Below are 549,702 nucleotides of genomic sequence, written 5' to 3'. Positions count from 1 at the left end.
AGAAGGGTAACGCTTCCACCTGATTAGTTGCCACGTCACATTTTTGTATTTATGACTAGTTGCCTCTGCCATGCAAACCGCCAATAACATACACACCACAATTTTTAGGAGATTTTTCTTGTTTTATTTTTTCTTTTGAAAATGTTCTTGGATGAATTGAAGTTGATGTACTTTGCAATGGTAAGTTCGTATGATTCCCCAGTGAGTTTTATGGAAAATTATTGAATTGACAAATTGATTGGTGTCCGAATAACATCAATCTTTTTAAGGGGATAATGATATGAGGGGGGGTTCCAATATGAACGCTCCTGACATAACATACAGAATTCCAAGCATGAAGAGTGGGGTTGGCACTTCGAATTTTTTTGGTTTAAAATAACATATAAAATTTCATGTTTATCCTCTTTCACTTTGACCAAAACACGAAATTAAATTTCCTCCCATACGATAGGGATAAACGAATAAAGTCCTAAGTACAAATAATGCACTAATTGACTGAAGCTCAGAAAATAAATAAATAAATAAATGATTGAGCAAAGAAAATACAATTATTATAAGAGGTAGATCATAGTGATCACTGTTAAGTTGGGGCTTGCCATATTCAAACTTTTCGGTTCTTGACAGTCACATAGATTATTGCAACTGCTGTGTCTTTGTCCAATTATATACGACTGAACAAAATTTACATATACAAAATTATTGTGTCTTTAAATATTTACTTCTTCCTTTAAATATAATTTAAGGCTTGTGGATGTTATCCGTAAGTTGAATCATCTAATTTCTAAACTTTGGAGTATATCAGTATCATTAAAATAATTATCCTGTCCCTATTAAAACATAAGTATTGATATTTCATCCCTCAGTTGCCTAAACTAAATTATGATTCGTTCTTGGATGGGCACCGTATTGTTTCTTTTATAATTTTCCAATTGGAATGCACCCTTTGGAAGGGTTTTGCAATCTTGAGATCTGTTATTTACCATTAATATATATATATATATATATATATATATATATATATATATAATACTCTTTTTTTTTTAAGAAACAAATGGGATTTAAAATTTCAGTTTATTTTAAATTATTTTCCATTTCGAAAATAAAAGAAAGCGTTACTTTTTGTCAACTTTAGTCTTATATTTCAGTGTATCTATTGAGTAAAATTAGAGAATATTCATGAGATGTGTGTGTATGTATGCATATATGTCACTAAAATTGAGAATGTTAATGAAATGAGGCAGTAATAATACCTTTTGGTTAACAAATTATTGCGCCAACCATGCCATCACCATACATACATGCTTCAAGTGGTCATGTTCCAAAGATGACCATTGCCCATTGAGGTTTGTCTACCACTATATTACGTATTTTTGTGTTCAAGATTATGTATATAAAGCATTGTTTCATTTTTAAACTACTTTTTTTATATATTAAATGTGGATTCTTTAAAATAAGAATATTTTTTAAAATTATTTTTGTTATATCATACAGTTTTTTTTTTTGTATTTAACATTGAATATTTTTATTTGAATTTAAAATTTCAATTTTTTTTTAATTTTAAAAATGTTATCTCTTTAATTTAATATTATTTTTATTCGCATGAGAAATTCACTAATTACCACATATGCTTGTTTAATCATATTCTATATAGAAACACCTACAGCATCAATAAACAATAGGGATGATAGTGAATAAAGTTTAGATAAAGTATTATAGTATCTATTCCTATATATTGACATTTTAAAAAATTACTCATCCTTGTACTTGTTAGATATGATATGTTCATAGAACTTAGAATATTAAGTTTTATTTATACTAATCATAATTTTGAGTAATTAAGAAAAGAAATTGTTAAGTTCATTATGGAAGGTTGTAGATATTCCGGAAATTTCAACACCAAAAGAAACTGAAAAGTATGGGCCGACATGGCAAAGCGCCTGGAAAGTTGAAGGCATCAAAAGTTGGAAAAATCAATTTTCAGTGCCTTCACGCATCGTGTATTAGTGGAGATATGATCCCACTCTGCATTTGATAAGGTCAAGTTGTGTACATGCTCTAAAGCCTGGTTAGTGGTATTTGCTGTATACTTCTCTTATTGTTCAAGTATTCAACCATGCTTTTGAGTAGTGGAGAATTTGCATTCTGAATGTTATTTTGGAACTTAGGTGCTTCACCTGAAAAGGAATTGTCTTTGGTTCTTAGAATCGAACCATGCCACTTAACTCTGATTGATGAGGGAGTCAATAACTCGAGTCAATAACTCAAGACAATTGACTAAGGTAGCCTAGGCCTTTTGGGAAAGTGAAAATAAAAAGTTATCAACTAAAAATTGGATTGAAACTTTTTATAGAACCTATTGCGGAGGGAGAGGATGTTAATGAATGTCTGGTTGAAAACAATATAAATGAGAAAGTTTTTAATAGAAAATTATTTTATTACAAATATGATTATTTTATGATTTTTCAATAAATGAAAATATTTTATAAAATACATTTGAGTATTCCTTAACATATATGCTAAAGCACTTGCGTCTTGATAAAAGGCTTAAAATATAAATGCATCTTACAATCAACCCTTACCGGTGTTATCCATGTGACAACTGACAAGCAATTTGATTTTTTCTAAAGTAATTTTTTTTTCTAATCGAGGAATACGAAAACTAAGGTACCAAAATCTGTGTTTCTTTGGTAGGAATTCAAATGCTGTTCATCATTAGACTCCATGTTAATTTGATTTAAAATTGTATAGAATTAATTTTATTAATTTAATTTAAACCAATGTGAGAATAAGCTTCTCAATGATAAAATAAGCAAATATCATATCTTATTTTTTTATGATTCACGTGGCAAGAACCCGCATCATTTGACTATTCTTGAGGAAAGTTGGTTGTAATTTTCATTCTCAACCAGACAAGAAACAACGATAAAAAGAATCAAACCATTTCAATCTTACTTTACTTCTACCCTTCTCCTTATTTTAAACTTTAATTTTTCTTTTACAATTTTCATCTACTTACGCAACCATAACCAAACATCGTTCTCTAGAAGCTCATATCGCTTCTTCAGACTATGTAGAACAACCGCAGCAGTGATTAACCATTTAACCAAATAAGGGTAGTATGGTCTCTCAAAGAAACATAGCCACAAATAATAGAGATTCAGAAGTAACTGGGCTTTAAATTTCATTGTCACAGTCAGATTAAGAGAATTCAACTCAGAAAAAGAATATATCAGATGAGTTTGTGGCTTGCCTAAAACGGGCGGTGGCAAAATACTAAATTGTTCCATCACAAGTTGCACATTATTTATCTCGAAAATAATATTTCATACACCACACGTTGAATAATAGTACCACGCAGCCAAACAAATCAGAAAGATACAGCTCTGATACTTTGAAAAGCAATATAATACTATAATTCAATTCAATTTACCTGCCAATTCAATTAATCACACCCTTACACGCAGCATCTCAAATTTGTTGGTTTGCAAATTTAAACAAAATGATATTTAACCACTCTTCGAAAATATTAAGTCAAACAAGAAAATAAAAAACAATTTATTTCTAGTTTAATTATTATTTTTCTTACATTATTCCCAAAATGTTTCTAAATTCTCCCATAGTCAAACTATTTACACGGACAAACGAGCTCTACAAAAAAGAAGTACTCTTTTGGGCCCACAAGTGGCCACCACATTCACATAAATAAGTTTAAAATATGGTAAATAAAAAATAATATAGCACGGCTCCACATACCTAAAAGCTAAAACCTTTTTTTAATTAATTTATTTCCCATAAAGAGCCACAAACAAGAAAAGCACCTCATAAAATCCCGTAACGTTACACTTTTTTTCTCTCTCTAATTTGTAATTAATCGTAATAATCCTAAGAGGGAAAATAAACAGTAAAAAGATGGAGTATTTCCCAATTCCGTAGCCAAAAAGAAGAAAGAAAAGAGAAAACAGAGGATTCATCTGTGAGCAGTCACGAGCGTTTCAATGAAGCGCAAACCATCGAATCTGGGAGCGAATTTCTCGGAAGAAGAGGAACTCGTTGACGAAGAGTTTTCGCGGCCTCTCCTCTCGGCCATGCCATCCTGCAAATTCCTCACATCAAAATCGAATTTCTCAAAAAAAAAATTGTACGGTGATGGTGTAGTTAGAGGGAAAGAGGGGTACCTGGTGGGAAGAGGAGGAGAGGGAGACGGCGGTGGCGGAGGCGGCGGCGACGGAGGCGGCGAGGAGGCCGGATTTCTTCATGGAGGTTGGGAGGAAGAATCTAGATGCGATTGAAGTTATTTGAAAATGTGGCGCAGAAAAAGAGAGAGAAACTTTGCGTTGCTTCGTAGCGACTTTGTTTTGACGGCACAACACATTATATAAAAGGAATGGATATGTGTTGTGGTAATCACTAATCACACACAATAATTTATGCGGCAAAAAAACCTTGTTTTTCTTCTTTTTCCAAATTACCAATTTCTCCTTTTTATTACAATCACGTGGTTTCAACTTTGAAGTGAAGATAATATCAGAAAACAATAATAAACATATGTATCATTTGTACTTCATAAATAAAAAACCACACATTTCGTATATTGTGTATGGTTTTACAATTTTAACATGTAAGCTCACGTTGACATATTTAACTTTCGTCAACACTTTTACCTTTTTCTTTCTCCCGTTTCATGTAATATCTTTTTAATATTTAAACTTTAAACCTTTGACATATTTGATAAATAGCATAACACTTGTACTCTTTTGATAATTATTTATTCAAAATTAATTTTAATTAATGAATATTATCCAAACGATGTTCATCTATATATACAATATTTTAAATTCATTTTAATTTGAAATTAAGTTTATGATGTATTCACCTAAACAATACTTTGAGTGCCTCCAACGCTATTATTTTGACGATATTAAAATAGTCAAAGTAAACTTACACATTGAATGCATTAAGACGGAGTACAAACCTTTGGAATCGGAGTATTAATTCACAGGACAGTGAAGGACATTCGCATTATTTTATAAAAATGAATTTCATAAATTTATGAAAATAAAAAGCTGTAAAAACATTTACTAGTGATGTTTTTCATTATTCAACGAGGAAACTTGGAGACTCAAAATAACCACGATAGCCACTTGCTGTCTTGACATCAAAGGTTGAACTTGAATGTATTGCTGTGAATCTACCATGTGTAGGCAATACAAAATTTAAGATGGGGTGGCAGCGACGCCAGAGCCATACACATGATTTTTTTTTTTATTCTAATTCTTTAATTAGTATATGTAGAGCATTGATTAATATTTATCAATAAATAAAGTTTATAAAATTTTATGAAAAAAAATAGACATAACTTATACGTGTGTATAAAAAAATATTTTCCGACAAGAATCACACATATGGGTTTAAGTTTTTTTAGGGGTTAAATTTAATATCCTCCGAGACAATTTATTGTTTATTAATGTCTGGGAGTTGTGTACTACATAACTAGATTTGCAAACTGAATACAAAAGTGGAGTAAATTTTTCGTATATGTAACTTGTAGTTTTTTTAAAAACCTATATCTAAATATGTTTTTGAGTTTATTTAATTTCAAAGAAACATCAATGCTAAATGGAATTTAAAACTTCAATCCTAATATAAAACTTTAGTTTTGAAAACTAGATAGGATAATTTAATCCATCAGATCAACCATTAAATACGTACATACAATGATAGAGTTTTGAACTCAATATTCTAATCAATTCTAAGACTGTTTTAATTTAAAAAGAAGACATTAAATAATAGAATTCTTCAAAAGAGATTCGATGTCATGCAAATAATTCATTAACATAATTGTTGACAGTGTTGAGAATATATTGGTAGATAGAAAATGTATCTAACTTGATGGACATTATTTAAGTAATACAAAGTTTGAATAATGTTTGTTTTTAATGTTGAAATTTTTTTTTTTGTTAGTTAGTTATGATCTTCTCCTATTATGATGGCAAGTGTTTCTGATATGAATTAATGATACTTTAATACTTGTTTGATATCCGGAAAGGAGATGGGATCGTGAAAGGAACAAAATTTTTTAAAATTTTAATCAAAAGATGTTGAGAAAAAATATTTTAAAAACCATTTTTATTTAATTAAATATATAAAAATATATTTTTATTTATATTTTTCCTTTTAACCAAATAAAGCATAGAAAAGAAAAACAAAGAGAAAAAACTATAAATATAAACTGATAAAATAAATCGGTCCAATCACTTTGATCTGAACTTGCTTGGTGTAAAAGTTTAAACTTTAAATTTTGAACTCAAATAATGAGTTTTTTTTAATTTAATTTGATTAAGCTTGATGCATATAAAATTCATGAAAATTCTCAAAAAAATTGCTTATCTTAGACACTATTTTTATGTTTCTAAATTAAATCTGAGTCTTTTGAACTTAACTCCCTAAAGTTTTTTATATGGAACTAGGAGATTTGAGTGAGCAAAGTAATCCTTTTTATCGACTCCAAATACAATATAAAGCTCTTTTCATATTTAAAAAAAGTCATTCAATATTTTGATACAAAAACTAAAAAATACATTTAATTTTTTTATTAAAAATATTATGAAAATTTTTATTATTTATTTTTAAAAATTTATTCATGCAAAGAGAAAATAAAAAAAATGTTTTGAGATAATAATTATTTTAAGGATAAAATCGGAATAAAAAAATAGTTTTATTAAAATTATAAAATAATTATTGAGAGGTTTTGCTCGGCTGATCGACGTTGATATTTTGTAGACAGTGTTTGCTTTGCTGGCAGATTTTTTTAGAGCTAATGAATGAGTAACTGCCACGTGGATGGCACTGCTCAAACCAACAAGGCATTGCCTTTGTCACAAGTTTCATTTTTAAGGTTCCCTTCTCCTACCAAATATTTCCTATCCTTTGCTTCACCCATTCTTTGGCACAGTCCATGCTGATATTTTCTACTTTTTTAAAAATATTTTTAAGAAATTCATTATTAATTTTACAGAATAAATGTTTATGTAAAAAATGTTAATTAATTTATATTTATAAATGTACCTTAAAAATGGTATATGAAAAATTTTGAGTTTTAAAAATTAAAACTTCAGAAATGCCAAGTTATGCTTTCAGTCACTGTAACCTAACTTACTGTCTTATTTTTTTAAACAAGTATATATTAACAATATAATTTCCTAACTTAATCAATAATATGTGGAATAGTAAGATGTTTATATTTACATTGATTTGCTTTGAATATATGTTTTAAATTACATCTTATTTTTTGTTGTCAGATTTTTTAAATTATGTAATAATAATAATAATAATAATAAAGTGATACGTGAATTGGATTTAGAACATTGTGAGATAGTTCAATCTATATCCAATACGAACGTTATATGGTATTGTGAGATTTAGGTTCAAGCAATTAATTCTATTAAATTTGTTAGTTGAATATAAATCAAGCGAAACCTAACTCGTCCCACAAACAACCTTATCCTTTCATGCATGAGACATGTTAACCTTGTATTTTATTTGTGGTGTGCAACACACTTCTAGTTAAAGTTGATTGAAGATTGATGTTATGGGCTAGAGTATTCTCTTGCATGTTTAGTGAACATCGCAGTGACACGTTTTATTTATTAAAGGAGCATATTCTAGAATGAGGCCAAGAATAAGCCATTTAGGCCAATCGGGTGCAAGTTTTGGATTGAGCTCGATCAATTTAGTAGAGGCAATTTGGATCGATTATAGTTTGTGTTGAAGTTTAAAAAACATTGTTTAATATTATTTAACTCTAAATTAAATGACTACTTAATTGTTTTTGTTTAGTATATCACAAGTCTTACGCTTTGGACCTACCCTATAGTAAAGGCATAACTTACAATATACGGTTAAAATCAATTAAAATATAATTTTTCTATTAATTATTACATAACTTCACAATTAGTACTGATATGGCAATTCATGAGGTGATAATGTAAAAAATATTTACATTGTTAGTATATTTAAGTTAAAATAATTTTTAATTGTTCTAAGTAAGTTTTGTATCCCCTTTTCCCGAATTAAAATTTTTAAATCCTTATTTGTTATCAAAAAATAATTAGAGAACAAATGGGATTAATAATTTCATTTAACAATTCATCTTCAATTCAATTAATACTAAAATGTATCTATTTAAATATTTTGAGACAATATTGTTCTCAAAACTTTATTAATCTTAATTTTGATTTTTTTTTAAAGAATCAAGTTATTCTATATTATTGATTAAGTCAATTGGTGTATCAGTTTTTATTTATTTATTTTCTTTTAAATTTTTATGTAAAAAATAAGTTTAAGTTTTCCACAGTTGAGAAAGTCCACTGTTACTAAGTTTCTCACTTATTCTCGTACACAACGTTGTTGTACTATTAAAAATGATAAATAAAATGTTGAGAGACCAAAATAAAAAAAAAATCCACTCAATATTATCTCAATTAAAATTCGGGATTTTTTACAATGTCAATAGAAAGTTTTTGGCATAAAAAAAGTGTAATAGATTTTTGGAGTTTACCGTTTAAAATATTTAATACTAAAAATGTATATTTTAATTAAGATTAATCATATTAAAAAGTTAATCAAAGATATGCGCAAAGTATTTTTATGATTAAGGGAAAGTGATAAAATATAAAAAAAGAATATTTTTAAGAGAAGATATCTTTATTTTGAAATATTACTAATTGATTAATTAATAAGTGTTATTTATTATTTTATGAAAAGAAAATATCAACAATATATAATTTCCGGGCCTTATTTACTTGAAGCCTAAGCAAGTGGTTTATTTACTTTAGGCTGGGCTGACCTTGGATATACTCTAAATTAAATAAAAAATGACAACCATTTTTTAGTTAAACTTAAAAACTATTTCATTTTAGAAAACCTTTAGTTCATGCGATGCAAGCTTGTTTAAAAGCTTTTTTCTTCAATTTTATTTTCATAATTTACCTTCGGTTATTTGACAATGTGAAATCATGCTTGCAGAGACAAGTCAAGCACCGCAACTACGCGGGAGGTATTTCAATTTTCAATCATTGAATGTAAAGAAAAAGAAAAAAGAGAGAGATAAATGTCGATAACTATGATTTGATTGAATAAATTTTAGAAGGAAGTCTTTTAATTGTTATTATTCTTTTAAAATTTTCAAAAAAACGATATTATTATTATGAATCTTGGACACTAGTTAAAGGACTGAAAATGGTAAAATTTTATTAAAATTTATGTTAGACTGCACTGAAAATTATGAGGCAAATGTATTTATTATATTTAAAAAAAAAAGAAAAATTTTGAGTTCCTTAACTAGTGTCATAAGGAAACCGTTAGCATTTGACTATTATTATTGTTGATATATATAATTTGCTGCAAAATTTTTCATACAATTTTATACTAATTAAAAACTTACCAATTATGTTGTTTGGATGAACTCAGTTTGTGATAAAAAAAAACGTTTTCATTTTGCTATTTTATTAGACAAGAAGCTCTTACTACGGTGTAGGTCGGAAATTGGTATCCACACGTTTAACACACATTATCGTGGTGAAGAAAAGATTTTGGATAAAATTCTACTTCCCCCAGAACATGGATAACTCTATTTTATATTTTTTGGAGGAGGGGGAATGGATCATTGTTTTTTCTTTTGAGATTACCTTTGAGAATTATCCTTACTTACATATATGGCAAGGCATAAACTATTTGGCTTTCACGACAAATAGGTAGCAACTAGCAACATTATTATTACAACTTGACATTCTATTGCTCTATTATAAGGCCCCTAACAAAATCTGCAATGACCATATAGACCAATGTTTAATAGCTACCTATTTGCGCGCATCATTGTAATATATCCTAACCAACCCTGCCAAATATGAAAGATGGACCAATCAGTCAATCAAATATAATTGAACATACATTTTCCTAGATCAACAAAGCAAAGAAAAATTTCTAAATTTATTTGAATAGATGCCGATGCCACTTTATGATTTGAATTTCCTTACTTGAAGCAATTTATGCTATCAGAAATGGGAAAGCTGAGGGTGGTGTTGCACATGAGAGGAAGATCTTGTATTCGGGTAGGGTCCAATGTTGGTGTCATTCCCTTAACCATGATCTGAATGCACCAACAAATGGTCCTGGGTCCTCTCCTGTGATGTGCTAATATGTTAAGCTTGGTTATATGTTGGCAGCATCTTTTTGAGGGCCTATCATAATTTGGATCCCCCACAAGGAATTCCAAGCAATAGGGGAAGTACTCAAATATACGCTCACAAACAGAGAAAGCAGCAGGAACCACTTCAGTTGTCTCAGCAATGTGTGATACAAAAACAAGAGACAGTGCTAGTAGTAGGATACCCGCTATGCGAGTCATAGCCATTTTGAAAGACAAGGTTAATACTGGGTTTTTATTAATTTATAATAACCGGACCATGTATTGAACCGTTTCATATGACTATATTATTTATACACACATACCACATTTATGTTCCTTAAATCTCTCAAAACCGTTGAAATATGCACTTTCCCCCAACAAAAGCAAAAAAACTCCTGTTGTCTGTGCCATAATGGAACCAAAATAAGAAACTACAATTGCTTGTACCAAATGCAAATAGAATTGCAGATTTTGCAGATCCAGTTAGCCACTAGCTTTCCATAATTTCCTGAAATGGGAGGGGCATAAAAAAAGGGACCACGGAATCATGAACTTGTATCATACGGCAGAGGAATATGCCAAGCATGGAGGTGAGCATAAATAAGGAAGGGGACCATGAAGTAAGCAACTTGTATCACACGGTAGAGGTATGTGCAAATCATGGAGTTATATATCTATCTCAGAACAATATCCCCTAGATTTTGGATCCCAAGCACTACCAAAAATTTAACATTCATACCCAAGTTGGGCTTTTTGTTTGAGATTCTTTACTAATAATTCAACTTGGTAAATAAATGATTGATGGCAAGTTAGGCTGATAGGATTAATAAAGCAAAGGTTATTTTGATCTTCACATGCGAATATTTATATTTTTCTTCTCTTCCCTCTTTAATGATTGCGTGGTGGTTATTGCGCATAAAAGAACGTGACAGGAACCCCTTAACGACTGCATTATGGCTTATATTGTAGGGTGGTCGGTACATGCAATAATTTGAGACTTTTCAGTACAAAAACAATAGTCATATTTATGCATTAAAAATAGTATTAGTTCATTAGGATTTACTGTATAAAATAATAAATGGTCAAGTTCGAAAGGAATATTCTGTTGTGTTCGATGAGATGGTGCATTTGTTCACGTCAAAGAAACTAATCCAATACCTTCGATACTTACTTTGGTACAATATTAATTCATACTTGAACAGATGTCACTTTCTTATGCTGTGTGTATAACTGTTAGTAACGCACGTAAAAATGTCAGGTAGTAAAACTAGTAAAAAATTAACTATGCAATTTGACCACGGATGTTGCCTAATGGGCAAGTCTGCAATAGGTGTACCTTATGAATGCAGACAACACAACCCATTCATCAAATAATCGGGGTAGGTACTATGTCTATAGTCAATTGCAAATAATATAGCGTTTAGTTGTTGGTAAATGGAATTAACATGAGATTTTATTATTGATGAGACACAGAGATAAGGCCCAATATGACCAGTTACAGATGGAGCTAGACATTGTGTACAATACCATCATTCACTCTGACTAGGCCAAAATAATGGTAAATTATTGAAATAATTGACTTAAATTCGCCCCAAATGAAGTGTCGGCAAAACCCATGCCCAGATACATAGATGCACTGTGTGTTGTTTCTCTATCATTCCTCCAAGCTCCATTTATTAGTTCATAAATTGATATATCCAAAGTTTTGTTGGAATGGATATGAGCTGACAAGCAGAGTAACAAGTAATATGCAAGTTTGACGTATGGAGGTGAGGAAGCAAGAAAGGTAGGAAAAGTTCCCACAGGGATTGCAAGGCTCACTACAAACAGAAAATACATAGAACATGATCTTCTTATTCTCCAATGAATGGTGAATGCTTAAATGACTCGTTATTCTAAAATGAAATGCATCTGTGTCCACATCATTATGGTACATGTCTTGATCTAAGTGTAAATCCGAAGTGAAAACATAATTTTGACATTGCAGCAAGTTCAGGAATCATGAAAGTAACTTCAAGCTGCTATGACTTGAGTGTGTCTATTGTCTACCACAACACAAAAACATGATGTGAGAAATATTATGCCTGAAAACATACTGGTAAAAAAATGCTTCAATGGAAACAAACAACTTGTGGATTGCAAAATTAACAATAGGAAAAAGAAGAGTATGTTAGAATAAAACATAAGATGATTCGCAGGGCAGTGTGCAAAATATAAATGTCACTGCAATTGGTTGTTAAAAAGTTGCTGCCCTAGTGCAGAATTGCACATTTTGTTTCTTACATTTTATAAATTACAATATAAGGAGTTGAGCAGAAATAACCAATCAATATCTAATCAGGATGAAAGTTATCTCACTGAAAACAAATAATATTCCAAAGACGTTGTACCTGTGGCATTGCCATTAGTGCAATTAAGTTATTCAGATAATGTAAGATACAAAAGTTAAGGGAGGGAACAATATTATTCACAATCACGTATCAACTTCAGATATTTGCTAATAGCTGTTATACAACAATTAAACATGCAATTTGCTAATGCTAATAGCTGTTCTCTCTCCTAAGTGACTGAATATCAAAACTTACAAAATAATGTTGGTAATTCACTGTCTAACACACTTTTTTTAACACACTCATAGCTATCAACTAAAATTTATATATAAATTACAAAAATATGAGAGATAAACATTAAATTAAGAATGAAAAAGAGTTAGACTGACATCATTTTTATAATTTTCAATAAATTTTAATCTATAATTTAGAATGTGTTAAAAAAAAGTATGACAGTGTAAAGCTAAGATTCTTCAACTTATAATATTCACTTCATCATTGTAAAAATTTGTCATACATAAGGGATATAAGCATCGAAAAACGGTAAAAATGCTAGAGATCTAGTCCCATGATTACCTCAAAGTTTACACAGCTCTGCATCTAATCTTATTCTGATTGATGTTTCACATGTGGCGCCTGTAATAATGGTGTTTATCAACAGCAAGACATTTTAAGGATCAGGATTTTTTTTGCAGAAATTACAGCCTATAGTTAGTGCATTTTTACTTAAGCAAAAACGTAAAAATAATACTAAGTACAAGCTGTAGTTCGTGCCAAACTTGAAGCGAATCATGGTACACATTTTAATGGAAAAGTGGCGTAGCGCCGAAAACATAGTTACTATGGAAAATATTGTGCTTCATTTTGCCCATGTTTGCATGAACATGGAACAATGTTAATGCTGATTTCGCTTTAGTTATTATGGGCTGTCAAAGGGCCGATTTTAAGCCCAACATTGGGAGGCCGTGCATATAGTGGATTGGGTCAACATGGCCTGTATTTAAATGGGTTAAAAATTGACCCAAATTTATTTTTTGTATAAGCTGATTAGAATATATATATATATATATAGACGCACACACAGATATGAGATGAATTAAATTCATATTAAATATAATTTTCATCAATTCAACCGATTAGCTTATATAATATTTTGAGTTTTTTAGTGAAATTTTGTCTAAATTAAATAATTATTTTTATATAACCAAAAGGTCTTTATTTTTATATATTTTCAAAATATATATTACATATATTTAAGATATATGAATAAAGTGTTAAATAATTTTAAATTAATCCAAGATTTTCTAAATATTATGTAATTAAAACTCTTAATTTAACTGTTGGTTTTAAAATTAGATTATTTAATAAAACATTATTAAAAAGTATTTATAATTTACATTTCTGTAATTTAATCTTTTTCGTATTTATGATAAAATTACAAGAGAAATTTCCCATATGACAAGTTATTTGTAAGTTTTATATTTATTTTTATTAGTTATTTTTATATAAAATCTCACTCATTAATATTTGTCAAGAAAAAAAACACAATTTATGTATGCAGTAACATCATTAAAAAGGAATCCCTGTGAAAGAATCCTAAAGAAACTGTTGGCCGCATTTTCATTGTGAAATAAAACGGTCAAGGGTAGAATGATCTGCCACGTTACATGAAGGTTCCAGGCTGCAACATTTGTCGTTTAAAAAAGTATGGTGCAGACCGTGTTGTACTTTTTGTTTTTCATTCATAAAAAGAAAACTGGAGTTGGCTTTTAGCATTCAAATTCAATGTGTTCATATCATGAAAAAAGAAATCTACAAAATAAAAAACTGAAAATATTTTTAAGTAATTTCCCTAAATTTTCATGAATATATAATATTCACTCTTTAATTTGAAACATTTGATCTAAAATTATAATTAAAAAATCTAATAATTTTTAAAGAGGGAATTGAAAATACTTTACTTTTTGTAAAAAAAAAAAAGGTTATAGCCGTTGCGGTGAGGGTTATATATATGGAAAATTATTTTAGACAATTTTTAAGGGAAAAGTAAACAGACAGGCAGAGGCTGGTGTATGAATATGACACTGCAAGACATCCTCAAACAATTACTCTCACAATTATTATATTTATATTTGCCTTACTTTCTTCCAAGCCAGAACCAACACACGTGTACCACATGTCCAACACTTTTTTTTTAATATTTATTTAAATAATTCATATCAAATATTGTCAGAAGCATTCAAAACGAACCATATAATCTCGTGCTATAAAAATAATAACGTATAGTTACCAACACCGTAGCGATCTTTTTATGCCCCTCGCATTTCGTTTTATAATTAATACTCATAAAAAAAAGGAAAAATATATTTAGGGCATACAGATATTGTACCATGTTCTAGTCGTAAAATTTTAAATAATATTTCATTAAACTTAGTTATTATGTTATGAGTTGCATAGACTAGTTATGGCTTTATAACATACAGGTCTGAAAATATAATTATTTAATAATTTATTCTATAACTGGTTTTTTTAACAATAGTTAAAGATTGCCTGATTTTTTAAGTCAGGTTACTAATCTGAACAAATTTAAAATAGTTGACTTAATGTAGTTAGACCAGTTCCCTCGAATCAAATTTGCAGTTGAAAATCTCGTAAAAACATTTAAATGAAAAATTGATTGAACTATCGATTAATATCAACCACACAACAATTAAGTATCGTAATTGAAGTGATATTTGGAGTGAATTTATTGGTTGATAAGTTTATTATTGTTAAATCTCGTAAATAAGATACATAATTATCAAAGAAACGAGATTGTAGTTAAACAATTAATAATAAAATTATATATACGGTCCATTTGTTTCTTTATTAACTTGATTACGTATTGAATATAATTTTTTTAATACATATCTAATGACACATATTAAACAGATAAAAATTAAAATTAATTATAAATTTTTTAAAAATATTATACTAATTTAAAATGTTTAATAAATTTATATATATTATTAATTAAAAATTCATTAATATAATTATATATATTATTTATTTTCATCTAATTTAATATGAATCCGATTTAGGTCACACATTTAGATATAATGAATGAATTTATAGTAAATTTTTTTTTATATATAAAAATTTAAACTTAAGACCTTAAGTCGTTTCTCACTCAAATTTATTTTTATTTTATTATATTTACTTTATTTATATTAATTAAATAAAGCATAAGTTGGTAAAAGTATTTATTCTGATGGAAAATTATACGATTTTTGTGTTATGTTGGCATTAATCGTTAAGTTATTAATAAAGATGCACTTAATAAATAATGTTGTGCGTCAATCTGATGTGATATAATAGTTGGTAATTAACATTATAAAAAAGAGTTTACGTTATCTAAAGCTTATAAAAACATGGTCGGTTGATCTCATCTTTATTTTGACTTCAAATCCAACACGATCCCTGCAACACAGGGGAAAAGTACATAAAATATTTAATATTTTTTTTAATGATTGACTGGACGTAAAGCTTAAAATAAAGTAAAAAAAAAAAAAACAATTCTAAGAGTAGAAACTCCCAAATCATGGCAACAAAACTTGCAGCTCTATTAGAAGTTGATCAAGAAACAGAATCTCTATTTCTTAATCGCAACTAATATTAACAAGTTTGTCAGTACACTAAATTGTTTCTCTAAAATTACGCACAACATGTATTTGCTGAGAGCTAGACAACAATCTTTCCCTTGCTTGATTAATTGCTAGAAGAATCCCTTCAAATTCCATTGACCACCATTAGAGCCTACTTGCATTTAAATTCTATGAAAGTAACTAAGCTAGCTTTAAACCTTGAAACCCTTGAAACTCTAAGCTATATAGATTGTGGAACTCCCAAACCCTTGACAAAACCTCTAATCCATCAATATTCAAATTAACACTAAAGTTAATTTGAAACCAGTCGTGCTCATTAATAGTATAGTAAGGAAGATTATACTTTTTATCAATCAAATGATTCCATATGAGGGTGGCCATCAGGCAGTTTCTCATAGCTGAAGAAGATATATTCTTTCATATTATTACAATTAGCAGAAAGGATTTCCAAGACCCATATTTATGCTTCATAGCATTAGTTAACAATCTCTTTTGCATGAGTAACAAGACAAGTACCTTAACGTTTTCGGTCGAATTCCGAATGGATTTTTTATATACTATGATGGTGTAATTGTTTTTTTATTGATATTTTTTATTAGTATTTTGTTATATATAAATACTTAATTAAAAAAGTTAAATATTGTTAAAATAACACAATTCGTTTAATTATTTAATAAATTCTGAACTTATTTAAAACTTTTTAACCTATTTGTATTTAACAATTTTTTGATGAAAATATGGGCACTAATCAAGAATTTAATTAAAAATACCTGTAATTTTTAAAATAAAAAAGTTATTAAAAAATACTAACTGCAAAACTTACAGGTTAATAAAAAAGGTATTTTCTCTAGTAGTGCTAGGATATTTTCGGGTGCATCCAATACTCCTCTTAAGTGGACCAATAGAATGTATTTAAATAGTTTAATATGTTTAATATTTATTTTTATTATAATTCCTTTAAATGCAAAAAGGTCCTTTAATTTTTTCTAATACAAAAAAGTCTCTTTTAATTTTTTGTTGTTATTTTGTTATATTAGTCACAATTATGGTGTATCATATTTTCTGCTCAATCATCACCAAAGAAAAACACCGGATTCTCGCATCATTCCCTAAAATCTTATAGTATAACACTTCATTCCTTAAAATAATTTGCGATGGTGATTGAGCAAACCAATTTTTAGCATTGATTCTACAAGCTTTTATATAGCACCAATCATCACTAGCATGGATCATCACTACAAATAGGATTGATTGTAGTTGTTGCTACAAATTTTTCTAGTTCTACAATAATTAGAAAGCTACAAAACAATGTTCTATAATTAACAAAAGCCATCACACTACAATAATTCATAAAATTAAAGTCTTACTTAAAAAATTGTGCTTATCTTAAAAATAAATTGTGTTAACGATGTTGATATAAAATTAAAACAGTATTAATTTAATATCTTTGTTCTACCTGTTTTATAGCATGCAAAACCTCTACAATGATGGATAAAGATGGAAAAAATAATTATTAAATAACATTAAATTTTAAAACTATTTAATAATAATAAATATAGATATTTTTTAAAATTGATAACTAAATAAAATTTTTATAAGCTTTTAAATATAAATATTTTTTAGTATATTTAAAAAAGGCATTCCATGCGGCTTCAATCTTTAGGGCTGTGTAGATTTTACCAATTAAGAAATACTCTAAGGACTTATCCGTGTGGTCGCGAATCACGTTCCCTCAGTTTTATTTAAAACGTTTTCAGTTATTCTTTTTCTCACCTAATTTATGGAAAAACATAGGAAAGGTATTTTCGCAGACAAGTAACGTTAACACTTTCTCCACTCCACAAATTCCTATATCTTTACCACAACGCTTCTCTCTCTGCATCAACTTTCACCCTTAAGCTTAAGCTCCGGCCATGGCGTCTGGACCATCGGGTCACGGTAACGGTGGTTCCAAGGGCTTCGATTTTGGCTCCGATGACATCCTTTGTTCATACGAAGATGATTATATCAACCACGATTCTTCTAATGGAACTCACACCGATCCCAGCACCAAGGTAATATATATACCCATGGCGTATTTCCTAGTTGACTTCATGTTTTTTAGCCTTAAAGGGCAATTTCCCAGTTTGGGTCTGAAGAAATTGGCTAGGGTTTTCGGAAAGTTTTCATTTTTAGCAATATATTTGCATATGTTTTGATCATGGCTTGTTTCTGGGTGCTTATATTTATTTAATTATTATTGGGTTTCCAGAAGCTACTTTCACTCATTGCTGCTAAGGAAAATTGGTTTATGTTTTGTTTGTAGTAGGTTTGTGACATCATGAGGGTCTTATTTTCTTTTCGAGTAGAATGGGCTGGGTTTTGCATGAATGCATGAGCTGGTTAGTTAACACCACGAAGACAAAAAATTTGTTAAGTGGCTGGCTGAGAATAGAATGAGGAATGCATTCGAGTCTAGGAATGTCGGATTTTCCATATTAATGATGTATACGTCTGCTGAAATTTTATTGAGTAAAGAGATTTTGGGATTGGTTCAAGATTGATGAGGCTGGGACTAACTGGTTGCCAACAAGAAGAATGAAAGAGGAATTGATTATATTTTGTTTTGATGCGGCTGAGGCTAAATGTCTAACGAGGGTGACTTTGTATGTTTTGATACATACAGGGTTGGTGATTATTTTTCTAATATTCAACATCGATTGATCTATCATTGCTAACAAAACTAATAAATGTAATCTGTTCATGGCTTATTTGAATGTTAGTAGTAGGTCAGTAAGACTTCATTATATCAAACAACATTATTGACAAGATCATGGTAGAAGTAAATATAAAATGGTAAAATTTAGGAGGGAGACTTATGTCAGCATACTCATTTTGGGGTGTTTAAAGTAGATGCACTTCTTCAGTAAGGATTGACAGGCATTACTTGTTTGCCTTGAGAAACACAAAGTGATTTAGGCTTGTTGTTTTTTTGACGTGGTTATTGTTTGTAATTTGAATTCCTATTAACTTAGAACTGTTATACTTGCTTTATTCTGAAAATTATCTTGACCATATCAAGCTTAATGTACTTGTGGTCATCATGGATCGCATGTAGCTTTGTCTTCCTTTCAAGTGGTTATGAATCCCAAATTCACAAAATCTATTTTTTCTCAGGATTTTCACATTTCAAGGATGGGAAGAACATCAATGTTGCCTGCTACTGCCTATAGTTCGCCTGAAGATTCTTTAGGCCAGGATGTGATTGCAACTGTTGAGAAGAGTATGAAAACATATGCTGACAATGTGATGCGGTTTCTTGAAGGAATTAGTCTAAGGCTGTCTCAGTTGGAATTATATTGTTATAATCTTGACAAGTCAATTGGAGAAATGCGATCTGATTTAAATAGTGACCATGAGGAGGCAGATACAAAACTCAAATCTCTCGATAAACACCTTCAGGAAGTGCGTTTTATCTTTAATTGATAGATTATGCAATGCTCTTTACTCACAATTTCTCCTTATTTTGATGTGCTTCATTAATAGCTTTAGGTTAAAATAAGAAATTCTCTCTGTGATGGATGAATAGTTGGAACATCTTGCGCTCATCTTGTTTGGTAATATATAAAATGCAGTCCAACAGACAAATATAACATGATGGGATTTTTTTTTTCAGCAGTAGTACCTTTTTTCCACTCAATTGGAAAATAAGCTCACTGAATCTGTAAACCAACTCATCATCTTATGTTGGTCCGGAAACATTTTAAATATTAATATACTTTGTACTTAAAGGTTGTCAATTAAAAAACTGATTTTAATTCAGTGTTGTTGTTGCCAAATTATAATCCTTTATTGCTAGAATAATATGTTATTCCTTGTTCTTCCTATGAACATGAAAACCGTGTTGTAACTGTTGTTCAAATTCGTGTATAAACATTAAGCTCAGATTGTCCTGTATTAAGGTGCTACATGGAACTGTTCATATTTTTTTAACTGGCCGCGTATACTTTGAGAATAGACATCACTTTAATATGTATTTATTTTTCTTGTGTTGCTTATACAGGTATATAGGTCTGTGCAAATTTTAAGAGACAAGCAAGAGCTAGCTGAGACTCAGAAAGAGTTAGCCAAGCTTCAACTTGTTCAGAAAGAATCATCTTCCTCAAGCCATCCGCAGTCCAATGAGGAGAGATCTTCACCTTCTGCCTCAGATCCAAAAAGAACTGATAATGCATCTGACCCTCGTAATCAGCAGTTAGCTCTTGCCCTACCTCATCAAGTTGCTCCCCGGCAGCAGCCTGTGGCACCCCCCTCTCAAGCTCAGTCCCCAAATGTGACCCAAGCCGCTCAACAACCCCATTATTACACGATGCCCAACCCTTTGCCCAATCCCCAAGCTGTGGCCCCACTTCCTCAGAATCAGTATTTGCCATCTGATCCACTGTATCGGATTCCACAGTCAACATCATCTCAGGTAACCCATTCCCCACCCATGCAACAATTTTCTCAGTATCAGCAGCAGCAGCAACAACAGCCACAATGGCCTCAACAGTTACCACAGCAGGTGCAACCTCTGCAACCGCCCTCAATGCAGTCTCAAATGAGACCCCCCTCAACAAATGTTTATACTCCATATCCTACAAGTCAAGCTACAAATCCACTTCCCACTGAAACACTGCCGAACAGCATGCCAATGCAACTGCCATACTCAGGGATTCCACCCCCAAGATCTAGTGCAATACCATATGGATATGGCGAAACTGGCAGAACAGTTCCACAGCAACCTCTGCCCCAGCAAGTCAAGAGCTCTTTTCCAGCACAACCAGGTGACGTATATGGAACTAGCGGGACCCACTCCTCCCTTCCTCCTGCAAGTGCATACATGGCATATGATGGAGAGGGTGGAAGAACACATTATCCACCCCAACCTTCTCATTATGCTCAAGGTGGATATCCTCCAACAAGTGCTTCCCTTCATAATCCTGCTCCACACAATATCATGGTTCGGAATCCTAGCCAGTCACATTATATTCGCAACCATCCCTACAATGAATTGGTTGAAAAAATGGTGAACATGGGATTCAGAGGCGATCATGTGGCAAGCGTTATCCAAAGGATGGAAGAAACTGGGCAGCCTTTAGATTTTAACTCCGTACTTGACCGGTTGAATGCTCCTACTTCAGTGGGTCCCCAGAGGGGATGGTCAGGGTAAACAACTTGTACTTCATATGCCCTTTGTACAATGTTGTTCAGCATGTCCTGCATGAACACTGTTGTCCAGGACCCGGATGTTACTTTCCAGCCCTCCAATCATTGCGTGTTTTATAATGCATGGAATAAACTTTTATGTAATGTAATGTTCCCGGTATTATCGTATATAGCATGTTTGAGAATTGAGGAATATTGTATAATATTTAATGTTGATTCAGTGAATGGAATTATATGACGTCATTTATTCTAAAGAAGTTAAATTAAGTACCACTCGACTCCAGCGATTTTAAATCAAAATTGTATTCTGTAATAAATGCTTGCCATCCATTACCAATTTATTTTGTATCTTAATTCTCTTACGTAATCTTTGATTGAACCCATATATTGGGGTTAAATATCATCCCCTAAATTAACTACAATAAAGTACATGCAAACGCAATGCATATTTATAAAATTAATAACCTTAAGTACATAAAAGGCGAAAAAAAAACGAACAACCTAACTAACGCGCCTCTTCTTCTTTCTCTCTCATTCCGCGCCGTGACCGTTACAAGATCAATGAGGCAAAACCAACACTGTATTTGTAAGTGAATACCCGAAACCAGCGGAACGCAGTCTTCCCTGCTGTCACTCTCCGGTTTAGATCCCAATGCTATGCCTATCACTCGTGTCCACAACGACGACGACGTCGTCGAACCCTACAACATCATTCCTATCCACAACCACACCGCCACCACCCACCTAATCGCCGACCACCCTTCCTTCCGCGTCCCAGAGGTACGCGCCGCCGTATCCGCCCTCCGCTCTGTAGGTGACCTCCGGCGTCCCCCTTCCCCACGATGGCACCCCGGCATGGACCTCTTGGACTGGCTAGCCCTCTTCTTCGGCTTCCAAAACGACAACGTTCGCAACCAGCGCGAGCACCTCGTCCTCCACCTCGCCAACGCTCAGATGCGCCTCTCTACTCCTCCCGACAACATCGCCGCCCTAGACGCCACCGTCCTCCGCTCCTTCCGCGTCAACCTCCTCAGCAATTACACCAGGTGGTGCTCCTATTTGTCCACCGAACTCAACCTCTTCCTCTCCGACGCCTCCTCCGAATCCAATCACCGCCGCGAGCTCCTCTACGTGTCTCTCTACCTTCTCATTTGGGGAGAAGCCGCAAACCTTCGATTCCTCCCCGAATGCATCTGCTACATCTTCCACTACATGGCCATGGACCTCAACAGAATCTTGCATGACCATTACCACCACGAGCCTTCTATTCCTAACGAAAACGGGTTTCTCGAGAGCGTTGTGAAACCGATTTACCAAACCATACTCTCTGAGGTTGAGAGTAGCAGGAACGGAACTGTACCTCATTGTGAATGGAGAAATTACGATGACATAAACGAGTATTTTTGGAGTAAGAGGTGTTTTGAGAAGCTCAAGTGGCCTATTGATTTGGGAAGCAACTTCTTTGTTTTTAGGGGAAGAGAGGGAAAGCGTGGGGGAAAAACTGGGTTTGTGGAACGGAGGTCGTTTTGGAACTTGTTTAGGAGTTTTGATAGGCTTTGGGTGATGCTGATTTTGTTCTTTCAAGTTGGTGTGATTATTGCTTGGGATGATAGGGCTTATTATCCTTGGCATGGGTTGGAGGATCGTGACTTGCAGGTTCGGCTTTTCACTATTTTCTTCACGTGGAGTGCTTTGAGGTTTCTGCAATCTTTGCTTGATGCTGGAATGCAATGCAGGTTGCTTTCAGTGGAGACAATGTGGCTAGGAGTCAGGATGGTGCTGAAAACCGTTGTTGCCGCGGCATGGTTCTTTGTCTTTGTTGTCTTTTATGGAAAGATATGGGAGCAGAGAAATCATGACAGAGAGTGGTCTGGGGAAGCAAATAGGAGGTTGCTGAATTTTCTTGAGGTTGCTCTTGTTTTCGTAGTTCCGGAGCTTCTAGCTTTAGTCCTTTATATACTTCCTTGGGTTGGAAATTTTATTGAGAATAAGGATTGGGGGATTTTTAACTTCTTGTCGTGGTGGTTTCACAACAGAACTTATGTTGGTCGTGGATTGAGGGAAGGTCTTTTAGACAACATTAAGTACACCTCGTTTTGGGTTGTGGTGCTTGCTTCAAAATTTTGTTTTAGCTATTTTTTACAGATTAGACCAATGATTGCTCCATCAAAGGCAGTATTGGACCTTAAGGATGTTCGTTATCGATGGCATGAATTTTTTCAAGATGGTAAGTGGCTTGTTCTTGGGTTGCTGTGGCTTCCTGTTGTTTTGATTTATCTAATGGATATACAGATATGGTATTCGATATATTCATCGTTGGTTGGGGCGACTGTGGGTTTGTTGGCCCACTTGGGTGAGATTAGGAGTATGCGACAGCTGAAGTTGAGGTTTCAGTTTCTTGCTAGTGCAGTTCTGTTTAATCTAATGCCGGAGGAGCAGTTGTTGAGTGCAAGGGGAACATTGAGTAGCAAAGCTAAGGATGAAGTTCACAGGATGAAGCTCAGATACGGGCTTGGTGAGCCCTATAAGAAGCTTGAGTCTAACCAGGGTGAGGCCAACAAATTTGCTCTGATATGGAATGAGATAATCATGTCTTTCAGGGAGGAAGATATCATCTCTGACCGAGAGGTTGAGCTGCTGGAGCTGCCAAAGAACTCTTGGAATGTTAGGGTTATTCGTTGGCCATGTTTTCTTCTCTGCAATGAGTTGCTGCTGGCGCTCAGTCAGGCCAAAGAACTTGTTGATGCTCTTGATAAGAGGCTTTGGAAGAAAATCTGCAAGAATGAGTTCAGGCGATGTGCTGTCATTGAAGCATATGACTGCATCAAGCACTTGCTTCTTGAGATTATCAAGCCTAATAGTGAAGAGCATTCTATTGTGATGGTTCTGTTTCAGGAGATTGATCAGTCTCTCGAGCTTGGGAAATTCACTACAATATTCAAAACGACTGCACTTCCCCAGCTCCACAACAAGCTGATAAAACTTGTTGAGTTATTAAATGGGAATAAAATAGATCCTAACCAATTGGTTAACACCCTTCAGGCCATTTATGAGATTGTTGTAAAAGATTTTTTCAAGGAGAAAAGGGGCATTGAACAGCTTGGGGAGGACGGTTTGGCTCCACAGAATCCAGCTTCTTCAGAGGGTTTGCTTTTTGAAAATGCCATTCAGTTGCCTGACACCATTAGTGAGAACTTCTATCGCCAGATTCGGCGCTTGCATACCGTTCTTACCTCTAGGGATTCAATGCAAAACATCCCAGTTAATCTAGAAGCCAGACGAAGGATTGCTTTCTTCAGCAACTCACTTTTTATGAACATGCCCCATGCTCCCCAAGTTGAGAAAATGATGGCTTTCAGTGTTCTAACCCCTTACTATAGTGAAGAAGTAGTTTTCAGTAAAGAACAGCTCAGAGTTGGGAACGAAGACGGTGTGTCAACCCTGTACTATTTGCAGACTATATATGATGACGAGTGGAAGAATTTTATGGAGAGGATGCGGCGGGAGGGGATGAAGAATGATAGTGAGTTATGGAATGATAAACTTACAGATTTGAGGTCCTGGGCATCCTACAGAGGCCAGACACTATCGAGGACTGTTAGAGGAATGATGTACTATTATAAGGCCCTCAAGCTTTTAGCTTTTCTGGATTCTGCATCAGAAATAGAGATTCAAGAAGGCACACGTGAAGTTATTCCACTGAAGCAAGACAATTCAGATGGTTGCAACTCGGAAAGGTCACCTTCCCCTTTGAGTTTAAGTAGAACAAGTAGTTCAGCTGGTTTGTTATTCAAAGGCCATGACTATGGAACTGCTTTGATGAAATTCACATATGTGATTGCTTGCCAGATATATGGAGCTCAGAAGGCAAGAAAGGACTCCCATGCTGATGAAATTCTGTATCTAATGAAAAACAATGAAGCACTTCGAGTTGCCTATGTTGATGAGGTTCCCATTGGGAGCAATGAGAAGGAGTATTACTCTGTTCTTGTTAAGTATGACCAACAATTGCAGAGGGAGGTGGAAATTTACCGTGTAAAGTTGCCAGGTCCCTTAAAGTTAGGAGAAGGAAAGCCAGAAAATCAAAATCATGCCATCATTTTCACTCGTGGGGATGCAATTCAGACTATTGATACGAACCAGGACAACTACTTTGAGGAGGCACTTAAAATGAGGAATCTCTTGGAAGAATACAGGCATTACTATGGTATTCGGAAGCCTACCATTTTGGGAGTGAGGGAACACCTTTTTACAGGTTCTGTTTCCTCTCTTGCGTGGTTCATGTCAGCTCAGGAAACGAGTTTTGTCACCTTAGGACAGAGGGTTTTGGCAAACCCTCTGAAAGTTAGAATGCATTATGGTCATCCTGATGTGTTTGACAGGTTTTGGTTCATAACTAGAGGTGGTCTCAGTAAAGCCTCTAGAGTGATCAACATAAGCGAGGATATTTTTGCTGGGTTTAACTGTACTCTTCGAGGAGGCAATGTCACACATCATGAATACATTCAGGTTGGAAAGGGAAGGGATGTTGGGTTGAATCAAATATCTATGTTTGAAGCAAAGGTTGCCAGTGGAAATGGGGAGCAAGTCCTAAGTAGAGACGTGTATAGATTGGGTCATAGGTTGGATTTTTTTCGGATGTTGTCATTCTTCTACACTACAGTGGGATTCTTTTTCAACACGATGATGGTGGTTCTTACCATATATTCATTTTTATGGGGACGATTGTTGCTTGCTCTTAGTGGTGTTGAAGCTGCTATGGAAAGTAACAGCAAAAATAATAAAGCACTCGGTGTCATCTTGAATCAGCAGTTCTTCCTCCAAATTGGGCTTTTTACTGCCCTTCCAATGATTGTGGAGAATTCTCTTGAGTATGGTTTCCTTCACGCTGTTTGGGATTTCTTGACGATGCAACTCCAACTTTCATCAGTTTTCTACACATTCTCTATGGGTACGCGTAGCCACTTCTTTGGAAGAACTATCCTGCATGGTGGGGCAAAATATCGAGCAACGGGTCGTGGCTTTGTTGTAGAGCACAAGAGTTTTGCAGAAAACTATAGACTCTATGCTCGGAGCCATTTTGTGAAAGCAATTGAACTGGGGCTAATACTGATAGTTTATGCATCAAACAGCACTTTAGCAACCGACACATTTGTTTATATAACCATGACCATCTCTAGTTGGTTCTTAGTTGCATCATGGATCATGGCACCATTTGTGTTCAATCCTTCTGGTTTTGACTGGCTAAAGACTGTGTATGATTTTGATGACTTCATGGAATGGATTTGGTACCGTGGAAGAGTGTTTGTCAAAGCAGAACAGAGCTGGGAAAAATGGTGGTACGAAGAGCAGGATCATCTTAAGGTAACAGGGATTTGGGGAAAGCTTTGGGAGATAATCTTGGACCTTCGGTTCTTCATATTTCAATATGGTATTGTATATCGGCTAAGCATAGCTGCTGGGAGTACCAGTATTGCTGTTTACTTGCTATCTTGGATTTATGTATTTATTGTATTTGGGATTTATGCTGTGGTAATTTATGCCCAGAACGAATTCGCAGCAAAACACCATATCTATTATCGTTTGGTCCAGTCCATTTTGGTAGTTCTTGCCATACTTGTGATAGTTGCTTTGCTGGAATTCACTGAATTCAAATTCATGGACATTTTAACTAGCTTGTTGGCATTCATTCCCACAGGCTGGGGAGTGGTATTGATTGCTCAAGTATTGAGGCCTTTTTTGCAGCACACCGTAATTTGGAATGGCGTTGTTTCTTTGGCACGTCTATACGATGTATTATTTGGAATCATTGTTTTGGCCCATGTGGCTCTGCTATCATGGTTGCCTGGTTTTCAGGCTATGCAAACTAGAAGTCTCTTCAACGAAGCATTCAGTAGGGGCCTCCGGATATTTCAGATTGTTACGGGAAAAAAGTCCTCAGGTTGATTGTCAGGTATATTTTGTTCATACGTTGTATAGCCGTAATTGATTTTTTAAGTCAATCTTCTTTTAGGTATATATTGTGTGTTACTAAAATAGGATTTTTTTTTTGTTTTTATTTTATGTGCGTGTATAAAATAAATAAATAATATGATATGATATGATATGATATCACTTCACTGACAATATTAATTTTTAAGTATTTATATAATAAAACTATTTTTTTCTTATAAACTAGTTCAACAAGACAACCATAAAGCTTGGAAGAGAGGCAGGCATTGATTTCAATAATTATTACGAATTTTGTCAAAATTATTTCATAAAATAAATGTCTTAATCTCAGATGAATTAATGAACTAAACTTTTATTAAAAAGTCTATTAATTTTCTTAAAATGAGAGTATCAGTAACATAAACAAACCCGTTGTTATGATATGAACCTTGTATTTAGTTATAACTTAATTTGTCTGTCTTGTTTTTCTGGATGTTCGGCTGAATGATGGTTGTTGATAATGGTTTTATTAAAACGGTAGATACTAGAGTTATTTGCAGTGACGGAGGAGAGTAGAGATCTGAGGCAGAGACGCAATGCTATTGATTGAGTTGAAAAACGATGGTTCTACGGATCCCAGCGAGTGAAGATGGGGGATTGGAGCTGTTCATGGAGAGGTTGCGTTTTGGTAGTGAGACTGCATATGAATGTTACAGGTTTGACCACCAAATAATTTCTCGTGGTGGTGAGGTTGCAGAAGAAGGAGACACCATGACAATAGTTACTAGTGATTTGAAAAGCATAGGCACGTATCTTATTTTTTTTACATTTCATTTTTTCTATTTTTTATTTTATGTGCTGTGTAAAACTCTAATTATATTTTTCACAGTCATAATTTTTTAATATGAAGGATTTAGTTGAAATATCTTCGAGTATAAATTTTTTATTGAAAAAAATTTATCATATTAAAAATATAAAAGTGTAGTAAATTATTTTAAATAAATTTTAGTGTGTATTTGAATTAGTTAATTTTTAATAAATAATTATATCTATATTGATTATTATTATGATAATTGACTATATAAAATATTTTTTTTGATATAATAGATGAAAGTAATTTAAAAATAATATAGTGTGTTTAGATTGTATAAAATAATTAATTTTTATGTTAATATTAAAAAATACAAAGTTATGTATGATAATTTGTTGTGTTTTTAAGAAAATATTGTCAATGATAAAATACAAAAAAAATAATTTTAAATTAAAATGATAAATTTTAATCATAAACCTTAAAATTTAATTTATTTATATAAGTTGTTTTTTATAAAAATTTAATAAAAAATTATAAGTTAATTTTCAATAACTATTCGAATAGAAATAACTCATTTTTTCAATTTTTTGCATAATTAATAAAATAGAATAATTATTTATATTTTATTTATATTAATCCTTAATATGGTCAAAACTAAACTCCTTTAAATTTTAAATAATATATTGCATATGTATATTAAAAAAAAAGCACAATTCTTAAAATATCCTGAGTAAACGCACATGCACTGTACTTATATATATTTGAATGCGAGTTGGAACGTGCCGACATAAGAAGTACTCCTTTATGCATTGCCTCAATTTCCGTTGCCGTCAGGCTCTGAGTTTACATGTCATAATAACTGATTGTTTGAGTCATTTTCCTTCTTCCTTGTTAAATGCGAACACGCAGACTACATTGTCTGGCCACGTTGCTCTGACATGAACTTCTTCTACTTTGGCTTTATTAGTTGATATTTGATGCTTGTTAATTTTTTATTGGAACTGAAGTATGTGGTTATTTTGTGTATTTGGTAAGGCTATCAAATCACGATTTTTGAATTATGAAGCATAAATCACATTCAACTAGATAATAATCCGCGTATTATCCTAGTATAGAATTTTTTTATCATTTCATTATTTGAAATTTTAAAAATGATTTTTTATTGACATATCTGATCAAAGAATAATAAAATAAAAACCACATATATATATATATATATTATTAATTATGATTAAATTTAATTTTAGTTCTTCACATTATTTATGATGGTTTTAATCTTCATTCTTTAATTTCAAATTGAAACGGTTAAACTCTATTTTAATGAAAATTCAAACAAATAATTCTTTTATCCTTATTTGTTATCAATTGGTCATTTGAATATTGAAACATTTATAGGAAGCGATAGTACATATTCGATGGATGTCTACAGGAGTATGCGGTGGTCACATTTGCTCCAACGTGACTTTCCTTTTGGTCTTTATCATTTGATATTTTTTTAATTATTAATTATCACTTTATATTTTTATGGTTGTTAATTGGTGATTTGAATATTGAAGCATTTATAGGAAGTAAGAGTACGTATTCAATAGAAGGTTATCAAATCGTAAATCAATTGATAAATTAGCCTTCTTGACAATTTTTTTTCATTTAATTATAATTTAAATTTAATTTGAATTATGCATTATATATCTAAATTTAGTAAATAAGTCTATTATTAAAGATTTTTTTTATACGGAAAGATTTGAATTTAAAATTTTATTTAAACAGTATCAAATTATTTGACACTCGGATCAATTTTTATTAATTAACATATTTTTTTAATTAAATTTTTTAAAAATATATTACAAACATTTTTCTAGATTCTTTGTCTACTGATTGTCTTGTAAATGGGCACCGCCAATTGGAATGGGGATGTAAAATCTTAAAAAAATTAGGATAAATTTTGTTCAACCATAAAATTTTAACGTGACAACTATTGCAGTACACATTGCAATTTGCAGTAGTGACGTTTTTAGCGAAATTGGAGACAGTAATTATCTTTAAAACTTAATACCTTGAGCGACAACAACCGGAATTTGGGACCAAGCTTGCACGTGATGAACCTTGTGAGGCAAATCACCTTATGCGTTATGGCTTGTTCACTTGCAGCCCCCGTCTTCTTGTAGTGGAATATTGCTTTGACTTCTTTAGGTATACAAATGAAGAGACATCAGAATTAACTGTCTCTAATTGTTTGGTTAAGTTGTCATTGTTGGCAAGGTTTTTATCTTGCTTCTCCTTCTGTTTCGTTTCTTCCAGAGATATTCACAACTCTTCATACAGCCTGTACTTGGGAGCCGAGTGTACCAAAGGATACCCCTTTTGACTGAGTCATGCCAGGTCGAGACAAGTCAACTATGCATATACTATGACAAATAATATTAAAACTTAGAATAATACCTCGTCTTTAAATCGTGGCCACAATTATAATATATTATGATACTTATCTGATCCTGATCCACACCTTCAATAAAATATTTAAAAGAATTCAATGTTTACATCACCGTTTTTAAATTTATTTTCACATTATCTTTAGTTTGTAAAATAAATTTATAATAAAACTTAATATACAAATTTTATTTTAGTTAAAACAAGTTAAAATTCACATGTTATTTTCATATACATAATATATTACATTTTTTTTGTCTTTATTATAATAATATGGTTTGGAAAATACAAATTAGAGAAAGTACTTTTTATTAACAATATTATAACAGTAAAATTAAAGTGTAAAAATATTAAATATAAAGTCGAATTTAACCTTAAAAAAAATTAACGCTCACTAATGTATGCTTTCAAATGGGTGTAAATAATGCATTCAATATCCCTCGTTTTAGTTTCTAACATCTGTCTCCTGCATTCAAGAATCAACACCCAACCACCCTTGCAATGACCGTCACTGTCGATTCTATAATCAAAGACACAGACAATTTTAAAAACAAAAGACGAACATATAATTAGTAGCACTCAATCAAAATGAAATTTAACAAAGAAGGAATTAAATAAAAGGCCAAAACGCAAGGAAAACGAGTGTGTGAATTGAGTGGTACCGTTAAACGAAGGTGGTAGTCCCCGGTTTTTTACTTTGTAAAGTTGTACCATGCCCAAATTGGTGCAAGCAAGCACGCGACACGTGGATCCCTTGAATCAGAATCACGGTATGGTGTGGTAACGTCACTATCACATCACCATTTCTCGATATACTCAGAAAATTAGTCTCTTCCTTTCACTTCCACACTGTCGTTAATTCGTTGGGGCATTGTTTGAGACCGTGTGCAAAGAGCGTGATCGCATTTCGGAAAGCATTCTTCAACAAGATATTAAGTAGGATAATGATACAGTTATAGTAGCGCTTTTAGCACTCTTCTCTCTTTCAACTTTCTCTCTCTTCGTCGTTTCCTTCTCTCGCCAAAATGGAACGGCCTCTGCTGACAGGCGAGACCAGTGGTGTCGAGAGCTTCAGGCCGCGGGGGATTCACGGTCGCACTGACGCTATCGCCTACGGCACCAACTTCGAGAAAGCCGCTGCGCTCATCGATCTGGTTCGTTCGACTTCTTTCATTTCGCTCTTTCTCTTTCAGAAGCTGTTTAAGTTAATTCAGTGCGTTTTCGGCTCTGTTCTCTGTCTTTTGCAAATCGGTGATTATTGTGCTTTAATTGAGCTTTTAGGTAGCTTTGTAATTGCGTTCGAGTTTCGCATTTGGCATTGTGTTGGAATTAATTATTGTATATAGATAGGTAGATCGGGCGTGCTTGGAGACACGTCGGAAACTTTGTAAACATAGATTTCACACAGAAGTTACAGTTACTAGCATTGAAGTAGATGTGGATCCAAGTACCCTTTAATGGCTTGTTATTGTGCTTTAGAAATGAAATTTGTGTCCAAACTTCTATCACGGACTCATTATCAAAGGCATCTTTAGAATCATCAATTGAATCTGTTCTGGCGATAATGTCAATCTTATTTTTGAACTTGAATCGCATTTTCTATTGAATTGTAGGGGAAGTGATTCTGCATGCTGAAGTCAACATCGTTATTAATATTGTTGTTTTGTAAAGAGAGTGTTAGAAAATTACAAAGGACTTTTATTTCGGCAGAGATAAATAGAAGTAGGAGATGTCAAAATGGAGAGAACGATGGAAAAGTGGGAGGAATATGGGTAGACGTTAATTGTTGTAGAAGATTTTAAATTCTGTTGTTGACAACTGCAATTAAGAGGTGGAAAGCTATATCACTCAAATTTTAATCATAAATTGATATTTTGAAACTGTAAATTTTTATAACAAATTGTATCAGAAATACCATTTTTAGTCAGATTTTAACATTTTCTTTATATTAATCATCACAAAAAAGGAGCTCTTGAATAAAACATGCACAATGAAGGACAAAATGTGGGCAGAGGTCTTGGTAAAACATTGTTCCTGCATTGCGGCTATTTTTCCTTCGTGTTAAATATTTTACCAAGAGTTTATTTTTCTTACCTTCTCATTATAAATTTGTTTGTTAAAGGATAACAGTGGTTCTAATTCCTCGTCTTCAATTTCTGTTAGTATCAAGCAAGAATAATTTTGTTGTTATATATATTTTCATTTATTTGAGTACTTTTACAATAATTTTTTCCTTCTTATTTTTGTCGGCTAAGACCGTGTGCTGACTTTCAAAAAGAAACTTTTATCACATCCTACATGGACATGTATTTTATTCATGTACTTTCTTTTGGGTCAGTTAACTACTTGCTATTCTGGTTGGAAATGCTTTATGCAGGCTGAAGATGGTGTCGGTATCCCTGAGCAAATTCTTGATTCATCAAGCTTTCAAAGCTATGCAAGATTTTATTTTATATTCACTAAATGCAATGTCATCTGGTCTCTTAGTTATTTTGCTTTGATAGTCCTGAATTTCCTTGAGGTTAGTATTAGCAAGCTTCTCATGTTTTTTAGTTTTGGTTGATTGTTTTTGAGGCTTTCCGGCTAAAGAAGATGAAAGTAGATAAGAAAGAAGATACTTCATAATGTACTTTACTTGGTACAGAAACCTCTTTGGTGTAAAAAGATTAGCGCACATTCTTGCAAAGATAGAGAGTATTTCTTTTTGGGACAGTTACCATATCTAACTGATGCAGAATGTCTTATTTATGAGGTAAGAGTTCAGTACTTCAGAGACCATTTTATGGGGTAAATTACTGATGAACCTTTTAGCTGTTGTCACCTTGAAAATGGTCTCATGTAGACAGTCAGTTAGGTATTTACCTACATTTTGAAATAGCAGTGAAACAGCTAATACTACCTGTCTATGTGATTGTCTTATTTACTGAATCAAGCAGTATTGATTTCTCAACTATTTGTGTAGTATTTTGTCTTACATGACCCTTTTTTGTGTAATACAGGGAATAACTCTTGTTTTGCTAATCATGCATACTTTCTTCCCATTAGCATACGAAGGGTCCCGTATATTTTGGAAAAATACTCTTAATCAATTGAAGGTATGTTGCTTCAAGATCCTACTAAAAAATATAATCTGGTAGGAGACAACAAAGCTTTATCATTTCTGCAAGTCTACTTGTCAATAATGTTGCTTTTAGAACCAAATTTTAAACAAAGTGCTCTACCTCTTGAAGGTAGGGTTGCTCAAGACCTAACCTGTCTCCGTCCAAAGCTAGCTGGGCCAGGTTTGGGTTCTGAAAATTAGACCTAACATAATGTTTGTTGTCGTGATCAGGTCACTGGTTGACTTGGCTTGACTAAATGTTACATATTATTTGCATAGATTATTTATTTGTAAATTAAGGATAAATTTCTAATTAGTACATTATGCATAACTTGACACTGATAGTGTTTTATATTTGATACTATATATATATATATACGCACGTGGTAAAACATCTCTAGCTTTAGTTCCCTACTTCTAAATTTTTATGGCTTAACTATGCATACTTTCTGAATTTGTACATTCCAACTCTTGGGTTAGCCCTGTCCTGACCTGATCGCTAACTGGTCATGATGAAGGCCAAATAATTGTCCCAATCAAAATATTGGGTGAATATTAATTTAGCCCAACCCAGTCTGTTGACACCCCTACTGGCTACTAGAAGGATTTTTTATGCAGAAATTATTATCTAGAAGAAAATTTTCTCAATTTAAATAGTGGGTTAGAAATTTGAGTTGAATTTGCCATATACATACTGGAGGAGTCAAGATTCCCAATTCTATTATATTAAATTTTGAAGATAAAATGATAAATAAGTAGAAATCAAACATAAACAAAAGAGATTCTAGTTTAGAAGTTTTTCTATCATTAAGGTTCCTACGTGGAAATTTCAGGAAGTTTTAAAACCTTGAGTACAGTTGAAATTTTGGATAGGGGGTTGGTGAAGGAAAGATAGGTAATAAGGGCATAAGAAGGCCTAAACCCTCATTTGTCTTGGGCCCAAAACAAGATGAGAGATAATATTATGAAGGTTAAATTTATTGTTTAGAGGGAAAATAATTTCTATATAACTGAAGATTTTGGCAAAATGAGTTATAGCTCTATGGAGTTCCTTTGCAACAATATTTTAATTGGTTATGACATCAATGGTATTGTGTCATAATGAGTAGCAACTAACAAGATGAAGCCACTGGTATGCTGAAATGCATGCTTCATCCTCTGTTTGTGTTATGAAACAGTTTGTTTTTCCATTGAATCTTGATTTTGTGTGAGCATTTGTTTTGTAATTAAGCTGGAGAAGATGGGGACTACCATTAGGAAGGGAAAAACCACATCATTTTTATTTATACTGAATTTAAAATCCATTATTTACATGTATACTTTAGTTTACTAATAAATTAATTTGTTGGTATTTCCAGGTCTTCTGTCTACTAGTTCTTGTTGTTGATGTGCTGCTCTATGTTTTTTATTTGTCTCCACTGGCTTTTGATTTTCTTCCCTTCAGAATTGCACCTTATGTCAGGGTTGTTCTTTTTGTTCTGAATATTAGGTATTGTGTGACCTATCTCAACTGTTCTTTTTACTTTGTGAACATACTGTTGTGGATTATACTGTTTGAACCTTTGCTTGAATATTTAATAATAATTGTTGTGCTGTTTCAAATTTAGACATTCTAGTTACTATTATTTGCACAATACAGGACTGGGGGATAATTGAGAGGGATAGAGATAGCATTAGGTAGGATGCAACATATCTTTCATGTATTATATCTTTTATGTTGATAATTAACGTGCACTTCCACCTTTTGGGTGTTGGCTGGCAACAATGTTATGTTGTTGATGATATTGAATGTCCCTTGGCCTATCAAACTTTCTGCACATTGAAGAATGTCTTGGTCAATTTACAGGAGTATGAAGGGTACATGTATTACAAAATAAAATTTTTCAACAACGTCTAATTTTATAGTTTGTTCTTGTGGGCGAGTCAGTTCAATGTTATTCCAAATGTGGAGATTTGACTTTTGTGTGAAATGATACAAAAATTAAACATTTTTGAGATTCCACTTTATTCTGATATCAATGTTTAAAGGAATTGTGTTACTGAAAATTTATTTTCCAAAGTGGAGGACTTTTTGACTTGACCAACACAAAAACTTGAAGCCATTTTTTGGAGGCTTAGTAGTTAGTAGGGATGTTATATCTCTGTTACCAAGTGGTCAAGAGTTTGATCCTTGCCACCTATATATTATTTAAATTATAATTTTAGGAGAGCTTGTCTTGTGCTTTGTGCATACTTCAATCCTTAAGGGCTTTCTAGGTTGATTTGGTTCTTGACACTAATGTTTAATAGTTTATGATTTGATGTCAGTTACCATGGTTTGCATGTCTTCCACTGAAATTCTTGTACGTTCACTATTCAGCCAAAAGCAAAAATCCTCTGTAACCTATTTTGATAGTCAAATTCTGCATTTGAATTTGATCTCAGGGAGCTAAGAGAAACCATCATCATCTTGGCTGGGATGCTTGACACATACTTGAATGTCTTGGTTAGTTCACTTTCACGCTGTTTCTCTCTTGCCTTGCTCTTTGTTGTTCCTGTCCGCAACTTTTACAACAATGTGCACATCTTTTTTCATTCAAAATCTATTGTATTTCCCTTGAATGTTACATTTGGATTATTTCAATGTTATAATCAACACTCTTACTGCACACTGTGTTCTGTCCAATTCTCACGCATATTGCAGGCTTTGGGGCTTCTGTTTCTTATTTTTGCAAGTTGGGTGGCTTATGTGTTTTTTGAGGACACAATACAGGGGAAAACAGTATTTACTTCCTATGGTACTACATTATATCAGATGTTTCTTTTATTTACCACATCCAATAGTCCAGATGTTTGGGTTCCTGCATACAAGTAAGAGCTTGAATTTTATAATTTGAATCTTCCTGGCTATATGACTTTGTCCTTACAATTTGAGATATCATCAATTCTCATCATTTTTTGGCTTTCAAGGTCTTCGCGTTGGTATTGCCTTTTTTTCATATTCTTTGTGCTGGTGGGGGTTTACTTTGTTACAAACTTGATCCTTGCTGTTGTTTATGACAGTTTCAAGAGTGAGGTAATCTTTTTGTACCGTTATCTCTCCCTTTATGTGTTATATATATATATATATATATATATATCTGATGATACAATTGAAACTTGAAAGTATTGGATCAGTGTTGATCTTTATCCTATTTAGCTGTCCACACTCCACACTAGAATGTATTAATAGAATTTCAATGTATATCATGTACTCTAGGATGGATATTTAATAAATGATAACAGTACTTATTTTTTTTGTTTTAGCTTGTAAAACAAGTTTTTGAGAAGGATCGTATGAGAAGAACTATGTTGGAGAAGGCCTTCAGTCTCTTAGATGCACATGTAAGTGTGATTTTCCATGTTTTAGTGTACCATTCTGCTGTCAGACGTAGCTACCCTGCTGATGTCAAACAACTAAGTTTTAATTTTTTTCAATGATTTTGATATGTGATTAGTGATTGCTATATGAATGTGAAAATTCTTGTCTTTCTCATCTTTCTTGTGGTTTTTTTTTTTGTTAATCTTTGATATCCAGTATAAAAATTATTTTTTAATCCTTTTATGTTATAAAAGAAGACAACGTAATGCATATACACATAAGAAATTCATGGGAGCATATATTAGATTTGTGAAATTAAGATTGACCTTTATCTTTAATTAGAACAATATAATGTTCTAAACTTCTTATCTTCCCAGTGAGGAGGATCAAATTGTGTATTAGTAACAGTATAGGCAATTACCCGAAAAATGTCTCAAGGATGTTAAAAAATTAGCTGAGAAAAGATTGAGAATTACTATTCTATTGAGGGCAATAGCAATTGAAGATGTAATGAGAGCACACTAGAACTTTAGAAAGATTGGAAGTGAGCTCATTGAGTTCAAAGATGTTATTTCTTATTTGTAATAGCTAATAAAAGAGAAGGCTTCAGAATTTTTATTTTTTTTTCCTGAAGGAATCTACAGCATCTCTTTATATTAGGATATATGTGCACTATTAATGATATTTTTCTCATAAGTGATGAAAATATTTTAAACAGTGCTTTAAAGTTAAAATGTTGCTTCCATGTTGTTAAAATGTCTCATATTGGCTAGGAATAGAGTCAAAATACTCTTTATAAGGACTTGAATAGTTATTCTCTTAAGAGCTAGCTTTTGGGAGTGAGTTAAGTTCAAGTTTCTTAATATAGTACTAAAGTCTATTCAATTTGAATATTGAGTTCTCATATTGGCTAGGAATAGCGCCAAAATACTCTATATAAGGACTTGAGTAGTCCTCGTCTTAAGAACTAGTTTTTAGGAGTGTGTTAGGCTAAGTTTCTTAATACATGTTAGTGTTTATAATCATAAGAATGATAATTTTAGGCATGTTAATTGTGTTGGCAGTTCTTATTACTGATTAGCCATTGGGGTAAGTAAGGTGTAAGCTAGTTGCTTGAAAGAGTTGGGGGATAGTTGGTTTCTAGGTGGACAGATTCCATATTCCAAATAGAAACTGAAGATGGAAGATGACATGTAAACTGATAACTGTTTATACGAAATTTCATCTTAAATGACATGAAATTGGAGGCCTTTTTTTATTACTGCCCATTTCAATTCTGAATACATATCATGTGAGATATTTTAGAATGATTTGAAAACTGGGACCTTCTACATTTGTTATTGTTTAGAGGAATGAATTTTGGTTTAGATTATAAAATATACAGAATAAAAGGATCAATTAGTTGATGGAGAAACTAAACATTTCGAAGAATTCTCTCTCTCTCTCTCTCTCTTTAAACTCAGGAATCTGGATATTTTGTCTGATGAGTGATGAGTATTAAATTGGCATCTACTTTTTTCTCTTTCAAAGAACCACTGAACCTTTAAATTGTTGAGAAAAGGCTGAGGAACTTTTTTTTGTGAGAACACAGTTTATTAAAATGAATGTCTCTACTATTAAATTGATTATGTGTGGGTTTATGCTTATAGTACTCAATATATAGTATTAAATGACGTTATGCTGTTAGTGTTTGTGTCAAGAATAAACCTTTAATTCTGTTATAAGGATGTAATGTAATTGTTCTTAGTCTGGTCTTCTTTTGTTACTGAAATTATGACTATCTCTTCTTGATTCTTATTCTTTAATTTAGGTTTCTTTTCTAACCGAACAACTTGTTTCTATTTATTCTAAAGCTGTTTGAGATTGTTTTGTGGTCACAGAATCTTGGATATCTCAACAAAGATCAATGCATTAGGCTCTTTGAGGAGCTGAACAAATACAGGTATTACTTCATTATGCTTTCAGATTTATCATACAATTAGTTTTCTGCTTGCTCATATTGATGTTGGAAAAATCAAAATGATTTTGGTATTTGTGAAATGTTATATGTCATCAGAATTTAATAAACATGTTGTTTATTTACGTTTGACAAGATGGGTAAACGGGTGTCAAGGCTTTAAGGGAAATTAGGACCATTGAATATTTCTGTTATGTTCCCATCCAAATTACTGGGATGACAACTAGCAGGTTTTCTTTCCTTTACAACAAGCAAAAGGCTCCTGGACTGTCATGGAACCCTTCTTTAAAGAAAATCTTACTCTGTCTGAGGCTTGAGAAATTCCATGGTTGATTGGCTTTTACGTTGTGATATTTCTTTTTCTTTTTCTTTTTCTTTTCTCATTCTTTCCTTTCTTGAATCAAACACTTGCACACAACACTTGCTATCAGTCACAGAATAATGTGGGAAGACAGCAAACTTTTTTCATGATTAAGAGACGAGGTTGCTCTGCCTAAATGATATATATTGCTTCCACTCTTCACAGTGTTGCTCATGAAATTAGAAGAGTTACACAGTAAGCCACACGTTTGGCTTTTTGTATATTTGTTAGTAGTGTTTCTCTCAGCACATCACTGTGGCTTCTGTTTTGGTTAAAACTTAAAAACTTAAAATGTATTGAATTTTTCTTTTTATTTTGGTAAACTTGGTATCTTTCCATGAAACCTAAATTTTGCATTTTGTTTAGGACTTTGCCAAAAATATCCAAGGAAGAATTTGAGTTGATATTTGATGAGCTAGATGATAGTCATGATGTAAAGGTAATAATTGTTCTTGTGTGTTTTTGGTTATCTTTTATGCACATACTGACGTTTATGTGTGTAAATGCATGTTTTAAATGTATTTTTACTTTCAGATCAACAGGGATGAATTTGCCGATATTTGCAATGCCATTGCTTTAAAATTTCAGAAGGAAGATACTGTAAGTTCAAAGACCCCAAATTTAAACATTTGCAAGTTCATCTAAATGTACTGTAAGTCTGTAACTAGGAAGGTGAAGATTTGTAGCATCTGTAATACTTTCTGATTTTGTTGCAGCCATCTTACTTTGAGTATTTAGCATTCTACCATTCACCCTATTCAAAGAGATTAAAAGCCTTTGTGAAGAGCCCCATGTTTGGATACCTAGTGTCCTTCGTTCTTATACTAAATCTGATTGCTGTTATTGTTGAGACAACGGTATGGAATGTTTTACAATCAAAGTATGTATTTACTATTTTTCCTGCTAAGCAATTTATCAATTCATGTTAATCGAAGACTAGCTTCATTTGATGTGCCTATATGCTAGATATACATGCATTTGTCAATGATGTGGTAGTATGTAGGTGCTATTTGTTATAAAGTTCTTTTAAGAATGTTATTAATGCATGGCTTCAGTAAATAAGGCACAATTCAAATCACTGATTGTTCTACTGACAACTTGATATCAATCCTACCTCTTCAGTTTTAATGGACATAAGAATTGTGAATTTCTTTGCTATTCTCTACTTAGATAACATATTTTGCTCTGAAAAGAACATTATATAGAATATTTATTCTGTTGAGCACTTGTATCAACAAGTTCACATAAAAAGTTTATTTATATGTGATATAGTCATAACTGCCAATAATATGCTTTTTCAAAGCAAATAAACTCAATCATAAGATGATTTGTATGCATGATCATTAAGATAATATCATGTAAGTCAATAATTAGATTTGTTGAAGTTATATTCTATAAAATGCTGTTAAGTAAGGTAAGTGTCGAAGACTTACTCTTGACTCCAATGCGTGTCTATAGGAGTTTGTTAGCTACCCCCCACATCAAATATTGAATAAGAAGCTTAATCCATTTTGTCTAGTCAAGGAGTTTATTTGAGAATAGGGAATAATTTGTTAAAGAGGGAAAGAATAGTATGAGAAAACACTTTCATGTGTAATATTACTACACTTGTAAATTTACCATAGCATTTTGGCAACTTTTTATCTCTCGTTTCTTTTTTGATTACATCATCATTTATATGTGATATTTGGGCAAACTATATTTGATAATTTAGAGGTAGTACTTGAGAAGTCTAAAAGCTCTTACACTCAATCTGAGTTTTTCATTTGACTTAAATTTAACAGATTATAATTTATTATTTCACTGACCATTAGATGTAAGTTAAATGAAATACTCAGATCGAGTATAAGAGTTTTTAAACTTATAGTGGTGTGAGAAGATTCTTCCTCATATATATATATGTGAGTCTAATCCTAATATTTACATGAGAGAATATCCTATATATTCTAGACTATCTCCTAATAATACCAAAGATAATGATAATAAATATTTATAGTAAATAGTAGTAAGTATCATATATTCTCAACACTTCTCAATCTAGTGAATGAATATCTATTATTCCTAGATTACGAGAAAGATTTTGGAATTGCTTGGCTACTAATTCTTTAATGAACATATTTGTTAGTTGATCTTAGGAAGGGACATGGGTGTAGCTTTGAGCCCACTATCTAGTTTTTCCTTAATGAAATGTTGATAAATTTCTATGTTTTGTCTTATCATGTTCGATAGGATTATGTGCTATATTTATGACAAACTTATTATCACACAACATTTTCATACAACTAATGATTTTCTTTTTTTTGGAAATCATATAATGACTTTCATTCACAAAATTTCACACACTTCTTGAGCCATAGAACAAAATTCAACTTCAACACTTCATTTCTTGCTTCTCTACATTACTAGATTTTCATCCAAAAACATGTAGTATTTTGAAGTGGATCTTCTATCTGCAATGGACTTTACCCAGTCAACATGAGTACATATTTCCAAGAAGATAGATTTTCACCTTTTAAAGTGTATGCCTCATTTTCATATACTAGATCATGCATGAATTGACTAACAATGCAGTATGAGAGATATATTAGTTTTTCTACTAGTCTTTGGTATTGAGATTTGTCTATAGTAGAACTCTCTCCCTCTCCTATTTGGTACTTCTATTCTATAGGTACTTTAGTAGGTGTTTTTCAGTCTTTTTGAGAAGATTTAGAATATATTTGCTTTGAGAGAATTTTTTTTTGTTTTGAGTCAGGCATCTCAATTTTCAGGAAGTATTTCAGTTTTTTTAGATCCTTCATCTCAAATTGAACAACTAATTTCTCCTTCAGGCTTTGTTTTTCAATCTTATCAACACTTGCAATGATCATATCATCCACAATATTTATTTACCATCTTGTGAGTTTTATTAAAATAGTATGATCACCTCTTGTCTGGATACTAAGAATACTATAGCCTGAGGAAATCTCTCAAACTAAGCACGAGGAGATTGCTCTTAAGCTCATATTGAGTGTTATTCAATTTGCACATTCTTGTTTCCACCATCAATGGTACCATATCCAGAATATCCCTATACACTTCTTCATCTAAGTCTTTATGCAAGAAAGGATAATTCTTATGGTATTCATTTTTGTTGCTAGTGCAAATGTCTTCCCATAATCAATTCTATAAGTCTGAGTGTATCTATTTGCAATTAATTTGGCCTTTTACCGATCAAGGTAGGTGTGTTTGCTTTCATTGACACTAAGGGTATGCTTGATTTCTCTTTTAAAAAGAGTTTTCAATTTTTTTTTCTAAATATAGCATAAATTTATACTATATTTAGAAAAAAAAAATTGAAAACTCTTTTAAAAATGGAAAACAAACATACCCTAAGTCACTTTTTATTTTCTTGAGTCAAAGGAAAAAGAAGACAATTCCGGCAAATGACAAGGTTTAGAAAGAAGGAATGACAAAGACTCATGAGAATTAATAGACTCAGCTTCCTATAGATTCTCCTCCTGAAGCTGAGAATGAGAATAAAATGACTTTGTTTCATTAAAAGTGACATTCATAAAGGTGTAAACTTGACAAGTTGAAGGGTGATAACATTTATAACTCTTTTTAATTGAAGTATACCCTATAAAAATACATTTAACAACCCAAATATCCAACTTGTCACAACATTGATTGTGAATATAAATAAAGATAGTACAACCAAAGACATGAATCTGAAGGCTATCTATAATAAGAACAAAATAATGACAAGTAGACATTAACTAGATAGGAGTAGAACCATAAAAAGTGCAACTGAGCAATGTATTGATTAAATAAGTATTTGTTAAAATTGCTTCTGCTCAATATGATTTCAGTATTGTCATATGAGATAGTAAAGCTCTGGTAACTTTCAAAAGATGTCAATTTTTTTTTTCTGCAACTTCATTTTGTTAAGGGGTATTTATACACATCAACTCATAAACACTTTTTTTTGTAGAAGTTGAGACAATTTTGGGTTTATATATTCTCACCCATTATTTGTCTATAAACATTTAATTGCTTGTTCAAATTGTGTTTGAACTAGGTGATAAAATTTCCCAAACAACTAAATCCCTTCAATTTTATCTTTTATTAAATAAATCTAAGTAGTAATGTGTGTAGTTATCAATAAACGATACAAACCATAAAGTACAAAAAATATTAGCAATAGGATTCTGTCCCCACACATCAAAGTGGATAAGATTGAAAGGTGCATTAGTGTTATTAAAATTATTTGAAAAAGTAACACAATTATATTTAACAAACTAATGGACATCACATTGAAAAGAATCAACTAACTCTTTCAAAAACAAAGAAGGAAACATACTCCTAAAATAAACTAAAAGGTAGATTACCTAAATGCCTATATTGAAGCCAAATTTGAGAGGAGACATATTCAAAAAAAGATTGATTACAAGAATTGACATCCCTTCTTCAAACATTGTCTTGAACATCATTTATCATTGATTGAAGAAAGCATTATAACTCCCCCCATTCCTTAGCAACTCTATTGGTCTTCTGTGAGGCAAGATCATGAAAAATATAATGAGATAAAGTTATTGCACAATTTAAATCACAAGTGAGTTTATGAATGAAGATAAAATTATTGGAGAGCTTAAGAATATGAAAAACATCTTTTAATGGAAATGAGTTGGTGAGTTGGATATTATCACACTTAAGAATGGGAATTTGTAAACCATTTACAATTGTAATGTGATTTGTACCTGATAAAGTGGAATGAGAAGTGAAAAAAAATAAAAAATCAGGAGTCATATGATCAAAAGCACCAGAGTTGATTATCCAAATATCCTCTGGTATAGAACATGAAGTATTAAAAATGAAAAACTGGAATTCTTACTAGTCATGACAAGAGAGCAAGTGTCTAAGGACTTACTCAAGGAAGTGTCGATAAGGGCTCTTGCAGGCGTTCTAATTCTGTTTTAATGAGAGCAGCAAAGTTCTTCTGTTCACCCATGGTAGAAAAAAAAAGTATGTTTTATTAGAGAACAAGTAGCATTTGAAGGAATGATCTTCTAAATGTTTGCACCTTGGGCAGAAAAGGGTCCTAATCAATAGAGAAGGTTTTGATGAATAAAACGACATTTGCGGCGAGGCAAACAGTGATCATACCATCTGAAGGGTGACAGCTCTGTTGGGGATGAAACTCTGGGGTCTTGCTGGTCTTGGCTGTGTGCTTCAGATGGTATGGTCACTAGAGTTGATTGGTGGTCCAGCAGTGGCAATAGTGAGGACAGTAGCAGGGGCTTTCAGCAGCTGAGACAGAGAGAAAAAGAGGACCTAAGCACAATGAAAGTGCAGATGTACACTGTAATAAAGATGACTACTAAGTTTTGGGTGTCGTGATGAAAGCAGCTTAGGTTTTGGCGTGTGGAAACAAATACCCCGTAATTGAAGTCTCTGATACTAACTTGAAATTTTTTAATTCTTTTATATATGAAATACATTACAATTTATATATATTTGCATGAGAGAATATCATAGATATCCTATAGTATCTCCTAATAATCATAAAGATAATGAAAAATAATTACAGAGATAATGACAATAAATATTTACAATAAATACTAGTAATTGTGATATATTCTCAATAGTAGCAAATATGGATTTTGCAAACTAAAGAATTGATGGCTTGAGTAGATTTTCAAAATGTTGTCAAAGTATGTTTACCAAACATAATGGCACTCTTGATGGATGGATATACAAAAATACACTTTTGTCTTATGATTTGAAGCATGATATTTATTTTCTATAGCAAAGAATGATTATTATAATTTGTGGTTGGTGCTTGCATGTGTGTGTGCGCACGCATGTGTGAAACCATCATCTTGTTACTCCTAGCTTATGCATGTTGTTACTGGTTCAGAAAGACATGTATCCACATGTTGATAATTTTGCATTAACTCACAATTGCAGCTTGATATAGCAAACAATTCTGGTCAAAAGGTGTGGCAAGTGGTTGAGTTCATTTTTGGTAAGGACATCCAAAAAGTGTATATCCTTGCTTTCTCTTGATCTTGCAGGTTAAATTCTTTTTACTACTGTAAAAGATGTTGCTTGGTTTAATGGAGTTAATGATGATTCTTTGAGCTCAAAATCTTGACCATGGCTTGAATTGAGCATTGAAACTCTCCTGACCAAGTTTCTATACTTCACGATTTTCATATGCAGTTTTTTAAATATAAAAAAAATGTACCATTTCAAATATTTGGGATTTTTATATTAGGACCAAGAGATGATTTAGAGCTAGAATCTTCCATATATTTTGCACAACTTTTTTTCAAATCACATAAGAGTTAAGAAAGACCAGAAAATGAAGAATCCCAGATTTCGTTGATTGATAGTAAATAACTCATTTTAACAGGTTTGACATGCCCAATGATTGTGGGTTGGGTTTTTATATTATTATTTATTTAAACATTAAATATGTGAGACAAGCTGAGAAAAATTAGGATTAAATGTAAAGGGGGTAGATAAGAGATATGGTTTCTGAAGTGCTGACGGAAAGAGGACATGTGAAGAGTGGTGACTAATATAGATCCTAGTTAACAAGTTCTCTAGGTATTTAGAGGTGAAACATCCTTTTATAGCACAAATGAGCATCCCAATGTCAAATTACCCACAAAACTAGATATATCATCTCTCTAACTAATTTAAATAATATCTTATGTTAATCTTTTAAGTCACAGTAGTAATCAAATAATCTACAGAGATTAACAATGTGAAGAAGTAAACCTCATACATCATCTCTCTATCTCTCGTAAAATAAAAAAAAAGGCCGAGGAAGATCCCAGATCAATTTTCCATTACTTTGTAGCAATTTTTTACAACATAATTTTTTTTTAGAAAAATTTAATAAACCAATATAACTATAAGCTAGCAATTATGATATCATGTCATATATACAATTGTTTGTCCATCAATTTATTTTCTTCGTCTCCCTAAATTTCTTTGGTCAATTTTTGTATATCATAATTAACTAATTTAGGGAAGTGTTGAGTATTTGTTACTTCTTTGCTTGCTGATCTTTAAATTTGTAAAAAGAATTTGCTAAACTATGTGAATCTCATTTCTTTTGCTTACTCAAATATTTTCTTATGATAATGCATCTTTAGATGAATTAGCATTGGCCGATAATTTTTTTTTCCACTTCTACATGATATGTGCTATTGTGGTTGTATGAACAAAATAATCGTGGCTTGGGATTTTAGTTTACAGCTCGATTGTTTGACATTTCAGTGCTAGTTTACTGTGTGAAATAAAATCGTGAGAATCAGTTGTCTGCTCTATTCTTACTTGGTGCAATATGTTATTTTAATGCACAGAATTCTAGAGTTTTTAATTATAGTTTTACACTCGCAGTTGATTATTCCTTGCTGTTTTTCAGGGTGGATATACGTAATAGAAATGATTCTAAAGGTTTATGCATACGGATTTGCGAACTATTGGCGGGATGGTCAAAATCGCTTTGATTTTATTATCACAGTGACAATTGGTAACCATTTTCTTCTGCTTGTTATTTCTTGTTCTTAAACAACATTTGGGTGAGTACTTCGAGTACTGTGTGAGACAAAAAGGTATTCCTCAATGTCAAGGGAAATTTTAGCTCTCAGCTATAGGACCTGTGGCTGTGATGTTGTTGTATGATATTGAATGTTGAGTGGTAAAGCGTCAACAAGAGAAGAAACATGATATAGCAAAAATTAGAATGTTAAATTGGATGAATAGAGATACTAGACAAAAAGGATTAAGAGTGAACACATTAAAGAGTAAGTTGGGATAGCACCTAAGGTAGAAAAAAGTGGTAGAATCTCACCTTAGATATGGTTTAGGCATGAATGGAGAAGAACTGAAGAAGCCATAGTTGGAGAGTAGAAAATTTTAGGGCAAAACCACTAAGAAGAAATTTGAGGTCAATAGTTTGTCTATAGACATGATTTATGATAGAACATTATGGTGTTGAATGTTGATTAATCCATATAGCTAATTCCACTTAATGGAAAAAGGTTTGGTTGTCATTATAATGTTAGGTGTCTAGAATCTGCTGTTATGTGTTTATTTATATTGCAATCATTTTAGGCCCTGAATTTGTATGTGGAAAAGCCAGTTTTTAAGGCTATGTTATGATGATCTGACTTATAATTCTAAATTTTGCAGTCATTGGAGAAACTGTAACTTTTATTGTACCTGACAGTATGGCTTTTTTCTCAAATGGAGAATGGTACAGACATTTACTATAAATCGTTCATCTGTTTCATACTTCTTTTTTGGGTTTATTCCAGATTACTGCATGAAACATAATGCTTAATGTTACACATTTTGGTAGGGTACAGGGATGCTACTTACGCTCAATTTGTATCAGTTTATAGATGAATTCTTATAAAAGAAAAAATTAATATAAAAATAAAAAAATTAATATAAAAAATAATGACATTTCTCTCGTAAGGTAAAACAACTTATACTACTTAAATTTTAGATAAATTAAATGAATTTTTAAAAAAAATAAAAAATGTAAGTTGATTTTAACTTGTAGAGAGAGTTAGATTTATTTTACTACTTAATTGTTTTCTGTTATAAGTACCTATGATAAGTTTATCTAATCTGGAACTTAATTAAGTATTATTCAATAAGTTCTTTTTATATGGAACTTCATCCTGTAAAAAATTGACTATAAAATTTCTTAAAGTAAGTTAAAACGTGTTTATTCTAATAAATTATAAATAAAAAAAAAAACTTATTGAAATAAGTTGAAAGTAACTTATAACATTTATTCCTCATTTTCAGAAGTCTTCATAAGATATTCCAAATTCTCTCTTATTTTATCAAATACCTTCAAGTACATCAAAGATCTATTTTCATATCAGCTTAGATATTGAATTATTATTGATGTGAAAATGTTCAGAGAGATTTTAATATTATCCATAAGTATGCACCTTTCCATCAATTGAAGCTTTAAACTACTTCTCTATTATTATCATATAAAACATATAAAGTTGAATTTTAGACAGCATCTCTTTTTGGTTCTGCTGTGTCTACCCTAGTAGTTTCAGGTCTCTTAGCTATTGTCCTTGAGAAATGAGTTGGTTTTGTCCATTTCTCAAAAGTTGTTTTTATGGGATTCCTACCTATCAAAATTTTAACTTCTGGTTGTGATGAATGAATAATCATTGAGTCCTCCTCTTTCTATAAACACATATAAAGAAACTTACTATCATAAAACAGAAATAGTGAAATTTTGAAAGATGTTTATATTGTGTTTTGTTGTCATTTCCCATCTATCAATTCTATTTTTTCATTTAATCTATTTTCTTTAGTTATTCACTAGAACAATTATGATTTCAAAGTCAATCCATTTTGGATCTATGATGACATAGCAATAAGGTGCTCAACGGGCCTTTTTCAATCTTTTAAGCTTTAAGACCTTTTCTTGACTTAATTACTTAGTAATTGTAGAGATTAAGAGAGAAAGAGCATAGAGAGAGAGACAGATTAGTATGCTGGAATTGGATACTCTACAATATGTAGAGACCCTTATATTTATAAGGATACATATGTAACTCTACTGGACTAAACCCGTTATTATAATACTAAAATAAACACTAATTCTAATACGTCTATTCTAATTATTCATAATACTCCCTCTCAAGCTGGAGCATAGATATTAATCATGTCCAGCTTGTTACAAATATAATTGTTACGTGTTCCATTTAAAGCTTTTGTAAACACATCTGCTAGTTGGTCACTTGTCCTAACATGAAAGATGGATATAAGCTTCTGTTGAACTTTTTCTCAAATAAAGTGACAATCTATCTCAATATGTTTTGTCCGTTCTTAAAAAATTAGATTTGAGGCAATGTGTATCGCTGCTTGGTTGTCACCCCAAAGTTGCATAGGCTTAGCGCTATCAAATCCTATCTCTTCTAGTATATGTTTCAACCATATTAACTCACAAGCAGTCTGAGCCATCGCCCTGTATTCTGATTCCACACTTGATCTCGAAACAACATTCTGCTTCTTACTTTTCCACGAAATTGAATTATCTTCCAAGAATACACAGTATCTAGTAGTAGATTTTCTGTCCATAGATCCTGCCCAATCAGCATTAGAAAACGCCTCTATCTATGCATGTCCATGATCCTTGTACACAATTTCTTTTACTAGTACTTTCTTCAAATACTTCACAATGGGGATTAATGCTTCCTAGTGAGTATTCGTCGGAGATGACATAAACTGGCTAACAACACTCACTGGAAAAGCAATATCTGGCCTTGTGACAGTTAAGTAATTTAGCTTGCCTACTAATCTTCTGTATTTCTGTGGATCTGCAAAAGGAACTCTATCTGCTGTCAGTTTCACTCTTGGCTCCATAGGTGTCTCACATGGTTTTAGCTCTTATTAGTCTGGTCTCAGTCAATTAGTCTAAAACATATTTTTTTTGTGAAAGGAAGATTCCTTACTTGGAGTACATTACTTCAATACTCAAGAAGTATTTCAGAATTTCTAAGTCTTTTGCCTGTAACTTGGTTTGAAGAAATTTTTTTAAGTTGTTGATTTCTTCTTTGTCACTACTTATAATAACAATATCATCAACATAAACAAGTAAAATATAACTGTGGTTAGTCTGTTTGTAAAACACTGTATGATCACTCTTAATCTTCACAAATTTAAATTCCATAATCACGTCACAAAATCTCCCAAACTATGCTCTAGGTGATTGTTTCAAGCCATATAATGACTTCTTTAAACGACATACTCTTCCACACTACCTCTGAGCAACAAAGCCAGGTGATTGTTTGATGTACACCTCCTCCTGTAAGTCTCCATGTAAGAATACATTATTGACATCTAACTGGAATAATGGCCAATAATGCATAGCTGCAAGAGAGATGAAGATGCAAACAGATAAAAGTTTAGCAACTGGAGAGAACGTATCAGTGTAGTTAACACCGTAAGTTTGGGCATACTTTTTTGTAACAAGGCGTGCCTTCAAACAAGCCATAGAACCATCCGGATTAACTTTCACAGTGTAAATTCACTTACAACCAAGGTAGTTAAAATCGGGATTTTACTTCAAATCGTTAAGGGAAGTAAAAATCGTAAATCGTAAAATCGTAAATCGAATCGTAAGATTTTACAAAAATTATATATACATGAATATAAGTTTATATTCTGCATATAAAATAGCTGAAATTAAAAAATATATATTAAATCACTAAAAGTACTCAAATAATCTGTATTCCATAAGAAAGCTATCAAGCATAATCCATAATGTAACAAATTAACAACCCAAAATATCCAAATCACCATGTTTTTGGTAAATTACAAAGCACAAACACCAAAATAGCATAAAAACTACAAACTAGTAATATTCTAAGATGTCTAATTTAACAATTGTGCCACATTAAAATCATAAAGATCCACCATATTGTATTCATCTTCATCTCCATCAACTTCATTATCCAAATTTAGCATATCAACATCATTCTCAACAACATTGTTTCCATCTTGGTTTTGGGCTAAGGTCTCATCTCCATCCAAGTCCAAATTGTGTGCATCCAAATCCAACCCTTCAATATCTCCAACATCATTTTCTGCAATCCACTCATCATCAGATGAAACATCATCAAGATCTAACTCACGAGCTCTCCTAAGTTGCTTTTTTTTTACTAATTTTGAATTAGCCATAACAAAGACAACATCATTCATTGTCTTTTGCTTCAAACGATTTCTCCTTTTAGTATGGACCTAAACACATTAAAATATGTATAAGCAATATGTAAGCTTGTAGAATGTAGATAATTGAAAACAACTTTACTAAAAATCTTACCATCTCAAATGCACTCCAATTACGTTCACATCCAGAGGAACTACATGTTAAACTTAATACACGAATGGCAAACTTTTGAAGCTCTGGATGTTCATCTCCATATGACTCCCACCAATCAGTTGGATTCTTTTTCAGAAGTGTTGCTCTAGCTAAGGGACTACCGAAAAACATTTGCTGTTTCTTGAAATCATCAATTTGAACATCAATTTTGGCCTGTTCCTCAATATCGGGCACCATCCTTACCATACAATCATACAGTCCTCGTTTAACTTCAAGATCAATTTTAAATCCAGGACTATAATGTAACTGTGGGTTGAGAAAATAGCCAGCAGCATGTAAAGGCCTATGAAGTTGTTTGTCCCATCTATTATCAATGATATTCCATAGAGGCATGTAACTAAAAAATAAATAAAATAAGTTAATCTTTTAAAAATGAATAAAAGACTACTAAATTTTAGGGATTATCTAAATTTGATAGATAATCAATTACCTTTTCTTGACACCATTAAAAGCTATATTGATAGCCTCTTTAGCTTGGTCCATTGCCTCATAAACAAAGCCCATGGCTGGCTTCTCATCTGAATCAACCAAACGAAGGACTTTAATTAAAGGATATGCACCCTTTAAACAAATTAGAACATTCTTCCAAAACCCATTGTCCAAAACAACTTCCTCTACCAAATTTCCCTCTCTTGTCCTAGAAAACTTACTGGACTTCCATTCTTCACACGAGAACATTCTTAAAAGAGCTCCTTTGTTCTCATGAAGGCATCCCAAAGTTAAATATGAAGTGGCAAATCGAGTGATACCTGGTCTCACCAAGTCTTTTGCTTTTGTAAAGCGTTGTAATAATAAAATGAGAGAAGTCCTTGAATAAATATAAGTTGTAATTTTTCTGCCCTTTGGAATTGTTTCCTCATGGAGGGGTATTTTTTTCTCAAAATCTTCAAGCATTAAATCAATGCAATGTGCAGCACAAGGAGTCCAGTATAAATTCTTCCTTTTCTCCATTAACATCTCCCCAGCAGCTTTATAATTTGCTGCATTATCAGTTACAATTTGCACTACGTTTTCCTCACCAATCTCTTCCACAACTTCATCAAGCATCATAAATATTTTATCAGCTGTTTTGGTGATGTGGGAAGCATCAATTGACTTCAAAAACACTGTATCTTTCGGGCTGTTCACTAAGAAATTCAGAATGGTTCTTCTCCTTTTATCAGTCCACCCATCTGTCATTATTGTGCAGCCAACACTCTTCCAAACAGTTTTATGTTCTTCAATAACTTCCATTGTCATCTGCACTTCTTGCTTCAAATACTTCACTCTAATCTCATGATAAGAGGGTGGCTTAAATCCTGAACCATGTTGTGCAATTAACTCACACATGGCAGGAAATTCTTCACTTCTTGCCACATTGAAAGCTATGGCATTGTTGTAGAAAAATCTTGCAATTGCTTGACATGCATCCTCTCTTATACCCTTCTTGAATATGCTGTTTATTGTGGCCTGTGAACCTACACCCCTTTTCTTGCAAAGCTGTCCGATCCCAGCACTCTCAATTTCATCACATTCAATGGCTTTTCTCTTTTCACCAATTTCCAAAGAGCCATTTCTGTTAGCTGTTTTTTTCATCAAGGAAGTAATAATCTCCATCATCTCTTTATTCACATCATCAGGAACAAATTTGCAAGCTTCAACATTTTGATTTGTTTTAGCCAAGTGGTGTTTTAGGCGATAAACCCCTCCATTGAATACCTTTTGGCAGAATTTGCATTGAATCTTCACAGTTCCTTGAACTGAAATTCCATACTTCCATCCCACATCAGCCTTGTTTCCACGGGCATTTCGGGGAACCAATCGTTGAGGCACGCTTGAAGAGCCCATAGCAGTGGAGCTGTCGGTTGCAGTTGGGAGTGACCCAGAAAAGCCACCACTTGAGGTTTGACCACCAGCCATTTTTTATGCCGTTCTCAGACAAGATGAAAAAAAAAAATAGAGGAGGAAGAAGAAACTAGCAAGTCGTTGTCAGCTTGTCCCCTTGAGTTTAGGGTTCCATGATGAAAACAAAGAAATATGAGAAGAAAATAGCAACCAAGTAGAAGTGGCGCAGACCGACAGACAAAACCAGAGAGATCGCAGAGAAAAAATGAAGCACCACGAGGAAGAAGAAGAAGTTGTCGCTTTGGGTTCGCTGGGATTAGCTGGGGTTCGCTGAAGAAAAAAGAGGGATTTAGTATCGGGGGGTTTCTTTTGCGCCTAAATAAAACATTAGGTTGGGCTCGGGTTAAAAAATTGGGTTGGGCTCGGTTATAAAAATTTTGGGTCAAAATCTGCACCGACCCGCAATTTACTGAATCGAAATCAAATCGGGATTTAACCGATTTTACGGTTCAAATCGCGATTTCACTGCGATTCCACTCTCTCCCGATTTTCGCTCCGATTTGCATCGTTTGGCTGACCCAAATCGTAAAATCTTACGATTTTACGATTCAACTCCTGATTTTGACTACCATGCTTACAACCAATAGCTTGTTTGTCCTCGGAAAGAAGAACCAAATCCCAATTAACATTCGTCTCAAGAGCCAACATTTCTTCCTCCATAGCATGTCTCCAATCATCATAACTGAGGGCGTCTGCAAGGGTCTTAGGAACAGAGAGAGAGTCTACACCAGTCATAAAGGATTTAGATGTAGAGGATAAATAGGCTAACGCCATATAAGATGAAATAAGATATGTACAAGATCTTTTACCTTTTCGGATAGCAATAGGAAGGTTAAGGTCAGATATAGAATCTATTGACACTTGAGGAGATAATGGTCGAAGTTGAGTATCATCTTGAATATCATTAGTCACAGGGGACACATCATCTGAAAGCTGTTTTGGCCGGCGAGAATATGTCCACTCAAAGAACTTGAAACTTGTATCAATAAGAGTCAAAGGTGCAACAGGATGTGTAGATTGGACAAGAGTATAAGTCAAGAAGAGTTTATCTACCTCATACATAGACTCAAAAGATGAGGACTTAAAGAATGGAAGTCCTTTAAAGAAAGACAAATCAGAGAAAATAAGATAACAACCAAGATCAGGAGAAAAAAAATGGTAACCTTTTTGTGACCGAGAATAACCCCAAAACACACATTTGAGGGACTTTGGATCAAGTTTAGTTACCTGAGAACGAATATCAAATACAAAACAAGTGCAGCAAAAAACTTTAGGAGGTAAAGAAAAGAGAGATTGTGATGGAAAAAGTATAGAGTGGAGAATCTCACCATGTAACACAGATGATGGCATGCGATTAGTTAAATATGCAGCAGTAAGAACAGTATCAACCTAAAAAGGTTTAAGAACTTTCATTTCAAACAATAAAGCATAGGCTACCTCCATAAGATAACGATTTTTACGTTCAGCTACTCTATTTTGTTGTGGAGTAATAATACAAGAAGACTAATGAAGTATGTCATGTTTATTCATAAAATTAGTGATAGATGCAGACAAATATTCTTTAGCATTATCACTCAAGAATACGCACATAAGTATTAAATTGAGTATTAATTTCAACAGAGAAATTATAAAATATAGAAAAGACTTCAGATCTAGATTTCATAAAAAATAATCATGTTGCATGAGAATAATCATCTACAAAAGTAATACAATATTTAAAACTAGATTCAAAAGTAACTGGGTAAGGGCCCCAAACATCAGAATGAACAATTTCAAATGGGGCATGAGCCCTTTTATTTAAACGAGGTAAATAAACATTACGATGATGTTTAGCAAACTAATCTATATTAGGACATAATTTTTTAAGAACTCTTGAAGGCGGATGACTTAGACAGCAATGAAGTTGGAAAGGAGATATTGTTTCATTCCTAGAGACAATAGAAGCTTGCGGAAGTCCTTTTTCCAATAGATAGAGCCCATTAGATATCCTATCTCTACCAATAATCCTCAGTGTCACTAGATCTTAAAAAATACAAGAATCAAAAAAGAATGTTACTGAGCAATTTAATGATGAAGTGATTTGACTAATGGACAATAAATTTAAGGGGAATTGAGGCAAATATAAAACAGAGGATAAAGGTAAGATTAAAACTGGGGTGGTACATCTGTTGTCCTTAATATGAACAGTAAAACTATCAGCGAGTGTTACAGAAGAATAAGAACTGGGTAGACAAAAGAGGAAAGGATACCTGAATCTCCAGTCATATGATTATTAGCGCCAGAATCAATTAACCAACGCCTGGAAGAAGGGGGAAGACATGCAATAAAATTACCTTTTTGGACCAAAGTGGCTGTAGAAGATGTAGACGGCTGTTGAAAAATCTGAAACTAAGTATACTGAAAAAATTCCTCATCACTCATACGCACAGTACGTCCTTCTTTCTCCTGAGTAGCTGTATCAGGTTGAGAAACCGAGTTAGCGAAGCGAGAATTATCTTGTGAGTGAAAAAACGACTAATTATGCGGAAGATGAGTGCACTGATTCGGATAATGGTCAAATTCTCCACAGTTGTAGCACTATACCATACCACGACCTCCACTACGCCCACGGCCACGACTACCTCTATCACGTCTTCCACCATTATGACCACCACAGTGACCGTATTGGACTGCCACGACTACCTCTATCACGTCTTCCACCATTATGACCACCATAGTGACCGTATTGGACTGTCAAGACAGACTGGTTAGGAGACTCATTTTTTATAGTGCTCTTGAGCTCCTCAAAGGAAGACTGCATAACTGTGGAGAAGACATCAATAAGATTATCAACCTACTTATTTGATAGAATTTGAGACCGAACTAGCTCATATTCTGGATCAAGTCCAGAGAGCCAGCTTAAAGCCATAAGTTTCTTTTGTTGTGCTATCATCTCATCAATAGTTTTGTAGGCTAAAAGAGATTGTATTTTCTCAGTATGCTTCTTAAACTCCAAAAAATAATCCATTAGCTTTCGCTTATTTTGTTTGGGTCGATAAACTTCCTGCATGAGAACATATAACCGATTCAAATTATTAGATTTTTCAAAAATAAATTGCAAAAAATTCCACAACTCCTTCACGGTTTTGCAATGGGTAATCTCAACCAAATACTTTTTGGTCTATCAACAGAGTTTACTAGCAACGCAAGAATCTTTTTGTCGTGTATCTTCCATGTGTCAATATCCTTAGAATTGACAGATGCTGTTTCAGTCAAATGATTATCCTTTCCCATTCCACCTAAGTTAATCTCAACCAAATACTTCCACTCTATATAGTTCGTACCATCTCCATCCAGCTTAACGTCGGTAAGTTTGGATAGAGATACAATCTCTGTAACAGCCCCCTTGTGTTGTGCCTCTTGCACATCCTAGCTATCACGTTCAGACATTGTAACGCTGCACTCAAATTGGAAACGTTGAATTATTGCATATTCTAGTCATTGGAAAAATTTTCCATCCCCACAGCAGCTATGGTTGGGCTTTTCTGAAGCTGCTGTGATGGTGGCGGCAACGGTGGTGACGACCAAGGAAAGAACCTAGAAGGCTCTTGATACCATGTAGAGATTAAGAGAGAAAGAGCATAGAGAGAGAGACAAATTAATGTACTGAAATTGAATACTCTACAATGTGTAGAGACTCTTATATTTATAAGGATACATATGTAACTTTACTGGGTCAAGCCCGTTATTATAATACTAAAATAAACCCTAATCCTAATACGTCTATTCTAACTATTCATAACAGTAATCCTTAGTGCCCAACCTTTATTGTGATCCAATCCATCCTTCATTGCCAAACTTATTTCTTCCTTTGTCTCATTATTGATCCAACTTTACTATTAATTTCCTGTTTGTAGATTGTGATTATAATGATGATTTATGCTTTCCTAAAAGGACAAAAGGCTAGTAATGGTTTGTGTAAATGTAATAGATGCTAATATAAGTATTTTGATGTGCCAGATCAAGTTTCATTTTCAAAGCAAGATGTAGTAGTTCTGGTTAAATCTAGAATGAAAAATAATTGATACAGGACCCATTTACTTTCCTAACATGTCTGAAAGATAGTATATTGATTTGATGATGGGAAATTGTGCCAATAATGTTTTTCCTAACTCAGTAGTATTTATTTGAAGATGCTATTGCTTTTCCTGTCCCCTTACAGGATTCGTTACCTTCTTCTTGCAAGAATGTTGAGATTGATAAGGATCCTAATGTATGTCAAGAGATACCGAGCCTTTGTGGCAACATTCTTGACTCTCATACCAAGTTTGATGCCATACCTTGGAATCATATTTTGTGTCTTGTGTATTTATTGCTCACTTGGTGTACAGGTGAGTGAAATGCTTGTAGTGGTTGGTCATTTTCTACATGGATTTACTAGTTAAAATGATCCTATTATTCTTTCTAATTCTTTTTACGATCATCAAAATTACTTCTCTTTTATCTTTGTACTAGTAGATTTTTGGTGGAATCGTTAATGCTGGAAACCCTGAATTGGAAGGCACAGATCTTGCTGAAAATGAGTATCCTTTGATCATCTATATAACTGCTTATTTAGGAGTGTTGTGATTGGTTTGATCCAGTAATAATTATGTCTATTCAAACCCATACAATTTTCAAGATCATGTAACTTCATTAAGTTCATTGAAATGGCGTTTTTTCTTAGGGTAGGATTTGGTTGACCAACAGGTCTGAATTTAATACTGGCATATATGTAGCATCTGAAATGAAATTATTGCTCGGTAAATGTTCTTGGAGTATCATTCTTGACAGAAAATAGCTATTTGCTCTTCAATTTCAATGATTACCCAAATGGAATGGTGACACTTTTCAATTTTCTGGTCACAGCAACATGGGACGAAGTGATGACAGTATGTGTGCTGTAACCAATTCTTTTAACTTTCTCTGCAATCTTTTGGTTAATGATAATGTAATGAGTTGAATAGTTGTTGCAGGCTTGTCACCATTGTTATGTGTTATATATTTCTATATCCGATAACAATAATTTTTAGATCTATGCCAAATATTTGAATTTAATTTCTCTTTGGATAGATAAAAGTCACTTGAGCAATCCTATGGTCAGCATAGCATGTATAATGATAGAAACTGGAAATCAGACATAGAATTATTGAGTATACTGAGGCACTCTTCTCACCTTCATTGATACTGAAAGAGTTGTCAGTTCAGAGGAGATTTATACAAGGACTACTCTCAGAAGGAAACTTGAGAAAAAAAATAAAAAATTGAGGGGCTACTACCTCCTAGTCTTCCTACTCCATACCTCTCTCTCTCTCTCTCTCTCTTCTTTCAGTCACTCTTTAACCAAATTTCACTCCTTTCTCACTTCTTTCTGCTATGTGGAATTATCTTATTCTTGTAGTGAATATTCTCATCATCTCTGATACTTCTCCTGTGATGGTCTGGTGCAGTGTAGCCCCCATTTTCTCTTTTGGTATACTTTTTTACTAGGAGGTTTAATATATTAAATTGTTATATATCTGCAGACAAAAGTCTTTGATGGGCTATTTGTAAAAGAGCTCAATATATATAGGAAACTTGATGTGATAGCAAAAGTACTTGTGAAGCATGATGCAGTTGCATGCTTGACATGTTTAGAATAGTCTATCTGAATTCATCATTCCAGTTGTTTTTAAGCCATCATTTAACTTAGGTTGCATGACAAACAGACAATGAAGATTATGATTTTGTCACCAGAACACAATTGCAGTAAAATATATCTGACTTGTTGTAGTGAAAGTAGTTAACAATGAATGAACATTATAATTTGATGGTACTCAGATTATGTTTTTATTTTTGAATAATGACAAAAGTAAGAGGAGTATTCATATGAAGTATCCCAGAATGTTTGAGACTTTCAGAGGAAGTTTCAAGTGACCAACCTCTCCCTGTTGAAATAAGGGAGATAGTGTTTTGTTCTAAGGTTCTAAGGTTTCTTATAAACAAATTAAACTGATATAAGCTGAACTAGAAAAGTTTAATATATAAGTTTCTTCTATGCAACATACGCTGGACCTTTTTTATAGCTTGAAACGATGATATGGTCTCAGTGTATCTGCTGTTAGTTCCCTCTTATTGGCTGTGATTGGTCTCCCAATTTGGAGTGTTCAATTGATGGGCAGGTCCCATCTTTGTTACACTTGGAGCAAAGTCTTTTGCCGTGGTGTTAGTAAAATGAGTTAAATATATTTTTAGTCCTCACATTTTATCGAATTTTGGTTTTGAGTCCCTTGAAACAATTTTTTTTGTTTTAGTCCTACATTTTTTTAAAAAAAATTGTTTTTAGTCCCTAATGCTGATTTGGTCCATTGAAATACTGTCACGTATCAGTTTTAGTGTTGACCACGTTAGTGTTAAGGACTACAAACAATTTTTTTAAAAAAAGTATGGACTTAAAAAAAAATCATTTGAAGGGACTAAAACAAAAAATTCAGTAAAATGTAACGACCAAAATCATATTTAAGCATATTGAAATTAACAAAATTGCATCTACAATATGCATAAAGTACTAGCTGCATATGAGAAATGTCAAATTATAGGACTTTTTTTTTTCACATCCATTAGTGATCATGATAAATTGTTATACCTACTCTTCATCTATGCTTATGCTATTGTCAAAATATGACGTCAATATGCACTTACAGCATAGGTTTTGTGGTTTCTATTTCAGAGCTACAAGGAATTAACTGGGACTTCTTGGACCTATTTGTACTTCATTAGCTTCTACTTAATTACTGTTTTGCTGCTTTTGAATTTGGTATGGTATAATTTTTTCTGATAATTACTTTAATTCCATTGGCATTGTTGTTGGATATAAATTATATTTCAGGAATGAAAACAATGGAAAGTCACAATATTTCTCATACGGACATGCACACAAACTAAATCTTTACAACTAAATACAAGTTCCATATTTATTTAATAGAAAACAGAGTTATAAGAAATCATGTTAATACTTTTATGACCAATCAAAGAGAATGAAATTTATACCATTGCCTAAATTGTACTGTCTTAGTCTTAACACATTGTTTATGTTTGGTAAGTTAGAAATGACTGTCTTTCCTGTGTTTCAGGTTATTGCTTTTGTCCTGGAGGCATTCTTCGCAGAAATGGAGCTTGAGTCGTCTGAAACTTGTGCAGGAAATGACAAGGTTTGAATTTAATTTTGAACAAGAACCAAAAGCAATTCAAGTTGCTGTGTCTGTCATGCAGCTGTGTTCAATAATTGATTAATAAATGCTGTGTCAATCAGTTGGAAAATAAAATTTTTCAAATTGCACCAAATTTGTATAGTGATTCATATTCAATTAGTAGAGACAAATAATGTCACTAACATTGTTTTAAATCAGTGGAAAATACTCCTGTAAAATAGAAAATTTATTTATCATTGTTGGTTGTGACCATGAAAATTTCAATACTTGTGAGTAATGGTAGTACTTAAACATGCTCACAGACTCATTGTCAACTACATGATAACAAACTGAGCTCACTGCAACTTTTCTGAATAGCTGTAACTATCCACACGCTTCATTGTATGCAACAATTATTATCCTATTATCAATGGATCTGTGTGAGAGAAGTTTTATTAAATTTTACTGGTAATGGGTATCGTTGAAATTAATTTGAACCTGGAATAATTTTCCCCTTACTTGGAAGCTGCTTATTGCTTGATTCTAAAGTAAAATTCCACATTTCAAACTTTCAGTGCTCCAAAGATAATTTTGTACAGTCTCTTATTCAATGTGAAAGTTACTTTTTGATTTGTACATGATCTGTTTCTGATGGGAACTGAGATAAAGGCGCGTTAGGAAAGACTTATCAATGCATTGGAGGCAATTTTTATTCGGATTATATGTGATTGAAAATAACTAATCCTGGATTAATAACTCCGTATTAGGAGCTGCATGGTGGCTGATATTCATAGTAAACAACTGATGGCAGTAATGTATTAGAATTATATCTGATAGAAGGGTGAGGCAAGTGTGTTGTTATTTGCAGTTTGTGGGCAGAGAATACTCTGTAGGAGACTTTCATCTTTTGGACACCAAGTGCATTACTGTATTATGTGTGATTTCTGGGTTCAGTATTATATTTTATTAGTTAATTGGTGTTCCGTTAGTTTTTGATCGTTGTTAATGCCATTAGTACACAATACATTACAGATTGAAAAGTTTACATGTGTAGCTTTAACAAGATGTTTTAACCGTATTTTCCATCTATATGTAGGAAGTTGAAGGAGATAAATATCGAAGGAGATCTATTGGGTATGTATAGCTGGCAATAGTTCTGTTGATGCCAACATTTATGTGTTTCTTCAGGCACACAATAATTTGCTTATGTTATACTTATCAAAGACCAACTCATCCTAAAAAGCTTCTAGTTGTTAGGTGAAGGCGCATGAATAGTTTTATGTCCTTAACATACCGTCTCAAACAAAAGCCATTTGGCTATTATACCTTACGCTGAAATTTAATTTAATTTGAAACGGTAATGATTGAATTCCTGGCCAAATCACGCTCTAATACCCTGTGAAAGATCAATTCAATCTAGAAGCTTATATTAGTAAAAGGCATATTGATGGTGGTCTTATACTTCTAACAATATTGGTTTGCTGCAGCACAAAAACCCGAAGCCAGAGGGTGGATGCTCTTCTTCATCATATGTTGAGTGCTGAGTTGTGTCAAACACAGCCTTCCGACACGCAGACCTGAAAAAATCTTTTCCCAGGTAAAACGGTTAAATTTCACAAATGCTTATAGACTTAATATTTCCGTTACTAGAAACATAATCCATTTTTAGCCTCAAGTAGATTATCTTCCAACTGAATGTGATTAATTAGGCCTTCTGTTTTGATTCTTTTAGCAGGATTCCTCATCCTCAATTTCTGTTTTGGTTCTTCTAGTTAGTTTTATATTAGGTTTATTTTAATGTCTCTGTAAGATTATATTCTCCTTTCTTGGTTTCTCTTTTTGATAAAATTTCTTGTTTTAATAAGCTGAAATACAATTATTGCAATGGAAAATTATAAATAGTATGAGACAAATGAAAGCAGTTACAATTATTAGCACCCTTGATTCCTGCCAAGTTTTTAGCTTTTTCTTTAAAAAAATTAATTATTCCACTAATCAAATGAATTCATATGGTTTCGTACTCAATTCCTATGTAATTATTCCTACTGTATAGCAGGTCTCCACTGTAATATGCCTTCGTACTGTATAGCAGGTCTCTACTGTAATAAGCATGGAGTTTACAAAACCTATTCGCCATGGTGCAATTAGAATGGTTGGATTCCATGTGTGCTGCTTTGCGAGTGTGATTTAATTAAATGGAATCTAAAGTTGACCTTGACCGTGTCCTTCATGCTTGGGAAAAAAACAGTTACGAAGTAAAATAAATAAGGAAGAATAAGAAATACATGTTATTTTAAAATCGCAACAACCCTTTGTTACTGATGACTGTTTAGTAATTATTAATTTGTACTGCATGTGCAACTTCTACCGTGTTCATTGAAAAGGACAATGTGAATCTGTGATTTTGTTTAGCTTCCTAGTATTAATTCAGGTTTTAGACCAGTGCCTATGCAGTAGCTTATATAAACGTGAATCTGTACCTTTTGTTGTTACAGGATGCACAAAATGTCCCACTTCATTCTGTAAAGTTTATTCCTAACTTTTGTATGGTATATATTATGTGTTGCTAAGCTATTGGATGGACCGAAGCACGGAACGAGATCGAAAGAAATGCGAACGCAACAGTAATTTGCAGGTTAGGTCAAACGCGATTTTTCCGCATTTGTGGTTGTGGAAAACGCTCGTGACCAATTTGTGATGAGCTTGTGCTGCTGGCTTTTTTTTTTTTTTTTTTTGTGTGTGTTAAAGATGACCTTGTGCTTGAATGGGGTTATATCATGAAGAAGTCGCCTAGTAGGATGCTATATTCCACCGGGTTACTAGATATCTGCCTTATTAGTCTGTGTGTTTTGATGGCAACCTTTTATTTATTTATTGTAATCATGCCTGGGTTTAATTTTTGTATTTATACTATCAAAGCAGCTGTTTGTTACTATCTTTCGCTCTATTAATGTAGTTGTTTGGTTTAACCGTTCAAGGGAATATGTGCTCAACAAAAGGGCAGAATAGAATTAGAGCTTTAGTATGGTTCTGGACATCAGAAAAGAAAAATATCTTTAATTTAATATAGTGTATTACGATTTAAAATTCGATATTTGTATTTAAAAGGAATATCAATTATGAATAAAAATCAATAAATGTTCAATGTAAGAAAAACTGTGTTATTTAGTGAGGATGAATATAACTTTTAAAAAGGTTCTTACTTACGAGTAATTATTCAGATTCTAATATAAGAATTCATTAAATTTGCTGAGATTTAAAAATAGAGGCTTAATTGACTTGAAAAGAAATTTAGAAACCTGTTAGATTTGTATAAATGTTTTTTTTTTATATTTTGTCTCTATTTATAAATACAAAATTGTCACCTTAATTTTATTTTATAATTTTAGTATTTCCTATACAAATTTTTAAAAACAACAAAAAATGAAAACAGAAAACATTTCTAACCATTTCATAAAATAACAGACAACCTAAATTAAATATTATAATTAAATAAAAATCATTAGAACCAAATGCTGAGCGCATCATAGATAGAGATGCCTTGTGTTTAGAATTGGGAAGGATCGACCACTTTATTAAGCGGGGTATTTTTTATTTTAATTTTTTTTGCTACTAAGAAGGGTATTTTTTTTTTAATTTTCATAGATTCGTAAGTTTAATGACACTTATAAACATTGAGAGTATTACAATAATGTACAATATACTGTTAAAAGCCAACTACAAATTTTCAATATTAAACAGTAAACACAATTTAGCATTCCTTTAAACCATATATGCAATAAAATTTAAAGGGACTACCGTTTTTTTATGCAAAAATAAAAGAAAAAGAAAACAAACCACAACAAATCATAAGGTTGTATAACCACAATACCAGGTCAAGGACCATCCCTACTAAAGCCCAAGCCATTATGTAAGGCCTAACGGAAGTTTTTGTACAATAACATAAAGTCGTTTTTGGTTTTTTCCGTCGATAAAAAAGAAAAAACATTTTGACGCATAGATTTGAGCTGAGTGCAAAACAACAGGAAAGGTCAAGAAGGAGAGAGGATCAAAAGGAAGGTTAGCAACTAGCGCCTATTAATATATTATATTTGAAATTCTGATGACAAGCACTTAGAAGGAATATACAGCATGCATTAGTGAACCAAAAAAAATTAATTAGGGAATAACATGGTAAAATATCTTAATGAAAAATTAGCATGACACAAAGGCTTCACCATAATGGATCACTTGCCGAACACAGGAATTACTTATGCTACTACTTAACAATTTGAACTAGAAAATCAGTAGAAACTAGAAAGTTTAAGAAGTAATTCCCTTTGTTTCATAAATTTTATACTTAGGGTATTATCTAACTAATCGCCAACATAAACTTTTTTACAGTAATAGTATATTATTATTTTTTATTTAAGACAAATAGACCCGCAAGCTTAGCAGCAATAACGGCCCCCAAACGAAACAAGATAGTTTCAAAATTTAGACAGCTATATGTTTGTGATAAATTATTTAATGAGAGGGTATTTTATATTTTTTTATATGTATTATAATTATGATCGTTAATTTTATATTAATAAACAGGGAAATTAGTAATTTATTTTAAAAAATTTAAATACCCTTAATTTATAAGATAGTAAAAGAATAATACCAAAGATTTAAAATAACTTATCAAATTTAAGAGTACTGTAACAAGTTAAGAGCATGTTTGATTTTTATTTTAAAATAGTTTTTTGTTTTTGAAAATTAATTTCAGTATAAATTTGTATTAAAATTAATTTTTAAAAATAGAAAACTGTTTTAAAAATAAAAATTAAACATATCCTAAATATTTAAAAATTACCTTTTGAACTACTTGTGCCATTTTTCTCATTACTTCCAAGATTTGATAATGTACTAAAAATGTCTTCATAAATTAATTTTTTGAAGTGTGTTTAATATATTTTAAAATTAAATTTTCGAAAGTGATGTAATAAAAATGGCGCAATTAATAAAAAAAAATAGTAAAAACAATTTCCCCATAATATCTCGTGCCGGATTATTATTTGAGACAAATGGACCTGATGAGTTTACTTTTTCTTTTTTGTGTGGGTGAGACCTTTTGGTCTCAACCTGAATGCTTCTCAATGTAAGGGCTAGTCTAGATAAAAACAAAATGTAAAAGCTAGCAAACAAAAAGCCCAAGCCCACAACGAAAAGGCGCCAAAATTTCACAGCCCCAATTGGAGCGCCAACTAGTCCCGCCATGTTTTCTTAGCTTTGTGATTCCTATTTAACAAACACAATCAGCATTAATCCCAACTCGTCCCATCTCATATTCACTCTTTTACCATTTCACTCACAATGGTTGTCTCTCTTGGCCCCGGCAAGTTCTACGGCACCAGCCTCCCTCGCCCTCGGATCTACGCCGACGTCAAGTTCAACGACCACCGCGTCGATCCTCCAGTTTCCGTCACCGACCCACTAATGTCTTGGGCCCAAGAAGCCCACTGGTCCATGGGCGGCCTCAGCTTCAAGCGCCTCCGCCTCCAAGGCAAAATTGAAGGCAACGTTGACAGGCTCCGATCCCAGCGCGAAAAACTCTCCAAGACCCAGGCCCAAAGCCCACTCCCCCCGGCCCACTCGGATCTCCGCGGCTCTAAAAGAACAGCCTCACCTTCGCCACCACCTGCTCCGGTTGCGACGAAGCGGCGAAGGCGGTTGATGGCTCTGATCGAGCAAGACGAGGAGAAAGAGGAAGAACAGGTTAAGGTTGTGAGTGGCGGTGTTCGGAGGAGGCGCTTGGTGAAGAAGCTTGGCGATGATTTTGACAGAGTCGCTTCTTTGGAGAACGAGGTTTCTGACACGACGTCGTTGAGGGCTCGGAGCCCAAAATCGGTTCAAGACGGTGAAGCTGCAAAGGTTGTTGAAGAGGCGGTGAAATCAAACCCTAAAGGAAACAAGAGTGAAGCTGAGAAAAGCCCTGTTTCTGTCAATGGGGTTAGAACTTCACCCAGATTCGCTAAGCGTCGTTCCAATTAGCCATTCCAAAGTCTTTTTTTCTTTTTAATTTTTCATTTTAGGGTTTTGGACGCTACCTTTATTTGTGAACAAGAAAGAGGGAACTTGTTTTCTTCTGCTGCGCATGTACATATCATTTTGTTTCCCGTTGATATAATTATTATGGTATATGCTGTTGTTTTTATAAATTTTACAATTGCACTTCATTTTATTTTAGTCTCTGAAAAATTTTGAATTACTCTAGTTTTTGTGCTTGTTGGTCTAAATTGAGTATTCAATTATTATAATTGGGTTATGTGCACTTCCAAATGTGCATGCTTAGGTGCAGAAACATTCAGTGAGACACATGAATGAAATCAAATGACTAATGTATGTGCAATGATTAGATGATTCTCCACATACAACCAGCAGAGCAAATTGGACTTGATAATGTAATTTCAATTACACATCATAGAAAGTTGTTCCTTCATTTACATAGGTTTCATTGAAGATTTTGTTTATCAGTATGACAATTTAAATATACTTTGTTATATAAGAATCTCTAATCCATGCTACCACATTGTATACTCAACTAATCACTCCACTCCAATATTTGGTGATGAAAAGTTGAAACCAGAAGGTATTGTACAAGAACCAGCCATTAAATGCCCAACAAATAACCATATCTTATCCATATTTCTATTCCACCTTTTCTTTTGTTAACAATGTTCTTTGAAACTTAAATCTTGTTGAGTCCATCCCTTGGCATTGGCCAATCTGCATGATTGTTCAATAAATACAGAAGGGGTTGACGAACTTTCCCATGGGACCATCCCATATTCATCAGAAAACTCCTTCATTCCCCCAACTAAGAATTGCCAAACTAAAGCACCTGCTCCAGACCTGTTTTTTTTAGCAGATTTATAAATTATATCTAAAACAGTTCTATGCATTTTTTCTCGGTCAGACAATGAAAAATTCTGATTCTTTTCTGATAATCCATATTCAGAGAACAAGACAGGTTTCTTCAATACTTTGTCGCCATCTTCAATGTGGGAATGCATCCACTTGGACACAAATTTCAGTTGATCTTCAAATCCTTGGTCATGAAACCTATGAAAAAAAATTAAATAATTAAGGACAGTGCAAAAGAACAAGCTATATGAATTCATCACGAGCAAATTTTGTATGTGTAGTTCTAATTACAATTAGAAGACAGATTTTATAGGGCATATTGCAAATTTCTAAAGAACTTTAGTTGCAATTGTTGATCACTTAAACAGGAAAATCTCTTTAGATAACCTCGAAACCTTCCTTCTGCAGGTTGCACTCATGTAACACTTCCTTAGCTCCTCTTTCTTATGAGTTAATAAGCAAACCCAAACTAAAGGCATAGAAAAAGGAGACTTACCAATGGTCAGGATAGATATGAACAGAGGCAAAATCGATATTTGATAGTTTGGAGTTCCGAATAAAATCAGACCCAAGTCTGGATGCCCAAAGCTCAGGGTTGACAGTTGAACTTTTTGGATCATTAGGACCATAAAAACCTTCGAGCCCCACAGTCAACAGATGGTTCTTGTCAATCAATTTGACAAAAGTTGACATTTCTTGTATCCATCCCTGCAATTCTAATGCAATTAAGTAACACGTATACTTAGACATCTAAATCAAATGAAATGAACATGCGCTTATCCCTTTTTTCTATGTAACTAGGAGGACCAAGCCATGCAATCAGCCTCTTGCAATGCAAGATAAGGCTACCTCTAGTAGATCCATAATAGGCCAGACTCCACGATAGCAGGAGATTTAAGCACTAAGTTATCCATTTTTCTTTTCTATGAGTTTACATGAAACAGAAAAGCAAATGTTTTGTTACATTTTTAGTGAGGTAGACGGTTTCAAATTTTTCTTTTCTTTTTCTTTTATATGTTTCCCAATAGGGAATTAAAAATTAGAGCGTCACAATGAGTATAAAACAATGGTCAAATTTTGCGTATTTCCTTCGTATCAAATTCAACCGTTATTGTAAATTTTGAAATATTGATTTGATACTGGTAAAGGACTTACTTGGAGTGTGTCACCTGAAGGATCAGACATGCAACGAGGTTCATTAATCAATTCCCAAGCAAAAATGGTGGGGTCATTTCTATATTCAATTCCGTTGAAAGTATTTTTCCTTGTCAAGACAGTCTGCAGAAAAATTCAAAGAAAATTATTAATTTATCTAATAAAAGTTTCAAGGATTTTAAACATGCAGGTAAAATTGAAATGCTCAGTACAGAAAATAAATGCTAGTCATACAGTTTAGCAGGTAAAGGAAGAGGTAGTTTTGTTCCAGGGAAGCAGGAGATACAAGTTTCACATGAAGTCATGGATCTTGGGCTAGAGAAGTTTCGAATTTGGCATACATAAGGAAACAAAAAGCAATGAGACCAAAAACAAACGGAAAGCAGAGGGCATCCAATGAAGCCTGAGAAATATGGTTATTTCTTTATTTGTCATATTTAAAAAAGTAAAAAAAGTTGTGCCTTTATAGGGTGTAAAAATCAGACATTTAATTAGTACAATGGCGCAACATTACTTCAATAAAATAGGAATAGCATCAGCAGTGTTAGCTTCCAAATGCTTGTCAACATGATTCAATTTTCAGAAAAAGTGGATTAGGAATGCCACTCAAATGTCAAATACAATGTCTGGCCAGCAGATACAACTATGAAAACTGTCAAGAACCAACTATCCCAAAAGTTTAAGCTGTTAGGCACAAATGCTTTTATTACTTTCATATTATATTTTGGACATATTCCCTCCCGCAGGCTCTCTTTCTCTCCCTTTGTTTGATACCATGTCATGAACTAACAATTCCAAAAGCTTCAACTGTTCGGTGAAGAGACACAAATAGTTTTATTACATTATATTATATTTATATCAAGAATTACTTGTCTAGAGGAGTGTCTATTGACACTTCTTTCCTAATAATTTTGATCTAAAAGATTATTTTTCTTCTTTGTCAATCAAACTAACAATTAATAAAAATTTATTAATTTGTTTAATAACAGTGGCAATAGACACTCTCTTTGTCTACCTGTATATAATTCTTAAAGACACGAATCATAGAAAACTAAGAAAATTTAGGCCTAGTAAGTTTAGGAATCGTTTGAAAAGTATTATCAATAAGGTTGCCAGCCGACAATTAAAGGTCTTCGCTTATGCCAAAAGATGTCAAGGAAATGAGTATGTGTATGTTTTCATTTTTAAAAAGAATTTTTTCTTTTTAAAAATAAAAATAAACATGCTCTTAGTTGTTGCTGTGTGCATAAGTTGTTTGACATTTTTGTTTATAGAATAAGCTGTTATATATATATATATATATATATATATATATATATATATATATATAAGAGTGCCTCTCCAACATAGACAAAAGATGCAGTGGAAAAAGAAAAGAAAAGAAAAGATAGACATGTCATACCTTGATGTAATTCTTGAAATAACTACGGATAGATGGATCAAAGAAGAAAGAATCGTTGGACGAGCTTAACCCTACCCCTTCTTGCCATGCCCACTTGACATACTGACTCTTCCCACCATATGCTTGCAAGTTATTCACTAAGCTGAGGAGGAGCTTAATTCCATGTTGCCTGGCTTCTGCTATGACATAATCCAAGGCCTATCACCAGTCACCCACAAATCCTCAGCATCATTTTCATTCATAAACAATAAACAACTTACTTACCACATGAGCCAAAAAAATCACAAGTAATGAGATAAAGGGAAGATTCAGTAAAACATACATCTCCAAGGCAACCATCATATAATTTTAAAAGATTGTATTGATTTGCAAAATAAAAAGTTTCAATTTTGACATGTCTCTCATAAATTGATTTTTGTCAGAAGTCAGAAACACCTTGCGATTAGTTGATCAAGGACTGCAAAAGAGGAAGACAAGTCCAACATATTTCCAGTTGAATCATTTAGCTAATGAACAAATTTTTAGCAGCATAAGAAAAACGATGATCATCCAATTGATTCTACTTAGATCCTGACCACACACAGAAAGATAGCATGCCATTTTTTTTATGTATCCTATCACTTCCTTGGAAAACTGGTATCTCCATTAACTAAGCAATAATATTCAGCTCTAAGGACAGAAGTATATCCTATTTTACAACAATCACAACCCTAGATAAGTCCTTCCACAAACGCTACATAGTACGGTCAATGATACAATTACAACCACGCGCCAATGCCCAGTTTTGCTAACACCAACAAATACACTCACAAACAGTCAAACACAATTTCAGGAAAAAGAGAACAAAAACGGAGAAGGCAATAAAAAAATCAAGGAAAAGAAAAGCCCAAAAAACATAAAACAATAAACAATTCACCATATCACCACTCCACACGCGCACACCTAAAACATTAAACTAATTTATGTCGGTATCCGACATGTAACTCAAAAAAAAGGCACACAAAGACACAATCAGCAAATTTCTAGGAGTAACATGTTACAAAACCACAAAGATCATAAGCTGCATACAATACTACCTTGAAAGCTTGTTCATCAAAGCGACCAGGCGAAGTTTGAAGGGCATTGTAGTCACCATCATTGAAGGCCCAAGTTCTACAAACAGTGAGACCCATCTTAGCTCCGGTTTTCATCATTTCACGAACCTTGGATCTCGAATAAACATCCACGGATTGGACCATTAACCAGTAAGAGTTCCACCCATTTACGTAGAATGCTTTTCCTTCCAACATAAACTGCGTCCCGTTTCTCTCCACAAAACCCAATTCTGGTCCTTCATCAAAACTGAACCTTAAGCCTCCGAAAGACATGTAAATGAAAACCACAAACGAAGCAAAACCCAGAATGGGATAAAAGATTCCATTCCCTGCCACCATTATTTTGGGGGAGAAATTCAACAAATTGGGGAGGTTCCCTAGTACCCTTTTGGCCCTTTGATCAAAAAGGTCACTAATTTAGTGACACTTGATGAAGATTGCTGAACCTCACACCCAGAATTGAGTTTGATTGTTCTTCGCACCCCAAATGGTTAAACTGTCTAGATCTCTCTCTTAGAACTGACAACAGTGTGAATGGACTTGAAAGGTATAAACTTAAAGTCTCCAAAAAACCTTAGTGAACCCAAAAGGAATGCATAAGGAAATTTTGGTGGGTTTTTTAAGTTGCTGTAATTAGGGAATTTATAGGGTGAGCCTAAGCAGAAGATAACTACTGTGCATGAAATGATGAATTGTTATGGTTATGGTCGCAGTTCAACCCCATAGAAGGCAAGACAATGAAAGAGAATCACATGTTTATCTTCTTTGAAATAGTCCAAATTTACAGAGATGATTGAAGTGAGTGTGCGGTGAAATGTTTGAACTGAGTTAAGGAACATGTAATGTCTCACTGTTCTTCTCCCTTTATTCGGTATCAGTAACATCCTAAGGACAAACAGCATTCAATGTCATGTAACGCTGAAGCATTTACCATATCATTATTAGCAGTCAATAAAATAAACTCAGCAGATTAAAATATTAAAATAATATCAATTCTCATTGCTCCCTTGTGATTACTAATCTTTTTTGGTTCCGAGATTCCTCAGTGTATTAATTGCGCCTTAATTCTCCATTAATGTGATGGTTCTAAGCTTCTTTAACGTATTCCACTAATTATATTTGAATTTAATTTTTTGTAATATTTACACATTTAATCATTTTTTCATATAAAAATATATATTTAAAAAGTAGGAGTATGTATTGCTACTCTATTTAAATAATTTTGGTCTAAAATATTTCTACCATTAATATGATCATAAAAGGAAAAATAAAATTTAAATAAAATTTACATAAATAAAAGTGATAATAAATATTTAAAATTCACAATAGACACAATTTTTAAATGCTTGCTTTAGATCTATGAATAGTGTTAAGAATTTATTATTTTATGGGCTAAATTTTATTAAAGATTGTAAAAATATAAGCAAGAATTACTAGATAAATGTATATAATTTTTAATAAATTTTAATTTATAATAAAATATGTTTAAATAAAGTGTTACTAAATATTTTTTAGATTCACAAAGTTTAGGGTGTGAATACTAACTCAAAAAAAGTATGTTTATTCACACCTTCAGTTTTTAATTTTTATTTAGTGTTTAATCATGTTTCCTTTTACACAAATTTTAAAATCATTAAATTTGCTCATTTAATATCTTGGCAGGACTATTGCCTATTAACATGGGCAGAGAGTCTTAATATATGTAAATTAATATTTTTGAGACTCAGATTTTTCACACTTCTATAGTTATTTACAGTTCCTTTTAATTATTCATAACATCAAAGTAAAATAATAATTAGCATGATTTGCTCCAATGGTTCCTTTAGGAATGATTGTCGAGAGTTCAAACAGCGTTTAACTAATACGGAAAAGACACGTAAGAAAAAAGTGTGCACAAAAAGCTTTGACTGATTGGTAGAAAATTTTAGAGTATACGTCATAGCTGAAATGACTTTTTAACCTTATTTGAATATTTGTCTAAGGAATAGAAAAGGCAAAAGAATCATATGTTTATGTGTTTTGTTATTTTTTTTATCTAAATGAAATAAAAATGATGTGAAATTTATTATTTATTTTCCATATAAAATAATAAAACTTTTGCTGGAGAGAATCCATGATTTTTTTTTACAAAATTTAAATTTTACTAAGAGTAATTTTAAAATAATATAAAACTATTTTGAAAATTTAAAATATTCATAATTAAGAAAATATATTATATTAAATTTTCAATTTTTATTGTTAAGAATATTTTTTATATGAATCATGTTTTTTTTCATCTAAATCAGTAAGAAATTATTTTTTTTTATTTTATTAATTCAAGTATCACATTTTTTTCTACTTACTTCTTATCTATTTTTTTAGTGTCTTTTGATTATCGAAAATATTTTAAAGATGTGTATATAAAAAAATAATTGTAAGTAATGTTATATATATTATTAATGTTTTATTGTTCAAGTAAAAAATTAATAAAAAATACAATAAAAACTAATCCAAATTTGTTTCAAATAATATAGATAATTTTAAAAAGAAAATAATTTTGAATTATCCAATACAATTGATATATATATTAAAATCAAATTCAACTGTAATCTTTATTAGAATATATATTTAAAAAATAAAAATAATTTTTTGAAGTGTGAATTAAATGAATTGTAGACCTTCATTCTATTTCTTAAATTAAACTGCACAAAATTATGAGCATAAATTGCTTTAATTCATGCTTTTGTCACTTCAATTTTTTATTTTATGAATTTTGCATTCCATTATTAAATTTTATAAAATGTCAAGTTTTTTATAAAAGAAAAAATTAAAGTGATCATTCTTTAGTATTTGAAGAATTAAAATATGGCTTTATTTACTTTATATCATAACCTTCCAAGGTTGATGTTTTTATTTTCACATATTGTGTTTAGTATAATGTATTTATGTTTTTCTATTTTTTCAAAATAAATAATTTCAAACACGGGTTTTGTTCAAATACCTCTTATAATCTGAAGTGTTAACTAAACGTCAAGGGAAAACAAGAGAAATTTTAATTGATGTGATAGATGAGTTATGGCTTTTCTTATTCATCTAATTGCATTGCATATGGAATATTGTTGTAAAAATTGTTTCCTACAAGCATCGAAGCACTGCTCTGCATAAAATCTTAATTGATTTGTTTTCTTTGATGAAATAAGGAAAGTATGTTTTAACTAGAACAATTATACATATAAACAGTTCGACTTTTAATGACAATTAAAAAAGTTTGTGAACAACAAATTCAATCAATTGTACATAGAGAAACCTAATTGTTAGTAAACCACACTCCTTCACGTGTGACCAAACCAATCATCCATTGGTCCTAAACATGGTCCCGTATCACTTTCTTTATTCATTTGGAATATTGTTAAAGTTAGCAAGTACCAAACTAATAAAGGTGTTAATAGTTACCAGTATAAGTTAGCAAGTAACTTATTCAATAAACAAATCCCATTATATAAAATAACCTATATCAATCTTCACTTTCATCCTTTTAAAATCACGATTAGGTTGTAATAATTACAAAAGCATAACGTAAGTTCTTGCCTTTTAACATAAAATAAAATAAAAATAGACAACCAAGGATAAGGAACACAAGGTTTTTAATAGATAAGGAACATTATTGTAAAGAAACCTTATATGGGAAGCCATGGATCATTCTCAATCTCTGTCACTTGTTTAGGTGCAATTTATTATCAGTAGGATGATTGAGTTTGAGATTGAATGCGTGGTGCCACTTTTGCATCATAAGCACATCAGATTACTCCAAAGCAAGTATTAATGCTACATGGTATTGGTTAATGTCTTTTCGGTCAAAAAGACAATTAGAGCTCGAAATCATTTTGCAGTGACCAAAAGAAGAAGGATTCAATTATTTTTTCTTTCTAATAGACATTTGCTTAAGCTAGAAAATTAATCACATTCTTATAGAATCAACCTGCATGCATGTTCACTGTGATGACATGGTTCATGCACTTGTATTAATGAAATAGTTCAATAGGTATATAAAATATAATTACATTATAGTAATTCAAGTAAGCGACGCGGGACTTTTCATTTCGATATGGTCCTTCCCAGTGTTTACTCGACTACATATATGACGAAAATTGCAAAAATGTTGTAAATCTCTTTCACAAACTACAAAAATGAGTTATAAGATTTATTCTCTCACTCGCATTTGTTATAATTGTATAAAATATAATAATAATAATTATAGATAATCAATTTCAATAATAATAATAAAATTAAAATTACACGTTTTATTAAAACAATAATTTTTGTTTTTTTAATTTTTATGATTTTTTTTATTTTTTAATTTTTACATATTATTTGAATTAGAATATTCTTGATACAATTTATTTTAAAAAAATATGAATAAATGAAAGAAAAGAATAGGATTGAGTTTGTCTTCTTCGCCGCTTCTATTAAATCTGACCCTAAACACACTCAGTCCAACCAGCCTGTTGCGATGCCTTGTTGCTATGAATAAAACAAGTGTATAGAATGATTCTCTTTTCTTTTCCTTTCTGGCTAAGGTGACAACTTCAATAGGGATGTGGCTTGTCTCAACCACTATGTGTTATTTCTGTCTTTCTGATCAGTGAAGTGTACATAGCTGGAATGGTCTTCTCTTTTTTCTAACATTTTTTAAATATGTGTATAAAGGTATATAATAAGAATTTACTATAGGAATTTTTCATTAAAAATTATAAGACATAATAAAATTTAGTATATTGATAAAATATTATATATTTTAAAATATAATTTAGTATTATTTATTAAAAATTATTTTTCTATATATCAAACGTGATGCAATCAACCTCACACCACATGTTACCTGACAGGGTCATTGCCCTTTGGGTATCCACAATATTCAGCTTGTGCACCATCCCCTTGGTTTGGCCTATTGCGATGATGTTTGACCATTGCAGGTATTTTTAAGTCAATCTCTAAAGCAGCAAAGAAACTTAGTCGAAGGAACAAAATACTGTTCTAATTTTAGGAGTAGAATGCGGAGTGCCAGTGCCCTCTTTTAAGTGCTTACCTAATACCTACAAGACTCGTGTGTGTTCATATTCATATATACACCTACTAAAATTGAATAAATTACTGTAGCAATTTAATGTAACAACCCAACTAACTATACCAGGTAATTTTAATTCAAAACCAAAGGGTCATAATTTTTTTTAGGGTACAGAAAATGGTCAGAATTTATTAAAGAATGAAAAATGACTAATTGTATAGTTTATTAAATCAGGGTATTTTTAAGGCTTCCAATACACTTGTTTTCATAAACGCAAATCAATCCTATAGTTACCATCAATCAACACATGAAAGAAATTTCATAGAGAAGGGTTGGTGGAGCTGCAGCGTATGTTCAGGTTTACCTGCTTCACTAAGGTATAATGTTGGGAAATGGATTTAATGCAGTTAAAAAGGAATGCATTTGGTCCAGTCAAAAACTGAGAGCCATTGGATAAAGATCAGACGGTTTATACTTTGAGGTTACTTTTTATGTCTGATTTAATGAAGGAAAATCCGAGTCCTCGAATTTTAATCCAACGGTTCTGAATTATTACTACACCAAATGCACCATTTATTAACTGTACCAAATCCAGATCCACAATGTTGAGCTGTGTTTAACAAAAGAATAAAACTACTTGTGCAATGTGCAGTTTTTTAAAATGCTTGACTTTTTATTGAATAAACAATCTACACAAATATTTTTATTCCTTTTTGTTATGACTTTTGGTTATGTATATAGTTGCGGGTCTGTCTTGCTCGCAGAACAATCAAACCAGAAGAGAATATGTACAAAAAAGTGTCCAATTTCAAATTCAATGTTGTTTTATTATTTAATTTTCTCTCAAAATCTCCTACTTTTCCTTTTATGGATGTCCTGACTCTTCAAAGTTGAAACAAGTTTTTATGTCCAAGAAGAATAAATAAGTTCCTCTCTTTACAAATAAGATTAGAGGATTCCCCTCACCAGATGTTGTCACTCAAATGGGAGAAAATAATTCAGTGGTAGATATCTTTCAAAACTAACATTTACCCAATGTCCATTTAGCTAATTAACCCTGCAAGCAACTTCGGAACATGAAGTGTTCAGACATTTTAAACTGACAGAGTAGTTTGATCGCATGATTGGTGAGATCATGGGAATGAGTGGTCAGATAGATTGTGGTTAGCTATGATAGAGTGATTTGGAAGTAGTTCTATGATCAATTTTGCTTTCTTAATGAAAATTACAGCTATCACTTCGCTAGTTGACCTTTAATAGGAACTATTTCTGAATCATTTATTCTTTATCCTTTTCCTTCATTTGATACAAACTCTATTATATAACTTTTCAAGATTGATATATTAAACTTCGTGCAGCCCATTGATATATATATATATATATATATAGCTCAAAGCATCAAATTTACAGATTTATCAGTGACAATTTGCTGACAAAGAAGACCAACTTCCGGGGCATACAATTAAAGAATTAGTATTTAATCTTGAAGGCAAAAGACAAGGAAAAAAAAAAGGCTGGAAAAATTAATGAATCACGGAGTGCATGCACTAGGATTGAAGATTGTTAAGCAGCTATACAGATCCGCAGTTAACAATTTTCCCTATCTAATCAATCTAATTCCCACTCTTTCTAGAAAGATGCTAAAAAAGAGATCAAAACACTCAAATCACCACAACAGCCACCAAGATCTGCAAACCACCCATCTATCCAAATCCTACAAAATCAAGCACCCAGCTCAATCAACACCTTTACCGTTGGTTCTCCCCAAAGCAAAATACCCCAAAATAGCACAAATAGCAGCCACAACATTCCCTTCTTTCAGCAAAACCTTCATCATAAAACTGAAAATTTCCCTCGTAATCTGTCCCCCCTCCACAACCAAAGTCCTCTTAGGCTTCCCAAAAAAAGCCAACAACACCACGATGGTGATCCACGTGACCAGAACCGCAGGAACCACCACAGCTATAGCTGCAACCATCGAAAGCAACCCGAAAACAGTGCCAAGAAGCACCGAAACATAGACTGCCGGCCACCAAGAATTCGATGACTGAGCTTGAAAATTGTACCATGAAATCATGGACTTGAGGAAAGTCCATGAAGATGTGAAGAGCAAGCCATAAAAAAGCACAAAAATGCATACCCATGTTCTCCTTTTGCTCATGATTTGAAGAAGTAACACGTGAGAAGGTGTGTGATTCGTTGAAGTGTGTTCCTCTTCCACTTTTGCCATTGACATGACAAGTTGACAACCTCGGAACCCCAGTACCAACCACCAATCTAGTTTTGCTTCCTGTTTTCTCTTCCAAGTTTAAAACTATTTTGTACTATTCCATTGTTCTGCGCATTTTGGTCCTTTTCTGGAATCTGGGTACCTCTCTGCTACCACGCTATCTCTGCTCCCTTCATTTTTGGGACGATGAAAATGGAGATATTATGACAACATTGTCGGTGATTTATTTTCACGCGCGCGTGAAGTAAACATTCTTCCTTATTGCGTCACGTGGTATTTGATAACACGTGGTCGAGCGTGCTTCCACGCTCTTGAAAGAGCGGGTGAGTTTCATTCGCTTTTTCAGTTTTTTGGGCTCACGGAGTAAAGCACATGTCGTTTATATGGTAAGAACGACAGCTGAAATTGATTCTCTGTTGTTTACTGCTTCGGTTCATTGTCTCTCCAGGTTTAGGTGATAGTGTGGTTTTATTTTTTCATTTTCCAAATTTCAGCATATCTTTTTTGAAGATCCCAAATCTTCAACTTGTAGATTTCTTTGCAGTGAGGATAATGTGAAGCGTAGCCAAATAGTTCGTACTACTCTATTGGAGATGTTTTGCTGTTGCTAACTACGATGACAATGGACATTCAGCAGAGTAAAAGAGAAAATAAATTGGAAGTGAAGATAGTCGTGCATATAGTGGATATATGATAAACAGAAATTAAGATAAACTTCCACTTTGTAAAACCAAAATTTACTTAACTTATTTTCATACCTGGGATACACCCTTAGTAAAATGATGCCCAGACAACACAAGCGAGGATAGTTGTGTGTATTGTGGATATATGATTAAAGAAACCGAGGGAGAAAGTAGAGTTAAGAATCTAAACTAGGGAGTTGAATTCTGTTTTTTTGGCTGACTGAAAACTCAGCTGTAGATCTTTGATTAAATTCTTCAGGTTGAATTTGATACACATTGAAGGATAATATAAATAATTTTTGTGATCTATGGTGTTAGTTATCCATAAGTAGATAGAATAATACAGAATTTCCTACGATATGCTTATCCTATATATGAGGAAATGAGGTGGAAACTGATTGCTCCTCCTCTATCTCAGGTGCAGTGATCAACAATGATATGCCCAAAAGGTAATAGAGTTCAACCATAGCACTTTTGTGGCCCATAATATTTCTATAGCCCGATAAATGGAGGCCCATTATACATTTTGGGAATAGGGAGAAGGAAAATAAAACTTATAATTACCCGACACAAAAAATTATTAAAAAACTTATAAGTAGTGTTTAAAAGAGTTTATAGATAATTTATGAAAATAAATTAATTTTTTTAATTAATTTCAATAATTTTTATATAATTTATTAAATAATTCTTTGAAATTTATTTTAATAAATTTTATAATTAAGTTTACGACATGAGTTCTTATATAATTTTTAAATTAATATTTAATTAAGACATACATGCAAACACATTCATAATATTTATTTAAAATGTTTAGTTTTCATGAAAATTTTTAAAGTAAAAAATTATTTCACTAGAATTAACTCCCTAACCTCATGCCCTTACAAAGGAAAAAAATCAAACCAGGGGTAATGCCCCTAACTCAAGTGGGACGTTTCAGATACCATTGTCATTTCAACAATGTTTTCTTTTCGAAGTGATGCTTTTATAGACGAATTTACTTATCTCACAGTTAGGGTTTACTTTGATTCTCTTTTATTTTATATAAAAAAAAATCATATTATCTCGATAAGATTGTAAACTCTTTTCTTTTATGTGAGTTTTTTAGTTTATGTTTTCTTTTAAATATAACTTCGCAATCTTTATCAATAATTTTTAACCTTTTAATTAATCTTATAATTTTTGCCTAAAATTATCAAACTTAGAGAAAAAGTTACAAATTTTTTTAAAAAATAAAAATTTATACATAGACTTATAAAATTTATAAATTCGTGAAAAGATTACAAACATATTATGTAATTTTATATTCTCGCCTTTTGTTTTCCTGGAGAAAATACCAAAGCGAACTGTTCCAAAAGTATGTTTTTTATACCTTAACCGGTTGATGGCTGTTCCACAGAGTAACAATTTTGGGTTAAATTTTAATGCCGAACTGTAAAAATATAATTCCAAGATTTATCATCCTCAATTTAAGAGGACACAAAATAAATTCTAGAGTTAAACATATTTGGATTAAGTTCTGATACGAATCCGTGAATAGAAGAGGGACTGAAAAATGACTAATCGAAGAAGTTGCGTACCTTTGAGGGCAGCTCCACATCAAATCTAGAAAATTATATTACCCAAATTCCAAGCAAAGCTACTTTAGATTTTGTGAAATATATTTGGGTTTTATGTTCTCCTTCAGTTAAAATGATGACAGTTTTAAAAAAATGACGGCACTTAACATGAATGATTATTTGTTTTTTCTTATTTTAATTTTTTATGAGATGAAATGAAAAGAAAAAAAAAAATCAAATTGATAACTGTTACAGCAAGAATCCTCGTTTGTGACAACATAAAAATTTCAAAAAAACTCTCAGCACAGGAATCCTCCCTGGGACGTTTTCCAAGCACGAGTTTTGAAAATTTTATAGGACTTTTGACTTACTTTCTTTGGGTACTGTACAAGCTCAAATAAGCTAGCTAGACGTTGGTTCTTCATAGAATGCATGTTTCCTTTAACTTTACTAGTTATAATTTCTATGTTGAATTCATGAATGCAGATTTTTTTTAACGTATTTCCTTCAACAATTACATTACAACAGGATGAATGACCTAAAAAACTGCAATGAAAGAGGCTAAAACATTACCTGTTTTCTGATTGTGATCCTGATCCTGGAATGGTACTTGAGCCAGTTCCAGATGTCCTAGAATTAAGACTGAACATTTTAATGTCATCAAAAGTAGGGTGACCACTATATGGAGAAGTGCATTCAGTGCTAGACCACATTGCAGCTGATTTTATTCTTCCAAGCAGACTCATTTCCATATTTTCTTCATCAGATTCAACACTTTCCTTATCCCCCTCCAGCATTTTCACAACTTGCCTCATTGTTGGTCTAATACTAGGATCTGAATTTGAACACAACAAACCCAAATGAAGCAATCTCTCAGCTTCCAATATGGTGTATCCCCCTTTAGCCTTCAACCTTCCATCAATAGCACTGTGCAACTGGCCTTGCACTACTAGAGACACCAACCATTCTATTAGTCCTGGCTTGTGTTCTTCAATAGGTCTTCTCCCACAAATTACTTCCAATACCAATATTCCAAAACCAAACACATCAGACATAGTTGATGCTGTTCCTGTTCGAATCACTTCAGGAGCAATGTACCCTATTGTTCCAATTACTCTTGTTGTGCTGGCTACTTGTCCACGATGTTCATGCATACAAGCTAATCCAAAATCTCCTAGTCTAGCAGTCATGTTCTTGTCAAGAAGAACATTGCTTGCTTTGATGTCTCTATGCAAAACCTTAACTTCCCAACCCTCATGCAAGTATAGAATCCCTGCGGCTACATTTTTCAAAACTTGAATCCTCTCTTCCCAAGTTAGCATCATTTTCTCTTCACACTCAAAGACCCTTTTGTCTAAACTTCCATTGTGCATTAAGTCATAAACTAGAATTAAATATCCCTTTTCCTTTTTGCACCAACCTCTCAATCCTACCAAGTTTCTATGTTTCATTCTGCCCAGGCTTGAAACCTCAGCCAAAAACTCTCTCATCCCTTCTTCTCTTTCTTGTGGGATCCTCTTGACAGCAACTTCTACTCCATGCAAAACCCCTTTATATACCTTCCCATTCCCTCCAACAGCAACCACATTCTCTTCAGAGAACCCCCTTATTGCTGCATCAATCTCATGGAAACTAATCCTATGAGGCCAGTACTCAAGTTCCCAGTCTTCAATTTCTTCCTCTGCCTTGTCTCCCTTGTGGTGGATGAAAAACACTGCATAACCACAACCAATGATTAACACACAAAAAACACTGGTGACCACTACAGCTATCGCTCTTGCTCTAGAAAACCACCCTTTATGATGTACAAATGAAGGCAAATTTTCTGTCACTAAAGCATCAGCGATTGAAAAATTTGAATTACTAAAACTCCAAGCAAGAATCTTAGCACTGTCTACTATCCTCCCGGTTGCTGCACTGAATCCAACGTATGTTTCATCCATAAGAACCTCAGAAAGGTTAACATAACTACAGATAAGAGGCACTCTAGGCTTCTTTTTCCCTGCCTCAGCCATAGTAACATTAAGCTGGGAATGCATATATTCAATCCATACCTGATAGTTTTCTCCATTTTTTATCTCCAACACCTTAAATTCCTTGTTATCTTTTCCACCCCAATAACCAGCCTCATGTGAAGTTGAGGAATGAAGTGAGTTTATGTCAACACCAACATGATTGTCATTTATATCATTGAATTCTTCTTCATTTCTAACTGTATCAAACTCAACTCCAACAACATGGTTCTGAGGAGTACCTCCGTTGCTGAGGTTGAAAAGACCAAGATACTCAGCTGATGTTGTGCCATTTACACCTCTTGATGGTGTGAACACGAAGGCTAAGCCATGACCAGTAATAAAGTTTTTGATAGGACCAACAGAGAAAATGAAGGAAGTTGCAAAGGGGAGAAAGGTAGAAGAGTTGGGTAGTTTGGTAGATATTTTATGAGGGTAAAAAGCACGACCAATGGAGAAGAAACTTTGATCAGTGAGAGTCAGAATAGAGTTCTGAATAGTGGCATTTCCATATAGATTGATGTTTGTGGAGTTGAAGTTTGTGTTATAGACAAATTCAGTAGTGGAAACTGAACTCAAAATGGTTAAAATGTGAAGACAAATGACAAGAAACTTAACGGGAGACATGGCAAAGGATTGAGAATGGACGAGAAACTTTGCCAAATTTGAGATCGGTTGCAGCATATGATACCTCAGCTCTTGTCAATCTCATAAGAGTAAGGAAAAGGAGAAGTGAACGATTGATAATAGTATTTACTTTGAAAAGTACATATTGGCCGACACATAAATGTTATGTGACATTTGCTAATTAACGTCGTTAAAAATATTGGTTAAGAAATTAAAATTATAAAGCTTTTATTTAAAAAAATATTATTATTATTATTATTATGATTTTTAATATATCATCAATGGAATTTATAATGATTTTTTAAACTAATATTGGTCTTTAGAATAATATTTAGCATAACCCTTATTATTTAGCATGTCAGGTGTCACCCTATCAATTCAAACATGATCTGGCAATTTGCATTTACTTCGCTGGAGAAAGACCTGATGGTGAAATACGCATCATTAATCGCCAAGCAGCATTAGATATTTGTCTGATATACATGTGATGTTTAGGTGTGTTTGGTAAGAGTTAGAAAGGAAAACTAACGAAATGAAGAGTTGAAAGTGGTAAGATATTTACATACAAGGTCAAATATTTGTCATTTTTCAACTCTATTTTTTCTTCTCTATGTTTTGCTTTCCAAGCATGTCATAGAGCTCTGTTTTGGAGCAAAATAAAGAGGCAAAGAAAATGAAGATAAAATAAAAGTATGGAATAAAAAAAATTGGAAATCAATTTTTTTCAGAAATGGGTTCCCTAAGCTTCATTTTTCTTATTTATGACTAGCACAGCTTAGATCATAATTCTTTGTTACACACGTATATCTTCAAAATCTTACAAACCGATGGTCTTAGTCGTTGAAAACGGATATCCCTTTAAATGAAAGTTACAAATAGTCGTTGTACGCTGTCTTCATAGAAATGAATCAAAATATAGTGAAATAAATAATATTAGGAAAATGTTTCTTGAACACAAAATTGAGAAAATAAAATTTGTCCATTTTATTTGTACTGTGGTGTATTTTTAAGATGCGTATATGAGAAAAGGATAAACAAAAGAGAAAAAAATAATAATTACATATGATATTAGATATATGTCAAAAAAAAATTATTCATATAATGGATCTCTAAAATTGTTAAAGAACATTCTTTCAGAATAAGCAATGAAGGAAAATTAAGATACCGCGTATCATATTAATTTTTATGTTGCATAAATGATTTGTCCAAGAAAGAACTCTGAACATAAGCAGTATACAAAGAACTGGAGCACCAAAGAAAGAGATTTGAAATTATGGCAAAGATAAGGAAAAAAATAGCATCCCAATTTAATGCAAATTTTAGCAGCCGCAATGATAGAGACTTATGATCACTATTTTAGCGAAACTCAAGACTTTTGGAGCAAAAGGTGCATGCACTTTACAAGTGGAAATGTTTGCAACTTGACAACAGCATCCGTGGTTCTTTGCAATTTCAATATTAACATAATGTTTGAATCAATTTCAGCTCTCACCTTCCTTCTGAGATAAAATCTGACTCTGGTTGTGGGCTGGGGCAAGATATGCTTAAAGATGCTGTAGAATAAAACTTGGTCTGCAAAATTTCATCAAAAGTCGGATAACTTGCATTGGCAGAACTTGAAGAACTCTTAGACCATGATGCTGCTGAGTTTATTTTTCCAAGCAGACCCATATGGATGCACTCTTCATTACACTCAGTGCATTTTATTCCCTCCAATGCTTTCACCACTTGCCTCATTGTTGGCCTAATACTAGGCTCTAAACTTGCACATAACAAACCCAAATGAAGTAGCCTCTCAGCTTCATCGGCATTATATCCACTTTGAGCCTTTAAACGCTCATCAGTGGCAAAATTCAATTCCCCTTTCTCCATAAGGGAAAATACCCAATCAACCAATGGTGGCTGATCTGCTATAATTGGTCTTCTCCCACACACAACTTCTAAAATCAATACTCCAAAACTAAACACATCACTTGCAGTTGATGGCCTTCCAATTCGGACTAGTTCTGGTGCCATGTACCCCAAAGTCCCTATCACTCTTGTTGTGTCAGCCACGTGTTCCTGATGATGCAGCCTTGCAAGCCCAAAATCCCCCAATCTAGCATTCATGTCCTTGTCAAGTAGCACATTACAGGATTTGATATCCCTATGCAAGACCTCAACTTCCCAACCCTCATGTAGATATAAAATTCCACAGGCAACATTTTGCAAAACTCTAATTCTTTCTTCCCAGCTTAGCAACATGGTCTCTGCACACTCAAAGATCCTTTTGTCTAAGCTCTCATTCACCATGTAATCATAAACCAGTATCAATTTTCCTCCTTTCTTTTTACTCCAACCTCTGAACCCAACTAAATTTCTGTGTTTCATTCTTCCTAGGCTTGAAATCTCTGCCAGAAACTCTCTCATTCCATGCTGAGTCTCATGATTGATTCTCTTCACTGCAACCTCAACTCCTTTCAGAACTCCTTTGTATACTTTCCCACTTGTTCCAATCCCAATCACTTTCTCTTCAGAAAATCCACTTGTTGCATCACAAATCTCCTGATAGCTAATCCTGTGAGGCCAATACTCCAATTCCCAATCCTCAAATTTCTCCTGCTTCTCATCCCTTCTGGTTCTAAACAAACAGAAAAACACCAAAGTGCAGCAGCAACCACAGACAAAAAGTGCACCAAAAATGACACCAACAATGACACCTTTTGATCTAAAGACCGATTCCCTTGGATGCATATACATGGGCAAATGTTTGGTATTCAAAGCATCACCAATTGAAAAGTTAGAATTGCTAAAACTCCAAGCCAAGATTCTACAAATATCCACCATTCTCCCTGTTGCTCCAGAAAACCCCACATACATTTCATCCAACAAAACCCAAGAAAGGTTAATAGGTTTACTAATCAAAGGCCTATGAGGCTTCCTTTTCCCTGCTGGGGCCATAGTAACATTAATCTGTGAATCTTCAAACTCTATCCAAACCTGATAGTTTTGACCACTAGCCAGTTTCAAACTCTCCAATTCCTCACCATCTTTCCCACCCCAGAACGCAGCAGGCTCAGAGTACATTGAAATCATTGAATTCAAGTTCACACCCACATGATTATCATTATCTTCATTGAACTCTTCGTTCCTAAAATCATCAAACTCAACAGCAAAAACATGGTTTGAAGCATTACCTGAAGTGGAGCGGTTAAAAAGGCCCAAGTAATTCCCCGAGAGTTCTCCATTTATGGCCATCACAGGAGAGAAAATAAAGGCAAAACCATGAGCAACAGGGAAGTTCTTGCACGGAGCAATGGAGAAGATAAAAGAGGTTGCAAAGGGAAGTAGGGTAGAAGAGTTGGGTGGTTTCATAGGTATTCTATAAGGGTAAAAAGCACGACCTATGGAGAAAAATGTTTGATTTGTAAGAGTAAGTATAGAACTTTGAATGGTGGCATTCCCATGTAGTTTTACGTTAGTTGAGTTGAAGTTTCTGTTATAAACAAATTCAGTTGCTGACACTGAACTCAGAACGAGATTTGTGTTAAGAATGAAGAAAAAAGTACGAGGAAACATTATAGTTTGCAACACTAGAATGAATACGAAAGCGAATATGGTTCCTTAGTCTGACCCTAATTAATGATGCTGCATCGAACTATAGAACCTTGTGCTGAATTTTCGTGAGATTTAGACTCGTCCATTTACCAGAACTCTCTCTAGTTGGTAGCTGGCGGCGAGAGAAAAAGCTGAGTTTGACTTTATGGAAAATGGAAACTTAGCAGTGGCAACCTTCATTCACAAAATAAATAAATATATGAAAAAGAAAATTAGTCGCGTCCACATAGTCTTTGCTAGTAAAATAGTCAATTATTTTCTAAAAATAAACCAATGAGAACATGAGAAGAAGTAATGTGTACGATTCAATTAGTTTTTTTAAGGACTAGGATCCAACGATAACCGACCCTTGAAGTAAGATAGAAAAACATAGTAAGTGGATTAGTTAAAGGGGCTTTATTTTTTAAGAAGTGAAGAATGGTGATCTATTTTGGTTCAAAGTTTTCATTATAGTTTAGTTATATATTAACAAATCATGGAAAATTTTAATTATTTCAACCACTATTTGAGAAAATAATTGATTGAATTCAACGTTTATATAGCCCAAAGAAGGAAAAAGTTATTAATCAAACTTCAAATTTGTTGTTATTTTGTTTAAAATGATAAATGATGAAGTGTTTGAACATTTGCTTTTTAGAAGTTACGAAGCAACACACATAATTATTTGCCTTAAAGCAACTCAACCTGGGGTGGCAAGACCTGTCTTTGAATGACAACGGAATTTCATTAGAAAACGTAACTTGGAAATTATAGGATTCTCACGTTTTCAACGGCCATGGATTTTTTAATTTTATAATTTGACTAATATTTGATTAAATTTATTTATTTATTTATTCGGTCATGTCAACGTGATTTAGGCTTTGTTATCTGAATAAAATTGGTTTGTGACATCACTAAACGGTTACGTCAGCTAATTAGATTAATAATTGAATGACAAATTAACAAGATTAGGATAAATATTCGTGGACATTAATTGCGCATTTGCATGGATAAAATTTCTAAGGTGTCATTCAAATCAATTTTCATTAATTCTGTAGTAATATTACAATAATATTATAAAAAATATTTGAGTGAGAACTAATGAAAGTTAGTTTACTTAATAAAAAATAAATTTATATTTTATGCGTATCTATGTAAAGTTATTTGAACCTTAAAACACATCATGTTATTAATCAAATTTTAAGACTTAATACCAACAGATTTGTCGGGAGGAACTTCATACCTTTTATGAAAAGACTGAATGGTTCAATTAGTGTAAAATGAATTTATTTCCAAAGTAAAAATAAATATAGTATTAATTTATTTTAAAACAATTTAAAAAATCCATTATTAAAACAACGAAGAAATTATTTGTTTATTGGAGATATATATATATCAATAACTTTTCTTTTACCTGAGTATTGATATACACGGTGAATTTGTCCATCGGTTATATTAAGAATTTTCTTTTAAAAAAATTATTAGAAAATAAATAAACAATACAATAACCAGCACCAACAAAAAGTACCTTGACAAGTTCTTTTATTATAAAACTAATTATTTAAATATGAAATATGACTATTATAAAATATATAATGGAAAAAACCACGCTGTAATGATTGTCCACGAAATGGGCAGGGACTGAAATATAATTTAAAAATTATCCTTATCGTATGATGATATAAGCTTCCAAGGAACCCTCAAGCCCAATGCTCCATAGCTTCTCCCCAATATACTCCTGCACTCACCTTTCTACACACTGATTCATTTTTATCTTTTATCCTTTATTTTATTTTTAAAATTTAAGAAAATTTTATATATTGGACGATAAAATGAATGCAGAAAAAATTATTTGGATTTTGGCTCAGCTACTATCACTTTAACGTAGGCTGAATTGATGTCTGAATCTGAGTGGCACCGCTCATTGATTTGAGTTTTTGGATATAATAATGACCAAATATTTAATATAAAAATTTTGGATTTTATGAAAACTAACAATAGCACTACATGTGGTCATAACTTGATCACGATTCTTAATAATTTTCCTGACGTAGTTTTTGTTTTTAAAGAATTGTTAACAAACGTAAGCTTTTCCCCCTGGCCATACATATAATTTAAGCTCAAATAACTTTTCAGAAAATAGCTGTCACTTTACAGTTTTCTAAAAAGAAAGAAAAAAAGTAAAATAAAACTAGCTACAAGATAAGTGGAGAGTTGATGAAAATCATAAAATAAAATCAAAACATGGCTCCATGGAGGGTGTTCCAGACTTCAGAAAAACACACAAGCTAGAGCCCATCCTAGCTGAAGTTATCAGCAAATGAATTGCCCTCTTGCATGTAAAAAGAATTTTTATATATATATATATATATTCCCTGTTCATAAATTTGAAATCAACGGATTTAGGTTTTTGCAGTTTTAAACAAATTGCGTGAAATTTTAGCTATAAAAAATATTTATTTGGTATTAATATAAAAATGATTGGTAAAGAGATTTAATTATCATGTAATTTAAAAATAATAACTGTTTCATGTAATTTTTTTGGTACAAAAATAAAACGTTGGAGTTTTAGGGTATTATATATGTGATTGGGCTCATTTGAAGACTAATTCGGCCCATATATTTTACTTGGATTCTGAGTTTAAATAATTAAGGCCTTAGAAACCAAAAAATTGGCAAAAAAATAAAAAAACATTGTTCAATGAATTAGATTATACACCCTCATATTTAAAACATCAGCACCAGTGGTCTAGTGGTAGAATAGTACCCTGCCACGGTACAGACCCGGGTTCGATTCCCGGCTGGTGCATTCTTCTGCGGGGATAGCTCAGTTGGGAGAGCGTCAGACTGAAGATCTGAAGGTCGCGTGTTCGATCCACGCTCACCGCATTTTTTTTATCGTAGGGTGTATCCTGATATTGATTTCAATGATCTGTTACCCCAAGCTGGACCTTCATTATTATTATATCATTTTATGGTTTAGATACCAATAACCTCTTCCACTCATATATTGGCAATATTACTTAGTGGAAAATATGACGTAAACATTAATAAAATCGACCATGACATACTGTGGATGTATGCCTGCAAATTGAATTATTTTAATTTTGCTTTTTATAACACATTGTACTTGGTACCATTAAGAAACATTGGATCTATATTATAAGCTTCCATTTGTTTATTAATCAATCGATCAGCTTAATAGTCAATTTCTTTTCTGTCAATTTTGTATTCGTTTAACATGAATTTGTTTTTGGGGTCAAAGTTTAACATGAGTATTTCAATTATGCTGGCTCAATGTGAAGCACTCAATTGGCTCTCGAAAAATAACCAATTTCTTATTACACTAAAAATAACTAATTTTATAATGGTTGCGCTGATTCAGCGACATCTTTAGACTTTGGACGGATCAGTTTATTTACTTATTGATTATTTTCTAATTTAAATAATTGTAGTGAACAATGAAATCCATATTTATATTTTTTATTAAGATTATATCTTTTCAAGATGAATTAATTATGTTGGTCGATTAATTAAGCCTCTTTTAACCTAAGTACGTTTGGTAAAATGGTGCCTGCTACACATTCCTAACCTGTTCAATTTTGTTACATATCTGAACATGTAGTGCATGTTTGGATTGTAATTTTCATATTTTAAATTATGATTCAAAGAGTGTAGATTAAGTTTTATCCACGAAGACTATATTCGCACCATTATGGTTAAGTTGTGTTCAATTAAACATGATTTTGAGACTGAAATTATGGTTTAAGATAAAGTGAAATCGCTTTCCTATTAGGTCAAAGTATGGTTGATTTGCAAACTATACAAACCAAATACACCCACTTGTAGATTCTTTTAATTTTTTGCATGTATGATTGGTAGCGTTTTGTAGACAAATTAGAATGGTAAAGGGAAAATTAATATTAATTATATGTAAAATTTAAAATAAGTGATACATTTTGGTTTCATTAAAATATTAAATCAAAGAAAATAGAACACATTATTTTATTCTGTTATACATTATTTTGTTTTGTTTTTTTTTTATTCTTGAAGCTCCTTTAATGTAAATATATATCGCCTTGCTGATTTTCTTATGATTTTATATTGGATATCCTAGATTAGACTAAACTAGTAATTTTTTCTATTGTAATTATTGTTAATAAATATTTTATTATAAAATTTCAAAGTTTAAATTAATATTAAATTAAAAGTAAATATAGGGTATATAAAAACATCATTTGGTACGACGAAACAATTATTTCACAAAAAAATTTCATTTAAAAATTAGTATTCACAGTTCATTGACTGCTACTTTATTGTACATTAGTCGAATAACTTCAATTGTTTAAGGAGTCAACGATAAAAATAAGTAAATGTATCATAAAAAAATACATAGTTTTCTTCTATTTTAATTTTTTTCCTTTTAATTTGAATTTTGGGATGAGTCCTATTTTTAGGTGATCCTTCAATCAAACATCCTTCTACTTTCTACTAAGTTAAAATTTTATCAACAGAAATACACATCCTAAAGCCTCATAAATCTCCAGCGTTTTGTTTTATCTATAACTAAAATAATAGTGTTATAGACTGCTCTAAGTGATTTCTTCCTATCTATAGCTTTATATATTTGGAGTTTTAAATTATAAAGTTATAATGTATTTGCCAAGTTGGTGGAGCCTGTCAATTTGTGTTTGTCTCCTTAACAGGAAACTGGTAAAAGAATGTGATTTACTTTTGCTATCAAGCACTAGTTTATTTCCACCTACATTTGCACTTTTCCTGTTTTTTAATCTTTACTTTTATAATAAAGTAAACTTGATCTTATCTCAAAACCCGAGAGATTTTCACCAAACATGGAACATTTTGGATTTTGTGACTTCCATATTCTGGAAAAACGAACATGTTAAATAGAAGATAACTCGAATCTTTTAGTGCTTGATTTGATTAGATTTTAAAGGTGTGTATAGATAGGGTTATTTTTTTACTCTAAATTAAAATATTATAAAATGTTTATTGAAATAGAAATTACTGGCCACTTCTATTTCTCTCTAACTTTAAAGTACTTCTTTTTTTAAACATATATGTTTTTTATTGATAGAATGAAGGCAAAATAAAATATATCATTGTTTATATTGTTTTAAGTACGATGTGTTCAAAGTAAAACTTGAAAGGTTCCTGGATTCATTTCAGGTCGATGACAATTAAGGTTCCAACTTAAAAATAAGGGATGAAGATAGGGGTAACTATAAAAACACTTTAATATCTAAGTTAATTCGTTAATTGGCAGAGTATGTGTCATAAGGAATGTGTGTATACAAATATATATCTAACAATTTTATAAATAGTTATTTACAAGGTTTAGGTACAGGTAAGTCAAAACTAGGATACTTGAGATGAGATAATTCTCACAACCCTAGTTTGTGAGGTTTAAACCAGAGAAAGAAACTTGTTGCTTTGGGCATAGAAAACACTGACAAGAGCAGGAATATGAGGAAATCAAGAGTAAAGAAAATTGGTATCTCGGTACGTGATTGACTAGGATTTATTACTAATCTAAAAATTTTTATACTTAATCTGAACTTTTTATTTAACTTAAATTTAACAGTAATCGAAATAATAAATTATAACCTGTTAGATTTAAGTTATTTTAAATAAAAAGTTTAAATTAAAAATAAAATTTTTTAAACTTACACTAGTATGAGAAAATCTTAATTTATATATAAATTTAAGGTAAACTCGCTTCAAATCATTCAAACACATACGATAAGTAAAAAATTCAATCAACTGCAAGTAATTTTTTTAGTGTCCATATTAGGTTCGATATCAAATCCAATTATATATCATATTCAAACACATTTATATCCTATATACACCTACACCCCATACAAATGTTTGTAGATAATTATTCAAACACAAACATAAATTAATTTAATGAATACAAATCTGCCAATCACGTGTAATTTTTTTTATGTTATCTTTTGTTTTAAATCCAGTTTTCATCCCTTAGTCACATTTCATTCTATATGTGTGAATTTATATATTTAAAATATACTTAGTGAGCTTTTCTCCAAAAAAATTTGAGATCAACAAAGCCTTCTTTTATATATAATCATAATCATGCTAGAATATCAAAATTATAAGTTCACTTGATTATTTAAAAAGTATATGAATTTTATATTTTAATCTTGGTTGATATTTTATATATAATAATCAATATTTATCTCTCCAATTCTTTCACATAAAAGATTCTCTCATTTAAATATGTTCTTTATAAATTTATATGCATATATTTTTTATAATTTTTTAATAAATTATACTTTTAGATGCATTTAAGATAATAAATATAAATATTAATGTTACTGAACTTAAACCTACACACTAAAAAAAATATTAGAGAATAATTAAGCATCATTTTAAAGAATGAATTAATATTTTTCATTTTCAAAAAATTGCATACTTTATCTGAATCTTCTATCATAATAATACGGAATAATAGTATTATTAGAATACATACACTAATAACTTTAAATATAAGAAGTAGAGTAGATAAATTGGTTCAAATGGAGAAAAAATTTTAATTTAAAATATTTTCTAAAAATATCTACTTTTCTGGATAAGATATCTCGACACAATACCCCATCTAGAATGGTAAAAATAATTCTAAGGAAGAAAAAAAAAACAATGTCTAATGGATCATAATTACAAAACAAAACTTTTTAATTTAGTTGACTCGTATTTTATATGAAATAATGACCGATATCAATTTCATAAAACTTTTTCTCTACTATAAGTTACAAGAAAGAAATGATATAAAATTTAAAGTTATTAATTATATTCTTTCTAAAAATAAAAAATTAATTTTAAGAATTTTTACACCTTTTTTCATTAATTGAATTTCATTTGATGATTAGAGCTAAATTTCATTAAAATTTCTTTTTTTTTTTTAAATAACTTGAACTGTTCTCATAGGGTGAGTATTTTTTTTTAAGAAAATATAAGATGACAGAAATATTTAAATATATTTAATTTTTTATTGAATCATAAAAACTCATTTTTTTAAGATTTATTTCCTCTCTTCAACGTCAAACATCAATTACAATAATTCAATACACGACTTATTAGAATAGATATCGATGAACAATGTATCTCCATATAAAAAATTTTAATCTCGTATATCTTGAAAAAATTCATAATTTTATCTATATATAAAATTGCAATGTTAAATAATTCATAAAATTATTAAATCAATTAAACTATAATTTAAATTTTTTTTATATTTTCTATTCGAAGTGGATGTACTTAAAAAAATAATATTAATCAATTAACAGAAAGAAATATAAATCAAAATAATACAAAACTGTATTATTAATAAAGAAAAAATAGAGAAAAATATTCAAAATTAGTTGAAAGTTTTAGGGTTTATAACCAGAATATTAATCAATTAACAGAAAGAAAAAAATTAAAATAATAAAAGATTTTATTATTAATAGAGAAAAAAAAATAGAGAAAAATATTCAAAATTAGTTGAAAGTTTTAGGGGTTATGACCATTTGATTGAAAGACTGGTGCCATGCTCTAGAAAGTTTTATGAGAATCAATTTCTACAGTTCACCTTGAAGAGCGGGTCCCGCAGGCAAGAACCTGTTAATTTTTGTATATAAATTGAAGTACAAAGTTTCCCCCTCTCTCACACACACAAATACATGTGACAGAGGAATGGACGCAGCCATGGACGCAGAATTCCCCGTTATTGCCATTACTGCCCCGAACTTCAACAAGATGGACAAATACGGCGACGTTTTCTTGAGCTTTTCCGATACCGTTTTTGGGTTTTGGGAGGATTTTCACGCCCTACCGGAGAATTCATCATCCAACTCCCATGATGACGGCGACAACCTGGTGGAGGAGGATGAAAGTCTTTGCTCTCTGGAAAAAAATAAAGCTTTTTGGGACGAACAATACCAACTTCTCCAGGTTCAATTTCATACACAACAAAGGAAATTACTCCCCAAAATTTTCTCCTAAAATTGATGTATAAAGGTTAAATATGTATGTGATCTTTCAAACTAAATAAAATTTTGATTTTCGTTTTCATAAAATTATTTTTTTTAGTTTTAATATTTTAAAAAGTTTTTGATTTTGTTCTTAGGCACTAATAAATAATTACAGTTAAATTAAATACTGTAACATGTTAATTTCTGTACTATGTGTTACTTTTTTGCGAAATCAACTTGGTATATTTTAAAGGATTAAAAACATATTTAATTCCATTTACGATAAATTGATTAACCATTAAAATCAAGTAATAATAATTTTTAACCATTAAAATCAAATTATAAAAAAAATATTTGCTTTAATTCTAAAACATATTTTTGAAATATGTATAAATAATAATAAAGATAATATATTATATTATTAATATTTCAATAGTTTTGTGATTAACTAATGGAGAGATGATATAAGAAAACATACATGTTGTAAAGAAAACTCATTTTTTTCTTCATTTTCACAGGTAACTTTACGTAGGACTAGCTCGATTGAGACAAGAGTTCGGGAAGCTACAAAGGAGGCTCTAAGCGAATTGAATATATCAGACACGCAGTGCATATGCCACCCAACGGTGGTTGTTAAAAGCTGCCGGAATTGCATGAGAAGAGAAATATGTGATCGTTTGTTGAATCTTGGCTACAATTGTGCCATTTGCATATCTAAATGGAGGAGTTCATCGGAAATCCAGTTATCGGGTATAGTATTACAAAAATAATTAATTCCATGATTATTTCAAATTATTATTCGGACCAACATAAATCAAATCACCAGTCACTACTGTTATTTCAACCCTTCACTTTCACCACTCTTAGGTACGAAAACGTCTATGAGTCATTTATGATGTTACTTGCAATTACTTATACATGCAGTTGTGACTTTGTGTCGTACAAGCAGTATTATTTAAATTTTAAAGATAACAGGCATATCCTCATAGGTGGGGCATGTCTCTAGGAGATAGCAAATAAGATTTAAAATGAATTTATAAAATAATGATCAAGTTGGCTTTTAATAATTTCTTTTGTATCAAATTATTTCAGGGGAGCATACTTATCTGGAAGTGATGGATAACTCAAACAGTAAAAGAGAAGTAAAAGTGGTAATTGAATTGAATTTTCGAGGCGAATTTGAGATGGTACGTGCCAATGAAGAATACAACAAATTAATTAGCCGTTTACCCGAAGTATTTGTTGGAAAAGCAGAAGGGTTACGAGTCATAATTAAGATTATGTGTTCGGCTGCTAAAAAATGCATGAAGGAGAAGAAAATGCACATAGGACCTTGGAGGAAACACAAGTACATGCAAGCTAAGTGGCTTGGCATCACTGATAGTTCTAAAACTGCGCCCCTTCCTGCAATTTACTCTCCACGATCACAAAAACCTAAGGCTTCTATGCTCACCTATGATTTAGTAGAAAATATTCCAAGCCTTCACTGTGCTGTTCGTTGCTAGGTTGCGTTTGGAGATTATTAACAATTTTGCCACGCTTGTGTAGTTTTCATACCATAGAATCAAATATATGGCTATGTCAATGTTTGTTGTGAGAATTAATAAGAATTAATTTGGCTGTTTTGATTTTGCAATTTAACATATAATGGAAGCTAAGGAAGAACATTTTCGGTCAAATTATGGATGATGAAAACTCCCTATTAGTTCTGATATTCTAATCACAATCATTAATATTAAAATCAAATCTGAATTGTGAAAGGAGTTTGGTTGGACTATTTTTTATATAAAAATTGTTTTTAAAATATATTTTTTTGTTATAGAGATTCTATGCTAATTAGAAGATGCAGTTACAAAAATACCCTTTCTTCAAGATAAAGGGTGCTTTAAGTTGGCATTAAATGTAAGAATGTAATAATGTTTTTCTCTTTATATTACATTAAACGGCATAAAAAACACTGTTTAATCAAGCATGTTTAGATAAATCAAGTAAAAGCAATTTTTCTTATAAAGTCGGAAATTATCATACATTTCAATTTTATTAAAAAAAGTAATAAAAATGTTATTTGACAGAATATTACTTTAAAATTCAAAATATATATCCAATTCTCCTTGTAAAGTACAAATAAAAATTAATTTTAAATTCTTTAAATAAAAAAGCACCTTGTAGTCTTGATTTGAAAAAAGTAGCTCATGGAAGGTTGTGATATTTTTTTTTAATATGTGAAGATAATATTGAATCTATTATGTATATTTTGAAGAATTACTTTGTGGTTGTTAATATTTGAAATAAATTGACTTTTTAAAATAATTGGTGTAAATTTTTTAATTCTAAATTTTTTAATTGGATTTGCTATAATTTGTCTTCAAATATTTAAATGAAATTGATGGTTGAAATATTTAATTTGCTGTTATAATAAAAAAAAATCTTATAATAAAAAAGACATTTATTTTAAAATTTAGTACTATGTGAATTGTATTAAACTTGGAGCTTGATGCATAGATCTCCTAAGAATGGAGTTTTTATTGGCTAGAGTCCTCTTAAGATTCACAATTTCAAACTTAACATTGATAGTTCTATGCATTTTTTGAAAAAGATTGTCACTTATGGAGGTCTAAACTCAAGATAATCAAGGAAAGTTGTGTTGTATTTGCCAAAAAGTTAGAATTTTGCACAAATTTGATAACTGGCATTAGTTATTTTCATTATGGAGTTAATTACAGTGGTCATCTGATTGGCGTAACATGTTGACTATTTCGCGGTTACTCTCATATGCCTCATAGATTGCAAGGCAATGTTTGAGAAAGAGTTAGCAAGAATTAAATCACCGCTCAAAGCTCCTAATACAAATTGCATTCATTGTACTCTGTCAACCACACCCAATCTCGATATAATAGTGTGACTTCTGGGTGACACAGTTGTCACCACAAGATTGGAGTATGTTTGTACTCCAAAAATGGTGGAACAAACCTAAATAAACTATAAGATGAATCAATCAGTCTTTAACCTAAATTCACATTTGGGTTATTCAGTATATTAATCATTTGGCTTAATATTGAGGATGATAGTGTTGGTAATGTCATCGTTAGTACTAGTTCTATGGCAGCATTAATACTGCCGCTACTATTTCTGGGTTGGCATTGCTGTCATTAGCTAGGTTTCTTGAAGTATCATTCCTAGAATTATCATTTCTTCCTCTATTAACCATGATACGACGTTCGTTACGTAATAGCATGAACTAAAACAAGCAGTTATTCAATGAGACATAAAACACACTAAATAAAGTCCTACTAGGCGTTCCAATTTGTTTACAGTGAAAATTCATAACTGGTAAATAAATAAATTAAAGAACAACCTGGAACTGAATTTTAGGTTTTCTTGAATATTTTTTTAAGTGTGTTTTTACGTAACAATGAAAATTTGCGTCACAAAGCATATAGTGAAGCAAGAATAGTAGATAATAATAATAATAATAATAATAATAATCACGTAGAACATAATTAAATATAAAAGTTTTACAGAAACATACTAAACAATAGTAAAATTGCAAAAATAAAATGTAAAATGAATTGGAAATAAATGTACGACTCTAAGCAGAGAACAACAAGAGCCTGAACTCTCTAGTAACTGGTGTCTGGCTCGATGCAGAATTTTAGTGTGCAAAGAATCTGAATGCAAGTGTGTAGTGCAAAAAGTCATTTGTCGTAATGTAAAGCTTTATAATATTTATAGGCAATGCATCTAAATCGCTCTCCTCCTTTCATGGGTCTCTTGATAACCGCTTTTGCATGTACTTGCCTTCAACCGCTACCACTCATTATACATAACCGCTCCTGACAATGCATGTGATCGTGACTTCTCTGTAACTATTGTCACCCATGTTGTCCACAATTAGTTCTTCGTGTTTTTGACACTCAACTAACGGTAACCGCTAGTAACTGCCGCTTTGAAAATTGCTTTAAACCTTGTAATTCTTTCGATATCACTTTTTGAACCACATCATGCCTCTTGAACTTAGAATAATTTGTCTTATTGATTTCTGTCTCGACAAGTTTTAGAGAAAATCTGTGAGTTCTAATTTGTCTTATGGACTTATGATAATTTTCCTTCTCAACTCCTTTTTTGACAAGTTTTAGAGAAAATCTGTGACTCCATTTTGTCTTGTGAACTTAGAATAATTTCCCTTTTCAACTCCTTTTTCGACAAGTTTTAAGAAAAATCAGTGAGTTTCACCTTATCTGGTAGACTTGAAAATTTCCAGAACTCCTCAAAAGACAATTAAAAATTTAAGGCTCTTCTCAAAACTTTCAAAACATCTTGAAATGTAGCCTTCTTTTTAGTAAAGAATGAGACTCTTTTTACAACCCATCAAAACTCCTCAAAATATAGCCTTCTTTTCAACCAAAAAATGAGGCTCTTTTGTTAGTCTTCATAAAAACATGTCAAAAAATAGTTCCTTCAACAAGATTTTAGGACAAATATTTTCACAGATCCATGCTCATCAAGGTGTAGGAACTTAAGGTTCTCTTTCATTTTAATCAAAAGATATATCTATGCTGGTCTTCAAAGTATGTTTCTCCTCAAAAAGACATACTCTATTTTCTACCACAAAAGTCTAGTAAGGATTTTTGTAACTTAAAAATTTTTTCCTTTCTCCAAACATTAATCAAAGAATAATTGTATCTTTTTAACTTTTATATCTTTATATTCCCTTAATTATTAAATATTTTCAAAATAATAAGAATATTTTTATTAAAAAAGTATAAGAAAACTCTCAACTAAATATAAGTTTTCTTAAATATCTCATTTCTAGGAATTTCATTATTTGAGCAATAATTTAATTAGAAATAAAAAAAAGTTCTACGAAACGTAATGGAACCAAAAAACTATTATTTTCAAAATTTCATGCTCTCATAAAACAGAGTTTCGGACAAAGTTTGAATCTTTAATGTTGCCGGCAATGAAACGTGACTCACTGTACAAGTTCAAAACAAATCATAGTAGGCAAATTTTTAAAACAATTTTTTGAATCAGAGATAGGGATGGCAATGGGTAGGGTATGGGTAGGGTACTACAATACTCATCCTCATACCCGCGTTTTAAAAAAATACTCGTACCCGGCCCCATACCCGCGTGGGTATGAACATTAATCCTCGTACCCGTACCCTCTGGGTACCGCATACCCGTCTTGTACCCATTACCCGCGCTTGTTTGAGAAAAAAATATTTATAAAAAAAATATATTTATATAACTTCACATAAGTAGCATAATAATACAAAAATTTAATATGTAATTGCCGAACAAGGTACAAATATAGATAAAAAACAAATATTCAAAGATCATAAATGTTAAATGTATCTTAATATAATAATTTTCTAAACTAAAATTCTTAGAAACAATAAGCAAAACTAAACACACAAATTATTTGTCAGTGATAATTCTATCTTGTGTGATATTTGATTGTTGGTAATGTCAGAACGTCAACGAAATAGATCTGTACAATGGTTGTCCCTTCGTGTGGGATCACTTAGTAACCTTTTGTGACGACATTAACAACTAACTCTGATGAATAACATTTCATAGTTATTAAGTTTTAGTGAGACAGACATTGAGAATGAGAATAAAGTTAGAGTAGAGAAGTTCAATACTAACAAAAGAGAGTTGATACATAAAATATTTTTTTTAACTTTTGAATTTGAAATTGTAAGAAAAATAATAGATTTAATTAAAATAATATAATATATATATATATATATATATTAATAATAGTATTTTTTAACTCATATACTATACGAAAGTATTTTATCAAAAATATAAATTTTTAAAAATTATTTTAGTGAATTAAATATTTATAATGTATATAAATTTAAAAAAAAAGAATTTGAATAAAAGATAAATAGTTACAATAAAATTTTATAATAAAAAAATATACGTGTCTATTAAAAAAATTATACTTTTTTATCTTAAAAAAATTAACAAATAAAAATTAACAATAATTTTTTATATTTATATCTTTTCAAAAACTTCTTTAAATGTGAATAAATAGTAAGAATAATATTATTTAGATTCAATATATTATAGTTGTGCTTGTAATACATATGTTACATAGAAAATTATTATTTTAAATTCAAACATAAAAATAAAATTTAAATATTATTAATAAATAATAAGCTTACGGTAATAGTAGGTAATTGTAAAATTTATAAAATATTTTTAATATATTTATTATTTATCATTCACTTTATGATTTAAACATCAATATGATTTTATTAACAAAAATATTGTGTAAAAAATATTTTATGTGTATCATATATAAATAATATTTTAAAAAAAGTCAATCTTATATTAACTATGTAATAATTAAATTGTGTTAGCCTAATTAAATAATATAAAATAGTAAATAAATTTTTCTATTAAAAATATAAACTAAAATAAATTTTTTGGTTTACTTTATTATTAAATATATTTTTATATTAATCTTTTATAACTTCACATAAGTAATATAATAATACAAAAATTTAATGTATAATTGTAGAATAAAGTTCAAGTATATATATGCGGGTATGGGGCGGGGTGGGTACTTAGATATCCATACCTGCACCCATCCCTATTAAAATTTACGGATTTTTATCCACACCCATACTCGTATCCGTATAACGGGTAAATACCCTACCCATTGTGGATAAATTTTGCGGGTGCCCATCGGGTACTTTATCCATTACCATCCCTAATCAGAGAAATAATTTCTTAGAATGGATAAAATTTACAACAAAATTTACATAAAATATTAGACAAAAATGTACCACTCTTTAAATGTCATCTTCTTAGTCCTTTTGAATGACTTCTCTTTAATATGCCTCACTCGACATAGTTAGCAACCAATTTCAGTTTTAGTTTCTATCTTTAAGGAATATAAAAATAAGAATATAACATGATTCATATTTCCATTAACAACATTCGATTTTTATTTTTATATAGAGGTTACTTCTGCTAAGTTTTTCAATTGAGCTCTATGATGCATAGAGCCCTATAAATATTTTATACTCTCATTTATTTAAAGTCACTGAATCCACTCTTCTATTCAGTTTAAAACGCACCATTAAGTTTTGAGTGAGTGAGGATTTAAGAAACTAAAATACTGTGACTGCAAACTAATTTTGCAATGGCTAAAGGTTAATGCTTTAATCTGTTTTCACTTCTGCACATCTTAGTAATTCTTTTAGACATGTGTTAGGATCTAATGTTGTCGCTCTTTTTCATTATAGAAAAAAAAATCAAATTTTTATAACAATTAAAATGTGATAAAAGAAAATTATTTATTATATTTTTATAATTTTAATTTAATATTTGTTAATAAAAATTCATCAATTTTAATTACCTAAATCAATTTTTACAAGTAATATTAATATATAAAAAAATATATTTTTACAAACAATTTTTTTTCATTTTTACATACAAATAGTTTTACAAAAAAATGTTTTTTATCTCCAATTTTTTATAGTTTTACCAAAAAATACTTTTTACAAAAATTATTTTTAAATTTTTACAAACAAATATTTTCATGTCCAATTTTTTTCATTTTTACAAACAAAACATTTTTTCTATTTTTTAAAATATTAATATTACTTGTAAGAATTGATTTTAAGTAATTAAAATTAATAGTTTTTATTTTGAGAAATATTTAATATTTTTATATAATAAATAATTTTTATAAATTTATTTTTGCTAAAACAATATAAAATTGTTATAATATCGTTATTATATTGTTTTGTCCATAATAAAAAAGGATCACAAAATGTTAACACGTGTGGAAGTGAGTTCGGGTTTAGCAAGCTTTTGAAGAACCTATCGTAACCCATTCCCCATCTGGGGAACGTAAGCCAAGCCTCATGAATGCCGCGACCTCGAAGTTCGAAGTGACGTTTTCAGATTGGTCTCTCTTCAACGTTAATCACATTCCTTTTTCAAGTGGTAGCGCGAGTATATTTATTATTTCAACTTTTTCGTATATGTCTAAATTTTTTATTTAATTTAAAAATAATAATTAATAAAGTAATAAATTATAATTTATTAAATTTAAATTAAATAAAAGATTCAAATTGAATGTAAGAATTTTTAAACTTATACTAATATAAAAAGATCTTGTCCCTATATATATATATATATATTTAAAAGTTATCATATTAAAAATATATAATTTATTTTAATATTATTTTGATAATTTAAAATATTTAATAAAAAAGGAATCAACTTAAAATAGTCTAAATTAAATTTTTTGATAATTTTTTAATATACCAAATCTTTGTTTATTCAATTGGTGAATTAAAATTATACATTATTATTTTAATTGTTGGTGTTAAATTTTATCAAAATTAAACAACTATAAAAATATAATAAAAAGTTTTATATATTTAAAAAATATATACTACATTAATTTTAATATATATCACTATATAAGCTATTAAATACTTTTTTATTAACATGATATTTTATAGATAAGCCTAATAAATTTATTCAACAAACTTTTTTTATGCACAATTTGATCTTAAATGTCTAATGTAGACTTTTAAAATTTTAATCTAATTTAAAATTTTATCCAAAATTTCACATTTTAATAAATAATAATAATAATATACTATTATTTTATATATTTATTATATAAGTTTGCTATTTAAGTCTAAAAAATATTTTCAAAAGATTTAGTCTTTTTATGTCTAGCTTAACTGAATGCTACATCATAGTCATAAGTGACATATTATTATGATCCTTCGGCTCCCAAGTTCCTTGCGTGTTTCGAGTAGAAATTAACTCACCTCACTCTTTTGTGTATGTGATTGCTAAATAATATATATAATTTACCAAACCATCTTCCCAAAATCTTGAATACTAAATCAAGTTGGTCGAAACAAATCTTAGAATATCGATCAGAAGTACGTATCGATCAATGGATAATCAGCAGCGAGATCCTTCAGCCAAAGGAATCGAAAGAAAGATCATAGAAAAAAACAGGAGAAACCAAATGAAGAAGCTTTGTTCCGAACTCAACTCTCTTCTCCCAGCTAACAATAATCTCAAGGCCTCTTCTCGCTCTCGACCTCTATCTCTTTTTCTCTCCATCGATATCCTTGTACCATGCATGCATGACTTTGTTCAAGGAAATCAAAATTGAGCTTTTTTTAAAAAAGAATATTTTCGAATTTTAGACATGTAAATGTTGTCAATTCTCTCATTTGATGTCTTTCTTCTTTTTGTTTCTATCACATCATGAACTTATCATATCTGTTTTTCTTTTCTTCTATTTTTTTCTCTATCTGGTTAAGGTGCTTACCAAATTGTTGGTTTTTTAAAAATAAATAAATAGAGAATGATATTTAAGTATACATTGATCTAACGTGAATTCCATTTAACGCAGGGAGAGTCATCTCGCGCTGACCAAATAGACGAGGCTATCTGCTATATCAAGAGCCTAGAGACAAAGGTGAAGATAGCGCAGGAGAAGAAAGAAAGCTTAGTGAAAGGGAAGAGATCTCGTAGTCATGACAGTTCCAGTGGTTCTGAAGTACCAAAAATTGAGATTCATCAAATGGCTTCCTCGCTAATAATCATTCTAATGTGTGGTTTCAATGATCAGTTCATTTTCACTGAAATTATTCGCATACTGCATGAAGAGAACATTGAGGTCAAGAGTGCCCATTCTTCACGTGCAGGAAACTCAATGCAACACGTAGTGCACATAGAAGTACGTATATTATATCATTAATATTTTTTCCTTAGTAATTTTCTTCCTACACTGTTTAGTTTACAAATTAATTAATTAGCTGTTCAAAATATTAAGGAATCAATAATCATTTTGCTCTTTTTGTTTATGTTTTTTTCTTTTAGATTCAGCAATCATTTCAAGGAGGAAAAACTGCATTGAATGAGAGATTGAAAAGGTTTGTGCTGGACAATGAGAACTTTTTAGCTAGGCGCATAGCTTCCCCCTTTTTTTCCCCTCGTAGTGGTTAATTCTATTGAAATATCGTCAAATGCTTTTGATAATTAGTTTTTTGGTTTAGACTTCGAGTTCTTGAATTATTTTGAGTATTGGGTTGCTTGTATGGCGTATGAACTTAGCCACTCCGATGTTTATTGCTTATTGTATTTGAATGCCCTAGCTTTTGGAGAAATGCATGCTTTAGTGGCTAATTTATGCATCTTGAGTAAGGATAATTGCGCAGAAGTACTCCCATCAGGATTCTGATCACGAACTCTAATGCAATCTATCAACATAGCACCAATAAAATATCATCCAAACAAAGTTTAAGTTCCCTAAAATGGAATCTTATTCTCTCTTTTCGTTTGTATACCTCAAAAAATAATTATTTGTTATAACCAATAAATGTTTGGGTTAACAAGAAATTGTTTACATACATTATGAAGGGTTTTCATGTCTTTTTCCTATATCTTGGTATTAATAATGAGATTTTGCAGGAATTTTAAATATAAAATTAAAGATAACGTAATTATATATAATATACATCATAACATCTCAATACAGTTGCAACTATATGTAATTGAATAATTGTGTTAAACGCGTACTTGATGGGATCCCACGAGTCATAAGCAACTCTGATGAGAACCCATAAGTCACGAGTTATCCTTGTTTTCGAGTGAGCGTATATTACTCTCTTATTTGATTGCTATTATCCCACATTAGTAACTATCTAATGGAGCAACAGTTATATAAGATTAATGAGAGCAGAAACCTCTCACTGGACACATAGAATAGTCCAACCCATCACAGACTATTCACCCTAAAAGCCCAATTACAAAATCTATATAATAATAATAATTATTATTATACACATTTATTTTACGTCATATTAATAACAATATAACCATAATAATTTAATAATGTTAATTCACAAATTAATTAAATATTAATATTAATGTTAAAAAATCTAACATTCTCCCACTTGAATAGCATTATTAAATTGTTAAGTCCACAAACTATCGTCGTAATAAGTTATTAATTATCACCAAAGAAATAATAAACTCTCGATAGTATACAATTATATCTGATAGAGATATACATTACATATTACAAACAATTTATATTTCAGTCACAATATAGATAAAGAAACATAAATATCATTTCCACAAAGTCCAAGTATAAAAAATTGTCATAAAAGATATGTCAATAAAAGTGACGTCAACAGAACACATATCTCATAAAGAAATTAGATAACAATGTCAACAAACAAATACAAAATTTAACTCTCACTAATCCAAAATATCAAAAGACTTGACCAGACCCATATGAGTTACATGATTCTAAAAAACTTCAATGGTTAAGCTTTGATTAGTGGATATGCTAACATGTTCTTTGTAACAATGTATACAATTTGAGTCTAAAACTCAAGTACTTTCTCTCATGTTTTACATAAAAAATAATGAGATTGTTTTTAAATTTTAAGAAATGAAAAGTACGTCAGTTCAATAGTTCTTCCTTCTTGTTTCTTGGAAACTACATATGTTGGAAATGCTTTTTCGCAAAAAGGGGTTTCTTGATCCCTGTATGTAAAGCGTCGAACATGACGGAAGAACAATAGAACATAAACATTCTTCAAATTTTGAGAAAAGACGTGGATGGTTTTGGCACTGCTGCAGTGATGGCCTTTACACTCTCATGTTAAATTTTCAACCGACAAGATCTTGACCAGGCATTCGGTAAATAGATCATATATGATTCGTGATACATTTATAAAGAGCTTCGTGCTTCTCAGTATGGAAAGGGAAATTTTCTTATTTGCCATTAGAAAGGTGTTGTAATTGATTTACGTCACTCTATTGGTTGTTTAAAAATCTTTAATTGTTCTAGAAATATTTTATATTTTTATATTAATAACTCCTTTTTTTATGTAAATTACATGTATTCTCCACTCCACTTAATATATTTACGTTCGAATTAAGTATAATGTAGAATCACTGTCAACGACGAAGAGAATATAGTTATCGAGACCATCGTTAAACTGAAACAATTTTTACCAATGAATAATAACTCTTCTGATACCAAATAGATAAATAATTTTAATCATTTCGTATTTTAATATTTTAAAAAATTTATGTATCTTTATACGTTCTTTTAAAAGAATTTAGTTATTATAATGATTTTATATATTGTTACCTTATTTATTTAAAGATTTTTTACATCATTAATGTCTTAAAAGTTTAATTTATTATTAAATCAGTCTTTTAACAATTTAAAACTAAGAATTACGAAAATGTGATAAAATAAAATAAAGACTATCTTTATGACAAATTAGCTTTTAAAAACATAATAACAAAATTTTTAAAAAGCTAAATAGTGGCAAAAGAGATTGTAAATAAATTAATTTAATGACAAAAATTTTAAATTGCTTATGCAATCATGCATGTATTGTTAAAGGTTTATTTTTTAATTGATTTTTATTTGACAGTTTTATCTCAAAAAAAATGAAGATAAGAAAAAATATAATTATAAACAGCAAGTATCACAATTTTAATGAAAGACGTACATATTTTTACAATACTTAAAATTTATCGGCAGTTCTCACATTCTTTACTACATTCTTCGTTAGAGAAGCTTCCATCATTAAAAAAGCAAAACAATACTTTCCCAACTATCTTTATCATTCTTTTTTATCAAAAGAGTTTTGATTTTAAAAAAAGTTTCTAGTCCAACAATATTTACATACAAAAATTATTTTTAAATAGACAATATCAGAGGAAAAAATTAATGTAAAATAAAAATTTGAAAATAATTAAAACTTCATAATATTTAAAATGTATATATAAAAATAATAAATAATAGAATAAAATTGTGTCATAAGAAAAAATAATAACAATAATTTTATCATATTTTTGAAGGATATATGAAAAAATATATTTGTAAATTAGTATTTATGATGTTTGCGTGTTTTTTTGTCTTTTTCTTTTTTTTTCCTTGCTAGTTGCTATTATCATTATTGACTAAGTTCTCCTATTTTGTTCTTATTCATCTGTCTAAATCTATCATTCATATTCATCTATTAATGTAAAAATCTAAAATATATTAATTATTAGTTATACATTTTTGTCCATATAAAATATTTATACTATTTGAATAGTTTAAAATTAAAAAAATCAATAATACAATATAAATTAAAAGAATTAACAATTAATTTTAATAAAAATTTGGATTCTTTTATTTATATTTAATTTTTTAGGCAGATAAATGATACATATATAATATATTTGCTCTTCTTTATAAAAAATCAGTGTCATTAATCTTTTAGAATGTATTATTCTCACTAACTTGATTTAAAAAAAATAACTTATCACTGAATTTGTCTTTTAAATATTTTTATTAGTTTAATTTCTGAAAGATCTAAGAAACTACTTCATTCGTTCTTATAAAATACAGCAAATGGAAACAAATTTAATCATTATTTTGATATCATTTCAAGAGACTAATTAATTTAATGACTCTAACCTTCAAAGTGTTAATGTGATGATATTGTAGTGCCCAAAAGACCAAGCTTGTCCAAAATTATATGGATATATTATTTTGTTTTCTTATTTCTTCATATAGACATGTCAGTCATTAGAAAAACAATAAATGCTTAAAGTTTTTCGACAAAATCTTGTAAGAACGGAAGATGCAGATGATGGGATTGAGATTCTATTTTCCTACCATTTTAATTTATGGAAGCGTTATGATCCGTCAGATTTTACTTTATAAAAAAATTTGTAGTCTTAATTTAATGCTGAATAACAATCTTCATTAAAAAAAATCCCTGGAATCTTCATTTGATCTATTCAAAACTAAACTACGTGAAAGTTTTTTTTAATTAATTAAAAGTAAATAATATTTTTTTCAAAAACAATATTTTAAGTGCATTAACTAATGGTTAAACTTTATCTGATAAATTAGTGGAAAGTCATCAACTTATTGGTACGAAGTTAATTGAAAGTTTATAATTTATAATTAGCTTAATAATTATATAATTTCTAATTAAATTACATGTATTTTATAAAATTAACTGTACAACTAATTAAAATATGTTAAATGATTAAAAATAATATATAATAGTATTAATATTAAATATCATTTATTTATTTACAACTATTTAAGTTAATGGTCAAATACTATTTATTTTTATCAATTAATTACATGATTTTACAACTAAATAATTATCAACCATTTTTTGTAAAAAAATAGAGCAAAAAAATATATAATTTTTCATTAGGTTGCAATTACTATGCATGCATAAATTATCTAGAAATAAAAAATATATTATTGATAGTTAAATTTTAAATTTAAATTTTTTAATAATATTTGAAAAATTATATTCTCTTTTTATTTTAATTTGTAGAAACTAAATGTATCATTTATTAAAGACAATCTTGTTTGAGTTGAGTATCTTTATTTTAATTCACTTAACGTCTTTAATAATTTATTAAACAAATGAATAAAAGATAAATTGATATTATAAAACATATTCTGAAATTTTCATTTTTACCTGGTGGACATACGTCATGTAAAAGCTAGAGTAGTTATGGACTTTTGTTCTTTAGACACATACTAACGTGTTGTTTAATTTAAAGTGGAATGTGTTAAATAATTAAATATAATGGTAATATGTGTATAAATTAATTATACTAAAATTTATATTTTGAATTAAAAACATAATAATTGATTTTTAACTTTAAAAGAAATAAACCCTAAAACAAAAGTGAAATCAACATAGGTGGCTACCTAAACGTAACGAACTAACTGTATAACGATGACAAGTTAAGCCGAAAAGTGAAAAATGGCACACAAATCTCCCAAAACTTGCATGTGTTGACTCAGGGTGAATATGTTTCACAAAAACGCTTTACATCAAACAAAGTCAAAGTCAACGTTTCACACTAGCAGCAAACTGTCACAATGCAACACGTAAGTCTTACCCAGCACCCATTGTTGACCAGATAACCTATTAACACTCTTCTTAATAAATTTCAAATTATGTTATTTGAATGTCAACCAATAAAGATATAGTGTAAATTTCTTACTAAAGAACCCCTTGCAAACCTCTCCATTAGGACCTCTTTTCTAAATCTCCTAACTAAGAATTCTCTCACAAATTTCTGAACTAGGAACTCTTTCAAAAATTTCCAATTAAGAACTCAACCATAAATTCCAATATCTCTTCACCTAATTATATGACCACAATTAAAGTTGTGTGTGTGTCTATTTAAATAATTAATCATTTTTACATTTCATCAATTAAATTTCAATAATTCATCATTCAAAAAATTAGTTCTACTTTTATATTTAAATATTTTTATTAAATAAAATCAAATAAATTAAATAAATTTATAATATAATTTTAATAAATTTTCAATTTGAATCTAATTCGGATTTACTGTTAATGTAAATAATTTTACATTATCAATTAAGTAGAATATAAGAAATGTATGATTCTTAATTACTACAAAATTTAATGGTTTTCACTGATATACAATTTATGATTCGACGATGGTATAAAAAAATTTATAATATAAATATATTTCAATTAACTTATTATAATAGGAAGAAATTATATTTATTATTATTATTGTCAGAATTACATTTATTGTTTGGTCTCATTATTTCAGTCATGAAATCAGTCAGCCAACTAACATAAGAAATAGAACTTAGCCCCGTAACCCATAGTCCGCTTATTTGAAAAGCAAAAGGGTAAAAAATAAATTCTTCGACCAAAACCAAAACAAAAAAGGCCTGAAGCCCACTGCGAAGATCTGATCATCAATAAAATACATTAAACTTCAACTAAGCCATTTTAGTGTGGACAATTTTTATTTTTTTTAACTTAACACAATTACTTTTATTTTATTTTATTTTTTATTTTTATTTAATTTAATTCAGATTGACCCAAGTAATAAGTAAGTTTATTATTGAAGATATTTTTACATATATAATAACTTAAATCTAAAATCTTACTTAAATAATACCGACTCGTATGCTACTTGAATCAATTTCATTGGTTCATAATTATATTTATTAAAATTGAAATTCAAATTTGAGTCTATAATTTAAGATTAATGAACATGTTTAATGGTCAGATTTTTTGTAATTTATAAATTAATGATTGAATTTGGTAAAATAAAATAAATTATTAAAAGTAATACAAATAAAAAAAATCACTTAATTTATGAAAATATGATTATAAAATGCAAAAACTATATATAAAATAATGATTAAATATATGATTCATTATTGTGTAAAATTCTTTAGATATTCAAGAAAGTCTAAAATGTATCGGTTTTAAAAATATTGAAAATAAAATAATTAAGAAGATAAGCTTTAAATTTTGCAAATGAGATTTGAGTGGGTGCGTGAAACAATCTGACCATTTACGCTCTAAAGAGTGATCAATAATTATAGCTGTCTCTCCCAACGCTAACCTATCAACCTGCCTTTCCAATACACTTCACCAGAGTTTGAATTTACGGATTTCATCACGTGATGCAAATGTAATGTTTCATCTGCGGTGTTTGTTACAACCATTTTCATAACATACAGCTAATGCCATATAATAAATAAAATATCTATTGGAATACTATTGCTCCAATTGCTACATGTCATGAATGTATTATCTATATTACTTTTAATAAATAAAATTCAGATATAAATATTGTTAGTACTATTGTTTATATTAATAATATATCTCAAATTTTAATATTAATATACTAAATTTTTATGGCAATATATCAAAATAAAACTCTAATTATTATAATTAAAGAAGAGTACATCACCTAATTATTTTTCCCTAAATTAATCACTATCAGTTCACATCATTTGGTTCTCTCTTTGTCCAAAAGCATGCTAAGTCTAAGGAGATTCAAGAGGTTAATTATTACAGTCAAGCGTGGAAGCTCCCAACCCAATAACATGAAAGAGACATGGCTCCTCTTCATCTCAACCGAGAACAAAGCAATCATAGATCGTATAATTAAGGTTAAAAGACAAGGTATCCTCAATATATATGTGAACTTACAATACATGGTCATTAAATCATGTGGTTAATTAATGTTTCGCATTTGACTTGTTTATTTAGTCGAGTCGCGGAAAAAGCAAACTTCAATTTCATTATCCCCCACTTACATGAGTGTAAGAATAAGTAAAGATTTTAGATGTAATTAGCTTCTTCTTTTTTGTTTCCAAAAATAAAATACAAATTTTAATCAAATTACTTAAAAGAGTTTATTAAATTAATTAATACTTTAAAACTTATCCTAAAAAAGTAAATTTTTAAAATAAACCTATAAATATTTTTTATAAAAAATTTACTTATTTTATAAAATATAATTTTAATCTTTTGTAATTTATTTTTTAAATTATAATATATTTAAAAATAAGATTTAATATTTAAAAAAGGAAATTAGTATATTTTAATATCAAAGATATTATTTGTACAGAAATTTATTTTTATTATTATGTATATTTTTGAAAGGTTAAGAAGTTAAATTAAAATTTATTTTTAAAAAATTATATTAATTTTGATGAAAAATAATTTTATCATTTAATATAATTATTTTCTTCCATTATTTTTTATATAAAATATTAAATAAAATAACATGATATTATAATATAATCTATTTTATTATTCTAAAGTATAAAATAAGTTTATATCATTCTATATTTTCTTTTATCTTATCACTTTGATGGGGACTTAAAAGTTCTATATTATCGTGATGTTGTAACCGATGGCTTTGACGGCAAGTGGCACAAATATCACGTAGGGGATTGGTATTATTAACTTTTCCCTTTATGCCAACGTGATTTTTCCAATTAATTTTAATTTGAAGGCCATTTATTGATTATTTTTAGTGGTGGTGCGTACTACTATTATATAAAGATCACAAATAACTCAAGCTTTGAGATACAATTAAAAAAAGTTCTTCATCCTCTTTTTTTTTTTTTTTTTTTTTCAAATTGTTTTTTTAACATTATTTATGAAGTTTCATCATGTTTTTATCTTCGACTGTACAAGTTTATATATCTACTATGTTAGTTTTAGGAGATAAAATTGAATATCGAATCACACCGAAAGTTCACTGAAATTTTCTTTTAAGGATAATGATGATATTATGACACAACTTTCTTCTATTTAATTTTCTGACAGTAAAGACTAAACTAAAGATAAATAAAATAAAATAAAATTAGAAGATCAAATAAAACAAATAAAAAAGTAAAATCAAAACAATAAAGTAAAATTAAAGAAGTAAGATAATAATTTTCTCATTAGTATATGACCTAAGCGGAATATGACAGCATGGCATCTTACCTGGCCAATTTTCCAATCATGAGAGGGGTATTGCAATTTCTCAATCTCCCTCGAATCACAATTAACCCATTTTTGTTGGCTGACCACACCTTCCACCAATTCAAGCGATCGTGGCCCTTATTTATTATGCATGCACACACAAAAAGAAGGGTCACCATTTTTTTTCAATATTTTTATATTTTAATATAATAAAGTCATTTCACACTTTGACGACATCAGCCAAAACAGTCCTAGTCTACATTTTAGTTTACTTTTACTCTTCTCAATAGAATATATTGCACTAGTGTGTAATCATCCAATTGGTGGGGATATAATAATAATAATGAACATATGACTATCGGTTGACCTTTGATCGAACTAAGATAATGTAATTGATATCTTTTTCATATATACTTCATTTGGATTAAGTGGGGAAATGAAAGAAAAGGTAATAATTATATAAAGTAACTGTTATGCCTTTTCATTTACCTTCTTTTACATTCTTTTAAATAAAAGAAAATTCCATTTCTCGATATTTTCTCTTGCTATAATATTTTTTTTTTCAAAATCTACTCAATTTTAGAGGTGATTTTCTTAAAATATAAATCACTCCCTTTTCTCAATATCATTGTCATGATGTTTCCACTGTCCTATATATTATTATTAACAACTTTTGCAAGCGCGGCTATTGGTTTATTGATTCGTTAATGGCCATCTCATTACCAGTTGATAAGTATCAACTTAGTGACATCTGATGTTCAATAATTACTAAAAGATATTTTGATTTGTTTTTCGTCAATTGTAAATTTAGATTTGAAAATAAATATTAAAATTGATAATTCGATGTTCCGAATCTCATTCTTATCTTGTTTCTGATGTAGCCGGAGTAATGTAACTGATACAAACTTACGAGTTTTGATTGGAAGAGCAACATATAGTGTAAATTAATCTTGCAAATATATAACTTTTTTTTTGCAAGTGATAATTTTACACTTTTCAATCACACTCTTACAAATATTTAAAGTATAACTGAATATCACTTTAATTATTCAATGATATAATTAAATTATTCACATTCTTGCTTTTTTTATATTATTATTATGAACTCTTACTTTAAACGTATGTGTAAGAAAATTATTGATTATGTGAATAAATGGTATAGTACGCGTTCAAAATCAAAGCGACTCCGGTTGATTGTTCAAATATGAAAGTCTTCTAATTTTGAGACTTAGCCATTATTTTGATTTAAAAAGGAAGAAAGAGGAAAAAGATAATAATAATAAAAAAAAAAAGTGAGAATAGAGGAACAGTTTGTTTTTTATTCGCAAAGGAAGTATTCATTCAATTGCACGTACGAGGGTATCAATAGTATATTTATTGGAACCCACAGTTGATGCGAGAATTGGTTGGTAGTTAGGATTCCGCAAAAATTTAATTCTACGAAAATTTATAAAAAAACATGCATATTTCATTTATTATAGATCCAGGTCCTTGCAATTTTAGTAAGAATTGTAATCCTACAGTCTAAATTTGTTTAAGCAAATTTTACTTTGCTTAAATGAATTTGATAAAAAGTAATTTTTGTTTAAGTAAATTTAATAAAAAAATTAATTTTTGCTTAAATTAAAAAATTTGTTTAAACTAAAATTATAAAAAAATTTAAAACTTTATCATTTTCTTCTCTAAACTATAGAAATTTTAAAGAATCTTTCTTTTTATTGATGAATACCTAATTACCAAAAACTTTTATATATATTATCCCACCAAAAATTCTAAACGTATTATTTAGTATACTACTTGTGTTAAAAATTAGTGAGATATAATTATTTAGAATCAAGTTAAATTGTTGAGAATGATGATAAGTATTATAAGAATGATGATTTTGAGAAATTGATTAAGAAATAATTAACTATATGATCTTATATAAAGTTTCTTAAATTTTTTGTAGTTTAAAAAAATAATAAAATTTTAAATTTTTTTACAATTTTAATTTAAGTAATTTTTTTTAAGCAAAAATTATTTTTTCACCAATTCGCTTAAGCAAACATTTTTAACTTAAGTAAAAATTATTTTTTCTAAATTTACTTAAGCGAACGTAGAGTTTAAGCTGTAATTCCTGTTTAAACTATAGAAGATCCAAATTTCTTATCATTAAGTTGATTGATACTATACAGTAAAACCAGAAAATTTTTTAATACTAGATCGAAATATTTACGCATGATATTGTCAAAATTTTCTTATATCGGAACACGTTCATTTTTAAGGTATTTTATCCTTTCAATACTTTTTCTATTGTAGCTTCCATCGTTCTTTTATTGAACATAACAAATAGAAGTCAGTTTTAATGAATTCTACTTTGCAATATTAATGACTTTCATCTTTAAGGTATTCTATTTTTTTAATCTGAAAAATCCATTTTTAGAATTGCATTAAAAAGCAAGTAGCTTTAGATTCAAAGATTTCCACTGTAGTCAAATACGAGGAAAAGAAATAAAGTTATTATTACATCTTTAAAAAATAGTTAATTAAAGTCACTAAGATAAATATAAACTTAATTATACTTTTACTTCTTGTAGCTAAAATCGTAGTCAATATTAGTCACTAAACTTTCTGTCAACTCTCATTATGTAACTTAAAACTCTCAAATTACTTTCTATCAAATATGCTATGTTAACACCAACTGACATGCACTATTTATTATTGTGAATTAAGTTTACCCTCAAACTCACCCTACATTTTAAGTGTGTTAGTATTAGCAAGAACATGATGACTTTATAAAGACTAGTAGGATATTGACGTGGATTGAAACGTACACTTACTATATGGTTAATATATGTCACTAGTGTAATAATATTATTTATAACATAAACGAGACTTATTTAAAAAAAAAAAAACATTTTCTGACATAAGAGATACACGTGGTCAAAATTATTCTAGATAAAAACAATATTTTCGCATACATTTTTTTATAAACAACTTTAAATTTTGTTTTATTTTTGTGAAGATGCTTATAAATAAATGTCTTTGCATCGTGCACTCCACTCATAGGGATACTACGAAGAGCTTAGTAATTTTGGAGGGAGGACAATTTCGAGGAAAGGAATAGGACAATTGACGCGATGACTGTGTTAAATGTTGAATTCTTGTCATTCTGAAACAAAGTGTCACGTTAAGAGACAACAAGGACGAAAGACGAAGAATCAATTAGTACGGCAAACTAAGCCGTGGCAGAGACGGTTTAAAGAACAAAGACAATAATCAACTAAGAAGCCGCAATTTATACGTAGGAATGTTCATTATGTTCTCACGAGACGTCAAGAATCAAGACCCCCCATAAGTATCCAAATAATTATTGTGCAATTGAAACAAAACGTCAATGCCGTATGCAACGTAGCTACCACACTCTCAAGGAAGCCACCAAGACAAGAATTTCAACGTTTTCACAAAATATCACTCATGTCTCATGCTGCTACAAACTAAAACAATATATCTTACCTTTTATTTTATTTATAAAATTTAATAAATTAATTTTTAATACAAGTGCAACGACCTTAACCTTACGAGTATTTATGTTTTGGATTGGAGGGAATATATGGCTACACAATTAATCTTGGATACGGATCCAGTGCAGTTGACGCGAGAACTGCACGTGCAGTTCTTCACTCGCTTAAGCCATTTTGACATAGCTTAAGCGAATTTGACAATTTTCGCTTAAGCCCGTATAAGTTAGCTTAAGCTAATGAAGGCTTAAGCCAATGTCACAAGCATGGAGCGAGACATTAAACTAAAGCGAGTGGGTGATGCGCTTGAGCTAAAATATACTCGCTTAAGCGAAAAATAACAGAGAGGGATTACAAACTGGCTTAAGCGTGCTTGATTTAGCTTAAACTGATGAGTTGTGAGCTTAAGCGCATATTTATATGGCTTAAACGAGTATATAATGGGTTTAAGCGAAACCTTAATGGCTTAAGCCTAAAAAAACAGAGAGCACATCTCCCAGGATTACACATTCGCTTAAGCGTGGTTGATTTAGCTTAAGCTGATGAGTTGTGGGCTTAAGCGCATATGTATAAGGCTTAAGTGAAACCTTAATGGCTTAAGCCTAAAAAAACAGAGAGCACACTTCCCAGGATTACACATTCGCTTAAGCCTTCATGGATTGGCTTAAGCGGATGAACCAATAGCTTAAGCGGATATGCTTTAGCTTAAGCAAAAATTGCATAAAAAGAATATAGAGAGAATGCTCTTTTGGACTGATAAACTAGCTTAAGCTATAACATATTGGCTTAAGCGAACGAATACCAGCTTAAGCGAGTACTATGTAGCTTAAGCGAAATTTGTGAGCTTAAGCAATTATTGGAGGGCTTAAGCGAATATGCAGGAAAATTGAAAAACAACAGCTTAAATTGACAGACATGGATATACTATTTCTGAAAACAAAATACATTTGTCCTTTACATAATTATTTTTGGCAAAAGAAAATAAAATGATTAAGATACAACAACTTTTAATTATTAATCAATGATTGAACAAGTTGTGTCATCCAAAGGGTCCTGAAAAAAAAAACATAAATCCATCAAACAAAATTATACAACGATAAACTAAAGCACTAAATTTTCATTTTGAAATTTATTGAACTTACGATCAATAATGTAGTGAAATTGAATTGATTGTTCAAAGTTTGAGAAGGATGATAAGATGGAGGTGCTGAACAATGTATATCACAAGGTTCAGAAGGAGGACTAGGTTGATATTCCTAAAATATTTATCAAATAAACATCATATGGTTAATAAGGAATCAAAATTGAAAGTAATGCATTAGCAAATTGATTGATATATGTACCTTAGCATGTTGGTTTTGTAATTGACCTCTCGTTATCCTATTTCTTTTCCTTTTTCCTTATAGTTCAACCCAACTTTTGAATCGTTTATATGTTTCCTCTTTAAGCTTGGTCGGTGCTTGAAACCTTTTGGGATTGTACCATCATTGATCATCGACTTAGATGCATGATTGTCAGTGTCACTGTCAACATGTTGTGTTTGTAATCGAAGGTGTGAGATTTGACGACACACAGCATTTAAACATTCATCCACTAATGTCGAGTATTCCTCTGAACTAGATACCTCTGATGCAAGTCTAATCATTTTAGAAGCAAGTTGTCTGTATCGTTGTGTGGTAGCAACTTTTGGATCCCCCCTCAATCTCTCTTTGTATGAAATTGTTCATAATGCCAGAACGACCTTCCTTTATCCATCTCTTAAGGATATATTTTTCAGGAATAGCCTTGACATCATTTGCTTCAAATACCTTCAATGCATGGGAACAAAGCATACCAAATGTTTCAAATTTTTTACAGGTGCAAAAAATTGATTTTGAGACATTATCAAATGATACTCTGCATGATTTCTTTTGACTAACTGTAGTGATGACATATTCAAATATAGGAGGAGATTCAATCCTTTCTGAAATGCAACATGCTAAGAATAAAGTAAATTCTTGTTGGAAAAGGGTAAATATAGAATAAGTGTAAATTTTTTCCATTTGTATCAAGATGGGAGACATCTCATATCTCAATATTGGTAGCTTATGTCAGGACTCATACTCACAAATTAGTTCATTGTAACGCTTCGCTTCAACTATAAGTTCAAAACTTTGGAAGAATTGTTTAATGCTGACACCAGGTTTCATAGAAGTTTTGAAATCAGAATTTAAACTTTCAGAGAGTTGAGTACTGCGCATCCCTAGGGTGACAACTTCTTTCATATAACATGATGCCCATTTTTCCTTTATGGCATAAAGTGAGTTCATCCAATTGTTGTCATGGACATTGTACTCTTGAACAATCTTGGTCCAAGCTTTCTCAAAGTTAGTGAAGGTATCAAATTCATACATGCATTTTTTGAAGTCTCTTAAAAAATGACTTCCACCCTTCATCAAATTACCAAGGTGTTTGATCCCATTTTGCATTAAATGCCACGTGCACAAAGAATGATGTGTCTCTGGCATGACTTCTACAAGGGCCTTAGCCATAGCTTGATCTTGGTCAGTAAACATCATTATAGGTTTTTTGTGATTATGTGCTTCTAAAAATGTTTCAAACAATCATTTAAACGAATCAGCCGTTTCATCATATAACAAAGCTACACCATAAATGATGGTGGTTCTATAATGGTTAAAACCTGTGAACAAGGCAAGAGGTCTATTTGCACGATTAGTGCAATATGTAGTGTCCAAAGAAACTACATCACCAAAATATGCATAATCTAAAATCATCTTCACGTCAGCCCAAAATACATTTGTAATTTCATCACAATCTATCTGATATGCATGAAAAAATGAAGGATTATTTAACAACTGTTGCTGAAAATATTCCATCACACAACCAACATCTCCATAAACCATACTTCTTTGTCTTCTTTCCTTCAAGTAATTCTTTGCATCCAATCGAGTATATCCGACATTGCATCTATTGCCTGCAAGTGTGCTTTGGAGTTGAAATGAGGACTTTTGTTGCAAACCAGATTCTTGAGCCATTTCAATCTCATAAGCTTGAACTTCACTTATGAGAAGCAAGCATGTGAGTTGTCTCCTCAAGTTGTAAGGGCTGATTATGATCTTCAACAAACTCATGAATTATAAACTTCCCATTCTTCCCCAAAGATACTGCAATTCTGGCGGAATAATCTGTTCTTGTCTCAGCTCTATGTTTAGCAACTTGACAATCTTGTTTCTTTCCTTTTCGAAGACCTTCTTTACAACAAACGTATCTACAAAAAGTAATAGCACCATTTTCCTTTCTCTTATTAAAATACTACTTTCTAACTCCAAATCCGATCCTCCTACCATATTCAGTCCAAAAATTCCATGCTTGTTCTACATTATCAAACTCTAATCCAACTTTTGGCTTCCAGTCCACAATGTTTTTAGTTTTCTCTTCTACCAAAAACATAAACAAAAAATCCCATGTTAAACATCTCACATTATGGAAAATTTAGGATATAGCAAATGCAAAAGATGTAAATGTTAAAATGAAAAAAGATACCTGATAATGGAGATGGTTCCATGGTTATCAATGTCAATGAAGCTCCAAGTTAGTATATGTTGAATGTAACTTGTTTTGTTTAAGTCTCTGATTTGTACCAAGCATGTATATTTTTAAGAGAGAGCATTTTAGGAGTTAAATGAAGCTTTTCTTCAAGCTTACGCCACACAAATGAAAGATTCGCGCCAAAACGACGCTTGTTCGCTTAAGCGTACATAGACCGCTTAAGTGAAAGTTGTAATTTTTAAACGAGAATTTTCGCTTAAGGTCATTAAGGCTTAAGCGAGACTTTATTGGCTTAAGCTCTTAAGGGTTTAAGCGATCCTACAGTGGCTTAAGCGACGGACCAGAAAACAATTTACCTAAACTTATTAAAGTTGGGATATGGGCTTAAGCTAACATGTTTTGGCTTAAGCGAGTAAAAGGCTTAAGCGAGGGACCAGAAAACTATTTACCTCCTTACTTTTAAAATTGCGCTTAAGCGAGATACTCCCGCTTAAGCGAATTTGCCGACGCAGCTCAGCCTTAAACCCATTCTCTCATTTCATTCATTTCATCCTTATATCAAAAAATATTGAAAAACCCTAAACCCCACCCCAAATCCAGGATTCTCCCCATTGCAGCATTCCTCTCCCATTATCAAAGCAACCCAACGATTCCAGGTAATAACTCTTACAGCAATATGTTGTTCTCCTACCTTTTAGGTTAGGGATGGTTCCATGCTTCTGGATACTATTATGGAAACAATGCTTTCAAGGGTTTAAGGTTAATGTTTTTAGAGTTTAGGATTATCACTCTGTTTGTTGTTAGATTGACATCAATATTTATGTGAAGCAAGGTTCTTTCTGTAAAGAAACGCTTAAGCGCACCTGACTCGCTTAAACGCGCTTAAGCGCATGATACTCGCTTAAGCACTTATTACTCGCTTAAGCGCCTGATTTTGGCTTAAGTGAGTATTGAGATTTGTCAAAATTATGTGTATTTTCCAATTTTTTGAGTATTGAAATTTGTTACCTTGTAGATATGGCTCCTAAAAAATCAATTCCCCAAAGAAAGAAGCAACATTCAGACGTTGGAGAGGCTTCACAACATGTACACCATACAGGAACTCAGGATAATGAACCTCCAACACAACCGAGCCCCAGTCAGCAACTTACCTTTGACAGATACAGGTTCTTCAGTCGAGCCCATTTCAGAGATATTTGGAATTACACCCAAGAGAACTTCTACCTGAAAGAAAAATTATTTTGGAGGAAGGACAATTTGCTGAATTTACAGAAGAACTTCAGAGGAGAAAATGGAATATATTGGCTAACCCACCAAATAAAATTGATGAAGACATAGTGAAGGAGTTTTATGTCAATGCATGGCCCTTGCATCCACAAAAATCTGAGAAGAAGTTTTGTGTTAGAAGGACATCCATCTCCTATGATAGAGATGCTATCAATGCATTACTAGGGAACCCCCTCACTTTACAAGAAGGACAGTTGTGCGAATACCAGCAGCGGAGGCGCCTGACCACAGGATTTAATGATGATGATGTAGTAAGGTCCTTATGCATTCCCAACAAATCATATGAAACTAACTATCAAGGCAAGCCAATGAGGTTCAAGAGAGGGAATTTGAAGACACTGACTCAAATATGGATGTCATTTCTCTTTGCAAACATTGCTCCAACCACTCACACATCATATCTCCGCATGCCTCGGGCCTACCTTGTCTTCAGCATTATGGAAAACCTCACAATCGACATTGCAACTGTGATCTCTGAGGAGATTCACCAACTTGTTTTGTCCACCAACTCCCCTAATGCATCTGCAACAAAGCCCTTGGGCTTTCCAGCATTAATCACTGCTTTATGTGCTGCCCAAGGTGTTCAGATACCAAACAATCCAACACAAAGCATCAAGTTGAAAAAACCTATAAATGCTCAGTTAATAAACAACTATTGCATTAACTCATTGGACCAGCCACAGCCACAACCACATCTGATCCTTCTTCATCAGCACCACCATCAGCACAACCATCCATCCCCAAAATGACACCCATGGAATGGCGTATCACCCAACATCTGAATCAAATACAGCAACAAATGGAGGACAACAATCGGGCATATACACATATACACTACCAGATGGCGACTAACCATCGAGCCTACACCAGCCTTAATGACTCTTTCTATCGCTTTACCCTACATCAGCATGCAGGAGAGACTTCAACATTTCCATGGCCAACCCCAGAGGATTTTGTAGCTGTAGTGTCATGGCCTGGAGACACACCTTCCTTCTCAAATGAACCTAATGCAAATCATGAAGATGGTGGACCACAAGGAGAGGAACCAGAAGAAAGAGGAGAAGGAGAAGGGGAAGAAGAAGAAACGGAAGCACAACTTGATCATGAAGGTGGTGATGGGGAAGGAGACCATGTGGAGGACGACCAGCCTATTCATAATGATGTTGATCTATAAGATGCATGAACACTTTGTTTTTTCTTTATTTGGTTTTAAAGTTTAGATTTTAGTTTATGTTTGAAGTTAGTTCATATTGTAAAGTTTCAAGGACCTATTTAGTTTGTTGCAGCTAAATTGTGAAATTTTACTTTATTAACCACCTATCTAAATTCCTTTTATTTTGATTCTCTTTTATAATTTGTATGACTTGTTTACTAAATAAACCAAACAAATTATCTTATAAATTAAAACTTGTCACATACATATAGTAATCATTTTATTTTCTTTTGCCAAAAATAATTATGTAAAGGACAAATGTATTTTGTTTTCAGAAATAATATATCCATGTCTGTCAATTTAAGCTGTTGTTTTTCAATTTTCCTGCATATTTGCTTAAGCCCTCCAATAATCGCTTAAGCTCACAAATTTCGCTTAAGCTACATAGTACTCGCTTAAGTTGGTATTGGTTCGCTTAAGCCAATGTGTTATAGCTTAAACTAGTTTATCAGTCCAAAAGAACATTCTCTCTGCATTCTTTTTATGCAATTTTCGCTTAAGCTAAAGCATATCCGCTTAAGCTATTGTTTCATCCGCTTAAGCCAATCCATGAAGGCTTAAGCGAATGTGTAATCCTGGGAAGTGTGCTCTCTGTTTTTTTAGGCTTAAGTCATTAAGGTTTCGGTTAAGCCCATCATATACTCGCTTAAGCCTTATACATATGCGCTTAAGCCCACAACTCATCAGCTTAAGCTAAATCAACCACGCTTAAGCGAATGTGTAATCTTGGGAGATATGCTCTCTATTTTTTTAGGCTTAAGCCATTAAGGTTTCGCTTAAGCCATTAAGGTTTCGCTTAAGCCCATCATATACTCGTTTAAGCCTTATAAATATGTGCTTAAGCTCACAACTCATCAGCTTAAGCTAAATCAAGCATGCTTAAGCTAGTTTGTAATCCCTCTCTATTATTTTTTACTTAAACAAACATATTTTAGCTCAAGCGCATCACCCACTCACTTTAGTTCAATGTCTCACTCCATGCTTGTAGCATTGACTTAAGCCTTCGTTCACTTAAACTAGTTTATACGAACTTAAATAAAAATTATTAAATTCACTTAAACCATATCAAAATAGCTTAAGCGAGTAAAGAACTATACGTACAGTTACCGCGTTAACTACACTGCATCTGTATCCATTAATCTTTTGGCCGAAGTTAAACCGACAGCACGCACGATTCAATGAATGATCTTATGTTGTCTACAATAATTGATTGGAGGCTGATTTATTTGACTTTAGTAGATAGCTTTTTAATGTTAAATGAATGATGTCACATCCTTAAAAAAGTGAAAAAAAATAATCATTGCCGTCACGCGCTCCTGTCTAGGGAGGATGGAGCGATGTGACGAACAAAAAACAGAGCCATGAACACTTGAACAGCAGAACACGGCAAGCACGTGTGAATTTGATCTTTCTACTTCGCCGCCACACGAGTCTCACATCATCCGTATACAAAAATATGATGTGTACGAAGTGACGTTTAGGTTTGGTCTCGTTTTTGCACTAGCTTTTAACATCACACTGACTCACATCACTCGCACAAAAGTGATGCGTCATTATGTCATGTGATAATATAATATGTAGTATTATAAATACTTAATCCACAAAACCATCTTCTCAGAATCCTAAATCCTAATTATCAAATTGCTCGTAAGCAAATTAAGAAATTCTAAATATTGTTAGATGGATCGTCAACAGAGAAGCCAACCTTCTTCTTCCGAAGGAATCGAAAGAAGGATCGTAGAAAAAAACAGGAGAAACCATATGAAGAACCTCTATTCCTGTCTCAACTCTCTTCTCCCTAACTATAATCCCATGGTCTGCCCTCTCTCTCTCTCTCTCACTATGTATGTCGCATGCATGGATTTCATTTGAGGAAATCATGTGCAATTATATTTACTTATGGAAATGATATGATACATAAACGCATACATAATATTTCAAATTGCAAATCAGACCGTGACAATGAGAGTGTAATTGCTTGCGACGTGGTTACAAAAACCTTGAAAATTTTAATATTGTATGAAATTACAACTATGGACTACAATTTAAAATCATGAATATATATATATATATATATATATATATATATATATATATTGACATGATGTGATTTTGGTTTAATACAGGAAGTGATAGCGGTGCCCGATCAAATAGATGAAGCTATCAACTACATCAGAAGCCTAGAGACAAAGGTGAAGATGATTCAGGAGAAGAAAGAAAGCTTAATGGCAAGGAAGAGAACTCTAAGTGGTTGCTCGAGTTCACAAGGTAGCCAAAAATCGCCAAAAATCGAGGTTCATGAAATGGGTTACTCGCTTGAAGTGATTCTAACATGCGGGTTTGATAACCAGTTTATTTTCTATGAAATTATTCGAATATTGCATGACGAGAACGTCGAGGTCATATCTGCCAATTATTCAATGGCTGGAGATTCAGTGCTTCATATCTTGCACGGGGAGGTATATGTATTCTTAATTAACCGTGTTCTGAAAAAAAAAAAAAAAAGCTTAATTAGCTTCTCAATATTGAGAAATTAAATTATAATCGTTTTTCTCTCTTTGCTTACTTCTTGATGTAGATTCCGCAATCTTACTTTCAATTTGGAGCGACCAAAGTAAGTGAGAGGTTGAAAGGGTTTGCGAACGGATCCCTCGGTGATGTGGAAATAGATAGATGCAGAAATGTGGGATTTTGAAACTGGTTCTAATGAACGTGGGGGCTTCCAGACCCTACTGTAGACAAGGGTTTTCCAAATCCTTTGTAAAAGAAGCAGTGATTAACATCTGCAACAATTAAGGGTAATGTTTTAATATGTAAGAATAAAACACGAAATTATGAAACCGCATGAAAATGTTGGTTATAACCTTTGTCATCTTATTCAAACTATAATTAACGTCATTACCAGTTCTTATTTCTGCTTTGGTTTTTAACTTATATTAATACTAAGAGGAGTGCTAACAACAACTAATTCAGAGCCCAAAATAACCCACCTGAAATTAATATTAATATAGGACTCATCTAAGCTAGCCGATATAAAGAGCTGCCAAAATGAAGCTCAATAATGGCTACGGCATATAATGTAAAATTGCCTCATCTCTATAAAAAATAAGTGTACGTATTTTGGCCCAAACCTTAATCAATCAAACTATATGCTCGAGTTATTACAACCTATCATGACAGGTGATGCCAAATTACATGCTAGCGTTTAGTAAATTTTGGATTTTCATGGATTAATTTCAAATTGCTCTTAAAGTGAGGTTTTCGATGAAAGATAGATTAGGATGATTATTCCTTTTATGAATGGCATGGGCTTGTTGTTGGTTTATTAAATTTTTAAGAGTGGGTAGCTATACGGGTATAAGGTTTGGGATACTCTTTATATATCATTTTATGTTAAACTCCTTTTGCAGATAAAAAAAATGTGTTTACAAAACTGGATTAAAATTTCAGGTGTATTGGTGGTTGGGCATCTCAAATATTAGTATTCTATCATCCTGGATTCATAATAAGTGAAATTAAGACAAGTGTTCACGATATTTTAGGTTTGTATTCTCCTCAAGCGCTTATAAGAGTAATGTTTAGGGTTTAGGGTTGATAAAAATTTATTACATAGATTTCAAATTATTATTATTATAGATTAATATATATATATATATATATATATATATTTGTTTTTAATAGCACATGAATGATTGGCTATTAATTCACTATCCCATGTGGATAAAGAAAATATAAAGAGGAAAATTGTTTGTTCATGATATGCACATAAGGTAGGGAATGCTGTTTTTAATTTTTTGGTTAGTGTTTTGTCAATGTATCAAATTATCAAGTGTGTAAGTAGTAGTTTGTTAAGGTTTATTTTGCACATAAATTGGAATATCCCTTGTATTCACATACACCTGGAGGCTGGGGAGTTGGGCTTAAGAGCTTCAAATAAAAATTCAACAATATAATGTTTGAAGATTATAATGTGGGCAAAGTGTTAACTGTTGTGTATCCCATGGCCTACATGAGACACATTTGCATTGCCCATTAATCATTTCCAGGTCAAAGAAAAATTATGATTACATATATACTCTTTTTATTTCGTTTCACATGCTGTGCAAATGGGATATCGATCTGGCCTCTCAGGTAATTAAATTTTGGTGTTGAGTACTAATTTGTTTGGGTGTTAATGGCTACGGATATACTTTTCCACAGTGCTGCGGACCAATTGTTAGTGGGGTTCCCAATGGTGTCACCAGAGGATTGTATTGCAAAAGAAAAAAAAATAACAAGGATGACATGGTTTTGAGTTTGGTTTGCAGTGGTATAGTCATGGCTTCATAGGAATGAAAATTTGTTTAAATTTTTACGTTAGACAACGAATATGTCTTAGAAATGATTAATGTTAGGACTTGGGCTTGGAGCGAAATTCAAGGGGATTTTCCTTTTCAGAGTGGAATAAGAAGCCTTCTATTCGCTTGAATCCCTGGCATCAGACTTGTGTAATTGAAGGTCATGTATCTTGTATCTCCTTATTAAAATTTTCTTGGGTAATGAAAAAATTATATTTATACATTATTTCAACTTTTACAACTGGTTTGAATAATTGTTTTTCAAATTATACACAAACCTGCCTTCGTTTTGTGTTCTAATTGACGAGTTTTTCTACGTCAGAATACCTTTTCTTTTTCTAATTTTAAAAGCATATTTATGAAAGATTGAGAAAGGAAGATTAAAATAAACAAATTAGCATTGTATACATCATAACTCAATAAACACGTTGAATATTACCAAGTCACTCTTGGCACTGCAATTTTTATCTTTATCTTTTAAAGTTGTTATTTGCAGAATAAAATAATATAATAATTTATTAAAAATAATTTTAAAAAATAATAATATATAATTGTTCTATGAAAATGATCATTGAGAGCACTTACATATTAATTTTTCTCTAAAGTCGCTTTTTTTAAAAAAAAATTATATGTTAATGGCTTTCACAAATTAAAATTTTAAAAATTTGGTAATTTTTAACTTGTAAATACATGTAAAATTAAAATGAAATGTTATTCAACTCACATGGCATTATTAATTTCTTCTTCTTTGCTTCTTTGTCTTTTTTATGCTAACAAATTTAATTTTTTTAACAACTATAAGTGCATTTCTCACACTTCTCTCTTTATTCTTTCTTTGTTTTCTTTTTCTTTTTTTATTAACATTGAAACTTCCTATTATTTTAATCTATTTTTTTATTTGACAGTGTTTCATTTGTTTAGATATATATTATTTAATTAACATAATATATAAATTTGAATTTCATCAAGACAAATAATTGATTTTAGTTTGTAATAAAAAAAACTCACAAATAAAAAAAATTTAAATTTTAGATATATAAACTCAAGTTTAAATATAACAATAAATTAATTTTTTTTGGTAATAAATAACTTATAAAAAAAAAGATTTCAAATTTTGCGATTCATACTTTAAAGAAAAGTTATAAAAATTATTTTTTTAAGGAACGATTCTAACTACTTTCCAAGTACATACACTTTGACTAACCGTAGTTGTTAGAGTAGAATCTCTATCCAAAGTGATGCAAAACTACTTTTAAATATATATATTTTTATTGTAGTGTTAATTTATCTTTATATCTTTAAATGAATTAAATTCTTAACTATTATTATTATTATATCTTTGTTAAATATCAATCATATGATATTTTTAACATAGCAACCTATTATTTATAATATCTATTTTTATAATTTTTTTTAAATCCCAAATCCTATTGTTACTAGGTGACAATATTCAATGTTGAACTAAGACCTATCTTTTAAATCATAGGTATGTACAATATGCAAAAAATTCAAATATATTAAACTAGTAAGTAGCAGCAAATAAAAAGGTTTAAATGACTTCATAGATGAACTATTCAACTCTTGCTCCAAAATTTATCCAAAAATGATGTTGTAAGCCGCAAGAAATATCGCTTCGAAATGTTAATTGATACTCTGACTACTTCTAATTTCCTTTCATATAATAAACTATCTTTTGAATATAAATGTTTTTCTATTACCCTTTCTTCCATTTTTGGACCATCACACTGAAGATTCTATTCAAAATAATTGTTGGATTAATGCTATCAAAGCTGAATTACTTGCTTTGGAGAAAAACAAAACTTGGATTCTAACCATACTGCCACCATTAAAGTGAGTCATTGAATGTAAATAGATTGTTTAAGATAAAGTATTAATAATTTTGAAATCTTTTGCCTGGTGGTTAAAATAAATATTGTTAAGATGTTGTTGTCTATTACAACTATGAAAAGTTAGGATTTATATAAATATGATGTGAACACAACCTTTTTACATTGTTACTTGCATAAGAGAATATATATGAAAATTTGACGAAGGCTTTTTGTTCTTAATGCAAATTTAGTTGTGCAAATTACAAAAATCTTTATATGATTTGAAATAAGCCGACAAGTATATGAATGAAAAATTGATTTCATTCCTTTCTTAACATGACTATATACAATTAAAAGTAAATTCCTCACTTTTTACCAAATTCATGACCCTTCATTTTACCGTTGTTCTCATATATGTGGATGATCTACTAGTTGCAAAAGATGATTTGAATGAAATCAGTAATTTCAAATACAAATTGAACATTGCATTCAATATTAAGGATATAAACAAATTAAAATGTTTTTTTAGAATGAATATGGCTAGATCCCTCCGTGGAATTAGTCTCTACCTAAGAAAGTAAGCATTAAATCTTCTTTAAGATGCTGATCAACTTGTTATTAAACCATGCTCTACACCAATGGATTATATACAGCAAAGGTTCATAAAGAATCTAGTAAACCAACCTCAAATCCTTTTTCCTATAGAAGAAGAATTGTCGGCAGGCTCCTGTACCTTACACATACGAGGCTTGATATTTCTTTTGTTGTACATTATCTAAGTCAATATCTTGATTGTGCTATTGAATTTTATCAATTAAAGTTATTAGGATACTTAAATATATCAAACGATCATGCCTATGAATAGTTTTGTATTAGTCTTGTATCTATAAATAGTTGTAATAATTTTTCCTCTAGCAGGTTTGAAAATACAAAATTTAGATTTATACACTTTATGTTTTCAGCATAATTGAGCTACAATTTTTTAGTTCAATTCTTCTTGTGCAAACTTTATTTTCCCGTCTGTGGAGAATTATATTCTTGACACGGAAACTAAAGATATTTCAAATTAAAGATCAAGATCTAGAATAATCTTGTAATTCAGTAAATATTATATAATCTCAATAAATACACTGAATTAAATAGGTAATACAATATTATATAATTCCAACAAATACACTGAATTAAAAAGGTAATAGCGAAAGAATAAGAGTGTTGTGACCACAAATTTGTGAACTAAATACTAATAATATAAATTCATCACTATTTAAATTTAATTTATGTACGCAGTCAGGTAAAGTAGAAAGAATGAATCCTTGTGGCTGAATTTAATAAACATCTTCAAATAATGCCATCGGAAAAGGAATTATTGACATCCATCTAATTGGTAGACCAATCATAGGAGAGAGCAATGCCAATAAGCATTTTAGAGGATGCTAAACTCATGTTAATTTGAAGCATCTAACATAATGACAGCACATGCCTTTATAACGTTGAAAAAAAAGGATAAAAATATCACTTTAATTATACTTTTCACTCTTATATATCATATTAAGAATACAAAATATAGTTTCCACTCTTGTAGCAACATTTTTTTTAATTCCTCCAGCCCTCACAAAAGCATGATTTATCCAGTCTCCATCTCCACATTATACAAGTTTCCCAATTTTAAAATGGATTGATATGCTTTATCCATTTTCTGGTGCCTATCTAACAACTTTGTTTTCTGAGAATATATTACTTGGTCTATGGTCTCTAGTTCTTTCTGAGCACGTCTAATTTTGGTCCCATCTGCTATCATTTCTCTTCTGTTTTCCGAAGAGCCATCACACAAATGCTGAGGCAAATAGAAAATATATGTGAAAGGTAACGTGTCAAAGACATGAACAAGCAGCTTTCAAGTCAAAGCCAAGTGTTATTTACCTTAATTTCGTCTTTTATAGCTTTTTTCAAGGATTCACTGTTTGAAATATTTCCCTTCACAGATGCATTACCAGCAGCTCTTTCCTGTCGGATTTGGAAATCTTCTATCTCTCTAAGGAGCTTCTGCCAATTCTTCAAGTAATCACTCCATCTAACCTGTTTCAAGTGTTGAACATTAATTCCAAGAAAAACGATGAGTACTAAAATAAAAAGGCCCAACTTCAATGGTTATCTTTGCACCAGATATCTATTAAGGTTTTTTTTTTTTTTATATATGTATGGACTCCCTTAAGAAAAAAATATATAATTTTTTTTATTAAAAATACAGATTTTAATATTATTAATGCATTGAATTTTACAATGTATTTTTTTAATAAAAAAATTATTATATCTAAATTCTTATTATGTGTCCTTATATATGCGTTAGAAAAAATAATTTATTAAAAGAAAGAAAAGGAACTTATTAAATTACAGTTATTTTAAGCACTTCCAGTGACTTAAATGAAGCAGCATCTCTCTGTTGAATGTTTAAACCCCTCAGAATTTGCTTTTCCTCCGCCAAACTTTTGCTCCCGTGTAGCATCAAGGAGTTCATCACCAACACATTGTCATCAAGGATAGAAAATCAGAACAAAAAGATGTGAAGAGTAAGTGAATTCCATCTCAATAGACTATTAAATAGATTTGTGTATTGTTCTTACATGGTTATCAACCTCTCCTATAACACATGCCTTATTAGATCTTTTCTTCGGTGCATAGTTTATGAAACATAATTCATCAAGAGCTACATACAAGTCATTTAGTATCTTTCCTTTTGTGGCCATATGGTTTCTCCATGCTCTTTGCCAATAGCATAAGCTTTCCAACCTAGAAACCAAATGGTTCCTTTCAGACTGTTACAAATAAAACAACTTTATTGCACCATCATAGTTGTCTTTACAAACAGACACATAGAAGACAGTGATCATCACTGATCAGGAATAGCAATTCCTACATACCATTTTCTCTTTGATCCTTTCCTTGATTTCACGAATCTCATGATTCATTTTCTCAGTCATGCTCTCTTTCTTTTTGATTTGAGATGTTGAATCAGGGTCTTTTGGCCGACTTGGAAGTGGCATAGTTTCCTTTTCCTTCAAGACGTCACCTTTTCGGACTTTAATATAATGATAAGAAAATTTAATCAAGGAAAAGTGTGCTGATTAAGAGTTTCACAACAGATGTTATTAAAATTGTATTAGAACTGAATTGAAGCAATTAGTAATAACAAAATTTTATTAAAAAATAGTTATTAAATATAATTTAATATAAAAAATATATTTTTAATTTTTGAATGTTTAAGATTCAGTGTTAAGAATTGAAGTTAATAAAATTTAATTTTTAATTAAATGTTATTATTTTGCACTTTGTCTTTTAACAGAAATATGGTCTTTTCACTTAAATTCTAACCATCTAGCAAAAGCCCTTGTTATTTTCAAGATACAATTAATTAGTTTGATCGAATATTAAGTGGAGTGTAAAAGAAGATGTGGTAAAAAAATATGATTCTTAACGAAAAGCAACATTACTCATAAGAAAGAGACTCACCTTAGTTGACTGGGTTCAGTTGTAAGGACTTTCAATGGATACAAAAACTGATGGGTACAACAACACTCCCAGCCATTTAACATACTCATATATGGTCAAGGTCCTTGTACCCCACGCCAAGAAAGTCAACTTCTCAAATTTCTTTTATTTCTTATACCTTGTTGAATAATGTAACGGGTACGTAAAGGAATTGAAAATCTCAAACAACTAAATTTTTACTTTGTTAATCCTCTATTTTGTAAAGTCCATAGAGTTGATGATTGATATACAAAGCTCATATTCGTCGCACAGCTGCATTTGTAGTTATATAAGATATAGCAAGTGGGGTAAAGAGCAACAAAAGGACAAGAAAACTTCTTATTCACATCAATAGACAGAATTAGTGACTTTAAATACAAGGAGAATAACATGAATAAAAACAATTACGTTTGACAGGAATAAAGAATTTTTATAGTGCTAAGTAATTACAGAAAAAAATTAAAGAAATAAAATAAACCAAACTTTTTTTATTAAGATTAACTTATACACCTCAAATTGTGAAGAAGTTGAATAAGAAAACTTATGAAAAATTTTATGCGAATAAATTAAGAATCTTAATTTATGAGGGAAATTTTAAGTTATTTTATCTCTTATTTATTTACTTTATTTTCTTCTTTTATAAATATTTTTTTAAAAAATTATCCAAACTAAGTCATAATGCAATCCTCAAACAAATTTTTACACAAGAGATAGCAACTAGCAAGGTCAACTATTGAATATTTTATAAATTCTAATGTAAATTTTTTTTCAAATAATGCAAAAGGTTTAATTTTTATTTTTTTCAACACAGAAGGTTTAAATCGTTTTGAGGATGGCGTGGTTTTAGCACGCGGAGTGGGCCTTCTATATATCTCAGCCCAATTCATGGTGGGCTAGTTTTGGGCCTAGCCTTCGACGACAGCGTTTGACAGATTTGGAGTCATATTTAAAAAATATATCAAACAAAATAAAAAAATTACTTAATTATGAAATAAATTTACCATATTACCACTCAATTTGATATCGCTTAACTAAGATTTTAGTTTAAATTTATATATATATATAAAATTATTAATAATAAACATACTTATTAGTCTAAATGCGCAACATGAGGCAGATTTACATTAAACTAGATAAGAAATAAAAAATATTTAACAAAGAACTAAAAGTAATTAATTATATAATATGTATAATTGTATTAACAAATTATAAAAATGTAATTTTTTTACGAACAAATTAAATTTTACGTATATAATTTTGAAAACAAAATTTAAGAGGAAAGAATCTAATTTTAACCTATTAAGTTGTGCGATCTTTTTTTTTTAATTATAGATATTTTTTATTGAAAATAATTTTATTCAAACTGGTTATCTGACGTTGTTGATAAAAAAAATCATAAAGTTAAGAATTAAACTTTCTAATAATTAGAAAAAATATATGAAATAAAATTTAAAGAATATTTACTAAATCAAGAAATAGTTTTAAATTAGTTAAATTAATATTTAATTAGGTTCCCATAATTTAAATTTTTTTAAATTAAATTCTTATAATATAATTTTTTTAAAATTAAATCCATATTATTGTTTCTCGTTATTATCACTATTAACCTCGAAACAGACTTTATCTTGTGCTAGATAATGTGTACCTCTAAATCAATTTTTAGAGGTAATCAATTACATGATGCGGTTTCAAGTACAAAGTCTAAATGGCATTTGAAAATTATGTAGAAAATGATAAAGACATTGTCAAAACTGTAAAATCAAATGTGGAACTTAATTAAATTCACCTGATGATGTTATCTAGCAAATCTTCAAATATGTAATTTCTTTTATATATAGCTTATCTATTTGCATTTGATAACTCTAGGATGTCAATGAAGAGGTTTATAAGTATGGTTGATGTTTTCAGCTTCATCTGCTGCTAAAGTGATGTAAAATCTTAATCATTTATTGAGATATTCATTCTAACCTCTTTTGTTCGTATCTGTTCATATTGAAATGTGTCTTCATATTAAATATGTGCTCTGTGAATAGGATGGTCGCTGCTAGAAAGACTTGTAGTGATCGATTAATAAAAATAAATTCTACTGTTGATGATATGTCTTTGCATCAAGTACAAAGAGAAGAAGATAATGAATGATACTTTCGAATAACAATATCTTTTTGTGATTATTAATATAATATTGATATCATAATATATTAAATTTTCTAATTAAGAATAGCTTTTTAATTCCACGTGCATTTTCTTAATTTTCTAATTATTTTAGTAATGCAAGATGCCTTTCTTAATATCTGTTGGATTTATTTGAACAGAAAAATATTTTATTTTTAAATTTTAAAAATTATATAATATTAATAATAATGAATAAAGTATTAACACATTTAATTTATAAAATTATTTTTTATAAATTTTATTTTAAAAATTATAAAATTAGAGAATGTTGGTTAAAAAAAATTACTCTCCCTTCTCTTCTCCTTCAAAATTTAATTTCCAAGCAAACTTAAAAATTTTAAAAGAATAATTGTACTTAGTCAACAATGTCCCCACTAGTTCATATTAGTAAAGATGGAGAGAAAAAAAATCGACTAATTTACTTTGTTTTGCAGTTAAAAAGACTGATTTAACAACCTATTGTTTTAGAAGAAAATCTTATACAGTTCAAATTTTAGGAATTTATATTGAAGAATATATTCCAAATAACTCCTCACCAAACAATTATTTAAAAACAGAAAACCAAAATTGATTAATCAACTGCTTTTATTTGTCACATGGTCTCATATATTAAAAAAAGACATTATTGGTGTAAAAAAAAATTATATTATCAAATAATTAAAATATTTTGTGAATATAATTTTTATATTGATTATTATAAAAATGTTATTTTTTATATAATTTATTATTAATAATAGTGTAAAAAAATTTATACTATGACATGACAACAAAATCATCATTTAGTGACTATATTTAATAACTGAAAATTTTTTGTCACTATAGTGACTAATTTAGAGACTGAATATATTATTAATAAGGATAATTATGTTTTATTTTTAACTATCGAAATAGAGACTGATTTTCTTAAAAATTTAGTAACTGATTTATCTGTCTCTATTAATGACTAATTTAGAGACCAAATACATTATTAATAATAACAATTATGTTTTGTCTTTTAGCGACAGAAATAGAGACTGATTTTTTTAAAAATTTAGTGACCAATTTATCTGTCTCTATTTGTGACCAACTTAGAGACGAATACATTATTAAATAATAACAGTTATGTTTTATCCTTTAGTAACCAAAATAAAGACGGATTTTTTTTTAAAATTTAGCAACCGATTTATGTCTTTATTAGTGACCAATTTAGAGACTGATTTAAGATAAATTTAAAAAATATTATTAAATTTTATTTACTAACAAATATAATTTTTATTTTATATTTCATAATTTATTAATTGAAATTAGTTATATAATTTTTTTTGTTAATTAATAAAATCACACTGATTTTATTTATTTTCTTAAAAAGACTTATTTTTCTATTTTATTTTATCAACATATCAATCTTAATTTTTAATAAAAAAATTTTAATTTGTGAATTATTTCACTTAATAAAAAGTCATATATTAAATTTTTTATTGATACAAAAAATGTTAAAAAATTAAAATAAAAAATTTCTTTAAAAACTCATGTTATTTTTATAAATATATTAGTTTATTTATTATTGTATTGAATAAATTATTATAATAAAATGAATGATTTAATATATACAATTTTAACTAAAAGTAAGATAACTAATTCAACAAAAATAATAAAAAAACATGTAATTAATATAGTATAATGTATCAATCAAATATTTTAATACAATTAATCAATAAAAAATGAAGTAATTATTATTTTTTAAATTTTAAATTTCATAAATGAGTTTTTTTATTACTATTTTAATTTTATTTTTGTAATTGTATTATTTCAATATCCAATAAAATAGAACAAAATTATAATTAAAATTATATAAGTAATAATTTTCTATTAAATGAAATCAAAATAAATAAAATATCAAATTTAATCTTTTGATTTTATTTCTCTCTAAATACCTATTTAATAAGCTTAGATAATCAGTTTGTTTAGTATAAAAATTGTAAAATATTTCAAATTGCAAAAACACAGTAACACTTCTTAAATTATATTTTTATTTTAAATTTTAAATTAAGATAGTATATCCATATATCCAAATCAAAATTTTAAATTAAAATGTGTATTATAATATTGAAAGAAAAATGAGTTAAAGAATTTGTTTTATTATTATTTTTAGATAAAAATTATAAATTAATTTAGTTTTTACTCTTATTATTTTAATGTTATCTTAAAATTTTCATTTGTTCATAGATCTAATTATATAGAACAAAAATATACATTTATAAAATAGAACTTTCAAACTTAATTTTAGTATAATTACAAAATACAAAAATTATTCAAACAAAATTTAAAAAATTAGTAATTTATAATTAATAATATTAAATTAATTAAAAAATAGGGTAAGAAAAATATTAAAAAAGTAAAATTTATAATTTTAGATGATTTATTATTTAAATAATTATAATAAAATAAAATAGTATAATAATTATATAAAATAAAATATTTTGTTACTTATTAGCCGGAACACTATGTCCCAAAACTTGAATCCTTTATCCTGTTATCTACTTTTATCAACATTCAATCTTTATTAGTAATAGGAGTTTGCGGTTGTTGGGAAGTGAGTTTGCTTAGGTATCCTAACCAGAATTCAATATTTCCTCTCTTGAATCTGGCTTTAAATTCAATTGCAGCTATTCCACATAATCCCTTCACTTTTAATTTTTTCCTTCCTCATCAATCACCCAAGTTTTAATTTATTTCATTACCTTTCTATTTGTTTAAATGTTTTTATTAGTCGCTAAATCTGTCATTAAGCATTAGCTACCATACATTTAGCGACCCAACATTATTAGTCAGAAAATCAATTACTAATTAGTTTAGCGACTGCAAATTTTTTATTAATGACTGAAAAATCAAACACAAATAAATATTTTTCTTGTAGTATGACTAAATTAAAATCTCATGATATATGTACGAGTTTTTTTTTAACTAAACATGAAAAAATAAAATTGATAAATAAAGAAAAGTGCTAATTTACATGTTTGGTCTAAATTGTTTAAGAAGATATTTTTAAAAAAATTAAAATTCTTGAGAAGTTTTATAATTATACTTTTGAAAAAAAACGATTATCTAACATTCTAAGATAAAGTCAAACATATTTATAATATTTTTAAAAATCACAATTCTCAGAAAGTACAATTTTTAATAAATGGAATATAAAACAATTTACATACCACATGTCTACTTGAAGGTTGGTACACATACCAGTGATCAGCATTCGTCAAATATTAGTCTCCATGAATTTGTGTGGATATCATAGGTCCATTAACTGTTCCATGATCCAAGACAATTAGATTCGGATCATGTCAAATGTAATTTTAAATCTATTAATTGAAATATATTATTTAATAAAATTTAATAGCACATCAAGATTAATTAAGAAAATGACACAATATGCTATCACTCCATTAACTGTTCCATGATCCAAGACAATTAGATGAGGATCATGTCAAATGTAATTTTAAATCTATTAATTGAAATATATTATTTAATAAAATTTAATAGCACATTAAGATTAATTAAGAAAATGACACAATATGCTATCAACTGTGATTCCAATTTCATGATCCAATACGTGCATTGATAAGACTATAACTACTCCATTCTGTGGTTCGTATCAGGTCATTTCTTTATTAATATATTTTTGAAGATATAATATTTAATATAATTTTAATTATTAATGAAATTTTATTAAAAAATATATGTCTCACTCTTAATTTAATAACTCTCATTTATAATTTATTAATTTTCATTTATATTTTTATCATTTTCAATAACTATTAACTAATAAAAAAAACATGTTAATTATACTTAAACTTTTATGATTTTCAAAAAATATGTGTTATTAAAAAGAAAAGCAAATACAATCGATCATAACTTTAAGGATGGTCAAATAAAATAAAATATTGTATTTCAAAAATTATAAATTTAAATTTTTACTATTTTTGTTAAAATGGGACAGATATAGCTCATGTAAATACTTCGAGCTTTACTTTTCTTACCTTCAAATGAAACGTAATTTCCTCTTCTAAAAAATATATTTAAATATTAATTAATTATATATATATATATATTGCTTGATAATTCTTTAATAATTTAAAGACTTGATTATATTATTTTATTATTATGCGTACAATTTTAAAATCTAAATTTTTTTAATTGATTAAATGTCATTATTTTTAAAGTTTGATAAACTCATTTTTTATTTTTTTTTATCTAAAATACTTAAACTATTATTTATACTCAAACTTTTAATAAACTAAATCAATTTATTTGTTTTAATTTTTCTTTTCTTCCAAACACACTAATCCAAACTTCAATTAACATATAGAATTTTTTTAAAAAAAACTTCAAACTCTAATCTTACATTTATTTATTTTTTAAATTTTATCAATATTTCACTAAATTTTATACTGGTAAACTGATAATTTTATTCTATATACTGAAGTTTATCATTAAATATTCAAATATTCAAACCAAAAATAAAGTTAATAATAAACTAAATTTACATAATTCTAAAAATAAAAAAAATAATCTTAATTGACTAAACAACTTAAAAAAATTTAAATCACACGTACGTAAATCAAACTAAAAAATTATTAATAATGCAATTAAATAAAATTCAAAACAACAAATATATTAAACTGTTATTCCTTTCACCAATTTCTTCAACTATAGCTTAGTAAGAACATAGTTTCATGATTCATTAAATAATAACGTAACAAATGTATAATTGGCATGTGACTTGATGATGTTAAACTATCACTTAACAAAATCAACAGTACAAAATAAATAAAAAATGACGTGCCAATTTTAAAAAATAACTTTCTATCAGAAATTTTGTTTTGCACTTTATAATAATGAGAGATCGATTTACATATTTAAACCTTGGAGACTATTTTAAACATAAGTGAAACATTAAGAGGGTAATGCCCATTTTTTTCTTATAGTTATGTAAAAGTATGATATATTAAATGGCATTTTACGTACCCGTGTCGATATATATTTTTCTAATTTTCTCTATTTATAATTAGTGTGTGCGTAACATATATTTTTAAGCTTATTAAAAATGAAGTAATTTAATTGTTGCTATTTAAATAAGAAATTAGAATAACTATAAAAAATTTGAAAAGGTTTAAAGATAATAAAATTTATGAATAAGCAAAGCATCTAAATCTGAACTTCAATTTCTCTTAAAATTTCACACAACTGTAGCATTAACATATATTACAAATAAAAATAGCACCTTTATAAAAATAAATGTTCAACTTTATTATTCATATATAACAACAGTACATGAGTCGGAATACATTACTATCACGCACACATCAAATATCACAAATCACCATGTAAACACTTATCTCTTCCCACGGTGATTCATTATTTTTCTTCTTGTTAATTTATTTTCCATTGTAACATGTGACCCCACTCTTATCTTTTTGTCATATTCCTTAAAATCCAAAGAAAAGGTGGTCAAACTCATTCAATCTGCAATGCTACTTTTCTCCCAACGCAACCAATTATACTATGAAATATTTCAAATTAAAATTAAAACGAGACAACATTGAAGTTCAAGATTCTAGCTTTTGATCTGATCTATAATTTAGTTTTTAGTAGCAACATTTCTTGCTGCTTCCAGCATCATCTCCAGAGAAGTTTCGAAAGATGACTTGAGTTGGCGTTCATCTATGAACTCTTTCTCTACTCCAAACCCAACTCGTATACATCCCACGTAACTTGTTATAGTCACCGTAATACTCTGTAAATTCATTAACAAAAAAGAAAAAAAAATTGCCATATTAGTGAATAGGACGTATAATTTAGAAAACTTTATGCACACATGTAATAGTTTACAAGTGCTTAATCATGCATTAAATGCTAGTTGAATAATAGCACAAATTGAAAAGATTAAACACACTGGTATAAAACTTTGTTATCTAAAAGAACTTCTCTGCGAAGCATACACTCAAAGCTTGGAAAGGAAAATTGGCAGCTCAACCAGCTCTCTCCTGAAGGGAAAAAAATTCTTAACAGAAGTTATGTGAAAAAAATAAGGGTAAATTATATTTTATTCCCTTATAATATTACAAATTCCCATAGTACCTCGTTTTTTTATTAAATTTTCTTATAATTTTTTTTGTCACTTAAACCTTTTATAATATCATTTAGTCTCGTAAGAAAATTTATTGGCAGAAAAGAATAAAAGAAAAAGATAAATTTAGAAAGTATAAAATTATAAAAGAGTAAGATGTAATTTATCTTTAAAATAATATATTTTGTGCCATTGTAATATTTACTAAAAAAATATTATTTGATGAATATATAACTTACATGGACATGGTTTATACAATAATCAATCCCTTAGAGGATGATGAAGAGGCGTTACTCGATCTTTTAATTGAACCAGGCCTACACCGTGAAATTACATTTGAATATTTATAATTTTCACTAGACATTTTAGAATTTTTCATTTTTCAAAATGTTTCAGTCATTTTCTAAAAGTATGAAAATTTGAAAATAATGTTTATAATTTTTTTTGTAAAATATATATTTTTCACTTAAAAATACAAAAATCATATGGAGAGGAGGGAGGAGAGTTAAAAAGAAACATGAAGATTTATCTTCTAATACAATTACTGTTGTAAGGGAATTATTAAAAAATTAATGCTTAAAGAGGTGTCAGTAAATAAAGGAAATTACTATTGTTCTCACTGGCATGATTATGAACATGAATGAGATCCATGTACCATAAAAGAAAAGAGAACACACACCTGCGATAAACCAACGGTCATAAAGTATATGCCTTTGATAGGATGATTAACCAAAGCCACTTGATCCACTGGTCCAACCATGTGTGAGATGCTTAAACTTGTATTATTCAATGTCTTGAATACGTGTTTTGCTGCAGCCTGCAATACCAAAGTAAATAACACCAAACAAGGACAAATTTTTTGTTAGTGTAATTTTTATGTTCAACGTTGTATTTGCTTTATTAAGTTTTTGAAAACTAGAGTTAATTAGTTTAGTAAAATCTCTAGTAATTAAAAAAAGAAGACGATGATTCTACAAACCTCTGGGCCATTGATTTGGTTCACCAAGCGCAAAAGCAAGTCAGTTAGTGGTACTTCAGCCAAAGAATTTCTTTTCCTAGTGATACTTTTGTTGGCTTCTGACACAAACTCAAGTGGGTTTAAAGAACGAGCATCACTTAATTTGGGAATTGGAACATGCATGAAGTGGAATCGATTCCCCCATGGAGCCTCGTTGGTATGAAGCATCTCCTTCACTGGTTTGTAAGCTCTGATTTTTCTAGTATTCAGCAGCACCAATGCTGTAGCCTTTGCTTTGCTTGATTTATGGTTCATTGCTCCCATGTATAGTTGAATAGCCAAGAAAATTACACCAACCAAGACATCATTTACGCTCTACAATCAGACAAAAATAAGGTAAGATCTTTATATCAAATATTTTTATTATTATTAGCTTGACTTGTACATTTTTTAAAAATTCTTTAATTTCTTTTATGCTTGACTTTTTTTTTATTTAACGCTTTTGTATTTTTTTAATATATCCAATTAAAATATACATAGGTTATTTAATGTTAATGTATTTTACTTAAAAACAACGAGAAATGCTAACAATATATCTTTTAATGTAATTTTTTAAAATTTTAATTATTGATTAAAATTAAGTAAATTATATAAATTTCACCCTTTCATTCTTAATTTAATATTTTCTCTTATATTTTTATCTTTTAATAAATTTTAATTAACAATTAAAAATGTTTTATTAAGACTGTGTTAAGAAAATGTTTGTAAAAGCAAAACAAATCACCGTTCTAAATGAAATTTTCAAGCTAGTTCCATTCAAATGCAGCAAAAACTAATGAATGAACGTACCACATTCAACTTATGTTTGACTTCTTTGATGGCTTCCAAAGAGAGAGAAACATTTGAGATAGCCATAGGCCGAAACCCAACATCTTTACGCCCTGACCTTATTGGTGTTTGATCATCTGCAATCAAGCTATCTTTTAACACATTCCACCCAAAATCAAATACACTCTTACATACCATAGACACTGTTTGAGGTAACATTTTTAGCTTGGTTATTGTGGTACTTTTTGATTTCACTGAACTTGGCCTTGAAGGAAATTTTACGGGAATAGAAGGATTGTTAGCATTTTGTACACATGAAAGCAACGTTGTCATGAAAGAGTAGCCATCTCCAAGTGCATGATGGAGCTTAAATATAAATGTTCCAGCGGCATTACTCGTTGGATACTTAATTATATGCATTTCCCAAAGTGGTTTATAAAGTGATAACTGTTCCATAGCTATTTTTGACATGTATTGATCAAGGTACTCATCATATAATTTAAGTGGCGTGATGGTTGTAAATGTGGGAGTCTTGATGTGTTCTTTGAGATTAACATGAACTTCTTTCCATCCCTTCTTTCCTTTCTTGTCCACAACCTGTTCAAATTCAGTAAAGAAATGGTATGATTTAGAACATACCCACTTAACAAGAATTCACCATTATATTAAGAATTTACCAAGACAGAAGAGAAGCGCCTGCTGATGGGAAGGAACATGTCCTCAAGCAAAGGCATGACTCTTGAGTCATCAATTGGAATCTCAGATTCCATAACACCAAGAACGAATACATTTATCACAGAGCTGCTAAAGTAATCCGCCATAGGACTTAGAGGCATTGAAACATCCTCCTCAAATTGATTCATTTTCTTTTTTTTGCTAATTCGTCTGCAAAACAAGGAAGGCGCGAGTCTTTTCCTCAGGTAAGCGATCGTATTTATAAGCCTTATTTATGAAAAATAATTTTTTTAATTGCTTGTCACTGTACTAATAAATCCAAAAGGGCTTATATTTTTTTTAAAATATCTCAAATATTAACTAATATTTATGCTCCCTATGTATCATTTAAAGGATTTTATACAAATTAAAAAATTCAATTAATTTTTTTATTTTTAATTTTAATTTTTTATTATATCTCTATTATTTATTGACTGATTAATAACATATGATATTATAAATTTTAAATGTCACCTACCAGTTTATAATAATGTTAAAACTTAAAATTTATTCTATTATTCTAATTATCAAAGAGAGAAAAAAGCAAAACGTTTCATTAATGTCAAAATAAGTGAAAACAAAACGTTATTTTTTCCAATAAACAAAAACACATAAATATAGAATATTAAAAAAAATTCATTATATGACTATACATTAAAAATTTTAATTGCTATTATTAAGAATTATTATTATACAACGATTAATTAAATATAGACAATTGTTTAAAGAATATTTTGAATAAAAATAAGTTAATGCAATAATGCGTTGTTGAGAGACTAAAACGCTAAATATTATAGAACTTTTTTTTTTCTTTTCAAAACGTCACTTATTAAAAAACAGAAAAAGTATTTTTTAAGATCACTAACATTCACTTTTTCTCTTTATTATACGTATTTAATATAATATTAATAGTTATAATTATTCTGCATAAAAGTAGTAAAAAAGTATAGAACACACTTTTAATTTGTAAAACCATAAAAATTATATATTTTTTTTTAAATTTCACAAAACAACACTTCTCTAGCATTACTTTAAAATTATTATTTTGAATATATATATATATATATATATATAATTTGTATTAATAATATTACATGTTATACTTTTAATATTCTTTTAATTATTATCTTAAAACAATATTAATGAAACTGTTAAAAACGCATATTAAATAAGTGTACATGAATTAATTAATTAAATGTCTAGTCGAAACCTAATTTTGAAAAATTGTCTGGTCAACTGCCTCAACTTTGTCGCACATCCCAAACGTATCGCATCTTATCCAATCGAGAACACGTTTTAAGAAAGAAAAGAAAAACTTTGCATGTACCATTTGTGACTACCCGAGAGGGATGTTTCTAAGATCTTTCTGTTGCTATAAAAAATGTTAAAAATTAAATTTCCGGTATAAATAATTTACTTGAATATTTCATTTTTTAAAAAAGGGTTAAATTTACTAAATCTATAATAATATAATATTATAAATATATTTAAAATTTGATACAAGATCAGTTTAACTTGTTTAAGAGTTCTTAGGCTGTAAACTCCGTTAATTAAAAAAAAAGAGAGAGAAAGAAAGAGATACCGGTTTAAGAGAGAGGATGCTAACGCATATGTTTTAGCTCTCCTCCATTTTCAAGATTTCAATTTCCACGCACATCTGTGTATACATGGGAAAAAATAATATTACATTAATATAAATTATATTCACTATTAAATTATTTAATAATTTAATTCTAAATTTAAAAGTTTTAATATCATAAATCATATTTACAAGATTTTAGATTAATTTAAAATTATTTAATTCCTTATTCATATTTATTATATACTTTTAAAATATATAAAAATAAATATCATTTAAAAATATTTTTATATTTATTCAATTTTGATAAACTTTGGCACAAATAATTTAAGTAATTAATAATTATAATTTAACAATTAAATTAATAATTATTTTTTATATTTCGTTTATTGACGGTGTAAAAATATAAATCAATGTAATTTGAATATATAATACATACTTTATATTGTAAAGATAGAACTCTTATTTGTTTTTTTTTTTTTTAAAAAAAAACTCTTATTACTTAGCTTCTTAAAAAACTATCTTATTTAGACTTGCATTTAGGTTAAGTCGACTGAACGATATAATTTTAAATTTTTTTTATACATGTTATTTTTCATGATAATTTTTAAAGTTAAAAATGTTCTATTATTAGTATTTAGCTATAAATAGTTAAGTTTTAAAATAAAAAAGTTAAGCTTGTTTGTATATATTTTTATATTTGTTAATCATTTCTTTTATTTTACTGTATCTGTAGCAATTTTTCATTACTAATATTTATTAGAGAGATTAATATATACTATTTTGGTTTTTTCTTAGCATAAACATATAATGTAGACTAATTTTAAAAATCTGTTAATAATTTGTTTAGTATCTCAGAAACAATTTTTTATTTTAAATACTTCTTAGGATCTTGATATATTCTATTTTAATATTTTTTTAACATACACTGTGGAGTATTTTTATATAAAATTTTTATTTTAATATAAATTGTACAATATCTTTAAAATATTATATCTACAATTTTTTTATATTTAAAAATGATAAACGTGTGGAATTTATAATACCTATTATAAAATTTATTTTTGTATTTTAAAATATATATGCAATACAAATTAGTGCATTGCACAAGTTATCACGCTAGTTTAATACATTGTTAACTGAAAATTAATGTTGAGTGGCAATATTATTAAATAAATAATAAATATTTTTAGTGCAAATATATATATATATATATATATATATATATATATATATATATATATATATATCGACATGCAAGAGATGTAACTTTTATAGCCTGTATATATGATAAATTATTATTGAATGATTTGTGACCACTCCTTATCCATGATCTGAGTCAATCATCTTGTAATATGAAGTAGAATTTTAATAATTTGTTTCTTATTAATTAAAAATATAACCACATGCTATGTAATAAGTTGTTAAAATGTGATCCTTGTGTAATATGTATTGGCTTGTGACTATGTTATTCTGCTTTTAAGGGTCGGTTTGTTAATTAGGATGAGATAATTATTATATATGTTATTAATCAAGGATTTGTAATTAATTTATCACATTACTTATGAATTAAAAGAGAAATGAAATGATAACAATTTTTTTTCTTTCCTCTCTCTTCTCTTTTTTATTCTCTCCTTTTTCTCTTTCTTTCTTGTCTCTATTTTTATATATTTTTAATATATTATAAATTTAAAAAAAATATTAAATTATTTATATGTTTTCTATAAATTAAAAATAAAATAATTTATAAAAAGTAAAAAATTAAAATTTTATTTAAAATAAACAAAAGAGTAATTTTATTATTTTTTACATATTTATGTCATATCTTCTCTTAAATTTATATCAAACATTAAATATGATAAAAATTTATTATGCTTTTATCTCATCATCTTCTTGTCTAACTCTTATCATATTCATCCTAATTCTATTATGCCACCCTACTTATTAATTGTTCTACCTAGTTTGACTCAAAAGAGGCCTAAATATTTATGGAAGAATACAAGAAAAGCACTACAATGAAACCATATCATGGAGATTCATCAAGGCTAAGCTATTAACCCTTGTCAAGTTGGAATATCACAGTGACATTCATTTATAACCTGTACAAAGAAACTATGAAAAGAGAAGTTGGCGTCTTAATAATGGAAAATTTGAGCAATGAAAAATCCAATTTTCACCGCTGTTCGTGAATATACAAAGGAACAACATAAACTATTATCGATGGCGTTCCAACAAGAAATAACATTCATGATTTTCTTAAGCAACAATATTAACATTATTTGCAAAATTCTTGATATGTCCACCTCATTTCCAATTATTTTTGGCTTGTCTAATTAATCCCCAACCTTTTAATTGTAACAGCAAGGGTGAGTTTTCAATACACTTAATTCTGCAAAATTAACGTGGAAAACACATGCAGAAGTTTTCAATACACTTAATTTTACGCAAAAAGAAAAACTCAACCTTGAAACTAATTTCACCTCTATTTTCAAACCCATTCCAAACATACCACAAAAAAGTTATTACCCCAATATAAATACTTCTCATATTCTAAAGTAAAGTCTAAAACATGAAAGGAAGAAAGAAAGAACAAATGTTACTTAAATTGCTCAGTCTGTAGATCTAGCACAATGGGTAATGGCACTACAGCCACGGCGATATGGATTAGCCTTTCCACGATTTTGACAATCATAGTAAGAATTTCCACGACGATTACATGGGGCACTGTCCTTTTTCAGAGCATCATAGCTTATGTACCTTCCGTTTTGAGCTAAGTTTCTTCTACTAATAGAAGACCCCATTGCCATTTCCTCTTCATGAGAACACTCTCCCAACAACCCATTGCATATCGGCGGTAGAGGAATACTTGAAAATTGTTTACGTCCCATATGCAAAATGGTGTGTGATTCCGATGACTTAGACACCATGGCCAATGTCATGGCAAAGAAAATTATCAAAACGAAATTACCCATGTACTAGAAGAATAATGATCTTGAGTTTAGAGATAGGTAAATGAGGGTGATGACTAATGAGAGCAATAGGCAATTTACTCAATTTAGATCTAACTTGTTTTAAGGTTGGCGTAACTTGTGTTATGTTATGTCCGTTTATTGCTCCCTATGTCATGACTTGAATAAGAAATCAAGTTTGAAAATAGTTAATTAGGTTAGTTTTAGTCTCTCAGTCAAATTCTCATACTATATAAGATGAGATCCAAACTAACTCAGAAATATTAGGGATTCCGTTTTAAGTTCTGTTATATATATAATGTAATTTAAAAATAGATGCCTTTATCTTCAAGTTGCTTGTATCAAACCCCAGAATATAGAACGAGTAGTGAGTTTCTGCGATGACAAGAACACAATTCAGTAAGTTGAAATATACAATTATCATAATAAAAAAGTTTATTATTGCATATTTTTATTATTTTATTTGGTTCAATTTTTATTATAAGATAGATAATCGTATTTAAATTGGGAATATCCATAATAAAATAAAACTAACCTTTTTGGGAATGATTGTTTTATGCATAAACTTTTGAATATGATCGAAACATTAAATGAAATTATACATATATTTACATGAACGCACAACCATTAATAAACGTAGAAGTCATCAAAGTAAATGTTAGTGTGTACACAACCTTTTCAAGTAAAAGATGAAAAATATAGACTAAAAGAAAATTACAGAAAAGTATAAAGGATACAATAATAAAAATAATTGATTCCAAAAAATTAACTTAAACTTTAATTAAAACAAAAATTTTAAAAATAGTAAATGCTATTCTTTACAATATTGTAAATTAAGACATTATACCACTTTTAAGAAAAATAGACTATGCTATAATAATATGTAGAGATAGACAACGAATTAAGCAAATTCCTTATATGGTATTTGAAAGTTTTTTTTCCTCTTAAACTACCTCTTAATGGTTGCTAATATCCTTAGATACCTTCTAATTCCGGACACACAAATCCTTCTCAATAGTATTTTACTTTTCTTTTATTAATTAGTTTTTTGTGCAAAATTTTTTATAAAAAAAAACCCATTACAAAATTTATCGACGGGGCCATCACAATACACTAAAACCAAAAAATAACAATCTCAACAAGGAATAGATGCCCATGCAAAAATTCTCCAGAAACCAAATGGATCCACATCCACCATAAAAGGCCCATTAGCAACAAAACTAAACAAAGCAACTGAAGAACAAAACCACTACAAAAAAAGTGCAAAAGGCAACTCTTACTACAATCCTGGGCTTCAGTTTTTTGGGTTTTCTCATCGGATAAGTGACTAGCTACTTATTTTTTTCTCTTATATTTATGATCACATTTTAATAAGTCTATTTAAGGACAGAAAAAAGAAAAGCCCATCCTTACTTTATCTGGGAATTTTGGGGGGAAATTAAAACAAAAATATTAAAGTGGTGTAAAAAGAATATATATATATATATATATATATATATATATATATATATATTGCTAGGTAGATTGATTAACAGATAAAGTTGAAAAATAAAACTGTTCATTTATTCTAAGAAAGATTGACAATGAGAGATATATGAAAATGGATTCTTATTCTCTCTTCTTAACGCTATCAGACAACGACATATAAACAAACGAATTACGTGCCTTATTGTTTGTTTCATTTGGAATGATGAATATTTAGAGAATAACTACATTTCAATTGAAGCATATCGTAGACCGATGCTATTTTTCTACGTCTTTCCATTCTTTTTTATCCTAAACGTAATACTGCTTTTATTTATGAGAAATTATTATTATTATTATTTAAGTATAACAATATTTTTTAAAATGTATTATTTTTATATTATTATTTATTATAAAATTTGTGTTAAGAAATTACTTTTATTTAAAAAATTGGATTTATTTATTTATTTAATGTATATAACGAACCAATTTATTATTTAAGATTATAAATTTTTATAATATAATATAAATTTATATTATATAACTACTTTTTCTTAATTTTAATAAATAAAATATTTATTTTTTATAAATAGAAAAAATAGCGAACAAATAAAGTTTTTATTGTATCACAGAATTTTAGCTCTGGCCACATCATCGTAATTTGTTGGGATGCTTAAATGATTTTTTTAACCTTATAAGTTGTTGATCTTTTAATTAATAGAAGCACGTTATGTGATATTATTATAATAAGATTCTATTATGAACTGTGTCGTTATCTATTAAATAATTGCAATTCAATTATTTCAACAAGCCTAATTGTTAACATATCATGAAAAAATATAAAAATAAAATAAAAGAAAAGGTTAAATAATGCGATTAATTTAAAATTACGAATTTAAGTTTTAATTTATATTTTAAAATATCAATATTTTATTAAAAATAAAATCAAAATACATCAAGTTTTAATAAACTTATAAGTATTAAATTTATAATAAATTATAATAGAATAGATGAATTTAATTAAATACTCTTTTATTGTTAATTTATTTTGAAGCAAAATTATTTTTAAATAATAAGTATTTACTTTTTTAATATAATAACATATTTATTTATATTAACTTATATTTGTGATGATTATACTAGTCAAATTCATTAAAATTTATAGTGATTCAGCGATTCCTAACAAAAATTAACTTTCTTTTCTGTCTAAAATATCAAATTCAATTTTGATATTTCTAATAATAAGACTCCTTTTTTGTTATTCCCTTAACATTTAATAGCGTGTAAAGAAGGGGGTTCAACAGTTTTACAAACACTAATAATACTAAAAATTAAATTAAAAAATTAAGGTTTACAAAGAATCATAAAAGATTCAAAATATTATTATCAATCTTAATTTGTTTATTCTCAGTCCCTATGATTAAAAAAAAATTCAATTCCTAAGAAATAAGAAATAAATTCTTAATTTCTTCCTTAAAAGCATGTTATTTTTAGATTTCATGAAGATGCTTTTAGGAATCATACATTAAGTCTGTGCTTTTGCTCTAATCCTGTTAAGAGAGTTCTTGATGAATTACTAATAGCATGGAACCCTCAAAACTTTTATTTTTTTATTTTTTATGTTTAAATAGACTTGAGTTTTATTATTGTATGAAGCTTTAAAAACAAACTAGTACAAAACATGGTCTATGTTTTGAAACATTGCATGACAATGTTCTTTCTTGGAATGAGATCTTTCAAATCCTAACGACAGGTGCAAACATGACTGTGTTATTCTGGCGAACAATGTTCTTTTCTAACCCCACTTTTTTATGCTTTCTTTGGGACTTAAACTTATCAATGCTCTTCTTTTAAATCCTCATATTTTAGCTGTCAGAGTACTACCTACACACCAAATGCCTAGAAAATAATAAGTTAAACTAAAACAAATAAAAATGTATGATAAACTTAACCTAAAATGTATAATTATAAATAAATTTAATGCTAAATAGGACTATAAACCGGTATATATTATATATTCCTAAATATTTTTTCTCATTCAAGGGTTCATTCTTAACTATGAAAATAATAAAAATCTAATTCAATTATTATTTTGAGATAGAATCACCTTTCAATTTATTAATGTTAACTTTTATACATCTTAGATTAATTAGAACATATTATTGGCATGCCTTTTAAATTAGTTTAAAAATTACTAAAAGTAATTTAAGAATTGTGATTTTTAATGTATTTATTGTGTAATTTAATAAAAAAAAAACTTTATTTATTTATATTTTCTGATCAATAACTTTAAGACATGACCCGATTAATTATTTTAAAATTTTATATTTTTAGTATCAATTAAAAGACACAGTAAAAATTATATATGATAAATTTTATTAAAAATTATAGGATTTATTATATTAAAAATTTATTCAATTTTAATACATAATTTTATTTTTATTAAATTTATTCTAAATTATTCTATCTTTTATACTTATAAATTCTCTTAGTTATTAAATATTTTGAAGACTATATATATAAATATTATTTAATATAAATTTATAAAATGATAAAGTAAATACTATAAAAAATATAATTAATTTTTTATTATATATTTTTAATCATATATTAAAAAACAGATATAATATTTTATAATTAAATATCAACGTAAAACGGATCCATTCCAATTAAAATAATGCACCTAAGCCAAATAAACTATACTAATAAGACATATATTTTAAACGCGTGCAACGAATCTCGTTAATAGAGCGTGATCAAGTTGCTTCTCTTGGTGGAGCAGAAACAGTGTGACCTCCATTTTACCGAAACCCCGAAACCTCGAAAACTCGTCAACCACCTTTGCGACAGGACCTCTGAATAAAAAATCTGTTCCCACCCAAATCCGAAAACATAATCTTTCATTGTTATAATTATTGATTAGTACGAAATAAGTTACATTTGTGCAAAACTATGCTGTTGAAGGCATCTTTTTGCTTCTAAAATTGAATTTGGTGACCAATTATGTCGTTGGTCTTTCGCTTTCCATATCTGATCAAGCTCCTTCCTTGACCCTTTTGAGCTTTGACTTCTTCTGAAGCAACCCTTTTCTTTTCGCCTCCTTCTTAAGCTATTTGCTATGGTGGGTCTTGGGTTATTCCTCTGGATTTCTTCTAGTCAGCTTCAACTGAGAAGTGGTTTGTTGAATTGGAGTTGAATTTTTAGGGGTTTGATATGTTTGCCACTGAAAGATTGGAGCTTTGTTTGTTTAAGAGGAGGAGGGGGCTGGGAATTTTGTTTCAGATTGCATTTGAGTGGTGGGTTGTTCTACAGTTACTTAGTCCTGTGGCGGGTCTCAGACCCTTAAGAGAGAGAAGTCGATCATGGGGTGATGAGGTTTGCTTAAGAACTTGTAATTTATTTCTTGTTTTTTAAAATGACTATGGCAATTGAGGAATGGTGATGCACATAGTAAATATTATTATTATTAAGCAATGTTCATCCTTTCGTGTTTGCATTTTAATTATTACTCACTTAACCTGTGAGGGGTTGCTTTTGCTGCTATTGCTTTATGCAGTTGTGATTTGTGAAAGAATGAAACATGAAATCTGAAGTTTAATTCTGTTAAAACCGATTGGCGTTACGTGTGTTTAGAGTGTTTGAACCCGGGTAGAAGGTTGATTGGCGTTAATTTAATATGTTTAGAATGTTTATACATGGTTTTGAATTAACCCTTAGTGAGAGAATGAGAGGGGAGGCATATCTCTCAGCAGAATAAGGAAAGAAAAATCAAAACGGCACTTATGTAGTATTTATAGAATTGTATGTCAATGTGTATTTTAGTTCTATTTTGAAGCGATTTACATGGTACTTAACAAAAAAATAGTCATACATTTGAACTTTCACGTGTAGCTCTTACAGTGTCCGGGGATAGAAAATTTTCTCATATTCTATTAATCACAAGTTCAATCATTACTATCTCAATTTATATGTTATTGTAGATCCTTTAATTGGGCTATCAGACAATCATCAATCATAATTGGCAATGTCTGTAAATTTTTCTTCTTGTCCAAAGGATACCTTGCTGCCCAGTTTTGTTGCTATGCACTTTTTCAGAATCTGTATTGAAAGTAGCTGGGGCACATTGAATCTTGAAATGGAAAACAAATTGTATCATTTGCAAATAGGTTTAACATAAAGGAGAGACCGCATGATATTGTGTGACTTTTACTGATTAGTACTTCCAAGGACTTTTACTTAATTATAAGGCATCAGCCTTTATCTTTACTAGTATATAACTTTGCTAAACACTGGGTTACGATTAAAACTTGTTTGAATTGAGAAATTGTGACTGTTATGATTGAAGCAAAATCTGACTGAAGGAAAACTTACTTATTTGCATGTTATCGATATATTGCTTCTCTCAGTGGCTATATACAAGAAAGGATGACAGTAACTTAGGCCCATTTTCACAATGGAACATAACAGGAACTTACAAAGGTTTGTATTCTTGACTAACCTAAGTGTATGCATGGTTTACTGTTATATTAAGTTGTAGCTTTGGTCTGTTGTTCAAATTTTTAGTGTAAGCAGTTGCACAGTTGAAGTACTGCTGAGCATATGCTTCACTGATGTCTGTTAAGAGGATTTGTGGTTGGATAACAAACTAAATCAAACCTGTCAAATGTTGTAGCTTTAGTCTGTTGTTCAAATGTTTAGTGTGAACAGTTGCACAATTGATGTATCGCTGAGCATATGCTTTGCTAATATCTGTCAAGAGGATTTATGGTTGGATAACAAACTAAATCAGAGCAATTGAAAATTTACTGATTTTGACTATTATGAGTTGTATTCTGTGACTGCTGCTTCTTTTGTGAATGATTTCATGCTTTAATTGTCTTATTCTTTCTCCATTAGGTCAAACATGTTGGTAATTGCTATGCTTCTTACCTTTTTGCTTAAGTTTTCTGTGTTCTTAACCAGCTACCATTGGACACAGCATAATAAAACCAAAGGGGCAGCATTCAGCTAAAAACTAGGATGCCTGCTCCCTCAGATTAACTAAATGAACTTCAGGCATTTGGACAGATCATGTAATTTTAAATGTAACTCTACAATTTACTGAAATATGCTTCGTTTCTAAATGTTTTGTTATGTTTGAATAAACTTACTTGGTTAGTTTGTCAAAGTCTGAGGATCTTTGTATGTTGACCCTTTAAAATGCAGGAACTTGGAAGTTTCTAGATACAACAAATGGCTCTTCCAGATTTCCAGACATCAGAAAAACAAATGGAAATTCTGTAATTGAATTAGTTAGTACGCCCACAAAGATAAGTGGAGTACATTATGTTCAGGTGAGATATTGAACTATATAGCTCATTTCACGGGCATTTATCCTTTCTATGTCATATATTTTCTTATGTTTTTATTAAATGGAAAGGGAATTTTGTCATGCATGATAGAAGCATTTCCCTAGTAACCCAAACTTTACGAAGGTTGACCTTGATTAGATTAATATATCTATCTGCTTTTTTAGTGACACTACTTCTTATGATAATTAATGAGCTTTGTGCAATGTGTAAAATTGATGCCAAAAGTGCATCACATGCATGTGGTTACAGTCACGTTACATCTCTGATTTGTCTATAGCTTTTATGCTTTGTTTGTTTTAGTGGAAAAAATTATGTAGGGACGAAAAAGTGGAGAAAAAAAAGGTTTTCATCGGTTTGAATGTTTTGTTTTATATGGGTGGAAAATAGCATTTTTCGTGAGATCCACCAAAACCTTTTCTCCTACAAAATGGTGAGATTTTGTGTTAAAAAAGTGGTGATATATATATATAAAAGAGAAACTATTTTTAAAATAATATAAAAATATTAAAAATTACATTATGAAAAAATTATATTAAAATTTTTAATTTTTGTTAAAATATAATTTTTATTGCTATTATAAAAATATTTTTTCATATAAATGACATTTTTTTTTTATTCATCCAAATAAGTAAAGTTTTCTTTCTTATTTCTATCCATCTAAATCTAATCAACACATCTTTTCCATCTCATTTCTCATATTTCTCTCATCATATTCTCTTTTACTTGTTTTCTTTCTACTCATTTTCTATTACTTCCAAATATAGCATTAGGGTTTCATCTTTTGCTTTGTCCATGTCTCTGTGTGTATGAGAGAGAGAGCATTTATCTTTGGGTGTCTTTTAAATGTAATTGATAAACACTTATTTTCTTTTTTATTTTTAAATTGTTACTCAATGTAAATTGAAATGCCTCAGTTGTTACATTATTTTTTAATTTTTTTTATAAAATTAATATTTCAAACTCATCGAATGCCCCTGCCCATCAAATGAAATTATCTTGTGAAAGATAAGACTCTCTTCTGTTGTTATAATGAGATTTTATGCATATTTGGACAAGTATCTGCATTCATATTTCAAGGTTAGAGAGGCTGATAATCTGTAGAGGTCCTGAAGCTTTGAGGGATCATATTGTTTAACTGAGTCCATCTCAGTTGCTGAATCAAGTGCTTTTCATGCTTCTGATATATATACACATAGCATAATCTAGAACTGAACACCATATTTTGGATATTGTAAACCAAATAATTTACCCTTTCATCTCACCATAGAACAATAATATTGTCATGGAAAATATTTAGACTGTTTCAGTAAAATTATCCTGATTCTTTTATAACAATTAGTCCTCTTTTTTATGTTTTTTTCATCAGGGAGTAGTTATATTCCATGATGTGTTAGACAATGAATATGATGGTGGTTCTCAAATCAGAATAGAAGGTGTATATATATGGCCATTTAGACAGCTTCGAATGGTAGCCAACAGGTAAATTTCATGGATATCTTCAATGTGATGTGCAGATCAAGTTTATATTGAACTCAAATTAGCATATGTCGTCAGCAGTGTTTAAAAATTTAAATTTCTTTTTGTCCTAAATTGGCATTTCATCATGAATCAGTTTTTATCCTCTGTTATACTTGTTTAATTATGTTTATTTTATAGACAAATTCTTTTGTCAATGAAATTGATAGGCCAGGTTCTGTTGGGCCTTCTGAGGAATATGGCCTAAGCGCGTTTAAGGTTTAGGCTAGGAAAAAAAAAAGATAGAGTTAGTAATTCTGTATTATGCAGTTATATTTTATGGTGTGATAGTTATAGTGTTATATGTGTGGTATTACAGACCTGTAGGAGGTGGTTAATGTGTCAGTTTGCTGTTTTGAAGGAGGAAACTCCCTGGTAGAGGGGAAAATCTGTGTAGTTGGTATACTCTTCTCCAAATGTGGTCTATATTACTCTAGTAAAATATAACTATGTGTTCAATCCTTGATCCCAGCTAAAATGCTTATATTTCCTCAGTGTAAAACTTACAATATCTGAATGTGCTGAATAGTTCTTTTGTTTCCTTCTGTTGCAGTGGAAGAGAGGGAGAGTTGAATCAGAATGAAGATTACATTTTATCTAATCCATATCATCTAGTAACAATCTTTCTTCTTGTATCCTTGATCATTTACTAATCTAATTATATAACTTAAAATAATATCAACAGTGTAGTTGACCTCACATGATGGGATAAGGCTTAGCTGTTGTTGACAATAATCTTATCAGCACTTCTGATTTTGGTGATCGATTTTTGTTCCTGTTGCTTAATCATTTACTCTTTATAATTGATATTTACCTGAGTCCAAGATTTTAATGAGAATGAATTGGTACTAACCAGTTTTTTTAATGATTTTCATGGGCTCAACTTTTTTTGTCATAAACTTACCAGTTAATGCTGATATTTGCTTTGTTGGTTTAATTGTACTTTCTGCAAAACATTTGATGCTGGAAGTTAAAATATGTTGTAATACATGCCTCCCAAGGTTGTGTGGTATTCTCTAATAACATTTTCATTGTATCTATCAAGTGTAATCTTGCAGTTTTTTTTATTTTCAATTAGCAATATTTAAAATTTCCAAATGATAGATCTTTTATTATCCCCTCAAAAACTCGCATAACAGTTAAAGACAATGTTTGGGGTTCTTTAAACAGGAGAAGGGTGTAAATATGTAAATTTATACAGCTTTGCATCATATAAACAAATCCATTTGAAGATAGTAGCTGTTATTAGGTCCTTATTAGGGTTATGTGGTTGTAAAGAAATGCGATCTTTCAAAGAGGGGTTTTCTGACAAATATACAAAGGAATTGGACAGCTTTGCTCTGTTGATATTTGATCTTTTTCACTGTTATTTTAAATTTCCGTTTTTAACCATGGAGAATTCCCTTATCCTCCAAATTACTTGTACTTTCTTATTGTTGTTTTATAATAAACATTCAGAATATTTATTTGCGACAAACATGGCTTTTTGTGCACAGCTTGGAGTTTTCTCATCTCAGGTACTGCAAGATTCTTCGCGAGATAAGATGTGGAGAAGAAAGCATTGTAATTTATCTAACATACTAATATATAATCTGATTCTTTTATTTGTAGTTGTACCATTGACTCACTATTTTTCCCATACCGTTTACTGCAGCTCTAATACATGATGTGGAGAAACATTGTAATATTGAGATTGCTGCACAAATCTCACACTTGCCATCATCAAATAATGGTTTGTGTTCTCCCGGCATACCTTTCTGTTTTTCTCTGCCTCAATGAACCTGTTGAATGTTTGTATAGTTTTCTTCTTGGTCCTCTTTCCATTTTAGTGAGGAGTCTCAGTGAAGGATTGGAAAACTTTTCTACACCGATAGTTTTCACTTTTTTGTATTGTTTTATCTTATTGTTTACAAGGACTGCATATCCTCCTCTCTTGTACTCTTTCCCTTTTCTAATAAAATGACTTGTTTTATGATTATTTTTTTGTCCATGGTGTAATGCCATCATGAAACCTATGATCACATTTAATATTACCAAGTACTGATGTTAAAACTATATGAATTGTAGAAGAATTATATGTACATTACCTGAGTTTTATCCATTTTTGTACCCATTGAGTGTATACTTGTTGATTAAAAAAATTATATTTTTGTCCCTTTGATTAACCATATTATTTTATTTCTTGTAGAAGGCGAGAATGATCATTTTCATCTAGAAGGGTTAATGGAGAGTCCCTCAGCGGATGATGATGGGGACTGCTTTTCTCCATTGCTGTTAAATGCAACATCTGTCAAAATTGAGGTCTACTATAACAAAGCGGTGAACTATACCTTGATGGTTACTTTTGTATCCTTCATTCATGAATATTCTTACATCTTTATGACTGTGTTATCCATTATGGTGTGAGCTCCTTAATATACATAAATCCAGATCTCTTTCTTGCAAGTCCTTCTATTGATTCGTCAAATGGAGCATAGCAGCACTCAATCTGTAAGAATTCACTTTGGATTTTTATTTGAAATTTTCCTTGTCATAGATTTAATGAATGAAATCAATATAAATTTTTGTAGTAGTTGAGATGAATTTAGCGAACAATATTTGAAAGTTCACATGCCATATATTTCATAATTTCACAATTTTTTAATTATGATTATGAAAGATGAAAATGATTTAGATATACCTTTACAGGGATCCACTAAGGTTTCAATATTAATGATTGGCCAGCAAGCAATAATGGATGCCTATCTTTGCCTTTTGCATCTAACTGCAGGAATTCTAGTTGGTAAGTTAGAATTTCACAACTGAGGTTGCTCTGCGGACTGTTCTCTCTCTCCCTTCAAAACATTTTTTGTTATGTTTGTAGACTCAGATTATGGGTTGTAGGGTGATATAAATGTATTTGAAGGATCCTTTCTAATTGGAGAAAGGGTACTCAAATATTTTTTTGTGCACTTAATTATGTTGACTTAAACAGTGGGCTTTTAGAGGAATTTACCTTCTGAATACTCATTGGTGTAAGCATCCCACTCGCATATACATAAAACTAAGTGCATGGCCAATAAAATGACACCCTACCGTAGTATAAACCCAATCCAATGGCCAATAGAAATTTTTACTTGGATGGTCAGAACCTGGACCCCATGTCTACACTTTTAATACCACATGCACCTTTTAACCAAATCTTTTTACCTGTTCTTCAATCCCTATAATGATATTCTACTCTAGTATAAACACTACAATGTACAATATTTAATCCCTAGAACCAGAATTTTTTTGTATTCAGGATTTTAAATCTGCTTCGTGTCAAAAGATTTTATTTTGGAGGGTGTGTCATAATAGGGGAAGAAGATTATTGATATATGTGTTGAAAATGTAGTACTGTGCTTTCACATTGATTGTAATGTGGCTTTATTATTGTGTCAATAGATGGAACTTCAGTGATTAATTATCTTTAGAAGTAGTAAGACTGTTAGCTGAATAAATTGTTGCTGCTTCCTACCCTGCAGAATCCTTGTTTAATGCTTTTGCAACTGCTGCATTTTTCAAGTTTGTGGTATTCTCAATATTTGAGATGAGATACCTCCTTGCTATCTGGAAGGCAAGTAGGCCTTTGAGTAATGGGGAAGGTTGGGAGACAATGAGGCGAGAACTTTCAGTTTTATACAGTCGTTTCTGTAAGTACTCATTTAGAATTAAATTTGCTGTCTGCTGAATGGTTGTGTATTATCATCAACGTGGATTTTACTTTGAGTCATTAGCTCCCTAGAATCCATGATCAAGTTCTCTTATTTATTGAATTGTTGAGCTTTGATGGTCAATGTACTTCTTAGGGGCCACTCAGCTGAGTTAAACTACTTTTATGACTGTTTTACTGATCAAGATTCAATTCCCGCTTTTAAGTTTATTTTTGTTATCAGAAAAGAAAACTATGATGCTTGCTTGAAAATATTTGGTGGGTTACAAAAATTATGATAACTGCTAGTCAATTGTCATTTGAATTGCTTTTAAAATGCTGTTATATTAGCAATTAATTTAACATATATTTTACTGTTTTTTTTTTCTTTGGGCCAACATAAATCTTTGAACTTGAGAAGTGTAAAAATGAGTTACCATGATAAAAATGAGTTACAGGATGGCAAATATCTCAGTGTAATAAATACACGTTTTCATTTTCAAATACATTCCAATGTTGAAGCATGCCAAAGAACTCTAGCTATTTGTTTCATATTGTTTCTACCGATGGAAAGAATTTTGTATACGAAGGAGAGGGGCTCGAAATTAACTGTTTAACTTGTTTTGCAGATGGGATCTTGTTGGGAGGCATTCTACTCATGTATGAGTTCCATAATTTTTTGAGACCTATTCTTCTTCTTATGTACTCTTTTTGGATACCACAGATAATCACCAATGTTATCCGCGATTCACGCAAACCATTGCATCCTCATTATATCTTAGGGATAACTATTACTCGGCTAGCAATCCCATTATATATTTTTGGTTGCCCTAACAACTTCATGCGCATAGAACCAGACAAAAGCTGGTGTGTTTGCTTGGCTATATTTATCGGACTTCAAGCTGCAATTCTCCTACTTCAGCACTATCTTGGGTCACGTTGGTTCATTCCTCGCCAGGTTGGGCCTACTGTTCTTGATACTTTTATAACCACAGACACATTTAGAATGCTTAAATCTAATTGGCCTTTCCTAAAAGACTGGGTTTAAACAGCGCATAGTAGCATCATTTGGTTCATGTAACCAGCCTAATCTAGTGAGAAAAGGCTTTTTCTTCTTCTTGTATATTTAAGCTGTAACTGAGGTTTACTTGTATAATTTTGCTCCATTGTATTGGTTAATCATTGCTCTTTTTCTCTTCATTTAACAATGAGCATGATTATGTGTCAAAGATGGATAATAACACTCTTATACTCCTTGTTTAGGATTCTGTCCTAGGTTTTCCTTCCGTAATTTAAATCAAGATCTAGCATTTACTGTTTTTTGGAATTGGCATGAAGGCTTCTCTCTCTTAAGTCCATCTTTTAATTATTTGCAGATTCTACCTGAGAAATATAGTTATTATAGGAGGTTTGATCAAGACACAAGACATGCTACAGACTGTGTTATTTGCATGACAGCCATTGATCTTTCACAGCGATCTAATGATTGCATGGTATGTGAATTTAAGTATAACCTTTGTATACTCAAATTAAACTTTACAATAAAGTCTAATGTAGAGAGGCTTACACAGGTGACACCTTGTGATCATTTCTTCCACTCTGGCTGTTTGCAAAGATGGATGGATATAAAGATGGAGTGCCCAACTTGCCGTCGCCCACTACCCCCTGCCTAGAGAAGAGTACTTTTTTTCACTGTTTATGCCAATAGGATCAACTGACCCTGCTTAACTTGATAGTTTTAGTGGAATGCTTGTATGACAAAGTTTTACATTGTTTTGCATTTAATGTTACGAGAGAGAAGTGAAATCACACGGGCTTGGGTGGTCGACCTTTTCTTCTTCTCATAGAAATTTTGTAATTTGATTTTTTCCACCATATCCCAGATACTGATGAGGGTATGCTTTTTTGGTACATAATTTGGAAAGGCAACATTAATTGTATTTTTTTCCTTAATATGAATTTTTTTAATTTTTATCCTTCCATTGTGATTGCCAATGCCCAGTATGACATTCGTTTAACATTTTTTTTTTTTTTGTAATCATTTGCCTTATCTTTTGAGTGGTTAAAGTTAAAAAAAAGGCATTGGGGGTTACTTTCCACCCATCAAATTGAAAGAAAAAGTTTACGGTGAACTATCTTAAATGGTAATAAATGATAGGCTTTAAAAGAATAATACAAGAAAAAAGAAATGACAAAATAAAAATATTAAGATGAATGAGTAATTACATGAGAAATGATAGAAAAAGAAATGATTGAATGTGAAAATATTAGAGTAATACATATAACAAAAAATATAACTGAAAATTATCTTTTTTAATAACTTTATTTAAAGTTTTTTTAATTTTCTTTTATAATTCTTTTATTAATGTAAAACGTTGATGTCTGATAAAAAATTATAAAAAAAAATTAAAAAAACTTCAAATAAAGTTATTAAAAGAGATTTATTGGTTAAAATTTTGATTTTGACTGAAATTAATAACGTAGAAATAAGGCTTAATTGTTAGTTATATTTGGCTTTTATCTTTTTCCAACTGTAATCATAAAAAAAATTTCAATTCAAGAATCCTAGAGTATTTGGCAACACAAAAACTCCCGTGGCTACTCCAAATAAGAGAACCATGCAAGATTACCAATGCAAGATTATCAATGGCCCCAAAACATCTATGTATAGTATAATAAATTAAGTCTCGTTAACAAATGCTTCAAGAATATTATTACTTTTATCGTCTTGACTTGTGTTTCTTTAGACTCTAATTAGCATTTGCTCAAATATTCTATTCAATGGGTTGCCATCAATTTGTTGCTAACTAATTTCCCTCCCAAATGGTAAAGTATGTATGATTTTGAAGTTGCACCTTTTGTTCGCTGTCACGTAAAACCCATTTGTTTTAAAATTACAAAATTAATTTTCACACTTTCTAATAAAAAAATGCACTCAAATAAAAATATCTGTTCAAATTAATTTAAGCATAAATCTCAATTATATTTAATGGTTTAAAATTAATTCCATAAAAAATCATTCTACCAAACTTTAAACCAGACGACACTGCATCAATAAAGAAACAAAGTTACTGCATCAGATAATAACACAAATTAGAACAAGGAAAAGACATGCAACTTTCATTTGACAGTTAACACCTTCCAGACAAACATGAACAAATAAAAGTCTTACCTATTTACTTAAACTAGAGGATCTAAAAAACTACACGGATTTTGAACTCGAGACATGTAATGACCAACTAAAATTCAAGTTTGCAAAACTGATTTCTAAATATAAAGCCCCAGTATTTTGGGAAACTTCAAAACCAGTATTTTTCATCCAAATTATTCAATGCAAAGGGGAACCAACACATAACTGCCCCAGATAGTTGTTGTCATCATCATCTGTATCTTAACCTCCACCACCTGAACCATACTTCTTTCCAAACATAATGAGCTGTAGCTTATCATAACCCGCAAGCACCCCTGCACCTGCAACAGCACGTAATATGTTTGCACCAGCACCTTTAAAGAGTGACTTAGTACCCTCTTTTGCAATGATTGTCTTAAATGCATCCAGAGAGCTCTTGTATTTTACAGCTTCTCCAGATGTCATCATCATTCTTCTGCGCACGGTATCAATGGGGTAAGAGGCCAAACCAGCACCTATTGTGATCCCCCATCCCAAAAAGAAACTTGCAAAGAAACTATCCTGTTAACCAAAAGAGTAAATAAGGTCAGTAACATAAAACATGGAATAACTTCAATTTTAAACAAGTTTAAACTAAATTTAGTTAGGCCCATCAACAAATATCAAGCCAGAAAATCATAAGCATTATATAACAAGTACATTTAACTAATTTACTTATATTACAAAGGAGACCTAAAAACATAATTCAAAGGAAAATGAAATAAAGATGTGTAGTTTTATTTACATGATTAAATAAATGAGAGATTTCAAAATGAAATTTTATAATACCTGCAATCCACCAACCAAAACCACTGGCTTCAGAGAATCATACATTCCAAAGTAAAGACCACGGTAAACTATGATTCCAACACATGAGATGTTGAAACCACGATAAAGGCCAGCAATACCATCAGATTTAATGGTTTTCTTGTAAACATCAATCAAGCCATTGAACTGCCTCTCACCACCCTTCTTTGCAGCCTTTGCATCATTTGCTAAACGTGTTCGGGCATAGTCCAAAGAATAGACAAACAAGAGGGAGGAAGCTCCAGCAGCTCCACCAGATGCTAAATTCCCAGCAAACCATTTCCAGTAGCCATCTTTGTCTTTTTTAAAGTTGAAAAGCCTCTTGAAATAATCCTTAAAAGCAAAGTTCAGAGCCTAGGGAAAAAAAAAACACATTAAATATACATGCAGACCAAGCAGTCAAAACGCAAAAGCCAAATGTAAATTTACATTCACGCATCACAGTCAAATAAGAGGGGGTAACAGCAGGATGCAATTACAAGAGAACTGTGATATATTATGTAATATCCATCCTTAGCAACTCCGAATATAGAAGAATGCTTTATGAACAACACTCCGTAAAGACAAAAAGGACAACAAATATGCAGAGCCATTGGGTTGAATGTGGCTTTGTGCAAAATATAATAATACGCTGCACAGATCCAGGATACATATAATGGCACAGAAGTAAGTGTGAGTTTTGCACGTGAAGGAAAAGGAAAACAAAGGCATTGCAGAAGTACACAAAGCAAAGACAGCACAGTTAGAACAATAAATCAGATGTCACATGATAAAAGATAATCACATCAGACAAACTCAGCAATATTCCAACATGAGAGGAAAGAAAAATCACCTGAGTAGGGAAGTATCTGATAACATTAGCAGTGTTTCCTCTCCAAAGAGCAATCACCCCTTCATCCTTCATGGTGCGAGAAAAACAATCAACAATTCCCTTGTACGGTTCAGATAACCGGCCACTTTTGATCATTTCATCTTGATTTTGAATGAGCAACTTAACCCGCTCAATTGGAGCCGCTGCCGTCTTAGACACAGCAGCCGACACTCCTCCCATGAGGAAATCTATAAAAAATGCAGATGCCCCTTTCTCTGCTGGCGCTTGCGCCGTGATTGGAACCAACCCCGAAGACTGCAAGCCTCCATTAAAGTAGGTACAAGTTGTAGAATAGTTTCTGGAGTGACTAGGGGCAAGCCTGGACACAAGATAAGATTGCCCAGATAACTTCTGAACTACAGATGGATGCCGCGAATGCAACCCGTCCGCCATCGCAGCACTTTAGACAAATGCCTATCAACATTCAACCATAAATCAACAACTAAAATTTGAAATAAAAAAATAAAAGATAAAAAACATTTTCCCTTTCAAATAGCCTTGATATGCTTCATACACTTAACCTATGCATTTACGATATACACAAGCACATAAATTCCGCCCCAATTTAGCAGAATGCAAGAATTTGAGGAGGCTAAATGCTACGAAATTCGAAAATAGTAGATAACTATGACAAAATCCATTACAGTTTCCAGTTTAGCTTTACTCACTGTTAGACTCTGATGCTACAAATCAAGTCACAATTAGGATCAGAAATGATAAGTAATTGCTTAATAAACAAACTAATGAACTAACAGAACATGAACTACCTACCCAAATAACTAATTAGCAACGGAAAAACAGTGACATAGTAAGGTCAGGGGCAAAATATGCATTAGATCGAAATAAAAGAATGCAGATCTTAAAGAGCAAAAAGAAATAGAAGTAGCACAGTTTGTAAAAGTGGAAGAGGGTAATACCCAAAAAGGGTGAAGGGAGAAGCTTGGTGTCTTTCTCAGATCGTGTGGGAAGGGAATTGAACCAGACTCGCCCAATAAATGGGAGCACCGCAGCAATATTAGGGTTTTATTCATTGACCATTTTACCCTTCCCTCATTCTTTTTTTTCCTAATACCAAAATAAGTTTTTATATTTTTGGTAATACACTTCCTTCCAGCACGCCCCACTCAAGTCCATTGTCTTCTTCTCAAACACCATTTACATTGGTTTACTACTTCCAATTTATTAATTACTCTCAATCTTGCTATTTGTCTATTTTAAATTATTTTTCTAATTATATGATATTTTATGCATTCGTCAAATCTTTTAAACATATTTTTTATATAATTTATTTAATTCAAAAATTTAAATTCAATTATAAAAGTGTTTTTTCAAAAACTAGTTTAAAGTGCATATATTTTTTTAATAACTCAAACAACTTATTTATATATCGAACATATAGGTCAGCTGACATTTAATTATTTTAAATTAATTAATAGTCTTAAATTTAAATTATATTATACCGTTACATTAAATACTAAAAAAAATGTCACTTACAATAATTGTGCTCAATTTAAATTGTTACTGCATCCTAATTGTGAGCTTCAGACAATAAATTTGTGCGGCTGTTGGTTAATCGTAGTCAATGATGCAACATTGAATATATTGTTGCAATTACCACCGAAATGTATGATAAATTGGGAATAATGATGTGTGATTGTGATTATGAACACTGACAATTGTTACCGTGTAACTAACAAGATTTCAGTTTTATTATTTGAATACTTAAAAGTTAATACCATATATAATGTTATATATGATTATTTATACCTTATTTTTTATTAACTTCTTATATACATATATCTCAAAAATATATATATTTTTAACTCACAATAAAAAAAATAAAAGAGAAAACTAGAAAGTTATATTTTTAGAATCCAATATGAAATATTCTAAAATAAAATGTGACCAATGTAACCTTATATGAGCCTGAATTTGCATCAATTCGAAATGAATCTCTGGGCAGGAATTTTTAAAATCTATATTTTTTTTAAAAATGATTTATATATTACTTTTTCAAAATCTAAGTCTCGAATATATACTAAATTTCCTCCAACAACTAAATTTTAAAATTAATTAATAAATCACTGTCATCCTTTTTATATAGAAAAAAAATTATCAAAACATAGTAATTTTAAAGAAATTTGTGAAAAGATAAAAAAATAAAATAAAAATTACAAATAACATTTTTTGTACTTTAAATTTTTTTAAAATCATCATTTTTTATTTTTTATTTTTTAAAATTGTCTGCGGTGAATTTTGACTTTTTTAAAAATTACCAGTAATTTTTGGAACTTTATAATTTTTTTATATTTTATATTTAAATTCCTACGCTTGCATCATTGACAAATTTTGAATCCTATAATTTTATAATTTTTGAAATACATTATATTTTAGAATATATTATTTTTAAATATCATATATAAAAAGATAATTATCACTTTCTCAATTTAATTTTTAAAAGTGAAAAAATTAAAGTAAATTGATTAAAAGTGTGAAAAGATCAAATTCCTTCTTTGTAAGTTAAAATAAAAAAAAATCTCCGCCCAACCCAGCCAACCTCTACTTTATGCCCTTATGCTACATATCATGAGAGAGATAGAAAAATGTAAAATAGAATAAATGAATAGGCTCAAGCAAAAGATTTGTCTCATATATTTACTGAGGAGACGTGCTTAGGGGGCCTTAGGCTCACGGAACCACACAGGTACATCATATACTCTTCTTTGCCACATGGTCCCACTACTTTACCACAATTCTCCACTTCATCAACTTCCTTGTTCAATAATTCCACTTGATGATCACGGTACATACTACATAGTAGAAAGAGAAAGAGAGAGTTTTTGCTCCAGTTTCAATTTCACATCTCTCACTATCTTCTCTTCTAGTCCATGGCACCGCCACATCAATAAAAACAAAGCTTTTAAGCGAGGTGTTGAGAGAATGGAGCACTTTGTGGTCCTCATTCGCCACAAATACTCTCTCTCTCACACACACACACTTTTTCACCTTTATTTCCTCTGGTTCATCACCCTCAAACTTACCTTCCAACTTGCAACTCTTTCAGTTCTCACCCTTCATGGACAAGGTGAAGAGGGAGGGCATGGAAGATTGTGTTCACAGCCAAAATGGGTACTTGGAGTTGGAGGAGGACAAGAAGAAGAAAGGGGTGTTGGCGATGGGTAGGAAGAAAGGGTCTGCAAGTGCTGGTGGTGGTAGTAGTGGCAATAGCATGCGCTGTTGTCAAGCTGAGAAGTGCAACGTTGATCTTCATGATGCTAAGCAGTACCACAGAAGACACAAGGTGTGTGAATATCATGCCAAGGCTCAAGTGGTGATTGTGGCTGGCATCAGACAACGCTTTTGTCAGCAATGTAGCAGGTTTGGGGAGGTTCGATTTTTGTGTTTTCTACTAGCTTGTTCACCCTTTGTGTCCCTGTGTGTTCCCCGTTTCTGGGGTTTCTTATTCTTGCTATCTTTGGTCGTTTATGGTAAAAAGGGACCATCTTGAAACACCATGAGCATGGAATTTTGTTTTAACTTTGGTAGTTTGGAGATATTGGATGCAACTTTGACTTATGTTGAATTGGATGCAACTCCTAATTATTTTTAGTGCTATAGTGTGCGGTTGTGTGCTTGCTATAAAATTCCTCCTTGGGTTTCTTGTTTACTGTCCACATCATGCAGGAAACATACTATAAATTATTATTTCGTTCTATTTTATTCTGTTGAATTGAATCTAACCTCAAGATTATGGCTGTAGATTCTTATTACGTTGAAATTCAATTAAACTCATGTTACTTTGTGAATGGTCAAGTGATTGCTTAATGTCTACGTGAGATGCTGCTGCATGGACCCGTTATCAATACACAAATATATAATATTTTGGAATGTTGTTTCTGGTATAATTCACTGTATACTAAAGTTTAAATTTGCCTTGCGTGAAGCTGTAGTGTGTTTAGTGCAATCCTGCCATGCCCTCTTCTTCTTCTTTGATTGATCAAAATTGGCTAGTAAAGCCATGTATAGTACCTTTTGCTAATGTTATTTTGTTTATGACAATGTATGTACCTAAACTAACAATTGTCTTGCAGGTTCCACGAATTAGCTGAATTTGATGACAAAAAAAGAAGTTGCCGCAGGCGTTTGGCTGGACACAATGAGCGGCGGAGAAAGAACTCTGATCAGTCTCAAACAGAAGGCTCAAACCTTCAAGGGACAAGCCCTCATTTGAAGGACATTGCTTGTGGACATGCTAATGACAGGGGAAGAATTCACATCACAAATCAAGAAAATGATGCCTACAAACATTTTCAGATAAGATGAGTTCTGTTTTCATATCAACTTTGCTCTCTCTCTTCTGTCATCCTGGAGATGTTTTAGTTCAACTCTTCCTGTGTCACATTCATGTTGAAGAATGATATGCATTTAAATAAATAATTTTTTCATAATAACAAAAGAAAAACTAACCTAAGAAATATAGTGACATTCATTTCAAGGTGTCGCAGTTATCACCTTGACAGTGGAAATTGTGTACTTGGTGTCCATTTTGCTAAATCATTATGATTAAACATCTTACTTGGTGTTGTTTTCCCAATCCCTTTACTTATATATTTTATAATTATTCATGCTACTAACTTGGGTTATTTAAGCTTAATTTGGGTGAGTTTATAAACAAGATAGTGTGAAAAAAGAAAAAAAATATAAAAAAAATTTATTAATTAAAATAACTTATCTTTTAAATTTTAAAAAAAATAAATAAGAGTAATTTTTAAAAAATAAAAAAAATATAAAGTAATTTTAAGTTATAGGAGTAGTTTAATTTATATTATTAGTTGATTTTTTATTTTTATAAGTGCTTATTAAAAAATTTATGTAAATCAAATTCTTTTCTGATTTTGATGAGACGGTATCTTAAATGAATATGTTAGACCTATTTGAACTACTATAATGAGTTGAGAACAAGTAGCTATATTGTCTAATTAATAAATAATATTAAAATTCTTTGACATTTATCATAATGATTGGTGTGATCATATATACGTAATCTCAAACTATCCAATAATTTATGAAAATCAAGGGGTGAAATTGATGAGGGGAATCCTGTTTACCAATTTGCCATTTGGATAATATATGCATCCTTAAAAGGATGGCCTTACCATAATAGAATAATGTCTTTTTTTATTTATTTATTTCCCATTAATGGATTCCTTTTGACACAAAACTCCAACACGCTAAAATGGAATTGAACAATATTTTGTTTTAGTTGGTTAATATCAGACGATATTTTTATTCTAGGAGATAAGAGTTTCATCATGTTAGCCATTCTATTTTTTTATTAAATATGTAAATATTTATTATATTAAAAATATGATAAATAATTTGTCTAATAAAAAATATTATTTTTTAAAACTTAAAATAAGTCTCACAATATGATGTTAACTACACTAATTGTTCTAATACAAGTTTAAGTGAAGAGAGTTTTACGGGAGAATTATCAAAATAATATTTTTTAAATAAATTTTGAAACTAATATTATTTTTAAATATGTTATTGAAATTCTAACAGTTGTTTAGCTCCAATTTTTTAAAAAAAAGTGCCATGACTTTCTATGATGTAAAACTATTAGAAATTACTAAAACTATCTCTATTTTACTAATATGTTTTAAAATAACATTATTTTGATAATTTTTTTAACGAAGACAATTTGCATTCAAAAGTATATTGTTTTAGTAAATTGACTGAATTTTACGCATGTTAATTTTTAAAAATTTAAATAACACGTCAAATATATGAATGTCCCGAGAATCCAACCCAGGTCTATAAATGATGTGAGAAATCAAATTTATATTTTTTCTATTTTACTTATTCCATCATTAAGATGAACAACACACTATTTATTTATTACATTATGTGTGTCTCACTTTTTTCAGTCTTAAATTAATGTTATTTCTCATTTTTTTTAAATTTCTAATAAAATTTAGCAAATCCATTTGCTAAGGAATGGTCGAATAGGTATTTCAGTAATGTCGGGTCTTTATAAAATTCATTTATATGAATAACATACGATTTTTTTAAAAAAAATTGTCAGCATTGCGATGCTTGCTAGTCTTACTGTTATACCCTCTTCCTTTTACTTTTAAGATCAACAATTTTGTTTCTGTTTTCAATTTTAAAGCTTCAAATTTTCACTTGCGAAATTTGATTTGTATAAATTATGGCTTATTTGTACAATTTGAATTATTTGTAAAAATTTATAGCAGATTTGATTGATATAAATATTAGTTTGATGCACAAAATAAAACGTGAAATTGAAAATGAACCTTCAAATTTTAATTATGATGTTTACAAGTCATATACTAGAATTTAGATCTCAATTTCATGAAATAGTTATATAATTAATTTTTAATAATTACTCTCTGAATTATAATTTCTAACCTCATCCGCAATTCAGCAATTTTTTTTTTCATAAAGAGTGCATCTTAAAAAAACATAGCCATAAGAAGCAAGGTGCAAGGATTTTTCTTCTTGTCTTACTATAGTTGTCATTTGGTAGGTCCAAAATATGTTATGATTCTTAGCCATAAGAACTTAAAAGAACTAGTCACCATTTCCACTTCTTATGAATTTATAGCAGGTTACTATGTATGGATTGAGGTCGTCTTTTTGTGTTATTGTAGTCTATGGTTTCATCATTTGTCAATTTCTCTCTTATTGTCGGAACATGTGATGTGAATCAGATAATTTTAGAACCGACCACTTTGGCATACATATATACAACCAACTTTTGTTATGGCTATAAGAAGCAATTTTGCCTATGCTCTAATTAAATTGGAGAATAATTCAAAATGCTATATATCGCTCCAGTTTTGCTTCATTAAGGTTTTAACTTTGAATTAATAAATGGGACTTGCTAACCAAGCCAGAAATAAAAATATTTGTTATAATTATACTTTGAATTAATAATTTTATTTTCTTATAAATAGCACCCCAAAATTATCATTCGTTTAAATTTTTTTAGTTTGATATTTTAGTTCAATGAATGTAACAAAGTTTTAATTTTAAAATTTATTTAATATTAGTTACACAACTTAAAAGTCATATTAATGGCATTTTATAAAATTAAAAAACTAAACAGATGTAAAATAGTATTTAAAAAATAATTATATTATCAAGAGATTAATTTCATAATAAAAGAATTTAAAATGTCTATGCTTAAACTAACTTTTAAGGTTGAAATTAAAAAAAATTAAATTAAGTAATCCAAGTTTAAATGATATTTTATAATGACAAAATTAGAATATGTTTGATTTCCTTTCTAAAAGCATATTAAAAAAATATATTATATAAATTTGTACTATATTTTATTTTTAAATATAGAATTTTTTTAAAAAAAATTAAATATATTCTTAGTCTTTTCATTTTTTAAGTTTCTCGTAGATTTTATTTTTTTTCTTAACTTTTTTTTATTCATTTAAATCTTTGAAATTTTATTTTTTATCACATTAATCCTTTTTGTTAATTCTGTTATATAACCTAACAAAAATATCTTATGTGACACTGAGCACTTTAACATTATTAATTAGTTTTACTTAAACTTTTCAATTAAAAATTCATAATTATACATGAAAAGATTATCCCACCTTTGCATTCTTCTCTCTCGGTCCTTAATAACAATTTTTGTCAGAATATGACAATCTTAACTTAGTTAAAAAGTACAACAAAGTACTCTTTCTGGGTCGTGACAAGTTCACAATGATTATGCATTGACATGAAAATAGTGAAAGAGTTTAGAGAAACAAGTTCATATAAAAAAACTCCACAACACTTTACCATTTGCAATCACAAATCTAACATTTGAAGATTTAATACTTCAAAAATTATTTTATTAAAGAATGAGATGTCTAGAGTCTAATATTTTGAAATTATGTTTTTAAGATTTATACATATTTATAAGATAATTTTTCATAATTTTTAAAAATCTCGTGTTTGTTGCTTGACTCTTCAATAACAATAAAATAAAGCATTTGTTCAAACTTTGAACAAAAAATAATAGAAAGTAATTTAAGCCTTAAATCTCAATAAATAGATGACATTGTAAAGCTCATACATAGCATTTTGAGATTGATTGTTAAATGAGCAAGTATGAGAGATTTGTCAATCTTGCAAAATCCTTAACCAACATTTTACTTTTAGCATATCTTTTTTTTTTGTCTCAAATTATAGAGGAAGGAAAAAAAATTACTGCAAGAAAAATTCATATACAAAATCAAATAACTCATTATTTACAAAAATATAGAATTTAAAACTCAAAAGAAAATCAAAATTTGAGTCCTATTGATCATGTTTCTTCAATTTTAATGGTAGGTAAAAAAATTTTAAAGTAAACAAATCAAAATTAGGTAAAAAATTTTTTAGAGTAATAATTTTGAAATTTGAACAAAATTAGTACCAGACCACATAGCATGTTTATTTTAATATTTTGCAAGGATAATTAACAAATGAACAATTTGGGAAAGGGAAGTTGAATTGTTCTTTTTTTATTATTTAAAAAATTAATTTTCTTTTTGTGATCCTATTTTTAAAGAACTGAAAAAATCTTTTTTTCGAGTTCTAAAAATTTTAAATGAAAGAACAAAATTATTTTTAAATATCTCAAAGGATATTACAAAATAAATTTTCAAAAGTATTCTATTTCTAAAAATAAATAAATAAATAAAACAACTCTTCATTTTTTATTTGAAAATTTTTTATTCTTTATTTTCATTATTTGTAAAACTCAAAAAAATAAATGAATTGAATGAAAACAAAAAAAATTCAACAATTTTTAAGAATAATCCAATTATTTTTGAATCAATCATTCCAATTCAATCTATAAATTGGAGAAATTGTTCATTGATAAAAAAAATAAAATAAAAGATTTGAACAAAGAGAAATGTGAACATTTTTTTTAAAAAAATCAAGAAAAAATAAAAACATAAATGACGTGGAATTATAAAAAAAATGAAAAAAATTAAAGTTTTAAATAATTTGAAAGCATATAATTTTAATTTTTTTTCTATTCGATTTAATCTTGATCTAACCGGAGTTGGTGAGTGAATCTAACCAAATTTAAAATTTTACTTAAATAATATCAAATCATTTGATACTTGAACTAACTTTTGTTAATTGATTTATTAATATATATTTTTTTTATAAATTATAAAATTTTAACTCGTGATAAATGTATGTAATGAAAATTATATAATTCTGAATTATTTATAAAATTAAAAAAAGTAAAATAAAATTAAGTTGAATGACAAATTTTCTCCAATAAAAAATATATGTAATTATATATATATAAACCATGCAAGAAGCCCACGAGCAAGAACAAGTGACATATGAGGTGGATGACGAAAATAGGTTTGAACCCACTGAGCCTGGCCAGTAGCCACCGCCATGTGCTAATATTTCCTTGCCGCAACACACACAAGCCATTTTCTCTTGCTCCTCATTTTATCATTAATTAAAACAATAACATTATTATTTATTATATAATTACATCAAACTTAAATGAGCACTTTTATACTTTTTTTAATTAAAGTTAAATTTTATCTCAATAATACATTAATAATATTTATAATCTTAAGTATACTAGTTTTTAGTAATAAATTTTATTATACAAATTAGTGAGATAAAATTTAAACTTTGATAAAAAAAATAACATTATAATATTTATAGTTAATATTATTATATATTATTGATGCAAAATTTAAATTTTAAATAAGATATAATATTAAAAACACTTATACATTGAACCTAAGTTTTGTTATTAAATATTATTATATTATATACATATACATAAAAAAGAATAGTCGATAATAAAAAATAAAGACAATAAGAGGAGACCCAAAATCTCAATCTCATAGTTTGTTCTTGTGGAGGTGCAGCGAAAAGCACAGCATTGAGGAATCCCTCTGTTAGCAGCAATGCCTGCACAGAAGCGCTCTTTGCCCGAGTCTCTTGAGGATGGGGACACTTCGCAGCACCATCTCTTCCATCCTCGTCATGCCAAGCAGCAGCAGCAGCAACAACAACAGGACCAACCGCAGGAACACGAGGAGGATGAAGAGGAAGACAACGACGAGGAAGAGGAGGAGGAGGAGGAAGATGAAGAGGAGGAGCAAGGAGAAGAGGAGGAGGAAGAAGAACGAGAAGAAGAAGAAGAAGAAGAAGAAGAAGAAGAAGAAGAAGGGCCACACCATAACGACGACAAGGAACAACCACAGGGTTACATATCAGTTTTTATTTTCTCTCGTGATTTTCGGTGCCCCAATTGGTTTTCCTCAACTGGGTTGCGCTTTGTTTCGCCTTTCCAATTCTTCATGTGCTCAAGTTTTCTACTTTTCTCTTCTCAGATTCCGGCGAAACCCCATCTTCTGACTCTGATGAAAAACCCGAGTACTCTCTCTCTCTCTCCCTATCTTTTACTCTCACTCACATTGCTTCAGAACTTCTGCTTTGTGCTTTGTTTTATATATATTTTTCTAGATTAACGTTTTGATCCCATGTCTCTGTTTCGGGATCGTGGCTGGGTGTGAATTTTGCCATTTTTTGTGCTTCTTCCTTGGAATTTGAACGCTTATGTCATGGATTTTGGTTGGTTCCGTTTCACTGTGTAAGGGGATGCCATTTGTTCGTGCCGTTTGAGTTGGGATGTCTCTATTTTCTTAATACCCCCATTTGATTTGTATTAGTTCGTTTGCATGTTTGGAATTTTGTCTTGTTTATGGTTGAAACTCGTTCATTTGTTGCATGATCAAAGAAAGTATATGTTTTGGCGTAGAGTTTTGTTATTTACCCCAAAGTATATAAATCCTTAGTGTCTTTATAAGCATCATCCAGTGCCTTGGATCTCATTCCTCGGAAGGTGGATGAGTTATTTTCTTCAGTTTGTATAATGCTACAGTTATCACTTGGAACTATTTTAGACTTCACAAGGTGGGTAGGGTTCTGGTCTTGTGCATCAGAATGATCTAAGTAGGAATATATAAAAACTGCATGTTGTGTTGATTTGTGTGGCAAAAGTAGATGTTTGATTACAGTCTTTTATCTAAAAAATTTAAATTCGCTTTAGGTTGGTGCTTCATCATTATGTTGACCAACGGCATGTTCTTGATTCTACGGAGCATTTTAGGATGAGATTTTATTTGGATTAACTCTTTGTCAACATCATCTTGAATATGTTTATTTGATAGTTTTCATGAAGTTTTGGATGGGTGACACTAGTACATTCAGCATCTGAAAAAATGGGGATTGATGACACGAGTACATTCACCATATGAAAAAAAGGGGATTGATGACTTTTATTTATGGGGTGGCTTAATATTAGTTTCTATTGCTAAATATATTCTCTAACCATTGGCAGAAATTAGAATGGTTTAGGTCTCATCTATCAGTGTCTCATAGCTTTTATAAAACATTTGAATAGTGATTCTATTGCTGTTCCACTTGTAATTGGCTGAAGCAAGAAACAACCAAAAAGTATATCCATCCACAAACTATTAGATTCTTCAATTTATCTTCATTCCATTGTTCTCTGATTTAAGCTTAGTTCTGAATGAATAATTCAAGCTCCAATTTAAACATTTTTTTCTCTTCTTCTTATGAAAGGGGTAAGTGATCATATAAGCATGCTATGGAACAGTAGTTCTTGATAAATATTTGGTATCTTTAGAAGTATGTAAACTTACTGGCTAAAATCAAACGGGTTTGATTAATGCTGACAATGTACGATATATGTGTATATATATATATATATATATTATAAGTTGTGATGGGAAGTGATGCTTCAGAATATCATTTTACCTCGTGATAGGATCATTATCTGTGCATAAAGGAAGTTTCAATGTGTTAGATTCTTAGTTGCAATAACATTAGTTTTGTCCAAATACGAGTCTACTGAAAATGCAATGGTGCTACTGTAATTGTTTTTTTTTTTTTCTTGCAAAATAATTTCATTGGAATTCAAAATTTGCATCAATTAATATATGCGATTCCTTAGTTGTAATTGGTAACAATTTTGAAAGGATCATTTCATTTTTGGAGGAAAATGGTAAAAAATGTTATTTATCATTTACAATATAGGGAAGTATATTAAATTTCCAAAAATGAAAAGTTGACACTGGATATATAGTATCTACAAGACTGCAGCTACGTTTGAAAACTGGATTTCTACCAGTTCTGACATTATTTCTGTTTTATGAAAAGTGCTGCTTTGTGTGAATTTTCTTTATTGCAGTAGCTTAGAGGATTTAGGTGATCAAGATAGGTAGCGGTTATTGTCTTGCACTAACTATGTTCAAGTCCCAGCCAGTAAAAAACTTCTACATATACTTAATTCATTGGCTATCCAGGGACATAATTCTTTTTTGACTGCCCAACTTGTAGGTGTATGTCATTGTTCTTTCTATCAAGTTTTGTAAATATGTGCTTATTCTCTTGTTTTGTTTGCAGATTTGTGTTTGTAGAACTTCTGGAAATTCGTAAAGATGTCCAATGTCCAATTTGCCTTGGTATGTTTTTGCTTGACCTTTTTTTTTATTGCATTATTCAGGAGTTAATTGAATGTGATTTTGAACTTTTGTTACAGTCAAAATGTGCACCGAGCTATATGTTGTGATATACTTCCTGCCATTGTCAATTCTATGCACGGAATGATGTGTAGTGGCAAGTAGTTATGTTTATTTAAGACCATGATGTGTGATGGACCGTCTTCTATGCTAATGCTGCTTTTATGTTTTCTTATGAGAGAGGGATGGAGTAGTACATAAGTTTACTAGTAGAATTATCACTATTCTTTATTGGATGACTAGGTGATTATGAAACTGTTACCTGTCCTTAATATTTTCATATCCTCTTTTGTTGGTGCTACTATTGCCTGCTTTAATTTGGAAATTTGATCATTTTGGATAAATTAATATCAATTTATGCTTCTTAACTTATGAGCATCAAACTGTCAATTATAGTTATGTGAAGTAAGCATAGCTGTTGAGTTATCATTTTAAGAATGCTCTTTAAAGGACAGAGTCAGGCTGTTAATGTGTGTTTCATATCGATATATTCTAAGTTATAACAGAGGAATGCTTTCACGCATTAGAGCCTAATGAATGAAGATAGTGAGTTAGATAGTCAGGCTGTTGATGTGTGCATGTGTGTGTAGATATAGATAGCTATATTATAACAAAGGAAGGCTTTCATGCATTAGAGTCTAATGACGTTAGTGAGTTAGATGCAACAATGAAATGTATCCATAACGTGACAGGACTAGGTCTCAGATGGAATCAATCTTCTAATTTCATATAATTCAGGAACTCCTACCATCCTTCCTAATTTTATTGTAACTGTCATACTTCCACTTAAAGTAGATTTTAAGGCAGGCAATTTTTTTTAATAACCTGATATTTAGTATGGCAAGAACAATACAGTTAAGTTCAGAGTGAAACTATGAAGGAAACTTGAAGTTTAGACTTCCAAGTATCATTTTATTAGGACAAACCGTCACCCCTCTCATGGCCTAACAGAATTTGTGGGTTAAAAAATTTAATTATTACCAGATATATTATATCCAAATATCCCTATAGTTTTGCTTTCTATACTTCTATTTAAAAAACTTTTATCACTTTTTGCATAATATTGTTAGTGTCATTTTACATTCCAAATAGCATAATGGCGTCTCAGACACAACCACACTTGCACAAAGATAGAGCAGGTGCACAAGGCTAAGTTGAACAAGTTTCAAACTGCTGGAGGTCTACAATGGTGTCAAGGGGTTTGAAGGAAATCTGATATTAGTGTTGGCAGGACTGCTGTATAGAAAAAGAAAGAAGCATCTAAAGCTCAGTTAGGGTTTGAAGGCTTCTTGGAAAGATTTTCATCTGGGTCATATCCAACTGGGTCGCAAATCCAGATCTGATGAATGGGCTTTCTGCATCGAAGTAATAAAACCCCATGATTTTAGGGATTTTACGACTTAAATCCCAATTTTACTGCAATTTCGCCGGCTCATGATTCTACTTGTGATTTGAATTGCTAAAGCCTTCCTAATTCGTAAAATCCCACAACTCTGATTCAAATCCCAATTTTAATTGCTAATGTCCAATCTAGTGATATCAGTTGTCAATCATGAGGCAGGAAACACTAACTTTATTGCGTTATTTGTACATAAATTTTTTGCATTATTTTTAGAAGGAAAAACCCTGAAGATAAAAAAATCTCAACATTGACTGACAAGATGAAACTTTGTAAACTTATTTCTATAGATGGGACATAGTAGTGTAAAATTAACACAATTCATTTATTTTACTATGTGGTTTTTAAAAGCCATTAACCATGATATGATCACCTATTGTTTTTGGCAACTATAGTCTTAATCTCGCATTTTTGGATATTATCAAGATGTTTTTGAAACTTGCAGCTCACTTCATGATGGCAAACATATCCTCTTTGTTGAATAACTAACTAGTGCTTGAACAGGTATTATTAAGAAAACAAGAACTGTTATGGAATGCTTGCACCGATTTTGCAGGGAATGCATTGACAAATCAATGCGACTAGGGTAGGTCCCACAAAGCCATTCCAGGCCTGTTATTTATGCAATTTGCTACTGATAACTGCTAAAGTCCTTTTTGTATCTATTGTCCTCATCAGAAAACACATTAAAATCTCTGTATGCTGCTACATTTATCATTTATGTATTATCTCAGGAACAATGAATGCCCTGCTTGCCGCACACATTGTGCCAGTCGTCGTTCATTGAGAGATGATCCAAACTATGACGCCCTTATTGCGGCCTTATATCCAGACATTGAGAAATATGAGGAAGAGGTATAAGTCAACTAATTTATTCATTTTTTTATTGTGTTTGCGCATAAAGCTTTCACAAAATTTAACTAGTGGTATCATTCACTGTCCCATTGTAGGAACTTGAATTTCGTGAGGAGGAGAAGAACCGCAATAAGCTGGTTAATGTTTATTGAGTATTACATATTTAAGCATGTTTTCAGCTTTCAGAAGTGTGTACAATACTTCTTATACAAGTGATAACTCTGCACACTTTTTACTGATTGATTTTGCGTCATTAAAAATCTGCATGGCATATCAACTCCTAAATACATATCTTATAAATGAATATTTATTTATTGCTCTGGTTTATGCTTCTACCTTATTAACCTTAAAATCTTGTCATTCATTTGTCAACATTATCTCAATTTTCAAATCTTTAGCATTCTAGCTTTTCTGGCAGATTCAAGCTTCGATAGCAAAAGTAGTTCAACGGCAATCTGAAGCACTGGTTAAGAGACGTAAAGATACACCAGGTTTTGTGACAAGATCACAGCGTAATCAACGAAACATTCAGTCCAGGAGACAAAATCAAGTGACAGAAGGATCTGAAGATAATGAGGAGGAAAATGACAATAATGAAAAAGACTCATCTTCAGCTGATGAGAGATCTACCGAACTCCGACAGAGAAGGCGAAAGAGATGGACTAGAGTTCGCCCCTCACAGCCCTCATCATCAATGGCAAGTCCTGATGGTGGATGCATAGAAAGTGATATGGATATAAGTAGAGAAAATCGAGGAATTTCAAGGCAGGTGTCAAAACCTAGAAAGCTTACTTGGGGAAGGGGTGGTTTCAGAAGTAACACTCGGCATGGCAGTGGTGGTGGTAGCAATAGCAAGAATTCTCGCAGTAGTCGATTGTCTAAGTTGGTTGATCATCTCCGAAGTTTGGATGAAAGCACTGATGAGGTATATGTTATCATCCTCTTTTTTGCTCCTCTAATAGGTTACATATGTTACTATTGAATGCTTCTTTAATACAATTTTATTCTTATTTCAGTTCAATTTAATAAAAAGGTGCCATATTTTATTTACAGTTGGATGTCCATCTCATGCTTGTTTCTCTGGACAAACAAAGTACACCAAGTTTACCACAACCACACCTTTGCTGTCGACCGACCTTGTCTGTCAAGCACCTTTGTGAAGTAAGATCCTCTTTGTCTTTGATCACTTGTTTCTGGCAGTGATAGTTTTTGTTTGACTTGATCTAAGTTAGTTGAAGCCCTTACCGGAAGACCAAGTATTGTTTTTGGCTATAGTTGTGAAACTAGTACCTGACTTGGTTGTTTGCACCTTTGTCAGCTGAAGAAGTTCACAAAGGATACACTTGGTGAAAATGATTGCCTAATATCCTTTTGTTAATGAGCCAATATTAGTTTTCTTGCCTTATGATGTTTGTCTAATACTTTTATATATTTTTTCTGCATAGTATGTTGCTCGTCAGACACCACTGCCAGTTGAAGCAGTTGAGATACTTGCAGTGAAAGGATGCTGCAGTACAAATTGCAACAAGTCAGCCAATGAGAATTCAGCCCTGATATATGATGAGCTAACAACGCTGGTTATAGATCCACACAAAGATGAACTTGAAGTTTTGCAAGGACACGAGTCTATGGCAGGGCTTAGATCTAAATGCATTTCTAAAAGGGAGCATTTGGTGAGTAACACCCTCACCTCCCCCAATATTATTATAGAAAATGTTATCTTTAGCCCTTAAAACTGATGATAAGCAGTGTAATTTTATTGAGAAAGAACATATTTATTATTCTGAGTATAAAAATGCAATAAATGTTATGTTTTTAAATTAAAAAAAATTATATTTAAATGCTTAAGGGCTGAGTTTAACAATTTTGTATTATTATTCTGAACAACTACTAAATTTCATTTTTTGTTTTTGCTTTTTTAGATTCTGGCGTACAGGCTGAAGGAGACATCATAGTCTTGGTTTGACTGGCAGACTTTTGAATTAGACAATATCATAAGCTTCTTTTATATGTACATAAAAATTGGCTAGAGTCGATTTCCTAGTTGCATCATTCTCAGTCCCCCCCAAAAAAAAAAATATAGCATACTAAATTATAAGAACCCCCCAATAGGTTATGCAAGCGTTGTAATTTCTTTAATAAGTTTTACCTTCTAAAATATTACTTGCAGTTTCAATTCGGATCACATATATCATCATGAGGATTATCGAAATCTTAAGAAGCAACATTGTTGCAGCTTAGCTCCAGAAATTGAATTTTTAATATAAATAATATGGATTTTATTAACAGTAGAATGTATCACTAATAATTAATATTTGTTGGTATAATGCAACATACTATTAGTATAAATTTAAAATATTTAGACTAATAGTTTTATTTTTGTTAAATAAGATTTATATCAATGAGGGGCAGTATAACGAAATGATTTTGAGAAAGACTCGACTACGATTTACCATAATCCTTTCTTTCCAATAAATAGTCACATTAAATAAAAGAAATCACACAATGAACGGAAGTGCTTAAACTTAATTCCCTTTTACTGAAAATTGCCCACTAATGGAGTATAATTAAGTCATTGAATTAACTTCCTGAAATAGTGTTGTGGAAGCAAATGTGGGGCATGAGGTGGAGAAACCAAAAGCTTTTCACTCTGTCATTCCTTTGCATGCTACTACCGATACTTCAGCTTGTCTTTCGGTTTGATATTGAGGAAGTGTCATTCATGGTTTTCCTCCATTATGCTGATTGAATATTCTTCCTAGGGAAAGTAAATGTAGATTTTTTTTTTTCAAATTCTATCGGATAAGGGCTGTTTAATAAACATAATACATGAACATAATATGATAATTTTTTTAGTATTTGTTTAATTGATATGAGAAGTTTATTTGCAATGTAAATAAATTTTTTGTTAATTTTATTTTCTTTTTCAATATCCTTAATAAACTATTTAGTTGTTTTTACTTTTGTTTATACTTTTTTTTTTCTTTATTTAAAGGAGCTGATGTTATTTGCATTCATTGAAATTAATGAGTTTGAGCTTGTTATAAGATCAGTGGTATAGTTAGAATAGGCAAATTGGATCTGTTTAATTAGGTTGGCTCGAACTCATGGGATAAAATTTAGAACTTTACCTTTAAATTTTAAGCTCAAATTAAATTTAAGTTTTTTTTAACTAAGTCTAACTAATTTCGATGTAGGTTAAATTTGTTAAAAACCTGAATTTGGACACAACTTCGGCAAGTCAATTGGATCTGAATTTTTTTTGTTTGAACAGTTAAAACTCATCATCTACAGCAAACTGACCAAAATGGATCGAATAGTCTGTTTTTTCAATTCCAATTTACAATATAACGTACAAATACATACGAAAGAAAATGTTTTCACTGTATCATAGAAAGGCTAGATACCCTTTTAATTTTATGTATCCCAAGCGATAAAAAGAGAAGAAACAGAAGTGATAGATATAATAAGTAATATAACGTTATAAGAAGAGAAAAAGATAAAGTGATACGATAATAAGAAGATAGAGAAATAGAGAGATATTAAATGGGTGTTGATACATCAATTTATACCCCTTAAAGTTCAACAAAATTTTACCTAATATTCCTCTTTTTAAGAGATTACTTTAACCTTCTCTAATTCATATAATAAATTAGAAATAATTTCTAAAATTAAGAAGGGTATATGGTATTATATTTTTATATGAATTAAATAAAGTTTATGTAGAGTTAAAAAGATAGGAGTAATGAGTGATTTTGTTGAAATTTATAGTGGGTGAGTGTAGTTTTTTCAGAAGATCGAGTAACCTCAACATGTAAATACGTGCCACTTCCACGTTCTATGGTCACATTTTCCTCATTCTTTCACTTGATCTGGGATAAGAAATTCTGAATATAAAAGGAAAATGAATAAATTTCAGTAGGAAGTTCCCAAGTTACTACGGAAATCAAGCAGATAAAAGATTCCTTGATATATCACTTACAGATATATTTCTGGTAAAGTAATCAGATGAGGAATATTTGAAAGGGGTGTAATTTAGAATTTTGGTGTGTTTGCTAGACCTTTGAGTCTTCGGTTGGGGAAAATTCTTGAGATTCCTGTAACCAAGCTCTTTTTCACTCATTGAAACTTATGGGTATAGAAATTTTTTTCCAAAAATATCGGTTATGTAACTCCGAAATGTGATAAATTAATATATCACTACACGAGAAGCACGTAATTGTAAGCCATTGCTGCACGTAGTGGCAAGTTCAATAGCAATTACCCGCGCAGCATGAAAACTTTGCAAGCTTTGACGGGTTTTAGACTAAATGGAAGTTCTTCTATATTGGGTAACATATTTTGCTGAACGATGGATGTACTTGAAGTTTGAATGTAAAAAGTTGCGATGATTCTTTTTTTTTATTATTTATTTAATTCAAGGCTTCGACATTTCCCCTAATGATTTTGAAGATTTTTTTAATCAACTTTGCGGCTTCCTCACCCTTGTGAGCACATTGCCTAAATTTGAGCATCGGTTTGTATTTAGGAAGTGTCAGTAATGGTTTCCCTCTGGCTTCTTTGGATTGAATATTCTTTCTAGGGAAAGAAAATGCAGCTAAAAAGTTTAAAGCAGACATAGGCCTTAAAGTTTGGTCCAGGTTTTCTCTGACTGCCTAGAATGCCCAGTGACTGATTTGTTCTAGACTTTTAGTGTGGATCTGACGATATTTGCAGTCATCGAAATCAATGGGCTTGGACTTGTTTAAGATCAGCTTGAAAATTACGTATGGCTTTACCTTAACGGGTAAAAAATTACATATATAAACTCAATTTTAGAAGGGCTAATATATATACCTAAAAATTCTGTTCCTGTATTTCCTTCCTTGTAGCCGGATCGAGTGCTAGATCCATTCAGTGCTTAGCGCTGAGGAATGTGTAACCAATTAATTTCTCAATTATATAATTGTATAGTATTACTCTCTTTTAATACATACTACTTCTTTAATCGCGTTAAGATTTTTTGGCCATTAGTTTGATGTGAGGTATATATATGAAAAGATAAATTTGATTATAGGTTAGTCCATGATTCATACTTCCATTGTTGACATACTGTATCATGTCTTATCTGAAAATATAACCATGGCTTAATTGCAATGCATGAAATGATGATCAAACACCAAAGTTTTTTTTAATATAATTTATTCAAACATAATTTTTAATGACTGCAAGTAACTTATATGGCCTAACCAGCATAATTCATGATTTCTTGTCCGTCATATATATGTTATCACATCTCTTTTGAGGTTCAACCACTTCACTTCTTCAGTAGTTGAGCCATTAATTTAAAAAGAAAATTTTATTTTTCTTAACCCTTTTTGTTATTATGTCGGACTCGTAATCATGCCTTTATCACATTATTTATTTATAGTTCTATAAAACGCATATATACAAGGTAAGCAGATTTCCTTTGGTTTTAACCAGGGAGACAATCGGTCAATGAACACTTTTTTTGAGTCAAAGGAGCAAAAATAGGATAAAGTAAAACAAATGCAATGAACCAACAATGGAATTAAGGCTAAAAAAGTCCCTTAAATGGAGCCCTCTTGGGTACACCCTAACGTGATCCAGAATTTTCATGGATGTGATGCCAGCATCCCCCAAAATATGATTCAGATATTTTGAACAGAGAGCTTGTAAGACAATTACACATAGCCAAAATTCCTGCCTTCAATGAATTATCAAACTGCCACATACCCTCTTTTGCATGCTCATCTCAAATGCTATGCAGCCACGCATCTCTTACCATATCCCCACATCCCATCCTTGTCACCCTTTCTCTCTCATCTCATATTCTCTCCCCTCAGCCACCCTATATAAATCACCCTTGTCTCCCTCCTCATTAACACATTCACCATTCTCTCACCCACTTTCTTTCATTTTAATTCTTTCCTGTCTTTTTATCATTTTACCTAAACACAACACAAGGTGGCCAAAATGAGCAGTGTTTGTGCTGAACAGCACAAGCTTCACCCTTCTCACCGACTCCCTTCACCAAAGAAATCCATTAGGGAAATTGACATCCCTCCAAGGAAGCTCCTCACTCGCCGCGCCGCCACATATGACGGCGCCACCGACATATACTCCGACGACACCATCCTGCAAAAGTTCCTCCCTTACAACAATCTTGATTCCGATGACTCTGACTCCGAGGACCCCTACTCCTCCGACCACTTTCGGATGTTCGAATTCAAGGTCCGCCGGTGCACCCGCAGCCGGAGCCACGACTGGACTGACTGCCCTTTTGCCCATCCAGGAGAAAAAGCGCGGCGCCGGGACCCACGGCGATATCATTACTCAGGAACAGTCTGTCCTGAATATCGCCGCGGAGGGTGCAGCCGCGGCGACTCATGCGAATACGCTCACGGCGTGTTCGAATGCTGGCTGCACCCTGCTAGATACAGGACTGAAGCCTGCAAAGATGGCAAGAACTGCAAGCGAAAGGTGTGTTTCTTTGCTCACACCCCTCGGCAGCTCAGAATCTTGCCAGTAACATCGTCTTCATCCACCTCTTCAAACGACAAGAAAAACAAATTCTTGAACCATGCTTCAAGGTCAAACAACAACAATTGTTGTTTGTTCTGCCATGGTGCTGCTTCTTCTGCTTCTCCAACTTCAACGCTTTTTGGCATGTCCCATTACTCGCCACCACTGTCACCATCATCGTCTACCTCGCCGCCTCTTTCGCCGTTTCAACTCAGAAACGGGGTTTCTTCGATTTCTCATTACGGTGTCGAGAATCATTACGGTGTGGAGAACCATCATAATCGTGTGGTGAGTTATAAAGATATGTTAACTGAATTGATGAGTTCTTTGGAGGGTTTGAGTTTCAACGAGGTTTTGAGTTTAAATGAGGGTTCGCAAGTTTCTGCAGCAAAAACACCGAACTTGTCATGGCTTGATGTTCCTCTGAACCGTGAGGATCAGCAACAACAGTTCATTGTTTCGTCCACTACTCAGACATCCACAAGTTCCAATGGCAAGTTTTCTTGCAGCAAATTCTTGGGCAACGACAACAAGGTTGTTGTCGGTCCTGATGGTAATAGCCCAGATCTCGGGTGGGTGAATGAGCTGCTGATGTAAGCACAAAGATGGTGACAAAAAATGGTAACAACTGAGCAAAGTGAAACTGTAAATAGGGGGAGCAACGTGTACCGTCTCTGGCATCTATTGTCATTATTGTTAAATTATTGTTTCAAGTTAATTGCTTTCTGAATTTGATATTAAGTCTGACAATTTATGTAATTTATGCGTTTAGATTTTATCTTGCTTTAATGTATAAGGGAATATTTTGATTCATGGTGTTTTTATTTTTTTGTTTTAGTTTGCTTTGCGTTATTTTTTTTTTTTTGGGGGACCTGTGCGAAGGGAAATCCCACTATTTTGGCAGTTCTTTTACTTAAGTTTAATTAAGTGTAGTTGAAATTTAAATATGAAAGAGAAGCATTAATTTTTCTAAATTTAAATAATTTTAATTTATAATTTATAAAATTAAAAATGAAGAAGAACTTAAGGAAGAATATTAACAAATAAAGAGACAAGTATAAGGGTATGGAGTAAGTACTTCACAGGAGTATCGATACTCTTTGGTGTCATTTTGGCCTTTGCAAGTGCATGAAAGCGAACTCCCTACACATGGCAAGCATGCAATCTTTGTCGTGGCAACATTGCATTTAAACGATCTTCGAATTTCTTTTATTTATTCGTGATCGATAGATAGAGATAATCTCGGAAAATTTGTACTCTGAGCGTTTCGTTTCACATTAAATTGGTAAGCAATTGACATTTAATTAACATGAAAAACAGGTGATTGAAAATTAAATTTGAGACGCCCGAAAGGGAATATGTATCTTTATAGCTGTAAATAATTAAACATTGGCATCCTTTATTTAGCATCGATATTTGAGATTCCTTGACGGTCATTATTGTCTATTAAGCGAGAATATTACGTTTATTGAACTGCAAACTCTTTCACTTACGTTGTTTTTATAAGTTAATGAGCAACCAAAGTGTTACATTCGCAAAAAAATTTCACTGATTATCTGTGCATAACCACGCCTGATTTGAATCGAATGGTGAGAAATGTACATCTATAATTTATTGATTGGTCGTGTCTTGAAGATGTAGAAATTGTTGTATGAGTAACCAAAAAGAAAATCATATTAAGTGATGTTTTTCTGTTTTATTTGAGTTACATATTTAGAACACAAATAAATAATTAATGAAAAATAATTTAGTAGCAATATTTTATTAATTAACATATGTTTTATTGTTTTTAATTTTTGTGGGAAGTTTTTATCATTATTAATTAATGAATAATAGTTTTTATCATATACTCTGAAATTAAGGTTAGATGTTAGATTAATGAATATATATATATATATATATATATATATATATATATATATAGAGAGAGAGAGAGAGAGAGAGAGAGAGAGAGAGAAGTCTCAAGCTAGAAAAAAAAATATAATGATATAAAAAAAGTTTGAATAAGTTTTATTTTTGTACATAAAAATATATTTTAAATAAAATAAAATTAGTATTTTCAAATTTTCATACTTCATAATAAGTTTATGTTTTAACTTTTTCTTTCCTCACTTTTTTCTCTTTATTGATTGTATTAATAATGATATAATTAATTCATCTATCCTACTTTATGATATATCTTTTCACTTAATCCTTAATATGGTATGAGATTTTTAATATCTAAGCTAAAAAGCATGAACATGATGTTCTAATTTTACACTTACTCATCCTCAAATGTTGATTTTTATATAATTGCAATCTATTAATCAATTTATTTTAAAAATATTATGACAAGTTTACTAGCATATTTAAAACACTCAGGAAGCTGAGAAATAAAGAAAATATTTTAGTTTTTAACAAGAATGAAACTCACGTTGACATAAGAGAACTTTGAAAACTCACTTGATGTAGTGAGTAGAAATGCTAAGGAAATTACTTGAGAATGATATGAGATGGAACATGAAAGTTGCACTTGTTGTTATAAACTATCATGACAAAGTGGTGGTACAGTGATGCTTTGAAGAGAAAGAAGAGGAGAAGTAAGAAGTGGAGGAGAAAATTGAAACCCATAATTCTGAAAAAAAAATAAAAAAAAATGATCACAACATGAAGAAGAAGATAATAAATAATGCACATACAGTACATATGACGAAAAAAATAAAATATTAATAGAGTTGATATTTTTAATTGAAATAAATTTATTTGAAATATTTTTAAAAATTTAAATATTAAAATAAATCAAAATAAAATTATAAAATAAAATAAAGTAAACCTTTCAGTTAGAGAATGAAAAATATTAATTTTACCTTTAAATATTATAATTAATTTTTGAACTGTTATCTTAAAGATCATATATTTATTAAAAATTAAAATAAATCATTTAATATTAACATATTAATATTAATATAAATAGCATAATATCTAAGGATGCAAATAAACAATAAATACAAAGATCTATATAATATTGAGGATAAAAAAAAGTAATAAAATATAAGCTCAAATGTAATTTGTGTCATTTTAAAAAAGAATACCATATAAATTCATTTAATAAATGTATTTTACTTGATTAAATAAATCTATAGTTCACTTGAAAGGTTATAAGTTAGTTGAAATGAGTTATCAAATACATTTTAATTTTAAGTTTCTTTATAAAGTTACAGACTTTAAGATTGGAATAATAAAGGCATTTGATTCCATCAATTGTAATAATTAAACAACGTTTTATAAAAGCGATAAGTTAGTCGCAATCACAACTCATTAATTTTTTAGAGTTTTGGATAAGTTTTCGAAAAATTCAGTAAACAATCCAATGAAATTGGAACATAGATACATACACTACATGTAATACATTAAAGGTGAAAACAACTTGTAACTTTATGCAGTATATGTATACATATGTTGTCCAACCATATCTTCCACCGAAAAGAGAAAAGAGTTGAAATTTTTTGTTCTTGCCATTGGAGGAATGTATGCTAGACAATATTTGATGATTCGACGAGGTCATGAAACGGAAGCGACGACCTTGCGTATGATACATTATTAGCTACCTAAGCCGCATTTGTTCTCTCATTTGTTTGGAAGATATAAATTGTGCTTTAATGATTGTTCAAATCCATTTCCATTTTTTTTAATGACTAATGTGAGTATTTAATGTTAAAGATAATAGTTTCATTTTTTGAATATCACAAAATTATCATTTTATGTACTATATTATATGCAATGTCTCCATCTTTTTTTATATAAATATTTTAAAACTAAAGAGACAACCTTTGTAGTTTATTGTCCCGAATTTGGGTTTTGAAACATTTTCCTAAAAACAATTGTTAGCGTGCAAAAGTTGGGTATTAGTTATACGACTCCAAACTATATTTTCGAAGAGGCATCTGAAAATGCTGAAAATCAAGATTAGTTGTGTAAGAGAGATTGACAAAACCAATGCAAGTTCCGCATCAAAATATAGGTCATTTCAAGTTTAATTCACATATAAACTGTAAAAGACTAGAAAAATGTAAATATGTTGAAACAAAAATAATTTTTGTTCGTTACTCTTCATGTCTGTTTTAGGGGGTGATCTGGGATTAGTTGTTGACGCCAGAAAACTCTACATTGACCAACCATGGTGGTCCCCTGGTTGGAAAATTGGTGCAGATATTTAAGGAAATTTAATTTGTGTTATTGTCATAGTAAAATAAAGAAAAAGATGTCGACTAAGAGATAATGGTATATACTGAAAGGTTAACAGCTTAAAGTATATATATAAAAATAAAACCCTTTTGTTACTGAAATTAGACCACTAAAATAGATGTGTCGACTGATGTCACTAATCTAGGTCAATAGGGACCTACAACTCCGCTTATGAATTTCAATTTCAAGAGTAATGTTGATACAAAATATATAGCATAAGGCTATTAATACAGGTACGTGTCGTTAACTCGCTATCCCTCCTTAAAAGCACATTAATTCAAAGAGCAAACTTGGATAACGTACAATTGTTGATAGTGTCTTAAGATGCAATCATGCAAATTTGTCCGAAAGACAGCTAGACAATTAGGGCGGTGGGGAAATGACCCATAAGGTTGTGTTTGGAATAACCCTTTTGGTGGGATTTGCTGGTTTGTGAACTTGGGTTAGGTAGTGATGGCATAAACTCACACTATATGAAGTGGTATAGGGAAGCAACCCATACTAAAACGACCCATTATAAGTTATGAGGTCCATTGTCTGCCATTACCCTTGTCAGTTTGATATTTGCTTATACAAGAATTTAGACGAGCATTTATACGATAATTAGCCACTTCTGTTATGTCTGTGATTTTCTTCACCCGTGACTGAGTAGATAACTGTCGGTACCTTGTGAATGTGTACATTTTTTGTGATAGGGCAATTTCATGCAGATCTATTTCTGCATGCCAAATGTTACCTTGTTACAGACAGATTCTCAATTATCGCAATAGCATGCAATTTGATTTATGTCAATCAACGCTACATTGCCACGCAATTTGCAGTTGAGTGCTGACAACGGTTGGTGGGGGTCATAGCCAAGCGGAATAAGTTCTCCCCCATGGGAAGCATTAAAATAGTCACCGAATTTGTATGCATATGCCGTGTGCAGATTAGTATGTTGACATATCTGCACGAATTATCATGTTCCAGATGCTTCCACAGAAGAAAACTGACAACAAACTATGCATTCCTTGGGCCGCTTAATTTATTGAGAGGCCATAAGTTGGATTACCTTCATTGTTCAATAGAGGCAATATAACCACAGTTGGACATCATAATAGTAAGCTTAGGTATTTGCAAAGGGAAAAAAGATGTCTCCCGTTTGGGACGTGGAAAACAGAAGTAAAAACAAATATGATCGAGCCAACCAGATTATAAACTACAGATTTGTGAAGCTTCGTTTTCTTATTAAAACTTTACCCAAATAGTAATTAGTGCTCCAAAGATACTGGTTAAAAAATCAAAAATAAAATATTTTATTAGAAAAATGTTATTAATACATTTTCACTAAAATTTCTAATGTATCTCCACTGTGACTTTTAATAAAACAAATATTTATTAATTCTCTAACCAGTACTTTTAGGATACTAATTAGTAAGACCCTAAACTTTATATCAAATGTCATTTCAGAGGAGCCCAATTTACAAAAAATAATATTAGACTAAGAATGATGTGCTTCGTTAGTTTCGATCAAACGGGATATACAACTAAGCTGCGGCATCTAGAGCTCTTTCAGCTACCCGAAATCTCAGTTATCCTTGCAATTTCTTGTGTAGCTAGACAGAGATAATCTTGACTGAGACTGAAAAAAATCAAATGGTGCTCCTGCTCCAAAAGATCTTCTCGTGGCATTTGGAGAATCTGATAACAAAGGTTCATACACAGGATTTCTGTTTTTGGGTTGTGTTATTGACAATGAAGAAACGTCTTTCTCTATAGATCTGGGCTGAGGCTCAATGGTGCCAAGTGACAAAATTGGCCCACCCAGACGTTCAGCTTGCTGAAGTGTATTGATTTTGCTCGGTCTGTATGTATATCGAAAATATTTGATGGCTAGAATGGGACCCATTCCGGTTGCAACCATGAGCTGTATGAAATTATAGTTCCCATCAAAGCATAATCAATGTAATGCATAAAATGTTTAGCGAAGAGAAAATGTGAATGAATTCGACTCCTGGCAAGGGCCATATAATGCTGATTTATTCGACTCGATGTATATGAATAAGCACAAAATTTTGGGACAAGTTTTCAGGGAAGCTACTTACAAAAATTGCTATCCAATATGATGGTTCTTGACACAACCGAAACATAATTGTATACATCCCTGATGAAGGAAGAGCACTGAAGATCCAGTTGATGGCATAAAAGGCAGCCAAATTACCCCATATAGCAAAATGTTGCAATATAGTAAAGGAACTGCACGCATCAATCATGATCAGTTACCCAGCAGGTTGAAGCAAGTGCTTTTAAACTTAAATGATTCTATTCCCAACTTCCACGCCAATGAACTAACATTTACAACCTAGTAAAAACCCCCCTTTCCTCCCAATAAAAAATAACAATAGAAAATATATACACTAGCTAGTTTTTTCCATTCATTACCAACAGCAAAGCACTCAAAGAAGCAAAGTGATTTAGAATTATGATAAACGATAAGCAATTGCATCAGTAACAAGTAATATTAAAGCTTACTTGGTCTCCATTGTTACGACAAAAGCCTGCAACCAAATACAGCCGGAAAGAGCAACCATTGAAACCTCCTCCATTTCACTTTTATCATAAGCATAGGCATGTATGCTTATTACAAATACAACTATTGCCTGCAAATCACAACCAAACTGATGAGAAATGAACAGGCATTAAAAACTATATAATTGATTTAGAGCAAATAACTTAAAGATGTTTTTCTATTTTCAAGAACAACACATCAGTCATGACTCATGATGATAAGAATCCTATGGACTAATCATCTCAGTAATTTATAAATAATAGGTTAAAATAAATACCAAAACTATGCTCACAAAAACACTTACATGGAAGAGAGACCGCCCAAACCATCCAGCAAATGTACTGGGATTTAGAAGCCTGTTCCAATATTTATAGTCAATTTAACGCTTACCAATGAAAAGTGTCTATCCAGCGCAAGTTAAACAAATTTTTCTGCTTTCGGTTTATTGAAAGTTTATTCAGATGTGATAAATTTTGATTGTTCTGCCATAAAAAGTTGCTATCAGGGTGCCAAAAAAATTGTTCACTTGCACCAAACTAGAAATTATGCAAAAACGAGAAGACTTGACATATCAACAAGAAGGCAAATAGTAGCATAATTACAAACCTTCCTGCTTGGCAGTAAAATAAAATTTGAGGATGCTGCATCACAGTTTCCTCACCAAGATCTTTGTCAAGCACACTGACTAGGACAGGAACACTAGTGTAGAAAACATTATATGCCATCAAGCTAACAGAATTGAAGAGGCTAGTTCCAGAGACTCCTGAAATAAATGAAAAACTGAAAATGCAATCATCAGTAATTATAAATTGGATGGTGCTACTTGCATAATAGCACTCATAATCATTAACAATAAACACAAAAGAATAAAGAGAAAGGGAAAAGAATACAAAGTTTTCCTTCTCTTCTTTTTCTGAGCTACCAGGATGTTTTTGTGTAATTCATTGTAAAATGCACCCCCAAGGCCGAAGCCTATTTGCAGGGGGCATCTGTTTACAAAGTAATATGCTACTTAATCAGGAAAAAAAAAAAAAAAGAAGAGAAAAGCCATTATTAGTAGAAACTTACAAGATTTGAATGAAGCAAATCAGCAAGGATTTATAGAATGAATACTGTGAAAGAAATGCTGTGCGGTTATATGAGTAGCGGCCATGGACCAGAATTAATCTCTTCAGGAATCTAAACTCTGCAAATTAACAGAACAATCATAACGTCAGAGATGAAATCTGGTAGTCATATGCAACTACTAAATGAATGAAAATCACCAATCTGCCTCCTGTAATTCCAACCACTAAAAAAAATTAAGGACTACTTGATTTGAGAAAATTATTTCGATTTTCTCTTTTCATTACAAAAATGTTATCTTCTTTTTTCTTTTTCTTTTTTTTTCTGTTTTCAAGTATTTGTATAAGGGAAACAGTGAAAACGTTTTATCATTTTCATTATTTCCTATACAAACAAAATGTAAATAAGATGACATTTTTGTAATTAAAAGTGAAAACAGAAAATATTTTCTCAAACCAAACGGCTCTTGACTTTCAAGAGAATGCTGGATCAAATCATGGTTGTTAAAAATAAAAGGGAAAAGTTATTGATAAAGTTTCAGATACAGAGCAGCATCAGAATTGAACCATGTGTTAAATATCTGACAATTTCAAATGGGAGAAAAGGAAGGTATCTGGCAAACACTGTTTAAGAACTCATGCACATCATGATTGCACCTGCAAAAGGTACAAAAGGGCTTACTTCCAATGCTATAATCAGCCGCTCTTGCTGCCTGCAATCCTTCTCTGCCACTGATGCCCACACCAATATCAGCTTGTTGTATCATCCTTACATCATTTCCACCATCACCAATGGCCAATGTTCTATAATCACATGATTTTAAGATCTGTACAAGCTGCAACAAGTAGTAGTCCACACGACAAACCAATGTCATTATTTTCTGATAAATTAAAACAGAAACAATACAAACAGCAGTATCATGTTCCCATTAGAGAAAAACGTAAGACATTGGTCTTATCATCCCCTTCCTATTGCAATAAGTTAATTAAAAGGAACCAAGTAACACAAGCCTAATATATAACAAGGACAAACAAGTGGTTAAAAAACAAAAAAACAGAATATGAAGCATAACAGTATAAAACAACACAAGGCAACATATTCCTATAAATGGATAAAACTGCCAAAAAAGCACCTGTGCTTTTTGTGATGGTGTCACACGACAACATATAGCAGTCCTTGACAAAACTGCCAGCTCAGTGAAAGCTTTACGGTAATGATTAAGTGCGATCTCAAGTGCCCACCCATCAATAACAAAAGCCACATCCTGTTTGAGCAAGAAGAAGAATGAGCAGATGAAACGCGAAACTTTTTATCTTGATCTCAATACATGTTTACTAAAAAGAATGTCCTAGTCAAAAGTCAAAACAGTCAATGTGTCTATACAAGAGGCCTAATTTTATTTTATTATATTTTTAATATATGAATAGAATTTATTAGAGAAGAGAAAGAAAAAAAAGCACTAGAGAAGATAATAAGATATCCTCCAAAATAGTAACCACAAAATACAGAACAAAGAAGAAAAACAAATTACAAGATTCTAAGATGAAACAGAAACTCAGCTCAGCAGTACCTTGGGTTCTGAGGTAGTTATCCGCATAGTACGGAGCACTCTCTCTAAACTTCTACAAACCTCATCTCCTGATTTTCCATCAATTGATAGAAGCTGTCCCTTTGGTTCTATTAGTTTTGGGGAGGAGGCAATTGTAAGAACAAAGGCTTCTCAGTATAACCACCATAAATTAAAAACCTTAGAAAAGAAGGATGCATAACACTACTCAAACAATAAAATATAAAGCAATTTGTGAATACACACATATCCTAGCTCTTTAAAAAATGGAACATGCACAACAAATAGTTAAATTAAAGTTGAAAGAGTGTTATTGTATACGTTGGAAGCCAAAGCTGAGAACCAGAAGCTTCACTTTTTGAAGCATTCTCAATAGGACTCGAGATGTTTTCAAACTTGGGGAAGATATTTTAGATATTTCCTGATTTTGAGCTTTTATGACATTCCAATTATTGAAGTATTGTCATCAACTGGAAAAAAATTATTTATACGGCCATCAATTAATAGAAGCTGTTCCTTCAGTTCTAATAGTTTTAGGGGGAGGGAAATATAAGAATAAAGGTTCTCCAGCATTACAATCATAAATTAAAAACCTTCCAAAGACGGGTGCATAACACTAATCAAACAATAAAATTTAAAGCATTTTGTGAACACAAACATACCAATTTCTTCGAAAAACAGGATTATATGTACAACAGATAGTTAAGTTTAAAAAGTAGCATTATTTATGTTGGTAGCCCAAGCTGTGAACCTGAAGCTTAACTTTTTGAAGCATCCTGAATAAGACTTCAGATATTATCAAATTCGAATAAGGAATTAGTTATTTCCTGATTTTGAACTTTTATGTCAACATCCCAATTATGAAAGTGTTGTTACATAGCTAGTGAATGGTATAACTTATAAATGTATGCTTTTCGTGATAATAGTTTGGACATAATGAGACTCTAATGCTACTTGAGTTTTTGGACAAACACATTCAAAAAGTGTACTATTTAGACAACACATAGATGAAAACTATGATATTTTGCACGATCTCAAATCTTAATCACCTGGGGAAATAAAATTACATGACAGAGCAATTTGTATTGCAGTATGCTGCTTGTCTCCAGTTAGCATCCAAAAATTTATTCCAGCTTTTCTCAGTGTTTCTATTGTTTCTGGAACTCCATCCTGAAAAAGTATCAAATAAAAAATATGATAATAGTCATCATATTAACTCACATGGGAAATTCTTTCTTTATTTATTTTTTTCTCCTTTAACAATATAATATAGACAGAGATTCAGTAAAATTATAAGGATTTAAAAATACTATCAGTAAATTAGATTGCTATCTGCTAGGACAGCTAATATTCACCTGTAAACGATCCTCTATTGCTGTTACACCAAGAATTTCCAAGTCGTGTTCTACTCTTTGACAGACCTCAGCTACTCTCCACTGTGAAAGATATTAAACTGAGAAAGACAGTTTTTGAGTTAAAGTATACAAAATCAGTAACAAGCATGTCCTTTACCTCCCTATCAACCAAAGTGCTACTGGCCTCTTTAAACATCAAAGACCATTCTTGATATTCATCTCTCTTTAACTCACGCCAAGCAAAACATAGCGTACGTAATCCCAAGTGAGCATATTGCTCCACAGCTTCAATGAAATGGCGGGTCTGCTGCCCTGCAGGAAGCAATGGTGTCAATCATACAACTAAACAACCATTCAACAAATGCACACCAGTGTATTCAAAGTCTGGAGAACCCTTGGGTTGGTAAAACTCAGTTTTGGCATGTTTACCAACCAAACTAACCAAATCACTTCAGAGAAAATCTCAACTGATTAAAGCAATGCTTTCTGACAAAACCCAACAACTGAGTTTTACCAACCAAACTAACCAAATCACTTTGGAGAAAATCTCAACTGATTAAAGCAATGTTTTCTGACAAAACCCAACAACATAATCCAACCTTAATAATAATTGCGTAGCATTTGATTCATTGATTGCCTTTTGCAACTTCCATTGGTAATAATTTTTGCATTACATATATCATTTAAAATATAAGTAATATGTAATCATAGAGACTATATGTATATTGGGAAAAATTATTACAAAGGACCTGTATGTGTTGTTGTACAAACATACATGCATGTATAAGTGTGTGTGTTGTTCAATTTGGTTGCAGTTGGAAGTCTAGACACAGACACAGTTTTGGGCTTTCTTTAATGTAGATTTTTTGTCAGCCTTTTAGCGTGGAACTGAACCTTGTAAAAATACAATTTGTGGCCGAAACCAGGCCCTATGACCAGTTAAGTCCGTTCCAGTTAAAAACCATCTAATTCATCTAAATCATATGATCAATTCTGGTTGTATCATATTTGAAAGGTTAGTTCCAGTCCATGTAAAATAAGTTGGAGTAAAAGTACAAGACAATAAAGACTTGTCACAGTAGCACAAAGGTCAACTCCACGTAATATATTAAAAAAAAAAGGGGGAAATTAAAACAACTGACAAAACATTTGAGCACCAATATTTGGCAAGGATTATAACAAAAAAATTGCTCCCACAATAGTGCATAAGTATTCAATCTTGATAGCTCCCTCCCCTCTCATCTGAAATCACTATACTCCTCTCTTGGCTCTAAGCCACCAGCAGGTCACATTCATATGAAGAAAAGAAAGTACGAGGAATTAGGAAGATAATGTACAAGCAGTCATGACATGAAAAAATCGAATTAAATTAAAATACCTACATAAATAATATAAGAATGTCCTAAAAGTAAAAATAAACAGGAAACATAAATAATCTCACCAGCACGAGCATATGGAAGAATAGCCTCATCTGCTCCCTTTGACAGGAGAAGGATCTTTCCATTTTGGCAATCTTTTAATACTACTGACATTCTTTTCCTATCAGAGGTGAACTCTAAGGTTTCCAGAACTTCATACTGAAGCATTGAAGAGTTGAACTTGACTTCTGAAATATTAAAGAAAATGATTATATGAACCCAAGTAGGACAACTAATCAGTCATGCTTTCAAAAGTATGGCAAGCAAAGTACCCAGAATATTTCCATTCTTATTAAAGAAAATCATGTGCAACCGAGCAGCAGCATGAACAAGAGCATCCTCATCCTGAGACTGTGCCTTATACAAGATATCTCCAGTTTTGCTAAGTATGACAGTACAAGAACACAAATACAAAATTAATAACTTTTGCAATGAAAATATTCAGACTAAGAAACAAGTTTCATCATATCCATGTCCTAGCAAGGATAAAGGCAGAATCACCTGCGTGTAGGAATGACAGTATTACAGATTGCCATAACTGTAAGAAATCGTACAACATCAGAAGAACCACTGGAAACAGCATTGAGAAGCTCTACATCTGCACATCACAGGAGGTTAAACTTGCAATCAACAACAAATAAAGAAGGGAATATATCTTCACAAAACAGTCAGTAGTTAAACCAAAAAGTCAACGAGTGTATGGATAAGCACTAAAGGGAGAAAAGAAGAAATAAAAGTTAATTCCCTTTTGTTCCAAAATATGCATGAATCATTTCCAGTTCTTGAAGTACTAATTCAGACAATCTTTAAATTTTAGACTTTCTCCAGTGCATTCACATTATGCACCGGAGATGTCTTTCAATGAAAAAGAAAAGATTCATATTTTCATGTCAAATGATATTAATGCCTATTAGTTGAGAAACTCAATCTTCTATTTAAAAACATAATCATACATGTGATAAATAAGAAAACAAAGACTTCTAAAACTAAGTGAATTAAGGAAACCATTGGAGCTGTTAATGCTGGAGTCTTTTTGAATACCTTAAAGATAAGAATAGGCTGCCGTGATCAAGGTTTTTGAGAAAATCCATTAAGCACAATTATGTTATGCTAAAAACCAAATAAGTGTCAACTGCTTTTGCAGTTACTTGAGAGTATGCATAAGTTCAAACATTTTTTTTAATTTCAATTTATTTAGAATGTAACTTCACCCTATGGTGTTTTTCACGAACCAAAATATATAGCCCATCTTCTCCCATAGATGGCAAAATCACAGTTCAGTTTAGATTTCTCAGATCATTAAGTTCAGAAGATCAATGGTATTAGCCATGCCTAACATATAATACACTCTCAATAACAGAAGTGAACTCATTTATTTGGGAAATCTCCAATATATCAACCCAGAAATTGGTATCCAGATGCAAGGTTGTAAATTCCAGTACACTTTCCAGTTAAGGAAAAAATACTAATACCGCTATTACATGATAACAAGGCAACAAGAAAATGTTCCACCAACCAACCAGACCTTTCAATGCATCTCCATTCTCATTTCCATAGAAATTGCCGCTAATACAACATCTTCTAAATATCATCTTATTCTCAGTCAGGGTGCCTGTTTTGTCAGTCAAAATATACTCAACTTGTCCCAGGTCCTCACTTATCGCAGTACTGTCAAATACAACAAACATCATTAATAAAAAATGTGCTGCTGTACAAGCTCCTCAAAGTAGTTAGAAATCAGGATCCTTCAACTACTTACTTAGTTGCATGGGATGAAATACTAGTCTCTAGGTCAATCATCTGATGGTCCCAGTCAATAAATTTTGCATACAAGCTCTTCACCAAATCCAAAGATACCTGCCACAGAAGGAACAGCTGGCTGCATCAGCTTTAGAAATGGTCACCCTCGACATATTTACAAAATCTTGAAATATTCCAAAATTAAAAAATAACAGGCATTAGTACTATAATTATCAGTTGGAAATCATAACTTTTTATGAGAATTTAAGTTATAATGATATCTTTTCATTAGTTCCTAAGGTCATCCAAGTTTTTTAATGAAAGGAATACCACTCTACTTTCTATACTATGGTTATTTTTAAGTGACAAGCATGCTGTATCATATAATGTACTATAATGCAAAACCTTTACCACCAGCTCACCTTAATTGAAATGGGTATCATGATGGAACAAAGAAGCTCGAATCGCAAAGGTATGATCAACAGTTCATACCAAGGGCCTTCATGAGGGTAAAGAACATACCATTGCTTTGAAAAACAAACAAATAAACAAACATGAGGATCCACCTACAAGCATCTTGAAGGTAACATTTGAAAATACGGAAACTTCAAGAGAATCATAAAAGATAAGGTATCAAAACATGGCAAAAGTCTAAACAGAAGATTGATTGGAAAAAAAAAACACTTGAAGGATATAATAGCAAGATGACACAAAAGAAATTACAAATTTAGTGCTCACTGTATGAAAAAACCAGCACACCCAAGCAATCATTGAAAAAAGGAGTAAAATATTATGAGAAATATATCCCCTAAAACAAGTCAAAGGCTGCCTTATTAAAGAGTACAATTTATGCTTGAGTAAGTAGTCTGCACGAAACACAAAGGAAGTAACAAGCCAAGTCAACATACTCTTGTTAGAAACAAAATTAAAATTGCAAAGAGTGCAACCACCTTCCATGGCAGCACAAGTAAATGAAAGGACAATACACAAATAATAAAGAATAGATAACATATAACAGGCATAAGATTTGATACAATTTATAAGTGCATAAGAACAAGTTCAGATATTGTGACATACCTTCTTAGCTTCTGTATCCTTCCAAACATTACCCGCTACACCAAGAACTAAAACAACAACAATCTGGAATATAAATATGGCACCAGTCAACTTGTCAATCATGGCATCCATAGCAGTGAGCTTTGGTTCTGGGATACCTCTACTCATGCCCAATTTGGTTTCATTACCTGGAGAAATGCAACACGTGGCAGATACAAAATTTAAATTGTTGCTTAAAGCATATATGCAGTGCCAAGAGCTTATTACATCATATACATGGGCTTGCCTGTATACACAGCTACTCCACATGCCCACTCAGTGTTTCTCAAGTAACATGACTGAAGAATAGTATTTTTAATGGTTAAAGGGCATATATCATTATCTATAAATGGGGGGAACAACCGCATGTTTGCATCAAATCTCCTGATGTCTTTATCTGGACTGGGACATTCAATTACACCCTGGATACACACACAGAAACAGAAAGAATCCGTGTAAGTGGTTGTCCAATATAAGAACTTTTGACACTGAACTTCTAGCAATTCTATGAATTATCTACTTCAGATAAAATCTTGCCTTAATTTTGTGCAATAGTTCAACATCGATTCCCATGCAAGCAGAAGGTATGACCCGTGTCTTCAGATCAGTTTCACCATCCAGCGCAGCTGTCTGAATAACATGTCATATGATAAGGCGCTTACAAATGTATATATGATTTTGTTTGGATGCAATGATTTAGCAAGGAAAGGAAAAAAATAATCGTGGGACCCACAAAAAAATTCAGCCCTGCCATGCCATGAAAACTGCATAGTAAAATGGGAGGGAGAGGGGAGGCTAATAGGGTTTATTATTGTTTTTTAAATGTTTTTGTATAATATAAAAAAATATTTTTTATTACAAATAATATATAAAAATATTTATTATTAAATTATTTTTTATGATTATTATACATATTTTTTAATACAAACTATTTATTTCTTTTTTTTCACTTACCTAAACAAGTAGAAAGAAAAAAAAATTCATCCTATTTCTATCCATCAAAACAACTATCTTATTTCTACTATCCTCCTTTTTTTTTTTCTCTTTATTCTTTTCGTCTCTATTTCAATTTTCATCCCTACATCCAAGCAGACAAATAATGAATTATGCCCTCAACCCCACCCCCCCGGGGGCCAGAGAGAGAACACAAAAATATAATAAAAAATAGTGGAACTATGTTTCCATTTCCCTGCAACGCCACAGAGAAAGAGATGACCAGTTTTAGCATGTTTCATGACATAATTACCTCTATGTAGCAAACTCCTTGAGGATCGGAGGTCCCAATCAAAACAAGGTCACAAGGCACTTCATCATTTTCACGTAGCCACAATATATTACCTACATGAATATCCTGGGCTTGGATCTACATCATTGTAACAAACCCCACCCAGGAAAAAAAAAATTAGGTTCACAGATATATATATATATATATATATATATATAATTTTAAATGATAAAGCTTATGTAACTCTTACTACTAACAACACAGAATCAGACCAAGTTTCATGTAAGCTAAGTAAAGTTTGAAGTCTATAGGCCGTTTTATTTCATTTTGCAAAGAAAAAAAAAAAAATACTTTATGATGTAGCTTTTTTAGAGATTTTATGGTAAAGCTTACGTAACTCTAACTGCCAACACAGAATCAGACCAAATTGCATGTAAGCTAATAAGAAGTTCATAGGCCTTTTTGTTTCATCTTTCAAAGAAAAAAAAGTGTTTTATGATGTTGCTTTTTTCAGAGGTTTTATTTTCAGAAGCTACCATTTTTAGCTTAAAGGAAAGAACTAACAGCTTTTTATGTTTTTTTCTTTTAAACCGAAAAAAACTAATCTAGTGAAAGATTAGTTTTTTCCTGAATAGGCTTAAATAAACATACCCTTAAATTATTTAAATGGCACAAACAGGTGTTTGACCACAAAACTAGAATCACAATATCTTACAAATTAATACTTCAGGCAGGTCTAAGAAATATTACTCTCGTAGATTAATCTGTACACTCATGGTCATGGTCACATAAAGATTTTGGCAGGATAGTGAACAATAAATATGGTATATAACTGTATATTGCTAATGAGTACATACACTCACTAAAATCTGGGTGTGGGATACAGTCACTCATTGTTTCCCATGGCCTCATTCATTAGAATGAAGAAAAGAATGGCAAGCATCCCATATATAGGTTACACCACTAACCATTTTATAGTCCAGTATTTCTTAAAATATTTCTTATAAGATAAAAGTTAAATTCTATTTTGCAGAATATGCATGATATATGAAGGAAAAAGTTAACATGCAATTAATCATCACAAGAATGGACCAATCACACATGCACTAGTCTCTGACCTTTTGAACCAAAAAATGGGGATGGCAAAAGGGAAAAAGAAATTTAACAGTCTAAAGAAATAACAGGGAGAACATAAAGTTTGGGAAGAATGCATATTATTTGATGAGTATACTCCTTGCAGATGTACATAATTAAACTGCTAACTCAGACACAAATGTATACCTAAAAATAGCATTCTAATAATTCAAAAACCCAAACAGAAACCTCATACCTTATGCATAGGGTTTTGATTAAAGTCAAAATCATCTACTGAAATGAAAGAGTAACGATATCTTGGAAAAATCAACAGATATTCCTTTGCGATGAGAAAATTCAAAATGATGTATAGTTATTGAAATGATGATCAATGGCTGGAAACTGCAAGCCAAATCTTTTCTTACATCTTTTACTGTTTGGTTGTTCTGTTCTCAACTCCAAAGAAACACAGAATGAAAATATATTTAAGAAAATTAAATATGCTTCGTACAAGTTTCTTGATGCCCTTCTTGACAACCCAGACTTCCTTCTCATTTGCCTTCTTGTCAGAAAGATATCTATTATAATCATCCCATGCCTCTTTTGATGCAGAGACAGCAAAAATAAAGATAAGTGGACCCCATGTACTGGCAGGATTTACTGGAGTAATGAGAGGCCATAACTGCAGGCAAGCTATCAGCAAAAAGTACTGATTCATGAACCGGCTGAAAAAAGGGCGTAAAATCAGACAGATTAAAGATATTTACATTTAATAAGAAATTTAACATGAAAATTCTCCACCCAAGAATAATTCATTTTGTTTAATTAAAAAGTGCCTTGGTCATTCATAAAAGATAAGGAAGTGTGAACAAAATAAAAAATAAAAAAAACAAAAAGAACAAGGCTGAATCCCTAGAATCTAGGATGAGTTACATGAATGTCAAATTAAAATTGTTTGATAATTGCAAACCAATTTTTTATATTTGACCCTACATGCTCCTCTAATCTTCTGAATTCTACCCTTCTAGTGCTAATTGATGCATCTCTAAAAATTGAAAACACGCAGAAGATCCAACAAAGTGAAATTTCCCTCCTTGCAATCAAACCTTGGTTATTCAATATCAAAGATAGCATTGGTAATCAAACAAATACGTGTTGCATGTGTTTGCATAAAAAATTATGACACTTGTAATAAAAAATGATGATTAAGAAGTAGCATCAGCAGGATTACCTGAACTGTTCCCATAAATTTTTTGGAAGAAAGTTTAATACAGTATATTTTCTATTTGATATACGATTATCACAGTAAAGATCATGAGATGATTCCTCATCATCAATGTAAACATAACGCTTCATTGTTGAATTCTGAGCATTTGCTTCCGTATAGATTATCTTCTACACCTTCATTAAAACACTCAAATGGAACAATGCTGAGGAAACATCCAACACTCGTATTCTACAAGTATAAGGGAGAGAGAAAATCAGATTTGCACATTAAAATTGTTATCATGAAATCAGAACCTAGGAAGTATATCACCAAACAAAGATAACAAGATTGAAGGACCAAACCCAAAATCAAAAATATTTACCACAATTCTCAAATACACATGAGCATCTCAATATGCAGGCCACATTAGTGCAACAAATATCATGCTATTCTCAACATATCTAAATGCAAAATGCTACCAAAGTATTCAGCATCCAAATCAAGACGTCCTGTGTATAATACCTTAAGCCAATTAGACTCAAGCACAACAGAATGACAAAATTCATTGAAAATAACAGGGAAACTTAACACGCAGAAAGGTACTAAATAATCTTATAATCAACTACATATCAGAGAAATCGCCTCGCGGTGAATAAACGAAGACTGCACCAAAGTATGGCAGTGGAAACACAGCCACAATTTCACACATCAATCCATCGCAGCCTTACCATATCCAACAAAGTACACTTCATATTTTTTTTTTCCGGAGCAAACAAATAAACAGATCACTTACAGAATAAGCATCATGCTTTACATGCCAACATTTGGAGCTGCAACAATAGCAAATTAGAAATAATTTTGAACTACGAAAAGCTCATTCCACAAATTTGGAAATTAAACTAACCCTGGGAATCAACTACACTAACTCTCGCCAAAAGTTCCACACGAAACGTAAAACGCCAATTTCACTCGATTAACAAGAACAATCGCCATAGTAATATGATGTGAACTCTTTCAGTGCTCACATCGACTAATTCCTAATCGCGAAACTCAGTCGTCCTAATACGAAAGGAAATGAATTCGACAGCAAAGTCGTTTTGCTCATCCTAAACATATACCAATGAAATGTAAAGGAAGTACCAATCAGCTAAGAATCCACGAAAATCGAAGTCGGATTTCGACGCCGCGGGTCCTGAACTATGCGTTCGATTTCGATAAAGAGAGCTTGGGCATGGGATGATCAGAGATCGTACGTGTAAATTGACCTCTCTAACTCTCTTCCCTTTCTGTTCTGCGATGGTAATAAATACGCGTCTTTCGTATAATATACGATCCGACTTCAAATTTTGTTAATGCTCTACGCCCCAGTGGAGCATTCTTCTGTTTCATAGCCTTAATTTTGTTCCCTAAACTCGGGATTTTCCACTTTTTCATCTCTCGTTTTTTATTTTAAAATTATTTTTTTATATAACATGTATTTTTATTTTTTAAATAATTATTTAATTATGCATAAAAATAATCATTTAATTAATTTTTTAATCATTTAATTCTATATTGTTATTACAAGGATAAATATAATTGTGGATATCACCTAAATATATCAACATCTCTGGAGGATTTAATGTTTTATTCACACCCTTGATTTGCGTGTTTAGTGATTTTATTGTTCAACATAGATTAAAAAAATTAAATGTTATATTAGCCAACGCAATTATATGACGTGAGTAGTCTTAGCTTATTCTTTTTTTCACAAGAGATTGCATTTTGTAAAATGACCATCAAATGAATACTGAATAGAATGTGTGATTTTTCCTCAAACCTCATCTAGATATTGTCTTTAATATGCTCATTACATTGTCAATTTGGAATGAACAAATTATAAAATATATTAACACATTTAATATAGTTCTAATTTAGTACTAAAATTGATTGTTATCTTAGATTTTATTTTTTTTATAATGTTGTTATCTTATATTTTCATTAAGTAAAAAATATACTATAACATGTTTTCTCAAATAATCCTACGACACTTAAATTAAAGTGGCGACAAAATCTATTAAAAAATGTGTGTTGATTGATATTTATTTTATATTTTTTTAATATATATTTAAGAACACATAATAAGACTTTATATAATAAATTTTTATTAAAAATTATAAAATTTAATTTATTGATAGTATAAAATCATAATTTTTCAATAATAATTTGTTTTTAATTTTTTATTTATACTATTTAATATGATTGTATTTATTGATAGTTAAATTTAAATTTATAAAATAAATTAAAAGAATGTCTAGAAATTGATTCACCTGTTTAGTGAGTAGTCTTATCTTTTCTCTAAATCTTAACAAAACAGTATTATAAATCATTAATATAAATTTAATTATACTTGTAATTTCTAAGAGTATAATATTTTCAATTTTTATTTAAATTTTATTTATTTTTACTAGCACTCTATATTTGAAAAAAATATTTTGTTACTTTTTTTACTGAAATCAAAAAATAAATTTTAGATAAAGATTATTTAAAAATTTAGATTGATAAAAACTAAGAATAAACATAAACCAAAGTTAAAAAGCCAACTCAAATCAATTATAAAAAATGGACCAAGTATCATATTGGATAAAAAATGCAGGTTGTATTTAGTAACACAAATTTAAAGTTTATTTAGAAGTTTATAATTTAAAAAAAAAACTAATAAAATTATTTGATCACCCCAAATTAGAAAAAATACAACTCAAAAATTATCAGTTTAAGAAATACAAATATTCACTACGCCAAAAATAGATAAGAGAGCAGTTTCATTTTAAATTAGAGTGCGTTTAAAATAACTCTAAAATTTGGTATTATCCAATATATTACATTTAGTAACACAGATTTAAAGTTTATTTAGGAGTTTATAATTTTAAAAAAAAACTAATAAAATTATTTGATCACCCCAGATTAGAAAAAATATAACTCAAAGATTATCAGTTTAAGAAATACAAATATTCACTACGCAAAAAATGAGATAAGAGAGCAGTTTCATTTTAAATTAGAGAGCGTTTAAAACAATTCTAAAATCTGGTGCTATCCAATATATTATATTTAGGAGAGCGGTTAAATAACCGCTTTCAAATGTTAAGATTAGAGAGCGGTTCCGCGTGAAACCGCTCTCCAAAGTATAAGTATAAGATTAGATAGCAATTCCACGCAGAACCGCTCTCCAAAATATGAATTTAAACCGCAAATTTAAAATTTAAAATTTATTTATTTGTGAGTTTTCTGTAACAAACTAAAATTAATTTATTGTTACGTTTAAATTTTAATTTACAAGTCTGACAATCAAAATTTCTTCATTTTTATCACAAATCAAAATTGAATCTTTAGTTCATACGCTATGTTAATCAAAAAATCATATCTGCACAAACTAAACAGTAAAAAGAGAACAAATTAATAAGATAATTCACTGTTAACAAAGTGAAAATGAAAGAAAGGGAGAATGAATGATTTACCGTTAATAAAGAGAAAATGAAAGAATGAATGAGAAGAATTGTAAAAAAGGTACCTACAAATGTGAACGAAAAACTGTAAAAATATAGAAGATGAAAAGAACTTACAAACGTGAAAGAGAACAAATACACCAACTTTGTTAACGCATAAAAGATGAAAAGAACTTACAGAGGTAAAAGAGACCAACTTTGTTAGGAAGATAAAGAGATTTATGAGTTGAGCGTGAACGTGTTTCATTTATAAAAGTTAAAGACTTTAGAGAGCAGTTCTTTATTAACCGCTCTCTAAGAACAACTTTAGAGAGTATTTTAACATTAACTGGGAGCATTTTAACGTTAACCGCTCTCTAAATGTATTGTTACAAAACGATTTTTACTAACCGTTATCTAAGTTAGCGCTTTAAAAGCTTATTTCTAGCGTAGTGATTTTTCATAGCTCAAACATTCCAATAACTAACTACATTTTATGCATTGTGTAATTGTTTTCTTTCTTTGTTAGATCGTGACAAATATAATCAACTGTCTAGAGATTACTTCTGACTCACCAACATTCGTGCAGGTAATAAAAAACTATTGGCATAAGCAAAATACAAGAATATTAGATATTCATCATCAATTTAATACAAATATGCTTATACATGAAATTCTTGCCAAAACTGAAGATATTCTATGATGGATGTAAGGAGATCCCTTGTTAGTTGTCTGACATGCCCTCACAAACCAGATGGAGCTGTGGTGGTGATGATGCTAAGTGGCCTAAATAATTTTTATGCTTTAATCATTCTATAAATTAAACATGGGATCATCTTTACAAAATATCATTTAATGGAAAATAGGATAGAGCAGGGTGGAGATTGAGTTTTCACAACTTGAGGGCATCATTGATGATGTGGACTTTTGTTCTAAGCTTGCTAAAGAGGATTGTGTAATTCTTTTTCCCTGTGAGAATTTTCTCTAATCATTAGAATTAAATGTTTTAGTGAGAAAATAAAGTTGTTTTCTATCCTATGGTTATATATATATATATATATATATATATATATATATATATATATATTAACCCGACTTCCTACGAAATTCTGACTAAAATAAGAACCTAGAGCACTAAATTAAACAAAAAATAATAAAAGACTAAATTAAAACTTAAATTAGAGTAAAGGATGGAAAAACTAATTTTATTTAATAATTTATTATTAGATTTAATGAATATTAAGTTTCTAATAAAAATAATATTATTAGCTATAGTAGTTTATAACATATCATAATGATTCTTCTTGTTTTTACTTTTAGCAGTGAAAATATTTTTAAAATTAAAATTAATGAAACTTACCTGCATTCAAGTACGTCTCAAGAGAGGTTAAATAAATTCATTATTTTATGAATTGAAAATAATTAATTTCTAAAGTTGTTTATTCAAATTCAATAGCAAATTTTGTATCATAGAAATAAGACGAATATTTTTTAAGTAAATACGCTTAGGCCAACTTTGTCCAAATCTCTTTGTTTTGCCCAATGCTTTGTTTCATACCCATGATCTTTTTCTTTTTCTTTTTTTCAACTGTTCCCCAACTTGCTAATTTTTGTTTATAAGAATCAATGATGTTATTTATTAAATCCATATGAAATATTAATATATTTATTTTTAAAATATTAAATAAATCACAATCATTAATATAAAAAGAGTATAAACGGTTCTGCACTTTTTTTTAATCATTATTTGTACTAGAAGCACGAAAACAAATGAATATAAAATAAGATGGCTTCAACACCATTTCCAAAGCCTAAATAAAAAAGTCCTGCATCTTTTGAAAACCAGTCTGTCTACTGTCTACACAATACGCATGACAAAAAAAGATATTAAAAAATAGGCCATACTTTACACGTCATTTTACTATACGATTTTGTTTTTTAAAAACTGTATGAAATGAACTCTCAATTTGATTTTCTCCACAAAATTTTATTATTTTCTCTTGCTTGGTTGCCACTGCAGTTATATTTAATTTAACTATTCAAACCTTACTTTCCGGGTAGGATGCTTGTTCAAAAGCTCTTTGAAAAATGTCGTATATTTAATAAATTGCATTACGACCAATGTTTGCTTGTCGTAGTTATATTTTATGTATCTAATTATTTTCTTTATTGCATATCAGCAATAAAAGAACACAAAAAAACAAGTTACATGGAACCCACCAACGTGGATTGCTGTTGCTGACAATTATTGACAGTAACAGAACACAAGTTCCATTTGTCTTTCTTAATTGGATATTTTCCCTACCTACATGTTCCTTATATAATTCACTTCTATTGATTGGCCAAATTCCACTACACTGGGCAAAGAGAATGGAGAATGGAAGTGAGAAATGGAATTTTCAAGGGAACAGTGGGTTGAATGCTTCATCCATGTCTGTGAGGGGTGTCTATAACATGCTGATGCAGAGAATCAACAACAATAAAGACAAGAAACCCGTTGTTCGTCTTTGTCGTGTAGATCCCACTGATAACCCATTGAATCGGACTACCCCTGTTGCTTGTGATGCTGTTGCTGATGCTGTTCACTCATTTAACTTCAACTGTTACCCTCCCACTGTTGGCTTACCTCAGGCAAAGAGGTTTGTTCACTCTCAAATGCTTAGCTATTACCAAAATGTTAAAAAGTTTATTAAAATGATTGAATATTTAAATGTATTTCGATAATTTTTTAGTATAATTTATTAAAAACAAGGTGCTTTTAGTTTATTAAAAAGAGTTTATTGAATAAATACTTAAGTTTGTTCCTAAACAAAATTATGGTCATGTTAAGAATTAGTTAAATGAAAAGCTAATTAAGTTAAAATTATATTGAAAGAAATATATGAATATATTAATAATAATTTTTAATAAAATATTGTATTTTTAATTTCTTAATCACTTCTACAGTACTGGTTAATATATGCCTAAAATTATTGTGTGATGTCATAATACGTAGTGTTAGTTTGATAATTAGTAATAAACTAATAGGTTATATGTTTTCATGTGGATTAAGTTCGCCAAGTCTTTGCTATGCATGTGTTGAAGTACCAAATCGATTGAATGATTAAATCTAAACTGATAGATTTTGTCATATATTTGAATTTGACATTTAGTCATATGATGGACTGCATATTTATAATTTCTCTTACAAAGTCTTTGGCGAAAATCAATTTAACATGTTTATGTTGATTTGGTAATAATTTACTATAATATCCAATAACAGGGCTATTGCAAATTCTCTCTCTTCTGATCTTCCATACCAGTTACCACCAGAGAATATTTTTCTTACCGTTGGTGGCACACAAGCTATAGACATAATGTTACCTGTTCTTGCACGTCCTGGTGCTAACATTCTCCTTCCAAGACCAGGGTACCCACAATATGATTCTCGTTCTGCTTGTTGTCTCCTTGAAGTTCGGTACTTTGATCTTTTGCCTGAGAGAGGTTGGGAGGTTGACCTTGATTCCCTTGAAAATCTAGCAGATGACAACTCGGTGGCTATGGTCCTCATCAATCCTAGTAATCCTTGTGGAAATGTGTTCACATACCAACATTTAAAAAGGGTACATATAGTCATACACATGTTTAGGAAAGCCATTTAAAAAAAAAGTTGAATCAAACACTCATTTTTGTACTTACATTATTTAGGAGTTTTGAGTTGAAATGTAATAACATTTTAGAGTTCTTGTAGGTTGCTGAGATTGCGAGGAAACTTGGAATCTTCGTAATTTCTGATGAAGTTTATGGGCATGTAACCTATGGAAGCAATCCATTTGTGCCCATGGGAGTGTTTGCACCAATAGTGCCAGTCATTACAATTGGGTCTTTATCAAAAAGATGGTTAGTTCCTGGTTGGAGACTTGGTTGGATAGCCGCATGTGACCCTCATGGAATTTTTCAGAAAACTGGGGTTAGTTTTTATTTTAAATCTTTCTGTTCTTATTATTATTAGTGCGAGAAGGGTTAGAGATTTCATTTTGAAGATCAAGTGGAATAAAATCTTAATTTCTTAGCTTAGGTAGATATAGTGGTAATGACTGATTATATTGTATGAATTATGCAATTGCTTTCTTTCTTTATCAGGTTCTGACAAATATCATCAGCTATTTGGAGATCACATCTGACCCTCCAACCTTCATGCAGGTAATCAATAAACTAGCTTAAGCAAAAACAAGAGTAATAGAAAAATAATGTTATAAAACTACATCTTTTTTTCTTCAACTGAATAAGTATACATACATTTAGAATTTAGGATCTCAGGGTGTTTGAAAAAGCTTACGAAAATTTTTTAGAGATAACTTATTACTTTGATATGTTTTTTTTTCATTTATTTAATAAATTTATTAATATAATTGAAGTTTATTTCAAAAAGTTTTATAATAAATTGAAAGGATAAACCTTAGTATAAAAAAAATATTAATAAGTTATATTTCTAAACGCACCGTTTATACTCTTTGCATGCACACGTCCTTTTTCTCATTTTCTTTTATCTGAAAACGAAAATGAAGACTAGCTGGTTTGCAGGCAGCAATACCTGAAATCTTTGACGAAACAAAAGATGATTTCTTTTCAAAAAATCTTAATATATTGAGGGAGGCTGCAAACATATTCTATGATGGATGCAAGGAGATCCCTAGCTTGACATGCCCTTACAAACCAGAAGGAGCCATGGCTGCAATGGTACGTGGCATAGAGAGTTTCAAGGTTTTCATCATGTTGTTAATTTAACACTAGATTATCTTTACAAAAGATGAATTAGTAATAAATTGAATGGAGCAGGTGAAGATTAACTTTTCAGAAATTAAGGACATTATTGATGATATGGATTTCTGTACCAAGCTGGCCGAAGAGGAATCCGTCATTCTTCTTCCTGGTAAGCATTTTTTCTAGTCATTAGAATGCATGTCAGATTCATCAATTTGGTGAATAAAATAGTGACGATGAGAATTTCTCTTTATTGATAAATAATACTAGGCACTACGGTTGGACTGAAGAATTGGGTTCGAATTAGTTTTGCTGTGGACACTTCTGATCTTGCAGCTGGCCTTAGCAGGATCAAAGCATTTAGCCTTCGACATGCAAAGATGCCATAAAAGTCATGGCACGGGGGAGGTGTTGGTTACTTATTTGTACGAAGATAGTTGCCTTTTATTTTATAATACTCTGGATTTACAAGTAAATCAATGCTATTCGAATGCTGCCATTTATTATTATTGTTATTATAGAGTACACTCGTCATATTTAAGGGACGGAGTTAGAATTTTGGCTAAAGAGAAGTCCAAATAAAAAAATTAAATGATATAGAATAAATAAATAAATTTAACTATCATGTTATTCTTCATTCACTTAACATTGTATTTATATATAAATTTGGTATAAAAAGTTTAAGAATATTAAGTTATTTTTGTAACCAACAATCTCAATTCATGAGAAAAATCAATCTAATAAATAATAATAATAATAATAATTTTAGTTATTATAATGAATGATCTCCAACTCCATTAAAGATAGAAGGTTTATGGTGGTAGGTAAAATAATTTCATAATAGCTAGTAGATGGATTTAGATTCAGTTTAATAATTGTACTATCCTGTTATGTTATTTTATATTTTTGCTTAAGCAAAAATGTAAAATTTTGCTCAATGCAGGCATCAACTATACCAAATTCTAATCCCTAGTAGATTAGTTGATAATAAAGTGAGCTAAGAAGCAATTAAGCAAATAAATGAAAGTTATGAAATTAAATTACGAAATATAATATAAAATAACTCATCTTAATCATTTATAATTAAAAAGTAACTTTAAAATGAATTCTAATATTTTTACTTTAATTAATGAGTTATAATTTTTATTAATAAAAATAATAATGTATATATATATATATATATATATATATATATATATATATATATATTAGGGTGTTCCACAACATACATATGTCGGACAAACTAAATCCTGCATTTTCAAGTTGTTAAATTTTCTATTATTAAATTTTGTATATTCTAAGCATTTCTATTTTATGTTCATTCAGTCTTTTTTTTATTATTCTTTTCATTTATGTTTCTCATTCTCTTTCAAACGAGGAGGATTGAATTTGTCTCTTCTCAAATAATATTTTAAAATCCTAGTTAAATATGATCTGAAAATATATTCCATTTTCATTTTAGAACCTGATTGGATCAAATGTAATTATCCAACTTTTATTGATTTAGTTATGGTTCCATAAATACTGAACACAACAACTAAATCCCCTGTCCAATGACATGAAGTCTTTTTTACTTTAAGAAATTGCATTGGTTTTTTTTAGTTATTTTCATTCCAAGATATCCGATACAAAATATGTTTATATAAACTCCTCAATAAATATTAATTATAAAAAATAATATATTGAAATTAACTTATATGTCTTAATGCTTTGAATTTTTTTATCTAACTTATATAAAGTGATATAAAATTATAAATCAATCATAAATTGCACATTTCTTTCGATCAAGAAAAAGTCCTATAAACTAAAATTAATCTAAATTAAAAAAAGGGTGTTGATAATACATTATATTTTTAATTATTTATTAAATATATTAAAAATATAAAATACGAGTTTTATTTTTAGTATAATAAAAAAAACTATTCATGGTTTTTAAAACTTTAATTAATAATTTAAAAATATATTAGAGGTTGTTAACTTGTTAAGTTGTTATTATTTCTTAATTTTTTGAAAAAGGGAAATGCATATTAAAAGCGATAATTTCTCCAACGGCTACTGCCTAAAATGTCAGCGTTCAAATTCAACAAGTACCACTGAAACAAGCTCCTCACAAAATCCACAAGAAACCTTTCCTTCCTCACTCACAACCACAATCACAATCACCTTTCAAATCATGGATTCATCTACACCACCATCTATTCCCATTTCCGAGAAACCATTACCAAGCCCCATCAAATCCCCATCACCCTCGACTCTTTCCCCTTCACCTTCGCCCCTCGGAAAGGCCAAGACCCGCCTCGTCGACCGCCTTGAAACTGCGGCGGAGGAGTCGCCGGAGCCCGCCGGGGTGCGGCGGCGCTGCAAAAGCAGAGCACCCCAAATGGGCACCCTGGCATCACCAAGGAATACTAGGAAATCAAGGAGTCGGGAAGAAAAAGATTCGAGCTTGGTTGAAGAGGTTGGAAAACCCAGAAAGAGAAGACAAACGGGTCGAACTAAGAAGGAAAAACTCAACTTGCTTCACTCTATTCATCCTTCAGCTTCATCTCCAAGTATGCGTTTTTTGGTTCTTTCTATGTTTTCTTTCGTTTTCCAATTCAATATTGATGACGTGGCTCTATGTCTTTTTTGTTTTTGCGATTTTTGTGTTCAGAATGTGAAGAAGAGAATGGTGGTGATTTTGATCGTGTTGGGCAGGTTGTGAGTGATTTGATTATGTGGAAAGATGTGTCAAAATCAACCCTTTGGTTTGGGTTTGGGTGTCTTTGTTTCTTATCTTCATGCTTCACTCAAGGACTCAACTTTAGGTCAGCAATTTCTCTTATCACACTTATTATTATTATTATTAAACTTTTCATCCACGTGGAGAAAAATCTGAGACGTTTTCATTTCAGTATTTTCTCGGCCATATCTCAATTGGGGATTCTCTTCTTGGGTGTTTCGTTTTTCTCAAACTCAATTTGTCAAAGGTACTGCAATTTTTACTTCTGAATGCCGCAAATAGATTAATTTCATTGTATTATGTTCTGTGACTGTCTCGTTTGTATTTCAGAAACCGGGTTGCAGATAAATGTGAAGTCAAGCTGAAAGAAGATGACATTTTGCGTCTTGCAAAATTGATTCTTCCTGCTTTAAATTTTGCAATTTCAAAGATGAGAGCTCTATTCTCAGGGGAACCATCCATGACCCTGAAAGTAATCCTCAAAGTTTTTTATCTTTCTTTTGGGTTTGTCTAATTTTACCCACAGTTAAATAACCTTATCTGAAGTGGACAATGGAATTTTGTCTAAAGTTAAATGCAAAATTAATATAATTTTTAATATAATGTTTTAACTTAAAAGTCTACTTAGACAAACCATTTTGCTTTTAAAATATCCCAGGGTCCATGATTGCTTTATACTACCTAAGTAATTGGTTGGTCTTTTGTTGTTGCAGGTAGTTCCTTTCCTTCTACTAGGAGCAGAATATGGCCACTTAATTACTATCTGGAGACTATGTGCCATTGGTGAGAACACATCATAAATGAATTCTATAACCTTTTATCACTTATAGTTTAGTTCAAGTCATATTGCTGAATTGCTAAAATATATACACACACGGACAGGATTTTTTGTCAGCTTCAGTATCCCAAAGCTTTATTCTTGCTACACTGCTCAGATAAACCAGAGAGGTACGAGTCCACCTACTTGCTGAAAATTTCATTGATCTGTCCACATTTTAATGAATAACAGTAGAATTTTTTTTGTTGTGTAGCTGAGTGCTTGAAATTATGTTTGTTGGACACATGGTGTGCTTGCACTCACAAGAAGAAAGTGATAGCATCAGTACTCATGACATTCTGGAATCTATCTTCAATTAAAACTAGAATCTTCACAGGTAAAGTCCCTAGTAAGAAAGTTGGCTGCAGTTTGTGGCATTGCATGAACTATGATTTACGACAATTCACTTGTTAAAATTTAGCTCCATACACATTTGCTCTAGTGTACAGCCTTCTTCAGAAGAATGTACTAGTAGTCAAGGATTTACTTGGAAATTAGAATATTATAGCAAAGTTTGTGATAGTTGATTCTGATGAAATAGTTTTTCCTTGCAGCTTTTATATTGCTTGTACTATTCAGATGTTTAAGGCAACATGTGGTGCAACAATTAGAAGATGGAGAAGAACTAGTGAGCGAGAAGGAACAACAGCAAGCTTCGGTGGTGGCAGAACAAGAAGAGAATGAGCCACAGCAGGCATTAGTTGTGAGGGAACAAGGGAACCAAAACTAGCACCTTAGTTCATCCAGCCATCTTGCACCTATAGATGGGATGGTATTTTTCTGTGTAATTGGGTGAAAAACATGCTTGATTATGCTCCTTATTCAAGTTTCTGCACAAAATTTTAATCCATCCATTTTACATCCAATTGACTTCAATATTCAATTATAAAAAGAAACTTCATTGTTGACTTTCTGTGCAAGCACTGAATTGGTTACTGAATGCCCATTGCGCACTAATCAGTGTTTATCATTAGTATCTAATAACTATTAAGAATCAACTGACTTTCATTGAAGAGAGGTCTAATCACTCTTTTATTGATCCAAATATCATGGTGAGAAACTTTTTTTTTAAAAAAGGAAAAAAAAATACCGTGCTTACTGAACCATACTGTATGTTGGGATTTTCTGAATTCCAGCTTCCACCATTTATTTCCTCATAACAATAGGGTGATCCCAACTTTATGCTTTACATATAATACGATCCTTTTGGTTAATGTAAAAAATTTATTTAAGGATAGCAATATATGTCCTAATAGATAAAAATTAATAACAAAATGTTAAATAGTATAATATGTATGCGGATTATGGGTGCCATTAAACATAGAATGAAATGGAATGCATTAGAACATAATGGAATAAATATTTTATCTTATTTTGGAATATATTATGAAGAAGTAGAGCAAAGTTTCTATTTTGTTATTTGGAACAGATTAGTTCAGTTTAGAATATATTTGTTTAGTTTTCAGAAGTTGATTAGAAATCATATTCACTTCTCTCTCTCTCTCTTTTTTTTTTTTTAAGTTTTTTATTTTTTCAATTTTCAGTTAATTCCATTCGATTTTGTGGTTCACATTAAATTGGATCAATTTATGGCAAGGATAAAATACAATATTATAATAAATCAAAGACTAACTTAAATTGTTCATCCACTGCTTATACCTCTGCCACACTTTGAGAAGGAGGGAGATTTACAAAAGAGATGAAATGAGATAAAATCAGCTTCATCAACTTTCACTCTATTCTATCTTTTAATTTGTCATGAAAATATATAACCATGAAATCATTCTATTCTCTCTGGCAACTGAGACTTTTTAAGAATGATGGCAAGCCACATGCAATTTTTCATGCACCTTCCTTCTCATCTTCCTTTGCTTGTGCTGCATCTCCACGGCATCTTTCGTCTGCCTCACACCCTCTCTTATATGGGTTAGTAGTTGGAAGTCTACAGTTTGTGGGATTTTTTGGGCTGCATACAGGAATAGTGTTACGTGTCATTGCCCCATTGCCGATATCAGTGGCCTCAGCATCATGCACCAAAATGGAACAAACCAAGAGACCACTAAGGAAAGGGCCCAACACTGCCTTTAACATTGCCATTGCCATTGTTGTTTGCTTTAGAAGGATGCATGCGTTTAAATAAGACGTTCTTTTTTTCTTCTTTAAATAACTCTACAACTAGCCATGCACGAGAAATTCGCAAAACCTCAAAATATATACAATACAAATGTGTCATCACTAACAACATCCTCTAGTCTCCAAGACAATGAAGGAATGTTTTAGGTAATTATTCCCCAAAGTTGTGCTAATCCAAGAGATTCAAAGAAGTTATGGTTTTATGAAAATTACTCAAGATAGATATAATGTGCTTTAGTTTAGCGTTTTCACAAGTTTTAAAATTTTCCCCCTTGAGATGAAACTGCTTTTAAACAACCAAGACATAGAAAAAGGAGATTTTTTTTTATTTGGATAAAAGTGATACTTTATAACAAATTATTTATTTGCTCATAAAAAAAAAGAAATAAAGGAAGAAAAAAAATGCAAAAACACATAAAAGAACCCTAAGCAATAGAAGAAAAATAATATACTAATAAAATAAATTTAGGATATTTTTCGTATCATTTTTCTGATTATATAACATAAATTTACTGCATTTCCTGATTATGTAATAGTAATTTCGTATAATGTAAATATTGTATCAAAAACTTTCACTATTTACTAACTTTGCCTTCCATTTGGATTGCAACTGTTTTGGGCCACCATATGACCCATAACAACAGGCTTTTATACAACAGGAATCTGGCCCAACATTTATTAAATCCCCAAATCCGAAATCAAAAGCAGAGAGAAACTAGGGTTAGGGTTTAACTTGGATTTGCGTGATCGATTTCGATTCGATCGATTCTCTCTCGCACGAAGCAGAAACCCGAGTTCTGAATCCATGGCAACAACTACGACGAAGCGAAAGCCAGTGTTTGTGAAGGTGGATCAGCTAAAACCGGGTACCAACGGTCACACGTTAACGGTGAAGGTGGTGAGTTCTAAACCGGTGAAGACGGTGAGCAACCGGGGCGGTCGATCGTCGGTGTTGACGGCTCGCCCCTCGCGCATCGCCGAGTGCCTCGTCGGTGACGAAACCGGAACCATAATCTTCACTGCACGCAATGAACAGGGTACGATGATGTTTTTTTTTTTTTAGTAGTTTGGATTAACTGTTACGTTTGGATGTTTTGTTGAGTATGTTTAGTGATGGGTTTTGAATTTGCATGAATTTGATGTGCTTTTGTTGAATTTAAGTGTTGAAGGCTATGTAAAGTTGTTGACTTTGAGATAGCGATACTTTCTGTCATTTCAATTTTAAGCACTTAGGGCGTGAAGATTTGAAGTTCCAATAACGCTTTTATTTCTTGTACGTGTGAGTAATCATGCCCTTGTTTAAAAGATAAAGTCTTTTTGCTCTGTGAAAAAGAGTTCTTTATATTACTGCAACGACACTGAATGTTTTCATGTTCACTCACAATGGAAATTGATCAATTTCAAGCCTCATTGGTTTTGGTTGGATTGAGTGTGAGTCTGAGATTGATACTCGGAAACCCTGTTTGTTCTCTCTATATGTGGATTGTGCATTGTAAGATATCAATGTTGTTAATGCATTCAAGTCTGTTAAACTTGTTTATTGTGTTTCCCAATGTTGGAAGTCAGTTTGCGCCATAGCTGATGTAAGCATTAGCTTCTGTTTGTATAAACAAGAAAATGTTTGTTGTCCATATGGTACACCTATTGTATTTTCTCGCCCAAACAGTTGTATTTTATGTGTGTTTTTGTTAGGATATCTTTTTTCCTGTCTTTGCTAAATGCTGTCATTCTTGCTTGTTTAGTAGAAATATATCAGTTTTGTTTTCATGTAATATAGCAGTGACTAATTCATTTACTTTTGTGCAGTGGACCTCATGAAGCCTGGATCAACTTTAACTCTGCGCAATGCGAAGATTGACATGTTCAAGGGATCTATGAGGCTAGCAGTTGATAGATGGGGGCGTCTTGAGGTCGCAGAATCTGCAAATTTTGAAGTTAAAGAGGATAACAATCTTTCATTAGTTGAATATGAATTAGTCAATGTTGTTGAAGAGTAATTTTAGCTTCTGAGAGTGAATCTTGAGTTACCAGAGGTTCTAATTTTTATTTTAACCATTGAACATGTGGCTGCGGTGCGGTTTTCATGTGGTACAGTCTTGCTTAATTAGTTTTAAGATTGCTGTGGTTAATGCAATTTCAGGTCAATTTTGAAATGTGACGATGCTTATTATGCTTAAAATGCAAAAGTAAATATTGTTATATGTTTCCTCAATTTAATAATGTATCAACCCTTTTTGAACAAACCATTTGGACTTGCATGCGAATATATTTCTGAACCCTAAGGCAGCACCAAACGAACTATGCATATTCAAACGCCAATTTATTCCTTGTACCTCCTTTTGGGTATATAAAATGGGATTATTGGTGGTCAGTATTGGGTTAGAATTATGGGTTCATTATCGATCCTCTCAGAGCACACGGTAATTAAGACTTATTTCATACTACAAAGCATATATGTAAGTATGACATTAACTGAACACTTGTTTATGGTTCAGTTTCAGAACTGAATTTATGTTCTTCCTTTTATTGTTTACTTATGATATAGTTTCATTTCAAAGCTGAATTTACAGATAAACTTATTTAAAACAATAATTTTATTAACTTCATTCTTATTGAGTTTAAGCATATAAAGTAATGATTTTTTATTTAAATTTTTTATTATATTTTTAATATGAACTATTAGTTTTAAATTTGATCTTAAAAATTGAGATAAATAAAATCATTAAAATAACATGAAAAGGGGGAGAATTTGATAAAACTGGGTCGTTCAACTCTAGTAAAATTGTTTATATTTTCGTATTTCATAAAATTTTATGCGGTCCATGTTTTATGTAAATTAATTTCATAACGTCATTTTTTAAAATTGATATGCAAATCAAAATCAGAACTTGTAAGAGTTCAAATATCCTGACATAAATGAAGTAAACTACAAAAACAGTCCAACTCTGATACCCACGAAGTAAATTTCGAGCATAATCTGTATTGCATTCTGTAGTTATCACATCATGACCCCTCTCCTTCTGAAAGTTACAAAAAATAAAGTAAATGAGAAAAAGAAAACACCACCGTCCACCGTTATATTATACATAAAGATAACAATCCAAAAACAAGCAAGTTACCATGTTAATAAAAAGTTTTTCCTAGGCTGACAAAATTTTAGGCCAAAAATACAAATGACTGGGATAACGATGTACCCAGCCAAGAACAAACTTAATTGGTTAGGCACAAGTAATTGATAGACAGAAAGCGTGAATTAGACTGCCATAAGGGCAGGATGCTTAACAGGCGCCACTTGATTGAAAAATAGAAATTTCACTACATACTGGAATTCTGCATTCATTAAAAATCCCTAGCTGATTCAATACGGAATTTCTCAGTAGCATATCGTAACATGACAACTTTATCCAACATATCGCAATACAATTTCAACTTATTTGCCTTTAGACTCTAAAATCCAGGTGAATAGAAAATAGCAGCCTTTTATGCATCTGAAATAGAAAGAACAGAAGTACAGGCGATCTAGGTTTTTAAAGTTCCTTTCGGCCTTTGGGACTCAATTTGTCCCCCCCCCCCAATGGCTCAGTGAAGACACTGTCTCACGAAGCAGATCTGTACATAAAAGATTGCTTCAACCTTCAGAACATTTATCACACATCATCATTGCAATCTGATTAAACAAAAGAGATCAGTATACAATTTAACTATTAATTGACCCTATAACGTATGATGCCAAACAAAATTGCATCAATTATGGTTTTAATGACAGAATTTCAGCAGCAGTCACATAAGAGAAAAATTATATAATATTCCAAACAATCAAACATAGGTGCAAGAAATAAACTAAATTCTAGAGAAACTCCCACAAGAATGTCATGGGTATTTATCTTAACCTTTTCATAAAAAAAATTATATATATATATATATATATATATATTTTATAAACTCAGGACCCATAAAAAATTACAACTGTCCGTTTTATGTTCCTGACAAATCTACTAAAGATGCACTAACTTTGAACTTCATGATTCATAAACAAGAGACACTTTATTTTCTAAAACACAAAGCCAACTAAGAATCCAGCTCAATGACATTCACCATGCCAACGTAATAAACAATCCAAGAGCAACAAACTTTTTTGGTGATAGAAATCTAGCAATTCTTTCTAATAGGAATGATTTTTTTGTTTTTGGTTAAAGCCCGACATCAAAAGAGGTCCATGTCATCCCAACCTTGCTTCTTGATCTTCAAATAGTCTTCTCTTGGCCTACAAACAAAACCAGTATGTACGGCTTCACTATAAGATTTAGTTGCAAGAGTGGGGAAACAAGATTAAGGGAATCACTTAATCCATCAATCTTATGTACACGGGATTAATATTTATATAAAGATATGATTCAAGCATCAGGTAGATCGACCATCTTTCTTAATATAAGTATGGATAATTATATTCCATATATATATTTTGGAAGCATTATATATCAGATCTAACAAGACTGTATTAAGTTTAACCCAAGAACTGAAAAGAAATACTAACTTACCGGAAAATTAAATTGAAGAAAGAACACAAGGAATCCTACAGATGTTTAGCTACCTAATTCAAAAGTAAAATCCAACCGTCAGGCAATTGAAATGATCACAGACCAAGTGATCCAAAGAGTGGGACCACATAACAACAGTCTGTGTGTCCTAATTTTTTCTCAACATAAGCTGTAAATATCTTCCAAATCCCCTTCTCTTCTATCAACACTCAATAAAATCCCAAGTACCACTACCAACAAACAAACAGGGAAAAAAATACAGTTTTCAACAAAAAGATTGAAATTAACTTTATAACCAAAACCAAAATAAAGCATATCGAAAGCAAAAATGCTTAAAAATTTCATACAGTGCTGCAGACAGAAATCTCCATAAGCATTTCCACTTTACCCAAATCATCCAATAAACAAATGCAAATGAATTGAATTTTTCATCATAAAACAATCCAACCAATGCAGTAGTAGCACAGACACTACCTTCAGGAAGCCAACCGTAGCTGCGGCGAGAGACAGCAAGCATTGAAGTCATCAGAGCAGAAGCAGTTGCCGTATGGTATGGTAGCATGGATTCCACACAAAAGCTCAATTCAACGGGACACCTTTCACAAAATCACAAATAATTCATTTCCGGTATTAACACACCAATCCAAGTAACACTAAATTTATCACTAATAAAAAAATAACTTAATAGAGATAATACTACCGTCCAATTTGTTCAATTAAACTTACATATAGCTTCTGAAAATAATGTTAATTCTTAAATCTTTTTTTTTATCAAATTCAGATTTTTCAACAAAAAAACAGAAAAATCTCAAACCTTCAAAATTCACCGCCGATAAACGAGTAATTCAATTAAAGTAACAGTAAAGTCACGAGTAATAAACTAAGAACTCAACAAGTAATTTAAAAAAAAATGCTCGCGAGTAACAAGCATTTTTGTTATCTTTTGGAAACGCTCGTGAATCTGTGTGTCACGTAAATTACCTGACCGTGGATTGTGAAAGAGGTTTATTGGAGGCAACGCGGAACGGAGAGCGAGCCGCCTTAGCTTCCGAGCCGAGACCGAACGCGGCGCGTCGAGCGGAGCTTGATCGGAAAATCGACCTCGCGGCGGCGGCGGATGCCATTTTGTTATCGGAAATTGTAGGGTTTGCGTAGGTAGCACACTCCCGGCAAAGGGTTCTACAACACTAAAACCCTGCATGAGTTTTCGGTTAATGGGCTTAAAACATAAAGTGGGCTTAAACGCATTGAGTCTCGATTAGCCCAAACTATTAAAAAGGCCGTCACTTGAATCAGGTCGTTAATGGACGAGACCCGGTCCAACATCTCGGATTGAACCGGTTTGCGTAAGTGTTCGTCGTGTTTGCATTGGGTTTCTATGCCCTAAACCAGTTTCTGAAACCTTCTTTCTTCATCTGAATTTTCGAGTTGGTGAGTCACTCATGGCTTCGTTATTCAAGGTAAGCTACACTGAGGATCATGTAATCTGATTCAAGAACTACGTGTTTAGTTTTATTTTACAATTTAGTATTGCTTTGTTCTGTGGCGAATGTTGTAGGATCCATCGAAGCTTTCAGCGTATCGAGATAGAAGGTTCCCTGGAACGCAAGAGGAGTTTGAGCATGCGCTTATAACTTCAACCACCGTTTACGTCGGAAACATGTCGTTTTACACGACGGAGGAGCAAGTCTACGAACTCTTTTCCCGTGCCGGAGAAATCAAGAAGATTATCATGGGATTGGATAAGAACACAAAAACGCCGTGTGGATTCTGTTTCGTTTTGTAAGACTCAATTGCAATGAAATTATGGAAACATGAGTGTGTACTGTGCAGTGTTAATTGCTCTGATGTAGTTGCCATTGAGGAAATTATTTGTTTATCTATCTAAATTTATTTTTGCTAGATATTATTCTCGTGAAGATACTGAAGATGCTTGCAAATACATAAGTGGGACGATACTGGATGATCGTCCCATTCGTGTTGATTTTGATTGGGGATTCCAGGATGGAAGACAATGGGGTCGTGGTCGTAGTGGTGGCCAGGTGAACTTTGAACAGCTCTCGTGTCTGTGTTTTCAGTGGCTGTTTTTGTTGTTGGCTAATTGTAATCTGCTTCTGTTAATTTTTGCAGGTGCGCGATGAATATCGCACTGATTATGATCCTGATATCCTTTTAACTTTTTGGCCTAAATTTGTCTGAAGTCTGCATCATGGCATGGTTTTTTTTGCTCGACTTTCTGCTCTTTGTAAATTGCGGCAATTCTTAATGTTCAAGTTGATACAAAATTCGGTTAGTTAATGGTTAATCTGTGCCGTTAAGTGTATATAATCTACTTTTGCCTTAGTTAGCGATTATAATTTTCTCTAGTTATGCTCACATTATAAAGAAAACGCTGATTCTGCTAAAGATTTCTGTAGATTCCACTTGACATTGAGTTATGAATACTGGCATGCCTTTGGTTGATCATGAACCAGATATACGAGTTTTTGTCTGCTTTCTTTTTGATCATTTTAATTGATTAGATCACAGATAGATTGTCATACTAGTGTCTTTTTAGTTTCCTTAATTCCGACGTACGCAGAGGTGGTTACGGGAAGTTGGTTCAGAAAGAGTTAGAAGTTCAAAGGCAGCTTGTAGATTATGGTGCTGGTTCTTTGGGCTCTTTTCCTCCTGTTATTCCATCTTCTTGTAAGTGACTACAAACTATATTTTGCACAGGCGCTCAGCTACTAGGAGTATCTCTGGCTCAACATTTCACTTGATTTTAGATCACTTTATTTCAAACATTTATTTTTTTATTTAGTTTGGTTTTCAGTTATAACTACAATTGTTCTCTGCAAAATGCATGGGAAAAGAGGGGGAAGAAAGGTCGATTCAAAATTCCCTCTCTTGCATGGTAATAAGTAATAACCAAATACCCTTGAGTAGGATGGAAAAAAAATAATCAAAGGTTGACGTGTAGTAGAGTATTGGACTAATGTTAGATGTATATAGACTAATGTTACTTACACGTTGAGTGATGCTGTGTTTATATTGCTAGTTGGGCCTAACATTGTGCCTATCTCTGTAAATGCTTAAGAGATGAGGCAGCCTCCAACTATGTGCGTTCTTTTTATTAGCTTGTCCACTCCTGCGTCCGATTTATTTTGCAGAATGAAGAAATGGCACAGGTTGATGCCTCCAATAGCCAATGTCATCTGCAATATATTTATCTTCCTAATGATTAATGTTCAGTTATTTATGTCAAAAATTCAAGTTGGTCTAATAGAATTAATTTGTAAGTATTAGACTTCTTGTAAAATGAAAATGTCATTGTGGATAATGACTTGCTTGCGGAATCTAATGAGCATTAAAATGATCGTGATGATTTTTGCCAAGTTTTAGTGCTTATTTATGTGAAAATATACTGGATTTTATTTTAATGCCTTTCTGCATTTTTTGTTCAACATTAATTAAATATTGTCTTTAATTTACAAGACAACCTTTTTTGTGAATTAAACTATTCAGCAATTTTTCCCTTGCAGATGGCAGACATGGTGGAGGTCATGGTCATGGTGGTTCCCATCGGCATGGTAGAGGTAGTTTAATTTCAATACAACCTTTTTTGTCCTGCGATTTTGCTTTTTTAGAAGCACTTAGAAGCGTTGCTGTTACTGAATTACCTCGGAATTTACTATTAATATAAATTTAATTTGTCTATTCATCATTATAGATTACTCTAGGAAGAGACACAGAGATGATGACCGTCACACACACGAGCCCTCGAGAAGAACTTCAGATCACGAGTCTCGGAGGAACACAGACCATGAATCTAGACCGGTATTCTCCACAAACCTTTGCGTCAGGCTGATTTTAATCAATTATTTTATAATAATTCCAATTGTCATACCTTTTTGTGTCACGTGGGACTTATTTCTTCAATTCAAGGCATGATGCTCGCATTATCATGTTTCCTCGTAGTGCTTGATTTTTCTAAATCAAATTTTTTATTTGATGTGGCAGGAAAAAAATCCACGATTTCGTGAGAGTGGTGATTCTGATGAGGAGGAGGAAGATGACAGTAGAAAGAGACGGGCTTGATCAGAATTGCATACTTAATCAAATTTTAAATTGTTTTTTTTTTTTAATGACATGATCAAAAGTGGAAGATTGTTTGCATATCATTGAAAATTGCAAATATCTTACTGTTAGTTTATTAGTTTAACCTAGCATAAAATTCTTGGCCGGATCTGCTACATATGGCGATGCTGTTGTTTATCTTCTATCAATTGTCTTGTCTTTTGTTTTTGGCCATATTAATCAGATTTTTTTTTAATCTTCCTTCTGATCACATGGTCAGATAATTTGATAGGGTTCTGTACCTTGATATCATAAATTGATAATAAACGTCGTACTTAAATAGGCCTGAAGAAACAATATAAAAATTGATATGTATCATAAACAAGAAAAACTACCATGTTAAATAAAAAATTGAATTGAAAATTTATATATGAATTTGTTGCATTGGGACTGAACCGATCCTACCAAGGAAAATCACAACCTATTCATTTAATAAATCAGTTACGTACATGACAGGATGTCATACTTCCACGTGCAATTCGGTTACCCCAGCCAAGGTACATCCATTTGCCTAAGAAATCAGCTGAGGACGAAGGCACACTCGGAAGTAGAACGTTGCACAAACTGTATGCTGACATTAATGTAACAACACTTTCCAGCTCATAAATATTTGCTGGATCCTTTTCCAGTATCGGCTCAGAAAAACTCTACTCAACTTCCTTGATAATTCTTCGTTTCCGTAATGGCTGTGTTGTAACACTCCCGGGGGCACTGTGAGCTTTCCTCTTCTCTTCCTTTCTTTTCCTAGCATCCGCTATAACACGCATCAAAGCAGCAGCTTTAAATATCGGTTTTGGCAAGTGCCTATGCCTGTTGAGCAAAACCAAAAGTGAAAACATTGAGCACATGGCAAGAATTGTTTGTTAAAATATGATTTTAGACAGTTTTTCAGGTCTAATTGTTCCCACAAAATATTGATCAAATCTTGCCTTGCTATACGGTTAACTTCAGGGAGATGCTTGTAGCGTTTCTTTATGGCCTCATGATACTCATGCATCTTCCGTTCCCTTGGGAGAATCTGCAGCATGATCACAAAGTAATCCTCAGGAAATCAAGAATCTCTAATAGAAATGTCTAACATAACCAATAGGCAGCAATATTTTGATACATACAAACCTCCCAATTTTGATAATCTAAGAGTCGTCATCATCTTAGATGGTCCACAATTAAAATATGATAGAGAAAGAACCACAGAACGGGGCAACAAGGAAAATCAATACAACTAAAATGTATTTGCATCTCCCCATTCTACTCCTAGTATGGCCTTGTCATTTTGATCCTTCAGCAGGAAGCCAACCATGAACTGAAAATGTTCACCCCTTATACTAGATTGTGTCTATCTCTTTATTAAAGTGGCAGCCATGTTACGAGTTAAAATGAGCAGATCCAAATCCAAAAACAAAATGTAAAAAAAAACAAAAAACTAAATAAACAAACATAACATAGACTCATCTGCCAATGAGAGAGACACTATCCCCATCATGCAGTTGGAATTGTTCCACACATCCATTATTTGACTTAAATCTCGGTAAGGGATGATTAGTAGGCAAGATATCTTACCACTCCAAGTTGTTCTGATGCTTTAGCCTTCCAAAGCCTGAGGTTAGTGTCATCACTTCCTGATATCACGTAACTTCCATCACCGCTGAACTTGACACAGAATACCCTGTGCATAACAAAGATAAAGATAAGCCTACCATAAAATAATAGAAATCTTTCAGTAAACACTGCACAAACAGCAATATAATTTTGTTACACGTCCAAGGTTTACATTGGTTGAAAAGTGATGCAAGTAATCAAACACAATAGAATGTTCAGAATTCATAAATAAAATAAGTGAACCTTTGCATTCTCTTAGTATGATAAATCTCCTTGCTGTGACCACCATTATACTGGAAAATTCTCACCTATAAATCATAAATCATTAACAGATATGACTCAAACTGAGTAAGGACAAACGTTAAAAAAGACTAAAAACGAAATTGAAGGGAACTAACTGTTCTATCATAAGATCCAGTGACAAATTCTCGTCCAGTTGGTGAGTAGTCAATATCCATCCTGTAGAATGAAATAAGAAAATGCAGGCATGATAAAATATTGAATTAACAACATCACAAAATATTTAAAGTCATTTTACACTGCAGAAACATGATCTTTGTGAACACATTTGGCTTCATCCAACTTCCTCGAATCATAGCTATAGCAGTTTCCATCTTCATTTGCCTGCACGCCAATGAAATTTGTCGATAAAAACACAAATATCACTGTTGAACATCAATGCCAAGATTAATATAACTACAAAAAGACTTCTCAACAATATCTCAGATGCTAGCCATAAGCAAAACCCTAAGCAATAATAGCTTCAGAATTGTTCGATAAATGCATCTGACAGACTTACAGCTGTAAAATTTATGGGTTCCATCGGGTTCCAAGATATAGAATTGGTTTTGGTCTGTCAAAATGAAGTAAAAGTTAGTATCAAGAAAAGATTTGGAGTGGGGGGTGGGTAGACCCAATTATTATAATGTTGTGAAGAAATGTGCCAATGTTATGTGTGTGAAAAAACTGCAGCCATATGCCAAATTTTAAACCAGTGATGAGAAATAATTACCATCATTATCATTTTCCTCACAGGGGAAGCCATACGTAAATCATACAGAATTATGCTCCGGTCACTAAAATAAGAAAACAGGTTAAACAAACAGGTAGATTAAAATAAGTCAACCAACATTTTTCCTGATGTATCAAGTAAAGTAGATTAAACCAAAAATTATTTAACTCTAAAAAAGCAGACCTTCATAGACAATCTCTTGGGAATATATTTCATATATCTTTATATTTCATAATTTGTTTCATTATTTAATTAAGTTTAGAAGTCAACTATTAATGGATATAGAGCTTAGTGTTTTGTCTTTAGAATACATCCATCACCTTATTATACACGAGAATATTAGAATCACTATTCCTCTCAATAATATTGAGAATAGTTCTCCCATTGTGGTATGTTCAAGGAACTTGATTACCTTTACTATCAAACTCATTATAATTTTTGTTCTTTCATCTTTGTTTGCTCCTAATCTCTCCACTGCAAGTTTCTTTGTATTGAGATTTTAGTCTAGAGCTCTTGTTCTGCTGTGCATTGTTGCCAGTTGCTACGATCCCAGCTTATTTAAGTAGGTTCGTAAAATAAACCTGCTCTGCTCCATTTTTTCCGCAAATTAGCTATGCTTCCAACTTATTTATGAAGAATGACTATCTTTCATCCCATGTTAGCTAGATTTCAACCTGTATATCCTAACATTGGCTCTGTTTTAGCCGGTCATTCCATATACTGGATCCATTTCAGCCTTTCTTTCTGTAGACTAGTTCCATTTCATCTGCCATACAGTGGCTGCAGTCCATCCTGTCTAGCCACTGCAACATGACTCCATTCCAGCTTATCAGTCCATAGATTAGCTCATTTCCAGCTTAAAAAATGGTTTATATTTTTAGTGCCAGTGCCAAATGCAGTCTGGTCTTGTTTCCTACCACTGGTTTATATTTTTAGTATGGTTAGCTTGCAGAGTGATAGAATTTCTAGAGGATATCTCTGAATATCATCATTGTATCAAATAGTTAAGAGTACTTTAGCTAATCTCTTGGGAATAGTTTCCATATTATGCATATTTCATGAGCTGTTTCATAATTTAAATTGGAGTAGGGAGTCATATAATTACAGCTCAGTGCTTTGTCGTCTGGAGTACATTCATCACGTCATTATGAATGAGAATATTATTTAGAAACTATATTTCTCTCATTACTTTCTTACCTATCCATATTCCTACAATTTAAGCAAATACAAGAGCTACTAGATTAAGACCAATGTCTACCACCCAACAACAAAAATATAAAAAAGGGTTTTCTCACACTTAGGATCCTATTTAAATTACAATTTCAATCAAGTTAACAGTACCAGGTCTTTAATCTTGAAAACGGAAGAACATTCTGATGTGATACTAAAACAAGCAAGAATATCAACTCAATAAAACACTAGAAATAATCAATAATTAATGGAGAAAGAACACAATTCAACAAGATCAGCAAACACTAAAAAAGCAACAAAGAAAGAGCAAGAAATATCAGGTTATCTATGGGGAAAAACTGAATTGTATCATAGATAACAACATCATAGTGCTTGACCAATAGGTAATCTCACATACCTAGCTGTGGCTGCCAAGAGATTTGGTTCTCCAGGATTAAACCGAACAGAAATTGCAGTATCTGTTCCCCATTCAAAAGTGTTTACTGGCTGAGACCTGCAGAAGGGAAGTAACAATAACATGAAATAAACATACAGCTTAGAAGAGTAACCTGCAATTCTAGTAGTACAAGTAATCAGAAATTGACATCAACACCTGTTGTGATTCCATATATCTACTTGAGCGCCAGCTGTGGCAAAAACCTCACCATCCCACTGGTGATCAACAGCCCTAAAAATTAAAGAAAGTAAGCCAATTTTCAGTAAACATAAAAAAAATAGTAAAATAAGTAAATAACAAGTTTCAAAATCTTCCTCCAGGGTAATTCACAACGAAACTTACCAAAATGCATTCCTCCAAACATAAACACTTGCTGGCTGCACAAAATAAAAAATGGTTTACAAAACTGTTAGTATACCCATTGAAACTCAAAGGAAAAAAAAAAAAAAAAAGAGAAAGAAAACTAGCACAATATTTCACCTCAACAGTGCTCTTAGCTGAGTCACCTGACTCCATAAGAGTATTAACAGGAACATTCCAGAGTCTGATACTGAAACAAATTCCAGTTTACATCAGAAAAATTAGATATTGAAGGCTAAACATGATAGCTTGATTCGGGAAAGAAACTGAAAAGGTTGACTCCTTACGTGCAATCAGTCCCACATGACACAAGAATGCGTCCATCTGTAGATGCTGTCAAGCCTTTTACTGCACCTTGGTGACCTGGAAACTGACAAACTGTTCGTCTTTTTTCCCCCAAATATAACAAGCAACAATATTAGACACATATAGTAAAGTCCCAAAAACTTTAACATGAACAACCAACCTACTGCCCTTGCTTAAAATTTAGTTAAATAATCTAATGCATAACCATTCATCAATGGTTTTCTTATACATATATACAATGTTTATGCACTATTAAACAAATTTATCATATAATAACTACCATTCTTCATAAAGCCAATATACCCTCAACCAGCAAAATAATAAGAACATCTCAAGTCATATTTGACACAGCAAACTAGGGTTCATTAATAACTAATTAAAGACATAAGTACTTCTTTTGAGATAAACTTATTATCTACGTCCATAAATGCAAACAGAAAGGAAAGAAAGAAGAGGTAGCTCTCAGGCATTCTTAAATAACATAGATATGTTCTTCATTTCAAAGAGACAACTAAACATCATGTACTTGATTCAAGTTCCCGTTAGAAATAGTTCTTTTATTCTTTTTGAAAAAAATAAAATAAATAGACAAATTTATTACCTTGAAGCCAAATCCCAGAGACGAATTTCTGTAAACACAACAAAAACAAAAGTTACATATCCTTCAATAAAAAAAATAACTCCACTTATCCAGCATAGTATGAAGATAATGATGTACAGTGGACTAAGCATAATGTGTGGAAAAAGGGTAAAGCATATTCCATATAGCAGGAAAATCTGACTAAGACGACCAAAACGACACCCTAAAAAACAGAGGAAAAAAGTACAAGATATGGTTGAATAGTAAAAGTGAAAGGATGCGTAAGGCATTTCCAATACAATTATTTCTTATAGAATTAAAACATATAAGAACAAAATTCTAGCAAGTCATCTTCATTTCCCGTTAGCAATTCAAAAACATATATACCTCCAAGAATAAAAATCTCCCCTTGTCTGGAAGATTTCCCGTTCTCCTGATAGAATGTAACTACTCCCTGAATTTAAAATTCACTATCTAATTCACCGTAGTTTGAAAATTCATCTGATATCAAAACTAATTTTCACCACTTCTCCTCAAACCTTCCCCACCCCCAAACCAGTAGCACAATGGCAATACTATAATTCAGCCATTACTTCCTACAAGTATACATAAAATTGCTGGGAAGTGACTAAATAAGGAAAATTGAAGTACCTCCATCCATTGAACCAGAGAATATCCCTTTCAACTGACTAGGATTCTTTGCCATACACGAAACAGCATCTATATGTCCATCCATGGCTCCTATGAATGGTCTTGCAAAAATCTAAACTCTCAAAGATTTAAAACAATTCACAAACAGACAAAGTTCACAGCATCGATTAAAAAAACACAAGAGGGGGAAAATCTGACCTTGTCCAACTTCACTGCATTAAGAGCACGCACATACTCCACCGCCTTCTCTTGAGGACGAAGGCTAGGATCGTAATTCCGGAACACCCTCTTTTCCAAATCAAAAGGGCAAAGTTAGAGAAAGCAAAAGACGATAAATTTTATTGAATTCAGTGACATGAAGAATGGCAGTGATAAAGGGTCATGTGCATTCAATCACCTGAAGGTCTTGGCTTCGTTCTCGGGTGAACTCATCAACTGAGCGTGATATAACTTTGACCTTCATTGTCTGCAGAAGCACACGTAGAAAGAGAGACCACTCTGTTTCGCTTCTTAACCTCCAAATTCCGAAGCTGCAAAGAGCTTGGAGTGAAAAACCCTAAAGTGATTGGTTAAGGGTTTAGAGTTTAGAATTAGCACAAATAAGGGTCAACCCGATTATCCGATCCAAAAAAAATGTTGAATTGATGGATTTAAAAAAAAAAAAAGGTCAAGTCGGGTTAAAGTTTATAGAAATCAATCCAATCGGGTAGAGTTTCGGGTCCATATCTCCCGTTGTAAATATTAAAATCGACCCGACACAACATAACTTAAAAAAATTATTTTAATCTTTGATTATAGGTCAAATTATTTTAAAATTTTTTTATTTTAATCCCACTTGACCCATAATTATTAAGTATTTAAGACTTAAAAATTAGCTACAGCCAATGATTAAAAAAACTTTCTGTTAAAATAATACATGTCTAAGATGTTAGGTAATAAAAACTTATAAATAATAATTTTTTTATTAAAAATCGTAATATTTAATGTTATCACTACATTAAATTCAAATATATTATTTAATTTTTAATAAAAATTTACAATGCATACATTTTTATTATGTGTTTTAAAATACGAGGTTGAGTTAAAATATGTCAAAATCTGAACTATAACTTTCCCCTTAGCATTTCCTTGGATACCCACTTTAACAGTAATTACTAAAGAAAAAGAAACAAGAAAAAAAATAGATAAAAGAAAAGAAAAAAGTAAATGTTCTATATTAAACTTCCAGCATCTTGGATCAACTAACAAAAAGGAAAACATCAAAAGAGAAAGGTAAATAAAGGGTTTTAAACTTGGAATAACGTGTTTGACCAAAAAAAAACTTGAAATAATGTCTCGCTTTAATTTCATGGTGAGAAAAATAACGCAATGTCCAATTATAGTAAAATTAATTTTGATACAAATCAATTTTAAATAATTAAATATATGTTTAAATTAATTTCTTTAAATGCATTAAAACATGTGTACAATAAGATTATTTAAATTAAAAGTGAAACAAACATGTCCTTAATCAGATTGCATTTGTTAATTGGTAAATATTGGTTGTCCATTAAAGTTACGCTATCGTACACTTTGGATGCATCCATTGTTCGAATGATGAGCGTGCTAATTCTACGCCTTTACAGCAAATGTAACATACAAGCATTAATGATCATCACTAATAATTTCAGAAAGCATGCATAAATCATGTTCTTCCACCATTCTTTTCAGGGCATTTAAATTTTCTGTTTCATTTCAGTATATTAAAGAGCTTTGTTATATATTTTCTTTCTCATTCTCCGATAATCTTTCTACATACTTTATAAATCAAGTATTAAATAAAAAATATATGCATTTATTATCTTAAAAACATAAAACAAACTCATTACTTTATTCTTCAGTAATTAGGAAAATTTGTAGCGAGAAAAAATAGAAGATTTCTTTATTAAATAAAGACTTGCAATGATTATCGTAGAATTCACTAATTAAATTTAATGAAAGCTATGTTTCTATTTCTTTTTGACATAACTCTATCACATTTATTCAACAATACAAAAGATTACAAATTCATGAAAATGGTATTATACGGAGAGACAAAAGATTAGAGTCTCCAATTAAAGAGTGTCTAGTACCACTTATATTTAAATAATTTTTTAATAAAATATCTCTAATAACAATATAGTTATAATAGATTATTTGAATTACTTAAATAGAAGCAAAAATAAGTACTTAAGAATCAGAATTCCCTGTGACATCCTCATGTTTTTGGTTGATAAATTCCAAATAATTCAAGTTCTTGATAAAAAGGAATCAAAGGCAAGAATTTTATGCCATATAATAAGGCTTGTGCCTTCTAAATGTTACATGAACACAGAATGTTATGTAGTTTCCAAATGGAAAAATACCGAAAAAGATAGAACCTCACACTAGACAAATGATAACACTGCATACTTTCCATCGCTTTGATCAGCAAAATATGAAACCGTGCAAGATCAAGGATGAAACTTGAAAGTAAAGCATCACAAATCTCTCATAACTTCGTAATTTTTTTTTCTCAAATGTGTAAGCACTGTGTCTTTGTGTCACTCTGACTCTTCGAACACAAAGGAACAAAAATTAAAAAAAATAAAATAAAAAATCAAGGAGTGTACCCTTGGCTTGCTTGCTGCTTCTCGTACTCTTCCATGGTATCAAACTCATTTGGATACTCATTTTTCTCAAAGTACCCTTCATTTTCAGTGCTTCCTCTCCCTGATTCATACCCATTGAGGTTATAATTCTCATTTTCAGTATTCACATGATAATAGTACTTGCCATTCTCTAAGAACCTTGTGTCACTCATTCCTTCCTTATTTATCTCATATTCATTGTTGCTGTTGTCTTTCTTGGAGTACTCCTTGCCATTGTAGTTGTTGTTGGAGTACAGGTTGTTGAAGTTATTGGAGTAGCTATTTACGTAATTTTTGTTGTAGCCATTGTTGTAACTGTTCCTGTACTCTTCATTGTTGTAGTTGTTTCTGTACTCTTCGCTGTCGTAGTTATTGTGGAAGTTGGTCTTGGGGAAGCCAGTTTTGTAGCTCTCATCATTGAAGTCTTCATTGAGAAGCTCATTTTCAAAAGTTGTGGTGGTTTGAGTCTCCTTGGTGGGAGAGTATTGGTTAGAAGAAGAACCCTTACCATACAGGCCATAACCATCTCCTCTATCAAAAAATTCAGGCTCTGGTGCCGGCCCAGATGGTATTGTTGACCCAGTTGCTGGTGAAGTTGAAGGTGCTGGTGTTGGTGTTGGTGATGTTATTGGTTCTAATGTTGGTGCTGTTATTGGCTCTAGTGTTGGTGCTGTTACTGGTTCTGGTGTTGGTGCTGCTATTGGTTCTGGTGTTGGTGCTGGAGATTCAGCTTTGGCTTTGTTATTAGGAACTTGAGGATCTTTGGCATTGTAAATGGTCCTGAAATGGGTGAAGAGGCTAAAGACTTTGCCTTCTCTGGCTTGAATTTTGGGGGAGATAACTAGTACCAACAACAAGAAGAAAGAGAGTTGGTTTCCAAAAGAAGCCATAGTGTGAGGAAAGACAATGAGAGATGGATGAGTGTCAACAGAATGAAATTTTTAGGGTCATTTTATAGAGAGATCTTGCTTGCAAATCAAAGGCCGATTAATTATGCGTGGATTGTGGAAGGAAGAATGACTGTGGGGTACGATAATGACTTTCATGCCATGTTGCATGTGCAAGGTTTCTGAATGGAAGCATGGGAAACACAAAGATATGTAGTGCTTAGACAGCACTATTGTGCTAGTCAAAAAGTGACATTTTCTTTTGTTTCTTTAATTTGTTAACAAGTGAGAAGAGACCCTCCTTGCCATATGAATTCCAAAACAGATGGTGGGCCTACTTTGTTATGCAATTATAATGAAAGTGGTAGTTGAAATAAAAGAAGGGGAAGACAAAAAATGAAGACAATTTGTAAGAGGGAGTGTGAAACTTTGAAACAGGTAACCCATATCACTTCTGGGTCTACTTTATTTAAATGGAAATAATTAATGCAATGCAATTTTCAATCGAGCAAATTTAGTTACACCCACCTTGTGGACACACAACTAAGCACCAATTCTGAAAGGGATTTACCCGCTGTAAAGGAGGAAAAAAAAAATTGAAGAATAGAATATGTGCATGTTTGGATCCAAGTTAATCTATAATCAGTTTATTTCATTGTAATGTAACTTTGTAAGAAATTTTTGATGTTTAGATGTTATCAGTCAAAATTAATTTTGTCTCAGAATTCACATATGAACGGTATGATATAAATGTACGTTTTAGAGAAAAACTTTCAAACATAAATTATGTTATTTTCAACTTACTTTTAAACAAAATAAATTTTACATAATTAACTTCATTTCAATTCAAGTTTACAAACTATCTCCCAAACACGCGGTGTCATTTTGCTTAAAAAAGAATCAATTTCATTGCCCAAGGCCTTCTAAATGAATCAATTTCATCAATTAAAGTAACTGCAGAGAAAAGTTTTGTCTATGGTTTTTGAAAGCAAAATTGGAATTGCAAAAGTAAACTAAATGAGTGGCATGATTAGTTAAAAGCAAGTTTGCACTTTTGATATTAGATGTGTTTTGGAGTGATGTTGAAGGAACAGTTATTCACTTAGGAAACTCTGGCGTGATCCGCGGGAGAACAATTGAAAAACAAAGAGAAGTCCCCAACATGAATATGCCTTTTCGGATGGTAAGAACACTTTGACTTTTTACTTGACGTCTGATCCGAAATATTAGGAGAATTTATGGAAACGAGACAATTTTTGGGCCTTCTCTTTAGTAATGGAAACCCAAGTCCAAAAATATTCAAATAGTGTCTTCACATTGGGACAAAAAAGAAGATGGGCCCAAAGTAAAAAGTGCCAAAAAAAAAAGTTCCTGTGACCATGGCATCTCCTTCTGAAGACTTTCTTTCTCGTCGCTCTCACCAGCTCCGTCTTTTCATGTTTTGCAAAAACATATTCGGGGACAGTGGAGATTTTAAAAAACAATTATTTTATTTTTATTTATAGAATTATCACCTTATTTTCATTCTGCTTTTTATTTTAAATATTTGTTAAAAAACATTAAAAAATAATTAACTGAAATCAAAAGATGGACAGAGAAAATAATTTCCAAACTAAATCCCTTACATTTTAGAAGGGCTGAAGTTCAAATGACCAAAAATTAACGCTTTAATTGTATCACATTGTTATCATTAAAATTAGATTCCATATTTTTACGAAATTATTAAATCTCTGGGTAGCATTTAATTGATAATTCAGTACATGAAGGAACATAAAAATGTATTCTGTTTTATATTTGGTATGTTTTAAAAAACTCAGACAACATATTAAGAATGATATATTTTAATTTTACTAAAATAAAGAAATTAAGGAAATTAGAATACAGGGGTATGTTTTATTTGAAAAGAAGCCTTTTTATAATTATTTTAATTATTTTTAAAAAATATTTAAATAGAAAATTATAAAAATTATTTTTTTACCCAATTTCTGTACCATTTTAAAAAAATATTAATAAGCTAATATTTCTAGAATTATTTAAAAATGCAATAAAAAGTTTTATAATTTCACTTTTCATTTTTCTGATTCAAATTATGTTTGATTTATTTTTATTATTAATTAAATTTCTAGTTCAGTCTTTTTGTTTTTTAAAATTAAAACTCATAAATTATTATTTTTATTTGAAATAATTTTAGATTAAATTAATTTAGTTTTTTAAAATACTTAAAATTCACCAATCAAAATACTAAATCTTATACAAAATAAAATTATAAATTTTTCCCTTAATTTTTGAATTCAAATCTCACGCTTTATAAAATATTTAAAATTTAAAATAAATTAAAAAAATTTACTTATAAACTTTTGTTAGAAAATCCATACCTTAAATCTATCGCAAGATCACGATTAGTTGGTTGAAAACAATATTTTACCTAAAAAATCAATAAAGATACTAAATTTTAAAATAAAAACAATTAAAAATTATATACAATTTCTAAATAAATCAAAAGTGTTAGTGAAACTTGATAGAATGTATTTCATTCTATTCCACTAAATATTCATCTTTATTTCTCCTTTAATTTCGAGAGAATAAGGTATAATTATTTATTTTCTTTATTATGTTAACTAGTAATAAACAAATTGTACAATTTAGTGGAATATACTTAAATTATTAAACACATCAATTCTTAATTAAACTTATTAAATAATTATAACACTTGATAATTATTATATATATATATATATATATATATATATGATTAAAACTTTAATATCTATTGAGAGGTCTTTACTCTAACCATTTGATAAGGGAATAATTTCTCTAACATTATTTTAGAAACACAAGAATATAAAAAGATCCTACCATACCCGATTTTAACTAAATCCTTTTGATCAAACATCAATGAACATATTCTGATTTGTATATTATAAATTAATCCAAGTTTATAGATAAACAATCAAAAAAGAGATTACACAATAACCAAGTGAACAAAACAACACAACGCATTACTAAAAAGTCTGTTTATGCAGACGAAATTTTAGAGCATTACAGACGGTTTATGTCTGTTTGTAATATTTTTGTTGGTAAAGAATTACAGACGAATTTTTAGATTTGTCTGTAAATTACAGACGAAAAAATCTGTCTATAACTTACAGACGGTAAAATCCGTCTATAATCCGTCGGTGATATATTTTACTATTATTGGTATTTTTTGTTTATATAGATAGTTATTTACTGCTGTTCTTGATTATCACAATTTATAAACAAAATAAAAACTATAGATTCGACATCTAAATATTCCAAAATGATTTATAAAATATAAAGTTTAAATGTTATTACAAAGGAAGACAAAAAAACATCTAAATAAATACATTTAAAACTAAAATACAAGTCTTCATCAGGAATAATCTGTATGGTCATCATCCAAAGGAGCATCATTATCAGTAGACGAGAAGTCAATAAAGGAATGATGCATGAAGGTGAAAACCAGTGGTACTTGAGCTGGTGGAGGAGGAAGAAGAGGTGTGGAGCTGCTTGCTCTCATGAGCTCAAAATAAGCATGCATCTGCATATGTTGTTGCTTCATCTGCTACTGGACCTCTCTTTGCATTCTCGATGTCACCTTCTTCTCTATCTTCTTCTTCATTTTCTTTGCCCACTTCTTCTTCCATACACTTTCTTTGCTCTTCCACATCTCCTCATTCTGCTTCTAGAGTTCTTCATTGAGGGCATGGACCTAAGTGCGGACCATGTCCTCCACTTCCTCAGGTGCAAGAGAAGGGGCATCTCCAGTGACAGATGCAGGGGACATGGAGTCTGCAAAGCGGCCCCCTATGCCATAAATGCGACCTTTATAAAGGCCACCCACTGTTTGTGACCACATAGCATCCTCATCTATTGACTCTGATCCTGAGAAGATGCTTCCTCAAGCCTTTGAACATAGTCATCCTACAGTTCAATTCAGATAAGTAGATATTAGTTTGGAGAACTATTTAATAAGTCGCTAATAATAACATATATTATCAATAAGAATGACTTACATATGTGGCTTGAGATCATGTATCAACCCACAAGTTTTTGTCCTGCCTGCGAGTGTGTGTCTCCTTAAACAACTCTCCAGTTGTAGGTGGCCTCTTCAACGAATTCTCCTGCAATTGAAAATAAATCACAATCTCAAATATGAAATTATAGATAGAGTAAACTGAATTTTAAAATCACATACCAAGTTTGCCTTAGTGCCAGCCAGAGTCATAGACCCACCAGTATGCAGTGACCCCCCTTATTAGATGCCCTGTTTGTCTTGTTCTTTACAGAGAGATTTTTAAACTCATCCGTACCCCAATACTCCTGCAAGACATGAAGAAAGTTGGGTGTTATCCAATCAGCAGTAGAAGGGTCCTGGTGAGCCTCAGTGTACATCTGTCTTAGTCGCTTTGCAGTGCGACTCTTCCAGGCCTTGAAAATCATCTTTTCATCCTGGGGGGAATGGAGAAGTTGCTATACATAAACACAATTTCATTAGAAGAGGTACAAACAGTCATATGTAATTACACTTAGTTAAAATTAATATACTATTATTACCTTCCAATCTTTGAACCATTCCATCTTTGTATCCTTTGGCACCTTTGCAAAACTTCTGTAAGACGCATCAAGCATCTTCTTAATTGTATTTGTGACCTGATAGAGACCTTTCTGTGGTGGTATCCAACTAATAACACAATAAAATAAAACATAACTACTAACATTCACATAAAATACGCAATGTTAGGCATATTTGATTGAATTACTTACCAAGTGGACTCATCCCATGTCAAAGTTTCTAACGATCTCGATGATGTATGGGTCTGTGATGATTGTTGCCCGCTTACAGCTGGGACAGCAGTAGATCCCTCTCCTATGCCCTGTGTAGCAGGTGACTGTGTGACTTGTGTAGTAGGCGGTGCAGAGTGTGAAACTCGCTATATTGGAGGAGGAGGAGGAATATACCCAAGATTGGGCACCATGATAAATTGCTCTTGTCCCTTAACCTGGGAGGTATGCACTATTGCTGGTGTGGAGGTCGAAGTCGGAGCAGTGGGTGAAGAAGTGTTGCCACGATCAGGACGCTGAGTTACACCCTTCTTACCTTTACCTGCCATATCTGAATCAAACCATATATATGTTTAGAGACAAATACTATAATCGCTATAAAATATAATTAATATTGATGATAACTCAAATTATCAATAATCATGGAAACATAGTAAATTGATAAACATACTTACTTTCTCTCATTTACTCTGATAGTTCAAGACTACCTTCATCATCATTCGATGAAAGTTCATCCATAAATCCTTTCTTCTCGTCTTCTATGATGTCATCCATTTCATTATTTCTCATAACTTGGGTAGGAGAGTCAATTATTTCAATTTCATTCAAAGGAGAAGATAAAATTGGAGGGATAACAATGTCTATTACTACACGTGAAGAGATTGAGTCATCAATTTGATATGCATCTTCATTATCTACTTCATCACTTTCAATTCGACCCCTTGGTTTAGTTTTAATTACAATCCTCCAACTTTTATTACATTTTCCTGGGTAAGTTAAGAAATATACTTGTCTTGCACTTTGTGCAATGATGAAGGGGTCAAAGCCTCTATATCTTTTGGTATGGTTAATCTCAATTATATTGTAATGGTTATGTTTACGTGTACTTATTGGGCGTGTTGGATCAAACCATTTACACTTGAATAAGACAATTCTTTTTATGGTTTCACCAGCATATTCAAGCTCAACTATTTCATGAAGTTTTCCATACCAATCACAGTCACCAACACTTAAATTTCCTCTCACACTAACTCCACTATTATCTGTTTTTCTCCCTTGACATGATTCAATGGTTTGAAATTTATACCCATTAACAAAGTAAATTGGCCAACAATATGCTTTATTTTTTGGACCTCTGGACAAGTTATATAGGTCAGGATCTATGATACCATTACTAGGATCATGCACCTACACATACCATTAATCGATGTCAATTGATTGAATACAGAATAATATTAAAAAGTCGAATAACTAAAATGTTAGGGAAATGTCATGACGTACATAACTTTTGAACCATGATGGAAATTGATTAAGGGATTCGTGACCATATAATTGTTCAAAATATTTGTAAACATTGCAACATCATTAATTAGATTTGAATCACCATGATCAGAAAAAATCATTAAAGCAATCATAAGTTACTTACATTCTGAATGGTTGAACTTTATCACAATTTAATAAGATGTGCAAGTGGGCGGCCTCTGATTCATCACCTAAGATCCATCGTTCTTCGCATTTCCCAGATACACGACCTGGTTGGTTGAATATAGATAGAGTTGGCTCATTACTACTTTCTCCCCCATCATCATTTCGACCAACCCGAGTTCTCCTAGATTGAACATGAGGTTCAAAATAGTATGTGCAAAAATTTGATGTCTCCTTTGATATATATGCCTGGCATATGGATCCTTCCACTTGAGCTCTATTTTTCACAGTCCTTTGAACCCTCCAATTTCTCGTTCAAACGGATACATCCACTTGTATTGTACTGGTCCACAAACACGTGTTTCATATGCTAAGTGTATAGGCAAGTGCTCCATGGAATCAAAGAAACCAGGGGAAAGTATTCTCTATAATTTGTACAAAATCACAGAAATATTTTTCTCCATAACTAATAGATCTTCAACCCTTAGCGTAGGTGAACACAGGTCCCTAAAGTACTCACTTAACTCAGTCCATGGCTTCCAAACATGGTCTGGTAGTTCCCTAAATGCAGTAGGTAGAAGACACTCCATGAATATGTGGCAATCATGACTTTTCATCCCAAAAAATCTTCCTTGTTCAACATTCACACAACGGCCGAGGTTTGAAGCATAACTGTCAGGCATTTTTAAGTCCTTCACCCACTTACACACATCTTGTCTTTATGGTAAAGTCAGAGTGTAACTTGCCTTTGGTTTTGACCATTGACCATCTGCAAGTTGTTCTAACCTCAATTCAGGACGCCTACAATATTCTTCTAAATCTTGCCTTGCTTTTACATTATCTTTAGTTCGATCAGTGTCCATTACAGTATTCATGATATTGTCAAATACATTTTTTTTTTCACATGCATCACATCTAAACAATGACAAACTAAGTTATCCTTCCAATATGGGAGCTCCCAGAATATACTTTGTTTGGTCTAATTATGTGTCATCCCATAACCAGGAAACCTAATGAATTTTCTTACTTCTGTTATTTTTGACAAGTGTCTAACTCTATCTCATACTTGATGACCATTTAAACGGGCAGGAGGGTCCTCATTCTCAACAGTTACTTTCCTAAATTTGTAGGCTTGACGCCTATAAGGATGTTCCATATCTAAAAATCTCCTATGGCAATCAAACTATGAATTTTTTCTTCCATGTTTTAAAGTAAATGCCTTTGTATCCTCCATACAAATTGGGCATGCTAATTTCCCTTGAGTCATCCATCCAAACAACATTTCATAAGCAGAAAAATCATTTATCGTTCACATCAGTACTGCCTTCATGATAAAATTTTGCTTCCTTGATACGTCATAAGTTACTACACCCTCACACCATAACTCTTTCAACTCATCAATCAAAGGTTGAAGCTATACATCAATTTTAGCCTTTGAATTTTCTGGACCAGGAATTATTTCAGTCAAGAATAAATATGGATTTTTCATGCTCATTTCAGGAGGAAGATTAAAAGGTGTAACCACAATAAGCCAACAAGAATATAGTTTATTAAATTGATTGTTTGGAGCAAACCCATCAGCATATAACCCTAACCTTACATTTCTAGGATCGGATGCAAACTCAGGATACACTTTATCAAAATGTTGCCAAGCCTGAACATGAGATGAATGAGTCATTATCCCATCACTCCTTTTATTTTTAGCATACCACGTCATGTAAGGAGCTGAACTCAAAGACGCATACAACCTTTTTAGCCTAGGAATCAAAGGCAAATAATGCATTCTAGTTTGCGGTACATCTTTATGTTTACCACTTCTACCACCTCTTCTTTGTTTAAACCTAGGCTCTCCACAAAATTTGCAATTGGTCAAAACAACATCATCTTTGTAATACAGCATGCAGCCTTTCAAACAATAATCAATTTTGACTTCTTTTAATCCAAGTTTGGAAACTAATTTTTTTGCTTGGTAAAAGTCTTTTCGGATGGAGTCAAGTTGGGGACTAAGCTCACTAATTAAAGTAGCTCATTGATCAAATGAACTCTGACTTTGATTGCCTTCTAACTTTATGCTTAACATTCTTATTGCTAAAGATAACTCTGAATGCACACACCCATCCCATAAAGGCTTGTTTGCTGCTTCTAAAATATTATAAAACTTTGCAGCCTCTCCATTAGGTTCTTGTTCAGCTTCAAAATCATGAAAAATTCTAAATTGATAACCAACAGCATCATAAACCATTTCTTGATAACGACTATTACTTTCTTCCCAACTTACATTACCTACTTCCTTACCTGATTGCAATATATTTGAATTACCTACTTGATTTTCCAAATTAACTATTTCCCCATGCTCAGTCCATATGCAATAATCATGTTTAAATCCAAACTTATACAAATCATATCTAATTGAATTAATATCCAAAAACTTTCTACACTTGCACTTAGAACATGGACACCTAACGACCTGATTGGTTATGAATTGCTGCGAATTATAACAGACGCGTATAAATTCCTTTACACCCTCAAAGAATTTAGGTTTTATTTCCCCTCGACTTGGATGCAACCTATCATACATCCACTGACGATTTCTGAGAAACATCTTCCTCAAGAACTATATAAACATAATACAAATATACAATGTGGTGTCAACCTTCTAAAATACATTACAAAAATTTTTAATATAAATTTTGGCAGAATCTCCTCTAATACATGTCAATTTCCTTACATTTGTTTACTATTTTTTTACAAAAATCAAAATTTCACCTAAAATCAACTAATAAATTATATAACAATATATTAATCGATACATCAAACACAAACACATCACAATCCTAAACTGTTCTAGAGCACATCCAATTGTAACTCCACAACATGCATATTCTACAAACTTCACAAACACAAACAATTTCACAGCACACAATAATCAGGTTCGGAGAAGGACCTCTACACCCTTCCCCCAGTCATACAATCTCCAATCCTACAACTCTATCTTAAAAATTTTAAGTGTCTAAAAAATATAAAAAATTAAAAAACTAAACTGATTAAAAGTTAGAGTATCGTACCAGGAATACAATGATGCAAAAAAACTTTCAAATGGTTGCTCCAATCACTCGCAAAGGCCAAAACACTGAGCTCCTAGAGAGAGAGAGAGAGAATTCTGAGAAATGAGGAAGGGGAGACGTGGTTTTATGGGTTTCAGTCATTATAGACGGGAAAATCCGTTTATAATGAGTTTAATGAAACGGTGCGTTTCAGATGGTATCTTACAGACGGATTTTTTCGTCTGTAAATTCGTCAGTTCCATTTACAGATGGAAAAATCCGTCTGTAATTTCCTGCTATAACATTTCCTCCTATTTTCAAATTACAGATGAAAAAATTCGTCTGTAATTCCTGTCTATAATGTTTTGCGCCAAAAGACGGTCAAATTACAAACGGATTAAAATTCATTTGTAATACAGACAAATTTACAGACGGATTTTTTAGAAAAAAAAAAATTTAATCCACAAATTCGTCTGTAAATTCGTCTGTATTACAAACGGATTTCAATCTGTCTGTAAAATTCGTCTGTATTAAACACTTTTTTAATAGTGACGCCAAAGCAAAAATGAAGCTTGCTTAACCTTCTTGCCTTGAAGTAAACCAAATCATGTTGTACATTAATGTTTTTCAAAATATAAATGGGAGCACAAGGTTAATATTAACCAAAAGAAAAGCATACACCTGACCAATGATGATTGGCTTCATTTGAGGAACAAGTCAACGGTAGATTTCATGTGCTGCTGCCATAAACAACACAATATATAGCTATCAGATACTTCAACAATAATTCTCCTAAACGAATTGCACTTTGTACGTAAGTACTTTGTCAAGAAGCAGCTGTACGTCAAGGAAGCGCAAGAACTTTGGATGGCGTATATATATATATATATATATAGACCTTTCCAAAAGCTTAAGTATAAATAATTATATGAAAAGCAAAAAACTTATTGATTGAACTTAAGCAAATTGACAAAACAGAATCAGCATACACAGATAGTAGAGAATATAAGATAATAGTAGTCCAATCCACGAATCACAATTCACAACTACTCTTTTTAAGGAAACTATACTTGGCAGATTCAAGCATGAAATCAAGAACTAAGTCATGTTCCTATATAAGAAAGTTTCATCTTTATCTAAAGTTCGATCCAAATCCATTTTTCATCGTGCCACTCCGCCAAATAAAAATTATTCAGAAAATAAAAGTTTTTTTAATAATCGTTGCACCCAAAGAGAATTATTAATCTCACTTAGGAGTGTTCAAGGATAAGTAAATCTAATTAACATGAACAACTTGACTCAATCTAAGGCAAAGTAAATGAGTCGATCAAATTCTTAGGTAAAAACGATCCAGAAAATATTAAACCCGACCAATGCATGTTGGATATCGGATTTGTTCTCCTCCAACCGACCCGATCAACCTCCTCCTCCTTCTTCTTCTTATTATTATACATAAAATAAAATATATAATCATATTTTTTTTTAATAAATAATAAATACTTTTGTGTATATATTTCAAGATCCGACTCCTCGATTCAATTCATTCTTGATAGAGTTGGTTTATTTCAAGTTACAAATTCAAAATTAACTAAATCTAACTTAATCCATATCAATTTATTTTTAGTGTTTATTAATGTATTTATAAAATTGAAAGAATATTTTATATCCTCTTTAAATATGTAGTTATGATTATTTTAGTATCTTAAAAATTAAAAAATATTTATATTTTTTAAAATATATCATTAAATCTCGTTATTTATTATACATGCTTAATATAACATTAAATTCACCGTAAAAATTACTTTATTTTTATTGGTACGTTTTTGTTTTTTTTTCTGATAAAACCCGACCCAACACGTAAGCAGTCATATTCTCACCTTAGGAATTGCAATGACCCGGCCCCGCACATCTATCACCAATGGCGTTCTATCAACAAAGAAGGGGCCTAAGCGTGGTATTCGCCTTTGCAGCTAGCTCTTAGAGAAAAAGGAGCTTTGCCATCTCTATCAACTACTAGAGGATAGCATATATAAAGCTGTATACTCTTAGATTTGGGTATATATGAAAGCTAAAAGTAAGTCATTTTACTAAAGTGTACACCAAAGAAGAAATCTTTCACTAAAGTACTTTATTGAGATTCTTCACCTTATTAGTCTCATATCATCCTTCTAGTACAAAAAACACAGCCTTTATATATTCCAACATAATACACAAAATTAAATGGCTAAACAATTACCCGCACATATTACTACAATTCTTCTTTTTGCTCAAACATACAAAAAGAAAAAGAAAAAGAAAAAAAGAGAAGAAGCAAGCATGCGTATTCTAACATGCAATATATGATTATTGAGAAGTCATCGAATTAGGGTTTTGTGGCCTCCACACCGCGTGAGAAGAAAAAAAAAACTCTTCCGTATGGGATTTCTGTTAAGCGCAAGAGGGTGGAATTTTTGGAATCCCTTGTTTTTGTAATTCACCCATTACACCATCAAGTGCTGGAGCTTTAAGGCCAAGTGGCAGTGGCAACCATGGTTTTGATAAAGCATCACTAATAGCTGCGTCTATGCTCTCCTTTGACTGTTAAAAAGAAATCAAATTAACCATGCGATAATAATTTTGCTCTTAATAAAAATATAACTGTGCCGTTGATTATGTATTTCTATATACATCAATTTCTTTTTCGTGGAACCAATTATTAGCTTCTTGTGTTTTTTGCTAAATGGTAAAATGAAACATGAAATAAATTGCCCATGAGAACGACGCGAATCCAACAAAAAATTATTTTGTATTCATAGACACGGACGAACATTGATGCGTGTGTACACTGTGTTTGAGAAAGAGAGAAAGAGAAGTGAGAAAGTGACGGAAGGGAAGAAATTAAAGAGACAGAGAAGGAAATTTACTAAATCAGGTTAATTTGTGCTCAAGCAAACTTTTTTTAGTTTATATCTGCGGAGCTATGTTGGCTTAACTATCAATCTATCATGGTTAAACCGTGTTCATAAAAAAAGGGTCTAATTAGCAATTAATTATAAGTACAACTCTCTAGCGAGAATCTCATTTTAATAGAAAAAATAGTTCTGGTTTACAAAATATATTTTAAATATTCAAAATAATTAGAGTTTTTTTAAGTCCTAACTCGGTATAACTTATACTTTTGATAAATTCGAAAATGAATCCTTAAAACATATAAAATAAATACCACTTTTTAAATAAGATATTTTGACTATAAAATATATTCATGCTCTTGAAATTTAATGAAATTTTCACTTTATATTAATCTTTTCTTTTTACATTTCTTTAATCTCTCTCATATTTATAACACTACGAGATAAAAAAAATATATACAATATTTTGTTGCTATATTAGGGAGTTTGCATAAGACGTAAGTATAATTTATCTTATCTTTTATGATTATTAGTATAACACATTTTTTATATATATGTGTTTGAAATTTACCGGATGAAAGTCGAAGAGGGGCCGAGGTGGTGGTTGGCTTGCTGGGATGCTAATGCCTGGATCTACTTGGTACATTGCATGGTGTGGTGGGATGCCTGGTACAGTTGGAGACCCAAATCTCTGCATGTTATTGCATAGTATTTCCTCTACGGTGAGTGAACCGAACCTTAATTTTGTAAATATGACAACATTTTATACAGTAAAGTTGTTCGCAAAAGGATCCAAAATTCAAAGGAGAAGACAACTTGTGTGGTTCCAAAAGAGTAAGGCGAATAGTTACCGTGGTTGTCAGACCCTGTGGAAAACACGGTCTTCCTGGGGTGGGCACGTTTGGGGCCTGTATCAAACAAAAATATGCCTGTTTAGATAAACAATAGAAATAGGGATTATATAAGATTGGTTGTTTTGGAGAAAGTAATTTTAAGTGTCAATCAACTGTTCCATTTGGTGTGTCTTATGCATTCCATACCATGAATCAAGGGTTTAGTATTCATCTGTTTTTATTTAACAACTTCAAATTTTTATATTATTCATGCATAACATAAAATCAAAACTTTTATAATTAAGTGATCTAGAGTTTGGTATAATATATAATTATTAATTATACGTTTCTTTTATTTATCAGTTTAAAATTTTGAAATACTTAATTTATGAAAAAAATACTATTCTCCCATAACACAACCCATATGTTAATTCATATAATTATTTTAAATTCAAGAGAGTTAACCCGTTGGTGCCAATATAAAGGATCTGGTGGAGGCGGCGGAGATAGAGCTGTCCGCGGTGGCCACGGTGGTGGTGCTGACGGCGAATATGGTATGTGTTTAGGCCACATATGCATAAAGGACTGGTCCATTGTGTGATGCCCCCATACATGTAAAGGTCTAAAATGGTGCATTGGTGTCATGGGAGGGAAACCCATGGTTGGTGCGAGCCAAGGGTTCACATCTCTCTTGCCTCCTCCTCTACCAACACTTGCTGCACTGAAACATTGCCTCCGTTGACTCCAGCTTGCTGCTTCAGCTTCACGCGCTAGCAAATGCTTTCTATGCGAACGATATTTCTGCATATCCAAAACTAAATATTTTAGCACCCTCCGTTAAAATTAAAGAACTAACTATATGCGAGTTTCAATCATGTATTGTATGATATCCAAATCTAATTAATTACCATTGGAAACATAAACCAAATTTCACCTAGAAATCTTTTGCGTTTACATACATAATTAACTTCTAAAAGTTTCTACATATATTAAAAGGAAGTAATTATCAAAGTAGGTTTCAATAACTAAAAGTGCGAAACAAATAGCTACAATAATATCAATCAATAACGAGTATAATCTATCTTTTTTGGTTGCTTTGTTGAATCTTCGTGACTGAAATTTATATAGAAGATATTGAAAACCAATACGATAAAACAAAGTTGAAAGACATAATTTATTATATACTTGAAGGTGGCTGGCAATGTTATGGCGGGTGAGGCAGTCAATTCCCATAATCTCCAAAATCCTTGAAGGCACAGCCTTATCCACTCCTAGCTGCTCCACTGCTTGCACGAATCGCCTGTGCAAATCTGGGGTCCAATCCACCTTCACACAACCCAAGAAAATGAAAAAAAACCCGTTACTATAATTCAAATTAAAATTGGCATAATAATGAAATAACGCTCTTCTTCTGATTGCACCTCTCTCTCTCTCTCTTCAATGTACCCGTGAGTTCTTTTGACAAACTCAGCAACTTTAGGAAGACCCATCATAGAGATAGAGACAGAACCTTAAGGGTTAGCCTTAACTCCACATGAATTTCCCCGAAACCAAATTAATAGAGCACACCAACCTAATACCTAAGCAAGAAAAAAGTGCAAGCTAGCTAGATAGCAATAGTGTTAATTACCTTCACCTTTCTCTTCCCGTGAGGATTGGTCTTGGATTGAGTCGATGATTTTCTTCCTTTCTCACTTTCCTTAGGCAAAGGATTCACCACCACTGATTCATCACTTCTGCTCACTATCTCTTCCCCTCGACTTGACCCAGAATTGGTTCCCGAATCTGAAGAAGAATTAGCAGCTTTATGATCTTCAACTTCTTTATTCGTAGCATTTATATTCCCATCATCAGATTTACTATTTGCCACTGAAATTGAAGAGTTTATCTCCGAAGATTCCTCACCACCGCTGAGTGAGAACTCAGCAAGCATTTCAGGGTCCATCTCCAGATCCGGCAAGGCATCTTCTTCATCATCGATTCCCATGAAGAGATCATCGAAGTTGATACTTTCAAGCAAGTTCCCTTCTGAAAGGTCAGCAAAGTCATCGGTTCCAATAGAGAAACCCTCCATCTCTCCTTGGCTTTCATCTCGTGTGCTCCTCAAAGGTGACACCGCCAGCATGAATATTCCTAGATTTCAAACTTGGTATAAATGATAAAAATGAAAATTACACTTATATAAGTGTATCTTTATATATATGATAACAAGTGTTCACAAGTGACGGTGCATGAAAATCCAGAAAGATAAGAGATGTATAAGAAGATGAATTTGAAAATGGTTCTGTTGCCTATCTAGGAAACGGAAAGGGAGTGTGTGAAGAAAGAGCTAGGTTGGATCTCTCTCGACCACAACTTAGGTCGTGTATCAAAAGAGAAATTTTTAGTGTTTTTGTTTTGGCGTGTGCTACTTGCAGTGATGGTTTGCATCTATATACTAAATAATATATTTTTTGGGTTTGTGGATGGCCTTTTTTGAGTGTTGAAAGATTTTTGAAAATTCAGATGGCATCATGGACTTATGCTAATTTAAATTAACCAGCTTTAAATCTGTAATGGATATATATGAAGGGGAAGGAGAATATTAGTTTTTTTATATATATAAGAGAAAGAGAAGAGAATGTTAGTTGAAGCTATTTCGGTGACTGTGTGTTTTGTAAGTTTTAACAGTACAATGGAAATGAAAGTGATGTATCGCATGTTGATTTTGTGGACAAATTGACCCGCTCTATTTTTTTTCCCTCACTTAACAGATAACGTCTATCTTGTTTCCTTGATAATCAATGAAAACTAGTTGGATAAGCTGCGCATTAATTATACATATGACTATTCATATATATATATATATATATATATATATGGTACGTAATAAAAAATTAGTAAATAATACATTTTTATAAAAATTATAATATGTTTATTTGGCAGATTCAAAACTTATAATATTTATATTTTTTATACATAAAATTTTGTATTATTTTTTACCTTTCTCTTCTTTTTTTTTTAATCAAACCATTTATCATATTTTTACTTATAATATCTCTTTCACCACCTGTTTTATTTATACTGTATTTTTGGAGTGTGACGTAAAATTTTCTTGATAATATATGGTCCTAACTTATTAACTAGGCCCCTCTTACACTTCTACTGCGACTTGCTGGTTGCTAGGAATAGAAATAATTAAATTCTCACATTATATATGCATATATGTTACTATATTAGGATTGAGATATTCAAAACCCTCTAATTTCAAACTAAAATATATTAGTCTCTAAATTAAAGAAATAAAAAATATTTTTTATCGGTTACGTTAGTTTCTAATGAATGTATAATTAGACCAACTAAAACAAACATACAAGTCATGAACCTATGTATATTCGTGTTCCTATGCTGCAGGGACCGACCCTATGTTTAGAACAACATCAATTATAATTATACGCACATTTCTTACACAAAAGTTACTTTGAATAGTGTCAGAGAAACACGTGTTTAACCTTTTTTTAAACGCAGAATTAAACACACGCTAATATAATGACGATGACTTGCGTTAAAATTGGGAAAGGAAATAAGATCTTTTATCCAATACATTTGTTAAGGATCTTTCTTCTTTTTTATTTTAAGATTACCAGTATCTGAACTTTACATTGGACATTTGTTTAATCTACGTATAGTTGATTTAGACAGTAAAATTCATTCTCCAACTTCTTAATGCAATCACTTGTTTTAGGATTTTAAAACCTCAAGTTAACTAAAATACTTCACTGTCAAATAACTTTTTAATCAAATCTTTAGTAGAAGAAACGTTTGGTATATGGCTCTGTCTGTGCCAAGTATTGGTATGTATGAAGATTTTTAAACAGATTGTATAAAATTTGGGAACCTTCCTGGGCGTTAGAGATGGCTGAGCTCTTTAACCCGAGTCCACATGCATTTGATCCATACACTTTTTGTCTTTACAAGTAAAACAAACTCCTAAACCTAAAAAAAAAGACTTTTTTAATGCATAATTTACTTAGACTCGTATAATTGTTAATGCGATAATTTATGTATTATCTCATTGAATTTTGTTTTAAATTAATAGGGCTTTCTAGTTTTTTTATGTCGGTGGATAACATTCAATTTGTCTATTGTTGAACATTTTTAATTATTTCAAAGATTCTTTTAAATTTTACAAAAAGAAATGTTTAGAGCATTAATTAAGGAATATAAACATTAATTACAAAAAAGTATGATATTCAACCCATTTGGAAGTAAAAAAATATTTTTTTTATATTCCTTTTAAGGTGTTTGTAAAATTACTTAAATAAACATTTTAAAGTTTTTTATTCTTAATTCCAACGTTTTATTACTTACTTTGATGCAACACCTAGTTGTGTGTTAAAAACTTACACATATATTCATATAGGTTTGGTTTCGATAAATTGAAAGAGTTTAACTTTTTTAAACTATTAGTAATTCATGTTTTGAACATTAATATAGTTAGTTAGTACTCAGTCATATTTTTAACATAACTTTTTATATAAAATATTTATCTTAAACAAATCTTTAGACTACACTTTATAACATTACAACTGATTATTTAATTAGTTTTTTTTTTACGTGTACCAAATGATATACAATAAAAGGACAAATTTAAATTTAAGTGCAATATACTGTATTATTCTTCAATTCAAATTGAAGTTTCACTTCAAAAATTTACATAATAAATGTCAACATTAGAAATAAACATAACATTAAAGGTTGACACATATTATCAAGATAAAATTTTAATTATGATTGAATAATACTAATAAATATATGATGTTGCATCTAAATTTTGTTCCTAATAAAAATCTATATGTAGTAAATTTTTGTTAAAAATTATAAAATATCACAAGATTAAATACATTAATAACATTAAATGTTATAATTTTTAATATAAATTTATTATTTATTACTCTCTCCATTTATATTAGTTGTCACTTACTACTAATGCATACGTCTTAAGAAAATGAATAATTTGACTAAATATTATATAGTAAAAAAAGTAATTTCACTAAAGTACTCCTATTAAAAGTATTGAAGTTATTATAATAGTTAGATAATAATTAATGTTAAAATTATTATACTTGTTAGTTGGCAAAAAAAATCTTAATAAATAAAGATAATATTGACAAATAAAATAATTTATTTTTATAAAAAAATTAAATTAATTTCTTAACATATGCTCTTAAACACATGTAAATTGTACTCGATTAATGGTGCATTTAATTAATCAACTTGATGAGATATTTATATAATAAAAACTCATAAACTTAAAGGTGAAATTTATGAAAATAAAGTAAATGAATTATTCAAAGCTGATAAGTTAAGTAAGTACATTTCATGCATAAAAACTTGTCTATAAGACACGTTCTCTGAAAAATTAACCTGCTTATACCCTTTATCCATTTATTGCCTAATATCTGAGGGGCAAGAGAACTTGATTTAGATGAAAGGTGTTTCACTTCAAACTGAAACCATGTGGATGAAGGGACCATTGAGGGGGGAACCATTTAATTTTCCATAAATTAATGGACATACCACCTTTGCTAATAGTAGAACAAGAAGAAAGACACAATTGTCTTTACTGATGGTCCAGATGATAGGGATGAAGGTGAACATAAATACTGTGTTTTTCATATATAAGGGTCCTAAAGTTAGCAATAATTATTGTTGCTGGCGAGTCATTACATGTCATAACCAGGAATCTGATTTTCTCCATCAAAGGTTGTCATTCTCAAAGAGGTCCCCAGATTTCTCATGCACTAAGACAATCCAAAACCGTGGCACTGACACAGACCCACTGACCCACCCTCAATAATTCAATTCCGAAGGCTATTACATCCTCACACAATTTCCCAGAATTAAGGCCATTTATCAGGGCAGCATTTATGATCCTTCAGCTTTCCCTTTTCAACTTTGAATGATCCCATGATATCTCTGTAATGGACACATGGTGTTCCCTCTTTTTCTAAGGGCATTATATTGTTTTGAGCACATTTTTTCTATAACTCATTAATTTTTTTTAAAATAATCTATCTTCTTTACTAACTTATTAACATTAAAAATAATTAAATTAATTATATTTTTTATAAATATAAATTTTATTTTAAAAATATTTATAATATTAAACGGTATAATTAGTATAGTCACTAACTTGTAAATATATATTTAATAATAATAATAAATATTAATAATTTTAATAATTAATACATCTCAAATTTATTTTATATTTTTTATAATTAGGATTAAAAAATTTATTTTATTCCTTATAAAAAGATAAAGGAAGTATTTTAACAATAATTTAAATTATTAAATATTTTTATATTTTTTAATAACTTTTTTCTCTATCAAAACTTTACTTTTTGTTTTTATCAAAATTTTACTTGCTTTTATTACTTTTTTTTAAGTTTTATTACCATATTCTTTTATCGTGTATTAAACATCATTAAATTTGTTTTAACTATATTATAAAAAATGATTTATTATTAAAAATTATGTTAATCAGTTTTCATCTACTTGATTTTTTAAACGTTTATAAAAATAGAATTTCATGCTTTCATAAATGAATTTTATAATTAAATTTTAAATTCATAAAAATTAATTTTAAAAAGTATTAATGTTTCTCGTAGATAACTTTTTAAACTTAGAATTTTATACTTTAAAAAATAATTTTTTTACACTTTCAAAAATTAATTTTTTAAAATTATTTTTTAAAATTATTAACCATTTTTGAAAACTAATCTTTAAAGTGTAAAATCTTAATTTTAGAAACTTATTTTTAAAATAAAATTAATAGTTCTAAAAATTACTTTTTGAAAGTGTAAAAAGTTAATCTAAAATCTTATTTGAAAAGGTTTTGATTATTATTATTATTATTATCATAAAGTATTTTTTAGAGAAAATTTAGAAAATATATTAATGTAAGCGTGACAAAATGTTGAAAAAGTAAACCCTGGTTTTAATTATTAGAAAAGGTGTTTAAATATTTTTTTAAAATGTTATCATCAAATTTTAAATTTAAGAAAATAAAAGTAACAATAAAAATAAAATTAAAAATAAAAATATTTATTATATTGGAGATATAAAAATATAATCAATTATTTTTTATATAAAAAAAATGTACTATTATTACTTACTTAAATTTAATTTTAAGAGAAAAAGATAACTAAATATTTTTTAAATTTTAATCATATAAAATATAAATGGGTTCTTAACTTCAGCCTGAAATATAAAATGTACACTACGTGCATTCCACAGATACACTTTACAATACCTAACAATTATAAAGTTTTTCCTTTATTTACATCCTTTGCTTTTGAAGTGATCTTTGGTTTGCTCCAAAATGTTTGGTACTATAGCTTGGCCACGCAAATGGATATACAGTTATGCAAAGAAGATTCATAAAAAAGCAGTTGAAATCCAGTGCATATAAAAATAAGAACAGGAGCAGAAATAATTGAACTTTCAAAGAGAGAGATATGTAGAGAATAACAATGTTAGTGAAAATAGATAGAAAAGGATATAAGGAGGGGGCACAGCCGCGCAGCACATTGGATCTGTATATTGGTGATATGGAAACGATATTTTAAGATCTCTGGCCCAAAAGCATCAACAGTTAATGTGGAGATGAACATTTTGTCTTTCATGCATGGAAGTATTCTATGCAAGTTTTGTGGTGACAGGTATTTTGTTTCCATGTTGGATACGTATGTAGAGTTATTTGTATGCTTCTACATATATCAATATATATCTATGTGTATACAATAAGAACGACATCGTGGCACCATCAACTTTTATGTAGCCAACTTCCATTGTTAATTTTTGTGGGGCACTCCACGAGACATAGAGTCAGCGATTAGTACTTCCTTAAGAAGTAAACTACAAGCTTTTCTGTCTATTATATAATAAGGTTTTCGATTCATGATACTCTGCAACTTCAAATCACTCATGTTGAAGATGATGGATCACTTTATAAGGCTCACATCTACTTTTATATTATTTAATAGCTTTTTATTTCATGTTTTTTAAACCAATAATTAAATTAAAAGTCTTTTATGCGAAATAGATTTATTTAGTTTAAAAGTTCATATAAAAAATAATAAAAATAATAGAAAGTAATCATCATATATTACAAAGATACCTTAGTCAATTCACTACTAGAAAAGCGTCATTTACAGACAGATATTAGAGACGGATTTGTAATTTTTTTATTTTTTTTAAATTTTCTAAAAAATCTGTCTATATTACTGATAGATAATGTCTATCTGTAATATGTCCGTCATTTGACGCAAAACAATATAGACTGAAATAATAGACAAATTTTTTCATCTGTAATTTGAAAATGGGAGGAAAATTTGGAGTACGCTTTTAACCGACCTTTCAAGTGGAAATTTACAGATAGATTTTTCCATTTGTAAATAGTGTCCTTTTTAGTCGACCTTTTATGTGACAATTTACAGATGAATTTTTTTGTGTCTGTAAATAGATGTTTAAAACGCATCATTTCATTAAACCATTTACAGATGTATTTTTCCAACTTTAATGTCTAAAGCCCATCAAAACTGCGCCTATCCCTTCCCCTTCTCATTTTTCATAAATCTCTCTCTGTCTCTCTCAAAAAACTTCATATTTTTGGCATTTGCGAGTGATTGGAGCATCCATTTGAAAAATAATTTGCATCATTGTATTCCTGGTATGATACTCTAACTTTTAATTAGTTTAGTTTTTTAATTTTTTATGTATTTTAGAGACTTAAAATTTATAAGATAGAGTTGTAGGATTGAAGATTGTATGACTGGGAGAAAGGGCGTCGAGGTCCTTCTCCGAACCTAATAATTATGTGCTATTGGATTATTTATGTTTGTGGAATTTGTAGAATTTGCATGTTGTGGAGTTATAAGGGAATGTGCTCTATAACGGTTTAGGATTGTAATGTGTATGTTTTTTATGCATTGATTAATAGATTGTTACATAATATATAGATTATGTGTAAAGAAAATTTAGATTTTTGTATTAAGTACGTGTAAACAAATGTAAGGAAATATTAATATATTAGGGAAGATTCTACCAAAATTTACATTAGAAATTTGTTGCATTAAGTGTAAACAAATATAGGGAAATATTCATATATTACGGTAGATTCTACCAAAATTTACATTAGAAATTTATTTTATTAAGTGTAAACAAATATAAGAAAATATTCATATATTAAGGAAGATTCTGCCAAAATTTATATTAGAAATTTGTGTAATGTAAAATAAAATGTTGATACAATATTGTGTTTTTGTGTATTTGGTCTCTAAACATGTATTATACTTGTTTCAGATATGGCAGGTAAACGTAAGAAAGGTGTTGCTCAACGTCCTAATCGTGACAATACTGCTTCACCCACCGCTCCTACTTCTACCTCCACACCAATTACTATGCAGACCTCGCAAGATAGGGGATAAGAACAATTTATCATGGTGCCCAACCCTGGGTATGTTGCTCCTTTCCCTTCGCTGCCGACTACACATGCCACACAACCTCCTTCTACACAGGCCACAGGTAAGGGATCCACTATTTTTCCAGTTGTAAGTGAGTAGCAATCATCACAGACCCAGGCATCATATTTGATGTGAATGTTATAATAATTGTATTATTTTATTGTGTGTTAAGTTGGATTCCACCACAAAAGGGTTTCCACTAGGTGACAGATACCATTAAGAAGATGTTTGATGCGCCTTACACAAGTTAGATATTGTTTCTTGTAATTCTTCTAATGAAATTGTATTTATGTAGAGCAACTTCTCCATTCCTCTTAGGATGAAAAGATGATTTTCAAGGCATGGAAGAGTCGCCTTGTGGGTTGATACACGATCTCAGGTCACATATGTAAGTCATTATTATTGACACTATATATTATTATTAATAATTTATTAAATAGTTTTCGAGACTAATATATAATTATCTGCATTGAACTGTAGGATTACTATGTTCAAAGGCTTGATGAGGAATCTTCTCAAGATTTAGAGTCAGTTGATAAGGATACTATATGGTCAAAGACGGTGGGTGACCTTTATAAAGGCCGCATTTACAGCATGGGGAGCCGCTTTGCAGACTCTATGTCTCCTGCATCTATCACTGGAAATACCCCTTCTCTTGTACCTAAGGAAATGGAGGACATGGTCCGCACTTAGGTCCATGCCCTCAATGAAGAACTGCAGAAGCAAAATGAAGAGATGTAAAAGAGAAAGAAAAGTGCATGGAAGAAGAAGTGGACGAAGAAAATGGAGAAGAAGATAGAGAAGAAGGTAGTATCGAGGATACGGAGGTGCAATAACAGATGCAGCAGCGGCATATGCAAATGCAACAGCTCATGAGAGCAAGCACCTCTACATCTCTCCCTCCTCCTCCACCAGCTCTAACATCACCAATCTTTAACTCCATGCGTCATTCCTCCTCTAACTCCTGACGATACTTTTCAAAAGATGATCACACCAATTATTAGTTATATATAATGTTATTTTATTTTTTATATTTTTTTTTAGATGTTTACTTCTTCATTTGTAATGAAATTTTAATTTTATATTTTATAAATAATTTCTGATTTTAAATATATAATTTTATAGTTTTTATTATGTTTATAAATTGTAATAATTAGGAATAACGAGGAATAATTATGTTTATAAAAAAATGAAACAATTTTTTTTTTAAATTTCATAAATGAATTACTAATTTACAGACAGATCTTTCCGTATATAATTAGAGATAGATTTTTTCATCTGTAAATTACAGATAAATTATTTATTTACCAACGCACATATTACAGACGGCTCCAGTTCGTCTATAAATCTATCTATAATGCTAAAATTTATCTATAATAATGAAAAAATTTGTCTATAAATCTGTCTATATTTTCAGATTTTTTAGTAGTGATTTTTTAAAAAATTAATCATCTTATTATACACACAAATTTCATTGAAATGTATTAATACTATATTTTTCATATTTTCATTTGAATATATTAAGAAAAAATATTAATTTTTATAATAATTTAAATTTTATATTTATAGTGTATTTTAGTTAATTTATAATATAAAAATATATTAATAACGTATCAAATTTTAAAATATTTTTAAAATATGGGATAAAATTAACAACTATTTTTCAATATTAATTAAAAAATATTGATATATTTTTATATAAAAATATTATTAGGATACTAACTCGTGATTTGTAATATTATCATGAAATTATTAATTATTAATAAAAAAATTCAATCATTTTAAAAAGTAAGTCTTGCTCACTTTGTCAATTTTTATTTTCAATTTTTTATTTAAAATATTTCACCATTCTTACTATCAATTCAATTTTCCCCCTCCATTTTCCATTGTCTATATACCTATACCTATATAAATTACAAAATAAAGTTCTGTCTCAATCAATATAATAATGAAACTTTCTATCAAAATCATGAGTTAATTTACTGATTTAAATTTTTTTAATGGTTCATTTGGTAAATATAATGTTTATATAACTATATTAAATTAATAATATAAATAGATAACAAATTAAAATATATATACTTTAATATTATTAAAATATAACTATTTTATTTATGAGTTTTGTTAAATTCAACTCTCTAAATATTTATAAATAAAAAAATTTATAAAAGAAATATACAGTTATTATATTGAAGTTATAAAAATATAATAAATATTTTTTTACTAATAAAATTTTATTATTTTTAGTCGTTTATTCTTAACTTTTAAAATTAAGATTAACAAAATTATTTATTTATTTATTTCAAAAGAATATATTTATTATTTATTAAAAAAAACAAAAAAAAACTCAACAATCCACGTATAAACATACTCTGAGCGTAAATGTACGGGCCAGTGTATTTCCAGACCCATTACTAATTGATTTTTGAAATCCATAGACAAAAAACTACTTCGGCCCTAATTGTTTGCCCACATAATCTTCTTGGGCCTTCAGTCCTTTTTTCTATTTTCTGGTTGACCAAAATAATTTGACCAAAAACACTTGACAAAAAAAAGTTTATTTTCAAAAAAATTCATAATTGCAGAGTAAAATATTAAGCATAGGATTTTATTTTATTTTTCAAAGTTAATTCTACACTATTGACGAATAAAAAAATTTAATCTATAATTATTGTAAATAGTTTTGAATTTTTATTGTCGACCACCTATCTGAAATTTTTAAACCAACTATATGGTAATTGACCTGTTTTTATGTTGGGTCGCCACCATCTATTTTATTGATAAAACCCAGCTAATACAGACAAAAAATAGATAACATATACACCATAAACTTTATCTCCTAATTTTTAATTTAATTAATGATGTGATAATACACTAGATCCCTCAATCATATCAGGTTTGGATTTTGCTAAAAATTCTAATTATCAATTATTTTAATTTAAAATAAACAAAGTTAACTTTAAGTGATTAGACATGATCGAAATATATACAATAAATCAATATAAATTACACATGCTTATTGATTTTTTAATTTTTTTTTTTTGCATTAATATTTGGGAATTAGTTTTTGAACTTTTAAACAAACAAGCCTTAAATTGACAATGCTAAGCTTTCATATGATAAATATCCCGAATCACTCGAATTGTGATCAAATAACTAGATTTTAAGGGATTCTTAACCTGCAAAACTGAAAGTTTTTTATTCTCTGTTTTTTAATTATAAAATTATACAAGTTTTTATTTTACTTAAAAATGAAGAATAATTTATTTTTATATTAATATTTAAAATAAAATAAAATTTTTTATTTATAACAATAAAAAACCTTAAACCTATAGTGAGTTTACTCAATTTAAGTTTTGAGTTTTACTGGATTGAACAAAATAGAATTTGTTTCTTATTTAAGCTTTAAAATATAAGTTTAAACTTGACTCAAACCTATAATTTTACTCTTAAATCTATTTAAGAAAAACTTAAATAGATAAAGCCAAAACATTCAAGATTAAAATAGATATGAAATGTAGACCTTAAGCTTTATCATTTAGTGGAGAGAACCCTACTCCTTTCCTTTTTGTGGATTTTTTATCCTTTGAAGATTTGTTTTTTCTACCTATACACTAGTAGGTTTTTTCCTAAAGTGAGATTTTTTTAATATATCTATTTTCATTTGATCTTCATTTCTTTTCATACTCTTTTTTTTTACCTCTATCCTCCTCTTATCATCCTCTTCTCTACCACTAACGCATAACTGGTCAAACACATTATATTATTCCATATATACACAGATTGGTTTGACTCAATGTTGGAATTAATAGAAACTTTTTCTTGTATGTCAGCTCTGTGAAGAATGTGCAATTTTTATGATTTCATCTTAAGATTATTAAATTTATTTAATTTAAGTGTTATTTATTATTTGAAACATTTGCTTATAAGTGCCATTAAAAATCTTTGATCTATGAAGCTTAAAAGAAATTGTAATTTAGTGGCCTTAAATAAATAATTTTACCTGGTCTATTACTTACGAACAAGTTATCTGAAGAAATAACAGTCAACTTCAACGTGCGAAATAAATAAGGAAGCAATAGACGCCCAACTAACCTCTGTAACACAGAAGGAAACTTCCAAATAACGAAATACCAAAAGGAACCCAAGAAAAGAGAGCAAAACAGAGTCGGTAATATATGTAAATTACAATATTGAAAAGGGTGTTTCAGTCTACAAGCGAATGTTCGTAAACGCTACTCGTTATTATAGTAATATAAAAATTCGCGTCCGCGTCACGGTTGGTTGTCTTCGAAGATAATTTGAAAATTCAATACAGCACAACACGCTTAATCACTTATCCATATATAATAACCCCATTCACTCTTCCACTTATTCTTCTTCACATCCGCAAAACCTAATCAATTGCAGGCAAAGACTTTGAAGAGACAGAAAAAACAACATGGGAGAAGAAGGTTGCGAATGCAGGCCACTGGGTTTCTTGCTCGGATTACCCTTTGCTCTCTTGGCTTTGGTTTTATCTCTTGTTGGTGCAGTTATTTGGGTTCTGGGGTGCGTAATTTCTCTCAAATTTTCGATCTTTCAGTTGTTCTGTTTAGACGAATTAATCATGCGCAATGTGTCTTTTCTGTTGCTTTATTTTCTGATTTTTCTTCTTTTGAATTTGTTTTCCTCTGTTTTGATATTTGATTTTGAACTGAATTGCGATGATGGGACATATGCAGGTCTATATTGAGTTGCTTGTGCCCGTGTTGTATTTGCTGTGCTGGATTGGCCAATTTGGCAGTGAGTCTTGTAAAGCTTCCAGTTCGAGTTCTTAGATGGTTCACAAGTCAAATTCCCTGTTAGAGTATCATTATTTTGCTTTGAACATTACCTTAGTTTGTAGCAAATTAACAATTGTTGGGTCTTTTGGCCCTTTTTGTTTTCTCGGGGATTTATGATTTTCCTATTGTTGTGATTCCTTGGATTAATTGTGGTTGTCTTCAACCGTTTATATTTGATTCTTTCTGATACTCATCGTTTTATATCTTCTGTTATTTAAGATTAAGATTTTTATGTGTACAGACTTGGAAATTTCTAGTTAATATACCATTTTATTAGATTGACTAAATTTTTTTTTTTATTTTACCTTTTGCTTTTTTCCTAATAAGATGATAGATAAAAAATAATAATTTTTTATCATAGCATTTTAAAAATTTGCAATTGTAGGAATTATTTTTTCTCAACACTTAATAGTTAGCGACAATGAATTTTCACTTACTTAATTAATTAAAATTATATTTTAAAAAACATAAATATTGATTTCAAATGAAATAAATTAAGATTAAATTTTTATTTAAATTTTTTAAACACTGTGATTATCAGAATACATGTCTATTATATGCCAGTCTTAAGTTAAAAATATATTAATCGATAGTAAATATATATATATATATATATTAATCAATAATATATATATATATATATATATTTATACTAATCAACTCAACGCTTAATTAACAAAAAATAATAATTAGATTAGTTAATTATCTATTTAATTTATTAAAGTTAAATTTTAACAATTTTTTAAAAATAAAAAGAAATACAATTTTAAAAGTATATTGTATTTATAAACTTAAAACATATCTCGTTTTCAAAACAGCGATTATAATTATTTTTATATTTTAAAAATAAAAAAATATTTATATTTTTTAAGATAAATAACTAACTTTATTATTTATTATATATTTAATATAATATTAACGATGATATTATTATATATATATATATATAATAATTTTAATCTTAAATGTAGAAATTATCAATTGTAATAATTTCTATAAAAAATTTAATTTAAAAATAAAAAATAAAATTAGTTTTAAAATAACAAAATAAAAAAAAAAAAAACAGTAAACATAGACTTGGGAGAGTAGATATTTCATGTACGACAACCAACATTTATACGATGAGTTGGACGGTCAATCAAATTTATGACACCACTTTGGAAATAAGCATGACTTTATTTTATTTTTGATAAAATTAATATTTTAATTTTCTAATTTTATTTTTATTTTAGTTTAACTTTTATTTCATTTTTATCCAGTTCATTTATCTTTTATTTAAACCTAATCCTTAAATATTTTTATTGTTGACTCATTAATTAAATATATTTATTTAATTATATCTGTGAGGGGAAAAATAAAAATGATAATAATAGTTAAAATTAATTTTTTTTTATTTAAGGTAACTTTTAAATCATTCTATTTTTAAAGATAAAGACTCATCTTAAATAAATTGTTTAGTTTTTAATTATTTTTATATTATAAAAAAACTAAAAATGTGACAAGGATAACACATGATTGGATGAAAATGTTTAAATATGTTCAACAAAATGAATTTTAATTTTAATATTAATTTATTTAATGAATATTATAAAATATTAAAAATTAAAATATGAAATTTAAATAAAAATATAATAAAATAAAAAGATGATGAAATTTTATTTTATATTCAGTGTATATTAAAGTAATAAATTCAATATGTTATATTATGTTATGCTGTTCATTTTTAATTCAGGTTCTGTGAGATATAAAAATTTATATTTGTAACTAGGATATAATAAATGTTTATTATAAACTTATTATATTATGTAAATCAAATAAATATTAAAAATATAAATAAAATTATATGTTATTTGTATATATTATTAGTATTTATTGATTAAATTAATTTTTTATTTTAATAAAATAATACATTTAATTATTACATATTATCAAATTAAAACTTAAATTTATTACTGAATATGTGCATTAATTAATAGAATTTAATTTTAATTAATAAATAATGCCAAAATATTATACTTAAACTTTGCCATATAAAAAAAAAAGGATTAGGTTCTTCTATTAAATCCCCCAAATGAGCATTTAATATTAATCTATCTCAAATTTAATTACATATTAATATATTTATAAAAAAATTAATGCTAGGTGAAAATTAAAACTGTCAAAATGTATTAAATAAATTGAATTAATTAATGCACCTATAAATTATAAATGTGATTTAAGGAATAACCCAGGGAAATAAATGATTTACCTGAAACAAAACTTTTAAATATATTTCAAATGAACTCATTTCGTGCTTAAAATTAATTTATAAATATTTTTAAAAAATAAAGGGAAAAAAGATAAACTATTTGAAAACATATCTGGTTCATTGGATACGGCTGTAAAGTAAGAAGATTTTTTCAATATATATTTCCTTTAAATTACTATCCTTAATAGTTCAACATATATAATTAGTTTTAAATTTTTAAATAAAAATGTGAATAAATATTACACAATAACGTCATGGAGCACTGAAGTAACTTTTTTATCCTTAAAAGAAGAAAGGTGATTTAATGATATAATGCAGTAGTGCTGTAATCCGATCACCCGAAAACTGAACAGCATACAACTAGTTGGGATTTCTGGAACTTTCCACACAGTTCTCAGACCACCGAAACATCTTCCGAACGCGACAGGGACTGCCATACTAACTCCATAAACACTGCAACCTCTGAAGAACTAGAAAAAATAGCGAAAGTGAAGAAGAGAAAGAGAGAAGACCTTGAACGAGACATGGGGGTTGACTACTACAAGGTCCTTCAGGTCGATAGGAATGCCAAAGAAGACGACTTGAAGAAGGCTTACAGAAAGCTCGCCATGAAATGGCACCCCGACAAGAACCCCAACAGCAAAAAGGAAGCAGAATCCAAGTTCAAACAAATCTCAGAAGCCTACGAGGTAAGTTTCTCATCAAGGGTATCTAAAAAATTTCACCTTTTTTTAACATTGGATCTTAATGATAATTAAAAAAAATGTTTTTTTTATTAATTTTTGTTGGAGGTTTTGTGGTAGGTGTTGAGTGATCCTCAAAAGAGAGCAATCTATGACCAATACGGTGAAGAGGGTCTGAAGGGTCAAGTGCCACCTCCTGATACTTCTTCTGGTGGAGGAACCACTTTCTTTCCCACCGGAGACATTCCAGCGTCGTTTCGGTTCAATCCCCGAAATGCTGATGATATTTTTGCTGAGTTCTTTGGCTTCTCGGACCCGTTTGGTGGGGTTACGGGAAGAAGTGGTGGTGCTGGCATGAGATCGAGGTTCTCTAATGGCATGTTTGGTGATGACATTTTTAGGTCTTTTAGTGAAGGAGGAGGAGGAGGAGTCCATGTGAATCAAAGTGGCCCTCGCAAGGCTTCTCCCATTGAGAACAAGTTGCCCTGCACCCTTGAGGAGATTTACAAAGGGACTACCAAGAAAATGAAGATCTCTAGAGAGATTGTTGATTCCAATGGGTGAGTTGTTATTCTTTATTTTACCTGTCTTACTGTTTCTGATGTGCTGTGTTTAGTGCTAATATTTTTAAAATGGTTTAATTTCATATGTTAGATGGTGGAATAGGTACTAATAGTACTGAGATTCTTTGGTTTGAATGAAAGTAAAATAACAGAAACTTGTATGAATTAACTGAAGAAGAAACTAGTTGGACTTGGCTGTTTAGCAGTTCATAACCAGACTTTTGTTTGTATTTCATTTTGAGAAGTTAAACTTGCTACTTGGATCTTTTGTGTGAACACCCTTTTTACGGTGTTGAATTGTATCCTTCATTTAATTATTTATTTATTGATTCATTTATCATGCGTAGAATATGCAAGAAAACTTTGTGGTCCTGTTGATGCAGTAATTGTTTTTGTGTTGTTGTGTTTACTTCTTGGTTCAGAGAAGAAAACTACATAGCACGCTTTGAACTTTGATAAATACCACAATCCACACTGGATCTTTCCTCCCTTGTAAAGTGCTGATGGTTTAGAACTGAATTGAATCACATAAATTTTTAATTACCAAAGGTAGTATTGCCTTGACTTTTCTAAATATAACAATTGTAGGCATTAAATGAATCGTATTTATCTTGTAACTGGTAGTGTCTACACACGTAGCAATAGTATTGTTCTTTGAGTTGTGGTTGACGTCAGGCAGGATGAGTGTATTGGATATTTTGGGTTCTACTATTCTAAACTATATATTTTGGTAACTGTTACTTTTTTGAGTAATGAATTTATGGGATTTTAACTTGTAATAATCAATAGGGTTATTATAGCTAGTCAATAGTTGCTTGGCAAATTGATCCATTTTAAACTTTTGCTTTTATAATGATATTGGGATGGTACACCAAATACAGCTAAAAGTAATATCTTTCAGGTATGAATACCTATAGTAGAACTGTGGCATTTTAGCAACGGCTTTTCATATCAGATAATGTGCATAGCAATAAGGTGGACCATTTTGTGCATTTATCAAAAAGATTGTCTCTAGTTTTTGAGATTACATCATGCCTCATTTCATTCAATTCTAGGGTTGAAAAGTCTTATGCAGATCAACATTTTGATGAAGTCTGATGCTGTGATGTTTTATCTTGTTCTTCTTTAACACTGCAGTAGCTTGGTGTGCATTAAAATGTGCAGTAACCTTGTGGCCAAGTCCTATGTAACAGTGGGTTTACACATTTTATTATAGCTAAGGCACCGTTGAATATTGCATAGTAAGTTGTCAGTTAAGACTTAAGACAGCATAGTGTATGCTAACTTTTATTCCAATTGAATATTGCACGTGTTGTGTATGTTGAGTTTACAACAGACATGATATAATTTTATTGTGTTGTTTAAAGCTTTATCAAGTTTATGGTGCGTGACAATTTCTATATTTGTTATATCTTTTATACATTATCTACTTTAAATAATCATCTTTACATGTCAAAGTTATTATCATAACTTGAATTTACAACCTACGCAAAATGTCACCAAACCTAACCAATGTGGATGTACATAATAGTGTTCTATCTTCAGCTGACTCGTAAATGACTTTTCATTCATTTCCTCGTGGGTGCAGCAAAACCACACAGGTGGAAGAGATCTTGACGATTAACGTCAAGCCTGGTTGGAAGAAGGGGACGAAGATCACCTTCCCAGAGAAGGGAAATGAACAGCCAAATGTGACACCTGCTGACCTTGTTTTCATTATCGACGAAAAACCACACAGTATCTTCACTCGTGATGGAAATGATCTGATTGTCACCCAAAAGATTTCTCTTGCTGAAGCCTTGACTGGTTACACTGTGAACCTCACTACACTGGATGGTAGAAACTTAACGTTACCAATCAACAATGTTATTCATCCTGATTACGAGGAGGTTGTTGCAAGAGAAGGAATGCCATTCCCAAAGGATCCAACAAAGAAAGGAAATCTGAGGATTAAGTTCAACATCAAATTCCCAACCCGGCTCACTTCTGACCAGAAGGCAGGAATCAAGAAACTCTTGTGTACCTGAAGTAACTATATATACATTGGCTCAACCCGTGGCTCTTTCTATGAAAATGTATACTAGATTACCAAAATATTTTACAGGAGAGGCGTATGCGATAAATTTGGTTATTTTTATAGATATTTTGTGTTTCATTTTAGTGATTAAAATTTTTGTTTCAATATTATTGGTGTTTTGTATGATTGGTCAGCCAGTGGAATGAATTTGAGTCTAGCTAGTGCAATGGCCAATGGTTCATTTTATCATGATTTGAGCACTGCAACAAGCTAGTCTGTGGGGAGCCACAATACTCTATTATTACGTGTACCGTATATGCCTCTACACCATCGTGATATTTTCAGGGCTGAGAAATGGTTGTGGAAAGGAGAGAAACATAAAGAAAAAACTAAAGATGTGATGTGATAAGAAAAAAAAGAGAAAGATAAAATAAGAAGTGGATAGAAGATAGATGGATCGTGAAAATATTATCGGTGATTTAGTTGAGAATCTCTCGAGCTGGGTGAGGCTCTTGTCCATTAGAAGAGATTGGAACTTAGAAGCTTTGGTTAATTATTGAGTTCTATGACTTGGAATTAAATCATTATTAGAGGAAAATCTTGTTTGTTAACCTTGAAAAATCCATTTGTGCATATACAACACAATGATGATAGTAACCTCTAAACGATTTTACCTTGTGACACCCAACACGATACTCTGCAAAGTGATCACTTTTCCTACATGGATAACTGGATATGTAAAATGTGTCTTGTTTTATGGATAATAATTCATCGCCCAACCATTGCTTGTCAGATTCTGCCTCTTCCTTTACTGTTTCAAAGAATTGCTTCATCGTTCTTTTTTTAATTGAAGGAGTTGCTTTGGTATATTAATTTTTGTGCAGAAAATCGAACCCTGGCCCAATATAGCAGGAAATCCACTATGTAAGTTTGTTCAGGTTGACATAAAAATAAACAAATCATATTCTTGGGGTGCTTGAACGATATAGCATATTAAAATAACAAAAATTATTAACATCAATTTTTAAGGTTAATTTTAAATATTTAAAATAATATTTTTTATTAAGAATATAAATCTTTATTATATTAAAAAATATTGGTTTTATTTCTTTCACGATAAATATTTTTTAAGAAAATGGAATAACAAGTAAAAACAATCTCGTTTTCTTTAATTCTATGGGTTTACGTACAACTTCTTTTGTAATCTGAAAAAATATATTTAAAATAAATAAGTTTTAATCATCCAAAAATTGAAGTTGTATCGAAGGGTCTGTTGATTGACATCAGCTTCTAACTAATCAATCGAACACACAATATGTAAACTTGTAATTAATTGGTATCTCTGTTACAAATTGCTTGAAGAAATGTCTCAATTTTTTGTTTTGCAATATAATTTGTTGAAGATTCTGAAGACATCAAATTGCTGTTTACCTCTTATTTGGACACCCCTTTTCCAATTTCTGATTAGGCAGATTTCGATATTACCAGAGATTCCAATAATCCACCGACAAACAAAGGCCATAAATGCCAACAGATTTTGAAAATGCCCGTTTATAAGTATAATATTTGCCTCGTGTATGGTTAGATCCATTATTCATTCCCTTTAGATCAATGCTAAATATATGTTTTTTGCAGTGTCCAAAATATTTATTTTTCTGCTTTCAAAATTATGAAAACCAAATTTTAATCTTTATTTTTTTCTATACTAAGAAAGCTTATGATCGAGCACTGGAGGAAAGGAGAGGCTATGTGCTTGATTGTCTTATAATTGAAATCGAGATTTCGTTAGAAGTAAATTCTTTTCTCTTTCTTTTTTCTAAAAATCAATTCTAAAATTATCACATAAGTTTTAATTTTTCTTTTTTTTTTTCAAAATATTATCTCTTAAACAAAGTCTTAAAAATATATTTAAACGGGTCAAATTGATCCATGACTCTAAAAGACATGTGCCAGAAATGGATTGCTTGGCTAGTCAAACGATGAATATATTATAGAATACCTGAAGCCTTTTATAGATATCAATCCTTTTTTCTATGGCATAGGTATCAATCTTTAGTTCATTGGCCATGTGCATAGTCTTGTAGTATTTGTTTGCCGGCGTGGAGGTAATCAAGATTTTTCTTTCTAGGTAGGCCAATGCTATGCATAAAAGAACTGCTGATTTTATGACATTTTGTTTCATTCTTAGTTCCGTGTAGAACTTCATCAAACTGTTTCATAAACCTAACAGGGAAGCTTTTACTTTTATATTTTTAAAATTGAGAATTAGTTTACAGTCATCTCAATTTCGTTTAGAAAATGATACCCATAAAATTCTTTTGCTCCTTATATACTATCAATTTTCTTTTAAAGAATGAAAATGGGAAATAGAAAGAGAGTATATGAATATTGCTGGACATCGAATTGCTGAACTTGATAAACTGTTCCTCGGCTCGTTCAGCGTCAAAAAGGGTTACAGAACCCATTTTTCGTGATTATATCTTTGCCTACATTCTACAGTAATGGTAACTTATGCAAGTTGTTAAATACATTGCATCATGCAATCGTCCATGTCATAAGGGTGTCATATTTTTCAACACTACTTTAACTTTGGGCAACAAAGTCGAGTCAAAAAAGAAGAACGCACAACTAACATTTTGTAAATTTGTTAGTGATATATGTTTAATGATTATCAATAACAATCATTGATTGGAAACTAATCAGAGTAACTTTTTCAATGCCACTGAATTCAATATTCGCTGTCCCCCCTAGAGGTCCTCCACTAGGTGTAAGTTTGAATTGAATCCACTACTATATGATGGGGAAGGGTTTGTCAATGCACGCTATGTTGGTTTGGAGGGTTTGTTTAAGTTATTTTATAAAGTAAATAATTTCAGTGGATTAATAACATTATAGTTATGAAAATTTAAACAATAAGTTAACATAATGTTTTAAATTTATTAGTTAATTTAAAATTGAACATTTATTTTATAAAATAACTTAATCAAACAAATCCTATTTTGCATTGTGCTGAAGTCTTAGCAATTCTTTAATCCTTTTCAGAGATGTGAAATGTTATTAAACTTTTATGAGAATATACATTGAAAATCAATAAATAATTTTTAATAAAATTTAAAGAATTGGTAATAATTTACACTAAAAAAGAGATTGTTAAGCGACAAGTGTGAGTATAAAAGTCCAATTTTATATTAAAAATATGAACAAGTTAAATAATATATAAATGAAAACTCATTTGCTTAATACTTCAAAATTATAAATTAAATAATCTACTTGTTTATTCATATATAATTCATATACCTCTTCATTATTTGTCTTTCATATTCCATGATGGAAATACAGTAACTTAAAAGGGCAGAAGTCTCTTACAATTGAATTCAAAACACTTAGGAGCTCAACTGATAACAAACTAATATATGTTCATAGAGAGTTACAACAAAAAGATACTCTTTATACCCTATAAACGGGAAACAATCAAGTGAAAACCAATATTGATCAACTTCATCTCGAACTTTTCCACAGAACAAAGATTTTGAGTTATAAGGCAATTGGTTCAAGATAAATTCGCCATGGGTCTCATCCAACATCATAAACAAGCCTAATATTAAGGACCTCGAGATGGTCTCATTGTTTGAGAAACCACTAACATTATCACGGACAAATATATAGGACAGATAGAATTTTACACTCTTGGACAATTGTGTGTCCTTTTTTACAAATTACCTCATCCTTGGGTAAGAATGAAGAATGATTCTATAAAAAGTTAGTACCAAAAATTTCCAAGCACCTAGAAATTTAGTCTCTGGTTGAATAATTTGCATCATCGAAAACTATCCGGTGAAAAATCATTCAGTCTCTGGTGCAAATTTACAGTGTATAAGAAATATGTCGAAAGAAAAAACATTCCCGTTATGAAGATATATTCTTTACCCATTTTTGAGATTTCCTTTTTAAAACAATTGCTTCCTATAATTTAAAACTAAAGTACATGGATTAGTTTTCCTATAATTGGAGATGCCCGTGTAAACAAACCAAAAACCTGCACAGTTGGAGATAATCTCAATAACAAAAATAAGTAAGAGTGTTTTAGATAATCAAGAGATCTTAAATTATTAACGTTCTATTCATAGGGTGGGATATAAGTGTAACACACTTAAATCAACTATCATCATTAAGTACAAAGAAATCAATGAAATTATCCATATAAATTATAATAAAGTATTAACGATAAATAAATGGATAAAAAACATTTAAGATGAATGTGTAGCTAAATTATGATGACATGTCTAAATACAAAAAAAGGGGGGGGGGGGGGGGGGGCTAATAATTTAGGGGTAAAGAGTCAAAAAGGGTAGCAGAAAGTGGTTAAAAGGAACAGTAGCTTTCTGGTTTGGAACAGGACCCTTGAAAGGGACTGGAACAAGTTTCAAAGTTGTCTTTTTGCATTCAAACATGAAAGTATTCAACCTCGCCAGTGTAGAGTTCAGACTACAGAGGCACCCGTCAATCCCTCTCTGAGGAATTTAGAACCAATCTTTATCATTATCAACAACTCCTTTTTGTTTCTTTTCTCTGCCCAGTTGACCCAAAATCTCACACTCTGTGTACTTCATTTTTTCTTTATCTTTTTCGGTGATTACTATATTTCTATTGTTTGGAATTTGCATGTGCTGTCGGATATTTCTTTTAACCATTTGCCAAATTAATTTTCCTCCCATTTTGGTTTGGTTTGTATCTGTTCCTTTTTTATGGATGCTTATATAACTTACTATTATCTTATTTATAGTTTGTTTTAATAGTTTTCTAAGAGACATAATAAAAAGTAATCATGTTTTAACATTTTTATTAATTTTTATTAATGACATTTAAGATAACAACTATTATTATACGATGTGAATGAATGAAGTCAAGCCAATTCAAATATAGGTCACTTATTTAATTAAATTAAATTTCAGATCAAAGTTAATTTGATTAAAAAATAACTAATTTATTTATTTATAACTCATGTTTGTACTAAAAAATTTTATGAAGAAACTTTTGTTTATTAGTATAATATTTAAAAATAATTTTATACTATAAAACTAAAATAAACTATATTTTATCCATGAACATGATTTGAGATTATAAGTGAATCTTTTTATAGTAAAATATTATATTTTTGAAATTTATTTTTATTTATTTAAAAGATATATTTTAAAAATTAAAATTTAGATAATTTTTAAAATACCTTTGATTTTGTTTTTAATTAACATAAAAGTTTGACTTCATTAATATGAAATGATATTAAAAATAAATCAGTATTTTAAAGAGTGTATTGTTAATATATTTTTAGATGGTAATATTTTTAAAAGTAGATTTTTTTTGTTAAATGATTTTTAAATTAAATATTTATTATTAAAATTATAATAATTGAATTTTTTAAAATTTATATAATTTATTAAATTTAAAATAGTTATATAATATTTTAATTAAATTTTTAAAATAATTTGATAATATTTACACACAAAAATTACAAGGATACCGTGAATACCAATCCCTTTTTTTAAGATGGAATTCTGTACATCGATGAAAGCAACAGCATAGTGGTCCTTGCATTCGTTTTAAGATGTGGGCCAAATCTTTCTGAAAATCAACTCCTGCATCTTCTGTTCTTATGAAAATAATTGAAGTACCTCATCGTTTGATTTAACATTATAAAAACAATTTTCACATTTTTAAGAAGAAATATATTTTAATATAAACAGATAATTAAAGTCAGTTTCAATACATATCTCAACCATGTTTAATAAGTTAAAAATAATTATACTAAATTTATAATTAAATAAACATGAAGTTTCATTTTGTAATTGTGCATTCATTGTCATCTGCCTAATTTGATCTGGTATTCTAGTCAAATATATACACTATAAAAATATTTTTATCAACTATTATCTTAAAAATAATAATTAAATTTTAAAAGGAATATTTAATATTATTAATGCAGCATAATAACAATTTTTACTTAATCGTTACTTAATGATTTTAACATTGACAAGAATGAAACGTAAAATTTAATGTTTCTAAATTGGATTTTTTTTAGGTTAGTACATCCGAGTGATCCGATAACTACACTGTTCCATTACGTAATTTTATATTTTCATTTAAACCCCACCCATTTTTATTTAAGTGAAAATATAAAATTTTACTTAAATACACGGTGTAGTTTCTGCGTCAATTATAATCAAAGCCTAACATTTCAAACTATTTTTAGTGTAATGCGAAAGAGAATAATTTTAGACTCTACTAATTTTGATAATTTCTTTATTTTAAAATAGAATCGATTTAGAAAAATGCTTGAAACATACTATAAAAATATATTCTGATTAAATATTGACATAAATAAAGTATGATTAAGTAAAAATTTAAAAGGAATATTTAATATTATTAATGCAGCGTAATAACAATTTTTACTTAATCGTTACTTGGTGATTTTAACATTGACAAGAATGAAACGTAAAATTCAATGTTTCCAAATTGGATCTTTTTTAGGTTAGTACATCCAAGGAATCCGGATTCGGTGTAGTAATTAGGCTGTTCCGTTACGTAATTTTACATTTTTTTTAAACTTACACATTTTTATTTAAGTGAAAATGTAAAATTTTGCTTAAATATACAGTGCAGTTAATTGCACCGAATCCTGATCCACATTCAAGTCTAACATTATAGACTATTTTTAGTGTAATGTGAAAGAGAATAATCTTAGACTGTACTAATTTTGATAATTTCTTTATTTTAAAATAGAATCGATTTAGAGAAATGCTTGAAACATACTTAAAAAATATATTATGATTAAATATTGACATAAATAAAGTATGATTAAGTAAAAATTAAATAATGCACACTTCAACTTGCAACATGTGTATTCTTAATCTCTTTTTCTATTGGTTTTTTTTTTTTTTTACTTCAACTTTTATTAGATAACATGAGACAGGGAAGTAATAAAGGATAAAAGTGCGCAAAAGAGAATAATAAAAATAGTGACATAAAAAATGATAATGTAAAAATTAAACAATGCACACTTCAACTTGCAATACCCAATTCTTAATATATATCTTTTTCTTGATTAGATGTAACATGAAACCAGTGAAGTAACACAGAATCAAAGTGGGCAGTGGAGAATAATGGATATTTTAGTAAGTATAATCATTGATCATCTTACAATATAGCGGGATTAAATTATATATTATAAACATTTCAAATGAAAAAAAATAGAAACCCGTCACATTAAAAACGGTTACTTTTAACCAAGAAGTGACAGATAGAATAATTTTAGAATAATTTTCATTCTCATAACATTTCTTGATAATCCTTTCATTTATTTAATAAAAATTTAAATATCCTTAATATTTCTAACACATTAGTTATACTTAATTTTGTTTAATATTTCTTTATAAAATGAATTTAGCAAAATAATTGCTTTTTTAATAACTTTTTTACAACACTATAAATTATTTTTTAATTTCTAACACATTAAATATAATAAATATTCTTTTAATAAAAAATACTAGTTTTATACACTGAGACTCAATCTTTAAATTTATAATAAAAAAATCATATTACTTATTCCCAATAAAAAAAAGGGAAGCTAATCGAAATGCTCAGTACACTTTTACTTTGGATGCCAATATATAATTCTCAAGAAGAATTGGCAATGTGTTCCTTTATAAGACTGTTGAATTTTGTGTTTGTGTTTTAAAATATTCAATTTATAATACAAATGTTATTTTTTAATTTTTTACTATCCGATATTATACATTAAAATTTTCAGTGACGTTTATGAAATTAAAGAAATATAAATTAGTTAATTGTGTTATTGTCTAAAATTTTGTTTTTATTTAATTTTTGTATATATATGGATAAAATTAAATCAATTGTTATTCTTTTCATTTTTAAATGAAATTTTAAAATATCTAAAACTAATTAATATTCACACGTTATTAATTTTCATTAAATGTATTATGTTTCCCAGTGTAATAATAATGTTTGAGTTCATGCATATAGCCAAATATCACGGTCAATATTAAAATTAGGACCTTACATTGCTTTTATAAACTGTTGTAAGTAACAACTTTTTGAAGTCATCAAATATGAAAATTACATAATTTTAGAAACTTGTTAGTTAAGGACTTTTGAGCATTAGTTAAGTAAAAAGTTTTTATTAAATTTTATTAAATTACATCTAAAAATATATAATATATGTATTCATTCTTTTATAATATTTTAATTGATATTTTAAGAACAGTGATTAGCATTTATATTCTATAATTATATGTAAAATTAATTATATACCTACTTATTACTCTATACATTAAAACTACATACTTACTTATTATTTTATGTATTAAAATTTAAAACTTATAATTTACGAATTAAAATAATATTTTATTGCATTAAAATTCAGAACTTATAAAGTCACTTTTATTAATTCCACTTACTTATTACTCTATGCATTAAAATTTGACACGTATAACTTACATATTTAAATTATTTTTATTGATATTTATTGTTTTTGAATTGTATTTAACGTACTTATTGTCTTTTAATTGTATTTAAAGAATATTTATTATAATTTATAGTTATATTATATTAGAATATTTTTTTATTATAATAAAAATACTTAACTAGTTTAAAAACGAATGAATGCTTAAAAAAAATATTATTGAGTAATGTCATAGGAATTGTTTTTTTATAATTAATATCAAAATAAACGAATCTTCATAATTTTAGTGTAATTCAATATTTATCCCCACTTTATACTTATGTATACCTGTAAAAAAAAATAGAAAATTTAATTTTTACATAATTTTTTATTAAATTTACATTTATTATTTATTATAGTTTGAAACTTATAACTTACGAATTAAAATAATATTTTATTGCATTAAAAAATGAAATCTATAAAATTAATCCTATTGACTGGACTTACTTATTATCCTACGTATTAAAATTTAAAATGTATAACTTATGAATTAAAATTATATTATATTCATACTTATTATCTTTAAATTATATTTAAAGAATGTTTATTATAAATAATAGTTATATTATCTTATAAACGGCAACCTAAATATTCATACTATAAATTACTTTAAATTATCATCTATTAAAAATGATTATAATATTTTTCATAATTTACAATTTAAAATTATATCTGATTTGTAAGTTTAAAATAATCTATAATTCAATATATACTTCAAACACTAAATTATGAGTTGAATTAAAAAAATTACACTTATAAGATTATTAGTTTTATTATAGATTGTTAAATTACATTTTTTTAAAAATTATTTAATTAATTTAAATTATTTTATTATTTAGATTAATATAATTTATATTTCAATATTTACTGCAAATACTAAAATGTAATTTGAATTAAAAAAATTTATTTATAAAAATATTAATTTTATTATAGATTATTAGATCAAATTCTAATGAAAAGATAAGTTTACATATTTAAATTATCTATTTAATTAGTTTAATATAATATATAATTTAATATATATTTCAAAAACTAAAATTTACTTTGAAGTAAAAAATTGTTAACTTAAATTTCTAACAAAAAAATTATATATTTAAATTATTTTATAAGAAATTTTATTATAAATTATATTTTATTATTAACTATTATACAAATAAAAAGATATATTTTATTATATTCTTTTTTTATTTTATACCTTTTCTTATATCTCTAAGTAAGACTTCATCTTTACTTATATAAATTATGTTTAGTTGTTTACACAACTTTTAAAAGCTTGCTCAACAATTTTTTTATTGTTATTATTTTTTTTTGTATTTTGCAATCATATCAGCAGTCAAAAATTATTTATCCACCTAAGTATATGTATTTTCGTGTTTAATATTTTTTTTTTCTGTTGTCATATTTTTTTTTTGTATTTTATAATCATGTCAACGGTCAAGAATTACCTATCCACGTAAATACAAGTATTTTCGAATTACCTATTCACGTAAGTACATGTGTTTTTGAGTTTGTTATTTTTTATTTTATTAAACTATAAAATGAGTAGTATATTTCAATTTTATTTTTTTAAGTTAGCATAAAACTGTATTGTTTTTAAATGATATCATGTATTGAATTTTAATTATTAATTAAAATGATAAATAATAAATAAACTATATTAATTATTTTAAAAAATTAAAAAATAATTATATATGAAAAATTAATAAATTTATTATTTTAATTTTATCATCCAAATAACATAATTTTATTATACTTAATTAGTTATTAAATAAAAATTTATTTATAATGCAATCAATATTAATTTTATTAAGTTATCAAAAAATATAAATAATTTAATCATTTAAAAAAAATCAATTCTACATTTTTTATGAAGTAAACTTCTAAATTTAGTGTATATATCATATTATTATTAATTTTTATTTATAATATTTTTTAATGATAATTTTATTTATATATAAAAATTTTAATATATTTTTATTTTTAAATATTAATACATAGTTTTATATATATTGATATTCAAAGTAGATTTTTAAAATTGTTGAATAAATATTTTATTTTTTATATATTAGTCTGATAAGTTATTTTTTTAAAAATATGATATTATGTTTTAATAATTATATTGTAAAGTTTTATTAATAATTTTAAATTATAATTATAAATAGATAGTTTATCATATAAATTTAATTTAACAAGTATAAATAAATATATAAATAAAATTTTATAAGGCCTTTTATTCAAATTTTATATCGTATATTAACAAAATTATTATATTTAATAATTTATTGTTATAATTATTTATTTAAAATTTTATAATAATAAATAATTTATGATATTATGAAGCAATATAAATTTTATTTTTACATTTTAAAAATATGATATTTGTATGCTCTTTTATTTTAGGTTAAGAGATACTAAATTATACATATTTTAAATAATAATTTATTTTGACAAATAAATTTTTTATTATATTTATATATTTTATATTTTAAAATAAATTAATTTAATATAAAAAACAAACCGCGTAATGCACAAATATATTTTCTAATTTATATAAATTTTCAGGAGCTTTTCTCTTTAATTTCTCAAACAAGTACTAACTAATGACAAGTACTCTCTTGAGTTTGGGAAAAGAAATAACGAAAGGAAAGAATTAAGAGGAGAAAATGATACATTGCGTGGTTAATTAAATAGAATAAGTGAAAAATTAAATAATCTAATGTTTTTTTTTTTTTTATATAAATTTAATGTGACGAGGGAAATAAGGAGGGAGAGGGATGTGCGTTTTCTATTTTTCTGTCTGGTTTATTTTTATATTAAGTAATTTCTAATGTAGCATGAAAATATAAAAAATTAAAATAATTTTTTATAAAGTTTAACATTTTATATGAAATTAATTTAAATAAAATATTTTTTATACTATTACCCAATACAAATTATCATATCAATAAAAAATATTATAATAATTAATATATAAATTGATATAATATACCTAATTAATAGTGTAGAAAAATTAATATTGATAATATATCAAAATTATTTTTTGTTAATATATTTTTTCTATAATATATATTACTCATTCATAATAATATCATGCTTAATTTTTATTTTATTTTTATTATCTTAGTTTCTTTTATTTTATCTTTCATTTAAATAAAAACATAACACAATGTACACATTAACAAAAAGAATAGTAAGTGTTTTAATTAAATAATTAAAAAATAAATAATCACAATTAAATTGTATTAAAAATATATACAAAATAAACTAACAATATTTTTAAAAGATTTGATTACTTTACCTCTTAAAATTAAGTTTAAACATTTAAATATAAAAATATTTTATCAAAAATATATTTATTTTATTCCTCTTAATTCTCAGTTTTATTTTTATTTATCCTCAAACTTACTTTTTTTTTAGTTTGGTTAGTTAAATTATAAAAATATTTTATTTATTGTTAAAAAAAAATTAATTTTGTTAAAAAATATTGTTTATTGTTTCCTTTTTTTTATAAAATTTAATAAAAATATAATATATTTTAATAATTTTTTATGGTTTATTTATTCTTATTTTTCTATTCTATATCCATATCGCTACTGACGTATGTTTTTCTTTTTAAGTTTTTTAAAAAAATCATTTTTTTTGACATATCTCTGTCTGTCTTGTTCATCTCCTTTGAATTTTAATTTTGTGGCAACAATGATATTTTTTATTAAAAAATTTACATTACAAATATGTGTCTATATAAAAAAAAAAGGCGAGAGATCAGACATCTTTTTTTATATGTAATTGTTTTTTTAATGATATGCGGTAAGTAATTAAATTCAATTAATCAAAATTTATGTCATTACTACAATGTAGCTTAAAAAATTTTAAAAAACATTTTTATTGAGTGATCTAAAATAGACTAGAACTTTTGACATTAATATATTTTTTATATATTTTTGTGTGAGAGAGAAAAAAAACTGATTTTTGTTGAGTTTGTAGTGAGAAGACGTAAAAGAATGAAAATAAAAATAAAAATAAATTGTTAAAACTTGAAGGAAGAAAAAAAACAAAAGAAAAAGAGTAATATGAAAAAAAAACTAAAAAATTTGTCAAAATATATTATATTTTTGTCAATGTTCATAAAAATATAAAAATTAAATATTAATTTTGTAATAGTTAATATTTATAACAAAAAGAATTCAGGTTCTATATTTTAAATAAGTTATTCTAAAAGAACAAAATTACTATGAAAATTGAATAATTTTTTTATAAGTTGCAAATAAATTCATTTTTTAATATTTTAAAAAAGTCAAATAAAAAACTTCTAAAAACTTAAAAAAATATAGAATAGTATAAATTATTTATAAGTTACAAAAAATGTATATATATATTTTCACTATAACTTCTTGAAAAACTCACTCTAACATAACATTGTTTGAAACACATATATTAGTTAATAGTTCGAAATAAGAACAAAATAATTAGAGAAATAAAAGAAAAAAAACTGAGAGACCAAACTATTAATATAGCTATTATCTTATAAAAATATAATAAATAATTTTTAATATTAATTTATTAAAATTACTCTTAAAAATCAAAGTTAACAAATTTTTATAAAGATAATATATGATATTTAAAATCATAATATATAAAAATTTTAGGAAGGATCATGAGTAAAATAAAAAATGCATTTATTTAATAATTTTTCATAAACTAAACAAAAAAAATAATTTAAATATAAAAATTGTAATGAAATATGAGATTGTTTAAAAAATTATAAGATCACAAGACTCAGAAATTACTATGAAAGATTTTTAAATAAAAGAACAATTTTTATTTATTTTTTCAAAAGCCATTCATTCTCACATTTTTATAATTTTTAAAATTTTATATTTCGATATATGTTATTTTAAAACATAATGTAAAAAATGACAAATTAAACAGACGATTAAAAAAGTAGAACACATCGTAGATTTTGAAATCTAGATCACATAAACAGGGGAGAAGAAAATATGGCACAATAACAGGCAGTGGTACGTTTTTCAACTTTGGCTGTTAGCAAAAGCATGCATTGCTCCCTTTCCTTTCTCTTCCTTCCCTCTCATATCTAATGTTCAAATCTCAAATTAAACTCTCACTGCTCAGAGAACAAACATAGCATAGCATCATGCGAGAAACCATGCTTCTGTCTCTCTTTCTGTTTTTGTCTGTCTTTCTCTCTCCTACACCCACTCTCTCTCTAAATCAAGAGGGACTCTTCCTCCTTCAAGCCAAACACCAACTCTCCGATCCTTCCAATTCCCTCTCTGATTGGAACCACCGTGACGCCACCCCATGCAACTGGTCAGCCGTCACCTGCCAGGTCGGCACCGGCGATGTCATTTCCCTCAACCTCTCCAACCTCCAGCTCTCCGGTCCCTTCCCCACCGCCCTCTGCCGCCTCCCCTCTCTCTCCTCTCTCTCTCTGTCCTACAACAACCTCAACTCCACCCTCTCCGCCACCTCCCTTGCCGCATGCACCACCCTCCGCCACCTCGATCTCTCCCAGAACATCCTCTCCGGCACCATCCCCTCCACAATCTCCCAACTCCCCTCCCTTCTCACCCTGGACCTCTCCTTCAACAACTTCTCCGGCCAAATTCCGACAACTGTCGGCCTTTTCCGCCGTCTCGAATTTCTCTCCCTTGTTAATAACCTTCTCAACGGAACCATACCCAGTTCCCTCGGAAACATTTCCTCGCTGAAAACGCTTCACCTCGCTTACAACAACTTTTTCTCCGCGGGTCCCATTCCGAGCGAGTTAGGGAACCTCACCAACCTCGAGGAACTTTGGCTCGCGCAATGCAACCTTGTGGGCCCCATTCCTCCTTCTCTGGGAAAGTTGACTCGCCTTTCGAACCTTGACTTGTCACAGAACAAGCTCACCGGGAACATACAGGAATCGCTCGCGTCCGGGTTGCGTAGCATTGTGCAAATCGAGCTCTACCAGAACTCTCTCTCCGGCGAGTTGCCACGCTCCGGGTTCTCCAACCTTACTCAGTTGGAACGATTCGATGTCTCTACAAATGAGTTGACTGGGACGATTCCTGAGGAATTGTGCGGGTTGAAGAGGCTTGGGTCTCTGAATTTGTTCGCTAATAAACTCGAGGGTTCTCTGCCGGAGAGCATAGTAAGGTCGGAGAACTTGTACGAGCTTAAATTGTTCAACAACACGCTTAGTGGGTCGTTGCCGAGTGGTTTGGGTGGTAACTCGATGTTGCAGAGTCTTGACGTTTCGTATAACAGGTTTTCCGGCGATATTCCGGCGATTTTGTGCCGTGGGGGAGGGTTGCAGGAGCTGGTGCTGATTTACAATTCGTTTACCGGGAAAATCCCGGAGAGTCTCGGGAAATGCACGAGCTTGACGAGGGTTCGGCTTAGGAACAATAACCTTTCTGGGGTTGTTCCTGATGGCGTTTGGGGTTTGCCTCATCTGTATTTACTCGAGCTTGCTGAAAATTCTCTTTCTGGGTCAATTTCTAATTCGATTTCCGGGGCACATAACATGTCAATTTTGTTACTTTCGAGGAACCAGTTTTCTGGGTCGATTCCTGAGGCAATTGGGTCGGTGGTTAATCTTCTGGAGTTTGTTGCTAACGATAATAAACTTAGTGGTCGGATTCCGACAAGTATTGTTAAGCTGAATCAGTTGGATAGGCTTGTTCTAAGTGATAACCAGCTTTCTGGAGATCTTCCTAGCCGAATTGGTGGTTGGAAGAAGCTCAATGAACTTGCTTTAGCAAATAATAGACTTAATGGAAATGTTCCTAATGAGATAGGAGCCCTGCCAGTGCTTAATTATCTTGATCTTTCTGGCAATTGTTTTTCTGGTGATATTCCAATTGAGCTGCAGAATTTGAAGCTTAATTTGTTGAATTTGTCAAACAATCAGCTTTCTGGGGCAATCCCTCCTCTTTATGCCAATGAGAATTATAGAAAGAGTTTTCTTGGAAATCCAGGTCTGTGTAGGGATCTCTCTGGGCTATGTCCAAGCTTGGGTGAGAGTAAGAGCAGGAAGTACGTGTGGATCTTCCGGTTCATATTTGTACTTGCTGGGATTGTGTTAATTGTTGGGGTGGTTTGGTTTTACTTCAAATTCCGGGACTTCAAGAAGTTGAAAAAGGGATTTAACATTTCAAAGTGGAGGTCGTTTCATAAGCTGGGCTTTAGTGAGTTTGAGATTGTTACATTGCTGAGTGAAGATAATGTAATAGGAAGTGGTGCATCTGGGAAGGTCTACAAAGTTGCACTGAGTAATGGAGAGGTGGTGGCGGTGAAGAAATTGTGGGGAACAACTAAGATGGAAAATGGACCTGTTGGGTCTGAAAAGGATGGATTTGAAGCTGAAGTTGAAACATTGGGAAAGATACGGCACAAGAATATTGTGAGATTATGGTGTTGCTGCCACAGTGGGGATAGCAAACTCCTAGTCTATGAATACATGCCAAATGGGAGCCTTGCTGATTTGTTGCAGAGTAGCAAGAAAAACTTGTTGGATTGGCCAACAAGATATAAAATCGCTATTGATGCTGCTGAGGGGCTTTCTTATTTGCATCATGATTGTGTACCCCCTATTGTTCATAGGGATGTCAAATCTAGCAACATCTTGCTAGATGGTGAATTTGGAGCAAAAGTTGCCGATTTTGGAGTTGCCAAAATTATTAGGGGAGTCAACCAAGGGCCAGAATCTATGTCTGTGATTGCCGGATCTTATGGTTACATTGCACCAGGTACTAACTTAGAATTACCGATCTTTTGAATTTTTGTTTTGATAAGTAATAAATTCATCTGATATTAAAGGTACCTCAAATTACCCCCATATGGAAGAGAAATCAATCAGCTTGTAGACTATTTTATGCATTCATTTATGTACATCCTTAATTAGTCCTTATCTGTCTATATTTAATTGAATTTGCTGGTTCAACGTGATGCAGAATACGCTTATACTCTTAGGGTGAATGAGAAGAGTGATATTTATAGCTTTGGTGTTGTAATTTTGGAGTTGGTAACTGGGAAACCCCCTCTTGATCCAGAGTACGGGGAAAAGGATCTAGTAAAATGGGTTTCCTCAACATTGGATCAAAAAGGACAGGATCAGGTGATTGATCCCACTCTTGATTTTCAATACAGGGAAGAAATCATCAAGGTACTCAGTGTGGGGCTTCTTTGCACCACTTCTCTTCCTATAACTCGCCCTTCAATGCGTAGAGTGGTGAAAATGCTGAAGGAAGTAACTGCAGTTTCCAAATCCAAGAGTGGAAAACTCTCTCCTTATTATCAAGAAGAGGCCTCTGATAATGATCATCAGGGAACCTTAGTTTGAGCTAGTACGTGCTGAAAATTGAAATAATCACCTTCAATTTTCAGTTCAGCTCTGTTACTTAAAAATTAGTTCTTGTTTAGGCAAATAGTACTTGAAACAGCAATTGTAAGAAATTGTAATAGATTTTCCAATTTCAATCATGTCATTGTCTTAATCCCAGCTAAAAATGGTATAAATCAAAATCCCAGCAGAATATCTGTTCTACTTTGCTTTTAACTATAATATTTTAGCAGGAAATCGTTATCTGCAAATATTTATCCCATATTGCAGTCCATATCTACTTGATTTATTTGTTTATCTGTTTCTTTTTATTTCCTCATTAACGCTACGATCACTTGGCATATTAGGAATGGGCAATTATCCGAATCCCATACCTACAACATTGACTCGGTGGCTGAATGATATTTTAATATTTTGGGGCAAAAATTTAATTATTGTGGCTTGAAGGAGGGGCATATCAGGGCACTTAGCCAGTGAGATACTCTTTAGAGGACTGTATTATTTTTTTAATTACTAATTGGCATGATTATGATGGGTTTTTCTAGATAAAATCATTTAAAATTGGAGCAATTTTTAAATGTAGATCATCTACCCAAGTTGAGATAAGTTCAAATAAAATCTGAATTTTAGTATGCAACAGTGGAAGATATTGATTAGTTTTGCTAGATTTACTTTGAAAGTGCTAAGACCAATGTTCTTTTTTGTCAGGGTTATGATGAGGGCAGCCAGTGCATTTAAATAGTGTTTATTATTTCCTCGCAATTATTTATGTAGAGTATGATATCATCATATTGAATGACCTGGGGAGAGTAATCATGTAATGGGCTTCATATGAAAATGAATCTGATTTTTGGAAGTAAGTCAATGTTGGTCTCAATTCCAGTTTCAATTAATGGTCCATCCCTAATGGGCTTGTGTTAATGTCTTCTAACAGGGCAATTAGACTGTTAATGTTTTAACAGTTAAACACATTGAAGTTTTGACCCAAAAAAAAAGAAGCCCAAGTTGGTTTATGTAGTTTGTGAAAAAATAATTGGTTTATGTAATTTACACACGAAGAAATACCATTGTACATATTTTTTTCTTTTCAAAAGTAGTTAAAAATGGTCATTTACTCATTCTTTCCCTAATGGGCCATCCTTAATGGGCTTGTGTTTAGGTCTGCTATCAGTCCAATATTTTAAAACACATTCTCATTGGTTTATTGCAATTTGTGACAAACAAAAAATTGTTTTGTAATTTACACATGAAGAAACGCCATTTCACACAGCAGACCAACAGTAGTTGAAAATGGTCATTTAGCCGTTCTTTCACTCAATGTTGAAACTTTTTTTGGTACAAAGTAGTAATTTTGCCTTTTGTTCCCAAAACTTTTTAAACTTTAATCACTTCTCGTATGAATGAATGGATAAATTTCAACTAGAATCTGTAAATTCGTCTATCTATTGTGGCTTCCCGAATTGGTTACACATTAGATGGTTTTTATTATTATTTTTATACATGTAGAATTAAGGGTTTATAAGTCCTCAAAGGAATAAAACAAAAAAGTGGCTTAACAGTTAGTTTACGAGATCTCTGGCATTAATTAAGATAACGCTTAACCTGGGACCTGCCAATTGGCATATGCCGATTGAATTCCAAACTCATTGGGATTAAAAGAATCAGACATGAAATGTCATACACAGTGGCATTTCTTAGCTACCTTTCGAAAAAAGAAAAAAAAAATCGAATCAAAATTAATATCTTTTCATGATAGTTTTTAGGATTATAACGTCATAACATCCTGTAAAATCTCCATTTCCTCAATAATCAAAGTTATTTAGCATAAAATGTCACGTCCATTGAAACACTGTTGCTATACTTGCAAGTATCCAAGGGCGATGCATCGAGTATCCTGATGGAGACCCTGGCCCCCATCTTTTTTTATTTTCCAAACACCATTAGTTTATATATATATATATATATATATATATATCCAAAAAAGTACTCAAGTTTATGGTCTAACTTTGCTTCAACAAGTGTCTTAGGGCATAAGTGTCACTCATCATTATTTTGGAAAGTCTACCAAAACCCGGAAAGATAGAGAAAATAAAAATGAACTGAACTGCAAATCATTGAGATCTCATACCTCTTGTACATAAGATAAAACAATGAAGTAAAATAAAATTAGAAAAAAGGAATGCAATCTAAAGACCTCATCTTAATTAAGAGTATTCGAATTGTCGAACCCTTTTACCCTTTCCAGTTTGATAAATGATGCAATCCTATAATATATAAGGCTACCCAACAGCTGGAAGTTTATGCTTTTATGCATGGATGGCATTTTCATTTTTTAGCACCAAGCATCACGAACTTTGGCAAATTAAAGCAAAGGTTCTCTTATATTATGCGCATGGGGTCCCCTTTGGCTACAGTCATGATACACGTTTTGACTTGTGTTGATGCTTGTTCCTGTGGTATGCAACCACCAGGATGAGTTTTCAGATGCACCCGTTGGTGCAATTAACATCCAATGCATGGATATCCCAATAATGGCCAACATATAAATAAATGTAGGGACACACTATATTTTCAGTTTAGTCGAAACTCATTATTCTCTACAGAGAGTTATGCTCATATTTTTTGAATTGTTTTTTTCCTTTTCAAATAATAAATTTATTCATCATCTTCTACAATATTATTTTTATTTTCCATTATTTTGACTATCTTATTTCACACACTCTTTTTATTATAAAACTTTTCTTTTATAATTTTTTGTACTGATACAAATTCTCTTCACTTCAATTAGTTGCGTTTACTATTAACCGAATAGATAAGGCAGATATCTAGAATGAACTTAAAAAATCAGAATCTTTTAGCCCCCCAAAAAAATGTAAACTGTTTTCCCATATGCTATTTTACTTTCCTTCACTTGTGACATATATTGACACATGGTTGCATTTGCTTTTGCCATATGGCAATAGAGAGTGTGCTGCAACTATCAACGAAGTTGAGGGCTAAGCCTGTCAAGTTATATTGCGAGAGAGAGTTTCTTGCTATGCATGAGAAGTCTACGTGAAGGAATGTTGTTATGGTTGGCTGAAAAATGTTTTCTTCAATTTTTTTCTTATTTTTCTGGTATTAATATTTTTAACTTTATCTATACTCCAGGGTGACATTGGACCTAAGTTCTTGCTCTGTGCTTACATTAGGTTGCCCCAATCCCACTCAACTCTACTATCCTTATATATATTAATTGTTTCTTTCCCAGTTTAAACATGGTTTTATTTTAGATTTTAATTATATTCAAAGCTACCTTTAGTCAGAATAAAAAGGACAAAAATCTACATTTATTCTTCTACAAGTTTTCATACAAATATACAAAGCAAAACAAAACTTGAGATCAAAGCAATCTTATTTAAGTATTTTTAATTCGTTTCTCTCTGTGCAACTAACCCTATCGCTAATTATTAATTCCATTCTCTATATTTGGAATTTTTAGGTATCACTCTCCCCTCTTTTTCGTAAGAGCAAGAGGAGGTTAGGAAAGAGTGCAATATTCACTCATGCAAAAGAAAGCACCAAAAAAAGTGATGGAGAATTTCATTCCTTGCCACCCCTCAACAAGAACTGGCATGAGGGGAGCAACCTTTAGAAGAGACAACATTTTCTTTTCCACCTCTATTTAGTTACTACTACTTTAAATTCATTTCTTAGCTCAACCTATCTCTCAGTCTCCTTCAGCCCTTTCTGTTTCAACTTCTGTTTTATTATTTTATTGAAGCATAAGAGGAAACAAGAAAAGAAGATATCCAGAAATGGAATGAGGGAGAAAAGAGGATAACAAGGAAATGACTCAGTGCAGTTACCCTGAAAGCAATCATAGCATCATTGTGGAGAGGCACAAAGACAGCTTAATTAGAACATGTCCTACATGTGGTCATCATATCAAATGCCAAGAGCAGGTTGACATAATAAACTCCTTATTTAGTCAATGAACATTTATCATTACCCTTTTTGTTTTTATATTTTAGTTTGAGCTTAATGATCTTAGGGTGTTTATTTTTACTATTTTATTGGGGGGGGGGGGGGGGGGGTTCAATTCATGAATAAATAAAATTATTATGGTATTGTAATTAGGTTGGTGGAATTCATGACTTACCTGGACTACCTGCTGGAGTGAAGTTTGATCCCACTGATCAGGAGATTCTTGAACATTTGGAAGCAAAAGTGCGGTCTGATATTCACAAGCTTCACCCGTTAATTGATGAGTTCATCCCTACTCTTGAAGGAGAGAATGGAATCTGCTGTACCCATCCAGAGAAGTTGCCAGGTCATCAGTTAAATACAAGCCCCAAATCCTCGTGATTGATTTCCATTTCTTTTATAGCTCTTTCAAAATTTCTAATGTGGACTTTCTTGTCCTATAAATTGCATTAATTTTCATTATCAAATATATATATATATATATTGATTGCCAACACAATATATGCAGTTCCTTAAAATATAAGGTCAGTTTTACATTTAGACTTCAGTAACTTCAAAAGCAGAAAACATTAGCTTTGCTAAAGTGACACTTTTGGGGCAGAAGATGTGACAATTTACTTCATTATAAATTTAGTTATCCAGTTTTATAACATCTTATTTTATGCTGTCGGGTACATATCTCTATATGTTGTGTGGGTGGGTAGCATCTACCCACGATTCAACCGTTATATCATAGATGCATGCACTCACATATACGGGGAAACAATTCAACCAAACCTTGCCTTACCGGTGTTTTCTCTTCCATTTCTTAATGATCTGGAGCTAGAAACCTTTTCATTTTGTAACATGTTGGTATATTTATAATAAACTTTGATGTAAATTAACATCTAAATTCCTTAATAAATTTTACTGCAGGAGTGAGCAAAGATGGCCTGATCCGTCATTTCTTTCACCGGCCTTCCAAGGCATACACGACAGGAACAAGGAAAAGGAGAAAAGTGCACACAGATGCTGATGGCAGTGATACCCGATGGCACAAAACAGGTAAGACTAGGCCAGTCTACATTGGTGGCAAGTTAAAAGGGTACAAGAAAATTCTTGTGCTTTACACAAACTACAGAAAACAAAGGAAGCCGGAGAAAACAAATTGGGTTATGCACCAGTACCACCTTGGCAATAATGAAGAGGAGAAGGAAGGGGAATTGGTGGTCTCAAAAGTTTTCTACCAAACACAACCTAGACAATGTAGTTCAACGATGAAAGACTCATATCCTGCAAAACTAAACGGTCAAGGCATGCATGAGGTAACTAACAAAAACATTGGGTTTGGTGAGTATTACAACACTTCTTTCATATCATTTGATCAAGGAGACCAACATAGATCTACCAATGCTCAAGTAGTTTCCCATTTTCCTGTCCATGATGCTACTTTCATTTCTTGAAAGTAGTGATGTAAAGGAACAAGAAATGTGAGATGCCATGAAAGATGAAGGAACATGACAATTGTATTCTGCGATGAAGAAATAAGTTAATAACCAACTCTAGTTAGGAGGGAAAAGGCGGAACAGAATAAGAAGAAACTGCTTCATCTGAAAAATAGCGGTCAGATACTTCTCTTGAGGGAGAAACAAAAAAGACCGGGAGAAGTAAAGAGAAGAAAAAAATAAATACAAAGATTTGGTTGTAACTACGTTTTCTTTTTTTTCTTGGAATTTTTTTAAAGTATTAGCTGTTATCATGATATGTACAGTGACACGAAAGCATACGTTAATTGTCCTCACTTGGGTAAATACTAACCAACAGTCTGTACAAACATGACTTTTACCTTAAGCAGTCTTGAACTATAGATCCTTTCTTTGCGAAATTTTTCACTTTGTTTTGGTTGTATACGTAATTAGCATGTGTCGTCACTGATCGGAATGTCGATCCATGAAGAATGTCATTTTGGGTTGTAATGCGTGCTTTTTTACCTTAAAATATCTCGTTTTAGGAATGCCAGAGGCCTTCAAAATGCTGATGATAGAATTAATATGTGCTTCAAATACGCCGTGCTATTGTTAGATCATCCATTGGCTATCTAATAAAATACATAAATTGATGCCCAAATAACATTACTATGAAAAGTGCAAATAAGTCGTGTTAACTATTCACTCATTTCACTCTCACTGCATTTCGGTGTGAGATATGACGAGAACTATGTAATAGAATATTGCTTTACTCGGTCGAGAAATATATATGAAGCTCAACAACTTCAAGAACTAATTAAGTGTTGAAAAAGAGACAATGGCCAATGGAACCTATATTGGATTCAAGTTTAGACTTCATAACAATCATGATCGATTAACCATTATTAATTATATTCCAAGATGCAAAAAATGAAAAATTATCTTTCTATACAAAATGAACTAAGTACACACACGAACAGCCAGCTTAGCTTCATCTACATCTTCTTCTCGGTCTTGCGTTTTCGCATCGGTGACAGACCACTCTCCATCCTCGATGTCCTTCAGCTGTTTTCTTGTGTAGAATGATTGTACTAAAATAAAATAGTTGAATACTGCGTCAATAGTGATGGTGTTAATTGACTTGTAGTTCAATCAAGTTTATCAACTCCAAGCCACCGAAAGTCCTGCACAGCCATGATACCTTCAACCTTAAGAAATTTGAATTTGCTTATGACTTGAATATTTATTTGTATGCACCGAAAGTGTCTTGCAGGGCAGGCAGACCATCATGTCTGTTTGCACACTTCTACTCACACAAGGGACATACAGCAGAATTCGAATAATAGCGTAAAAAATAAGGTTGAATCAGTAATAATTAAAAACAATAAAAATCAAGTTCTTCAATCTCATTAGTCCTCTCAATCATATTCTTTTCGAGTATTGGACATACACAACCAAAAAAAAGTTGGATATTATTTTTTTGGGCAGGAAATTGTGTAAAAAACACTTCCCTTTTTCCCACCATGACAAGGGGGCTTCAAGCTCATGAACAACATTCAAGGATCTCTTGTTGGCAATCATTTGGAGGGTCACATAATCACCAACACGAACAACAATCTATGACACCCTAATAGCAAGAATCTGTTTTCTCACAATAAGTTTCTCATGGCCGTCCGAGATAACATGCAAACTATTGAGGGAAAAAAACCAGAAAAATTGCAATGTAGACACTCTGACAATGTCTTGTAGACTTTCATATGCAAGTTATTTATACGTTCTAAGAGAATAAAAAATATTTTTCATTCTGAAGTAACAATAAGGGGAGAATCAGAAAATACCCTGATGCCACTTAGTTTGTATTCATGGAGCTTCAGAAGATACATGTGGCTACTATACTATATACAGCAGGCTTTGGTATCTTTCATCACATCCACCACTAACTCCCAAAAATTCTCTTTACCTCAACTCATCATAATGGAAACAAGGACGAACATAAACCAAGTCATGCTCGTGGGATCTACCCAACAATCAAAAGCTGAAATCAACATCAAAGAGTGAATATACAATTTTTTCCTTTGAGAAAAATTATTTCTGTCGCTTTGATTGCCAGAAGTTTCTGTCTTACATAAATTGATCCACAAAGTTGTCAACTTGCTAATAGGTTTAATCCAGTTATCAATTACAAAACTTTTGAGAACTACAGCACAAATAACATCTTTTAGCCTGACACAATTTTTTCCACGATTCCAAACTTCAGTCAACAGGGGAGGCTAAGCGTTAATCAATTAATTATGAAGCATTAAGCACCAATTTGTACTTGTCTACCAAACTAAACAACCAACGAAACGGACATTTAACAACCAGCATTGTTCAAATGCCGCTATTATAAATCCTCTTTTTCCCGTTTATTTACTTATTCTAAAGCTGTCTCAATAAAATAAAATTTTGGTCACAACTTACTCACGTGATCCTTACAATGCCCACTTAGCAATTACACAGACACGAAAATTATACCAGTTTTATTGATCTAAGCCCCCTGAACTCTTACTCAGAGCTAATTTTAAACATTTAAAAAATATAATCTTTATTAAAAAAATATTTTTTTATAATAAATATTTTATTTTTTAAAAACAAATTAATTACTTTTAAAGGCTTAAATTCAAGCTAACAGAAATTACAATTGAGATTAATTTAGAAACATATCAAAACTTCGCTGGGACGAAAAAGGGCTTTGAGAAGAAGCTCTTCCTGAAGTGAAGAATGACAAAAAATCGATTATGGGATAAAGCGATTAATGTTCTCAGTTGAAAATGAAATTTCTCTTCTTTCATACGGGAAAGAGAGCAGTGGATGATTTAACACTATCCCAATCTCTATCAAGAGTACCTACTCAATTTTAACACAGATGAGCCATGATAGTTTCATAATACAAAGTGAATCACTGAATTGCACACTCTGTCACTACAGCACCTCATCAAGCTCCAAAATTTGTTAAGATTTCACTAAAATAGAAAACATTACCGTCACTGTTTCTTCTTCTTCTTTCTCAACAGAAAAACATCAGTCTCCTCATACGCATAATCAAGATGAAGATGCTCGTGAGGCACTTTTTCAATGTCAAACACCTCATCGCACAATTCCCAGAAGAGTTTGTGCGCCTCGGGGGACCTAAGCTGGTAGCCAAGCAAAACGACGCCGTCGTCAGAGACTAGGGTTTCCATGGCGGAAACCAAAGAAGGAACGGATTCCTCGATGTAAACGACGTCGGTGGCGATAACGAAATCGAAGGGAGGGTTAAGCGAAGAGATCTGTTGAGGATTGTTCCAGTATAGAACATAGTGTTTTAGGGTTTTGCGGAGTAGTGGCTTGTTGACTTTCAGGTTCCGTTTCAGTGCGGGCATCACAGGGGCGATATCGGTGAGGACGAGGTCCGTTAGACCCAGTAAGTAAAGCCCCATGCCGGCGACGCCGCAACCGGTGCCGATTTCGACGGCGCGTTTGCCTGCGAAGTGGAGAATGTGCGCGTAAGGGTTGTTTAGGGAGGGTTGGGCCCAGCGGTCGACGAATTTGACAAGGACGAGGGAGCATGGCCACACGGAGGTTCCCACGTGCATGGAGCCATTGTCTTGCTGCAGAGACAGAATGCCGTTTCCCACCGGAAGCTCGATCACCGGCGAGTCTGTGAACTTCATTCTCTCTCTCTCTCTCTCACTCTCTCTGGAGTTTCGATGCAAACACGCGAGTGATGTTCGGTTCTTCGGTTGTTTTGGGTCGTGGGCTGCGGTTTTTTTGGGTTGGGGCTGCCGGCGAAGTTGGGTTTTGAAATGAGTCCGTGGTTTGGGCCTGAGAAGTGTATGAGCTGGAATTTGAAAATTGGGACAGTTGGCCCAAACTTTATCGATCTACTTCCTATACAACTTTTGTGTATCAAGCAAAACAATGGTGCAGCGTAGATTAATTTATCTTCCTCTAATATACGGAATGTAACGCTAATTAATTTCTCACCTTCTGCATCTTCTACTTTTTTAAATAAAAAACTTATGTGATCCAAAGAATTAGGCTTGGTGGTAGACAAGCACGAGAATGAGATTTGTATTATAAATCTATATTATTAGATGCAAAACTAAACACTCTTATATTGAATATTTAACATTAGTTTTTTTTTAAATAATTTCTTAATTTTATATATTGATTATTGACCTACGATGTTGGCCAAAGTCACCATCGTTAGTAAGAGTATAAAGCGGGTGGCATTGGGTGATTTGAAATGTGGCCAAAGTCGCCAACCATCAATGGCTATCATCAATTGCTACTATGAACGAAAGATGAGCAAATTTGATGATTGATATTTAAGTGAATTTTGATTATGAGTGACAGGGTCAAAGTGGCTAGTTTGCTGGCAATAATGGAAGGTAGATCACTGGATGGCGTATACATATATGAATAGTGACCAGGTGGCGCCAAATATGGTCGATTGTCCACACCACAATAATGTGGTTGTTGTTGTTTCACACATGGCATTGTCAACATTTCATATGCCAAAAATATTCCAGATCTATGGGTCGCTGTTCAACAAAAATCATTTTTGAGAATCCATTCTCACAGAAAATGGGAATTGGAATTTATTGTATATGCAAAGCTAACATTCATATATGCATATATTGCTAACAACGAAATAATTATTATTAAACCTTTTGTCAGTTGGAGTAAGATAAGATTTTATAATAAAAATGCATATATTCATATTAAATCAATTAATTTGAATATATTTTATTTTCAAAATCAAAATCAACTCAATCTAATAATTTTTATTTAGTGTTTAAAGTATAATGTTTTTTATTAATAAAAAATATGGGAGAAAAACCCAACAAAAGGCAAAGTAAAATAGAAAGCAAACATTTTAATGACAAAAGTGAACATTAGTGAATATTTTTCACAGAACTATATATTAACACATAATATTATTAAGTGTAAGTAAATTAAAAGTATTAATACATTTTTTGTGTTATAATTTGATAATAGAGAACATTATACTCATAACTAACTACCATTTATTTTGATAACTATGATAAAAGGAAATTGTGATAGATCAATAACAACAGATAATATGAAGGTATTTTTAGACTAATAAAATATGACCCTAATAGAGCACAAGGTTACTTTTCGATGAACAAAAAAAATGTTGATAAAATCAATAAGAAACAAAGGAAATAGTACAATACCAACATTCTCATATAGCGATAATATAGACAGATAGGTATTAGTATATATGTGTTTGCTTTGTACTTGCGTACCGTCTCGGAAACTTTATACTTTGATTTTCTATCAATGATCTTTGATGAAAATTGGCGTTGAGAGGGGACTAAATCACGATTATGTTGTCAGATCACAAGAAAGAAAAATGCGATACGCGCCATGAAAAGCTTTTACGTCTAGATTTCGTGACATGCATGGCAATGATCATTCCACACATCTTCTCTGCATATAAACCTTATCATTATCAAAGGCTGTCAATTGTCAAATCTTTAAACGAGTGCTATACATTTTTCAATTAAAAAAAATGTTTTAACATATATTTAAAGGTATACAATAAAATTTATATTTAATAAAATTTTATTAAAGAATTATAAAATTTAAGTACATTAACGTTAAGAAATGCTTTATTTTTTAATAAACATGAATAAGTTATTAATTCTTTATTGTTAATATCAAAACATTGTAAAAAAAAAAAAACGGTATATAATTGTGAACATCGATTTGATGTCTTGTCCCACCCCACCACGTCACCATGTAACAAAAAGTAAAAACAAAATCATAACATACGTGGTGAGTGCGGCAGTCAAAACTGAATAAAATGGCTTCTCTTTTTACTTTTGATCAATATATGTTTTTGATCTTTCCCATCTCGTTTGATCCATACAAATGCAACCAAGCATAGGATTAACTATTGAGTCTTATACGGTAATGAACAAGTGAGTTTATATACTGTTAATTAGGTATTAGTCTGCAACAAAATTGATGAAGCACTTATTTCTATTGATCATCGAGCGATTGAAGGCTAAAGGATGGTAATGGACCATCCATATATATACACGAGAAGTGAGATCTTTTCAATACACACTAAGCATTATAAAAATAATAATTGTTATGTTTATAATTTTAAATATTCAGCTGTAACCAAAAAATCATAATTTTACGTTTTAATACAAAATCATTTCACCACTATCAACATGTTAGTTTCAATGGATGATACTCTGATCCCATATAAACGTTTAGTTTTGAATTCGATATTGAGTTTCATGTGTATAGAAAAGAAAAAAAAAAATACTGTGAGAGATTCTTATAGAAAAAGCCAGTAATGCTAATGCACGAAAAAGAAAAGGAATCGAAAGGAAGAAAAATCAAAAGAAATGAAGGAAGATTTGATCATTTATAGAAAGAGTCTAACTTATATATGTAATGAATTAGTTGTTTTAAAAGTTTAAACTTCTAAATGAAAGCATATCTTTACTAGTTGATGCATGATGTGTTCAATGGTGTATCTCTCTCGTTTAAGAACATTTTTTGAACCCTAAAGATGTAAAACAAATTTTACACTAAAATTTAAAATTTTATTATTAAAAGGAAATTGGGTAAAAATCAAAACCTGTACCTCTTTATCATATAAGAAACTCTATATATCTTCTTTAACTAAGAAAGAAATATGAATAAAAGAGAGAAAAATATAGGTGATGAGACTAATCATATTGAAAAGAGAAAGAATAAAAAAAAAGAATTGTGAAAAAGTGAAGAAAAAAAAAGCATGATTAGAATACTATAACTTTTTTCAAATAGCCTCATATAACATGCGTGAACCACTTCAATTATTTTGTAACTTCAAAGCCTTAGACGAAGAAATATAAATGGTTTTTAACATCTCACGGAACCTTCTTGGTGTCTTTTATATTTTATTTTTGTGCACATACAAAGAAAAGATAGCTAGTACATGTATGCATGCGTTGTTGATCGAATGAAAGGGTACATCAGTTTATTTTATACTGAACAGGCTAAAAGCCTATTTGTACTATAGAATGAAGCTTTTTTGGGTCATTGGAAATTCTCTCTTTTGAGTCTAGTTTGACAGGCAACAACCACAGCAGAGATGAAACTGATCAATAATGGAGTCCAAAAGCGGTCCTATCCTTTGCCCCCACTACTCCACAAACCCTCCCTCCCCTTTATCAAAAATTAAAGCCACCATATTTTTAAAAGGAGTCAGCTTTCAGGATTCAAAAGAATATGCATGGATCTCTCTTCTTTCACCCCTTCAATAGTTTTATAACAACAACTTTTCAGCCTTCATTAAGCACTCAATTCCCACCTTTTCCTCCCTCCAAAGTTTTAATCAAGATATTCATATTTATTTATGTATTTATTTCTATTCTCTTAAACTAGCTACTAATTCCAACCAACCTCATCCACCATTCTCGTTTATTGTCATATTTTTCATTTTATTGAGAAATAAAGAAACTAAAAAAAAAAGAAACTAAAACTTAACATTTGAATACACGATGATCAAAACAAATCCATCCGTTGATTGATGTAGGGTGGCAAATGATTCGCAACACCAACACCAAGAAAATCCCTAGTTTGTCCCCATGCAGTCTCTTCAGTATTCTGTACGTGCCGTCGTTTTGTAGGGGGCATTTGTGACAAATCACCTGAATAATTATTCTCTGCCTCAGTACCATGACTTGTGAGTACTGAACTTGAACCGTACATGGCACAAAATTTGTTCCCATCTTGTCCTGGAGTATTGCATTTCAAACCTAAGCTCCCAAGGAATAATGATGGGTCCGATGAAGTTGTCCCAATTTGAGCAGCTTTTTGCAGCAAAGCTGTGGCTGACATGTTTGCTGATGTTGTTTGATGGGATTGGTGTTGGGAGCTATACAAGGAAGGAACACTTATAAGCTGGTTTGGATTATCCTTAACAATATTATTCACTAGAGGAAGTGAAACAGTGCTTGTTAGCTCTTGATCACTTCCATTAGAAGATAGTTTACTTCCAAACTGCACCCAATTTAGCTGATAATTAGAGGGTGGTGGATTTGAGCATGAAGAAACAAGTGGATTCCCACCACTACAATAAATTGCTGTTGAGCTTGTAGCAGACCCAAGTTGATGAAATTCATGCAAATTGTTATTAGCCATTGTCTCATGAGCCTGAGATGACGTTTGAGTCATCCAAAGAGATAGCCCCTTATTGGATGTTTGATTACTTGGTTCCTCAGTACATGAAATTGCCTTGAAAATTGATGAAAAGTGGGTTGCCATGTTAGGACCAAGGGAGTTTTGCATGATGCTGTAGCTGCTCATGTTTGAAGCTGCGTTCACCCTTGCTGTTTCTTCTGCCAAGGCATCGCAGAAGGCCCTGTGAGTGATGAAGCTATCCCTCCTAATCCACCAAAATTGATAGAAAATAGTAAATAAATTATTTATTTAAAAGCAAGCATGCAAGAAAGCTAACCTGTACCTCTTCATGATCTATACCTTTTAAAAAGAGTTGAAGTTAAAGGCACAATTAAGGCAGTACATACAATTTTATTTGTTGTCCCGTGAGTTCTTAAGAATTTCTCTAGTAAGACTCTGCAGCATTACGACTATTACATGAGTGGAAAAACTAACAACCAAGAGAACCTTATGATTTTTTTAACTACATGTCACTTTTTAATGGAAGAACAGAAAGGTGACAAAAAAAAAAAAGAAAAAAGAACAAGTAGTTTCAATCCCTAGCCTATAGGGTTCATATATAACGTCAGTACCAGATTAGTCAATGTTATTAAAACAGAATTAAGACATATTCACATAATTAAGGAAAGGTGATAAATTAAGATAATTCCGAACTAGCTTAAACTTTTGTCATTTAAGATGATTACAAAAAGGTAATAAAACTTGCAAGTGTGGGTTCTTTCAAGTTCTTTTCACTGCTCTAAGACCCATTTCTCTTTTTACTACTCCTAAAAGCCAAATAGACAGCAGGCACGCAGATACAAACGGAGGAGTCAGAGACAAAGATATCACAGCTACAGTTCAAGGACTTTAGCATCATGATTCAATTTTTTTCCATATCTTTTTGGATTTGATTTAACCACAAGTGAACAAAGAAAGCGATGCTCTTTATATACCACAAAGATAAGGATAGTAATAGTAATTGCCTGTTTCATTTTTTCTTTTGTATTTTCTTTTGATATTTGTTACTAGACAAGTTACTACTTTTACACAAAAATTGATTACCATGAAATAGATATCAAAGATAAGATAGATGGGTAACCACGTACCGTGAAAAGATAGTCCCACAGTCACATTTGTATTCTCTGGTGCCACAGGTCTTTGAGTGTGCTTTCCAATCTGATTGCACAGCATAACGCTTTGAGCACTTCTCACACTTCCACTTCTTCTCCCCGTGCTTTCTGCAAAAGTGTTTTTTAATCCCAGTTAAGTCTCCAAGAGCCCTTGAAGGATGGTGGTGAACACATGTCTTCTCTGGACACACATAAACTCTCTTCCTCACTTCTTTGCTTGTCCTTTGCTTCAGCTTCCAAGGAAGGTTATGCCCTCGTCTATGGAGTTGAAGATTTTGGTCCCTTTGGAAACCCTTCAGACAAATTTCACACACGAACCTGTTGGTAGCCATCAGAGTCTTTGGTGATAAGGCTATGACTTCAGCTTCAGGATCTGTGTGCATAAAGAAGATTCATTTACATAATAAATCATTGTTTCTTTTTTACATCAATAAAAAAGCAATTAGCTTTGAATATACTTATGATAATGAGAAAAAAGGTAGAGAGATAAAAAACAGAAGGATAAGGCATGGAAGAACAAGCTTGCCTGGGTTTCCAGGGAGGTTTCTCTTTCTTTTCAAAACTGGAGGATTGTTAGATGAAGCAGTTGATGGGTTCTGGGGAGGGAAAGCATTTGAAATTTCTCCATCATCCATCTTTTCTAACAGCTTAACTAAGCTGTTTCTTTCTTCAATTCTAAGTTTGACTCAGTGTGGAAACAGTTAAAGCTAAGGTGGGATGAAGTATATATTAGTGTTTGAATTAGGAGAAAACCCGAGAGAAAGGGTACCCTTCTTAATTATAAGGTTCCAACCCTAAACAACATGGACTGATATATGCTAGATGGGATCTCTCTGTCCCTCTCTTTCTCTCTCATGTTACAGTCAATTTAATTATCTACTTTTTAGGTGGAATAAAAAAAATAAGATGCTATGGGAGGCGGAAAAGCAAAAGAGGAGAGAGAAAGAAAGAGAGGGGTGGGGGTCAAGTCAGGGAAATATAGAGAGAATAGGAGGTGAAGCAAAGGTGTATGATGACACATATGATGAGGTCGGAGGAAAGTTATCTCCATTTGGAATGATTATCCCATAATTTGTAACTTTTTGGTTTCTTATTTTTCAAATCCTTTTCATTCAATGTCTTTATTATAGATAATTGAATATTGAGAAACCCTTCTGTTTCAATATATAAAGCTTATACTCAACACTAGTTGGTCGTGCTAATAGTACACTAGCTATGATTTTAAAATCTTAGTCAGTTGTTTTAAGAATGATTTTACTAAACGATCATTCTCAACTTGAGGGTAAATATCATAATTTTAATATTATAAGTTAAAAATAACAAGGTATACAAAGGTTATGTTCATCTCATTGAGCAGTAAAGCTCAATTAACGAGCAGAAATATAACGTTGCATTTATGTGTCATATTTCAGACGCGTAATATATATATATATATAGCCCTCTGGGCATTACATCCAAATCATCTGGCTTTTTATGTTCTACCTTGTGTAGTTTTCTTTTCTGCCCTGGCGTTAAAAACCTTTGCCTCATAGTATAGTTTTTCTATTTGTATACCATTTGAACATAAAACAGAGAAAAATGCTACTATCCATACTGGTTACTAAACATAAGCAAGCAAGCGCCTATGGGAAAAACTTGGTTTACCCAGAGCGTTATAGAATTGGTTCTTTTGCTAGATTAATATTTCAACTTGAATTACTCCACTTGCTGCCATTTAAATCAAAGCAAAACGCTGTTTCTGTCAAAAAGTGAAAATCAGTGTGTCTTGTGTGTGAATGTGACTGGAAAAGGAAAAGCCAACTCAAACACCTTATAAATCTTTAATGTTTATTTTCCGCAAAAGGCAAAATCTTTCGAGTCTTTGGAACATAGTCAAAGGGAAAATGTTGTTCATTTCCCCGAAGAAGACTGATAGATGCCAAAATGTTGTAAAATGTTTGAATGCCCTATAGTGGATTGAAAGAAAATAGAGTAAAAAGCTAGCTAGTTTGCCATTATAATCAATCACTTGGTTAGCTAGTTGTCAATTGCTTTGTCACTCTTGCTCTTATTAGAAAACAGCCATGCACGTGTGTCCATACACTCAACAAACTGTCAAGCATGGTTAATCCAAAGGAAAAGACGAAAACACACAGAAAAGGGAATAATCGTCCAGATGACAACACAAACATGTCTCACATTGGCAGGATTTCTAGCCCACTTGGCTTTTATATCCATCAAACTAACTGTTGTTTCTTGTTTTTATTATTAGAATATATGTAATAATTATAATTATAATTATCATGATGATGCAACTGGCAGTCAAACATACTTTTGATTTCTTAACACAAGTTTCATGTTTGTGAAGACCTTAATTGGGTGCTCAATTTTTGAGTGGTAGATGTATACTACCCAACCTTTTACCTTCCACTTCTTAATTTTTTGGATGGTAGATATAGAGTTCACTTTAGTAGCTTTTTTCTCAGCATCTTTTACGTACATGTTCCTTTTCTTTTAAATAAAGATTGTTTCGGTGAAAATGTTTAACCTAAGATGGGTTATCTATGGTATGGTTATGGCCATATCAACATATAGGATGATTAAATCGCAAAAACTATGGTTTTATATATCTAGCAATAATATAGTACGTAAGGTATATACTACTGTAAGTTTTTCAGAGAATGAAAGGAAGAATCTTCCCCACCATCATCCACACCACCACAAAAGGAAAAAGAAAGGAGGGAAAAAAAGTAAAAAGTTTGCTTAACCTCAACGCTATGATTTTTTTAGGTAATATAAGTACTATTTTCTTTATACTCACTTGACTTGTTATGTGTTAATCTGGGAAATGCTGCTGAGTAAAACTTAAAAACTTTGTTATTTCTTTTTACAAATTTTCTTAATAATTTTTTTATAAAATATATTTATCATCTTAAAAATATCTAATGTTTGTTGAATTTAATAATTAAAAAATTATAAACAGAAAAGATAAAAAAAGATTTAAAATTATTCGTAGAGGCATTGTAGTAGAGTACTGTTTCTTAAGTTTGAGCAAATACTAAGATTAGCATAAAAGAGAAAATGTTAGAAGACAGCGAGCTGACAAAGGCAGTGAATTTTTGGAAGTGTGAGTAGGCGTCTCCTTGTGGGCTGACTTTTCCTGCTACATGGCTAATCCTTAATCATAATCTAATGATGTTTTTCCTTTCTAACATTGTTTAAAATATATTTTTGGAGTTTAGCTGTTGAACTCTTTTGGCCTTAGAATATTCTCTCCCCTCAAACACTCACCCCAAAGGCTGCAACTATCAAGGCCTTGTGAGATTCCTATTCAAACTCCACAACATCCTTGCCATTGCTACACCCTCTTCCTTCTCTCTCTAGCTTCCCATGGCTGGAAACTAGCCATTTGAAAACATATACGAGTTTAGGGAAAAGCAAATTGTTGTCACCGAGGGTACGTTCGTTTCTTTCTTTGTCCTCTTGCCTCTTGCTTACAGAAACTGAAGGAAGACCACAAGTTATTTTAGATCGATTTTCATTTGGCCGATTTGAGTAAAACTAGAAAAGTATTAATATCAATATATATAAAATATTGGTTGTAGCTGACTCGATTTCAATTTTTCATCCAGAAAGCTGTAAAATAATATATAACTTTAATATTACTTCTTTTGACAAGTTTTACTTTTCTCGTTTTATGCAATTTAATTGCTATATTACTCCAATATTGAAACAAGTTATAATATCGAATGCCCTACATGTTTATATATATTAACGATAAAAGTGAGAGGAGTAAAACTTTCATTATATAGTCGACGATGCAAATTAAAAATTTTAAATTATTATATCCTTGTTTAAAATATCACATGATTTAATATTTTAATTCTCATACTTTATAAATAATTAATTTAACTATTAAAATTTATTTTTCTACTCTCACGTTAAAATATTAAAAGGTTATCTCCTTTAATACATTCTCTGTGTATATATTCTAAACAAAGGCAGCTTGAAATTAAGTTTTAAGTTGAATTTACTACCAAAGGGTGATATATTTTAAAGTCCGAATTTTGAATGAGTGGATTTATATAGCTTAATTAAATTGGAATAATTGCCCAAAGTAGAGCAGATTTAGATCTGGGATTCCATTACAGAAACCCACATGCTTCTGATTATCAAAAGTCGGAGAATATTTGCTTTTTACCATCGAGGAATTAATAATTCTTTTCTTTAATATTAAGCTGTTTCCTTATTTTATTTTATGGTCATTTTCTGTACAAATTCATGATATGCTACAAGATCTTATTGCATTTGAACCAAGCCAACTTTACGGACACGAAGAAAAACAGCACTTGACATGAATATTCCCTTTTGGGTTTGTAATTTGTACTTCACTTTTTCAAAGTATATGAGCAGTTCTTTGCAATGCATGATTGCAACAGTATACATGTTCCTTCAAGAATGAATATATATGTACATAGCAAAATTTCGTCATTTTCTTTCTTATCAAAAGATATGAGAAAAGGAATAACAAAGTTACAGTAAAAGCAAAACAACTCAGCCACTATATGTTGTCTCAAATTTGTTCGTTATACAGAAAGAATGTGACCATAATATATGAATACCTTATCGGTATTACAAATTTATTTATTTAATCACATTATATTGCCTATTATATTTATTTCATCTTTTTTAATATTCTGTTGATATATATACATCTAGGAAGTGTCTACAAACTATTTCCCTTAGCAGAAACGAACACATAATGCATTACGAATTTGGCTATGAGAGCGTTTAAAAACATATAGTGAAGAACAAATTCTACGCTGATTAGCAGCTGTGCATGCTATGGTAGATTTAACAATTATGACTTCCTATTAAATCCATAAATATAAAAACTACTATCATTTCATGAAATTTATTTGATTAGTTACAAAGATTGTATATAGTTAGACTTGAGTGCTGTGCAATATTTGATAATTCTTTGACCTTTCTTCACTTTCCTTTTTTGTTGGGTAAACATGTTCTGCCAATAATTCACTTATATATAAAATGTCATTGCAAAACTCTAATGATAAATGATTCAGTAGAAGAGTGGTTGTCAATATCAATCATTATCCCCTTATAAGATTATACGATAAAAGATGCTGTTATTTCAACGTGTCTTGAATTAGTTTATTTTGTTTCAGTTTTTTTTCAAAAAAATCCATAATCAAAGATTAAACACATGATATATAAAAACAGTTTTTTAATTGTGTCTTTTAAAGAAATATAAAAGTAAACCGACAAGCATGCACAAATAACAATGTGAAGGAACCATTTTTAAAAAAAAATTCTACCATCAGTTACCTCTAAAATATTAAGTTTCATGACAATTTAGATGTCTATACATGTGTGATGTTTATGTTTGATCGTTCCTACCTCCAAGCAATCTTTTACGCATCTACTTTTAGGGTTTCTAAAATAATTATAGAGTTTTTACAGATAATTTTTACAATACTTTATTATTCTTTCTTTTATGGATCTCTTATTATATTATCTTATTTCATGTTTTTCTCTTTTCTTCTTATCCCTCTCTTAGTTGTAAACAGGAGAAGTAGAAATATAATTTTTCTTTAAAATGTCCTGCTTCAATTTTGTATTAAAAATTATATTAGATCACAATTTATTGTAATCAATGCAAAATTTTGAATAATGTGATTTATTTATCACAATGGTAATAAATTTGAAATTTCATAAAATCATAAGTTATGAAATGTAATTATCATACAAAATTAAAATAAATTTGAACTTTAGAAAATAATTAAATGAATGTCTGAAACGATTGAATATAAAATAGAAAACAATGATATTGTGCATATTTAAACAACAAAATTTTATAAGTTAAAACAATTTATATTTATAGATTTCATGTAATCGATTGTGTATAAAATGCTTCCGTAATGAAACAATCACGCGATATTCATTTCCTTTCTCTCCCGTTGATGTTGAGTGCTGAGGTATGCTAGCTCTCTGTATCATTGATAACTTTTTGGTCAAAATTGAAAAACAATTTAAAATGAAGTAGCTATCTCTTAATGGGTGCAACACTTTCAATGTAACATTTAAGAAATACGAACGAAGAAAAAAGGCAAGCACAATTCCATGGAAATTAAATCTTCTATATGTCAGCGAACAATGAATTAGTTAACTCACCTAATTGGCAATATCATAAGTTAATTTCGCATGTAAGATTTCGTGTTAATAGATAATAGATAATTTGGAATTTATAATAAATAATGGTTGAGATTTGTGACTCTTATTTAGATAATAGGACATCGATTAACTTTTGAATAAATTTTTATTTTAGATTTTTTAAATAATACAACGAAAATACAAAGTAGCATTTGATAAAAGCAAAATGTCCTTTATATGATAGCATATAGCAGGAACTAGATAGAGTGCCCCTACTCCACCAAATTTAATAGTAATAATAAAATGGAATTAGTTGATTAGCAACAGTTATTGCATATTTATGGGATTGATTTGTGTTTCTGAACACGCTTAGAGGCTGAAGAGGCAAGCACTTTGTTCTCATGGATATGGAATTGACCACCACTATAATCTCAATCAACCAATTAGGATATTGCCATGTAACATAACAAGATTAGAAGGATTCTCTTTCTTAGCTAAAAGCAAAACTAAAGTATTTAGGAAATAAAAGAAGAAGCACCCACTACACTAGTATTCTCTATGTATATATATATCTCTCTCTTCTTTTAGGTGAATCAAGCATGCCTTAGCTATTAATTATATATCCTTTTATAGAGAAAGGGTAGGGACCAACCATATGTAGAGCGAGAGAGAAACAGATAGATCAAATAATGCCCAAACCAAAAATTATTTAGTCAAGAAAATCAAGTCATGGTGTATTATTATGGTAAACAAAGGTCACTATCTTCTCTTTGATGTGTTTGCAGGGTAGGTCACCATCAAGAATTATATAAGCACAAGGAAGTTGCACTGTGGATAAAAAGAACAATGTTTTAATACGAGAAGAAATCAATTGGCGTGGTATCCTTCGTTTTGCTCTTTGAATTATTGGCAAATTTGGATGGGGAAGAGAGCAAAAAGACAGATTTTTAAAACTCCCTTCCTTGTAGGAATTCAAAGACAAGGAGGCCCATCTTCCACTCCCATCATTCATAATTTGTTTTAGTTAATCACACCATCGTTACATAAAAGTGTATGCGTATAAAAAGGGATCTTTGTTGTCTACCTTAGTGTCTAAATTCATGGTGGCCTCTAATAAATAATTGTTGCTGCACAAAATACTTTGTCTTTAAGATGCAAGCTAGAAAGAGACGTTGATTATTATTCAAGAGAAGAGATATTTGCTTAATGCTTGCTAATCAATCTTAACATATCAAATTAGTCAAGATCACAGTTTCAAAAATAAGGAGATAAAAAATGTTAACTAATATCAATTCAAAGATCACAAAGTTGATCCAAGGCAACACTAAGATCTGAACCAAGCTTTACTGTGTAATGCTCCAAATGCACTGTGATTTTTTTTTTTTTCTATTTTGATTTCGTTTTAGTAAATTATTTGATTTTTTTTATTCGTTTAAGCTATCTTGTTTGAGTTGACAAAACAAAAAAGAGATAAATAGGAGGAAAATTAAATGAAAAATATCATTATTTCAATTATTGAAAATACAATAAAATGAAATAAAATTTCAATGAAATTTATTTCATGTTAGCTATCTACAATATCTATTTTTCTTGTTCCAGTTTCGAAGTACAAGATGAAACAAATTTATTATTTTCTATTTTTCTTATTATGCTGCTTATTTCCCAAGCAGTAGATGAAAAATAAAATTATTCTCTTCTATCATAAAATATTCAAAATAATGATACAATTATTTTATTTCTTCTATTGTGTTTTTTTGCCTGTCAACTCTCTTATTGTTAGTCACATAAGCTGAAAAATCAAATAAAGGCTTTTTTTTTTGTTTGGTATCTTTACATTTACTTTTTCGTACATTTATTTTTTATCTTTTCTTTTTCCTATCTTTCCTTATCTTTTGTCAGACTATCTCTCACTTTTCTTTTCTTTTTTTATTTTTATCTCTCTCATCTTTCACTCATTTTACAATCTTTTTTTTTTTGTCAATAATAATATTTTAAAAATCTAACGACACTTACATGAAATGGGATAATAACAATTTTCAACCACAGAGAATGACAATATCTAAAAAGAAGGATATTACAGTGCTTTTAACAAATAAGCAAATAGATAGCTCCATAAAAGAAAGTATAGACATTGAAAAATAAACATATATTTCACCCATATTAATATTTATCTCGATATGCAAATAGCTGACTACTGAAATCGTTCCACACTCCCTTTGCTTTTGTCAGGCATTTCACATTCTATATTTTTGGGTGTACTGATAAAAAAAATAACATAGAAAAGGCCCAAACAGCCCACAAATTAAACAAATCCGAAGAGATTCTGACTTAATCAACACAATATTTGAAGCATGGATTATGTCCATGCGAAGAGAATAGGCCCTCATACTAGGCCATGGCCCGCGACATGAAGTGACAAATGGGCCCATAAATCTCAGTTTCTTAATATTATTTAAGAAAAAAGTATTGTTGAGCAAAAAAAGAAAAAAGTTTTGACAAAAAACACAAAAAGGAAAAAGTGTATCTATATCTCTTAAAGTGCGGCCCATATATCCTTATTCACGTGAATTATTAAATATTTAGATATAATAATAATTTTTCATCAATTTTTATTAAGCTGTTTACAGCTTGTCAAAAAAAATTTTCTGGTCTAAAAAGTTACTTGTTGCAACTTATGCATTTTCCACATTATTATTATTATTATTATTATTATTATTATTATTATTATTATTATTATTCTAACTACTTGTTATATTTATTTTCATTCTTACACCTAATTGATTATTTTTCATTGATATAATCGGGTAAGATTGTGGACAGAAGAAAGAATTTAATTATATTATCTCATGTCGAAAAGTTTATCAAAGAGCCATTACATTAAGAAATTTTGATTAGGGTAAAAATAAGTTATGTTGTTCATTGAGAGCTGATGACCTAGTAGATCAAGTTTATTTTTTTAAGTAGGTTATATTAAAACTTTTTTAAAAGTCTATTTAGTTAAAAATGTTAAATTTTAGGCATTTAAAAGGTCTTTTAGGTTAATAGGCTGACCCGTTTAAATAATAATAATAACAATAATTTGAGATTATTCATTGAAAATTATGTGGCATTATCCTTTTACGGGTTTCTGAAATCTTATTTCAGAAACAGAGGTATATGCTCTAATAGTTCCTTATTTAGATGGTTCAAGTTATAACTAACTGGAAGCGGTTTGAACAGTTTACTAATCTTTTTCATTGATCTTACGAACAACTTTCTCGGAGAATGTTGTGAATTTGAATCATGGAAAGATAAACACAGATGAAGATTAATGAACTATATGCTGGGCCTGGGCCTGGTCCTGGGCCTGGGCCTGGGCCGTAACTCACCATATAAAGCAAGTTTGCAAAATGGCCTATATGTACTCCCAGTATTTGATTCATGCTTTTTGTCTCATCAATTAAAATTGTGTAAAAGCAGGATAAAATAAAAGACCAAAAAGCACATGGCAAGCAAATGAAACGTACATAAAACACCAATTATAAAATGTCCATCATTAATTAATCATTCAAAAATTACCAAATGTTACTTTTGAGGAAATAAAATTAACACGTTATTGCTTAGCTATAAACTTTTATTACATCTATAGACAAGATAACATTTTTATAATTGTTAATAAAAATTTAACAATTGAGAAGAAAAAAAAAATAGCGCACATTTATCATCACAGTTATTTGTCGGTGATGAACAAAGTTGAAAAAGGTCCACACGCAACTGAATGCACCGTTAGTGTTGTAGCTTAGTAACCTAATGTTAAATTCTAAATCAAGATTTATACGCTGAGTTTACGGAAGAGGCATTGGATAAGATAACATTTTTTAAAAACTTTGATGCACTGTTAATAAAAAAATCTTTACACTATCTACAAATTAGAACACATTTTTAATACTAATCATTATAAAATTTTATAATTTTTATTGGTATAATAGTTTATGATAAGTGATAATGTAAAAAAGAAATACGATATTAACGTATTTAAATAAAATTACATTTTTATGATAATATTCATGAAAGTGTCGTTCTCAGAAGTGTATACCATAAAACGTGATGCGTAAAATGGAGATAATTAATTGTATATTAATCTATATCATGTCTTGATTAACGCGAAGACCGAGTTGATAGATATGATCAAAACAGGCAGTAATCAACGTTTGGGGAAATTACAATAGAAAAAGGAGAAATTAACAGCAAGAACTAGCTAGGAAGAAAAAAGATTGAAAAATGAGATAAAAATAAGAATACAATTAATGTGATGAAAGTGAGTAATTGAACATAAGGGAGAGTCAAAGCCATAAAGCTCCAGCTTCTTTGAGCAAAGGAACCAATTCACCAGAAATATGAGTAGCCATGAGACGATCCAATCCTCCAAACAACTTGCCACCAATGAAAACCGCTGGAAACTGCACCCTCTTCTCTTCCCCATCATCATCAATGGCTTCTTCCAATTCTCTTGCAACACTTGCTTCATCTTCCTCCTCCACCTCGTGCACCGCAGGGTTGACACCAAGACCCAGAAGAAGACGCTTCACCACATGGCTCATGCAGCAGCCGCGTCTCCCAATCACTATAACAGCGTTCTCAGAAACCATGTTCACCACCATGTCTTTGGCTGAATCGTTATTGTTGTTATCATTGTTATAACGATGACAAGTGTTGGAATGTGTAATTAATGGGAGTGGGGTGAAGTGGGTGGCGGGGTTATGGAGAGGGCGCCATGATCGGAAGGGAATTGCTTGATGCATGATTGTGTTTATGGTTATGGTTATGGAAATTGGAAGAGGGTGTGTGTGGAATATAAATGGTGATGAAGAGAATTGAATTTGAAAGGGTCATTACTGGTTACGTCAACGGCAATTAGGCAAAAATTATTCTAAGTCACGCGGTGGCATTTGGTCATGTTGTTGTTGCTGACGTTGTTGGTTCTGTCACTCCCTCCTCTGTTTTTGCATTTTGTGTACTTATTGATTTGGACGGCGCCCAACTTGTCCTGCTTCATGTTTAATCTTAAATAATATATATTATATAATCCATTGTTATTATTCATTTTTTATATAAAAATTCCTTTTTTTTTAAATTTATATCCAATTGGGTCCCAACATTAATTCCATCTTCATTTCTAGTCTTTTGGGCGATCAGATATTTTATTTAATTTACATCCTCATTTATCCACGTCCTTTTCACGTTTCTTGTTGTACACATAGTATTGGACTTGGGCTAATTCTTTTTTATTATTATGTTTTAAAATGCATGCCCCGTGTTCCCTTAATCTTTCGTATACAATTCAAATTTTTACACAGCAGTGATGACTTGGGTTTATTAATTGATGTGCCAAGGAAAGCATTGTATTTAAATTTTCTTCTAGATACGAGAGTTTATATATTATATTTATGGTTTTACCAACCATTATTTTGTCCTTAAAGAAATATTTTAAAAAGTGTAACCTTTAATATTATTAATGTAACATTTATTTTTGTAAATTTAGAATACTAACTATTTTTTAATTGTTGTATAAAATTTGAAATGTGAAAGAAAAAGAAAGGAAGGAATAAAACATGGTCCACGTTTTAGCACCCTTGATTTTATAACGTAAAAGATATTCTAAGTACGGATTCAGTTAATGCTTTGTTGAAAAAAATAAGATTCCGAAAAAGAGACGCATTATTCCACGCGGCCAAGCATGATCCTTTTGGTAAGATTAATGAAATAAATAGTTAATAAAATATACATTTTCTGAGTACTATTATTGTTGGAAAGTGAAAAAAAATAATTAATTTTATTCAAGAGTTTAAGTTTATGCGATGGATTCCAAATATATATATATATATATATGACAAATCGAAACCGTGTCAAAATATATAAAAATTTCACTATTATTTTATTTAAAAGAAAATTAACAAAGTCCTAAGAAAGAGCTGTAAAATAGTTTTAGAAAAGCATATCATAGTTACTATCTCACTTGTTGGAGCTTTGTAATTGTTCCTTTCTGAGTAATTTATAAATTTAACCTTGTGTTATAGTTGATATAGGATTCGTAACTTTCCTTTTTAAAATCATTTAATGCTCTAATTTTTGTAAAAGAATTATAATTTTAGGTTTAAATAATATTCTTTTAAAATAAATAAATAAATATTTTTCGGACTATATTTATAAGGATAATAGGAATAACCGTGGATGATAATGGACGGAAGTGGCAATGGCAAACGGTGTGTCGTTGACGTCAGCAATGTAAGGATCCGTGGGTTCCACGTGGACAGATAATGCAGTGACGTGTTGTGACGTCATCAGGTCCCTGTAGTGTTGCGCCACGTATCCGGGAAAGCTTACACAATGATGACGTCAAGGCTGCGTTTGAAGTTTGAACCTTTCGACATGGCCCCCACCTCTCCCCATCTGTTTGACTGTTTGATATTATTTAAATAAAAACATCGCTCAATAATCTTAAGATATTAGTTCAAGAATAAAAATATATATTATTATTTATCGTGTTTTGTTAAATTATTATTTTTAAGACATCGATTAATATAATTTTATTTTAAAATAAATTGATTTTTGAATAAAAATATATGTATTATATTTATAATTAACACTTATTTATAAATTAATTATTAAAAACCTCATATATTAATATTTATATAAAATGTTTTATTAACTTTTCATATTTATCATTATAATAATGTTAATAAAAATTACTATCAGTAAGTTATATTTTTTAATAGTATTATATAATAAAAATTAAAAATATAACGAAAGACTCATATTTTACTTTATTATTTATTATATTGCAATTTATTATTTATTTCTGTAAGTATAAATATTCTCACCAATGCCTATCAATTATTTTTCCTTATAAAAGTAAATACCATGAGAATTGAAATCTATTCATATATATTTTGATCCGTTTTTTATTTTATTATCAAATCAATTTTATATCTTTTGTTAAATAATGATAATAAAAATAAAAAAATAATTATTAAATCTATATTTGATTTTATCAAATAATAAAAAAGGTATTATTTTCTTTAATTTATTTTATAAAAATATAAACATCAATTTATATATGTGTGTGTATATATATAACACTTTTTCCTTACTATTAATGCATATTTGTTTTACGTGTGACAACGTTACTATGACTTTTTGCGGATTACTTAAAAACAAAAATTAAAGCAGTAGACTTTGTTTGGATAATATTTTAACAAATGGAAGAGAATAGTTAACTCTTATTTGAGAGTTTAAAAAAATAGGAAAAGAGTTAAGAGTATTTGCTGAACTTTAAAATTTTCTTAGCTTTATTTTTTTAATTCTCTCTTTCTAAGGGAATTTTGAAAAAAAGTAAAATAATTAATAAAAATTTATTTTTAATTTTTAAAATTTATATTATACAATAATTTAAAAACATTCTAAGAAGAAAATGACAAAAAAACATAGGATAGCAAAAAAAAAATTATTTTATTTTACTTAAAAAATAAATTAATAACAAACAAACTCTAATTCATCCTATAAAATTGTGAGTCTTTTTTTTTTTTATAATTTTTTGTTACGATTAAGTTCTCTTTTGCTTTTTCTTTTATTTTGTTTCTTCATTAAATTTTGTAAATTTTTTTAAATTTTGTATCCTCAATTAATCTTTATTTTCTTTCGCTTTCTTACCCTTTAAACTCTTTCATTCTCTCTTCCACTAAATTTCTGAATAAAATCTTAAAGATTAAATTCCATTTTTATAGCCTGTCTTTTGAGTACATTACCCTAAAAAAAGAAAGAGCTTTTTTGGTTACAAAATAAGAAAAAGTTGATTACATTTTTTTTTTTTCTCTAAAGAGACGTGGTACAAACAAGTTTTTCGAATAAGTAATATAATTTTGTAGGCTGTTTAAGATGTGTTGTCCCGTTAACCTAAGTCAAAATCGTTTTTAATAGCATCGACTATTAATTAAGAAATAGATATAATATATTTGTTGAATAAATTTAGGTTATATTCTAAATCACCTTCACCTAATTCGATATTTCATATTTTAAATTTATACTATTATATATTAATAATAAATTTTCTTAATCAACAAATGATATTTTTATAACATCAGTTTATATTTATTTCAATATTATTTGTTTTAAAAATTATAATTTTGAATATGATTTAATTATAATTTCATACTTTTAATTTTACGAGTTAATTATGATGTTAAAATTTATATTTTACCGCATTTATATTCGTAAAATGCGGCAGATTTTTTTACGTAATTTTCTTCTTAGAAATATAGTATTTCTATTTCTTGATAATTTGCTATGGGTCATGCTTCATCCATGTAGTGCACAACACATTCAAGTTCTAACTACTCACTATTTATAAGGAAAATATTTATTACACGATGTTATACTTCTTACATCATCCAATTCTGTATGATAAAATATTGAAAAGATGACTTTAATAATATGAAAAGCATTAAAAATATCAAATTTCTATAAATAAATTACATACTATTTTAAACCCATATCGTTTTAATTTTTATATTCTTTTGGTCTCCATTTTTATATATTTCTGCTCTGAATTTGTCACAACATATGTGATCCTTAAAAATGCATATAATGAAAAAAAATGGCATCCCTTTAAACTCCTTTGTTTATTTGTAAACAAATAATGTTATATTTAATATTAATTGGTGTCAATGTAAAGTCTTATATGATAACATTGCATATCCTTATAGAAAGTCGACGAAGCAAAGTTGGCTTGACATTCAAGTTTACATACATACGTTAATAACGAACACGACCCACGGCATATACATTGTGCATCGATTGTTGCAAGACGACATATATCATCACAAAATCATATTTGATTCCTCTCATTACGATAGCAATGACGCTGTACATGAACTCGTTAAACTTATCCACAAGTTTTTTTCTTGGCTAAATATATTTAAAAGATGTGTATGAAATCAACATGGCACATAAAAGTAAATTGATTAAATTCAATACGTCAAAGCATGACGTGGTGCAATATCAAATTAATTGACAATTGGCCAATATGCCCATACATTGATAGCTTTAAAGAACAAAATAAGTAATTGAAACTTTCTTTATATGACGTTTTGGGTTGAATATGTAACGAATCAAGCAAATCAAGAGGTGGCATCAGGGTTTTTATTATAATTTTATTTATTTATCATCATCTTATTTACATCGATTCTGTATCAATTAACAACTAATAACTATCATAATATAGAAGCAATATTTTAACTTCTAAAATCCGGCTCAGCTGAATCGAAAATAATTATGACACCTATCAAATGAACACTGAATGGATAAAGAAAGGAAAAAGTATGAGATGTAATAAAAGATGACGAAAAGAACTATATATATATTAAAAATAACATAATATTATAGAATTCAATAAATAAAAAATATTAAATATTATATTTTTAATAAAAGCTTACTATTTTTTTATACGTTAAAAAATCAATATAATAATTGCAGCTGAATTTCCATGCGTCTAACTGGGTCTTTACGCCACCTTGCTGCGGCTGCGCTAGCATCGGATGCTGCAGCAAGTACAGGGTCTTCTTCGAGAACTTATGGTAGTTTTAATATTTAGTGATTTTGGGGAATGTGTGCTTTTTATGCCTCGTGTTGTTGGACCAAAAAATAACAGTTTATTATAAAAGATGATATTGATTTATGATTTATTAGTTCATAATTAAATTAGTGATAATCAAACATATATTTTTAATATTATATTAAGCAATCAACTCATGAAATCTTAAGAAACGATAAAATAAAATTAATTTGAAGTAACATAAAAAATCACAGTTTATATCCTGCAGCATAAAAGTTAATAATTAAAAGTTCAATAATTATGCTTATGTAAACAATATAAACAGGTTACTATTTGTCTTAAATTAAAATTTATGAAATAAAAAATTATAAAAGTTAAAAAAATAAAAATAAAATCAGCTTTGCCTATTGCGGTCATGTTCTCTCATATTATTTCTGTTCGTTTTTAACTTGTCTAAAATAGTGACTTGCCGATTTTCCAGAATACCGGTCGAATTAGGAAATCCGATCGAGCTTTTTTATCATGAGATTGTAAAAGGGGATCTATGCTGTGTTCATATAACAATTTATCTAAAAAACAATATTGTAATAAATATCTAAAACAAAAATTGTTCATATATATATAAATACATAAATAAGAATACTATGGTTCATATACCATTGTCTCATAAAAAAATGCATATACATATTCATGTAAACGAAAACCATGGATCAGACAGTGCAGCAGAGCCATAACATAACAGTAAGAGGAAAACTGTGAAGTGCAAGCCAAATAGTCTCAGGCAAAGTACAACCAATTGACGATATAACAAGATGCATATTTGAATCAAATCTACTCATTTATCATTGGACAAATATTGTCTTGAGAGTAAAACATCATCATAATCCCAAGTTCAGTCACATTAGTTCTATGTCGATGAAAATTACTATTTTCAGACTTCAAGACTAAAAGAATTCGAGCAATTTAGTCCTTTTAAGAAGTAATTAGATCGATTCCAAATGTTTTATATACCAAAAAGATGTTTTACTCCTTGTCTCTAGCACCTTGTTTAATATTCACTAAGCAAATAATTAAAATTTGACAATCCAATTAGGCAGCAATGTAAAATCAGGACGCCACACAATAGCTGAAAGTATTTCATTCATTTTATGTAATGTGAAGCATTTGTTTGGATCTCAACTAATCCTTTGCCAAAGATTTAAAAGGCTACCGCTACCTCTCTGGTCAAGCCAAATATATCCGAATTTGCTAAGACATTTCAACAAAATATATCCTGGAATTCATTGTTTACATGTTAAGAAACTAAAGAGAATCAGAAATCAGCTCACTTTCTGCTTGGCTCCAATTTCATCTCCTGGAGATTCAACAACAGATCATCTGAATTCAGGAAAACCTTGTTTGCTGCATTTGATATAGTATGCGCAATCTCTCTTGCTGCTTCTATCTTCCTCAGTGTGATAAAAGCTGGATTGTTGGCAATAGCTTGCCCGATCAGTTGGGCACTCTTTGCCTCACCCTGTTGATTAAAGGGACGTAAGAGAGATTAGGAGAACATAATATTTAGGAAGCAAAAGTGGTCTGATATGTATGAAATATAGATCACACTAGGCAGTAGATTTATGAACAAGGTCACTTAGCTACCAAACATCATGATCAAGAGAACTAAAGATCACGAATTTTGCCTAGTTTTTTGGGGTTGTTTCAGAACAAGACCAAGTCAGAACAATGGCAGTATACTCTAACAAGGGAAATAGTTTCTGTTGTATACAAGCTGTATTTAACATATAAAAATTCCAGAAACTTGTACTAAGCACCACAGCATTAATTGCATCTAAGCACTAATGAGTAATGACTTATCCTCACCTGTGCTCTAATAACAGCACTTCTCTTGTCTTGCTCAGCTTTTTCCACAACAAATTTGGCCCTCTCGGCTTCTTGTGCAGCCACCTGCTTGGCTTCAATTGCAGCAGTAAACTCCTTGCCAAAGGTCAGACTAGTAATTGACACATCATCAAGGGCAATATTGAAGTTAGCTGCTCTCTCAGTCAGAATCTTCCGGATTTCCCGACTAACAGCCTACAGTGAAGGAGGTCAATTAAAACACAATCTTTTTGTGCTGGAACTGAATCTTTCAAGTCAACTAAGAAAACAATGCACGAACCTAAAAGAAATTCAGAGGGATGAAAACAAAACAAAATAAGCAATGATACTACTCTAGTTTACCTGAAAATAAATCATACTTAAGATTACTGATTATGGCAGAATAGTTTTATGGTCAAAACCCTAGCACTTATCCATTCATTCCATTGAGCTTCTAAGTGTTGAAAAAAATTATTTTAAGTTTTGACACCTCTCAGCAACTAGCAACCTTGTTTAAATAGTTATTTGAGCTTTCATGCATCACAAAGATAAGCATTGGTCCTCACCTCTCGCTGAGTAATAAGCTGGCTGGCATTGTACTGGGCAACCACAGCTTTCAAAGTTTCATGTATGATTGAAGGTAAAACCCTTTCATTAAAATTTTCTCCAAGGGTCCGATAAATTGTTGGCAATTGGCTTGGTAAAGGGCGAGTAAGTACTCGAAGTCCAATTTTCACCTGTACAACAAGCATGCACAATTACAAAAAGGTCAATGATGCACATTTTAAAATCAGTTTCTTGAAATCAAACACTTTCTACCAAGAGATTATATCTCCCAACATCCTATCATTCACAGGATTTATAAGAGATTAAAACAGCAGAGAACACCCCAGGACAGTGGAAGAAAGGATGACATGCCGATAGTGATGGAAGATGAGTGTATACAGATATCTTCATCCATAAAAAACGGAGGCTAAATTTGAAAGGCCAATTGGAGGCCAGTGTACGGATACTGAGGAAGCATTTGCCATAAGACATTCAGACTTAAAAGCCACTAACAGATGTCAAAAATAGCTTGAAAATTTCAGAAGCAAATTACTTTAAAACGCCAAATGAGAGGTGATGCAAACCTGTTACATCATTTGAAATTTGAAATAGTCTTTGAGATAAACAATTATCTTCAGTTATCAGTATCTAATATTCAAGTGCCAAAATTACAACAGATTCAATTATATTGTCAAATCTTATTATTTGAATTTGATAATGTAAATCTTGACAAAAACAAAACACTCACATTATGCAACAATAAATAGGCAAATAGCAATCATGCATAATCTTAAATATTGCCTTCACAATCCATATACAGGTAAGAACTGGTATCAAAATTCCTATTTGTATAAAATTTCATATGTCTAGAATAGTAAAATATGCACTTTATACAATCCGAATGCAATTTATGCTTCACACTTGTGGCAATCATGTCAATGGTGAAACATAATGGAACAAATATCAGGTGAGAATATTACTTTGTTAACTACAATTTTTGGTCCAGTAAGAATAATGTATAAAAGAATGATACATATAATGTGGACACAAACATACCATAAAAAGAACAAAAGAACAGAGGGACAAATAAAGAAAAACCAATGCCAAAACAACAGCTAATAACAAGAAAGTCCTTTCCCAAATCAAGAGGAAAGCAATAAAGATACTCCATTTCATTTTCAAGATAACATTGTGATTAAGATTGGGATTCCTTTTTGGAGGAAAAGGCAGGAGAAGGATTGTAAGAATTTGATAGCAAAATCATATCTCCATGATAACACATGCCTTAGCAAAATATAATTACCATCTGGAGATCACGACTCCCTGCCGTACTCTCAACTAGATGGGGTCGTGCACGGACATCATAGATGACTGGCCTCTCAAACCACGGAATTATAAAGTGAGTCCCTTCAGGATAAACCTGCATATTAACCAAATTATCAATGTTATTATCACATCATCCACAACAGAAGAAAACTTAAAATGGAAAACTAAAAGGGAAGAAATTAAACCATGGCCATCGGCAACACTTATAACACATAAAAGGAGAAGATAAATAGCTCTTTTGAAAAACGCCAACTGTAACAGAAAAAACCGCAACAATAATTTCCAGATGACAAACACTGGCACCGTATTGAGTAAATGCAAACCACTTTCAATTCTTTGTTCATATGATAAACAATAATATGGTGAAACAATAACCTTGTCTTTGACACCAATTATACGGTTGAAAACAATAGCTCGATGCCCTCCTTCAACATTGTAGAGACTGTTCGCAGCTGCATACAAGCCAATTCCACCAACAACCCCCAGCTTCAGCAGGGCAGAGGCCGCACCACCACCTGGAACGTTGGGAACTTTCATGTTCTTCATATTCATTTTTCCTGATTAAAGAGAAATGCAAATGCAAATGAAATCAATTATAGTTGCAGATTTCACAGAGAAAAAAAAAATCACACACACATACACACGCATGATCCTTAATCAATGAACGAATGAAAAATGTTAATCGATTTTTAGTTTTTAGAAAACTCTCAACAATTAGGACGAAAGCAGAATTGAAACATTCATTTGATCGAGAAAGGAGCCAATATAGTTAGTATTTCATACCGAGAAGATCTTCTACGGAAAAAAAGGGAAAATTAAGGAAAATGGAAAGGAAAATACCACTGAAATTCCGATGAACGGCGATAAGAGGAAATGATTAGCAGGTGTGGGGTTTATGCAGCTTCTTTTGTAGGGTTTTAACTTTTACATCAAGAAAACCGGTGGTTCAGAGGGGACACGTGACACACAGAGAGAGAGTATCAATCGGGCTGGGCCATTTGCTCTGTGGATCCCCAAAGGCTCATTAAACAAGAAGGCCATGGCTCAATAACAAAAAAGAACTCTGACATCCCCTGAACCAAAAAATTAAGAAAAAAGAACTCTCACGTCCGACCCAAATCTAAAGCGGACCTCACTGGTGTATCAGTAAGACCTTTGCTAAATGTGTCCATTTATCTTTTTTAAACAAAAAATTAGAGTTGTTCCTTTTCTTCCATTTCAAAGTATCTTGTAATGAAACTTAAAATTTTGTTTCAGATTTTGATAAGAGAAGAAAAGAAAGTGTTTAAATGACTTAAGAAGGAAAGAGAAGAAAAAGTAAATATATTTTTTATTTGAATGTTTAATATAAAGAAAATATAATAGAAAATTTAACATATAAAATATATTATTAATCTTTTATATTTTTTTATTTGTACATCTTTTTTTTAAAAAATTACATATTTTCTTTTTAAAAATTAATATTTTTAAATTTAATATTTGTATGTTTTATAATTTTTAAAAAATTCTCATTCTAAAAATTAATATTTTAAAAAAATTACTATTCTACCTGTAGATCATATTAAATATTTAATCTAACAGATAGAAATATAAATAATAAATTTCAATGCATAAAATGCTAAAATTTCAAAAATATAATAACTTGAATTATGTTTGGATCTCATATTTGGAGGATGAGAAAAGAGGGTTTAACGAGGATTAATCTTATTTGAAAGTTACTTAATTAAGAAGAAAAAGGTTAAGAAAATTTTCATAACCCTTTAAGTTTTTTGAGTTGTCTTGTTGAGTTATTCTCTCTCTTACACTCTCGTAGATCAAGATTCTATTTTTTTCAAAATATATTAGTTTTAAAGAAAATTTTTAAATTATAAAATAAAATAATTAATTTATAAAGAAAGAAAATTATTATTTTTTACTTTTAAAAAAATAAAAAATACAAATAAAAAATTTAAAAAATAATAATATTATTTATATAATTAAATTCTCACCACCTTCTATTCTCAATGTTAAACATCCAAAAAAGATTGAGATTTAAGCTTCTTTTCCCTCATCTCTTTTTTCCTTCAAACCTTTTTCTTCTCTTTTCCTTTAGACATCCAAACAAAGTATAAAAAAATAAGGTTAAGAGAGTTCAAGAAAATTTAAGAAACTCTCTTACATTTCTTCTCATAGTTAATTAACTTACAAATATTAATAATTACTAATCACTTCTTTCTCCTTTCCTTCATCCTCAATGTAAAATCCAAACAAAGTCTAAGAAAATAAAATTTTATCAACTATCCTGTGTGAAAATATATTAAAAGATATGGTTATCTTAATATTTTTTATTCTCTTACATTTATTTCTATATATATATATTTTATGTCATATTACTTTTCAAGTCTCTTATAATTCTATTTATTTCTCTCTTTTCCATACCCACTTCACATGTTTTCATATAATATGGGTGAGACAATCATTTTTTTTTTTACAATAAGTTAAGATAATTTTTTTAATTATAATTACAAACACAAATATGTTTTAAATTGGTATCGCATGTTTTTTTAGATAAAAATTAATAGCACACATTCTTAATTATTGACAAAATTTTATTAGTCTTTTTTTTTCTCATTTTATATTTAACTTATTTATACTTTTATAATTTTTGATAAATTTTAATTAGTAGTTAAGTCTGCGTTAAAAATAGTGTGTTGTTAGCCTCTTTTTTTTTTTAAGTAAATGTGTTGTTAACTTAATTTTGTACATAGTGATTTAATTTCTTAAAGTTTAAATTCTCAATATTTGCTTATTCAACTATCGGGCAATAAAAAAAAAAATTTAAACTTGGGGAAGAGCAAAATATTTGTTTAGCCTTGTTTGCATGTCTACACATGCAAGCTTACTAGCATTATTAGACTATTAACAAGTTGAATCGGGGACCATTACGGGATAATAATTAATTACTTGTATTCAGATGCAGTAGCCCATTCACAGTACTTCATCTCAGCTAAGTTGAGGTCAGAGTTGCCCATTCACAGTTTGAACAAGTCAAAACAACATGCACATACTTTTGAAAAAAGAAAAGAAAAGAAATTATGTCATCGATGGGTTAATTACCAGCTCAGAAAGTGCATTTTTTATAATATTGGAAAACGGTGTATTCTTCATCCATATAATTGGATTTTACTCCCATCCTTTTCTAAAGATCACATTTTGATGTTTTACCTCCCATGAGAATGATCATGATGTGAGACGGTAACTTGATTATTGGAGTTCATTAATGTCATTATACAGTGGAGCACAAAATATTATGGACAGACACAGACAACTGCGGAATCTACAATAAAAGAAAAATGATAAACTCAAAATAGAATTCTTAATTGGGAAAATAAATATGCGTGTTTATGTAAGGAGAAGTTCTTCAAATGACAGAATTTATAATTGAAAAAAAAAATTATACCAAACTGTCATATATAAAGTGCAACCTTTAAAATATAAAAATGAAAAAAATATAATTTAAGCATCTCTTAAAAAGTATATTTTATTTAATTTTAAAAAATTAATTCTACCATAAAATGACAATATTTACGCGCAATCCATCTTAATTAAAACTTACAAAGCCAATGACCGGATTCTATCGTTGAATGCAATAAAGATAGAAATAGAAATAGAAATAAAAATATATAATATCATATATTAATTTGTAAATATTCAAATAATCAAACTATTATGTTATTCATATTCAAAAGAAAAAGAAATGAAGCATGATTCAAAACAAAAGTAGGTAAATCTTTTTCTTATAACCAATGGGATCCAAAATATAAGACAAGCATTAAATACATGTAAAAAAAAAGGCATTAAATACAAAGAATGAGGCTCATTTCAAACCCAACACAATTCCTTTTGCCCGTAGAAGAAAAATGACAAGGAAGAACAAATGAAGAGCGTGATGAGAGAAACAAAAGAGATAAAAAGAAAGATAATAAACATCAAACATAAGTTTTCTCTTTCGCATCATGCATCAAGATAGAACTCCCATGCAAATCAACCCAAGCCCAAAGATCACACCAACACCCACATTCCTCTCAGCCACACCATTATCGTTCTGGCTACCACCTGAAGGCGATGGAGCTCCACTAGCCTTGGCTGTGCTGGGGATTTCAGGGGTAGTTTTGGAAGACTTAGGAGAAGGAGCTGAAGAAGGAGACTTTGCTCCAAAAAGTTCCATTGGCAACAAAACCTTGTCCACTTGGTAAACCGCAAGCGGGAACTTCTCCCTCAATGCGTTGTTGATAGGGGTTTCCACAACACCACTGGACACGTTCACTTGGTTTCCTTGGCCTGTGAAGTTAAGGCCCCATGACCCATCACTTCCAGAAGCTTGTGTCCTCACGGGGTTGCTCACTGTCAAGAGATCAGAGAGGGAATAGTACTTTGGTGTCACGTGGTAGAGAATGAGTTGCACTTTTTGCTCATCTGTGAGGTCGTTTATGGCCCCTGATTTGAGGTTCTGAAACGCATTGTCGGTAGGAGCAAAGAGAGTGAAGCCTTGTGAGTTAGACTTGAGTTGGCTTTGGATTTGAGTGAGTTGTTGTGTGTCTTGGAGGAGACGGATCAAGGTGGTGAATTGGCCACCCTTCTCAAGGATTGCTGTGAGGTTGAGTGGGCCAGAGGGAGATGGTGCTGGGGCTTGGGCTTGGGCTTGAGGAGAGAGGTGGAGGAGGAAAGAAGAGAGGGTGATGAAGAGAATGAGTGTGAGAGGTGTGGAAGCCATGTTGCAATTGTTGGTGAGTGAGTGAAGTGGAAGAGAGAGGGTGATGATGATGATGATGGTGTGTGGTGTGGTGTGGAGGGGGTTTTATTTGGATAGGGTGTTAGGTTGAGACTTTGTTGGCATGAGCTGGCTCGTGGTTTGCAAATAATATATATACACATATATCAATATCAATTCCCTTAGTTGACAAATGAACCAGAAAATGCACAAAAAGTTATAATGGACACGGATGAAGGAAACATGAGAAGAATCGTCTCCTCTTGCCACGAGAGAAAAAGAATAAAGAATGAAAGTGAAATCGGTTCACATCAAGTTTTACAATAAGAAATAGTTTTTAAGTTTTAACATTGGCTGCAATCATAGGAAAACGTTGTGATGATGCTCTATGAAGCAAGCAGAAAGTCGTGGATATGAATTGCTAGCAGAGATCAAGTCAAACCTAATATTTACAGTGACCCAAGTTTCTTTCTTGTTCCTTGTCTTTTTTTTTCCTCACCTGCCGGTATGCTTTGTGTTGGCGTGTGTGCATGTATTTTTGGTTACCACTTGTCCATTTATTAGGTAGTTACCCAAATAAAATATATATAGAGTAGATGGTGGCACTCCTACTTGTATTTGGGAGCATGTTAAGAGTATTTTAATAATTCAAGGAGTAATTTATTAAAATATTCTTCATAAAAGTGAAAATATAGCGGCATTTATATAGGTTAATGACCTTTGCTTATATTTTAAAACATTTAATAAATTTTTATAACATGTTAACATATTCATTCTAAAAAAAGTCATATTAACAAATTAACTTTTTTAGTATCGTTTCAATAGGTCGAATTGTATAATTCTTCATTAAATGATTATGCACAAGGGGGCCGTTGAAGAAAATACATCAAATCGATGCACAAGTTGGGAGTTTGGACAACCAACAGTTGTATAATAGTGGTTGGCAGGCTGGCATATGTAGACAGAACATGTGGGATAACATTAACCACTAAATAATCAATTTTAAGACATTATGTATGTTCTGTAATATCATTGAGTATCATTGTCAGAAATACAGTGATATAATCTGATTAAATTATTGAGTCACCTTGGCCAATTGGACAAGGCCATGTCCAGCACTCAACACGTTGTATCTCTACAAGTAAATATTCTATATCAATCCATAATGAACAAATACTTCAAAAACTGGACTGTTTTATCTTAAAAAATTTTATCGTACATTTCTTCTTTCAATAATTAAAGAATCGTTATCATAACTTAAATATAACCTTTATTATGTAAATTGAACAATAGGTGACTGGTGACAAAAGGAGGAAAGAGGCGTGACGATAAACTGAAATTTGAGGCGTGAGATAAGGGAATGATGAGCCAAGTTCAAGTGGGTTGTTTTTTATCCTACTTACTTGGCCCAAGTTAATGTTTTTTGTTTTTACAAGAAGTTAGCCCAACAATCTGATTCGACTCAAATTTGCCCCTATTCATTTTGAGATAGATTAGACATGTTGCTAGATCAAATTAATATAATCTCTTTAATTTAATTTAGCAGACTAGTGGACCCACTCAACAGGTCAACAAACTCTGATTTGAGTACCTGAACAGTAAATTCAGATAATAAATATGTAGGCAAATGCTACATTCTTATTGTTATTGTTGATGAAGGGGCACAACCCATCCTTTACGTGGTGTTGTTTGATGTATAATAGACACAAGAAAGAGTGTGGGGGCCAATAACACAGACCTATGCAAATTGGAGCAAAAGAGAGAGAGAAAAAAGAAAACAATGCGTTCTTAGTTGACATAGATGACAGCACACTGACCAAAAACAAAAAATGATAGCATTGCATATTTTCCAAGAAATGGAGAACTTATTGGGCTAAAAAATGGATTGCATGAGTACTATAGGGCAGAAACTGGGCCTAAATAATTAAAAGGTTAAATAAAGCCCGAAAAACCAGCAAGCCCAATTGGTGGTTATGTTTTGAAGAAGGAAATAACAATCGCGATTTGCACAATTGGTTTGATTGATTCCTCTGTTGCTGCATTCTGTGGAAGCCATTTTTGGATCTGCTCTCTCTCAGGAAGGTGGTGGATGGCAAAAAACAACAAATACGCTTCCATTAACTTCAACCACATCTACGAAAAAACCAACCAACCGAAGAACCCTTCTCTTTCTCCTTCTCCGTCTTCTTCTTCTTCTTCTTCTTCCTCTTACTCTTCCGCTTCCTATTCCTCTGTTTCTGCCCCCAACAAACCTCATGGCCGAATCCTTGTTCTAACCCGACCCACGCCCAAACCCGTTGCACCTCCCACACCGCCACCCTCTAACCCGATCCAGAAGCAGTTACCCGATCAACCTCCCTCGGAACCGGGATCCGAAGCGATCTCGCTGCGACCCTTGGGCCGAACCGGAACTGGGTCGTCTCTTTCGTCGGTTTCTGTTCTGAACCACGATAAAGAGAAGGACTTGCCCTCTCCGCAGCCGCCGAAGACGGATAAGTTTGTGCCGCCGCACCTTCGACCCGGGTTTGTGCCGAGGGAGGAAGGGCCTGGACCTGAACCGGTTCGGTTCAGGGAAAACGGTCGACCCAAATCGGGTGGGCACGAGAGGATGAGGAAGGGTGGTGGGCCTGATGTGGGGATCGTGGGTCGTGGGAACCGACCGAGTTCGAGTGGATCATGGTATGTTAATTTTATTGTTTTTTTTCTTCTTTTCGATTATTTTAGGATTTGTGTGTCTTTCTTTGGCCAATTATTGTTTTTTTCTTCCTTTTGTGTTCCGGGTTGTTGTTTCATGGGGGTGTTTGTAGGTAGGTTGTACCAACTCCTGTGGCGATATGGATATGCTATATATGTAATCATCTCTTTAGGATAATTATTATGATTGGAGTATTGCTTTGGTTATTGTTTGTGGTGGCCAGATGAGAATTATGATTGGCCTTTTAGGGTTTGGATGTGCTTATTTTAATTAGAATAATTCATGGGAGAGGGGGCGGGGTTTAGTTTTTAGCAATGAGCGAATTTGGGAGCTTTATAAATATAGTTATTTTACGTGTTAAGGGGTTGAGAGTAAAAATGCTTTAGAAAGAGGATCCCAAGTTGTTGTTTTTCATGTTTCTTGGTGTGAGAGTTGCGGGGTTGGATGGTTTGGTGAATATTTATTTTAGATTCTACTGGATAAAATGTGGAGCATGTTAAAGAAACTTGTTGTGAAATGTTTCTCACTCAAAAGCCTTACAAATAAGGGGTTAGTGTTGTTTCTGGTGCCTACACCAGCACACCGCACTTTTCGAAGGAACCAATACAATATTGACTTTTTTTATTTTTTACCTTTGGTTCTCCAGCTGGGTGGTACAATAGAACGTATCATGTGCCATGCTGTAGATCTTTTATTGTTTGATTCTGCATCTGCTTCCTTAGTTTGGCTTAGAGACTATCTAAAGAAGTGCAGGGGTGGAGTACATAATTAAGAGGGTGTACTGTGTATTTTAAGCATAGTAATCCGGCAATTTTTTTATAACTCTTGTTTACTGTGTAGTAAGTGGCTTTTATATTGTTTCCGTCACATGTTTTGAACGCGTCTATATGCTTACAAGCATGATGAGTATATGACCAATCTGTTTCTACTTTAGAGTGAATTTAGACAACTGAACTTGTCATTAATCATATAACTTTCCATATCTACAAAAGGGAAGCCTAATGCACAAAGCTCTGGCTGTTGTGGGTCATATGTGTGCATAAAATCAGTTTTTTTAATGTTAACTTGAGTCAGTTGTTGAAAAATGTGGTGTTTTCACTTCGCATGAGCATGACTATAACAAAAATGTGGTCTTGCAGAATGGTTATGAAGTTGAATTCTTTTCCAAGGACGAAGATGAAGGTATTTTGCTACAGAGATGGGCTCTCTATACCAATTCAGTGCATGTATCCTTTGTCTCTCTGGAACTGACATCAATTTTCGGAAGATGGGATCTCATATCACGGAAGACGAAACCTGGTAGATTTTCAGCACCTAACGTCGGACTTTATGATGAAATTTGTTGTGCTTGTCGACGGCTTTGACACCCAAGTTCTTCTGTTGGTGTTTGGCCTTCTTTAACCACGTGGCAATAGAGTAGAATCTATACACAATACTTTTAATTCCTAGCTAAACTGTTTTTTTGACTGTTCTCAAGGACATGCATTTTGTACTTTGAACATGTGTTGTTTGAGAGAAGATTCAATCGTTTCTATTACTTTATCACATTCTCGCTTGGCCTTTTCAGTGCCTAAAAATGTCTTACATATTCAACTCAGCAAGGCTCATATGACGTTTACATTTGTTTGTTTGTTGAGTACAGTGAATATGGCCAGTAATCAAAAGTAACGAATAATCTACAATTTCGTTACGATGTTGATAAAGCTTATAATGATTTTTATAATGTCGATTATTAAATGAGTATGTCATCGCAATTTTTATTTTGTAAAATAATGTGATTAATGTGAGATGTCATAATCATGTTTCTTAATCGTCCAATTGTCTGCCATCCTCGTAACCTTTTTATAATTTATGTCAACGAAGGTGCTGATTGAGATTCCTGAGGACAATTTTGTTATTTTCTTCAAAACGTGGACAACCCAAAGTAGATGAGGCACGCATGCCCATCTAACTAAACCCTGACGCTGTGTATTGAGTGATTATCCAACTAAGGGAATTATATTCACTTTACATTCTCTTTAACTATTATCTTTATTGTGGAATCAAAATGTTATGTTAGTCTCATTTAATAATCTTGATTTATTCTCTGGTAGAAGGTTTAGTATATACTTTTATCTGATCATCAAAAGTTGAAAAAAAATATTTTAAACATGTCACGACTATTTCTTATTACAAAAGTAGTGTAATCTCCATATATTTTAATAAAAATTTGAATTTATTTTTATTTGATTACAATTATAAAAATTACTTTATATGTTTTTCAGTAATTATAATTATAATTTATTCTAAAAGCTATTCAACATAGCATATCTATAAAAGCTAAAATCAGACTATTTTTAACTTTTAATTTTTTTTATAATCTTAACCAAATAATTTTGAAAACCAAAAAGTGATTATAAAAAAATTAACACTTCTATCATGAAAATAACTTAAAACAAATGGCTCTAAGTTAATCTTGATTTGTTTAATTACCCACCTTTAAAAGTTGACGAGAGGAATGTCGATGTAAAATTTTTACAAGTATGATTATATATTTGGTCATGTCATATATAAGGTCATGTTAACACGTATCTTAAGATATTAATTAAAGAATAATAAATACTAAGGGTTTATTAGAAATTATATAAAAATGTATTAAAAAATATAAAATAGTGTATTACTTTGTTTTTTAATTTTTGAATTTTAAATTTTGTTACTAGAGTTTATAGGCTGATATTTTTCACACACACGTATATATAAGGTTATTTTGTTAAAGTACTTTTATTTAATAAAATTATTTAGCTCTTGTTAAGTTTATTAAAGTTGTCAAGTTGGATTAATTTTTTCAAAAAAAAAAACAAGTTTCTTTTAAAAAATATAAAACAAGTTTGATACTAAAAAAATTTTAATTTGAAAGAAAATATTTAAAAGACATTTAAAGTGAAAAATGACTTAAAATATGTTTGATATTTAGTTTTCAAATTTTATAATGCTATAATTGATTACCATGTTGTTCATATACCTAAAGTTTAAATTTCTTCTTGTATAATTGATCATTATAATTTATTATTAGAATTTGATTATTTCCAAATTTAAAATTTAAACTGTGTAATTATTAGTTCATATAATTAATTACTAGACTTAAAAATATGCAAATATGTGTTTTTGAAGAAACGTGTCTTTTGAAATTAATCTCCAACGATCTACATGATTTTGTTATTAAATATTCATCATTTAACACATTTTATAACATAAAAAAATAAATTACAAAGATCAATTAACTTTTTATTTTCAATCTTCAATATTTTCGTCAAATTTGAGGCCAAAACTCTTATTATTTGAGAAATTTTTTGACACTTCAATTTATAATATCTTCTTTAATTATGAAGTAATTTCTTATATTTTTTATTAAGATTGTGTAAAAGGGTAAGACATCCTTTGATAAAATAAGAGTACACTCTAAATAAGTTAGTTGAGAGATCTCTTAAGACTTCAAAGTTAATAAAACTCTCAAACAAGTTATTAGGAGACTTGATGTAGGCTATTAAAAATAATGAAATCAGTATAAATTGAGTTTACATTTATTTTCACATCTTTTTAAATTTATTTCAAGCTTATTTTTATCGTCTTTTTCATTTAGGCATTTTCACCTATTAAGTTAAGTTTTTAGTAAATATTTTTTAAACATTATTAAAAAAGTGTGATAATAATAAATAAAAGTTTGAGAACTCAGTCACTTGAGTTCGATTTAGGCCACTTGAATGGCTCACATTTATTTTTATCACGTGAAATTTAAATAACCACCCAACTGTGATGTAAACTTGTATGAGCCATTATTACTGAACAGAAGACCAAGAATTTGAATCGAGCCAGTTGGATGCGATAGGGCTGAGAAAAGCGTCAGGAATACCGAAGGAACTGACCAAGGCAAGTGCATGCGGTCGAAGTTCAGCACAGAGTTTGGGCACTTCTTTCCTCACCGCATAAGCATTCTCTGTTGACAAGTATCCATACCGGAGAAAGGATGCATCTTCATCCACGCTAATCAATGCATACAATGATCTCAATACACCTAAGACATTCTACAAAAGGAGACACGTCCAAAATATTAGTAAAATGGATCTTTTTCACTTCTTTATCCCAGTCATCAGAAAATTCATATATTCCTTATAAATGATATGCTTTCTAAACATAAGCTGTCTACAAACTTGTTTTGTTTTACAAGTCACATAATTAAAACTAACACAATTGTTATTATAATTAATTTCTTAAATAATATATATGTCAACACTGCACATGATTCAATGATATTGCAAAAGTAAGTTGATGAAAAACACATCTTGTGTAACTAATATTAAAGATCTTTACCGATTATAGGGGACATTATGTTAGGAATATTGAAAAGAAATCCCAAGAGTTACCTTCAATGAACCAGGTGGTAAAGTACTCTCGGCCTCCATGAAGTTTTGCAGTATTGCTCGTTCAGAGAAAGCTCTGCCCAAGTCTTCAGCAAGCTGATAACTCTGAGAGAAAGAAAAGTTTAAAACTCTTAAGACAATAAAAGGGTGTGCAAATTATTAACGGAACCAGGTAGATTCCTCACTAGAACGAAGGCAGACTCTATGCTTTCTCCTTGTGTTTGATATTGTGATACCTCGTCCACAAAACGTCTCAATAGATCCCGCTCTCTTAAGTGAAACAGATCAATCTGAGTAATAAGGCAAGGGAAAAAAAGAGTAAGATTCTACTTGTCCATTCCAATTACGAATAGGTATAATAAAATGATGTTACCTGAAATTCCTTGCTCCTGATGGTAGAGGATGTTAGCTGAGATGGAATGACAGGCCAAGGATTGTTCATGTGTTCTAATCCCAAACCTTTAAATGGCTTGCTTTTAGCTTGAGCTGCAATATATTCTACAAACAGTGCCTTGCTGACCTGAGTTGAAAAGCCATAAATTTTTTATCCGTTAATATTGAAAAAAGAAGAGTGGAAAGATTCCCAAATATGACAATAATAATAATCTTCATGCCACATAAGTGGGTATGTCAAAAATCGTAAAACACTCCCTGGTGAAGTCATAATGCGTCTGATTTATTAAATACATGAAACCATATCTAGTAAACATGAGCCTAATTTAGATTTCACAATTAATAAAATACACTATCCTACCTGCTGCATCAGAACATTGTTGTCCCCCTCAAATGTTGATTGCACATCAAATTCACCCCTCAAATGACCAATACGGTTTTCGGTTTTAAAGCCTTGTCCTCCACAGGCTTCACGACATTCCTTGCTCATGCGTAATACATAGAACCTTGGTGAGACCAATATCATATAGCTATCAAACCCAACTAAAATGGCAACACTTACCTGAAGTGTTCGTGCACTATTCCATGTAAAAGTAGCCTTGTATGCACTAGAAACAATATGAAGGGTTTTGTTTGACTGGGGTGTTCTTTTCACATACATCATTTTTAAAACATTCACTGCAAAACTCATTGCATAGCTGCAAATATTAAAGAGGAAAGAGATGAGAATAAACGGGTGCTACTTCAAGCAATTATATTTACCACTGGTCAAACTAGGATAGTGACTTTCTACTAAATTCATGATCACTTCTGAAAAACCAACAGCATAGATTGAAGTTCAAACAGCTTATTGCCTCACTTTACCGAACCATAGAAGTTCAACAAAGCACAATGTAACACCATAAAAAGAGAAACTAAAAAAATCAGAAACTTGAACTATAATATTTTCTATGAAGTTAACCATTGGAGGACTTACATCTTTGCAAGTAAAGGTAACAGACGCCGCTGATGACTTGGGTAATCAAGCAGTAAAACTTCGGGCCCATTTGGTAAAAAGGAAAATGCCCGCCTTGTCAATGCATATCTTATAGCAATGGCTAGGCTAATCTAGCAACCGCAAATGAATAAATGATAATGTAAAATGTTAATTCAGTATGAGTTTGGTGAACACAAAAAAAAATTATAAATATATAAGAAAAAAATATTTTTCAAAGTGTATCTGAACTTTTTATTTAATTTATATTAAACTGTTATTAAAATAATAAATTACTCGTTAAATATAAATTAAATAAAAAATAAAATTAAATGTAAGTTTTTAAATTTAAACTAGAGGATGATATATATATAACTGATAAAATTCACGTATTAAGGTGAAATGCCAAATCACTTTACCTTGGAGATGTAAACAGTACTTGCAGCAATAGATACACGACCAGAGGTCAAAGGGGCCAAGAATGCTGCAAATCTCTAGAACAAGAATGACATACAATAGTGTGAGCAGGCTTACTAATAAAAAAAACAAACACAAGCATACCAAAGAGAATTAAGAAATTAATAACCTGGTCTGCATTTTTTATTGCACTAAAATATTCTCCAGCTGGTGAAACATCGGCCACTGAATTCAACAAATTCTCTCGGGGTATTCTCACATTGTCAAACCTGAAAGAAAGTGTCCAGAAACTTCTATTCTCTGATTAGATAAAATTCATTTACTAGGAATTAATGTTATTATTATTACCAGATACGGCCATTATCGACCCCATTTAAGCCAATTTTATGACCACAGTCAGCTATTCGAATGTTAGGACATATGTTTCCATCCGGATCCCTGATTTGGGCAATAAATGCATGCACCCCTTGATTGGTTCCATTTAAATGGAGCTGGGAAAAAACTACTGTGTGTGTTGCATGCTGAATAGGAAGTAAATAATATAGTGTTACATATACAAAGCTGAAAGTTGGAGCGATGTAAGCAGTTTAACAATCGTATAATAATTTTAGATAGAAAGACTCCTTACATTTACTGCACCACCTATCCAATACTTCTGAGCTGATTCACATGGAGTATTGATGACAAATTCTCCTGTGTTTGAATCGTACGCAGTGACAGTTTCGATTCCTCGGACCTACGAATTTAGTGCGTTTAATTATGGAAAATGACGATGGACAAGACAAAAAGCATAATATATTATATATTATACGCGGGCTTAATATTGTTAACTTCAGTGTACAGTGTTAAATTTAAGTATTTTTAAATAAAAATATTTACAAATAAATTATATAATTATTAAAGTTATAAAAATATAATAAATATTTTTATTTTTAATAAAATTTTATTATTATTGGTTGGTTAAACTCTAACAAAACCCTGTAGTCAATAATATTTCATGTTTTTGAACGAGCTTCACCTACATTACTCCCATGGCCCAACTCAGACATGGCAAAACATCCCTTGATAACATAGTTTTCAGTGTCCTTCAGCCACTTGTCATGGTGGCGCTTCGTTCCCAGAAACTGTACGGCCCCACCCCTGAAATACATCAGCAAAGAGAAACACACTACATCTGGAAATTAATTTGATTACATTAGTTAGGTGTAAGCACTTAGCTCTAATCATGTAAGGATTTATACCATCATCAAGTTTTCTTTAGAAAAATGTTATTCTAAACTCTTACGATTAAAAATAAGCAACTAAATTACTAAATTTTAATTATAAAAAAAATATTTATCATCTTAAGAATAAAAATGTCTAATAATTTTTTTTTAAATATTTAAACTCAATTTTAAAGACTCAAATTATAATTTTTTTTTGCAAATTTTATTTATATAAATAAAAAATATTTTTTTAAAATAATTTTGATTAGCTATATTAAAAAATCTATTTAAACAAATTTAAGAAAGACATAAATTATATTTAAAAGATTTCTATAAATATTTTAAACGTTCGTCTAAATTCAAATGAGCGTATCCTGTGCTTCATATAAGCTTTTACATTATTTCAATAAACTTTTTAATATTAAAATAAGTTATATTAAATTAATGTAATATTGCATGATTAAATTTATAGTAACAAAAGTAATTTATTAAATAAGTGCTTGATTAAAATGTATATCTACATATGTTTTTAATTTTAATTTTAATTTTAATTATATATTTATTTTCTATACACCAAATCTACTTCAAAATTAATTTTTATATTTAAAAAATTATATTTTAATCTTTATGTGAATGCTTTATCACGCCTTTATTATTATTATTATTATTATTATTATTATTATTATTATTATTATTTACGATTTGATTTTACCGATGAACAATCTTATAATAATATAGATTAAAACATAACAAAACATTTATATAAACACTAATATATAATTTTTTTTAAACATAAAAATTAATTTATAAATAAGTATTAATTATAAAAATTAAATATATATTAACTAAAAATTACACAATATAAATGCTGAACATATCTAGAAAATTAAAAAGTAAAATACTAAATAAAATAATTGTGGATTTTTAAAATAAAAAATTTATATATTATCATTTATAATTTAACATAATATATATTTTATAAAATTTATTAATTTTTTGTGAATACATGAATTAATAAAAAAATAATTATAATTAATAAAATATTAAGAATAATTTGTGATAGATTTTTTATTATGATTAAAAAATTTAGATATTTTTGTATAAATAAAATATATAATTGATAAAAAATAATATAAAATTTAATTAATGAAATTTTAACTAATATAAGAATTATTTATTTATATTATAATAAAAAAATTAAAAATATATTTATGTAATAAAATTAATATTTTAAAATTTTAAGTAACAATGTAATTTTACATATTAATATAATAAATATTTTATTTTTATATTAAAAATAATTTTTGCAAATATATTATAAAATAATATTTTATATAAAAAATATATTATATATAAATTGATATAGTTATAAGTTATAAAATTATAATAAAAATGTTAATGCTGATATTTTATTTCTTCTTTAAAGATAATATAAAAAATAAAATACATTTTTTATTAGTTAAAAGTTAAATGTTATGCAAATAAAATAAAATAATAATAAATATTTATATTTTAAACTAAATTTAATATTTTTATAATTATAATTATTTAAATGACTAATTCTTATATTTAACATGTTTATAGATTAATTTGTATTAAAAAATAAAATTTAAATATTTTATTATATTTAAATTTTTATTATTAAAATTATTATAATGACAAGAATAAAAATGTAAAACTATAAAACAAAAATTATTTTAATATAATATAAATCATTGTTAATTTTAAAGACTAAATATAAATTTAACTTTAATTTTATATTTAAAATACTTTACGGTAAAAATTATAATAATATCATTATTCACTCATATACAATTTTTTATTGCTTTTTAAAAAAATATATTTATTTATCGGTAGATTTGACATACCTCCTTCTTGAAGATTTAATTGCCAAAATAAAATAAAAATAATCTAACTTAATCGCACATCACCTCCTCAAATGATTTTAGTTTACGCGTGAAAAATCAGAAGATTAGAATTCACTTAGGTAAATTTGGTGAGACCCACCCACTTTTCAAATTGAATGAGGGATATGAGGGAAGAAGAGGCACCGCACCAGAGGAAGAAATGAACGCCGAGCTTGATGTAGAGGGAATGATCGTACATGGTAATAACCTCCATCAATGCAAGTTTCCTCAATTCAGCGTCAGGGCCAGAATCGGTGAGCCAACCCTTGAACACGCCTCGATCTAAGAGGTACTCAATTCGGCGCATTGTAATCTCTCTTTGCTGCTCCATGGACTGGTTGTAATCGGGGGACACGAACACCTTTCCGCCTAGTATTCTAGGGTTGAAGAGCTTGCTCTGTATGATTATCCCGAAGAGCCAATCGCGGTCCTCCAGGTTGTGAGCGTCCATGAGCTTCCGCATCTCTCTGACGTTGAATTCGAAGGGCTCTGAGAGCTCCGGCGGAGAGTAATGGAGGCATGGGTTGCGGTGGAGGAGGTGGTTTGAAAGGATGAGGGTTCGTGCTGAAACGCGATCCGCCATGTCTAACTATGAGATGATAAGAATGAAATTTGAAGGCTCTGAGATTTTTGAAGAACGAACCGGAATGTGGGTTTTATCGGTTGATGTCAACTGTTTGGTAGTTAATGCGCACACCTAAACATGTGAGCTATAAGCATAGTTAGTTACCTGTATTTGCTTGCTTGGTTTTATTTTGGCAAAATAATAACTCAATTTTGTCAGTTTCTTGCTAGAGTTTTTAAAAATATATATATTTGTTTAAATTTAAGTGTTATTGAATACGGGCTTGATCGATTTTATTCCTTCAAATTTTAACTTTTAAGATTTTAGTATCTCTATTTTTTCAATCAAGCAAATTTCATCTTTCTGTAGTTCAATTTTTAACGGACAATTATACCGTCTTCTTCTTCTTCTTGCTTTTCTCCCCTGCCGAAATCCGCCATTGCCAACCATTTTCTGCATAAAAGAAGCTTCAAAACGAGCATTTGTTCATACAATGTCCAAACCAGATCAGTGCTCTCGACAATGTTCAAGCAGCATTCTTGCCGGAAGGATTTTTCAGGAAGCCCGGACACCTACCGAACATCCCTGAAGGATGGAACAACATGATGAAGAACTCGGCGAAAGTGTAGAGGAAAATCTGGGAAGAGACAGAGACGCATTCCAAGTTACCTCTGATGAACAAAATCCAACCTTCGTGCCGCCACTGAACTCTGAATCGTGTTGGAACATGTTCCAATCTTTCATCAACAAATACACCTTTGATGTTCGCTTCTCTTGTGGTCTTCGAACATCTTGGATCTCCCAGGGCTGCATGAGTGATTGAGCGTCACCACCAAACAACATTTAGAAGCCCTTGTTCCTAATTTCCAATCCAAGCCGTTCAAGGAAACTGTGACCTTTCACTTGAGAATAACACTCCCTATGCCCTTTGCACTACCAAATTGTCCAATTTGTTATCCTACTTCAACCGAACAATGGTTGGCAACATTTCCGATTGTAGGGCTTATACTACTATTTATGCTGCTGCTCTTTCGTTCAGTATGGATCCACCAACCCGGAACTGCTAAGTGCTTGTTTGGCCTTGATTTTTCCTCTTCCGGTTCTTCTGGTAAGCATCAAGACATTGTTATTGTGGTTGTTGTGGTGTTTTGTGTGTTGGGTTTGTTTATGTTAGGTGAGTTTACTTGAGATTGAACTGAAGAGGGGGAAGAAGGGTATTGGTGGAACTGAGATGGGTTTGACTTCTGAGTTGGATTCGATGAATCAGAGCATTACTTTGATTAGGTTCACTTTTGATGACATTAAGGTCACTAATGGGCAAAATCTAACCTTCTGTGCATACTAGTAGCCGACAAATAATGTTTAAAATATCATTTTGGCTCCAAGAGTTTTAATGAATGAAATTTTAAGGTATTTGAAGTTATAATTTTTCATTAAATTAAAATAACTCTATGCACCAACTGATTAATGGAATCTTTATTTTAAATTTATTGTGTAAGTGTGTGTTTAAAAATACATTGCTATTGCTATCTTAATGTAAAATCAAACACCTTATAAATCTTTAACTTTTTTAACACTAAAATTGTGATATCCAAAATATTACACCAACTAATTTGAATTAAGGTATATAAAATCATTATGAATAGTAATTTTTTTTAATATTCTTAGCAGAGTTGCATTCCCAAAATATTAAACTTGGAACATTTTTTAAAACTTAATTAAATTAGAACGAGTTTCAATAAACTAACTTACCCCTTCTGATACAAGCACGTCTTCACACACTTTCTTTTTGTGATTTTTATGTTATCAGGTAAAATCATATCTTGACCTCTCACTAAACAGTATGATTCCATTCTTTCGTAGGTCAAGTTTGTATTGGTAAAGTTCATGAAATTTTATTTATTTGGGGTAAAAGTAAAATACAAAATTAAAATCTTAAATGTCACTTAATATGATTTTTTTAAATAAAAATAATACTTAATTTGAAATGAAAGTAGTACTTTTTTTACCGTGTAATTTTGTTTGCTAATTAACTATCATGTCCAAACAAAACTGATATCGTATATAAATAGAAAAATTAATGAGAATTTTTACGAATGTCATTGTTAAAAAACAGAACAAGGTAGAGAGTTGCAGAGAACACCAGCATTGTGACCACAGTAAAGAGCTGTTTAAGCCAATCGTATATCTCCAACAAATGAACATAATAAAACAATGAACTCCTAAAAAAGAGTAGCACAGATGTTTAACATAAAAAAAAGAAAAAAGAATAGGTATCAATAATCAAACATTTCATATGGATCCCAAAATGATGAGGATTTATTACACCCTCTTTTACTATATAACTAAGACTCTTCCTCTTTCTTTATCTCTCAAACTAAGTGGAACAGCATCCACTCTTTTTAACCGCTGAGACATCATCTTTAGTTCCAATAACAATGGCCTCTCCTTTGGGCAAGTTTGGCGCAGTGTCATCCATCCTATCAAGAGTCTTCCTACTCACAACATTGTATATCTGAGTGAGCACCTCGACAAAAGCGTTGTCCACGTTTAAGGATTCAAGAGCAGAGGTTTCCATGAAATATATGTTCTCTTTCTCCGCAAATTGCGTGGCTTCTTCCGTTGACACCGCACGCAAGTGTCTAAGATCTGCTTTGTTTCCCACAAGCATGATTACAACGTACGCATCTGTGTGTTCCCGAAGCTCCTTCAACCATCTCTCCACATTTTCAAATGTCACGTGTCGGGTAACATCGTACACAACCAAGGCACCAACAGCTCCTCGGTAGTAAGCACTTGTAATTGCACGATATCTGTTGTAATAAACAACATTTCAAGTTTATAAGTAGATTTTAGAAAAAGAAAAGTAGGTATAGACCATTAACAAGCAACAATATTCAACAATTCAAAATCAATTATCCTCAAATTTAATTCAAAACTACACTTATTTACATAGTGTAATAACCGTTAGAAATCAGATGACTTTATCTCTTCTTCCTTCAGAAAACATCGCCCATTTAAAAGAAAGAATTTTTCTTTTTAGGGTATTTTTCAGTTTGCAAAATTAAAGAAAGCAGTCAACTAGTAAGGAATGCTGGTGATTTGAATCCAAATCTATACATTCTTCCCATAATACTTCTGGAAAAACAACAGATCATGTCATAAAAATAAACAAGCCTTAATTTGAACAAATTGCATTTTTGCAAAACCCAATTCTTCAAGATCAAAAGCAGCAACCATACACTACAGACTACAGAGCACAATCCTCCGTATACTTATCAGTGACCTAATCATCAAGATCAAAAGCAAGAATTCCACAACCACCAAAAAGATCACGCAGTTTGCATTTCCCACCATTGAATTCATCAATTGAAAAACTAAGGAAACCTATCAACATTAAATTGAAGCCCAAATCATAGATATGTTGTAAAAGCAAGAATCAGAAAGAAAGCCAAGAATTGATGGAAAAAAGTGTGACCTTTCTTGACCAGCTGTGTCCCAGATTTGAGCCTTGACAAGCTTGTTATCCACGGGGACGCTGCGGGTGGCGAATTCGACGCCGATGGTGGATTTGGATTCCAAGCTGAACTCGTTTCTGGTGAATCGAGACAAGAGGTTGGACTTGCCAACACCCGAGTCTCCGATCAACACCAACTTGAACAAGTAGTCGTAGTCTTCGTCGGCACCCATTGATTTTGAACGAAGTAAAAACGACGGGTGTTGCTGTTTCTTAGATCGAAACTGAATGAAAAGAAATGGGTTGGTTTAAATCATGTAACTTTTTTGAGTATTCTTCTACTTGTAGCAGACACGGAGAGAGAAAGAGAAAAAGAGACGTGTAGCGTGTACGAGGAAGGAATGTAGGCATTGCCTGTTGCATAAAGGAGGGAGAAGCATTCAAAACGACTCTTCTCCTACCAAAAGGAAATTCCCAATTTATTTGTAAGTAACACATACTTTATTTATTAAAATTAATAAAAAATACTTAAAAATTTATATTCTATTTGAAGAATATTCATAATATTAAATACTCGAATTAATATTTTATATATTAAATAAATAAATATTTATATAGATAATAAATAAATGTGAAATTAATATATCTTTCATAATAAGTAAGAGTATAAAAACTTTAACAATTAATGTATATAAAAATTAGTCTTTATTTTTATAATTAGGATAAAAATATTAATTTTTATATATAAAATTGGTCAACTAGAGGTAGTATTTTAAATAAATAAATATAATATTAAATTATAAAACTATTGTTTTATAAAGCTTTTATTTTTATTTATAAGAACTAATTATTAATACTTTTAATATAAATAATATCTATTTTATGTGTGATTTGTTAATTTTTGATATCTATATTTATTATAAATTTTATGTTAATAAAGTACTTACTTTTGACTTATGCAAGAGGATCATACATTTATTAAATATACAAACATTAATGACTATTTAATTTTATACATTTTTAAAAATAAAATATAAATTTAATTTTTATTAATTATAATGATTTAAATATTTATTATTTTTTATATTAAGACTAAAAATAATATTAAATGAGTAAATATAATCATTCAAGTGAACAATAAATGAGTGTTCATTAACATAAATCTTTTAATAAATAAAGGTATAAAAGAATTAACAACTGATACATATAAAAATAATTTTTGTCTCTTATAATTACTAAAAATAATAGTAATTATTTCTTATGAATAAGATTAATGATAATGTATTTTTTAATATAATATTTTTTGTTTTTTAGCCATGCTATAGGAGCATTTATTAATATTTTTTAATAAAACTAATATATTAATATATTGCTGAATGATTTGTTTTAAGAAAATAATAATTTTCATTGATTTTTAAATGGAAATAATAATTTATAAAAATTAACTAGTTTCGAAAAAGTATGTTTTGAAGATGCCTTGTTTTTTTTAATCAGTCTTTCGGTGAGTAAAAATAATAATATTTTTGAAAAAAGAAGAAGAAGATTGAAACAATACACATGCTCGGTAAATGTTTTTATTTGGAAATTTGTAAAAAATAATTATATATTCTAAAATAAGTGAATTAAATGCAGATTGAAATTTGAAATTGTTTATTTTATTTTTCTGTCTGCTTATGATGTAACCATCAGATTTAGAAGGGAAAGGCATGATTCATAAAATCAATATGTGTGTGTTTAGAATGTAATAAAAAATTGGCTTTTCATTGTTTCGAGAGTTTTAAGTTAGTTTTGCTCAAGGCTTCTCTCGCGCCCCACTCCCCCAGTAGCCTAGTATTAAGCCTATTAATTTAATATATTTTTTATCATAAAAAAGTTTTTTAATATTTTTTATTGCAAAAAGTCCTTTAAAAAATAAATTAATGGTCAATGTTTTTTTTCTTCAAATTTTTGGATTGATTTTTATATTTATCGTTAATTTTTTTAACGATGTTTATTTGATTTTTAAATATTAGAATATAACTTAATTCGAATAGTGCTAAGGTTTTGGATTCTAAATTTAAAGAATAAAAAAATAAAAATGGATGATAAGATCGTGTTTTTAACCCTTTCAACATACCTTAATTTTCATTAATAATGTAGCAAATTTTTTATATGAATTATTAATGTATTATATCTTGATATTATTATAAAATAATAAAATACGAAAGATAGAAATTTGAACATTTATTTATTTTTTCACTTGTTATATAAAATTGGTGTAACAATTCTTTGTATTGATTTGGATGTAGGTGTAACAATACTGTTATATTTTTCTTATATCATTTAGTCATAAAGTTTGAAATTCAAATAAATGCAACCATTCTAAGCTGATTTATCATAAAATATTAATCATTTTAACATTGAAGACGGAAAAGAAAGCGTAGCTAAGTCATTGATGGAGCAGTAGGAGGAAACTGGTTCCAAGTTGCAATCCAAGTTCGTCACCATGATTAAGCCAAAGAATATTCAACTCCACGTTAACCATTTATATCATCATTCCATTTTAATTAATCCTTCGTGTTCGATATATAAATATAAATTTAAGAACAATATTGAAATTTTCAATCATCTTAATATAACTTTCAATAAATATTTATTCTATACTAATTTTTCTTAACTTGAATATAAGCCTAAAATTAATCTCAATTCTAAAGCGCGCCAGGTAGGGGTTGAACCTACGACTTTCTGCTTAGGAAACAGACGCTCTATCCACTGAGCTACAGGCGCATTTACATTCTGCTATGCACTAACTTGATACTCCCCGTTTTCTTTTCCTCTCTTTAGTAAATAGAATCAACTAGCACAAAAAACTTAAAAAATTAACAATTAAGTAAATAAAAAATAGAAAATAATGATAAAATAATTTTTTTTATTTGAATCATTTTATAACATTTTCATCTATCCTGAAATAATTGAGTGCCTAGGCTGCTTGATAATTTTTTTTATGACAAGAAGAGCAATGATATGAGAAATATTTGCAAAAAAAATGATACTTAAGTGATGTAGATTGAGTTGAGATATCTTTCAGGTTTTTATTTTTTTTACTTAAGATTGTTTTTCCTTTAATAATTACTGATTTTATTTTTTTTAGTAATTTGGGATAATTTTAAATTTTATTTTTAATAAATTGATTAATAAACTAGTAGAGTTATTTAATAATTATAAAAAATATGAAAATAATGAAATTTAGGACATCAAGGTGTCAATTCAATCTATTTAACTACTAACCATTCAATTTACTCATGTATATATTCAATCAATTATTTAAATTATAAAAACAACAATTAGTACATAAATTGAACTGGATCATAATTTATTATTAAATAAATAATAAATTATTCAATGTATTTTATAATCTATTGAGTTAAATATTATAAAATTTATTATTTGTGCATAATTTTTAAGAGACGAGTCCTTTTGACTTTATAGAATTTGAATGCAAGAATGTGTATGATATAATTTGAAAGAATATAATATAATATATTATCAACAAATCATTCAAGAATTTCTTTATCACTTGTCTCGAAGCAATGTATAATTACTTAAGGGTGCGATATCACATACAATCAGATTTTGGTCATCGATGATATAGCAAGTGCTTGCCACGATGTAATTGCTGTGTATGTGGGTTCAGACTTCAGATTTCAGAATCAATAATGATTCTAACTGCTCAACCTTTGGGATCCCGTTAAACACATGATAGAAAATTTAACCATTACTTAGAATCATACTATCAATAATGCAGCTCGTGAAGGATTAGAATCATAGTTAACGACAAAAATCATGACAGACATTTAACCATTACTTAGAGAATAGCCCTTAGAAAAAACAAAGATGCTGAGCAAAAAGAAAGTGATGATTAATGCTATTAAACTTTTCTTATCACAAAATTTATCTTGAATTGAGTACCGTCTCCTCGTATATAAAGTAGATACATTGGAACGAACATCATTAAACAAGAAAATACAAGAAAACGGAAAGAAGGTAGTGTTTGGAATACATATGTTCATAGAACGATTCGTGCAGTAAAAAAAGAGAGAGAACTTAGGAGAAGGTTACGAATGTTACAGGATGCGAACCAAACGTGAACACGAATTAAAGGAAAACGCATGTTCTGCTCTTCTTTCGTTTTTTCTTTGGTTTTGGTGGCTGCAAAACAACCTTGATTGCAGCATCAAACACAGCCTTCACATTCTGAAATGTTGCAGCATAGACATAAGAATTAGTTTTTAAGTTAAACAATGATGCCATGCACCAAAATTCAATGTCTTACAAAAAATAATATACAATTGGAAATAATTCAGACAAAAAACTTATAAAACAAAACAAATAATTTACCAGACTCGGTCGGTCGTCTGCAGCAAAAAGACTAAAGTGCAATTGCTTTAATTTGCAATTGCAGTATAAAAAAATGTTTTCACTCTTTATATTTTATTCTTGATAGATACTTTGTTAGGTGAAATGATCTTGGAAAATGATGCACAAACTTTTTTTTTTCAGAACCACTTTTTGTACCGTTTAATTACGTACAAAAATATTATTTAACATTGTGTATTATATAGTTTAAGGAAATATTTTAATCAAATACAATGTTAGATATGGATTAATATCTCCATTAATTACACAATACATGTTGATAACTCTTAATATTTTTTGCCTGGTTAGACGGTGGCATAAAAGAATGAAGTGGACATATTGGTTTTGGAAAATCTAATGCAGTTAATATTGAATCTTTAATTGGAACACATTCTGCTGTACCAATTTCCCTAGTAGCTGAATGTTTGGTATGATTTTACATTGTATCTCTAACAGGACCCTTTTACTGCAACTTGCTTAGATGACATCTAAAACCTTGTCTAGCTATAACCATTTGAAAATCAGAACCTGCTGAGTCTTTGAGCTGCATTCTATGTACACAGCAGCACCAATTGCCTTCTTCAGCTCTTCTCCCTGCCCATGATTTAGAGGATTCCGGTATTCAAAAACAAAACAAAAAAAATTTCAATGCGTTGTTGGAACATAGAATATAAGGGACTTGCCTGTGCAGTAGTTATAGGTGTTGCTCCAGGATGATCAATAAAATACTGCCTATCTTCCCTCAAGTCTGCAGCCAATTATAAATATACAATAACTATTAAATGCCCACTAAAGGTGAACTTGTAGGTAGCTAAATAAAACCAAATTGTCTAGAAATTTTTAAACTATTATCTGATACCAAGTTTGGTTCCCACAAGGACAATTGGCACAGTTGGGGCATAGTGTCTCAGTTCAGGAATCCACTGCATAAAATGGGCCCAGTGTTAAATTGACTGGAATTTACCATATCACAGTTCACATATGAATATAAGATGTTGCATTGTTTGTGTAATATTAATAATAGGTGTAAATGTGTCATGATGTAGAGGTGGATATATTGACTTGCAGAAGAACCTTTTTAGAGATATTTTCATAGCTGGCTCTGCTAAGTAGGGAAAATGCCAGCAAAAACACATCAGCTCCTCTGTAGCTCAAAGGCCTAAGCCTATTGTAATCCTCTTGTCCTGAATTTATGAAGCTACAATAAATGAGTAAAGCATGGAATATACTGCTACTACTACTATAACTATATAAGGAATTAAGGAGTTAAATTTCAACATTATCAAGTTTTAGTGACTGAAGCCCCTTTTTCCATGCTAAATACTATGCACATAAGCACATTACAATAAAAATGCTGAGCAGTATTGCAGCTAGTCTTTTTCTTTATAATACTTACCAGCAGTATCCCATAATCCCAGGTTAACTGTGCTGCCATCAACCACCACATTTGCACTGAAGTTGTCAAAAACTGTTGGCACATAGTCCTGTAATTTTTTTCAATGAGAGTAAGTGAATATTTCATTGATCAAGCACAAGCTAATATTTACATATTGAAACAACTAAACAACATGTGTTGTCATACCGTGGGAAATGTATTGCTGGTGTAAGAGATGAGCATACAGGTCTTTCCCACGGCTCCATCTCCCACTGTAACACACTTGATGAACCTTGCTGTGCTCATTTTCAAACTCCTCACCTCACAGCAAAGCTTTCTCTAAGATTTTGTTGCTGCCATCAGTTGAAAAATTGGATATGAAGCTTAGAAAGAAAGAAGAGAAGGCCAAAAGGGTCAATTTGAATTTTGAAAAGAAATGGAGGGGATGATCAGCATTTAATAAGGCAAGTCCTTTAGCACCAACTTTAGTGTGCCTCTTTTATCTTGACCATTATTGCATTTGGCTTTCTGTTTCTTTAAGGGGAAGGCCAGTGCTTTAGATCAGCAAAAGAAGTTGTTTGGTGCTGTAGTGGTGTTAGTTGGTTAAGTATTGTACAAGGGAGAGAGTGAATAATGAGTATTTAGAATATAAGCATTGCTTGGCTAATGGCAACCCAAGAACTAATGCTACAAATGAGAATCATTAATTACAGATGGAGAAAAAGAAAAAAGTTGATGGTAAAATTTGCAAGTTTGGACGTCACCAAACCAAAAGAATATCAAGTTGCACTAGTGTCCTACAGCGATACAAACTCTATGTATTGGACCAAGTGGAAGTGGGTGGAGGAATTTGACACTAAAGTTTATATAAAAAAAATATTGATTTCCAAGTCACAATTCACTGCACAAATGATGAATCGACGTTCTGTTCTAGGCCTTAGTGGATCTATCCCCATCTTTATTGGGTGGTTAGTGTTATTGAAGACCCACCAATGTGTTTTTATTTTCATCAGTAAAGTAAACCTTTCGACATTTTATGATTTTATACATGCATTAATAATGTGACACAGTACAATATTATTGAGTACCAACTGTGATTTCACTAATTTGTAAGCAACTAGGATTATTTTTCCTTTTTCTCTTTTTGGTCTTTTAATAAAAAAGAACTTGAATTCTAGGGTATGGTTCACACTTCGTAGGGAAGAAAGAACAATTCCAGTCACCAACAAATAAAAGTTGTGACCATAGAATACAAGCCAATTGTAAACTTCATTAATACACTCAAACGCAAAGATTATAAAACAAATATACAATTCTCCTAACTTTTTTCTCTCTCTTGGTTTTGCTTCTTTTCACTTTCTCCTATCTCTTGGAGTATGTGATTTTTTGTTCTTCTTTTGTTCCATTTCCATGCGCGCCTAGCCAGCTCACTTAAAGTTAGCTGTAACATGATGCATATGAATTAAGAATTACCTTAACCTAGACAACAGCTCCAATAACCATGGCTTTATAATGATTATTTAGTATGAAAAAGTCTAGTTCAACCCTGTTTTGCAAGGTAACTAGATTACTTTTGAATATATCTCATGACACGAACTAAGCCCTCATATCTGCTTTAATAAAAAGGGACAAATCATGTTCACAACTGAAAGCTAAGCTATCTGTAAAGCAATACATATTGAATTATTATAATTATTATGTTAAATCATATTGTATAAAAAGAAAGTGCAATTCGAAATTTCATCCAATTTGTATTTTATATATAGTAAAATATAGTACAATAGTCACATATTAATTGTGGTAACAAAAGAAAATCTTTTATTAAAAGATCTTTTAAAATGAACTACAGTATAAGCTATTGAAATTCGGTATGAATCAAAGTGAAATTCACCTACAAATGTCCAATTGTAACATTCAACAAGACAATTGTAGCAACATGGGATTGCAACAATGATAAGCTCATCATATAGCATAGATCTATATTTTCTTAGTGGCTGTGGATATCATTGCTTCAACCATTTCTGAATAATTCTCGTTCCACGGGATGCCAAACCCAATCAGAATTCACAGTAATTTTAAAAAAATAAATCATAATGCATTATTATTTCACATTGTTATGTAATGATATGTTATCACATCATCACAAAGATTGTCCTTTAAATATTATTAAATTTAATAAATTTGTGACAGCGAACGATTGGATAATAACAAATAATTTTTAAAAAAATTAGCAATATATTACAATTAACCTCATTTGTTTATCTTGAATTTTTAGTTACGAGATTATAATTGTTTGCGAAGTTTAATTTTATCAAGATTAGATAGATGTATAATTCTGACTTTTTATCACAAAAGATAATTTAAAGGTAAATTAGTTTGATCGTATATACAGAGAATTGGATGAAAAGAGAAAATATTATTATAAAAAATTAAAATAATTTATATGAGAGTTAAAAAGAAGTGAAAGGCACGTAGTTTTTTTTTTAACGCGAAGTACTGAACAAATTTTAATTTATTCTATAATTGGTACTATAGTCTTAGAATTTTATTTATTTTTTATTTCAGTTAATTTTTATTTTAATCCTTTATATATATTTTAGTTTTAATTTGATGTTATTTAGCAATTGTGATAATGAAAGAAAAAACATTACAATTAACAAAATTTTAGGGTTAAAAACTATTGTAATTGATAAATACGGCTAAGTTAAAAAAAAGAAGAAGCAAAGATAAAGTAATAATATGAAGAAAAACTAGAATATTAAATTAAAATAAAAAGATATAAATCGATAACTAAATTACTTATTCTACCAATTCTATAATAGTGAATATGTTAAGTTAATGTGAAAAAAATCATAGACTAAGCCCACACTAATAATTAAAATATCTTTTTCCTGTATAATTATATAGATGATAGAAACTAATAAAGTTTGCTGATTTGCCTTATTTCAAGAACATGCCTTTATGATTACTTCCAAGACTATGATTATAAAGTAACATAAACAGCCAATAAAAGTTTAATCGGTCAACAACCTATATAATAACGGGAATCCAGTTAAGAAAACAAAGATAAAAAACTAGTAAGAAAAGTTATTATTATTATTATTATTATTAACAATGAAAATAAAAGAGAAAATATATTTTTAAATAAAAATAAGGAATACAATTTTTTAGTGATTTAATAAGTTCGGCTCTTAAATAATTTACCAAAATATTTTTAAATAGTTTTCTTAATGTATTTAATTCACCTAGATTTCTAATTATCCTTTTCTTTGATTTACCAAAATAATTATCACTGAAAGAGACCTCTTTCACGATAAACAACGATCTTTTGAAGATCATAATAATTTATAGAACATTGCTTGTTGATCATTCGCATGAACAACAATAATATTTGCGTGCATGACGTTTGTATATTGTATTTCCCTTGCTTATGCGTCCTTTGCACGTATTCATTTTTAAGAACATGGGCCCAATATTAAGATTGCATAATGTGTATTGTTAATTCAATTTATAATATTTATATCAATAATTAAATTTTTGTTGAATGAAAATTATTTCAATTAAGGTAATTCTAATACTTAATTATCAGCATCTTCTCTATCGTTATAATATTATATTTTCATAATATATTGATTAATTAAGATCAAATGCTTAATTTTAATAATTTTATGAGATTCTTCAGTTTTGAGTTTGAATTACCTTTCTTCTCGTTTAAATTAATGACAGTGAACACAAATATTTTTCTTGAAAGTTCAGAAGTACGAAAATTAGAAAATAGAGTGTATGGATTACATATTTTTTAATGGGGATTTCACTTTTTTAAAACAAAAAAAAAAAAAATTTAATCATTGACTAAAAATTAAAATAATATAATCTAACAAATCCAATAGTTATTATATGAGTATACGTAATGTTGACCATTGATTGGATCATTAATAATTAATTTATTTTCTTATTTTGGATAAGTTTAATTACATTTATTTTATAATGGTGAAGTACATGCTTTATACTTCTATAGTATATAATTTGTATTGTTACTTTTTTCACTTTTAAAAAATTTAAATTAAAAAATAATTATATAATAATAGATATCGTTATTTTAAGAGAAAGAGATGAATAATTTTCCACTATAAGTGATATTTTATTTTAAGCTAAATTCATAACGTAAATATATCAAATTTTAAACCAATCAGACTTATCCGAAAAAGATGACATGACTGACTATTTCAAAAACGAAGAGGTGACTGACTTCCATCATTTTCGTTCGATCACATTTCATTTAAAAGTATTTTAAGATTAGTTTGTTGATTTGTTAGAAAAAATTATTTATTATATAAAAAATAGAGAAATATAATAAATATATTTTCTTTATTAAAAAAAAAAAACTATTCTTGAAGGTTTAAAATCACCCCTAAAATTTAATATTAACAAAACCGCATATGAAAATCATTGGGCCAACTTACTATTCCATTGAAAGAAATTTTAGTAGTTTGATAAATTTCTTATTTACTTATGAAAAATAAAATCTAAATTATATTTTTCTCATTTGAAAGAAGAAAAATAATGATGTGGTTAAATTTAGTTAGCTTAAAAATAAAATATAATTTACTAACAAACCTAAAAGATCAAAAGTGTTCATAATGCAAATTAAAATATAAAAAATTACAAATATTTTATTTATTTATTTAACATTTATTTGTTGGATGTTATAATTGACTGACTTCTAACATATAACTTTTCATATTTTAAGTAATTCTCCTTCACTGTCATTCCCCTTTCAACTCAACATCCAAACACTGAAATATTAAATCTTTTAGTTATATTTGAATTTTATTTTATTTTTAATTGAAGTCTCTATTGGTCTGTTCCATTAATCAAGAAATAAATAAAAAATAATAAATTGGGTATAGCGGGAGTCCAAGTCTATTTATTGGGCCAGAAAGCCCATGAACCTCACACACAGAGGACGAATCTCAAATGGAATGGCCTTTCAGACCCCAAAAACTTGGAATGGGCTTGTTGTTCAGAAAAAACAGAAAGATAAAATTGCATTGTTGATTCCTTTTTTTTCTTCTCTTAGCTTCAGCAGCTATTTCTTTCAGATTTCACACCTTTGTTTCAAGCAATTAAGGCTTAAAATCTTTTTTGCAAGTGAGTGAGCTAGCCAACTATTTTTGTTGCAGCACCCAGAAACCATTCTCTATTCTTCTAACTTACAAAAAGATTATGAAGCTTTGGGCAGTTCTGGCTTGTAGAAGTGAAAGAAAAATATCATGGCTTGGAAGTGATCATGTCAAAAGTCCTTACGTATATCATTCAATGACAAGTTTTGCAATGTGGAAATATTTTTTTTACCTTTTTATGTTTTCCTTTAAAAATGTTTTATTTTTTGGTATAAAAAAATAATGAATTGCACTCAATACTTATTTTTATTTATTTGATGTAGTTACAATTTTTCCATTTCCATAACCCATAACAACATGATTGATATCTGTTTGATGTAACTAACACATTTCATTTGGCTAATTGGTTTCAAGTGCATGTTCACAGGACAGCTATATTGATACTAATCATATACTTTTTGAATTGATGTACTTTTCTTATTATATTAATAATAAGATTGTGGATCTAATTTATATTTTTTACTCTATGAACCTAAATTACTAATCATAAAAAATCTCTTACTCTATCTGCATGTTATTAAATTTAATCTAATAGTTAGTGTTATATTTTCATATTCTACAGCAAGTAAATTAGCATAGTATAACTCTTAATGCTTAAGAGGATAACTACCTTCCATGGTAATGCCACAAGTACCATCTTCATCCTTAGTATCACGTTTCATCCTAACATAACCAGATTCACCCCAATCATTAGTCCATGAATTCTTCACAATCCAGTACTTTTCACCATTTTCTTCTCCATATCCAACTATAGTCATGCCATGATTAAGGTCCTTTCCACAATTTGAAGAAAAGATACCTTTTGAATAAAACTGAAATGCATAACCTCCAGCATTAGTTGCAACTGAGACAGGTTGATGTGCAACTACAACTTTTAACATATTTTCATTGCGTTGACAACATGATTTTTAGCTTTGACCTTGTTACATACATCATTTGATCCTTCATAGGGATATTCTTTATCAGGGGCTAACCCACTATGCTATGTGATGAATGTGAATGCAGCTTCCATGTCACCACCTTCACAACCTTTATTTCTATCAATTTTATCACAATCTATCAGTTGTTGTTCAGATAAAGAAATCAACTTTCCTGTTTTTATTTTGTTGATGCCTTCAACAACTGCTATTGCAGGCCCGCTCTTGACTTTTTTGGAGCCCTAGGCAAAATACTAAATTGGGGTCCTTTCAAAAAAAATTATATAACATAATAAAACAAAATAAAAGCATAATTCTATTAAAATAATATTTTTTTAAGTAAATAGAATTTTTTTCTAATAAAATTACAAAAAAAATCCATTCAAATAATTCTTATGTCATCATCAACTACAAAAATACAAAAAATTATAAAAAATGAGTTTTACGAGCATTTTAAGATGCAAAATCATTAATGATAACATTCGTATCAATGCTTTTCAAAAATTCCTTTTTGATCGATAAAATTGCAAGACCATTCAACCGTTTTTGTGACATTGATGACCTTAAGTAGATTTTGATCAACTTTAACTTTGAAAAACTTCTTTCAGCTGATGCCACAGTTACTGGAACTGTCAAAAAAATTCTATAAGCGATTAAAACATTTGGATAACAATCTGCAGATTTGACAAACTCAAGAATTTCAGTAGCTAACATTAATTCATTTGGTAAAGTAAATTGCAACATTTTCAATTCTGAGTAAAGATCATTTAAATCAATATCTGATGAATCACCATGAAAAAAAGTATAGTGAAAAGTAGAACAACATTCTTTCAATTCTTTTTCATCTAATGACTTTAACTTGTTTGAATTAAACAAAAACTCAAAAATACTTTCAAAAGTTTAGTTGCTCAAATCGGTTTTTCAAAGAAGTAATTGTCATGTCCACAACAACCAAAAAATATTCAACTCTAAATAATTCTTCAGCCGATTGAATTTCTTCATCCTCTTGATTATTTTTATCAAATTATTTTTTCCTAATAACACGACGTTTTGTCGGAAAGGTAGGCTCTACATCCATACTAAGTGCAATACTTTTAGCAATATTCATACTAGAAGTATAGCCTTGATCTCTATATTTTTCAAAGTATGACAACATACCTTCTAATTGTTTTATAGTGGTGTCAATGCACATAGATTTAGATTGCAATTTCTAGCTCACCATATTTATAGTAAATAAAATTTCATGCCAAATAACCATACCAAGCAAAAACTCAAAACTCCCAAGTGCATTATATAAACTTTCCGCTTCACTCTTTGACTTTGCATCTTCACAAGATTTATATAATTCTGACAAAGTCAATCTTAATTGGAGAGTTTGAAATCTAATAGCTTTAACACTTTTAATTCGACTCTCTCAACGAGTGTTAGATAAACATTTCATAGTTAATTTAGGGACATTGTTAAGCAAAAATTTTCATCTTTTTGTAGAACCTGAAAATAATGAATATATGCATTGAACAATTCCAAAAAATGAAATAGCTCTAGTGCAAGAATGTGTCATGTCGCTAAGAGTAAGATTTAGACTATGACAAGCACAAGGCATATATAATGCTTTCGGGTTTATTTCAAGAAATTGCTTTTGCACACCCTGATGCTTCCCTTTCATATTGGAACCATTATCATAACCTTGACCCCTTACATCATTAACATTAAGATCCAAAGACTTTAGAACATTTTGTAATTCATTAAAAAGTCCCAATCTCGATGTATCATCCACCTTCAAGAACTCTAAAAAGTACTCCTCAATTTTTATTTTATTAGTTGACATATTCACGCATCGTTTTATTAGAGTCATTTGCTCTTGATGAGCAATATCAGGGGTACAATCAAGAATTATGGAAAAATATTTTGCCTCTTTGATGGTCTTAATTATAGAACTTTTAACACTATGGGCCAAAAGGGAAATCAATTCATTTTGAATTTTATTCCCAAGATAATGATAATGAATTTCATGATTTTGAATGCGTCTAACATGATCTTGCATTATCACATCGAATTCAACAATCATTTCAATCAATTCTAAGAAATTACCATTACTATCTTGATAGAGTTTTTCATGGGATCCTCGAAAAGCTAAATTATGAGTAGCAAGACATTTTACAGCTGAAAATATTCTAAATAACACTTGCCTCCATCGCTCTTTCTCTTTCATAATTGCTTCTTGCAAGCTTTTATCAATTGTTTCATTTTTATCCAACCTTACTCTCATTTCATTCCAAGTATTCATATTAGTCATATGCTCAATACTATTTTCATGGTGTTTGAGCCTCTCACTAATATGCCTCCAATCACTGAAACCCTCATTTACTAACAAACTGTTATTATTAATAGATTTAAACAACTTGCAACAAAAACAAAAAACTTTGTCAACATGTTTAGAATAAGCTAACCATTTTCTATCGCTAATCTCACCATTGCTCAACTTCCTTGAAAAATAAGAATATGAAAAATGCCTATTATTATTATCAAGAAGAAAGTCAAGATTCAATTCTCTTATAGGCCCCTTTTCAACTAAAATATCCCTTGTTTTGTTATCAAGATTAGCCCAATTTCTAGGATCATAAATATTTAAAGAAGAAATTGTTTGTTCTTCATGAGAACCAAGATTTTCAATATTAGATACATTTGGCATATCATTAGACTCATTTGAATTATTAATTTCATCATTCTCATTGATTTTATTTTGTAAACTTTCATTTGATTGATCTAAATTTTCATGAGAAACTACATTTCTTAAAATAAATTTGTCAATAGCACCTTGCTGTGATTTATTTAACTCTTCAGCACGTTTTCTTTTTTTTCTTTTTTCACTTCCAGATAAATGCTTTTTAGGTAACATTGCATATAAAAGATAAATAAGACAATACAATCATAAAACAAGGGAAAAAGAACAATAACACCTAGTAGAAGAATTTAACTTAAATGTTTGCTTTCACATATGCAAATTCCACAAGTATAATCCAGTCACTAGGAATCTAAAAATATAATTATGATAATCAGTTAGGGAATAAGATGATAATCAAAGGCATAACAACATATTGTAGACTTGCAGACTATAATCGTAATTCGTATGCAACATGCTATATATAATATATAATATACTGTATTTCATAAAGGCATAACCTGATAACCACAGTGCAAAGGATTATAGTAATCAAATCTCCTAATTAATGTGATGACTATTCATAATTACAGCAGTCGCTAGTTTTGGATGCCAAACAGCTCCAGGAAACTCACAAATATTACACATCCAATCATGGCATTGCAACCATCACAAATTCTGCAATATATTTTTCACACAGTTGTAACAAGAGTCAGGAGATGAAACATAATTAATAAACCAAAAGAAAAATAAAAATGGCGCTCCCTATTCACAATATAAATATTCCTACTAAAGCATTTATATGAATAGCGAATTAATCACCTTCCAAACGCAAAACGCCTAACTGGGTTTGAATTGCAGAACAGCTCTTTTAGCTCCCTTACTTTTCCTACTAAAAAGAAAAACAAAGATATACTTGGAACAAATGTGGGTTACCTGTACATAGTAAATAACAAAATAAATTTTTTAGGCAAACAATTTTTTTAACATTTGTCTAATGAGGATTGAGTAACAGGGAGGAAGAAAGAAAAAAGAAAGAAGAGTGAGGAGGAAAGAACTACCTGCAACAATGGTGAGTTTTTTTTTTTTGATTATGATAAAATGCAGAATTACACATACACTGTTAAAATGTCTGGAGAAGTCGAAGAGGTAATTACGTTTTTAACAAGCAAAGTGTGATTGTGTGAGAAATTAAAAAGTCTTCTTTATTTTTTTATTTTTTTAACTGAAAATTATAAGTAAGTATTATAATTTTTATTTTGGGCCCCTTTTAGGTCTGGGCCCTTGGCGATCGCACTCTCAGCCTACCCTCAAAACCGGGCTTACTGCTATTGTAGAGAATGCCCAACAACTTCCTGCATCAAAAGTTTAGTGTTCTATTATTAAGACAAAATTTTGAAAATGTTAAAATATGATCTTTAGCTGAATAACTCGGCATTGTATAAGCATTGGGATGCTTTATATACATTCGATTGTAGAAAAAACTCCTTGACATGTATGAAATTTTAGAAGTCAATATTCAACATAATTGTGAGATTAATTTCCAAACAAGATTGAAACTTTGACATTACATATAAAATTCTCGAGCATCCAATATGATTGTAATATATTAAGCATAAATACCTTTTTTATTTGAAGAGTGTCAGGATGTCAAATATGGTTTTGATAATGATACGGTTTAGACACAAACACTTTGCAATAAATATCCAATTAAAAAGTTATTTTTTGTTGACTTAGACACTTGAATTGGCACTTAAGTATGGATGGATACACATTAATAGTATTATTTTTTTTCACTTTTAGAAATGTCAGCTCATATAATAGAAAATATTAAGTCTCTCCCTTTTTTTTTCCCCCATTACTCACTTTTTACAGATAAAATATAAAATTTAGCATGATATATGCAGTGTCTCAGTCTCTTTATATTTAGACATTAGAGCTTTGTAAGAGTATTAAGTTTGCATCGTGTCTAGTGTCCTAGTCATGCTTCATATATTGTGACGAATCATACTAAGTGTGTGTGTGAATATAATTAACCTTGAGAGCGGTTGAATTGTGATTTATCTGACGAGTTTAATAAATTTAATTTGGCTCCCCTAAACCATACGTACTACTACTTATTTATTACAAGAAACTTTACCACAACTGCCTTGATCCTTGATATGCGTAAATGCACCTTTCTTCCTCCAATCAACGGTTTTTGGTAGATCCCCATGTATATGGTACATGAATCCTGTTTGCGAACGCATCCAAGGTTGATAACCCAGATGCATTCTTTTGAACTCTCCATTTGTAAGATCCGCGATCCGTGAGCTTGAAAGAATAGTTTGCAGAGTTGTAGAACTCTATAAACATAACATTTGCTTGGTATATGCCAAAACGCACTTCCCATTCTTCTTTATTCTTGTATTTGCGTCCATGTCGTTTTAGCCAACTTTCATAACTCTCCCTCATGACTTTTGGATCCACTGAAATGTTCTTGTGCATTGCAGGACTTGCACTTGCACTTCCAGTTATCCATCGAGTGCACAAAACAATACGATTGATGATGGCAACGCTTAATGTTATTGTTGTCGTCATGGCTAGTTTTCAATGCAGCCTAGAATGACAGCATGCATTAATATTATTATAAACAATGTGATATATGCTTATAATGTCATGTTTACTTTCTTTATGCATTGTTTTGCATGTTCATTTTTTATTTAAGAGACGTTTTAGCTGCACATTTATCTTCTTATCTTCATGCATTTTGTGCTTGTGAATTTCAACAAGGCAAGAACTCTACTATATGTCATTTTCTCTGCATGGCCATAATACAGACGTACAGGTCTTGAACTTGCTTTAGGCTTACCTACCAAAAACTACAAAATTTTGAGACACATGCATGTTTGATGGGCATTTTCCTCAATTTAAACAGTTTCAATATGTGTGAAAAATATGTTCTTGTCTTGGCTTAGTTGTAATGAATTCGAAATTTAATGTAAGACTAACAGAAAGTTAAATATACTCTATGCTGATAGTTAGTACTTTATACTATTGGAATTTAAAAATTATTTACAAGGCATGGGTCATGTCCAGCTTAAGATATAGCTGTCTTAGCATGCTAACTTAATGCGCAAGCTCAGGAATTTGGCACATGGGTATATCGTCGTTATCTCTATGCTATAGTTGCTAAATCTGATTGAACTCTCAGAATCATAGCTACTGATGAAGAGGAGTGAATTCAAGAGAATGAAAGAAAATTATATTAATTTTCATTGTTTGAATTGTTTAAAATATGATGTAATAGAATAAAATTTATTTTATTACATTTTATCGAATACCTTTATTTCCTTTCTCCAAATTTAAGTTATAAAATTGAAACAAAAAACTAATTTCTTGTTTACTATTCTACATGTCATTTTGTTTACTTTTTAAATATTCAAGCAACGTTAATGTAATTGGTAATTATCTATTTCATTTCTTTGGACTATATTTCAATATCTAATGGTCATAGTGAAATGAAATTGAATGGGGTGAAGAAATTAAATAAAGTTAAACACATTAAGGTTATCGTTTTATTTGTATTTATAATAACGGAGCTGTAAAAAAGAATTATCGTTGGATGAAATTATATGAAAGGCAGATTATCATATTTAAATCCGCTTCATTATATTTTAAACAATCTAAACAATAAGAGTCATTTTATTTCATATTTTTCACAAATTGAAACGCCTTGAATGTTTTCGTACAATTAAAAAAAAATAAAAATAGAAGTGTGGTGTGTCGAGGGCTAAGACTACAGAAAAAATTCATCTAGCCATGTTTCCAATAAAGTTGAAAGATCATTCCTCCAAAAATTGCAAATGCCTTGACATAAGGGTTGTGGATGCACCTCCATAAGTGGTAAAACCTCTGGCCTATTAACTTGCCAGCTCTTCTCGCATACCCATTAAGTGTGTAATTGTGGCTACCACTGTACTGTCTTGAAGTTATACAATGGACCACATACACTTGTAAAACAGTAGAAAGGGCTTGAGCTCCAGATGTGTTAGGAAACCTTCAAAGAAAAGAAGAAAAAGGAAAAATAAATAAATAAAAGGAAACCCTTATTAAATATTTAATTAACGATTTAGTGGTAATGTAAAAAAGTAAAGATGTATTCATCTTTTTCCACCAACGAAAGTAAAATAGAAGGATAGATATATTCTTATTTTACACATATTTTCACTAATTGAATTGAAAGTAGAGCCATTTTCTAGTTATTGTGCACACTCTAAAAATTAGGTCTTTCTAATTGTAACTTGATAACATTACCAGTCCATAACAATCAAATTCAAAGTTTGATCTTATGAATGAAGCAAATTCGTAAGATCATGTTAATTGAAATAAATTTTGGATTGTTGGATAAAGGGAAACACAATAAAATTCATAAATGTCTTAATAATTTTGAAATTATCTAAACATTCAAGAATTAAGATTATTCTAATTATTTGCTCTCCTTCAGACCGCAATAAACTAATAATTTTATAACTATATATATATATATATATATTATTTAAGGACATATTTAATATATATAAATTTTAATACATTAATATCATTAAATAAATAAAATTTATTTAAAAAATATTAATTGTCAATTATATTAAAATGTAATACACATTTATTTTTTAAAATGCTTAAACTTAACTTAAAGTTAATAAAATCGATTAAATAATTAGTACGTGGATTTCATGAAGGGAAAAGGCATATTATGTTTGAGATTCTCTTTTATTGATTAGTTGGGATTCTTCTTTTCTGAATTAGTTGGGATCCTTCTCTTCGATATTAGTTAATAGTTCGGATTCTTTTGTTACTCTTTCTTCAAATTACAACACATAAAATGTAGCAAACATAATTTGCAAAAAGGGATCTTCATAACTGAGGAATATGATTATTAACTCACTAAAATTTTATGATTCTTTTTTTGTCAAAGCAAACTAGGTGTTACTATCATAATTCACTAAAATCTCAAAAAATTAAGTAAAAAGGAATTAAAGGGTACAGAATTAAATTTATGTTCCCCTTTTTTGTTATACAAACCAAAACTCTTGTCCAAGTTTTTTTTTGTTTTAGTACATGTACTCACTCAATGTATTTGATGTTATAATAAATTTAATATACACACGTACAAGATTCTTAATATTGCTTACACAGTTCTATTATAATAATAATAATTCTATACAATTGAAAAATGAGTCCATTTAAATTTAAGTAACATTAATTAATACTTATGCATTATTAATATATATATGGAGAAAGATCTTTTTATACTAATACAAGTCTAAAACTCTTATATATAATTGATCTAAACTTTTTATTTAATTTATATCTAATAACTAATAAAGTAATAAGTTATAACCCGTTAAATGTAAATTAAATGAAAAATTTAAATTAAGTGTAAGAATTTTTAAACTTATATTAGAATAATAAATCTTGTCCATATATATATATATATATAAAGTCATATTGATTGTTTTTAAAGTTCTTTATAGAGGATTATGATTATTAATTATTTTAGATACAAATAGATTAGTTTAAACACGCTTAATATTACATATCTATATTATCATGCTTTTCATAAAAAATAATCTATACATGCATACATAATATGTAAATAACATGATAGTTTGATAGATGTTTTATAAGTTACAATGACTTCAACCTATCTTTCCCTATAGCATGACTGTTTCCATAAAATAAACTTAAACCAATTGTCATGTGTGTATCGTTACAGAAAAAAATAAAACAATTATTAGCTAGAAAAATATTAGGTGTTAGGATGTTTTTCTTAGTATATATTTTATTTAATAAAATTTTAATTGTTGATGTAAATATGATAGATTTATACTAATAATATAATGCATTATATTAATATTTGTGTACTGATACTAAGGAATGGATTCAGATGTAAAAGTAGCCCATTATTTTTAAAATTTATACTTATAATTTTTTTAAAATGAATACACAGAAACACATATATACTATTATTATTAGTTCTTTTGAGTATATTAATTATAAAAAAAATTATTGTTATTTTGATTAAATGTTTGTCTTTAAAAATTATTTTCTAATAGTTAAGTACTTAAAAATATAAGATATTACATTAAAGTTTATGTATTTTTAGTCTCCCTTCAATTAATTTCTGACTTGTTCATGTTATTGTATATTTTTTTACTAATAAATTATCTATTAATATAATGTTTTATATTATCATTATAGACTCATAATATCAATAATAATATTTTAAATTTATTAGACAAACACCGTAACAACAAAGGCTAATTTTAGACCAAATTATTAGTATACAACAATTTTTAGCGTATACCTACTACTTATTTTTATTTATTTATTTAGCTACAATTTATGATGCTATACAAGCTAGTTAGGATCTGTTTGTGAGGAGAAGGGTTATATAGAAGATAATTTACTTATTTCCAAATAATAGAATTATTTACTAATATTTATAATAACAAATATATAATACATTGAAATTATATTTTTATTATTTTATATTAAAAATATCAAAATCAAATATATTTATTTAAATTATTGTTTACCATTCTTTTCCTCTCCAAAATTGCTCTCCCAGAAATAAGCCAATAAAAAGAGGTGTATGTGAAATCTATAAGGATCTGCATTTCAATAGTATTAAACAATAGGGTATAAGGGGTAGAAGGGGAAGGTGAGGGCTACGAACTGATCGATGGTATTAATATTAAGTCATGCTATGTAATTATGATTGAGCTTTGTCAAACTCTTTATCCTTAAAAAAAACTATATTGATTCCAGTTAAGATAAGATGATGAAAGAAGATACTTAGAAATTAAACACAGACATGCATATATATATATATATATATATATATATGCTCATTCAGAGAGAGAGAGAGAGCATATACCCTACATGTGGGAATGGTTTGGGGACAAAGCAAAGAAAGCATATATAGTGCGTGCAAACAATTCACATGGGAGCATAACATGATCCTTCACAAGGAGGCCTCTCTTTTTCTTCTCTTTCACAGCTCATGCCCAAATCCCACGAGTCCACACGATTCTACATATCTTAATTACTGTTTGTAGCTACCTTTTAATGAAATGATTAATGAGACACGTCGCACCCCATGCATAACCACTACACCCTTATAAATAATCTTATGCACATGGCCTTTGTTCTCCTCTCTCAGATAAAGATCACAGCCCATTTGTTTTCACCAATCACTAACCCCTTCAAGTGGGGTACTCTTACCTTTTGTCTTGGAGACAATCTTTAAAAAATTTATCAAGAACGTGGACACGATTCGTTAGCATCAAATCAATTACCTAATTCCGTTTCATCTCTCAATTTTGGTACTATATGCCATTTTTCTTTTTCCCTTTTAACATTTAATTCTTCGGGCAAATTAAACAATCCAATATTTTTCTAACCACTACAAATATATCTAAACCAATCAACTGTGTTTGACCATTGGTGGACTCCTTTAATTTCCTTTCCATAACAATAGAACTTGTTGATATTGTAATTGACCAAAATACAAATAGACTTGCTATTTTGCTAATTAACTTGAAATGTCATCATCATTATGGAAGGGTTAAAATTAGTGTGTTGTCTGTGTGTGTGAGAGAGAAGATGATTTTCTAAAGGGAAATAAATAATAGTTACCAAATTTGTAAGAAAGATATGAGATTATTATAAGGGTATCCCACTAAAGAGACGTTCACAAGGGCACGTGGTGGCTGATTCCCACTACTCATAAATCTACTGGCGACTTTCTAGTAACACCGTTGATACCCAACCCCTTCTCCCAGCTGTTCATAGCTGTCCAATCCCTCCCCATTCCCATGTGACCCCACTGCACAAAAACTATACAGATACCCCCGAAGATTTTTTTTTTCGGATTTTAAACCCAAAACAAAACATAATTAAAAATCTCAGAAACAGTTTTCTCAAAAAAAAGAAAAAAAGAAGAAGAAAGAAAGTCCATGATTATTTTGTTTTCGTTCTTGTGACTTTCTTTCTTCTCTCTAACAACATTCCCTGGTGATTGCTGGGAATATACATATTTATAAAAGGGCTGTGTTGAGGTTCATTGGCTTCATTTCTTCTCCCTCTCGTTGACACATCCTTGCTACCTCATGCAATGTGCATAGATATATGTAGCATCTGGTAAGGACACAACCACCACCACCACAACAACAACATTAACATCTAAGGTTTGCGAAAATTCCTGTTTTGGTGTGTCTCAAATGGCACAATTACCTCCCAAGATCCCAAACATTTCACCAAGTTGGTCAGACTTCTCCTCTCACCAGAAGATGCCATTGCCACCCCTTAGCAATGGCACCACCACCAACACGAGCCATTATCAAAATCAGAACCCTTCTTGGGTAGAGTTCCTTGACTTCTCGTCCGCCAGGCGCGGCGCTCACCGGCGGACGGTGAGCGACTCCATCACCTTCATGGAGGCTCCAGTGAGGTGTGAAAATAACAATGGCAACGGTAATAACAATGACAATGAGTTTGACAAGTTTGACGATGAACAATTCATGTCCATGTTCACGGATGAAGTAGTGTTCTCTGGGGTCCCCGTTCCACCAACCACCTTGTCGTCCTCTAGTCCTTCAAGCCCGTCCGATCAGAACTTCATCAATGATGAGAAACAGACCAAGCAACATAAGGAGAAGAAGGAGGAAGAGGAACATCACCATAACCAATTGAAAAATGAACCCGATGAGGTTGAAAGCCAATGCAAACAGGAAATTACACAGCCTCCAAATAACACCAATTCTTCTTCTTCCAATGACAGAATTACTGATCCCAAAAGAGTCAAAAGGTAGTATAGTGATCAAACATTCATATGTTTCATTTATACATACTACTATATAGTTTAATTTCTTGGTAAATTAAGTTCCAATGACCCCATGACACAAATTGGATAATGTGTTTCTTCTTGCTTAAATGTAATTCTTTTAAAAAATTTCCTCGCATGATTTTGCTATTCTAGTATAACAATGGTTAATCACTTTCTATAAATTAGTTTTTATAATTGATGACTGCTTCTTCGTAAAGTTGTAATTTTTTATATACATGTTACTGAAAATGAGCCAACATAAATTGCTTTAGTATCTTCTTTTTCTTTGAATTCTGCTTCTAATTCTCGTTTTGCTTCAGAATCTTGGCAAATAGGCAATCTGCGCAAAGATCGCGAGTGAGGAAGCTGCAATACATATCAGAGCTAGAACGAAGTGTAACTTCATTACAGGTTTGTGACGTAACGTGATGTGACTATACTATAATAAATATTATTATTATTTTTTAGTTAGTGACTATATATAATAAATATTTTATTTTTCAAGTAAACTTTTATTTGGCATTATATAAAATTGGTTGTGTAGCAACAATAATAATATTGGCCTTTTTCCTAATCTGTTGACCCATGAAGGCCGAAGTTTCGGTGCTGTCTCCAAGGGTTGCATTTTTGGATCATCAACGTTTGCTTCTAAATGTCGACAACAGCGCTCTCAAGCAAAGAATCGCCGCCCTTGCTCAGGACAAGATCTTTAAAGATGGTAATTTTCTTCAATCTTTACTTGGCCAGTTATGATTATAAAAGTTACTATATTCAAGTTCGTTATATTTTCCTTTTTTCACTTATTTTATTATATAGTAAAAATATTATTAAAAGACTTATACAGAACTATAATAAAATTATAAATCATAAAATTTAGGATATTAAAAATATTAAATACTATAATTGTAATAACATTTTTAAATTTTACTTCGTGCAAGTACATACACGTAAAAATTATTAATTTTGTTAATTGAGTAGCAATTAACTAATGGCGGAAATTCAGAGTAATTAAGTTTTCTGATAAGTTTAGATATGGTCGATGAATGCATTGATGGGAACTTAATTGCCCTTCGAATTCATCGTGTTTGTGTGATCCTACGCCCTTATTGGTTTAGATTAATTCTCGTTACCGTCCATTTACTTTTGCCATAAAAGTACATTATAAATCCCTTGTAGCTAGGAAAAGTATATTGTTCACAAGAAGCTCACTTTGCCAAGCGAACCTAAACCTCGTGGTTATTCTACTTTTTTTTTTCTTTACGATTTTATTATTCTCATCACTAAGTGTTGAGTTTTAAAAGATTTTTTTTTATATATTGTATTTTTATCTCATTATTTATATTTTAGATAGAGTCTTTTAATGTATATCTAAGGATATATAATATAAAATTAATAAATAATTAATTTATTAAAAATTATAACATTTAATGTTATTAATATATTAAATTTTGTAGCATTATGTAAAATCTTCATTTAGAAAATTATATATAGTTTTATATTGTTCATTTTTGGACACAATTAAAATATAATATACACTTATTAAAAATGATTAATAGTATAAATTACAATGACCAAATAACTATCTTTGCAAATAGGAATTTAATTATGCATTCATTTAACTATTTAGGTGAGATACTGATAGATGAGAGTAATATTAGAAAAATAATTAACACGTTATCTATAAATGGCAAATATTTTAAAACAAATTTAAAAAATTAAAGAGAATATAATAAGATACAGAGAGAGTATAAATTTGTGTCTACGTAAGATTAGAATCTTTTAGGGTCACGTTCAAGTTTCTTATGAGAGAAAAAATTGTATCTGTACATGAATTTCTAAAAACAATTATACAATAAAAATGGAGATAAAGAAAAAGAGAGTAAGCAAATTAAAATGATTATATGATAAAGAGAGCTAAAAAAATATATAGTATTATATAAATTTATTGTACGGATAATATGACATACTCTTCTTATATCGATGTCACTTTGATTCGTGAAAGGTACATAAGTTATGTTAATTTACTTCTTGAGAGATAGAGTGGCATTAATTTGACTCTTAATTGAAATTGATTAATTTGTCCCTATGTGCCGTGCATGTCTGCATGCTAGATAGAGAATTGGGAGATTAATTTGTCTAGCTTTATAGTTAGTTATGCTTTAATTAAGCATACTAAGCTCATGGGACAATTTAGAGAAAAAAAAAGATTTAGTGTATTTATCAGGATGCGTAAAAGAATATGTACCTTACAACTGTTATACCTTGGTATTCATATTGAGACCATGACTAAACGGGAAACGACAAAATGTAAATGGAGAAAATGTACCTAGCATCTCCTCAAAGTTGGTTAACTGAAAAGTTGTACTAATATATTTTCCCTAAAGAAATAATAAAACAAAAGATAAGCCAAACTGTAACGAAGCGATGCTATTCAAATTGCACTGTTATTGTCCTGTTTTGGTGAAAGTTGCATACTATAATAACTATTTCATTAATTTAGTAGGGAGAAACAGACCAATTATGAAACTGCAGAGAGTTATATTGATTTTAGTGAAAGCTTTTGCATGCACGCGCATTTAAGTATGTGTCTGATCATGTGCCTTGTCTCCTAGTAAGTAGTTCGGGTATATCTTCTTATTCATTTTTTTAAAATAATTTTTTATAAAATAAATATTAAATACAAATATTCACTATTTTAAAAACATAAAATATATTTAATAATTAAAAGAATATAGAAATAAAAGATAAAATAATTTAGAATTATTATTGTTTACTAAACTTCCAATGTTGTAATAACATACATGCAGCTCATCAAGAGGCACTGAAGACGGAGATAGATAGACTGAGGCAAGTGTATCACCAACAGAACCTGAAGAAGATGGAAAATGTTGCAGGATCACCATTACCAACCTCATCACCGAACCCTCTATTTGATGCTCAAACAGAAAAGGAACAACTTCTCAACGCTTGAAGAGTGAGGACACCACATTATTGCTTGCCCAAGTAGATATTAGTTTACATGACACAGTGATTCTTTATACTTTCATTAAAAAGAAATTGCAGAGTTCTGGATAAGATATGGGAGGGAAAAAAGGGAAATAACTGAATAAAAAAAAAGGGAAGTTTTGAGTGTATTGAATGGTATCACGTACTGTTGGGTTGTGAGATGGTGAGAATTTTTATTAGTCAATTCATGAAGGGAAAAATTCACTGAGAAGAGTCACGTTGTGAGTGGTGAGGCCATTGGTTTGGTGGTAGGCTTCTGCTATGAAACAGCGCAGGCACGTGATGTGTTTACTTTAAAGGAAAGGGACCACTCAAAGGCTTGCATGATTGGAATGCAAGGGAAACACATGTGCAGCAGTGGCATCAAAAGAGAGGGTGGAAGAAACAGTTGTGTACTGCTTTAACTTGATAGCTAGGAGTGAAGGGTGGTGTGGTTTATGTCCATGATTCTTTCAGTTCTTTATTTGTTGTCTTTGATTCTTTTTTGTTTTGCTTCATGTTTTTCAATTTTCATGTTGGAAAACAAACAAACACAAGTGGGCTTGTGTAGGGATGGATGAAAGGAAGGGGTGTCAGTGAAGTCCAGCGTTTTATGGGTTTGGCTGTACTTATTATTACTTAATCATTTTTCGTTTCACATAATTAATTCAAGAAAGCAAAAATGTACATAGTTGACTCAATTCGCCTTGTATATAATGAAGTTTTAACCGTTTCACGAATTTTTTGAGTCATGGACTGATAGTACTTTCCTGTAACAAAAAGGGTACAAATCTTATGATTTAAATTACACTCGTGGGTTAAATTGTGACATATGTGATTTATGAGCGTGCAAATTTCGTAATGTGTTCTATTTTCTTTTTCATTCTTTTCTCTTTTGTCTTCCTTCTTGTAAAGCCTATTGATGACCTCTTTTGGGATTAAAAAAAAAAAGTAAATTGATTTGAGGGTAAAAAATAAAGGGAATCAGAGCAAAGAATTTTTTGTTCTTAATTTACTAATTTGAAGAATCAAAATAAAGTTAATTAGTCTATTATGGATTGTTATCCAAAACAAATTGCCTGTAGTATAAGGAAATAACTAAATTGGACCTTCATGCTTCATTCTTAAATATTAAAAGTCGGAGCATACTTATTGATCAAGAAAGGATCCAAAATGGCTCTTGGTCATGTTTTCCTGCCAAAGAATATTGAAGAAATACGGAAGATAAATATTTCCTCTCTACTTTATAGCACTAAATAATACATGCTACATTCAGATGTCAACAATTACCTACAGTAATTTTTTTAAGTCGTTAAGTGGAATCTAAGAAAACAATAAAGAAAATAAAAATAGAAACAACAATGTGGTAAGTATCAGAAACTAAAATATCTATAATACCAAGCAGATCCTATCAATCTCATTTTATTTGAAGGAAGATATTCTCTTCCAGGAAATGGAAAGCTATAACATCCATACCCGGGACTTGATGTGAAGTCCTAATGTAAATATACTCTTTGTCTTCCTTGAATTAAATTTTACACATATATATGACATTGACAAAATTTTTTAGCGTTTATATATTGCTGTGAGTGGCTGTTATGACATTTACACTGGCATGAATGTGACCTTTTGGCTGTCATGAGATTTACTGATAGTCCACTCTAGTGAATTGAAGTCCATGTACGTACTAACTACTGAATTTAAATCGTAGCCAATACGGTCATGGAGCATTAAACCTTTTAGAATTTTTGGTCCACTAATGTAGCTGTGATGTGAACATGCTTAACTACTGTTGCTCTTCAGTTTTACCCTATTGCTCATTATTATTATTTACTTTTCTAGCTTTCTATTTTAGAGAAAAAGTCGTACTATAGTGCCACGAGCACAGGATAATGGCATACATACCACAATTCACCAAATAACTTACAACATGACGATAGTTGTTGGGAAATTCTACTGTGTCAGTCTCAATATACCAAGTCTTCGGTACAACTTTGACAAGTTTAAACTGAAAATCTGCACGCGCAGATGCACCCTTACTTTCTAAAACAAACCAATTTTTATATTAATTCTTTTTATGCTAGAACTTTTCCTTTTATATATTTTATTCTCAATTCTCATACATAATTATTTTACTTTCTGTCATTTAATGTATTAAAGCACAGTTTACTTCCGTAAATAAAAATTAATATATAAAAGAAAAAACTTTTGATCAACAGAAAAATTAAGGGGTGGTGTCCTATCTTATGTTAACTTGAGGAAGTAGAGAAAAGTATTCTCAAATTCTTGCGGCTTTCCAACATGAGATTCCCTAGAAATTGTTTCATATATTTCAAGAGTATAAGAGGAATTCCCAGGTGACTATGTTAACTCCAACATGAGGTTTGAGGTCATTCTGAAAGAATTTACGTTTTGTACCGAACCCGATATCTTCCATAGCTGCAATGATATTTTTGGGGCCCTCTCTCCTTTTATTTCGAAAATTACACCACCATATTCCCTCCTAAATATATTAGTCCTGAGCATGAAACTAGAGAGGATGTTTGCTTGATATCTCAAAACTGCGGGGCATAGATCTGTGCAATTTGCTATAGATTTTTTAGGAATTGCTAAACTAGAAAATTGTATATATATGATGATGCCTGCCATAACCCTAAAAGCCTATGGTCCCCTTTGCATGTGCATGGAACAAGATGGATCGTCATATCATATATGTAGTTAAACTATGGAGCAGTAAAAAGGATGAGTGGTCGATTTCACTCACGAACCCCAATTCTCCAATTATCAGTGTTGTCCTGTAAGTGGTAAAACCATCAACGCTAGCACAATATTTTAGCAGAGGAACAGATTTAAAAAATAGTGGGCATGCAACTAAAGGGTGGTCCAGGTTTGTGAGTTTGACATGTTTCTGATATGTAATTTTTGTATATAATTTGATGTGTGACAAGAACTAAGACCAATGGAGGGCACATTGTTAAGCCTTAGTGGCTTATGTCTGTACTTTTATCCTTCGTGTCTTACTTGTTTCTTTTATATGTGAAATATAATTAACGCTTTTCAAAGAAAGCTAATAAAGGAAAAACTATTATCAGAGAGCGGTTGAACTACCCGAACTCCTTTTTACTTTCATGGTTATGCTTACCTCGCCAAGGTAATGACTTGTCCATTCATGGATGAATTATGATAATCGTTCCTTTTGTTTGCAAGTTCAACACGTAGACACCCACCAGAAATTTTGGACTGCCAATCATTGTATTAAGCGACCTTCAAAAGCTAGAGCCATGTGGACGGTTTACTTAGGGGTTGCAGCAAAATCTAGGCTATAATAATAATAATAATGATAATCTAAAGTAAATTCTGGGGAAATATTAATTGCATTAACCATAGTTAATTACTAGTTAGTGAAGCTACAGGTGATTGGTTAGCATAGAAAGCTGTTAAACATATTATAATTTAGTGTATCCTCTGTTAGAGGCATTAGTTACACATTATTAAAACAAAACTATAATTTAACAATACCTATATTACTATTTCTAATTTATATTCTTATGATTTGCCGTATTAAATTATTCAGCATATCAATCACTGGTGCCAAGTGAATTGTCCTAGTCGGTATTCATTTCGTATCATATATACTTCCAAATATACCACTTTTGTGGGGTGCCCATGTCAAGACAACATAATGTCCAGCCTCCACACAGAAAATGAGCTGCAAATATAAAGGTTGGATGAAAGAACGATTTGTTAACAGAGATTAAAAAAAATTCCATTTGATTTTGTCATCATTCTTGGTAACAACTACCCATAGTTTATGGCATGGCCTCACTTTCAATTTAAAATCTATATTAATTAAACACAATAGACAATTGCACTGCAGCCACGAAATTCGACATGAACTGGTAAAAAAAAAATACTAAACCGGCTATGGAGTTTGTCCCTTAGTAGCCCAATTTGGTAAAAATGCCGTTGGAATATTCCACAGTGAAAAGCAGTTATGACAATGAATGTTACATGTTTGTTGGCTGAGATTACTCCTTTCCGTTCAGAGCAGTGCTAAAGCCAATTAGGAGGGAATGCGCATCGTCAATGGACTACAAGATAGGCCCGGCCCGCAAATAACATGCCCAAAGCCCATATGACTATGTTTTTATTTGTTGAAAAAAAAAACGTTTTAATTTATAGCATATTCTCTTAAAAAAAAAAACAAATTATAGCATATTTGTTGACCAGAAGATATATTTGATTCAATTAAAAAGTAATTAGTTTATAAAAATTAAAAATAAGTAATTACCTTTTAAAATAATTTAAATTTAAAAGACTTTATTTTCACTCGTATTTCTAATTTCTTATGTCTATGTTATCTGTGATTAAAGATGACTGGAAGGATTTGAATGTTCTTTAATTTTAGCGTGACGACAACAGTTCAATCAAATTTTACTTAAATGAATTTATATTTTTTAACTTGAAGAGATGCTTACGTTGTTATAAGAGGTATGGTCAAAATGTGACATAAATCATGGTCCATATTGTATTATTGTTGTGCGTGTAGATTCTTTTAAGCAAATTTTATTAATTTTTTTTATTTTGTAGGATTTATTTGCTTAAGCGAATTTCAAATAAACAATCACGTTGACATTGATATGGGAGAAAATTCAAATTCAATCAAAGAACAAATTAATTTGTTGAAAATAAGAATTTACTATCAACGATTGTTCCTCCTTTTTTCTCTAATTTTATTTTAAGTATCGATATTTGGACCAATTGTGATCTCTAAATTAATAACTTTTTTTAAAATATGTTTTAAGATATATAATAAAAAATTAATCAATAAAATAATAATATTTTTATTAAATATTATAATATTTTATGTTATTAACATATTGAATTTTGTGATATTTTGTAATTTTTAATAACAAATTTTATATACAAAATTTTATTTATATTTTTGAGCACACGTTGCACATTTTAAAAAAAGATTTAATAATATTAAAAACTTTATCGAAAGAAAAATATCTTGATATAATGAATATTTTTTTTTCTTAATAAAAACTTTCTAAATACTTAACAACTAACAACATTCTTAAAAAATTATCCGATCACATATAAAGAGTGTATAAAAAGTGTTTGAAATAATATGGTTATAACTCTTTTTCTTTTCTAATTCTTTTGTTGATGTATTTGACAACTTCTTCAATCTCAACAGCCTCAATAACTCCTTTATTTGTTTCATTAGTCACCTTGCCATTTGTTAGTTCCAGTGAGATTATCTCAACTCTTTATTTTTACAGGTAGGAAAGAGATCAAAACCTCATCATTAACATATTCTGAGATCTGTATCTCTTCTCAGTTTATGTACATTAGACCCTTTATTTGTGGCTTATTATAGCTAATATTGCGTTTTATTTTCATTCTCTGACTCAGGTATTTGTGTTCCCCACTAAGGATATACTAGTATTCTCAATGCTCCTCTTCTGTGAGATAAGATGATGTCATTGCAAGTACCACTAACTTTTTTCTGTCTTACGTAAGGGAGTGTACCTGCAAAAGGCTGCGATGATAAAGTCAGGAGTCGGTTTCGATAATAAATGCTATTAAATATTTGAAAGTTAACCCTTTATTTGTACCTCTTACTTTCCTTTTATAGGCATAATGTGGGCTAATGGGCTTTCTGCGTCAACCCTGTATTTATCTTTCCAATCAAGTAAATGATTAAAGATTATTTACGCTAATCGATTCATTTATCCCCTAATTTATTCTTAATTTGTCTGGGGTGTGCTCGTCTTATTAGATCGAAGGGGTATTTGGATTCCTTCTTTTATCATTGAGACCAAGTGGTGGCTTATCCAGTACATTAGCCCCCCAAGCCCGAGGAGATATGACTCAAGGGCTTGTTAAGGCCTGCTGACCCCATTTGTAGGCATCACGATTCTCTCTATTTAAGTGACGAGGGTATAGTTTTACCGATAACGTATTCGATTTTAAAATATGTTGGTGTTCAGTTGAATAGGTAGTCGGGTCCCTTTTTTCCGGCGTTGGGACCGAGTATATGCTTGTCTTAATAAGCTGGTTCTTGAGGGTTTTCAGCAAATTAGGTTTCATCAAATTAGTATTTTCCTCGTGGTCCATGCCCTTGAAACGAAATGTTGGTCGCTCATATCCATTAATCTGAAAAAGATCTGACGGTTGGAAATGGGTGCAACTCTTTATCTGCCCGAAACCATATGTTCTATAAATATGTAGTGGTCCAAGTATCATATATGTTTTCTTGCTCTAAATTGAGGGGTATATTGTGCTTATTTTGTTAGAAGCTTTTCCTTTCTTCTTCTTGAGAATTTCTTGGAGGTATATTATGCTTTATTTTACCCTTACTTTCTTTTCTTATTCTTCTTATGACTGACTCCATCGAGTAGGAGGATTCGTTGTCGGATCTAGCAAGGTCGACTACTCCTCTTGAGGGTGGGGACCTTGGTGAGACTGAAAGGTTTGAAGTAGTTTCTTTGTGACTGAATGTTGTCGTAATTGAGCCGGATACAACCGCTAGGGAACTTGAAGATAATGCCAAACCGTCTTATGCTTGCCATGATGATTCTGAGTCAAATGAGTCGTTACCGAATGCTAGCCCCCAAGAGAAAGGCTTACGTTTCTGCCTTGTACAATACCTAAATATGAATGGGTAAATGGTGAAGTGGTCGTATACTTGTCACACTTTCAACAAAATAAACAATTCCAAACCTTTGTAGACCATTGCGATATATCACTATGAGAGGCTTCAGACTCTTATTCGATAACTATTAATGTTTGCCGAGAGGATGGCTCCAGTAATCCCGAACTGGTATTTTTAGGAGATGGTGTTGAGATGGTTGACACCTTCTTTGTATATGAATATATGTTTAGGGAACTAGGTGTAAGGCTTCCTTTTGACGATTTTCAGATGGGTGTGTTGAGGGTTTTAAATGTCACGCCGACACAACTTCATCCGAACGGGTTGGCAATGATGCAAGCGTTTAGGATTTTGTGTAAATTTCAATATATAGAATCTAGTGTAGGTTTATTTCTTCATTTTTTTTTCTGTACCCATCCTTCATATAAAGAGATATGGGTGTATTTAATAAGGCAAGCCAAATTGCCACTTTTAAAGCCTTATACCTCATCTTTCAAAGGTTTTAAAACCTGTTACTTTAAAGTAGTCGTGCATCCTATCGGTAGAAAATATTTTTTTGATAATGAAAATAATTCTCTTTTCCCTTTTCACTGGACCCGGGTCGTCAGTATAATGTATTTTTCGAGGAAATGTTATCGGTTGAAGAGTTGTCAGCTTTGAAATATTTGAAGTCTCTTCCTACAGAGCTTCCTATTCGAACCTTCATACTTTTGTTAAAGTCTCCCTAACCTCGCTTGGATATGGATGGTATGTCTCATACCTTTGGTGCGTAACTTGTACACCAATTTATATTGATTTGACTTCTTGTTTTTATTGTAGGTATAATGGCTCAAAGAGGACTTAGTGTGAACTATCGTCAAGGCTTAAGGCAACGAGCTCTTAGGAGAACCTTAGCGGAAGAACACTGAAACCCTTGTCTAGATCAAGTTCCGGACTTGGCTAAAGTTCGCCCTCCTCTCCACGATTTGGCCCTTGCTGAAAGTCATCAAAGAAAACGAAAGGATAAAGGCAAGGAAAAAGAATTCGAAAGAGAGAAGAAGCGGAAACATTCCTAAACTGTGGGACCGGATGGTTCGAGCAACTCGTCTATTCACACAATCATCCCCTGTCGTCTTTTCTAAGTCCTTTTTTGCTGAAGGAGTATTTGAATTCCTTCTTCTATCATTGAAATCGAGTAGTGACTTATCCGGTACAATTTGAATCCATGACAATGAAAAATCCTTTTCTTTTGAGTTTTCTTTGGTGTGATTTACACTCTAGAGGTGATTCTGATTGGTTTGCATATTAATGGATTTGGTTGCCAACTTTTGCACTACCTTTCCTCTTCGGCTATGTCTTCAATTTGCTGTATCTATGCACTCTATCCGTTGTCTCTATTATTGGTGTTATGCTTAATCTACGTTTTAAGAATGGCTTACCCTATTTACTCCCAACAAATAAAATGAGCGCTTCAATTGCTTTCTCCATTTGGTATTCTCATTGATACCCTATCTTGGCCTAAATAACTTGATTCAAAAAAGCACAATTGCTTTTTCATGTCCCGAATTCCACCATTATGAAGAACGGTGGTTCCCAGCCAGATCCCATGTGTCTTTCACTGTAGTAAGAAAGTGACAAGAGATAATAAATTCTACAAAATGCTTAAAATAGATGATGAAAAATAGCATTAGGATTCTCTTCAGTTCTAAAAAGAATTGCTTCAATTTTAGACCTTTATTTTATTTCAATAAATGACAACTTTATCTTTTAAAATTAAGTTTAAATGGTGAAATTTACAATTTTAAATAAATTGCAGAGGATCCCATTCCTGAAAAATCAGATGCAGCATTACCTTCTTCTTCTGTAGCTGGCATGTCTATGCCTGTTCATAGACCAATATCATCTCTTATTGCGCATGTGCCCTAGCACCATGATCTACAGAAAAAGATGAACAAAACATGTTAATTTAATTAACATCCCACAACCATCTAAATATTTAGGCCCGACAGTTTAATAACTATATGAATGAACAGAGAAACAGTACAAAAGTACCCTCTACATTAAAAAATAATTATGATGACACAAAATTTTGATAGATTTAATTCTCTAAAATGAAAAAGAAAAGAGAATATTTGAATTCAAGTATTTTATAAATATTATTAATTTTAATTTAATGGTAAATAAATTTTTACTTTTTTTAATTTATATTTTGAGCTAAATCCTGTAAATGCATTGTTTATTAATAAATTGGATTATTAACTTTTTAAATCAAATTAAAAGAATGAAGTTATTTTTAAAATTATAATTATCATTTATTTTACTAAAAAAGCGAGAAAAATATAAAATAAGAATAAATAAAACATTTAGAAAAAAGTAAGAAGCAAAAAGACATACCCGACACTTTTACAGTGTTTGACGTTAAATCAAATAGAGAACAACGTGTCACTCGCCGACTCACTGATTCGGACGTTAAAATGCTCAAAACCGAAAGCATTACTCTCTGGATCTACTTTCCTCTTCTACTTTGGGCTTTCCCGGCGTCTGGTGGCGGTTCAGACGGCGGAGCTCCGTCGCGGGAGGTGTGGTGCGTGGCGAAGAACAACGCGGAGGACGCGGCTCTACAGTCGGCGGTGGAGTGGGCCTGCAGTGTGGGCGGAGCCGATTGCGGAGCGATCCAAGGAGGAGGAGCGTGCTTCGACCCTTCCAGTGTACAGAATACGGCGTCGTACGCTTTCAACGACTATTTCAGAAAGCACGATATCTCTGATGAGAATTGCAACTTCGGCAACAACGCCGCCATCACCTCATTGAACCCCAGTCAGCAAATTTAAACTATTATTGTTTAAATCACTTTAATCATTATAATTTAGTTCTAATTTTTTAACTGTTTAAATTTTCAGGTTACGGTAATTGCAAGTTTCCTTCTAGGTAATTCAATTGTTTATTCAATTTAATTTTATTTATGGGTTGTGAAAGTGCTTAGCGATGTTTTGTGATGCAGTTTGTTTGGGAGTTTGGGGGGTTCAACAACGTCCATGGGAATAAGACCCAGTGAAGATACTAGTGGTGCCTGCACTCATGTTACTTGGAGTCGAAGGTGGTGGTTTTCGCCCTTTTTTTTTTTTTCATTTATTTTCTGTTTCTAGTTTCAGTTTCTCGGAATTAAATTCCCTCACTGGTTTCTTTGTCCATCGTCAATGAAACTAGAATTTCGAGTTTATATTATGATCCTATGCTCTGCATACACTGTAATGTCAAGAAGCTAAATTAATTTGGTAATTAGAGACCAAGTCAATGGTAGAAATTATTTTAAATTTATTATTTTTTATAATATTAAGATTAAATTAACTAATAATATCAATTTCAGAACTATACTAGTGTTTTACATTGTGAGTTTGCCCCCTGGCTGATCACCTCTCTCGTCTTCTCAACCTCACTTGTAGCTCTGTTCTTAACTTAGTCAAAATCCTGGGGGCTGTTTTGAAGGATTTTTCATCATGTAGGTCACATAGGATCAGTATTCTTAATATTACACTTTTAGACAAACTCGATACATACGAGGCACATGTAATGTTCACAGTTTTTATAAATCTGACATCCAAAATTTTGCAAAATATGACAGCGGCAAATCCATATATGTCAAGAAATTATTTTAAACTTTGAAATGTCACAAAACTCGTTAATCATGAGTGTAATTTATTCGAAAATTATATACATTTAAAGAAATATATACTTTAGTACAATCTATTTAATTTGTGCCTGCATGAGTGAGCAATTCACACCTACTCAAAGGATCACATGGATTACATCACCATGTATACTTGACAACAAAAATTTCTTTACAAAATCTAATTGGAATCGAAGAACTTTCAATTTTCAAAGACAAAACTTCCCAATAGCTGTCAGGTGAGAGAATACTTTTGACAATGCATTATGGGGTGGGTCCCTAGCAAGTCTTCAAACAAATATTAGGATATATGAGGGATGAATGTATTTAATAATTATGCATGCTTTGTGAACCGAGATCTTCAACCTTGATACAAAAAGGATCTTTTACTTTTAAAAGATTTATTTAACCAAAATAGTCTATGAAGAGTTGTTGGGTTTAGAAGTCAGAGCTTAACGTCAAGCATGAAATTAATCTGAAGATAATATATAGCCTATATCGTATTAAGTTATTAACAATGGGGCAACAATTTCTCCATTACTTTGTCAAAGTGTTACGTCCAAAATATAATGCGTTTCTCATTTTAGGTATGGGCGTTGAGTATTTCCTCATTATTCTTATAAATTACTTATTAATGTTTATTTTTAATTAATCTTTATAAACTAAAAGTTTAAGGCCAGTTCGTTTTATCGTTGTCAATTTTAAATTTTAAAATATTTTTAAATTAAAATTATTTTTATACTTTATATTTTATATTTTTTAAAATTTTAATAACATAAATCACTTGTTATATCAATTTAAATTTATTTAGTACCGCGACAAGGATCGAAGGTAATGAATGAGCGAAAGGGAAGCAAGAGTAATGTTGATAGACTCATGGTGATGCAAATTATGGTGTTAGTGACAACAGTGACGGTAGTAACACTTATTTAGTTAACATACTATTCAAATATAATACTTTATATGAAATGATATTTAGTTAGAGAAAAAGAGGTTAATAAATTTTTACAATTTTACATTATTTGATTTAAAAGTTTAAAAGAAAATAAAGAAGAAATAAGGAGGAAAAACCCTCATTCTTTTATTTTTATCTTCCCCCAAAATTGAGAAGACATGAAGAGAAAAAATTAAAATTTTTGAACTATAACCCATACCAGACTTCGCTGGCCTCTTTATTCTCAGTCTTTTTTCAATAACAATCACTTCGTTAATTCGCTTCCTCCCCTAGTTTTTATCTTTCACTGCCTTCGAACCTTGAATTTCTCTCACAACAATCTCACTGGATCAATTTTCACAGCTTTCACCAACCTTGACCCCCCTCCACTGCCTCTGTCTTAGTTGAAACCACTTTAACGGTTTCATCGTTTCGTTTAACTAGCCTTCTCTCTGAATCTTTGACGTTTCCGGCAACAAGCTCTCCAGCGTTATCTTAGTCACTCCCGCACTGTTCTGTTTTTAGGCGCCTTTCTTTGCTTTCAACCTTAGTCTCTGCAGTGAAATCATCTACAAAGAATGACATCTAGCGAAGCCTTTCTTCAGACTTTCGTGGTTGCCAGTGGAAGAGAAGTAAAGAGGACCTCATTTAGTTTAAATGCAAAAGTAGGGACTAAATTAAAAATAAATCATAAATGTATATATAAAAATTAATTTATAAATTTTGTGTATATTGAAACTAACTTATAATTGTGAGTCAAATATAAAGATAAAAATATTATTTAAATTTAAAAAAATTTAAATAAAAAAATTATTATAAATAAAGAGTTTGATTTTGTGTCACCGCAATTAGCTCTTTAAATGTATTAGGTATTTAAGTAATTGTTAAACAAAAATTTGTTAACCTAATATAGATTAGAGGCTTTAAACAAAAAATAATTTATCTGTTAAAATATATAGAATTCATAGACGTGTACATCTCATCATTAAAATTATGTGTGTTCTTTTCTTCTTTATTTCTCATTTTTGGACTTATAATTAATACAGCAATGTATTAATCCGAACTCTTCACTGCAGAGACTGACATAAAAAATCAGTACGTTTTACATTAAACTAGGTATTGGGGACGGATCGACCTTAACAAAAAAATCAAGTATTACAGAGGGAACCATCCTTCTAACAATCCCAATTATACGCAAACGATGCATATGTTTGTATCCGAATTCAGCTAAACAGGAACAAGTTACGTGAGCCCTCTTAAACAAAAATTTATGCAATTTATGCAATTGAACTCAATTATTGTTTGCTATATTAGTACGTAGGTAGTACTTTTAAATTGCCTAACTAGTTGTAGCTTTAAGTGGTTAGAATAGAAGATACACGTTTTTGCAGAGTCGGTAATTATATTTTATAATATATATAATGCAGTTGAAGACAGAAAGAAATTCAAATCCATCTTTCGCTCGATGCTTGAATTGAAAATTTCATTCAATACAATACTGATGTTCTCTCTCTCTCTAGCTGATGACTAAATGCTAAAATGTTGAAAATTTGAGCATGTAGTATTCTAATTGCGCGTGACAACAATTAGTGAAACTAATCATCAATAGGAGATTCGGCTTCTTGTAGGTAATACATTGTATTTATAGGAGCAAGCAACATGAATCCCAAATATCAGGGTCTTGATTTTGACTTCTCCCTAAGCTCCCTCATAGTCATAGTAAGGCCCCAATAAAAACAAAAAACCATAAATTTTTAAAAATGAAAAATAATGTTAATTTTTACTAGGCCCACATGGAGCTCTCACCTAATCTTCCGATATTATATCATCATTGCGATCATTATTATGTTAATTCAGGTGACCAAACACGAAATCCATTTTGGAAAGTATAATAATATAATAATACAAGCAATCAAATTCAATACAAAAATACTTATATTTGACTAACATGTACAAACATTTTCAAATTCTTTTCAATTCATTTGTGCAAGCTCTTTCTGTGTGTATCAATCTGTATAATGAGAAAATCAACAATAATAAAACCAGAATTTAATACCTCATAATTTTCTCACTGCCTCTCTAAATCTTGATCAATATCATCATCATGGGTGGAAGGTTGGATTCTCCTCGACGATCTCTCTCTACTAAGAATCCTTCTGAACGAGCTCAACCGCGAATTAGAAGCATTGATTTTAGGCGACCCATTAAGAGTACCATCGGAAGTGCCTTCGATGGGTTCAAACAAGAGTGGAGCCGAGGGTGGTACACCATGAGCCGGACCCTCACGTGGCTGCGGCTCAAGTCGGAGGGGTTCGGCTTTGGTTCGACAAATGGGACACGTAGAGTGCGAAGCGAGCCACGTGTCGATGCAAGCCACATGGAAACTATGTTTACAATTGGGAAGCAACCTTAGCATTTCTCCATCTTCTAGAACACTCAAACACACGGCACACTCCAAAACATGTTGTTGTTGTTGTTTGAAGGGGGAAACAGGAAGAGCGTTGATGAGGGTAGGGTCGAGTCCTGTGTTGGGTGGTTCGGGAGATTGAGCTTGAGCCACAGTGAGGCTTAGTTGGTAAATGGCGGCTCGGCGCCGAGCTTGACGTTTGAGAACCAACCTTGCATAGAGGTGAAGTGCGAACACCAAAACTAAAACCACTGTTAAGGAAACTATAGCCACTAGTAATATCCTCTTGTTGAACTCGCTGTGGTCATGGAAATTGCCTAATGGGCCATGCTCATGATCATCATCGAAGTAACTCATAGCTAGCTTCGTGTGTGTGTGTGTGAGAGAGAGAGAGAGAGGGTTGAAGTATTGAAGAAGACGATGTGTTTTGGTTTAATTTTTGCTTGGATATTGGGTTTATGATGACTTGGTGTTGTTAGTGTGTGTGGTGTGTTGGGTACTATAACGCGTGTGGAAGTGAAAAAATGTGCAAAGTCTACGGTCGTTTTCTAAATGTATATATTGTTCTCCTATTGTGGCTATAAAAGTCTGTGGTCTTAACTAACAAGAAACTCCAAAATTTTCAAGACCGTTGACTGTTGAATATGGACAGTACTGATCCATATCTGGTATGAGTAAAATGGGAATGAGATCAGTGAGAGACTAGAGAGGTGTACAAAACTATTATTTGTTCTAAAGCAAGAACTGTTGCGTAGAATAATAAATACTATAAGAAGAGTAAAGTAATTGCCATGATTATCTCTATTTATACATAGGGATGCTCCATTATCATTTTTTGTATACAGACTGTACTAATTTTCAAACATCGTGTTGATTACGAAATTAATTAATAAATAATTATTTAAATTTATGCTGTTCATAATATATTAAAGATTTTTAAAAAATATTATCACATTTATGATAAAAGTTTGCTTTTATCTCTTTTAGTAACGTTTTAATCTATCATTTTTTCAAAGAAAGAACAGAGTTGTTGTTAAATACATTGGTCGACTATCTTTTCCCATTGCTTTCAATCTCCAATAAGTATTTACGATATCTGTATCATCTAAGATGAAAAAATTATAACAAACTAAAAAAATATAAATAAACTTAAACCTTAGAAAAAAAATAGACCAGGTGAATTATATTTTATATTTTTTATGAAAACTTTAAAGTAATTAATCATTTGAAAATGTTTAATATATATATATAACAAGTGTCAATTAATGATGAAGTTCTATGTCACAAAGAATACAATGAGTCGATTGGATAAGACAACTGGAAAAATATTTTGAAAAAATAGCAATAATATGTTATTAATAAAGACAGAGTACATTTATTTGGATCTCAATTTAGCCTATAAAGAACTTGTCCGTAAAATAAATGGAAAATTGAGATTTACACAACATCCAGTTCAGCCATGACATTAGTTGTTGACTTCTGATCAATGTGAAACTGACTGAGGTAGCTAGTTGCGTCTTCTCATTATTTACGTCACACATTATTTTAGCGTATTTATATATTAATCTTTTACAACATTTCAAAATAAAAGAAAAAAACCAGTTTATTTATACTTTTATTCCATCATATTTTATATATATTTAATATGGAAACACTGAGAAGACATTCATATTTAGAAAAAAAATTAAACATGCAAAATAAATTATATATATAAAAAGAATCTTCTTACACAAGTTTAAAAAATTTTATATTTAATTTAAATTTTTTATTTAATTTAAATTTAAAAAATTATAATTTATTATTTTATTAACCGTTAGATTTAAATTAAATAAAAAACTCAGATTAAATATAAAAAAATTAAAATTTATACTAATATAAAAACATTCTATTCTTATAAAAAAGATATTCATTATATATGACATGCAAAAAGAAGCCGAGACAAATAAACTATCCTGTTTGGGAGATTTACTTTTGCTTTCCACTTTCCAAAGTTTCCTCCTCAATATTTCTTCTTTTAACAACTAATATAAATTTACTATTTTTTTTAATCTTATTTCTCTCTTTTAAATATTTTGTTGTCCTGTGTTTCCACCAATCCAAACTAATTAAGGGTAAAAGTCTTACAATTTTTATGAAGCTTTTCTTAATGGAAATATAGCTCACATACATTTTGTCTTTGCCAGCCGCCCTAAACAACTATTCTGAGTTGGAATATTTGTGATAAACTATTTAAATTTCTTACAATTTAACTATATTCAACTAAATATTATTGTTATGAAGTCAAATAGAGGGCACATCACCTTTGTGCTAAGTCTTCTTGGTTTTCCATATGTACGGCAAAAGAAATTGAGGACACCATGAATAGCATCATAGCCACTTGAAGAAAAAGTCTATGAAAATGATGGAATTAGGAAATCAAGGAAGCATTACTCCGTTTTTCATTGCAAGTTAATGCAATTTATTGAGCCATTGATTTTTAGGCTACAGGTTGCAGGTTGCTCCAAACAATTTCTTTCGTTAATAAGATCATTTAAACAGATTAAAGCACTCTTAAACGCAGATTGCAATTGATGCATGGCATTGGCAAGAAAGCGGGAACTCATTATTCATTGACTTGCACGCTTTACGTTGATAAACAAAGGACGGAATTCCACGTAATTACGTGGTGACAAATTCATGTCACTTCTGTGTGATTAGAATAAGGATTCAACATACTCTACCCAAGTGCGTTTTACACCAAAATAAATATAAATAAATAAAGAGTTTTGTGAGTTTTGTTAATTTCAGCTCTTAAGATTGAATTTAAATATTTATAAATAAAAAAAATTTATAAAAAAAATACACAGTTATTATCTTAAAGTTATAAAAAAATTATAAAAATATAATAAATATTTTTTAATAAAATTTTATTATTATTAATTATTTATACTCAGCCCTTAAAACTTACATTAATAAAACTATAAATAAAAGATAAAATAAATGTCTTTACAGTCCAAGCAGTAAATTATTCTCTTGCTTGTTAATCTTTTGCAATTCCAAGAAATGACACGTCTATGGTTTAGTCCAATGGAATACCCCTGAATTTTATTTTTGTTAAAGTTAGGAATTTAATTTAATTTTTAAGAGAAAAAATTTATCCATAAATATTGAGAAATCCTTTCAACTTTTAACCTTTACACATTTTTTATATTCATTATATGCCTATTCTCTTTTAATTTGTTTAATTTTTTTTCATCTATTCTTATCATAGGATGTGATGAGACTGTTAATCTATTATTATTGGAAGAATAATGAACCTTCTTTTGCAGAGACGCGAACAATGATGAACCATACATATTTAACCAACGAGGTTAAAATTGTTGATGCCCCAAAACAAGGATACCTATGCCGATGTTTGTTAAACAATAATAAAAACATAATATTATTATTTTTTGTCATATATGTTGTAACTCTGTTGTTAGGTGAGTTGAATGAGTTTTTCTTTTGGCTTACAATTATTTATATTTCTTCTCCAAAACATAATTGATAATATTTGGCCATTATATCATTATTCAGGCCGAAAAAAAAATCACAGTCCCTCATAATTTCATCTGTAGAACAACTCTACTTATTTTAATAGTGGGAAAAGGAATTTAGAACAATGAACTTATTCCATGAAGCATCTCTTCTTATACAAAAAAAAGTGCAGAAAAATAAACATATTAAAAAACTAAATTTATACTAAAATACATAAACATGTAAATTATTAAAATATTAATTTCTTTTAATTAATAACTATGACCACTCCATTATTTATCTTCTAAAATATACTTCTCATGACACGAAGTTAAGAATGTTACTAATGTCTAGAACAACTTTGACAGTTGTTCAAATGAAAAAATAATAATAAAAAAATTTACTTTTTAGATGTACTTTTAATAATAATGAATAAAAAAAGGCTCTTTGAGAAACAACTTGGTGTATTACCATTTGAAAAAATAAAGATAAGAAATTAGTGTGAAACAACGATAAAAATTGACCTTAGTGATGTAATTTTTCAACTTTCTTTTTCTTATACACGTCCGCGTACACACTTGAATAATAATAGTTGATTCAGACTTTTTTTTTCTCGCATTTTAACGATTATTTTGTTTAAATTTTTTGAAATAATTTTATTTTATTTTATTTTTATGAATTTTTATCACAGATTCATACGATTTTTGAAAAATAAGAAAAGAATTGAAATAATGGAGCACTATATACTTTAGTTAGATTTGTTGAAAATTTGCCAGTGAGATTAATCCTTGCTTAATGAAAAGGGGTGATGAACTTGATTTAGAAAAAATCTTTAAAATTCTTTGGATTTTGGACCAATGAGAATGTCAGAGGTTGAACCCAGTGGTCCAACTTGCAAAGTTGATTCAGTTAATTGTTGAAATTGTTTTTCAAGGTTCATTGTTAATATTATTGTTTCACCAATACACAAGTCCATCACAATAACAGGGCTATGGGTAAAAGTTCTAAGGTTTTAAAAATATTTTTAACGTAGTTGTTTTCTCCTAATCCTTTTTATAAAAATCATCATTACCTTTAATTATTATATAATAAAAATTAAATACAAAAATTGTATATAAAGAGATGAAATTACATAAAAATTATAATTTTTTTTACAGTTAATATCTTTATCGATATATCATATTATTTATTTATAGAATTTTTTATCAACATTAAATAATTACAAAAATATAATAAAAATTTCTTATATTCATATATTTTAAAAGTATTTATTATATTAACTTTAATTTACGTAAATGCAGTATAAAAATTTAAATCAATCTACAGTATGAGATATATTACTTGATTATTTATTTTAATGAATTTTATAAATTAAAATTTATTTTTATACTATTATTATTATTAAATAATTTTATATTCAATAATAATAAAATAAGTTTTTGTTTTTCGGGTCTACATTCCAAAACCAAATTCATGGATCATATAGTACAAACATCGAAACACTGATATAGCGGGCCTCCAGCCCAAACAGTGCAAAATAAAAAGAAGAAAACGCAAAATTTTTACGACCAATTATTTTGAAAAACCACTTTTTGCTACTTTCAAACGGATTAATTATAATCGATTTGGTCATTGCGTTTATCTTTTTTAATTTAACAAAATTAACCATTCAATTATTTTTTATTTTAAGTATTTTTATTTTTTATTTTAGTATTTAAAAGGTTCTCTATTTTTATTCATATAATTTTTTTAAATTTTCTTATTTACCGTTATTAAGTATTTTGTTATAATTATTATTTAATTTTTAATCATATTTTAAGTCAAAACATTTACCTGAAATTGAATGTGTAAAAATATTATATCAGGAGGAAAAATATCTAAAAATGTATTAAATTTAAATCATAGAAGTAAATATTTAAACTACCAAAGACTACAAAATTCAAATAAAAATGTATAAGTAATAAGAAGATAAAAACTTTACTACTTATAATATGTAGATAAATAAATATTATTTTGAAATTATTTTTAAATATAAACAATGGATGAAGTTCAATATTGCATCATATGATATTTCATGATTTTTTATTTTATATATATTTAAAAAATTATAAATTTCTCATTCAAAGTATTTTGCATTTTTTTTTTATATATCTTACGCGTTCTATGATCATTACTTTATATAGAACATAAATTTAAAGGTTTCAAAAAATAATTAAGATTATATATAACATTTCAATTTCTATATGAATATTTATTTTTATAGTTATATATATTTTTAGATTATAAGTATCTTTCACTAAATTATAAGTTAACTTAAAATAACTTCTGTAAGTTCATGTATTCATTAATTTTAAAAATTACATTTTAACTTCAATAATATTAACACAAAATCTTTTACTTATAAATTAAATTGTAAAAGATTATAGACAATATGTGCATAGAAGATATCCCCATGCCAGTTAAACATAACTAAATATTGATTGGCAAGGTCGCCAATAACCATGAACGATGAGCCCTTTCAGCATTATGGATAAACTGCAAAGAGTTGACATTAAGTTGGAGTTGAGAAATTTTAAGGCTTTGATTGGGAGATTGATAGGAAAGTGAGGGGAATGACATTAATTTTTATTTTTTTTATTTGGATATTTAATATTAAGAGGAGAGGGTGAAAAAGGATTTAACTATATAAATGATATTATATTTTATATCTTGTATTTGTATTTTTTATTTTTATAAAAATAAAAAATAAATATTTTTTTTTCTAAAATTAATAATTTTAAAATTAAATTATTATTTTTTATAATATTTTAAAAAAAATCATCACTTGAAAAATTAGTATTTTTTTAAAAAAAAGTTAGAATATTAATTATGAAAGAATACTAGAGAGTGGAAGAGAGAAAACCTTTCAAAATAGAGGAACTCAAAAAATAAGAGTTAAAAGAATTTAGAAAGATTTAGAAAAACTTCCTAAATAATGATTAATCTTTCATAACTTTTCTTTTCTCCTCCCTTCCTAAATACAACTCTTAAACATAATCTTAAGAAAAAGAGAATATTTGTGAATTATCTGATATTATGAGAAGGTAGAGGGTTAATTTATTTATTTTATAGTTGAGAATTAATTTTTATACTTTTAATGTAAAATACATATTTTAATACAAATTAAAAAGGCACGTAATATAATGACAAAGTCATATTTGAATAGAATAGCACGTAGATTAACTTTCATAATCATCTAGATTAATAAGTGGTCTCAATTTTGAGTCTTAGTATAGATTTAAGAAAATCACATTTTTGACATGAGTGCAAAATTTAGAGAAATGAGGCAGCAAGTTAATAGTCCTCTGCCGTCCTATACTCTCCTATGGTACAAATTCACGCCCCTATTGTTGAAGTCAGCATAATGATGACTCTAGCAAGGTAGGATCAGCACTTAAATCATAAGGCTCTGAGTCAAGCCCTCACTTTTTTGTGTGTGCATGGCCTATGATAGGGGCAACATTACCACACCAGAAGCAATGCATAGCTATTTAAAGTCTGAAATACCTACTCTTTAATTTATTTCACTTTTCTACTGTTTTAACATCTCTTCAAATTAAATTTTGCATTGTTTGATTACCAAACTCCTCAAATTTGTATTTGTCGTTTGATCTGTCAGTAGTTCATGTTTATCATCGGTAAAGTTATAATTTTTATATTAACATGATTTTCAAACATGTTGAAATATGGTAATTGTTTGCTACATTTTATGGAGTTCAACAATTCTGCGGTATGAATCGTACAAAATTTAGCATAATAAAAATATTTATTGATACAATGATGATGTCAAAATATTTGAATAATTTAGTAACATAAGTGTTTTGTTTCGTATTAGAATGTATATGAATCCATGATTATTTTAATGCTATATTAAATCTATACCTACAGAATTTTTTGCATGTCATGATTAAATTTGTGTTTAAATGCTTATAAATGTATGTTTAATTCAAAGTTACTTACTGTAACTTTTGCGTTGATTCTGCATTTATAAATCTTTCAACATGAATCAAAAACGTTCTAAAGAGATAACATGAGTTTGAAGAGATGAAACATGAGCTTTTTAAGGGACAGAATGGTGTTAATTCTTCTTATTTGTAACACCAATAAACGGTGTCGGTTGTGGCTCTATTTGTGGTTTTTAAGTGCTGATGTAAGTGTTTCGTAGGTTGTGTTTATGGAGATTAATGGGTCCTTGTTGTCATAGGGATGTTTGGGTTTGGGTAGTTTCCTGGCTTGATTGTTTTATGGACAAGTGTGATTCATTGTGGTACAAGGTGGTTTTGTGACTTGGAGATGTTAGGTTTGGGTTCTTTGCTTATTGGTTCCACTACTTTGGGGGCAAAAACTTTGTTTAGTGATTGCTTGGGTTATATGTTTTAAGGTGGGTGGTATTGGTTTCTCGGTTTTGTGTGATACGCATAAGGTGTGAGTTTTGTAGTTGTTTTAGCATTTCTTTGTTGGTGTTTAAATTTGTAGAAGACGTTGTGTTTGCGTTTGCTGGAAAGAGGTAGGGTCTTAATTGCTTTTGGGATTAAAAGGGCTTGTTGTTTTGGTCATACATCAGGTCTTTGTAGCATGATTTGGATTGGAGTCTTGTTTATTTTGTTATGGTTGGAATCTCGGTTATTGAACTTTTGTTTGGGCATATTTATTTGTTGTATTTGTAATAAACACAAACCAATGACCGTCTAAGAAAATCAAGCAAGCAGACAATTTATGACAGTACAATACTATTACCTCATTGTAATTCAATTAAAGTCATGGATTCCCTCAAATTTTCCTATGTCATCGTTTTAATCTGTGTCAGTTTTAGTTAGTATTTCTTATATGATGTTTGTTACGTTTTCCAGGACTTAAACATTCATTTCTTTGAAAATCACAAAAATTTGTTTTTACGTTCTGTTACTATGAAATTTGTGCGGAGGTAAAACCCACCATACACTTATAGAAACTCTAACATCGTAACTTTTTTCTAATGAAAAAGAGACAAATGTTTCAAATCTTCTATAAAATGTAACTTACATATTACTTGAAATTGAAGCAGGCGCAGAAATACATTGCCGAATGGTTCGAGAAAGTGTTTGACTTCCAAAGTGCTCCATTAAATGTACTTGGGGCAAAAAGGAAACCACATCTCTTTCTACTACAGGGGGAACAATTGAATCAATCAAAACCATACTAGATTAAGTTTTTCTTGAAGTGGGGTACACCAAGAATCAACTTGAAACCTTGGGTGTTCACTTGATATCGGATAAACTATGCTATTCTCGACATTAATGAAACATGATCGAGGATCATAACCACTGAATCCAGCTTAATGTCATATATAAATTGAGCAAAGTATCATATAGATATAAATCATGATACATTAATATATCAAGCAGCGTTGATTAGAGGGAACTAGTCAACCCACTTGTAATTTTTATCTTAAAAAATATATAAAGCACCAATGTAATTTGGCTGCAATAAGGAGGGAAAAGAAAGGCACAAAAAAGTTGAATCCAACCAGACATATTTTGTAGATCATCAAGATATCTCCATCTCAATCTTCCCACGTTTTCAAGTCCGATAGACAATGCTCCTGCATAGCAAGATTCATGAGATAAAATTAAAAGGAAAAAGTCAGTGAGGGGCATTAACTTAGTTACTTCATTTGCAGCTTTGCATGGGAAATGTCTTTCATCAGTTTTCATTCTCTCTTCCATTAAAAACAAAAGATGACATGTTAGCACAAATCTCATCAAGTGGTCCCTTTTCCATTTCCTTTTCCCATAACATTGTTTACCATTACTCCCCAAGAAAAGAAAAAAAGAATGGGTAAACAATGAAGTACCTGATAGATAAGGAACATTGCAGTTCATGTTTGTGGTCAGTGATGAGAATTAGGAGAAGAAGATGATGGCTTATCTGAAGCAACTCCATGGCTCTCATCCTCCCCTTGAATTCTTGCAGGAATGCAGAACCCTGGCAAGGCATCAGACAGAAACCTGCTGCCAAAGATGGAAGCTTGTTGAATTGGTTGAGACTTGTGATGCTCAGAGGAAGCCATGGGAATGTCACTCCAAGGACGAAGTGATGGTGAGAAACTGGACTGAAGGGTCCCCCTTTGGGAATATGCAGCAGAACCACCTTGGCCTAGAAGAGCAGGTGGATTGACCATGAACCCGGTTCTGTTCATATCAGTGGTAGCATCATTGTTCCAATTCACAATCCTGTGGTAATTGGCCTCAAACCCAACTTGAGTTGAGCCAGAAAAGAGGGTTTGGTCATTGGAAGGTGTTTGATTTGCACCTGCTTGGGACTGCCCATGATGGATCAGACCAGAATCTTGGAAGGAATGAAGAGACAGGCCAAGATCCTCAGTGGAGTTGTTGGTTCTGGAGATTATGTCAGGTGGGTAGCTTTGAAAATTAATGGAGGAAGTAGCAGTGGTGGTGGGAAAAAAGGCTATGGCATCAGTGTCAATAGGTGAAGGAATGAAAGCTGAATGGTGGTTATCAGGGTCCTCACCTAATTGCCTTTGAAGCTGAAAATTGTAACCAGAAGACTCTGATTGTTCTGCAATTGCCATGTCATTAGAACCTGCATTGTTATTGTTGTGTTCAGCATCTGTGGTGTTAGGAGGAGGGTGCCATGGAGGAAGCTCAGCAAGCTTGTCAATGGCAGCCTTGGCCTTCTTGATGAGCCAGTCCACAGCCTTGCTGGGTCTGTCATAGCCTAAACGATCTTGAACATCATAGAATTGAATGGCTGTGTGTGCTGATAGCCTAACCCTGCGATCACGAGGACCCTTTGCAGTGTACACCTTGCTATGCCTATCTTTTCTACCTGTGGATCGAACAATGTGGCCTCCTTGGACTTGAACAATCTCTCCCCCAGTGCTCTTCATGCCCATTCCTCTATTGTGCCTTCTGCATAGTTGATGCTGATGGTTAATTTATAATATATGCCCAAAATTTGTTCTCCTGTTTTGATTCTTGTGCTACTAGCTCTTGCTTGTGAAGGGTCTGTGTAGTGGCTGAGATTCAGATTCCTTTGTTTTTGTTGCCTTCTTTTGTCTTTGGTTTTCCTTCTAATGATTTTGGATTTCTTGAGGTTGATAGTACTCTTTGGTTTTGCTTCCTGTGACTTCTAACTCTGGTTGCTTGTTGAGCTTCATCTGCAGCTACTGAGGGCCCTTAATTTTGTGCTGATCCCAAAAAACAAAACCTGAAATTGCAAGTTCTTAAGATTCGCTATCCAATAACACTAGCACTGCAACAAGAACATATGACTGAATATATACAAACAAAAGGTAATTAACTACTCAATGCTTTGTTTGTGGAGGGATTCATGACTAACTCATGTCTGGCTTTAATCCACTAGGAAGTAAATTAGTAGATTGTTGGTGGTGTTTCTTTACGAGGGCATCCCAAAAATTTGTGAAGAATATGCAAGATTTCAACTTTCAATGACTTGAACTGATTGTACTAGGAGAAGGTAAAAAACACAAGCTACTATAGGACATTGAACTCTGTGATGATTGATCTAGCTTTTGATTTAGTTGAGGAGGTGTCACATGGGGTTGCAAGAAAGAATCGGTGGATGCAAAGTGAGGGGAAAAAAATGGTACCTTTGGCCTATGAGAGCTTGTTGATGCTTCTGCAAAGCGTGGCAGAGTGTGCTCAGAGTAGAGATTAAAGATCTTTTGGTCGTTTTTTAGCCCCACAAACGCAAGTGTAAGACCTTGTCACAAACCCCAACTCTTTTGTGTCATCTCTTTGGAGTTTAACCAACCCCTTAACTTTCTACTCTCTAATATATACTCTTCAACTTGTTTAATAACTCTAGATGCTAGTGATGAGCTATGATTAAGGTCATGGATGATAGAGAGGTAACTCTCAATGGCCATCTCTTCTACCCACACCTTTTTAAGCCTTTGATAATGACATCTAACAGCTTTTTTGGTTTCTTTCCTATCTGTACTCTGCTGTTTCACTATTAACAAATGTGTGATTTCGCTAAAAGGAACAACATCCACCCAATCCTCTACTGTGCATTCTCATTACCCTCCTACACTTTTCTACCAACTATTAATACATCCTCTTCCTGAAACATAAAATGAGAAGGGGGTGTACAGCATGCATTAACGAGCTTGTTGCTTATCAAGTAGTGGCAAAATATGGAAACTTGGTCTATGAATTAATTAAGAAGGAATTTTAATGCAAAAGCAAAACTTTTTTTCTTTTTGTGTAGATTTTAATGCAAAAGTTTGGCATGGTGATGCGGGCTATTTGCATATCGGCTTCAATAAATTATGAGACTTTTTTTTCCTTGTACTGTATTTGTGGTATACGAGAACTTTTAGCATAAATTAAATTATCTTGAAAGTGCTTACATTATAATAGCATTTGATAACTTTTTATAGGCTAAAGAAGACATGTGATTTTCTTAAAATTTAGTATTTTGGATATTGATTAAGGTGTCAATCGCTAATCCCCATATGGAAGCCCTAACACCATATGGGTTAGAACTTAGAATTATGTTAAAGATGAAAAGCCATTTATAAAGGAAGAAAAGCAACAGGTGGGTGATGGGGAAGTTGAGGTGCTCATTCATTGCAAATTAATATTGTGGGGAGGGAATCACACACAAGAAGAGTGCAAACAAATCAGTGTGCTATGGGAACATTCTTTTTAATTCTTCTTCATTTTGATTAGGTTTTTCATTCCAGGATTTTTCACCTGGTTTCTAAGCGTTTTCTTCATTTAATTATCAATTTGATTTTAATTATTCTCAAAGCAAAACTTATGTTCTATTAAATTATGATAACAATATTTTTTGATATTTTGAGATGGAGAGTTTTCAATTTTGTAACAAAAAAATGGAAAAGATTTGAGGATAAACAAATATAAGATTCTTACAAAAAAATGAATAAATAATTATCAAAATATTACATTATAATTTTTTTTAATATTTAATACAGTTACATTTATCGATATTTAAATAAATTATAATAATTAATTACTCACTTATACTGAAAATATATTAAATTACATATACCTATTATGTAAAAAAAATAATTTATAACCAAACAAATTATAAGTTAGTTTTATTTGCTAACCCACGCAGTATACAAGTTTATATTTAGTTTATTAAAATTGCAATACACGACGATAATAGGATAATCCACATTTTACCGTTACAAAAAGTTATATATTAATAATTTAGCGTTGAATTAATCACTCAATATTAGTATTATTTTTTTTTTATTTAACGGATACTAATAATATAATATTGCAGATTTATACTAGCAAAATAGTACATCATACATTGAATAATTTTATTTTTATAAAACTTATATATTATTAATATATCATAGTATTAATATAGATGTAATTTTTATAATGAAAAAGTATGTATTAATAGAAATATTTGTGTTATAAATTATTGTTTTTAGTGTATTTAAAATCAGAGTACGATGAAGTCTAGCTGGATATAGTGAGAAGTTATATGGTTTAAAAGACATTATCCGTACCACTATTGTTAAAAGAAAAAGAAACCTTATCCTAATTACATTCACACCATTAATTAAAGACTTTTAGGATTTTGCCAATCCCATCCATTTTTCATTTGGACAACTCTTAAGAAAAAAAAATTATAACACTTATCGTCATTATACTCAACAAAATACAACTATTATTTTCTTTATTTTTGGTAACCCTGTTGGCCCTAAAAAGTGGTAATTATATTTGTGAGGACATCAAATTCCCATCACATAAAAACATCCTCCTAATATGAAAGCCAAAAGAAATATTTAACTTTTCCATATCCAATAACACTATAAGGTTTAATTAGTTCTACTAACTAATCCAAGTATGATCCATTTTTAATTAATGAGTAAACCTTGTTGGGTCATATTTGATTTAAACATAAAAGCATGTCCTTCATATGCATCCATGCGCTTTACAGTGCACAAATTGGATTTGCCAATACCCGATTTCCATCTTCCTCAATAAAAAGAAGCAAGTTGAGCCACTCTTCCATTATCTAGCTAGTTTTACACACCAAATTGGGTAAGTAATTAAAGGGGGGAAAATGATTATATGAAGGATTTATGAGGTGGCTTAAATGTAGTGCATATGCCCACAAATCCCTTTCAGGTATCATAAACTCTTTGTGCTAGTTTGGTTATGTGCCTCTAAAATGTATTTCAATATAGTGCCTAGCCGCCCAAGCCTTTCAGTGTTGACACCTGTTTATTCCTAAGAGTTGAATAGAAAAACTATGGTTTTAATTATTAATGTGTTTTTACTTCCATCTCAGGCACTTGTTCTAATTGACTAGTGGGTTATGGTATAGAATTATTTATATTGTTTTTGCCAATTAAGGTTTTAAATTGTTGTTCAAATAATAGTTACAACTACAATATGAAAGTTTATATATAAAGCTTTTATAATCTCATTATGATCATAATTACAACGGCATCAGTCACATTTATCTATAATTATTTGTAATTTTAATTAAGATTTTGTATGTCTTTGTAACTTCAGTTGTAATTGCAATTTAAAACTACTAACCTTGATTCCTAGTTAATGTTCTCTTTGTTTTTCATTATAATTAGATGAAAAAAAGAAAGAACAATCCCGTTTATCAGAGTTAAATCTATTAATCAGAATTGTACATCGAGGAGATGACCAGAATCTTGTATCGTGTACTAAAAGTGAAACAAGCATCATAAAATTGAAAAAAGAGGTAGTGTATGGCATCTGCTAAAGAACATGAAAGCAACAAATACCGTGTTTCTTCTTCTTTTACAAGCGATATTGGTAGCCAAGAATGATATCAACACTTTACTTTTTTCGCTTTAATTATTCTTCTCTTCTTTTATTTTTCTGTTGGGATGTGAACTCTTACTGATAAACCTAACCACTTACAAATCTACTCTGTTAGATAAAAATTAAAATTATTTTTTAGAATTAATTCATTAATTATGTGTTTGAAATATATACGGAGAGTCACCAATAATAAAATAGGTAACGAGTCTATTAAATTTTGTATTTGATATTTTCAACTAGCTAATGAATGTCGAACCAAAATTAGTTCAAACAAATGGTTATGTTTATTGGTCAAAATAATATCACTATTTTATCTAATATTATTGTTTACATCAACGTATCAACCATAATTAATTGCTTTTATATTTTTTTTGAATGAAAGTTTGAAAATTTTGTATACTATTGTTGAATTATAAATTGTCTTATAATTTAAAATGACTGATTTTTATAAAAATTATATTTAGGGTGATTTAGTTAATATTATATTTTTTTTAAAAATTACAATATATTCAAATTAAATTTATTATTTTTTACGTAACAAAACAAAAGAGACAGAAATATACAAATTTAAAATTACTTATTATATGATACAAATTTTAATAGTAGCTTAAAAGTATTCGATCATAAGAAAATTGCTATAGGTTGTGATTTTTTGTTTTTCATCGTTACAAGGTGAAGTAAATAATTACTTCCGATATATGTTTTAAATTTAATCGTAGAACGCTTTTAAAATGGATCATCAACTGCTACAATCCCACTGTAATGAGCAATCAATTTTAAAACCTTTTTAATTAATATATTATCATTTAATCATAAATGATCATATTAACAAAAATTGTTAATTTATGTAATAATTAATATAATTATATTTATAATAGTTTAATTAATTAAATAGTATAAAAATTATACTAAACAACGTTAAAATTAAACTCTAATAAAAATTATACTCAAAATAATGGGTGTGTGACACTACTACAGTAGGGCTTGATTTGCACTATTTTGGTCACTGATCTTCTCTTTTTTATTATTTCTTTGCATTCAATTGATCAAAATATCCATCTTTTTTTTCTGGTCGGTTTCGTACATATGCTTTAAGGGCAACCCTCACTTGTACGTCACTCAACTCTGTTGACTCAAATTGAAGTACTCACCACGTAAAAATATCTGTTTCATAGTTTTGACAGGGCCTTAATCTTGCAGGTAATGTAAAATTTAAAGAAACCAATTTGCACAAACACTATAAGGCGACGTTCATAGGAAACTTTTAGTTTGTGCTACTCTTGCAAATCATTTGAGTTATTAGGTTGGTTCTCTAATGATAAATTTATTATCAAAGTAATGATTCAATGTCCCTTTTTGCCATCAAATTTAAGGAACAATTTGATATAAAAAATAACATAAATTTGTCATTTTATAGTTAAAAATTAAGTTAACAATACTTATGTTTACAAAACACAAAAACAAGCTTTACTTTTAGAACAATATTGAAGAGTCAATCCTTACCTGTGACTTAATGCATGAAACTCTCACTTATCCGTATTCAGTGAAACTTGAAAAAGATGAATGTATGCAATCTCTTTTATGAATATATAGGTTATTTTCAAAATTAAAATAAGTGATATTTTAAATCTTAAGAAAACAACTTTACCGTTAATTGTGGTTTAAACTCTCTTATTAAAATTCAGTTAAAATTTCTACTAGCTCGATTGTAAAATATTTTTCAAGAAACACTTTACTACCATCAATTACAACAAACAACACAGTCAAAACTCCCATATCAAAATATTACCTCTATCGTTCAAAGACAAGGATCAGAACACAATGCATTAAGACTAGCTAGCTCTATCTTTGAATGTACAACTCTGTACAATTTGTTAATAGCACAACTTATGTTAAAATTTAGAATCTTTTCATTAACTATGAACAATTTGTAATTTTGGTATAAGTTTTTGCTAAAAAAAATATAGTTTGAAATGACTTTCAATTAATTAAGAAAAGTATTAGCAACTCGAAGCTTTTATGCAAAAGGATATAACATTAATAAAAAGGACAGATAAGCAAAACCAAAACTAGCATATTTCATTCTCAGTCTAATCTTGCAAATAACTTTTTTTAAACGTTCATTAGTATTGACAGAAAGCCATTTTAACATTTGGACTATAGCACGGCTATAGGTTTGATTCTAATAGACTGCAAATTAAATTAAATTAAATTCAATGGTGTCTGACTAATCTTGCTAGAATGAATGGATACCTAACGAGCTCCTTCAGCGTTGTTTACCGAAAAAAAAAATTGTTCATATCATATATATACATATATGTGTTTAAATACTTAAAATTTGATGGATAATAATATTTATATCAGTCTAACAAGTTCAATTTCCTCTTTCTTTATATTACCAGGTCACACTCACGCCCACGCATGCAATACTCAAGTCTAAAATCAAGTTCGCAACTTGCCATGCCGGTGACGGCACTTTCAAAACGTTACAATAGTACGGTTTAAGAAAAGCAATAATTCTATGAAGTTATAGTCAGAAAATAAATAGAGTATGGCTTATAAAATATATTCAATTAATCCTAATAAAAAGCAATACAAAAAGAGATAATATTTCCTTTAATTTCGTTGCCGGTACTGTTCTATTTTCTCCCGTGTGCTTCATTTATCGTATTCAACTCTTATTTGTGGGTTGAAGCAGCCTTGTACTTCCTTTAACAAATTTGTCTTTTTCAAAAAGGAAAAAGAAAAATCCTTGAATGAGCCAAAGATGCAAGAAAAGAAAAGTGTAACCAACAATTTTGATTTGACCAGCAAATGGGGCTGGTTTTTCTTTTAGTGTTAGATAATTTGTAAAATATAAGTAAAATGTTAAAAGAATAATACATGTGAAAAATTATATTAATTTTTCACATTCATTATAAAAAATGTTTTATACAGTCAATCAAATTTTTATTCATTCAAATAACACATTTTTGTTATTCTATCTTTGACTCTCCTATTTTTTTTCTCCTTCTCTCTATTTCAATTTTCATCCAAACACATCCTCAATTCCATGATTCTCAACAAACAATGAAGCATGCAGAAGAGATTCATTATATATATCTAGAAAAGTTCTACGTAGTTAAGCTGTTAATTATTATAGGCTTGCAAGTTGGTATTTACTTATGATGGAAGCAACTCACATGGCAGAAGCTATTTGCAACTAATCAAGCTTCATCTTCAATGGGGGTGGAAGGCATTTGTTTTATTAGGCCTGTGAAAGCTATTCCAGAGAAGAATAGGAGAGAGAGAGAGAGGGTTGTGAGCTGATGATGGTGCATGCATGCTGGTAGAGACAAAAGTACAGAACAACGGTGCAGTCCTAGAAAAGGACAATGGCAGTGATAGATAGAGGCTGAGGTTGAGGTTGAGGTTGAGGGTGAGGCTGAACATCAACATAATATGAGTCTAACTCTAAATATAATCTTGTGTGTAAGAAACAATGAAATCCACCAAACTGGCGCGTGATCCAAGATAAGATTTAATGGCCCGCTTCTACTCTACATAACAACTTGTGTGCCTCTCACACAGAGATAGAGACAAATATAGTAAGAAACAAACATTGTTTCAATGCAATTTATGATAAGGCCACTCTTCACAACACGGGCCAAGTTTTGTTGCCTAAAATCTTTTAATTACACATTCAGGTTATTTATTGTACACACTGACACGTATCTATCAACCAACAAATTCACTCTCAAAATTATATATGCACTTCTTTTTCTCTTATTTTTAGAAGCCAATTAAGTTTATTAATCGGAATAGGAGGAGTACTTTGATTAACTTGTATTCAATCAACACAAAAGTACAAAATCAAAGGTCTTTTTAAATTTTCTGAAAACCAAGAATAAGATTCATTTAGAGATGTATCTCAAGATCACTCTTAAATATATGTTGTCATTTTTATTTAAGTATTTTTTGTTTAATTTTTTTTTTTAATTAAATTGATAAAAAAATATTTTAAGTAAGAGCAATTATAAATATACGAGAGTTGTAATAGATATTGAAGTTAATTTAAATATGTTAACGGTATCAAAAAATTTTACAGCGTCTTAATTACATTAAATTAATTTGTTAATTCTTATAATTTAATTTTTTTAATTAAGTCTTTATAATTTAAAAAATTCTTAATAATTAACATTGTTATATATTTACTAATTATTGTTGACGTGGTATTTTTATATAATTTGATAATCTATCTTTTTTATTTTTAAAATGCGATAATATTGATTGTTAAGGATTTATTTGAAATTATAAATATATAACTATTTAATTAAAAAATTTAATTAAAAAATTTAAACTATGAGAACTTAATTAAAAATGTAAAAAAAATCAGGAACTAACAGATTAATTTAATTTGATAACCAACATAAAAATCATGTCTAAAACATTTTTTAATTGATTGATATTATAGAAATACTTACACTAATTTAGTGTGCCAAAGTTAAACTTAGATGTGTCTATCTTCGGTATTCATATGCAATGCAATACCCTTGTATGGGAGGCTTAATTGCACTTCTCACAGCTAATTTTTTGGTGCATATTGTGAAGCCTCAAAAGTGAATATCAGAGCAGCCTATAGGAGGAATATACGGTATTGGGGCCAAATCTGTCTTGTTTATACATTATTACCAAATTAGGGTTTTGAGATCCGTTTCCTTGCGTGTTTTTAAGGCATCCCCAAGAACAAAATTCGAAACTTTTTGGTGGGAAATGCATGGCTGACACTTGATTGTGCCAGAGTTGTTCCTTTTTACCACCTTCACATGAAAACGAAGCAGAGCACAAAGAAAAATCCAACAAAGGAAGAAACAAAAATTCAATGAAAGAAAGATGCAAAGAACATCTGCACATGTGCTAACAATCTACATCCCAACACCAACGTGTTGTACCCTAATGGATAATTAATTGATTGCGCATGGCTCAGAGGACAATCAAATGTTGCCCCACACGTAAATGTCACCATGGCCCCCAAAAAATTTGTTCAAAGTAAATATTTTTCCTTTTGTTACAAATCCACAAAATATAAAATTAGTAGTATTGAGCTTGATATATATAACATACATCACAATTGAAGAACTTCCCATCTTGGACTGGGAATCAAGATTGCAACTGACCTTGAGTTCAGCCCAACATTCATCCATATATTCCACAATTCGCCATTTTCAACATACTATATGTAGCTGCATTTGAAAGCAATTTATATTCTTTGAAAACTGGCCTAAATTAAATTTAAACTCTTACATATGGTCCACACTTTTTCCTTTAAATTAAGGTACAAAAACTCTCTTGTCTTCTTTTGGGGGGAAAGAACAGAAACAGTTGTGAAACGAAGGTGTAGCAGATCTGACAAGGTTAAATACATATAACTGAGACAAGGATAGTAACATTGTTCTCCGGAAATTTACACTGTAGGTAAAGAATCACGAGGAAATTAAATTGAACCATTGAGAATAATTGAGGAGATAAAACTTCAGTCAATTATACGTTGAATTTTTTTTAACTTTGAAACTCTAGCATATATTAATCTTTTCCTCTAATTCAATAACAAAATTTTAGTTCATTAGGGCAAGGCTTTATTTATTTTTTTCCTGAAGCTCCCAATCATTCGAAAGGTGGGTCCAGTAACGTCTTTTCTTTTAACTAGTGATTATGACTTTGGCAAGTTGAGCAAAGGAGGGTGTCACTGTCAAGAATCTCAACCATGAAATTGGCTTAGTACTTTATCTGTTTGGGAGGGAACTATACTTTCCAACATTCTTTTTAATTAGTTCTTTTTTAAAAAATGTTTAAATGCAGGCTCTTTTGACACCCTTTTTTAGTTTTTGCAAGATAGCAAAACTTTCGGAAAAGGCACCAATAAGAAATTAAACTAATGGCTAGTCGTGGAGGGAAAGAATCAGCAGCTGATCATTATTTGTCAATTGGAATTTCCCTAAACATTTTTTATGGCACAAAAAATTTAATTTTCCCCACCTTTTGTTTGCTATATTTTTCTTTTTCAATTAGATTTTTGCTGAATTGTTAGACATGACAATATCTTAACTTACTACTTTTGAGTGAGCTAGGGCTGTCAATTTTGGTCTTCCAGGTATATTGTTTTGTCCCATTTTTCAGTGAGGTCAGTGCTTAGACCATCAAAGCATCCACTTAGTACGATTTTTATTTTCGTTGAGATAATTGTGAGAGTTATGTGATAAATGAAAATGGATCCCCACCCATCTTCCATCTCTATCTGTCAGCATCCAAGGAGCTGTATGTATGATATAACAGTGAGATGAGACAAATTAGCAATCTCACTCGATCACATACTAACCGAAATTAATTAATAAGGTCAATTCATCGAGTCCAGATTTCCTTTCTTTAATTGATATAAAAGTTTACCAATAACATTTTACAGCATGCATGGCTCTCCAATTTCCTTTTGTCAAATATGGAGGGAGCTGGGGACTTGAGGAAAATAAATATTTCAATTTATGACAGTTGTATATTCTTGAAATTGTTTTACTCTCTCTCCTTGTGTTTATGAAAATCAAGAAAAATACTGCTTTTACTAAAATTAAACCTAAAAATGTTAAAACATACAACTAAGTGTAGATAGATTATTGAATGGGAGTAGTTGATCAATTCAAAATAGGTTAAGAAAAATAAGTTTACTTATGAAATTGAGACATTAGCTCTAAATCTAATGGCAAAACTTATTGCATTACTGGTATGAAAGTAGATAATTAAATGATGCAGTTTTTGTTTACGTAACTGTGTTAGAGAGAAAACGACAGTATAGTTAAGTGGGGGGGGTACTAATTGGGTGCGATCTTATTAGAATTATCCTTTACCCCAAAGAAAATTACACATACAACTTGCAAATAGTGGGTAAAGGGTGCTATACTTTAAGGACCACGAAAAAGTTTGGCTACTGTAGAAGCAAGTATAAAGTTAAGATGCCTCTCTTTTTCTTCCTTTCATGTACGTCTCTCTATGTTGCTACAACTTTCCACAGCTAAGAACTAGAATAGTCTGTATACATCGGAATTGATTAACAAATCGACAGATATAGAATTGACTGTCTAATGAAAGATCTATTTTATCTTAGATTAAAATGGAATTTAATTAATTTTAAGATATTAAACTACTAACTTAATCTTTTTGTTTAAATCAGGATAAAGAAAAGTAAAATTGAAATTTTGTACAATTATTAATTCAATTACATATCACAAAATATATTATAAATCATTAATCCCTTATTTCAGACAATTTAGTTTCTTTTATCTTAAATAAAATAAAATAAAAAGCAACCCATGTCCATTTTTACGTGAAGATTAATTGAAAATTAAGATAAGATTTAGTATGTGAAAGAATTAATTATTTTTTGGTAATAAAAAACTAGTATTAAGATTAAAAACAAATGTTAATGAACTTCGAAACAATTTTTTCTTAACAAAAAATGCTAGATTCTTAATATTTGCATTGGGCTATCTCTCCATTATGTTTTAGCATTATGCCTAACTAGTTTGATTCAAAATGAATAAGCAAATAACAGAGCATTTAAATAAAGAAAAAAACATTTTGTCAAAACTAATTAAATACTAAAAATTTTGTCACTAGGCTTAAACCATCCAGCTTTGTTTTTTTGGTCAATATCATCCAATTATAAAGTTCATAGAACAGGTCCCACTGTATATGGCCTTTATAGGTTAAGATCCTTTTAAGGCCCATCTTCGTCCCTGTTTATGGGCCACAAACTGCATGCTTTCAGCCGATATCACATGAGCGTAAACAAACTCTTACTTGTGTACCAAAACAAAAAACCAAACACTTACGTTGAGCCTTGATGTTAGAACCAAAATCCGAAGCCCAGCATGCTCATCAATCAACAAAAAATGCAAGCATTATACCAAACTCTTTAATATGTTTCTTTTGACAAATTATCTAGTATCTATTATGGAATGAAATTTAAAACTTTTTATAACCAATCAAATTTGCCTTAAAATAACTGATCTTGATGGTCTTGAATTACTCGGTCGCGTAGTGAAGATATAGATATACATGTATAACAATAATTTATGCAATGGATCGATTTTATTGTTTTTTATAATTTTATTTGTCATTCTAATATTTTTTTAATTAAAATTATTCTTTTTGTTTCTTAATTTTATGATTTTTTTTTGTCTTTTAATTTATTTTTTATTTTAATCCTCTAATTTTTTAAAAAAATTTAAATAAATCTTTTTCTGTTAAAGACTCTAACTTTGTTAAAAAAATTTGTGTTTTTTGCCACGTACCATGTGTTATTGTTCATAGTTTTCTTACTCAATTTTTCAATTTAATTTCTGACAACTTTTTTTCTTCCATCTCCCTTTCATTTTTATTTTTTTATACTCAAAACTTCATCTTTTTGCCACCAGCACCAAGTATCCATCTCCAAATTTCAAATCATAAACATGAAGTATCCTATGATTTGCAGCAAGAGTAGGAGAGCTATCATATTTCATCACTCTGTACTTGTTTTTTAGGCCATTAACGCTAGAAAACACGAAACCATTTCGGGGTTGCAGTATTTTAGAAAATAACTCTTAAAAGATGCTTATATGAATTACTAAAATATATCAACAGCTACTATTCAAGATGAGTATGAAATGTGCTTATTTTACATGGAACATTTCAATGAGTGATGCATTGATATTATTGATGGCAAGAAGTTGATTTTAGAGGGAATCTGAGAGCCAATGTAAAAGTGCAAAAGTTTATTTTAAATTCATCATATTGGAAGTTGGTGTTTAGTATTGTTTATGGCAAGAAAATAAAGTTTTGAAAATAAAAATATGAAAAAGAGAAATAAGAGGAAGAGTTGTCAAAATGATAAAAAAATAAAATAAATAGTGTCTACACGTGTCACAAAATAACAAATTTTTTTAACAGAGTTAGAATTTTTAACAAAAAAAAAATTATTTGAAACTTTTATAAAAGTTAGAGGACTAAAATGAAAAAAAAAAAAAAGAAGAGTTAAAGAACAAAAATAAATTTTACCTTAAAATTAAATGTTAAAAAGAGTAATTTTTCCTATTTTATTTATTAAACATGTTTTAAACTTCTTCTAACTTGAACTTCAACTTAGTTAGAATTTTAAATTTTTTATATCAACTTCTAACTTTTATTTTTATTGTCATTGTTATTACTTGTGGTGCATAATTTGTTTAGCTTTTTTTATATTATTGTATTTGATATAATATATTGTTATTTTTATTTTGTTATATCATTTGGCATTCATATGTGTATGCATTTGTGTTTAGGATTTTTTTATCTCAATGAGTTAAAATTTAAAATAATTTATTAAAATACATTAAAAAAATCATGTTTTAAATACAAAATGCGTTATTCATTTAGAGATGACACATTATTTCTAAAAATTATAATAAATTGTGATTATTAGATACTTCCAATTTTGATGAAGCATTGAATATTTAATTCTAAGTATATTAAAACATATAATATTATCTCATTTTACATATCATTATAAAATTTATCGTAATAAGTTGATGTGCACAGAATTGAACATGGATTAATAGATTGACATACCCAACGACAATTAAGATAGGTTTGTTGAAATAGTAATATATATATATATATTAATGAAGTGAATTTATGAAAAAAAAATTACAATTAAAAAATAATGCAATAATCTAAAATAAATAAGAGCACTCTATGTTTATAAAACTTATAAGATTAAAGAAAAAAAATTTATCGGCAGATATGAAAAACAAAGTAATATAAAACATCATATTTATGCCGTTTGATTTGATTCGAATAAAATGAATCAAAACAAAATTACAATAAAAATATAATTTTGTGATTTAAAAATAATTTAATTTAATTTTAAATATTTTAAAATTATGTAATTATATTAAAAAATAAATTAAACCACTTAAGTTAATAATTATAGAAATTAAAAGATATTAAAAAAATGTAAAAATAGAAAATATACTTATGGCTAAATATATATTATTATTTTATTTGCTATAGTGATACCACATTAATAGGTTTATTTTTTATAATATTTTAATTTATCGTTTATCTCTCACATTTATGATTGATATTATTATTATTTTTGTTGGATAAAGTTATAACTGATAACACTTAAATATATAATTAATATTTTTATTTGTAAAAATCATTCATAATTCAATTTTTTAGTATATATTTTCTTTCTCTTATTTATTATTCAAATTTATACAACTTTCATTTTAGTATTATTTTAATATAAAAAATTTATACTATCAATCAATTAAAATACACTGCAGATATAATATTGATAGTATTTATTATAAAAATTAATATTTTTCGTTGACAATTAAATGACAATGCAATAAATATTTAAATTAAATACATTTAATATAATATCATTTTTATTACATAGTAATTAATGATATCTTAAAACTTTTAAATGATATATGAATAAAAATAAAAGCTTCTTCAAATGTAATAATAAATAAACAGAATCGACAAGAAATATGAATCAATCGAGTCAACTCTTAAACAAGAACCCGAAGTTTCCCAACATTTTAAAAAATGAAGCGAAGTTGGGGAAAATAAAAATAAGGCGCTAAGAGTAGGTTTTGGGCAATCACTTTTGGCTCCTTCGAATCTCCGCTTCAAAGTTTCAGAGTTCCCACTTCTTTCACCTTTTCAATCTACCTTCAAAATTTTCTGACATTTCCTATGTTTTTCCCTTTCCCTCCGTAGCAATAAAACAAGAACCAAATTATGAACAGCAAAAACACAACACCCTCCATCCTTCAAAATCCAAATTTCCAATTATTTTTGACCCCTCCTTCTCTTTCCTTCTCCCTCCTCTGTCCCAATTTCAAGCACCCTCCAGCAATGTTTAAATACCTCACTTCACCTCCCCTTTCATCCACCACCTCGCTTCTCTTTCTCTCTTCCGACAACCTCGTCCTGTTTACTAATCCAATCCCCGATGGACCCCACTCCCATCCATCATGAGAGTAACAAAGAGAACATCCCTCCAATTTGCATCAAAGAGGAAAGCAACAACACCAGCAAGAAGAAGAACCCAATTCCTCCCATGGCTTCTTCTTTCAAGAAGAGCCGTAAAAGAAAGACTAAGAGGATCCCTCTTGCTGATATCACCCATCTCTTCAACAATTCTTCCCCTTTAACAACACCCCACCAAGAAACTGGGGTTTCTTCTCTGCCTTCTTCATCGGTTCTACTTCGCTCTAATTCTCGAAGGAAGACATTGACGGTGCTTCCTGCTGCTTCTAAATCTTTGAGGATGGGATTCAGATAATTTCACAGGTTTATGTTTTTTTTAATTCTTCATATCAAAATAGTTAGAGTGAACTACAATGTTGAGAAAGCGGCATATTGAAATTCAATGTCTTGTGATCAGCAATTTCGTCAATCTTGGTTGATTATTAGGAAGACAAAATATAATACAATGCTCTAGGTGGCTTTCAGGCCTGCACAAAATTGGTGTACAATGACGGATCGTATATTTGTAATTAAGTGATATAATGTTTGATTTTAAATTTTTTTTTTATGAAAACGGGTTCAGTTTATCAAAATTAAAAAGAGATGATGATGGCAAAATTGTCTGTATTTGCAGATATCTTGTGCAAAAGTCTTTTATAGATAAAAAAAAAAAAAACATATATTCTTATGAATATACCTGTGAATATTCACAAGTTTAATTAAATTTATTTATTTATTATTGAAATAAGTACAAATATTAAGATATTTGTATTTGTAGGTATTTATATATATAATTATTAAAATACCTTTAAGTATATTCAAACAGAATTTTAACTTTATTAGTTTATAATAGTTTTGATGTGTTTAACTTAATATTATTTTACTGTTATTGTAACAAAATATAAGATTATTTGATGATTGAAGTAATTTTTTTTAAATTATAACTTTGTATGTAAATTATTATTTTCAACTTTCTAAAATAAATATTCATGAATATTTGCAAATAATCATAAATTTATTTAAAATTGGATAGATATTCGCACAAGCATTAGATAAGTACAAAAAGCATTTTTGTTGGCGAGTAACATAAACCTAAAACCTACTATACATTGGTGTTGGATCGTGTTATATATACACACATTTGGAAGCGAGGGAACTAATTTCGAAATCGAATTTTCTTCAGTTTTAGGGTGAAAATAATGATTTAGTTTAAATTTTTTAAGAAAAAAATTATTTGCTTAAATGAATCTTACGAATCTTTCAAAATAACAAAAAAATTTCATAAAATTCACTTAATAAAGCCTGCGAGAATAAAGTGTAAAAGTTCTGATTATGACGAGAAATAAGAAGTTGGAAAACAATAATCCATTTTAAAATTGAAAATCGGTTCTTTAATTACCCTTGTGAAAATCTAACTCCAATTCCAACAATTGACCACTAACATCCCAGAAAGATTAATTTTTTTTTATGGAATTGTCCAATTTTTACCAAAAAATTATCTTAAGAGTTAGTCTTGCATTATTTTAGCAATTACAGAAAAATAAAAGGACAAGTGTCCCACCTCTTTTTCTCTCAGCCTTCTTCCAAAGTACACATTGATATTGGTAGGATGTTTCCTTAACATTGAATAGAGTAAGAAGAGCACCACACAGACAGACAGTAATATTAATTCCAGATGTTAAAAAAACAACAGTGTTAAAATAGCAAATTTACTTTTGCAAAGTTGTCTTGATCTTTTGTAAGATTTGTTTAAGCAAATATATTTTTGCTCAAAAAATAAATTAAAAATGTAAATAATTTGTAGTCCCACAAAAGATATAAGAAACTTTTACCTTCAATTTCTATATTTGGTGAAAGGATAGAAAAGAGGAAAAGCTAAGTTAAAGGATTATTTGGCATGCGGTGATATATGGTCCTTATGTCATTTAAGGAATGGAACAATTTTCAAGAATCGTCATGGACACCATATTAATGTAGTGATAGATTTACCTAAAGTAAGGTTTTATTATTTTCAGGTTGAACTAAGATTTTGAATGTAGGGTCAAATTAAGAAATAACAAACAGTAATTGAATTTAAGCTTAGGTAACCTATTTATTTCAAATATATGACAATTTAAATTTGAGATATATCTTACTTATATATTTTTTATTTGTTGCTCAACTCATGAATATAAGATTTTATGATTTTAACATGTATGTATTGACAGTAAGAAGTATATTATACAAAATTGTAATTAAAAAAAGAGTCTTTCTAATCAGTATACTTAGGACACTAATTAAAGGAATTAAAGTAACTTTTTATATATTAAAAATTACAATAAACTAGGAGGTGTATCAATAATATTTTCAAATAATTTTTTTATTTCTAAGTCTCTAATTATTAAGCATTAATTTGCCACAAAGAAAAGGAAAATCCATCAATTCTGACCCCTTAATCCAAGTACACCATCTATGTTTGAAAACAATGAATTAATGCTATCTACTAGAGATAAAAAAAACTATCCTAATAATGGATTATATATATGAAACGGAAGCAGGCTCAAGTGCAAGCAAAAAGACACAGAAATGGGCATTCAAATATTTTAAAATGACCATGCTGCTGATCTATTCATGAACCAAATGATAAAATGACGTCAACAAATCACTTGGGATGCAAAACGTGGACACTTGGAATTTTCCACTGTAAATTATCATCTGAATCCCTGGCTTGAACGGATGCGTTGACTTTCTCAAATATCAGCTATATAAGCTATAAGTGCGACAGATAAAGATTCAAATTGATAGGTGGCTATCACTTTAATTTGCACAAGGAGAACGAACATGATTAACATCAGATTGCATTTAACCTTAATGCTTATGGCACTGAAGAATAATTTGCTCGGAATCAAAGTTGGCATTAATGAAAAGTGCTAACATAAAAGCGCAGAGGACAACTCACTTCAAAATAAAAACTCTGAAAAAAACCAATCGCCATGAATTGCTTCAGAAAACAGTGTCAACATAGGATATATATATAGCCGAACCGCTTGCAGTGTCAATTATAGGTTAACAACATATTTATTTTCCAAATGTGTGTGTATAAATATATATGCACCAAGAATAAAGAGAGCAACCTTTATGAGTCAGCTAAAATCGGTGCGCTGATATTCATTATCCGATATCAAATGTTTGCATGAACAAGTGGGAATTAATTATTTAGTTAGTTATAACTTTATATTACGATAATGGTTGCAACATAACGTAGCTATATAGATGTGTATGTGTTAGTGTAATGATGTAAACTTGTAGTTTGTGTCATATTTCTTCACCATCGTTTTTCCTTCTTATAAACTACTTCCTTATGATGATGCTAACATAGGTATGTTCATAATGCAATTATAATTTCCACTATCATAGCGAAGCTCAGCAAAGTCGCTATTTCGTCAATGATCATATATTATCCATGCATTAAGCTAAGTTTGACATCGCTCCCGAATTTTATTTATTAATTGTAATTCAGATTTCACAATGATGTGACCTCCATAAACAAGTCATCATCTACAGTAATGCGTCTAACATTCAAAACAATTCTTTTTTCGAAATCCGTGTTCTACTTTTCATTAAGTAAATAAGCATAGTCGTTAAATTTTAATTTGAAGTCTAAGTACTTTTTTAACAGTGAATTAAAGCCTGAAAGCCTTCAAATCAAAAGCTGACTGTCCATTCATCCATTGTAAATTAAAATTAAATTAATTATAGAAATATATATTTTGAATTTAATTTGTTTTGATTATGTCAAATATATCTGTCCAAATTTGGTATGAAAATTTATAAACACTGATTAATAAATTTGAATTTGTTTTGTTGGTTTGGACAACAGTGTGCTAGAGGCGCATATTTGATCCATCTTTTCAATTTTTTTAATCAGCAAAAGGAAAAAATATCAGCCACACAAAACAGATAATGCATTACTTATGGTATAACAAAAGGTTGTTGATTTGCTGCGTAATAGACATACCTTGTACAAATAAAATCTTATGAGTTCACCTAATTAATGTATCAACAATATATGTATATATATATATATATATATATTTATTTATTTATTTATTTATTTACTATTAAACAATTTTTTGTTATAAAAAATAATATATATTTATAGTGTATCATTTTATTAATATAGATTTGTGTATTAATTTATGTTAGAAAAAAGCATTATATAGGAGTAGTTAGGTTAACAATTAATTAACTTATTTTCTTTGTTAAGACATAACATTTGTGGTGGTGGAATCGTCCCGGTTTCATTAATTATCTCCCCTTTTACCTTGCCAAGCTTGATTACTTTGAGCTCAATGGATATCGATTTATTTAACAATGAATATGGAATTGATGCATTGAAAAGTTCCATCCCACTACATATATTCTTTTCCGCGTCGCCACATTTTTTTCCGATAAGCTTTACATTGTGCTGTTTTCCCCTGTCATATCAGAAGACGCCATTCTAAGCAATAATAATACAAAACAAAACAACGAACTCCATTGTGGCCAAATATTGTTGCATTTCTTAATTAGGATAAGTGCTGATCACTGATCTCAGTACTAGTACCTGGCTTATATTATATTAATGCATATAATTTCGGTATGAATGCAGGCTACTTGGTAAATTATATAAAGTTTCTTCACTTTATTCTAAATGTTTTTTTATCACCAGCCTATCTGTTTTAACCCTCAATTAAAACAACTATATGCCCCATCATCCTATTAATTTTTTGTTGAGCGAAAATTAAAGAAAAAAAATGGTATAAAAATTTAAATTTAAGTTAAATGAAATACTCAAAATGAAGATAAAATTTTTTAGACTTACACTGATATAAAAAAATCATTCTTTTTTTTATATATATATAAAATACCATGATAATTGTAACTGTAAATACGACACAAGTCATCTAAGAGATTAATGACATACATATAAATAAACATTGAATATAAATCTTTAAAAATTAAAATAAATAAATAGAGAAACTATCAAATATTTTTAAGATAATGGATAAGAAAATATTATAATATTTTTATTAGAAATTATGTTAAAATGTATTAAAATTATGAATTTAAACATCTAAAAAATTAATTTATTATTACTATTTTAAAAAATAATAATAATTTATTATATTGGAGATAAAAATATAATCAATACTTTATTTTTAATAAAAATTTATTACTTTTAGATATTTAATATTAATCATAAAAATTATAATAAAATGCATTAATAATATCTTTTTTTATAATAATCTATTTTTTATTTTTTTAATCAATGTCTGTGTGTGTGCGCTTTTTTTTTTTTTTTTACATATTTATTATATTTTAAAGGAATCAACTTAAAAATATAAACGAGTTATGAAAAACAGAGCGACTTTGGCAATTCGAATTACAATAGTTTTGCAAGTATAATTGTTGAGAACTGACCGTATTTGGAAGAATACAGGGAAAAAATTGAATGGCCTATGGAACCCCTTTAAGGAAAAAGCTTGATCGGAATGTTCTACCTTCTGAGACTTTGAAAGTTCTCCGAGTCCCAACTCCCAAGTGGAGAACTTAAATTCTAAATTATTATTCAAGTTAGATATTATTATTCTTTTTAAAAAAAAAAAGAAATTGATTAAAATAACAAATTTGAATGCTCATTGGATCATGACATCATTTTATTCCCTTGCTTTTTCGTGTTTGGACGTCACATTTTTTTATTCATAGATACACACAATTGGGGGAGCTACGAGGTAGACTAGACTCCACCATATATTACATGGTTTTATACCTATTATGTGTTGGAAAATATGAGAACTAAATCTTAACCTTGAATTACTATTATCTTTTTCTTTTAAAAGAAATTAAAGTACTATTTAATACATTGGTTAAAACGAGATGAAGCATAGGACGAAAATTTTTATTTTATGTTTAATGTAATTTTAAAAACAAAACATTACATGAGCTTTAGAAAAATAGTAATTTTTTTTCCTATTCAGATAAAATAGAGCAACATTGTTTCAGTCTGTTCTACTTGCGTGTCAAAATATTTAGTAGATATGTTAAAATAGAAGGAAACGCAACAAATCAGTTGTATTTTACATTTTATGTATTTTGAAAATAAAAAAAAATAGATTATTAGCAATTTTGTTAAAAATGGTGGAACAAAAAACAAAACAAATACTACATTTTTTTTAACACAAGTCATATGCTGCCAAATGGAGTAATGGTTCTGAGTTCTGACTCTATCTCCAATATCGATTATATTTGGGATTGGTTTAGGAAAAAGAGGTGAGATAATATTGAACAAAAGGAATACCAAAAAGATGTTCCTAATTAAATCAAATTGAAACCAATACAAGAAGATTAATAATATATTTCAACTTTGAGAATTTTTTTAATATATTACTTTAAATATATTTTTTATTATTAATTTTTTTAGACTACACAATTTTTTATTAAAAGCAATTTTCTTCAAGTCAAATAGAATCACTATAAAAAGTAAAGTGTCACTTAAATTTAAATTTTATATCACATATTAAGTTAGAATAATTCTTATCAATTAATCTCTTGGTGATATTTTCTTCTTTAAAAATTTTAAATTTTTAGTTTTATTAATCTCAATTTTATGAATTAAATTTAAATACTTATTAAAAAATATAAAATATATTATATTAAAGATAAAATATAAATAAATAATTTTTTTTTTACTAAAATGATATGATTAGTAGTAACTCGAATTGATCACTAAAAGTGAGATTAACATTTTTTTAAAATATTAACAAAGGGTCACCGAGAGTATATACTATATAAGCACGACGGGGATATTCATTTGGAATGAGGTTGGAGAATGGGCAACGCAAAGCAAGTAACATGCCTAATTCTTTTGCTGCTATTATTTGCCAAGTTAGAAAGTCGTTCACTTGAGGCATTCATGGAGAAGAAGAACAATAGCCCAACCAAACGAGAACCGATTCAAAAATCACAGCTTCTGAAGGCAAGTTTTGCGAAAGCACAGTGTTTTACAAATTCCAGAGACTCCAAAAGACTAAGTCCTGAAGGGCCTAACCCCAAACATCACTGAGTCACTTTTCTTTTAACTGTTATATTATTTCCACACTATTTTTATACTGCTCATTGAAGGGTAAATAACTATGAATCAGTGCTCACCATCACTACGTATCGTGCAGATGATATCTCATTAGCTATTTACATCTTTATTATCAATGTAAAATTAGTGTGTAAAAATTAATGTTTGAATAATATAAATGTTAAGGAGATGATCATCCATTAAAAAATAAATACAAAACAATATTTTGTGTATATTTTTTAACCGATCGATGGGTAAGTAATTGTAATTATCGCATACCATGTGATAATTTGTAGTTGGAATATAATACACGTTAATCATTTTCTTATTAACACATTAGTCATTAACTATTTATATATTAATCAATAATAAAACAATGTGCACAAAATAGTATGTATCTATCTTCTTCGTTTTTTGGTAGTTAGAAATAAAATGAAATTAATGAAACTACCAAAAAAAAATATTTTGAAGAATAAAAGAATAACTATTGTATTGAACAATAATTCTAAGTCAAGCTACCGTCATCATGTTTGTATGCCTAGAAACATGAAGGATGCTGACGTCCCATTCATTATGAAACCAATTATTAATCTCTTAAATGAACGTAAACTAAAGTAAGTAGGAAAGCTAAAATTTATTTTTTCATTAAAAAGGTTGATCACCCTTAAGAAATCACTCTTGCATATAACGTATTTATAACCATAAATTCAACTATGATATAATACTTTAGGTTATGTGTTTTATTAAGAAAGAGTCTCTTGTATGCCTACAAAATAAGAAAAATACAAAAGTTATTTTCTTAATAAAGAGGACCCTACCAACTCCCATGACTATCAGTGAAATTTAACAAGAGAAAAGAGTGGAGGGAAATGATTTGTTTAGAACAAAAAGTAACACATTTAACTTAAGATACATGAATTTGTCAAAGTTCATGATTTATTACAAATTTTTTTGTTATTTTGCCATTTTTAAGACCTTCAAAGAGCTATCAGCATCAAAGACACATTATCATAGAAGAGCATTTTATAAATCCAAAACTCAAGATACCATTCACGAAAGAAAAGAAATTCAAGATTTCTATCATTTTGCTAAAATATATTTCTCTTAAAATTTAAGACAAGGCCTAAATAAAATAGTGTGATAAAGTTGTCCGAAATTATGCCGTATTTAGGTGTTCTAGCATGTCTGAGACAGCTACTAATAGCAGTGAGTTGTTTGCATGTGGTTATGAATATTTTTGCAAGTTAATAAATGCATTAATTAAAAAAAGTGATACTTTTTAATTAAATGTTACCTTTAATTTTATTTATAAAAAATAACTTAATTTTTTTTGTTTTAAATATAAGAAATAAAGACTTTTTCAAATACATTAATTGCTAAGTTTTTTTTATACCTTTATTTCTTGTAAGATTTGTATTGCTGATATATTTTTTTACCAATAAAAGTAAATTCATTTGTTCAATTAATATATAATATATTCATTTAATCATTTAATATTATAAATATTTCTGAAATAGATTATTTATTTATGACATATAATTATTTTTTATTAACTTTGATGAATGAAGTATTTTTTTTTTTATAAATATGACTGAATGTAGTATTATATGTTAAAGTATATTAAAATTACAAAAATATATTATTTTTTAATTAATATTTTTAAGAAAATGATTGCACTTACCTCGTATTGAAAGGAAAACAAGTTTTTTCTTCTCCTTCCTTTCGCTTGTCACACTTCCGATAATATTACAATTTTTTCTTGAACAACGGATATATTATTTTAAGTTATTAAATTAAAATTAAAAAAAATAATGATAACCATTCGCAAATTTAGATTCGTGTTATTTTTATGAAGTGACATAAATAAAAAATTTTATTAATAGAGGGTGACATAGTAATAATTACAACATGCATGTAAGTTTTTTTTTAGAGATCAAAGAATTGAATGAATTGTTTCAACAATTAAAAATTAAAATACTATTTTTTCAAAAAATAAGTTAAATTTATTTTGAATTAAAGTAAAATTAATGAATCTCTATTTTATAATAAATATATTTTATTTTTAAAAACTAAAAGACTTGCGACTATTCCAAACTAACCCTAAGTTAGTTTGAATTCCCAAACTCAGCAAAATGTTGGGTACAACCAAAGCACAAAGCTAAATGGACCTTAACAAAAGTAAAAGTTTAGATGGACTGGCATGAAAAAGCTCTTTCATTTTGGGTCAACACTTGAAAGGATTAATAAAGTCCAAAGGCTAGAGCAAATCAATAAAGAGTTTCAAGATGCTGCACTTCATATTCTTCGAAAAGCTCTTCTTGTCAAAGCCTATAATTCAGGGTGTGTTTAGAAAAATTTCAAGATAATTGAAAACCTTAAAAGCTAGTCAAAAGATGATAAGTTATGTAATTAAATTAAAACTATTTGATAAAATTAATTATAAATTTGTTGATAATTGTAATATATATATATATATATATATATATATATATATATATATATAACGCTTGTATATATCTTAAAGTGTAAGAATATCTTCATTGCAAGAAAGCATATACCCTTTTTAAAAAAATTCCTAATTAATGAACATGTAAAGGCAAAGAATAAGAATATTAAAAAAAATAAAGGAGTTGAATCATGTTATTTTATGTTTCAATTGAAAATCAATTATTTTGAAGACTTGTCTTTTGATTGTCTTACGCCAATGAGATAAAAATTTCATTAAGAGTAGAAAGGAATATACTTTATTAGAAAAATAAAAGTATAAGAAATATTGCATAGGTTTATACCGATTTATCCTAAAATTATGGGTTATTTCTATTTCTTGAACTTTAAGTAAAGATTGTTTTACTAAAATTTGAAGTCTACAAAGCCCAGCTCGTAGGCTTCCCATTTCTTTAAAAGAAACCATCTCAAAATGAAATCTAAGAAAAAATAGAATAATTTTACTTGAGTCGCTTACTAAGAATTTTACGATAAATGTGCTAAGAAGAAAGTGTTTAAGATAACTAGGATAAATTTAATGCAGTTTCGTAAAAGTCTGTGACATTTAATATTCTATTATTTCTATTTATATTTGTTCCTATGAGAGATATTGGAGACTGCGCATTCTTTTGAATGTGAACGTTGAGACTTCATTAAAAATGTAATTAATATTTTTTATGTTGATATTTATATTATTCAACTACACAGATTTGCCTTGTACTTTTGAGGTTTGGCAAACAAAATGTAAGCGAACTTTCTTTTATTGCATGTGGCATGCAATTCTAAGTTTGTCATATTACATTTACATTTGTGTTTGCTTGAGACTATTTTTTTCAAAAGTTAACTTAAGAATGTGTCTCTTGTAACCTAATTATAGAGCACTTCATAACATCTTAATTAGATTAATGATCAGACGATAAACTATAGTTTGTAGGACTATTGAATCATCAGACAATTGTGCTTTCACATTCCAAAAGAGGGTGACCTATTTGTGAACAAATTTTATAGTTCTTGTATACTCGAAGACTACTTTTCTTAAAAGTTAAAAACTTGTCAACAACTCATGTACATACAATAATATTAAAATATTATTTTTAAATAAAAAAAACATATATACTTATTGAATAATAATTTTATCTTAAAAAATTCTATTAACTTTCTCTTCTAAGTTTGATTTCATCCGCTAACGTAAAAATGTAATTCTTTATCAATAAAAGGGTTGTCTAGTCTATGTAACTAGACACTCCATAAAACAATCCTGTTAATATTTTCTTATAAGTTTACAGCTGATAAATAAAAAAAAATAATCAATGTATAAATTAATTTGATAGGCGATTTCATATATATATATATAAACAAATTTAGTTCAATTTTTAAATTTTATTTTATGCAGATTTGAATTCACATTAAAAACTTGTGAATATAAATTTAGATAATATTTAACTCAAATTCATAAACATGTAAATATGTCATTCTTCAAATACATGAATCAAACTCAAACATTATATTTTATTGTGCAAACTAATCTTATGTTTTAAGTATTTAACTCAATTTGGCTAGACTCTAGATCTGCAGCCCTATTATTATTTTGCCTTGAACAAACAATTACAGCAGAACATTCACATAATCTGCTTTAGCCTGTAGTAGGGTTGTAAGATCAAACTCAAGCTGCAGCTCTTTTCAATTTTAAAATGATTAATTAGTAACATTGAATGATACCCTAGACCTCTATTCTGGACTTGTTTATATTTGTTGTGGAAGACAGTTTATCATGTCTAGTACACTGATTTGGTTTTGGTTTCCACCATATCCTTGTCCCAATATTTTTATTGCTTGTATTTGAATATTGATTCAATCCTTTTGAGAGGCAACTTCAGGTTTAGATAATAAAATTAAGTGAAGCAAAATAAATAAATCACAGAAAAGTAACGATTCTTTGTATGCTTAATTTATAATTCTCCAACAGAGGCCAACAAGAATTGACACTTCGATATGATCATACTGGAAAGTGAAGCTTTTACGTGGCGATCCGTTAGATAAAAAGTAACATTAAGTGGAAGATATCGAATAATATAAGTTATATTCGTAAAGTCATCTGGCTTCCCCCTTTCCTTTGGGTTGTATTAATCAATTGTCATTATTGTGATTATCGCTTTTTAATTGTTAATCTCACCGTCTAAATCCCTATGGTAGTCCAGATTTAGTCTAGTTAAAGAAAAGTCGAATTAGTAGTTGAATACAAGGGTGCATGTTTTGAAAAAGAGACGAAATAGAGAGAGAAAAAAAGTTAAAAATAAAATAGTAATGGAGTAATGAAAAATATGTTATTTGGATAAATAAAACTAAAAGATAAAGAAATTGAAAAAAAATGCTTATTTAGATTAATTAAAAAGAGGCAAAAATTAAAATTAATTTATATTATATTTTTTTATAAAATCATACAAAAATTAGTTTAATAAAAAAGTAAATATATTTTACTTAATCTCCCCTCCCCTCACGTCTCTCCCTCTTTCCAATATTTTTATTCCTTAAAATCATGGTAGAGGTGATTTTGTTTTTCTGATAATCACTTAAATCTTTCAGTAATAGATAAACCATTTATATAGGTAAAAGTTATATTTTTCCTATTAAATTAGTTGTTTTCATTTTCTTTCTTAAATCATGGAGTTCAATTAAAGAGTAAAAGTACTAATAATTTATATTTATTTTTATGTATTAAATGAGAATCTTCATTCTTAAATCATAATTATTTTTGAAAATTATTTTAAATGAAAACGTTTTTAAGAACTTTTATATTTTTTATTACATTATACAGCTTTTTTTACATAAAATTTTAAATTTAAAAAAGTATAATTTATTTTATATTTTTATTTTTATTTAATAATACTCATTCACTCCATAAAAAAAACAAAAATAACTCACTGTATTTCAATCAGTAATTTAATAAAGACGAAACATGATCTTTAACTTGACGTATATATAATTGCATCATTTTTCAACTACAGTGAACCATGGACGATTTATGCTATATTAGCATATCACTCTTCCTACTGAAAGATATGTATGTAACTCTATTTTTCCTTTGTACTTTAGGTGGTGTAAGACATGCACTATATGATTAACGTAGAATAAAATTACAAATGATATGAAAAGATCAAAGATCTTTTATGTGGCTCATATGCATTGAGCCCTTCAAAAATGAATCAATAATATTTTGTTTTTATCAACTTCCATTCAAGCAGGACCTGTCCTAGCATAAAGTGGGCAAATAGGTAAAGCTCCTACTTTAAGCCCTTTAAAAATTTAATTGCATTCTAATAATTTTTTAGAAAAAAATAAAATTAATAGTTACTTAATAAATAATATTAATCTATTGCTAATAACTCAATACTTTTTCTAAAAAGAAAAAACGGTTCCTCATCATACTATAATTTTTTTCTTTCCCCAGAAAGGGTTATTACTTTATTTTCTTTATTCATAATAATTAGCATAATTAATAAATTTTTAAAGAAGTTTTTTTTGGTAAAGAGAAATTAATACGTACAATCTTAAATACTTGTACGATTATTTGTTTTTTAGTTTTAGAGTTTTTAAACAATAATTATTTCTTAAATAAACATTTGCCAAACATGACTAAGTGTACTGTCAAGGGTTAATAAACCATTGGGAACATGAAAAAGACCTCCCAAGAGACACCCAAGCTAAGACCTAAACTTTGTTAAGTCCTAATAACCTTGTTAAATCCAATTGTTCGGCTTTGGATACTATATTTACAATAAAAAAATCGTTCATTATTAGATTAATTATCACTGTGTTTACGGTGAAAAATGACAACTTTGTAAATAAATAATCTAAAAACAATTTGGGAACTGGATTAAGTCCTTTCTAAATTCTTTTAAGTGTTTTGTTAATGTAATAGTAAAATTGGCGTTATAAAGTAGAGGACTAAACGTAAATAGCAACTAATAGTCAAACAGAATTTAATCAGAAGTAGATATTTTTACAGAAATGTGCTAAATAGGAGCTAAATTACAGAAAGGAAATAAACAATAAACTGGAATTAAAATGCAGAAAGGTAAATGTGCAAGAATGTAAATATGAAGAAATGTAAACATCGGCCACCGTGAGTTTCTTGATAGCTGGTGTCGGTGTGGTGCAAGTTTTTAGCGTTTCAGAGAATTTAGATGCGGTGTCACGGTATAAAAAGTAGTCCTTTGTAAAATGATGCTTTGGAGTATTTATAGGGAAGAGGACCATCGCCGTTCTCCTCCTATTGCGGGCACTTCTTAATAACTACCTTCAACTTTTGATGTCTATTATTCACGATTGCTTGTGATTGTGCTGTTGGTTGAGACTTCTTTCGTAACCGCTATCGCCCACGATCTCCTTTGTATAGTGATGAATGTTGATGACTGCTGTTAACTGTTTTTGGATTTTGCAATGACTTGATCTATCAAGATTTTTATTTTTCTATCTTTCGAGTGTTTCTGGGAGAAGTCTAAGAAGCTCATTTAGTGTTATGGCCTTAGAATAATTTCTCTTTGACTTCTCTTTTTGACTAATTCTGGAGTTTTGAAAGCTTGTCTTAGTCTTGTGGATTTAATATATTTTCTTTGTTCATTTCTGTTTTTCGAGCAATTATGGAGTTTTGAGAGCTTGTCTTGGTCTTGTAAATTTAGAGTATTTTCTTTGCTCATTTTTGTTTTTCGAGCAATTATTGAGGGATTTTGGAGCTCAACTAGGCTGGCAGACTTAGAATATTTTTTGACCACTTCCTGTTTTTCAAGCAGTTTTTGGTGTCAAAGACTTGGAAACTTCTCGAAAAAGCCATCAGTTTTGTGAACTTAGAATATTTTCTGATCACTTTCTATTTTTTGAGCAGTTTTGGGTGTCAGAAACTTGGAAACTCTTCAAAACTCCTTGAAAAGACCATCAGTTTTGTTGACTTAGAATATTTTCTTATCAGTTCTGTTTTTCAAGCAATTTTGAGTATCAGTGACTTGGAAACTCCTCAGAAAAAACCTTCAATTTTGTGAACTTGGAATATTTTCTTGTCAGTCTTACTTTTCCAACAGTTTTAAAGGAAAATCAACAAGGTGACAAAAATCTCTAAAATAGCTCGAAATGTGTCGTTTTTATATGAAAACAAAAGGTATTGGATAGCTTTCCAATACTTCTCAAGTTTAGACTTATTTTTATGCTTCTTCCTGACCCTCAACATTTTGTCGAAATATAGCTTCCTTCAACATAATTTTTTAACTTAGAAAATTTTTCTTACCTAAACACACTAATATAATTGTTTTAACAAAAATTAAACTATTAATTAAATCAAATTAGTAACCTCATATTGAGCATATGTTTCATTCAAGTTTACTAGAGTAAGTTTTCACTTTTAACATATATATACACATGCCCAGCACAAGGATTGTTTTTCTAGTATCTGAAATATTTAATTCACTAATAAAGCATGAAATTATATTTCACGTGAAGCACACTGAACAAAGTCGGAAAAACTGGAATAGAGAGGCACCAGTTTACGTGGAGTCACATCCTTTTATATTATTTTTAAGTGTTAATTAGATTAAACACCAAAAGTTTCATATATCCATGATTCCATCCAAATCTAACAAATTGAGACCCCCACTCCCACAATAAAATATTTCATTTTTTTAAAATTCTTTATCAATCTCGTATCCTTATATATAAGGAATGTGGCTCTTATGCACTGTAAGGGATGGTCAAAGCTTCTAAAGGACACAAAATATTTTTTTAATTACCATTTACAAATTCATTGGTCGTTGTATGCAAAATATTGTCCCTCATATGATATTAAAAGAAAAAATAAAGACGATTAAGACCATCGCTTTCTAATATAAAGGTTGTTGAGTTTTATTATTATTATTATTATTATTCATTCAATTAATCGATGCAAATAGGGTAGATTTCATTCAGGTACCGTTCTTGGCAACTATTGAGATGATGCAGCAATTTTTTAGTTGCTCGATGGAAGAGAGGGAAATGAAACGAACCTTTGATGAATTTACAAAATCAATTTTTGATTGAATGAAACTTTGTGTTTAGTCAGCTGTGATGTGAGTTGTTGATAAAAAATTGTTTTTAATTAACAGTCAGATATAGCAAAAAGGATACTATTTTGCTCCATGGAGGGGATCTTGATCCTGCAAATAGTTCTTAATTATAATATTTTTATAATAAATTCTAATGTCGTTAGTTTATAATTTATCTTTATTTTTTTATCATTTATTTTTCTCTTTCTTTCCTGTATCTTTTTGATTTGTCAAAAAAAGTTATACGAAATTAATGTACACTTACAATTTCTCATATTAAATTTTCTTATCGTGTGCCCATTTTAAAATTACTTAAAAATATTAAATATATTCATATTTTTATATAAAAATATTTTTAATTTCTTATTATGTTTTTATGTGTACAAAATAAGAAACATCCACTATTAATTTGGTATGGTTTTAAATTTATTTTTAAAATAGTATAAATTACACAGTGTGTTATGGATTTTGACCTTGATTTGTAACAATTTTAATTTTGATATAGTCATGGACATCAAACATCACCTAAAAATAGAATTTAACTCTTTTTCTTATTGCTGGTTTTACTAAAATGTTAGTTTATACACAACTTATTAAAGTTACTCTATAATTAACGAGACTTGAACATACTCTCTCTGAGTGTGGATGGACTTAAGAATATCTTTACTTAGTAGCCGCTAAACACAAATTGCTTTCGACACTTAAGCTTACCATAAGAAAAATATATTTTGAACCGCCAGAAATGTATTTTAAAAATGTATGTACATTAAAAAAAAAAAAAGAGTGAGAGAAGAAAATAATAACACACATAATATTACATATAGTGTTAATTTTAGTAATTTAAATAATAAAATTATCACTAAAATAAGTTTTATTTCTCTCATCAAACTCGGTTTCATATAAACAATTAAAAACTCAACACGAACTATCCGTTAAGTATATTGAATATTTTTATTTTTATTTTGTTTCTTTATTTTAGTGAATTTTTTGTTTTATTTTTTTAAAATATTATTTTTTAACCTTTATTTTTTTATAATTTTTTTAATCCTAAACCAAATCAGTATTAAAGAATAAAAACAAAAATTTATAAAAAATTAAAGACTAAAAAAATTGTTTGAAGAAATTAAAACAAAAAATTTTGTTAAAACATGAGAAACAAAACAATATTTGAGTCAAGTTTTTATATAAACTAAAATTAAAATTCTCTGATAGTGCAGTACTTTCTTTAACATGATAAAAATTTTGAACTTCATTCAATTTTTTAAACACAGTGTCAATCTCAAGCATTTATATTATTTAATATACTCGGTGCTGCTTCAAATGGCTTTAGTTACGCTGTAAGAACCCCAGAGAGAGAAGGGGAACGATCAGTAAATGGCTTATGACTAGTGCATGGGCCATTTAAACAGTTTCGAAGATACCACAATTTAGATATAAAGTCATGATCACGATTTTGTTTATAACAATCTTATGCATACAAAATACTCCATGCGAAACGTGGCATACATGGCATTGGTAGCAATAGAATAATAGGAAAGATTAATGGCTGGGGATAACGAAGATAGTGCCAAATATTTTACCTAATTTAGTCATTTGAAACAAGTGTAGTATGAAATTAAATCCCATTTTCTTTGTCGAGGGAAGATTTTCCTGCAGTTAATTATATATCAATAAGGAGAGTTTTTCTAATTATCAACTCGAGAAAATAAGAATAATAATAATAAAAAAAAACCAGAAACCTATGTTCGCGTAAGAAGTTAAAATTCGGCAATCTGGGTTCAATGGATTTTGTTCATCTACGTAAGCATATATATTGATTTCTTTAGACAAAAAAAAAAAAAAACTCATTTATTTAAAGAGTTGGTGCCACATATTAGAAAATAGAAGTCCCATATTAACACTGAATTAATAACATTAAAAAAATGAGTCTAAACAGTCAAAACTTTTTATAGAACAACTTATCCAATAGCAAAGTTTTATGATTAATTATTTGAATTTGATATATCTCAATTTTTTTTTTCTATAGAAAAAGAATAAGCACATGATATGTATTGTCTCAAAACCTAAAGGATTCTTATACGTGAGGAACAATATTTTAAGACTCATATAAAAACCATGTATGATCCCTAAACTAATCGTTTAACCTTTTCAAAGAGTTAATAATTAAATAGATTCCACCTACATTTATCTAAAGCCAAATTTCTTTTTTCATTTGCCTATATATAAATAAAGCCTTATAGTCAGCTTCCACACTACTTTCATCTACTATCTCCTAGCTCAAGCTTAGTAATTGCCACTTTTTAGCATCTTGTTTAATCAATTCATACATTAATTTCGCGGCATGGCGAATGCAACAGTAGCTCGAGTGTCGATACTTGTAGTACTAATCATCCTCTTCACTTCCTTCTTCATGACTTTGCAAGCTCGTAATCTCCAAGGCCACCCAAATATTCATGAAAATGCAGGTAGCACTCATCGCCTTTTTCACAAACTAAGTTTTGATCTATCAAAGCATTTGCATGTTCAAGACGATGATGTCCCTCACAAGGATGGAAATGAACATAGACTCACACCAGAGGGGCCTGATCCTCATCATAATGCAACACCACCAAGAAATTAAAGTACCTTTTAATTTCTCCCCCTATTTGAACTTCGTAGTGCTATCAAATAAACCTATTTGCTTTCAAAACCCTGTGTTTTGGAGCACATGTAGGTGGAGTATGGATCATTGTTGTTTCTGTTATTTGTCTGTCTGTAGTATGGATAATGTTCTCTTTTTTGTATGCTCTTTCCTCCCTTTGTCCTTTAATTTTCCTTTTCCGTTGTTAGAGAAGTTAAGTGAAGAGGCTAAGGGTCAGAATTTCATGTAGTATGGCACAATATTTCTATTGCAATGATATATATAACTTTTTCTCAGTTATATGACACTATTTTTAATTATCATTTTCTAATCCATCTCCGTGGATATATATTATATAACATCTTTTCCCTGCAAAATTCAATCTCAAGCATAAATGCTCATTGTAAAAATTATATATACAATTAAAGAGACCACTGATTCTAGTCCAGTTTTTTCCTGATGGCTGATTTCTCCTATAATAACAAGAGCAAAAAATTCTATGGACACCAAACGGGAACCCTGTAGTTTTCCCACATTTTAAAGTGCTGTTTGTGACATGAACGAAGATAAAAAAAATATATAATAAAATATAAAAGTACACATAAGTGCTTAAAAATGTTGTCGAAATAATGTAACTCTTGTCATTAATACATAATGCTCAAAAAGGAGGCCGCTGAAGCATGCACAAAAAGCTTCCAAGAATTAAGTACTAGTCGCGTAGGAAAATGAGTTTTCGTACCAATTGAACAAACTTTGGTACCTCGTTATCTTGAATATAAGTTCTGTTTGCCGATTAAAAAAAAAGTATCAGAAGAAACACTTTGGTGGTATCACGCATGTATATGTTTACAGAAACTTATTCTAGAAACTTTCACATGTTCTATATAATATTCAAGGTCAAAATTTATGAAATATAATCCTTATCTTTTGTTAGTAGCACAATCTATTATATGTGCGCCTTTATGAATGGGTGTGAGAGACTTAGTTACTAAAATTTAAAATTTGAGTGAGATATTTATTAAAACAATATTGACTCGACTCATGATTTGTATATATGCTCTTTTATTTGTTTTTACCTCAACATGTTTTGACATTCTCCTCTTGATTTTGCCCAATTATAATCTGTCTTTTTATCTTTAGTCTTGAAGATGACGATGAATGTTATACTTATTATTTATTAAAAAATATATTTATAGTGAATATTTATTTGATGAGTATGGATTTAGATCATAGACAAATATCTATAAAGTTTAAAAAATAGCCTAACAATACTTACATCAAATAACATGAAAAAACTATTTTTCAAATAAATAATTTACAATATTTTAAAATATGGTCATTGTATATTAGCATGCTTAAAACATAAGACTAAGAAAAGCAAGCAACAACCTATTCTCTGTCTAATTATTAGGATAGTGCTTCAAATTAATGGGTAACAACTCAAAAGGATGAAAGGAAATAGTGTAAAATTTTCTTTAACAACTTGAAGAATTAATGAGTCTAGTTTAAAATTCAAGTAACAACTCAATTCTAAATCTTCTTCGGTTCAGCTTGAATTCTTGCATTCTCACTCCTCCCCTAGCAGGTATATATATGAATGTAATCTTAATTCATTATCTTAATGTATGATCGATAAAGGAGTCGGGTACTCTTTGTACTTGCTTAGTATTTTTTTGCTATAAAACAATGGCAATATGAAAGTATATATAAGCAACGTAAAAGTGAAAAACCAGTACATATCAATTCCATATTATGAAGCATTAGATAATTTGGTTTCAAAGTATTAGGTATTACAATGTACACGTTGATTATCGTACATCCATCTTAACACTTTATTTAGTGGTGGTTGTTACGTAAAAGAAAAGTAAAAAATTGAATATTTGGTAAGCTTAAAAGAAAATAAAGAGGTATTTCTTTTTGTCAAGATATGGAGTAAACTGTACTTAATGTGAGCTAATTGATTCTATTCCACTTTCAAATCTATCTCTTTAGTATTTAATACATAGCATTTAGCATATACTGTATGTTTTTCGACGTTAAGATTTGCATGATCCCTGAACGAAGAAGGCAAAAATAGTATTCAAAGTCAACGTAGATTATTTGATGATCTTTATTCTCTACACCTTGTATGAGTTAAGTGTTGGTCAAATCGAGCATAAACGTGCACGTCAATTGCTTTGGAAGAACATCAGTAGATGTATTATCATATGTAATAATTCATCGTTAATTTCAATTCTGGTAGTGAGTTACAGTTAACTTAGTAAAGTTATTTTTCAGTTTTTTCTTCTCATTGTTGATCAACTTGATGAGCTTGCATATATATTGGACCATCCATCTGTATCGTCGTATATTCTGTTCACAATATTCATTGAGCATTATACGTACAATTGTAAATTCTTTTATGTTCTTGGTAAGAAGGTGTACAAAATCTTACACATATAATAACCAGTTTAGTGTATAGTTTATTTATAGTGCAATCCCTGATTACCCCTTCTCCCTCCCCTCCCTTTTTTTTTATTCAAAACCCATATTTTGAATGATTATTCCTTATTCATTCACTTTTTATTGCTTAAAATAAGTATGTGTGTAAGTTACAATTTGAGTTTTCTTAAAATACATTAAACAAATAGTTTATTATCATACTTCAACTAAAAAAAAAGTTGATTTGTATTAACCTTTATAATTATTACGGTACATTTACTTATATTTTAGGAAAAAAAATGTTAAGAAGTGATGACTATAACTTTTTAATAATACAAAAAAACATAACTTACTAAAATATTTTCTAAAAAATATGTTAGTAGTAGTTTGAAGCGTGATTGAAGTTTTGCTGTACCCAAGGCTTATTTTATTTAAGTTATGAGTGGTGTTAGTTTGGTCAAAGTTATCAGTTTATTTTAGCGTTTCAACAATGTTTTTTAGGTCATGGGTTTCAACAATGATACTTTAGATAATAAAGTTAAAAAAATTATTATTGGACTACAGCTTGACTTTATTTTACGATTAGGCAAAGATTAATATTTACTGTGCTACAAAATTATTTTAATGTATAAAAAAACGCTTTTAATATTAGTAAAAATAATATATTAAAAACTTTAAAAATTATTTAATATTTGCCTTTTAAGTAATTTAAATTAATTAATAAAATATATAAATGAATTTCCTTGAAACACTCCTTAAATTGGTTAGTCATAACTAAGCCCCGTTGGAAATTACCTTTCTTTCTTTCTTTTTTAACAGAAAATAAGAAATTAGTATTCTGTCAAAAGTAACTTTTTTACTATGCCAATAAAAGGCCTAAAAGAAACAGATGCTTTTCTGAATAAAGAACAAATTTGTTTTCTTTTTCAATCACGAATAGTTGAATTGATCCAAACAAATTAATAGCACTCAGTGTTTTTTGTTTTATCCATTTATATCAATTTATTATACAATTGAAGGTCGCCTTTTATGGCTGCTCTCGACCTGCTTTTAATACCACGATTACTCCAAATTATATCCATTAATAAAAATAAAAAGTGTTAAAGATAAACTCATAAAAAAATTTCTTCATTAAAAATTATAATTTAATATTTTTCTCTTAAAATAATTTTAATTCTTTAAAATTATACTCAATATTTTTATATTGATACATTTAACAAATTATGTTTACTAGTTTCTTATCTAGTATTTCTTACTTTTAAAATAAGTAATTATAAAATCGTAACACGATTATTTTACTTTACTTTATTTGAAATATGAAACATTATTCATTAACTTTACAATAAAAGTTCACCTTTAAATTTAAGGCTCTGTTCTCCCAACTCCCCTGTGCTACAATAACTTGAACATAAATTTTCACCAAATTATATCCATCAATCAAATTTATTTATTTTTGTTCATTCAATCAATCAATTATACAATCTAGTCTATGAATTACAGCATTCGAAAGTGGGCTACATGTTCAATTCAAAATAATATTGGGCTTCGATCTACAACACAGGCCCATGGAAGACCAATCCAAAGGTCCAAAAAAAATTCAAGTGTACACTCCAACCGCCACGCCGGCGCGTGCTAATTCCTTCCGGGGACTCATCTGCGCCAGAGGACCTCCGAACATGCGAGTACACATCACGCGCGACACCTACGCCTACGCAAACTTTTCAAATTTTCGGAAACGAAACCTCGCGCCACAAAAGCCTCTCTCCCTTGCTGGGCCGCGTCACCAACACAAGCCTCTCTTCTTGTCTCCTTATTGGAGCGTGAGGAACACGCTCGAATGAATCGAGTGAGTCCGCGTCCCCAAAATTTGGTGCTATAATGCTTCCCGGAGAAGACCCTGTGGTTCACCCCCAGACGCGTCACCACTCACTCACCCCGGTCCACGGTTCCACACACGAGCCTCCGTTGCCGTACACCTGTGACGCGATAAGAGGATATCCCGTTTATATACATATAGAGAGAGAAAATCACCGATTGTTCTAGAGAGAGAAACTCCGTCTCAGACACACAGAGAAACTGCGAGATCTGATCGGAACTAAGGTAACTATACTCCAAACCCTACTCTCTCTGCTTCGCCAACCTAACTTTCCTTTCATCTTTTACGCACTTGTCCTCTCCGTCGATTCGTGTTAATTTTCGGGATTTCACCGTTAAAAAGCCCTAAAGCTTCGAGGTTATTCTTATTCGTGTGAGATTCGTTTTTTTTTTCTCGACCGTAAAACCCTAGGGTTGGAGTCTAGGGTTTGGAATTGGTGTTCGGTGAAGATTGAAGGTTGAGGGAAAAATAATTAGGGTTTTGGATGTATGGCTTCGGGGCCTATAGTTGGAGATGATGAAGCAAGAGAGAAAAAGAGATACACAGAGAGCAAAGTATACACCAGAAAGGCCTTTAAAGGTCCCAAGAACAAAGGTAACGTGTTGAACGCCGTTCCTCTTCCTCCTCTTCCTCCTCCTCCTCCTCCTCCCCCCTCCGCCGCTCCTTCCATCACAACTACTACCAACGGCGACAACGCTACCGCCACTGTTGCTTCCACCACTGACAACAATAAGGATAACAGCACTGTCGAGAATGGTAACGATGGGGTCAAGGATAATGGAAATAACGTCTCGGTTCAGCCGCCGGCTCCGGTGACGGTACTGGAGGACGGGAATTCAGCTCGGCCGCAAGAGAATTCGAGTTTGGAAGTGCTTTCCGATGACACTTGTAGCCTGAACCGTCGGCAGGATGAGCCTTCGAGTCTCCATGTTGAGCAGGACAATAGTCCAGGCATCCGAGACTCCTCTCCGGGGAACTGTGCTCCGGAGCAGGGGGTGGAGAATCGTGTTAAGATTAGCTTGGCTACGCGGTCAAAGCAGGAGATGCGGGAGCTTAGGAGAAAGCTTGAGAGCGAGCTTGACATGGTGAGAAATTTGGTGAATAGGATTGAAGAGAAGCAGGGGCTGGTTCATGGGTTTGGTAATTCAAGTATATTAGTGGAGCATAGGATTGATAATGGGGATGGAGCTAAGTGTCCTCACTCGGAGGTAGCGTCGATTGCACTTTCACGGGAGCCCACCCGGCCTTTGAATCAGTTAAGTGTATCGGTCTTGGAGAACAGCCAAGGAGTCAGTGAAATTGTTGAGAAGGAGAAGCGGACGCCCAAGGCAAACCAGTTCTATCGCAACTCTGAGTTCTTGCTAGCAAAAGATAAGTTTCCGCCTGCGGAGAGTAACAAGAAGTCAAAATTGAATGGGAAGAAGCATGGTGCAGGAGAAATGGGACATGGACATGGCATGGGATCCAAGCTTTTAAAGAGTTGTAGCTCATTGCTTGAAAAGTTGATGAAACACAAGCATGGTTGGGTGTTTAATGCTCCAGTTGATGTTGAGGGTCTTGGTTTGCATGATTATTTTACCATCATCACGCATCCAATGGACTTGGGTACTGTGAAGTCAAGGCTGAACCAGAATTGGTACAAATCACCCAAGGAGTTCGCAGAGGATGTGAGACTCACATTTCGGAATGCCATGACTTATAATCCTAAAGGGCAAGATGTTCATGTAATGGCAGAGCAGCTATCAAAGTTATTTGAGGATAGATGGGCTATAATAGAGTCAAATTACAATCGTGAAATGAGATATGGCCTAGATTATGGGCCAGCTATCCCTACACCTTCACCTCTGTCTAGAAAGGCTCCTGCATTTCGCCCCCCACCTATTGATATGAGATGGATTTTAGATAGATCAGAATCAATGACGCAACCTCCAAAAATCCTGAGCATTACTCCTTCCTCTCGAACCCCTGCACCAAAAAAGCCCAAGGCAAAAGATCCTCATAAAAGAGACATGACATATGAGGAAAAGCAAAAACTTAGCACAAATCTTCAGAGTCTACCTTCTGAGAAGCTAGATGCAATTGTACAGATCATTAAGAAGAGAAATTCGGCACTTTCCCAACATGATGATGAAATTGAAGTGGACATCGATAGTGTGGATGCTGAGACTCTCTGGGAGCTTGACAGATTTGTGACCAACTATAAGAAAAGTTTGAGCAAAAACAAGAGGAAGGCTGAACTTGCTATTCAAGCTAGAGCACGAGCTGAGCAGAATGCCCAACTGAAGGTAAAGTTTTCAATCTTAACTTCCAATAGTTCTTTGGCAAACAATCATTGCTAAATGCGTTTCTTTTTTCATGCTTTCTGTAGAGCCAGCTGCCAGTTATGGTAGAGGTTCAGAAAGAAACACAAACAGGTAATTTTTTGTAGTGATGTGAATGTCGATCTCAATTATTGAATTGATTGAAGTATCTAATGTGCTTTGTTGTTGAGCAGATGAGAGAAATGTTCCCTCATCCATGCCTGTAGAAGGGCAAATTCAAGTCGATAATGGGAGTAAGACAAGTAGTTCAAGCAGTTCAAGCAGCGATTCTGGCTCTTCTTCAAGTGGTACTTTAATTAAATCTTTGGTTTTGAAATATCTTACATATTGTTCATTTTCATGCATGTTCCCCACTGCTTATCATTTCAATCACACCACTTCTGAGTTTTATTGTTTTTTGTATTTTATAGATTCTGATAGTGATAGTTCCTCTTCATCTGGTTCTGATGCTGGGTCTCAAAGAACATGAATACATTCTGTCAGGTAGGATAGCAATATCCAAAGATTTATTTCGCTTTTTGTCTGGTATGCTTTTGGCATCATGCGTTTTGTACTAACTGTTCTAAATATTTCGTGTGACACAAATCTTTCAAGATGATTTTTCTTTAACTATCATGATTCGGTTGCTCATAAATGTACATACTGGCATATCATGGATGTATGGTTGAGTGCATTTCTGGTGCCCCATACTTGTTTTTGGCATTTACTGTTTACTTACCCATTTGAGCTGAATTTATCTTCATATGGAAATATACAAAATTAAGACAATCATATGTTACAGGTTCAATAATTATTCAATTTAAAATTGAATGCTGTGTCCAGTGGTTAGTTTTGGAATGTAGCGTTGCCTTTAGAAAGACACCTTGCGTTTTATGCAGTTTTAGCAGGAAATATGTCATTTTTTATTAATTTGATATGTATTCATTTACTGTTATCTTCTCTTTTGTTAGTTCTTAGTTGTTAAAATGGTAGATGTGTACCTTTTTGCAGGACTGCATTTTCTTTATTGCCTTGTCCTTTTATATTCACTCTACTTGTAGAAAGCACGTTGTATTGGCAAAGCCTATGCCTTATCCATTTAAGAAGTGCTGATGTTTCATTTTTCTGGTTATGGTTAATTGTGCTAGGAATTGTGACAGTGGCTTCTGTTAAAATGCTTTCTTCTGTCTCTGATCCCTCAAAACTGAGCTTTCTAAACTGGTGTGTGTGTGAATCTTCATTGTCACATGCTTATAGAGGTGCAAGACTGTTGTTCATTGTAGGTGTATTTAGTGATTTAATTGTAAAGTGATTAGTGGAAGATTGCATTGTCAATATATACCTCCAGACTTTAAACTAGTAATATCTGCCTGAAAATATTTGAAGCATGTTGAATTGGAACATAAATATTGGTAGTGTGAAAAGGCATGTTTGCTTTCGTACCGCATGATTCTATAAAAGTAGTTTGGTCTCTGGAACTATCTGATTAGGAACTGTTATGAATGTGGAATTTAAGGTTTCTTGAATGGTACTACATTGTTTTGTAAATTGATTTTTTCTTTTTCATTTTATTCTTGGTTGTGTTACAGTTCCCGATAGCATTATCCTCACATTGTGCTGTATTGGAGCTTGTACTGTATGATATTGTGCTATATTGATTTGGAAATTCTGGTTTCTGTCTGCTTATTACTATTTGTTTTTTCTTTATGATGATTTCCTTTGCTTAACTTGTTATATTACATGTCAAATTAGATAACAGCTGTTGGATGAGTGAACATTTCTCTCAGACTGTCTGATTATACTGTTCATTAAAATGAACGAACTAATTCTAACTTCTTACCCATTGTTTTTTCATTGTGGCAGATCTCAGAAATTAGATTAGATAGTGATGCGATGCTTGCCTTGTTGGTATTTTCACGCTTCCAGATGTTGGCTCTTAATTTAGCATTTGATCATACAGGGAGCATTCTCAAGGCCGCGTGTGACCTACTGATACAGTATGGGATCTTTTCGTCTCGTCTGTTGGATCTTTTGCACGGTTGCTATTCATGGCCTTATTTGTGATAACACAAATTCGTGTAAAATATTTGGTAGAATGTGATGATAGTTAGATAGTTTTGCGTAGCAGTGTACATTGCTAACTACTGCTACTCTCCTTTAGCTCCATTGATGACTTGTTCTTATTTTGTGCTGGCTGATTCGGAATTCTTGTATTTTACAAAGATAATCTGTAGGATATGTTTTTTAACGATTACTAGGAGATATGCCTTTAACTCTTCCATTATTGGACTGGAAACAGCACGTTCTAACAGATCTCATACCTGGCATTCATTTGCCGTGCACTGTAGTTTATTTCCTCATTGACCAATGTTAATATGTGATCTCAGATATTATATCTGTACAAGAAGATTGTGTTAAGTTTTTCCCGACCATTAGACAGGAAAAGTTCAAACTGTATATGATATGACAAAATATTTAGTTTATGTTTCAGAACAGTCAGTTTTGAAAAATAATTACTTTTTTTTAATAGTAAAAGCTGGAAAAAAAAAACGTTGTTTTAAAATAAAGTTGAATTGAATATGCAATAGAACAGTCCAAAGATAATTTGTTTTTTAAATTTCTTAGTCAGTATTTTGATGTTTTTAGATAAGTTACATGATGTGGGGCTGTTTTGAGAGATGAAACATTTAAGAAGAATTAAAACCATAAGAATAAGCACTATAATCCCAAGCGGCCCTCTTCTTTCAGGTTTCGTGGGCTGCTCTAGATTATGGAATTGGTTGGAGGGAGAGTTCGGAGAATGGGGTTGCTTTTTGCAAATAAAATAAAATAAATCACACTTTAATGTTTTTTAATATTTTTCTCCAAAATATTCTCTATAATAATAATAATAATAATCTTGATTGGTTTTTTTATTTCAAATTTATTCTGGAATTAAAACTCTAAATTATATTTAAAATCAACTTTAAGAAATTAAATTTCGAAAGCTTGTATAAAAAAAAAAAATACTTCTAGAACCTTAATTATGGAAACATTCATAAAAATTATTAATTTTTAAAATGTGAAATTTTTAATTTAAAATATAATTTATGAAAACCTAGTTTTAGAAATTATTTTTTAAAAAAATGTAGAATTCTAATTTTAAAAACTTATTTCCAAAAATAATTAATAATGTCAAAAATATTTTTTGGAAGTGTAAAATTTTAATTTATGAAGCTTATTTCTGAAAAAATTTAATATATTTATGAATTAGTTTTTAGAAATATAAAAACATAATTCCAAATTTATTTTAGAAATAATTAATTTTTAAAAGTTAATTTTTGAAGTATGAAAATATAATTTTATATATTGATTTTTAAAATTTTAAAGTTTTAAATTTTAGAAACATGTTTATAGAATAGTGTTAATTTTGATATGCTAATGAAGGCCAATGAATATGCTATTTTTAATGATAATTTAAAAATTTTATATATATTTTATAGTATTTGAAAAGTAACTGATACTTAAAATATGATCCAGATGAGTGATGAAATCGCAATGAAGCTCAAAACAAGATGCGATAGATGTAAAAGTGAAAATCTAAAAAAGAAGTTATTCTGAAATCTAAAAACACAATAATAATTTAACAACTGTTTGATGTGAGAAGCCCATAGTCTACACTCCAACTCCTAGTATTACATTTGTATCATTAAAATAAATTTAAATTTAAATAAATATAAAAAAATAAATTATATGAATATTTTAAAAATATTAGTTTAAAAGAGCAATTAGTTTAATTATTAATAATAAATATTTATTATATTAAATAATAAATAATACTACATACTTTATATTTAAAAATAAATTCCAAAATAAATAAATTGAAACTGAATTAAATTTTCTAATGGTAAATAATTAAATATAAAATAAATTAATGCCATAATTATGAAAATAATTAAATCCTAAAAATACTCTTTTAGTGTTATTTCTAAAAATTCTCTTTTAAACATTAAGGCTTTTATTTTTCATGCAGAGGTATATTATCATCTTTTGTTATAAACATAATCTATTACGTGGGTCCTTATTTATCAGTGTGAGAGGGTGAAATAGTGGAATTTCAGCTTAAATAAATATTTATATAAAAAGATGTCACGACTATTTGGACTCACAGCTTGCTTATATGTCCTTTTATTTGCTTTTAATTCAACAACATTTTCAACACTCCCAAAGTTTAATTAATGTTGTCCAGTTGTAATTTGTCTTTGATCTTTAGTCCTAAGATGATTATAACTCATATACTTGTTGGGTATCTTGAAAGGTACCTCTAGGTTGAATACCTTTTTGATGAATTTAAATTCAAATAATATAAACTTTCACCTAAGAATTTCACGCCATTTAACAATTGCCAAAAGAAACCATCAAATGATTGACTGTGTAATACATGCTAAATGGACAACTTTTGTTTTACATATAATAAAACAAATCAAAACTAGGAATTGTATTTTTCATAGATTATAGGTCACAATTTATGCAGCACGTTTTTTGTTTTTAGTTATGAATAAATTTAGGTTAACGTTGGTACTTAATAATTAATAATATTATTTTTTCTTATAGAAAATGTAATTTTTACATGAACACTTGCCAATATTTATATTACAATTGTGAAAATATTAACAGTAAGAAATTATTAAATTTTTATATTGTATGAATATGAAAACTTAAAAATCGTATTCGATAACACAAGCACATTGAAAAGTAAGAAATCAAGAAAAAATTCATACATTCGAATTTAGGAAAAAAAGGAAGCACCCTTTGAGACAAGGTCATTAATAAGAAAAGTTAAAAGTTAATACTTTATAACGGTAGTTGAAACTTTGTACTAAGCTAAGTAGCTTAATTCTCCTATCAAATAAGATTTCTATTTTTTCCACTTCAAAAGAATGAAAACAAAGCAACATCTTCGTTAAGAAGAATATATTATTTCTTATTCTTAGAATGAATACTGAAAATAAATGTGACTTGCTCGACTTAAATTTAGATTTTGTTAATTTTAACTTTAAAGATTGAAAATAAAGAATTATTAATAATAAAATTTTATTAAAAAAATATTTATTGTATTTTTATAATTCAATATAATAATTATATATTTTTTAATAAAAATTTTCTATTTATATACTTAGCTCTTAACAAAACCCTTTTAATTTTTCCTCATATGTTATCGTTGACAATATTTGTTGTATAAAATATGTGATTGGAACTAAATTCATATCAAGCGTTTAGGAATTATTTTATTTATTTAAATTAATAAATTGAGTTAAAATAAATCCCGTGCTAGCACGGGTTCCGTAGTAGTATATATATGTAGAGAGAGAAAATCCGCGAGATTTCTAGAGAGAGAAAGTCCATCGTGGAGAGAGAAAGAGAAAGAGAAAGTGCAAGATCTGATCGGAACCAAGGTAACGAAGCTCGAAACCCTATTCTCTGTGCTTCGCAAACTTAGAACCTCGCTTTCTTCTCTTACGCTCTGTCGTTCTGCGTCGAATTCGTGTTGGTATTTGGGATTTGACCGGGAAAAGCCCTAGGAGATCGAGGTTATTCTTCTCCGTGTGAGATTCGTTTTTTTTTTGGCGACCGTAAAACCCTAGGGTTGGATTCTAGGGTTTGGAATTGGTGTTCGGTGAAAGTTTAAGGTTGAGGGACAAAGGACTAGGGTCTTGGATGTATGGCTTCGGGGCCTATAGTTGGAGATGATGAAGCAAGGGAGAAGAAGAGATACACAGAGAGCAAAGTATACACCAGAAAAGCCTTTAAAGGTCCAAAAAACAAAGGTAACGTGTTGAACGCCGTTCCTCTTCCTCCTCCTCCCTCCGCCGCTCCTTCCACCGCAACTACTACCAACGGTAACGGCGACAACGCTACCGCCACCGTCGCTGCCGCCACTGACAACAACAAGGATAACAGCACTGTCGAGAATGGTAACGATGGGGCCAAGGACAATGGTATTAACGTCTCGGTTCAGTCGCTGGCTCCGGTGACGGTACCGGAGGATGGTAATTCAGCTCAGCCGCAAGAAAATTCGAGGTTGCTAGAGAATTCCAGATTGGAAGCGCTTTCGGATGACACTTCTAGCCTGAATCGGCCTCAGGATGAACCTTCGAGCCTCCATGTTGAGCAGGACAATGGCCCAGGCATGCGAGACTCGTCTCCGGGGAACTGTGCTCCGAAGCAGGGGCTGGATAATCGTGTTAAGATTAGCTTGGCTACGCGGTCAAAGCAGGAGATGCGGGAGCTAAGGAGAAGGCTCGAGAGCGAGCTTTACACGGTTAGAAATTTGGTGAATAGAATTGAAGAGAAGCAGGGGTTGAGTGGTGGGTATGGTAATTCAAGTATGTTGGTGGATCATAGGATTGACAATGAGGGGGGAATTGAGTGTCCTCCATCGGAGGTAGTGTCTGGTGCTGTTCCACGAGAGCCCACCAGGTCTTTGCATAAGTTAAGTTTATCGGTCTTAGAGAACAGTCAAGGGGTTGGCGAAATTGTTGAGAAGGAGAAGCGGACGCCCAAGGCAAACCAGTTCTATCGCAACTCTGAGTTTTTGCTAGCGAAAGATAAGTTTCCGCCTGCGGAGAGTAACAAGAAGTCAAAATTGAATGGGAAAAAGCATGGTGCAGGAGAAATGGGACATGGACATGGCATGGGATCCAAGCTTTTAAAGAGTTGCAGTTCATTGCTTGAAAAGCTGATGAAACACAAGCATGGTTGGGTGTTTAATGCTCCAGTTGATGTTGAGGGTCTTGGTTTGCATGATTATTTTACCATCATCACGCATCCAATGGACTTGGGTACTGTGAAGTCAAGGCTGAACCAGAATTGGTACAAATCACCCAAGGAGTTCGCAGAGGATGTGAGACTCACATTTCGGAATGCCATGACTTATAATCCTAAAGGGCAAGATGTTCATGTAATGGCAGAGCAGCTATCAAAGTTATTTGAGGATAGATGGGCTATAATAGAGTCAAATTACAATCGTGAAATGAGATATGGCCTAGATTATGGGCCAGCTATCCCTACACCTTCACCTCTGTCTAGAAAGGCTCCTGCATTTCGCCCCCCACCTATTGATATGAGATGGATTTTAGATAGATCAGAATCAATGACGCAACCTCCAAAAATCCTGAGCATTACTCCTTCCTCTCGAACCCCTGCACCAAAAAAGCCCAAGGCAAAAGATCCTCATAAAAGAGACATGACATATGAGGAAAAGCAAAAACTTAGCACAAATCTTCAGAGTCTACCTTCTGAGAAGCTAGATGCAATTGTACAGATCATTAAGAAGAGAAATTCGGCACTTTCCCAACATGATGATGAAATTGAAGTGGACATCGATAGTGTGGATGCTGAGACTCTCTGGGAGCTTGACAGATTTGTGACCAACTATAAGAAAAGTTTGAGCAAAAACAAGAGGAAGGCTGAACTTGCTATTCAAGCTAGAGCACGAGCTGAGCAGAATGCCCAACTGAAGGTAAAGTTTTCAATCTTAACTTCCAATAGTTCTTTGGCAAACAATCATTGCTAAATGCGTTTCTTTTTTCATGCTTTCTGTAGAGCCAGCTGCCAGTTATGGTAGAGGTTCAGAAAGAAACACAAGCAGGTAATTTTTAATAATGATGTTAACGTGGATCTTGATTATTGAAATGATTGAAGTATCTTATCGGCTTTGTTGTTGAGCAGATGAAAGAAATGTTCCCTCATCCATCCCTGTAGAAGGGCAAATTCAAGTCGATAATGGGAGTAAGACAAGTAGTTCAAGCAGTTCTACCAGTGATTCTGGCTCTTCTTCAAGTGGTACTTTGATGAACTGTTTTGTTAAAGATATATCATACTAATTATTCATTTTTTTACGCATGTTTACTTTCTTCTTATCATTTGAATCAATGTTTGTCTGATTTTTATGGGGTTTTTTTTCTTGTGACAGATTCTGATAGTGATAGTTCCTCTTCGTCTGGTTCTGATGCTGGGTCTCAAAGAACATGATTATGTTCTGTCAGGTAGGACCACAATCTCCAAAGATTTATTTCAGTATATGCTCTCCTTATTTTCTGGTATGCTTCTGGCATCATACTTTTTTTACTTATTGTCTTAATTACATCAAGCGACATAGATATCTTTCAGGATGATTTTTTGTTAACTATCATGATTGTGTTGCTCATCAATGAACAATACTGGTATACCATAGATTTGTGGTTGAAGTCCATTTCTGGTGCTCCATGCTTGTTATTAGGGTTTACTTATCCATTCGAGCTGAATATGTGTGCACTTTTAAATATAATATTTTAAGGCGATAGTATGTTACAGGTTCAATAATTAAGATTCAATTTAAAATTGAATATTGTGGCCAGTTGTTAGTTTTGGAATGTAGTGTTTCTTTAGAAATCTTGCATTTCCTGCACTTTTAGCAGGAAATATTTGTGCCATTTTCTCTAAAATTTGACATCTATTCAATTGGTTATACGTTCTCTTTTGTTAGTTCTTAGTTGTTAAAGTGGTAGTGTTGCAGTAGTCTCTTTGAAGACACTTCCTTTTAAGGTCTCAAAAGTGAATCATATACCTTTCTGTAGGACTGCATTTTTCATTGGCTTATTCTTTTTTATTGGTAAAGCCTATACCTTTAAGATGTGTAGATGTTTAGATTTCCTGGTTATGGGTAATGTTTTGAGGAATTGTGATTTCTTCTAAAATGCTTTGTTCCATCTCACTGATCCCCTTTGACTTAGCTTTCTATACTGGTTTGTGTGTGTGTGTGTGTGTGTAAATTTTCATTGTGCCATGCTTTTGGAGGTGCAACACTATTGTCTTATGTAAGCGTATTTAGTGGTAAGATTAGAAGGTGATCAGTGGAAGATTGTGTATAGAGAGTTTAAACAAGTAATTTCTGGCTGAAAATATTTGAAGTATGTTGGAAAGTAAATATTGATAGTGTGAGAAGTCATGTTTGCTTTCTCACTTCATGATTCTCTAATAGTTATTTGGTCTCTGGAACTATTTGAGAAGGAACTGTTATGAATGTGGTATTGAACTTTTCTTGAGCGGTACTACATTGTATTATAAATTGATTTTTTTTTTCATTTTATTCTTTTGGTTGTATTGCAGTTCCTTGTTAACATTATCCTTACATTGTGCTATATTGGATTTTATACTATATGACTTTGTGTCATTGATTTGGAAATGATGGTTTCTGTATATTTATTACTATTTGTCTCTTTCTTAATGATGATTTGCTTTGCTTTGCTTAGGTTATTATATTACATGTCTAATTTTCATTTTTTATGTGTTTCAATATAAACTAGGGGAACAGAAATGCATTATTGTGGAGTTCCATTTCTTAAATATTCAATGACATTGTTGTCTTGCACTTTTTACTTGAGCCCCCAGAAGAAATAACAAATTCTAGGAACTTTCCTTGTGGACATTGCTCAGTATGCCATTGTAGGAACTAAATATGCAATAATTGTCTTGCCTTTTTATTTTTACAGTATAACTTGTGTAGTTATCCTTTTTTTTAAAGTATAATACTATGTGAATTGAACAAATCAAAATAACGTGTTCTTGCAGTTGATCAGACTGTCTGAATATATTGATCATAAAAATGTGAACTAATTCTAACTTTTTATCCATTGTTGTTTCATTTCATGTGTGTGGCAGATGTCAGATATTTAGATTAGATAGTGATGCGATGCTTGCCTAGTTGGTTTTTTCACGCTTACAGATAGATGTTGGATCTGAATTTAGCATTTGGTTATAAAGGGAGCATTCTCAAGGCCGCATGTGACCTACTGATGGTAGTATGGGATCTTTTCCTCTCATCTGTTGGAACTTTTGCACGGTTGCTATTGATGGCCTTATTTGTGATAACACAAATTCTTGTAAAATATTTGGTAGAATGTGATGATAGTTAGATAGTTTTCCGTAGCAGTGTACATTGCTAACTACTGCTACACCCATTAAGTTCCAATGATGACTTGTTTTTATTTTGTGCTGGCAGATTCGGGATTCTTGGTGTTTTACAAAGATAATCTGTAATTCCAAGTTCTTGAAGTCATTATTGGTTCACGTGAAATCTCATTTCGTATAATATATAGCATGGGTTGAGGGCGTCCGTTTGTTAGTAATGATATTGGGGCGTTAGGGGGGATGTTGCTTGTTTTTTATATTTAAGAAAGTTCATTTTGATCCCATGGTTTTGAGAGATCTGATCCTGAGCAATTCAGTTGTGCGTACAAGTTATATTGTCTTTTTCGGCTGTCCAATCAGGTGGTGGTTACTAGCAGTTTGTATAGTCAACAACACGTTAAGCTTTAGATTTTAGTTATGCATATAATATGATTAAGTTCATTTTATGATGTCTTAAGGTTAGACTTAAATCTTTCAAGGTCGCGCGAGCATTGTATTTTTTTTTTAAATTTGCCCAACCATGACACGCACACTTGTTTGCATTTAACTCCTGTTATTGGACTATAAACAGCAGGTGTGAACTGAACTCGTACTTGGCATTCGTTTGCTGTGCACTGCAGTATATTTTTCTCACTGACCAACGTTAATATGTGATCTAAGAAGATATTATATCTGATCTGTACAACAAAATTGCGTATCGTTTCTTTTTTTTTTTTTGCGAACATGAGACAGGAAAAGTGGAATGTATACGATAAGATGGGTTATTCGACGAAAAGAATATATTAAGCATATGTTTCGGAACAGTCAATTTTGAATATTAGTTAGTTTTCTTAGAAGTTAAAGATGATAGAAGAAATATTTTTTAAAAGTGAAAATTGAATTAAATATGCAATAAAACGGTTCATATATATATATATATCTGATTTTGTCCGAGAAAACATTTATGAAGAACTAAAAGAAGAAGAATAAGAATTACAAGCACCGAGCTTGAGGGTGTGATTTGACGAGTAGTTATGCAGCGTCTGAAACTTGAAGTGATGGTGGTAGCACTATCACCCTCACGCGGTTTTATCTTCCCTTCAAAGCCGAGGAGGTTCTCTTCTTCTTTCCAGGTATCGGCGTGGCCTGGTCTGGATGCATGGAGAGAGAGTCCTCTGAACGAGAATCGGAAGTGGGGAGGCCATGGTCCACAACCCGAACCCCTGTTCCAACTCCGTGAGTCTCCATTTGGGGATGCTTCCTCCTTGGCTGAGCTTGGTTCTATCGTTCTTTCCACCGGAGACCCTCTCACCAAGTCTCACCTCTCTCACATGGCTTACTCCACGTGGCGCCGCCTGCACCTTCCACTCGGCATTTCCAAACCCCCCTCTCGACCTGCCCGACCCGAAAAGCCCCACCTGGTTCGTGCTTTCTATCGCTTAGCACTTGTTTGTTTCTATTTCGCTTTGGCTTCTGATTGCAGATTATGTAATTAGCCTAATTACCCCATGCTTTTCTTTTTCAATTTACATTATAGGTGAATGTTGCTCATTTACGTTTTGTTTGGTTGAAGGAGGGGACGAATTTTTAATCCCTCTTGAGAAGGGAAGAGGGGAAGCAAAATCTTCCTTAATTAGAGAGGAGACAGTATTTTGAGAGTATTTAGAAGGACGAGAAAAAGTATTTAAAAATTTAAATAGAAGAAACTAAAATATCTTATCGTAAAATTAAAAACCTAAAATTAACTTCATATATTTTTTTCTCAACGAATTTCACTTTTATACCTTTTACTTCTTCACATCAAATAGTCTTATCTTTTTCCTCTTTTGAGATCAGCTAGTACCTTTCCTTCACATGGTATAAAAAAATATTTTGTGTTTTGCTTTAAACTTGATTTGAGTAATGGTATCTTTTAATGTTATGTGATTCATTTGAATGAATTACGCACAATTAGTGTTCAATTTTTTTTATTGTGTTAATCTTTTTTATTCTAATTTTATTGTGCGAAGTGTGATTTGAAATGTTTAATTTAGTCCTTTCCTTCTATCTTTTTTTTTTCAAATGTAAATTTAATTTATTGGGACTTACAAACGAGATAAGTTATGAAAATATTACATTTTAATCTATTTGGGATATAATAGAAACTTAATTATTTTTTCACTTCACCTCACGAATCAAACAAGACGAAGATATTTTCACTTTCCTCCCCTCTTATGAACTAAACGAAATAGCTAATAGTTTGTCTTTCCTTTTCTTCCCTCTTCTCCGTTAAAATCCCTCTCTTTCCCTTCCCTCGTGTTAATCAAACACTTAGTTGATGACCCAAATGTCACATCACAATCATAAATCCCAATTTGGAAATTTCACATTTTTAAAGGTTGTAATGTCTCTTTACAATAGTGTATTTATGTAATATATACAGGGTATGTTTAAAAACTCTTATACTTAATCTGAGTTTTTCATTTAACTTACATTAAATAGTTAGTGAAGTAATAAATTATAATCTGATAGATGTAAGTTAAATAAAAAGTTTAGATTGAATATAAGAGTTATATGTGTGTGTTATATATATATATTCATTTTATATTATCTGTTATATTGTACCTTGTGTCATATCAAATATTTAGTCTTCTAAGTTTTTTTTTTCCCTAACTTTATGTTTTATGCTGGCTGCCGAATGCCTAACACAATCCTCCTTCTTTATCCAGGCTTAGGACTGACTATTGGGTCATAGGCAGAGTTTAATGTTAAACTTGAGTTATGAAAGGGAACTTTAGAATCTAAAAGGATTTTGCTGAGTAGAAGTAAGCAAAGTACATGCATTGTAAGTTTAACAAAAAATAATATCTTATGCATTGAAAGTTAAACTAGGAGATGATATTGTACTACAAGTTCTCAATTTTAGATACTTGGGATCAATTATACAAAATGATGGAAAAATTAATGAAGATGTTAGTCACAGAATACAAGCTGAGTGATTAAAATGAAGAAAGACATCATGAGTTATTTATGATTGTAAAGTACCTATCAAGAAAAATTTATCATAGTGCAATACAGTAATCTATTTTACACGGTAATAAATTCTGGGCTGAGAAAAAAGGGAGAATGATAGAAATAAAAATACTAAGGTAGATGAGTGGATACATAAAAAAAGACAAGATACAATATGATAGTATACAAAAGAATATTAGAGTAGCACCTATAATGGAAAAAATGACTAAAAATCCTATAAGGTGATTTGGTTATGTGCAGAGAAGATTGTTGGAAGCGTTAATAAGTAGAGTAAATTGCATGACTATTAGTCCAATCGAGAGAGAGACCCAAAATAACTTTAATCTAAAGTTATTAAGAGAAACCTTTTGATTAACCAGATTTCTAATAATTTGGTTTTTAACCAGGTTCAATGACTTTGTGTGATTCATAGTGAGATAAGGCTTGGTTGATAGTGTTTTACAATGTAGTATGTGGGTTCCTGAAGATTTAATCTATTTCCTGGTTTTTGATTTGTCTTAATCATGTATGCAAAATGAAGTTGTTTTCTTTGACTTAAGGTTTCCCCTAAGGAAATTCCTGCTCCCAAGGACTCAGGTTTGCCTCTGAATGCTTATATGCTTCATAATCTGGCACATGTGGAGCTCAATGCAATTGATTTGGCATGGGATACAGTTGTTCGGTTTTCTCCCTACAGTGAAATTCTAGGGGAGGGCTTCTTTGCTGACTTTGCTCATGTTGCTGATGATGAGAGTCGCCACTTCTCTTGGTGTGCACAGAGGCTTGCTGAACTGGGTTTTAAGTAAGGGTAGTTGTTACTTCAATTTGTTGCTGATTCTAGTTAGTTATGCTGATTTTCTGCTTTCCAACTAGATATGGTGATATGCCAGCCCACAATTTGCTATGGAGTGAATGTGAGAAATCATCAGACAATGTAGCTGCACGACTAGCAATGATCCCGCTAGTCCAGGTATGTTTCACCCCCTCCTTTGGTCCTCCTTTTAAGTCTCAAGTAGAAGTTTTCCAGCTGGTCACGTGATTCTATTTTGGTGGTAGCAATAATGATTATGCAGCTGCTTTCCTGATTCTATTTCTTTTTTAGGATTTATATCACTTATAGAATATGTGATAAGTAGAATGGCTCATACTGATTAGGAAAGAAAATTATTTGATGCTTTGTATGCTGCTGATATGCATAGACGTCAGTGTCAATTTGAATAATCTTTTCACTTCTTTATGTGGGTACAAGTTGATGTTAGTGGTGCTGCTGGCTTATGATTTTCTTAAAACTTCCATGTAAATTTTAGAAGACTCTTTTCTATACAACCTAATTATGTAGGGCTTCTTATTCATCAACTTCTTGTTAAAGTTGATGATGATATGTTAGTTCCCAACCATCTTTTGCACTTCACTACTATAACTTTTCACAAGCTTACAGCAAAATGCCAGATGAATATGTTCAACATTATGTGAAGCTGATGTTCTAATGGCCTGATTGGTTTTTCAGTAAAAATCAATTCTTGCAAAATAAAAATAATCAATGTTAAAATCGATATGTAAGTTGTGTCAACCGTCAATTTTCTCCTCTCCAACTCTGTTAGGACAGCCAACATCAACACAAGCAAGCCATTTACATATTTATTTATCCTGTAGGAGGCTAGAGGACTGGATGCTGGGCCACGCCTAGTGCAAAAATTAGTTGGCTTTGGAGATAATAGGACATCGAAAATTGTGGCTAGAATTGCTGATGAGGAAGTAGCACATGTAGCAGTTGGTGTCTACTGGTTTGTCTTTGTTTGTCAAAAAATGGGTTGTGCCCCAGACTCCACTTTTAAAGGTTGGGAAGCCTGGTTAATATCAACTTATCTGTTCACATGGACCCATACTGAAGACATGCAAGCTTCAACATAAAATTTTTCTGTAACCATGCAGACTTACTAAAGGAATACAATGTGGAACTAAAGGGTCCCTTCAATTATTTGGCTCGAGAAGAAGCTGGCATACCCCGTGATTGGTAAGAAACTGTATATTGCGGGTTGTTTTCTTGGCCCTACCTACAATATTTCAGGCTTATACCAGTACAGCATAGCCGAAAATTTCCATCTTACTGCATTTGTATGAAAACAACATTTTGGTTGCTTCATACTCTCTTCTAGGTATGATAATGCATCATCTACAAGCAATCAGGACAAGAAAGACAAAGATGGCAAGAAAAAACAGCTCTCTGCCGTAAGTGACAATCACTTTGGCCATCCCTGTAATTTTTATTTTTTGACAAATGCTAACTAAGTTCGTTCTCCACGGGTATTGGTTAGGAATCAGAAGTCTCGAAACAAAAAAATAAAATCAGAAGTCTGAAGTTCTTTTAAAAATAACATTATAATACACTTCTTTCTGCAATTTTCAGTAAATCCTGACGTAGTTTTCAATAAAAATATTATATTTTTATTCCTTAATTAGTGCCCTTAATGACTACTAGATAGCAAAACTGTTTATATTTAGCTGTTCTTTTGGTTTAGTTTTGATGCATGTGGATGTGTTGTTATAGGTTTATGAGAGGTTGGCTTCCATCATTGCTATGGAAAGTGGGAATTCAAGTTTGACCAGACCACCTGAATGATCTTTGCAAACTGATAAGCAATCTGTGTCTTTCACTGGAAAGGTATGGACTGAGATTGGAACCTATCTCGACCGCCAAGAAGAAGGGATAAGGTTTCATACACCCGTTGGGTGATGCGATTCTTTTATTAGCAAAGTTGTCTGATTGCAAGTGCTTATGCAAAGTCTGAAGTTTCGATTGACCACGCGTTCACTATCAATGAGAAGCGTAAGCAAAAGGAGAAGGCAAAAATTGTTCTTTATATTGCGTACATGGGTCACTTGAGCTGTTAGTGTAGACACTGATGTAAATACACATTTTAATATTTGATGAATGCGTGTGATCATTAGAGGCATGGCGTAACGTTCAAGGGGAATGAAGTCAATGGTCATTGCTTAGCTTTTTAGATAGTGCGTGGAGGATAATGACAGACCTAATATTCTTTGTTAAGTTTATCATTTTATATCAAATTGTACTTATTTTCAATACACGATTATGTTTTAGAAGATTTCTGTTTTCTTACATTTGTACCAAAAATATTCTGAATCTGCAGGTCTTGGAATAAATTTCACACCCACCAATATACCCTACTCCCTTCCGTCTTATTAATTCTTTTCTTTCAACTAAATTATATGGATTTAAAGAAAAGTCTTCAGTGATAAGTTTAAGTACTTAAAAGTACCAAGTCTTTAAATATATATCAATTTTTTAAAATTTTAATATAATAAATATGTTGGTTTTAAATAATTTTATTTTTTTTAGGTATTTAAACTTAACTCTTAATGGTTTATCAAGAAGTTTTTTAATGTGTACATTAGTACATATTCAAATATATTAAATATTTTATTAAATACTTTTAGTTATTATAAGAATTATGTATTTAATCCATTTTATAATTTTGAGTAGATGTTTTTCTTTTTATTGCCAATTATTTTTAGACAAATTAAAAAGTTCAAGACTTAAGAATGATAATATATATTTAAAAGTCACAATAGATATGTCTAGCACTTTTCTAAAAATAATTAACTTATATTTTAATTATTTTAAAAAGATATTTTAATTTTTAAAAATATTTTCGCAATACCCAAATTAATTTTATTTTACAAACATCTAAAGAACAGATTCCAGGCATATGATAATTTTCCTTTCCTGGAAAACCCGTTACCTGCGGAACTAGGCTCATCTGTTGTCACTGTGTCCTATTTTGCTTTTGCTTAAAAGCCAGCAAACGTGTTTCTCTTCCCTTCCTAATAACAAAAAAGCCCCTTATTCTCTCTATCATTATTATCTCTCTCTATCTCACACCAAAAAGAAACACACACTAGAGATAGCTGCTACTATACAAATTCATCGAAATGTGCAATTCTGATGGTGATTGCAGACCCTTAGGTTTTCTCTTGGGCCTTCCCTTCGCCTTTCTCTCCCTCCTTCTCTCAATCGTTGGCCTTATTGTCTGGATCGTTGGGTAAGTTCATACCATGCACTTTGATCAATTTTCTAACGCATCTTCAACATGTAAAATTACCATGTAATTTTAATTTGATTTTGGTGTGATTTATTATTTTATGATATGGGTTGGGGTCTGATTGAATTAAAATATGAAAAAAATTAAAACTTTGGTTTATAATATTTGCAGGTTGCTTTTGACCTGCATATGTCCCTGCTGTTTGTGCTTAACGATAATAGTGGAGCTTGCTTTGGAGTTGATAAAGGCTCCTCTGCATGTTATGGAGTGGTTCACCTCTAAGATTCCTTGTTAGCTGTTGATTTTTCCAATTGTATCAGAAAGTTCTAGTCTTGTGTTTGGTTGGTGGCTTAGTGCTGGTTCCTTTAATCTCATCTTCTTTTTAATAATTTTTCCTTTTGGCTTCGGTGAGATTGAGAATTTTAAGATGACTTTATTCTTGATTTGTGTGGTTGCTGTTTATTCTGAAAATTGACAATTCATAGTAGATTGTTGTTTCTTACGCATATATTAATTATATCAATGAGTTTAGTTCGGTTTATTTTGGTCTATAATTATTTATCTTTGTCAGTTTGATGATTGTTTTGGCTCATGTTGATCTCTGATGTATTACTACTCAAAGCTAACACATTTTGTCTATGGAGTATCTGTGAAAAGTAGAACTATTAAGTGAAGTATCAAGAAGGACGAGTCATAATTAGGAAGGTTGGGTTCTTTTTCTTTTGTTCTCTTTTTATCGTCAAAGTCATTGTTCTCTTTTCAAGCCTTATTTCACTTAATTACTTTTTATGGACATTGACTTCTATGAATTTAATCGAAAGATTCAAATCTCACTTTAGTTAAATCAAGTTCACAAAAATTCATGTAATTTAAAAATTATTTGATACATCAACCAATCTTATTTTTATGTACATGTTTTCCAAAGTATAAGTATGTATGAGGTATAAAAATTCACACTTACAAAAATTTAATATATCAACTATTTGATATACATGATTATTCAGATAAATATCACATAATTCAATCATCATATTTTAAAAAGTTATTACGTGGAATAAATATTTAAGACGTATTCCTAGATTAAATGCATTCTTTCCCAGTTATTTTAGTAATTGTAATATTTAAGTTGTGGAAAATAATAAACACTACTCATCGATGGTTAGCTGCAATGTTTGGGAAAGATCCTTGGTTCGGAAGTTCTGTGCCTTCAGAGAAACTGAAAAAAAGACAAAAGAATACCAAAACAAAATCTAAAATATTATGAAGTTTCTAATTTCTAAATAACAATTAAATTTGCCATTACAAGTTGAGGTAAATAATGGAGATAATATTATAATAAAAACAACAAATTTTACTTTGCATTTTTTTTACATAAAAAATGGTGATGGAACAAGAAGGAGAGGATTATAATTTATTTGAGACAATTATTGATAGGTAAGGAGAGAGGGCATGTAAAGAAAATTTGGGCCACCACCAGGGTATCAAATTGTGCCCCAATAACACCCATGTGGACCCAAAAAAAATGAAATGCGCTGAACATCTATAACCAAAGCCCGTTTTTAACGACAAAAAATGGTGACAAAAACAAATAAAAAAATAAAGCCCTTTCGCATTCCGAGTTTGGGATTCATTTTTTTAAAAACTATTTGGTTAATGACAAAAAGAAATCTATTTGGATAGATATCGTTGTTCAAACCGTCATAAAAAAAATAAAAAGTCTAATAAATCATTAATAAAAAAAACTTTTCAATTTTTTTTAATAGTTTAATTTAATTTTCAATTCCTATTTTTAAAATTGAAATAAGTCAAATCACTAACATTTTAATCTTATATTAATTTTTCTATGATTTATGATTGTAGTTTAGACTAATTAGTATTTTATGATGAGATTCAATATCTTTAATTATTTTATTTCATAATTATTATAGATTTAATGAAGGTTTTTTTTTAATAAAAGAAATAATTATTATTAAAAAATTAACACAATTGAGATTGTGTTCATAATTTAATTAGTAAAATTTTATTTATTTATAAAATAAAAATTTGACAAGTTATATCTTTTAAAAATAAAAAATCAGAACAAAAATTAAAATAATTGATACAATTCAAACTGAAAAATATTAATTTAGATTAATTCAATTTTAATATTATTTTCAAATTAAGCTCAATCAAACCACAAACACATCTAATTATCTAGAGAGGGGACTAAAATGTTTCAACAATTGAAGTCACTTGACCCTAATAAAAAGATAATTTATTATATATTATAATACATCCATACATGGGTGCTGAATATGTTTGTATACCATGCATCAAAATATAATGAAATGTTTAGACTTGGTTACGTATTCATATAATTAAATCAACCACAATATCATAAGGAGATTACAAAGTTGAATTTCTGAGAGATTCTAATTATTCCGCTAGTTATTTTTTGTATATGATAAGGAATGTTTACTAAACCCATGAAATTCTCTTAATTTATCCCCAGTTCTCATACAATTATCACACCAACATTCTGGGCTCTTCCTTCTCTCATATACCTCTCAAACATTGTAAACAGTTGAAAACATATTTCCAACCTAAATGATTTTGTCAGCACTTTAAAAAAAAATCCACTCTATTTGTCAAACACGAAAATTAACCAACAATGGACATTTAAGAAATTCTGTACAGGAAACCAAAAGCTACCAAATCTAATCCATGACTATGCACTTTTTATCCTCTCACCTTTATCATCACAAATTGAATTTTGTATTTGATAATTTTCAATAAATTTTAACTAATAATTAAGAATATACTATTAAGATTCTTCTATTAAGATTTTTTTTAATGTTTAACAACACAAATTTAAAGACAAATCATTTTCCGTTTCTAAATCTATTATAATAATAGAAAAATCTATATTTAGAAACATGATTCTATTAATAATAGAACAAATGTATATTTAAAAACAGAATTAGTCTGTCTCTAATTTTGGTTTTTCTAGTGGTAAAATTTCACCTCAAAATTTTATTAGAGGGATCACCTTGCGTTTAAAAGGAAAAGAATAAAAGATCGTCTCAGTTTTGACAAATTGATGCTTAACACTGATTCCATTGTTTCTAGTTTGGATTCAGCTTGTTTTTTTCATTTGTCGAGAGAAAATGCTTCCTCAACATGATGTCACTATATAGAATGTTAAGAGAGTTTGTATTATGGTGATGGGCAATAATGCAATGTTTTATGAGACTTTACCAGCAATATCACAAAGATTTGGTGGGTATATAACAGGATTAAGATATATATTTGCCCAGGCACATTCGAACGTGCAGTCCCTTGAGCCTTTGGTTTTCCTAGCAAAATATATACTTTATATCTTGGCAGGTATAAGGGAGGACTCATGTAATGGATATTGATTTAAGAGCATAAATTAATCTGGCTAGGAAGTGTTAAAATAAAATTCTTAATGGTCAAATTGCTAACCATTAGAGGAGCATATGGTATGTTTAGTTGTTCATTTTTTTTTATCACTGTGTTGATACCAAATCGACTAAAACTGGTGCATGTCCACTTACTTCCGAAAGATTAATGTAAATAACTAATGCAGTCCTAACCTTTGGCTGCTTATTATAGAAAGAAAATTCATTGTTATATATCGCTCTTTATTAGAAACTTTTCCCTTTATTTTTTTTTAAAATATGGTCAGTACAAGATGAAAATGTACGAAATCATACATGTCAATTTTGAAAACAATATTATATTTTCTTCTATTCCATGTCACGTATTTTTATAAAGACCATCCAATTTTCATTGGTCATTTTTTTGTGCTGACGACTTCGTACTCCATAGCAGTTTTTTCCCCTTATGTAATTAGCTGCATTCTATTTTTGGGGAATCAATTAATTACCAGGTTCACAATATGTTTGTTGCTAAGAAATTTTTTACTAACCCGCTAACTAATCAATGAATGTTCTTAATCAATAATTTAGTCATTATTAAGTACTGACGTATAGAAAAAGAGATGATTTCAGATATTGTAAGAAAATTATTAGATATAGCACCATTCACATGCTTTCACAAAATATTTTAAACTTTTGAAATTGTTTATTTATAACCACAGTATCATAATTTTAATGAATATGTGATCATGAATTCCATTTTATCCACATCCATTCATACAAGTCCGATTTCTCTATAAGGAAAGATATCTGAGATAACGATTGGTTCATGACAACATTTTTCATTTTCAGAAGTCTTTAACCATACGTTACACACTATTATTTACAAAAAAAAATAATTTTTTGTAATTAATTTTTTTTAATTAAGAGGATGTTACGTAAGTGCTTTTAAGATTATTCTTTATATATACACCATAAGCCTTTCCTTGTCTAGGAGCTAATATGCAACCCATATATGGAATTCGCTATCTATAGCTGTACTGTATTACTATTATGAGATTGTCTACCTGTCATTGCTATATTCAAGGCAATAGATTATCAATTTACCATGGAAGAAATGGAAGGCACAGAGATGAAGATGGTCAGGTTTTCAAGTTGCCGTGGGGTGGCATTTGAAATCAATCCAAACAGAAGCAACCCTTTTGCAATTGGATCACCAACAAAGCAAGAAGAGCGAATTGGAACTAGGCTTTGGCTTCCTTGGACTCGAACCAATTCATTCAAAGTTCTTCCTCAACCTCATATAATTAGTCCAACTAGGAGCAGGACGAGCAGTCACTTTTGTGACATTGACATTGATGCAGATGATGTTGAGGTTGAGTTCATAGCTGAAGTTCAAGATTTCGAAAAACCAGAAAAAGCTAATGGAGTTAAGGTACAAAAGCTACTTCCCAAAAGTGATCCACCAAGGAGGTCAAGGCTATCCATAATTCTGCTAGATCAACGGTTCACAGTATACAAAGGGCTATTCATAGTTTGCATGACCTTGAATGTGATGGCACTGGCTCTTTCAGCTGAAGGGTATTTCCCATATGGCAAATCTAGAGCTACACTGTTCTCTATTGGGAACATTCTAGCTCTTACACTATGTAGAAGTGAGGCAGTTTTGAGAGTTATTTTCTGGTTAGCTGTGAAGACTATTGGGAGGCCTTGTGTTTCTCTTAGGATCAAAACTGCCATCACTTCTTTCCTTCAAAGTGTTGGAGGAATCCATAGTGGTTGTGGTGTTTCTTCTATAGCCTGGCTTGTTTATTCTCTAGTTCTTACTTTGAAAAACAAAGACAAAACTTCCATGGAGATTATTGTGGTTGCATTCACCATCCTCTCACTCATTCTTCTCTCTTCCCTTGCAGCTTTCCCTCTTGTTCGCCACCTTCATCACAATGTTTTTGAGAGAACCCACCGCTTTGCCGGCTGGATTGCTCTCATCCTTCTTTGGTTATTCGTTCTTCTCTCCACAAGTTATGAACCTGCTTCACATACCTATAACTTGACCATGTTTAAGGTGGTCAAGAAGCAAGAATGTTGGTTCACTTTAACTATCACAATTCTCGTTGTCATTCCTTGGCTGAGTGTTAGAAAGGTTCCGGTTAGTGTATCAGCACCATCAAGCCATGCTTCAATAATTAAGTTTGAAGGTGGTGTTCAAGCAGGTTTACTAGGTAGAATAAGTCCATCACCCTTGTCAGAATGGCATGCCTTTGGGATCATATCTGATGGGAAGAAAGAGCATATGATGCTTGCTGGTGCAGTTGGTGACTTCACCAAGTCTTTGATTTCTACCCCACCAAAGCATCTTTGGGTTCGCACCATGCATTTTGCTGGCTTACCTTACCTAGTGAATTTGTATCAAAGGGTGTTGTTGGTAGCCACAGGGTCAGGGATTTGTGTGTTCTTGTCATTTCTTTTGCAGCCAAGTCAAGCTGACGTGTGCTTAATTTGGGTAGCAAAGGATATTGAGTTGAACTTTGGGAAGGAAATAAGAGAATTGATGAACAAGTATTCAAAGGAGAAAGTTATAGTTCATGACACAGCCATTTCTGGTCGTCCCAATGTAGCAGAAATGAGTGTGAATGCTGCTATTAGGTGGAATGTTGAAGTGGTTATTGTTACTAGCAATCCTGAAGGTAGTAGAGATGTTCTTAGAGCATGCAAGAGGGCTAATATCCCTGCCTTCGGCCCCATTTGGGACTCCTGAAAGGCTCAAATATAAATTGAAAGGCAAGTATTCATTACTTCTGTTTGGATCAAACAGGGTATAAACTAATAATTATTCTTGTTTATTGACATAAACTAGTTAAACAGAATCAAGCCAATAGTACATTACTGGAATTCGTTTTTTCCCCTTTGTTCTTTTTTTTTTATTATTCTTCCTTTTCCAGTTGATACAGATGATCTTTCTTTAAAATAAGATAAAACATAAACTTCAATTGATGGTAACCACGAAAATTTAGTTGCACGTCAATGTATTGTTTAAGCCATCTTATAATTACAAGTTCTTAAAAGAGGATTGACTCTTGTGCTAAGGTTGACATATATATTCGCCTTAATTTCTAGCCAATCCTATTTTGGTATTAAAATATATTTTAAAGCGATAAGGAATCATGAGGATATCATTGGCCACTAACCACTATTATTTGTGCACATCAACAACAAAAACAAAAGAAGTGGGGAAAGAGGGAACAAGGCTAGATCAAACGCACCCTATAAAAGTTTGATCGACACCTTGTTAAATTTGATTACACTAAATGAGTAAATGATATATTCTAAAAATATAATCGTGTTAAATTATTAAAAAATATCGTAGCACATTATTAAATTATATATAAAGCATCAAAAGTTAATATTTAGTTGCCTGCGGATGAAACCACACTTACAAAATGTTTACGACAAGACACAATTTTACTATTCTTATTTAGTCACAACTCCATTGAACAAAACCAAAACATGGAACTTACTGTCAAGTAAACATGACATATAACTAAACCTTAGAACACTAAGACTCAAGTCTGTGATCCTTCATGTTTGGCACGATTAGTTGAGCGAGAATCTGACCCAACACTCTTCCTTGATGACTCTCTTTCACCCTCGCCAGTAACCATGACTTTTGTTGTCTGAGCAATCTCAACAATGGTTTCACCAATGGCACCCAACACCCCACCCCCCTGTCCCTCTTGACCCTGTTGATGTTCCTGAACCTTCTCCGCTGGTTTAATCATGTTATTTCCAATCTCACCCACAGTTTCACCAGCAGCTTCCAACACCTCGCCTCCTCCCTCAGTGATGTTATCCAATGGTTCCTTGGTCTTTTTTGCAACATCACCTAACCTTTCACCAATGCTTCTCAATGTCCCCTTTTCACCACTTTGGTCATTCCCACTTTCCCTTCTCCCTTCTCTTTCAAATGGTTTCATTATCTTCTCCCCAACACTTCCCACAGTTTCTCCTATTGCTGTCAACACATTGCTTCCCCTCCCTTCTTGTCCGGGTTTCGTTTTTTGTGCATTCTGGCTCACAGTTTCGCCATCTGGTGGCCTCTCCTCAGCTTCCTAAATCAAAGTGCCAATTTTCAGCATATATAGTCTTCAACAACATTAAACACGTACATTCTTCTGCATGTTAAGTCCTACCACTCAATATCACAAAATCTATTCCACGTATCTAAAAGTATATTTAAAGCATGTTATTACCACAATTACTCCGATTAGTTAAATCAAACTTCATGATGAAGTGTTAAAAAAGTAAGCAGTTCACTATTTAAGATATATAATTAAGGACTCAACAAAAACACAAACATAGAACGACTATAATTATATTACTGAAAGCAAAAAGAACATGATTATAATTATATGAAAATACACTATAAATGTAATTTTAATGAGGGTATGTTAAAAAGATAAAGTTTAATTTTAATAATTGAAATAACGAGATTATTATATTATATAAAACCTGAGGTTGTGATGCTCTTTTGGCTTCAAATTCCCGCTGTGCCTCGTCTTTCTTCCTTGCAGTGTAATCCTTAGCAGTCTCACCAGCTGAAGCAGCCAAACCTTTGACAGCACCAACCGACTTAGATGCCAGCTCAGCAGCTTTATGACCAGCATACCCTGCTGCTCCTTCAACAACATGGGCCGCAGCCTTCGTTCCCTCCACCGTCTTCTCAGTTGAATAATGGGCTGCGACCCAGCCCGCAACGGTGGCCTTGTCCTTCAAATTTGAAGCCATTTTACCAGCATATTCAGCTGCACTCTTCCCACTCTCCACGGTAACATCCTTTGCTTGAAGTGTGTACCCTTTTGCCTTCTCTGCCACGGGAGCTGTGTATTCTGCTGCAGTTTTTGCAGCACTTGATGCTTTTTGAATTGCAATGTCCTTTGCTTGCATGCTTTTCTGTGTTGTGTTATTCAGTGTCTCGTTCGCTTGTTGCTTTGCTCTCTCGTATCTATCTTTCATATTCTGCTGAGTATTTTCACTCTCTTCTCTCCCCTTATCACCTTTTTCCAATCTGCAAGTTATAACTGCGGTTGCACCTTCATTTTCAGCACCAACTCTTCCCTTAACTTTCTCTTCTGTTCCTCTTCCTGTTACTTCTCTGGTTCGTCTTTCGAGATTTTCTTTATCCCTTTTGTCTCTGTCTAAGGCTTCTTCTGTTTCACCTTTCGTTTCAAACTTGCCCACATCACGAACAGCGTCACCACCTTCTCTTTCTTGCATGGCTTCTACATTGGCTGCATGGTCACTCTCTTTCCCCTTGTGATCCTCACCCTTCACTTTGTCAGCGAGGGATTCGAAGTGAGGACCCAATTCGTGGGTCTCTCTTGCTTTTCCACGTCCACCAATGTCGCCAATGGCTTTCCCTGCATGGTCTTTGCACTGTTCTCCTCCTTGTAACGCTTCTATGCTCCCCTGTGGAGTCTCTTTGCCACCTGTAATATCAGAATCTTTTGCTTGCTCCGCAAGGTGCTCAAAGTGAGTGGTCATCTTGGGGACTCGGTCTTTCTCAACGTGAATCTCTCTCTCGGTGGTGGTGTTTTCTCTACGAGCCAATTGTTCAGAAGCCATGTTGCTGGTGTCTACTAGTAGTAGAGTAGCAGTACTAACACTCTAAGAACAGGGGCAATGCTTTGAGTATATCTTAGAAGAGGGTGAATGAAATGAGGTAGAATGTAGAAAGTGGAGTGTGCATGGGAAGTGAATGTGATTAAAAAGGAGAAGGTGTTGGCGGTTGGAAGAGGTTGGAGGTGGATGGGGTTTGCATGGGGAAGGACAAGTGGTAAAAGAAATAGGGGGAATTGCAACGTGTGATGGTCCTATAACTAATTAATGTGACTCAGCATTGGTCAGCATGAGCATGGTAAGAGGAATGCATATTTAGATTAGGATCATTGGATATAGAAAGGGTTGGAAGGGTTCATTCCATGTTTAAGACACATGGGAACTTGAAGGAATGCCTCGTATGAGTTAGACAACACAATGCTAGACACCTGGTCCCCTCTCCATCTAACTATTTGGTGACATCATGCCTGTTATCGCACCTCATTTATTTATTTATTTTATTTAAATGTTATTATCATTAATTTAATTAACTAATAAAAATGTTTTATAGAAAATCATTTAAAAATATAACAATAGACAATTTAACAATGAACTCACTCAAATTCAAAATATTCACTTACTACATGTCAAACAAGAAAAATATTTTTTTACTATTTTAATTTTTATTAAAAGTTATAGTACAGTTTATAGAAATGTCTCATTTTTATGTAAGTAACAAAATTTATAAACTTAAATAATAAGAGGATATAATATTTCTCGTGAAACAAGGACTACTTGAAATTTATATTTTTTTTTGTCATTACTATTTGCCTTTTTTGGGTCTTGACTATTTGCTTTTGTTTAGTTAGTTAGGTTCCATTTGAGGAATGGACTGAAATTTTTAAGCCCATAAAAACGATAAGGATTAATCTTATCATCTGTAGTTACTCAGCCCAACCTCATCAAACTGCAGGCCCATTATATGTGAATAACAGCAACCCATTCTCAGAGATTATATTTTCAAAGACTTATTTTTGCTTCCTTTGGTTGTCACCATATCTTTTTCTTTCCAAGTTAATTACAACCATTTGATAATATTTTGGCCTCACTGTTTGTGAGGGGTTTTGATAATTAAAAACGTGACAGTAAAAAAAAACACTTTCTCTTGTCTTGGAGAAAGTAAGAATTTTCTTTTTATTAAATAGTTGAAATAGAAAGGTTAGAAAAAAGCAACGAGCACCTAAAACAGTTCGAGTTTTCGTCAAAGTTTGAACAAAGGTTTGTTTCATCTAAATTTGGATGCCTTATTCGCTCCTTCTTGTAATTTAAAGCGGAGTGTTGATGCTTAACATTGCTTTAGTTTGCAGAATGAGATCAGATTCTCTGTTTGTTTTTTTATTCTTAAGCTTCAGAAAAGAGGAATTTCATCAAGTATACTTGATTCACAAGGATCAAACATCACGTTATTCCATAAGAAACTTCATTGCAAATGCTATTCAATATTCCAAATGGGCTATTTGGTACAATCAAGGCATGTTTATGCCAAAATAATATGAAAATTTACAATTAGGAGCATCAAATTTTTTATTGTCCAAATTCCAAGAAGAAAAATGCCAAATTAAATATTTCCTACATTAGAAAACAATGGGTTTTCCCTCTAATAAATTGGACCTAATAAACAAAGTTACTAAGTCACTGCTTCATTCAACCAAAAAGAGCTGCATGCAGAAGCACATTCCAAGTATCAGGAAGTCCTGGAAGACACCAATGGCTGCAATCTGTTGCCATAATCCCACTGTATCCTTCAGGATGTGCATCTTTCCTGTACTGTGAGAGCGTAGTCACATCTAGGAAATACACTGGCCTCTTTATCCTACTCAAAACCTTGTTCACCACCACCCAAGCCATAGGTGTCCCTGCAGGGTACTTCAAACCAAAGAATGGTTGCGTCTCACTCATGCATGATTTTGCTGGTTGATTCCAATCTTTCCCCCTTGTTAACATATGACATACACCACCAGTACTAGTAAATTATCATCTAATATACATGCTCGTTATTACTGAAATCATATTTTTTAACTTACATGATAAAAAATTAATAAATAATAATTTTTATTAAAAATTATAATTTTGAATAAAAATTTATTATACATATTCTTATTACATGCAATATTTCACAAATTTAAAAAAAAAAGTTACTTAAATTAATCAATTAGATGCAGTAGAAATAACTTACTCATAATGAACCGGAGAAATTCCTAAAAAGAAGACTTTGGTTTGGGTTGGATTAACATTGATGTTAACCCATCTAGCCCATGTAGTCAAACCTTTGTAGAATGCAATGAAACGGTTCATGTCTTTGTACAACTTGTTACGCTCTTGAATATAATCCCACCTACAATGTGATTTTAATTTAACACAAATAATCAGTATTGCTTACCCCTAAGAGAAATTGATTATAACACAATTAATAATGATGTGAAAGATTGATCCTACGGCTGTGAACTCCCAGTGTGGGTCCACCAGTGCCACGTGTTGAAGACTAGCACGTCCATCCCTCTCCAAGCATCACCACTCTTTATTGAGTCGAGTTTTAGAACCCTTCCAACACTCTCACGGTCAAGATCTACCAAGTATGGTGTGCGGTATAATAATAACTGGAGGCCATAGTCCTGAAAATAATAATAATAATAATTATTATTATTATACAGATATTTGTGAATTATCTTTCTACAATTATCCCCATTTTTCGCATTTTTTTTTTTAAGTTCTCTCTTTTGGCACCTCTCTTCGTGTCAGCTACCAAAGTAAGTATACTTAAGAAACTTCCCTACCAAATTATCAAGTGATGTCTTTTCTTGCCTCTAGGTTCAAAATATTAAAAATAAATAAATAAAAGACCATGCAATAAAAGTAACTAGAAGAAAATGAAATTCCTCCTTATCACAAAGAAGTGGCCCATTTTTTGACACTTCTGTAGCTTAGCGAATTTATATAGGAAAAGTCGTGCAAGCAGAGGGCTGCGTATAAATCAAGCCACTAGTCATGTGGTCCAATTTGGAAGTAATTTAAGAGCTAAACTACTAATTATATTGTTATTTTCAGTAGACATATCTTCAAACCTAGGACTACTGTGGCAATTACAATTTTAAATAATTATACATGTATATGTACATAATATATAATTATATATGGCCCACTTAAACTTTTTTATGTTCAATAGAGCAGAACGAAGCCATATGCAATTATGTGTAATTATACTCGTAATATTTTGTAAATAGCATGATTGAAGACTAGATGTGGGCAAACACAGTAAAGTAAGTAATTAATCAAATTTTCTTGAATGAGAGAAAGAAAAGATAAGGCAAATATCAAATTTTCAATCATTAAAGTTGCAGAAACGGATCATGCACAGAAAAATGGTTTAGCTGAGTAATGCTCCCTTCATAATTTAGTTATGAGTAATGATGGCTGTTGGGTGCTGCAGAATACTAAGCCGCGATTTATGACTTGATGTTACTACTACAACTCGGCACAAAACATAGATTTGGAGGGAAAACTAGATGTCCAACATTAATCATTGCTAATTAAGACATTTGTTTAACAAAGTTTCTATATAAAGCTAGAACGTGTTGACAATTTGGAGCACAAACTTTTTCAAGTTTTGAGGATTCCTATGCACATATGAACGACAAACGAAAAATGCACAGTAAGAACAAAGTATTACTGTTGTTTTAGCTAAGTATATAAATTTCACAGTGGAAGATTTCCCCTTTCCACTTTCCACCGTAACCTAACAAAGATGAAGCAACTGAAACATCACCAATGTGGTAATAAATATAGTTTTCACTTTTCAGAAACATTTTTTTAAAAAAGTATTTTACTACCAAAAGAAATAGAAAAAAAAAAAAGTAAATTCTTTTTTATGTTTTGATCTAGCTATAAGGATATTATGTGCACGTTCGGTATTGGTAGAAAGAGCAACAGTTGAAGTAAAGTATAATTATAACAATTAAAGCACACATTTATTATCCCTCAAATTAACAATTACTAATGTTCCCTGCAAAAGGAGAAACCCCCCATCAATCACGTCCCAAACTTCATCACTCTTCAGCGCTTAAGCAGCGACACACAAAAATATGAACGGAATCCGACATATGAGTAGCAGTATTCAAGTTCAATCAAGGCAGGTACACTAAAATTTTCAACTTTGAAATGAAAACTAAAATCCGAGAGAAAACGACACCACTTGCATGGACACAACACCAAACAAGCAATCATCACTTCCACCACCACAATTCAATGCAAAAAGTTTCGAAACATGGAAAGAAGGAAAACAAAAACAGAATAAGAATTTTTAAGAAAAACCTCGAATGTGACTTTGGAAATCGCATCTTGCTTTGTGAACGTGGTCCTTGTTTTTGGAACCCAAGAGTGAATCATACAAGCCAGTGAATTGAACTGGTTTAAGCTCAAAGAGTCACCAACAAACATAATCTTCTTGCCCCTATACTTAGCCAGAAAATCCAATGCATTGAACCTGTTGATAGAAACGTTTTCATGTCTATGTTATGTTAGCTACCAAACGTGATGCACATACATGAAAATATTGAAAGGGTTGAAGCAGTGAAAGTGAAAGTTCCAACCTTGGTAAAGAACAAGAGAAGGGTTGCCATCTATACTTCTGATACTGTGTGTCAGGGCGACCGTACTTTTGGCAGTTGAATTGTGGATCTATGAAAGGACAAGTAGAAGGGTCGTAGAGAGGGTATGAAGAGTCGTAGACCCATTTGCCACGGAACCAGTTGCATCTTCCTAAGAGCTTTCTGCCACTGCTTGAGCTTGAAATGGTTGCATTCAAGAAGAGGTCCAATTCTTCAGCTTTTGTTTGGTGGGAAAACGAAACAAAGAGACATAGTAACAGAGTTGGTGACCAGAAACCCATTTCTTGGGTTTCGATCCTGCTACTTCCCTTTGTTGAAGGAAGGAAAAGGACGAGGAGTGCAGGAAAAGTTGTCTGAAACAAAGGCTTATATAATGTTGATGTGTTTGTTTGTGACTGAGGGAAAGAGAGAGAGCGTGTGTTAGAGGGGTTCAATTGAAAAATGTGAAAACAGAGCACTTTTTCTCATCTTTTTTTTTTATGCATTATCATATTATCTGTTTATTTAATTCTGCTGGCAGAAACAGTTCTACCTTGGATGGATTCTTTTAACACTGTCGTGGTGGGGTTGGATCTAATCTTGATCCTTGCCTTTACAACTCTAGGAATTATAATAATTTTGGTTCAAAAATAATGGTAGCATTTACCCTACGAAAGTGAATCGAAAATGCGATAATTGTTTCTCTAAGGACTCAACTTACTGTCAACACATCAAGAAATATTTTTCATTTGTGCCTTGGTAAAAGAATCACGATTATTATGGTAGGGCTAGTAACAACATTTGTTTGTAATTTTTCACAATTTTACTAATCAATACCAATTTAAAATAATTAATTATTGATGTTGTACTTGGATTCTTTCATGTCACAGTGTTTCTTTATGTGTAACACCAGCCTCAATTATGCTCTTTCAAGTAACTCTGATACCACTGCTATTTGATGGTCTCACATTGTCACATTATCAACTTAGATTTGGAGTTCGGATCATAGAGACAGAGCACATAAGGGTTGACCAAGAAATTTCCGTCTTTCATGTGCCAGCTTTTTTTTTTTTTTTTCTTATTTAGTATAAAATGTATACATGGCATTCCAATTATACTATTTGGACAGCTATTAGCAAAACATTGAAAAAGAGCCACGTCTATCTTAATCTTTTTACTACATATGGATAACAACCCATTCATGTGATTATGTTGGCAGAGAAATTTATGATGATTGTCTTGATTGAAACTTAATTTGAAAAACTAATCAAAAGTAAATTGAGGATAGTGGAGCATGCATCTCATGCGAAGATATAGGACTCTCCTCCCAAAGGGTGTTAGATGTTGACCATATGAGCTTACACTATACTTTTTTTTTTTCAAACACTGCAAAATTATTGGGAGTTTCATGTAAATATATGCGTATTGATAGAATATTAACACAAATTTTCGGTAAACATAAAATTAGCAAAAGAAAATTGGCACAAAATGTTGGTCGTTGCTTCTTCTTCAACATTAAATCATCCAATACATTAACTCACAAAGGCAGTTGCACAATATTGAAATTGAATTATGATTGTCAATTATTGTTTAGATTGTGATTATTAACCTTTTTTGGCGGTGGGATTGGCTTGTGTCCGTAAAAAAAATAAAATATTACGTACAAGCTACTCTAGTATTATGGCTAGAAATTTTGACAGTAAAAATTATTGGTATCCGTACCTAAAACATAGAGTAAAAATTAATATAGTATAGGCTATTTAATTTTCCTCAACTTAATATCAGAATTATGAATAAAAATCTTTTTTGCCACATGCTATTTCTTTTCATTTTTTGCTTTCGTAAAAGGTAAAGACACAAATACTCAAATAGGCATGCCCCAAAAAGAAAATAATAAAAAATAACAGATAAAAAGTCTAAAAAAGAAATAAGATACAAAAATGTTGACTGACCGATCAATGTTTTAACTAGAAAGACAATAAAAAGTTAACATTCTCTTTTTAATGTGTTAGTTTCTTTTTCTGTGTGTTATTTTTTTATTCGAAGTATTATATAAGAAATTCACAAAAGTAACAGATGATTTGGATCCCACCAACTCATCACATCACCATCCATAGAACTTTCCATAATTACAAGTAAGATAGGGAAAAAGAAAATGCAGCTATTAGGGTAATAAATACAAACGTCAAGATGCTTTATCTCTGACATTCTTTAAAAAAATTCAACACAGCGCAAAAACTACCATAGTACTAATTTTATTATTTGGATTATTAAAATACAAAAAGTATTAATAAAAAATTATCAAAATCACTTGAGAAAATGGCAACCATAACCTTTAATAAAAACTTAACCTTTCCTATGCCAATTGAATGAAAACTGGACAAGAGACGGCGATGTTGACTAAAATTCACACAAGTTTCGTAGGACTCTCCGTTAGTCAATTAAAAACGGCAATTTACACTGCAAAAATAAAACAAGTTATGAAAATTGGAAAGAATCATGTTCATCCTTTACTGTTTTTCTTTTTAATTACTATATAATATTTTGAAAGGGAATAAACAAGCTGACACAGTTTCTTTGCCTCTTTACTTTAAAAAAAAATTGTAGTAAAATTTCAAAATCCAATCATTTTGCTGTGTCCCAGCAGGCCAGCACTGAATTCAATTTTTATTCATACATGTTTATTTTCAATTAGTAATTTACAATAAGAAAAATTAAAACTACTGGTTTTGCCATCAATTATCATAGATAGTCACGATTCAATGTGCCTGTGAAATCTGGATAGCAACCCCATGAACAAAAGTCAACAGTGCTTACCAATCACGACTTAATTAATGGTTTTTATCCCAAAATTTGTTCTTTTTGTTTACAGTATCATAATAATGACGTGTTTTAGAATTTGTATGACATATTATAAATGAAAAAGGGATAAAGGATAAATACGAAAATTAAAAGAAAGGGACCAAATTGCAATGGCAAAAGTGACCCCTATTGTTTACACAGTGCTGTTACCCATAAAACTCGAATGAAAGTTTCCAAGCCAAACTGTGAGTTGTCAGTCACTATGTGCTATATTTTCTAAAATTACAAAAAAGTTTTTTTTTTAATGATTAAGCAATCTTTACACTCACCCATTTTCTATAATATATATCGATTTCGTTAAATTATTATTTTTTAATGTTAATTAATCTATTTCGTTTTTTTCTAAAATATTGTATACTTTTGCAAGAAATTTCTAGGCTAATGATGTGCGGCCCAAAGGAAAGTTCACATTGGAACTTCTGATTTTCAATTAGTTAATTATATCACTATTCCGACCAATTAATAATGTATTATTATTAGTACAAATACATAAAAAAGAATATATAGTGATTATAGTACTCATTCTCACATGCAGGAGCGTGAGTGAGGAACTGGCCAGTTTGCAAATGGTCCAATGATGGTGTGCCTCGTTTAAACACTATCCTCCGATTATGTAATTGATTAAGAAATGAGTGTGAATGAACCATTTGGTGTAGGTTGCTTCGATATCATTGAAATAATTTTAATTGTTCAATAAAAAAAAAGACTATAAACTGTTTATCATTGAAATAATTTTAAATTGGAATTGATTTGTGGGTCAATTTTTACTTATTTGACGGAGAGAGCTAGCTACAGCAACATACAATGCAACGTAAGGCATGGCAAGGGTCAAGTCAATGATTTAAGGTTTTATTTTTATGTTCTATTCTTTAAAAAACAGACTACTAATACTCATTGTAATCTGTAAGCTTTTGATACATCAAATGTTTTGTCCGGACCCTTGAAATCGAGGTCAAGAATCAGTGAAGTAATCTTCCCTTTGAATTTTGCATATTATTCTTAATATATTTTAACAAAAATATTATATAAAATTCCGTAAAAGTAAAATTTCTCTATGTATAATATTCAGAGTTAGCACCTTATCATATATATTGTTCTAGAAAATACAATTACTTTTACAAATATTTTTCCCAGTGAAGATTAGCGTTTAAAATATTATGTTTAAATTTCCTACAAACTATTGTCTTGATGTTTGTTTTAACAAAAATTACACATTACAATTTCTTATATTGATGAATAAATCTTGAGTTATGTATGTATATATATATATATAAAGGGTTTTAAGAATCATGATTTCTTAGAATAATTAATGCATGCAAGATTTGTATTTGATGTTAAGCATTGGCCGACCGCAAGACGGGACCAGATCCAGACTCCACGTGATCTCTCCTTCAATTCGTCGCACAAACCAAAACACAAATCAGAAAAAGAAGTTAAATTAAAGTGAAAGAAGGGTCACGTTTCCAAACTTCCTGTGGAACACATGGGAACTTGGTAATGCAATTACACCCTTTTTTATCATTGTCTTTGATGACATACACCTTTGTACATTTCAACTTTTACTACCATTTACTGCATTGCAAAATTTGTAATTCATATTTTATATCCCACTCATAATAAAAACAAGCTTTTTATAAATTTTTTCTTTTAAATTCGAATCCACGAGACCATCCTTAGCTACAAGGTTTTCTCAACACATTACACATGCTTTGCTTTTCACCTTTTGGAATAAAGACCATGTCGCGTAATTGATCCAAAAGCGAAACTAATAATAATGTTATTGCAGTTAATTTTTTATACCTTTTTTTTTTAAATTTGTTTACAACATTATGCAATAAAAACACATAGTATAACACACTCACTATTTTTAAGTTTCTAGATAAATAAAAGAGAAAAAAATTTAAAAAATATTGATGTATCAATAGCAAAATTCAATCCCTTAACATGCGTAATTAAAAACATTAAAAGGGTTACTATTATACATTAATGCAGCGTAGAGTAGTGTAGGGCCTTTGGCATGCGAAAGCATTACTTGAATAATGTGCAATGAGGCAACGAGTTTCTTCTGACATGTTACTTCAACTTTTACGTATAATCGCTTTCACGGAAGCCCTTATCAACACGAGAATTGGCTGAGAACAGAGAAACAGCACTTGTTAGTGCCTCTTAGGTTCAAAGGGCTCTCCACACGCGCGTCACAAGTTTCTTCCATTCTTTTACCTTCTCTGTTTATATCCATATGTGATCTCCATGCAGTGGTTAAACTTTTATATATATATATATATATTGCAGGTGTAGTGTAAATTATAATAATTAAATGATATTTAATATAATTAGTTATATAGTTTAGACTACTTGAAAATAAGTTTGAAATAATTTCCCATTTTTCAGCATTAGAAATATCTTTCTTTTACAGTAAATATTTTCTATTTTTTCATAACCAATTTCCTAAGACCCAAGACTACGCCTTAGCACTATCCATATCTAAATGAGGATGTTGGATAAATTAATAAAAGTTAATTAATAAAAAAACCGAACTAATATATCTAATATTTTGTATGTTTATGTGTATCACTTTTCTAAATGTATTATGAAATTCACTTCAAATTATTTCTTATATAACGGAACATTCTTATAAGCCCACAAATGTCTTGATTAAACTATTGCAAGTCATCAAGTTTTATTTGAATATCATGCAAACATGGTAGAAATTTTGTTGAAAGTTTTTTAGGGTGTTTAATCTTTATGCATTATATACATTATTAAAAAGTTTGATAATGTTAATATGTAATTACATGATATGTGAAATAGAAAACTTCTCTCATGATCATATGATAATATATCTTTTGATGCGGTCATTGTGTGTGTAAAAATACATACACATTAAAGTAATTAGTTAATCTTAAATATCAAAACAACAATGTAAGATTGGAATCTTAAAATTTTGTGCACAAATATCGCCAAGTAGCTTGGTAAAATTTGATTCTCTAATCCAATTGCAATCTTCTGAAGAAATAAAATAAACTTTTCAAGCCTTAAGTTATGAGCATCTTTATTTATTAGATTTTCTAGCATTAGGCAGCCACTATCATGCACCCACCCACCTTCTTGTAGGTCCTTCTCCTTTATCGGTCGTCATCTTCTTTAAATCCAAGTAGCAAACCATCCAAAGCAATTTTTAAGAGTAGCCAATTTAAAGATAATAATCCAAACAAATGATCTATTAATTGCATTTGTCTGTTCTCTTGCAAGACTATTGGTTTAAAGTGGACAAGAGAATGTGGAATCTCTCGTTAAAAAAAAATATGTAGTTTTAGTTGCTCTATGCGGGCCATGTCCAACACAAGAGCCTGGCCCATTTTGATAGAAGTCTAATACAAGTTGCTTATTAAATGAGTAAGTTTAGAGATGCTTGCTTTTTTCTCAACATGTCTTTATGTTTCACTTTGTTACCCCTTTAAATTTCATTGGTTAATAATGGCAAGCATTATCCTGTGAGATACAAAATGTGCATTGATGAACCTAACTTTGTACTTAAGGAAAGTTATGTGCTTTATGGCTGCGACCATTTTAAAGAACTAATGGTGGGATTAGGTAGTCAAGTAATTCGCACGTTACAATTGGATTTTATCCAAAGAAGCATATATTGGCTTATTTTATGAAAACCCTTCTTTCTTGAGCTAACTACCAACCATAGATATTCTCATCTCTTGAAGCTCTACTTTGATTCTTTAACTCAAAAAACAATTAAAAGTGAGAATATATTGACGATAGCACGAGGTAATACACAGAAATTAAGGGTCCCCCAAAAGGATTATTTAATACTAAATTCTATGAACGTTATGAATTATGATACTTGGAAAGTCATAATAAGTAGTTAGATACTGAATTAGTGAATTACATATTGCTTCCTATTATTTTAAATAATAATGTGACAATTTTTTCCTTTACACGTGTTTCTATCATTGAATTGTGATCCCCATACGTTGATAAGGATTTTGTAATAAGATACTCTTCCAAAGAAGTACTTATATTTTTTTATATAAGAAATAAATGATTAATTTATCAAAATTTTAAAAATGTTGTATGTTATAAATTTATATTTTGTTTTAAAAATACCTATTCTAAATAATTAAATTGGTAACATATTAATTGAATGATTTTTTTAAAAGAAAATTAATGAATCGTGAGCATAAAACTAAAAATGGTTTTAATTTTTTTTAAGATTATAGATTTTTTAATTAAAAAATTGGGGGAAAAAAATAGAGAGAGAAATGTGAATAAGTAAACTAGAATGGGAACAGCCCTATTTGAAGCATCGTTATCTTGATCACAAAAATGGGCATAAACCAACAACATTAAAATATTAGGAGGGCTGCGTTACCTTCCAGTTATCCTCATTGTTATCTCTAAAGTTCAAACTGAGCTCAAATTTAATTAAAGAAAAATTTAGATGAATAGAATACAAAAGTCAAAAAAATAATTTAAACTTCAATTTTATGCTTCAGTGAAGTTAATCAGATCAATTTAAGATTAACCTATTTTGTCACCTTTAAATCACTGCTCTTTATATTTTTATCAACATTTTTTTTTTTTCTGGTCAGTTGTCAACGTTTGAATCCCTGAAAAAACCTTTTGCTAATAGTTTGCGAGTTGCAAATTTGTTTTTCTTTTTGTCACAAGCAAAATTTTTGTCAACTTGGCAAATTTATTATGAAAGGTTTCAAATGTTTTTGGTTATGTTTCATATTAAAAGCTTTCTTGAAGGCTTGAAGCCCGTTAGAGTTTAGACCTTGGGCGGTGTATACAAGACTACAACAGAAATGGGCCCGATTTTGGACTTCACAACGCAGGCCCATTAGATATCTATACTTGTATATCTATAAAACATGGGCCATTACTTTTTGCACCTTCACTTTTACTTTTCATATTTTATTTCTTGTAAATTTTCTTTTCAAAATACCCTTTTATCATATTTAAATTGAATACATTTTGTTTATGTAATTTCATCTTTTTTTCCTAGCATCTCTTTCTATTCCAGAGATAAAAATTCTAGAAATATCATCGCTCTTCCAATTTATTTCTGGAATTATAATTTCAAAACTTTGTTTATGAGGGTCTAAAAATTATTTCTTCAAATCTCTCTTTCCTATTGGACATATAAGCAACCATGTCTAATTTCTTGCACTTCTTACAATCTTTGTTCCCACCGTGTTATCCCAAACATTGCACTTCTTTCAATCTCCCAATGAAAAAAAAATTCAATTTTGTAACCATAACTGGTGCTGATTTGTCGAAAATTTGTGATTAGATGAAGAAACATCGTAACAGTGGTCAGGTGAAGACCCTCAACGCAAAACGGAGTGACAAGAACAGGAGAACAGAGCAACGAGTTGGTTTGGAGGCCGCAAACAAAGTATGAAACTACGAGAACTAAATCTGGCGAATGGAGAATGGAGAATCGAGAACAACGACTCTTGTACCTTATAGAGTACACATGCGTAATTCTAAATTATTTCTCGTGAAAAAGTGCAAAGAAAAAACCAACAGAAGATATTTATCATTCATGACAAAGCATTTTAAATCCCCTCTCTATATATATACTGTATCTAAACTTGGAAGTCAATCAGAAAGGACATTGTCAACGGAGAAAATGTGCTGCATTCAGTACTCCATATATATTAGATCCAAGCTACTTTAACCACTCTATTTGGGGTTTCTCAATTGAATGGTCAACAAAGCCTTCTTTTTTTGTTTTTATCTGTTTTTAAGGTAAGATGAAGAGAGGATGGGAAAGGGAATTTTAGAGATAGTAAAAACAGACGTAGTAACATAATAGATATTGTGGGACATTGAATCTTTGTTGCAATAGGGCACCTCAATCTCCATAAGGACTAATAAGTGGATGTAAAATCTGAAGGGTTGTGTATCCACACAACTTAGTCATGCCAGTATTTACTATTTAGAGAAGCTCCCACTCAGGTTCAGAAATATCAAGAAGCAGTAACTTCTTTTGATCTTCCGGTAAAGTTGGACAAAAATTCTCCACGCTATCACCCTTTTCTTTTTCATTGTTCTCATGCCATATTGCAAGCTCCTCATACTCTTGCTTCCTTGCAGACTTCTTGGATAAAGAAAAGGATTGCCGCCTCTTGTTCTTCAAACATGGAAAAACAAGTTATAGAGCTTAATATGCACCAAAAAAGGGTGGGAGGGAGAAGGATTATGTGTACCTTGCTATTTATTAGATTACCCCCTGCAGTGGGAACAGATTGAAGTTCATCTCTAGTCACCATAACACATGTTTCCTCGAGCTTCAGCTCTTCATCTTGTTGTATGGCTTTATGGTCATGCTCTATAACTGTATCAATCTTTGGAACATCCAAACTCCGGGTTCCTGTAATTTCTTAAATAATTAGAAGTGTAAGTTACTACTAGCTAAAAACAATATGAAACTGAATTACTGCACACTATCTATTCATACGTGCCTGAACCCTGAGCACGTTGACAAAGGGGCTACCCAAAGACCTTTTCTTATGTCTAATACTTGGAAGAAAAAAGATCTACTCCAAGTAGGCTTCAGAGTTACTGAATGTAGTAGATACACGAATGAAGAGTTTGCAAAGCACAAAATATTCCAATTGAGTAAAAATGGTCATAGTTATGTGTAAGAACCATTTTTCAGGTATGTTGTCGATATATTCTATAAAAGCAGTTGAATTGTTTAGCGAAAGAACAGATGCCACTTAGTACAGAAGAACTTCATCACACAACCCCTCTCTCAAATTTGTTCTGACCTGTCAAATGCAACCAAATGTGGATGCCTCAACTAATTGTTTTGATGCACCTTCTTGTAAAATGAGACCAAAGCAGCCAGCACAGAGATTCAAATTCAACCAAATGGATGTGCATACTTATATGCTAAATTCAGTGAGTACTTCTAGATGATATGTAGTAATACCTAAACCAGGGAACTATTTCATATTGATTTGAATCGAAAACTTAATTCAGTAAGTACTTCAGAATGATCTGAATTAATACCTGGATGAGACACAATGCTTGTGTTATAAGAACAATCGTCAGGCTGCATTGTTCCGACCATGGTGACCTCTACCAGAAAAATAATATACTTGTTACACCTCCCATCAGAAGTAAAATTACCAACAGAAACAATGCAGAAAAAATGAAACTACATCCAAGAGACACTCAAGTACTTACCATTTGGATCTCCAAAAAGGACACTGGAATTTGAACTTGTATTCATCTCTTTCCCTTCAGCTGATTTAACCAATATCAGAACACGGGGGATTTCTTTGGTATCGGCATTTTCAATTTCATTGCAACGGTCTGCTACAGAGGCAATGGCTGGTTCTTCAGCAGAAGCAGGCTTTGAAACAGTAGCCACATGGTGTTGATTTACATTGGAGAGCTCACACGCTTGTAATGTACTGCATGTATCTGTTTTTGATAAAGTGATTTCACTGACTGCCTTGGATGTAGACATATTTTTGTTGTGTTGATTTTCATAACTAGCAAGGTTTGATTCAACATCTGAGCTCCCAACATATTGTCTGGCATGTGAAATTAAACTATTCCCTTTGTCAGCATTACAAGAAGCTGACATGAATAAAGTATCAGTATCACATGATTCAGTATGGATTACATCATCATAAACATCACGATTGATCCTTGAATCCTCAGTTGTTTGGTTGGTATCAGCCTTTACAGTTATTTTCTTGGAACCTTGAAATGACTTCTTAGAGAATCCAGCATCAGTATATTGGTCAATAGGCAATTCAAAGGCTGGTGTTTCATCCAAATTGTATATAGATGGAGGAAGTAAATCTTGCATGACATCTGAATAGATCTTTTTAACACTTTCCCCGACAGTCAGCATCTGATTCTCTACGTACTTAACAGTTTCCTATCCCCAAAAAAATAAAGTATTATAGTTGACTGTTAATGTAAATCAATTGGAAGCAAGGTACTATTGGTCCCAAAAACAACAGTTAAACTAGGCTACTGTTACTCAATAGAGACCATATAAATAATTTAGAAAGAGTATCAAAGATTACCACTGTAAATACCAAGATAAATACAAGAGATTTGTTGCTTTCATGATTCAACTCTCAGTGTAATATGTGGCAACAATACTAACAAGAATTATACGTAGCACGCTTGGGACATATAAGCGAAAGATGAAGAGCTATACCCTTCTAATAGTAGTTGAAGAATTATAATTATAATCTTAGGTTTTCAGTGACATTTATTGAAGTTATTGGCATGTCAAGTTGGGTAATTTGGTTATCTTTCCCCAATGGAAACTACAAAAAAACGTAGTATGGGTTAAGGATGAATGATAACAAAGACCTACCTCGAACATCGCATCTTCCACCTCCAGACACATATTCTCAAACTTCTGATATATGTTTCCAACCCAAGTTATGCCTTTTACATCCATAGCCATCACAAGACACTTGCTGGAAGAGTAATTAGAGCTGTCCCTGTATGTCTGATATGAGTACAGATAAAACTTTGAACTTGAAATTCTACTTGATTATCTGGCCAAAAATCACCAAAAATAAAAAATAAAAAAAATTTAAAAACAAAGAGTCTCAATTGATGGTGATAATTTCTATATGCCTAGAACTAAAAGTACGTGGATCAGAGGATGATATTACAGAAATAAAATGAATTGCAGATAAAGTCCATCCTAAAACACATTTATATTGAACAATCAATTAAACTGGTTCTTACATAATAACGCCAAATTCAACCATCTTTCACAGTCCTAAAACCTACCTATAAAACTGATGACACTAGTCCATATTTTATCTTCTAAAACATATTACTCCCTTTAAGGAACTCACTGCATACAATCAACAGTCCTTTACCTTGAGCTATTTCGTCCTAAACGGCCTTTCTCTTCAAGAAAGAAAAGGCAGAGAGAAAACACAAAAGAACAGTATGCGAATTCCAAGTTTACTAGATCAAAATTACCATATACAAAATAAACAAGGAAATAGTATAAATTTGCAAAAGGAACGGCTAAAATAAAATCGACCCTCCTCTAAAAACAAAAAGTAGAGTATACCCCAATAACAACATGTAGCCAAAGATGTAGACAAAAATCAAACTTGCAACCAGAAAACAAAAACCATTTATATTATAGCTCTAACAAGTCAAAGGGCAAGGATAGAAACAAGAAGAGCAACACAGAACATAGTTTACTTGTTGCAAACCCACAGAGAGAAGAGAAACCTCAGCAACGCCAAACTGAAGGAATCATGAGAAGGCTAAAGAAGTAAAATTAGGAGTAAGAAGAGTAGCATGAAGAGAGAGAGAGAGAGAGAGAGAGAGAACATATAGAGTCAGCTCTGCTGAGCCTTACGTTTGACATGTGGATTCCGATTCCTATGTTAGCTTTTGATCATTGTTGTTCACTTTACCTGTGTGTGGACCCCATCGTCCCCACCATCATTTTTTTCACCTGCCATCACTGTTGCCATTTGTACTATTATTTTGTTTTATTGACGCTTCTTCATGATCTTGATAACTGCTTGTTTTCAATTTTCTTTCTTCCTGTGGGTGTTTATATAACATTTTACAAATTACTTTATAATTCGTTCGCCAACAGAGTGTGTCAAGTTTCAAATTATAAAAAGTTATCAGATAATCATTTTACACAGTGATGTGCACACTTTGTTGTTACCGATTTTTCCTTTATAAAGGTTATGTTAGTTGGTGATTGAATGTATTGCTTCGCATAATTTGGATTTTTTATAAAGAATTTGCATACAGAGCATTTATCTCCAACTATCAACTATTAAGAGTGTGTTTAGCAAAATTAATAAATAAGTTAACTAAAAATTAAAAAACTAATTTATTGAATTAAAGATATTTAATAAAAATAATTGATAAATATAAAATGATAGATAAAAATATAATTAATTATTATACCAAATTTTAAAACCTAATTACTGTATATTTTTAAATAATAAAATTTATATTTTAATTATTTAAAATAATTTATCGTCTTTAAAATTAGTGTATTAAATTTTTTTTTTATTTAGAAATTTTGTTTATAAAAATAATTTAATATAAATAAATTTATATTATTATTTTAACAATTTTATATTATAAAAATTGGATTTGTTGATTTTGTTAAAATGCTTGTATTACTTTGAACGAGACAAAGGCATAGAGGTATTAAGATTTTAAAAATTAAATAGAATCATGGAGAATTAACTAAAAAATAACAAAAATAAAATTTTAAAAGATTACTTTCAACCAGTATCAAACAAATACTAATTAAATAAAATTTGAAAAAATGCCAATTACTACTTATTTTAACTTTGTTTTAATAAAAAATAATCGGTTTTATTGAACAATCTTTAAAAAAAAAATTGCCTAAATTTTTCCAAACACACTCTTAATGGAAGATGAGGCAAACAGTTTCAAATTTGACATGATGCAAAATTCATAACAAGTTTGTTAATACTGATATTTGCTGGTCGAGTTCAAATGTTTTACGAATTATTCACTCTTTTATGCATAAAAAGAAAAAGGAAACTGAGGCTGCCTGAAGGTTGTTATCCCAGATTGTTGATATCATCATTATTGTCCTGTTATCTAGGTTGCGTTTTCCCTATCTTAGTGCTCTAGATCATCAATCATACAACGGAACAAATCAACAAGGTCATAAATGCTCAATTTGCTTCATTCATCATAACAGCAATTATGTTATCAACAAAACTATGCACCCGATTTAAGATGTATTAATGACTATTGAGGTATCCCAACACTCAGAAATATAAACAAAACATAAAACTGAAATAAAGTGAAGAAAAACTCTCACATAATAGCTCGCAGTGCAAATAAAACAACCATCGATTACAAAGCATTAAGGTTGATTCCTAATGATATTTTGTTGCCTATGTGGAGTTTACTTTCTCTGCTCGGTAAGGACAGAATTAAATTGAATCTCCAAGCTGAATTCGCGGCCTTTGGTATCTGCCAGATGAACAAGGAGTTCACAATTTTGCATATTTTCTAATCATCAAAGATTCAAACTGCATGACGATGGATAGTTTAACCAGCGGCTTGGAAATCGCCAAAATCATCATCTGGTACATCCTGTGTGCTTTGATCTTCAGGAGAATCCTCATGTTGTGGGTCTTCTTTAACTGTTTTGGGAGTCTCAATTTTAGAAGTTTTCTCAAGGCTGAATTTTGTAGGCGAGTTTGTTGGCGACTTCTGTGCGGCAATAACTGGTGAAAGTGGTGCTGGAGGAGGCGGAGGTAACTTAATGCTAGGTACAGATTCTTTTCTTCCACTCTTTTCTTCTGGGGAATTGTTCAGACCCAGCTCAAAAAACTTGGACTTCATGCTGTGACCACTTTTCTGCAGGCAACAGATAGCATAATGTAGAGATCATGATACCCAAAAAAGGGGAAAAAACTTCATTTACAACAGGAAAATGCAGATTTCCATACGTTGTTCTTAATTTGCAGTACAAGAGTCTCTCCTTCTTTCAGACTGTAATCAACCGAGGAACTTTGCTGGTAATGTTGTTCCATTTCTTCAGCAGTTTTCTTTTTGTTCAGATATCTTACAAAAAGTTAAGAAAAGGCATGCTTTCATTGGTTAAAAAAAAAAAGCTTAAGGATCTTCATCCTCTATGCCAATGAAAATAAAAAATGTGTGTGTAAAAGACTACCAACTTTTGCAGATAGCGAGATAGACAATAAAGATGGTTAAATCTAAAATATACTCGATGGAGGATACTTCATATGATCATGTAAAGCAGCTTGGAAGTCATAAGCCTCTGTTCTTTCTCGGAATCCTATGCCAATAAAAGCATGCCGAAGGCGACCACCTGAATGGTTTCAAGTAATAAAGACCAAAGTTGATAAGTGATAAGACATATAGCGAAGAATTAAAAATATGTATTTGATAATATAGGATCCAAACTAAACGAGTCTTTCCAACTTAATATAACAAGAGGTAAAAAGTACTAAAAGGTAAATTTGCTCCAGCTAAAAAGAAGTAATGCTAATGCCACATGACAACTGGAGACAGGATTAGATGCATAGAAAATTAAAAATTATTAATGTTCGACAGAGAAAGTGGAACTGTGGAAGAGAGTAAAAGCCAAGTTTGAGACCACTTGGTCAAAGAGGTCATCAACTGGAACTTTTAGACAGTTTTGTGTAAAAACAAAAAGATTCTGAAAGAAGGGATTGTCAAACACTATGTTTGCTTATAAATTCAAGACAAAATCTATAGTTTCCTATACCAGTCTAAAAGTAAAGAATGGCTATGATACATTGATGTGTCCTTCAAGAATTTCTTTCTCTTTTCCCTTGTCTGGCACTTGTTTACAGAACTCTTGAATTACACAAAAACTAAAAGACAACATTTATACTTGGGCCGAAATCATCTAAGCTTGCCAGTGAGTTCTAAAAGTTTTCACAAACTTTTGACGAAAACAAAACATAAGTCGCCTGCAACTAGAAAAGTTTCTCCCATATACTTGATAGCAAGCAAAATTTTCCATTCCATTCTGTTCTATGAGAAAAAAGAAATTAATTTATAAAAAACTGTTAAAGAGTCATGTCATTTTTACAGATTACTGAAATATAATTTTAAGAACTAAACCAAACAGGTTCTCATGTTATGTTATCTTTTGTCCATCCTTCACAAATCCTACTCTGTTATCCCTCACACGAGTGATCAGATGATTAAAAGTGCAAAAGAAGTAATAAAAAATGTAGATATAAAGGCTCACCTATGTTCTCTTCTATGCGAAGAACAAAGTATCTGCAGAATATACGTATAACTAGTTAAGCATCCTGAAGCACACAAAGATATAATAACAAACTACTTAAAACTATCAACTCATGGAAAACCACCTGCTGCTGTCAATAACAGGCTCCACAGGATGCGGCTCTCCATTTCTTAAAAATGCTCGAGCATATAATTCACCTAGTTAAATATATTCCATAGTAGTAATAAAAAAATTAAAGAAAAAAATAACTGTATAATCTAGTTAAAGAAGATTTAATGTGATCTTACCTGTGCTCTTATCTTCAAGTTTTATAATGCATTCTTCTCCCTTGCTAACGACTTTCAATATCCCTTCCCATGCCCATTTGTTGACATCCCATTCATCAGCCCTGAAATGAACTTCAGAAATATAATTATTGGACAATCACACACTTAGCATCAGCCCATAAAAGGATTCAAGTCACTAAACTTGCGAAAGTCAAAAACAAATTATTCACAAAGAACACAGTTCCACCAAGGTAATGAAAGACACAAAATAATTAAAATTATAACAAATGTACTAAACAGATCTAACACACTTCCACAGACACAGAATAGTTCGGCTTCTTTTCCAAGGTAAAGTACATTAATAACCTTAACATTTTCCTAAAGATGCACTATACAGATCATAAGCACAACGGATCTATAATTTGAAGTTCATCACAAACCTATAAGAAGCTGCACTCTTTCTTGGCGGTATCTGCATAAATAGTAGAAATCTATTAGCTTGAAAAAACGGAAGTTCACAAATTTCAAGTCCCATTTCATCACTGACAGTGATTCAAGTTTTTATATGCAACATTCAATGCCACCATAATTTTCTAACAACCTTAAAGCTTGTTTTTTATCATTAACATTAAACTTGATCATATGTACCCCCATTCAATTGCAAATTGAATTCCCACATTTCAAATTTTCAATCACAACCCATTGCCCAAACCAACCCATCAAAATCAGATTTGAGACAAACCCATCGACAGAAAATTGCAAGACTCACTATGTAGACGTAACACTCGGACACCTGAAAGTGAACGAGCTCTATTGGTTCAGTATCTTCGCTTTCGCCGCCACTTTTCTGAATGTCGGGTTTGCTCTCTTCCTTCTCCATAATGGGGAGGCAGAAAAATATCGCAAATTCGACGGCAGCGAATTAGGAAGCAGAAGAAAAGCGATCTGGGTCTGCAGGAGGAGTGAATTTGGGGAAGAACTATGTCAGAAAGGAATCAAATTTTGGAGAATTAGGGTTTTCTTTCTGAAGAGAGAGAAAGTGTCTGAAAGGAAGGTTCGGTCTATCTCTGCTTCGTTCTCAGGAAGGAGATGACGCTGCACCGAAACGGTTCTGAGTCAGAGCAAATGCCACCGTCTGATTCGCTCACGTTTGGGATCGAACGGTCTGAAATAGAGGGCCTGGTGGATATGCAGTGGGACAGTGATTGCTTTGGTTTCAAGTCAAAAAGAAAACAAAAAAGCAGAAAAATACAATAGTCAATATATTAAGTTATTAACTTCAAAATGCTGAGAATAAAGGGGAACATGCTCTGGAAATTTTCGAGTTTATATGCAACAATTGAATTTTAACTTGTGTTTGTAAGTATTGGGTTAAAAATAAAAATAAATTTTTTTATTAAAAATATTTATTATATTAAAATATGTAAACTGTTTAATATTTATTTTTTAGATAACGATTTTTTGAATGTGTATTCAGTGTATGTTAAAGAACACTAAATATATTTTGTTAAAAGTATTTACTTGAGTGTTAACCAAGTTTGGATGAATAAACACTACAAAAACTAATTTTAAAAGAATTGTTAGGGTACTAGTTAAAATATTAAAAAAGTATTTTTTAAATATTTAAGATTTCTTTTTTAAAATAATTATAATATTTAATAAAATGTTTAATATTCTCTTTAACGAGCAAAAGATGGTTTGATTTTAAATGCAAGCTTAGTTTTCCTTAAATAAAGTGTTGATTTTTGAGTTAGGTAAGGAAAAAAATTTCGTTAAGAGAATCAATCCAACTATATTATAAATTTTTTTTAACTTAAACAAGATTGTCTCTTGTTGGAAATATATGCTGTTAAAACAAAATATAGTTTTTAATGTGTATCCTTACGATAACAGTTTGCAAAATCATATTTTAAAAAGTAACAGATGTTAATAAGTGCTTTGAGGAATTAACAATTAAAAATAATATTATTACGACATCACAACATAATTTCCAATAAAATCCTTCTTTATATATCTGTCATAAACTAACAATCCTAGAAGCCCAAGTTGTAATTCAAAACTGAAGAAACTTTTCTCCAAAACAAGGTACAATATCATACAAAGAGACCATTGTATCTCCGGTCAAAATATGCTGCTGCCAGTTATCAACCTAGCTATCTGGGAAAGCTCTCAATACATGTACAATCCACATTCACATAAATCATTTTCAGAAAGTACAAATCTAGATAAGAAGAGTGGAAGCACAACATTTGAGTATATATACTCCCGTTTCCATAACAAGTAAAGATTGCTATTTGCTAATATCACTCACTCCCCCATCATTATATCATACTAAGCATATGGAGATTTAAAGTACTATTTAACAAGAAAAGTTTTCACAAGAAATCTCCTAAAGATGATGAACTGAATATAGAAACCCTCCTTCTCTTTCTGGATTCTAACATGTCCTGTGAAACAGAAAATCTATCTAGTACTGATCTAAGAGCTTGGTGAACAGATCCAGCCAGAAACTGACGGGATTCAGCATCTTCAAATTTCTGTTCTTTGCAGCTAATTATCACAAAGACATTGTTCATCCTACCTCCCAATGTTGCAATCTCTGCCCTTATTATCATAAGATGAAGTGCATCAAGTGCTTGTCTTATATCAGACAACAACCCTGGTTTATATTCACAACATAGTGATGCCCTAATTGAGTAAGGGAAACCATTCAACCCACCCTCTTGTTCTTCAACTCTAATTTCATCATTGTCCTTTGGTATCATTAAGCCTTCACTAGCTTTTGCTGCGTTCGTTTTCAGCTCTTTCAAATGTCTAATAACCTCAGCCAATAAGGATGCTTTGTCCAACTGAGTGAAAAAATATACAACGAAAAACTTAAGACTCTCAAGCTATGAATGAATAATTTTACATGTTAATGTTATTTTGTATTGACATGAATTTCATAATTCAAAGTAAGATCACAACAAAGTTGGATTGTTTATATCATGTTCTGCTCATGCTTTCTTCTAGGAAAGAAAACTAAAATTGTGTCAAAAAACAATCGAAACAAAATAAAAGAATCAAAACAAAGCAAAGTATTGATCCTAAAATAAGGTCATTTACCACCTGATCTCCAAGCTGTGTTTGAGCATTCAAGAAGCCTTATAATACATTATGAGATGCATTGATCAAGAACTTCATCATTGAACTTAATTGTTTAAGAAGTATCAGTTCCAGGTAAAAACTTCAGTGCATATACATGTACCATGTATAGGCAAAGCTATTCTTTCATTGCAATGACAATGAGAAAGGCAAAGTAGACAAAATAAAATAAAATAAATCATTATTTAGCCTTCGAGCTACCATTATGTTAATATAGTAACATTATGGCACTCAGATTTCCCTTAAGTATTCTTTAATGTGCAACAATAATTAAAAAAAAAAAATCAAACAAGAACCAATCAAAAAGATAACCAAGGAACTGCCACAGATGACAGAACCTGTTCTCAACATGAGCAAAACTTGCCATTGACATAAACCAAAAAAAAAAAAAAGAATAACATTGAACAAACCTTATTAGCACCTGGAATGACACTGCGAAGTGTATCAAGATGTGCATTAATTCTTGCCCTCCTTCTCCTTTCTGCCTCACTATGGTTCTTCAAGGCTTCAATACTTCTCTCAGGGGACACGACCTTGCGTTCCAATTTGACAGGGGCCTCTACAAGCTCTCCCTTCTCCTTATCCAAAATCAAAGATGAAGAAGAAGTATACCCACTTCCAATTACACCAGAACTAACTGGAAAAGCAAAAGCTTCCATTTCCATAGCAAAGTGGCTCAAGAGGGAAGAGACACAAAGGAACAGAAGAATAAAAAGAGTGTACTTTCAGAAACAAGAAGACAACCTTAGGAGGTGAAGCTTTAGCTTTGTCTGCACAGTGTTGTGTAATTTCCATAAGGGAAAACAAAGCAAAGCTTGGTTTGAGTTTGAGACAAAACTCAATGATGAAGTGGGAAAGGTTTGTTGTTTGTCATGTTGGGGTTGGACTGTATTTGGAAGTGAAAGATGCAGTGAAAGGTGGATGGAATGTGTTGTGTCAGTGTATGGTGATGATGATGGGGGATTTGATGAGATCCAGAGAGTGCTACAACTACAGATTAGCTCTATATGGTGGGGGACTGCAACTACACACTTTTTAAGAGCAGAACTTCTTGTCCCTTTTCTTTTAAAATCAATAAAATAGGTATATTTCATAATTCAAGTTCTTGTCTTGAAAAAATTAAATTCTGTTTTAATATAATTTTCCTTGTTCATGTTCAACTTCCATAATTCTTTTTTGAAAAAAAAAAAATCAGCTTTACTCTTTCATAATAGTAGTCTGCTATTTTTTATTCAAAACAAAATAACATGTAAAATTATCTATAAGTCAAACTATGATTAACATAACTTTTGATAATATTTTATTCATTTTTACACATAGTTTATATATGAATTTTTGTAAATATATTATATTGTAAGTAGAGATTTTAAAAGGTGGTTGTGCCAATGAACTTTTTCTCTCTTGGGGGGGGGGGGGTAATGGTAGAACGGTTAAGAATAGTTTACTCTTTATTTCAGATTAGGAATGGGATGAATAATAAAAGAAGCGTAAAAAATATCATAGGATTATAATTTTTATATGATATTCAATAGTTTTATTATCATTGTAAGGATTTAACTATGGTTTTCCTGGTGAGATACTTGCAAAACTTTGAGGAGTAGAAATACTCGGTGAAAAATTATAAGTGACTTACGATATTCATATTAATGCTCATGATTAACTTTCTTTAAAAACCAAATGGTGCAAAAATTTCGATTTCATCTTTATACGGCACAATCTCAAATAGTCAAAAGATAAATGATGAATACGGATGGAAGAGGGACATTAACATATCATTTTTAGAGTGTTTGAATGGTTGATTTTGATTAAACTTTAGTTTGAAAAAAATTAATTTATGTTTAAATTTTTTATATAAAAATTGCATACAAACACAAAAGTTACCATAAAGTTTCTTTCGCTAGGAATTGATCTTAGGATTTAAATCCCGTTAGAGACTCCAGGCAAGTGTAAAATCAAACACCCAAAAAAATACACAAACTCAAGTTTGAGATGCATCAAAGGGAAACCAATAACATACGCTAGAAACTTTACCCTCCATTGATGTAAATTAACAAGAGGTAAATATATTCAAAATAAACACAAATCTAAAAGGGTGCCAAGAATCTTCAATTTCAGACTTCTTCTCGAGTGCTAGGTGTTGAAAATTCACTGGTTGGGTAACTCTGTCGTAATTAATGATACACCCAAATCATTCTTTTTGGAACTGAACAATGTCTGTCCATACACAGAGTCACATAACGAAGGAAGCCTCCCGAGTGGTGATTCAGAAAAATACATTAGTGCTGGATAATGACAAAAATGTTTAGTTTAGCACATTTTGAAAGGAATCTTATGTATGAGATTGAGTCATGAGTTCGAAGTCTTTGAGGCATATAATACTATTTATTGTTTGCCATTAACTCAATGGTTATGCGTTCATATCAATATAGAAACTGCATAAGCAGTAATTGGAATTTCTTGTTATCTCTAAATTGATTTTCTTAATTGCCGCAATTTGCGTTTGCGTCTCTTCCGTGTCCAAAACCGCACACTAAGCTTGAATTTTCTTTTGGAATCATGCACAGTGATTTGTGGGAGAATGTGTTGGGGCTTTTATTTCCATTTTTTAATGAGTAATTGCAAGCTTTAACTTAGGCAAAAGCCAATTTTTGATGGCACCCTTTAGGATAAAGAGCCAGCTAATCAGTTTTTTTAATAAGCTAATTAGTCCTTTGCTAAGCACTTTCCTTTGACAATAGAATTGTAAACCCTTATCCACGTCATCGACGGTGACACAAAACACAGCTTTATTTGAACATGGTCACTTAGATTCACACACTTTATCTTAATGGCATGAAGATTTCCTTTGTCACACTTATTTTAATCTTTTCTGTGGTGGTCCTCATCAACTTTCCAATATATGTAAACATGAAATTCAAGGATGGTGATTAACTTGGTTCATTCTCCACGTTTAGTACGAGGCTTGAGTCTCTATTTCGCCTCGTACATTTAATTTTGCCACTGAATGATCATACTGCCAGTAATAATTTTGATTACATGATTCTTAAAGTTTAATAACAAGTCATTTTTTCGTTTGGTTTTCTTTTCTAATTTGGTCAATAGATGACATTTAATATAAACTTTCTATCTCCTTCAAATCATTTGAATCCCTTATGATAATAATCTTATCTTAGTGGCCTCTTATTATTTTGTTTTCTAAAACTTGTGAATGGTGAAACGTGATTTAATTTGTTCAAAATTGACCTTAATCCAGATTAAATTATAGACACTCCTTTCAATCACTCAAAGAGAAGGTATACACGTTGGTGTTGTAGGATAAAAGAAGAATAAATCAAAGTTGCTGGTTTCTTTATACACGCCACTTTTATACGTTTATTTACGGTAGTATTTGTTTTTAGCTTATTTTAGTCACAGAAACATTTCGTGTACGTTTCAGGTTTCTACACGGCAAACTGATCAGCGAGTAATGCGCAGAAGAGCTGCTCTCAAAACGTATTTGTAGTGGTGATCACTGCTACTTTAATCCATGTCTCATATAAGTACACTGTACTGCATCAATGCAGTGCTTCCAAGTCCAGAAATGTTTCATGTTCTAGTTGTACAATATATATCCATCTTCAACCAAGATAAATGTTCATTTTAATAAATTTATATACGTTTTTTTTTATTATTATAGAGATAAAAAAAAAAAGGTGATAATTCAAAAGCTACACATTAAAGTAAAATATATTATAAGAAATATATATATACTCAATTAGAAAGTTGAAGGTTCTGCAGAGAATAAATAACTATCTAAGATTTTTGAATTCTGAGCATAGATTATTTTAGTTCCTATTTAATAGGGATGAAAGCTCAAATATGGATTAGAGCTAAGTTGGGCCGAGTCTCAGAACAGTCATTTTACTAGCTAAGTCATTCTCCTTCCATGGAACCAAACAAGGGACGAATCACTACAAAGGAGGCTGTTATTCCCTTATAACTCAGAAGAGATGTAATGTTTATGGATAATATAAATCATCCGCAAGAAGCAAAGAGTAGATGATTGTCAATCTCCACTCAAGTTTGTCTGAAAAGGTAGAAGGACTGTGTTAATTGATGCTCAAACCACTATTCCTTCACCTACAACAATAGTGAAGGGATTGATGAACAGTTAATGGGATAAAGTTCCACTTTAATTTATAAAATTATAAACATTTGTTACTTTAATTTTTTTCTAATTTTATTTGGTTCCTGCCTTTATTAGAGTAAACAATTTTTTATGAAATTAAAAAATAAATTCAAAATTTAAAAATTTAGTAAATTAAAGTAATTAATACTTATAATTTTATAAATTAATATAATATTTACTCTTCTACAAAAGTTGAAAAGATAACAAGAAGAAAGAAAAAGTCAAAGAAATGTGACTAATGATATGAAAAGAAATAAAAAACAAATATAAAAATTTAATTACTCTTTTTTCTAAAGATATAAAATACATTTTTTAACATTTTTTCTAGAATTATTAAGTAAAATTTATTCAAAGAAAAATTGTGTGAGTCTATTTTTACTTTAATATTTTTTTCTCATGATTTAATAACTTTAATTAATAATTAAGAGTATGTTAAAAATAGTGTAATTTTAGTAACTTTTATATTAAAAAAATTGCTAATAACACACTTATCACTTGCACTTTTTTTTAATGTTCTAACATACTGTATGAGACACAAAATATGAACCCGATCCCATATGGGCTTAGGAACTATCCATTAAGGGTTTTTCTTTTGGTCAAGCTATCTGTTGACTTTTATGTGTCCACAAGAGGCCCAATGAGAAAATTTTAGTATAAGGAGTTTAACTGGCTAAGTGAAAAGAAAAGAAAAAAAAATAGTCACATCCTCATCCTATTCTAACTCGATCCTCTAAAAAAAAATGGAGATACTGGAAATGAAAACACATTTTTATTGCATTCTATTCTATTAATCATAATTTAAATAGTCCAAATAATATAAAAAAATTACATTTAATTTTCATTTTAAACATTATATAATGACAGTAACTAATATCCTTCTATTTCAGCTAGTTGAATTTCATTAGCTTTTCTTACTTCAGCAGGATGGTTATCGCTGCCTCATTTGTGGTACATTTTCTAAAAATTTCACGTATTCCTTTTATTTTTATTATTAAATTTCTAGAGTAATTAGTAACTTGTTGAAATTATTATTTACTTATAATTAAGCGTTAAACTTAAGTATAGATTTGGATGATTTCTAAATCTATAATGCTTGTATGTTTTTTTTTTATATTTTAATTGAATATATAAAAACTAATTAACTTAGCATGAATTCTGTAAACTAAATTAAACTCGTATAACAATTAGATTTAGAAATTAAATTGCAAATAAAACATAAGTTTAAAGACTGGCTCAATGATTTACTAAAATTAAGATTATAAATGCTCATTGCAAGACTTTTAGTTTCCACACTAAAATCTATGCAATTTTTAATCAATATAATTATTTTATTTTATTAACATTAGTCTTTAAGATTGAGTTTAAATACAATTTTAAAAAAAATTAATACTTAAAATTAGCATTAAAGGTTAAAGTTAAAGAAATAAAAATAAATAAATATATATTTACAAATTGTTATAAAATAAATGCTACCTAATACAGTGCTACCAAAATAGAAAACTTAGAGAGAGAAGGGTTCTCTCCTGTCTTGGAGACTTTTTGTTTTTGTCAACAATATGTCACGTTTTTTAAAAATATTTCGGTCCACGTGACGTTTTTCAATAAGACAGAAATCGCAGCAAGCTTGTCGTGGGCCTTGTGGGGTGGACTGGGCCGCTAGTTAAAATAAGCAAGGAAAGACAAAAAATCACTGTAATCGACAACTTATAGTCAATAAACTATAATATAATACTGACAAGAAAAAAACTATAATATAATCTTGACCAAAAAAAAACTATAATGTAATATAATATTGACACCGACACCGTTACTAAACTTTATCGAGAAAAAAAAAAAGTATCCATTATTTGTGCTACTCACCTACCCCTTGCAAACAAGAGGTGTTATGAATAATTTCTTTTATCAAATTCAGTTTTTTTACAAATCCATCTTCGGTTTCTGACTTAAAAATATACAAATATGGAATTAAAACTAGAGTAGTTAATGTGGCAAGTTAGAAAAACGAAATAAATTTAATTTCTTAAAATTATGACACTTAAATAAAAAACAAAAATAACAACACTTTTTATTATTTTTAAAATGTTATTAAATAAAAATAAACAAAATAAGTGTTGTTATTTTAATTTTATAAAATATAATAAAAAAACTCAAATCAGAGTTAATAAAATAAGTGGTGTACGAGTAAGTGAATTTTTTAAACTGTTAGATGTGTTTTAAAAACATCAACTATTCAAAAATTTGACACATAATTTAGTAGTATTATTTTTATATATTTATAATTTAATCTTCTATACAAATTTGTAAAATTATTTTTTATCTTTAAAATTTATTATTTTATATTTTTAAAATCTATTATCTTTTACTGGTTATATTGCTTATGTATAAAATAAATTTAGCTAGTAATTTTTAAAAAGTATACATTCACGTGTATTAATACAATTTTAATTTATAATAAAAATTAACTATTTAAATTAATAAAATGTTGAATGTTATTTTAAAATTTTAAAGTTCTTTATGTATAAATTTAATTATTTTTAAAATTAAAATTTTCACATTTATTTTCTCAGTATTAATTTATCATGAAAATGAATTTTCATGTTGATAAATTATTTAATATTCTTTTATATCTTCTCTATTTTTCTCCTCCATAGTGGTCACTTCTATATAGCATAATTTTTATAATTTATGCTTAAGCCAATTTTCTCTATCTTAAGCAAAAGTTATAGGAAAAAAATGGCCCATTCAAATTATTTTGCTTAAATGATAATATTTTTACTCAAGTCAAATAATTATGATTAAAGTAAAATTAACTTGGCTTGAGCTACAAATAATAACTTCAGTGAATATTGATGACATTTGCATGTTAATTATTATATAAATTTAGCTTAAACAAATATGATATAATTTAAGCAAAAAATACGTATAATAAAATTTTTATATTTTTTAACGTTCTATCACATCTTTTTAGTCATTATTCATATTCCAATTTAGTCAAGTTGTTCATTTATAAGAAAATTTGAATGAATATATGATATTTACAAAGATCATAATTCAAAGTATAAAAATATAAAGAGAGTATATTATTTAAGTTTTTAGATTTGGTAAACATAATTAGTTGCATGCTATTTGAGAGAAAAAAAATATAAAAAAGAAGAATAATTTTTTATGACACTATTCTAAGTAGAAATTACTTGATTTCATTCTTTTTTTTTTCTTTCTTAGATAACCCTTTAATGTATAACAACAAAAATTTATGTGAAATTTGATTAAACAAAATCTTTACATTTACCTATGTCAACCTAGGTTTATATCCCCTACTTTTTTTTCTCTTCTTCCTCCTTTCCTTCTTACTTCACCCCCTCTTCTCTTTCTCTTATACTCTTATATTGAACTCATTTTTTCTTCCTTTTTTATTTTCTTATATTGAATGACTACTCCTTCACCTAGCCCTTTATCCTTTATAAACTTTCGTCTTTCTTCTATGATACTTATTTAGCTCTTATTATTCCTTTTGTACTCTTTCTTGTTAAGAGAATTATGCAACAAATATTTTTTATATCTATATTTTTATTTAAGTGCATTCTAAAATTACAATTTTGTTTAAATATTTGTTATAATACTCCTAAAATTAAAAAAAAAATGTTGTATACTTTTTCTGAATTAAGAGTACCATTTTTTTAATATTTTAATAATTAAAAATATTTATATTTTTAACTAAATTATTAAACGTATAATCTAACTGTTATTTACTTTTTTATTTTATTAAACAAATTTATTAATATTTAAGTAAAAATGAAACTAAAAAATTTAGAATATATTTAATTTTTATTATAAAAACAGTTTTTAATTTTTAAAATTAAAATATTTTATTTTTAAAAATTTAAAATAATTTTCAAAATAAAAATCAAACACACGAACGTGACACGAGGCATTTCTTGCCAACTCTGCAGCGCATGTTAGCACAGTGCAAGATGCTCACACTATAAAATGCTGAACCACAGCCTACACGTGACCCTTTCTCTTACTACTTCAACAGCTACTCGTTCCTGCTTCTTCCTCCGATAATGGCGGCTGCGACGTCGTTCTCTTCGGCCATCTCCTCCGCTTACAAAACCCTAGCCCAACCAGCCGCCACCACAACCTTCTCCACCACCAACATCGCACTGCAATTTTCCTCTCCCAGGCTCGGCTTCAAAGCCCTACGTCTTCGCCGCGCCGGCGGCGGCTCTGCTCTCGCCGCTCGCATGGTGTCAGCACCGGCTGTCAAAGCCCCTGTTTCGCTCGATTTCGACACCTCCGTCTTCAAGAAGGAGAAGATTAGCCTCGCTGGACACGACGAGGTTTTTTCTTCGAATACTTTTTTTTTTCTTTCTCTCTCAGCTTTCTCGCATTTCTAAATTCGTGACCGTTAAACTTGTTTTTTCTATTGTTTATACTTATTGCAGTATATCGTAAGAGGAGGCAGGGATTTGTTCCATTTGTTGCCAGATGCTTTCAAGGGGATCAAGCAGATTGGTGTTATCGGTTGGGGATCACAGGTGATTGATTAGTCTATCTCATAGTGAATGATTGCTACAAATTCTTTTAAAGTTACAATAAAATCGCATTTAAGTTAAGCTTGAAATGTTATGGCTTAGCAGTTGTTTTGTTTTGATGATGACGTTGTTGATATGATCGTTAACTTGCCACTGTGTTTAACAGGGACCTGCTCAGGCTCAGAATCTACGGGACTCACTTGCTGAAGCGAAGTCTGATATTGTGGTTAAGGTTGATACTGGTTTTGATTTGTTGGTGGTTATGTTTTATTTATAGTAACTGAACGTGTGCTGTGGTTGTTGATTTGTGAGTTGCTGTTAAAATGGTTGTTTACAAACACAGATTGGACTCAGGAAAGGTTCTCGTTCCTTTGCTGAAGCTCGTGCAGCTGGGTTCTCTGAGGAGAATGGGACTCTTGGTGACATATGGGAAACTGTATCTGGCAGTGATCTTGTGTTGCTGTTAATTTCTGATGCTGCACAGGTTAATTAGTTCAACTAAATGGTCCAGAAATGGTTAATTTGTTTTTTTCTTATATTGCTCTGTATTTATATTCTGATTCATGACTAGCTGTTTTTTATGTTGATAAAACTTCCTGATTATTAATCTACAATGTTATCCTACACGGTGTGATGAAAACAATAAGATATTGGATTAACAATTCTTTGATGGTTTGGTATGCGTGCTATTTTATGATTAATATTGTACTTGTGCACGATACAATTACATATTTTCTCTATTTAATAATTGTTGTCTGATATGTTCGTTGGAAAATTGTTGTGTTCAGAAATCAAATGTGTCTCATTTTGGGACTGAGTGTTTAGGTGTTATCGTCAACTTGGCCATAACTGTTCTGGAATGCCATTGCCAACTCCCCAATCCACTATTATTTTAACACCACAACTGTATTATCTATTTCTGCTGTTTACCTGGTCACGATCAGTTTACAGCATGCTACCAGCAGCTTCTATCACCATCACATGATTCTTTTTCATTTGCCCATTTATATTCTTTTAAAATACAAATCTTACGGAACCCTTTAGTTTAATTTTATGATTTGTCCTCATGTATAATTAACAAGCATGAAAAAATGAATGAAAATAAACTATATATAGCATTTTCTCTGTGAACCATCTATTCTGAGAATCTGATATACTTATAGGCTATAGCGAGTGCCAGCTTAAGAGGTCTCTCAAATCTCAACAAGTTCTCTACCAATGTCATAATATTTGTTTTCTGAAGCCATGCCAGGTTGAAAGATGTGTTGGTATTGTAATGCAATTTTGAGCAATGTTCTAACTTCTAACATATGCCTGCCTAGGACAAGTATAATTTGAATCTCCGTTCTGTCAATACAAGTGGACAATCTTGTTGCCAGTGATTTTTCAGTTTTTCATATTTTGTGTCTTATTTTGCCCCCCAAATCAATGAAGTTTTAATTTTTATTTATTTATCATGCAGGCCGATAATTATGAAAAGGTATTTTCTCATATGAAGCCAAACAGCATACTTGGGCTGTCCCATGGGTTTCTTCTTGGGCATTTACAGTCAATGGGACTTGATTTTCCAAAGAACATTAGTGTAATTGCTGTGTGCCCAAAGGGGATGGGTCCATCTGTGAGGAGGCTCTATGTCCAAGGCAAAGAGATAAATGGTGCTGGAATTAATTCTAGTTTTGCAGTCCACCAGGTGATTTATTATTTGCTATGCCTCTCTCCAATCATCATGACGTCATTGTGGATCTCCTGCTCCTATGTTGACTGATTTATTTATTTTACTTGGGGGTGACTATTTGTGCTTGCAGGATGTGGATGGCAGGGCTACTGATGTTGCTTTGGGATGGTCTGTTGCCCTTGGTTCTCCATTCACCTTTGCCACTACATTAGAGCAGGAATACAGGAGTGATATCTTTGGGGAGAGAGGTGGGAACGTTCAGCAATGTTTTGTTTATTTTCCTTTGAAGACTTGCTTCATAACTACTGCTTTTTGTGGTTTATAGGCATTTTACTTGGTGCTGTTCATGGACTTGTGGAGTCCTTATTTAGAAGATACACTGAAAATGGAATGAGCGAAGATCTGGCATATAAGAACACTGTTGAGTGTGTAACAGGGATTATATCTAAAACCATCTCAACTAAGGTTGTATTTTCATTCTCCTGTATCATTAATTTATTTTACCCCCAAACCCCAGAGAAAAGGCTGGTGTGGGGATGGATATTTTGTAAGTTTTGCTAACCTCTCGTATTTGTTGGTTTGGATAGGGCATGCTAGCTGTATACAATGCTTTAAATGAAGACGGGAAAAAGGAATTTGAAAAAGCCTATAGTGCCTCTTATTATCCTTGCATGGACATTTTGTATGAGTGCTACGAGGATGTGGCCAGTGGTAGTGAGATTCGCAGTGTTGTTCTTGCTGGTCGTCGCTTTTATGTAGGGGCATAATTATTTTCCATTTAAAGTAGTCAGCTTTTGTGCAACAGACATTAAATTATACGTGTGCTTTACAGGAGAAAGAGGGTTTACCTGCTTTCCCAATGGGTAAAATTGATCAGACCCGAATGTGGAAGGTTGGTGAGCGTGTTCGATCTACTAGACCAGCTGGTGATCTAGGTCCATTATACCCGTTTACTGCAGGTGTCTTTGTGGCACTGATGATGGCCCAGGTATTTGAAGTTTTTCTTGCAAATCTTTTGGGCATTTTCATTCACATATTGGCCGCCCTGCACATTGACAAATCATTGTTTGCTTTTTCAAATTTGGGGCCGACTGGTGGAACTTTTTTTTCTTCAGGCTAGTAGAGCATAAAATTAACCTTGTTTTCTACCTTGTGATTACAAAATTCCAGATTGAGATCCTGAGGAAGAAAGGTCACTCCTACTCCGAAATTATTAATGAGAGTGTTATCGAGTCTGTTGATTCTTTGAATCCTTTCATGCATGCTCGCGGTGTTTCCTTCATGGTTGATAACTGCTCGACCACAGCTAGGATGGGTTCGAGGAAATGGGCTCCACGGTTTGATTACATCCTAACTCAGCAAGCCATGGTGGCAGTGGACAATGGAACGCCTATTAACCAGGACCTAATTAGCAACTTCCTGTCAGACCCAGTGCATGGAGCTATTCAAGTCTGCGCTGAACTGAGACCTACAGTCGACATTTCTGTGCCACCAGATGCAGACTTTGTTCGTCCCGAGTTGCGCCAGTCCAGCAATTAGAGCTTGAAGTGATTACGGCTTTTACTTGCCCGCTTCAATTTAGATTGCTCAGTAAACCGCTGTCTTGTTAGTTTCAGTTTTCCAGTTTTGTTTTCATGAGTAAGTGCTAGTATGTCGGTTGTATCATTATTTTGTAGTTTGTACTATCTGTGTTTTACGATTGGCGAACGTTGCTTAATGTCCTGTTTAATATAAGTTATAAACTATGTTATTAGCATAATATACGTGCGTGCGTACCTTGAAGGTGAGACGGTTTAAGGATTTTGCGATCTTAAATTCTTATTTCTTACAAGTTAACTGGAGCCTTCAATCTGAGTCGTGATATTTGTGATTTAACAAATGGCAAGTTGGCAACCATTCCAGGGCCTGTCTTATTAAATAGATTTTTAAGACAATTTATCAGGCCTTTAAAATGTCTTAACTGGGTTTCCTTTTACTTTTTTCCTTTTTTCGTTACGTAAAGAAGGCCTTGATGCTATTTAAGTTAGGAATAAGCAAGGATTGATTGGGCATAAAACCAAACCAAATTCAATTCTAAACAAACTGGTTTGTCACTATTTAGCAAAATTATGTGCTGCTTACTTAGCATCATATGCGTTCAACTCCCAACAGTTCCCTTACATCGCAAGCACCGTATATTCACACAAATGCTCAATTTATCTCTTCCAAGTTTGGGTGTGTAATTTAGTCCTCACCTAATTGTCAAGCTTTAAACTTTCACTTCTTTTCTTTTAATTTTCTATTAAACAACAGAAGTTGTCACTCAAATTACATGTTTATTACCGAACTTCTTAAATAGCAAATATAACTTATTTCCTTCCACTTAAAATCACGTGAGTGCTTTAGTTCGGTAACTTGAAAAACATTATTTTATCCTAACAATTCTGTAATAAATTGATAGAAAATTAATCGTAATGACTAAAATCACACGTCGAAGAGTTTGGGGATTGAGATTACATTTAAGTTTCAAAATCGAAGTGCACGTGATTTCAAATAGAAGGGAATAAGTTGAAATTTTTCCTAATTTTAGTTTAGTTGTCATAGATAAATTTTATTTAGTATTTAAGTAAATTGGGAAAGTATAATTCCAATATGTTATTACCATTATATTTTTTACATAGATTACCACTTGTTTAACATCTCTTATGACTTGTTGTTTGTTAAGAGCACTATGATATATACATTTCTTACCAATCTCTTTTATATGTTAAAGTGATGAAAAACTTGTCAGTTTTAAGGGTGGAATTAAGCTTATTAGATTTTGATTACCAGATTCATGCAAACTTTTTTCATCACAACTTTTAAAACATTTAATTTTAGGTAACAAATAATTTTATAACTTATAATGTAAATTAAATTGAGTTTTTTATATAAATATATTAATTAAATGGATTGTTTAAATTTAAAATTTTGATTTTATTAATAACAAAGGAAATACAAGTGGACAAGCTAGCCCAGCCCAAATATCGTTGATAAAAAAAAACCCCAACAATGTCAACAATATCCTGAATTTCTTGTTTTGTTGACAAACGAAGAGGTAAAAAAAAAAGGTGCAAGTATGAGACTCATGGTAAATATAGAGACAATTTTATCTCTTTATATTAAAAGAATTAAAAGTATAATTATATATAAAATATAATATTTCAAATGTGTTTTTAAGATAATTTTGGGGATAATAAGTATGTTATCCCTTTAGATAGTACTCTAATTATGTTTTGACCTTATCATATTAAGCATAATATATGCTAATTTAACATAATTTATTTTAATTTTAGCTTCCCATCTAGTTTTATAATTAAGTTTATCAACACATGATTAATTCTTGACTAAAAAAATATGCTTAGAAGACAAATAAAGACCTTAGTTGTAGCAAAACAGAACAAAATTGAAAGGTGACAATCTTACTCTTGCTTTTCACATACTTTGGGAAAACGCCTATTGCTATACTATTAACTTAATCGCAATTTATAATCCAAACCATAATATTACATATTCATTATGCAAATTCAAATCACTTTGCGGTATTTACTATGAATAAATACAAACAAATAGGAAAATGTACGGTGTCTATGAACTCTTCAAATAATGTCTTGGTCAGTAGCACACGGTAGTGGAAAAGAGCAATGAATCTTGTTTATAAGGCACATCTTTCAGTATATGATTCAGTGATTTTGTCCAGCTGTTTCCTCTGCTGTTCTATTAGCGCACTGACAAATTTACAGCATATGAGCCGCAAGAAAAAATAAATAATTATGAATAAATTAACAATTTTATTAAGCATTTAAAATGTATATCTTTTGAAAAATAATTATTATATTAGAGATATAAAAATATAATAAATATTTAATATTTTAAAATAATTATATTCAATCTTAGATCTTATATATTTGAAGTTCGCAACTGTGGTGCTAATACCACAATTTGCATTAGGTTGGAAAATGGGTGAATTGATCCAAGACAAATATGGATACACTTTGCATTCACAAAAAGGAAGAATGAGTGAGACTCTGTCCTTTCCCTTCCATTTTCTTCTTATTTGTTGCAACCAAGGTTTTTTTTTTTTTAAAAACATATTTTTTCAGTCAAAAGTCATGTGCAGTTAAAAATAGCTACTAAATGAGTGGAAAAGACAAATACCATAAGGCAAATTATAACTTGAAAAATACACTTTCAACTCACCATTATTCTGTGTAAAGTTAAAAATATACGCACGTCTACTACCTCAGCATTGCAAAATAAAACATGCCGTAAGTTATGTTAAATTAAGATGTATTAACTTTAATATACTATATAAGGTTAGAAAATGCAACTAGCTAAAGTAATATTTTTTGAAGGATAAAGTGCTTTTTACCCTTAGTTTTGTTTTAATAATAAAAAATCACTTTCAAAATAATAAAATAATTAAAAAATACATTTAACTTTTCTATTCTTATATAAAAAAAAGTATGAACACATGCAGGCTAACTCAGCCAGTAGTAAAAGTTGCAGCCGCTTCTGGTCTTGACTTTCAACTTTACATTGAACTAAAAATATAGCCACTCAGACTCTTTGGCTTTCCATTTAACCAAAGAGTTTTTTCTCGGAGTAATTAATGTTGAATATAAGCATGACAAGTAAAACTCTTAACAAAGTTGAAACTAAAGTTGAAACGTTTGACAAAATTTTCTGGTTTGAACAATCTCATATGTCACACTCGATCGATTTCTTCAATGTATTATAATTAAATATAGGAATATAATAAAAAATAATACATATAGGAATTGATTTTTAAAAAATTATAACATTTTTCCAGGAAGAAAATCTATCATAGCCAAAATAATAAAAAAAAATTTGGTTCACGCGTCAATAATAATAAAAGTCGTCATATCATAAAGTCATTGATATATGACTTATATGAAGATGTTAGTTTATTCAAATTTCAACGCAGAACCCCCCAAAAAAATGTTATAGGGAATTCAAAATTCTTGCTATATTTGCTTAGCACGCGAAAAGAAATGTCAATGGAAATGGAAATAACCAGCTAGCAATTAGTTGGAGTGCATAAACTTCTTACTTTTAAAGATTTCTTTTATATTTGTTCGAGAATTCGGCGATGGAAATGGAAATGACATGCATGCACGAACGTCGCATTCCAAAATCAAAAGCTCGAAGAATGGAGTAGACAAATTTGTTCAAGTTGACACATAAACTAATGATAAAGAATTAGTAAACTATCTCTTTGTCAAATATTCAACTTTTTAATCATCAAAAGCGATGACTAATGCAAAAGCTCGCTATTGCTTGCGATGTTTCCTCGGTTAACCAAACATTTTACCGCCAGAGAGTTAGATTCTTGCACTATTATTATTATGTTATGTATAATTAAATCTAACATTGGTTAGGTTATTCTACTTACGATAATAGGTGTTTTTTATTTGTTAACTAACAATTAAGGATTTACTGATATTTAATTTAATAAAACATAGATATATAAAAGTAAATTTTTAGAACTATAGATCGGTCAATTATTGGGGAGTGAAACTTGTTTAAGAAGAGATGTTCTTGAGGTACAACAATAATTTTGTATAATTTTTGTTATATCTTTTGACATTTTTTAAGATAATTCTTCTACTATTTAAAAAATATGTATTCAATAAAAAATTTGCTATATTTATTATCTTAAAAATATTTAATAATTTTTAGTTGATAATTAAAAAATTATAGAATAAAATATAAGAAAATTTATAATAAGAAAACGTCTTTAAGTAAAGTTAATAGTGTTACCTAGGCCTTCCATTAGGGTTAATACAAGGAAGTTAGATTTGGATGACAATTTTTGAAAAGGTAAGACGTAGAGTACTCTTCAAGGAAAAGTAAACTTGTTTATCTTGGAGGGAGAATTGTACTACTCAATTCGCTGCTATCCAATTTACATATTTTCAAGAATCCAAATAAGGTAGTGAAAATTCTTTTTAAGTCCACATTGCTATTTTGTGTGGGGAAGAAGTCAATAATCGAACAAAATAGTTCGAGTTAAATATATGGGATGATATGATATGTGTGGGCCAACAGTTGTGGAGGTTCGGGAGTAAAAAATTTAATCCATTGAGAAAATGTTTAACGAGGGTACTCAAAGTTGAAGATGCTCTATAGTCTAGAATTTTGTCCTTTATATGAATATGACCTTATGGGTGTGATGGATTCTTCTTGATCTAAAGTTACTAAAAGTTCTTCTATTTGGTGGAAAGATCATTGTACTGAGACAGATCAATGATGCTACTATTGAGTGGTTTAAATCTAGAATGAAAAAAAGTTAGGCCATGAAAAGACTATTTCATTTTGAAATCATGTTTGGATTCAAAATAATAAATTTAGTATCAATTTTTAATACAATTTCAGAAAATAAGGATGCAAAGATTCTAAACTAGGATTTTGGGTGGAAATTTCTTGGAAGTGGCAGTTGTTTTTTGATAATTTAAAGGAGGTAGTTTTTTGTTAGGCCAAAACCTATGGTTAATGAATTTATGAACACATGTTATAAAAGGTAAATATAAATAGGTGCAGATAGATAATGTTTGGGTTTGGAGTCTTGATAGTTATGGCACTTACAGTTGGAAGTTAAATTATATTTTCTTGCTCCAACAAAGTTTTGCTATGCATGCAATATTGAGATTAAACTGCTCAAGCAAGTGATTTTAGATAGAATTCCCACTAGATAAAAATTGTTGAAGAGAAATGTTTTATCCTCTCTTGATCAAACAATGTTGAAGATAAATGTGCTCAAGAAACCTTATGCGTAGTTGGGATTCGAATTAATGTTGAGTTTGGACAACAAAGTCTCATTAATTTCATTCTACATCGAAGTTATGTTGCTTTGATTTGCTATAATATGGTCCATTTGGCTTATGCACAATGAATTAGATATCAGGAAGGAGAAATTAAATATGATTCAATTATTGAATCTTATTAAGATGAGGTCATGGTCATGGTCATGGTTTTCTTATAATATTAATCGTTGAGGAAATATGTAAATTTAGTTTTCCAATGCAAATTATCATATCGAATATTTATCTTGTTATTTTCGTTAATATAAAGATACTATTCCTATATAAAATCCTAAGAGCTATACTGGCATCATATAGAGTAGGGTTAAGCTAGATTTTAAATCTCGTGATCAGCTACACTAAATACATCGACTCATAAGATTCAAAATTATTCCAGTCCTAGACATTTTTAGAATTCAACCATTAACGTTTTACACTGTTCACTTCCTAATTTATTTTAAAATAAGGACAGTAAGCTGTGTCCAATTTTCTCTTTTCAATTGTCATCTACTAAAAATGCGAAATGTGTTAAAAAGAACAAAACCTGATAAAATAAAGAACAAGCCAAAGCTGGTTTGACATAAAATGAACAATAGAATCATATATACTATGCCTCAAGTAACAAAGTTTTGGAGATGAAATTAACGTAGTAATCTTTGGTGATGTTCTACAAAGGAAACCAAAAAAAGGAGCAAAAGTCACAATGGGTGTGGTTATGGGGCAACAAGACACTGCACATTGGGAGCCATCTTTCCAGTTTCTGGTCAAAGACGTTGGATGATCCCATCCTTATCGAACTTTACTTTATCAGATGTTTTAATTATTATTATTATTATTATAAAACAAATTTATATAATTTATTGAATAATAAAAGAGATAAAAAAAAGCATCCAAGGTGATTAATACGAAGGAAATAAAGAGAACAAATTAATAATCTAAAACGTATAACTTTAATCAAAATATTCTTATATTATCATTTAATTATGTTTTTTTATATCTATCATGAATTTTAATTAGTTAACTATATAAAAAATTTATATTAATATTATATTCAAATTAAATTTAAAAAATATTATATATATAAAAATTCGCATATAAATATTTATAATTTTTTAATTTACTTTGAAATAAATACTCTGCAGATCTTACTTTATTTTGATCTATAAAGTCTAAACAGAATGTCATTGCACGAGACTCCAAAGACAAGAAGTGGATAATTGAAAATAGTTGAGTGGGGGCCATAAGTTTGCTTTGTTTGGTAAACTCTCTGAGGTCTTGGCTATGGCATTGGGTGGGGAGAGAGAATAAGGTGCCAGTACTGCACATGCCCTTCTGCCACTCTGTCTCTTCTTCGCCCACACAAACACACCCCAATCCCCTTTTCTATTCAGAGGGTTCATCTTTCGCTTCTCCCTTTTAAGTCCAATGTTATAAATGTTTAACTCTGCCTCTACCATTTGTGCTGTTGTTCATGTTTGGTCATTCATCAATGTATCATTGGTAGGAAAAATACAAAAAATGCCTGAAAAGGGCCAAACATTGTGCAAATAGTTTCGTTGCCCTTTCACATATTTGTGAAGTAATACGAATTTAAGTAAGTTGTTAAGTTAGGTGGTTATAATAAGCAGATGCATAACTTCAAACTTTGTCACGTCTGAATCAAAGAAACAAAAGTTTACTGAACTGTCACAGTTCTTGCTACTGCTCCCAAATCAACAAGATCCCTTGTCGAGTTAGAAAAATTATTGTACGATGTTTGGATGAACATTTAAAAAATTAAATTTTTTAAGTAGCATTTTAAGCTATTGATTAAGAAAATCTCTCTTTTTTTTTTTTTGTTGCTTTGGCCATATATTAATTATGGGTGAAGTCTCAACAACCATTGTTATATCTAAATGTTTGTGAGGTATGTCTCTATTCACAAACTCTTTTTTTTTGGCAGGAAATTTTGTGTGACAAAAGACATGCCCTAGAGTTAATTGGTTAATCTATTTCATTATGCCATTATTAACTATAACTATTCAATTTGCGATGTTAAAAGTAGAATGTAATTTTGAGCCTTTTGTTTTAACTAATTACTATTATATTTATAGCCACCTCTTGGCACGTTTTAAAATCTACTGTCGTGAATAGTGGTTGTCTTCTTGATTGAAGACATGCTTAGAATTTCTTACATTTTTATGCAGAAAAGTTGAATCGATATGATTATGAGATGACGTTTCCGTCATTTTCTTAATTAGGACATTTTATTACACAAAATTTAGTATATATTCGAATTAGTTTAGTGTGTAAATTCATATTTAATTTTTTATGTTTTTAAAATCCGAAAATTCATGCTTGGAAGTTTATGTAAGGTCTGTATATAAGATAGAACAGCATTTTCAAACTATAAGTCGAAAAAAGAAATGCTAAATACACATGTTCGCACTTTAATACTTTGTTTGTTTAATAAAGAGAAAAGAAATGAAAAGAAAAAGAGTATATAAACAACGATGCATTCTTATTTGTTTAGTTTAAACGAAGGTAAAAAGAAAATGAAGTAAAGAAAAAGGAAAAGCTTACATTTAAAAATAAAATATCAAAATTTCCTTTTATTTTGTTATTATTCCTTTCAGTTTAAATACATTTTTTTCCTCCCTCCTTATTTTTGACCTGTTACACAAAAGGAAAAACTTTAATAAATGAATATTTAAAAACTTAAAATAAATTACACATTTTTGGCGACAAATTTTAATTTTTCATATAAAAATTAATATAATCAAAACAAATATTAATATTTAGTTATAAATAGATGATAAATATAAGAATATTTAAGAAAATATAATTTTTATGCATGATAAATAAATAATAAAATATGAATTTTCTGTTAATAATAACTTTAATAAAAAATAATATTCCAAAAAATCTATTTAAGCTAATAAAATATTTATTATATTTATTAAAATATTTATTTTTATAATAATTAATTTAAATTTTATTCTTACTGTTTATGTCTTAACCGTCTTACCAGCATCAATTCAATACTTGTATTACAGTACATTGTTTATAAATAAATTGTTTAAACATATGTATAATAGCTTTTTAAGTAAAATATGAATGTTTTAGTATATATTAATAAGGTGTTATTAATCTCTACCTTTTAAAGTTAATTTTAAGTATCTATAATTAAAAAGTTTTTATAAAAGAAATACACATTTATTGTATTAAAGTTATAAATATAATAAATATTTTTTATTAAAATTTTACTATTATTATTTACTTATCTTTAATTATAAATATTAAATTTAATAATTTTTATATTTATAATTATGTTTTGATATATTTTTGGTATAATTTATACCGTTAATGTAGATCACAATAGCAAGTTTAGATGTAATTTGTATTTTTAAAAGTTATTTTTTTAACGAGTAAATATTTATTTATTAAATGAGTTCAAACACGAGTATAAATTTTTTTTAACAAATTTTATAATTATAAATGTCACATTATTTAATTTTATGCATATTAATGTAATGCATTTATCATAATATTATAAATAAAATTAGAAAGACAGTTTAATTTTTTTTAGTTAAATAAAATAATAATAATTTTTATAATTAAGATTCAAAACTATTTTTAAATATTTTTTCATTTAAGTTATATATTATACTTCAATCAGCATTTCTGTTATTTTTTATGATTAAGATTATTATTATATTAATGTTCATATTTTATTAAATTATCAAATAAATTAAATTAAAAAGTTGCATTTAAATTAACTAAAATAAAAATAAGGAAGTAAAGTATATGATTAATGAATATCTAATAAGTAAAGATACAAGTATTGAATCTATTACCCATGCAATGTCTTTAAGAATGGATAGTTTTTTTTAAATGCAAATATAAAATGGGTGCTGCGATATTCAATCTATGGCCACTCTCTCTCTCTCTCTACAATTTACAGTGTTTCTCTCTCACATAAATACAAACTCTGACTCACTCACGACTTCCTCAAACCTCTTCTCTCTTACTCTCTTCATTTTAAACACAAAACCAAACCCAACACCTCACACACACAGATTCGATTCGCATCGCGTAAAAACTATTTTTTTTTTATTATTAATTGTCTTCCATTTTCGAATCTCTTATATAACCAAAACAACAGAAAAACACAAACATAAACACACAGAAATAATAATAATGTCCAACACAATGCAACAACCCACCTTGGATTCAAAACGACTCGATCCCAGTTCCACCGTCAACGGAAAACCAACTAACCTCTCCGGCGAGCTCTCTGGGGCGGCGAGAATCTCCAGACCGGGCCACCGGAGATCGGTCTCCGCCGGAGCGCCGTTAATCTACTCCGGCGGAGCGAGTTCGAGTCCAACATTACTCCCGAGCGGTAACATTTGCCCCTCCGGGAAGATCCTGAAACCGGGTTTACCCTCTCGCGGACCCAACCGAACCGATGTGTTGGGTTCGGGGACAGTGAACTACGGGCGCGGTAGCATAATGCGAGGGTCGGGTGCTAATCATGTGGGTGCAGGTGCATCGGCGCTTACGGTGAAGCGCGCGATGAGTGGCTCCGATCCCGAGGAGGTGAAGAGGTTGGGGAACGAGTTGTATAGGAGCGGGAACTTCGTGGAGGCGTTGGCATTGTACGATCGTGCCGTCGCGATTTCGCCGGGGAACGCCGCTTGCCGGAGCAATCGTGCGGCGGCGCTGACGGCGTTGGGGAGGTTGGGGGAGGCGGCAAGGGAGTGTGACGAGGCTGTGAAGTTGGAGGGTGGTTATGCGAGAGCTCATAAGAGACTCGCATCTCTTTATCTACGGTAACGGAATTTTGGATTTGAATTTGGTTTTGTGTGATTTGGATTGGTTTTGTTGGAATTGGGAATTCTGTGTAGGTTTGGGCAGGTTGAGAATTCGCGGCGGCATCTCTGTCTCTCTGGGATTGAAGAGGATGAATCTGAGGAGCAGAAGTTGTTGTTGTTGGATAAGCATTTGAAGCGATGTGCAGATGCAAGAATGATTGGTGATTGGAAGAGGGCACTTAGGGAATCTGAGGCAGCCATTGCTGTTGGTGCTGATTTTTCCCCTCAGGTAAGTTCTTCACTCATGACATGAAATAAATGTGCCTAAGATTTCGGATTTTCCAATGGTGGATGTTGTCTCTGTTGGAGATGTAGAATGTGTTTGGATAACACGTTAATTAAGTGCTTATTCAAATAAGCTCGTATTACTTGAAGGATTATCCAGTTTGAAAAAGCTTTGAAAATATGACTTTTATAAACATTTTCTAATATTTTTCGTTGATGATACAAGTCATTATAATACTATGAAATAATCAATTTATCTCAATAAGTTTCATGACATCAATTTATACCATAAATTTGACCATAAAATTTATTAATATAAACCGAAAAATAACTTATTTTAAATAATTTATTGAAATAAGTTACAAAGAACTTACGAAAGAATTATAAGTTATTTTCATAAATTTTACATAAAATTTTCTAAACACATCCATAATATAAAATTATTCATGTATCTTCACTTAATGATATTAAGTTTAGGGATAGTTGGTTTGTGATATGGTAGAGTATGTGACCAAGTATAAAACTTAAATTGCTCTAAGTTTTTAGGATAGTTGGTTTATGATAATTTTTCATTGGGCTAACTAGTTGGATTGTTACAGATTGTTGCTTGCAAGGCGGAAGCTTATTTAAAACTGCATCAACTTGAGGATGCTGAATCGAGGCTCTCAAACATGCCAAAGTTGGAAGGGTGTCCTCTACCATGTTCTCAAGTCAAGTTCTTTGGTATGGTTGGTGAAGCCTATGTTCATTTTGTGTCTGCGCAGGTTGAGATGGCATTGGGAAGGTAAAGACTAAACACGTTGGACTTGAAATATAATACTATGTATATTTTTTTATGAATGAGTTGTGAAAGAACGATGAATTGTTTCAGGTTTGAGAATGCTGTCGCGGCAGCAGAAAAAGCAAGCCTGTTAGATTACAGTAATGTTGAAGTGGGTAGGATTGTAAATATTGTTAAAATGGTGGCAAAAGCTCGTTCCAGGGGCAATGATCTTTTCAGCTCTGGCAAATTTTCTGAAGCTTGTTCTGCTTATGGAGAAGGCCTTAAGTATGACAGTTCCAATTATGTTCTATATTGCAATAGAGCTATTTGTTGGTCTAAACTTGGACTGTGGGAACAATCAGTTCAAGATTGCAATCAAGCTCTTAACATTCAACCAAATTACACCAAGGCTCTTTTCCGCAGGGCTGCATCAAATGCAAAGGTGAATCCACTAGCAGTGTGCATGTGTGGTTGTGTTCATTGTTGTTTTGTTCTCTGAAGTTGATTCATTCTCATTTTTTAAGATGTATAATCTTGTTGCAGCTTGAAAGATGGACAGAAGTTGTTAAAGATTATCAGGCATTAAAACGTGAACTCCCTAATGACAATGAAGTTGCTGAGTCTCTTCATCAAGCTCAACTAGCATTAGAAAAATCTCGACAAGTGGTATATGGTACCAAGTTTGGAGTTGAAGTTGAAGAAATCTCTGCATTAGATAAATTTAAAGCTGCCATTGCATCTGCTGGTAATTTCATTGATTCTTTCAATCTTAGAACATTGGCCCATCTTTTTCCTTGCTTCATTTATGCAATTTTTTTAGTGAAAATTTGTTTTTTCAGGTGTTTCGGTAGTTTATTTCAAAGAGGCATCAAATGAACTATGTGAAGAAATATCTCCATTCATAAATACATTGTGTGTTAGATATCCCTCTATTAAATTTATTAAGGTACACAAATAAGTGGCTTCTTTGTACTTCCTAACATAATTATCGTATCTAATATCTATCTAATTTTCTTTCAAATTTAATTGAAGGTGGACGTGGAGGAGTGTCTGGCAATAGCAAAAGCTGAAAGCATAAGAAGTGTTCCAACTTTTAAAATTTATAAAAATGGAGAAAAGGTGAAGGAGATGATCCGGCCAACCCATCAGTTTTTAGAGGATTCAGTAAGGAAAAGTAGTAGTAGTCTCTAGATACCAGAATTCATACATATTATTTGCATTCACATGCACCTAAATCCAATAGCAATATTGAAGAAGGTGCTCCAAAATTGCACCAAACCTTGTTAGTTCAAATTAGGAATCTCAGTTTTCCCTGTGATACACACAGCATTTCACCATGCTTTTTAGGCAGGACAACCTCAGAGAAATAGATGTTAGTCAACATTTTGAAATCATATATGTATATCTTTCTATCCAGCTTCTGAAGAAGTGCTTCCTATTTCCTTTCCTCTAACCCAAAAATGATCTTCTTCCCTCCATATCTTTTGTTTTACCACACCAGGCTAAGTGAAAATGCTGCAACAAACATACCATCGTATTACAGATAAATGTTAGTAATACAAATTCTTTTAACACCTGATAATTACAAAGTTTGGTTTGGGGTTTAGAAATGTAAAGAATCGATGTAGTAAAAATTGAAAAAAGATCGAAGCCACAGGAATTATTTCAAAATCATATTAACCGTTGGTTAAGCTTTCTAAAGCTCTGTTGCACTGTTTCAACTGGAGAACCAAACATATATATTTAATGAATAATACTAGCACCACGCAACATACTTTTTATTATTATTAAAAAATTTATAAAAATCACGTGAGTTTCGTTCTTCTTATTTTAAATTAATATACTTTTTAATTTTTAATAAATTTTGATCAATAATAAAGAGTGTATTGTTAGCATTTCTATATATTTAATACATTTGTTGAAATTCATGGAGAATCATAAAATTAATTAGGTCTCTAATTAAAAAAAAGGCAGGAAATATTTGATGCAGTCTCCAAGCGAAACCTGCGGAACATAGATTTGGTCCCTAAACATTTTGTAATTGACGTATTTAGTAGCTCATTGATTTAATGCAACTGGACTTAATGCTTTTTATCTTATTAAATTTAAATCCTATCTTATAAATCGTTCTTATTATTGGATAAAAAAAGTATTGAATGTTTTTATTTTTTAAATAATAAATATATGTACTTTATTCATTATTTATTTTATAAAATAGCAGAAAAATTATTAGAATGAAACAATAAAAAAAAAATTTCACCCTTCACTCTGTGTCTTGTCTCTCTTATCCTTCGTTGAAAAATAAAATGAAATTCTGTGGCGATGCCTTGCCAACAAAGCAACTCCCAAGACCAGCAAAAGATTTACACAAAATCTTGACAAAATTTGATGAATTTTTATCTATCTGAATCACACTCCTTAAATGGTGGTGCAAGCATGCTCTATTAGAGCATTAAATTTTACGTTTACATTTCTGGGATAAATTTTAAAGAAATTATTTGTTCTGTCAGTGCTTTTTTGGCAGCAGGGGAAAAATGCTTGTTATTTGGCTATACCTATAATAGAGTATCCAATTCGATTTAATTAAGGATTTGATAGTACTCAAACACCGATCATTCGCTGTTGTACTTGTAATATATTTAGGCCTGCTTATGTGTATTAATGTAAATTAATAAATCATTTGGACATTTTTCTGTTATTTAGCTCCCACTGAAGTAGATCGGCTATAAAGAATGACGCTGGATCCAATTCCATCAATTTGGTGCGATCTAATTAAAAATTTTGAATTAACTCGAAAAATTAGTATTAAATAAAACACAACACAGTCAATCATTACCAAATTTTTAAAATCTGATGAACCTATACCGATTTGCTGCCCTAGTTTTTCTTTTTAAAATATCGTTCTTATTAATTAAGGCATTCTTATTTATTGATTTAGGTTGGATGAGTTGAAAATTTTTAATCTATTTAAATTTACTTGATTCTTCTTTTGTTTTGTTTTAGTTTTTTGTCAAAACTCTATCTAACTTGATCCTGATCATCCCCATCCACCAAGATCCATGATCATTTTATCAAATCTGGTTACCCAGTTTCATTCAAATTCTTTAAGAACTAGAAAAAATGGAAAAATCCCCCTTACTACTTTGGGAAGGCAGTAATTTTGTGTTACGTTTGATAAATGAGGACGTGTGTAAGAGTTTTCAGAAGTCAAAGTCTTTCATATCATATCAATTATTATTTTGCATAGAAAGCTTGAAAAGATAGATAAACAGAAACAGCAGATATTAAAATTAACCTTGATATATAGCTGAATTAAGTCCTATCACAGGAAGAAAAAAAGTAGAGAAATCAAGCAATTATTATCATTGTTATTATTTCATGCAAGCTTATAAATCTATCTATATTGCTTGATGGATAATTGATATTAATATAAATTACTGGCCAGCAGCGAAGGCCTCAACTGGGAAAGTCTTGGTGATACCAGCAAGACTCTTGAAGTGAATCTTCCCAGTTGGAGAGTCATCAACAGTAATCTCACTCACTGGGGGCCATAGCATAAGCTCTTTAGCCTTCACCCCCTTCAACTTTTTGATCTTCTTCTTTGAAATATAGCCTGTGATGCCAGTGTCATAGCTCACCAACTTGTTGATCATCTTGAACTCATGTTCCACCTTCTTCTTCTGCACGATCCACATGTAACCTGTGCCCTTCACAAACCCAACTTCGATCACATTAGCTAGAGGAAGAAGCCCAGCTGGAAGATCAAACTCTTGGAGTAGAGAAACTGCCATTTTAAGACCTTCTTCATGCCCTTTCTTCACAATACCTCCTTCCTTTTCCGTCATTGTTGATGTGTAAGAGAAAATTGTGATTTTGTTGCTTTGGAATCTTAGTTGAATTGAGAGCTTTTTGCTATGTGTGTTTATATGTAGGTTCTGCTTATGAGGGATAAGCTTTGTGCTTTGTAGAGATCGAAGTAGAATAGTGGATTTCTTTGTTTGTTCCGTCCAATATTTTCTTTCATTTTGTTTTTCTTTACCACCTTTCTCAACAAGTAATTGTTTTGTAGAGTATTGTTGTAGTGAAAGTTACATAGATTTTGTAGGATGTGGGTGTGATTTTCGAGAAATAGTGATTAAGGTGGAGAGAAGTGCAAGACGACATAAAGCCGATCTGAGCAACCAATGCAAACCATGGAATACTCGTTACTGAGTGTTGGGTGTATAAAAAATTATGTTTCTGATTGTGCATGTATTTGATGATGGAATAGTTGCATCCGTGGTTTAGGGTACATCTAATTTACAGTCCACTATAATGGGCTTTGATGCAATTAATTAATTATATGAAATAAAATTGAGACTTGTATTTAAGTCAATCCACATCTACATTTCTAGATCCATTTTTTCTTACATTTGTTCTTCATCCCTTCTTTCTTTTTATTTTGGCTTAATTATATTTTTATTTCTTATAAATATAAGATATTTTGTGATAAGTTTTTGTAAAATTTTTATTAAAATTTAATCTCTAAAATATTAGGAAGTTAGAATTTAATTATTGTTGTCAACTCTGTTAAATGCTGATCAAACAAAAAGTTAGCTTAGTACTAACACATAGCATGTTATATCATTTATTTTATTATTTAAAATAAATATTTGTAAAAAAGTTTTTGAACATATTTTACATATTTGCAAAAAAAACTTTCTTTTTCCTCCCAACTGTTGTTCGCAATCTAACACTAGCAAGTGCACTAGGATTGCAGTAAGTAATGAGTAAATTTAAGATTCAAATATCGTCTCCACAGGAAATTTAAGTTTCAAGTATCACTTCATAAAATTATAACCATTTGAGCTTTTTCGAAATTGGAAGAAGAGTAGTAACATGTAATAATAACAAACCAGAACAATTAGGAGTAAAAGAAACTTGAGGAAATAGAACAATGAACAAATAATTATGTGATAACAGAGGGAAAAAACATAGTTAGGGAATTGCTTCACTAAAACTCCAATGCTTAATCAATAAAGTTCTGAATTAACAAGTAATTGGAAAGAATGATAATCAGTTTCACATTATATTATTCAGAGGTTAATTCCTCAATTTAGTGAACCTGACATTCAATTAAACCATTCTAATTCCTTAGATATGATTCAATTCAATATTGCTTTAAGTGTAAGAAACCAGAAGATTGCAAGATCAAAGCCTCTTATCCCTAAGAAAACTATAATCTCGGTGATTGGTTCAGATCTGAAGAACAAATTCAATTTCCATTGATAAAAGTTTCTCTGAATTTAGTTAATCAAATTCCCATTCAATTTCCACGTGAAGTGCAGAATCAATCACTCAATCTATTCCAAAGCTTGAAATTCAGATCCAAATCAATTCAACATGTTCGTTTCAGATCTACAATCCCTAACTATGAAGAAATTACACAGCCATGACAGTAGAGAAAGAAAAAGAAAGATAAGAAGAGAAGAAGAAACTCAGAAACGCCATGGAAGCTTACTCCACTCCAATTCCTCTTCGTGAAGCTCCAAGATTCGAATCCTCACTCCTCTCTCTCACTTCCTCTAACGAGAATCTAACTAACAAAACTAAAAATAAAACTGAACTCCTAAAAAATCTGCATGTTTCTGTTATTTATAGAATTTTTCAGATTTGCGTGTTATCACTTTAATGAGAAATAGTAGCCACGCAGAAGGTTTATGGTTGCGTGTTAACACTTTTATGAGAAAAAGTGATCACGCGCAACTTTCCTGATATTGAGGGCTCTCTGAAACTATCACTCTTGCTGATAAAAGTGACTACGCAGAGCTCAAGTGGTTGCGCATGATAACTCTTATGAATAAAAGTGATTATGCGCAACTCGTCAGGTTGAAGGCTCTTTGGAACGTTCACTTTCGCTGATAATAGTGGTTACGCAGAGCTTTTCCTGATATTTGCCTCTCTGGAACGCTCACTTTTACTGATAAAAGTGATAACGCCTAGCATGTTGAGTCTGAGACTTCACAGGATCTCTCACTTTTCCTAGCAGAAGTGATAACGCCCAGGCTTTCTTCTTCTTTGAACTCTGGAGTGATCACTTTTACTGAAAATAGTGATCACGCCCAGTCTGCCTTTTCTTGGTCTTGTGTTTTTGGAGTCCAGACTTGCTTCTTTCTTCTTCCTTGTCATCAAGCCTCCATTTCCATGATCCTTGCTCAATTTATTCCTTCAAAAACAAGATTAAAAACTTAATTTTTAAGCAAAATTTTTACAATTGCTAAAATAACTACATATGTAAACAAACTTCAATTCCTTCTCTTTTTTCTGAGTTTTTCTACTTTTTTCATATATTTTTCTTATTAATTGTGTTAGAATTATGCTAAAATATCAATAAAAATATAGATTTATCACCAACCCATCTCTTTAGGAGCACTACAACCCTACTGTCAACCTCCAACCTCTTCACCCCAACTACTCCAACCCAATTTCCACTCTCAACTTTTTCCTCTAATTCCACCTCTTTTTGGCACCCCTTTCCCCATCTCACCCCACTCTTTTCCAGCACCTATTTTCCACTTCCACTCTTCTCCTATCCCTATCTTGCATCCCTTCTATCTCCCTCTTCATTATTTACCCTAACTCTAACCTCCACACCTCTCTCGTTACCAAACTCCCAACCCCTCCTCATATCTTAATCTCAACCCAACTCCAACTCTCATACCCTTTCCATCTTTCTCTCCACTACTCACCCTAACTTCAACCTCCATGCCTCTTCTGCTACCCACACCCCTCCCGTTACTAAGCCCAAACCCCTACCCACATCTTATCTCAATTCCAACTCCAACCTCCACACCTCTCCCATTATCCGCACCCCTCCCGTTACCAAGTTCTAACTCTTACCAACATCTTAATTCCAACATAGCTCCAATTCTCGTGCTCCTTTATCTCCCTCTCCACTATCCATCCCAGCTCCAACCTCCACACCCCTCCTATTATCCACACTTCTCCCGTCACCCAACCCCAACTCCAACTCCCATACTCTTCTCGCTACTTAACCACTCCCCGCATCCTAATTCTAACCTTAGAAAAAAAAACATATACTTTTTTTATATGCAAAATTTTAAAACTCTAACTTTCTTCTGCTTCTCTTAAGTAAATAATTTTGAATGTGAGTATGATCTTAAGCTTGTACACATGCAGAGACCTTGCTAAATCCAACACAATATTAATAAACATAAAAGTGCATTATATTGATAATAAGTATTGTGAAAAGGATGGAAATTAGAGTTGGATTTTGGTGGAGTGATGGAAGTGAGATAACAATTTAGGGGAGGTGGAGAGATTGCATTTTAAGGAACCGAGGGAATAAAAATGTGGGGAAGGAAAAAGAGAAAGAGAAAGAGAAAGAGAAAGGGTGGAGGTAGGTATAGAGGTGCAGGGAGGGGGAAGGAGAAGAGGAGGAGTGGGGTAGTAGAAAGGAGAAAGTAAGATGATGAGTTTATTTGTAATTTATGTAAAATGTGTTTAGGGATTAATTTATAAATATTAATTTTAATTAATAAAAAATTTAAATAACATGGCAAGCCATATACTATCACGTGTCAGTGCTGAATTAGCTTTTCATTTGTTAGCTCATAACTTAACAGAGAAAAGTTAACGGCAAAAATTAAATTCTAACTTCTTACTATTTCAAAAATTAAATCCTAACAAAATTTTTTATAAAAATTTATCATACAATACTCAATATTTATACGAATCAAAAATATAATTAAACCTTTTATTTTTATACCTCTCTTCTTCTTTTTCTCTCTTCTCCACCCATTTAACCAATCATTTTCCTAAATTAATTTCCGCTATGAATAGAATAGAGGTTTGGGTCTGATGCAGGCCCATTAGATTCATTTCCATTTCCTAAATTAATTTCCGCTATGAATAGAATATAAGTTTCATTTTGACAATTTTTTTTTTACTCAAAATGCATGTGTATATATATATATATATATAATTTCATCTTTTTTAAATGCTTAACTCTCATAACGAAAGATGCCAACATCTAGTTGTTGCCTACCTTGGGCTTTTCACCAAACTTGTCATAGTAACTTCCATGTCTTTGTGAAAGCAGATGATAATGGCATTTCAGAACTTGCAACATGATGGGCTGTTTATGTATATGCAATTTAAGGCGGCAGAAGCATTTGCGCTTTAATACAACAGGTAAGCTTAAAAACATCATTCTTCTTTCTTCCCCAAATTCATGGATGATATAGAGAACAACAATTGATTGCTATGTTATTATTAGTTATTTTTTTTAATAATAAATAATTAATCAATTATTACAAGCATTTCCCAATAAATCATTTCATATCATACTTTATAAAATTAATTTAATTATTATGAGAGCTGCAACAAGTTACATAATGGTTACTCCCATCTTCTCCAACTATAAGGTCACTTGATTGTCTCCTCCGCGTAAAGCTTTTCTAGAAACAAGTGAACGATGGCAAATCCAGTGAAGCTCTGGCAATGGACTTATATTCTTCAAGTTTTTCCAATTCCGTTGACGTGAGTTTCTGTTCATGCAAGCAAAACATATAAGGCAAATGCTAAGTAGTGCTCCCTATGGGCACAGGTTAAGGAACCAAAAGTGGAAGGTTTTTGTCAGACAAATATATATATATATATATATATATATAAAATCTACTTTCAATTCTTTAACTATTACTCTTAGGGTTAGTAAAATTCAACAAATAATATATTAGAAGGAAAACACTTAACCTCTGGTTGTTTTCTACTTTCTAATAAAAAATACACATTCCAAAATAAACTTACGACTTTGATTGATTTGGACACACGTTGTAATTATGTTCATTGATTTAATATTTCTATTAAAATCAATTTTATCCAACTTTAAAACAAATAGGCACAATAGATATGATTTTGCAAATGATCATTAAATTTCCCTAAAATATGAATAATAATGTTTAATGCATCTTTTCTCTTCATCGTGAGCTCTTGGTTGCAACAAAACAATAGCCTCCAAGTTAGATGTTTCCATCAAAAAGATCATATCAGTACCTTGTTATCCCACGCTCTTATGTAGCCAACAAGATAGATTTGCATGTGCTGCTTAGAATTAAGGTCACTGTTTGCGTCAATAAGGCAAACATGCTGCAAAATCAGCCCCAAACAATCTCCATTAATGACAACCATCAGCGTGGTCAAAAGGGAATAAGCATCATCACATAATCAAGGAAAGGATCAACCTATAAAAATGTCTATGGTTCGAGAAAAACAATGCAGTTGTCCAGACTATGAGCTTCCATTCAAGTAAAAGAAATCAGGGTAAATGTGTAATGGAGCAACTCATTAGAATTTTGAGAAGACACGAGCACTAAAAGGTGCACCAGAAGTTCCTGACTTGTACTAAAAAAAGAAACTGTCGAGTTTTATAACTGATTACTCACTATTTTTCTGGAGGCAACACACGAGAAGTCCCAACTAATGCTAACCAATATCTTGAAGTTCCTATCCATATCAACCTTGGCCCAACCGAAGAAAAGCCCAAAAACTTGATCAGGGAGATCAAATTTTGTATTCTCTGTATTAAGAAATAAAATTTATCATATTGATGATAAAACCATTTTAAAAGCTAAATTTGATGAAATGGTTAAGTCAGCTACTTTATATATACGGAGATTAGTACATTCCTACTGAATTTGAAACTTATGTTATTGGAGATGACTTTTAAATCTAATGCAATAAACATATAATTGGAAACATGAAAGCTCATAAAGGCAAAAGTGTTTTGCTCATGTTACCAATTTTATGAAATGAGAAAGTCTGTTGTTTCACAAACCTGTGGTTTCCTGTAGAGATCCAGTAACATACAAACCACTTAGATGAATTGGTTCAATAGGCAATGTGTTATCTACCCCTGACAACATTAGTTTGAAATTTTTTTATAGGAGAACACGGTGTTTGCAGGAACCAATAAACAAACTTAGAAACCATAATGTGAATTACAGTCATCAAAAGGTGGAAGACCCCATAGCTCAGGTTGAAACTCCAGAAGTGAATGAAGAACAGCATTTGCTATCCCATAGCAATCAGCTTCCTTTCGAGATGGAACAGCCACTACCTTCATTTTTGCAGCATTGGCTGCCTTGACACCAACTCTGTTGAGTACATTGGACAACATGAATTATATGCAGAAAATATGATTAAATATTAAAAAAATCTGAGTGAATGCACAAAAGGTGCGTGCAGATGCTGTAACACATTGTAACGGTGAATAAAAGCAAGGAAAGTGATATGCTCAATATCCAAGATGGATACCTAGTGGTAGAGATTAACTCTGCTCAACATATAGAAATCCCTCAAGAACCACCTATGCTTATAAAATTCATCAAACGTATCTTGGGGCAAATACTGGATCATGAATAGTGTATGCATTATTATTTATTTATTTTTTAAATAATGCAGTTCAGAATTCGTAGTCAATGTCTCCTAAGACCAACCTTTATATATGCAGGTAATCCCAATAATAAAGTGACTAAAAATAAGAGGGATTGCAAAAGGTTGGACTTCATTTATGATGTTCATTTCAGCCAAAAGTGGTTCATCTAATTGCATAGGGTCACATACACACTTCTAACATTTCACACCTTTTGCACTCAACAGTCATCCACATTTATCTGTGTAAGCCTCTAGATTTGGATATGGCCAAAAGATTGGTGGATGGTATAATCCATTATAGGCTTCATCATCACTGGTGGTACAGTGAGCTCTTCATTTGGGATCATTCTCTGGTTTGAATTATCTAGCCAACTTTAGATGGCACACAGCAATCTGACCCCAGAAATAGAAGACCATCCTTGGTCAAGATTATAATTTACCGTCAGTTTGTCATGCAATCAAAATCTTGTAAAGCCATGAAGTACTCCAGGCCAACTGATTATAAGTTCAATAAAAGACATAATAGCAAATGAATCATATACAATCTGAACAAACTCTGGCAGACTTACAAGGAATCCTCAATCACCAGGCAGTTAACAGAATCTACACCCATTTTCTTGGCAGCTTCTTCAAATCTGCAACAATCAAACTTTCTCAGTACTGTGATAAAATTGGATGTTTACTTGACTGAAAAAAGTACTGTTCTACAAAACAAAAAGATGTAAAAACTGAAAAAATGTTGGGAGATCAGGATTCTGGAGAAATCATGTAATGTAATTGCATGCCATTGAGATAATAGCAGTCAATTTACTTTTAGTCATGTGAACTTCTGTTAAAATTCAGGATGCAGGAGACTTATTTGCTACAGGGAAAATATTACAGTTCTTCATTGCCAGTAGAACCATTACTATTAAAGGTTTTAAATGTTTCCTAAAAGACGTATCAGAGTCAAGGTGCACAAGTTTACATATAGCAGAGAATCTTACAAATACGGTGAAGGCTTCCCAGATTTAACCTGGTCACTTCCTACAATTACAGGAAAGCTTTCTTTCCAGCCTACAAAAACCAATTATGATAAGCATCAAATATGAAGTTTTAAGCAGGAAACATTATGTCAATGAGAAGGCAGAAGCATTTATGACCCAAAAGAAAGTACAAAAGCAAGTAATACAAAAAGGTGGATGATTTCAGGGCGCCTTTCTAAATCAAATTCTTTAGCCGGGACCTACTTCCAAGCAATTGACATTTTCTCAGCCGCTAGTCAGCCACACTGACTAGTCAAATAACATTAAATTTTCCCTGAGTAAATTGATCAAATTTTGGATTAGCATTTCAATTTTAAAAAAAAAAAAAAAGCACAGCTAGGGAGTAAATATTTATCAGTTGGAGAGCATGCTTTCTTAAGTATATATAACTGTTAATTATTCTTCCAAATTCTATTTTTTATATGGATTATGGATGATTCATTTTAATTTCATTAGGCTAATCATTTAATTGATTACAAAACTTGAAGCTAAAAATTAGAAAAGAATTAAAGCTATGTTGTTATCTATGGCAGAAGTTAATTAGAAACAAGTACCTGTCTCTACATATAATTTAACTTCTCAGAAATCAATTCTGAAAGTAGTAACTAGTATGACTAGCTGATTTGAAATTGAAAAACAAAATAAAAAGTCAATGCTGAACAACTACGAGCTGGTCAACACTACCTTTATGATAACAAATTTTCGCATCTATGTATTCTCGCAAGGAATTTGAGGCAAGAGCCATTGGCACTCCATTTTTCTTGAGGTGTTTGATAAGACGGTTAGCACCAGGCAATGCTTTGGCCTCTGCCCACCTAAACCAATTTATTATTCAGTGCATGTGTAAGTAACTCAAATATGACAGAGTTGCCTACAGTTTTGACTTCAATTTTTTGTAAAAAAAGTATTGAATTACTTTAAACAGCTAAACAAATCACATTTATTACTAATTTAACAACCTAACAATGGTGTTGAACCGTATTCAACCTTCCATTCCATACAAGATATCATCATATCAGTCTGATCTCTGTTACATTTACTATAGGTAACTGGGGGGAAAACACAGGAAGAGGATGATAATGTTATTATTACCTTTCCCTGTAGAAAGGAGTGATTTCTTCGATGAATTGGTCAGGTGTCAATGGAAGTTCATAGTCCTTAACAATTATAGCTGCTGACTCCTTCTGTGTCATCCCAAATCTCTTCTTCTTTTCCTTCTCCCTGTCCAATTCTTTCCCATACTTCGCCAAAAACTCATTCAATACACCCCTCGATGCGTTTTCTGTACACCAATCACCAACACACATGACAGATGGAAAACATAAATTCTCACGCACCATGGTTAAGGAGAATAAAAGGGGTTGGGGAGAATACCAGTGTCCAGAAGCGTGCCATCCAAATCAAAAATGACAGCCAAAACCTTGGCTTCACCATTGCAAGCTTTGAACTCACAGCAGCAGCTCATATGAAAACCAAGTTTAGGGCTATATAACAATGGGAGGTGGATGAGAGGAACACTGTCCTGTAAATACTACACAGAATTCAAGAACACTGTTAATGGATATCCAACTTGGAGGCATTCCATTCTATTCTACGATTAAGAATGTGCTTGTATTCAAGTTTAAGTGCGATTTTGAATTCACATTTGAAGATCTGTAAACGTATATTTAACGCATAAACTATTCCTATTAGCATTAAAGTAATCATGAATTCATAGATATATAAACGCGAATCCAAACGTGCGACAAATGATCATAGATTCACCTTTACTTCAACCTATTAGTTGTAATTTGATTTTTCATTGTGTTTAAGGATCTATCAAACAAAACAAAGAAATAAAAGAGTCAGAAACAAACACAATCCGAATGGCATAAATCATGTGTTTCAGAGACCAATCAAATTGAAGAGCATCACCTGGTGGTGGTTGGAGGAATCCGAGTGGAGTAAAATCAAAGTTTGCTGCGTGATATCATATTCTCAATCTTCTCCGACGCAGAAAGCATAATTTATCAGCCTTAGGTAATAGCGTCCCCAGCATGATCCTGTGGATATTCCATGATTCCATATACTCCCTTATATTATGAGAACGTGAAACAATCTTCGAAGAAATCTGGAGATTTTGCTAAGATCAAAATAATAACTAAAAATTAGTTTTCTTAACGTGTAAAAATATATTTAATAAAATCTTACTACTATTAATTTTTTAAACCCAATTCCTATATCTGAGGTTAATATTTTTCATTGAAAATTAATGAAATAAATTTAAAATTTTCATAATTAATTATAACTGTGTATATATTTTACAATAATTTCAATAACTAGTTTTTTAACTGCCTCAATATGTTTAATTATGAGTTATTGCTCTTAAAACCATTGTTAAAAATAATTTTAAAAAAGAGAATTATTAGTATTATTAACTTCTTTGCTATGAGTTTTAGTTTCTCTTGTGTTGAATATTTAATTTAATTTTATAATTTATTTGTTTAATTTAATCTTATTTAATATAACAAAATATTTATTATTAATAATAAAAATATTTTCTCTTTAAATTTTTTAATTTATTTAATTTAAGAACATCGATATAATATATTTTAAAATTTTTACTCACATTATTTCATAATATTCATGTAATGTACAAAAACAAATCATGAGTTAAATAAAAAATATAATCCCTCAAATTACATGGCACAATCACACGAGTGTTGATGATAATGACCTATGCACAGCTTGGTAAAGAAAACTGATTTGGGGGCCCTTCATGCAAATTACACGAATAGTTCACCAGTTAGGTAAGTTTAGACCAATTTCCATTCATGATTCTCATTCAGTTTTGAAAATAGTAGCTACATACGTACGAAATATGATCAAGTGAATCCTCTACTAGAAAACTAAGATCACGTTTGGGTTTGGATATAATTTACGAGAGCAGTATTTTTTTTTCCAAAAAAATTAATTGCAGTTTCACCAAGCTCTTAGTAATAATTTATTTTCATCACAAAATGAACTATTCAAAATACATTTGTCTATTTTCCAGATTACAACATCAAGCGCTCCGAACAGCCACATCACTCTTATTTGTCCTCCACAATTGGTGGCAACAGAATTGGCAAGGAATGGAAGTCAAGATAAAGTGATTATGGAAGAATCAATATCGAATATATAGCAGTATCTCCATATAAAGTTGCAACATTTCATTGGTACAGAAATACACCATAAACAATCCTCATCAATCAAATCCCCCGGACAGGAGGAAAAAGCCTAGGAATGAAAGAGGCCATTTTCCAGACACCACACAAATAAAAACATACCATAATTATAGCACAAATGAGTATCTTTTCCCCTATCGGGAAGTATGGCTGATCAACAATAAACAGAGAGAGAAAGAGGAAACAATGGAACCTATCTCTAGCTAATACACAGATAAGTAATCAGCCCCCATGTTTCATTTCCAAACACATGCGTCAAATCCTATGGAAGTTGTCACCAGCCATCAGCCTCACTGCAAAAAAGAGTAATGAGATGAATAAACTAAAGCTAACAAAGCAGCAACAAAATTGAGTTTAATTTTGATATACTGTTAATGTAAAAATTTTAGTTACAGACAACCAATTAGATAACACCCTAAATTTGACTTCTAAAGAAGATATCACAAAAATTAAGATTTTAAATGATATGACAATCCATCATTAGTTAAAAGTGTTAAAAGTTTTATACTATCAATACATTCCAATTAAATCCAATGAAATTATGGCTACCAAGTACAAAAGAATTACTCACCTCTGCATCCTCACCTCCACCAAGTTTGGCAGTGCCATTCACTTTCTGGGCATCTTCTGCAACATCAAGTGAGAAAAATAGAGTAAACATTTATAAAATAGAAGCAACATGAACATGATTCTCACAATTAACAGCCAACGAAAATCAGTGATTCCACAAATTATACTATAGAAATAATAAAAAGAAGTTTACTATAAGTCTTCCAGTAAGAATTACCTCCATCCTCAGGGATGTCAGAAGTCCACAAAGTCAGGTTGTCCCTGAGAAGTTGCATGATCAATGTGCTATCTTTGTAAGACTCCTCATTCAAGGTGTCAAGCTCTGAAATAGCTTCATCAAAAGCTTGCTTTGCAAGGTGACAGGCTCTGAAAAAGAACACAACTTTCCACATTAAACAGAAAACAGCAATATGCAATCATAATCCACGCTAAGAATCAAACCAACAAACCTTTCGGGTGAATTCAAGATCTCATAATAGAAAACTGAGAAATTTAAAGCAAGACCCAATCGGATGGGGTGTGTGGGGGGTAATTCAGCCTCCGCTGCAGTGGTAGCAGACTGCAATAAAGAAAACATACTAGTTTTATGTAGGGGATACAAAGATAAAGTATTCTGAAGAGGAAAAATCCTTTGAATAACAGCTCTTCCAAAAATCATTTTGTTAAATATATGCCAGAGAAAAAAAAAACATAAGGAAACAAGCAGAACAGATGGGACTAAATAAAAATGAAAATATTGATTCAATCCTAGGAAAAAAGAAGTACAAAGATTAACACGTTCTCTTTTTCCAAACACATCAAAGTTGATCACATCAAATATAGAACAATAACTGGCAGTATCATCAATAGACCTTAAAGCAATATACTAGTTAAGGAGCAACGTACCCAGCATAAAAATGGGTTGGTGAGTCAAAGTAGAAGGGTCAAAATCATGTAAACATATTAAACATTTTTTTCTCAAGCCACAAGAGTTATCAAATGTCAACAAAAAGGTTTGAAAAAGAAAAAGAAAAAAAGGGTCAAAACAAGACCATAAATGAAGAGCAAAAGAATCCTCTTTAGATCAATTGCTAACAGGCAATGCATATTTTTAATGAACCCAGTAAATAACCATCCATAGGACAGAACCACATGAAAAACATCAAATGAACTGTAAAAACAATAAATTTATAAATTGCACCTCATATGCTTTCATTGACTGATCAGCAGCTTCCTTCTTCTCATTGCCTGTCTTAAATTCGGCAAGATAACGATAATAATCTCCTTTCCTGCAAGCAGAATATTTGAACATCCCACAATCCACTTGTGCGAAACAAAAATATAGCACTAAAACAAAACTTGTGGCATAGAATGAGACACGAATGCTCACATCTTATAGTAAAACACAGTGGATTCACCAGCTGCAGCTGAAGGAATAAGGTGTTCATCAATCACTCTCATAACATCATTACATATGTTTGAGAGCTCTGTTTCAACCTTCTGCCTATACTCCTTAATACGTTTTGCATTCACTTCATTTCCTTTTGTTTCTTCCTTTTGCTCTATGGAAGACAGGATCCTCCAGGACGCTCTGCGTGCACCAATCACATTCTTATACCCAACAGAAAGCAAATTCCGCTCTTCAACTGTCAATTCAACATCGAGATTTGCAACCTTTTTCATTGAATCCACCATCTCTGTCACGAAGAGATGCAAGAACAAAACATCATTAATCAAGCTTCACATCAGATAAGATCAAAGAAAGAACGAAAACATACACCTAAGCATCACACCACAACTTTAACATGCAGTACAACAAAATTGAAGTAGCCATTCAGAAAACAAATAATGAAAAACTATATTCCTCTAAAAAGGACCCCAAACCCTTACCGATTCCCTTTTCTCTGGTCTCCTGGCAATCATAGTTACACTAACCAGTAAATAGTAAACCAATTTGACTAAAACAGTTTAATTTTTTCACATCGATGTGCATGCATGAGTGAGAAACACAGAGAATCTCAAACCTTCGTATCGCTCAGCCTGCTCGGCGAGCTTGGCGATGTAGACGAAGTTCTCGCGATCCTTGGAGGAAGCCATCGCCGATCTTTTCGAAATTAGGGTTTGGGAATTGTGAAATCTCTTTCTCTCTCTCTCTGATTCTTCTTGCTCGAGGTTCTGTAGAAAAGAGTGGGGGAGCGAAATGTCGAACGAGTCCCTGTCTTTTCTTCATTTTGACTTTATGGTCCTTTTGTGCTCGACATTGACTCTACGGATATGCTTACGTGCGTGAGAGCAGAGACTAAAGTAGATTTCTAACCAGTGAATGGGATCCACGTGTCGTGTCAAATCTTGGGTAACATCTTATGACCAATGGTATCGTGCCGCGTCTCACTCAAAGGCCAATCATGGTCTTGCGTTTCTTTTGCCTTTTATAACTTGTGAATTTTCGTTATTTAAATTGATTAATGTTTTGTCTGAGTGAGGTGATGTGCACTTCAAACTCGTGTTTTGTCTTTGTTTGTAGTGAGTGCTGTTGTCTTTGATCTTTCCCTATTCAGATGATGCTTTGTTTTTCAAAGACCCTGTCAACGTTATATCATTGTTTTTTTTTTTCATCACTTTTCATATTTTATATTCTTATATTTTTTGTTTTACATAATTATATAATTATTAAAAAAAATATTAGGAGAGTTAAGGATTGTCTATTTTTTTATTTTAAAAAATAATTTTCTCTTTTTTAAGAGTTAAAAAAATAAATTTTATTTGTCAAAATGAGAGTTCTTAAAAATTTATTTTTTATTTTCAATTTTTAAAACTAAAAAATAAGAATAGCTTTAAAGTGTTTTTATTTTTTTTATTTTATCATCTTAAAAATATTTTTAAAAATTAAATTAACGAGCAAGTTTTATTTTCATTTTTTTTTCTAAAAATCGTTTTTAAAATTATTTTAAAATGTAATTTTTTAAAATTAAAAACCAAAAATAAAAAAACAAACAAATTTTTTTTGTCCATTTCTCTATTCTCCTAAAAACAGGTATTGAGTAATTCATTGTCTTAAAACTGAGGTTGGATGGATCAGTTTGACTGGATGATCTGGGGACAGGTAAGCATTTAATCCATTCAATTTTAAAAATTAGTCAAACTAAAAACTTAAAAGAGAAATGGTTCACAATCAGTTAAATCAATCCAAAATCGATAAAATAAATGTAAAAAATGCTAATAAAATCAGTTTGAACCGTTCATGTTTTTATTTTTAATTAATTTTTATTTTTAAAAATAAGTAAATTTAATTTCATTGACTGTAAAAATTTATGTGTAATTTTTTATCTTTTTTATATAAAATGTATAATGTGGTTTTTTATATTAATGCAGTAATTCTATTATTGTAATTTTAAATATTAAATATTAATTTATTACTTAATATAATATATAATATTATATTATCTAATCACAAATAAATTATAAATAAGTAATCAATTTTTAACTTATATTACACAAGATAAAAAGTTATATATAATAATTTTTTTATATTGTAACATTTAGTACTCTTAATATATTGAATTTGCATTGAATTATGTAATTTTTAATAAAAAAATTGTTATATATAATTTATTATATGCGTAATATAGCACAGATTACAAAATTTTATGACTAAATATATTTGTTAATTCAATAAAGGGTTTAATTTTAAAGACATTATAATTATCAGTTTTTTTATAATTTATAATCTATAATCATATAAAATATTTTCTGTTTTAATAATGGTTAAATTTCACATTTAATAAAAATATTAAATATATTTTTTCACTGAATTTAATATATAATACCATTTATTTCATTATTCCCTACATATATAGCCTGGTTGTGCATTACATACAAAATTTACTACGTGTCTTTTTTTTTTTTTCTATTAAATTTGCCCTTTTTAACAGTGAAAATTTCAAAGTTCGCTTCTACAGAAGCCAAGCAAATATATATATAAAACTGAGTTGCCAGAATTTCGTTAATAACGAAATAAATGTAAGAGTGTACGCAAATCTGATTAGTAATTAACGAAAATCTTATGTTAAATTTATAAATATAAACGGGTGAGTAAAAAACATTGCCCCGTGAGCATACTATACAGATTTTGTTTGTTCAGTTAGGACTTAATTTAATTTTGTTTTTAAGATTGGTGAGATGGTGCAAACTAACAGGAATTGGAAACACTAATTTAAAAATAAAATAAAAAGCTACATTATACAATAAATTACATTCTTATTTGTTATTTAATTGAATTATTTTCTACTTATTAATCATTAATAAGTGCCTACACTGGTTTTCAAATTTTAAGGGAAAAATAAATTACAAATTTAAAATGTGAGATTTTAACTTTAAAAAATTTTCAGTTATATTAAAGTTTTTCTTTAAAAAAAGAGCTAAAAGAAATTAAATCCAATTTTGTAGTGAGAGTATGAGACAAAGAAACTTGCTCCAATGACTAACCCTCAGTTTCCATCATACAATATTTTACTGTGTTTTTAACATGGAAACTGTCATAGAAAAGAAGAAACGTGACAGGAATAGGAACCCCAGCAAGTCAACAATTAGTGTGTATGTTTGTAGAAATTATTATAAATATGAAGAATATTATGAGAGTGATAATAACTAAGTCATGGTGGTATCACAATGACAGAAATTATACCATTACAATCGGATATAGACAAGATTTGTGGTGTAGATAAAGATATAATTGATGGTAGGAAAGCGAAACTTTGAAAGAACAAAAATATTAAAATACGTATGAGCCTATCATGTAACAGCATGAAAGAACCTCTTGATATAATCTAACTTGTAAAAGAAAATGATACACTTGGTAATTCCATTTTTTTTCATGAAAAAATAAATTTCGTGATTTTGGTTGTCAATTTGTTTTGAGCTTTTTAGGTCAACTTTTGGGCTTTTTGAGTGAACTAAAGTTGAACCAATTTAAACAAGATGGGCTGAGTGGGCTTTCTCCATTCCTGGCCAAACCCAATCCCATGCCCGTTTTCCTAGCTAATATAAAAGAAACAGTTGACCCAACTAATATCAGAATTAGAAATATGTCATAACTTTTAGAGCCAAATAATTATAACATAAATAAAGTAATAGAATTGTGGAAGCAAACATAAAAGGTAAATGAAAAAATCCACAAAAAGTTAATGACAAAAGTTAATGAAATAAATGAAGGTGTACATCAGATGACATCACCAATTCTCATACTTTATTCAAAATCATCATTATTTCTAGAGCTAAATAATTATACTAAAACTAGCTAGTTGACTTTAATGTGATGACGGACTCCATCATCATTAGTGCACTTCCACGTTTAATTGAAAAAGAAGCGAAGTTACAAACTTGGATCACTCGAAAGAAAAATTTCAAAATGGGATAAGAGACTTGCATTATTACATATATTTTAAATAATAATGCTCCATAAACTTTATATTCAAAAAGCCTATATTGTTTTGATTGGTATGATCACCATGACATGATCACATAATTGCACAAGCGTGAGGATTGTCATCACTAAAAGTAGCACCAGTTTGATGGCTAAAGATGGAAGATTGTGAGGGATAGTTATAATAGCGAGGGTCACTGCTATCATAACCATGCTTGTAGTAGTTATAAGATGAGGAAGGTTGAGAAGCATAGTAGGTAACAGGGCCATTGCAATGGTGCTGTTGAAAATATTGGTTCTGTGACTCCATTGTGTAAGGAAGCTGCCATAGTTCAGCCCTACGCCCAGTTTTTCGAACCGTTTTCAGAACCTGTTTTTGGTCAGCATAGCCATTCACAGTCACCTTTTGCAGCTTCATGTCTATTTCAATGTTATCCACACCTTAACAAAATCATTTATACATAAGAACAGACACAAGAATTAAAAGGGGTATAAAAAAATAGATACATGAATAATTAGTCCATTGATCAAGAAATTGTAAATTTATAGATTGATACCTTTAAGTTTTTGTAGTGCATTTTTTACTTTGTCTTCGCATCCAGGGCAATCCATGTGTACTCTCATCTCTATGATCTGAAATAAATTAGATAAAGAAGGAAACATTGATTTAAATTAATCCTCATGCACATATATATACAACCTATATATCGATCCAAGAAAGGATTGTTGTTGCTTACCGTCATTTTTTTCACTTTTGTTGAGGTTGTTGAATATGTTGAATGATATTGATGTATCTCTTTGTGAGAGTTTAGAAAATGCAACCCAATACGGCGATAGTATGAGTTTGCCTCTAGCTAGATATATATGGGAATGCTTCAATGGATGGGTGCATGTGCCTCATCTTTGCTGGTTATGGGATGGGTTCATTTTTTAATTAGATGAAGTATTGTTTAATGGTGTGAAACCTTATTGCACCGACTAAAACTTATGGGTATTGTGATGAGAATGGAAGCAAAGGGGAAACGTTGCTTTATTGGTGGAAAAGCCACCTCAATATCACATGCATTAATGCCACTTAAATTATGTATATAGATCAAAGTCGAATTCAAGATGGGTGTTTGACTTTGTGGTTATGTATGGGTAGCTTCTCCCTCCCTCACCCTCTCTCTCTTTCCCTTGCCTTATCTACCGTTATTAATAGGAGAATATTTTATTATATCTAAACTAGATGTTTCTTTTGAGTTTGATATGCTATTTTTTGAAATATGTATAGACGAAAAAAGTTGAAATTAAAAAAGGTAATTTGTGCTTAAAATTATTTAAATGATAAAATAAAAACTTTTAAAATGTAATATATTTTATAAATGATTACATTAATCTTTTAATCCCTGAACCATTTGAAAATTTCAAATAAGTTTGTATGTTTCTAAAGATTATAATTGGGTCCTTAAATTTATAAAGTATTTTAAATCGAGACTCGATTTAAAGGTTTCATTCAGATTTTATCAAAATATAATCAAATGGTTCAGGACCATTATTGAATAAATAAAATACATCATAATTCTTGTACTCAAATGAAACCCAACCCAAGGATTTTCAAAGTTAAACATAATTTATAAAGTCAAAGACAATTATAAATTTTTAAATAGAAACTTATTAGAAAAAATTTAGATAATTCGTGGACGAATAGATTAATTCACGTCTAAAAGTAATTCTCGTACATAAAAAACCTAAATTGTTTTTGAAATATGATCAAATAATGTCATGCGCCAAACTTAATAAAATTAACATTTCTAATAAACTTTATCAAAAGTATTTATTTATTTTAAATAGTATATCATACATCAATATAAAATAAAATAATAAAGTATCAATTAATTTTTAAATTATGCATAATTAATATATTTTATGAACATTTTAAATTAAATTATTATATTAATAAAATTATTTTTTATAAAAAATATTAAAGGCATCATATTATTATGCTTGATAACAAAAAGGGTCTCATTTTTTATAGCAACACGAATATTGTGAATAAAAGGTCATTTTCCTTTTCATAAATATATTGATTCCAGTAGATAATATGTGAGGCACGGTGGTATGAACTCCTAAGTGAGTGAAATAAAAATACAAAAGCATAAACGTACAAAAACAGATAACCCTGTCAATTTTATTACGAGTTTCAAAAACCAAGAGAGAACGCTCATTGAATATGTACCCCAAATAGTATTCAATAAAAGTACAGATACAAAGATATATTCATTAACAAGTGTTGCAGTTTTGGAGTATGACCTTGGTACCACTATAATCACTATTTGCCTTCTGCCAATTTAGCTCAAGAATGCGATCTTGAATCTCATTAAGTAAATCCTTAGATTCTAAGTTGTTGTCTGAGATGCACTGTTGAGCAGTTACCAGACTAGTAATTTCTTGATCTCTGGCCTTGTCCTGAATTCACGTTCAACATAAATATAACTAGCATGCAACTATATGAAGGTGAAATATTTCATGAAAATAGACTTTGGATATTAGATAAACAACCTTGATTTCGATGCAATTTGTTTTCTTGCAACTATTCTCAGAAATCAGTTTTGCATTCTGCACATATTCTCTCAAGAGATCAACTGGTTCACTCTTGTCAGCCAACCCATATGCACAAATGAATCTAACAGCTTCAATATACTGCTGCTTCTTAATGAGATTCTGAACAAAATCTGCATGACCCAAGAAAATTTACTTCACCAAAACCAACTAGAGTAATCCTATATAGCTTTAAAAGTGGACATGCCAGTGCATGATGTTCAAGGCAGAAAAGAAAGCACACAACCAGAACTTTTTGACCACAACTAAGCAAAAGGGACTGAATAATCCAAAATTCAAAGTGGGGAATAAAACAGAACATCTTGGACCATTTATAAATGGAAGACAGAGAAATAAAGAGAGAAATTAAAGTCCATTCCAATTTTCATGCATTAACCAAGATGTCTATTTTTCCCTAAACAAATGAGAGAAAACTGTTATGGGAAGCAAGACGGAATTTTTTATTCATGTTTGTGAAGCCAATTACATTTTTCAACAGAATATCGCTTTAATTTATGACCAACAGCTAATATCTTAATCTTAACCTTACTATATTTGTATGTCCTGTAAAAATTTTCCTCATAATCCACAAATATTTGACATTACCAAATTTAAACAAAAGTTGTTCTATCTGTTCAGAATATCTTCCACTAGTTAATTTAGTACGTATGCAAATGGTGATCCATTAAATTATAGGATAGGATAAACAAGAGTAGCAACTTTAGATTCTCATCACGAATGGTCACAACCACCGCATCTTGACTGCAAATAGGAATGGAAGTAAAAGTATCCAGAGACTATGGATATTAAATATTTGATTAACCTTAGATGTTATGTTAAGTGAGATGAGAGAAAGCATAGTGGCTCTATATGCCAGAAAGATAAAAAGAGACATACTGGAGACTGAACAAAAAAGTTTTCATTTAGCGTACCAGAGATTTTATCTGCAAAACCCAGAGTCCAGAATAGTTCTACAGCTTGCTTGTGATGAGCAGCATGTTCGAAAAGCTTTAAAACTTCATCTTCATCAAAAGAAGAGGCTAATCCATAAATTGACACAAGCAGTAGAAAACCCAGAACCGCCAAAGAATTTTCAGTACTTGCTCTCATGCTAGATTTCAAATCAAGAGCTAGGTTCATTGCTTCTTCTCTTACATGAGGTTTAATGTGTGGTGAGATTCTCATCAGTTGTTCCAGCAGAATGATGTGGCTACCATCAATACTTATAGCATTGTCTCCTGTCCTACATGGTGGAGCAATGGGATTCTGTATTATATCCAAAACCACTTTTGATGGATCTGATGATGCTTGGAGATTAACTAGAATTTCATAGTCAAGAGATCCTAGTTCATCTGTTCCCTCACTAGGGAGCAACAGCAAAATTCTGCCATTGATGGTGGGACTCGATTGATTATCTGGGTAAAAAGCAACTGTATGTTTAGCTAGCAGATATTGGTTCAATATGTGTGTATAAACACTAGAAAAGCCTTTCAATTTGAATAAGAGATCCATTAGCGTTATTCAAGAGTATTTTAATATGTAGATTGTGTAATAAAAATATCAACAACATTAAAAGAAACAATTGGAATGAAATTGTTCAAAAAGCTAGATACAGAAGAACATTTACCCGATATTTTTTCCTTTTCTTTTAACTCAAGCTTCTTCAGTTTTCCAACAAACTGATTCTGCTTTAACTCAAGATCCTTCACCTGTCCTCGAAACTGCTGTTCTTTTAACTTGAACTCCTTTGGTTGTACTTCAAAATTATCATCTTTTGACTCCAGCTCCTTCCCTTGGACTTCAAGTTGCTTCACTTTTGATTCAAGCTCCTTCACTTGGTGTTCCAAATGCTTCATTTTTGTTTCGATGTACTTCACTTGGCCTTCAACTTCGTTCTCTTTTGACTTGAGCTTCTTCTCCCAATCTTGAAGCTGCTTTTCTTTTGATTTAAGATATTTTTCTTGTCCTTCAAAGTGCTTCCCCTTTGACTCGAACTCCTTCAGTTGTTCTTCAAATTGCTTCTCTTTTGACTGAAGCTCCATAACTTTTCCTTCAAATTGCTTTTGTTTTGACTCAAGCTCCTTCACTTGCACTTCAAATTGTTTCTTTTTAAACTTGAGTTCTTTCTCCTGTTCTTCAAACTGCTTCTCTTTTGAATTGAGCTCCTTTGCTTGTACTTCCAACCTATTCTTGTTTGACCCAAGCTCCACCACTTGAGCTTCAAATTGCTTCTCTTTCAAATCAAGCACTGTCACTTGGCGTTCAAAATGCTTCTTTTGTGATTCAAGCTCCTTCACTTGGCCTTCAACTTCGTCCTCTCTTGACTTGAGCTCCTTCGCCCACTCTTCAAGTTGCTGTTCTTTTGACTTGAACTCTTTCACTCGTCCTTCAAAGTGCTTCTCCTTTGACTTGAACTCTGTCACTTGTCCTTCAAATTGGTTCTTTTTAGACTGAAAATCCATAACTTTTTCTTCAAATTGCTTCTGTTTTGTCTCAAGCTCCTTCACTTGCTCTTCAAATTGTTTCTGTTTAAACTTGAATTTCTTCACCTGTTCTTCAAAATGCTTCTCTTTTGACTTGAGATCGTCTGCTTGTACTTCAAACTTATTCTTGTTTGACTCAAGCTCCTTCACCTTGACTTCAAATTGCTTTTCTTTTGATTCAAGGTCCTTCACCCAATCTTCAATTTGCTTCTCCTTTGACTCCCGCTCCATAGCTTGTCTTTCAAAATTCTTCTTCGACAATTCACAGTCCTTCAAATAACTGGTCCTTATTGAGATTACCTTAAGTAAGTTCTTCCTTTCTGACTCTAGCTCCTTAGCTTGTCCATCAATTAATTTTTGCTTTGAATCAAGCTCTTCCTCTTTGGTCTTAAGTTCCTTAGTACATTCAACAAGTTTTTTCAGAAGAACCTTGAGTTCTTCCTCCTTTCTTTCACAGTCTTTATTAATTTTGTCCAAGACTTGATGAAATTCTCTCTCTTTAGTCTTGAGCTCTAGCTCGCACTCTCTAATAAAGTCCTCCACCAAATTCAGCTGCACTTCAAGATCCTTGTCATGTTCTTCAATTTTCCTCTGCATTTTCTTGTGAACTTCATCATATTCACTGGCTGCCTTCTGAACAATTTCATGAACCCTGTCACATTCTTCCTCTTTCAACTGTAGCTGCCTATCACATTCACTAATCAACTTCTGTACTGATTTAAGTTGCTCTCTCTTTGCTTCAAACTCACTGTCAAGTTCTTCTATGCTTCTTTGGATTGCACCATATTCTCTCTCTTTTGTTTTAATCTGTTGGAAATATAAATTCAATTGTTGTTCAACACAAACAACTTGCTGTTTCTTATTTTCAAGCTCTCTGGAGTTCTCCTCAACATCTCTCTCTAGGGAGTGCAGTCTCTTCTCTTCTATGCATCTCTTCCTTTGGCAATCCTCAATCATTTTTTCAACAAATACAGGTTCTTTCTCTTTGAACTTCTTCATGGAAGATGGTTTATCAGCAGATATGGCTGACCTCGCAATTCTCTGGGAAATTGGAATATCATCCTCATCATCGCTATCATCATATGATGATACCTTTGGCTTCTTAACTGAAATGTGCAAGGAATTGCCGTTACCTAATGATCTCTTAACTAGCAGTGTAGCCGGCCTCTTCTTAACAGAATCATCACAGTTACTACTACATTTTCCCATACTAGAATTCCAAAATAACCTCGTGGACAAAGGGATATCATCATCATCAGAGGTATGGACAAGTGAAGTTGGTGCTTTTGTGCTACCAATACAGTTACAGTTACTACTACATTTTCCCATACTAGAATTCCAACGTAACCTCGTGGACAAAGGGATATCATCATCATCATCAGAGGTATGGACAAGTGAAGTTGGTGCTTTTGTGCTACCAGTAGAAGACTTCACGAGTGATGCCTTAGCAGGTAACAAAACATTACCCTTCTGCATGTTAGAATTTTGGCATTTTGAAGAAGGCACATCAGAAATATGTCTACCTGACTGTTCCTCATGAATATGAGCAGTTACCTTCCTCACTTCTAAATGCCCTCGATTTTTCTTAGATGCTGAGTGCCATTTCAAAGTTACTACCACATCCTCATCGTCATCAAAATCCAAACCATAGAACAAATTTTGCCTATCAGAAGCCTCAACAGCCATCATTCAACAATGGAAAGTGTGGGCAATGGCATGCCACCACATAAAATCCTGGGAAAAAAATAATAAATAAATAAATAAAGCTTTTTTCATTACGAAAGTTCTAGAAGAATCATCAACAAGTAGTACATTAAACTTCCAAGCCAAACCTAAATAATAAACCTCAAGAAAATTAAAGTTTTAGCTTTCGATCACAAGACAAGAGAAAACAAAACACTGAAACAGCATCATGCATTATTTATATATAAAAAAAAACTGAAAATACGAAAACCCATCACTGTTGAAGTGTTGAAACTATGATAAGGCATGAAAATAACAAAATGAATAAAAAGCAGTGTTACATCTTTGGAGAAGCTGAGATGGGTTGTGGTGTGGTTTTCTCTTACCCATGTTGCAACAATGGAAGAAGTAAGTGAAAGGGGAAAACATGTATCATTGAGAATAAAAGGAAGGAGAAATGAACGTACATTCAAGAAGACTGAGTGTAGAGTGAAGGCAATAACGGCAAATTCCTTGCTGACCAAGACTACACATTCTTGTTGCGTGCTGTTTCCCATTTATTAACTATCTTTTATAAAAGAAATAAATTAAGTTTATCAGTCAAATTTATCTAAAACTAAAGACACGGGTTTGTGTAATTTAGCTTGTGTAATAAAAATTATATTCAAAGTGATATAAATTATATTTAAATTTTTTATTTTAAAAATGTGTAATAAAAACGTAATATAATTTTTTAAATTTAATGTAAAAATTACAATTTATTATATTAACTTAAACCTAAATTTAAAAATAAAATTAAGTTATATTTAAAATAAATAAATATTAATTTTTTTTATAAATTCACGTTACAACAAATAAATATGCCTAATTTGCTGAAAATGGTGGTTGGTTTGGCCATTCTGCATCTGTTAGCTTGATTGGGTCACTCCATTTTAGGGCAAATTTATTATAATATTGTAAATTAAAAAATAATTTATTATTTTATAGCAAATCTGAAACAATTTTTTAATCTGAAATTTTTTTGCCATGTGGATCAATTTTTTGCCATACGGCTAGTGAAAGTAATTAATTTTTAAATTTTTTAATATCTATTTCGTCACAAAAAATATGAAATATAACTTCTTAGAGCGGTTAGTTTCAAACCGCTCTCATAACTCTATTTTAGAGAGCGATTCCTTATGAACCGCTCTCATAACTATATTTTAGAGAGCGGTTCTATTTTAACCGCTCTCAAAAGTCATGTTAATTTTGATGGATCTTCTGGCCCAAGATTAATAATCCTACTTTGTTGTGAAGATGATGCCATCTATACAACAATAAAAAATATTAGTAAAAAAATTTCATTCAATAATAATAATAATTTATATTTTACTAACATATTAATAATACATATTTTATAAAGGTTAAACAAATTTTCTAACAAATCATTATCACATTGTAATGACATCATATTATATTCATTACAATATATTATAAATTGAAAAATCAGGTGTACATAAACAAAATTAAATAAATAAATTCTTTTTAAATATACTAACCTATATTCTATACATATTATAACTAAAGATATATAAATTTTTAATTATCCTAAATACAAATCTACATAAATTTTACATACAAATTTTATATAAATACAAAACTCTAATTACTAGCATAAAATTAAATTACATTTTAATTTTTTCATATTTCCAATTTAAATCTACATAAATTACATTTAATTTATAATTATATAAATACTATTACGTTTTTTAAAGTAAAAAATATTATTATTTACATACAAATTTTATTTAAATACAAAACTCTACTTACTGCATAAAATTAAATTAAATTTTTATTTTTTTATATTTCTAATTTAAATCTACATAAATTTTATATAAATATAAAACTCTAATTACTAGATAAAATTTAATTATATTTTTATTTTTTCATTTTTCTAATTTAAATTTACATATATTACATTTAGTTTATAATCATATAAATAATATTACATTTTTAAAAGTAAAAATTTTTATTATTTACATACAAATTTTATACATACATTTCATATAAATTATGATTATTGCATTTAAAATTTTACAATTTTAAAATTTTACTTCATTATAGGTGTAAAAATTATTTATTACAATTAAACTAAGTATAAATTATTATATTTAGTTTTATATAATTATTTTATTTCACTCAATTTTTAGTTTTATATAATTTTATTTAACTCAAGTAAACTATATTTAGTTTTATATAATTACAATGTCTGAACGGTGTCGCTAACTGCAGGGCGAAATCTAAGAGAGCGGTTCCAGCAGGACCGCTCTCTAATATGTACTTCTGAGAGCGGTTCATATGGAACCACTCTCTAAAATAGACTTATGAGAGCGGTTCATAAGGAACCGCTCTCTAAAATAGACTTATGAGAGTGGTTTTAAACTAACCGCTCTAAGAAGTCATATTTCATATAAAAAATTCAAAAATTAATTACTTTCGCCAGCCGTTATGGCAAAAAATTGATCCACGTGGCAAAAAAACTCAGATTGAGAAATTGTTTCAGATTTGCTATAAAATAATAAATTGTTTTTTAATTTACAATATTATAATACATTTGCCTCATTTTAGCCTACCAGAAAATGGGTTAATGGCAGGTCAGTACAGGTTAGCTCATTGGCTTATTTTTCAAATTTTAAAAAATAAAATATAATTATTTATTAAATAAATATTAATTTTTATTAATATAAAATATTATTTATAAGTTTTGTTAAATTTTTTATAGTTTTTTTTAAACTTTAACTCATTTTTAAAAATGAGATTTTTGGACAAATTTTTTATGGAATGGGCTGGCTAGTGATTCTACACGTGATTCATTTCTTACAACTTATTTACTAAAAAATTATAATTACAATTTTTGAATTAAATAATTTTATTTCATTCTTCTCTACTCTTATTCACAGATTTAGCTTTGTCTCATATGCTAATGTTTCCTCTTTTATTTACTGATTTTTGTTGTAATTAATAGTAATTATAAGCCAGAAGTTGACCTTCTTATTCCTGCTCCACATTTACGAGGCATGCAGCTTGAAAGTGAAAAAATTGATTTCGTTCCCATATGAAGCTCTATTTGGTTCAGATATAATATGCACAGATTCACAGCTTTTATTATTATTTTCCCAAGATATAAAACACTTTTCAATAAAAAACACCTTTTCGTAATATGAGTGTCAGTACGAAAAGGTACAAAGGAACGTGGCCCAAGATTAAATCAATGCATTTAATTATGTTTCAGGTTATTAACCAAAAATAAAAGAAAAATTAAGCAAAAGAAATTGACTCTTCATACTTTGAGAAAAATAAATAAAAAATATTTCTTTTATTAATTACTTTTCAGGACAAAATTTCATGTCAAAAACTCAGTATAAGTGCGTCTCTCACACAGATACTATTTTCGTTAGCATTAAAGTCATGTGAAACCAAACACATGCTGAGTAAAACTTTTGCATGTGACTTACGAGTTTTCTTTGATTGCTTACTGTGCTGCCAACTCTATGTTCATCTCCAACATCATAAGGTAGGTCTCATGGTGTTGAGGCTCATGCTGCAAACTAGTGGAACAAAATTTAGGCCTAGACGACTCTAGTGGTACAAAATTTTAAGTTCAAGGGCTAGGATCAATTGTGAACAAAAGAAAAAGTACTCTGATCAACATGACCTAAAAAAATCATTTTTTGTACTGTTTATTTTTTCTGGTTGTATTATTTATTTTATCTTTAGTTTAATTTCTAAAAATGATCCAAAAAAAAATGTGATAGTGCGAAGAAGAAAAATTATGTAAATAGCTATCATCAAATAACAAGAAAGCGCAAAAACTTAAAAGAAAATAGAATGCTAAATGCGGCATAGATATACCCACTATATTCTATTTATAATTAATATTAAAGTTCTTTCGCTGTATTTTTATATGACATTTTTTTATATTTTTTATTTTTAAACATTATTTCTTTTATGTTTATTAAGATTTTCTTTATGTATCACTAATTAATCTTTTATATTCTAACTATTTAAACTTAATTTTTATAATATTTTTAATATTGTTTAGAAAAGAGCAATGAAAAATAGTAAGTATTTAATATATATATATATATATATATATCTGATTATATATGTTAAATAGAGAAAATAAAATATACATTAATATAATACAAAACATCATAAAAATTATTTATTTATATAACATTTTATTATAAATAGAAGAAAATAACCAAAAAAAAATAGTAGAGATATTTTTATGCACAATATTTGAACTATAAAAAATTTAAATAAAATATCTTCAATTGGTATACCTTTTGTCTCTGGTAAAAGTAAAAAAACAAAAATTTATAATAATAATAAAAAAAAAAGAGACTAAGCTTTAAGTAGCAAGGCATAGTGATAAAAATTTGAGTAATGATAGAAGTGAAGAACATTGATAGCTTGCTCATCAGATCAAACCTAAAGAGAGTATATTTCATTAGGCACCAACCATATTAATGGACCTCAAGACCAAGCATAAGCAGCAACATATGCACAAATGAAAAAATAAGGTGATCTGCTTCTCCTTTACTAAATGAACCTTTGCCATTCACATTAAACTTTAAAGCAATCATAACTCCAATAACAATTTACAAGCAAAGATTGTAATTTTATTACATTAGTCACTCTCATATTATAATTGTAATATTTCGTCCAAACTTATCCATGATAAAAATGAAAACAAATATAGTAACCACGATAACACAACCCCTAATAACACAACCCCTAATAACAAAACCCAAGTTCTTAAAAATAACAAGTGCAAAAGATGATAACATTGATGCCAGTAAGTTGTTGAAAAAATCGAATGCAAGAGTAAAACGTGAGTTGAGGTATGTATTTGAGTTGTAAATGTTCTTTCATGGGAAGTCTACTTTTTTTAACTGTCTCGCTAGTATCAATGAGATCTTGGTACTCTTTATCAACATTATTAGTTACATGAATCTTTTGTAACATTGCCTTAATCTTTTCATGTTGGCCTCTTTCAATCATTCTTTCAATCATGAAGTTAGGTGTGTCATATAAGAAAAGAGATGAGATCCTAGACACAACATGATTGTTGGAACAACTCCTATACCTAAAGAAATTCTCCATCCATTTTTGTGTTTGGTAGTTGCATAATTTATAAGATTTGCTACTAAGATGCTTATTGTGATCATCATTTAAAATTCAATATTGAGTGCTCCTCTAATACTTGCTGGAACCATTTCAGATAAATGCACTGGAACTGATTGTTATGATGTAAAAAAAATTGAGATAATTAGTACATGTTCATTGAATTCATGCATTAAAACTTATAAACATTATGCTAATTCTTACGTGATTACAATATCCCACACCAAGACCAAACAATATACAACCAATTATGAGTATTTCAATATTGACAGCAAAACCATTCAATAATGCACTAACAAGGAATAAAGCCACCTATAAACATTGAGGGCTTGTGACCTATCATTCTTATGGTTACAGAAGCAAAGAAAGAAGCTATCATAGGAGTTGAAAAAATAATCAAAGAAAAGTCCTCCTAAAACGGCCACAAAATATGTCCTTAACACAAATTCTATGACCTTTCTTTCATATTTTCTTTCACCTCTCAAAGCAACAACAGCTTCGCATGCTATTTTTAAATAGTTATATTTTATTTGAACACATATTTATTTATTCACTGATATTATTTTCTTTTTTCTCAATGTTTTAGATCATAAACAATAATTTGCATTGTATAAGTTATGCAATTGGTAGGAATAAGAACTAAAATATTAAAAAATACAACAATAAAAGAGATATTATTTGCTATACTATTTTGTTGTCATATGAATAATTTACCAACTTTAATATTGTTTATTTAGATTTATTGTTAATATACTTTCATATGGACAATAACTAATTTTTATATAGTATATTATATCTAATTCTTTTTATAGGCAAACAAATATTATTAAAATGATTACAGAGTATTCAAAATCCTTACACAAAATATAAAATAAACTGATATTCTCAAAAAAGTAAAAAAATACAAAGAAACATAAGCATAGTCATCTTATATGCTACCAAAAGATAAAATTTTCTTGAATATTATCTAATAACAATTGCTTTATTTAGCGTAAGTTAGTAAAAAATTAACAAAACTATTAACTACCAACGCTAATAACTTATGACAAGATATATTGTAATTAATTATAATAAAAAATATTTATTTGTTAATGAAATGTTAATAGATATTTTTTAAAAATTAGAAACTATTTTAGGATTTTTTTCTTTTTTTATGAAATAGAATGCAAAATAAATAAATGAAATAATGACAATATTAAAATTAAGTTTATTATTGAACAATTAATATTTAATAATTGACTTGCCTTCTTTTTTAATTTAAAATTATAATTATAAGCATTGTTATCGATGTGAATGCTCTCCCAATTGAATTTTAAAGTAATTATATTTTCAAAACTAAACTTTTAACCATTAGTCAAGGTAGAAAAGATCCTTCTTAATTAATGCGCTCGATGATATAGAATCGGCATTGTATGACTTCAGTTTTCAAATTTAAAATATCATATATACGGTATTATATATTTTTTAAAATAGGCATATATTGAACTACAATTCAATTTTATAATCTTATATTATATACAAAATAAATTATTCTAATAAATTTAATTAAAATGTACTAATAGCAAAACAAAATATACTATCATTTAATTATAACTTATAATGTATAAAAATTATTATTTTTAATAATTAATTTAAAAAAATGCTTACTTTATATTCCAATTAGTTGATATTAGAAGAATTTTAATTGCCAATATATTAAAATTAAATTAATTTTTATTATAATATTTAAAAAAATATTTAGTCAATATTTCATCTTTATATTATAAGTATTTACTTTTGAAACTCTTTTTTTTTTCATTAAACCGCCTATTTTCTCATGTCGAATGCCTCAAATATATACATACATATATATATATATATATATATATATATATATATATATATATAATTAGATTTCAGATGAAATTAAATTTAAATAAATGTAATTAATCTCAATTTAAATTTAAATATTAGATTTCAGATAAAATTAAAATATTTTCAAATGTTAATAAATATTTTAAGAATATTGATTAAAAATTTTAAAAATTATTAATATATATTTTGAATTTTTTTATTAATTTCTTAATTAATATTTTTGGGACATCGTTAGCAAATAAAATAAAAATGTGCCAGGCTGCCAACATATACTCCTTTTGAACCAAAACTTTAACAAATATTTTAAAACATCGTTTCCTAAGCAAGTAATAATGTGTATGGAATATTATAATCAATAATTATAATATTGTTAGGAAGACATTGTTCTTATATGTGTGTGTGTATATATATATGATGATGATAATAATAATATCAGAATAACAGTTATTTGATGATGGTGCAAATCTCTAGTAACCATAAGAGGTTACAATGCTTACATATCCCTGCACAACATATATTATATAATAAAGTTAACACCACAGCTATGAAAGCTTAACCGGTATTTTGCATGCCAGCAGCAATACCCTTCATGGTCAAAATAAGGGTGTCCTCAAGACCAGGAGCATACTCGCTTTTTGGGTTGAGTTTAACAAGCTCTGCAGCTGGCTTGCTTGATTCCATGTAGTCCTTTGACAAGTGTGGCCTCAACTTCACATGGTAATCAGGATCACGTATTTGCTTCAATGTGTAAGCTTGCAACACATTCAGGGTTGTAATGTATGAGTCACGAAGACGAAGTCTTTGCTTCAAGTAAGGGTCTCCTTCTAGAATATCCTTGTGCCCAGCAACCTACAAACATCATTTTTTAGAACAAACCTCATTTTCACTCCTAAATTTTTGCCAAGTTAAATATAGAAGACTAATGCCAACATCACATTTTTTAACTTTCTATTTTTTTTGTGATTGATCAGTTTTTAAATTTTTTTTTTTTTAAAATGTAATCAATTTATGAGACTAATCACACGAGTGTATGTTATTAGCAATTTTTCAGATAGAAACATCATCAACAGTAGCATAGAAGTGTGTATAAGCATCCTAACGGGCACATTATCAAGCAATATCAAGTTACCTTGAGGAGAAAGCTCTTGGTTTCTTCATATTTAGCTCTTAAGCACTCTCCAAATGGGCATAGCTCTGCTGATACTAGGAGTTTGTCATATAAGGCAGCAATCCCTGGGTCTCCCTTGGCAAACACCATCTCAACTAAGTCAAGGGTGACCCTAAAGAAAGGCCATTGATTGTACATATCCTGAAGCATTAGGAGATTCTTTGGATCTTTCTCAACCACATGTTTAAATGCTTTACCAAAACCAAGCCATACTGGTAAGTGGAACCTTGTTTGTGTCCAAGCAAAAATCCAAGGAATGGCACGTAGTGATTCAATTCCTCCACTTGGTTTCCGTTTTGATGGACGACTACCAATGTTCATTCTTCCATACTCTAACTCAGGAGTTGCCTGCAGTTTATAATATTCATTAGTTAAAGAATAAGAGGAAAGAAATTGCAATTGTCGTATGTATTTTCATTAGTTTTAGTAATCCAAAAGGAGAAACAAATGATGAATTTTACTGAGCATCAGATTATTAGTTTAGGCAAAGATAATTTACAAATTTAAGGAAGAAAACAGATGATAATAATTCAAGGAGAAGGATAATATAATGGAAATGTTACCATGAATGCTAAAGAGGTATCATCATGAAAACGATGTCAAATTTTGAAGAAGGCATATCCACTTTCAAACGACTTTAACTGCTATATTTTTTAAGGGTGTTAATAATTGAAGATTGAATGCAATGCAAGTAATACTTACACATCTGAAGTACTCAACAAAGCGAGGCTCTTGGAAAACAACAGAGCGATATTCCTTAGTTGCAATGGCAGCCATCTCATCCATGAGGGCACGCCATTCTGGTTTTGGTGACACAGGAGGATGCATGCCATGCTCAAGTGTAGCAGCTGTGAAACGCTGAAGAGTTCTAAAGCACAAGTGCTCCTCTCCAAAGGACTGCTCAATAACTTCACCTTGAACTGTTACTCGGAGTGATCCATGAATAGTGTCTGGTGGCTGAGACAAAATAGCAAGATGAGTAGGACCTCCTCCTCTTCCAACAGTCCCTCCTCTGCCATGAAACATTGTTAGCTTAACACCAAACTCCTTTGCAACCTTCACAAGTTCCTCTTGAGCCTTGTAAAGCGCCCAAGCCGCCGAAAGCCTGCCTGCATCTTTTCCTGAGTCTGAGTATCCTATCATAACTTCTTGTTTCCCATTGATCCGGTTTCTGTACCAATCTATAGAGAAAAGCCTAGCCACTGCAGCAGGTGCAGCCTCAAGATCAGCAAGCTTTTCAAATAATGGCACCACTCTTAATGGCTGCTTCACATTACATTCGCGTTGTAGAAGCTCAACAGCAAGCACATCAGATGGTGCTGTTGCCATTGAGATAATGTAAGCACCAAAGTTGTCTGAGGGAAGTTCTGCAATGACATGGAAGGTTTCCAAAACATCAGCAATTTCTTCTGTTTTTGGAAGATCAGATCCATAGAGGGGGCGCTTTCCACTTAGCTCAGACAAGAGCCATTCTTGCCTGCGTTCTTCTGACCATTCACGATAAGATCCAATCTCCAAGTGTTTCGTAATTGCATCCATAACATCAGTGTGCCTATCCGATTCTTGACGGATGTCAAGTCTTACAAGTGAAAGTCCAAATGTAGAAACTTGCCTCAAGAAATCAAGAAGGCTTCCATCAGCTATTGGTCGATCACCACATGCACAAAGAGACCTGTAACATAGCTCTAGAGGCTCTAGGAACTACAAGGAAAAAAAATAGGGGTTAACAGAGTTTTAGCATTGTCACTAATATAAACATGAAGGAATTAAGTCTATATGATGCCCACAAGTTCTACTGCTCCTAAATTCTCATTGGATAAACCCCAAGAGTTTGATTTCAGCATTAAACTAAAAAGTTAGAAAATACTACAAATAAAAAAGCAACTTTTAATGTCAGTGCAAGGCAATTTCCTTTTAAGAGTAAAGGTTCCATTACTCTTATTTTTTAACAGTTTATTGAACTGTGGTGAGGAGGATAAACACCTGCTCAACATTAGTGAAGGTTGTTTCTTCAGGGATGTCAGAGGTCCCATTGGCTAATAACTGGCGAGCACGTTCGCGTGTATTGTACAGTTTGTCTCTGACATCACCAAGAATAACACGATAAGGTTCATTTGGAGGAATCTGTTTCCAAAACTCTGCAGCAATTAAGAAAACAATTGAAATATACTAATTAAATTCTGTTCTAAGGATATCCACAGGTGTGAATAGTTAAGCAGTGCTAATCTAAGATTTTATAAGTTTTGTAGATTTCAAAGCTTGCAATCCAGAACAAGATAATACATACCAATATAATGTTTTGCATCTCTCTTTAAGGACCTATGCAGTTCATGAGCACGAACACGGAGCTCGTCATTGCAGCGCCACATAGACAACTGCAAGCACACCACAAAAGCAACAAGTTAAGAACCATCAACCATGCCCAAAACGCTTAATAAAAATGAATAATTAAGATAGGGACCACCATATTTGATACCTCGAACATAAGATCCTCTATCTGAGAGAAGTACATGTTAGCAGCCATCATTCTAGCAAGCAAACACACATCCCTTGTAACTTCAGGGGTTACTCTGGGATTACCTACAATGCACATCAGACATTTTGTAAGACACAGTAAAAAGTGAAATGAATAAAGAAAATATGAAGCATAAAGGATCTGAAACAACAATATTTATAACTACACCACAGGAAACTATGAATATTTATTCTAGGAAACTGATTTCTTAGGAAAAGAAAGATACCATCACGATCTCCTCCCATCCAAGAAGAGAACTGAATAACTGGAGCATTATATGGGACACGTTCATTTACTCCCATGTTCTTCAGTGCTGTATCGACTCGGCGTAGAAACTTTGGTACCCCTTTCCATATTGTCTCATGAAAGTAGCTCATTCCAGCTCTCATCTCATCTTGTGGTGTAGGAGCAGTCCTTCGAATTTCATCTGTGCGAAATGCAGCTTGAATCTGCACAGAGAAAAACATCATTAGTGCTGTAATTTACCATAAAAATTGCCGTATATAATTTTAAATGCAAGTTTGTAACTATGAAACCCATTCACATCTTAAAAGAATATGGCAACACAAATTTTATCTGATTGAAGATAAAAGGGAAGGAAAAATCAAATGGAGCATCAAAATCAATACAAAATAGTTTAACAGCCAATCAACGACATTAACAGCATCCATGGTTAAAATATAAACTCTAACTACGATACTTTTCATGTCACAAGAGCATACTATCACAGAATTTATTCAATGCCAACCATTAGTATATGCATACAACATATAAAATTCAGATTATTAAGCCTAAGCAATGAAAATAATGTTAACAATTGTCAAATAAATCATTTGATTATTGCGTCTAAACTCCATAATCATTGTGCTTATAAACCAATAGAAACTATCGGTAAAGCATCAATCGACTCAGAATATGATGTGTGTGATTGACTAAGGCATATTTTGTAAGGAATAAAGAATGTACCTCTCTTTGTAAAGCCTCATCAAGTTCCTGCTTATCATCTGGTGTTATGTCTTTAGCATACAATTGCGTCAAACAATTCCTTATCCTGAAAAGAAGACAATGATTGCCAACAGATATATTTAGCTTCAGTGCAGAAATTGCCACAATGCCAGAAACATAGTATATCCTTCATATCATGTCCTGTCATTACAGGTCATGATTTCCATTTTCCAGTGCATCAAAATGAAGAATGCAACAACAAAGCTAAAACTGCTATATATGCATTAATCTAAAGCACAAACCTTCCATGCTTTTGCAACAAAGATCTGCGAACAGACTGAGTAGGATGAGCAGTTAGGACCAAATCCACAGTTTGGTTCTTCAAAGCATCAAATATTTCCTGAGGGGTCTTCTTCAGCTGAGACACAAGCTTCTTGAAGGTTTCTTCAATGTCTGACTCAGTCATGGCAGAGTTCTCATCAGCAAAGTCACCCTTCTTCAATAACTTGATCCTTCTTCTGTATGCAATTTGAACTTCTTCTGCCAAGTTGGCCAAATTGAGCATGTGAGAAAAAGATTTAGCAATGACAATTGAATCCCCTGCATCAAGTCCAGTCAACATATTTCCAAGTTCCTCCAACTTATCAGGTCGATGCTCCCCTTCATACTCAGCTGACAGCTCATAACAATCTTGAACCTACCAATCATCAAATCACAGAAACTCTTAGCCACAAGTTCAAATAATTAGTGAGAAAAAAATCCAAGAAACATGAGAGCAAATATGCAAGTGGAATTGATATTATCTATGTCAAGCATAAGTTAATATTTCACCAAAGAAAAAAATAGAAACACAACATACATTCAGGGCCCATTACCCATATGAAATAGCAAATAAAAGTGGCTAGTTTGAAAATCATGTAATCAACCACTTCTATGAAACTATAAATTTGTGACATCCATTGCAGTTTCTAAGACCAAAAAGAGTTCCTTGTCAAAAAAAACTTGAAGTGGGCTCCATAAATCTATTAATATTGGGGGTAAAAAACTCATCTTTTTCAGAAGCATAAGATAAAAGTACTTAGAGATATCTGCTTTTATCATATGATATAAGACTAATACCGTTTGTCTAATATCTTCACCGTGCAAGTCCTGAAGAATGTCAAGGAAGCGATCCAACAACAAAGCATCATACTCAACGAGTTTGTCATCATCAGAGACCTTGCGTGGTGCTAGCAACCTCAACTGAGCATCAATTGAGGCCATCTTCTCAATGTTACGACTACCCATCTTCTCAGTTCTCAGTATCTGAAGCAAACAAAACTTGGTTGTATTATGAAGCAAAGAAAGTGAAAAACAACCAAAGTGAGAGATGAAAATCCCGTGAGAACACAGATGAATTATGAACTCTGCACGAGAAAGTACAAAAAAAAAGTGAACAACCTTCTTCAACCACGACTATAACTAATAACTAGCGCCTAAGATCACGGAGAGAGAGAGAGAAACGTCATGTGAAGCAAAGAAGACTCGTGTCACACTTCAATTTATAGAGAGTGATGAGGAACGGTTTAACCGAAAAAAGAACCGGTTTAGGGTCGCAGTGCAAAACAAATTAACGTACCCTTTTAAGGTTATTGTTATGTACGGAACGCGTAAATCGGAGATATATTATTATAATTTTTTAATATTTTAAAGATTGAAAGATATTTATTTATTTATTTAAATAAATTATTAATTTCACAGTTTATTAATTTAAAATTAATAATAATAATTATTATGACACATGTAAGAGAGTATAAAATATTTTTTAATTTACACGTAAAAATTACTTATGTTTAAATTGTGCGGTATGTTTTATATTATGTTTATTGAGATATATAATTTAGGTTTTAGGATGTATCATCTTATCATTATCAGTTAATAAATTTATCTGGCCTTTCTAGATTGATAAGATTTGCTAGGATTTATCACGAGTGTCGAAATAAATCTAATGTGGGGATTATAAATTGACTCGTGAAGTTCATAATTTTGATCCACACTACTGACTTTATTTAAATTTATTTATTCAATAATTTAAGTTGAGGTTTATTTAAAATTTATTTTATTAGAATAGTCAAATTTCAAGTTATTTAAAAAAGTTTTTGGGGTAGTTGATTAATCTATCTGAATAAACGTACATAATTAGAGTCAATTGGCTTCTAGAATAATTTTTATTTATGCATAAATTATATAATATTATTATTTATTATTTTAAACTCAATTTTAAAATTATAGGTTAATCTACAGTAACTCTTTTCAGTTATCTACATATTTAGTGGTATTGGGTAATATTATTTTAATAATTATTTATATCAAATTTTATATGATTTAAATATTTATAAATGTATAATTTAATAAAAAATATTCTACTTATATTTTAAATAATTTATCATATATTAAAATACAATAATGAAATATATGCTTAAAATTCTATAAAATTTGTAAACTTAATCTATTTTATAAAAATTAAATTTAATAATTAAATTGACAAAAAATTGCTTTGTTAAAATATTATTAAATATGTTATTTTATAAATTTGACACTCGATATTAATTATTTTTTCTCAAATAATACATCATAACGTTCGTTGCATTAATTTTTGCTACTATGTCTTGAAATAATAAATTTGTTAATATAACTATGGGTTTATATTTGCGAGTTGATTTAAATTCAATTAGTTAAAAATTATACAATATAAGAAATTTTAAATTGAATTAAATTTTTAAAAAGATTAGACAAATCTTTTAAAAAATCTCATATAATGAATAAGACAATTTTAAAAGTTTAAATTCAAAAAATAAACTACATATATTCAAGATAAAGCTTAACTTATCTTATACTCATTGACAAAATTTATATTAGCTAAAGTGATAATTTCTTAACTTTTGCTTTAATGCCTAAGTGCGGTATACATTCGGCTTAAATTGCGGTACGCTACTCTAATTAAGCATGCACCAAATGATATAAAATTTTATTTAAAGTACAGCTTATCCTATATTATTATTATTCTTTTTTTATGTTCTAATTTTTATACTTTTTTTATTTATGAATTTATACTATTAAAGCTTACTTTGTTAAGCCTTTCATTTGTTTGCATCAAGTAGGATAATATTACATTTTCTTGATAATACATTATTCGGATGACTGTTCACATGAATAATGAATTAGTGTTATTTATTTTATAATTGGTGAGATTTTTGCTTACTATATTGGTATTATTAAATATTTTTTATTAAAATATAAAGATACATTACATGAATATTTTAATTATTTTTTTGTAATTTTAAAAAGAAATTTTTTATTATTAATATTAAATAAGATTAAATTAAAAATAATATTTAAAATTAAAAAATAAATTATGAATAATCTTAAATTCAAATTAAAAGTTTACTATATTAGAAGTCAAATAATAACATTTAAAAACATTATTATTTATAAGCAATGAAATAATGTATGTATCAGATAGGGTAGAGTCTAACTTAGCATAATAGTAAAGTGATAAGCATAACTCCAGACAATTATCTTCTAAAACGAACATATATACGTGATCACTTTTAAATTATAGATATTCAAATTTAAGTCAACCTCAAAGTTTAGATTTGACCCATTGACATATTAAGCCACCAACATCATAAAAAAAAGATCTTTTTAAACTAAGTCAAAACAGAACTCATTTTTAAATAACATTAATTTTGTACAATTAAATTACAAACACTAATCTAAAACATACAAATTTACTATAGCAGTGTTTGAGTCAGAAGAAAAGATAGAGTAAATGTCAATATATGAGCATCAATTCTAATTTTGCATGTTGCAGGAATGGCGGTTGTTTTCTTCTAAATAAATATTATACATATTTAAGAGTCAAATTGTCATTATCACAGAGCAACTCAAATTACCTCACATCCACGACTATATGTAAACGCTAAATTGTACCAAAACAAATAAATAAAACGACAGAACACTGACTCAAGAAATTTAAAATAAAACATCAAACATAAAGAAAAAATAAAAGGTGGAGATCTCTGAAACCTCAAGCAGAAGCCAAATTGGAACAATATTGTCCTTTTTGTGGTACTTGGAAATCAGAATATTTTTTTAAAAAGGAATAAATTTACCCCTTTTTTTTTCTTCCAATTTTTGGGCAAAGATTAGTGTTCCTCACTACTTTTCTCAAATTGTGGATTTCCTTTCCCTTGATTGTGCTGTCTGGTCATCTATCATTGCCATCGTGGCCTTTACGCTCTCATTAGGTCAAAAATAAAAGTAGCAAGATACTTTATTTTAGTATAATTTTGTAAAAAAAGAAAAAAAAATCGTTTAATACTTTTCCCAAACATTTGAAAAACAAAAATAGGTGAATCGAGTTTATCCTTATAAGATACGAATTGTCTTTACCTCATGCTTTTTGTGGCTTGCAAAGGAAATTGAAGTTAAAATTTAGGCTGATTTATATATTTCAATTTGATTTTGATACACTGTACACTTTTATAGCACAAAGCAACTTAGGTTATTTTTATAATTATTTTTTCCAAAGCAACATAATAATAAAATGTATGTAGGAGAAGGTAGATACATATTTTCGCTTAGTTTGTCTCAAGATATGCGTATTTATTCAACATTTACTTTTTACTATGGCTATTATATTATAGCTCTAAAACATAGTTTTTCCACGAAAATAAAAGAAAAGAAATGATGATTAAGATAAAAGTAGATACTTTAACTTTGTTTTGAAACGGAGAAGGTATTCATACTTATTGCTCCTATTTCTTTTGTGTAATCTTCAAGCCAAAACTGCCATCAATGCTACTTTAGTTCAAAAACAATTCAAATTAAGATGTTTTGTCTAGAACAAGTTAAACACCAATAATGTTAAATGTAGACGTACTATATATACAGATAAATTAATATTATATTTATCAAATTTTCATGTAAAATTCATCATTGAAAAAATTATGCACCCAAATTAAATTTGGGATGACTGTTAATAGGTAGGAGTATGAGAGTTTCATCAATCCAATGTTGGTGAAAATAATTGATTAAGAGATAAATACAGTGTTTTATTTTTTGTGCATAAATATTTTTATATTGTCAATTAATTCAAATATATTATGGATATAAATTTTATATTAATTATTATAAAAATTAAGAATTTGTGTTGATATAATAGTAAAAACACTTGAAAGTCTCATTATATTTAAATTAACTTCAAAATATAATGAGTAGATAATTTAAAATACGTGTTCTAATGTTCTAAAATATCTAAAGGGGAAGAAAAAAAACTTAGAAAGTATAGAGATAAATTACGTGTTCTTTATTTTCCAGTGAAATAAAATGAAAAATTTCCCGGGACCAAAAAGATGTGTCACTGAGTTAGTGCCCTTACAACAGTTCAAGGGTCAAGTTTTGTTGACAAGTTTGTTCCCTTTTATTGGATGTATTAACTTTTAAATTTTCGAAGAGGCAAATTAGATGAACAAGTTCTTGCATTTGGTGTTGTCTGCTGACAAGTGAATAAAAACAAATCAAAGGACATTCAACTTTGTAATTTAACTCCATATGCAATGCTTGAAGCCCTGAATAATGTTACTTACTCATGCACTCTAATTTCTAATTCTTCAAATATGTTGAAAAGAATTTTATGGGTACGTTGAACAAATGTAAACCACAGATCCGTCTAATTATGGCTTTGCCGTATAAGAGAGGATGTAAAAGGACAGTTCTTATAAGTTGTGTCCACTAACTTATATGATACGCATTTTTATGTATATAAAGTTTTAAATGCTTTTACAAAATGGAGCTAGAAAATACCCTCGGATATGCCAATGTGACTCATATTACCACTATTTTCAGTATCAGAATCAAATCTATTTACGGTGCCAACAAGGAATTCTCTATCGATGAGATTGCAATATTTCAATGGGGTTTTCACAGTCAAATCAAAATGAATTTGAAACTCAAAATTATATGTTAAATATAAGTAACAATTAGTGACATGATGCATAAATGTTATATAAAAATTATTATCCGAAAAACAGATGAAGAGAGTTAGAACAAAAGCAAAGAGGAATTGGCTTCTATCTAACGCGAGTTCGGCTTTGAAAAGTTATGATACGACTATACGGGATTTGACCTTGAAGTAATATTCATGGCATCTTCTTTATGGAGATATTCCAATATAAAATATAATATTTAAAGTGGGATAATTTTTTATTATATGTTTCTTGTTTAAATTTTTCTCTCGTATTTTTTATTATTTATATTCTCAAATTAAATTAAATTTTTTTCCCTTTTGTATTAAAAAGTTTATTCTCTCTAAATATCTGCTATTTATATTATATATCAATTGTTTTAAAATCTTGTGTTTATATAATAAATTAATATTAAATTAATTTTTTAAAATTTATTAATTAAATTTTATAAGAGTTAGTTATGTATATTTTTCATGATTTTAAAAACAGTGTTATGTTCCATAGAAATGTGTATACAAACAAGCACGACGCTGCTTTGTGGGCAATAGCTACATCGATGATGCAGAACCCAATTTGTAATTTAGGAACCTCTGCAATAGGCCCAACCCAATTTGCATAGACCAGAATC

The 549,702-nt window shown here is 30.7% G+C and overlaps 65 protein-coding genes, 4 non-coding genes and 2 pseudogenes across 122 annotated transcripts; 33 read left to right on the top strand and 38 right to left on the bottom strand.

Annotated features, from left to right (window-relative positions):
- Positions 1-9,789: 9,789 nt before the first annotated feature.
- On the bottom strand, positions 9,790-10,411 carry LOC113855895 (non-specific lipid-transfer protein 13-like). Its single transcript, XM_027487525.1, has 2 exons — positions 10,035-10,411; positions 9,790-9,895 (listed from the first exon to the last, which is right to left on the bottom strand). The coding sequence occupies exons 1-2, from the start codon at positions 10,409-10,411 to the stop codon at positions 9,886-9,888; spliced, it is 387 nt and encodes a 128-aa protein (XP_027343326.1). The 3' UTR covers positions 9,790-9,885.
- Positions 10,412-17,821: 7,410 nt separating this feature from the next.
- On the top strand, positions 17,822-21,642 carry LOC113854438 (trithorax group protein osa-like). The gene is made up of 3 exons (XM_027485410.1): positions 17,822-18,214; positions 19,317-19,604; positions 20,203-21,642. The coding sequence occupies exons 1-3, from the start codon at positions 18,074-18,076 to the stop codon at positions 21,349-21,351; spliced, it is 1,578 nt and encodes a 525-aa protein (XP_027341211.1). The 5' UTR covers positions 17,822-18,073; the 3' UTR covers positions 21,352-21,642.
- Positions 21,643-21,870: 228 nt separating this feature from the next.
- Positions 21,871-28,197, top strand: LOC113854733 (callose synthase 12-like). Its single transcript, XM_027485921.1, has 2 exons — positions 21,871-27,300; positions 27,820-28,197. Exon 1 carries the CDS (start codon positions 22,005-22,007, stop codon positions 27,291-27,293), a length of 5,289 nt encoding a protein of 1,762 aa, XP_027341722.1. The 5' UTR covers positions 21,871-22,004; the 3' UTR covers positions 27,294-27,300; positions 27,820-28,197.
- Positions 24,943-25,023, top strand: LOC113856722. Its single transcript, XR_003502956.1, has one exon. It is a non-coding gene; the product is annotated as a small nucleolar RNA J33 (small nucleolar RNA).
- A 2,910-nt stretch (positions 28,198-31,107) lies between the features above and the next one.
- Positions 31,108-63,408, top strand: LOC113856472 (two pore calcium channel protein 1). 8 transcript variants are annotated; one of them, XM_027488296.1, is made up of 25 exons: positions 31,483-31,670; positions 32,894-33,037; positions 33,161-33,268; positions 33,516-33,611; positions 34,975-35,105; positions 36,041-36,101; positions 36,300-36,466; positions 36,566-36,577; positions 36,659-36,671; positions 36,902-36,979; positions 38,837-38,898; positions 39,641-39,713; positions 39,809-39,874; positions 39,991-40,131; positions 45,221-45,278; positions 46,692-46,799; positions 47,462-47,525; positions 57,277-57,445; positions 57,573-57,637; positions 57,895-57,985; positions 59,803-59,889; positions 60,206-60,283; positions 61,359-61,396; positions 61,750-61,859; positions 62,758-63,195. In XM_027488296.1, exons 1-24 carry the CDS (start codon positions 31,542-31,544, stop codon positions 61,841-61,843), a joined length of 2,133 nt encoding a protein of 710 aa, XP_027344097.1. In that variant the 5' UTR covers positions 31,483-31,541; the 3' UTR covers positions 61,844-61,859; positions 62,758-63,195. The 8 variants fall into 8 exon arrangements, with proteins under 8 accessions (XP_027344095.1, XP_027344092.1, XP_027344093.1 ...); XM_027488294.1 differs by having other exon boundaries at positions 31,108-31,670; positions 36,566-36,671; positions 62,355-62,966; XM_027488291.1 differs by having other exon boundaries at positions 31,159-31,670; positions 36,566-36,671; positions 62,758-63,283.
- LOC113856473 lies at positions 50,686-53,107 on the bottom strand. The gene has a single exon (XM_027488300.1). The coding sequence runs from the start codon at positions 53,088-53,090 to the stop codon at positions 51,618-51,620; it is 1,473 nt and encodes a 490-aa protein (XP_027344101.1). The 5' UTR covers positions 53,091-53,107; the 3' UTR covers positions 50,686-51,617.
- A 2,159-nt stretch (positions 63,409-65,567) lies between the features above and the next one.
- On the top strand, positions 65,568-66,433 carry LOC113856340. Its single transcript, XM_027488126.1, has one exon. It carries the CDS (start codon positions 65,600-65,602, stop codon positions 66,275-66,277), a length of 678 nt encoding a protein of 225 aa, XP_027343927.1. The 5' UTR covers positions 65,568-65,599; the 3' UTR covers positions 66,278-66,433.
- Positions 66,434-66,652: 219 nt separating this feature from the next.
- Positions 66,653-71,667, bottom strand: LOC113854933 (mannan endo-1,4-beta-mannosidase 2-like). Its single transcript, XM_027486276.1, has 5 exons — positions 70,784-71,667; positions 69,708-69,905; positions 68,306-68,428; positions 67,647-67,858; positions 66,653-67,348 (listed from the first exon to the last, which is right to left on the bottom strand). Exons 1-5 carry the CDS (start codon positions 71,138-71,140, stop codon positions 66,955-66,957), a joined length of 1,284 nt encoding a protein of 427 aa, XP_027342077.1. The 5' UTR covers positions 71,141-71,667; the 3' UTR covers positions 66,653-66,954.
- A 5,505-nt stretch (positions 71,668-77,172) lies between these two features.
- LOC113855447 lies at positions 77,173-78,646 on the bottom strand. Its single transcript, XM_027487090.1, has one exon. The coding sequence runs from the start codon at positions 78,079-78,081 to the stop codon at positions 77,581-77,583; it is 501 nt and encodes a 166-aa protein (XP_027342891.1). The 5' UTR covers positions 78,082-78,646; the 3' UTR covers positions 77,173-77,580.
- Positions 78,647-80,855: 2,209 nt separating this feature from the next.
- LOC113855894 (L-type lectin-domain containing receptor kinase VII.1-like) lies at positions 80,856-82,953 on the bottom strand. The gene has a single exon (XM_027487524.1). It carries the CDS (start codon positions 82,951-82,953, stop codon positions 80,884-80,886), a length of 2,070 nt encoding a protein of 689 aa, XP_027343325.1. The 3' UTR covers positions 80,856-80,883.
- A 1,165-nt stretch (positions 82,954-84,118) lies between these two features.
- LOC113855299 (probable L-type lectin-domain containing receptor kinase VII.2) lies at positions 84,119-86,658 on the bottom strand. Its single transcript, XM_027486884.1, has one exon. The coding sequence runs from the start codon at positions 86,509-86,511 to the stop codon at positions 84,442-84,444; it is 2,070 nt and encodes a 689-aa protein (XP_027342685.1). The 5' UTR covers positions 86,512-86,658; the 3' UTR covers positions 84,119-84,441.
- A 2,609-nt stretch (positions 86,659-89,267) lies between these two features.
- Positions 89,268-89,338, top strand: TRNAG-GCC. Its single transcript has one exon. It is a non-coding gene; the product is annotated as a tRNA-Gly (tRNA).
- A 7-nt stretch (positions 89,339-89,345) lies between these two features.
- TRNAF-GAA lies at positions 89,346-89,418 on the top strand. The gene has a single exon. It is a non-coding gene; the product is annotated as a tRNA-Phe (tRNA).
- A 4,839-nt stretch (positions 89,419-94,257) lies between these two features.
- Positions 94,258-96,028, top strand: LOC113855893. The gene is made up of 3 exons (XM_027487523.1): positions 94,258-94,503; positions 95,042-95,273; positions 95,616-96,028. The coding sequence occupies exons 1-3, from the start codon at positions 94,258-94,260 to the stop codon at positions 96,026-96,028; spliced, it is 891 nt and encodes a 296-aa protein (XP_027343324.1).
- A 7,439-nt stretch (positions 96,029-103,467) lies between these two features.
- Positions 103,468-104,531, top strand: LOC113855892 (transcription factor bHLH162-like). The gene is made up of 3 exons (XM_027487522.1): positions 103,468-103,650; positions 103,936-104,262; positions 104,406-104,531. The coding sequence occupies exons 1-3, from the start codon at positions 103,468-103,470 to the stop codon at positions 104,529-104,531; spliced, it is 636 nt and encodes a 211-aa protein (XP_027343323.1).
- Positions 104,532-117,715: 13,184 nt separating this feature from the next.
- LOC113855891 lies at positions 117,716-119,905 on the bottom strand (annotated as a pseudogene).
- Positions 119,906-124,069: 4,164 nt separating this feature from the next.
- On the top strand, positions 124,070-125,084 carry LOC113856672 (transcription factor bHLH162-like). The gene is made up of 3 exons (XM_027488625.1): positions 124,070-124,204; positions 124,516-124,848; positions 124,968-125,084. The coding sequence occupies exons 1-3, from the start codon at positions 124,070-124,072 to the stop codon at positions 125,082-125,084; spliced, it is 585 nt and encodes a 194-aa protein (XP_027344426.1).
- A 14,785-nt stretch (positions 125,085-139,869) lies between these two features.
- Positions 139,870-143,007, bottom strand: LOC113855890 (O-acyltransferase WSD1-like). The gene is made up of 5 exons (XM_027487521.1): positions 142,822-143,007; positions 142,166-142,741; positions 141,338-141,691; positions 141,038-141,175; positions 139,870-140,025 (listed from the first exon to the last, which is right to left on the bottom strand). The coding sequence occupies exons 1-5, from the start codon at positions 143,005-143,007 to the stop codon at positions 139,870-139,872; spliced, it is 1,410 nt and encodes a 469-aa protein (XP_027343322.1).
- Positions 143,008-147,046: 4,039 nt separating this feature from the next.
- Positions 147,047-147,409, bottom strand: LOC113855889 (protein RALF-like 4). Its single transcript, XM_027487520.1, has one exon. The coding sequence runs from the start codon at positions 147,407-147,409 to the stop codon at positions 147,047-147,049; it is 363 nt and encodes a 120-aa protein (XP_027343321.1).
- A 4,236-nt stretch (positions 147,410-151,645) lies between these two features.
- LOC113854950 (transmembrane E3 ubiquitin-protein ligase FLY1-like) lies at positions 151,646-161,388 on the top strand. 2 transcript variants are annotated; one of them, XM_027486306.1, is made up of 14 exons: positions 151,646-152,245; positions 153,277-153,349; positions 154,076-154,203; positions 155,588-155,700; positions 156,290-156,350; positions 157,233-157,299; positions 157,391-157,468; positions 157,925-158,082; positions 158,167-158,226; positions 158,425-158,518; positions 159,243-159,410; positions 160,039-160,367; positions 160,786-160,902; positions 160,981-161,388. In XM_027486306.1, the coding sequence occupies exons 1-14, from the start codon at positions 152,084-152,086 to the stop codon at positions 161,080-161,082; spliced, it is 1,710 nt and encodes a 569-aa protein (XP_027342107.1). In that variant the 5' UTR covers positions 151,646-152,083; the 3' UTR covers positions 161,083-161,388. The 2 variants fall into 2 exon arrangements, with proteins under 2 accessions (XP_027342107.1, XP_027342108.1); XM_027486307.1 differs by having other exon boundaries at positions 151,657-152,245; positions 157,254-157,299; positions 160,981-161,358.
- A 988-nt stretch (positions 161,389-162,376) lies between these two features.
- Positions 162,377-165,358, bottom strand: LOC113854344 (ADP,ATP carrier protein 3, mitochondrial-like). Of its 2 annotated transcripts, XM_027485292.1 has the most exons (5): positions 165,174-165,358; positions 164,816-164,939; positions 164,218-164,670; positions 163,368-163,739; positions 162,377-163,100 (listed from the first exon to the last, which is right to left on the bottom strand). In XM_027485292.1, the coding sequence occupies exons 3-5, from the start codon at positions 164,647-164,649 to the stop codon at positions 162,801-162,803; spliced, it is 1,104 nt and encodes a 367-aa protein (XP_027341093.1). In that variant the 5' UTR covers positions 164,650-164,670; positions 164,816-164,939; positions 165,174-165,358; the 3' UTR covers positions 162,377-162,800. The 2 variants fall into 2 exon arrangements, with proteins under 2 accessions (XP_027341093.1, XP_027341092.1); XM_027485291.1 differs by lacking the exon at positions 164,816-164,939 and having other exon boundaries at positions 165,174-165,357.
- Positions 165,359-167,113: 1,755 nt separating this feature from the next.
- On the top strand, positions 167,114-168,759 carry LOC113855038 (squamosa promoter-binding protein 1-like). The gene is made up of 2 exons (XM_027486483.1): positions 167,114-167,634; positions 168,348-168,759. The coding sequence occupies exons 1-2, from the start codon at positions 167,333-167,335 to the stop codon at positions 168,577-168,579; spliced, it is 534 nt and encodes a 177-aa protein (XP_027342284.1). The 5' UTR covers positions 167,114-167,332; the 3' UTR covers positions 168,580-168,759.
- A 5,280-nt stretch (positions 168,760-174,039) lies between these two features.
- LOC113855035 (phospholipid-transporting ATPase 2) lies at positions 174,040-205,565 on the bottom strand. 9 transcript variants are annotated; one of them, XR_003502818.1, is made up of 26 exons: positions 205,302-205,520; positions 204,186-204,410; positions 203,466-203,679; positions 201,902-202,018; positions 201,193-201,285; positions 200,903-201,077; positions 200,638-200,804; positions 199,983-200,087; positions 199,580-199,677; positions 199,346-199,488; positions 198,322-198,418; positions 198,093-198,202; positions 197,844-198,008; positions 196,560-196,714; positions 196,403-196,483; positions 196,097-196,217; positions 195,051-195,157; positions 194,613-194,744; positions 194,162-194,315; positions 193,484-193,601; positions 193,022-193,195; positions 192,720-192,771; positions 192,379-192,506; positions 191,952-192,102; positions 191,349-191,773; positions 174,040-174,051 (listed from the first exon to the last, which is right to left on the bottom strand). XR_003502818.1 is itself a non-coding variant. In XM_027486474.1 (25 exons), the coding sequence occupies exons 2-25, from the start codon at positions 204,308-204,310 to the stop codon at positions 191,435-191,437; spliced, it is 3,321 nt and encodes a 1,106-aa protein (XP_027342275.1). In that variant the 5' UTR covers positions 204,311-204,410; positions 205,302-205,565; the 3' UTR covers positions 190,967-191,434. The 9 variants fall into 9 exon arrangements, 7 of the variants coding, with proteins under 7 accessions (XP_027342275.1, XP_027342280.1, XP_027342276.1 ...); XM_027486474.1 differs by lacking the exon at positions 174,040-174,051 and having other exon boundaries at positions 190,967-191,773; positions 205,302-205,565; XM_027486479.1 differs by lacking the exon at positions 174,040-174,051 and having other exon boundaries at positions 190,967-191,773; positions 203,211-203,679; positions 205,302-205,530.
- On the top strand, positions 174,152-181,224 carry LOC113855036 (putative E3 ubiquitin-protein ligase RING1a). Its single transcript, XM_027486481.1, has 10 exons — positions 174,152-174,522; positions 174,651-174,693; positions 176,749-176,807; positions 178,768-178,849; positions 178,998-179,118; positions 179,214-179,255; positions 179,537-180,043; positions 180,172-180,279; positions 180,564-180,791; positions 181,041-181,224. The coding sequence occupies exons 1-10, from the start codon at positions 174,222-174,224 to the stop codon at positions 181,071-181,073; spliced, it is 1,524 nt and encodes a 507-aa protein (XP_027342282.1). The 5' UTR covers positions 174,152-174,221; the 3' UTR covers positions 181,074-181,224.
- LOC113855037 (zinc finger CCCH domain-containing protein 2) lies at positions 185,052-186,240 on the top strand. The gene has a single exon (XM_027486482.1). It carries the CDS (start codon positions 185,095-185,097, stop codon positions 186,238-186,240), a length of 1,146 nt encoding a protein of 381 aa, XP_027342283.1. The 5' UTR covers positions 185,052-185,094.
- Positions 205,566-209,865: 4,300 nt separating the features above from the next.
- Positions 209,866-212,988, top strand: LOC113855450 (probable aminotransferase TAT2). 2 transcript variants are annotated; one of them, XM_027487094.1, is made up of 7 exons: positions 209,866-210,261; positions 210,885-211,224; positions 211,353-211,571; positions 211,745-211,804; positions 212,186-212,341; positions 212,441-212,534; positions 212,636-212,988. In XM_027487094.1, exons 1-7 carry the CDS (start codon positions 209,993-209,995, stop codon positions 212,752-212,754), a joined length of 1,257 nt encoding a protein of 418 aa, XP_027342895.1. In that variant the 5' UTR covers positions 209,866-209,992; the 3' UTR covers positions 212,755-212,988. The 2 variants fall into 2 exon arrangements, with proteins under 2 accessions (XP_027342895.1, XP_027342894.1); XM_027487093.1 differs by having other exon boundaries at positions 209,963-210,261; positions 212,186-212,365; positions 212,636-212,879.
- A 1,459-nt stretch (positions 212,989-214,447) lies between these two features.
- Positions 214,448-223,773, bottom strand: LOC113853671 (protein NUCLEAR FUSION DEFECTIVE 6, chloroplastic/mitochondrial-like). Of its 7 annotated transcripts, none has more exons than XR_003502682.1 (4): positions 223,557-223,773; positions 223,050-223,171; positions 221,157-221,704; positions 214,448-214,458 (listed from the first exon to the last, which is right to left on the bottom strand). XR_003502682.1 is itself a non-coding variant. In XM_027484180.1 (4 exons), the coding sequence occupies exons 1-3, from the start codon at positions 223,697-223,699 to the stop codon at positions 222,282-222,284; spliced, it is 285 nt and encodes a 94-aa protein (XP_027339981.1). In that variant the 5' UTR covers positions 223,700-223,773; the 3' UTR covers positions 220,969-221,057; positions 222,267-222,281. The 7 variants fall into 7 exon arrangements, 5 of the variants coding, with proteins under 5 accessions (XP_027339983.1, XP_027339981.1, XP_027339982.1 ...); XM_027484180.1 differs by lacking the exons at positions 214,448-214,458; positions 221,157-221,704 and adding exons at positions 220,969-221,057; positions 222,267-222,301; XR_003502683.1 differs by lacking the exon at positions 214,448-214,458 and adding an exon at positions 220,977-221,057 and having other exon boundaries at positions 221,582-221,704.
- LOC113855888 (reticulon-like protein B17) lies at positions 214,539-216,634 on the top strand. Its single transcript, XM_027487518.1, has 8 exons — positions 214,539-214,917; positions 215,019-215,172; positions 215,260-215,334; positions 215,418-215,559; positions 215,801-215,870; positions 215,970-216,035; positions 216,119-216,241; positions 216,459-216,634. Exons 1-8 carry the CDS (start codon positions 214,539-214,541, stop codon positions 216,632-216,634), a joined length of 1,185 nt encoding a protein of 394 aa, XP_027343319.1.
- Positions 218,735-220,246, top strand: LOC113853670 (uncharacterized protein At4g28440-like). The gene is made up of 2 exons (XM_027484178.1): positions 218,735-219,074; positions 219,844-220,246. Exons 1-2 carry the CDS (start codon positions 218,843-218,845, stop codon positions 220,032-220,034), a joined length of 423 nt encoding a protein of 140 aa, XP_027339979.1. The 5' UTR covers positions 218,735-218,842; the 3' UTR covers positions 220,035-220,246.
- A 144-nt stretch (positions 223,774-223,917) lies between the features above and the next one.
- On the top strand, positions 223,918-226,885 carry LOC113855064 (nuclear cap-binding protein subunit 2). Of its 2 annotated transcripts, none has more exons than XM_027486517.1 (8): positions 223,918-224,035; positions 224,134-224,357; positions 224,479-224,617; positions 224,706-224,739; positions 225,153-225,263; positions 226,100-226,156; positions 226,288-226,394; positions 226,578-226,885. In XM_027486517.1, exons 1-8 carry the CDS (start codon positions 224,018-224,020, stop codon positions 226,653-226,655), a joined length of 768 nt encoding a protein of 255 aa, XP_027342318.1. In that variant the 5' UTR covers positions 223,918-224,017; the 3' UTR covers positions 226,656-226,885. The 2 variants fall into 2 exon arrangements, with proteins under 2 accessions (XP_027342318.1, XP_027342317.1); XM_027486516.1 differs by having other exon boundaries at positions 226,100-226,153; positions 226,578-226,884.
- A 93-nt stretch (positions 226,886-226,978) lies between these two features.
- On the bottom strand, positions 226,979-233,386 carry LOC113854535 (DDB1- and CUL4-associated factor 13). The gene is made up of 17 exons (XM_027485563.1): positions 233,227-233,386; positions 233,028-233,117; positions 232,830-232,941; positions 232,200-232,227; positions 231,580-231,678; positions 231,413-231,482; positions 231,275-231,309; positions 231,089-231,163; positions 230,894-230,989; positions 229,306-229,369; positions 229,093-229,146; positions 228,832-228,917; positions 228,692-228,752; positions 228,537-228,601; positions 228,255-228,360; positions 227,624-227,712; positions 226,979-227,504 (listed from the first exon to the last, which is right to left on the bottom strand). The coding sequence occupies exons 1-17, from the start codon at positions 233,290-233,292 to the stop codon at positions 227,342-227,344; spliced, it is 1,359 nt and encodes a 452-aa protein (XP_027341364.1). The 5' UTR covers positions 233,293-233,386; the 3' UTR covers positions 226,979-227,341.
- A 1,846-nt stretch (positions 233,387-235,232) lies between these two features.
- Positions 235,233-236,376, bottom strand: LOC113856339 (protein E6). Its single transcript, XM_027488125.1, has 3 exons — positions 236,160-236,376; positions 235,733-236,087; positions 235,233-235,681 (listed from the first exon to the last, which is right to left on the bottom strand). Exons 1-3 carry the CDS (start codon positions 236,365-236,367, stop codon positions 235,447-235,449), a joined length of 798 nt encoding a protein of 265 aa, XP_027343926.1. The 5' UTR covers positions 236,368-236,376; the 3' UTR covers positions 235,233-235,446.
- An 11,356-nt stretch (positions 236,377-247,732) lies between these two features.
- LOC113853910 (transcription activator GLK1-like) lies at positions 247,733-251,986 on the bottom strand. Of its 3 annotated transcripts, XM_027484612.1 has the most exons (7): positions 251,263-251,881; positions 250,988-251,142; positions 250,543-250,683; positions 249,823-250,158; positions 249,376-249,432; positions 249,096-249,215; positions 247,755-248,213 (listed from the first exon to the last, which is right to left on the bottom strand). In XM_027484612.1, the coding sequence occupies exons 1-7, from the start codon at positions 251,480-251,482 to the stop codon at positions 248,064-248,066; spliced, it is 1,179 nt and encodes a 392-aa protein (XP_027340413.1). In that variant the 5' UTR covers positions 251,483-251,881; the 3' UTR covers positions 247,755-248,063. The 3 variants fall into 3 exon arrangements, 2 of the variants coding, with proteins under 2 accessions (XP_027340412.1, XP_027340413.1); XM_027484611.1 differs by having other exon boundaries at positions 247,733-248,213; positions 250,988-251,986; XR_003502708.1 differs by having other exon boundaries at positions 247,754-248,460; positions 249,096-249,261; positions 250,988-251,882.
- Positions 251,987-263,301: 11,315 nt separating this feature from the next.
- On the top strand, positions 263,302-263,711 carry LOC113853913. The gene is made up of 2 exons (XM_027484617.1): positions 263,302-263,414; positions 263,588-263,711. The coding sequence occupies exons 1-2, from the start codon at positions 263,305-263,307 to the stop codon at positions 263,709-263,711; spliced, it is 234 nt and encodes a 77-aa protein (XP_027340418.1). The 5' UTR covers positions 263,302-263,304.
- A 2,537-nt stretch (positions 263,712-266,248) lies between these two features.
- On the top strand, positions 266,249-269,463 carry LOC113853911 (dnaJ homolog subfamily B member 4-like). Of its 4 annotated transcripts, XM_027484616.1 has the most exons (4): positions 266,266-266,626; positions 266,741-266,985; positions 268,772-268,874; positions 268,965-269,426. In XM_027484616.1, the coding sequence occupies exons 1-4, from the start codon at positions 266,462-266,464 to the stop codon at positions 269,208-269,210; spliced, it is 759 nt and encodes a 252-aa protein (XP_027340417.1). In that variant the 5' UTR covers positions 266,266-266,461; the 3' UTR covers positions 269,211-269,426. The 4 variants fall into 4 exon arrangements, with proteins under 4 accessions (XP_027340414.1, XP_027340417.1, XP_027340416.1 ...); XM_027484613.1 differs by having other exon boundaries at positions 266,249-266,626; positions 266,741-267,180; positions 268,772-269,463; XM_027484615.1 differs by having other exon boundaries at positions 268,772-269,426.
- A 13,281-nt stretch (positions 269,464-282,744) lies between these two features.
- On the top strand, positions 282,745-286,322 carry LOC113854489 (receptor-like protein kinase HSL1). Its single transcript, XM_027485498.1, has 2 exons — positions 282,745-285,469; positions 285,674-286,322. Exons 1-2 carry the CDS (start codon positions 282,868-282,870, stop codon positions 286,060-286,062), a joined length of 2,991 nt encoding a protein of 996 aa, XP_027341299.1. The 5' UTR covers positions 282,745-282,867; the 3' UTR covers positions 286,063-286,322.
- A 3,189-nt stretch (positions 286,323-289,511) lies between these two features.
- On the top strand, positions 289,512-291,806 carry LOC113855406 (NAC domain-containing protein 73). The gene is made up of 3 exons (XM_027487040.1): positions 289,512-290,006; positions 290,182-290,374; positions 290,944-291,806. Exons 1-3 carry the CDS (start codon positions 289,893-289,895, stop codon positions 291,468-291,470), a joined length of 834 nt encoding a protein of 277 aa, XP_027342841.1. The 5' UTR covers positions 289,512-289,892; the 3' UTR covers positions 291,471-291,806.
- A 529-nt stretch (positions 291,807-292,335) lies between these two features.
- Positions 292,336-295,278, bottom strand: LOC113854944 (protein-lysine methyltransferase METTL21D). 2 transcript variants are annotated; one of them, XM_027486294.1, is made up of 2 exons: positions 294,495-295,277; positions 292,336-292,657 (listed from the first exon to the last, which is right to left on the bottom strand). In XM_027486294.1, the coding sequence occupies exon 1, from the start codon at positions 295,163-295,165 to the stop codon at positions 294,497-294,499; it is 669 nt and encodes a 222-aa protein (XP_027342095.1). In that variant the 5' UTR covers positions 295,166-295,277; the 3' UTR covers positions 292,336-292,657; positions 294,495-294,496. The 2 variants fall into 2 exon arrangements, with proteins under 2 accessions (XP_027342095.1, XP_027342096.1); XM_027486295.1 differs by lacking the exon at positions 292,336-292,657 and adding an exon at positions 292,929-293,114 and having other exon boundaries at positions 294,495-295,278.
- Positions 295,279-298,480: 3,202 nt separating this feature from the next.
- On the bottom strand, positions 298,481-301,763 carry LOC113855264 (zinc finger protein MAGPIE-like). Of its 2 annotated transcripts, XM_027486827.1 has the most exons (4): positions 301,344-301,763; positions 300,794-301,190; positions 300,006-300,101; positions 298,744-299,910 (listed from the first exon to the last, which is right to left on the bottom strand). In XM_027486827.1, the coding sequence occupies exons 1-4, from the start codon at positions 301,450-301,452 to the stop codon at positions 299,028-299,030; spliced, it is 1,485 nt and encodes a 494-aa protein (XP_027342628.1). In that variant the 5' UTR covers positions 301,453-301,763; the 3' UTR covers positions 298,744-299,027. The 2 variants fall into 2 exon arrangements, with proteins under 2 accessions (XP_027342629.1, XP_027342628.1); XM_027486828.1 differs by lacking the exon at positions 300,006-300,101 and having other exon boundaries at positions 298,481-299,910.
- An 8,003-nt stretch (positions 301,764-309,766) lies between these two features.
- Positions 309,767-311,993, bottom strand: LOC113856238 (glutaredoxin-C9-like). The gene has a single exon (XM_027487974.1). It carries the CDS (start codon positions 311,746-311,748, stop codon positions 311,290-311,292), a length of 459 nt encoding a protein of 152 aa, XP_027343775.1. The 5' UTR covers positions 311,749-311,993; the 3' UTR covers positions 309,767-311,289.
- A 5,694-nt stretch (positions 311,994-317,687) lies between these two features.
- Positions 317,688-321,216, bottom strand: LOC113855129 (prohibitin-1, mitochondrial-like). The gene is made up of 6 exons (XM_027486623.1): positions 321,129-321,216; positions 320,664-320,845; positions 320,266-320,382; positions 318,983-319,153; positions 318,420-318,632; positions 317,688-318,072 (listed from the first exon to the last, which is right to left on the bottom strand). Exons 2-6 carry the CDS (start codon positions 320,838-320,840, stop codon positions 317,881-317,883), a joined length of 870 nt encoding a protein of 289 aa, XP_027342424.1. The 5' UTR covers positions 320,841-320,845; positions 321,129-321,216; the 3' UTR covers positions 317,688-317,880.
- Positions 321,217-324,045: 2,829 nt separating this feature from the next.
- Positions 324,046-325,158, bottom strand: LOC113855324 (fasciclin-like arabinogalactan protein 13). Its single transcript, XM_027486920.1, has one exon. The coding sequence runs from the start codon at positions 325,039-325,041 to the stop codon at positions 324,289-324,291; it is 753 nt and encodes a 250-aa protein (XP_027342721.1). The 5' UTR covers positions 325,042-325,158; the 3' UTR covers positions 324,046-324,288.
- Positions 325,159-326,835: 1,677 nt separating this feature from the next.
- On the top strand, positions 326,836-329,540 carry LOC113855206 (serine/arginine repetitive matrix protein 2). The gene is made up of 2 exons (XM_027486741.1): positions 326,836-327,717; positions 328,873-329,540. Coding segments are annotated over exons 1-2 (591 nt in total). The 5' UTR covers positions 326,836-327,127; the 3' UTR covers positions 328,874-329,540.
- A 1,956-nt stretch (positions 329,541-331,496) lies between these two features.
- Positions 331,497-337,709, bottom strand: LOC113854891 (acyl-coenzyme A oxidase 3, peroxisomal-like). Of its 4 annotated transcripts, none has more exons than XM_027486202.1 (13): positions 337,175-337,709; positions 334,936-335,053; positions 334,542-334,649; positions 334,262-334,434; positions 334,083-334,182; positions 333,911-333,990; positions 333,500-333,625; positions 333,086-333,221; positions 332,885-333,004; positions 332,504-332,650; positions 332,316-332,420; positions 332,134-332,235; positions 331,497-331,794 (listed from the first exon to the last, which is right to left on the bottom strand). In XM_027486202.1, the coding sequence occupies exons 1-13, from the start codon at positions 337,606-337,608 to the stop codon at positions 331,549-331,551; spliced, it is 1,995 nt and encodes a 664-aa protein (XP_027342003.1). In that variant the 5' UTR covers positions 337,609-337,709; the 3' UTR covers positions 331,497-331,548. The 4 variants fall into 4 exon arrangements, with proteins under 4 accessions (XP_027342003.1, XP_027342002.1, XP_027342001.1 ...); XM_027486201.1 differs by having other exon boundaries at positions 333,500-333,630; positions 333,916-333,990; XM_027486200.1 differs by having other exon boundaries at positions 332,885-333,221; positions 333,500-333,630; positions 333,916-333,990.
- A 2,216-nt stretch (positions 337,710-339,925) lies between these two features.
- On the bottom strand, positions 339,926-341,377 carry LOC113856635 (ras-related protein RABA1f-like). The gene is made up of 2 exons (XM_027488553.1): positions 341,069-341,377; positions 339,926-340,403 (listed from the first exon to the last, which is right to left on the bottom strand). Exons 1-2 carry the CDS (start codon positions 341,278-341,280, stop codon positions 339,968-339,970), a joined length of 648 nt encoding a protein of 215 aa, XP_027344354.1. The 5' UTR covers positions 341,281-341,377; the 3' UTR covers positions 339,926-339,967.
- A 2,363-nt stretch (positions 341,378-343,740) lies between these two features.
- On the bottom strand, positions 343,741-343,813 carry TRNAR-CCU. The gene has a single exon. It is a non-coding gene; the product is annotated as a tRNA-Arg (tRNA).
- Positions 343,814-345,138: 1,325 nt separating this feature from the next.
- On the bottom strand, positions 345,139-347,216 carry LOC113853806 (rac-like GTP-binding protein RAC2). Its single transcript, XM_027484446.1, has 7 exons — positions 347,025-347,216; positions 346,839-346,926; positions 346,517-346,626; positions 346,302-346,365; positions 346,126-346,190; positions 345,971-346,036; positions 345,139-345,280 (listed from the first exon to the last, which is right to left on the bottom strand). Exons 1-7 carry the CDS (start codon positions 347,121-347,123, stop codon positions 345,182-345,184), a joined length of 591 nt encoding a protein of 196 aa, XP_027340247.1. The 5' UTR covers positions 347,124-347,216; the 3' UTR covers positions 345,139-345,181.
- A 5,371-nt stretch (positions 347,217-352,587) lies between these two features.
- LOC113856626 lies at positions 352,588-358,159 on the bottom strand (annotated as a pseudogene).
- Positions 358,160-363,846: 5,687 nt separating this feature from the next.
- LOC113856383 (basic leucine zipper 61-like) lies at positions 363,847-367,422 on the top strand. The gene is made up of 4 exons (XM_027488179.1): positions 363,847-364,433; positions 364,772-364,862; positions 365,043-365,169; positions 367,259-367,422. The coding sequence occupies exons 1-4, from the start codon at positions 363,847-363,849 to the stop codon at positions 367,420-367,422; spliced, it is 969 nt and encodes a 322-aa protein (XP_027343980.1).
- An 8,975-nt stretch (positions 367,423-376,397) lies between these two features.
- On the top strand, positions 376,398-377,008 carry LOC113855887 (PLASMODESMATA CALLOSE-BINDING PROTEIN 5-like). The gene is made up of 2 exons (XM_027487517.1): positions 376,398-376,893; positions 376,977-377,008. The coding sequence occupies exons 1-2, from the start codon at positions 376,551-376,553 to the stop codon at positions 377,006-377,008; spliced, it is 375 nt and encodes a 124-aa protein (XP_027343318.1). The 5' UTR covers positions 376,398-376,550.
- A 2,696-nt stretch (positions 377,009-379,704) lies between these two features.
- On the bottom strand, positions 379,705-381,527 carry LOC113856301 (RING-H2 finger protein ATL40-like). The gene has a single exon (XM_027488072.1). It carries the CDS (start codon positions 381,439-381,441, stop codon positions 380,746-380,748), a length of 696 nt encoding a protein of 231 aa, XP_027343873.1. The 5' UTR covers positions 381,442-381,527; the 3' UTR covers positions 379,705-380,745.
- Positions 381,528-389,568: 8,041 nt separating this feature from the next.
- On the bottom strand, positions 389,569-392,905 carry LOC113854347 (transcription factor TCP4-like). Of its 3 annotated transcripts, none has more exons than XM_027485294.1 (3): positions 392,231-392,905; positions 390,452-391,827; positions 389,569-390,199 (listed from the first exon to the last, which is right to left on the bottom strand). In XM_027485294.1, exon 2 carries the CDS (start codon positions 391,511-391,513, stop codon positions 390,488-390,490), a length of 1,026 nt encoding a protein of 341 aa, XP_027341095.1. In that variant the 5' UTR covers positions 391,514-391,827; positions 392,231-392,905; the 3' UTR covers positions 389,569-390,199; positions 390,452-390,487. The 3 variants fall into 3 exon arrangements, with proteins under 3 accessions (XP_027341095.1, XP_027341097.1, XP_027341096.1); XM_027485296.1 differs by having other exon boundaries at positions 389,597-390,199; positions 391,925-392,626; XM_027485295.1 differs by having other exon boundaries at positions 389,625-390,199; positions 391,960-392,626.
- Positions 392,906-406,449: 13,544 nt separating this feature from the next.
- On the top strand, positions 406,450-406,782 carry LOC113855886. The gene has a single exon (XM_027487516.1). The coding sequence runs from the start codon at positions 406,450-406,452 to the stop codon at positions 406,780-406,782; it is 333 nt and encodes a 110-aa protein (XP_027343317.1).
- Positions 406,783-424,449: 17,667 nt separating this feature from the next.
- Positions 424,450-424,728, top strand: LOC113856671 (CLAVATA3/ESR (CLE)-related protein 5-like). The gene has a single exon (XM_027488624.1). The coding sequence runs from the start codon at positions 424,450-424,452 to the stop codon at positions 424,726-424,728; it is 279 nt and encodes a 92-aa protein (XP_027344425.1).
- Positions 424,729-428,931: 4,203 nt separating this feature from the next.
- On the top strand, positions 428,932-441,834 carry LOC113855316 (transcription factor GTE4). Of its 9 annotated transcripts, none has more exons than XM_027486908.1 (6): positions 429,056-429,249; positions 429,437-431,310; positions 431,394-431,439; positions 431,520-431,633; positions 431,757-431,829; positions 433,189-433,813. In XM_027486908.1, the coding sequence occupies exons 2-5, from the start codon at positions 429,514-429,516 to the stop codon at positions 431,813-431,815; spliced, it is 2,016 nt and encodes a 671-aa protein (XP_027342709.1). In that variant the 5' UTR covers positions 429,056-429,249; positions 429,437-429,513; the 3' UTR covers positions 431,816-431,829; positions 433,189-433,813. The 9 variants fall into 9 exon arrangements, 5 of the variants coding, with proteins under 5 accessions (XP_027342707.1, XP_027342705.1, XP_027342709.1 ...); XM_027486905.1 differs by lacking the exons at positions 431,394-431,439; positions 431,520-431,633; positions 431,757-431,829; positions 433,189-433,813 and adding exons at positions 437,158-438,826; positions 438,910-438,955; positions 439,036-439,149; positions 439,280-439,352; positions 441,007-441,488 and having other exon boundaries at positions 429,071-429,650; XR_003502842.1 differs by lacking the exons at positions 429,056-429,249; positions 429,437-431,310; positions 431,394-431,439; ... (1 more) ...; positions 431,757-431,829; positions 433,189-433,813 and adding exons at positions 436,689-438,826; positions 438,910-438,955; positions 439,036-439,149; ... (1 more) ...; positions 441,007-441,143; positions 441,347-441,834.
- Positions 441,835-442,198: 364 nt separating this feature from the next.
- Positions 442,199-447,345, top strand: LOC113854873 (uncharacterized protein HI_0077). The gene is made up of 7 exons (XM_027486159.1): positions 442,199-442,655; positions 444,786-445,027; positions 445,099-445,195; positions 445,879-446,062; positions 446,158-446,239; positions 446,382-446,454; positions 446,774-447,345. The coding sequence occupies exons 1-7, from the start codon at positions 442,269-442,271 to the stop codon at positions 446,843-446,845; spliced, it is 1,137 nt and encodes a 378-aa protein (XP_027341960.1). The 5' UTR covers positions 442,199-442,268; the 3' UTR covers positions 446,846-447,345.
- Positions 447,346-447,987: 642 nt separating this feature from the next.
- LOC113856280 lies at positions 447,988-448,830 on the top strand. Its single transcript, XM_027488032.1, has 2 exons — positions 447,988-448,289; positions 448,461-448,830. Exons 1-2 carry the CDS (start codon positions 448,180-448,182, stop codon positions 448,582-448,584), a joined length of 234 nt encoding a protein of 77 aa, XP_027343833.1. The 5' UTR covers positions 447,988-448,179; the 3' UTR covers positions 448,585-448,830.
- Positions 448,831-452,777: 3,947 nt separating this feature from the next.
- Positions 452,778-454,427, top strand: LOC113855885 (adenylate-forming reductase 06235-like). Its single transcript, XM_027487515.1, has 3 exons — positions 452,778-453,579; positions 453,664-454,151; positions 454,239-454,427. Exons 1-3 carry the CDS (start codon positions 452,778-452,780, stop codon positions 454,425-454,427), a joined length of 1,479 nt encoding a protein of 492 aa, XP_027343316.1.
- Positions 454,428-455,232: 805 nt separating this feature from the next.
- Positions 455,233-457,291, bottom strand: LOC113855884 (seed biotin-containing protein SBP65-like). The gene is made up of 2 exons (XM_027487514.1): positions 456,179-457,291; positions 455,233-455,778 (listed from the first exon to the last, which is right to left on the bottom strand). The coding sequence occupies exons 1-2, from the start codon at positions 457,289-457,291 to the stop codon at positions 455,233-455,235; spliced, it is 1,659 nt and encodes a 552-aa protein (XP_027343315.1).
- Positions 457,292-458,733: 1,442 nt separating this feature from the next.
- LOC113854581 (protein trichome birefringence-like 39) lies at positions 458,734-462,319 on the bottom strand. Its single transcript, XM_027485666.1, has 5 exons — positions 461,911-462,319; positions 461,633-461,804; positions 459,761-459,936; positions 459,501-459,659; positions 458,734-459,257 (listed from the first exon to the last, which is right to left on the bottom strand). Exons 1-5 carry the CDS (start codon positions 462,207-462,209, stop codon positions 458,969-458,971), a joined length of 1,095 nt encoding a protein of 364 aa, XP_027341467.1. The 5' UTR covers positions 462,210-462,319; the 3' UTR covers positions 458,734-458,968.
- A 7,940-nt stretch (positions 462,320-470,259) lies between these two features.
- On the bottom strand, positions 470,260-474,171 carry LOC113855025. Of its 6 annotated transcripts, none has more exons than XM_027486450.1 (6): positions 474,001-474,171; positions 473,144-473,330; positions 471,988-472,693; positions 471,811-471,879; positions 471,003-471,166; positions 470,260-470,926 (listed from the first exon to the last, which is right to left on the bottom strand). In XM_027486450.1, exons 2-6 carry the CDS (start codon positions 473,234-473,236, stop codon positions 470,732-470,734), a joined length of 1,227 nt encoding a protein of 408 aa, XP_027342251.1. In that variant the 5' UTR covers positions 473,237-473,330; positions 474,001-474,171; the 3' UTR covers positions 470,260-470,731. The 6 variants fall into 6 exon arrangements, with proteins under 6 accessions (XP_027342251.1, XP_027342253.1, XP_027342250.1 ...); XM_027486452.1 differs by having other exon boundaries at positions 473,144-473,267; XM_027486449.1 differs by lacking the exon at positions 474,001-474,171 and adding an exon at positions 473,864-473,983.
- Positions 474,172-475,474: 1,303 nt separating this feature from the next.
- LOC113855159 (uncharacterized protein At1g03900) lies at positions 475,475-479,024 on the bottom strand. 2 transcript variants are annotated; one of them, XM_027486666.1, is made up of 9 exons: positions 478,874-479,024; positions 478,595-478,776; positions 478,266-478,297; positions 477,847-477,947; positions 477,684-477,756; positions 477,560-477,591; positions 476,557-476,647; positions 476,265-476,379; positions 475,475-476,172 (listed from the first exon to the last, which is right to left on the bottom strand). In XM_027486666.1, the coding sequence occupies exons 2-9, from the start codon at positions 478,703-478,705 to the stop codon at positions 475,861-475,863; spliced, it is 867 nt and encodes a 288-aa protein (XP_027342467.1). In that variant the 5' UTR covers positions 478,706-478,776; positions 478,874-479,024; the 3' UTR covers positions 475,475-475,860. The 2 variants fall into 2 exon arrangements, with proteins under 2 accessions (XP_027342467.1, XP_027342466.1); XM_027486665.1 differs by having other exon boundaries at positions 478,595-479,023.
- A 1,074-nt stretch (positions 479,025-480,098) lies between these two features.
- On the bottom strand, positions 480,099-481,796 carry LOC113856352 (transcription factor bHLH30-like). Its single transcript, XM_027488137.1, has 2 exons — positions 481,380-481,796; positions 480,099-480,674 (listed from the first exon to the last, which is right to left on the bottom strand). The coding sequence occupies exons 1-2, from the start codon at positions 481,632-481,634 to the stop codon at positions 480,201-480,203; spliced, it is 729 nt and encodes a 242-aa protein (XP_027343938.1). The 5' UTR covers positions 481,635-481,796; the 3' UTR covers positions 480,099-480,200.
- A 7,334-nt stretch (positions 481,797-489,130) lies between these two features.
- Positions 489,131-493,186, top strand: LOC113854483 (ketol-acid reductoisomerase, chloroplastic). Its single transcript, XM_027485490.1, has 10 exons — positions 489,131-489,477; positions 489,583-489,675; positions 489,839-489,904; positions 490,016-490,156; positions 491,135-491,362; positions 491,478-491,595; positions 491,673-491,812; positions 491,935-492,102; positions 492,180-492,335; positions 492,518-493,186. Exons 1-10 carry the CDS (start codon positions 489,202-489,204, stop codon positions 492,884-492,886), a joined length of 1,755 nt encoding a protein of 584 aa, XP_027341291.1. The 5' UTR covers positions 489,131-489,201; the 3' UTR covers positions 492,887-493,186.
- A 9,194-nt stretch (positions 493,187-502,380) lies between these two features.
- LOC113855883 (inactive TPR repeat-containing thioredoxin TTL3-like) lies at positions 502,381-505,224 on the top strand. Its single transcript, XM_027487513.1, has 7 exons — positions 502,381-503,003; positions 503,079-503,274; positions 503,870-504,054; positions 504,142-504,475; positions 504,577-504,778; positions 504,873-504,979; positions 505,066-505,224. The coding sequence occupies exons 1-7, from the start codon at positions 502,381-502,383 to the stop codon at positions 505,222-505,224; spliced, it is 1,806 nt and encodes a 601-aa protein (XP_027343314.1).
- A 2,243-nt stretch (positions 505,225-507,467) lies between these two features.
- LOC113855882 (uncharacterized protein At5g01610-like) lies at positions 507,468-507,878 on the bottom strand. The gene has a single exon (XM_027487511.1). It carries the CDS (start codon positions 507,876-507,878, stop codon positions 507,468-507,470), a length of 411 nt encoding a protein of 136 aa, XP_027343312.1.
- Positions 507,879-512,416: 4,538 nt separating this feature from the next.
- LOC113853570 (bifunctional riboflavin kinase/FMN phosphatase-like) lies at positions 512,417-516,978 on the bottom strand. The gene is made up of 10 exons (XM_027484009.1): positions 516,867-516,978; positions 516,585-516,774; positions 516,177-516,307; positions 515,454-515,523; positions 515,037-515,102; positions 514,036-514,187; positions 513,869-513,946; positions 513,477-513,610; positions 513,088-513,180; positions 512,417-512,582 (listed from the first exon to the last, which is right to left on the bottom strand). Exons 1-10 carry the CDS (start codon positions 516,955-516,957, stop codon positions 512,493-512,495), a joined length of 1,095 nt encoding a protein of 364 aa, XP_027339810.1. The 5' UTR covers positions 516,958-516,978; the 3' UTR covers positions 512,417-512,492.
- Positions 516,979-518,630: 1,652 nt separating this feature from the next.
- On the bottom strand, positions 518,631-521,458 carry LOC113853571 (14-3-3-like protein D). Of its 2 annotated transcripts, none has more exons than XM_027484010.1 (7): positions 521,272-521,458; positions 520,638-520,944; positions 520,449-520,536; positions 519,718-519,827; positions 519,486-519,634; positions 519,270-519,325; positions 518,631-518,991 (listed from the first exon to the last, which is right to left on the bottom strand). In XM_027484010.1, the coding sequence occupies exons 1-7, from the start codon at positions 521,342-521,344 to the stop codon at positions 518,989-518,991; spliced, it is 786 nt and encodes a 261-aa protein (XP_027339811.1). In that variant the 5' UTR covers positions 521,345-521,458; the 3' UTR covers positions 518,631-518,988. The 2 variants fall into 2 exon arrangements, with proteins under 2 accessions (XP_027339811.1, XP_027339812.1); XM_027484011.1 differs by having other exon boundaries at positions 518,667-518,991; positions 519,270-519,322; positions 521,272-521,449.
- Positions 521,459-524,763: 3,305 nt separating this feature from the next.
- Positions 524,764-525,296, bottom strand: LOC113856529 (heavy metal-associated isoprenylated plant protein 28). Its single transcript, XM_027488375.1, has 2 exons — positions 525,227-525,296; positions 524,764-525,110 (listed from the first exon to the last, which is right to left on the bottom strand). The coding sequence occupies exons 1-2, from the start codon at positions 525,291-525,293 to the stop codon at positions 524,764-524,766; spliced, it is 414 nt and encodes a 137-aa protein (XP_027344176.1). The 5' UTR covers positions 525,294-525,296.
- A 1,635-nt stretch (positions 525,297-526,931) lies between these two features.
- Positions 526,932-531,418, bottom strand: LOC113855881 (myosin-11). Its single transcript, XM_027487510.1, has 4 exons — positions 528,877-531,418; positions 528,182-528,664; positions 527,211-527,383; positions 526,932-527,117 (listed from the first exon to the last, which is right to left on the bottom strand). Exons 1-4 carry the CDS (start codon positions 531,416-531,418, stop codon positions 526,932-526,934), a joined length of 3,384 nt encoding a protein of 1,127 aa, XP_027343311.1.
- Positions 531,419-538,710: 7,292 nt separating this feature from the next.
- Positions 538,711-544,662, bottom strand: LOC113856485 (phosphoenolpyruvate carboxylase 2). 2 transcript variants are annotated; one of them, XM_027488317.1, is made up of 11 exons: positions 544,507-544,662; positions 544,186-544,371; positions 543,369-543,763; positions 543,088-543,172; positions 542,348-542,570; positions 542,083-542,186; positions 541,894-541,981; positions 541,590-541,744; positions 540,309-541,307; positions 539,568-539,954; positions 538,711-539,287 (listed from the first exon to the last, which is right to left on the bottom strand). In XM_027488317.1, the coding sequence occupies exons 2-11, from the start codon at positions 544,351-544,353 to the stop codon at positions 538,991-538,993; spliced, it is 2,901 nt and encodes a 966-aa protein (XP_027344118.1). In that variant the 5' UTR covers positions 544,354-544,371; positions 544,507-544,662; the 3' UTR covers positions 538,711-538,990. The 2 variants fall into 2 exon arrangements, with proteins under 2 accessions (XP_027344118.1, XP_027344117.1); XM_027488316.1 differs by having other exon boundaries at positions 538,721-539,287; positions 544,186-544,662.
- Between the last annotated feature and the right edge of the window lie 5,040 nt (positions 544,663-549,702).

The sequence above is a fragment of the Abrus precatorius genome, unplaced genomic scaffold (assembly GCF_003935025.1).
Source record: "Abrus precatorius isolate BTA unplaced genomic scaffold, Abrus_2018 Scaffold11, whole genome shotgun sequence".
Classification (NCBI taxonomy): domain Eukaryota; kingdom Viridiplantae; phylum Streptophyta; class Magnoliopsida; order Fabales; family Fabaceae; genus Abrus; species Abrus precatorius.
Note: the sequence above shows the minus strand (reverse complement) of the source record. Positions and strands in the feature narration are given on the sequence as shown.

Excerpts from the sequence above, each read along its gene's own strand:
- LOC113854933 (XM_027486276.1), bottom strand. The coding sequence starts at position 71,140 with ATGGTGGCAGGGAATGGAATCTTTTATCCCATTCTGGGTTTTGCTTCG. Across the intron at positions 68,429-69,707 it reads ATTTCAAGAATTACATCAAG|ACTGTCTTGACAAGGAAAAA; the intron begins GTATGACATGTC and ends ATTTTTCTGCAG. Across the intron at positions 67,349-67,646 it reads CATATCTATCCTGACCATTG|GTTTCATGACCAAGGATTTG; the intron begins GTAAGTCTCCTT and ends TTTTTTTCATAG.
- LOC113853671 (XM_027484180.1), bottom strand. The coding sequence starts at position 223,699 with ATGGCATCCGCCGCCGCCGCGAGGTCGATTTTCCGATCAAGCTCCGCT. Across the intron at positions 223,172-223,556 it reads CTTTCACAATCCACGGTCAG|GTGTCCCGTTGAATTGAGCT; the intron begins GTAATTTACGTG and ends ATTTTGTGAAAG. Across the intron at positions 222,302-223,049 it reads CTACGGTTGGCTTCCTGAAG|GCCAAGAGAAGACTATTTGA; the intron begins GTAGTGTCTGTG and ends TTTTGTTTGTAG.
- LOC113855037 (XM_027486482.1), top strand. The coding sequence starts at position 185,095 with ATGAGCAGTGTTTGTGCTGAACAGCACAAGCTTCACCCTTCTCACCGA.
- LOC113856485 (XM_027488317.1), bottom strand. The coding sequence starts at position 544,353 with ATGGGTAGTCGTAACATTGAGAAGATGGCCTCAATTGATGCTCAGTTG. Across the intron at positions 543,764-544,185 it reads GTGAAGATATTAGACAAACG|GTTCAAGATTGTTATGAGCT; the intron begins GTATTAGTCTTA and ends GATGATTGGTAG. Across the intron at positions 542,187-542,347 it reads GATGGGAGGAGATCGTGATG|GTAATCCCAGAGTAACCCCT; the intron begins GTATCTTTCTTT and ends TGTGCATTGTAG.
- LOC113856529 (XM_027488375.1), bottom strand. The coding sequence starts at position 525,293 with ATGAGAGTACACATGGATTGCCCTGGATGCGAAGACAAAGTAAAAAAT. Across the intron at positions 525,111-525,226 it reads TGCACTACAAAAACTTAAAG|GTGTGGATAACATTGAAATA; the intron begins GTATCAATCTAT and ends GATTTTGTTAAG.
- LOC113855885 (XM_027487515.1), top strand. The coding sequence starts at position 452,778 with ATGGAAGAAATGGAAGGCACAGAGATGAAGATGGTCAGGTTTTCAAGT. Across the intron at positions 453,580-453,663 it reads CATTCTTCTCTCTTCCCTTG|TTTGGTTATTCGTTCTTCTC; the intron begins CAGCTTTCCCTC and ends CTCTCATCCTTC. Across the intron at positions 454,152-454,238 it reads TTCTTTTGCAGCCAAGTCAA|GAGAAAGTTATAGTTCATGA; the intron begins GCTGACGTGTGC and ends AAGTATTCAAAG.
- LOC113853806 (XM_027484446.1), bottom strand. The coding sequence starts at position 347,123 with ATGAGCACAGCAAGGTTCATCAAGTGTGTTACAGTGGGAGATGGAGCC. Across the intron at positions 346,927-347,024 it reads CCAGCAATACATTTCCCACG|GACTATGTGCCAACAGTTTT; the intron begins GTATGACAACAC and ends AAAAAATTACAG. Across the intron at positions 345,281-345,970 it reads GCAGCTCAAAGACTCAGCAG|AATGTGAAGGCTGTGTTTGA; the intron begins GTTCTGATTTTC and ends GCAACATTTCAG.
- LOC113855892 (XM_027487522.1), top strand. The coding sequence starts at position 103,468 with ATGGATAATCAGCAGCGAGATCCTTCAGCCAAAGGAATCGAAAGAAAG. Across the intron at positions 103,651-103,935 it reads TTCTCTCCATCGATATCCTT|GGAGAGTCATCTCGCGCTGA; the intron begins GTACCATGCATG and ends CATTTAACGCAG. Across the intron at positions 104,263-104,405 it reads AACACGTAGTGCACATAGAA|ATTCAGCAATCATTTCAAGG; the intron begins GTACGTATATTA and ends TTTTTCTTTTAG.
- LOC113855036 (XM_027486481.1), top strand. The coding sequence starts at position 174,222 with ATGCCTGCACAGAAGCGCTCTTTGCCCGAGTCTCTTGAGGATGGGGAC. Across the intron at positions 174,694-176,748 it reads GACTCTGATGAAAAACCCGA|ATTTGTGTTTGTAGAACTTC; the intron begins GTACTCTCTCTC and ends TTTTGTTTGCAG. Across the intron at positions 180,280-180,563 it reads CTGTCAAGCACCTTTGTGAA|TATGTTGCTCGTCAGACACC; the intron begins GTAAGATCCTCT and ends TTTTCTGCATAG.
- LOC113854581 (XM_027485666.1), bottom strand. The coding sequence starts at position 462,209 with ATGGGTTTCTGGTCACCAACTCTGTTACTATGTCTCTTTGTTTCGTTT. Across the intron at positions 461,805-461,910 it reads TTCTCTTGTTCTTTACCAAG|GTTCAATGCATTGGATTTTC; the intron begins GTTGGAACTTTC and ends TTCTATCAACAG. Across the intron at positions 459,258-459,500 it reads ATTTCTCCGGTTCATTATGA|GGGGAAAGATTGGAATCAAC; the intron begins GTAAGTTATTTC and ends TATGTTAACAAG.
- LOC113856473 (XM_027488300.1), bottom strand. The coding sequence starts at position 53,090 with ATGGCTGGTGGTCAAACCTCAAGTGGTGGCTTTTCTGGGTCACTCCCA.
- LOC113855035 (XM_027486474.1), bottom strand. The coding sequence starts at position 204,310 with ATGAAGCGTTATGTTTACATTGATGATGAGGAATCATCTCATGATCTT. Across the intron at positions 201,286-201,901 it reads AAGGAGTTTGCTACATAGAG|ACAGCTGCGCTGGATGGTGA; the intron begins GTAATTATGTCA and ends CATGTTATTCAG. Across the intron at positions 199,489-199,579 it reads ATTTCATCCCATGCAACTAA|TACTGCGATAAGTGAGGACC; the intron begins GTAAGTAGTTGA and ends TGTATTTGACAG.
- LOC113855893 (XM_027487523.1), top strand. The coding sequence starts at position 94,258 with ATGGACGCAGAATTCCCCGTTATTGCCATTACTGCCCCGAACTTCAAC. Across the intron at positions 94,504-95,041 it reads AACAATACCAACTTCTCCAG|GTAACTTTACGTAGGACTAG; the intron begins GTTCAATTTCAT and ends TCATTTTCACAG. Across the intron at positions 95,274-95,615 it reads ATCGGAAATCCAGTTATCGG|GGGAGCATACTTATCTGGAA; the intron begins GTATAGTATTAC and ends AAATTATTTCAG.
- LOC113855450 (XM_027487093.1), top strand. The coding sequence starts at position 209,993 with ATGGAGAATGGAAGTGAGAAATGGAATTTTCAAGGGAACAGTGGGTTG. Across the intron at positions 211,572-211,744 it reads GAATTTTTCAGAAAACTGGG|GTTCTGACAAATATCATCAG; the intron begins GTTAGTTTTTAT and ends TTTCTTTATCAG. Across the intron at positions 211,805-212,185 it reads ACCCTCCAACCTTCATGCAG|GCAGCAATACCTGAAATCTT; the intron begins GTAATCAATAAA and ends GCTGGTTTGCAG.
- LOC113855316 (XM_027486904.1), top strand. The coding sequence starts at position 429,514 with ATGGCTTCGGGGCCTATAGTTGGAGATGATGAAGCAAGAGAGAAAAAG. Across the intron at positions 431,311-431,393 it reads AGCAGAATGCCCAACTGAAG|AGCCAGCTGCCAGTTATGGT; the intron begins GTAAAGTTTTCA and ends TGCTTTCTGTAG. Across the intron at positions 431,440-431,519 it reads TCAGAAAGAAACACAAACAG|ATGAGAGAAATGTTCCCTCA; the intron begins GTAATTTTTTGT and ends GTTGTTGAGCAG.
- LOC113854873 (XM_027486159.1), top strand. The coding sequence starts at position 442,269 with ATGCAGCGTCTGAAACTTGAAGTGATGGTGGTAGCACTATCACCCTCA. Across the intron at positions 446,063-446,157 it reads CCCAGACTCCACTTTTAAAG|ACTTACTAAAGGAATACAAT; the intron begins GTTGGGAAGCCT and ends GTAACCATGCAG. Across the intron at positions 446,240-446,381 it reads GCTGGCATACCCCGTGATTG|GTATGATAATGCATCATCTA; the intron begins GTAAGAAACTGT and ends ACTCTCTTCTAG.
- LOC113854347 (XM_027485294.1), bottom strand. The coding sequence starts at position 391,513 with ATGGGCATGAAGAGCACTGGGGGAGAGATTGTTCAAGTCCAAGGAGGC.
- LOC113855064 (XM_027486517.1), top strand. Across the intron at positions 224,358-224,478 it reads TGTGGATTCTGTTTCGTTTT|ATATTATTCTCGTGAAGATA; the intron begins GTAAGACTCAAT and ends TATTTTTGCTAG. Across the intron at positions 224,740-225,152 it reads TCGCACTGATTATGATCCTG|GCAGAGGTGGTTACGGGAAG; the intron begins ATATCCTTTTAA and ends ATTCCGACGTAC.
- LOC113853670 (XM_027484178.1), top strand. The coding sequence starts at position 218,843 with ATGGCAACAACTACGACGAAGCGAAAGCCAGTGTTTGTGAAGGTGGAT. Across the intron at positions 219,075-219,843 it reads CACTGCACGCAATGAACAGG|TGGACCTCATGAAGCCTGGA; the intron begins GTACGATGATGT and ends ACTTTTGTGCAG.
- LOC113854733 (XM_027485921.1), top strand. The coding sequence starts at position 22,005 with ATGCCTATCACTCGTGTCCACAACGACGACGACGTCGTCGAACCCTAC.
- LOC113856301 (XM_027488072.1), bottom strand. The coding sequence starts at position 381,441 with ATGAGTTACTTCGATGATGATCATGAGCATGGCCCATTAGGCAATTTC.
- LOC113856339 (XM_027488125.1), bottom strand. The coding sequence starts at position 236,367 with ATGGCTTCTTTTGGAAACCAACTCTCTTTCTTCTTGTTGTTGGTACTA. Across the intron at positions 236,088-236,159 it reads AATAGCAGCACCAACACCAG|CACCAGCACCTTCAACTTCA; the intron begins AACCAGTAACAG and ends CACCAACACCAA. Across the intron at positions 235,682-235,732 it reads TCCAATAACTTCAACAACCT|CAACAATGAATATGAGATAA; the intron begins GTACTCCAACAA and ends GAAAGACAACAG.
- LOC113855159 (XM_027486666.1), bottom strand. The coding sequence starts at position 478,705 with ATGGAGAAGGAAGAGAGCAAACCCGACATTCAGAAAAGTGGCGGCGAA. Across the intron at positions 477,757-477,846 it reads ACTTGAAGATAAGAGCACAG|GTGAATTATATGCTCGAGCA; the intron begins GTAAGATCACAT and ends ATATTTAACTAG. Across the intron at positions 476,380-476,556 it reads GCTTTACATGATCATATGAA|ATATCTGAACAAAAAGAAAA; the intron begins GTATCCTCCATC and ends ACTTTTTGTAAG.
- LOC113854950 (XM_027486306.1), top strand. The coding sequence starts at position 152,084 with ATGTTTGCCACTGAAAGATTGGAGCTTTGTTTGTTTAAGAGGAGGAGG. Across the intron at positions 157,300-157,390 it reads GATGTGGAGAAGAAAGCATT|CTCTAATACATGATGTGGAG; the intron begins GTAATTTATCTA and ends CGTTTACTGCAG. Across the intron at positions 158,227-158,424 it reads AGCATAGCAGCACTCAATCT|GGATCCACTAAGGTTTCAAT; the intron begins GTAAGAATTCAC and ends ATACCTTTACAG.
- LOC113853913 (XM_027484617.1), top strand. The coding sequence starts at position 263,305 with ATGGGAGAAGAAGGTTGCGAATGCAGGCCACTGGGTTTCTTGCTCGGA. Across the intron at positions 263,415-263,587 it reads GCAGTTATTTGGGTTCTGGG|GTCTATATTGAGTTGCTTGT; the intron begins GTGCGTAATTTC and ends GGACATATGCAG.
- LOC113855886 (XM_027487516.1), top strand. The coding sequence starts at position 406,450 with ATGGACCCCACTCCCATCCATCATGAGAGTAACAAAGAGAACATCCCT.
- LOC113856672 (XM_027488625.1), top strand. The coding sequence starts at position 124,070 with ATGGATCGTCAACAGAGAAGCCAACCTTCTTCTTCCGAAGGAATCGAA. Across the intron at positions 124,205-124,515 it reads TCCCTAACTATAATCCCATG|GAAGTGATAGCGGTGCCCGA; the intron begins GTCTGCCCTCTC and ends GGTTTAATACAG. Across the intron at positions 124,849-124,967 it reads TTCATATCTTGCACGGGGAG|ATTCCGCAATCTTACTTTCA; the intron begins GTATATGTATTC and ends TTCTTGATGTAG.
- LOC113854891 (XM_027486200.1), bottom strand. The coding sequence starts at position 337,608 with ATGGCGGATCGCGTTTCAGCACGAACCCTCATCCTTTCAAACCACCTC. Across the intron at positions 334,435-334,541 it reads GGATAGGTGGTGCAGTAAAT|CATGCAACACACACAGTAGT; the intron begins GTAAGGAGTCTT and ends CTTCCTATTCAG. Across the intron at positions 332,651-332,884 it reads ACAATGTTCTGATGCAGCAG|GTCAGCAAGGCACTGTTTGT; the intron begins GTAGGATAGTGT and ends TTTTCAACTCAG.
- LOC113855447 (XM_027487090.1), bottom strand. The coding sequence starts at position 78,081 with ATGTCAATGGCAAAAGTGGAAGAGGAACACACTTCAACGAATCACACA.
- LOC113855025 (XM_027486450.1), bottom strand. The coding sequence starts at position 473,236 with ATGGCTATGGATGTAAAAGGCATAACTTGGGTTGGAAACATATATCAG. Across the intron at positions 472,694-473,143 it reads TGGAAGATGCGATGTTCGAG|GAAACTGTTAAGTACGTAGA; the intron begins GTAGGTCTTTGT and ends TTTTGGGGATAG. Across the intron at positions 471,880-471,987 it reads CCTTTTTGGAGATCCAAATG|AGGTCACCATGGTCGGAACA; the intron begins GTAAGTACTTGA and ends TTTTTCTGGTAG.
- LOC113854344 (XM_027485292.1), bottom strand. The coding sequence starts at position 164,649 with ATGGCGGACGGGTTGCATTCGCGGCATCCATCTGTAGTTCAGAAGTTA. Across the intron at positions 163,740-164,217 it reads TCAGATACTTCCCTACTCAG|GCTCTGAACTTTGCTTTTAA; the intron begins GTGATTTTTCTT and ends TTTTTTCCCTAG. Across the intron at positions 163,101-163,367 it reads TTTTGGTTGGTGGATTGCAG|GATAGTTTCTTTGCAAGTTT; the intron begins GTATTATAAAAT and ends TTTGGTTAACAG.
- LOC113856238 (XM_027487974.1), bottom strand. The coding sequence starts at position 311,748 with ATGCATCAAGCAATTCCCTTCCGATCATGGCGCCCTCTCCATAACCCC.
- LOC113853570 (XM_027484009.1), bottom strand. The coding sequence starts at position 516,957 with ATGAGCTGCTGCTGTGAGTTCAAAGCTTGCAATGGTGAAGCCAAGGTT. Across the intron at positions 515,524-516,176 it reads GAAAATTTGTTATCATAAAG|GCTGGAAAGAAAGCTTTCCT; the intron begins GTAGTGTTGACC and ends TGGTTTTTGTAG. Across the intron at positions 513,611-513,868 it reads ATCTCTACAGGAAACCACAG|AGAATACAAAATTTGATCTC; the intron begins GTTTGTGAAACA and ends TTCTTAATACAG.
- LOC113856352 (XM_027488137.1), bottom strand. The coding sequence starts at position 481,634 with ATGGAAATGGAAGCTTTTGCTTTTCCAGTTAGTTCTGGTGTAATTGGA. Across the intron at positions 480,675-481,379 it reads TCATTCCAGGTGCTAATAAG|TTGGACAAAGCATCCTTATT; the intron begins GTTTGTTCAATG and ends TTTTTCACTCAG.
- LOC113855883 (XM_027487513.1), top strand. The coding sequence starts at position 502,381 with ATGCAACAACCCACCTTGGATTCAAAACGACTCGATCCCAGTTCCACC. Across the intron at positions 503,275-503,869 it reads GTGCTGATTTTTCCCCTCAG|ATTGTTGCTTGCAAGGCGGA; the intron begins GTAAGTTCTTCA and ends GGATTGTTACAG. Across the intron at positions 504,476-504,576 it reads GGGCTGCATCAAATGCAAAG|CTTGAAAGATGGACAGAAGT; the intron begins GTGAATCCACTA and ends ATCTTGTTGCAG.
- LOC113853910 (XM_027484611.1), bottom strand. The coding sequence starts at position 251,482 with ATGCTGGCGGTGTCACCTTTGAGGAGCACACGAGATGAAAGCCAAGGA. Across the intron at positions 249,433-249,822 it reads CTTTATATTGGCACCAACGG|GCCCCAAACGTGCCCACCCC; the intron begins GTTAACTCTCTT and ends TGTTTGATACAG. Across the intron at positions 249,216-249,375 it reads CACAGGGTCTGACAACCACG|AGATTTGGGTCTCCAACTGT; the intron begins GTAACTATTCGC and ends AATAACATGCAG.
- LOC113854489 (XM_027485498.1), top strand. The coding sequence starts at position 282,868 with ATGCGAGAAACCATGCTTCTGTCTCTCTTTCTGTTTTTGTCTGTCTTT. Across the intron at positions 285,470-285,673 it reads TTATGGTTACATTGCACCAG|AATACGCTTATACTCTTAGG; the intron begins GTACTAACTTAG and ends AACGTGATGCAG.
- LOC113856280 (XM_027488032.1), top strand. The coding sequence starts at position 448,180 with ATGTGCAATTCTGATGGTGATTGCAGACCCTTAGGTTTTCTCTTGGGC. Across the intron at positions 448,290-448,460 it reads CTTATTGTCTGGATCGTTGG|GTTGCTTTTGACCTGCATAT; the intron begins GTAAGTTCATAC and ends TAATATTTGCAG.
- LOC113854438 (XM_027485410.1), top strand. The coding sequence starts at position 18,074 with ATGGCGTCTGGACCATCGGGTCACGGTAACGGTGGTTCCAAGGGCTTC. Across the intron at positions 18,215-19,316 it reads ACACCGATCCCAGCACCAAG|GATTTTCACATTTCAAGGAT; the intron begins GTAATATATATA and ends ATTTTTTCTCAG. Across the intron at positions 19,605-20,202 it reads TCGATAAACACCTTCAGGAA|GTATATAGGTCTGTGCAAAT; the intron begins GTGCGTTTTATC and ends TTGCTTATACAG.
- LOC113856383 (XM_027488179.1), top strand. The coding sequence starts at position 363,847 with ATGGCACAATTACCTCCCAAGATCCCAAACATTTCACCAAGTTGGTCA. Across the intron at positions 364,863-365,042 it reads GAAGTGTAACTTCATTACAG|GCCGAAGTTTCGGTGCTGTC; the intron begins GTTTGTGACGTA and ends TGACCCATGAAG. Across the intron at positions 365,170-367,258 it reads GGACAAGATCTTTAAAGATG|CTCATCAAGAGGCACTGAAG; the intron begins GTAATTTTCTTC and ends ACATACATGCAG.
- LOC113855888 (XM_027487518.1), top strand. The coding sequence starts at position 214,539 with ATGGATTCATCTACACCACCATCTATTCCCATTTCCGAGAAACCATTA. Across the intron at positions 215,871-215,969 it reads CTGGAGACTATGTGCCATTG|GATTTTTTGTCAGCTTCAGT; the intron begins GTGAGAACACAT and ends ACACACGGACAG. Across the intron at positions 216,242-216,458 it reads TAAAACTAGAATCTTCACAG|CTTTTATATTGCTTGTACTA; the intron begins GTAAAGTCCCTA and ends TTTTCCTTGCAG.
- LOC113855884 (XM_027487514.1), bottom strand. The coding sequence starts at position 457,291 with ATGGCTTCTGAACAATTGGCTCGTAGAGAAAACACCACCACCGAGAGA. Across the intron at positions 455,779-456,178 it reads AAAGAGCATCACAACCTCAG|GAAGCTGAGGAGAGGCCACC; the intron begins GTTTTATATAAT and ends ACTTTGATTTAG.
- LOC113856635 (XM_027488553.1), bottom strand. The coding sequence starts at position 341,280 with ATGGGTGCCGACGAAGACTACGACTACTTGTTCAAGTTGGTGTTGATC. Across the intron at positions 340,404-341,068 it reads GACACAGCTGGTCAAGAAAG|ATATCGTGCAATTACAAGTG; the intron begins GTCACACTTTTT and ends TTATTACAACAG.
- LOC113853911 (XM_027484613.1), top strand. The coding sequence starts at position 266,462 with ATGGGGGTTGACTACTACAAGGTCCTTCAGGTCGATAGGAATGCCAAA. Across the intron at positions 266,627-266,740 it reads AAATCTCAGAAGCCTACGAG|GTGTTGAGTGATCCTCAAAA; the intron begins GTAAGTTTCTCA and ends GTTTTGTGGTAG. Across the intron at positions 267,181-268,771 it reads GAGATTGTTGATTCCAATGG|CAAAACCACACAGGTGGAAG; the intron begins GTGAGTTGTTAT and ends TCGTGGGTGCAG.
- LOC113855889 (XM_027487520.1), bottom strand. The coding sequence starts at position 147,409 with ATGGGTAATTTCGTTTTGATAATTTTCTTTGCCATGACATTGGCCATG.
- LOC113855894 (XM_027487524.1), bottom strand. The coding sequence starts at position 82,953 with ATGTCTCCCGTTAAGTTTCTTGTCATTTGTCTTCACATTTTAACCATT.
- LOC113854535 (XM_027485563.1), bottom strand. The coding sequence starts at position 233,292 with ATGAAGGTCAAAGTTATATCACGCTCAGTTGATGAGTTCACCCGAGAA. Across the intron at positions 228,918-229,092 it reads AACCCATAAATTTTACAGCT|GCAAATGAAGATGGAAACTG; the intron begins GTAAGTCTGTCA and ends ATTGGCGTGCAG. Across the intron at positions 228,753-228,831 it reads AAAGATCATGTTTCTGCAGT|GATGGATATTGACTACTCAC; the intron begins GTAAAATGACTT and ends TTCATTCTACAG.
- LOC113855895 (XM_027487525.1), bottom strand. The coding sequence starts at position 10,411 with ATGGCTATGACTCGCATAGCGGGTATCCTACTACTAGCACTGTCTCTT.
- LOC113855406 (XM_027487040.1), top strand. The coding sequence starts at position 289,893 with ATGACTCAGTGCAGTTACCCTGAAAGCAATCATAGCATCATTGTGGAG. Across the intron at positions 290,007-290,181 it reads ATATCAAATGCCAAGAGCAG|GTTGGTGGAATTCATGACTT; the intron begins GTTGACATAATA and ends TATTGTAATTAG. Across the intron at positions 290,375-290,943 it reads CCATCCAGAGAAGTTGCCAG|GAGTGAGCAAAGATGGCCTG; the intron begins GTCATCAGTTAA and ends ATTTTACTGCAG.
- LOC113854483 (XM_027485490.1), top strand. The coding sequence starts at position 489,202 with ATGGCGGCTGCGACGTCGTTCTCTTCGGCCATCTCCTCCGCTTACAAA. Across the intron at positions 492,103-492,179 it reads TTGCTGGTCGTCGCTTTTAT|GAGAAAGAGGGTTTACCTGC; the intron begins GTAGGGGCATAA and ends TGTGCTTTACAG. Across the intron at positions 492,336-492,517 it reads TGGCACTGATGATGGCCCAG|ATTGAGATCCTGAGGAAGAA; the intron begins GTATTTGAAGTT and ends ACAAAATTCCAG.
- LOC113855206 (XM_027486741.1), top strand. The coding sequence starts at position 327,128 with ATGGCAAAAAACAACAAATACGCTTCCATTAACTTCAACCACATCTAC.
- LOC113854944 (XM_027486295.1), bottom strand. The coding sequence starts at position 295,165 with ATGAAGTTCACAGACTCGCCGGTGATCGAGCTTCCGGTGGGAAACGGC.
- LOC113855264 (XM_027486827.1), bottom strand. The coding sequence starts at position 301,452 with ATGGATGATGGAGAAATTTCAAATGCTTTCCCTCCCCAGAACCCATCA. Across the intron at positions 301,191-301,343 it reads AAACCTCCCTGGAAACCCAG|ATCCTGAAGCTGAAGTCATA; the intron begins GCAAGCTTGTTC and ends TTATGCACACAG. Across the intron at positions 299,911-300,005 it reads ACTTCAACTCTTTTTAAAAG|GAGGGATAGCTTCATCACTC; the intron begins GTATAGATCATG and ends TTGGTGGATTAG.
- LOC113856472 (XM_027488292.1), top strand. The coding sequence starts at position 31,542 with ATGGAACGGCCTCTGCTGACAGGCGAGACCAGTGGTGTCGAGAGCTTC. Across the intron at positions 36,467-36,565 it reads GTTTGGGTTCCTGCATACAA|GTCTTCGCGTTGGTATTGCC; the intron begins GTAAGAGCTTGA and ends TTGGCTTTCAAG. Across the intron at positions 57,446-57,572 it reads ATTGCTCACTTGGTGTACAG|ATTTTTGGTGGAATCGTTAA; the intron begins GTGAGTGAAATG and ends TTGTACTAGTAG.
- LOC113856340 (XM_027488126.1), top strand. The coding sequence starts at position 65,600 with ATGGTTGTCTCTCTTGGCCCCGGCAAGTTCTACGGCACCAGCCTCCCT.
- LOC113855324 (XM_027486920.1), bottom strand. The coding sequence starts at position 325,041 with ATGGCTTCCACACCTCTCACACTCATTCTCTTCATCACCCTCTCTTCT.
- LOC113855890 (XM_027487521.1), bottom strand. The coding sequence starts at position 143,007 with ATGAATCAATTTGAGGAGGATGTTTCAATGCCTCTAAGTCCTATGGCG. Across the intron at positions 142,742-142,821 it reads GGCGCTTCTCTTCTGTCTTG|GTTGTGGACAAGAAAGGAAA; the intron begins GTAAATTCTTAA and ends GAATTTGAACAG. Across the intron at positions 141,176-141,337 it reads ACCAAATCAATGGCCCAGAG|GCTGCAGCAAAACACGTATT; the intron begins GTTTGTAGAATC and ends TTGGTATTGCAG.
- LOC113855882 (XM_027487511.1), bottom strand. The coding sequence starts at position 507,878 with ATGACGGAAAAGGAAGGAGGTATTGTGAAGAAAGGGCATGAAGAAGGT.
- LOC113855038 (XM_027486483.1), top strand. The coding sequence starts at position 167,333 with ATGGACAAGGTGAAGAGGGAGGGCATGGAAGATTGTGTTCACAGCCAA. Across the intron at positions 167,635-168,347 it reads TTTTGTCAGCAATGTAGCAG|GTTCCACGAATTAGCTGAAT; the intron begins GTTTGGGGAGGT and ends ATTGTCTTGCAG.
- LOC113855129 (XM_027486623.1), bottom strand. The coding sequence starts at position 320,840 with ATGAATATGAAGAACATGAAAGTTCCCAACGTTCCAGGTGGTGGTGCG. Across the intron at positions 320,383-320,663 it reads TAATTGGTGTCAAAGACAAG|GTTTATCCTGAAGGGACTCA; the intron begins GTTATTGTTTCA and ends GTTAATATGCAG. Across the intron at positions 318,073-318,419 it reads GTGCTGTTATTAGAGCACAG|GGTGAGGCAAAGAGTGCCCA; the intron begins GTGAGGATAAGT and ends TTTAATCAACAG.
- LOC113855299 (XM_027486884.1), bottom strand. The coding sequence starts at position 86,511 with ATGTTTCCTCGTACTTTTTTCTTCATTCTTAACACAAATCTCGTTCTG.
- LOC113855881 (XM_027487510.1), bottom strand. The coding sequence starts at position 531,418 with ATGGCTGTTGAGGCTTCTGATAGGCAAAATTTGTTCTATGGTTTGGAT. Across the intron at positions 528,665-528,876 it reads AGAAAAGGAAAAAATATCGG|ATAATCAATCGAGTCCCACC; the intron begins GTAAATGTTCTT and ends CTTTTTACCCAG. Across the intron at positions 527,118-527,210 it reads CAAATTGCATCGAAATCAAG|GACAAGGCCAGAGATCAAGA; the intron begins GTTGTTTATCTA and ends ACGTGAATTCAG.
- LOC113855887 (XM_027487517.1), top strand. The coding sequence starts at position 376,551 with ATGCTCAAAACCGAAAGCATTACTCTCTGGATCTACTTTCCTCTTCTA. Across the intron at positions 376,894-376,976 it reads CATCACCTCATTGAACCCCA|GTTACGGTAATTGCAAGTTT; the intron begins GTCAGCAAATTT and ends TTAAATTTTCAG.
- LOC113853571 (XM_027484010.1), bottom strand. The coding sequence starts at position 521,344 with ATGGCTTCCTCCAAGGATCGCGAGAACTTCGTCTACATCGCCAAGCTC. Across the intron at positions 520,945-521,271 it reads GCAGGCTGAGCGATACGAAG|AGATGGTGGATTCAATGAAA; the intron begins GTTTGAGATTCT and ends TCTTCGTGACAG. Across the intron at positions 519,635-519,717 it reads ATCTTGAATTCACCCGAAAG|AGCCTGTCACCTTGCAAAGC; the intron begins GTTTGTTGGTTT and ends GTTCTTTTTCAG.
- LOC113856671 (XM_027488624.1), top strand. The coding sequence starts at position 424,450 with ATGGCGAATGCAACAGTAGCTCGAGTGTCGATACTTGTAGTACTAATC.